General features: G+C 52.3%; 37 protein-coding genes, 1 long non-coding RNA gene, 2 other non-coding genes and 1 pseudogene across 102 annotated transcripts in view; 22 read left to right on the forward strand and 19 right to left on the reverse strand.

Annotated features, from left to right (window-relative positions):
• Positions 1-6,655: 6,655 nt before the first annotated feature.
• LOC148111832 (uncharacterized) lies at positions 6,656-8,001 on the reverse strand (annotated as a pseudogene).
• Positions 8,002-20,225: 12,224 nt separating this feature from the next.
• LOC117658076 (arylacetamide deacetylase-like 4) lies at positions 20,226-22,041 on the forward strand. The gene is made up of 3 exons (XM_087878989.1): positions 20,226-20,460; positions 20,655-20,718; positions 21,267-22,041. The coding sequence occupies exons 1-3, from the start codon at positions 20,226-20,228 to the stop codon at positions 22,039-22,041; spliced, it is 1,074 nt and encodes a 357-aa protein (XP_087735115.1).
• A 3,259-nt stretch (positions 22,042-25,300) lies between these two features.
• Positions 25,301-30,924, forward strand: LOC117669628 (arylacetamide deacetylase-like 3). Its single transcript, XM_087878993.1, has 4 exons — positions 25,301-25,557; positions 27,286-27,502; positions 28,584-28,647; positions 30,069-30,924. The coding sequence occupies exons 1-4, from the start codon at positions 25,375-25,377 to the stop codon at positions 30,841-30,843; spliced, it is 1,239 nt and encodes a 412-aa protein (XP_087735119.1). The 5' UTR covers positions 25,301-25,374; the 3' UTR covers positions 30,844-30,924.
• A 9,708-nt stretch (positions 30,925-40,632) lies between these two features.
• Positions 40,633-46,603, forward strand: LOC117669627 (arylacetamide deacetylase-like 4). Its single transcript, XM_087878995.1, has 4 exons — positions 40,633-40,806; positions 41,436-41,652; positions 44,385-44,448; positions 45,685-46,603. The coding sequence occupies exons 1-4, from the start codon at positions 40,633-40,635 to the stop codon at positions 46,463-46,465; spliced, it is 1,236 nt and encodes a 411-aa protein (XP_087735121.1). The 3' UTR covers positions 46,466-46,603.
• Positions 46,604-46,871: 268 nt separating this feature from the next.
• On the forward strand, positions 46,872-53,324 carry LOC117669684 (arylacetamide deacetylase-like 4). 2 transcript variants are annotated; one of them, XM_087878987.1, is made up of 4 exons: positions 46,872-47,567; positions 50,386-50,605; positions 51,354-51,417; positions 52,070-53,324. In XM_087878987.1, exons 1-4 carry the CDS (start codon positions 47,400-47,402, stop codon positions 52,842-52,844), a joined length of 1,227 nt encoding a protein of 408 aa, XP_087735113.1. In that variant the 5' UTR covers positions 46,872-47,399; the 3' UTR covers positions 52,845-53,324. The 2 variants fall into 2 exon arrangements, with proteins under 2 accessions (XP_087735113.1, XP_034280223.2); XM_034424332.3 differs by lacking the exon at positions 46,872-47,567 and adding an exon at positions 49,481-49,782.
• CFAP107 (cilia and flagella associated protein 107) lies at positions 52,070-56,141 on the forward strand. Its single transcript, XM_034424334.3, has 4 exons — positions 52,070-53,898; positions 54,033-54,146; positions 55,002-55,179; positions 55,483-56,141. The coding sequence occupies exons 1-4, from the start codon at positions 53,788-53,790 to the stop codon at positions 55,686-55,688; spliced, it is 609 nt and encodes a 202-aa protein (XP_034280225.2). The 5' UTR covers positions 52,070-53,787; the 3' UTR covers positions 55,689-56,141.
• A 134-nt stretch (positions 56,142-56,275) lies between these two features.
• Positions 56,276-62,532, reverse strand: LRRC38 (leucine rich repeat containing 38). The gene is made up of 2 exons (XM_087878990.1): positions 61,024-62,532; positions 56,276-59,306 (listed from the first exon to the last, which is right to left on the reverse strand). Exons 1-2 carry the CDS (start codon positions 61,631-61,633, stop codon positions 59,053-59,055), a joined length of 864 nt encoding a protein of 287 aa, XP_087735116.1. The 5' UTR covers positions 61,634-62,532; the 3' UTR covers positions 56,276-59,052.
• A 1,731-nt stretch (positions 62,533-64,263) lies between these two features.
• On the forward strand, positions 64,264-77,785 carry PDPN (podoplanin). Of its 3 annotated transcripts, none has more exons than XM_034424336.3 (5): positions 64,264-64,732; positions 68,637-68,740; positions 70,271-70,355; positions 74,911-75,016; positions 76,107-77,785. In XM_034424336.3, the coding sequence occupies exons 1-5, from the start codon at positions 64,663-64,665 to the stop codon at positions 76,111-76,113; spliced, it is 372 nt and encodes a 123-aa protein (XP_034280227.2). In that variant the 5' UTR covers positions 64,264-64,662; the 3' UTR covers positions 76,114-77,785. The 3 variants fall into 3 exon arrangements, with proteins under 3 accessions (XP_034280227.2, XP_087735118.1, XP_087735117.1); XM_087878992.1 differs by having other exon boundaries at positions 64,513-64,732; positions 76,369-77,785; XM_087878991.1 differs by lacking the exon at positions 76,107-77,785 and having other exon boundaries at positions 64,513-64,732; positions 74,911-75,026.
• LOC117669685 (uncharacterized) lies at positions 66,137-80,162 on the reverse strand. The gene is made up of 3 exons (XR_004592496.3): positions 80,080-80,162; positions 74,790-75,238; positions 66,137-67,558 (listed from the first exon to the last, which is right to left on the reverse strand). It is a non-coding gene; the product is annotated as an uncharacterized LOC117669685 (transcript).
• PRDM2 (PR/SET domain 2) lies at positions 80,117-101,865 on the forward strand. 13 transcript variants are annotated; one of them, XM_034424323.3, is made up of 10 exons: positions 80,117-80,222; positions 81,483-81,553; positions 81,675-81,781; positions 85,302-85,419; positions 86,080-86,183; positions 86,382-86,534; positions 89,663-89,795; positions 93,684-93,800; positions 95,227-99,634; positions 100,407-101,865. In XM_034424323.3, the coding sequence occupies exons 5-10, from the start codon at positions 86,175-86,177 to the stop codon at positions 100,417-100,419; spliced, it is 4,833 nt and encodes a 1,610-aa protein (XP_034280214.2). In that variant the 5' UTR covers positions 80,117-80,222; positions 81,483-81,553; positions 81,675-81,781; positions 85,302-85,419; positions 86,080-86,174; the 3' UTR covers positions 100,420-101,865. The 13 variants fall into 13 exon arrangements, with proteins under 13 accessions (XP_034280214.2, XP_034280218.2, XP_087735107.1 ...); XM_034424327.2 differs by lacking the exon at positions 81,675-81,781 and adding an exon at positions 83,528-83,556 and having other exon boundaries at positions 85,302-85,423; XM_087878981.1 differs by lacking the exon at positions 81,675-81,781 and adding an exon at positions 83,528-83,556.
• Positions 101,866-103,809: 1,944 nt separating this feature from the next.
• On the forward strand, positions 103,810-174,077 carry KAZN (kazrin, periplakin interacting protein). 7 transcript variants are annotated; one of them, XM_087879423.1, is made up of 10 exons: positions 103,810-103,963; positions 109,462-109,643; positions 128,324-128,537; positions 159,777-159,968; positions 163,051-163,187; positions 163,635-163,805; positions 164,506-164,695; positions 165,454-165,601; positions 167,436-167,486; positions 167,640-174,077. In XM_087879423.1, the coding sequence occupies exons 1-10, from the start codon at positions 103,882-103,884 to the stop codon at positions 167,644-167,646; spliced, it is 1,374 nt and encodes a 457-aa protein (XP_087735549.1). In that variant the 5' UTR covers positions 103,810-103,881; the 3' UTR covers positions 167,647-174,077. The 7 variants fall into 7 exon arrangements, 6 of the variants coding, with proteins under 6 accessions (XP_087735549.1, XP_087735548.1, XP_087735550.1 ...); XM_087879422.1 differs by having other exon boundaries at positions 165,454-165,584; XM_087879424.1 differs by having other exon boundaries at positions 103,844-103,959; positions 165,454-165,584.
• Positions 105,468-109,552, reverse strand: LOC148111834 (uncharacterized). The gene is made up of 2 exons (XR_015730085.1): positions 108,593-109,552; positions 105,468-107,495 (listed from the first exon to the last, which is right to left on the reverse strand). It is a non-coding gene; the product is annotated as an uncharacterized LOC148111834 (long non-coding RNA).
• Positions 174,078-176,974: 2,897 nt separating the features above from the next.
• Positions 176,975-190,322, forward strand: TMEM51 (transmembrane protein 51). Of its 5 annotated transcripts, XR_015730086.1 has the most exons (5): positions 176,975-177,561; positions 178,125-178,380; positions 184,407-184,853; positions 186,481-186,971; positions 190,186-190,322. XR_015730086.1 is itself a non-coding variant. In XM_034424312.3 (4 exons), the coding sequence occupies exons 3-4, from the start codon at positions 184,501-184,503 to the stop codon at positions 186,911-186,913; spliced, it is 786 nt and encodes a 261-aa protein (XP_034280203.2). In that variant the 5' UTR covers positions 176,975-177,561; positions 178,125-178,380; positions 184,407-184,500; the 3' UTR covers positions 186,914-187,056. The 5 variants fall into 5 exon arrangements, 4 of the variants coding, with proteins under 4 accessions (XP_034280203.2, XP_034280204.2, XP_034280207.2 ...); XM_034424312.3 differs by lacking the exon at positions 190,186-190,322 and having other exon boundaries at positions 186,481-187,056; XM_034424313.3 differs by lacking the exon at positions 190,186-190,322 and having other exon boundaries at positions 177,025-177,507; positions 186,481-187,056.
• On the forward strand, positions 187,955-206,419 carry FHAD1 (forkhead associated phosphopeptide binding domain 1). Of its 11 annotated transcripts, none has more exons than XM_034424305.3 (29): positions 188,147-188,453; positions 189,504-189,604; positions 190,186-190,392; positions 190,748-191,027; positions 191,193-191,257; positions 192,077-192,307; positions 192,442-192,565; positions 193,107-193,237; positions 194,884-194,949; positions 195,432-195,536; positions 195,687-195,794; positions 196,028-196,102; positions 196,258-196,410; positions 196,736-196,934; positions 197,316-197,386; positions 197,477-197,611; positions 197,754-197,861; positions 198,566-198,655; positions 198,748-198,955; positions 201,348-201,429; positions 201,765-201,871; positions 202,487-202,646; positions 202,909-203,035; positions 203,574-203,700; positions 204,324-204,439; positions 204,578-204,673; positions 204,781-205,001; positions 205,170-205,335; positions 206,121-206,419. In XM_034424305.3, the coding sequence occupies exons 2-29, from the start codon at positions 189,509-189,511 to the stop codon at positions 206,217-206,219; spliced, it is 3,753 nt and encodes a 1,250-aa protein (XP_034280196.2). In that variant the 5' UTR covers positions 188,147-188,453; positions 189,504-189,508; the 3' UTR covers positions 206,220-206,419. The 11 variants fall into 11 exon arrangements, with proteins under 11 accessions (XP_087735554.1, XP_087735555.1, XP_087735557.1 ...); XM_034424304.3 differs by having other exon boundaries at positions 188,338-188,453; positions 190,745-191,027; XM_087879428.1 differs by lacking the exon at positions 189,504-189,604 and having other exon boundaries at positions 187,955-188,453; positions 190,745-191,027.
• Positions 206,420-212,244: 5,825 nt separating this feature from the next.
• EFHD2 (EF-hand domain family member D2) lies at positions 212,245-218,155 on the forward strand. Its single transcript, XM_034424310.3, has 4 exons — positions 212,245-212,650; positions 215,669-215,816; positions 215,931-216,065; positions 216,342-218,155. Exons 1-4 carry the CDS (start codon positions 212,430-212,432, stop codon positions 216,474-216,476), a joined length of 639 nt encoding a protein of 212 aa, XP_034280201.2. The 5' UTR covers positions 212,245-212,429; the 3' UTR covers positions 216,477-218,155.
• Positions 218,156-218,288: 133 nt separating this feature from the next.
• CTRC (chymotrypsin C) lies at positions 218,289-221,827 on the forward strand. The gene is made up of 8 exons (XM_034424309.2): positions 218,289-219,221; positions 219,550-219,638; positions 219,875-219,972; positions 220,240-220,362; positions 220,509-220,645; positions 220,747-220,892; positions 221,173-221,322; positions 221,743-221,827. Exons 1-8 carry the CDS (start codon positions 219,182-219,184, stop codon positions 221,758-221,760), a joined length of 801 nt encoding a protein of 266 aa, XP_034280200.2. The 5' UTR covers positions 218,289-219,181; the 3' UTR covers positions 221,761-221,827.
• Positions 221,828-222,692: 865 nt separating this feature from the next.
• CASP9 (caspase 9) lies at positions 222,693-227,031 on the reverse strand. 2 transcript variants are annotated; one of them, XM_034424301.2, is made up of 9 exons: positions 226,811-227,031; positions 226,447-226,681; positions 226,030-226,067; positions 225,316-225,492; positions 224,562-224,651; positions 223,886-224,033; positions 223,621-223,800; positions 223,377-223,486; positions 222,693-223,126 (listed from the first exon to the last, which is right to left on the reverse strand). In XM_034424301.2, the coding sequence occupies exons 1-9, from the start codon at positions 226,985-226,987 to the stop codon at positions 223,031-223,033; spliced, it is 1,251 nt and encodes a 416-aa protein (XP_034280192.2). In that variant the 5' UTR covers positions 226,988-227,031; the 3' UTR covers positions 222,693-223,030. The 2 variants fall into 2 exon arrangements, with proteins under 2 accessions (XP_034280192.2, XP_034280193.2); XM_034424302.2 differs by lacking the exon at positions 224,562-224,651 and having other exon boundaries at positions 226,811-226,975.
• Positions 227,032-227,054: 23 nt separating this feature from the next.
• On the forward strand, positions 227,055-235,024 carry DNAJC16 (DnaJ heat shock protein family (Hsp40) member C16). The gene is made up of 15 exons (XM_034424299.2): positions 227,055-227,139; positions 228,026-228,227; positions 228,966-229,032; positions 229,162-229,507; positions 229,819-230,003; positions 230,576-230,680; positions 231,027-231,185; positions 231,802-231,932; positions 232,237-232,420; positions 232,873-233,055; positions 233,361-233,437; positions 233,829-233,909; positions 234,023-234,118; positions 234,315-234,482; positions 234,618-235,024. Exons 2-15 carry the CDS (start codon positions 228,061-228,063, stop codon positions 234,994-234,996), a joined length of 2,328 nt encoding a protein of 775 aa, XP_034280190.2. The 5' UTR covers positions 227,055-227,139; positions 228,026-228,060; the 3' UTR covers positions 234,997-235,024.
• Positions 235,025-236,887: 1,863 nt separating this feature from the next.
• AGMAT (agmatinase (putative)) lies at positions 236,888-241,695 on the reverse strand. The gene is made up of 7 exons (XM_034424297.3): positions 240,226-241,695; positions 239,116-239,318; positions 238,909-238,957; positions 238,565-238,760; positions 238,090-238,269; positions 237,898-237,982; positions 236,888-237,554 (listed from the first exon to the last, which is right to left on the reverse strand). Exons 1-7 carry the CDS (start codon positions 240,879-240,881, stop codon positions 237,451-237,453), a joined length of 1,473 nt encoding a protein of 490 aa, XP_034280188.2. The 5' UTR covers positions 240,882-241,695; the 3' UTR covers positions 236,888-237,450.
• Positions 241,696-241,885: 190 nt separating this feature from the next.
• PINK1 (PTEN induced kinase 1) lies at positions 241,886-247,702 on the reverse strand. Its single transcript, XM_087879440.1, has 8 exons — positions 247,257-247,702; positions 246,103-246,375; positions 245,598-245,701; positions 245,274-245,456; positions 244,494-244,657; positions 244,207-244,334; positions 242,947-243,183; positions 241,886-242,724 (listed from the first exon to the last, which is right to left on the reverse strand). The coding sequence occupies exons 1-8, from the start codon at positions 247,575-247,577 to the stop codon at positions 242,452-242,454; spliced, it is 1,683 nt and encodes a 560-aa protein (XP_087735566.1). The 5' UTR covers positions 247,578-247,702; the 3' UTR covers positions 241,886-242,451.
• A 1,613-nt stretch (positions 247,703-249,315) lies between these two features.
• CDA (cytidine deaminase) lies at positions 249,316-257,984 on the reverse strand. Of its 5 annotated transcripts, none has more exons than XM_060694329.2 (8): positions 257,853-257,984; positions 256,163-256,309; positions 255,152-255,222; positions 254,789-255,025; positions 252,304-252,475; positions 251,735-251,846; positions 251,171-251,228; positions 249,316-249,740 (listed from the first exon to the last, which is right to left on the reverse strand). In XM_060694329.2, exons 5-8 carry the CDS (start codon positions 252,458-252,460, stop codon positions 249,630-249,632), a joined length of 438 nt encoding a protein of 145 aa, XP_060550312.2. In that variant the 5' UTR covers positions 252,461-252,475; positions 254,789-255,025; positions 255,152-255,222; positions 256,163-256,309; positions 257,853-257,984; the 3' UTR covers positions 249,316-249,629. The 5 variants fall into 5 exon arrangements, with proteins under 5 accessions (XP_060550312.2, XP_060550311.2, XP_060550313.2 ...); XM_060694328.2 differs by having other exon boundaries at positions 252,304-252,480; XM_060694330.2 differs by lacking the exons at positions 256,163-256,309; positions 257,853-257,984 and adding an exon at positions 255,817-256,122 and having other exon boundaries at positions 252,304-252,480.
• LOC117669652 (trypsin-3-like) lies at positions 256,612-261,587 on the forward strand. 2 transcript variants are annotated; one of them, XM_034424264.3, is made up of 6 exons: positions 256,612-257,124; positions 257,865-257,972; positions 259,522-259,723; positions 260,037-260,178; positions 260,427-260,693; positions 260,859-261,587. In XM_034424264.3, the coding sequence occupies exons 1-6, from the start codon at positions 256,761-256,763 to the stop codon at positions 261,006-261,008; spliced, it is 1,233 nt and encodes a 410-aa protein (XP_034280155.2). In that variant the 5' UTR covers positions 256,612-256,760; the 3' UTR covers positions 261,009-261,587. The 2 variants fall into 2 exon arrangements, with proteins under 2 accessions (XP_034280155.2, XP_087735567.1); XM_087879441.1 differs by having other exon boundaries at positions 259,564-259,723.
• A 3,643-nt stretch (positions 261,588-265,230) lies between these two features.
• On the forward strand, positions 265,231-266,543 carry FAM43B (family with sequence similarity 43 member B). Its single transcript, XM_034424271.3, has one exon. It carries the CDS (start codon positions 265,338-265,340, stop codon positions 266,403-266,405), a length of 1,068 nt encoding a protein of 355 aa, XP_034280162.2. The 5' UTR covers positions 265,231-265,337; the 3' UTR covers positions 266,406-266,543.
• A 5,873-nt stretch (positions 266,544-272,416) lies between these two features.
• Positions 272,417-274,478, forward strand: UBXN10 (UBX domain protein 10). Its single transcript, XM_034424282.2, has 3 exons — positions 272,417-272,642; positions 273,169-273,268; positions 273,544-274,478. Exon 3 carries the CDS (start codon positions 273,559-273,561, stop codon positions 274,438-274,440), a length of 882 nt encoding a protein of 293 aa, XP_034280173.2. The 5' UTR covers positions 272,417-272,642; positions 273,169-273,268; positions 273,544-273,558; the 3' UTR covers positions 274,441-274,478.
• A 1,999-nt stretch (positions 274,479-276,477) lies between these two features.
• Positions 276,478-285,959, reverse strand: LOC117669653 (ATP-dependent RNA helicase DDX19B). The gene is made up of 12 exons (XM_034424265.3): positions 285,750-285,959; positions 284,896-284,944; positions 283,986-284,039; positions 283,115-283,250; positions 282,381-282,473; positions 282,135-282,237; positions 281,750-281,864; positions 281,377-281,554; positions 280,360-280,597; positions 280,114-280,276; positions 279,088-279,279; positions 276,478-278,388 (listed from the first exon to the last, which is right to left on the reverse strand). The coding sequence occupies exons 1-12, from the start codon at positions 285,807-285,809 to the stop codon at positions 278,327-278,329; spliced, it is 1,443 nt and encodes a 480-aa protein (XP_034280156.1). The 5' UTR covers positions 285,810-285,959; the 3' UTR covers positions 276,478-278,326.
• LOC117669688 (small nucleolar RNA SNORA57) lies at positions 283,724-283,863 on the reverse strand. Its single transcript, XR_004592498.1, has one exon. It is a non-coding gene; the product is annotated as a small nucleolar RNA SNORA57 (small nucleolar RNA).
• An 8,113-nt stretch (positions 285,960-294,072) lies between the features above and the next one.
• VWA5B1 (von Willebrand factor A domain containing 5B1) lies at positions 294,073-316,275 on the forward strand. Its single transcript, XM_087879379.1, has 21 exons — positions 294,073-294,288; positions 295,012-295,158; positions 295,319-295,541; positions 296,330-296,475; positions 297,691-297,822; positions 298,318-298,442; positions 299,000-299,176; positions 300,265-300,375; positions 301,198-301,400; positions 301,810-301,924; positions 304,287-304,472; positions 304,940-305,138; positions 305,475-305,668; positions 308,435-308,630; positions 309,106-309,453; positions 310,542-310,833; positions 311,031-311,136; positions 311,792-312,008; positions 312,185-312,245; positions 312,716-312,839; positions 313,790-316,275. The coding sequence occupies exons 1-21, from the start codon at positions 294,150-294,152 to the stop codon at positions 314,477-314,479; spliced, it is 4,131 nt and encodes a 1,376-aa protein (XP_087735505.1). The 5' UTR covers positions 294,073-294,149; the 3' UTR covers positions 314,480-316,275.
• Positions 316,276-324,303: 8,028 nt separating this feature from the next.
• CAMK2N1 (calcium/calmodulin dependent protein kinase II inhibitor 1) lies at positions 324,304-326,675 on the reverse strand. Its single transcript, XM_060694331.2, has 2 exons — positions 326,245-326,675; positions 324,304-324,500 (listed from the first exon to the last, which is right to left on the reverse strand). Exons 1-2 carry the CDS (start codon positions 326,393-326,395, stop codon positions 324,430-324,432), a joined length of 222 nt encoding a protein of 73 aa, XP_060550314.1. The 5' UTR covers positions 326,396-326,675; the 3' UTR covers positions 324,304-324,429.
• A 1,411-nt stretch (positions 326,676-328,086) lies between these two features.
• Positions 328,087-333,312, reverse strand: MUL1 (mitochondrial E3 ubiquitin protein ligase 1). 4 transcript variants are annotated; one of them, XM_087879444.1, is made up of 5 exons: positions 333,180-333,312; positions 331,609-331,752; positions 330,938-331,025; positions 330,450-330,570; positions 328,087-329,474 (listed from the first exon to the last, which is right to left on the reverse strand). In XM_087879444.1, the coding sequence occupies exons 2-5, from the start codon at positions 331,726-331,728 to the stop codon at positions 328,781-328,783; spliced, it is 1,023 nt and encodes a 340-aa protein (XP_087735570.1). In that variant the 5' UTR covers positions 331,729-331,752; positions 333,180-333,312; the 3' UTR covers positions 328,087-328,780. The 4 variants fall into 4 exon arrangements, with proteins under 4 accessions (XP_087735570.1, XP_034280167.2, XP_034280168.2 ...); XM_034424276.3 differs by lacking the exon at positions 333,180-333,312 and adding an exon at positions 332,492-332,562; XM_034424277.3 differs by lacking the exon at positions 333,180-333,312 and adding an exon at positions 332,141-332,473.
• Positions 333,143-355,264, reverse strand: PLA2G2F (phospholipase A2 group IIF). The gene is made up of 6 exons (XM_087879445.1): positions 355,226-355,264; positions 355,028-355,124; positions 335,336-335,387; positions 334,684-334,828; positions 333,628-333,734; positions 333,143-333,506 (listed from the first exon to the last, which is right to left on the reverse strand). The coding sequence occupies exons 3-6, from the start codon at positions 335,373-335,375 to the stop codon at positions 333,340-333,342; spliced, it is 459 nt and encodes a 152-aa protein (XP_087735571.1). The 5' UTR covers positions 335,376-335,387; positions 355,028-355,124; positions 355,226-355,264; the 3' UTR covers positions 333,143-333,339.
• On the forward strand, positions 338,079-340,331 carry LOC117669669 (basic phospholipase A2 Sms-N6-like). The gene is made up of 4 exons (XM_034424295.2): positions 338,079-338,090; positions 338,874-339,076; positions 339,265-339,371; positions 340,110-340,331. The coding sequence occupies exons 1-4, from the start codon at positions 338,079-338,081 to the stop codon at positions 340,259-340,261; spliced, it is 474 nt and encodes a 157-aa protein (XP_034280186.2). The 3' UTR covers positions 340,262-340,331.
• LOC117669626 (phospholipase A2 nigroviriditoxin basic subunit B-like) lies at positions 342,662-345,289 on the forward strand. Its single transcript, XM_087879380.1, has 4 exons — positions 342,662-342,700; positions 343,803-344,017; positions 344,757-344,857; positions 345,071-345,289. Exons 1-4 carry the CDS (start codon positions 342,662-342,664, stop codon positions 345,259-345,261), a joined length of 546 nt encoding a protein of 181 aa, XP_087735506.1. The 3' UTR covers positions 345,262-345,289.
• On the reverse strand, positions 347,457-357,845 carry OTUD3 (OTU deubiquitinase 3). Of its 3 annotated transcripts, XM_034424268.3 has the most exons (8): positions 357,613-357,845; positions 356,738-356,886; positions 356,113-356,225; positions 355,530-355,652; positions 355,226-355,357; positions 355,028-355,124; positions 353,470-353,627; positions 351,947-352,772 (listed from the first exon to the last, which is right to left on the reverse strand). In XM_034424268.3, the coding sequence occupies exons 1-8, from the start codon at positions 357,807-357,809 to the stop codon at positions 352,596-352,598; spliced, it is 1,146 nt and encodes a 381-aa protein (XP_034280159.2). In that variant the 5' UTR covers positions 357,810-357,845; the 3' UTR covers positions 351,947-352,595. The 3 variants fall into 3 exon arrangements, with proteins under 3 accessions (XP_034280160.2, XP_034280159.2, XP_034280161.2); XM_034424269.3 differs by lacking the exons at positions 351,947-352,772; positions 353,470-353,627 and adding an exon at positions 347,457-348,364 and having other exon boundaries at positions 357,613-357,809; XM_034424270.3 differs by lacking the exon at positions 353,470-353,627 and having other exon boundaries at positions 357,613-357,809.
• On the forward strand, positions 348,269-351,747 carry LOC117669665 (group IIE secretory phospholipase A2). The gene is made up of 4 exons (XM_034424287.3): positions 348,269-348,352; positions 349,614-349,755; positions 350,631-350,737; positions 351,485-351,747. Exons 1-4 carry the CDS (start codon positions 348,307-348,309, stop codon positions 351,658-351,660), a joined length of 471 nt encoding a protein of 156 aa, XP_034280178.2. The 5' UTR covers positions 348,269-348,306; the 3' UTR covers positions 351,661-351,747.
• A 3,766-nt stretch (positions 357,846-361,611) lies between the features above and the next one.
• YBX1 (Y-box binding protein 1) lies at positions 361,612-368,363 on the reverse strand. 3 transcript variants are annotated; one of them, XM_034424275.3, is made up of 8 exons: positions 367,960-368,363; positions 365,894-365,957; positions 364,594-364,627; positions 363,694-363,783; positions 363,310-363,612; positions 362,905-362,987; positions 362,539-362,804; positions 361,612-362,000 (listed from the first exon to the last, which is right to left on the reverse strand). In XM_034424275.3, exons 1-7 carry the CDS (start codon positions 368,192-368,194, stop codon positions 362,570-362,572), a joined length of 1,044 nt encoding a protein of 347 aa, XP_034280166.1. In that variant the 5' UTR covers positions 368,195-368,363; the 3' UTR covers positions 361,612-362,000; positions 362,539-362,569. The 3 variants fall into 3 exon arrangements, with proteins under 3 accessions (XP_034280166.1, XP_034280164.1, XP_034280165.1); XM_034424273.3 differs by having other exon boundaries at positions 362,539-362,822; XM_034424274.3 differs by lacking the exon at positions 361,612-362,000 and having other exon boundaries at positions 362,533-362,822.
• A 1,223-nt stretch (positions 368,364-369,586) lies between these two features.
• On the reverse strand, positions 369,587-375,537 carry PPIH (peptidylprolyl isomerase H). Its single transcript, XM_034424285.3, has 10 exons — positions 375,404-375,537; positions 375,263-375,327; positions 374,465-374,488; positions 373,819-373,863; positions 372,986-373,028; positions 372,240-372,332; positions 371,631-371,718; positions 371,187-371,227; positions 370,389-370,457; positions 369,587-369,711 (listed from the first exon to the last, which is right to left on the reverse strand). Exons 1-9 carry the CDS (start codon positions 375,467-375,469, stop codon positions 370,389-370,391), a joined length of 534 nt encoding a protein of 177 aa, XP_034280176.1. The 5' UTR covers positions 375,470-375,537; the 3' UTR covers positions 369,587-369,711.
• A 720-nt stretch (positions 375,538-376,257) lies between these two features.
• On the reverse strand, positions 376,258-391,348 carry CCDC30 (coiled-coil domain containing 30). Of its 9 annotated transcripts, none has more exons than XM_087879449.1 (21): positions 391,195-391,348; positions 390,198-390,362; positions 387,915-388,035; positions 387,045-387,241; positions 386,295-386,375; positions 385,191-385,359; positions 384,486-384,608; positions 384,200-384,360; positions 383,756-383,893; positions 382,340-382,509; positions 380,647-380,848; positions 380,383-380,556; positions 379,903-380,112; positions 379,547-379,698; positions 379,092-379,260; positions 378,821-378,942; positions 378,586-378,727; positions 378,221-378,357; positions 377,605-377,719; positions 377,278-377,345; positions 376,258-376,621 (listed from the first exon to the last, which is right to left on the reverse strand). In XM_087879449.1, exons 1-21 carry the CDS (start codon positions 391,210-391,212, stop codon positions 376,426-376,428), a joined length of 3,030 nt encoding a protein of 1,009 aa, XP_087735575.1. In that variant the 5' UTR covers positions 391,213-391,348; the 3' UTR covers positions 376,258-376,425. The 9 variants fall into 9 exon arrangements, with proteins under 9 accessions (XP_087735575.1, XP_034280138.2, XP_087735574.1 ...); XM_034424247.3 differs by having other exon boundaries at positions 390,198-390,365; positions 391,195-391,338; XM_087879448.1 differs by having other exon boundaries at positions 378,221-378,420; positions 390,198-390,365; positions 391,195-391,306.
• A 722-nt stretch (positions 391,349-392,070) lies between these two features.
• On the reverse strand, positions 392,071-395,625 carry PPCS (phosphopantothenoylcysteine synthetase). The gene is made up of 3 exons (XM_034424280.2): positions 395,003-395,625; positions 394,189-394,292; positions 392,071-393,682 (listed from the first exon to the last, which is right to left on the reverse strand). Exons 1-3 carry the CDS (start codon positions 395,502-395,504, stop codon positions 393,365-393,367), a joined length of 924 nt encoding a protein of 307 aa, XP_034280171.2. The 5' UTR covers positions 395,505-395,625; the 3' UTR covers positions 392,071-393,364.
• Positions 395,607-453,692, forward strand: ZMYND12 (zinc finger MYND-type containing 12). 3 transcript variants are annotated; one of them, XM_034424267.3, is made up of 9 exons: positions 395,607-396,047; positions 396,724-396,865; positions 397,043-397,214; positions 397,770-397,939; positions 398,651-398,776; positions 399,235-399,355; positions 399,508-399,653; positions 399,929-400,068; positions 400,844-402,192. In XM_034424267.3, the coding sequence occupies exons 1-8, from the start codon at positions 395,926-395,928 to the stop codon at positions 400,046-400,048; spliced, it is 1,119 nt and encodes a 372-aa protein (XP_034280158.2). In that variant the 5' UTR covers positions 395,607-395,925; the 3' UTR covers positions 400,049-400,068; positions 400,844-402,192. The 3 variants fall into 3 exon arrangements, with proteins under 3 accessions (XP_034280158.2, XP_087735594.1, XP_087735593.1); XM_087879468.1 differs by lacking the exon at positions 400,844-402,192 and adding an exon at positions 453,573-453,692 and having other exon boundaries at positions 395,693-396,047; XM_087879467.1 differs by having other exon boundaries at positions 395,693-396,047; positions 399,929-402,556.
• Positions 404,036-435,064, reverse strand: SLC2A1 (solute carrier family 2 member 1). Of its 3 annotated transcripts, none has more exons than XM_034424260.3 (10): positions 434,933-435,064; positions 412,771-412,863; positions 409,576-409,736; positions 409,181-409,421; positions 408,349-408,511; positions 407,641-407,828; positions 407,337-407,441; positions 406,501-406,602; positions 405,754-405,957; positions 404,036-404,560 (listed from the first exon to the last, which is right to left on the reverse strand). In XM_034424260.3, the coding sequence occupies exons 2-10, from the start codon at positions 412,861-412,863 to the stop codon at positions 404,363-404,365; spliced, it is 1,455 nt and encodes a 484-aa protein (XP_034280151.2). In that variant the 5' UTR covers positions 434,933-435,064; the 3' UTR covers positions 404,036-404,362. The 3 variants fall into 3 exon arrangements, with proteins under 3 accessions (XP_034280151.2, XP_034280149.3, XP_034280152.2); XM_034424258.3 differs by lacking the exon at positions 434,933-435,064 and adding an exon at positions 425,337-425,899; XM_034424261.3 differs by lacking the exon at positions 434,933-435,064 and adding an exon at positions 415,998-416,145.
• Positions 447,071-457,500, forward strand: part of PHC2 (polyhomeotic homolog 2) — a 31,989-nt gene continuing 21,559 nt past the window's right edge. For 2 of the 3 annotated variants that reach the window (XM_087879456.1, XM_034424253.3), the window contains exon 1: positions 453,610-453,780. In XM_087879456.1, coding sequence (XP_087735582.1) covers positions 453,610-453,780 — 171 coding nt within the window. Of the gene's footprint in view, positions 447,147-453,572; positions 453,781-457,500 lie in introns of those variants that run through there. The other variant, XM_034424251.3, reaches the window with a different exon arrangement.

Raw genomic sequence — 457,500 nt, forward strand, 5'->3', positions numbered from 1 at the left:
CGAAAACTAACCCGAAAACTAACCCTAACCCTAACCCGAAAACTAACCCGAAAACTAACCCGAAAACTAACCCGAAAACTAACCCGAAAACTAACCCGAAAACTAACCCGAAAACTAACCCTAACCCGAAAACTAACCCGAAAACTAACCCTAACCCGAAAACTAACCCTAACCCGAAAACTAACCCTAACCCGAAAACTAACCCTAACCCTAACCCTAACCCGAAAACTAACCCTAACCCTAACCCGAAAACTAACCCTAACCCTAACCCGAAAACTAACCCTAACCCGAAAACTAACCCTAACCCGAAAACTAACCCTAACCCTAACCCTAACCCGAAAAATAACCCTAACCCTAACCCGAAAACTAACCCTAACCCGAAAACTAACCCTAACCCTAACCCGAAAACTAACCCTAACCCTAACCCTAACCCTAACCCGAAAACTAACCCTAACCCGAAAACTAACCCGAAAACTAACCCTAACCCGAAAACTAACCCTAACCCGAAAACTAACCCTAACCCGAAAACTAACCCGAAAACTAACCCGAAAACTAACCCTAACCCGAAAAATAACCCTAACCCGAAAACTAACCCGAAAACTAACCCGAAAACTAACCCTAACCCTAACCCTAACCCTAACCCTAACCCGAAAATTAACCCGAAAACTAACCCGAAAACTAACCCTAACCCTAACCCGAAAACTAACCCTAACCCTAACCCGAAAACTAACCCGAAAACTAACCCTAACCCTAACCCGAAAACTAACCCTAACCCTAACCCGAAAACTAACCCGAAAACTAACCCTAACCCGAAAACTAACCCTAACCCGAAAACTAACCCTAACCCTAACCCGAAAACTAACCCTAACCCGAAAACTAACCCTAACCCGAAAACTAACCCGAAAACTAACCCTAACCCGAAAACTAACCCGAAAACTAACCCTAACCCTAACCCTAACCCTAACCCGAAAACTAACCCTAACCCTAACCCTAACCCGAAAACTAACCCTAACCCGAAAACTAACCCTAACCCTAACCCGAAAACTAACCCTAACCCGAAAACTAACCCTAACCCTAACCCGAAAACTAACCCTAACCCGAAAACTAACCCTAACCCTAACCCGAAAACTAACCCGAAAACTAACCCTAACCCGAAAACTAACCCTAACCCGAAAACTAACCCTAACCCTAACCCGAAAACTAACCCTAACCCTAACCCGAAAACTAACCCTAACCCTAACCCGAAAACTAACCCTAACCCTAACCCGAAAACTAACCCTAACCCTAACCCGAAAACTAACACTAACCCTAACCCGAAAACTAACCCTAACCCTAACCCGAAAACTAACCCGAAAACTAACCCTAACCCGAAAACTAACCCGAAAACTAACCCTAACCCGAAAACTAACCCGAAAACTAACCCTAACCCGAAAACTAACCCTAACCCGAAAACTAACCCTAACCCGAAAACTAACCCTAACCCGAAAACTAACCCTAACCCTAACCCGAAAACTAACCCGAAAACTAACCCTAACCCTTCTCTGTGGGGGCCCCGACGATCTGGAATGAGCTCCCCCCAGAGATACGGAGGATTCCGGATCTGCGCACCTTCCGTCGCGAGTTGAAGACGTTTTTATTTCACCAAGCTGGCCTCGCCTAAATCTTCTCCCTCTCAATTGTAAATTTCAAATTTTTAAACGTTTTTAAAATTAGGGGTTTTAAATTAATATTAATCCAGCCAATTATTTAATTCATTTTTACTTGATCTTAAATTTTGTATATTTATGTGTTTTATTCCATGGCTGTGCACCGCCCTGAGTCCTTCGGGAGTAGGGCGGTATAGAAATTCAATTAAATAAATAAAATAAATAAATAAATAAACCCTAACCCTAACCCTAACCCGAAAACTAACCCTAACCCAAAAACTAACCCTAACCCGAAAACTAACCCGAAAACTAACCCGAAAACTAACCCGAAAACTAACCCTAACCCGAAAACTAACCCGAAAACTAACCCGAAAACTAACCCTAACCCTAACCCTAACCCGAAAACTAACCCTAACCCTAACCCGAAAACTAACCCTAACCCTAACCCGAAAACTAACCCTAACCCTAACCCGAAAACTAACCCTAACCCGAAAACTAACCCTAACCCGAAAACTAACCCTAACCCTAACCCTAACCCGAAAAATAACCCTAACCCTAACCCGAAAACTAACCCTAACCCGAAAACTAACCCTAACCCTAACCCGAAAACTAACCCTAACCCTAACCCTAACCCTAACCCGAAAACTAACCCTAACCCGAAAACTAACCAGAAAACTAACCCTAACCCGAAAACTAACCCTAACCCGAAAACTAACCCTAACCCGAAAACTAACCCTAACCCGAAAACTAACCCGAAAACTAACCCGAAAACTAACCCTAACCCGAAAAATAACCCTAACCCGAAAACTAACCCGAAAACTAACCCGAAAACTAACCCTAACCCTAACCCTAACCCTAACCCTAACCCGAAAATTAACCCGAAAACTAACCCTAACCCGAAAACTAACCCGAAAACTAACCCGAAAACTAACCCGAAAACTAACCCTAACCCTAACCCGAAAACTAACCCTAACCCGAAAACTAACCCGAAAACTAACCCTAACCCGAAAACTAACCCGAAAACTAACCCGAAAACTAACCCTAACCCGAAAACTAACCCTAACCAGAAAACTAACCCGAAAACTAACCCGAAAACTAACCCTAACCCGAAAACTAACCCAAAAACTAACCCTAACCAGAAAACTAACCCTAACCCGAAAACCCGAAAACTAACCCGAAAGCTAACCTGAAAACTAACCCGAACCCTAAAACTAACCCGAACCCAAACCCGAACCCGAACCCGAACCCGAACCCCCGAACCTCCGAACCCCCGAACCCCCAAACTCGAACACCCAAACCCGAACCCGAACCCCCGAGCCCCCGAACCCGAACCCCCAAACCCGAACCCAAACTTTAAATGCTATTAAAAAGGGTTTTTTTTTCTTTTTTTGTGTGGCTGCTATTCCTTCTTGGACCACAGGAGGGCACTGTTTTCTCCAGGGTTGCCGAACTGGCACAGAAGAATCTTAAAACGCCATCAAAAAGGTTGATTTCTTTTTGTGGCTGCGATACCTGCTTTGACCACAGGATGGCACAATTTTCTGCACCTTAGCGATAACTTTGAACTCATGGGACGGAAAATTGTGCCCTCCTGTGGCCAAAACAGGTATCGCGGCCGCAAAAAGAAATAAATCTTTTCGATGGCATTTTAAGATTCTTCTGTGCCAGCTCCGCAACCCTGGAGAAAACAGTGCCCTCCTGTGGTCCAAGAAGGAATAGCATAACGACCCTAAAACTCCATTTAAAAAGTTTTTCTTTGGGTTGCTGCGATCCCTGCTTGGACTGCACGATGGCGCTGTTTTCTGTCAACCTTAGCGTGGACGCCGTTGTAGACCTTTGGACCACAGGTTAAGGCTTTTGAAGCAAGATTCTTTCTTTTTGCCTGTTATGTAGCTCCTCGGCCTCCCGTTGCTCTATTAATATTAATAAGGCTTTTAATAATAAAGATACAGAATAATAATCTTTAAGGGCTAGTAAAAAGGGGTTTTTTTCTTTTTTTTTGTGATTGCTATATCTGCTTGGGCCACAGGAGGGCACTGTTTTCTCCAGGGTTGCGGAACTGGCACAGGAGAATCTTAAAATGCCATCGAAAAGGTTTCTTTCATTTTGTGGCTGCGATACCTGCTTTGACCACAGGAGGGCACAATTTTCTGCACCTTAGCGATAACTTTGAACTCATGGGACGGAAAACTGTGCCCTCGTGTGGCCAAAAGAGGTACTCCGGCTGCAAAAAGAAATCCTTTTAATGGGATTTTAAGGTTATTATCCTGTATCTTTATTGTTAACGTCTTATTAATATTTATTAAAGCAACGGGAGGCCCGTTTGCTGCAACACAGGAACTGGAAAAGAAATCCCCTTCAAAAGCCTTAACCGGAGTTAAGAAGGCCTGGGATGGCCTATTGATATTAATCAAGTTTTAATAATAAAGAATAACAACCCTAAAACTCCATTTTAAAAGTTTCTTTCTTTTGCTTGCTGCGATCCCTGCTTGGACCCTTAGGAAGAACAAAGGAAGTAGGAGGAGAGAGAGCAAGGAAGAGAAGGGGAGAAGAAAGGTTGGAGTAAAGGTAAAGGTTTACCCAGAACAGCCCTGAAAAAGTAAAAATGAAAAATGAAAGTTAAAAGGTCGTTTTTTACCAACGGCGATGGGGGTTGGACAGGAGACGGACGGGAAGTTGCGCTGACGCTGGGAAGGTCGCTCCGAGAAGCGCTGGTACAGAAAAAATCGGCAACCGTGCTTTTTCTGCCTGCTATTCCTTCTTGGACCACAGGAGGGCACTGTTTTCTCCAGGGTTGCCGAACTGGCACAGTTTAAAATGCCATCGAAAAGATTTATTTCTTTTTGTGGCTGCGATACCTGCTTTGACCACAGGATGGCACAATTTTCTGCACCTTAGCAATAACTTTGAACTCATGGGACGGAAAACTGTGCCCTCCTGTGGCCAAAACAGGTACTGTGGCTGGAAAAAGAAACCCTTTTAATGGGATTTTAAGGTTATTATCATGTATCTTTATTGTTAACGTCTTATTAATATTTATTAAAGCAACGGGAGGCCCCTTTGCTGCAACACAGGAACTGGAAAAGAAATCCCGCTTCAAAAGCCTTAACCGGAGTTAAGAAGGCCTGGGATGGCCTATTGATATTAATAAACTTTTAATAATGAAGAATAACAACCCTAAAATTCCATTTAAAAAGTTTCTTTCTATTGGTTGCTGCGATCCCTGCTTGGACCGCAGGATGGCGCTGTTTTCTGTCAACCTTAGCGTGGAGGCCGTTGTAGACCTTTGGACCTCAGGTTAAGGCTTTTGAAGCAGGATTATTTCTTTTGTGCCTGTTATGTAGCTCCTGGGCCTCCCGTTGCTCTATTTATTTTATTTTATTTTTATTTTACTTCAAATTTATATACCGCCCTTCTCCCTAGGGACTCAGGGCGGTGTACAGCCAAATAAAAACACATAATAAATACATTAAGAACAGATTAAAAGGAAATATCTCAATTTGGCCAAACATTTAAAAAGACAAACAAATTTAAAATCATTTAAAAAATGTGTTAGGCCAGCCCGGCTTGTTGGACAAGGAAAGTTTTAAGGGCACGGCGGAAGGCACGGAGGTCTTGGATTCTCCTTATCTCTGGGGGCAGCTGATTCCAAAGGGTGGGAGCCCCCACAGAGAAGGCCCTCCCCCTGGGGGTCACCAGCCTGCATTGCTTGGCTGATGGCACCCCGAGGAGGCCCTCTCTGTGGGAGCGCACGGGTCGATGGGAGGTCGTCGGTGGCAGAAGGCGGTCTCGAAGATAACTAGGTCCTATGCCATGGAGCGCTTTAAAGGTGGTAAACAACACCTTGAAGCGCACACGGAAGACCACTGGGAGCCAGTGTAGCTCGCGCAGGAGCGGTGTTATACGGGAGCGCCATGCAGCTCCCATGATTACCCGCGCGGCTGCATTCTGGACCAGTTGGAGCCTCCGGGTGCTCCTCAAGGGGAGCCCCATGTAGAGAGTGTTGCAGTAGTCCAGGCGAGAGATGACGAGGGCATGAGTGACTGTGCGCACGGAATCCCAATCAAGAAAGGGGCGCAACTGTGCGAATCAGGCGAACCTGACAAAAGGTCCCCCTGGCAACAGCCGTCCAAGGACAGCTCCAAGGACAGCTGCGTATCCAGGAGGACACCCAGATTGCGCGCCCTCTCCACGGGAGTCAAAGACTCGCCCCCGATAGTCAGCGATGGAGTCAGCTGACTATATCGGGATGCCGGGAACCACAGCCACTCAGTCTTGGAAGGGTTGAGCTTGAGGTTGTTCCTCCCCATCCAGATCCGTACGGCCTCCAGGCACTGGGCCATCAGTTCAAGGGCATCGCTGGGGTGGCCTGGGGTGGAGATGTACAGCTGGGTGTCATCAGCGTACTGGTGGTATCTCACCCCGAAGCCACGGATGATCTCGCCCAGCGGCTTCACATAAATGTTGAATAGAAGGGGCGAGAGGACCGACCCCTGAGGCACTCCACATATAAGAGGCCTCAAGGTCAACCTCTGCCCCCCTGCCAACACGAACTGCGACCGGTCGGAGAGAAAGGAAGAGAACCACCGTAACACGGTGCCCGCCATCCCCAACTCTTCCAACCGGTGCAGCATGATACCATGGTCGATGGTATCAAAAGCCACTGAGAGGTCTAACAGGGTCAGAACAGAGGAACAACCCCTGTCCCGAGCCCTCCAGAGATCATCTACCAACGCGACCAATGCCGTTTCCGTGCTGTGCCCTGGCCTGAAACCCGACTGGAACGGATCTAGATAAGACGTTTCCTCCAGGTACTGCGGAAACTGTCGTCCGACCACACTCTCGACAACCTTCGCCACAAAGCGAACGTTGGAGACAGGACGATATTTGGCTAATACTGCCGGGTCCACGGAAGGCTTCTTGAGGAGAGGCCTCACCACTGCCTCTTTCAAGGCCGAGGGGAAGTAACCCTCACTCAACGAAGCGTTAATAATTCCCTGGAGCCAGCCTCAGGAGCCAGTACTAACCAGGAGGGACACGGATCCAGTAAACATGTGGCCGCACTAAGCCTCCCCAGAATCCTGTCCACGTCATCAGGGGTCACAGAGTCAAACTCTTCCCAGATAACGTTCTCAAGACTATTCCTCGCCACCCTGCCCGAATCTACCCAGTCAGAGTCCAAATCCCGCCGGATCTGAGCGATTTTATAATACATATATCATCCGAAATCCTCAACCCTGCCCTCCAGAGGGTCCTCCCGCACTCCCGGTTGAAGCAGGGAGCGGGTCACTCTGAACAGGGCCGCCGGATGATTCTCTGATGACGCAATAAGAGTGGAGAAGTAATTGAACTTTGCCGCTTTTATCGCCACTAGGTAGGTCTTAATATGCGACCTTACCAGTGTTCGATCAGATTCGGCGAGACTGGCCCTCCAACCACTCTCCAGGCGTCTTTTCCGGCGCTTCATCTCCCTCAGCTCCTCAGTGAACCAAGGAGCCGTGAGGGATCGGCACCGGGTCAGAGGTCGCAAAGGCACGACTCGATCTAAGGCTCCGCTAGCGGCCTGATGCCAGGCCGCCACTAGGTCCTCGACTGAGTCATGGGCTAGAACCTCAGGAAATGGTCCAAGCTCCATCTGGAATCTATCAGAATCCATCAGGCGCCTTGGGCGGACCTATCTTGTAGGCTCCGCCTCCCTGCGGCGGGGTGTAGCGGTTCGAAGATCTAGGCGAAGGAGCGAGTGGTCAGACCATGACAAGGGTTCCATGTCTATATCCCCTATAACAAGGCCACTCAACCACTGGCCAGAGACAAAAATCAGGTCCAGAGTGTGACCCCCCCTGTGGGTGGGGCCATGAACTAACTGGGTCAGGTCCATGGCCGTCATGGAAGCCATGAACTCCCGGGCCATCTCAGACGTCTCACCAATGAATGGCAGGTTGAAATCACCCATGACCATAAGCCTGGGTGTGTCAACTGCCACCGTGGCTATCACGTCGAGTAGCTCGGGCAGGGCCGTTGCCACGCGGCAGGGAGCCAGGTACGTGAGCAATAGGCCCATCTGAGCCCCATGACGCCATCTCACAAAGAGAGTTTCACATCCGGCCGTCTGTGGCACAGTGGTTTCCCTCAGACCAAGATCTTCTTTAATAACAACCGCCACCCCCCCGCCCCTCCCCTGGGCCCTCGGCTGATGAAGCGCTCTGAAGCCCGGTGGGCACATATCAACCAGGGGGACCCCTCCCTCCAGGCCCAACCAAGTCTCAGTAATAGCTGCCAGGTCCGCTCCCCCCTCCTGTATAAGATCATGGATGAGGGGGGCCTTATTAACCACGGACCTGGCATTGCATAACATCAGCCGGAGGCCCAGGTCCTGAGTATCTAACCCACCTAGTATCCGAGTGGAGTCTTGGGGACCGGAGCGCGCAATTGCTCTCAAACTGCGGGTACGCGCCCCCAGCACATGATATGGTCCCCTACTCCTGCCATATCTGCCCCTCCCATTCACCGTGTTGATGGAAAATTCCTCCACCGGATGGTCCTCCAGCCCCTCCCCAATCCCTCGACTTGCACCCTCCAAGCCGTCCCCCTGTGCCGGGCTCGGCTCTGACCTTAGTGGGTTTGTCCCCCCAAACCCCTTGGTCTTCCTCCCGGTTCCCCTTAAAAAATCATTATTCCCATCCCTCCTCCCAGATCCCCTTAAAAATTTCATTAAAAATTTACGTAAAAAACTCAACACCCACTTCGCTGCATGCCATCTCTCGGGGTTCCAAAGCCCGTCATCGAGATAGGCCCTCGATAACATGGAGGGCCAGGCCTGTGAGAGGGGGGAGTCTCGCAGCGCAAAAAGGTCGGCTTTTTGGAGCATCAACCGAACCAAGGACGGGAGAGGAAGGCCTGTCCAGGAGTCTATCATAGTCCAAAGGGATGACTGAGCATAAAGGTCACAAAAATATTAATATTAATAAGGCTTTTAATAATAAAGATACAGAATAATAATCTTTAAATGCTATTAAAAAGGGTTTTTTTTCTTTTGTTTTCTGGCTGCTATTCCTTCTTCGACCACAGGAGGGCACTGTTTTCTCCAGGGTTGCAGACCTGGCACAGAAGAATCTTAAAATGCCATCGAAAAGGTTGATTTCTTTTTGTGGCTGCGATACCTGCTTTGACCACAGGATGGCACAATTTTCTACACGTTGGCGATAACTTTGAACTCATGGGACGGAAAACTGTGCCCTCGTGTGGCCAAAACAGGTATCGTGGCCGCAAAAAGAAAGAAACCTTTTCGATGGCATTTTAAGATTCTTCTGTGCCAGTTCCGCAACCCTGGAGAAAACAGTGCCCTCCTGTGATCCAAGAAGGAATAGCATAACAACCCTAAAACTCCATTTAAAAAGTTTCTTTCTTTTGGTTGCTGCGATCCCTGTTTCGACCGCACGATGCCGCTGTTTTCTGTCAACCTTAGCGTGGAGGCCGTTGTAGACCTTTTGACCACAGGTTAAGGCTTTTGAAGCAAGATTCTTTCTTTTTGCCTGTTATGTAGCTCCTCGGCCTCCCGTTGCTCTATTAATATTAATAAGGATTTTAATAATAAAGATACAGAATAATAATCTTTAAATGCTAGTAAAAAGGGTTTTTTTTTGTGGCTGCTATATCTGCTTGGGCTACAGGAGGGCACTGTTTTCTGTCCCTTAGCAATAGCTTTGAAGCTATCGAGATATTACTTTATTGTGGTGGTAGGCTGTGTGGAGACCCCTAACCCTAAACCCTAAACCCTAAACCCTAACCCCTAAACCCAACCTTTGACCTTTGACCCTGACCTTTGACCCCACGACCTTTGATCTTTGATTCCCGGCTTCGACCTTTGATCCCTGAGCTTTGAGCTTTGCCCCTAACCCACCCACTGGCCCCCACCCTTTGGCCTCTGCCTCCCAGCAATTTACCTCCTTGCAGCAAGCAACAAGAAGAAACAGCCATTTCAGCTTCAGCACAGCCTAATTAGCACAAGTTGATTGGATAGGCAGCCCGACTCTCAGCTGTTTTGCCTGGCCTCTGCTGCAAAGAGGTAAATGGCTGGGAACAATTTTTTTTTTGTGCTACTCAAGCTATGCTGAAAATAAAAATGAAAGTAAAGCAGGCTATTTTGCTGAAACGAGGCAAAATTGCTGGGAGGCAGAGGCAGATTTCTTTTTCTTGCTTTCCTCACCAAAAAAGGTAGGTGCATCTTATAGTCCAGAGCATCTTAGACTCCAAAAATTACAGTATATGCCGTTCGTCTCCCTGATAAGACGACTGTCTTATCAGGGAGACTGTAGCAGGCTACAGGCAATCTTCTCCGCAGCGTAAGAAGACAGAAGGATGCGTTGAATTTGACACCACCGATTCCCCTGCGAAGCCTCTGCAACAGCACTTGTCCAGATTACAAGACGGGGGCTATTCATCTTAGAAAAAGAGCCACATGCTGAGGTGCAGACGTGAAGGTGGGGATGCCGTTCTCCCCCTCAAAACAGCAGTCCTGGGACTTCCGGTTTCCTCGTTTTCGGCGACGGCGGTGCCCTTTGAAATTCCGCCAGCCCCGCCGCCTGTAGAGCCGCTTCGAGACGAAGAAGCGGCTCGAAAACTCCTAAATCCATAGGATTGGAGAAGGAGAGATCGCAGGGCACAGGTCGAGCCCCTGTAACCCCCCAGGGAAGTTTTCTGGGGAGAGAACAGGCGTGGTTCCCTCCCAACCTGCTGGAACTCCGGGCGACGTGGGACGATTCTGCTTCAGCAGAACAAGCCGGCTGCAGGAAACTTAAAGCGAAAGAACCAGCTTTAACTAACAGTGAAACTACTTGAATCCTGAATTTTGGAAACGCAAGTATTAGCGCTTTGTTGAGTTTTTAAACTGAGAAATGCGAATGAGTGAAAGTGCTTTGAAAAAACATGGCGCTTAGCCCCAGAGTTAACGAGCCAGCGAGTGTGGATTGGTGAAGTTATTTTGCCTTGTTACAAAGTTTCCAAGTTGCTACAAAGTTGTCTTGCTTGTTATAAGAGAAACAATTGGAAAATTTCTCCCTTTCAATATTTGACTTTGTTTTACTTCAAACTTCAAACTTTATCTGATCAAATCTGGGGGACTTTTTTAGAAGATTTTGTGCAGGAGGGAAAGGAAAAGGAACTTCCCTCTTTAGAAAAACTAGATCACGTGGCAGGATGGCTTCAAAGAAGCAGGAAGGGAAGGCAACAGGGGGGGGATCCCCCACACATAAACATGAAACGCAACTTCCCCCTGCACAGCAGTTACAGACTCAGAAAAAAGAATTTGATGTGGGAGATTTAAAACAATTTATTTCTAAAACTTTGGATGATAAATTTCAAAAATCTCAATAGGAGATAGATGATAAACTGCAAAAATCACACCAGGAATTTATGCAGGAAATTAATGAAGTTAAAGATATGGTGAAACAGAATCAAAACAAGGTGACCAAAAAAATATCAGAAGTGGCGTCTGGCCTGGCAGAATTTATTGGGAAAGTTGATTTTAAAGTTGAAGAATTTAAATCAGAAGTTAATGTCAAGATGAAAGATAATGATTATAAAATTGATGAAGCTGACAATAGAATGCAGAGAATTGAAGATGAGATTGTTATGATACAATTCCGGGCAATGGAGTTCGCCATACGGCTTCGGGGAATTCGAGAGGGGGAAAGACAGGATTTGAGACAAGTTTGTTCTGAAGCCTTGGCCAAGATTCTACAAGTTAATCCTGATGTGGTTTTTCACAAAATAGACAAAATCTACAGAGTGAACTCTTGGGTGGCCAGACAAAGACAATTACCTAGAGATGTGGTCATATATTTTACAGATAGAGAAATAAGAAATGATATCCTGCAAAAATCCTTTCTCACTTCTGTACAAGTGGGGGGTTCACGACTTGAAATTTATAAAGAATTGCCTCCTAAAATGCTGAAAGCTAGAAAAGAATTTGGCTTTCTGGTCAAGGAATTGAAAAATTTACAGATACCCTTCCGGTGGGATGCACCAGCTGGGATAATTTTCAGATATAAGGGAGAAGGATATCGTTTGAATACCGTGGAGAAGGCACAACACTTTTATACTACTATTCTTAAGGAAAGAACACCATCTCCACGTACATCCACAGTTTTGGAGATTAAAGAGAGTGAAGAGAAGCAACTGCAAGAACAGTCCAAGCAGGAATCAGAAGTAGTGCAAGGAGCAGAAGGAGGTTTTCTGGATGAGCCCTTGCTGGAATCTTCCCCAATTTTGGACTCGGTTTGGATGATTGAAGTTAAAGATCAACGTATAACTAGAGCTCAATCTAAGTTACTTAAACAAAAGCAACAACAACAACAGGAAAGACAAGACAAGAAGGCAGTTAAGAGTACTGCACAAGAGAGTGGAGCTATGGGAGGAGCGAGATCGAAGCTTTCGGATGATCTTCAAGTATTTTGCTCTGTGCTCCAGAAAGAGGTTGATGACCTTTAAGTGTTTATCTTGGAATGTTAATGGGTTGAATTCAGCACAGAAAAGGAAGAAATTATTTACATATTTGAAACAATATAATAATGATATAATTTGCTTACAAGAAACGCATATCACAACTCAAGATCAAAAATATCTGATAAACTCCAAACTAGGAGCACATTTTATATCTTCAACTTCGCAGAAAAAGAATGGTGTGGTTATTTATGTAAATAAAAAGTTAACAGCTAAAGTTATAGAAGCAGATGAAGATGGTAGGTTTGTAGCAATTGAATTGCTTACAGCAAATGGCCAAATTCTTTTGATTGGAATTTATGCTCCCAATCAACAACAGGACTATTTTTATAAGATGTTACATACTAAAATATTGCAATGGGATTACAGATCTATTTTAATTATGGGAGACTGGAATGGAGTAATTGATTCTAAACTAGATAAAAAGAGTTTGGCAAAGTCTAGAATCAGACTACCACAGACTTTTTTTGATATGAAAGAAGATATGGAATTAAAAGATGTTTGGAGAATACATAATCCAAAAGAATTGGACTACACTTTCTTTTCTGATAGACACAGATCCTTCTCTCGGATTGATTTTATCTTGTTGTCAAATGATTTACTTGTCAAGACAAAAAGAACAAAGATTTTTCCAAGAACTTTGACCGACCATAGCCCAGTATGGATAGAAATTGAGATGGATAAGATTGAGAGACGTTCTTGGAGATTAAATGAGAACTTGTTTAGATATGAAAAAAATACAACAGAACTTAAAAAGCATTTGAAAGAATTTTTTGAAATAAATTTGAATAAAGGTACCCCAATTGAAATTGTTTGGGACGCAAGTAAAGCTTATATGAGAGGGGTACTTATCTACATGAACTCTAAACATAGACTGTTCCGACAAAAGAAAAGATCTGAATTGGAAATGGAAATAAAGAATAAAGAACAGTTACTTATTAAAAATCCAACAGATGAAAGAATACGAAGTGCTATAAAACTTTTGAAAGACCAATTTCAAATGCTTATGGCGGAACAAGTTGCAACAAACTTACAATATGCGAAGCATAATACATTTTGTAACGCTAACAAACCGGGCAGATGGTTGGCTTACACATTGAGGAAAAAACAAAGTATACGGACTATTGATAGTATTGATATTGGAGGGAAAGAAATTTTTCAACAAAAATTAATTAAAGAAGCTTTTGTGGACTATTATACCAAATTATATGCCAAAGAGGAGGTGCAGAATGGACTTATAGAAAAATATTTAAATGATAAAAGAGTTACAAAAATTACTGATCAACAAAAGGAAAGAATGAATTATCCTGTAACAGAGGAGGAGATAATAGCAGCAATTAAACAGTTAAAAACAGCCAAAGCTCCTGGCACGGATGGTTTGACTGCAGTGTATTACAAAACTTTACAAGCTGAAATGGTGGGACAACTTAGAGATTTATTTTGCAATATTCAACAAGGGGGTAAAATACCCCCATCATGGACAACTGCTTATATATCTTTGATACCAAAAGAACAAGTCGGTCCTAAAAAACCAGAGAATTATAGACCAATATCTCTTTTGAATACAGACTATAAAATCTATGCGAAAGTATTAGCCAACAGGTTGATGCCAGTAATCCAAAAGGTGATTCATGAGGATCAAGCGGGATTCATCGAGGGCAGATACATGAAGGACAATGTAAGGCAAGTAATAGATTTATTGGAATATCTTGATAAGAATAAACAGATTCCTGCAGTGCTGGTCTTTTTGGATGCAGAGAAGGCCTTTGATAGAGTGGATTGGAACTTTCTACTAAAGACTTTAAAAAAGATGGACTTTGGGGACCAATTTATACAGGCGATTTCAGCAATTTATCAAGAGCAAAAGGCACAGATCATTATTAATGGAAGTCTGACAACAGAGTTTAAAATTGAAAAAGGAACAAGACAGGGATGTCCGTTGTCCCCACTTTTATTTATTTTAACATTAGAAGTCTTGTTAAATACATTAAGGGATTCTAATATCTTGAAAGGTATAAAGATTAGGCAAGAGGATTACAGAATAAAGGCATTTGCAGATGATCTGGTTGTTACCCTATCACAACCAATGGAATCAACAATCCTGATGAAGGACATTATACAAGACTATGGTAGAGTTTCAGGTTTTAGACTGAATCCAAAAAAGACTAAAATGATAGTTAAAAATATGACACAAGATCGTAAACATGAGCTTGAAAGGAGGGCAGGTTTTGAAATTGTACCTAAGGTAAAATATCTTGGAGTTCAGGTTGCAGAATCAAACATGAAATTGTTTCAAAATAATTATGAGGTGTTGTGGCGAGAGGTGCAGAAAGACATGGAGACTTGGAAAAAACTGCAGCTGTCTTTACTTGGAAGAATAGCAGCAGTTAAGATGAACATTTTGCCAAGATTTCTGTTTTTGTTTCAAATGATTCCGGTGCTTAAAAGTGATAAACAATTGAAAGTTTGGCAATCTGGAGTGAATAAGTTTGTCTGGAACGAGAAGAAGCCGAGAGTGAAATTGAAAATTATGCAAGATGTTCCAGAAAGAGGAGGTCTTAAACTTCCAAACCTACAGTTATATTACGATGCAGCAGCTTTAACTTTAATAAGTGATTGGTTTGGAAGCAAAAAGACTGGAATATTGAATGCAGAAAGTTTTGATCTTGAATTTGGATGGCATGCTTACTTATTTTATGACGACAAAGTAGATAAAGTATTTAAAAGTCATATACTTAGAGATTCTTTGATGAGAGTTTGGAAGAAGCACCGACTCAAATGGGATTATAAAATACCGCTATGGCTGGATCTTGGTCATACTTTGTGGAATACAAATATAATGTCACTCGGGGGGGGTTTATATAAAGAGGTTCTTTTTACAGATGCGGGCAGATGGCAGCTGAAGACATTACAGACACTGTTGGATGAAGGGTTTAATTTAACTTGGTTACAATATAATCAATTACAACTGAGATGGAGAGAGGACCAAAAAACTGGTATTATGTTGCATGAGGAAGAATTGGTTAGACATATAAGAGAGAAAGGTCCAATGCATATTAAAAGGCTTTACAATGTTTTGCTAGAAAGAGATTCAGAAACGGAATTAGTTAAAGATTGTATGATTAAGTGGGCACAGAATTTTGAAGAACCAGTGATGCTGGAAACTTGGGAAAAAATTTGGGTTCAGAATGTTAAATTTACACAGTCGCAGAACTTGAGGGAAAATTTTTATAAAATGTTTTATAGATGGCATTTAGATCCCAAAAAGTTGTCATGTATGTACCCTAATGTTCAGCCAAAGTGTTGGAGATGCGAATGTTTGGATGCTACGTATTATCATGTTTGGTGGACCTGTAGGAAAGTTAAGGCTTTTTGGATAAAAATTTGGTGGGTTATGCAGAATGTCTTGAAGAAAAAAATTCAATTTTCTCCACAATTGTTTTTATTGGGTATAGTTAAGGGTTTTACATTGGGTGAAACAAAATTGATATTGTACATGATAACAGCAGCAAGATTGTTGATAGGTAAATATTGGAAGAATGAAGTTTTGCCCACTGTTGAGGAATGGACTTTGAAGATGGCCAGTTTTGCAGAGATGGCGAAGATTTCAGCATATTTAAAAGACTGTTCACAAGAGACTTACGAGTGGGAATGGAAAAGGTGGATAGAATATGTTCAGAACAAATATCAAACTAGAAAGTATCAAATAGCTTTTATTTGAAAATAATGTACTAGAAATTCTTTAATGTAATGAGATAAAGAGAAAAAATTATACAGGGGTTGGAGGGGTTCAAGTTTATATATAAGTGTTATATTAGGGTTCTTTATGAGTATGAGTATTTTATAGGGAAGTCGGGGGGAGGGGAGGGTTAGGGTGGGTTAGGGAGGTTGGGAAGTTTGGGGAGGGTGGGGGGGAAAAGGGGTGAAAATGTAATTGTAAAACTTTTGCAATAAAAAAAAAAAAACAGCAGTCCTAACGGATCAGGACAGGCCAAAGAAAGTCTTTCCTCAAGAAATTAGCGTTAACGTACAGAATCTGCTTCCGTGGGGACGAGGTGACGGCCACCGACCTCAATGGACTGAAAGGGAGGACAATGGAGGGGACTGTTTGTCATGAGGCTACATGCTGCCTGGGGCGATGAGGGCTAGATGCTTGACCTGAAGGAGGCTTTCCTGTCCTACTTCTTGGGCTTTCAACAAGTCCAATTGAAAGCAAAATCCGAGCAGGCTTTAACTGAGTAAGAGTGTCAAGATTGCCGCTGGAGATTCAGAGGACAAAGGAGCCCGGGTGGCCTAGCGGAAGAGGTGGTGGAGGACAGAGGCGGTCCCTCTGACTAGGGACAGTTGCAGGGAGGAGAATGGGACCGTGGGGCCGGTCCTTGGAAGTGGATGGCTGCAACCAGTAACCAAATGGGGTTCCCACTCTTTTGAATATTTCAATTTACTGAAAAGAAACAGCTACGGTATCTTATATAAGCCTTAAGCAGGTGATGGGTCCAGCTGAAAAATCTACATTGTCAAAAATGTGTAAACTGCAAAATACAGGTATAATTTTATTTACAGTTTAATATAGTATTAACAATTATAGGCAATCTGGCCTGACTATTTGCACTGAAATATACTTCTCTCAAGGTATATCCCCAAAGTACAGCTATCAGGAAGATATGCTGGTACTGGTCTGTCCCTTGTGATCGCTTTAGAGGTGCGATTGGCCTCTGCCTTGAAAGATCCTGGATCCCGGGGTCTCCCCGGTTGCTGTGTCACAGCTGGATACTCACGGATTGGTGCGTGAAGGGCCACGTGTTCCTGGTATGGCGTGTAGTACTTGTACTGCTTGCCACAGAATTCACAGTTATAGTTGCCTGTTTCTACAAAGTAAGAAAACAATTTTCAGAAGGAGAAAAAGGTTTTCCCAAAAACCCTTGACCCAAACGTGGATCTCAATTCAGAGCATAGCAGCCTAGACATTTCCCACGTGGCCTCATGAGATGAGTTCCAAGTCTTCTTGACCGAGGGGGCCCTGGGCGCCCACCTTCATGGTAACTGTTTCCTCTGTTTTGCCCCGGCTCTCTTTCCTGGAGAGAGGCTGAAAAGACACGGCTGCTACAGAGGCTAGACTTCCTTTTGCAGAAGTAGCATTTGGGAGTGGGCTGTATAAACCATCGCAGACAGCAAAGGCCAAGTCGCACTCTCATCAGCGCTTACGAGGGGTAGTTATCATCTCAGATCAAGATCAAGTTCTAGTTTTAATATCGCTCCCCACCCTCAATTTCACCCTATTCCCGAAGAAAACATGGTAACGTACTTTTTTTTATCCCAGAGGACAATACTTAGACAATATCTTCCCCTTTAATGAAGAGCTCTTTGTGAATTCTAAAATTAAATCATGAGACATGCGAGTGGAATGTTTTTCCTAGGTCTGAATATAATTATTAAAATAAATAACGTGCGCTTAATTCCTTCTCTTTGCAATAAAGTATTTACATCTAAATACTTTGGCCAAATTGGATTGTTTTAACCAGATGCTTATAAAAGTATGTAACATTAAGCAAGAATAATTTCATAATTCCCCAACTCAACCGTGTTTGTTTCTTCTCTATGTCAAACGTGGAAGATTAATTTTTTGGTTTACTTAGGAGTGCTATTTGCAAGCAGGTTATTTGTCTCCTGACGGATGGCCACAGTCCGAGTTCGAGCTGTTGCTTGGTGTGCAAAAGGTCCAGGTTCACCCCTGCGTTTCCAGGGAAGGGCTGGGAAAAACCCCTCTGCTTGAACGGATGTTCAGAGCCCTGCAGCCGGTCGGTGCCGATAGTCGTGGGACAGATGGACCGACCAGCAGACCTGATACCAAGCAGCTTTCAGGCATCCTGGGAGTTATTCTGCCTGCTACACCTTTGAAAACCTAGCAGTTGCTATCGGTGCTCCTTAAACAAACCCCAGTGAAAGATACATCCAAGAAAGATTTTCCGACTTGTCACCAGCCATGCCAAGAGGAATGGAGTCCAGGTTGCAGAAAGGTTTATTTTTTTGTGGCTGCGATACCTGCCTTGACCACAGGATGGCACAATTTTCTGCACGTTAGCGATAACTATGAAGTCATGGGACGGAAAACTGTGCCCTCGTGTGGCCAAAACAGGTATCGCAGCAGCAAAAAGAAATAAACCTTTTCGATGGCATTTTAAGATTCTTCTGGTCCAGTTCCGCAACCCTGGAGAAAACACTGCCCTCCTGTGGTCCAAGAAGGAATAGCACAACAACCCTAAAATTCCATTTAAAAAGTTTTTCTTTTGGTTGCTGCGATCCCTGCTTCGACCGCACGATGGCGCTTTTTTCTGTCAACCTTAGCGTGGAGGCCGTTGTAGACCTTTTGACCACAGGTTAAGGCTTTTGAAGGAAGATTCTTTCTTTTTGTCTGTTATGGAGCTCCTGGACCTCCCGTTGCTCTATTAATATTAATAAGGATTTTAATAATAAAGATACAGAATAATAATCTTTAAATGCTATTAAAAAGGGTTTTTTTCTTTTTTTTCTGGCTGCTATTCCTACTTGGACCACAGGAGGGCACAGTTTTCTGTCCCTTAGCAATAGCTTTGAAGCTATCGAGATATTACTTTATCGTGGTGGTAGGCTGTGTGGAGAACCCTAACCCTAACCCTAACCCAAACCCCCAAACCCTAACCCAAACCCCCAAACCCAATTCTGTTGATTTCCTGGTCTGGCCTAGGGAACTGGGCTGATGGTGGGGCCTGCAGTTTAAGAGATCCAGTCTTCTTCTAATTTCATTAAAGTACTGGAGTCCAAATTGCAAACTTCCTGGGAGCTTCGGGATTCTCTCGAAGAGGACTCAAAACCTGCCTAAGCTATTCCTCTGTTGGGAAGGTTGCTCAAGGCAGCTGACCCAGAGGAGAATGGCACAAGAAGCCCATAATTAAGAAATGGGTGCAGATATAAATAGCTTTTTCTTAATCAGCAGAAATCATGAAGATCAAGTGGGATGAAACCAGTACTGACAGATATAAGCTCAATAATTGGATTTTGAAAGACATTGGTTTCTTCAGGATTCTGCAAGATAACTTGCATAATTATGCCAGATGCCATATTTAATCACACCATGAACTTCATCCCTCCCTTACTCTTCTATTTCTCTCACACATGGGTGGGTGGGACAATCCTACTTTAAAACAACCTACACACCTGATGGAGTATAAACTAGCGAGATTAAGCCATAAGAAGACTTCAACTTCCCTGGTACCGAAACAGCCTGGTCTCTGCCTTCCCATGGAGGCGGAGGTGACCTTAAGCCAAGCGCTGTGGACGCTGGCGCTTCAATTCAGCGCCTCAGCTGCACTTTTACTCCTCGGTTGGACCTTTTACTATGACTTCACCAGGACGCAAATCCCACCGGGAATCACCCAGGGGGCGAAACTGCGCCTGATGAATTTGGCCATGAGCCTTGTTCTCAGACTGGTAAGCTTCCTTCCCTGGACCCTGTTTTTGCTTTCTGTGGTTCTGCCTGGCCGGCACAGGCCTCAGCTGGGGGAGCCTGAGTGTCTGAAGGGGCATTTGCAGAACTTGTAGGAAATCCGGTGTTTCTCTCTCTCTGTGTGTGTGTGTGTGTGTGTGTGTGTGTGTGTGTGTGTGTGTCAAAAACAATTGGTTTCTGCAAATTGCCTGGAACCCACCTTCCCTTTGCCGCTTTCTCTTTCTGATCTGGTTGTTGACCTGCAATGTTGCCTTCCCACCTCAAGCAGAGGAATCCCACTAATGCCTCCCACCCACCCTTCCCTCCCTTTGCAGCCCCGTCAAATCTCTGGGGTGAGCCGTTGGCCCCCTTCTTTGAAAAGAAGGCACGGTTGCCTGTGTGCGGGTTAAATGCTTCCCATGTCCCAAAATGTCTACAGGCTTGGACGGCACATGAATTGCCAAATATTCCTTCTGCCGTTTTATCACTTTCATTCTGTTTCATGGGGGGGGGGGGGGGATGACTTTGAAAGTTCTTTCTAAGGAAGAAGCAGCAAAAATCAGCTTTGAAGCGTATCCTTATAAATACTTCATGGGTTATGGATGGATTTATTTCTTATGTTTTCCACTGAACAGGCCCTGATTCTGGAGAAACTTGGTGTCTGCCACAAATACATCATATGGAGGCAAATCATGAACGGGATCCCCCCGGGGAGAGCACATGACCTGACCATCAAGGAGATGCTTTTTGAGGCGGTCCCAGTGAGGGTCTATTGGCCCAGGACAGCAGGTGCCGAGCCCAGGCGAGGACTGGTCTGGATTCACGGAGGAATAGGCCTCTTTGGCAGCCCCCGTAAGTCCTGCAAACAATTCAGTTGCAAAAGGCACAGACGGATGTTTGAGCTTAGTGGTTCATTCTTCTGCAGCATCCAAGGACCACAGGGGGAAAACTGAGTGCGCTCAGATAGAAACCTACAAATTGCGAGTGGGAGAAGTGGGACGTTCTTACCCAAGAGCCAATGCAACCAATTCCTTGTGATATTTCAGGAGCTTACGAAAGGTTCTGCCGCTTCATCGCCTGGGAAAGCACCACGGTGGTCGTGTGCATCAAGTAAGTGGGCTCAGGTTGGATTTGTCACATGACTGTACCTCCTCCCCCATCCTTGGGCAGTGGTCCCATCCTGTGCACGGGAGGCCCGTCAGGTGGCTAATTACCCCGTTGCCACCAGAGCAGTTTTTGAGGGTGGGGAACCTATACTAAATCAATAAGAAGGAGAAAATATAAAGACCTGCAAACAAAAATAAAATGACTGTGGCAAAAGAAAGCAAATACAGTACCAACTGCCATAGGCCCCTTGGGTGCAAACCCAGAGCAACTGGAGCACTCCTTGAACACCAACGGCATTCACAAAATCACCTTCGGTCGATTGCAAAACTCAACTTGAAACAGATGACATCTTCACAAGGATACCTTTAAAACCATCAAACGATATTTGCCTGTCCCAGGTCCTTAGAAAGGACATGATGGGTGGATAAAAAGGCAAAATCCAGGCTAAATATCTGGGTGATTATGCAATGAATTAACAACAACAATAGGAATAACAGGGATATTAATGCATTTGTAAGGTTCTTTTTTTTTTGGCTTCTCTGTTGCTGTAGATTCCCCTTGGCACCGGAGCACCCCTACCCAGCTCAGCAACTCAGCTGCTACGCTGCCGTGTCGCACTTTCTGAAGAATGTGGGGGACTATGGGGTGGACCCCCAGCGGGTTGTGCTGGCTGGCGACAGCAGCGGAGCTGGCATCATTGCTGCCATTTCCCAGCAACTGGTGATGAGAACCGACCTGCCACGTGTCCGGGGCCACGTGCTGCTCTACCCTTTTCTCCAAGCTCTGGATTTCAATCTGCCTTCCTATCAGCAGAACCACTCCGTTCCCATATTATTTAAGAAACGGGTTATCCGTCTTGGCATGCTTTATCTTACAGGAAGGAATGTCAATGTTGATGAAATTATGGGCAATGCACATGTTCCCCAGGAACTCAGGGCAAAGTACCAGAAATGGATCAGTGCAGAACTCATTCCGGAGGAGTTCAAAGTCTCGGCTCACGAGCCGTTTGTACCCGGTCCGTTTTCAGAAGATCTTTACCAAGTTTGCAAAAGAGCATTTGAGCCCACGTTTTCCCCGCTCCTGATGGAAGACGTCATCCTACGATGGTTTCCAGAGACTTTCCTTCTAACCTGCGAATACGACATTTTCCGAGACGATGGCCTGCTGTACAAGAAACGGCTGGAAGACAACGGGGTGCCTGTCACCTGGCGTCACCTGAAGGATGGATTCCACGGGATCTGCCTGCTGACCGGTTTGGGGCCTCTGGAGTTTCCCAGTACGAAGAAGAGCATGAAAAGCATAATCCAGTTCCTAGAGCAGTTCTAGAAATCCATCAGCCTCATTCCTCTGCTTTGTTCTTCCTCACCTTGCCCCACAGATGTTGGCCCTGTGAGTTCACCCAGTTGTCCTGTCAGCCCACCAACCCTCGCCCTCACCCTCCCTTTCATAGCCCACCAGTCAGGTAGCCTGGTGTCAGCGCTGGGGGTTGTGTCATGACACATAATGGGCTTTCCCCATTAAAAGGAAAGAGGATCTCCCAAGTGGGCAGTTGAAGGGGCAGAGGGGTACTGGGGACAGGAGAGTGGCCGGATGCCGAATGGTGGCAGTCTCTGTCTCTGTATAGACAGAGACTGCAGTCTGCGGGAGTATCCATCTTTTGGAAAATCTAGTGCGGCTCTTTCAGTCAATCTCTATTCCCACAGGTAGAGAAAACAAACAAAAAAAGGATTTGCTCCTAAAAAAGGCTCTAGAGGCCTTTCATGCCAGTCTCCTATCGGCATTCGTTCTGTCTCCAGGCAGGACCTCGCCTTCAACCGTGCCTCCCTCACACTCTGCCTCTGAAGAGACCTTTCTCCCCGGCAAAAGTGTTGCGCAAAAGTCTGAGGAGACCTTTCCTGGTAGATGCTGCTTCCCTCTCGCCTCTCTCCTGCCCCCCCCCTTCCCTCGCCCTCCTTTTGCGAAACAGGTTCACCCTGTTTGCTGAGCCTCTAGACCGGCTTCGTGTATACCTTCCGAGGTTCAGTAAACATGCAAACCACCAGCCCTGGTCTGCTCCTTTCATTTCTGCCCCCAGCCAAAGGCAAAGGGGGAAAGGGCAGGGATGGGGGGGCAGAGGTGTGCAAGTGGCAAGGCCATGCTGACAGGAGAAGGTGCCTGAGGAGATGCCTTGTGCAAGAAGGGCAGGGACCGGCAGGCTCCTTTGGTGGGTGAGCAGAAGACATGACAATCCCTTGGGGGGAGAGATCCCTCTAGAGGGCCCCAAGTGGGCAGGCCCTGTCCTGGGCCCCTCTGCCCCTGGGGGCAATGGCTGCCCGCAGGGGAGAAGAGGAGGAGTGAGTAAAGAAGACCCACCTTAGACCCCAACCCCCAGCCTGAAGGAGACCAAAGACCCACCGATTCCATCCGCCAGCTGAGAGAGCGCCCAGGACGGCGGGGAGGGGGGGGGCACACAGAGTCCCTCAGGCAGAGTGACCAAGTGGCTTGACTTTGTTTGGAGCCAAGCAGCCATTTCGCTCCTCGTGTTGCCCAGAGCAGTTTTCAGTCCATGGGACTTTCACCAGAATGACATCCTGAGTTTTCTTTAGGTTTAGGTGTCCCTATTCCATGTGTGTGTGTGAGAGAGAGAGAGAGTGCGTGCAGACGTGCTCACTAAATGTGACTCCAGGAAGCGTACAACAATAAAAATGGAATATAACAGTCCCCGTAAAAACAACCAGGAATGGTGATGGGGAGGGGCATCATCCACCACGCCATGCCGGATCAGCTCACCTCCGCCCTGGGCCAAGTCCCGAGGGAACACCTGGATGGATCTTCAAGACCATCTTAAGGGGCCCCAAAGGTCTCGGGGCTGCCAGAGGGCAGGTGCCATAACACTGAAGGGGTTTCCCCCCCTTCACCCCAGTAGGAGACACTCTTTGGAGGGAGCAGTGGTGAAATCCATTTTTTTTTTTACTACAGGTTCTGTGGGCATGGCTTGGTGGGTCGGGTGTGGCTTGATGGGCATGGCAGGGGAGGGATATTGCAAAATCTCCATTCCCTCCCCACTCTGGGGCCAGTCAGAGGTGGTATTTGCTGGTTCTCTGAACTACTCAAAATTTCAAATACCGGTTCTCCATAATCTGTCAGAACCTGCTGGATTTCACCCCTTGGAGGGAGGGACTGCAGCATCCCTCTCTGGGGGAGCCAGAAGCCTAAAGGGATGGGTGGGCCTGCCAGAGATCCCCAGCACCTGGAGCTGCATCCAGAAGATGTGGCAGCAGCCCACAGAAGAAAGCATCCCACGCGTGGCCTTCAAGGGCAGCCCCACGTTAAGTGAATGGCCAAGGAAGAGGTAAGTCAGGTATAAGGGTTTTTTACTACAGGTTCTGTGGGTGTGGCTTGGTGGGCATGGCATGGCTTGGTGGGTGTGACTTGATGGGCAGGGCAGGGGAAGGGTCCTCCCGATCAGCTGGGACTTGGAAGGCAGAGAATAGATGGGGGTGGGGCCAGACTGAGGTGGTATTTACCAGTTCTCTGAACTACTCAAAATTTCCGCTACTGGTTCTCCAGAACTGGTCAGAACCTGCTGAAACCCACCTCTACTCCAGGCAATGTCTGTGTTTCTCTTGAGGGCCCCAAATACATCTCCATGGGAAAACTGGGGAACGCTCCCCATTCCCAGGGGGCCCAACGAGGTTCCTCAAACCAGGTTTGCTTGGTGGGGCTGGCTGGGACAAAGCGCTCCCTCTCCTGAGCCCTGGGTCTTCCCTCTCCTGGCCCTCGATGCCTCCCCTTCCCCTTCCAGCCTCCTCTTCCTTCTAGCTCCTCTTCAAGAAGTGTCTGGCCAAATAGGTCCGGTTGGCCAAAGGGAAGGACGCCGGGCCCCTCTCCCTGCAAGTGGCTCTGACTGTCCCGGAAGCTCTTGCGCAGAGATGCCTGAAGGAGAACTTTCCCAAGAGACCCGGAAGTGCCTGCTGCGAAGCATAAATTGGCTTACGGACTGGATCGGGACCAGAGGCCTGGAAGCAGAAACCTAAAAAGAGGGGAGCTACACTAACCTGCTTTTTACTGTTATCTGCACTAACATTTTTATTTTGTTACAGTCCCAGATATGTACCTAAGACATAAGCGGCCAGTGGGCTTGGGCAGGGCAACCTTACCAATGGGATTCACATATATACTAAATATGTGGAATAAAAGACAGCGTATTTCTCTCCCCAATGGATCCCCTTTCCAAGAAAAGGGCCTTAAGATCATTAAGCCACCGTTCTATTTGTGTCAAAACCTTTGATTTCGGTAAATCAACGTATAGCCAATTTTCTGTTACGAAATGTCATTCACAGAAGCTCACCTAGGGCAGAACCTGCCTTTGTAGCCCATAATTAAGGGATATAAACAGATAAACACTCTAATTTAATCTGCAGGGTGATCATCCAGTAGAACAAGGCTGACGTTGGCCCGTGGGATCATTAAGACGAGAAAGATTTCAAAGGAGTTCTGTTTGTTAGGAGTTTGCAACATGAATTACATAAACATGCCAAGTGCACAATTAAAACCCTGAAAGAAAGGGCATCGAGCTGTGCTCGTCTCCCGTTGTTTAAAAGAACTGTGTGAAAACGCAGCCTGCCCAGACCGAGGCCGAAGGAGATCTTTGGCCAGATACTTGACCTTCCCGTGGAGATGGAGATGACCTTAAGCCAAGTGCTGTGGATGCTAGTGCTTCACTTCAGCGCCTCAGTCACACTTTTACTCCTCGGCTGGACCCTCTACTATGACTTCACCAGGACGCAAATCCCGCCCGGAATCACCCAGGGGGCGAAACTGCGCCTTATCAATTTGATCATGAATCTTTTCCTCAAACTGGTAAGCCTCCTTCCCCGGACTTTGGCTTTCCTCTCCGTGAGTCTGCCTGGCCACCATCGGCCTCGACTGGGTGCTCCCGAGAGTCCAAAGCAGGGGTGCTATTCAGCAGGTTCTGACAGGTTCTAGAGAACCAGGAGTGGAAATTTTGAGCAGTTCGGAGAACCGGCAAATTCCACCTCTGGCTGGCCCCAGAGTGGAGTGGGAATGGAGATTTTGCAATATCCTTCCCCCAGGAGTGGGGTTGGAATGGGGATTTTGCAATATCCTTCCCCCAGGAGTGGGGAGGGAATGGGGATTTTGCAGTATCCTTCCCCTGACACGCCCACAGAACCAGTAATAAAAAAAATTGAATTTCACCACTGGAACTCCAAAGGGGCAATTTGCAGCATTTGTAGAAAATCAGGAAGGGTTTTGCAGATTGCCTGGAACCCAGGCAATCTTTGCCATTTTCTTGTTCTCATCCGATGCTGCCTTCCCCACCTCCAGCCAGGAATTCCAACCATACCTGCTTGCTTGCCTCCCTCCTTCCCTGCTGGGTGTTCCTTTGCAGCAGCCCCCCCTGGAGAGCTCCTCTTGGCAGGGCCTCCTTGGGTCTCCAAAGGGCTGGGATCAGTGCAGAGCCCCGAGGGAGACTGCCCGTCCACAGATCCCTGGACTGCTGCTTGGAGACATTTCCCCTGTGCCCCATTTCCTTGGCATTGGGTGTCCTTGTGTCTTTTTCCCAACTGAAGAACACAAGCCGTGCCCTGCTGGATTGGACCCTGCAGTCTGCTTTTGCAGTGGCCAAACAACCGCCCAGGCGTATCTCAACAGATGGCCTTTGCAAGCAATTACCGTTAAGGTCACGGTGACTAATATTTATGACCGCTGGCTGGCTTGGATGCAAGTCTGCATGGTGTCCGAGGAAACACTGCAGATAGTTGGCAAAGCTATTGTAAATTATGATTATGCGGAACCAAATGTGGGTTTCAGCAGGTTCTGACCAGTTCTGGAGAACCAGTAGCGGAAATTTTGAGTAGTTCAGAGAACCGGTAGTAAAAATTCTGACTGGCCCCCGCCTCCATCTATTCTCTGCCTCCCGAGTCCCAGCTGATCGGGAGGAAATGGGGATTTTGCAGTAACCTTCCCCTGGATTGGGGCGGGAATTGAGATTTTACAGTATCCTTCCCCTGCCACGTCCATCAAGCCATGCCCACCAAGCCATGGCATGCCACGCCCACCAAGCCACACCCACAGAACTGGTAGTAAACATTTTGAAACCCCACCACTGTGCAAAGTAAGCCCAATACAAAATATCCATGTAATTGGAACTGCCAAAGAAATCTGATTAAAGGCAGGGTCCCAAGTTGTGTAATTAGTCCATTCGGTTTGGGTGCCCACAATACTATTCAATGGGGCAGTTTGAAACTGTGGGGCAAAGTTCATTTGCCCAACCCCAAGACCCTCTGAATCTTCCAAGCTATTCGGTGCGTCTGATAGGATCCTTCCATTTGCTTCCGTGCTTGGATTTGGGGATCTTATTGAATCAAATCCTTATGTGGTGAAACAGGGCAAGGTGCCTCTGTCCTCCGCACAAGGAAGCTGGCAAATTTCTCTTGCAATGGAGAAAGGATTTGCCTCCCAGCAGAGCAGGTCAAAGGGAAGCCGCTTTGGTTGGCCTCTGCATACACACTTCACGCATTGCCAAGTTAGATTTTTTTCTTCCTTGTGTTTCTCTCCCCCGAGCAGGCTGTGATTCTGGAGAAAGTTGGCATCTGCCCCCAATACGTGGTATGGAGGCTACTCATCAACGGGATCCCCCCAGGGAGAGCCCCTGACCTGACCATCAAGGAGATGCTTTTTGAGGCAGTCCCAGTAAAGGTCTATTGGCCCAGGAGAGCAGGTGTCGAGCCCAGGCGAGGACTGGTCTGGATTCACGGAGGAGTGGGCCTCTTTGGCAGCCCCCGTGAGTAGCACCACTGGTTGGCAAGAGGGGCTGAGTGGAGTCCTCGTGCAACAGGCCAAGGGTGGTGCCTGGATAAACAATCGATCCTCTCATCAAACAATCGACAGATTACAAAGGCTATTGTTAAAGATCTCCTGTCTGTGTTTCTCACAGGTCTAGAAGGATGTTAACGTAAGAGGCCCTGTTCTTCTCAGGTTTTCATTGGCAAGTCTTCCTCACAATTTTTTCCTCCTAAAAAATAAAATAAATTGTGTATGTCCCCCCACATGCCCACTTAATGGCATAAATGAAATACCGTATTTTTTGGAGTATAAGACACACCATTTCCCCCAAAAAAAGAGGGTGAAAATCTGGGTGCGTCTCATACTCTCAGCTTCTCAAACGGAGGTTTCAGAGGCTGAAAAAAGCATCAGAAACTAAGCTTCAGAAAAGAAGTCCCCAAACAGAGCTTCAGAAAAAAAGCCCCCAAACAGAGCTTCAGAGGCTTTTTTTTTCTGAAGCTCTGTTTTGGAAGCTTTCAGAGGCAGGAATTTTTTTTTTTTTCCTGAAACAGAGTTTCAGAATTTTCAGAGGCAAAAAAAAAAGCCAAAAAAACCAAGGAACATGTTGCTAAAATTAACCTCGAGGAACAGCTGATCGGGGGTATTCCGGGAGGCAGATCCACCTGCCAATCAGTTTTTTTTCTTTTTTTCCTCCCAAAAAACTAAGGTCCGTCTTATACTCCAGTGCATCTTAATACTCCGAAAAATACGGTAGTTTGCTATCAGTCGTTTGTGGCTTTCAGCTGGATCTTAGCATGAACATCCATTTATTTTTCCAAATAACACCATCAATGTTTTAATACTCAGATGTTGAACTAAAAATCCATTCTGGGTAATATCAGGGCCAAATGAAGGTTTCTTTTGCATTTACCTTTAAGAGGCTGAAACATCACCGAAAGTCCTCATCTCGTTTCTAAATATGTGCCTCCACACTAGAAAACATCATCCTGTTCCAGGAATGCATGCATTAGCCTATAAATTAAGGGGCTGAGATAGTGAGACATTCTCATCAGTGCAACCATTTTTTGGTCGTATTTCAGAAGCCTACGAACGGTTGTGCCGCCTCATTGCCCGGGAGGTTGCCACAGTGGTCGTGTGCATCCGGTAAGTGGACTCAGCTTGGCTGCCTCACAGAAGGCTGACCACCATCGCTGGGTAGCCTTCTGACCTTCGGCCTCCAGCCAACCAGCCAGCCCCTCTCTGTTCCACATCTACAGCCACCCAAACGGTCCGCCAGCTGGCTGCGCCCCGTGGATGTTTCCAGTTACACTCTCCTCGAGAACCCTCCCCTCCCGATTTAAACTTTTTAGGAACTGGGCATGCTGGGAGGGGCATGTGTAAAAGATGACCCTTCTGCATTCATTCATCTGCTCAGATTCCCTGAGGAGAAGGGGGTGGGGGACAGGGACTGAGGCCTTTTTGGAAGAAACAGATTATCTGGACCCATTTTGGGTGACTTTCAGACCAGGGCAAAACACAGAGATGGCCTGGGTCACGTTTGACCTTGGACGGAGCCTGGGGGGGTGGGGGGCAGGGGGGGCACCCACCCATCCTTGTGCTCCAGGATTTCTTAGCAGCTTTGGGCACCATTGATCGGGTGCCCATCTAGAGCCAGTTCCAGCATTAGAAGTGGGGAGGGGGAATTGCAGTTAGGAAGGTTAGTGTATCTCACAGTCTGGGATTGATGAGCAGATGGCAGGAGCCAGCAGCGGGGCCGTCTTCTTGCAACCACGAGATGCATCCTGAGATGGCTACTCATGCCCTGGCCACCTTGCTACTGGGGCACTGCAATGCGTTCCATGTGGGGCTGCTCCGGAAGACGGTGCAGAAGCTCCCACTGGTCCGGATTGCACTGGGTTTTTGTCTTCAATCATTTCCATCCACCCTGGAGGGTCCGGCAGAAAGTGGGCAGTTCAGGGCCCCTCAATTAAACCGGGTCATGATGGGGACCGAGGAAAGGTGCCCCCTCCCCCCCTACCGCAGCCCCTGTCCTCTTCCCTCAGAGATATATGGGCTGCACAAGGGTGTTGCAGCAGGCCCCCAACCCACCTCCCCCAACATTCCTTCGGGTCCCCACAGGTCTTGGCCCGCTCTCAATGGCCCCACTCAGTCTCCCAGAGGCCCTAAAACTGCCAGCAGAATCCACCAGTGCTGCTGCCTCTGGTAGGCGAGGCTGCTTGCCACTCAGCCACCCACCCTGCCTTTAGGGAGGCTCTACCAACAAAGAGCACCCCCCTGCAGAATGGTGAGAACGGCCTTGGGGAAGCCTCTGTAGGGAAGCCCGGCCCCATGTGGCAGCTCCTGGGCCCCCCACAGTAAGGAGCAGAAAGGCCAGCCAGGGGTTGCTGGCCCTGGAGCTGGTTGAACAGCAGCCGAGTCCTGCCAGTCCTGGGTGGGTCGGCAGCAGGCCAAGGCCTGCGGGCAGCCCGAGGGCAGAAGCAGAGCACGGGATGCTTCGGGAGTGGGGGAGGCCCGGGACAGGCATGTGTATATATATATATATTTTGGCTTCTCTGTTGCTGTAGATTCCCCTTGGCACCGGAGCACCCCTACCCAGCTCAGCAACTCAGCTGCTACGCTGCCGTGTCGCACTTTCTGAAGAATGCAGGGGACTATGGGGTGGACCCCCAGCGGGTTGTGCTGGCTGGTGACAGCAGCGGAGCTGGCATCATTACTGCCATTTCCCAGCAACTGGTGATGAGAACCGACCTGCCACGTGTCCGGGGCCACGTGCTACTCTACCCTTTTCTCCAAGCTCTGGATTTCAATCTGCCTTCCTATCAGCAGAACCACTCCTTCCCTTTATTAGTTAAAAAGCAGGCTGCTTCTCTCGGCTTGCTCTATCTGTTGGGAACCGATGCCAGGGTCGAAGAGGTTATGGGCAATGCCCACGTTCCCCAGGAGTTCAGGGCAAAGTACCGGAAATGGATTAGCGCAGAACTCATTCCGGAGGAGTTCAAAGTCTCATCTCATGAGCCGTTTGTACCCAGTCCATTTTCAGAAGATCTGTACCAAGCATGCAAAAGAGCATTTGAGCCCACGCTTTCCCCGCTCCTGATGGAAGACGTCATCCTACGACGGTTTCCGGAGACTTTCCTTCTAACCTGCGAATACGACATTTTCCGAGACGATGGCCTGCTGTACAAGAAACGGCTGGAAGACAACGGGGTGCCTGTCACCTGGCGTCACCTGAAGGATGGATTCCACGGGATCTGCCTGCTGACCGGTTTGGGGCCCCTGGAGTTTCCCAGTACAAGGAAGAGCATGAAAAGCATAATCCAGTTCCTAGAGCAGTTCTAGAAATCCATCAGGCTGGTCTTTCCCTCGCCACCTCCTGCCCCCTCCCCCCAGCTTCTTCTCCCTACTGCCAGGACAGGGTGTCCCTGCAGGCGATCTCTCTTGGGGGGGAAGGGGGGGTGATCTCTCATGGTGGTAGAACTGAGGCAGCTCATGCGGTGACTCTTTTAACCACTGCAACTTATAACCATAATATTGGATGGGGAGACCAAGGCAGGAGCACCAATGTTTTCCAGGGAGAAAGAGGAGGCACCTCCCAGGGAGAGGCCTGAGTGTGTGCAGTGTGCACCCTGAGGTGGATAGTGGAGGGGGGGAGAGGTTCAGGGGAGCCCCACCCTGGAATCTCTGTGGGAAGCTTGCAGCTTCATCTGGGGAGATGCCGTCCCTTTCGGTAAGCAACTAAAGGATTGGACTCATCTGGATTTCACCTTGTCGCTTTTGGGCCTGACTCCAGTTTTCCCTCCTGCGGGCTGATGAACGCGGCTAAGAAAGTAAAAGAAGCCAAGGAGCTAAATAATTTTTTTTTACCAATGTGTATAAATCCTCCTGCATTTGACCACCAGCATATTCACCATATGGGAAAGTTCCCAAGGTTTTTCGGGGGGCTGCAGACCTGCAGCAGGGAAACGGACGGCTTCATTTCCCGTGAGGTGGCCTGATCCTGCCCCCCCCCCCCACTTCTTAGCCTGCCTTCACTCATGCCACAAAATAATTTGAGTTAACTGAACAGATGAGCTCTGTTTGCCTAACAGGTGGTGGCCAGGCACAAAACCCTTTGAGGGACCGCCAGATCCACCCAAGGTGGACTAAGGTGATCCTTGGTCTAGAGCAGAGGTGAAATGCTCCCGGATCGGACCAGATCGCCCAATCTGATAGCAATTTTTCCCTGTGGTTCGGTGATCTGGTAGCAATTGCCACCCAGGTGTCATTACTTCCTGGTTTTAACCAGGAAGTAATTTTTTTTACCTTCTGCGCATGCACAGAAGGTTTTGCGCATGCACAGGTGTGTGCGTGCACGTGATGTGTGTGTAAGGTGACCAGACGTCCCGCTTTTGGCGGGACAGTCCCGCTTTTGAGCAATTTGTCCCGCGTCCCGCAGCGTTTCAAAAAAGTCCCGATTTTTCTTGAGCCCCAGCTGATGGCTAGAAGAAAAAAAAAACTGTTTAAACTCTTGCCCAGGGCTTCAAAGGGCCGCCCTACAGGCAATCAGTGTAAAGCAGTTTTTTTTTCCCCTAGCTAAGCTTCAGAAACGAAACCGAAACCAGGGTCTTTGGTGCAGCGTGACAAAATGAGGCAGAGAGAGATTTATTTTTATTTTTATTTTTCCTCCCCAAAAAAGGTAGGTGAAAAACTGCAAACAATGGGAAATTTAGGAGGAGAGTTCAAGATTTTAAAACACAAAGGAAAAAAAGCTGTATTTAACTAGGGAATTGTAATAATTGAGATACTATTAATTGTATATTGTGTTGAAAGCAGAAATGGTTAAGTTGTGGTTCGGAGGAATATATGGGAGAAATTATTTGGTTTATTATTATTGGTAAATATAATTAATTGATTTGTAAGAAATTGGATTGCATGGAAATAATTGGAATATTCATGTTCATATTGATTAATATACAAAAAAGATAGTTTTATAACTAATTGATTTATATTAAAATGTTGAATTTGTATTAAACAACTGTATTACATAATTACATAATTAAACAATGTGAGGATGGATATAAAAATAGATGACAATGGGAAGGGGTATAATATAGAATAGAAGGGAAAAATTGAATTTGATTAAGATTAGAGATGAGGATGAAGGGTAATATTGGTTTTTTTAAAAAATAGATGAGGAATAAATATGGCAAAAAGGAAATATAGAAATTGTAAATTTAATTGAAATGACTAAACGCTGTTTAAATTTGTGAACCAGCCAAATATTCTGTTCAAAGAAAATACATTGTATGTTTGTATGTGTGTTTCTAATTATTGCTATTTATTCATATTTGTTCTCTTTTATTCTTTAAAGTTTAACAATTCATTCTTTATCTTAATATCTTTATATTTGCTTGGGGTTGGCTTTCTTCCCTTTCATCTTTTTTATTGTACAGCAATCTTTCTCCTCAAACCTACCACCTCTCTCTTTTCTTTCCTTCTTACTTTCTCTTCCCCCCACCCTCTTTTTCTCCTCCCTACTTCCTCTTTCTTTCTCCTTCTCCTCCTCTCTTCCTCCCTCTCTTACCCTCACTCCTACTCTAATTTCCATTCCTTCATCCCTCTCTATTGCTGTAATCCTTTAATGCATATGGACTACTCAGAGGGCTGAAAAAGTTATTTTTGACTGGTCCTCACACTTTTGACCAGTCCTCGAACTTACGACTGTCCTCACATTTTACATTTTTGCCCTATCTTGTCACCATGTTGAAGAGAAGCAGTTGTGAAATGAGTGACATGGTTGTTAAGAATGCTGCACGGGCATAAATGTGAGGATGGTCATAAGTGTGAGGACCAGTCAAAAGTGCGAGGACCTGTCAGAAATGACTTTTTTCAGCCCTCTGGTTAGTCCTTTTGTGCATATGGACTACTCAGAGGGCTGAAAAAGTTATTTTTGACTGGTCCTCACATTTTTGACCAGTCCTCGAACTTACGACTGTCCTCACATTTTACATTTTTGCCCTATCTTGTCACCTTGTTGAAGAGAAGCAGTTGTGAAATGAGTGACATGGTTGTTAAGAATGCTGCACGGGCATAAATGTGAGGATGGTCATAAGTGTGAGGACCAGTCAAAAGTGTGAGGACCTGTCAGAAATGACTTTTCAGCCCTCTGAGTAGTCCCTATACACATAGCCATGGCCACCTGGTCACATGACCAGGTAGCCACGCCCACCCAGTCACATGGCCTCCAAGCCACGCCCACACAATAAGCCACACCCACAATGGTGTCCTTCTTACCAATGTTAAAATCTGTTCACCTTACCCTATAGACATAGCCATGGCCACCCGGTCACATGACCAGCTAGCCACGCCCACCAAGTCACATGACCAGCTAGCCACGCCCACAAAATAAACCACGCCCACAATGTCCCTCTTTACCAATGTTAAAATCTGGTCACCTTATGTGTGTGCGGGGCACGTGCACTTCCGAACCGGTAAGGAAGGTAAGTAGATTTCACCCCGATCTACAGATCCACCAAGACAGATGGGCTGCATTTCTATGCCCACACTTGGGGGGGAGGGGAAGGAAAGTCCTGAATATCCCAAAAGTACTTTGCGTCCAGCTCTAGTAATACTCCAGAGGTCCTCAGTCTTCCCATGAGTCTGTGATCCAAAAAGAAAGAGGCCGAAGCCCACTCTGTCATTGTGTCCGCCCCTCCCCCCCAAAGCCTGAACTTTGCCATGGGAAGCTGGTGGCCTGAGCCTGAGCAGTCAGCCCCAGCTCGTTTTTACCGCCTGTAAGGAGCTTCGGCGTCTTTGACTGCAAAGTAGATCATTGACCCGGTTTCAATATCGACCCTCTGGGGATGTCCATGTCCTCGGTTGTTGGCAAAGGGTGTTTGCTCTGAATCTTCCCTGGACAAAACTCGGTTGGCCTTCGCCCTGCATCCTTTTCTATTCCAAGGCCAAATTTGCCTGTTATTCCAATTGCCTCTTGACTTCCTTTTTTGATTTTTTTTTTATTTTATTTCTTAAAAAAATATTGTAAATGTACATTCTCTTATCCATAGTTAGTCCAACATATACATCTATTTTCTAAAGAAAAAAAAATATTTTTAAATTATATTCGGGTTTGCTCTTCTACCTTTTCTTCTCCCTTGTTTTACAACAATCCTTCTCCTTCTTCTCTCTTTCCCTTCCCTCCCTTCTTCTATCCTTTTCTTTCTTTTCCTCCTCTCCTTCCTCTTCTCTCCTTCCTCTTTCTTTTCCTCACTCCTCCCTTCTTCCCCCCTTTCTAACCTTCTCTCCTACTCTTTTTCCCCTCCCTTTCTTCCTCTCCTTTTCCCTTTCTTCTGTTCCTCTCTCTCCTTTTCCCCTCCTATCTTACTCTCTACTCCTCCTCTTGACTTCCTGATCACCATTCCAATCCCCTATGATGAGAAGGGCATCTTTTTTTTTTCTCCCTCCCCCTCTTCCTCTCTGTCCCCTGCCCCTCGCTCTTCAGCCTCAGGATTTGGGGGAAAATACTTGGATTATTGTGACGTTGAATGGTTTGCCTTGGATTCGAACCCAAGAACATCCGGTCATGTATCACAGCACACGGGCACATTCCTTTCCTTTTGTGCCGGCTACAAAACACATTTTGCAACCTGCCCAAGGGATGAAATTGCACAATCCAAGGTGACACAAAAAAGAAAGCAGTAAAACTGCAACAGGTTCACGGCTGCACTGCAAAGGATTTCGCAATCTATCAATTGCATCAGGCAGAAAGAAACAATAAAATGTGCCAAATACATAATACCTTTGATTCCTGAAGAGCACTAAGGGGCCCTTCCAGGCTTTGGCCATAATGGCCGTTTGCCACCTCACAAGGACAGCAAGATCAAGGGGCAGAAAACTACCGGGAGTTTCCAGAATGGTCCTCAGAGCTCCTGGGACACACGGACGGGATCTCAAGAGACAGCCAAACATCCCCTCTGGTACAACTGACAAGATCCAGGCAGGGTCAGTTGAATGGGCGTGGCCATGGTGGGTGTGGCCTAGTCAACCTCCTGCACCATGGGGGGGGGCGTTTATGCCCTCCCCGGGCTCCAGAGGTTTTTCTTGAGCCTCTGGGAGGGCAGAAACCTCCTCATGCTCCAGAGGCCTTCTGGCGGCCGGAAACAGGCCCAAACCTCCGGTATGTATGTATGTATGTATGTATGTATGTATGTATGTGTGTGTATATATGGCGGCCCCTAGGGGGAGAGCCTTCTCTGTGGGGGCACCTACGATCTGGAACAAGCTCCCCCTGGAGATACGGAGGATCCCGGATCTGCGCACCTTCCGTCGCGTGCTTAAGACTTTTTTATTTCATCAAGCTGGCCTGGCCTAAATCTTCTCCCCTTTTTAAATGTAAATTTTCATTTGTTTTAAATTATGGGGTATTTTAAATTCAGCCAAATTATTTAATTCGTTTTTAACTTATTTTAAATTTTTGTATTTATGTGTTTTATCTTGTGGCTGTTCACCGCCCTGAGTCCTTCAGGAGAAGTTTAATAAAATAAATATGCCGCCCTTCTCCCGAAGGACTCGGGGCGGCTCACAGCAATAAAACAAAACAATAAATAATGCTAAAAATCCAATTAAAATACCCAAATTAAAAATATAGCTGCCAAACAGATCAGAAGATTTGCTGAAAAAGCCATGTCTTCAGGTCACTGCGGAAAGAGCGGAGGTCAGGGGCCGTCCGGAGCCCAGTGGGTAACTCGTTCCAGAGGGTTGTTGCGGCCACAGAGAACGCCCTCCCTGAGCCTCCACACATGCCCTGCACTTACCTGCATCCAAAACGGGCTGCACGGGGACTCCTGGGAGGGGTGGGGTGGTTGGATCCAGCCAGAAGTGGGTTTGGGGGTTCTCCAAACTGCACAGAATCTCAGCTAGAGGTTCTTCCGAACCCCTGAGAACTCCCAGCAGCCCAGCCCTTCTTATTACGCCTCGGATAATAAGCACAGGATTAAGAGTAAGATGGAACTTTATCTGGAGTTCTCCCCCTGGACTTTGACACCCAGCCTGCAGACCCCTGTGGCTGCCATGTGCTCATCTCCATTGTCTTGAGCAAAAGTCAGTTTCCCCACAGCCTCTCTTGCGGTGGCACATCTCCCTCATGTTTGACCCTGCCTGCATCCCATGCGTTACCCAGAAAGCCCTCTGCTCTTTTACGTAGGAGGAAAGGAGTCCTAGGTAGGCAGAGCAGCCACGATGAGCAACAGATTAAATTCCCTGGCAAAATTAGGTCAGTAGATTCTGAAGGAGCCTTAAGTATTTTATTACCGAGATTAAGAATGTGATTGCAAGGAGAAGACAATGGGGCAGGATATGAATCCTGCAGGCTTCAGCTCGGCACCTGATCTTTCAGGCAGGAATAAACAACGAGGCAGAGTCATGCGCCTACGCTAGACTGGGGGAATGTAGCAGGGCACAGAATACAAGCTCACAATGCCCATTTCAGCTCAAACCATAAAGAGGCATGCAGTAGTCCTCAATTTACAGCCATTCATTGAACAATGCTGATTTGAAGTTATGACAACCTTGGAAAAAGTGACTTACAACCTATACTCTCACTTACAACCATCACACTCCCCCCCACAAATACGAGATCACCAGCTGGCAGGGGATAAGGATAATAAGGATCGCACAGCCGTAGAACATGGCAACAGGTGTAAATGCGAGCCAACTGTCCAGTGGCCAGATTAGAGCACCTGACCTGGGGTTCTTGGGATGGCTACAATCTCAGAGATCGATCATAGGTATCACCTGTTCAGCACCATCACAACCTCAAATGGCCACTGAACGGGTGTTTTTTGTTTGTTTTTTATTTGATGTATATGCTGTTGTTAACTGATGACGGTCTGTACAGTTTTTGGGAATACAGATGGTGTTATTCACGTAGATTTCCTTAAACCCGGCACTAGACTGCAACTTTCAAAGATTGAAACTATGATCCAGCAAAGCCCAGAAGCACATGGAGAAAATATTGTGAGTGTCGGCCTTTCCTCACCGAGAGGCAACTGTCAAATTGTATTTCACCATCTTGGCCCCCACCCCCCATGTAGTGCAGACTGCCAACACGTGAGTTTGACCTTTTCCTCCTCCCAAAACGGAAGGGCCTCCGTTCGACTCAGATCAAGACACAGAACTGTCAGGACCTGGCTGAAGAGACAAAGCATTGAGGATTTTCACGATGTGGCTGATGCAGAGAATTAAGGACGGGGAGCAAAATTGCTAATTTCCTCTTGTCTTCATTAAGATAGCCCTATTTAGACTAAAGTTATGGAGGCAGAGACATTACTTTTCACTCAGCCCCCCCTTCACCCCTCCACCCCACCCTTGCATCCTGCTGTTGATTCCCTTGATGGCTCCTCCATCCCTACAACTGAAGATTTGTCCCACAAGATAGACAGCCAATGCCTCATCACCACCACCCGCCATGATTTCCTAGACAACAGAGTCCTCTGGTGGATAGAGGAGGTATTGCAAGCTACGGGAGGAAGCCGGGATTCTACAGAACGGGACCATTAAAAAGCCTGAGGTGTGCACAGGAGTTGCCTGCTGGTTTGTGGTCTGCTTGTTGTGGTTCTGGGACAGAAGAGGCTCAGCAGAGTCTAAGAGGCTCAGTTCTGCAGTACAGGAGGTCCTTGAAATCCTCCCCCATCGCGGATCAGCCTTGTCAAGAAAGGATGCACCTGTTCAACGGGAACGGGCACCTGCCACAGGGGAAGGTGTTTAGTTCCCCAGTCGGTGGCCTCCCACTGCCTTCTTCCTGGCAGCAATCTTCCCAGGGCTCAGCGGCTAAAGGTGGGCAGGCAGAGGGCCCCATTCTCAGTCCTCGTTTTTTGTTGCCCCACCCCTGGACCGGAGCGATGCTGTGTCTGATTCTAGTGGTCAGGCCCTGTTTAAGTTGGGAAGCAAACTCTCAACTCCCATGCCAACCCATCCCCACCCCCGAGACCTGAGTGGCCCCCTCCTCTCATCCTACAGAAGGCTGCCCAAACCTGCTTCTTGCACCAGACGGTGAAAACACCAATCTGGATCAACCCACGGATCTGCAGACAATAATGGGGATGTGCAGTTCCCACAAGGGATTAGTGTGCCTTCTTGTGGTTTGCAAGTCTGATCCATCCTTCCGCCTGAGGTGAGGCAGAACAAGGCCACACCTGCACACCCAAGCAGAGACCATCTGTGGGTCTCACTAGGCAAGGAGGAGGGGAGATTGACCGATTTATGGACTGAGAAAAAGCAACCCTGAGGGAAAGACGCCTTGGAGAGGGCCCCCATCTCAAGAGGGGAAGTGGGACCGCCAAGGGAAGGGCCAGAAGCTGGAGAGATCTCTCAGTAAAGAAAGTGTTTTTCCTGGGGAGAACGGTCTTTCAGGGCAGGGCAACCCAAATATGGGACGGAGCAACTGCTTCCGCTTTCGCCTTTCAGCCCCAATCCAGGAGTCTGCAGGCAGTCACTTTTGTGACAAACTTTTTTTTTAAATTGAATTTATATATACAGACAAAGAAATAAAGGGAGACTAGTATAGATCTATTTCAAGCTGTTTAGCCCTTGTCAGCTAGCCATAACCTTCTGGGATTCAAACCTGGGCTACTTACATATTAGGTAGATGGATTAACCTCTACCTAATTCAGGTAAATTCAATACAAAAATAGTTTGTTGCGAAAGCGACTGCCTGCAAAGGCTCCTGGATTGGGGTTGAAAGGCGAAAGCAGAAGCAGTTGCTCCATCCCATATTTGGGTAGACCAAGTTGCCTTGATAGACTGGTCTCACCGGGAAAAACATTGAATCTCTCCCCTGGTATAGCCAACAAAGCGAGGAGAGCACATGGCTTAGAGGTTAATACATCCACGTAATATGTAAGTAGCCCAGGTTCGAATCCCAGAAGGGTATTGCTAGCTGACTAAAGCTAAGTAGCTTGAAATACTATACTAGTCTCCCTTTATTTCTTTGTCGATAAATATAAATTCAACCCAGTAAAGAAAGCTTTTTTAGGACCGTCCCTCCTTAAACGGTGATAAAGAGGATGGTGGGGAGGGATGGTCATGGCTCATGGCCAAAAAAAATGCTAGTTTTGAAAAAAAAAGTAACATCTTCCCTCTGCCCAGTCACTCTGCCAGAAAAGGCGGTCCGTGTTGAGACAGAAAGGCTACAACAGGACTTCTCATCTGCAGTGACAGAAAAGCGTTTCTTGGAAATGCCTTTGAAAAACTGATGATGTACCCTAGTTGGGTAATGAAACGTCTGCAATAAAACAGCCAACCAACACCCCACTGGCCTTGTTAAACTTCTCTTATCTACCTACTTTACTGCAACATCATATTATCACAATCAAGATTGTCCAGTCTGCTAATGACATCCGATTGCTCAGAGCTTCCGAACCTTGAAAATGAAGCCGCCTGTGCGTGACCTCCATCCTTGCCAAGGGATGAGAGAATGGGAACCCAGCATTGTTTTTAACAGATTAACAGAGTTGGAAGGGACCTTGTAACCCCGCCCAAGCAGGAGACCCTACACCAGTTGTCCTCTGTTGTCTTCTATGCAGATTGGGATTTTTCTTCCAGTCTGGATCCAGGCAGGGGTTAGCACACCTGCCCCTGAACTGGGGGCACCGTACATCCCTTGTAGGGTGGGATGGTCATGGCTCATGGGCAAAAAATTATCCATATAAGGACGACAACCATGGCTAAATTAACAACGTTAACACCACTACAATCCCGAGAATTGATGAGAAAGGAGCGAGATGACGCAGCAATCGATTTAAAAATCAACAGAAGGTTGGGGATTAAATCTGCATGGTGACCAGGTGGGATTTCAATGCCCAAAACTGCTGAGAAGATATTGGCCCAAAGAGAATCCCTGCACTAAGGGGTCTACCTGGACACCTGGACCTCCTGCCAACTGCAGGGATGGACCCAGTGCTGCCTCCCATCACACCTTCCTCCCTGCTCTGTTCTTCCTGTAGGCGAAGCACAGAATGGGCGGGGAAGAGAAGATCAACCTCCCCTTATCAATCCTGGACCATCTATTTCTCCATGGATCAGCCAACGGGCTCTTCACAGCCTCCACGGGCAGCTTGGCAGAGGAGGAGAACCTGCCTCAGGAGAGGCACAATGGTATCCTACAGGAAGTGCCTGGCCTGCCTTCTTGTTGCAGGTGCCATCTACCCAGCGGTCTTTCTGCTCTCGGTCCTTATCCAGTACGCTGGAACCGTGTTTCCTCCTGGGATCGATCAACCCCTGAAGGCCCGCATCTGCCAGACGATGTTCGTCACAACGTTAATTTTGGTAAGGTTTCATTTCTTTTTTCATGAACTGGGAGAGAAGAATTGCATTGATTTAACCTTTTCTTAAAAGATTAGAATTGGCCTGAATTTATGAACATCCTCATCAATGGAACAGAAACAGTTTCCTGGAGCTGTGACTGGTTCAGCTGTCCAGATTTGGAAGCCTGAAGGAGGAGGACTTCTCTCTGTAAAAGGCAGTATTCCCCCACTGAAGTCCTCCAGCTGGTTGAGCTGGAGGTCCCATGATGCCCAGCCAGCTCCCTTCAGTATGATAGGGCACTTATAGCTTATGGAGGTACTACAGTTTGCAAAGTTTAATGTCCTGCTACATCTATTCTACCATAACTGCGACCTACTACAGCCTAACTCCCTTTAATTTGGGCACTTCAGGTATGTGTTGAAGGGAGAGCAACAGGATGCATGACAACACTGAAATGCAAACTCTGCCTCACATCCACATACAAAAGTCACAGAGCCTGGGTTGTCACACCACGATGCCCATTCTTTCATTCTGAAGGACCCTCTACCTGCTGTGGGTACCATGCAGGTTTAGGAATACCAACTCTCTGCAGTAAAATATTAAGGTGGTCTCCCAAAATTAAATTCTCCTCTTCTGTGCTTTGCCAACAGGGAATTATTTTAGAGGAGCTGGGTTTGTGCAGCGTCCTTGATGTCTTACGGTTTTGGACTACCGGAGTACCTCCGTGTAGGGATCCGTCCCTTGTCATTCAGAACCAGAAATTTGATGGGGTGCCAGTGAGGATCTACTCGTCCAGAACGGTGCCAACTAGGAGAAGAAAAGCTGTGCTTTACTTCCATGGAGGAGCGGGCGTTTTCGGAAGCATCGGTAAGGCCAAAAAAGGCCAAGATTCCAAGCCAACCTCGGACAGCAAAGCCAAGAAGGTTAGGCAATCTCAGGGCAATGATAGCTGGAACCCTAAACACTTCCCACGTAATGGCAAAAACTTTTCAGGTTGGCGCAGTGGTGAAATCCAAACCAGTTTGCTAACAGTTCGTTGGCCGCTTATCCACGCCACGCACCAAATGCATGCTGTGCGCGCATGCATATACACGCCAAAAGGAGGCTTGGGGAGGTAAGTAGAATAGCGAAGGGGGATCAGCTGTGCCCTGTGATTTAGCTTCACTAGAAAGCAGGATTTCCTGCTTTCTAGCAAATTAAACCCTGCACAGCTGATCATCAGAAATACCGGTTCAGAGGAACCGGTAGCTTTTTAAACTGCCAGTTCAACTGAACCAGGAGCTATCTACCGGTTCAACCAAACCAGGAGCTTTTTTTTTTACTATCGGTTTGCCCAAAACTGTAGTTTTTAGCACTACTGGTTCGCTTGAACCGGAATGAACCAGTAGCATTTCACCCCTGGGTTGAAACAAACCATGGAGATTTCATGAAGTCGCCTGGCATTCCACCTCATTCAATGTTTCTCCCTCTTTGTTTTTTTTTTCTCTCTCTCTCTCTCCGTCTCTCTCTTTCTCTCTCTCTCTGTCTTCCTCTCTCTCTCACACACACACACAGAAACAGATACAACTGTTCACACTAAACCAAGAGCTCTCTAGTGATCCTACTTCCCTAAATGCAATGCAAAGGCTGTTGCTGTTGTGTTACCAACCAGCAGAGTGTAGAGCACAGAGAAACGTTGCTGACAGCAATGAATAAGAGATGTCCAAACTGGTTTATCAAAAGTTTACTTTATAGGGAAAAAACAATCTCATAGTCTTTAAATCAATCCAAGTCTTTGCCAGTTAAATCAGTCCAGTGATACAAAATCTTCTTACCGCACAAACAGTAGTTGGTTAGAATAACAAACTCACTCTGGTTCACAAACCACGATGGTAGCAGATCCATCCAACAGCACAATGGTAGCAACTCCACACACTATGGTAGCATATCATCAACTGAATACTTTACAGTACCTTTCTGAAATATGCTTACAATCAGTAATTATCTAATTACAGCATGACTCAGCATTACAATGAATCAGCATTAAAACTTTAAAGTCACACAATACATATCGATATTAAAGTCACAGAACACATATATTGCCTGGACAACTTGTTAGGCTCAAACCATATCCTAACATTCTCCCCTTTGGACAGGTCAATATATACAGTTTAGATTCTTAATCTATAGCTTTCACAACACGTTTTATGTTTGATATCACCTTGCGCTTTGGTAAAATTATCAACAATATTGTCTTCCGACATACAATATTCCAACTTAACCATGTTGCTTTGGATACACTGCCGAACATTCAGATACCGAATGTCAGTATACTTAGATCTAGTTTTAACTGCTAAATTTGTTGCCATTTTTATAGCAGCTTGGTTGTCCTCATGTATTACAATTGGATAATCCATCTTTAAACCAATATTCATCATTAGTTGTTTGTAATAAATCAGATCAGTACAAACTAGTGACAAACATGAGAATTCTGCCTCCATAGTAGATAGACTAATATGTTTTTGACGAATTGATTTCCAGCCAATCAAACAATTGTCTAACATGATAGCTATACCCAATGTGGATTTTCTGGTGGTCAAATCAGTAGCAAAACTGGCATCAGCATATGCGCTCAATACTAAATCATTGTTAGGTTCTAGATACAACGCATAATGCATCATCATTTTCAGAATATACGCTTTGCGGCCTCCCAATGCCTATCAGTTGGCTCTGCATTATATCTTGCTAATTGGTTTACTCCAAATGAAATATCAGGTCTCGACCAATTGCTTATATAAGATAGACTACCTATAAGAGACTGGTAGATCTCCTTACTAAATTTAGGACTTTGGATTTCTCCTTGTTGAAAATCCTGTGCCATAGGCGTTTTTGCTGGCTTACATAGCTCCATGCCATAACGTTTCAACATTTGGCTTATTTTGCTAGATTTAGATATTTTATAACCTCTAGCTGTTTGATTGATATCTAGACCCAAATAATGCCTAATATTTCCTAAATTTCTGATCTTAAATTTGGTTTGTAACTGTTTAACAATATCTATGGCTTCCTTGTCAGTTTTAGTTATTATGGCTATTTCATTTGTAAACAATAACAAAAATGATACTAACCCATTATTACTTTGGCACTTTGGCCATCCAACCAGGTCTCCCTGTCAGATTCATATGTCTTCCTTCGCCTTGTGTAGACCTGGAGGCTTCCACTAGTGTACGTGAAACAAACAGAGCTTTTTCTAGAAAAAGGGTCACCAAACTACCTTAACCGAACAGCTGAAAAGAGCAAACTCATCTAAACACAGGATTCCCTGTTTCCTGAGCGTATCTGAGTTGTTCTGAGGATGAAAGCCGAGAGGCCCAACTGTATTAAAACCTCAGTTTGCTTTGCTCTCTGCTCCCCTTCACCACAATCCACTTGGGGGATTCCCCCCATAGCTGCCCTCTGACAAAGTATCCCAAAAGCAGGAGAGCTGAGCAGTGAATGTGGCCATCCTTTGTGTGACCGCTTGCCTTCAGCAAATCTTCCCCCGAGGCTTCAGGCAGGGAAAGAAAGGGGTTTGCAGGAGTGAGTTTTTATCCAGTGCAACTTTCCGCTGCTTGTTTCAGATGCCTACGAAAGAGCCCTGCGCCACATGGCCAAAGAGGGGGATGCAACCGTGGTGGCGGTTGGGTGAGTGTCGCCTCTTTCCTCCTCTAACCTGCAGCAATGGGGGGTGGGGGGGGAGGGCTCTAAAATTATGATCCAGGCTGACAGCCTTGTATATAAGTAAGCAAAGGTAAGGCACCGGTCCATCCGACTGCTCTCCACAACACATAACGCACAATTGTGCTGTGTAAAGGCTTATGGAATCAACCTTTCCCCAGCTGGAAAGGGTCCCTCCGTCCAGCTGCCTCCCGAGGTCTCCCCTGGGGATTAAATGGAAAGGGGGGGGGGAGAGGGAGTTTGGGAAGAGCCAGGAAGTAACTGTACAAGGAAAGGAGAGGGGACTCTCCAAGTGAAGAAGGGAGAAACTCAGAATGGAGCCCCCTGTTGGGAATAAGTTTGGGCAGAGAGAAGCTCTGGTATGCTTTCAGGACTCTGACCACTCTATCTCACAGCTCACCTGGGTCTGCCTCTTGACCTGGCCTATCCCAGAGGGCTAACAAATGCTAACATGGATAACTCTGCCACTAAGGCTAGATTTAATACCCTCTTTTAATGGCTCTGCACCAGCTTGAAATAGAAGCTGCTGAGCCAGCCGGAAATGCTTTGGGCTTCAGTGATGTCAGCCGACAGTTGCATTTTGTGGCAATATTTAAACTTAGCAGCTGGAGCTGTGATGGGTTTGGCAATGAGCCAGAAGACTCTGCTGTGGTGGATTGGTTGGGGAATGCCAGCTTCTGCCTGAGGCAATCTGCGCTGTGATTGGTTGCTGTGGGTGTGGAGGGGGTGTTTCCTTTTTCCCGCCTTTTTCTTCCGTGTGCTCAGTGATTTACCTCACGGTGCCCCAGGTGGCCTGACTACCTTGTTTGCTGTAAATGTAGATGAAAAATAGTTATTTATATAAAAATATAAATTTGTTTAAGCTTCTCTGACTTCATTTGGACACCTGCTGCGCAATTCCCTGACATATCCTTGGAATTGGGTGTCCAACAATTTTGTTGGGTTTTACTCAGAATTCACCTAGTCCTTATGTTTATTGGATAACTTTCATAATTTCACATGGACATTTTTAGATTCCACTCCTTAAAAACAAAAGTTACTTAGTACTATCTTGAATCATTGCTTTTATAAAAGCTCACTATAATTGCAAGAGTGTGGTTCCATCTTACATTTTTTTTAAAACAAACTGTTACAAAAGAAAGTGAAGATTGAATTCATAAATGCTCCAAGAATCCATAACAAGTCATTTTCTGCTCCTTTTAGGTATGGACTTGCGCCAGAGAATCCTTATCCAAACCAGTATACTGAATGTCTGAAGGCTGCTGTCTACCTCATGAAACACGCAGAAGATTATGGCATAGACGGTTCCCATATTATCATTTCCGGAGACAGTTGTGGAGCTAATTTTGCCACACGCATTTGCCAGTTACTGGTAGACCGCAGAGATCTTCCCAAGGTCCATGCTCAAGCGCTGATCTACCCAGGACTTCAGGCCGTGGATTTGTCTTTGCCATCCTATCAGCAGAACTGCAGAAGTCCCCTCTTGTGGAGAAAAATGGTTGCCTACTTTTGCTGCCGCTACCTTAACAAGCCAACTTCCTTTATAAATGGTCTTCTGAAGAGCAGCCATGTCCCCAAGGCCACCCGACTGAAGTACCAGAAGTGGGTGAATGCCAACAACATCCCCGAACAGTTCAAAGTCAGGGGCTACACAGAACAAGACCACTCTTTGTCTAATTTTAACCCTCAGCTGTATGAAGAAATGAAAGAGATGCTGTCAGAGAATTTTTCCCCTTTGCTGGCTGAAGATGAGGTCGTCTGCAAGCTCCCTCAGACCTTCCTTTTGACCTGCGAGTTTGATATCCTTCGAGACGACGGGCTGCTGTACATGAAGCGGCTGATGGACAATGGTGTGCCAGTAACCTGGAGCCATGTTGAGAATGGCATGCATGGAATAATGCCCCTTTTTGGCTATGGCATCCTGTCCTTTCCTTCAGCAAAAAGGGTTGTCCATGATGTCACCGATTTTATCAGACGCTTGTGAAGCCAAAATGAAACCAAGAGTGAGGCATTACCTTTTCATCTTATTCCTAAAACGCAGAGAATTCCCAGGATCAATTTCAGATTGAGAATCAAAGTCCTCTCTCTCTCTCTCTCTCTCTCTCTCTCTCTCTCTCTCTCTCTCTCTGTGTGTGTGTGTGTGTGTGTGTGTGAGAGAGAGAGAGAGAGAGAGAGAGAGAGAGAGGGAGAGAGAGAGAGAGAGAATTCATTTCTTTCAGTGGAACCTCCTAGAGACCCGCAGAGCAAATCTACCTCTCTTGCATCCAGGGCTGCTGAGCAAGGGGTCCACCCTGGCTTATCAAGGCGGGGCTCCGGTAGGCCACGTTGAGCAACTGCAGAAATGCGAGAGGCCTGATGCTGACTTCTCAGCCCGGGAGCATTGTAATTATGCTGATCAGGGCACGGCCTCTGCTTCTCTGCCAGCATCAGATGCCTGTGGCCTGTCTCTGCAGTGACTCAGCTGGGAGAGAGCATGCCAGGAAGCAGATTGGCTTAGAGAAGAGATGGCCTCTCTGAGACCTCATGGAGGTAAACAAACAACTCCATAGGGAACCTTTGGCCTTCCCTGAGAAGACACTCTGTTCACCCTGCTCACAAGGGAAGGGTTCCTCTGATCAGCCGCGGCTCTTCTCGGCTCACCCTCCACTCCTTCTGCTCCCCTGCCCACCAAAACATATGTCGAGGCTCAGCATCTGAGGTGCCATGTATCGATAGCAACCAATGTTTGGATCGCAGCCAATTCAGGAAAGGATGGAGTCAGACTGCACTGTTTCAACAATCAGGAATATCAGCCCACCTATTCCACAGTATACCGAAGGGCCCTACGGCTCGGGGAACCCAACCACAGCCATGTCAAGGAGAGAGGCTCTCTTGACCTCCAGACTCCCAGAGGATATTCATGTCTGAGGACTGACCAAATGCCAGCAGTCAAGTCAGTCAAGGCTGTTATGGACCTTCCTGCTCTGCTCTTGGCCTGGGCCAGTTATGAAGATCTGCCCCTGACAGAGATTCCTCTGGGGACTGACCAGCCTGTGCATCTCTCCCTCCTTCATTGGAAGATCATGACCTCTCCCTCTCTGGGAGGGGTTGGAAGTATCTCTTCCCACCCCCTCCATGTTATGCAGGTGCTAGTTGGATGGACTCTCTTGGGTGAGGGTTTATGGTGGTCCGTGCCCTTCTCTGCACCAATAAAACAAAAGGCAAAAGGAATCTCAGCAGAGCCTTGCAAAGTGTTCTCTTATGATGCCTTTGGTTTTCTGTGGTTGTTGCAAGTAGGTCTAGTGGGAATGGAAGCCAAGAGGCCGGAAGAAACACTACAGCCTGGGTCAAGCTTGTTCTGACCCAAATTCTTGGAACCTCAAATGCTTGTCTTTCTGGAAAGCCTTCTCTGGTTTAATAAATTTTTTTGCCTTATTTGATACCGGCGTTGAGAATTCCCCTTCTTCCCCCTTCTCTTCTTGTCCTTCTGCTTCAAGGTGGCTGGAAAACCACCAGACGGAGCAAAGCAAACACCGAAACACCTTATCAGTGTTTTATCAGTGTTTTCCTGCTCTGTTTGTTCCCTCCTCACATAGGAACATAGGCATAGGCTCAGGTTCCCTGAACCAGGGAACCTGAGAACCTTCACTTGACCTGAAAGGACAAAAAAAGTCCCACTCCAAATCTCCAAGGAGGGTTTTTCTTCCGCCTTTCTGACGCTGGTGGATTCAAACCTAGCCCGGCTGCTCGTATTCGCGGCACCCTAGATCCCAAGGGTCACCTGTGTAGACAAGAGCTCCAAGGAAAATGATGCCTTGACTAAGATACTTGGCTAAAAACACAGCCTTCGTTTCCATATGGCGTCCCCGATAAAACGATTGGGGGGGGGATTTTTGGCAGCCCTGCCTCCCTCTTTGCACTGCAGAGATCCTGAGGTCTCGTGCCAAGCCTCTCGCTGGGCACTTCCGGGACCACAAGGAGGTCAGCACATCTTTCTTAGGGAAAAGAAAGGAAAAGGAAGAGACTCTCCTGGCACAGAGTCACCTGGCACCATCACCCCCGTAATATGCCAGGTGCCTATCAGAACCTGAGCAGAAATATTTGTCCCAGTTTTAGGACAGATTTAAGACCACTTGCCTCCTGATGAAACTGTGAAGGCCGAGACTCTCCATCCTCCGGTAAGCCTGGACAGGCTCCTTTGAGCAGAAGGGCTGGATTTACTACTGCAATCTCCTTCCTGTTCCTACTTTAGATTTATGCAGGGGAGGACAATGCCAGGGCAGGAGCTTTCATCCAGCAAGACCTTGCCAGCCCCCAATTCTGAGATCCATATCAGTTCAGAACTACAAACAGGGGTGAAATCCAGCAGTTTCTAGAGAACCGGTAGCGGAAATTTTGAGTCGTTCGGAGAACCAGCAAATACTACCTCTGGCTGGCCCCAGAGTGGGGTGGGAATGGAGATTTTGCAATATCCTTGTCCCAGGAGTCAGGTGGGAATAGAGATTTGCAATATCCTTCCACCACCAAGCCACACCCACAGAACTGGTAATAAAAAAAAATTGGATTTCACCATTTACTACAAAGCACAGAAGCAGCAACCAGGGCAGTGTGGTTGAGCAAATCATGGCCCGGGGCTCGGATGATGCTGGAAGATCCTTTCATGCCAAGCACCAATTAGAGAAGGATGGGCATGTGTTTGGGCTAGGTCTGCCTTCTTTGGGACAGAGCTGGAGGTCTGAAATGAGTTCCCCCCCCTCCAATGGCCGGCAGGCATTAAGGGTGCTGCCCCCCTCATGGAGGTCCTCTCTTCCTCCAGCAGAAGCAGCACTCCAATCCTATGGGGTGGGAACGGCTGCTTGTCCAGTTGCTGACCCTCCCTCGAGGCCAGGATGAGGGGCTCCTTTTGGGCTGGCTTCTGCGGGGGGGGGGGGTGGAAGGGGTCAGATTCAGGGCTCACCTGGTCCTCGTCGGAGGGGCTGCAGGGGCGACTTCCCGTCCTAAAAGCAACAAGCCCCGCCTGAATCCGGAAAAGGGGCCGAGCAGGATGGGAGGTGTGGTCCGAGGGCGCTGCGCTGCGCTCCGCTCCGCCCGCAAAGCTTGACGCCCAGCTCTGCGGCGGCGGCGGCGGCTCTCCCTCCTTCGGCGATGGGCTTCCCGCAGGCGCTGATGGCGCTGGTGGGCGCGGCGGGGCTGGCCGCCCTGATCCTGCTGGTGCTGGGCAGCATCTATTTCGAGGCCACCAACTCTGAGCTGCCGGCCGGGCTGGAGCAGCCGGCCAGGCTCCGCGTCATCCACGCCTGCCGCATCGGGGTCGCGGTCCTGGTGAGAAGGCGGGCAGGCGGCTCCGAGGGAGGCAGGCAGGCAGGCAGGCAGGCAGGCGGCCGGCCGCAGCCCGTGCTCCACGGGAGGAAAGGCTTCTGGGGCCGGGGAGGCTCTGCCGAAGAGCCGCGGTGCTGCCGATGCGCGGAAAGAGGGCATAGCCTGGCTGGGAGTCGAGAGGATCCCGCCTGCGCCCCTCCCCGGGCCGATGAAGCCGGTCTGGAGTTCCCTCGGTGGAGCGACCTAAGCTGGGGGTCCCGGGGCGCGCCCAAGAAACCGGCCGCCCTCGGGACAGCCGCGCCTGAGGCGCGTCTCCAAGGGCAGCCCGGGGCGAGCGGGCAACGCCCCTCCTGGAGAACCCCTCGCTAAAATCTCCGGGCTCCGGAAGCCCGAAGAAAGTAGCGCGCTGCCTGGCAGCGAGGGAGGCGGCCGAGGCAGCCCCCACGCTTTAAGGGCCCCTGCCAGACCCCTGAAGGGGGGGAGGGAAGGCCGAGGACCCCCACGGGGCCAAGCTGGGCTTTCCGCGGGTGGCTGGCCGCTTCCCTGCTCCAGGGCGATCCGAGGCGGCCCAACCGCTGAAGCACCTGCTTTGCTCCCCCTTGAAAGGGACGGATCTTGGAGAACCTGCATCTCTGCAGCCAGATCCAGTTCGTCCGGTTTGTGCGCAACGCCTGGACGAGGAGGAGAGACGCCGCCCTCTGCATCCAGGACGCCGCCTTCGAGGGCATCCCTGTCCGGTTCTACCTGCCCAAAGCGCCCTCCGCCGCCGGCCCCAGGAAGGGCATCGTGTACTTCCACGGAGGGGGCTGGCTCTTCGGCAGCCTGGGTGAGTCCTGTCTCCAAAGGAAAGAGGAACGCGGGGCTTTGCTCACGCGGGAGGCTGTCCCCACAGAGAAAGCGCAGTCCAGTGGTGAAATCCAATTTTTTTTACTACCGGTTCTGTGGGCGTGGCTTGTGCGCGTGGTGTTAGCTTGGTGGGCATGGCAGGGGAAGGATACTACAAAATCCCCATTCCCACCCCACTCTGGGGCCAGCCAGAGATAGTATTTGCCGGTTCTACAAACTGCTCAAAATTTCCGCTACCGGTTCTCCAGAACCTGTTGGATTTCAACTCTGATTTGGCCCAACATTGTATTCAACTCCCACACATTAGCGATATTCAGAGGTGGAGGGTGGGAGAGAGAGAATGTTTAATTTTTTGCTGATCTGACCCCATTGGGATCCTTCATGTTGAGTATACTGAATAATTCAGATCAGCTCCCCAAACTGAGGGTAGTTGGATTTCAGAACTGAATTGCCAAACTAAACTGATCCAAATCAGGAAAGAAAGAAAAAGGTAGATTTCTGTACATGAACTACTGGATCTATTTGGAAGCAACCAGTTGATTGAAAGGAAGCGATCCAAGGGAAGGACTTTGCTGCCTTCGTGCCTACAAGGCACTGGTGGACCATTTGCCCTTCAGGACTTGTTTCTCAGAGGAACTTGACGAAATATTTTTGGGCGGTTTCTACCCAATGAAGGGAGACTCAAGCGTTGTCTTTCCAGTCAGTCATGCCAGTGATCTTTCTTTCAGGGAGCCAGGAGCACCTCTGCTGTTACTTGGCCCGAGAAAGCGATTCGGTGGTTGTGTCCGTGGCGTAAGTCATCCAAAGTGGGGTTTGTATTCTTACCCCAGATCCTGGGAGTGCAGAGAAGACAGCCCAAGAGAACGAGCCACCAGCTTTGCGAGGCCAGGGTACCCAACCAACATCCCCAGAAATCTTAGCTGGCTCTCCCCAACAGTCACCGCCATGTCCCTTCGTTGATATAAGCAAATGGAGCAAGACTCCCCTCTGAAGGAGAAATTAAAATTGGGGGTCCTAAACCAGCAGCCGTCCCCTTCCAGAGATGGGCTGGGCACCTGAACCCCCTGCGCCATGGCTGGGGAGGGCGGAAGTGAAAGGACCAGTGTGGATGGCTGAGTGGGTGGATGGGTGGGCCTTGGGCGGGGCCCCCTTGTACCTGGCAAATAAAGCCTAAGGGCCAGACCGGGAGGTCACCCAAAGCAAGAGGGGCTGGGCCTGGCCAACTAAGAGCTGCCAGGCAGATATTCCTAGTGCAGACAGTCCTTCTGGAAGGGAAGGCTTTCCCAGCGCTCTTCTCAATCGTAGGGGGGAGGCAACCGGGGGGGGGGGGGCTTCTCATCTTATTGCCCAGGGTTTCTGCTTCTCATCTTTCCCCACCCTCACCCCGTCTTGAGGGAGCAGGTCAAAGTCTTCCTCCGGTTCATGTGCACCTCCTTCCCTACAGGTACCGCTTGGCTCCTGAGCACAGACACCCTGCCCAGCTCAACGACTGCCTTGCTGCCTCCACCCACTTTCTGAAGTTCGCAGAGGACTACGGGGTGGACAGCAGCCAGGTCGTCCTTGCTGGAAATGAGGCGGGCGGGAATCTCGCTGCCAGGGTCTGCCAAATCTTAGCAAGTAGATTGGGCCCCACCAAAGTGCGCGCTCAGATCCTCCTTTGTCCTGTTCTCCAAGCGGTAGACTTCAACCTGCCTTCCTACCAGCAGAACCGGGCTGTGCCGCTTCTGTTCCGAGAACGGGCCGCTTTCTACCTGCTGCAGCGCTCGACGGGAGATGCTTCACACCTGGGAGACATCTTGGAAGGGTTGCACGTCCCGATGAAGCTAAGAGTGCAGTACAGGAAGTGGCTGAGTGCGGACCACCTCCAGAAGGAGTTTAAGGCCAGGGGCTATAAGACCACCTCCTGCCTTTCTCCCAAAGAGGATGTCTACGGGGCCCTTCAGAGCCTGACTCTACCTGAATGCTCACCGCTTCTGGAGGAAGAGGCCGTCCTCTCGCTGCTTCCCGAGACCTTCATTCTGACCTGTGAATACGACGTCCTGAGAGACGATGGCCTGCTCTACAAGAAGCGCCTGGAAGACCAGCAGGTCCCGGTGACCTGGTGCCATCTTGCGAACGGATTCCATGGGATTATAGACTTTTTTGAGAGAGGCTGGCTCGGTTTCCCATCCGGGAAAAAGGGAGTGGATGATATTGTCAGCTTCATTAAAGGCTTGTGAACTAACAAGAATAACAATATTCGGTCAGGAAGTAGAAAACTTGTACTTGTCACAAATTCAATCCGATTAGGACTAGCCTGAGCACAAAAGCTGAATTGCTCTGGAATTTAAACAGTGGCCTGGCAGATTCTGCCTATGCTTCCCATCACAGAGAAGAGAACCAAATGAGACTCTCTCGGCCAGAAGGGAGTTTTCCATGCCGGCTTCATGGTGGCATGACTGGCCACAAAACACAGCCACGTCATACCATCCGATGGTACTGGACTTGGTGTCTGCTGTTTTAATGGGCTATTCCAAATGATTGGCTCATTGTGGTATTTCACATAGACGTCAGGGCATTCATTTTGTTTTATTTGCACACTGAGACTCAAGATTATTTGGAGACTGAATAATAAATGTTAGAAACAACGTTTTTGAAATGGCCATGTAGATTTGTGTGCTTGCAATTCAGGAATAAAATACAGCTGACTTGCTCTGTTATATGAACATGGCAACTTAGTCTTGTATATAACCCGTTTGCCAGGCAGGTGTAATTGACCAGGTTCAGGCAAAACCAAAAAAAAGGGGGGGAGGAGCTGGAAAAAAAGAACCTGCAGGAGGCTGCCACCTTCAGCTTCTGCACATGAAATGCTACGGCTTTGAGTCGCATCCCACGTGCAGATAAAAGAGGCTCCCCCAACACCAGAGATATTCTCCTGTTTATCCTCCTGATCGTCATCCAGGCTTGCCATGGAGCTAGAAGCGTCCCCTGGGCATCTGGCCCCATAGCCCTGAACCCCCAGAGAACAAGCCCAGGGATTGCATCGCAACAGAATCCCCCATTACCCGTGTCACAGGAGGGTAACCAAGGCGATGGGCAACAATGGAGAATTGTTGAGATGAAGGAAGGCCACAAAGGAACCCCTAAAAGCTCTTGGCCAGAGACGGAGAAAGGAAGGTGAATATGATCAATCTATGCAGAGATGTCCAGGAATGCACCGTCCCCAGCTGGAAGGTGGAGCCAAAGTACTCAACCAAAGTGCTGATTGGAAACTGGGGAGAGGAGAGAAGAAGGGTAAGGAAGATCCCCTCCCGGGGGGGGGGGGGGGGGGCACCAAGCTAGTTAGCACAGGAAATCAGAAACCGTGGTTCCCCAAAGGGTGATCTCAGCTTCGTTTCAGTGATGGCTGTTTACCTGGGTTTTTTTAGTTTGTCCGTGATAATGAGGGGACCGGTCAAAGTACCTTCAAACAAGATTTTATCCCTTTCCCCACTGGGACCCCAGACCGAACTGTGATGCGGAGGCTTATGAAGCGGCTGGAGGTGAGTTACCGGAGTCCTGATCCAAACTTGGGGCCTTTCAGATCCATGTCCTGCCTGGACTGGGAAGGCTGTGCGATTCCAGCCGCAGTTGAGAAGGGGACCACCCCTGCTGTCACCCCCTCTTTCACACTGAGCCACGTATGGGCTGCATTCACGCATTGCACTTAACTGTGGCAAAGAACAGAGGCGTTTCCTGAGTGTGCACAAGACACCAAACCAAACACTAACCAGAGGGCTGAGCTACATGCCAAGAAAACCCACCGAAAACCAATTGAGGTTAAAGCAAACCGAACTTGGCAGGCGACTCAAAAGCCCCCTCTTATGTTTGGCCCCGAGCACATGCACCCGCCCTGTGCCCTGCAGGCCGGCCTCTGGGTGCTCTTCAGTGGTAAGTTGCCCCCGGTTTGGACCGGTTCGCAAGAACCAGTAGTAAAACCGGCAGGAGACTCCGCCCACCACCCCGAATGTCATCATAGGCGATCTGCGCATGCGCAGAAGCTTGGCGCATGCACGCACGCACGAGCGAAGCAAGCAAGCGCGTACGATCCCATTGCAAACCGGTAGTAAAGGTAAGTAGAACCCTGGAGCTCTTCCCTCCCAGGTCCCCTGCCTCCAAGCCTGGGCTTCATCCCACCGTGGCTCCATTCAGCCAAGCCATGACATTTTGGGCTACATTTCGGCTTTCCCAAACTGTCACCACAGGTCTGACTCTGGATTCTGCCCTCCCCAGTCCAGGCCCACCAATCCCAGTTCACCTAGCCAGCCAGCACACCCCCCCCCCATGACGGGAGGGGCATCTTCAGCCTGTTCTTCCGTCAGGCCCACCACCTTCAAATGCCACTCGTTGCCTTTTAGGGCCTGCCAAGGAAGTATATCTTGACCCACTGTGAAGAAGCCAGGCATCAGCATCTGGTCTCGCAGTATGACGATCAATACAACAGACATGGCCACAACCCCCAGCTGCCTCCACTCCGCACATGGGACAGGCACAAACTGGCCTGGACACCAGAGAAATCAGACTACCCCCTTGTTGGTAGGTCCCGGGAGGACGGAGGGTAGTGAGGGGTGGACTGGTGGGCTCCTGTGCTAGAAGGCTGGGCAGGGGTCTCCAGGAATACCTGTGGAGTCTGCAAGAGCAGGGCCCCATCCAGCATGCAGGAGGAAAGGTCCACCTGCCTTGCTTCAGCCTCAGCGGCCTTAAGCTTTGCTGCCTCAGCTCCTCTATCACTGCTCAGGTCCCTGGTAAAAATTTGGGGACAGTTACAGCCTCCTTTCCCATTCCGTCCTCCCCTTTATTTCATTTCCCCCCCACCCCCTGAAATAACGTTCTTTTCAGAGCCCCCAACCAACTACGGACTTTTGGAGCACTTGATGAAAACCTGGCATGGTAAAGAGCCGGAAGTGGGCAAGAGCATCTACCACAGTTCCTACCCCAAGCCTCTCGCCTCGGCATACGCCCCTCGCCAGCGGCCGGACACGAGGCGCATCCTGGAGCAGAGCCGCAAGCAGTGGCTGCTCAGAAGCCTAGATGCCCCTGCCTGAGAAGAGCAGAAGCCTCCCGGGGGGGCGGGGATGTCGGTTTGCCCAGCCAGGTGGCGGAGGGCATTCTCCTGAGGAGAAGCTCCAGCTCTTCGCAGGAATAAAGAGAGTTGGAAACTTTACAGTGAGGGAACTGGCGCCATAAAGCACAAATCGAAGCCTTGTTGCCTTTGCGCATTGAATTGCCTCAGCACAGCTTTTCCACAAGTCACCCGATAGACAGAGGAAGAGACCAGGAGGAGTTTAAAGAACAACATCCTGCTCCAGTTCCGGATGTAATGCTTTCCTAGCTCAACCGCAAGTCCAGGGATGTAGAAAATGGAGAGAAACTTGCATGGATTGCCACTGAGAACGGCTTCAGGGACTCTTGAGGCCACTTGGCTTTGAGCTCTCTCTCTCTTTCTCTCTCTTGCTTTCCTTCCTTGGCACCTGGGCCAAATAAAGCTGCTGGGGGCACCTGGGAGACTCCACAGTTCTCTTTCTGGGGGGGAGGGGGGGACACAGCAGTTGGATTAGGACAGAAAGGAAAGGCTGCTAGTGTCAGTGTTCCAGAAAAACCCCAACTCCAAGTAAAGACTCTGAAGCAAGCATTTTTCAAAGTTCTATTTACTAGAATAGGTAAACTGGCACATCTGGGAAAACCCGAATCTGAGAGGTCCATGTTTTCCCTCAGTAAATCAAAACCCCCAAAACCATCCCCTCACTCCTCAGTCGACCACATGCTCCAATCAACCGCCATCCCACCTCGAGACAGCTCTCCCACCACTCCTCCTTCAGATGCAGGATCGCCCTGACCTTGATCGACAGGAAGAATGCTATTATGTATACAGACAACCCCTCTACTAAATCCCCCCTCCTACTTTCCCACACAGGGGAAGGTAGCAACATGGAAGCTTCCGGCCTAATATGGCTTCCAAAGCTGACAGCTCTGATGTGGGAGCAGAATGCTGAAAATATTTTCCATCTGTTGGGAGGTGAGGGAACAGGGCAAGGAAAAATAAATAGGCGGAACAAAGACTACCCCAACCCCTGGAATTTGACTTCAGTGCCCCCCTCCCCCCAACATAGTTAACAATTGCAACACCCAAAGATCACAGGATGCAATTTTTCGTAGGTTAGACACATGCTCCATTGGTCACAGTTATGGTGCTACATTTGGGGGCAAAGAAAAACTTTAGCTTCAGAGGAAAATACTCTTTTAGAATCTGAATTGTCACAGTCGCCCACATCCACCACCACCACCAGTTGACCCGGCTTTCCTCCAGGGAAGGTCCCTCTGCTGTAAGGAGGGGATTGAAACTCCCACCTGCAGCCGGGCGAGTCGGTGTGGGAGATGGCCTTGAGCCAGGAGGTCTCGCTTGGAGCCCACTCTGCCCGGACTGAGCCCCAGAAGCAGGGTGGATAAAAATCTATGTTTTTTTTTTTTTTCTAAAAAAACAGATTTTAAAAAATTTAAATCAAATTTTTTATTTATTTTTTATCAACTTTATTTTAATAAAATGCTTTTGGAGTAAAAAATCTATCGAAAGATAGTTTTCTACTTAAGATACATTCATAACTTAAGTTTATTCAGCATGAAATGGAGCTTAGTTATGTAAGCATGAGGCTGTATATTCTGCAATATTGGGACTGAGATGACAGTTGCTCTTTAAAAATTATGATTAAATCGAGTTGATTTAAATCAAGGCATTTTGCTAGTGATTTAAATTGTGATTTAAACTGACTTTAAATCAAATCCACCCTCCCTGGAAGGCTCTCGCACCAGCTACTGTTAAAAGCAAAGGGAGGTGCTGAGATATCCATGCCACCCACCCCCACCCCCTCATCACTGGTCCTTGGAGGCCCAGATTCCCGGTTTGCAGGGCACCAAGAATCCCTCTGGGGAAGCCAGGCCCAGACCCTCCCTCTGGTGAGCATGGGGGTGGGTGGGTGGTGCAGGGGGGCATGTCAGGCAGGGAGAGGAGGATTAAGATGTGCAGATAATATTTGGGGGGGATCCATAAGGGAGGAAGGGGGCTGGGGGCTACTCTGGGAATTTTTAAAAAAATCCCTTCCCACTTCCACACTGTTGCCAAGAAAATGGCACGGAAGCTGTTTATAAGGAAACACATGCATGCAAGCTGGAGCACAAAATGTCCTTTTCTAAGAGGGTCAGGATGGGAGAAAGCCAACAGCCTGGACACTCCCAGCAGTGGATCACTGGGATCCATTTAACATCTCCAGAAATGTCCACAGTAGATCCTTCCACATCGCAGGTTTCCAAATGTGGAAATGAGGATTTTCCATCGACGCCTGGGTCCCAGAAGGCCCCCTGGGATCCTGCTGCTCTCAGCAGACCAGGCAGCTTCACCGCGATCCCCATCGCGACTTGCCCAGCAATGACCAAAGTACCCGGCTGCCCATGGATTTATCAGCCTTGCATTTCAATCTGTGCGCCTGCCCTGATTCCCCACGTTGGCAGGTTTAGCCTGATGCTTAGTTACGTTTCAAAGTGCCAGAACCTTCCCAACCAAGCGTTTGGGATCAAATGATGGAGAAGGGGGAACATGGGAAGCCAAGCAGTAGCAAAGCTTCTGCAAGGAGCCCCTCGGAGACACTCAGAGCAGAGGGGAGGGCAAAGATCACACCATTCGACCTTTTGGAAAAACAAAGAGCCAGGGGCCATTCCTTTTCCGTGAAAATGAAGGAAACTCCACCTACAGAGAAGAAGAAAAGGGCAGCTATCCAGGTGCTGTGCTTGAGAGACCGGGGTGGTGGTGGTGAGGAAATTGGGCTGGCCTCCTGCTCCTCCTTTTGACAGAGCCACATGGGGGACAAGCTGAGCAATCCTTCCATCTACACAACGGGAGACGTCCCAGGCCAGGCAGTGGGCAAGGGCTGCCTTTGCTCAGCCAGGGGCTGGCAAGCCAAGCCAGGCGTGACGAGGCAACACCTGAGTGGCTTGGAACCTTGGGCAGGGAGGGAGCCAGCCAAGTGGCAATGGGCACTGAGGGCAGCTGCAGAAGTGAAGGCAGCCGCAGGTAGGAGATCCACATCTGGAGTTACATGGGGCCGATCCTTGGAATCAAAGGAGATTTGTACAGATGGATTTCCTGCTGATTTGCCGCTGTCCACATAGAGAAGTTTTAAAATGAAGTGCCACCGAAAGTGCGAATCGGCCTCCTGCTTCTGGGCCCCTTCTTGCCTCCTGAGAGACGGTCACTGGAGAGGATCCCAAAGTAGCTCATCCTGTCAATCCCAGTGGGAAACTCCTGGTCAGTCCATGGGAGAGGGACTGTTCGGCCCTCAGCTGCCCTTTTCAGCAAGCGGAGGCAGCCCTTGGCTTCCGTTGAACAAGGCAGGCGGGCGCAGGGAAAGAGAAGGGAGTTTAGCCTTCCTCCTCCTCCTCCTCCTCCTCCTCTTCTTTTCTGGGCGTGCATCGCTGGAAACAGTTCACCAGCAGCGCCAGAACAAAGCTAGAGATGATGGCCGCGATGGAGACTGCCGCCCCAGAGAAGACGATGATCAGGAGGTCCACCAGGGACAGACGGAACTTGCAGTCCCGGAAACTGGCTTCTGTCAGTTCACTGAGCGGGACGGAGCTCCCCTCTGTGGGAGGGGTGCACCGGATCTCACCCAGACCTGCAGAACAGGAGGAGGCAGAAAGGGAGGGGGAAGGAGGGGCACAAAGCAGGGTGGGTTTTACTCTTAGGAGTAGCATTCACAACTCACCTACCCAAAATACCACTCGGCAGAGCCCAAAACTGGATAAAGTCAGGTGCTCCTGCCTCTTTCTCAAGTTATTCAGCAGGGCTTCCAAGCACTGCAGTCCAGCGTCTGAAGCTCTCTGAGTTTCTGGCAAATGGTGAGATGCAGATGAAGCAACGGACCAAAGAAATCCCTACTTGGGTCTGGTCTCCTGGGGGGGGGAGGGGGAAGAGGGAGGGGAGAGGGGGGCAAGCTGTGAGATTCCCCCCTCAGGCGGAGTCTCCAGGCAATGCCTTTTTCTTCTCTCAGTGCTAGGCCCTAGAAAGTTGTCAGGTGAGGTTTTGATCATTTCAAGACCATTTAGTGATTGTGGGTTTTCCTGTTTGAATCAACGCAAGGCTGCCTAGACAGACTCACAACCCTGTGTGATTGTGCTACCTCCCCAGCTTCTCACTCTGGCAGGAGAGCAGCCATGGCTCCTTGTGGGTTCCAGGCTGCCAGCTGGCATCCTCAACACTGGGGGGGGGGGGTGCGTGTGCGTGTGTGAAGAGGAGACAGGAGGGGAGAAGGAAGTCCACCATGAAGTGGCTGCCTAAACCAGATTGCTGGCACTTTCCGTTCTGCCTGGCATCCGGCTGGCACAGAACTGCCAGCCCAGAGGAACTGATCTGCAGCTCCCCCGCCTACATCAGCCCTCCCTCAAAATACATTTTGAAATACATTGGCAGCCTCTGATAGCAGGGAGGCTGAGGCAAGGACAAGGAAGCCCATTTGCCAGCTTGACCCAGCCCGGCCACTCCGCCCAGTGACCAGAGCAGGCGGATCATTGGGGAGGAGTGGGGCACCTAGGCCCATCAATGCCCTTTTGCTCCAGAAATCTGTTCTTCAGACTGGATGGAATCAGCTTCTGCCTCACGGGGGAGACCCCATTCCTATGAAGACCCTGAGTCAACCACTTGCGGAAGGACCCCTCTCCCCCGAAACACTCCCAGCAACCCATCTGCTCGGAAGCAGCTGCAAAAGCCTCCCAACCCACCTGTGGGGCCTGACCTGCTCCAACCCCAAGGGCTCAAAGAGACCCCCGCTGAAGGCGGCTCAGCCCCCCTCCTGAGGGGCCCCATGGTCTCTTACACCACCTGGCATAAGGGAGCCCAGCCTGGGCCCTCCTTTCCACAAGAGCTTGTCAGGGAGATGCTGTGGTTTGGGACCATCAAAGGAAAAGGGCAGCCTTATGAATCTAGCAATGAACAACTACAAAGAAACTCCCCTAGGCCAAGCCGAAGATGGGGCAAGACGGAGGGAGAGGGAGAGGGAGAGGGAGGGAAAGGGAGGGAGGGGGAGAGAGAGGAGGGAGGGAGAGGGAGAGAGTGGGAGGGGAGAGGGACACGGAGAGAGGGAGAGGGAGGGAGAGGGAGGGAGGGAGAGGGAAGGAAGGAGGGAGAGGGAGGGAGGGAGAAAAAGGGAAGGGGAGGGGAGAGAAAGGGAGGGAGAGGTAGAAGGAGAGAGGAAGGGATGGAAAGGGAAAGAGAGAGGAAGAGAAAAGGAGAGAGGGAGGGTGAGAGGGAGAGAGACCACGTGCTGAGGAGAACAAGACATGGGGAGAGCAGCAGGCAGCGCCTGGGGGGGATGAAGGGAGGGGGGGCATTGTTACCTTGGGGCAGCCGGAAAGCATTCTCCTGTAGCCAGCTGAAAAGGCCGGCAAAGTCACAGTCGCATGGCCAGGGGTTGCCCTCCAGGCGGAGGACCCGGAGGTTAGGCAGGGCGGCCAGGGCGGCCACGCTCAGCCTCTGCAAGCGGTTGTGGTTCAGCTCCAGCACCTGGAGATGCTCGAGGCTGGCAAAAGCCCCCTCGTCCACCTCGGCTAGGCGGTTATTCCCCAGGCAGAGCTTGACCAGACGCTCTGCTGACCGGAAGAGGCCGGCACCCAGCCGACTCAAGTTGTTGTAGCTCAAATCTAAGTAGACCAGCTTGCCAGAGCTGCTGAAGGTGCCATCTGGCAGGGCAGCGATAGCATTGTTCCTGAACTCCAAGTAGACCAGGTCACTGTGGAAGATAAAGAAGTCCTCTGGGACCCTCTGGATGCTGTTGTTGCCCATCAGGAGCTTCCGTACGTCCAGGGGGAACTGGGTGGGCACACCAGGCAGCCCCCGTCCCCGGCAGTCGACCGTGTGAGAGTCTGTGCAGCTGCAGGTGGCAGGGCAGGGGTGCCCCAAGGAGAAGGCCAGGCAAAGCAAGACCAAGGGTGGCACGCCTGGCAGCATCCTGGGAGCTCAGCGAGGCCACAGGAGAGCCACTGCCATCGGCATCTTGGCAGAGTGGCAGCCCTGGCGTCTGTGTGTGAGGCAGGCGAGCAGAGTCTGGTTGGAAGCGTGTGGTCGAGCCGGCAGATCACGTATCCTGTATCAGATAGCAGACGCGCAAGAGGAGGCGGGAAGGCAGCCCATGTAAGGGGGAGGGGGAGCCGGGGGGAGATGGGAGAAGGGGGCGAGTGGAGAGTGGGGCAGCTGGGGAAGGCTGGCTGAGCTGCCCCCGAAGCCATGCCAGGAGCAGGGTGGCTACCAGCCAGGAAGGCCCCGGGTTCAAGAAAAAGAAGGAAGTACGCCTCATGCTGGGGCCAGACCGGCAGATGCAAACCATTTTTGCTTCTTTCACCTGAATTCACACAACTGCGATCAGCCAAATCCAAGGGCTGTGTTTACACGACACGCAAGCACAAGCAATTATGCCACACAATGGTTTCAAGGATGAAACGGGAGCAGAGACGATGGCCGAGGATCCCACATCACACCGAGTCACAATTCATTTGAGCTGTTTCAGCCCAGGCGAACGTGTCGTGTGATGTTCGTGGGCTGGTCCTGAGTGGGTTATCACTGGGAGCCCCGGCCTAAGCCGAGGAACATCCCGCCAATGGCCACGTTTCCTGCTTATGGGCTGCCTCGAGTCTTTTCTCCCTTCTTTCCTGGAAATACTGAGCCTGACCACTGCAATTGCCTGCATCAGTGATCTGTGCGTGGAGACTACCTAGACCCTGAGGCGAAAGGGGCTTCCCTAGACCAGGAGACCCTTCGGAAGGCAGCGGGAGGAGCTCAATGCACGCAGTTACAAACCCAAAAACTGAAACAACAAAATAAAGCAACCATGCATTCGATAAAATTGGGTGTGAAATCTGTTCAGCTTACATTTTAATGAATGCACAATCCAGAACCAAAGAATCTATGCTTTCCAAACTTTCCTATGTTTGCAATGCCATCCTTCCCCCTTTCCTGTCTTTCGTTCCCTCTTCCCTTTTCCTTTTCCCTTCCCCTTTCCTGACTCTGAGCACCGTATAGCATAAGAAAGGGTCCTTGATCCCAAACTCCTTGCAAAAAAAAAAGGGGGGGATGCATTCTGAAAGCTGTACATGCCAAAGTGTTCACTAGAGGGAAGCACACACAACGCTGTTTTCTCCCTTAAGTGTTTTGGGTTTTTTTTATCTGCCCTTTTTGGTCGGTGAAAAAATAGAGTCCAGGCTGACCACTGTGGCTGGGCTGCTGGGAGACAACTTCAAACCCTTCTCCCTATTCCTGCCCTAGTGCCAGACTGGGGTACTCATCAGCCCTCCACCCCAGAAAGGGGAACTGCCTTTCTGTTTTGCTTGTAAGAAGGGGTCAATCAACTGTTGTGGTCCGCCAGCAGCCTGCGTAGCTGGCAGCGGAGTCAGACAGTGAGGAGGCTGGGGTGGACCATGGGCCAGTCCTGTATCAGGGGAAAGCCCGGACAAGGGCTTTGCGTCGGAGGCAGAGATGGGGCCAGGGCCATCTGGGAGTGATGCGCAGACTCCCGAGCCTCCAGAGGCGGACAGCAGAGAGGCAGAGGAACAGGAGGAGCCTTTTCCTAGTGCACGCATGCAAAGAGCTGCCAGAAGGCAAGAGCAGCTGAAGCAAAAAGGGCGACTCGGGAGTAAGGCCAGATGATTGGCCCCTCCCATAATGCTTAAAAGAACAGCAATGTTTGTGGGGTTTTGCCAAGAAAAGCCTTTGGCAGGGTGCCAAATAAGACAAAGGTTGGTGATAAGGCCAAAGGACTGTTTATGAAGGTTTTGGAATTAATTTGGACTAAGCTGAGAATGAAGTAATTATCAGCTGTTCTAATAAAATATGTTTGTTTAGGACTGATTGTGTCTGGTAATAACTACTTGGGCCTAGGTCACAACCTGAACAACCTGAAACTTCAGGGTCAGAAAGCTGAAGAGTTTGGGGGTGGAGGGGCTCCTTTAGATTGCTGGGTGAAAAAATGACAAAAGTCCAGGTATTTGGCCAAGGTTCCCGATTACAATCCTCCCCCCTACTCATCCCTTCCAACCAGTTCAAACCTGGGCATATTCCCAGTTCTGAGGTGGCACAGTGGTTAGAGTGCAGTACTGCAGCTACTTCAGCTGACTGCTAGTTCAGCAGATCAGCGGATCAAATCTCACTGGCTCAGCCTTCCATCCTTCCGAGGTGGGTAAAATGAGGACCCAGAGTGTTGGGGGCAATATGCTATTTAGTATACCGTATTAGGTGTAAGCCGCCCAGAGTCCTCGGAGAGTGGGTAGCATAGAAATATGACTAATAAATAAGTTCACAAGGCAGCTTCTCCCCCCCACCCCGTCCCAGGGTTTCCTTGAGTTTACAGTGAAGAACCCGCTGAGCTAGGGGCTCATCTCCTTTTGGTGTGGAGGGGGGAGAGAGGGTCAGGATAAACCGAATATCTTTGTGTTCCCCCACATAGTCCCTGTTGCCCCATTCCTGAGCCCCTCCCCTCTTGCCAAAAAGAGAGAATGCCAGGAAAGTTGCTGCCAAGAGGTTGCTCTGGAGCTGCTTTTTATCCCACAGAAAATCCCCAGCTGTCCTGCCTGCCAGGGAGGGAGGGAGGGAGGGAGGGAGGGAAGGGTCTCCTTTCAGCACCCGCTCTGCTTGTTGCCTTGCCTCGTCTTCATGCCTCATCAGGGAGGATCTTCTGAATTTCCTGTAACATTAAACCTGAGACGCGCGGAGGGCGCAAGCAAGGCCCACCCCTTGGAACCCCCCTGAATCCCACCCAGTTGCAGGGCCAGGGGTAAGATCCCTTCTCGGCTGCATCCATCACTCGGTCAAGGCCACCGGGACAGCAGAAGAGCGGCAGCTGCAGCCTCATCGGAGGGACGGTCAAGCCCAAAAAACTTTGGCCAGACCAGGAAGCCTGTGGGAGAACCGGATCAACCCAGGGCTGCGATTCCTCAGGGCCGGACAGGGGCCTGTTTCTTCGCTTCTTTTGGAAAAAGAATCCCAAAATGACCCTTAAAATACGGCTCCTAGTTTTCCTCATGGCCGGAGTGACCATCTGCATCTTTGCCACGGATGGTAAGAACAGTGCAGAGGCATGGTTCTGGCTGGGGAAATTCAGTGTTTTGGGCAAAGCGTATGTTTATTTGTTTTTTTTTTTTTTTGTTTTTTTAATTTGATTTATATGCCGCCCTTCTCCGAAGACTCAGGGCGGCTTACAATGTGCTCAGCAATAGTCTTCATCCTTTTGTATATTTATACAAAGTCAGCTTATTGCCCCCACAATGTTCATCCCTCCATGAACATTCAGGGCTGCTAAGCGTTATAGATTCAAATTGTAAATGCGAGTTTTTAAAGAAGCCCAAATGGAGTAAGTGTCCCAGCAACGTAGAGTTTAATCAGGGAAAGAGTTGCACGTAGAAGTTTTGCTTTGTGACCGTCTCCTGAGGGCTCCGTCAAGTGAGCGAGTGTAGGCGGTGAAATGCCCTGCTTTTCTGCAGAGGCCCCTAAAGTTCTTCCCTCTCTAAAAACCCCAGAACAGGGAGAGTCCCCCCCCACCTGCCTTTCTCTTTTGTGGGAGAAAGAAAGGGGGAATGGGCAAGCAAGCAAAGAGGGAGGTTTTGGAAGAACAATGTTGCCTTCATCCCCCATAAAAGAATTTTCATTTTTTGGAAACCTCCTTCCTGTAGCCAGACCAGTCGGGGAGAGGAACGGACTCAGCCACCTGGCCTGGCCATTTCAGAGACAGGACAAAGCAGAGACGGCTGTTGCTGTGGCTACACTCCCCCAGACCACCACCACACACACACACACACGTTTTATATGCGTCGCTGCCCGTAAAACACAGAGGCAGCGGAAAGCCCCCTTTAGCCTCCCTTTGAGAAGAGCGGCAATCACTGCAAGTCAAAAGACCAAGATAGGGCAGGAAGGGGGCAGGAAGGGGGGCTCCTCCCTGGTGGGGCTGACAGCTGCTGAACACCCTTCAAGCCCTCTCCTTGGGGAGGGGGGGGTGGCCTTTGCAGTCTCTTTTTTTCTGCTGATGCATTTTATTTTTTAGATATATATTTTTTTACAAAAATCCCTTTCTTATTTTTTATAAATAAATCAAGGTGGCAAACATACCTCTTCCTCCTTCCTCCTATTTTCCCTACAACAACAGCCTTGTGAGGTGGGATGGGCTGAAAGACAGGGACAGGGGCTCTCGTGCCTGTAGTTTTCCCGTGTGCTCCTCTTCCAAGCACCAGCCAGGTTTGACTCAGCTGAAGACCTGCCAGGGCCAGCCAGGTGCCCCCGCTGGCTCTGGCCAAGGGAAGGCCTGAAAAGCTCTCACAGATGGCAGACTGGCACTTGCCCCAGAGGGCAGGAGGGGTGGGGGCAGGACACCAAACGGATAATGCTGCCCATGCCAGCCAGGCACCTCTGGCATTAACCAAGCATTTCAGCAGATGCCTGCAGAAATGTTACACACAAACACACAACTTCTATGCTTCAAAACGTTTTTCTCCTAAATTGTCACGATTCATCCATCCCGCACGTTTTGGTGGGGTTCACCCATTGCCCTGAGGCATAATGTAGCTGGTCTGTTGTGGTGATGCCCAAGATGTGAATGCAGAGGCTGGGGTTTCTAAGCCTGCATGAGGTTCCTCCACTCAAAGGAGAGACTCGGCTCCGGCACGCACACCCCGAAGTGGCCTGGGAGTTTCTCCCTTCAGAGGTTCTGGAAGCCTTGGTTCGGGCAGAGGAGGTTGTTTGGGCAGCCAGAGGGCGTCTCTGGAAGGCAACGCTGAGAGTTTGGGCTTCTGCTGGCCCCCACCTCAACCCACCTCCCAGATTCATGATGCACCAGGTTGTGGGTCTGTTTATGAGACTATGGGTTGTGTGAGTTCATTCTGAGGCAGGCTGGCTCTGCGAACAAAGCAGCTCAGCAAATTCCCATGTCCATCAAGGGCTCTCTAGTGCTCCGTGATCCCAGCAAAGGTTCCATTTGACAGGATGGGGCAGCCCCGGGTTCAGGCCCACCCTTGGCCACAGCTGGAACTCTCTCTCCCCACGCTCCCGGGGAAGCTTTTTGCTGAGGAAGAATGAGACCCCCTGCAAGTCACCCTAAGCTATCCAAACGGCTCCTGTGCCTGTAAACAGCTAGGAAGTTCCACTGGCATCGGCTGGACCTGCAGGACATACGTAAGCAATGGGTCAGTCAGCCTCTAGGATTCAGCTTCAGTGGTCCTGCGGACAGGGGTGGGGGGGTCTGCAGGGAGGATGAGGTTGCAACTTATCATCTGAAGTCAGAAGCCGAGTGTGTAATGACACCAGCCACACATCGTCCGTTTTGCCACCAAATGTTGGGGATGCTGCATATTCAGGCTTTGGGTTCAGAAAACTGCCCAGTGGTGTTTGGTCACTTCTGGAGTCTTCGGACCGCTGTGATTGCAGACCACGTGGCCGTGTCTTGTGCCAACCTCAGGAAGTCAGCTTCTACCACCATGAGTTGGCAAGTTCAGAAAACTGGGTGAATTAATTATGCTGAACCAGGGGAGCAACTGGGCGCTTTGGTAATTATAGAAAAAGTGGCTTCCACTCCAATTCAGTCCCAGGCGCAAATGTGGGTTATCCTTACGCAACCAGATCCGAAGGGGTCTCGGTGGCAGCTGCTATCATGAACCTGGAAAACATGGTGCTTTTTAATATGTGAACTTTGCCTTCCTCCCCACCAACTCCAGTCCTAAGACGAAGTTTGACTCAGCTCTGTGCGTAAGGCCCAAGGTCCGTCCTTCTTAAAGGTCAGGTCATTAGTTGCAGGCCAGTCCCTGACGAGGCAGACGCTCCTTGGCAGGAGGCTGAGAGAAGGAATGTGCTCGTCAGTTTCTGGCACTGTGGAGGTTAGTGAGTCACCCACCTCTGCATCTGTTTTCCAGAGAAAAAGAATTAGTCTTATGACAGAAATTAATCTGCATCACATCAGCCGGAGGGGGGGGGAACCTTTAGGATCCAGCTGGCCACGCCACGAATTGCCCTGTGTGGTAGTGCCAGGGCCGAATTAGTCTGCAAGTTCTCCAACTCACCCAGAGAAAAGCTTCCTCACCAAGCCTGGGGCTCTGCCGACAGTGAAAAAGAATCATTTTAAAAGCCACTTCCTTCCCTGGCTGTTTCCATCTTTTAAACCTCCAGCTAGATGGGCAAGTCGGGGCTGGGCCTGATGAGCGCTGCCTGTCCTGAAGCCCCCCTGCACCAGGGAGCCCCCCCCCCCAAGGCTGCTCTGCTGGGTCACCTTTGCTTCCCAAAGAGAGGCTGGGAAAGAGGCTCCCCATCTGGCTGGGGCCAAGCGATGACAGCTGGGCAGGGACGCCTTCCTCTGAGAAAATCTGGGAAGCCACAGGAGCTCCAAGGGCAGCCCAGGCTGAGGCTCACCTGCTCTGGCCTCGGGACACAAAGAGGAGCCCTCCAAGAAAAGGCTCCATGCCTGCGACACACGATATATAATATGAAACTGCCAATTAGCTACTAATTAAAATGCACTGCCTGTCAAACAAAGTAGCCGGTTCCTTTTAGGTCTTCTCTCGGAAATGCCCACTCCCAGGGCCATCCCTCACTCCTTCTGCAAAAACAGCCAGGAAGAAGAGGAACGCCAGACGGGGGAAGAGGCATCTCTTAGGACTGGGGCCCCCTTCAGAAACAATGGGAAGGGTGTGCCTGGCACAGCCTCTCCCTGCCAAGCGCTGTGAAAAGAGGCAGAGCTGCTTCAGGGAAGCCTCTCCCCAAAGCTAGGCTTCTGGGCTGCACAGGGCCCGCTGCTTGTGACAGCCCTAAAGCCCCCCCCTGCTCCGCCCCCGCCCCCAGGCCGCATGGCTGCACTAGGGAGAAAAAAAAGCACACTGGGAGAGGCTCCTCCCTGGGCAAGGGACCCACAGCCCCTACAGGGCATGAAAGGGCCTGTCGCCTGTCCTGCCCACCCAGCCACCCACCCCTCTTGTCTCCCCTTCAGCAACCACAGCACCAGCGGAGGAGGAGGAGGAGGAGGAGGAGGAACTGGCCACAGCCCTTCTGGGAGCCAGCGAGGGTCCAGACTATTCCGAAGTGCCCACTCTGGTGAGTTCCCCTCCCCTTTGGCACAGCCTGGGCCTGCTCGCTCATCCAGTGGCAGCAGTAACAGCGGGTGAGGTGGGCAGGGGGCACAAACTCCAACAGGAGAGCAAGCCCCTCCCTCTCCTCTTGGCAGAGGTCCCTCAGGAAACCCGCCACTCACTCCATGCAAAGGCTTCCCCAGTGGCCAGCCCAGCACTCCGGGCCCTTGCTGTCGATCGGCCATGGCACCACGTCAGGTCGCCCACTCGTTTAGTTACAAGGGCACTGTGGTTGTCACACCTGCAACCTCCCCACGGTCACGTGATGGGAATTCAGGGGCTTGGCGGTCGCCCAACTGGCTGCCAACAAGCAAAGTCAAGAGGGGAAGCCAAATTCACTCAACAACTGCAGATACATCCTGGATTTATTATTTAGGTTACTTTAGTTTACTTTATTGTCATTGCACATGGTACAATGAAATTAAATGCCGTCTTCAGTTTACATTGTAACTATAAAAATAAAAACACAAATATACATCCTCTACATTCTATATAATTGAAATTGAAAACCCGATATTGCATTATACCATAGAATTCAATATAGTTACTGCCCTGGGATAGAAGCTGTTTTTCAGCCTATTTGTCCTTCTTTTTATTATCCTGTACTGTCTGCCAGATGGTAATAGTTCCCCCCAAAAAAAGGGTGCCCAGGATGAGATGGATCTTTAAGAATGTTTTGAACTTTCTTAAGGCAGTGGGAACTATAAAGCTCTTCCAAAGAGGGGAGAGGGCAACCAATGATTCTCTGGGCAATGGCATTGACCCTCTGGAGTGCTGTCCTATCTGCCACTGTGCAGTTGGCAAACCAGACACAGGTGCAGGAAGTTAAAATGCTCTCTATGGTGCAGCGGTAGAAGCCACCAGCAGTTTTTCATTCAGTGGTTGTTTCCTGAGAAGTCTCAGGTAGTATAATCTCTGCTGGGCCCTTTTGACCAGTGCTTCAATATGAGCACCCCTGGTCAGGTCCTCTTTTATAATAACACCCAGAAACTTAAAACTGGCCACCTGCTCCACTCGGTCTCCATTGATAAGCAAGGGTTGGATGTCTGGTCTATTCCTTCTATAGTCCACTCTAAGCTCCTTGGTCTTATTGGTGTTAAGGACCAAGTTACTGTCTCCACACCACGAAAGTAACCGATTAAATTTATTTAATCTTCTGCAGCCTCCGCCCATCCGGTAACAAGCCCATTAAAAGCCCCTCCTTCCCCTGACTTTATGGACCTGGGCAAGACCGCGGGTCCTCTCCGCGGTGGCCTCTGCGCCTGTGAAGCCCCCTCCCTCACGGCCCTTTGGGAGATCACCAAAGACGGTTTTAGATCCCCAGATCTGTCATGGGGGGGGTCTATCCTGGGGGAAGGTTGATTTATGATGGTTGCTGCCGATAATTTTAATCTGCTGCAACCCTCTTGATTTGGGCAGGCTGTAAAATAAATAAGCCACCGAGGCCACCCCCACCTCCAGTGTGGCCACGTTAACAGACATCTGTCTCTTCCAGGAACTGATGACCACGGACAGCATCACGTCTTCCAGCGACCTTGGGGAGAACACAACGGACGCAGAGCCGCCCACAACCTCTGAGGGTATGGGGTGGGTCTGCATGTGGGGGTCATTGTGGGGATTCATAAGACTTGAAAACATTATTTTTCTTTAAAAAAAAAAAAAAGAAGCCACCTGCCACCAATAGCCTCTCTTGCTGATGCTCTGTGAGATCCTGTTGACAAGCCGACCTGAGTTAAGGGTTACATAATGAGCAGGCCAGATCAGGTAACACCCAGATTAGCCGGCCTTCCTCCGTCCCGTCCTTGGCGCAAGCCGGTCCTGTGCCAGCCCTGGCACTGAGGTCAAAAGGGGTCTGCCTATAGAAACCAGAATGAGGGCATGGGCTGAATCTCAAGGAATGTGCTAAGAGATGATCAAGTTGCTTTCTTGGATTACCACAATCCTTACGTGAACCTGGTGCCACCCTAACCAGCGCTGCTCCCCTACGGAAACAGAAAACCAGCAGCGTCTCCTCTGGTTCCCTGATGTAGCTTCCTTTTTCTCCTCCCTCAGAGGCTGGGCAAAACCTCCTCCTCCTTCCCCTCCCCCTCCTCGATTCTTTAAGGCCGTGACCCAGCAAGGCAGCCCCTGATTGAAGAGGGGACAGCCAACAGACCAGTAGTGGGTTTCAATTTCATTCGCTACTGGTTCGCTCATGGGTGTGCATGCTGGGTGTGCATGCGCAGAGACATCCAGGTGGGGGGGGCGGAGCCTCCCGCCACCGCTACCTGTATGCCCAATTCGGGGCGAACCGCTAGCAACTCACCACTGCAACAGACTTAAGGCAGCACCCCACAGCCATCCAAAGGAAGTCAAAGCAACCCCCCCCCCGTCCCGTCCCAGGAACCCGCTTAATAAATAAGCACCATGAATTGTTCTAGGATGAACGGTCTGGGTCTGAGTTTGAGAGGCAATTGAGAAAAGCTAGCTTTCTCGATTTATTTCAATTGGTTAAAGTGGTATTTTTGCATATTTTTTTAAGAGCTTCTGCCAAGAAGAAAGGGTGTGGATCTTAGTAAAAAGTTGACTGGATTTTTCCAGGCACAGCTGGTTTTCTATTAGAGGTCAGCCAAAGGGCCGGGCCTCCTCATCCTCCCCCTCCTTCCCTGAAGATGGGCAGAGAACACCCTTTGGAAAAGCTCAGGACTCTCACCAAAGGGGCACAACTCTTATCCAAAGGGCTAAACTTACAGATCTTGTTGTGGGGTTTCTAAGTAGGAAGTTTGCAACTTGTGGTTTCCAAAAGGAGGCTACTTTCTCATCTTTGAGGATGAGAGAATATAACAATAGTATAATCTCATGAACTTTAGCTAACTAATAATGTGGTATTTGCAATAGAATGCTTGACTGGGCTTCCTTCTGTAAAAGCCTCCTGTAGCCTGCTATTGCACCAGCTCAGCAATGGAAGGCCTCACATAGAACTATTTATACAAGAGGTTATAAACTTGTTGGTGAAACATTTTATGGCCCCAAAGTTGCAGTCAAAAGCAGAAAAGAGGCTCAAAGTGAGCAAACTGCTCCCGATAAATAAATCTCCGGCTCCTTATGTTAAAGGCAGAAGGATCCACCGGCATTTGGAGCCAGCAAAGAAGGCAGCTTCTCCAAACTCCCATTTCCAAGCAAGAATATGTATATCTATCTATAATATCAGTAACTTTATTTTCTTTATTTAAAAATAAAAACAGGTGAAACACCGCCCGCCCCTCCAAAAATTGATGAAATTGACGGAGTAAAAGGTTGTGCAAAGCCTTTGGACTTCAGAGGTGTTGTGACCTAGGTCCAAGTAGTTATTACCAGACACACACAGTCCTAAACAAACATATTTTATTATAACAGCTGAGAATTACTTCATTCTCAGCTTAGTCCAAATTAATTCCAAAACAAGTCCTTCAGAAAAAGTCCTTATCACAAACCTATGTCATCTTTGGCACCCTGCCAAAGGCTTTTCTTGGCAAAGCCCCAGAAACAAGAGATGCTGACAAGAAACAAATGTAGCAACGTTGCTTTCCTACCAAGATCCCAAGAGCAGTTGCTACTCTTTTAAGCCTTCTGGGAGGGGCCAATCATCTCCTGGCTTTACTCCCGAGTCGTCCTTTTTGCTTTAGCTGCTCTTGCCTTCTGCCAGCTCTTCGCATGCGTGCACTAGGAAAAGGTTCCTCCTGTTCCTCTGCCTCTCTATCAGCCTCTGGAGGCTCCAGAGTCCACGCATCGCTCCCAGATGGTCCTGGCCCCATCTCTGCCTGACGCAGAGCCCTCATCCAGGCCTTCCCCAGACTCCAGGACTGGCCCATTGTCCTCCCCAGCCTCCTCACTGTCCGACTCCGCTGCCAGCTCCACAGGCTGCTGGCAGTCCACAAGCAAGGGGGATTTAGTCATCCATACCAGGGCATGCACAGCGCTGTTGTGAGAAATTACCTTTGGAGGATTTAACAAGCTAATTTGTGAACAAACCCAGGCCCAGCCCAACAAGGCTCCAAACTGGTCCGTCATTTTCATTGGCTTCCTACCCATTTACCCACCCAGAACCAGCCAGTGATGCCCTCGACGTGATGGCCCGGTGCCTGGAAGCGGTACGAGTCTGGCTGGAAAGGAATAGACTTCGACTCAATCCGGCCAAGACCGAGTGGTTGTGGGTACCGGCATCTCAGTCCACAGGAGAGGTTCCATCGCTGTCTATAGGGTCACCCCCTGTAGATAGGGCATGCAACTTGGGTGTCCTCCTGGATTCACAGTTGAGTTTAGAAGATCATATAACGACCGTGACCAGGGGGGCATATGCCCAGATTCGTCTGGTACGCCAGTTGCGCCCCTACTTGGACTGGGATGCCCTACACACAGTTACTCATGCGCTAGTCACCTCCTGTATTGACTACTGTAATGCTCTCTACATGGGGCTGCCCTTGAGGACCACTCGGAGGCTTCAGCTGGTGCAAAATGCGGCCGCGTGGGTTGTGATGGGAGAATCCCGATACTCCCATGTAACACCCCTCCTGCGCGACCTGCATTGGTTGCCGGTTGCCCTCCGGGTGAGATTCAAGGTGCTGGTGATGACCTATCAAGCCCTACATGGCTTAGGCCCAGGATATTTGGCGGACCACCTGCAGCCAGCAACAACATCCCATCGCCCGGTTCACGCCCATAGGGAGGGCCTGCTCAGGGTGCCGTCAGCAAGACACTGTCAGCTGGCAGCCCCCAGGGGTAGAGCCTTCTCTGTGGGCACGCCCACCCTCTGGAATCAACTCCCCTTGGGGCTCCAATTGGCCCCTGACCTTCGCACCTTTCGCTGCGAATTAAAAACTTGGTTATTCAAGTCCCCCGGCCTGGACTGATGGGGTTTTTTAAGAGTTTTTAATAGTATTTGATCTAATTGGGCATTTTAACTTTGCATGATGGATTATTGTGGTTTTTATTGTTGTGTGCCACCCTGAGTCCTTTGGAGATAGGGCGGCATATAAGCCTAATAAAATAAATAAATAAATAAATAAATAAATAAATTTACGCCCCTCTCTCTCCCTCTCTGGTGTGTTCCATCTAGCAGGAGAGCCAAAGGCATCACTTTCCTTCTCCTTTCTGAGATCTCCCTCTTTCAGGAAAGGCCCCCGACGGAATGGTTTTCGGGCTCTTAAGGGACGTGAAGGGAGTGGAGGCAACGCATTTCAAGATCTAGCAGCCACTACCCAGAAGCCCTGCTCACCGGCCCATACGTCACACTGGGGAACTTGGGGGGAGACGTAAGGAACGGTTAGGGCAGGGTCGCCCACACACCCTCCCTGGCAAATCCAGGTTTCTTTGAGCTCTTTGGGCACAGTGGAAAGTGGAACTGCAGCAAGAAGGTCAGAAGGCAACACGTGCAAACACACCACTGCAGCAAAAACACGGGCAATAGCCCAAACACACACATGCACCACCACCACCCCTAAGCTTAGCAGGCCCAGCAGTGCAGTTTTAGATTCGTTAATACACTCAAGGTCTCCATTCGGACAAAAAGCCACCGCAGCCTGCGACACACAAAGGGGAATGAACAATGCCAAGTCCAGAAGGTCAAAGGCACCAGGCAGGCACAGACACATGCAGGGAGGAAGCAACAATAGAACAACACAGTTTATGGCGGTCTGCTGAGTTCAGACGAGTGGGGGCCGCTTCCTGCTGACCTTTCAGACCGCAGAAGTCTGGATCCCAACCTCCGCCAGGCCCAAGAGCAGGCGCGGAGGGGTCCCCCACTGACTGTGGCGTTTACTGTATTAACTTTAAGTATGCCACACAACAGGAGCCAGCAGGACAGACAGGCCCCTAAGCACCAAGGCCACCAAGCCAACCCATGCAGCTTCTTCTTGCATTGATAGCCCTCATGGGGGAACTCAAGCGCAATGTTGCCCACGCATGCAGAAAGGACCGTTTTTCTTCAGAAAAAAAGCCTGCACTAACATCCCCACAGGAACTTTTAAAAAGCAGCAGCAGCAGCAGCAAGAGCTTACCTTGTGAAGTGCCAGGCGATAGGGATGAATGGTCTCACTTCCAAGCAGACCCGGCCTTGGCCCGCACAGTAGCCACGCTTCTTCCAGGTGACACTTCTGGTCTCTCTGCTTTCCCCCTCAGACCACCTGGAAACAGTCACCCTGGTTGGCATCATCCTGGGCACCATTGCAGCTATTGGAGTGGCCACAGGGATCGTGATCGTCCTCGCAAAGAAAATGTCGGGCAGGTACTCATAAGTGTTCAGCTGGGAGGGGATTGGGGTGCCCGATGGTCCCCTGGCTCAGTTCTGCCAAACTCATGTGTGTGGGGGGGGGGAGGGAGTTGTCCGAGAAACAGCTCTGCTGATTTCAACTTAAACATCTCCGTGGGATGGAAGACCCTCTTCTCCTCCCCTTCTCAGTGGCCACCTGTGGTTTGGCTCTTCTTCCTTCTCAGCTCCCTCAGCCACCTGGGATGAAAACAAACAGACATTCGTTTTATATGCTAAGATCGCCTCTTGGACTCTCTTTCCCGTTTATTTACCCCTTGCAAAGGGACCCAGGGCGATTTAAGATTTCCTGGATTGCCATTTCTGAGCCCTCCTTCTACAAGCTGCAAGAGGGACTGGCAATGGTGTTTCCAACAGCCTCCTCTGCTCCTTGTCCCCGTCCCCCCCGCCGCACTTCTTGGAGCCCAACAGCTGGCTCTCAACTCCCCTCTCCCCCCCCCAGAAAAAAAACTGCCTGCTGGAATAGTGGAAAACTGACGAAGTTTGCACTGGAATCCAGTCTTGATGACACTAAACCGGGGTGAAATCCAGCAGGTTCTGACAGGTTCTGGAGAACCGGTAGCGGAAATTTTGAGTAGTTCAGAGAACCGGCAAATGCCACCTCTGGCTAGCCTCAGAGTGGGGTGGTAATGAGATTTTGCAATATCCTTCCCCCAGGATTGGGGAGGGAATGAGGATTTTGCAGTATTGTTCCCTTGGACTGGAGAGGGAAAGGAGATTTTGCAGTAACCTTCCCCTGCCACGCCCACCAAGCCACACACACAGAACCAATAGTAAAAAAATTTGGATTTCACCACTGCACTAAACGGCACGTGCTAAACACTAAAAAAAAAAAAAAGCCTTTAAAAGGTTGATTTTAATTGTGGCTTCAAATTCAGAAGAGACTTTGGGTCGGTCCTTTCCTTCCAGCCAGACCTACCTCACAGGATTGTTGCAGGAAAAAGAGGAAGGAAAGGACTAAGTGCCGTACTCTTAAAAACATAATTCTGAGCACAGCCCGGGTTTTTTTTCCCCTCTCTTCCCTCCTTCTTTTTTTTTTTTTTTCCAGGCCTTAAACCTCACTGAGGATGGTGAATCTTTGCTTTGTAAAACCACTTTGATTTCAGGGGAAACCTCTTGCATTAACCCCAGGCTCTGGTCCTTGGGAAGAGAGACTGGATGTTTGATTAGCTGATTAAGAGATTCCACAGGGTTTCCTCACAAGGAAGAACTTTGCCCAGTCAAGCCCACTGCCAAGGAAAAAGGAGAAAGGTATTTTCAACAACAACAACAAAAAGCCCAGCTGTTTATCTTTTTGATCCTGTTTACAGATAATACCCAAGTAACACATTGCAGGACTCCTAGAGCGAGATGGGCCCCCGCACGCCATGTTCTCCTCTCTCAGTTCTCGTTGTTTGGGATTGCTCTTCAACCCATCTGCTGCCGTCTGGGCAAGAGATCGTAGTGCCTCTCGTACACACACCTGGGACACACTTCAGCCACCTGGACATCCCGCCCTTCGAGAATTTCAAACCCAAAAAGACACACCACCACTCCAAGTGCGGCCCTTGACTCCGTTGCATCTCTTCCTTGCCTAAAGAGGCCACTTTCTTCTCAATTGCAAAGAATCAGGGCTGGCCAGTTATAGTGAGCTATAACTGAGCTCCCGATGTTACAGCTGCCATAAAGCGAGAAGCGCACATTTTGGTTACCCAGCATTGGAGATGGCGAAGAACTTGGGGGGGGGAGGTGCTGCTAGGCTCTCTCCACTGCTTCCTTTCTGCTGGGGGAATCCTGGTGCAACCCAAGCGCCCCTTGCCACCTTCCCCATCACATTACTTAGAAGAGGGCAGGGGTATTTGGAAGATCTCGGTGAAACAAGGGGAAGAAGGAAAAAGCAAACTCGGGTGCGCAACCGTCAACTCTGCCTCCAACGCTTCTCATTTTTCCCATGTAGAAAGGGGGATAATTCTGCAGACCCAGAATTGGCGCTGTGTGCATAATTCAGTCCTCCCACTTTGTAGAAATGGCTCTGAGAGGAGTCCACCCTGGTCAGACAAAGCGGTGGCTGCTGCACGCATGCCCGTGAAAATGCAATGAGCCAACCAGTGGGCGGCAACTGGCATAAATCTCATTTGGAAAGGCCTGGGATGCAGCCCCTTCCAAAGGCAGTTTTTTGGAAAACCTGGGGATGTACTTTAACTGGGTCCCAAATGCAAGATGGAAAAAAGACAATGGAACAGCTAACGTTGTGTAGGTGAGAAGCATGCCAAATGACGTCCATTTGTGACATTGTTTTAAAAGCAACTGAGGGGATTAGAAAAATTCACAGAAAAGTTGTCCCCATTCAAACGTTTTCACTGCTTTTCTGCTCAGCTGTCTTGATTCAGTTTCTCCTTAAGTCCAGATTCATCAACAGCATTTCTTGTGGGACAAACGTCCACGCAGAATCCCCAAGGGGACCCATTGTCCCGATCCTTTGGGCACACAGCTGGCCTCCTCGCCCTGAGAAATCTCCCCGGCAAAGGCAAAAAAAATCTGCACTTCTTGCCAGAAACCGATTCCAGACATCCAGCGGAGTGGACTGTGATCCCTAGATAAGCTGGTTAGTCTTTCAAGGCATCAGAGTGAGCCTTCAGTGCAGCTGTTCCTGTACAATACACAGCTCAGTGTTAACCTGAGTGAGCTCTGGTGTGATTTAACATGGGTGTGTGAATCAGTGGTGAAATTTAAAAAATTCGCCTACCAGTTCCGTGGGCGTGGCTTGTTGGAGGGAGGTCATGTGATTGGGTGGGCATGGCCAATTTGACATCACTCACATTGAGGGGCTCCTCATTGGCCTCTCCTCTCCCAGCCACTCCTTGTTGCAAATGGCAGGAAAATGGGGAGGGGAATATTCCTGCCTACCTTCCTTCCCTCAGTCTGTGCTGAGATTGAGGAATGGATGACAGGCAGGAAAATCCCCTTCCCCATTTTCCTGCCTTTCACAAAAACGGCTCCATTCCAGCGGCTTCCCCCCATCCCCTTCCCTCCTGAGGACTACCTTAAAAGGGACAGGCTGCAGCAGCTCTGTTCTGAATGGAGGGAGAAAAGTCAGCATTCTCTCTGCTGCATTTAACATTGAATTCTGTGGCAGAGAGAATGCTACGTTTTCTCCCTCCATTCACAATGAGCTGCTGCTCCCTTTATGGTTCCCTCCTGGCCCCCCCTTTCCTGGGGATTATTTTAAAAGGGACAGGCTGCAGCAGCTCCCTTGTGAATGGAGGGAGAAAAGTTAGCATTCTCTCTGCTGCATTTAACATTGAATTCTGTGGAAAATCGAGAGCTGAGCGGCAACTGGCCGGCCGTGGGTGGGGCCAACGAGGGGTGATTACTACCGGTTCAGCGAACTGATGCCAATAATCCCTAGAGGTTCACCAGAACCAGTCCAAACTGGTAGGATTTCACCCTTGGTGTGAACCTTCCCTTTCCAGTTATGCCAGGAAAACGGATTAGATCCTGCAGGCAGGTTAAGTGCCTTTGGCAGAGGCAGCCAGGTTAGTCCTGCCAGGAAGGGAGGGCAGACAATAAAGGCGAGGTGGGGGTGGGGGGACGACTGGGGCTCCCACTGAAAGATGGGATCTGGACGTAATGCAGCAGCCCACAGGAATGGTAAATAGGAAAACAGTGTCACCATCTGGCAGCCCTGGAACTACGGTCTGGGCTTTGATTCAAATCACGCGTTTCCTGTTATCTCCCACTCTGTCCAAAAACATATTTTTGAAACGCTTTGGTATGTTTCTCCCACTTCATGTCCCCTCGCTCTTTATTTCATCATCTCGGAGGGAGACGAACCCCTCCCCCCCTCCCCTGAGGATGCAGCTGTCAGCAACTGAGGAGCGGACACTTTCTTCCATCCTATCCCGGTTTGGGTTTGATGTACGTACATTCCTCTCCTCTCAATGACCAGTTCGATGCAATTTACTCCAAAATATCACAAATTGCAGAACTTCATCCCAGGGGCGGCCTAGTTGGTGTGTGTGTGTGTGTGTGTGTGTAAGGATGTACAATTGCTGAATTAGAAATCCTAATTTGCAAAATGAAAGAACAAACTTTGAGCAAAACTGGCGTTGCAACAGCAGCTGACGGGCCTCACCTGAGCAATAAAGTCACGGCAGGAGCAGACTAAGATCAGCAATTTTCTTCCTGTTGCTGAAAATCTGTCTGTGGGAACTTCAGGTAGCCCAACCCGAGATGGGCGACAGATTGACTGCGCCCCACTGATGGCTCCTCCAGGGATAATAACGACACCCTTTGAGACCCCGGGCGCTCTAGCCATGGGGACGCTGGGAGGGTCCAAGGAAGCCCCTGGGGGGCCCTGGCCACGCCCCCCCATCCAAGAGAAATGAAGGTCCTGGACAAGGAGGCGGCCGGGTCCTCTTCTCGGTCCCCTGGGGTGGGAAACGGGGGAAGGGGCAATGATGTAGATTAAGGGGGCAAATAGGCACCCGTCTAAAAAAAGCAGCGTCTCTCTCCCGCCTTACGGAGGAAAGCCGGCCGGGTGACTCTGGGCCTGTTCCTCTCGCTGAGCCCGCCTCACAGGGCTGTGGGGGGTTGGGGGGGGAGGAGGAGGAGGAGGAGGAAGGGGGGAGTCTCTTCGAAGCTTCGAGTTATTTATGAAAAATGGTAAAGGCCGGATAGAAATAAACAAATAAACAAACAAGTATCCATCCTGCACAGAACCAACGGATATAATCTTATCAAATGCCTCAATACAAATGTATCAAAGGCAAATGGATACAAATAAGCAGGGAGGGTACCAGAGGCGGGAGGAGGGGGCGGGTGGGGGAGCGCCAACTCAGAGGGGAGGGGAGGGGAGGGGAGGGGAGGGAGGGGCCTCCGGGGGTGGGAGGAGGAGAGTGGGACAAAGGCTGCCCCCCCCATGAGGGGCCGTCCTACCCCACAACAACCCCGCGAGGTGGGCCGGGCCGAGCTCAGGGGGCGAAACAGAGGCGGAGAAGAGAGAGGGGGCTTAAGTGGGGGGAGGGTCGCGGGGGACTCACTGGCGCCGTCCATCCTCGCGGGGGCGTCGTGAGGCGGGAGAGGAGGGAGGGACTTATCCATGCCCGGCGCCGACGTCACTTCCGGGCCGTGGCGGCCAAGATGGCGACCGGAGGGGCCGGCCGGGGCCGGGAGAGCCGCGCAGGTGAGCGCCCCGCCCCCCCTCTCCTCTCCCCTCCCCCCCGCGGGCCTGGAGGGACCTCCCGGGGGAGGGGATCCCTGCGGGAGGGGAGGGGGGCTCTGGCCGTGGGGGGAGGCTCAGCTGCTCCCTCCGAGTCCCGCGGGCGGGGGGGTGCAGGCGGGGCGGCCTCGGGGGCTGCGCTGCCAGGGGGGCCCCCGGGGGAGTGGCTGAGAGAGAAAGAGAGAGAACTCCCAGCCCGGGCCGGAGGGAGGCCTTGGGGGTGGGTGGGGGGAGGGCACGGCGGACCCCATCGCCTTCGCAGCCCCTCCCCCCTCCCCCCTCCCCCCCCCAGAGGGAGAGACCCCGTGGCATGGAGGACTCCGGCGCGGGGGGAGGGGGCAGCGACTCCCCGCCCCCCGGAATAAGAGCCACTGGAGGGAGGGAGGGATAGAGAGAGAGAGAGAGAGAGAGAAAGAAAGAAAGGAGGAAAGGGAAGAGGGGGGAAGGAAGGAAAGAAGGGAGGGAGGAAGGGAGGGAAGGAAAGAAAGAAAGAAGGGAAGGGAAGGAAGGAAAGAAAGAAGGGAAGGAAGGAAGGGGAAGGGAAGAGAGGAAAGAAGGAAGGGGAAGGGAGGAAGGAAGGGTTTGGTGGGGGGAGGGAGGAAAGAAGGGAGGGAGGAAGGGAGGGAAGGAAAGAAAGAAAGAAGGGAAGGGAAGGAAGGAAAGAAAGAAGGGAAGGAAGGAAGGGGAAGGGAAGAGAGGAAAGAAGGAAGGGGAAGGGAGGAAGGAAGGGTTTGGTGGGGGGGAGGGAGGAATTGCTGAACAAATAACTCAGGCTCCAAATGCTCTGCTCTGCCTTTGCCGGGACTTGATGGCTGGTAAAGTGGCCTCTCTCTCCTGCTCTCTGGCTTCAGGAGATGGGCAGCTCCTCATGGCCTCCCTTACAAGGCGGGCGTGTTGCGGTAAGGACGGTGGTGGCAGCAAATGGATTTATCGCGACGGGTGCCTGTAGTGCAGGGTAGACACCAAATAAAAACAAACAGAGAGCGAGAGAGAGAGAGACTTTGTCTCGGGCTCTACGGAGGGTATCATGCTCTATTATAATAATCATCATCATCGTCCCGTGGCACATGTTTGATTCCTTCATAGCAATAAGCAAATGATCTTGAAAAAAAAATGAATTAGGTGTGTATGAAATAATGGGGCTATGGGCTTTTACAATTACTTATTAAAATTACTTTGAATTATGTATTTAGATGCTTAAGGTACGACTGTTTTCTGTTCTAGGTTTCGTGTAATCGCAGGAGATTCTTTCTACTTCACTTCTCGGAGCACGTCAGGATTCCAGAATGAATCAGGTGAGTTAAAATGTAAGACTTTCTCAAAATTATTTCTACCTGCTAGAAATGTAGCATTGACTGATTTCCACTTGATTGTGTGTAGACACGCGCTGCCTCACTCCTTCTAATCTGCATCTAGATCCATTCCAATGGGCCCTTTTTCAAGGACCACAAAGGCTTCCTTTATGATAGAGAGGTAACAGCGGCCTGCAGGCTCTTGAGCTTCTACAATGTCAATCCCGTGAGGTAAAATGCATATATTTTAAAAAATAGGTCTGTGTGAGCCTCAGTGCAGACACCGTCCTACAATAAAAACAGTTCTTTAGCTACAGGTTCCTGAAGGAGATGGTGACGAGGATCCAGCCCCTTCCTCTCTTTCTGGGGAAGCCATTCATTTCCATTGGGGGAAGCCGCCTTCAGCCACTCGGCTTAGGAATGCAGCCTTGATTAAGTCTCCCGCTTGCTTGCCTCTTGTGCGGCTACTTTTGCCAGGACTCTGATGAGTGGTGAGGCTGCTTGTTCTGCAAATCCCGGTCTGTGGACTTCTCCCCTCCCTCCCCAATACCCCAGCAAGTGTCTGGAGGACCAAAGGAAAGGCTGCTGTTCTAAGATGCTCCCTCTTTTTGAAAAGAAAACTTGTGCATGTTTGTGTGAATGCTACAGCTGATCGTTCCTCCCCCCCCCCGTCCTTTTCTGAACTGGGTGGGGGGGTCTGCCCTCCCACGTGGCCTCACTGCTGCAGTTTGGGAGTGGAGAGAATGGGGGTTTTGGGGGGAGTTTGGGCAGTGTTGGTCTTCCAGGTGATATCTGTACAGGTATTGGGGAACCTTTGGATTACTTAAAACTGCTTGTGGGAGAAATCTTCCCCTGGAATAATTCAAGGTAGCTGGATTACCTAAGAGCTGGATTACATGTCGTTGGCCAGCACTTCAAGGAGTGAGCAGTGACGTGCCCCAAAGGATAGCTGACCAGGGTCCTCGGATTGATGTTTTTGCTTGGCCTGTGTGGTAGGAGGCTTGTTTCTGGGGATAACAGCTGCTTTCAAATCAACTTGGGTAACTGGGGTGGCCGTTTCTGACTTACAAAAAAATAGGATACGTTTGTGCAGAAGAAGGTGGGGGTGTGGGGAGGAAGCAAGTACCATGTTTTTAAAGCGACCCAGGGAAGGTCTTTTTATAACTCTTCCCTGCAAGGTAGAAATAAACGGGCCCCGGCAGGGTTTGGGCATGGGGAGCCGGGGGGGGGAGGGGGGGGCAGCTGTGGGATGCTGCAGGGAAGAAGCCGCCTCTGGCAATGACCGTGCAGGGTCATCCCTTTTCTTGACCTTGTAAAACTTCAGACAGCCTTCAGCCTACCTTCAGCAAAGCACTGGGTGACCGCCACAGAGCTCTCCTGTCCCTGCTTGGAAAGTTTGTCCCAGCAGCAGGTGTAGCTGCTCAGATTTGTTCAGGTTTGGCCAGTCATGAAACAAAACCACAAGGAACGTCTAAGATTCACGGTGGTTTACAAGCCAGCGAGATGTCACTTTGCTTTGCCTGCTGCTGGGTAATTGCATGAACTTTCTGAAGAAGCCACACTGTGACTTGGAGCTGGCTTGAAATCCAAAGGGTCCCCAAGGTTGGTGTGCCCCAAGGCCCTCCTGTTTCCAGACTCCCCCAGGCATCGGAGCACTTCTTGGCCCCTCTTCCTTCACGCTCTCCCCTTCTTCCTTGCCGGTTTTTTTCCTTCGTGCCTCTGCTCCGTCTCTCTTGGTGTCACCTCTGCCCCCTGTGCCAGTCGGCCGCTCTTCAGCCAATCCCAGAGACCTTTCTATGAAGCTCAGGAATGCCCTGACCGCGCATAGAGTCCCCTTGGCGTTCGGGAGGCAGAACTGCCTTTGCATTCGCACCCAGCTTTGGCCTCAGAGCATGTTCGTTTTGCTGGAGTTAGAAAGTAAATATGTTCTGTTGTTTAGCATCAACTACATCGTGTTCTTCTTTTCTCCTTTTTCAGTGCCCTTTGTTGACAATTTATAATGCCAGGTCTGTATACAGTAACTTCCTGCTTCTCCTGAAATACCCCAGAATGCCCTTCTTCTTTTGTTCTTTCTTTCTTTGCTTTTAAGTGCTGACTTACAATTCAGCTTTGCTGTTATCCTGGTTTATTCAAAGGAGGCTTGTTAATTTCTTACTCCACAACTTTCTTGGAGGAGCCTTGGAAAACAGCTTAATTAACAGCTTAATTATTTGTTAATTAATTAACAAGTAGGTGCCACGATTCTTAGTTGCTGATTGATTATATTAATTTAAAACATTTTATTCGGCTGAAGATGCTTCCATGTAATTGCCTGGGACACGAATAGGCAAAGTAGCATCCCTGACAGTTCCGAATGGACCCCCCCAGATTAAATTACAATAAAAACAGAAGGGTTGGACTCTCACAAAACCATCCAGCCTCTGCGAGATGCAAATATTTCTTCAGGGGACCCGGTAGTCGATCCTTGTGGCCCGTCTCGGCCCGTCTTCCTCTTTACATACAGTGAGGTTCTTCTGCTAGGGAGGCAGGTGTTCCCGAAGCCTGCAGGTGGCATACAGTCCTTTTCAAAGAAGACCCCTTTCTCTGAAAGTGAGAAATTGCCTGCCTTCACCATCTCAAAAAAATCCTGCCCTCCTTCCCACAGTGTCTGACTCAGGCTCAGAACAGACCACTTGTTAACTGACAAATGATTTGAGTCAGAATGTGCCTTTGTTCTTAGCACCCAGGGATTGTGGCTAAGCAGAATGTGGGATCCAGCTCATGGGTGCCAGTAGACTGGTGTAGACTGCTTGGTTTACATTAATTGGTAAACTTCATAATCATTTTTAAATACACTCCTGAAATTTTGCTTTGGTGTTGAATGGGTGATACAGTTTATTTAAGGGCGCACACGTTCACGTCTGGAGAAGGAGGCTTGCAGGAGCTGTGGCATTAAATCCGAAGGCCGCACTTGCGGTGTTTCAGGTGTTTTTGAGAATGTGTGGAGTCTAAACGGCAGGTGTCTTTGTGGGCCAAGCTGGGGATGGAAGAGCGGTGCATGCAAGCGGGACAACTGTCAGGAGGACCCGCTTAGCTCAATCCCCGCCTTTTCTTCCTGCCGGCATTCCTTACGACACTTGCACGGAGCTCATGTTTGAAAGACAATGTTCAAAGATGTGGTTTTGGCAATGAGGCCCAGAGAGGCAGAAAAAGTAGAGCGGTCGGCTATTCTCCAAAGCACCTGAGGGCAGGACGAGAAGTAAAAAGGGTGCAAGATCATCCAAGAGAGACCCAGCCTAGAACTTGGGAGGAATTTCCTGACAGTGAGGACAGTTAATCCGTGGAATGGGTGGACGTTGTGGATGCGCCATCACTGAAGGTCTTCAAGAAGAGACTGGGCAGCCATTTGACTGTGAGGATATAAGGTCAAGGACCCTATTGCTGTTCTTTTACACAGCTGCCCGTGCCACAGATGTGGGGCCGATGTGTGCCTTGTCAGAGTAACAACCTCTTTGCAACAGCCCCACGGTGGGGGGGGGGAGGAAGTGGGGTATCTGTTCCCTCCTGCTGGAGGAACATGCGAAAAGGAAGGTGTCCTTTCTGTCTGGGAACCCAGAGCCAGGGTTACCTTGCCAGGGATTCAAGGGCCGATACGAAAGGGAGAGGCTCTGGGCATGGCGTCGCTGGCTGCAGCGTGGGTGGCCTCCTGCCACTGTCTCCTGTGCTCACCTGGGCCGACTTCTTTTCTTTTCTGTTCCGGTTCCCTTTCTAGAACTCAACCGGACCTTCAGGATCAGTTGAGACTTTGGCTGATGTCCCCCAGCACATCCTCAAAGGGCTCCCGGAGGAAGTGAGGCTCCTCCCGTCCACTGTGGACAAGGCCCGGCTTGGTGGGTGAGCCGAGAACAAGTGCCCGGAGCGGTGGGGGGAGGGGGGGACGACAAGTCAGGTCCTTGGCGGGGTTTCTTTCTGCCAGCGGGTGTAATTCCTCCTGTGACACGGCTGGGCAATGATTAAAGAGCTCACGAATGATTGTCAGCCTGTACTTAATTAATTTAAAATTAAATCGACACAGTCCCCCCATCCACTTGGTGGGCAGTGGGCCCTGGCAGGAGGATGTTGCTCTCAGAGCAACCAAGGGATGCCCGACCTTTTATGATGGCAGGCGGAGGGGGGTGGGGTTGGAACAGTGGAAGAACAGCCTGGGAAGACCGTCTCCAGGGAGACCCGCAGCAGCCCCAAGAAAGCCTTGGAGTGGGAGGTTACTGTCACGACGGGTCTTTGACCCACACCAGCACTCGTTCCTGTGGCCCATCCTGTAGCTGTGTCAGTTTATCCAAAGTTATTGTGCCTTGTGGCATTTTCCTCCCTCCTTCCACGAGCTCCAGATCAGTGGGCTGAAGGCCATGGACGGGGGCCTGCTCTCTTGCTGTGGGCTTCGGCAGGGAGGAAAGACCTTATAACGCTCCAGGGGCTCGGCCCCCTTCACCACGTCAGCCAGCCAAGGCCGTGGGGGGCTCACCACTCTTTTTTCTCTCTTTGGTCTTCAGGTGTCTGGGCCACAAAGCCCATTTTCAGAGGCAGGAAGTTTGGCCCCTTCGTTGGCGACAAGAAGAAAAGGTCCCAAGTCAAAAGCAATGTGTACATGTGGGAGGTAAAGCGGCCCCTCCCTTCCCGGAGGGGCAGGGTCTACAGGGGAGTAAAGAGGGAGCCCAGGGAAGGAATGGGGGGGAAGAGTCCTCGGGGGAGGGGGCTGTCTCTCCCCTTCCTTGATCCCAGGCTGAGGCTCTGACCATCCCTCTTTCTCTCTTTCTCCTCCAATCTTCTTCCCCTGCTGCTGCAATACTTGCAGGTCTATTACCCAAACTTGGGGTGGATGTGTGTGGACGCCACGGACCCGGCGAAGGGGAACTGGTTGCGTTATGTGAACTGGGCTCGATCAGGAAAGGAGCAGAATCTTTTCCCATTAGAAATCAATCGGACCATTTACTACAAAACGTTAAAGGTAGTGGTTGCTTTTCTCTCCCTCTCCCTCTCCCTCTCTCCCTCTCTCTCTCTCTCTCTCTCTCTCTCTCTCTCTCTCTCTCTCTCTCTGTGATATAAATTATCTGGTCTTGAATTCCTGTGAGAAACAGCTGTTTCCATTGAAGGAGGGTGGGAAGAGCCCACCCTCGGGTCCAGTCTTTTTCAGCTGGTGGGCGGCATTTCCTGTCTTCTTCCCTACCAGGAAGCCTCAGCCGGGAATGTTGTCACCAGAAAGCATTTTCTTAAAAGTGCATTTCACATCTTTGGCTCTCAGAAAGGATTTTAATGGGCCAACACGGTTGCCTTGCAAAACTTTTCAGGCTCCAGTTTTGTCCTTTAGAATCTCCCTCACAGGGAAAGGATCGTTCTGGTCAATGATCAGGCTTTTAAGCTGCATCTTTGGCACATTCATCTTATGAAAGGTTTCAGGAATCCTGTCTGTCCTTAATCACAAACAAGGACATTTCTTGCCTCAGAGAGGGAGGGCTGGGGGGTTCCCTGTCAGGAAGCGGTGCCTTTGATTTCCCCAACTTGGATGAAAACAGGGGAAGGCCCACTCGGCCACCGGTGGTTTTCACTGGGAAACCCGATTCTGCTACAAAATTCAGTGTGTATTTTCAGAGGGATGGGTCAAAACAAAAAATGTTAGGGATTTTTCCGAAAAGGATTCCAAGAATGGCAGCCTTTTGAAAAAAGCCTCAGATGTCAGGGCACAAGGACAGGCATCCAGACAAAAGCTGCTTCAGGTATCACAACACGGCTAGATTGGGGAAACCTTTTTTTTGCAGAGTGTCTTCTCTGACCTTTGGCCTAGCTTGGCAGTAGAAGAGGCATCCCCGTTTAGCAGCAGCTCCGTGGCTAAGCCTTTGTTCACCCCCCCTCCATTCTGGGTAGCCGGTTTGAAACGGACAAGGTGACAATCAGTTTCACACCTTTGGCTTTTGCTGACCTCCTAACCATTCCCCCTACCTTGGAAGGCTCATTGGCCTGGGATAATTAACAATGGACATTTTATTTACATTCACTGGAGAGGAAGGGATTACAAGAGCGTAAGTAGGCGCACAGTGAGGATACCCATCGAAAGCAATGTGTTAACACTGGCAGATGTGAGGGTGCTATGCAGGCAATCCGGTGTGCTCCCCATGATAATACCCTGCTTACTCTCTTGTAATCCCTTCCTCTCCAATCACTCTGCTCTGCTAGGAGGGAGGGGAGGGGGAAAAAATCAACCGGTCAGGCGCAGGACAATCACCTCTACTGACAAGCGATGGCAATCACATGACTGAGTGATCCAGTCACATTGGCCCTAACGTGACTTTTTCAACACTGTCATAACTTTGAATGGTCGCTGAATGAGACAGTTGGTAAGCAAGGACTACCTGGAACTTTTTAAAAGGTGGGGTTGCCATTCACAAGCTTTGCACGATTAACTTCCTTGATGTCATTTTTGTGGCCTCCGTCTAGTTCTGCAGTTTCTCATTTGGTTTGTAAAGTCACAACTTTTGGTAAAATTGCTGTCTGCAATCCTTCCCTCGTGGGGAGAAGCGCTCTCGGTCCAAGGAGAGCGGAGGGTGATTTTCAGAAACCGTCCGATGAAGCCACAGGCTCTTTGGTCTGCTTCACGCTTTCCCTGCCACGTAGACACCATTCGGCCACCGTTGTCATTCCCGTCCTGACAACGTTTCTTTTCTTTTTACAAGTGTTAGTTTGCAGGAGTGCTGATGCTGCTTTCCTCACTCAGTGACCCCAGGTGCCCCAATGTTTGTGTATTAAAACAATCTAAATATTTCACTTCTTCATGCAGAAATGGTCTCTAACAAGTAGCTGAGTGGGTTTGAATAGTATGCTTATAATCAGATTTGTGGAAAAATGTGACTATGGCATTAATGTTTCATTTTGAATGCTTATTGAAAGTGATGTGTGTGTATTTGCGTGTTTTCAAGATTGTTTAGGCCGTACAAATAAAAACGAACTCGATCGTTACAGTTACAAACTGTGAAAGTTTCCAAACATTTCATAGCCAGATTTAAGGCAATCTTGAAAACTAAAGAAAGTGGCTTTGGAGTGGAAAAACTGGCCTTTGAGTGGTAGCCACTATTCTTCCATCGCCTTCCTTCCTTCCTGAGTGTTTTCAGACTGGCAACCTGAAGGGCAATTTTGTTTCATTCTGATTTCTATTGGGGGGCAAAATAGAAGGCTGGGCTTCTATACGTGGTGGAAGGAGATTTTCTGGCTCAGATGTCGTCCTGTCAGATGTGTTGGGGAAAGGCTGGCGGGATGGGGTGGGGCTGACCTTGCTTTAAGAGGGTCCTGCAAGCCTTTTGGAGGCAGGGGCAGGGGCTGCTTCTGAGTGGCAGGAGGACTTCTGAGCCTGAGAGTGGCGGGGGGTGGGTGGGTGCAGCCTTTGATCCAGCAGTTCCTCCCCTGGGGAAGGTGGAGCGTTCGTTGCCTAGAGCGCTGGGCTCTGCCGACTGGGCTCAAGCCAGCCGTGGTCGGTTGAAAGATGGATCAGCGATCAGCGGGCTTAGATGACAGGCCCAGCATCCGTGGCTGCCTTTTCAGAGTAGGCAGCTGCCAGGGCAGGAGTTCAGCTCCTTCCTTGAGTTGGGCAGACGAAGGGAAGAAGCAAGCAAGCGCCAGGCTCCCTCCTCCTCCTCCTCCTCCTCCTGCTGCTGCTGCTGGGATGACTCAGCCGGGAAACATTTGGGCTTTCCTCGGTATGCAAATTGCAGCCTTGTGCTGCGGTCCTCCTTCCAGCAGAGGGGCTGGGTGCAGCCCTCCCGCCTGGCTCGGCCTCCCTCTCTGACGCTGATGCAGCACGGCCTGCCAGCCCGCTTGCTTGCTTGTTTGCGACGAAGCCAAGTCCCCCAGGGTTAAAGAGTCCTTCCTGTTTGGCCGGCTGGGCCCTCCTCGGCAGGCAGCCTCTTCCCGGCGGCCGAGAGAGCGGCAGGGGCAGCAGCTGTGCGTGATCCTTCTGGCCGCCGCCCGCTTGCTTCCTCCCCCTTCCTCCTCCTGCCTCTGCGTGGGTCGGCCCGGTCGTGGGTGGGCGGCTGGCGAACAACCTCCGGTGTAATTGGAGTCCCGCTTTTGTCTCTTTCCTCTCGGCAGCCAATTGAGCCCGGGGATGAGCTCCTGGTCTGGTACAATGGGGAGGAGAACGCGGAGATAGCAGCTGCCCTGGAGGAAGAGAGGGCCAGCCACCACCGCAGCAAGAGGAGGAACTCCCCCAAGGCCAAGAAAGGTAAGGCCCTCCTCCTCTTCCTCTGACACCCCCACCCCCCGCACACACACACACCGGCTGCCCTCCTCCACCGGCTGGCTGGCTGGCTGGGTGGGTGGGTGGGTGGGTGGGTGGGTGGGCTGGCTGGCTGGCACTCTCCGCCTCCCTCCCTGCCAGCAAGAAAAGACAGCCAAGCAGGAGAGGGGTGAAATGAGTGTGTCTGTGTGTGTGTGTGTGCGCGCGCCTCCGCCTTCTGCCTGCCTGTTCCTGCTTGTGAGATCAAGAATGGCTCCGCTCGCTCGCTCACTCACTCACTCGATGCTGCTTCCTGTTCAGCTGGCTCCTGGGTTCGGCTGCCTCTGGGTTTGCCTTCCCAACTGGGCTCCGTCCCCACCCACTGGCTTCCCAGCCCCATCTGCCCCTCCCTGGACCCTCAGGATGCTGCATCCCCACCCCATCCCCTCGCTCCCGGCACCCTTAAAACAAGGAGTGGGTTCCTGGGCCCAGAAGGAAATGGGGAGAGAGTTTCAGGTATTCCGTGGCTTTTTTGGGAAGCTGGGCTGACATTTTTCCTCAGGAGCAAAAGGGCCCTCCTTCCCTAGGCCCTGTTAAGGATCCCAGATTCAGGGTGCAAATAAGAATTCAGTGCCCGGCAAACTCCAAGGGCTGGAATTGCACAGGTTGTGTGGTGAGGATCCCATTTCAGGAGGGTGTTGAAATTTGGGCAGTGAATCATCGGCCTTTCGTCCCGTGATCACAGTGGAGCTGCTCATAGTGCCGCCCTCAAGAAAATCACTTCTACGTTTCTTCTGAGGTTCTTTTTGTAGGGTTTGAAAGGCTGCCCCGCCAGGCTGCCAGGGATCCTATTGCAAGCCTTTATGGGGGAAGTGCAAAAAAAAGAAGGGGGGGGGGATAATGTTGAGGACATGGTGTAGATTATTATTATTATTATTATTATTATTATTATTATTATTATTATTATTATTATTTTAAAAGGGAAGGCAAGAAAAATGAAACTGCAGGGTATTGTTTTTGTAAGAACTTTTCTAAAATCTTGATAGAGATACAGAAGTCAATATTCTTGAGATATCCTTGTTCTCGTTCATTTTCAGACTTTGTTTTGTGCAGTGGTTGAAATCTCAGGGTTGCTGGCTGTTCTGACAAGGGGTCCAGCACATCGGTATTGTAATGCCTAAGCCTGTGCCTAGCGGCTTCTGCATTTCCCCATATCTGGTGAATCTGGAGAGGCTGCCTTAGACCTTCAGATAAGCGCGGGGGGGGGGGGGGGGATTTTCTTAGCAACATCCCAGCCTTTCTAAGGCAGTTTTCAAAGTCCTTTATAGGAGAAACAAAACAGCCCAGCCGAATATAAAATAATAGACGACGTTTAGCTGGTAAAAGTTGGCAGGATTGGGCTGACTCGTCCTGTGAAGAGACGCAGCAGAATCTCTTGGCTGCCTCAGATGCCTCCCGTCTAACCTCGGTGGGTGAATTGAAACCCAGGCCAGGCTGCCCTGTGATTTTTGAGAAAACCACGCTGGATCGGGCTCAAGCGGAGGCTGATTCGAAGAGTGAAGTGGTTGTTTCAGCGTAAGGGAAGGAACGCCTTCTGTTCCTCTGGACTCAGCTATGCAACCAGCCTAACATAACCGTATCCAGAAGAGCTGGTCGGTTGTGACTGGCCTGGAGTCCATGGTTTTATCTGAGTGGGATAGGCTGAGTCCATCCCTGTTTCCTCATGAGTAAGTGGGACTTGGTCTCAGAGGAGCCTTTGTGCTGTTGTAACTTAGGACCTGAGTGCGAGGTCAGGGTTTTCATTTCATTGATTCACTGCAGAATGGGTGGCCTTAGAAAGGGCAGACTTGATAAAAAAGCCCCCAGATCAAAACAAGGCAGGAGGGGAGCCGAAAGACCGTAACGCCGAGCATCAGTTGCCAGAGAAAACCGAGCGGGCATCTCACAGCTGGTGCTTTCACCCCTCCTGGGTGGCACACGTCAAAGCCAAGGGCTTGTTTTATGAGGAATGTCTCTTTGGAAGGTAATTCAAATCTTCTAAATCCATTATTTAGTGGAATTCTGTTGTGTAGGAAGAAAAAAAAGAGGGAAGCCCTGCCTCTCGTTCACTTTTTCATGCAGGGTTTTGACTCTCTTGGGCAGCATAACCCAGGAGGGAAAGATAGGGAGGCTGGTGGCTCTGTAGAATGACACTAAGTAAGTAAGTAAATAACTCCCTGTTCTGCTGCTCTTCCATATCTTTTGAGTCTTTAGTCTGAAGTGAACGGTTCCAAGTAAGGATGTGGGAATTTCACAGAAATTAGGAAATAAAATTTAAGAGAATCAAAAAGTAATTTACTCATGGATAATTCTTTCACATGTTTTTTTTTTTTTCATTGCTTGCGGAGTTTTTCAAATCAGTGGCCTTATCTTCATTAATTCCATAGCTTCCCCCACGTCATTCACTCAATATTTTAAAAGTCCAGGCTAAGGAGAACAGTGAGGAAAGGGGAAAGAGGAAAGACCCAAATGGCTCTGGACTGAGGCTTCTCTTTGGCTGATGGTTGTGCACTGCTGAGCCCCCCTTGAAGGGGAAGGGAGAAAGGAGAAGGGGGTAACCCTAAGCCATCCCCCCTCCCCTCTGCTTCTGGGAGGTGTCCAAGTGGCTGCTCTGCAGGACAGCAAGAGATGCAATCGGGTGGAGCTTCACCTGACGCAGCCGGGTGGGGGCAGGGGGCGTGCCCCCCTGTGGCTCCTCCTGCAAGGCTTCTGCTGAGGGCACACAGGGAGGGATCCCCGGTTGTGCTACTGGGCCCACTTGGGGAAGATGGCTGCCACTGTTGTGAGTGTATCCAGTCACGGAAGCCACCGGCCTTTTTGGAAGGCAGGAGGGCCTTTTGCCTTCCTCCAGCTCAAAGGTACGAGGCTGGCCGGAGTGTATCTTCTTTCTACCTCGGGCAGTGTTGGGCCACGGCAGGCAGGAACCACAGTTGATACAGCAATCCCATCTTCTTCATCGTCACAACTAGTGCTTCTGATGCTAGCCTGGCTGAGGAGATGCTTCTTGTTGCATCTTTGTGGTCACATTGACACAATTGGTGCAGCCCGGCTAGAGATGCTGCGACGAGAAAAAGAGAGAGAGAGAGAGAGAGAGATTTGCTGCCTGCTCCTTGGACTCTGATTGAGTGGATCTAAAGTTACAGTTGCTCTCAAGTTGTCATCCTGGCTGTTTTTAGTAAGCAGAGCAGCTGCTGGCTGAATCGACGCGGTGAGGGCTAAACCTCCATTAAGGTCACCCGCGCCAAATGCCAGGATGGCTGCTTGAAGGGCCGGGGGTGGGGGGGCAGGGTGTTGAGGGAGCTATAGAGCCTTCATCCTACCCTACGCTCTAGGAACTCTGGCCAAGATTGAGCCTGCGCGTCGCACTGAACCCCGGAACGGTTAATTATGGTTCCTTGAACGAGCCGCACTGTGCTGGGCAGCCCTCAGCATAGCCTCTGGGTGGGTCTGGGCCCCTGGCAGAGCTGAGCCCAAGTGGGAATGGTTCAGTGAGAGGTGCCCAGGGACCCCCAGCAAACTTTCCTGGTGCTTTGCTCACCAGCTGGGCAGCTACTCTGGAGCGGGAGATGGCTCTCCAAAGAGATTTGAAGGATGACGAGAGGTTTGGGAGGTGTGGAGACTCCTGTCCATGGGGCTGAGTGTCCTGGCCTCCCAGAGGTGAAGCGCTGAAGAAGCTCCGGCAGAGCCTTGAGAAGTGCCTCCTGCGCTCTTGCCAGCCGCCCCTCCAGTCAGCATCGGCATCCTCCTTGCTTAACCGAACATGGCCACATTTGGTTGCTTGCCAGAGTGGGGAGGGGGGAAGTGTCTAGAAAGAAGCGCTACATTTAAACATCAAGTTCTTCCTTTCCTTCTTAGCAAAGAAAAAACCCCAGGAGACTAAAAACAAAGGAAAGAAAGCCAGGGATAAAAAGCGGAAGCCTCCTTTGGAAGGTCTGGATTTGACCCCTTTCGACATGAGGGAGACCAAGGAAGGTAAGGAAGGGGGTGTCTGTCTCCTGCTGTTCTCCTTAAGGGACCGAGGAGAGGGGTGTGAAATGGGGTGGGTGGGTTGAAGAATCGCTAAGCACAAGGCAGGATCAGCATCTCAAGGTTTGCAAAGCACCCGGTTCTTTGAAATGTGAAAGAAAAGAAAATGCACCCCAAGCAGCCCAGAATGCTTGGCCATAGTATGAGCCCCGCAGGATTAAAAGGGGCCGTGGAGGAAATTGGACCCTCTCAGAAGGGGGAGGGGGGAGGTTGGGGCCATGGGCTGCTGCATTTGGTGGTGGTGGGGAGAGCAGGCTCTTATGAGAATTGAACCTAGAAATTTATTTTTGTAATTAAATAATTGTATTGGGTGAGTTTTGCTTTAAAGGAGCAATGCATTGCACATAAAGTACCATATTTTTCAGACTATAAGACGTTCTGGACTATAAGGCCCATCTAGCTTTTGGGGAGGAAATCAAGAAAAAAAATCTGCCTCTGCCTCGCAGCAATTTGCCTCCTTGTAGCAAACAGCCTGGTCAGCCTGATTTAGCATGAGCAGCTGATTGGCGGTTGGATCTGCCTCCCGGAATACCACCAATTAGCTGTTCCAGGCTGCAGGGATCGCTGCGGCCAATTGGCACCGTCGCCGCCCATCGCCACTGCCACCTATTGCCGCCTCCATATGCCCTATTTTCAGCACCTCCCATTTTCGACCTCCCCACGCCCTATTTTCAGCCTCCGTGCGTCCCGTTTTTGGCCTATTCCAGGCTGAAAATGGGATCCTAGAATACCGCCGATCAGCTGTTCCAGGCTGCGGGGATTGCCATCGCCATTGCCACCTATCGCCACCTCCATGCATCCTGTTTTCAGCCTCTGCGCATCCCATTTTTGGCCTGTTCCAGGCAGCGGGGACCAAAAATGGGACGCACGGAGGCTGAAAATGGGATGCATGTAGGCCGAAAATGGGGCATGCAGAGGCAGCAATAGGTGACAGTGGCGATGGGCGGTGGTGATCCCCGCAGCCTGGAACAGCTGATTGCTGGTATTCCAGGAGGCAGATCCACTGCTAATCAGCTGCTCGTGCTAAATCAGGCTGTGCTGAAGTTGACCAGGTTGTTTGCTGCAAGAAGGCAAATTGCTGGGAGGCAGAGGCTGAAGGGTTGGGGCCGGCGGGTGGGCGGGGCTTCGGCAACATTCGCTCTATAAGATGCACAGACCTTTCCACCCACTTTTTTGGGATGGAAAAGTGTGTCTTATAGTTCGAAAAATACGGTCTTTGTGGCTTGCAAAAGCAAATTCCCCCCAGACTTTGGGGGCAAAACACAGGGAGTGTTCTAGGATGCTGCCTTCATTTTATCTATTTTATTCATTTGTAAAATGTATTGGCTTGCTCATCTGACCTCAGGGTAACTCTGTTTTCCTCATTGCTCAGGCCAAAAGCTGGAGGATGAAGCCCCAACTGTTTCCGCGGTGTTGCCCCTTGACCAGGCCGCCATCATCCAGGAGATGGTGAATCAAGATGTCCTCCCCAGCCTACTCATCTCCAGCGTGGCCTGTGAGCTTCCCGCCACACCTGGGGACCAGCCGGAAGTCCTCCTATGTGGATCAAAAGTTTCAGAAGAGGATCCTGAGCGGCGGGAAGAGCAGGATGAGGAAGAAGAGCAGGAGCCACTGGAAGAAGCGGGAGAGGAAGAAGACGAGGAAGAGCCTCAGGAGGAGGAAGAGGAGGACGAGGAGAGCTTATTGAAAGAAAATCCAGATGTGGAATCAGGATCAGTGTGTGGGGACAGGCTGGTGGAGTCTGTGGAGGAGCAAAGCAGTCTCTCCGAAGACTCCCCCGAAAGCTCCCCCAAGAAAAAGCCCTCAGGGAAGTGTCCCAAGACAAGGGGGGAGCCCAGCACCCAGGGGGTGCCCATGTTTCCCTGCCAACACTGCGAAAGGAAGTTCACCACCAAGCAGGGCCTGGAGCGCCATGTACACATCCACATTTCGGCCATCAGCCACGCCTTCAAGTGCCGCTACTGTGGCAAGGCCTTCGGCACACAGATCAACCGTCGGCGCCACGAGCGGCGCCATGAGGCCGGGCCCAAACGGAAGCTGCTCTCACCCTTGGCCTCTGCCCAGCTGCCTGGGGCCAGCCCTCTGGTTGCCGACGGGGGCATTCAGAATGAAGCCAAGGCCAGGCAGGAGGGCCCTGCCCCAGAGGCCGAGAGAGCCACTTCCAAAACACCGCCCCCTTCACTGCCTTTGGAGGAGAGCAAGGAGCCCAAGGAATCGCATCCGTGCCAGTACTGCAGGAAGGTCTTTGGCACCCACACCAACATGCGTAGGCATCAGCGGAGGGTCCACGAGCGGCACCTCATCCCCAAAGGTGTCAGGAGAAAACCAGAGGAGCCCCAGGCTTCCGTGTGCCCAGCCCAGCAAACCCCCAGCACGTACCTGGCTAGCACAGACCTGGAGGAGGAGGAGGAGGAAGAGGGTGAGGCCGACGATGTCATGGACGTCTCCAGCAACATCTCAGAGAATCTCAACTACTACATTGACGGCAAGATCCCGTCCAATAGCAGCACCAGCAACTGTGAGGTGATTGAGGTTGAGCCCAGCGCCACTGAAGTCTACGGCATCAACTGCCTGCTGAGTCCCGTGACAGTGGAGATCTCTCCCAACATCAAGGCGGTGCCAGTACATCTGGTGGAGGAATCGAAGGAGCCCCCTGTTAGCGGGACCCCCGAGGCCAAAAAGAGAAGAACAGCGAGCCCCCCACTGCTGGCCAAGGTGAAGACGGAAATGGATCCGGAACCCATCACCTCACTATGTTCCTTGACGATTCCCCTCACCATATCGACCGTGGAGAGCCTGCCCTTCCCCAGAGAGAAAAGTGTTTATTTATCCTCCAAGCTGAAGCAGCTTCTTCAGACGCAGGACAACAATAAGGTGGCCCCATCCCCCCCATTGCCAGCAGGGGAGATCCCAAAGCTGGGGCTCCCTGCGACCTCCTCCCCTCTCCTCCCGGCCACCTCGAGCAGGTTCAAGCGGCGCACCAGCTCCCCACAGCACAGTCCGGGCCTTCGCGACCCCGGCAAAGCTGGCGAGGGCAAGCCCTCTTGGACTGAGGCAGCCCTGAGTGCGAAGCCTCCCAAGCTGGAGAGACGGAGCAACTCCCCCACATGGAGCCTGTCTGGGAGAGAAGAGAGGGAAGTGCTGAGTCCAGAAGAATACAAGGTCTCCAGGGAGTGGGCGCCAAGCCCCCCCTTCGGGAATGTGTGCAATCAGCAGCCCTTGGACCTATCCAGCAGCGTGAAGCAGCGGTCGAATGGGAAGAACCGGGCCCAGGCGCCCTGGGAGTCCGTGCTGGACCTCAGCATGCAGAGGAAGCCGTGCAGCGATGGTGAGGGCAAGGAGGTGACTCTGCCAGCAGGGGGCGCTGTCAAGAAGAAGCCCACCACCTCCATGTTGCAGAAGGTTCTGCTCAATGAATACAATGGGACGGGCTTGGGGCCGGAAAACCCCTCCCCGGACACGAGCCCAAGGCCGAATGCCTGCAAGGTAGCCGAAGCCCCAGAGCCACAGCCTGGCCCGGCTCCCCCAGCCCCTGGGGCAGAATTGGGCTGCTCTGGCCTCACCGCCGCTGAGGTGCCTTTGCTGCCATCCTCGACCTGCCCGGCACCATCGGCCTCTCCCTCCCATCCTCCATGCCCTCCCATGCTCCAGGCCCCCACGCCTCCCCCTCCTCTCCTTCCCACTGTTCCTTCACCACTCCCAGAAGACCCCAGCAGCAGCCCCACAAGCTCCTGCCCCTCTCCCCTGTCCAATGCCACAGCTCACTCCCCACTGCCCATCCTTTCCCCAACTGTCTCGGCCTCCCCTCTTCATTCTCTAGAGCCTCTCGGCTGCGCTTCACCCGGGCCACCCACTCTGTCTTCCTCCTCCTCTTCCTCCTCCCCTTCCCCCTCCTCTTCCTCCTCCTCCTCCTCTTTCTCTTCCTCTTCCTCTTCTGCATCACCATCCTCCTCTCCTTCCCCACCTCCCCTCTCAGTGGTCTCTTCCATCCTCTCTCCTGGCGACCAGCTGGAGAATTCAGCCCCCCTGGTGACTTTCAAGCAAGAAGAGGGAGAGGCCGTGGGTCAGAGGCTGAGGGAGGACCCCCACCCCTCCAGCGCGGCAGAGGCCGTCCAGGAAACTTTCAGCAAGAGCTTTGTGTGCAACGTCTGCCAGGCCCCCTTCCTCGCCATCAAGGACCTCACCCGGCACCTGTCCGTTCATGCCGGGGAGTGGCCCTTCAAGTGCGAGTTCTGCGTCCAGCTCTTCAGGGAGAAGGCGGCCTTGTCGGAGCACCGGTTCCTGCTCCATGGGGTGGGGAGCATCTTCGCCTGCTCCGTCTGCAAGAAGGAATTTGCTTTTCTATGCAACCTCCAGCAGCACCAGAGAGACCTGCACCCTGACAAAGAATGCAGCCACCACCAGTTCGAGAGCGGGACTCTGCGCCTGCAGAATTTCACCGATCCTAGCAAAGCCAGCATGGAGCAAATGCAGAGCCTGCCCAATGCTGCCACCCTGCAGCCCTCCAAGGAGGAAGAGGAGGAGGAGGAGCTGAACGACTCCTCTGAAGAGCTCTACACCACCATCAAAATCATGGCGGCCGGGGTCAAGCAGAAGGACCCTGACGTCCGCATGGGCCTAAACCAGCACTACCCCAGCTTTAAGCCACCCCCATTCCAGTATCACCACCGGAACCCCAACGGCATCGGGGCCACGGCCACAAACTTCACCACCCACAACATCCCCCAGACCTTCTCCACCGCCATCCGCTGTACCAAGTGTGGGAAGAGTGTGGACAACATGCCCGAACTGCACAAGCACATCTTGGCTTGTGCGTCTGCCAGTGACAAAAAGCGGTATACGCCGAAAAAGAACCCTGTGCCCCTGAAGCAGGCCATCCGCCCTAAAAACGGGGTGGTTTTGCCCGGCCTGGCCGGTAACACCTTCCGCCGTGTGGGCCAGCCCAAGAAGCTCGACTTCGGTGTGGAGGCCACCCGGGCAGCCTCCAACAAGCTGAAGCTCAGCGCCCTGAAGAAGAAGCAGCAGCTGGTCCAGAAGGCCATCCTGCAGAAGAAGAAATCGCAGCAGCAGCGGGCAGAGCTCAGGACTGGCAGCGCAGAGCCCAGTGCCCACATCTGCCCCTACTGCAGCCGGGAGTTCACCTACATTGGGAGCCTGAACAAGCATGCCTCCTACAGCTGCCCCAAGAAGCCCCCTTCCTCCTCCTCCTCCTCCTCCTCCTCCTCCTCCAAGAAGAAGGCCAAGAAGAAAGGGGGGGGCTCGTCTCCTGGCAGTGGCAAGAGTGGCGCCAACCCCCGTCGTCGAACAGCCGACACCGAGATCAAAATGCAGGGCTCTGCCGCTCAGCTGGGCAAGACTCGCGCCCGCACCTCGGGGCCTGCAGCCGTCCAGCTGCCTTCCGCCTCCTTCAAGTTGAAGCAGGGCGTCAAGTTCCCCAAAAAGGGCCACCCTCCTCCACCTGCGTCCAGAAGCGTAGGCCCGGCGAGAGTGGGCAAGGCGGTCCTGCCAGAGGGGAAGCAGAGCAAGGGGGCCGCCAAGAGCGGGGGACCCTCCCCCGGATTGCTGGGCAAAGCCTCACGCAAGCTGCACATCCGCATCCAGCGCGGCAAGGCAGCCCTGGCTGGCCAAAGGAAGGCTGCCGACCGGTTCAGTGCCAAGTCACGGGAGAGGGTGGGGGGGCCCATCACCCGGAGCCTGCAGCAGCAGCAGGCCACCTCTGCAGAGGCCACGGAGGCCCGAAGGGAGGAGAGCACCGCCCGGCCAGAGCTTAAGGACTCCAGGTGAGCTCTTCCATAGTGCTCCAGACGGGCCAGGTGCTCCTCCAGAGGGGAAGGTGGGGTTCTGCCTTGACTGGGGGAGGAGGGGAGTACCAACCCCCCCCCCCAGGTCCTGCTCCAGCCCATAAGAGCTGTTTCTTGGGAGCGGCTGGGACATGGGCAGCTCTGCAGTCAGGGAGGGGCCCTCTGGCCAATCAGGCCCTTGGGCAGATCCCACTCGGCAGGGCTGGCCTCCCTGTTCTGGTTCTCTCACACACAGCCCGTCCGGGGTTCCTCTAGTTGGTGGGGACTTAGCCCAGTTTGCCTTGAAGTGGACTGGTTCACACATGACGTTAGGCCAAAGCTCGAATCCCGCGATGGCTCGTCTGCAGACCTGGCCAAGGTGTGTGACAGAGGCCATGCCAAGCATCGTGCCGCCACAATGGTCCTTTCTCTGGCGTCACCCATGGCTGTTTGTTTCTCCCTGGCCTTCCCCCGTCCTGTCATGCCTCGCCTTCTCCCATTGTGGGTCCTTGGCCGATGCAGCCATCGCAAACGGCAGCCTTAAAAAGCTTATTTCTCAGGCCCGTAGCTGCCTGTCTTCAGTGAGTTCCTGTTCTTGTAGATACTAGGCTTGGCACGAGCCGTCCGTGGCTCTCCTGATCCAAGGAGGGCACCGTCCAACTGCCAAGCAGTGGGGGGAGGGGGGAAATAAAGTTTGTTCTCCTCTTCCTCCAACGTCTCCCCTTCCTTTCACCCTTTTCCCATATCATGGCTTTTGCTTTCTCCCCTCCAGGAGCCTCCCTTGAGGAGACCTCGACAGACGAACCCTCCAAATGTGTAAATGAGTTTTTCCTGGTCAGGGGCTCGGCCCGCCTGACGTCTGGAACAGCAGCAGGAGGAGGAGGCGAAGGAGGAGGAAAGCGGAGGCTCCATCCTCCCACCAGGCAGAGCCGAGGATGCTGGGGCAGTTGCCGACAGGCTCACCGCAGAGCCGGCCTCAGTTGCCACCACCACCACCACCACCACCACCAGCTGCAGAAAAAAGACCTTTCTATGGAATGAGGTTGCCCCTCTTCTCCCCTGGCAGCCCTGGGGTTTTTACAAAGGACTCGGTCAAGTTCCACGGGAGCAAATGCCACCTTTGGACTTCTTGCTTGGGCACCTGGCTTTCCCCTGGCGCAGTAAGGAGGGAAGCAGATTAAAAACTCAGCGGGAGGAGGGAGGACTTTTGCCAAACATGCTGGGAGCAACGTTCGTCCGAAGGCCCCGGGCAAGTATCAGGGATGACAAAGTGTTCGCATGGCACCCAAAATAAGTTTCGGTCCACCACTCTGCAAAGGCCTTGGTGTCAGGCCAGCCAGTAGGAAAAGACCGCCAGGGACCCCCTTCCTTCCTCAGCCTCCTCACCACCTCTTCCCTGCTGGCTTTGGTCCCAGCCGCTGCTTTTCACCCCTTGTGTGGGGGAGCAGGAGGGACGCTAGTGAGCGAAACGTTTCCCTGTCCCAAATTCCCTTGGGCTGGATGAGAGACGTCCGCGGTTTGGTGGTGGATGACCAGCTCCCCACAGAAGACAGTGCAGCCCCCAGGAGAGACCGTCCATCGGGGGGGGGGGCGACAGCAGAGTGGGCAAGAGCCCCCTCTTTTCCCCCTTGTAAAGCAGAACTGAATCTTGCCCACAATTTATTATTTTTTTCGCAAAGAGAGGCGGTTCCCTTTTTCCCCCCCAACCTTGCCTTTCCATTTGGATGAACAACAATGACTTCATTTGACTTTGCTCCCCCCCCCGCCCATATTTTAAAGTTACTTGTCCTTGACTTAAAAAAGAAAAGTGATCTACCTCTTAAAATCTGAAGTTTTGATATTGCTTTGGCAACTTCATGCCACTTGAACCACCTCTCGCTATCATTCCCTTTTGCCTTTTGGTTGCGTTTCTTCCGATTCATGGGGGACATCTACACCCAACAGTTGTATAAAGCATTCGTAGCAAGTTTGGAAATGGGGGGGGGATAAAATATTTAAAATTATTTAAATTGTTTTTGACACTTCAGTTGTATTATATGTGATTTACATTTTACATTAATTTGTTTATGTGGGAGATAAGAGAGGGTCTTTTGTCTGAAGATGGCTCTTGTATTAAAGTTTGCTGTTCTGTAGTTCATTTCCCCCCTTTTCTTTTTCTTTCTTTCTTGTTGGAGAGTGATGCAAAGACTATTCTATTAAAAACATTAAAATTTCCAATTTGCCATACAAAACCCAGTTTGTCATTGCTTGCAAATTTGCAGCTGGTTCTGCGGAAAGGAGGTGGGGGTTGGCCATTGCCCACTTAAAAGGAGTGGAGGGTCCCTGCAGTCCCTCGCACTCAGCCATCACCCTCTGCACCCTCCGTCCAGAGCTGCTGCTGTTGGGAACATCTTGGAGCACCAACAAAACACTACGGGGTGTGTGTATGTGTGTGATGCTGTAGGTTTCTTTGCAGGGAAGGGCGAACCGGCCTTCCATTCCAGACAGCCGAGGCTCTTCCTCCAGGGATCTGAGCTCCCACCCACCCCCAACCTCAGTGCAAGATGGTTCCTCTGGAGAAAACTGAGGTGGGGGGCTTCGCTTCCTCACGGCTAAGTCTCACAGTGAAGTTGAAATTGCGCTGATCCTAAGGGGAACACGAGGGCCAGAGTGGAAAAGAGGCGCAGGCAGATTTAATCTGCAGGAGGGACTGGAGATCCACAGAAAAGCATCTGGATGCCTGCAAGTCCAGATGTGTATCAGAAGAACCGTGGTTTCCAAGTCACTTGCAGTTCTCAATCCAGATCTCCCCTGCCAAAGAAACCAGGCACAGACAACGGACGGTCGGGAGAGGCCGGCTCTGGCAAGGAAAGAGAAGAAGCCAGATGCGCTGACCCGGGTAGGGGTAGAATAAATGGAAGTGCTCCATCTCGTCATCTTGGATGTCAGGATGGGGAGTCTTTTGGGGGGCAGATTCCAGATGGGGGCTTCTGGAGACGACGATCCCTAAGGGCAGAAGAGACCTGACAGCCCTTCTCTGCTTTCGACTTAGGCATCCAGCAAAGGCTGGGTCTGATGAGGGTTTGTTTTGTTTTGTTTTGTTTTGGGGGGGGGGGCTCAACTCCTTTGGTCCAATGATTCCGGGCTTTACTGTGCTCACTACCAAAAGATTTATCTTTTCTTTGGACAATCTGAGATGCTGAGCTCCAACCTGCTGCTAGAACTATATACACAAACTAGCTAATTATACCTATGCTTTAAGTGCTCTCTCCCCTCCAGTTTAAGGGGGGGGGGGCTGGTTAAGGAAGCCCAATAGAGGCAGGAGGCTAGAGACTGGCCTCTGCATCAGGGAATGACCCCAGTCACGGGCACGATGGGGATCTTAGGGGCCCGGGGACTACTTTCCCTCCCCTTCCCTGTTTTCAGGAGGGTGTTTTGCATGACCGGCCTGGGAGGAGAGACTGCAGGAGGGCGACGTCATCAGTGATGCTCCTTAGCTCCTCCCCCTCCCCACTTTCAGCCCAGGGAGGGAGGGAGGGCAGCAGACCGCTGGAGGAGATGCTGGTGCCGGGCGAAGGGCTCAGCTGCAGGGCTTGAAAGGGAACGAGAGGACCAGAGAGATGCATTAGGTAAGCAGGGGCCAGGAGGGGAGAGGAGGAGGAGGAGGCTTCCCCCTCCCCCTTGTATCAGACACCATCCCAAAGTGCCATCCACCACCATCATCCTGAGCATCGTATGGGTTCAGCAAGGATTCCTAAAACTGGTTCCTGGGAGCCAGAGCCAAACCGAGATGGACGCTAGCTGGCTACTTGACAAGGCACCGATGTTGCTGTCTGGATGGGGGGGGGAGGGGTTGGTTTGCTCTGGCTGTGGAAGGTTTGCCAAAGCCAAGGAGGGAAGTGTCCTATGAGGCTGCCTCACCAAACGAGTTGATCTCCTGCCAGGGGAATTGCCAAATTTCCCCAGGAAGGAAAAGCAAGAGTTTGACTGGGTCATCCACGAGCTTCTGAAATTAACCCCAGGGTCAAGGGACACACGTCTCAGGGACTTCAGAGGCCTCTCACTGAAGATGAAGAAGGGGGAGGGAGGGAGGGAGTTTGGCCACATCAAGGCGGAGGTGAGATTGCCACCACCACCCCACCCCACCCCACCCCCGCTGCCAGGGTGATTTATTTCCTGCCCGTTTGCTTCACCAGAGAGGAGAAGGAGGGATGACTGAAGACCCTCGGGAGAGTCTGCACAACTAAGCTGGGAGACCTGCTAAAGCTATGGAGGCCTCGTCTGTGGACACCACCAGTCCGGTCACCTTCTCGCAGGTGTTTGGGCATCAGTGTCAACTTCTGGAGGCAGGTAAGAGTGGGGGAATGGAGGGGGGAGGGTGACATGCTTCTCCTGCTGCATATCCCTGGAAAAGGAATGAGCTATCCAAGAGGAGCTTTCTATATGTCCCAGGTTTGACAGCCAGTGATGCAGAGGGAGGAAATGCTGGTTCAGCGGCCGTAAGGGATAAGATGCAGAGATGGGCCAATCAAAACATTCTCCACCAACACAGGGAAGAGATGAACAATATCCACAGATACTCTTGTGCCCCTGCCTTGTTGTGCAGGATTTCACCCTGAGGCATGTTCAAAATCAGGACTGCCGCGGCTTCACCCGTGCAACTACTCAGAAATGGAAACTGGCTTTGTTTAAGTAAGATGGGTTGTGTTATGAGGGAGTGGATCTGAGCCAAAAGGAGTGGTGGCAGCTGATGTTGTTGTAGCTGTTGTTCCAGCTCCTTCTCTGTCCTTGCTATGAGCCAAGGGCCCTGAACAACCAGGAGAGTTGTGGGTTCTGTCCTAGGTCGGAAGGACATTACAGATCCCCCATCCCATACTGCTGGGCATGTAGGCTGATGGGAACTAAAGAGGATTTGGGCTAGTTCAAGTCCCTCCCTGCTCATCTTCTCCCAGTTGTTCCAGGGGTGATAACGGGGACAGTTTCCTGGGCGACCCAGCAGGTGCTGGGGTGCTACTGGTCTAAGCTGGGCCAATCTCTTCAGGAGGATCTGAGAGAGGCAACTGGGAGTCCCGTTCGGTCAGCCTTTCGGTTGCATGCTGCAAGGCTACAGTCCTTAAGGGAGGTAATTAAATGGGAGTGGAGGTTAGGGTTAGGGTGGCCGGTAGCGAAGGGTCTTTTCTCCGTTTCTCTAGCATCATCTAAATAGGGAGCCCTGCTGCCAATGTGGCCCCGCCAAGGAGGAATGAAGGGAAAAGGGAGGCCAGCTGTCACATCTGGCAGGGAGCTCCCTCTGCACTTTGGCCCCAACAGAGGCAAAACGCTCGGCTGTCTTCTATTCGTTCGCAGCTCCTGTTCCAATGCAGCCCCCTCCACGGCAGCTGGATTGGCTCAGACAGGAGACAGCCACGTGTTGCCTCGCTAAGCAGGTGGCTTGCCCTGTGGACCCGAAAGGGAGCCTCCCCCCCCCCCCTTGCTGGAGAGAAATTGACGCAAGGCAGTTGTTGTCTCAAGGGGGCATTTTCGTTTCCCGGACATGGAAAGGGTGTTTCTGGTGCCACTTTTGTGGGGTTAATCAGACCAGCCGGAGGGCAGTGAGCTCCACGCCTGTCCCTGCAGGCCATTCAAGCCTCTCCTCCCTGAGCCAGGCCAGTGCCCACCATGGCTTTCCTTTGCAGGCTTTGGCACCTTCCTCCTTAGCTGGCCACGCAACCGCTCGGCCCGCAGAGGAAGCTCTTTCTCAGGGAGGCCGGAGAAGGACACTCCGAGGAAGAGCCCCAGCAAGGGCCACCCTCCGTCTTGCCAGCTGCAGTAAAAGAGCTGGGGAGGGGAGACTCAAGACACAGCAGAGGATTCGGCTTTTTTATGCCATTTTATTTTCGTGAGGGCGATTGTGAGTTGGTGGAACAGAAAGCTGCCCGCCCACCCAGTGTGTACCAATTCAGAAGAGGCCCCTTTGGAGCTAGCTGCTTTCCTGGCTCTCTTCATGCAGTCCGGCCACTGTGCCAGACAGGGTTGCTGGCCTGGAAGAGGAAGCAAGTCAGCTCAGAAGGCAGTGGTTGGAAGGGTTCTTTGCTGTCCCTGGTCTTTCATGGCAGGCAGACGATGCCAAAAACAGATGGCGGAAGAAAAAGGGTTTTCCGGGGCCCTGTGCTGTTATTTGAAAAAAACAGAATTAGCAGATTTATTCAAGGACTTAGACAAAATCTCACATTTCTCCTGCTTTGTTTAAAAGCAGTCTACCTTATCTCTGGCTACATCATGACACAAATCCATTAAAAATACTTGACAATGGAATTGTTTTTAACCAGCATAGATTCCTAGATGAATGAGAGTTTCTTTTGCTAATACAAGCTTTTGGGAAAGTCCTTTGCCTTCCTTCCTGTTCCCGTGAGAGACAAAGGTTTCAAGGCTTTGATTCATACGTGCTGAACAGGCACAGGAGAGCTGTGGGGTTACCAGTCGCTGCAGCCATGAATTCTGACTAGTTGATGCCTGCCTTTGCCTATAAAGATCAAGACGTCCTGCTTTGCAATCTTGCAGGGAGCTTTGAGTAGGATATATTTAGAATGTAGAATAATAGGATTGGATGTACTTGCAGTCAAAAGAACCAGCCAGGATCAGAGGGAAAGATCCTTGTGCGCCCTTGAAGGAAAAGCAGAGGTTTGCTGTTGATCAGACAACTTTCCCAAGAGACTCTGGATGCCCCCTTCAAGAACTGACCGATGGGGGCTGAACTCTGGAGGTGAAGCGCCGATCAGAACCACAGAAAACTCTTCTGCAAGGATTATCTCCTGGATATCGATAAGGTCTGGAAGGTGTTTTTATCCAGTGGGGCGCGTGAGAGCCAGGGAGCACCAGGAGAGGGAGACAGAGGCTGCTTGGAAGAAGCCAAAAGACCTTAACCTTTCTGACCTTAAAGAGGAAGAAAAGTGCTTCTGGTTTGAAGGAACAATCTGTCCACCTGCCAGGTGGAATTCTTGGTTTTTTTCAGAATTCAAGTGGTGGCCTGAAATTCACTCCTTCTCTGCAGGATGCGCAGGCTACAGCAAGACAGTTGTTAAAGTTGATCCTTCACTCCAGGGGGTCAAGCTTCAGAAAAGTTGAGGGTCATTTATAGGGGACGTGGCAAGATCCTTCACAAAGGGCTCTTCTTCCTCTTTTAAGGAGGAAAGTTCTCCACTGGTAGGACTGTCGAGATGAAGGATTAAAGCTGAGATCTGAAGCTGTCATCTGCCTTCTGTGCTCTTTCCCTTGGATAGGACCATTAAGCCTTCTGACACACACACACACACACAGAGAGCTCTAGTGCTCTTGGCTGTTGCTGCCACAGAGGATTGAAAGGAGGGGAGAAGACCCTCCTTTCAATCCTCATGACGGTTAATCTCTCATTTCATGGGGTGTCTGTGGTGTGGGGGGACCCTCTTTGGGGGCATCAGCTTCTGACTCCTTGACACGTGCTTGAGTCCCGTTCCCCAGCAGGGTGCTTGCAGCTCTCCTGCCCCCCTTCCTTTGTGGGTCAGCTTTGGAGAGGGTGCATTATGCGCTGCCTTGGCTGAGGAAGAGAATTCCGGGTTTCCGCATTCCCCTGCAGACCCTCTGGGAGATACCGCTGGAGGGGAGAAGAAGGTGGCTTTGTCTCGTTGCTAGGTGTCTGGACCGGCCCCTGCAGAATCTCAATCTTGCCTCTGGGCCAACAAGGCTCCTTCCCTTCCAGCCCATCACCGGGCCGGGAAGGGGGACGGCAAGGGAAGGCAGACTTCGCTTGGAAGCCAGCACCATTCTGGGGGTTTGTCCAAGAGGAGAAAGGCCAGCCTTCTTCTGCTCAAGGTCTTTATGGTGGACCCTCTTGCTTCTCTGTCATGTGCACCTATATAGTTTGGTTCTGAAACCCAACAAGACAGACACAGACTTCAGAGGATAATTAGAACTGCAGAAAAAACAATGGCTACCAACCTGCCTTCCACTGAGGATTTATATATTGCACAAGTCAAAAAGAAGGCTGTGAAAATATTTACAGACCCCTCGCATCCTGGACATAAACTGTTTTTTGTTTTTTTTAAAAAAAAATTGATTTATATGCTGCCCTTCTCCGGAGACTCAGGACGGCTTACAGTGCGTTAAGCAATAGCCTTCATACGTTTGTATATTTTATACAAAGTCAGCTTATTGCCCCCACAAACTGGGTGCTCAACAGTTTCAACTCCTACCCTCAAAACAACACTATAGGGCACTGTACACCAGAACAAATAGACACAAGAACAGTTCTTTCCCGAACGCCATCACTCTGCTAAACAAATAAGTCCGTCACCACTGTCAAACTAGATACTAAGTCTGCACTACTATTCATCTTCTCATCGTTCCTATCACCCATCTCCTTCCGCTTATGACTGTATGACTGTAACTTTGTTGCTTGGATCCTTACGATTTTTATTGATATTGTTTCCTGATTGCTTATTTGTACCCTATGACTATCATTAAGTGTTGTATCTTATGATTCTTGATGAACGTATTTTATTTTTTCTTACCGCTACACCGAAAGCGTATGCACCAAAGACCAATTCCATGTGTGTCCAATCACACTTGGCCAATAAAAAATTCTCTTCTCTTCTCTTCTCTTCTCCTCTTCATTCTCTAGGGTGGAAAAGGGTCTCTTTGGGGCCCTGCTGATCCACCCCCAGGGCTCCTTTGACCACAGTCAGCCCAGGTCTGGGAAGTCGGTAACCTCCAGAAGAGGCCAGAGAGCATTCAGCTCTGGGCCCTTTGTCCCCCCACAGGATGCACCGCCTCCCTCCAGGGCCAGGCCAGAGCCTCCCTGGACATTGGCCAGGCGACCGGGTTTCCCGCCTTCCCTCCCTCCCTCAGGATCACTTGGCTACCGCCCGGTGGGGGGGGGGGGCGGGGCGGCTCCCGCAGGGCCTTGCGGTGGGGCGCAACTGCAACAATATTGTCTGCTAAACATGAACCTTGTGCGAGACTCACCAGACGTTCCCCCCCGAAAGCCACGGTTTTGTGGGGGGGCTTCGGTGAGGCTGTGCGGAGAGACCTGTTCCCAGGACAGATCCGGCGTGGTGGGAGCGGAGGAGCCCCTGGGGGGAAGCCTCAAAGTCGCCGGCCGGGAAAAGGCTGAGGGAGCCGCCCGGCCGCTTCCCCGCTCGGGCCTTCGCTCGCAGGTCAGCCTCGCGCGCCTGAGGGCAGTCGGGGAAGAGACCGAGTCGAATCCGTCCGGCTCCCGTCCTCACGGGCAAAGTAAAGCACAATCGGCGGGGGTTACCCGGCGGCCTCAAGGAACCATCCCGCTGCGCAGCCGGTGAGCCCCGCCGCCGCCCTTCCCCCCCCTCCCGAGACCCCCTGGGATGCCGTCGGAGAGGCGGGGGGGCGGTCTTCTTGGCGAGGGCGTCTGAGGGGAAGCCTTTCCCTGGTCGCCGCCCTCGGCACTTCGGAAGGGGTCGGGCCGGCCTTCTCTCCTCAAGGAAGGGACCTTCGCCCGCTGCTCGGCCAGGGCCGGCCCTGAAGGAGTGGGCAGGTGGCGCTGACAGCCCGCCAGGCCCTCCCTCCGCTCCCCGGGGAACTGACTGGCCGGGGCGGGGGGGGCTCGCATCCCGATTACCTTTTTCAAGCCAGGTTCACGGCAGGGATGAAGAGGGGCAGGCGGCGCCTCCCAGGCACAGCCACCCTTGTGCCCCCTTGCCCCGTTCCCGCAGCCGCCGGGGGTGCGGTAAGGATGGCTCCGCTGCCTTTCCTCTCTGTTTCTCCGGCTTCCTGGTGGGAGGTGGACGGGAGCCCCCCCCCCTTCTCCCAGCTGCCGCTGCCTGGAGGTGACCCCTCTTTCCTGCCCTCCTTCTCCTCAGCCGTGCAGTCGCTTCGCACACTGAACGACCAGATCTCCGACTTCATTGTCCACAAGGCCAAGGCGCTGGAGGAGGAGGAGGACGGCGGCGGCCACCACCCCCAACAGGCCTTCCTGCCCGGTGAGAGCAGCACCCTGAGGAGGTCCATGTCCCTCATGACCCAGCTCCTGATGGACGCCCAGGTAAGCCCCCTCCCGCCCCAGGATGGAGGAGCCAGCGATCTCCTGAGACCTGTGTGTCACGTCCCTCCACCCCATATGCGGGATCCACTCACCCTGCTAAATCCAGTTCTCTCCGAATAAGCCACAATCGGCTCGCTTCTCACAACACGCTAAACCATGGTTTTGAAACCGGACTGGCTGGGTTCACACATGGCTAAGCTGAAGCCGTCCGGTGTCCCACCCTCCCCCATGGCCTAGCCTGAAGGACGGCATAGCCCGGCCCTCCTTTCCATGCAAGCGCAATTTGAGAAATCCTTACAGATGGGACTCCAGATGTTCTGTGGCCTCTTCTGCCTCTGCCCTCCGTGGGCATCTCCCGTAAGTGGCCGAGGGTCTCCCCTTGAAGAGTCCTGCTTGCAAAAGACACACCTGGGCGTGGCAACGTGAATTCTGCCAGAGACCCAGGCATTGAGACCCACCTCCGCTGCCTCTGGAGGGCCAGAAAGCACTCTGCCCAAACCCTCCTCCCCCACACCTGCCCCTAGTTCAGGAAAAACCTACTTAGATTCTCCAATATATGGTTGGCAGCCAGGAATTCTTATAAATGGCATGAAGAGCGTCTTGCTGCCTTATCTCTCTCTGAGCTGCAGTTTTACTTATCTCCTTCAGCCTGAGAGGAGTTCCTTTGGTGTGGGATCCGAGCTGCCTTCTCTCTGCTGCTTTCAATGTAAAAAGTACAGGTTGCAGGCCCTTCTGCGCACAGGCAGCCAAGCTGGGTTCCTGGCAGGGAATGCTGGTGTTGGGAAGTGAGGTTGACCCCACGGACACACACACACACACACACACACACACACACCAGTTAATTTTGGCACAGGTTGTAGTTTTGCTACAGTAGTTTTAGTTAACCTGTGTGTTTCTGGAAAGGAGGAGGAGGGGAGTGATCCGTTTTATTGGCCTACATGCAGGGGGTGTTGTGAGCACTAACCATTAGTTTCAGAAGGGAAGGGCCATGTTCTCACCTTTGAGCACCAGTGAACTGCAGCTTCATTTCCTGTTCACCTTCCTGGCCAGGTTTTACCTGAGGACAGGAGGGGAGCAGTTTCCTGGGGTGGAGGTCTCCTCCCCTTCCCTCTTCTTCAGCTGAAAGGAACAGAAACACTCCCCATCGCCCCCACTCCCTGTCCCTCTGTGCTGGCTGAGATGTTTTCAAATTTGTCTTCTGGGATTTGGGGACCTTTTCAAGGTGGGGTCCACCTGCATAAGGGTCGTCCTTTTGGCTTGACTTGTTCTACGCCTGAATATTTTTCTTCTGGAACGCAGAAAATATAGTCAGGGAATTGGATATAATGGGCAGATTTTTCTGAAGGTGCTTGAAAACCTGAAATGTTCTGGGTTTGAAGCCACGAGGTTAATAAACATCAGCGCCTTGCCACAACTTGTGAATTACAGGCCCTAATTTTCACAGTTGGCCATCAAGATCTAATTAAGGCCACTAGAATAAATCACAGTGTTTGGAGAGCGATTACCTTGATTAATTTGCCAGAGACATTTGCCACCTTAATTAAAAAAAAAAGAGGGAATCTCAACTGTCATTTTTCAGATAGAAAAGACTTGATACAAGTAGTAATGTGTTTAGTTTCAGTGAAACTTTCTGAGTGTTTGGTTTCTTTTTAATAAAGGAAAAAAAGCAAATTGCGGCACCAAAGGGGGCAATTTACCTGTGAATTTTGGAGGGAGGTGCTTGCAGTGAAAGGCCGGTCAGGCTGCATTTCCCCATTGCTTCCAAGAGGTGGGTGGAGCAGAATTCCTTTCCAGTGGCTCTTTCTGCAGCTGCCCTGGGGGGTGGGGGGAATCTGGGACTCTGATATATACAAATACGGTATACAAATTAAATAAATAAATAAATAAATAATAAAATGATGCCTTGAGGGCAGGGCTGGTTCCTGGGTAGATTTATGTAACATTTTTAGGTTAATGTTGTGCCGAAACATACTTTTTGTGTTTTTAATCATTCAATTTAATGTAAAAGAAATTGCAACAAAAGCTGAAATGTCAATAAAATCCTCAGAGATGAGTTTAAAAGACCCAACTTCACCTAGTCCAACATTCTTAAAATTACATGTGTACCAGAGGTGGGTTTCAGCAGGTTCTGACCAGTTCTGGAGAACCAGTAGCAGAAATTTTGAGTACTTTGGAGAACTGGTAGTAAAAATTCTGACTGGCCCCACCCCATCTATTCTTGGCCTCTCAAGTCCCAGCTGATCGGGAGGAAATGAGGATTTTGCAGTATCCTTCCCCTGGAGTGGGGTGGGAATGGAGATTTTACAGTATCCTTCCCCTGCCACATCCACCAAGCCACGCCCACCAAGCCATGCCACGACCACCAAGCCATGCCCACAGAACCGGTAGTAAAAAAAATTGAAACCCACCACTGATGTGTACAATATCAATGTGTACAGCATACTGTGTGTGTGTGTTAAAATATCTGCACAGCAATGCAAATATTTATAAAAGCCGTGTACATAAATGCATTATGCTATACATTAGGAAGATACGTATATTGGCATAACTGGGATGGGTTTGACAAAAAAACTGCAACACCAAGTAGACAAATGGACTCCGACTGTCTCATAGGGAAATCTGCCCCCCACCCCCACCCCCCACACAATTTCACTCACAGGACAGCCACAGCACGGGGTTGGAGGGACAGTCACCCCAAGAGTTCCTACAGGCTTCAGCCAGTCTTTGTCCAGCACCTGCCCACCTTCCTGCCGAGCAGAGTGGCACCATTGTGGCTGCTTTCCCCACTCTTTGGAAAATACTCCTTGTAGCACCTGGGATGGGGAGCATTTCCAGAGGGAGAAGGGGCATCCATAGCATGTAATTAGGGGAGTTGGGGTTACACGTTGAGGCGTCAGTGACCTCCAGTTCTGCTTTCTTTCACCTGAAAAAGCACCTTTGGGAAAGCCAGGTGTCCAGTAAGCAGGAGCTCTGATTTTCTGTGCCGGGGTGGCACCTGTTCCTTTGACCCAAGGATAAGGATAAGCTAATGGGCAGCCACACTGCTACCGGGTGAGGGAGGCAACTGTTCTGCAGGCCTCACCTTGAGATCCAGCCTCATGGAAGAAGCCTTTTGGCTTCATCCCAGATAAATCAAATAAACTAAACTAAACTTTGGGTGTCTCGCTCCTTCTCCATTCCTTGCGAGGATCTATCTGCCTGAGAACTGGAGGACTCGAGCTGGAACCATCACTGGGGCTGCTCAGTCTGACAGAACGAGGCTTTGCTCTTACTAAATCCACAAGAGATCACCGCTTTATGTGGCTCTGTGCGAGAACCCACCTGCCCTGAGGATCCACAGCCCTTCCCTCCCTTTAAAAAGAGCACAAGGGAGAGAGCAAGAGGGGCTTCGGCACAGCTCTGCTGTGGTTGGGCTGCCCAGAAAGAGGCCTTTTCTTCTCTGGCCAGAGAGGAGGGGATGCCTGGTTTATTATTCCTGGGCCATTTCCCATCTCACGTCCCCTGCCCACCCGTCTGTCTCTCCTTTTTTTTCCTGTCCTCTGCTTTCCACGGTCGTAGGCAAAGGAAAGTAGGCGTTAACTGGGCAAGGTCAGATCTTAAAATTTTACTTGTACACCATAATGTGGATGATGATGATGATGAGTAGTTCAAAAGCCCAGAAAGGGAAAACACGGAGCGGTAGGGGGGGAATCTATCCTGCTGTTGTCATAACAACAAACAATGATTTGAAATGCAAATTCGTCCTTTTCAGGCTGCGTTTCCCGAGCAGGAAAAAAAATGGAGAGAAATGTTTAGCAGAGGTTGGGGCTCTGAAAATGGGCATGGAGGCTGAAGAGAGGCAGGGAAGATTTGTTATTAATTCTGTGCAGGAATTACGGCCCCTTAGCAGACATTTAGCTGTTTCTTGGTGCAGCAGCAGATGCTTTGAAACCTCCCTCACAAGGGTCAAGGAGCAGGATGGAGGCCTCTTGCCAGCACCAGATCCCATGTTGCCTGTCCCAAGGGTGGATCTCCCTTTCCTCTGTCAGAAGCCAAGAACAGCTCTGAGAGACCCTCTGGGCATCGGCCTGCTCTCCATGGTCCTGGAACCAGCAAGGGAACTTCTGAGGCTGGTGGCCGAATCACCCCTCATCTGCTCTGCCCCTCAGGGCTGCCTCTCCTTTACACTCACTCCGCCCCCCCCCCCCCCAGGCCTGAGCAGGTCTCCAGCTTTGAGCTCCGGAAGGAGCTTCCTCAAGAGGCGGCTTCTGTTTTTCTTCTGTGGCACTTCCACGTTTCTTTGGTGTCACTTCTGAGCCTCATTGCCAGCTGGCCAGCCAACAAGGGCCACAGTTGATGAAGAGCCGAGCATTTTGCCCATCCTGTGGTCCATGCGGATTCGGCCTCCATGTCATAGGACTCTGGTTGGTATTATTTAACTCGCCACATTGCTCTAGATGGCCATTTGACAACAAGGAAGGTGTTACCGCAGTTTGGTTTACTTCAGACCAAGCAGCCTTGGCCTGGTGGGGGTAGGAGCAGAAGCAGCTCCTGTGAGAGGACAGCAACTGACTCGGTTGTGCAATGTTTTTACTTAGGTGCGCTCTCTCTCACACCCACACTCGTACAAAAAATATGCAACCAGACGCACAACCATCCCTGTGTTGCATTCAAGGGACTGTTTAGTAAGAGGCTCCTGCACATTGTAAAGGTAAAGATTCCCCTCGCACATATGTGCTAGTTGTTCCCGACTCTAGGGGGTGGTGCTCATCTCTGTTTCAAAGCCAAAGAGCCAGCACTGTCCGAAGACGTCTCCGTGGTCGTGTGGCCAGCATGACTCAACGCCAAAGGCGCACGGAACGCTCTTCCCTTCCCACCAAAGGTGGTCCCTATTTTTCTACTTGCATTTTTTATGTGCTTTCGAACTGCTAGGTTGGCAGAAGCTGGGACAAGTAACGGGAACTCACCCCGTTACGCGGCACTAGGGGATTCAAACCACTGAACTGCCGACCTTTCGATTGACAAGCTCAGTGTCTTAGCCACTGAACCACCACCTCCCTTTTCCTGCACATTGTATGGCTGCCCAAAACTCTGTGGGAGCTGTGAGCAGCTTGGCTGCCTCAGGTGGAGCCATAACCATTGGTTATCATTATGACGATGACTCACCCTGTTGAATAGCGTACCATCCCTGTAATGCTGCCACCTAGCCCGTTAAAGGAGAAACACAGCCGTAGGTCTCACCTCAGGGTTCCACTGATGGGGCAGCTGAAATGGCTCCTTGAGAGCAATGCTTTGAGCACCGTTTTCCCTCTGGGACTTATTCCCAGGCCAGGCTTGCTGGCACGTGGGAAGACCATTTCATGCTTTTCATTTCGGTTTCTGTGGCACCTTGGCAGAGCCCAAACGAAAGCACCTGCTCGCCCAGGTCCTGGCTTTAAGGGTGGCTCAGAAAACGCCCCTTGGGCTCTCTCTGTCTCACTCAGAGATGGGTGTGCGGTCTGCGGCTGGCTGAGTCTGAGCTGGAGGCCTCCAGGTGGTGCTTTCTCGGTCGCTCTGCCTGATCCAGAGTGAATGGGATTTTTTTCCGGCAGCCACTGGGAGGGCACTGACATGCTTAAGACAGCCTGACTGCCCGCTGTGCCTGCCGGCTGGGAAGAGAAAAACCGAGGCTTCTCTGAGGCAATTCCTGCCTTCTGCACCATCAAATCTCTCTCTTTCACCTGCCACTGATCCAGGGAGGGGGCCCGTGAGGGGCCTGCCTGAGTCAGGGGTCAGCCTTAAACAGGCAGCTGAAGGCGATGGATGGATGGGCCTCCCCGATGCCTGTTTCTGCCCCTGTCAGGATGCCCTCCAACAGTGTTGGATCAAAACTCGGGGTCAGGTCTCCAGGCCTAGGTCAGCCCAGAAATCCGGGGTGCTCTTTAGAAGGAGACGTGGGGAAGGTCGCCAAGCCATGAGCCTCCCTGCTGCCCAACCAGCCCTTGAAGCAGGGGCTGCAAAATGGCCCCTGTCCTCTCCCTGGTCCTTCTGGTGCTTGGTTGCCCACCCAGCTGGCCCCTCCTCTCTGTGGTTAAGCAGCTGTTGCTGCTCTCTGTGCCTCCATGTTTGTGTGTGCCTGTGTGGTTTTGAAATTGCAATTTTTTTTGGCTGGCCAGAGACCAAACAAATAACTAATGAAATAATTAAATTTTCCTGCTTATCTTTGCCTTGAGTTTTTCTTTTGAGTTTTTCTTCCCTTTGCTGGCCTCCAAACAGAGAGCTTTTATCTGGTGGGTTTATGGGTCTCCCCTGCCCCTTTCCCAACATTGATTACTCTTGAAGCTCTTCAATTATTTTCACAGAGCTCTTCTCCCTCCCCATCATCCCTCCCTCCCTGATTATTTATTGGATGCCATTCGGGATTGCCGTGAGACAAATATTTCTTTGTCTTCTGCAGTTTGTGAGGAAGTCTCTCCAGACTGATCAGCCAACTTCTCTGCACGGTTTCTGGACAAAAGAAGGCCACATTCTTGGAAGCCGGTGTAAAAACATTCTCTGGTTTGAAAGTGGGAGTCGTAGCTTTCTTTCGGGGTCCACCACTTCTGCTCGCCTCTGCCAAGTGTTTCTTGCTGCTGAACAAGCCACCAGTCAGGGTTGTGCCAAAGAATATAGAAAAAGCCATGAGAGAGGCGGCAAATAAAGTTAACAAATAATAATAATAACAACAACCCTGCAATGATATCTGTAACATATCCGCATCTACCTATCTCAGGTCCTTGGATACCAAGTAGATAAAAATGCCAAATCCAGTCTGAACATCTGGGTGACTGACAAACTATGACGATGATGATGATGATGATGATGATGATGATGATAGGAATGCTTTGGGATGAATGCTGAAGTTTCCCCTAGTTTTCCTACAAGAACATAGAATAACAGAGTTGGAAGGGACTTTGGAGGTCTTCTAGTCAATCCCCTCCACTCAAGCAAGAGACCCTATATATCATCCTGGACAAATGCTTGTCCAATTTCAAAACCTCCAGCGATGGAGCACCCCAGGGGTGGGTTCTACTTATCTTTACTACTGGTTCGCAATGGGATCACACGCACTCGCCTCACTCGGATGCACGCCTTGCTTCTGTGCATGCTCAGATCGCCGATGACAACATCCGGGGCAGTGAGCAGGGCTTCCTGCCGGTTTTACTACCGGTTCTTGCAAACCGGTCCAAACTGGGGCCAACCCACCACTGGAGCACCCACAACTTCTGAAGGCCAGGTGTTCCAGTGGTTAATTGTTCTCACGGCTAGGAAATTTCTCCTTAGTTCTGGTGCTTCCCTCCTTGGGTAGTTTCCAACCATTGTTTCTTGTCCTGCCTTCAGGTGCTTTGGAAAAGTTTGACCCCTCGTCTTTGTAGGAGCCCTTCAAATATTGGAAGACTGCTATCATGTCTACCCCACCCCGTCCTTCTTTTCGTTAGACTAGACATACCCAGTTCCTGCAACTTTCCTTCATATGCTTTAGCCTCCAATCCCCTGATCATCTTAGTTACTCTTCTCTGCACTCTTTTTAGGGAACGGGATGCAATATTCCAATTGTGGTCTTTCTAAGGCTTTGTAAAACGGTACTAGAACTAGTACCAGTCTTTCTCCCAGCCAGCTGATGAAAGAGAATATGGCAGAGGTTGTGTGTGTGTGTGTGTGTGTGTGTGTGTGTGTGTGTGTGTGTGAGAGAGAGAGAATGGAGGGTGGGGGCAGGAGAAAGAGGAGGCAGAGGAAGATTTCCCTCCCCACCCCCGGGGGAGGTGCTAGTCCTTGAGGGGAGCATTCGCCTGCTGTGCTTTCTCTGGGTCCGGGACTGAGACCCCAAGGGGTGGCCTTGGCAGGAACTCCTCGGGCCAGGTGACCCCAACCTGGGCTTAGAGGGGTTGAGGCTCCACACGACCCAAAAGGAAGCAGGAAACCCACTGCCTGCTTAACATGCACATTGTGGCCCAGTGATTTGCTGTGGAAATAATTAGCCTTTTTCTTTTCTTTCTTTTTCTTTTTTGCAGTTAAGCAAATTTTTGCTGCCGCAGTCCTCAATTTACTGCGCACCCCCGGGATAAATATCGAACTGGCACCCAATCTGTTCATTCTCACGGAAGGCCATCTTTGCAGAGCCCTTTATTCTCCCTCCTCTTTTCCTTTTCCTCCTTGTGTGCTGTCCATGTCTTTGGTACAAAAGCGCAGGTCGTCTTGCTGGCTGTCCAGACAATAGCAGTGAAAATATTTTAGGTGAAGAAAAAGAAAAGGGGGAAAAAAAACCGCCTCAGAGAAGTCATTCCATAAATGTGTGTGTAGCTCTTAAGATCTCTTTCTGTCCTTCACCTCAGACTTTCCGGGCTGGATGAAGTTGCAAACGGGAAAGAGTTCTGGAAAGAAGGATGTGGCAGGTGTAATAGGCCAGTGCTCTGTTTTGGCATTGCGGCTCAGTGCAACCGGGATTTGGGTTCTGGTTTCCTGGTTACCAGCATCTGGGGCATCTCTCTGTGTGAGAGAGCGCCAAGGCCTAGTCCTCCCCAGATCTCGGAGTGCCCTGAACCTCAGTTCGTGAGCATCCCCGCCCCCCATGGTGCTGGGTGCCCCTGCTGTGCGTGGCTCATTAACGGAGTTCTCCGTCTTATTCTATCGTCTTCCAAATTGGGTCTTCCGCGAAGCCCTCTCAGCCCGGAGGTTCAGGCAAGCCTGGATTGCAGAATCAAAAGGGGGCATTTGCCCAGCAAGGCCTCTCAGGCAGAAGGCCAGGGACACATGCCAACTGTTGGGTGGGTGGAGGGCTTTATTAAGCAAATACAATATATTAGTGATCATGTCCTGGTACAAAGTATCACATTTATATTTCAGAGACATACAAATATTTGCAAACCACATGGTCTAAATCATTGGGGGGTCAAGAGCCTGCTTTAATCCTGATTAATTTAATCCCAATAAATAAATCCTTATTTAATAATAATAATAATAATAATTTTATTTCTATACCGCCCTTCTCCCGAAGGACTCAGGGCGGTGTACAGCCTGTTTAAAAACACAAACAAAACAACAATATAAAATTTAAAATAATTAAATAAAGTGACTCAGATTTAAAACCCCAATAAATTTAAATATCCCAAATTAAAAACTATTGTGTTGCTAGTCCGGCCTGGCGGAATAATATGGTCTTCAGTGCGCAGCGAAACACCCGGAGGTCGGAGATCTTACGAATTTCCGGGGGCAGTTCGTTCCATAGGGCTGGGGCTCCCACAGAGAAGGCCCTCCCCCTGGGCGTCGCCAGTCGACATAATTTGGTTGACGGCACCCTGAGGAGACCCTCTCTGTGGGAACGGACTGGTCGGTGGGAGGCTATTGGTGGCAGAAGACGGTCTCGGAGGTACCCGGGTCCTATGCCATGGAGTGCTTTAAAGGTGGTAACTAACACCTTGAATCGCACCCGGAAGACCACTGGGAGCCAGTGCAGCTCGCGCAGGAGGGGTGTCACATGGGCACAACGAGTTGCGCCCATAACCACCCGCGCGGCCGCATTCTGGACCAGTTGGAGTCTCCGAGTGCTCTTCAAGGGGAGCCCCATGTAGAGAGCATTACAATAGTCCAACCGGGAAGTAACAAGGGCATGAGTGACCGTGCGCAGGGCGTCCTGATCCAGAAAGGGCTGCAACTGGCGAATCAGGCGAACCTGATAAAAGGCCCCCCTGGCCACGGCCGTCATATGATCTTCTAAAGACAGCCGTGCATCCAGAAGGACACCCAGATTGCGAGCCCTCTCCGTGGGGGGCAGAGATTCACCCCCAATAGTCAGCGATGGCACCTGCTGACTATATCGGGGCGCCGGAAGCCACAGCCACTCGGTCTTGGAGGGGTTGAGTCTGAGCAAGTTCCTCCCCATCCAGACCCGCACGGCCTCCAGGCAGCGAGACATCACATCAAGGGCATCGTTGGGGTGGTCTGGGGTGGAGATGTACAGCTGAGTATCATCAGCGTACAGATGGCACTTCACCCCAAAACCACGGATGATCTCACCCAGCGGCTTCACATAAATATTGAACAGGAGGGGCGAGAGGACCGACCATAATCCCATAAATAAATAAATTGATTAAAAGAGCTTTATTATAAATGAAGCAGGCTGCAAAACCTGCCGTGGGCTTGGTTTAGGAGTGGTTTATTTGTATCATGGTTTATATTCAGTCCTCTGTGAGTTTTTGCTTCTTTTCTGTTGCTGGAGACCAGAACAAAAACGGTTTTGTTCTCTATTTTTGAGACTTTTAATTATTAAAGGTGCCAGTACAAGCAGGGAAGGCAGAGGGGGACCATCTGGGCTTCTTGGTACACTTAGCGGATTTTTTGCCTGTCAGTAGAATTGAAGGGAGAAAAGCCTGACGTGGGGTGGGTGGAGACGACCCTTTGATCTGTTTGTCTACATTATAGAAATCTCCCCATTAGCCAGATCGGAGGAGAGCTCTCCAGCACCTTCGTTTGTTCTGAATTAGGCACGGTTCTATTTCAGGCGTTTGGCTCCTTCCCAGCTTCCAGTTTTCCCAAATTTGTGTTTAATTAGCACACGTGCTAAAGGCCACTAATTTCACTTGGCGGATTTGCAGCTTTCCAACATTTGTGGTTCTTTCCATTCTGGTGCAGCATTTTCCCCCTCTGACAATCTTAGTCCACGTTTGTGCTGTGAGAAAAACAAAATCTGGCTGTGATCATTCTGGAATCCGATTGCAGTTCTGTTTCCCCCCCTGCGTTGCACTGTTCCATCTCCACATTGGGAAAACACTGTGCAAGAAAACAACACAATGAAGGTTTGCACAGTTCCCTGCAAAAACCTGCCCAGTTTGCAGGATGAAGCGAGAGGGAGGGGCCAAGTTTTAGGCCACAGTTACATCTGGGATGGCTTCCGAATCAATCAGTCATTGGCATCCATTTGACAGACAACAGGAAATTATGTCCAAAGGGCTCCACACTTGGGGGGTGGACCAGGAGAACAAAGAGTCAGGTTTGAGCAGAGTAGATAAAATCAGCTCCTGTGCTGTATAGACCTTGAATGATGACTGATGCCACGTGTGTTAATGCTTCAGGCAGACTGACAGGGGACTTGGGAGGGGGGGGAAGGCCCCTACTTGTTTTAGAGCCCCCCACGGTGCAGCATAGACACACACCCCCCTCGGCAGTGTCCGGATTCAGTCCCTGAGATGTTGTGGAGGGGGCCACTGAAAAGACTGTCTCCCTCCCTCTTCCCTGGAGAGCTGCTGCTGGCCCACTCGCCCCACGGCATTCTGCAGGATAGAGCAGCTGCTGGGTCCCCTTCCAATCCCCCCCTCCCCCAGATCTAAGGCAGCCGGATCAGAAGAGCCTCTAGGGCAGTGATGGCTAACCTTTTTGCCATCGCATGGGGGAGCGCAGGGGTGTTGCATATGCCCACACCCATCATTCAGTGCACCCCACCCCACCGTGCATGGGCATGCGACCCCCTGTGCTCTCCCTGCTATTGGCACGCAATGGCACAATGGGACCGGAAGCCCTGTTTCACCTCCCCAGGCTCCAGAGCCTTTCTAGGAGCCTGGGAAGGGCAAAAACAGCCTCCCCCAACCCCGCTGGAGGCTCTCCGGAGGCCGGAAACAGCCCATTTCCTGACTTCCGCTGGGCCTGGAATCAGCTGGCCTGCATGCGCATGTGCGCTGGAGCTGAGCTAGGGCAACGCTCGCGTGCCCACAGATATGGCTCTGCGTGCCACAGGTTTGCCATCACGCCTCTAGGGCACTAGGTGGGCATTGCTGGACCCTCGGTCTGAGGTCTTGGCTCCCTACCTTGAGTGCAGACAGGCAGGATACAAGTCTGCAGTCATACTCTCGGCGAGGAACATGTGTCCTGGATGAATTAGTGGTATTATGGGTAGCTCAGGGGTCTGCAACCTTAAACACTCAAAAGAACCATTTGGACCCGTTTCCCACAGGAAAGAAAACACCGGGAGCCACAGAACCCTTCCTGTGCCTGACTATTTCTTGAGCGGCCACAAAACTAGCAGATGTCGTTGAATTAAACCTTCTGCTTTCTTCTGAAACTTTTCTTTTCTTGGATTTATCCAGGGTTGGCCTACCGGAGGTTGAAACGCTCGCTCAATAAATTATGTGCTGGTGGGTGTCGCACATTGGTGGTTGTGACGCATATTTTGAGTGACGGAGCCGCAGCAGAGGGGGTGAAAGAGCCACATGTGGCTCCGGAGCTGTAGGTTGCTGACCCCTGGGCTAGCTGAAGATGGGCTCCGTTGACAGCAGTGAAAATTGTTACAGCCAAATTCCCTCTTTTCTTTCCCAAAACAAGCCACATAATTTTGCACTGAGACACCGCAAATACATCCGCCCGCTGCTCACCCCACCACAAGGAACAGGGGGCCCCAGGTGTGTGTCATTTGCAGAACGCAACACAGGAGCACAGCGCTTGGCTAGAGAGGTGGCTTTGTGATGTTTTTGTGGGAGAAGCGTGGCTGCAGCCCAAATTTCTTCAGGGGAATGAGAGAGAGAGAAAGCCCCCCCCGCCCGCCCCTCCCGATGATCTGTCTGCCTCCTTCGGGAATCGGGCCCCAAAGGGGAAAGGAGAGGAAGGAGGTTTGTGAAGGAAGAGCCAGACGGGGCCCAAAGCAGAGGGCACTGGGCACATGTCAGGCAACTCGAAACGGCCTTGGTTCCCCGGGGCCATTTTGGCCAGGCCGGTAGGAACAGGGTGGTGGTCATTTTCTTCTTCAGCCTCCTGGTGAGCTGAAGCCCTGCGGATGCTAAAGTCCAAAAGGGGGGCTGTTTTCCCAAGGCCTCTGGGGACCCGGAAAGCGCCCCATTGCACCACCCAGGGAGGGAATTGCCTCCCTCGCTCCCTCCCCGTCAGTCTGGTCATGTCTTCAGGTGGGATGTTTCGGAGGGAGTGGCCACTTTTTCCAGTTTTGCTATCTTGGTAAATAATGCAAGAGGTCCACCCTGGGGGCACCCCGAACCCTCCCCCCCCGGGGTCCAAGCCTAGGAAATGGCCCGATGCCTCCTGCTGTCAGGCCGAATGCCCACCCGCCCCTGTGGGTGCAGCCCAGCTCCTACACTCTGGGCCGCCCCTCAGGCCAGCATAGAGCTCTTCTGGGGCCAGGCCTTAGGCCCCTCTGCAGGCTGCCTGGGGCTGCTGGGGGGCAGCCGGCAGCTGTTTGGCAAAGGGGAGCCACCTCCAGCAGAAACAGATGGAAACAAACATTTATTTCTATGGAAACGCCAGAGAGCAGAGGACTGGGGGGGGGGCTTTGCTCGCTCTGCTGCAGAATCAGGGGAGGCTGTTAGGCCTTTCTGTGTGTGTGTGTGTGTGTGTGAGAGAGAGAGGGAGAGAGAGAGGGAGAGAGAGAGGGGGGGGGAGAGAGAGAGGAACAGCTCCCAAGCTGGGCTGGCCTGGGGAGGGGGAGAGAGTAGCTGCAGACGGAGAGGTTGGCCCCTGCGGAAGGTCAGCTGCAGGTGCCACAGGGCACCTGAACGCCACACACGGCTAGCTGTCTATGGGCCTGTGGCAGGAGACCGAACAACTAAGCCATAACCAGGGTTTACAAACACGCCAGGTTCTGTCCGGGCAAACACACAGAGGTGTTGCCATTGTACCTCCCTTGACCGGGGCCTGCGGAAAGGCGAGGGTGGAGAGGATGGGCAAGGGGAAAGCTGGGGGTTTTGTGGGTTGCACATGCGGAGCGATGGGGGGTCCCAGTTCGCCCTTCTCTTAGGTTCTTACATTAACACCATGATGGGGGAGGGGGTGTCGCTCCTGGCCATGTCAGCAATGGGAATGTGGCAGTTGCTTTGTCTTAAGAGGCCGGGCCTGGTCAAGGGCCCAACCGAGGAACATCCAACCTGTGGTTTTGGCAGGAGTTCTTTTTTGGAATGGCCTCCAAGGCCAGCCCCAGAAATACTGCATGACGGCAGTCCAGCCTTGATGTCATCAGGGGATGGGTGGCTCTGGCCCAGCGGGGAGGGGGGGTGGGAAGCCTCCTAAAAGCATTCCAGCTGTTTCGAAGGTCAGAGGAAGGGAGCCCAGCACCCCCCTCTGCCCCCCTCCCTCCAGCAAACGTGGCCGTTGAGCTGCCTGCGAGCAGAAGCCGCTCTGGCTTCCTGCAGCCACCGTCAGCCATTGGTGCCATACCATGTACGGCTGCCATTGGATCCCAAGCAAATATTTTGAATGCATAAAACAATCCCCTGACATGAGCTTTGTTAGCACTGGCAGGGGAGCCGGAGGGGAGGGGGAGGGGAAGCTCCTTGGGTCCCAGAAGGGCGAGAATCCATTAACTCTGCTTAGAGGAGGAGGAGGAGTCACTGGCCGGAGTTGCAGTGCAGACACAAAGCCAGCCAGTTAAGGGAGCCAGGGAGCCCCCTCCCCCTCCAGCTGGAAAAACAGCATCCCCCCCCCCAGCCCCCTGTCCTGATCCGAGTCAAGGAAGGAGAATTTGCTTTGCAAGGCTTTCAGGAAAGAGACTTGGGGTGGGGGGGGGGGGGGAAGCTCTTGCCTTGATTTAGTGATGAGACGGCCAAGAGGTGGGAAGGAGGGGTCGCCTCTGGAAGTGCCGTCAACTACACTGTGGCGGAGGGAGTGGGGTGTGAAAGCCCCTCCCCCGCGGCCCAGGACTGCTAAAGGCCGCTAAAGCCTCTTGGAGAGCAGCAGAAAGCCTTTTGCCCGGTTATGGGGCAGGAGCCCTCCCGGATGGCTCCCTCGGATGCCATCCCTCTCCTCCTGAGGGGGGTGGCAGGACTGGGTTACTCCTGCAGGGGGGAAGAGAAGGTCCCCCATTGCCAGCGCTCCTCAAGAGATGGGAAGATGGCCGTTGTCAGGGTAACCGCAGGTATCTCTTCAGCCCCCGCTCAGCAGGAAGGCAGTGAAGCTCTGAGTCGCCATGGAGGAAGCGAGGGGCAGCCCCACGGGCACCCAGATGCACCTGGGGCTCCATCTCCTCCGCAGGACAACCTGAATGAGATCTGCAGGTTATGCAGGCAGAGTTGGGGGGGGGGAATGGTCATTGGCTCCCCCATGTTTTTGGCCATGAGATGGGATGCTGGCCAGAAAGCAGCAGAAGGGAAGGGCACCCCAAACCAAGTCTTGCATCGCCAAATGCACAAGTCTGGCTCCAGGTGGGACCCACCTTGGCTGAAGGCAGCCGAGAGAGGCTGGGGGGGGGGGTGTTGTGGGTTGGACTGGGCTGAGTATGGGTCTCCTCCTTTGACGGGGGGTTCAGCACACCTCACTCCCCCTCTACCAAACTGCCCGTTTCCCACAACTTCCAAGCATAAGCGAGCCAAGCAGCACTACAGAGCGAACCAAGTGCCAGACTGGCCCCGATCCAGACGGCGGGCTTTCCGGAGCAAGATGACTCTGGCACAGCTCCACTCTTGGGGAGGAGGGCAGGACTGGCATCTCTGGAGCTTCAGCAGAAGCTGGTTAAGAGGTGCACGAGGTGGCTGCCCTGTCTGTCTTTGCAAGGTGTGGGGAGAAGGGCAGCCCCCTGCCAACTGCCTGCCAGGAATACCCACCTGATTTATTGTTAGCATTTTAACCAATTGGTTGATTGATAAATTACATCTAAACGCACGTTCTGTGTATTGCCCACAGAGGGGGAAACGCACAGGTTGGGAAAAGAGCAGATCCGGCCTCGTGCCAGTCACACCCACCTTGTCTCGCCCGTCCCTGGCATCCTTCAATGGGGACAGCCTGGACAAAACCTGAACTTGATGCATTTTCATTTAATCTCAATGTAAGCTTAATTAAAATGGAATTAGGCAGTTGACGTGATTACTCCCCTGTGCATTCGATAATTTTCACTCTTGTATCCCATTAAGTGCTGCCGTTTGTGTCACCCTTGCAGGGGTTGCATGCACTCAGGGGGTGGGGGGGTTAGGGACCCCGCCAGCCAGCGAGCAAAGGGGTGGTAAAGCTCACAGCGCCCAACAGAAGACCAAAAGAAAATGGAGCCAAGGGATGTGCCCTCCTTGTAGTGCAGGATCCCCAAGCCCTGGTCTGTGGATTGCCACTGGGCCGCGGCATGCCAAAAACCGGGCTGTGCAAACAAGCGAAGCCCCATCAGTGGAATGCAGGCAGCACGTGGAACCACGCCTCCTCCGGTCCACGGAAAAGCCTCCCTCCAGCCAGCCATCCCCGGTGCCCAAAAGGTTGAGGGCCACTGTTGTCATGCATTGTGTGATGTGGGCCGTTTCCATCAGCCGCGACACACTTTCCTTGCATAACTTTTTGTGTTGGTGCAAGGCTGCATTTCCACAAAACCCCAGCCTTTGCACATTATTCGAGCGCAGCCAGTGGGTCTTTTGTGACCGGGTTCAGCGAGTGTTGTGTGAATACTTTCCTGACTGAAGTTCAGTGTTATGGTGGTGTGAGCCCAGACTGGGAGAAGTGCTTTCTCAGGCGTAAGAACTGCAACGGTTAGTCCTACCTTGAACTCAGCCTGGTTTATCCAAGCCGTGGGTTAGATTTAGCAACCTTGCTCGAGTCTCGGAAAATGCAGATCAGGGTTACATTTAACAGGGTCTCACATGATGCTGGTTAATAGCGTAGGCCTCCTAAGTGGGGGAGGGGGGGTTCTTCTGCCCCATGCAAAAAGACCCCCTTTAAAGGCCGGGAGGATTCTTTGCAGCAGTAGCTGCTCCTTGAGGCGGAGCCCCTTCCAGGGCCAGCTGTGGCTCTTCCTCTGCCAGCCTATGGCCCCAGGGCAGGGAACCCGCTGCCAACTCCATAGTGTGGGCATCTTGCTGCCAACCATTGACTGGCCCTATGCTAGCTGGCCGCTACGAATGCCAAGCGTTTATGGTATGAATTATTATGATTAATTGTATTGGGATTGAGATGGTTGGAATTCAAAGGCAGGTTTTCATCACGCGGCGTGGGTCAGTCGAGTGGGCTGACAGGTGTGAGAGGGGTTGTTCTTGTTGTGGTGGTGTAGCATTCCTCAACTTAGGTTTTGACCAATTGTGCAAAGTTCAGAAACCGTAGTCCAGTGAACTTTAACTGATTGCAATCTTTGAATGTTGTTGTTTTGCTGTGACTTTGTGCGATGTGTGAATTCGGCCTCAATAGATGAGGAATTGTGGTTTGTGGCTTCTTTGCATTTTTATGGCAGTGAAGTCCTCATCTGAGTTGCTGCATTTCACTCTGGTCTAATCCGCCCTCCCAGCAACCTCGAGGTTTGGGGCAACCTGTTCTGAATGGATTCTGCTCCAAGGGGAGAGGGGAGGAATTCGAGGGGGCGGCAGCACGGGTGAAATCCAGCAGGTTCTGACATGTTCTGGAGAACCAATAGCGGAAGTTTTGAGTAGTTTGAAGAACTGGCAAATACCGCCTCTGGCTGGTCCCAGAGTGGGGTGGAAATGGAGATTTTGCAGTATCCTTCCCCTGGAGTGGGGTGGGAATGAAGATCTTGCACACCCACAGAACCGGTAGTAAAAAAATTTGCATTTCACGGGGTGGGGTTGGGGGTGGAAGGAGGATTCCGGGTCAGGTGATCACCATTTGTGACCTTCCCAGCCAGCAACAGGCAAAGTCTGGGGATCACTCAACGATTGTGTGATTCACTTAACAACCATGGAAAAAAGGTCCTAAAATCGGGCATGCCTCACTTACCTTGCTTAGCAGTGGAAAGTCTGCTCCCAACTGTGGTCATAGGTAGAGGACCCCCTGCCCTGCCTCTGCAGCCAGAGACTCTTCCTGAAGGGGTGGGGTCTCCAATGTCTTAATTTCAGGACCCAGCCTCGGGCTGTGCGACCCAACCCTTATGCTGTGTGAACCCAACAACCCAGATTTCTAACCCCGGTGGAATTAAGGCCGGTTAACTTTTGTTCAGGGAATTCTGGAAACGGAGGATTTGGTTTAGCGTGTTGTGTGAATTCAGCCAAACGAAGCTCACCAGCGCACCGGGGACCGTCGCGATGTGCTCAGGCAGGCCCTACCGAACTGGCACCCCGGAAATTCACGGGGCTGCCACCGGCGTGGAGACTTCCCTGCCCGGCGCCGGCACCTTCTCCGGGGCTGGGCTCCGGCCTGGAGGGGCCGCAGGGGCTTCGCTACGGGCAAACGGGGGGGGGTCTCTGCTGCGTCATCGCCGGGAATGGCCGCGGCAGCTTCCCTTCGCTGCTCCCGACGAGGCTTCGGAGAAGCGGAGGAGCTCCGAGTCCGAACCGGCCAGCCGCGCTCTCGCTCCCCTCCGCGGCCCCGAGCTCCGGGCGCACCGCGCGGCTGTTCCGAGCGTCCGGCCCGACCCCGACCGGCCGCTGCTGCGCCTGCCGCCTTTCCCGCGGACTCCTCCGACGCCCGCTCGGGACGCAGCGCCACCCCTGGCCGGTGAGGTCGAGCCGCGAGGGGAGCCCAGCCTCGGGGCGGGGGGGGGGGAGTGGCCGCCGCTGCTCTGGCCAGACCGGAGGAGGAGCCGCGGCGGGCCGGGAGGAGCCGGGGGCGGGACGGCCGGGCAGCTCCTCCCCTCCCGCCGCGCTTCCTTTCCCGCCGCCGCCTCCCGCCCCGGCCGCGCTTCTGCCAGCCGCGCCGCCGGCCTCGGGAGCAGCCCCAGCCGCCGGGCGGGCGGGCGTCGCGGCCCCGGGAGCGGCGGGCGGAGACGGCGGGGCCCGGCGCGCCATGCGGCGGCTGCTGCAGCGGCTAAGCCTGCCGCCTTGTCCCCCCCGCAGGCCAAGATCGCCGGCATGATGGAGGGGAACCAGCAGCTGGCGCTGCGCATCGACGGAGCGCTCCAGGCAGCCGGGCAGGAGGTGAGCGCCCTGCGAGCCGAGCTGGGCGCCGCCAGCCGCAGACTGGCCGAGCTCAGCGCCGACGGGCCCCCCTGCGCCGTCGAGATGGCCGCGGGAGGAGGCGGCCCGGACCCCGCGCAGCCCAGCTTGCAAGGTAAGCGCCGTCCCTACGGAATGGACGGGGACGGGGAGGCGGGCGGGCACGGGGGCTGCTCTGCGCGCGGGGCCTCCCTGACAGGCTGCCCGGTGGGCGCCCGTCTCTGCGCCGCGCTCTCGAGAGGAGCTGCGGGCCGACCTGCAACCGGGCGGGGACTCTGCTCGCGGGCGGCTCCGCTCGGCCTGGCGAGCTGCGGGTTCGCTGCTCGGGCTGCCTCCTTCCTTCCTGGCTAGCGGCTCTTCCCCGCTAACCTGGCCGTTGGCCGAGAGAGGCGGCGGCGGGGGCGCGCGGGCTCCGCCGGGCTGGTGGGAGAGATCCCGCCGGGGCCGCTCCTGGAGCTCGGGTGTTCCGGCAGAGCGGCCGGGCTTGCGGGGGCCGCGGAGCCCCCTTGCCTAGGGGTGCCCGGGGGGGGCGGCATCGGAGCGGCCTCCAAGGCGGGGGGGGGCTCTTCGGAGGGAGAACCAGGAGCCCTCCGCGGGTGGGGGGAGGCCGGGAATTTGTGCAGAGAAGGGTTGAAGCGATGACGTCATGGGGCGCGAGGCTCTGGGTGGAAGCGGCGGCAGCATCTGGCTACTTGCTCCCCCCCCCCATGCCCGTGGGGTGTAAGTGACCAACGTGCAGAGAGGAGCCGCTGGGGAAGCGGTTGGGAGGTGCAGGGTGCCCCCCTTCCCCGCCCAGGAACCGGGAAGGGCCTGCCCGCTGAATTGTGAGGCGATCTTGCTTGGAACCGAATTCAAGGATCTGTCTCTCCGCTGTTTTATCTTTCTAGTAACAAGTCTGAATCTGCTTAGGAAATCGCCTCTTCCTGGGATTTGCGGGCGGGTGGGAGGACTTGGCAGATGGAGCCATGAGGGCGTCTCGGCTGGGGCTTCTCGGGGAAGCATTGTAAAAAAATGTGTGTGGGAGAGTGATTGGTGCCCATGGAAAGCAAACCAAGGAAATGGTTGTGGAGCTAACCGAAGGGGGAAGAAGAGGCTGAGCCCCCTCCCACAAGATGGGGATCCAGCTCAGAAATCAGCTGAAGCAGGAGAAGGGGCTCTCTGCTGGGAGAGACTCCCTAGTGCCGCCGAAGGGGGTTAAGGAGGGTCCGACCCCCTGCAGACTGGCATCAACCGACCATTCCTGAGGTCTGCTGCTCTGTGCCAGGGCCCAGCACCCAGAAAACTGCAGTGGGCACGTGTGGGAGGGAGGTGGTGGGGCAGGCCAGGCGTGGCCTTCAGGGGCTCCAGTCCCTCCACTGAGCCTGTGGTGCACAGTTGGTGGGAGTGGAGGTTCAGCAGGCCTGGGAAGGGGGTGGTCTTTGCAGTTCCAGCCCTCTGTGGGGGTCTCGGACCTTCCCCCAGGGGGTTGCCAGCAATCTTGGAAGGAAGTTGTCTGCTGCTGCCGCCTTTGCCAAAAAGGGTCTCTTCCTGTTCCAAGCGCTGGAGGGGGCTTTTCCACCACAACAACCCAGGAAGCCTCTTCCTCCTTAACCTCCATCATTTGCTGCAGAAAAGGCTGAAGCATTTTAGTACAGATGCACTCTTTATCTTTTCTTAATTGCCTGTTCAAAAGCGGACAGGCTGCCTCCCAAGGGATGGGGGCCCTCACTTTTTCCCAATGCTTTTTTAAAGGGAAAAGAGAGTCGGGAAAGGTATCACATGTGCCCCCCCCTCCCCCCAACCAAGGCAGAGACGCCTGGTTAAAGGTTGAATATGGAAAGAGCTTCAAATCTATGGCCCTTAGGAGTCACGGGCAAAGGCCGACATGTTGCCAATTGGCAGCTCTTCAGGTCCCTGCTCTGAAGTTTGGGGGCCAGAACTGACCAAGAGGAGGCCTAGAAACTCACCCTTCCAGCCTTGCGAGGTAGGATGGGCTCCATTATCCTACTCTGCCTTTTTTCTTGCATGTTTCCATTTGGTGTAAGGAAAATGGAGAAGCAGCTCTGTCAACCTCTTTCCAGGGAGAAGGGCATTTTGGGGTGGGGGAGGGGAGGGGTTGGCTCTGGGAATGATCAGGTGGCCAAGAATATCCTGCCACTCAGCACAAAACCATCCGCCCGGAATTCCACCCTTCCCTTCCCCTGGATATCCGAAGGGAAGCTGCGTTCTGACCGCTCAGAAGCGTCTTCCTCCATTCCGGCCTCTGTTACGGAGAGGAAGTCTGCCTGCCTGTGAAGAGAGGCTTCTGCTTTGCAGGGAAGGAGGGAGAAAGGATTGGTGACTGGCAGGCAGGGAGGGGGCAGGTGTCTCCCAGCCCCCTCCCCCTTCCTGGGGCCCAGGGACACTCCTTCTGTGGCGGGGGCTGCCCTGTGCCTCTTCTTGCCCTTCCTTGGTGAGCCAGGCTTCCCTGGCATGGGCACCCTGAGACAGCCTGACTTCAGGTCAAGCTGCCGTTTGGTTTCTGAGGGGTGGACTTAGCCTGCTGTGTGACCCTGGCCTGGGCACTAAGGCCTTTGCCAGCCCCTGTAGGGAAGCGCCCGTCTTGTGCAAGAAAAGGTTCTCCCCCCACCCCTAGAATTTGAGTCTGGGGAATTGCTGTTTGTCCTAAAAGCTGGGCCAAGCTGGGCATTGAACTGCAGCTGGGCACCAACGGTTGGGGGTCTCTGGAAGCTGCAACAGAGGCTCTTTCAAGGCCAATTACAGGTGGTCTCAAGTGGCCCAACTGAGCTCTTGACCACTCCTGGCCTGAGGTGCACCTGCACCAGTCCCAAGTGGCTGCCCTCAATCCACTCCTCCTCGCCCATCCACCCCCGATCCAGCACAATGGGAGTGGGCAATTACATTTGGATCCTTGCTGCTTTGACTTCCTTTCTTTCTGGGTGCGTAAGGCTGTGATGATCTGGAGGGGGGCCCAGGAGTGTCAGGAGCCAGGCCTAAAGAAAGATGAGGCTGCTTTAAAGCAGGGGTCACCAACCTTTCGGATCTCAGGGACCACTAAATTCATAATTTTAAGTCCCGTGGACCACTAATACGATTTTTTTAAAAAAGATAAATAGTATTTAGTGCAATATAAAAAATGCAAATAATTTTTCTGGGGACCACCAAAATTTTCTCACGGACCACCAGTGGTCCGTGGATCACCACTTGGTGACCACTGCTTTCATGGGTATATAGCCCATGTCTGCTAGGATGCATTTCAAGCTTTTGGGCCAAGAGTTCAACTTGAACGGCTTAACCATTTCACAGGTTGTGACCATCGTGGTTTGTGGACCCTGCAAAGCCCTTAACCTTCACTTCTGGGTTGCAGCGACTGCATTCAACACAACCAAAGCTTGTGCCAGGCATGGACCTTCGCACAGGGGTCTCCTCTGTAATGTCTGAAGTGGCTCTTCTGACTTGGAGGGAGGGAGACAATTGAAACGGGCTTTTCCAGGGGATGCCTGTATTGCCATTCCTGTTTTATTGCCGCTCTTCCTATTGTGGCTGCTTTATAGCAGCTGGACCAGGAGAAAAGGTTGCCACCACTGGCTTTTTTTGAGGGGGGGAGGGGACATCTCGGCGTTGGCATCTTGTGTCTCTGGGAAAGCCTGGCACTCTGGCGCAGCGACTTCGCTAACAAGATACTTTGAAGGGGTAAACACCGCCTGTTAATTAAATGATTAAATTGGAAGCAATTGCAAATATGGGAAGGGGAAGTTCAGCATGGAGAGGTCAGCCTGGCGTGGCGTCTGTCAGGGTTGTGTTGATCCTGCAAATTCCTCTTTTGCCCCGATGGGAATCAGGGCAGAGAGCAGTTCATTGGAGGACGATGGGATCTGTAGTCTGTCTGCTTTGAGATATTTGGCTGGGGGGGGGGTGCAGGGGTGGTGCATTAATACAGGATTGAGCTGTTCTCCTAGGACAGACCTTGATTCCAGCCTATTCTTGCTGCCGTTGGTTTAATTTAGAGGCCAGCCTGCATTTTCCGGTTGTCTCGAAAATCCACCCTGCAGAGTCCTGTTTTCCAGGAAAGAACACATCTGTGTATCGAAACGTAAAAAAAGCCAAGAGCGATTTTTGTTCCAATCTAAAACTGTTCCTCTTTGAACCCCTTCCCTTTTTTGAAGTGTAATAGAAACCTGGCACGCCAGCCTGTAATTAAACGGGTGTGTTCTCTCTCTCTCTCTCTCTCCCCCCCCCCCCCAGAGGGAGGGCTGTGAGGGAAGGAAGCGTTTATGTCTTCTGAGGAGATACCCCACTAAAAGGGAAGAGTGCACGGAAAAGATACCACACAGGGTAATTTATTTCCTTTGAGGAGGCTGAACTAAAATCACCAACATGATTATGAAAAAGAAAAAGAAATGGGGGGTGGGTGGGAGGGGAGAGAGAAAAAATAAATGTTTTGTATTTAGTTTTAATCAGTAACTAAACTTGACATATTTCCTTTGGGTTGCCCTGAATCTACTCTCCCCTTTTTCTCATAAAAATCCTCCACAGCCACCTGAGGGAGGGGGGGGGGGTTTGAGGCTTCTCATCCTGAAGAATAATTATGGGGGGAGGATTCCAATGAAGATCCTGCTCAGCAATGGTGGGTTTCTTTGGGGGGGGAGGGCAAATCCATTTTCTTCAGGCAGGGGCTGCGAATGGCAGATAGGGAAGGGACTCCCCAAGGTAGGTTGGGCTAGGCTTTGGAAGTGGGGGGGCAGGTGGGGGGATTCCTGCCTTCCTCCCTTTGCCTGTTCAGTCCAAAGAGGAGCAGCAGCCAGACGGGCTGGGAGACTTGAGGTCCAAAACAGTCTGGATGTTTGGCTGTGAGATCAGGGAAGTCCCTCCTTCCTGCCCACCTCTTGCCCGGGAACCGAGTCTCCTGCCAGGGTGGCCATGGACATCAGGGCATCAAGGGTTGGAGAGGGGGCTGTTAGGGGCAGCTCTCTGTGGTTTTCCCAGCCAGGCTCAAACAGCACGTGGGACCCTCGGGAAGGAGGTGTCCAGCAGGTCATGGAAACTTGCAAGGAAGAAGTGCACATCCTTGATCCGTGGCCAAAAGCTGGGGACCGAGCCATCCCTGTTTGTGCCTCAGGACGTGGCTGACCCATGGCGGCCATGGAGGGCTTCCTGCTGCAACTGCCCTGGAGCTCTGGACGGCGGTTCCAGGGGCCTGACCGGTCTGGTGGTGGTGATGACCGAGGGAGAAGCAGAGGAAGGAAGGCCCCTTGGGGACTTATTCAGGCCCCCACACTGTGCCCTGCCCAGAACGAAAGCAGATGGGGGGGGGAGTTGCCTTTGGGCATCCCCGCTGCCTGGACCAGCTGTGGATCTGGGATCTTCAGCCCAAACAGATCCACAGAGATCCTGGACAAAGGCCCAGAACAAACTGAAAGTCAATAAAGAGCTTCTGAAGTGAAGGCGGATCAGCTCTTTTCGGGTGACAGTTTAAAGGGGCCAAGTAGGGGTCTCATTGCTGCCTGTCTCGGTGGTGCAGAGCGAGCTCTTTGGCTGCGTGTGTGCCACTGTTGTGCTCTCTGTAAACCTTGCATGTGTCCATGGACCAGCAGCCTGGTCTGTCTCTTGAAAGAGCCCCCTCCCCGGAGAAGAGAGGAAGGAGAGAGAGGAATAGAAGAAAGGGAAAAGGAGAGGAAGAAAGGGAGGGGAAATAAGAGTAGGAGAGAAGGTTAGAAAGGGATGAAGAAAGGAGGAGGGGGAGAAAGGAAGGGGAAGTAGAGAAGGAGTAGGAGAGGAGGAAAGAAGAAAGTAGGAAAGGATAAAAGAAGGGAGGGGAGGGAAAGAGAGAAGAAGGATTGTTGTAAAATAAAAAAGATGAAATGGGAGAAAGGCTACCCCAAACATGTTTAAATTTATTAAGATGAAGAATGATTTAATATGAAAGTGAAAAGAGAATATATATGATTAATAATGGAGAAATTAGAATTTAAGGGCAGAAGAAGATATTGTTTGTACAATAAGCATAGAAGTATTAAGATAAAAAAGTATGGGAAAAATATTTTGGCAGAAATTGTAACTATGTAATAAAATGTATTGGGAGATGACAAGTTGTATAAGATATGATATGGTCAATACTCTGCTCATAAATTATGTGGGTGGGTGTGAAAGAAAAAAATCAATAAAACTTGATTCAAAAACAGAAAAAGAAAAGAGCCCCCCCCCCCCCAGGTTGGCTGGCCTGGGTAGGAACCCTTTTGACCCACCCCCACCCCCGTGCTCAGCCCCCCTTTTGCTGCTTGCACACACGGGCTGCCATCCTCTGGGAACCACTGGGGCCCTTTGCTAGGTAAGGGAGAGAAAGGGAATATTTGCTCTCTGCAAAGGACCCTTTGGGGAAATGGACCAGTTGGCGGGGGGAGGGGTTCTGGGAGTTGGGATCCACACACCAGTAAAGTTTCTGAGGTTGAGAAACCCCTTTCTGTTGTTGAAAAGAAACTGCCCCTTCGGACCTCTGAGGATCTGAAAACAGACCAGGCAAGGGGAGGGAAAACAGGATCTGCCCCCTGGGAACATGTCAGAAAGGGAGTTAACGCCTATATATATATATCAGATTTCTCATTCTTTCCTCCTAGTCAAGGCCAAATGAAGTGGGATTTCACAGCGCTTTTCCCATCATGATTTCCTTGATTTTTGTGAAGCACTGATAGAAAGGGCAACCATCTTAAACTTTTAAAAGGAAATTGTGCTTATTATTATTGAGCATATTAAAAATTATGGCAGGTAAAGCTCTTTCTTTCTTTCTTTCTTTCTTTCTTTCTTTCTTTCTTTCTTTCTTTCTTTCTTTCTTCCTCCCTCCCTCCCTCCCTCCCTCCCTCCCTCCCTTTCCTTTGTCTTTCTTTCTTCCTTCCTTCCTTCCTTCCTTCCTTCCTTCCTTCCTTCCTTCCTTCCTTCCTTCCTCCCATCTCAACAAGGGACTCCTTTAAGTCATTGGTGTCTTTGGAATGCATCGGTGATGCTTTCTGGGCCATGATGGGGAAAGGTGTGGCTTTTGGGACCCCCCAAGCTCAGCCTCCAACCTCCTGGTGGTTTTTCGTTGAAGCCCTAACCAAGTCCAACACTCCGGGCCATTTTTTTTTTTCAACCTCTGGCTGAGGTTAGCTAGCCTCCTGCGGTGATGTAAAGACATCTAGACAAAGCACAGACCTTTGCAGGAATGGTTTACTAGATTTGTCAGCTCGGCTTGCATTGTGTTCAGTGGTCTAGCCCATACCTTACATTTTTCATGCCGTACAGAATTATTTCTCTTTTTTGATTGCACTTCAGATTTTCTGGAGTTCTTTGCTGCGGTGTTTGCAGGTTTCTCTGGGCCCAAGAGCCGAAAGGAGAGTCCTTCCTACTGGACAGAATCCTCCCTTTGAAGGTATCCCATGCTTTGAAGGTCCAATTCGGGGGAGGGAGGGTTTTCTCGGTGTGTGCGCACACTCACGCATGTTACATGATAAAAAGAAGCCCAAGAAAAGGAATCCTGAGGCCACATGCTTTTATTTCTAGCTTACCCCCAAAGTCTGAGTTCTCTGAACAGATTGCAAAGCTGTTTCAAACTGTTTATTTATTTATTTCCTTGCTTGTTTGTCACATTTGCGAGGCTGTCCGACTGCATAACAACTCTGGGCTATGCTTAGAAACAAATGGAGAGCGGGGGGGAAAAAGCCCATGGCCACTCCAGCCCTCCGAGAGTGCCTGAACCAGGGCCCACCTAAACCTGCTTCAGAGGCCACGCAGTGCAGAGGGCCCCTTTGAGATGGGGGTGCTCAATGGATGGGACCCAAACAGGACTCTATCCCCCCCTCCTCCTCCCCCCCCCAGGGAAAGGGGTGCATGCCGCCCAGTTTGCTATCCTGCTGGAGATGTCCAGGGCTCTCCAGCCTCCATTTCTCCAGCCAGCTGGCCAGCCATGCTGCCTTCAGTGCCACCCCTGTCTCTCCTCCCCTGGTACCAGTTAATGTGCTGAACAAGACTCGCCAGGGTAATTATGGTAGGGCCTCGCGGTTCAGCTGAGTGGCAGTAAATACCAGCTGCACAGTGCCCACGTTTGGTGCTTTGAAAGAAAATGTGCCCCTGTCTTCTGGATCGAATTGGGGGGGGAGGACTTCCGGGGCCCAGCCTCTTCCTGAGAGTCATCTGAGGCACTTGGGGGTTGTGGGGAGGGGGTCTTTTGAGCTCTCTTTGCCTCTGGTCTCCCTCCCTGCTTCTGCAAGAGCCCCCCCCCACACACACACACATATTTTCTGTGCTAAATGCCACTCCTGGCACTCTCCTCTAGATTCAGGCATGCTACATTTTGCTGTCGTTTGCCTGTCTGAATTAGAAAAACGACTCCCTGGAAGCGATTCTCCCTAAGAGTCCAGCCAGCAGGGCCGTCAACGTCTTTTGCACCTGCAGCCGCAACCCAGGTGTACCGAGACATGCAGCCTGTGCAGCCAAGTCTGGTTCCGCTCAGCCTTCCTTCCCACGTTTGCTTGGGCAGCAGGGCGATGGGCAATGGGCGAAGGCCGGGCCCAGGCCTCTCCCGCCAAGCCTCCTCCGTGGAGACCCTTACTTGAAGCACGAGGGAGGCAGCCCTGAAGCGCAGGCGACGCTGGCTGCTCAGCCTTGGCACCAGCACCAGGCATGCGCTGCCGCTCTGGGCTGCGACGGCAGAACCCAATGGGAGCTTAAAGCATGACGGTCCCTGGGTGAGGATTTGGAAAAGAAACGGTCTTTCTGCCTTCACTGAAGGGAAACAAAGGATCCTGGTTCTCCCTCCCTCCCTCCCTCTCTCTCTCCCCCCTCTCCCTCCCTCCCTCTCCCTCCCTCCCTCCCTCCCTCTGTCTCTCTGTCTCTTGTCTCTCTGCCTGCAGTGAAGCCACCTAATCTCTAATCAAGAGCCAGGGAGGGTCTCTGCCTCCGCTTCTCCCTGGGGGCCTCTTCCAGATGCTTTTCCTCACAGATGTTTCCCAGCCGGTTCCTTTCTCGCCCTGGTTCCCAGAGAGAAATCCTGGCCTGAGCAAACTCCTCCTCTGCTCCGTTCCATGGGCAAGGGCGCCCGTTAACCCATCGCTCCGGCTTCTGATTCCAGCATCCGGCTGAGCCCAGCCTGTTTCTGTTGGGCAAAATCCAGGGATACCTTGAGGCAGCCTTCCCCGGGCTCCAGATTGTAGCCCGCAGGGCCTGGGCGCCCTCCCCCAGCATGGGGGAGACAGGGCGGGGGAGACCCCTCACACGAGGCAGCCAGTTCTGGCCGGCTTGCGGAGACAACACAAGGAAGCTCCGGTGGAAGCCATGGGCAGGTCCTGTGTGTGGCGAGGAGAGCCCAGTGCGGGTGTCTTTATGACGTGATGTGAACGGTTTCTAGGGGATCCTTTTTTCTTCAGGGTGGGGGAGGGGGACGGTGGAGGTCCAGGCAAGGGAGATCCCCCCCACTTGCCTTCCCTTTCAGAGTTCAGCAGGAAATCACTGCCATCTTCCGGGTATCCCCAGCCTGTCCTTCAAGGGAAGGAGCCATTTGTGGCGTGTGGCACACACTTACACTGTGGCTTAGTGGCTTTGTGCCCTTGGCTCTCCAGGTGCCTGTGGAGGGAGCGGCTAGGCCTTTGCTCGCCCCATCAACCTCCCCATCGTCTCGGGTGCTCAGAGGGTCAGAGGGTGACCCTTTCCTGACCTCGCATGCCCCCCCCACCTCTCCCGCAGCCCCTGGTTGCTCTTAGTCCATTTCACCTTGGAAACTTGGTGGCTCCGGTTACATTTCTGTGCCAAAGATGGCCCCCCTCCCTGGTCACAGGGAGGTCACGGAAGGAGTGAAGCCCGGGCTCTCCCGAGTCCCATTTTGTTAAACTACCCATTGAACACGGTTCCCATTTTCAGGGTGGGGCTGTGGGGAGAGACACCCCACCGAAGCTCTGTGTCTTTGGGGGATCAGGAGGTCAGTGAGCCACACTGGCCCTTCCCAGGTTGGGGAGGAGCACCAGGCTGACAGACTGACCAGAATTAAGGAGTTGACCTGGGTTGGGCAGGTCCTGAAGACCCTGAAAGCATGGGTCCAAACTGGCTCCCCAGAGCTCAGCCACGGTGAGCGCTGAGCCTGGGCTTTGCCAGCAGAGAAGCAAGACCCTCTCCCCAGCGATCTGGGCCTCACCCCGGCCCCCTCCCAGCCCAGACCTGCACAGGTGAGCCAAGGGAAGCCTCCGAGGCTGGGGGGCTGCTCTCTGCCCTGCTTTGGAAAGTTAGTGGCCTTCCTCATGGGGGCGGGGGCGGGGTCCTCCCCCACCCTGGCCCTGCTATACTGGCCCCCCCTCAGTCACTCGGGATGTGATGACAGGTGAACCATGAGCTGTGGTCAGCACATCCTCCCTTGTGCCCAGGAGGGAGCACAGGACTCACCTGCCCCCCCCCCAGCCCACATTACTGCTCAAACAGATGGCCTCATTGCCTGCTGCCCTCTTTATTGGCAGCCCCATGAGGGTGAAGCTGCGAGGAGAGCCCTGCCATGGAGGAGGACCCAGGCTCGCCTTTTTCCTTCCCCCTCTTGCTTCCCGGAGCCTGAAGGCTTTTTGGGGGGGAGAGGGGATGAGTGGAGGGGAGGGGAAGAATAGGGCCGAGGCACAGAAGACCTCATAAAGCAGAATCTGGGGGGCAGCCAGAGGTGGCAGCTGAGGGGGAGGGTCCCAGGGCAGCCAGGTCTGCCTGCAAATGCCGGATCCAGCCTAGGAGGAGAGGCACTCCGTCCCAAGCTGTGGCTGGCTGACCTTTTCAGAGGAATGTAGCCCTCCTGGCCAGGGTCAAGGTCCCCTTGAGTGAAGAGTGCAGAATTAGTTCAGGGCAGGGCAAAGAGGGACTGGCAAGGTCCTTTCCAGCTGTTCGCAGCTGCTCTTTGAGGAGGAAACTTTGCCTCTTCCTCTTGAGAAGAAGCTTCAGGGTTCTGAGCAGGCTGCCTTCCCCGCACACTCTTGGACAGCCGGCCGGTCGGTCAAGACCCTGCATGTGAGCTGGAGGTGAATGAGAGCCCAGCGCAGGGGGGGAGGAGGCTGACCGACCAGGCAGAACAGAAGCAAGAGAGGGTTGGATTGCCATGCAAGTGTGCTCAGTCATTTAACGGCAATGAATTTCTGCTTGTTTTGGGTTTTCGTTTTTTAAAATTTTTCCTGGCTTTTTCATTTGGTTTAATCTCACCATTCGAGCATCCTTTGGATCCCCTGGTCCCGTTCAACTTTTTTTTTTTTTTTTTTTTTTTGGGGGGGGGGGAAGGCTGCAGCAGTTGGATTGTTGGGGCATTTCTGGCCATCAGATCTGTAAAGGAGGGGGGCTGCCAGCAGGGAGGCGACCGGAGTAAACCCAGATAGAGGTCTGAGTTGGCCAATAGCAGACAGAGATTAATTGGAGCAAATTGGTTGAGCCTCCGAGTTGATGAGGCGTCAACAGCCTCCAGGTGAAGGGAGCGGGAGGGGGGGAGCGTTGTTGCTCTGGGTGTGGGTAATGAACAGCCTCCCCCTCCCCAGTGCCAAGGACCCTCGGATGCTTTGGGGCTCTGCTTCAGTACATAGTGTTGGTGGGCTCTCCCCCCCCCCCAAAAAAATGAGCTGATCTGCAAAGGCCTTGTGTGTCCCAGTGACAAATCCCTGCTTGTTTGGTGCATAAAGCGATCTCTTCTGGCACTCTTCGCCCAATCAGGGCACCTCAAGGCTTGTCCATGGTCAGGAATTGGATGGGCATCTCTTGTCGAGCTTTATTCTGGAAAAGGAAGAGCTGCTGTGAATTTCCACAATGGCCGTCCACTCTTACCTTCAAGCCACGAAGCTCTGAACCCACCTTTAAAGCCAAGGAAGGCTCTAGTCCTCATGAAGGGCTTCCTCAAAGCACCACCAAAGCAAGGCAGATCATGGATTTATCAAGCTCCATGCCTTTGGCCTCCCTTTCCAAGGGAGTCAGTTGTCTATTCCCAGTTCTGACCGGCAGCAGCTCTGCAGGGAAGAATTGAATTTGGGGGTGGGTGGGGAGGGGGTCTCCCTCTGGAGTGGCAGCTGAACTAGGTCTCCTTCTTCCCCCCTCCAGTATTTCATCTCCTGTGCCCAGCGCTGCCAGCCTGCGCTCCCTTCCATGCAATGACTGTCCCCTTCAGCTGCCATGCGGCCCACCCCATCCAGTTTTCAAGGGGATTGTGGAGGAAAAGTGGGCGGGGCCACACAGGAAAGTAGATGAAAAGGGAAGGAAACTCCCCCCCCCACCACCACCAGGGGACGGGAGACTATTGTTCATACAACTGGCACATCCCATTAGCAGCCCCTGGCTGTGCTGGAGGAGGAATCGCAAGGGGCGTTGAGTGGGAGCTGTCTTTGACCTTGAAAGCTGCATGGATGCTTCAGCCGACAGTTGTCAGAACAACTAGAGGTGGAGACCCTTTGAGATGCAATGAAATTTCATTTTAATGCATGCCGATCAGTGTACATTCAAAGCGACAAAGTTATTCTAAGTTCTAAGAACAATTAGTCAGTGGAACAATTTGCCACCAGAGGTTGTGGGTCCTCCGTCACTGGAGGCCTCCAGAATGGTAGCTTGAGAGGTGGTTGGACTAGACTAGAGGACCTCCAAGGTCCCCTTCCAACTCTGTTATTCTGTAATTTTGTAAACTGGTCTGAAGTGCGGCAATCCAAGCACTTGGAGGGGGGGGCGGTGTTTGCCCCTGCTGGTACCCAACTTGGCTTCTGGGTGCTAATTGAGTTTTGGGGCCTGCCCTCTGGAACAGCATCCCCTGCGCATTCACAGCCCCCTCCGCAACCTGCCGTCTTTCACAAAAGTTTCTCAAAGGCTTGGCTGTTTCTGGGATTTGAAAAGATGTTTGTTCCTCCTTCTCAGGTTTTGTGCCTTTTTTTTTTTTTTAACTCTGTATTCTGCCACCCAAAGTCAGCCAGGAATCGGTGACTTTTTAGCAGAGTGAATTATATAAGTGGAGCAGCTCTGGTCCCTTCTGGCCTTCCCTTCTTACCACCCTCCTCATCTTCGCTTGGACTTCACCTTTTCCTCCCCTAATAATCCAATTCTACTCCCACGTGGGTGGGTAGCAGCCGGAATTCAGTTGCCTGTCTTATAGTTGCAGGATGAGAAACAGGAACGATGCAATAAGTGGCCTCCGGTTTCCTGTTATTTCCACGGGTGAAATGACTTGGATGTGGTGGTGGTGGTGGATAAGACGCAGCTAATGGGATTGATTTTGGGGTGAGAAATCATACTTTGCATGAGCGAGCGAGCGAGTGAGTTTATAAATGGAAAGCAGTTTTCACCTCTTCCCATTCCTGTGGCTGCTTCTACAACTGTGGAGAACAACAGTGTGAGGCAAGGGGCCATTGCGTGTCAGCGACTTCTCCCACGTGGGTGTCAGAGACGAAGGTTATTCCTCTGACAGGCTCCAGGGCTTCTGTGCCTCTTAATGAGCATCTCCGACTCCTGACGGCCCTTTGTCCTCACTAAGCAGGCCCGGCCCGGCGGCTGTCAGCATGGATGCAGAGCAAGACGGATTTGGAGTTGGTCCCTGCCAGTAAGCCGGCTGAGGTGAGGAGAGGAAGGAAGGCCGGGCGCTTGTGAAACCTGTGACTGGCCAGTCCCATTTCCTGGGCCGCCCTCAGACCACATTGGCTGCTTTTGGGACCTCCCAGCCCCAAGCGCTCACTGCCAGGGTGGAGGGCAGACTCTTTAGGGCAGTGGTCACCAACTGGTGGTCCACGAGATAATTTGGATGGTCTGCAGAAAAATATTTGCATTTTTTATATTGCATTAAATCAGGGGTACTCAAACTACGGCCCTTGGGACAGATACGTGCAATGAACGTTTGTGTTGCTGCAGAGAGTCTCCCCCTTCGGGGTCTTTTTCTTCAGGTCGGAGAGGGGCAGAAATTCTAACTCGGGGTCTGCTTCAGCCTCCTGGTGTGGGGCTTTGGGCGAAGAGCCGGAGGGCCTTTTTCCAGTGGGACTGCATCATGGCCTGGAACTGGCTGGCCATCTCAGCCCGCTGAGCCTCCAGGCGCCAGTACCTGACCTTGCACTCCCACAGGTCTTCCCTCTGCTTGGAAAGCCTATGCTCCTAGTCCTCAGTGAGGTGCTTCTGCTGAGCCTCCCTCTCGGTCAGATCCAATTTGAAGTGAGCTGTTTTGCCAACTCAGGGGATCCCTGCTTTAGGGACAGCCCAGGGAGAGGGTTCAGCTCCCCCTGAAATGGGGCTGGAGGGAAAGCCTCCTCCACCCCCTCCTGGCTCCCTCTGGAACATGCCAGGTAGTCACAACTAGCCCCTGCAGGAGGAAAGTTGCCCATGGCTGCCTTGACACTGCACCACCACCAAATGTGGCTGTTATTTTCCCACAAACCGTGTCTTCCTTTCTCACCTTCCTCCTCTGGATGATTTAACCTTCGGGGGGCTTCCTAATAAGCTTTGTTTCTCCACTCTCCGCCTCCCTCCAATGGCAGATAATGACCCCTTTGCAAGTCCCCCCCCCCCGCTAGATCCTGGCTCTGGCTGAACCAAGGCGTTGTTCTCCCCCCCACCATCTCCCTTGCCTTCTCTTTTTACCTATTTATGGGGGGGGGGGGAGAGCGGTGCTGCTGTCAGATAAATTAATTTCTTGCCCGTTTCCCTGGCAGTCCTTGTCGCCTGAATGGCCCCCAGGAGGATCCTGTGTTTAGCACTGATAAACCACCCCAGCACTGCTGCCATCCACACCTGAGAACGGGCCAAGGATTGGGGCGGGGGGGGGGGGAAGTAATTAAAAACTTTGATGTGCCCCATTTCTCTGTCCGCCTGGGGCTCCTGGAGTGAAAGTCCCCCAGGGGGCCGCCTGGAAGAAGCAAAATAAGCGAGGCTTTGGGGGAAGGTCTTTTTTTTTTTTTTATGGCATCTGGTTCTTAGGCCAGCGGGACCAGTAAATCCCTTGACCTTGTTTTTATTTATGTATAGGCCGCCCCACCCCCAACGACACTGTTTTGAACCGGCCGTGTTTCTGTGTGTGTGTCCTTGTGTCTCCTGGGGGTGTGTGAATGCTTTTCCTTCCAAGCTTGACTTAATCATGGCCAGAATAAGAACTCCATGGGGTTGCAGGGGTCCCCTTGTCCTCGGTGAATCTGGCAGTGAACAAAAAGCAATATTCCTTCCTCCTCCTCCTCCTCCTCCTCCTCTTTTCACAGCAACCCTGTGAGGTGGGCTGGGCTTGAGAGTGTATGACTGGCCGAAGGTCACCCAGCCGACTTTCATGGCGAAGGCGGGACCGGAACTCCCCATCTCCCCGCTTTCTAGCCTGGCGCCTCAGTTGCTGTCCCTTCTGGTGTCCCTTTCTGTTCTGCTTGGTTGCTTTTCATCTTTCTTTTTCCATGCCTGAAGCTCCTTGGCCCCAAAAAGGCCCCTGGTCCGAATCAGTATGGGGATGCTGCTGGGGGTGTCAGCAGTCGCCCCCTGGAGGAAGCTTTGCAGCTGAGTCGGTTTGGACGTCTTCAAATCTGGGGCTCAAGGGTGAAGACTGATCATGGCTTCTGCCTCCTTCGTTTTTTTCCCCCTTTCGGTAGCAAACCTTTGTCCTCCCCGTCAGCCCACAAATGCACCTGCGGAGAGAATATTCTGGTCGGAGTGTCAATTCAGCTGAGGTCTTCTAAAAAGCCCAACGGGCCACTGAGCTGCAAATCTGCCAGGATGCTTTCTAAGCACGGCTGAGAGAAGCACAGAGCCCCTTTCAGCTCGGAACAAAAACAACTAGGGGAAATAACTTTTTCTCCCCTGAGTACCAAACTGGGCGAGGGACAATCGATCCTCCTTGCGCAGCTCCAGGAAACCTTTCAGCCGAGGCCAAGTTGCATTTTGCAATGCGTGGCTGCCACGCATTGCACATGGAAAAAGGTGCTGGTTTCAGTAGCAGAATAATGGAGTTGGAAGGGACCTTGGAGGTCTTCTAGTCCAACCCCCAGCTCAAGCAGGAGACCCTGCACCATTCCGGAAGACCTCCAGTGATCGAGTACCCACAACTTCTGGAGGGAAGCCTTCCGCTGCTTAATTGTTCCCTCAAGAAATGTCTCCTAGGTTGGCTGCCTCCTTGCTTAGTTTTTCCAGAGGCCAGTCTGCGAGTAGGCGAGAGGCCCTTCCTTCCCTTGCCCAGCCTTCAGCTACTCTACAGAAATGGGGTGTTCTGTTTGGGGTTAAGCGTCTTCCTTGCTCTTCCAGAAGGGACAGGGGTCCCTTTCTCTTCCCTCCTGCCTTTTTTAAGCTCCATCACCAACCCTTTGCCCTTCCTCGGCCCCCAAATAACCTCTGAGCGTTCACCCAGAAACCAGAAAGCCAAGACAGGCAAGATTTTTCCCGGGCATCTCTCCAGCGGCCCTGGGAGGATGAAGTTCCCCTGGTTGGACTGGCTGGGGGATGGGAGGGAACTTCAGAGCCCATCCTCGTTGCTTGACAAATGGGAAGCGTAACACCCAGATCGTAAAAGCACACTACTGTCTTTACCTGGGAGCATCTGTTGGCTGGCGCTTCGGTCCCAGATCCGCATTTTTATTTTGGGGTGGGGAGTGGGATTTCACTCAGCGATTGAAACCCAGCAAATTGGATTAATCAATCCAGTCGTCTTCCTTTTGATGAATGCCATAGTTTTAATGAAGAAAACACGCGTGGGGATTAAATTAGCAGTCAAGTCAGGAACAGGGTGCTGGATCGGTTGATTTGATTAAGCCGCACTGAGAATTAGCCCTATTATTAATTTTTCTTGCTCTTGGATGTCAAAAGAGATTTCCTGATACAATTTTATTCCTGCGTCGTCCTTCACCCAAAGAGGCAGCCAAGTCAAACTCCAGATTCATTGGGGTTATTGCTCTGGGGTTGAGAGATTCTGCCGCCCTCTTCCAAATTCCCAGCTCTGAAACAGCAGAGGTATAAAATCTGCAGAGGAGATTTTTAACATGTCTGGCAATCTTCCCCACCCATGGGCCCTTTGCTTTCGGCCTTCTGGAAGTGGAATGTTTTTCAGGGATCTAGAACTTCTCAAGCTGGGCTCAACTCCAGCCGCAGTACAGAAGCAGCTTGCCCCCTCCCCCACCCCAAATCCACTTCCAAGCCCCACATCCTTGGATTTCCCGATGGTGCCACATAAGGGCTGAAGGAGGCAAGAGCCGAACCCCGCACAAGGGGCTTCTTGACCGCTTCCGTCCCGTTCGCCTAGCAAGAGTGCAGAAGTGGTTTGCCATCATTGCCTTGAGTGGAAGCACCTTTAATTCCCAAGGTGGGCTGAGCCCCTCTCCTTCCCTGGTAGCCTCTTCACCCTACCCCACCCCCTGCCTAATGGGCTCTGACCTGGCTTCCCTTTTTCAAGGTCAGCTGTGTGCTGCCACCTGCTGGCAACAATGACAAAATCTCCTCCTGTTTCTCTTCCTCCTCCTCCTCCTCCTCCTCCTCCTCCTCCTCCTCCTCCTCCTCCTCCTCCTCCTCCTCAGCTATTAAGCAGTCTTCCTCCTGAAGTTCAGGCAGTTCCATCACGAGGTTCCCAAGAAAACATGTCATTTGTCCAACATGATAGAAGGAATCTTGCACTGGACCAGAAGATCCCCCAGGTCTCTTTTCCCAACCCTGGGATTTCACAACTCCAACTCCAACTCCTCCTCCCTCTTTTGGCAAAGTCATCTTTGAAAGCTATTGGCAACTGATGTATTATGCTGATCTATAAAATACAGGAAGGAAATTTAAAAATCCCATTAATGAACAATTCCTTATAGGTTGGTTCTCTTGTGGATAGCTGATAATTTCTAAACCCCCCCCCCCAAGAGAAATTTGGGGAGATGGAAGCAGGGTGCAGAATATTCCTCTGTGATAGCCCCACATCCTTCGGCAAGGACTCCTTAAGCCTCCTAGGACCCTGATTTCCTCCTCCAGCTTTTTCTGAAGGGCACATCTGGAGCTCTCAGGTTTGGTGTCTCTTCGTTTCTCCCTTTTCACTGTTTAGGTCATTTTGCCACTTGGTGATTTTAAAAAGTTAAAAAAAGAAACTTTGCATCTTCTTCGCACACAGTTTCTCCTGAGGTGCCCCTGCTCAGTGGCAATTCTGGCTCTGCTTCCTGCAGACGATGGTGCTCTTCAGCCCTGTGAGGAACCCCCACCCACCTACCGCACCCCCGCCCAGCTTCAGAAGAGCGCCAGGGCCGGTGTTTCTCTCGGTGGAAAGGTTTGGGAAATTGGTTTTCTCCGCAATGCATGTCGAGCAAATCCTTCTGAAATGTAAGGCCATAAATCAGCCGAAAAGCTTCCTGGGGCTGGAATTGACGTTGTGTGGTGGATGTTCCTTTACTACCGTGTGGCTTTCTGTCCCTTCGGAGGGAAGACAGAAACTCTTTATGAAAGGCTAAAATCCATCTCTGTGTGAGTGAGCTTGAAAGGAACTTGACCTGAAAAATCCCCATTTTTAGAAAGAGAGGCCAGTGTTTGAATTAAGGATGACAAAATGGGGGATTGTTCCTGCAGCTGCATCTGATATCAGAGAATGTCATATGAATGAGTAAAATGTCTTAGCTTTCATTCGGGGAGCCAAGAGGATTTTTCAGTGAGGTGAACAAAGAGGTGTAAAATTCAGATCTGGGCATGTTTCCTTCCATCATCAGCTGAGCATCTGAACATTTGCAAGAACTCGGCATTGGTTGCTCTCTCTGATGAACAAGCCAAAGGCAGCCTTGCAAAATATCTACCGCCCTTTGATTTCCAAGGCCCAATCCTTAGCTGGGTATTTGGGGGAGAACCTTGCACGAAATTTCTCCGGCACCTTTCCTCATCAGTTTTCCTTCAGTTTGGTCAAAGCAAGAGAATTTCAGCGGCTTTCTTGGAGACAGAATGTGCAGCTTATTGAAATGAGCAGGGAGCTGTGTGAATGCCATGTTGTCTTTTTATTCCCTGAGCAGGTGTGCAGCCTACCAGGTGTGGCTGAACACACCTGCAGCATCTTTTACCATGATTGATTGGCTGGGGCTGCTGGGAGCTGTAGTGCTGCCACTACAGAGTGCCGGGTCTCAGCTGACCTTTGGCCCCTGGTGGGAGCCCAGGACAGGCGGGCAGCTCTCCATGGTGCTGAAACAGCCCTCCCCTGACCCGGGCACTCTTTTGGACCATCATTGAAAAGTGGCAATAATAATAATGACCACTATCGGCTTGTGGTCAACCAAGGATTTACGCTCAGACATGAAGTGATCTCTTCCAAAGTAGGCATATTGCGACTCTTCTTCAGGGGTCCAGTAAATGGATGCCAGCTTTATGTCTGTGGAGATTCTCAGTCTTCCAAGTCATGGCTGAGGCAGAACTGAAGATGCTTCTTAGATGAGAAGCAAAATGCTTTCAAGAGAGAGGGGGGAAAAAAGCACAGAAAGTCTAGCTGCCTTTTGAAAAAGCACCTTTGGAAGCTAGGTTTTATTTATTTATTTATTTTGCCAGAAATGAATATGTTCTCCTCCACAGGATGTAAATGTGGTGATTTGTTTGTTTGATTCCTACGGCACCTTTCCTTCTGGAACTCCAGGGATTGGGCCCTGGATTCCTTCCTTCCTTCTGTTTCTTCCTGTGAGGTCGGCTGGGCCAAGAAGGGCAGGGCTGGTCCTGTGATCACCTTCCCCTGTGGTGAGACCAGCACCTTTCCTGCCCCCTCGTCCTTTAATTAGCCATCTCTCCACCTCAGGTTGACCTCGCGGGCTAGGAGACGCCTCCGAAAATTGGTATTTATTCTAGGTAACGTCGTTCTACCCTGCGATAGATGCTTACTCTTTTAATTAATATGAAATGTGTGGATAATTTCTGCTTCTTTGTTGGTAAACGGGGCTTGTTTTTACATTTATATATTTTCACAACTTTGGGATATGGGTGGCTCAGAACAAAAAATAGGTTACAACCATTAAACCGTGCATGGCTAATCAAAATGAAAACTGCAGTAATACAAGCATTAGGCCATCCCTGTCCACCGCCAAGTCTCTCCAAATTAAGGTGGATTCTGGAAGTTTTGGTCAACGGAGGAACTGGAGCCATCGGGGAGAGCCTGTCCCCCCTGGCCTTCTTGCTCCAGATGGGGATGCAAGTATACCCTCCACCCCACCCCCCAGTTGTTTCTGGGCAAAAGATTGTGTGGTCCCATCCTCCACCTCCCCACCCATGAGAGTTGTGTCCTGGTCAGAGACGTTCCAGAGCTAATGGGGAGCCTGGGGGTGGGGGTGGGGGTGGGGGCTGGCAAGCAGGAATGGCCAAGGTGCCAGTGTGGGCTGGGCTGAGCAGAGCGGTGGTTGGCTCTGATGAGGCCAGCTGTCGGCTAGACTGAGAAGGCCCAACCACACACACACAGACCCACATACACAAAGATGCACCCTGGGGGAAAGCAGTGAGTCTGGGGTGCTGCTGCCGAGGAAGGGGCTTATGCCCCCTGATTAACTCCACTTCCCCTGCGAAGCTTTACCTGTAGCTGCAGGAAGTTGTGTTGCTGTTGTTGTGGTGGCCCTATTATTATTGTTGTTGTTATCCTGGTGCTTGTGTAGAAATGACCTTGGGTTAAATTTAAGCCTGCGGTTCCTTCTTCAAAAAGTAGCCCGGGAAGCAGAATTTAATGCAGAATAGAGAATTGGCTTCTGCAGCCCAGCCCTGACCCCCCCCCCCCCTATTTTTATCTTCTCTGACCTCTGGTTTATTTATGTTTTCTTACTGTGGCCCCACCTTTGGCAGGCGACCACCATAAAAGCAGGAGGCTGTTAAGCTAGAAATGAAATATTCCCATGGTAAATAAAACAGGAGGGATGAAGGAGAACGGAAATAGATACTGTGGGAGCCAGCGCAGGAATAATATTCGGCCCCAGGAGAAAATGTTTTCTCCGCAGGCCCACTGAGTGTCCTCTTCCTGCCCAGTCTGGGGGGGGGGGTTCTGAAGGAGGGAAGGATCCATCCCTGAGTCCTGATTGGGCGGGGGGAGCGTGATCCTTAAGTCCAGAGGCTGAGCTTGAGGGGGTCCAAGGTTTCCTCTTCCAGATTGTAGAGCTCCCTCCCCTCGTCACCAGTTGATACCGATGCCCCTAAACATCTTCCCTGGAGAACAGCAGTCAGCAGCCCCTCACCCTGAACGAGCCCTTCCTTCCACATTAGAAAAGGACACCTCTTCCCAGGATTGAGGAAATGATTAGAGCGAGAAGATTAAAACTGTGTTTGGTTTGATCCAATGGTTCAAATCAACTGGGAAAATAGATCTGACTCAGTTTTCAACTGGAGTGGTTTGGCAGTCCAGATCAATGTGAAAAAGTGCCTCTGAAATAATCCTCTGAAATTAAATATTGCCCGTGAGCAATAGACTAGTCCAGGGAAGACTCTAGAAACAAGACAAGGACCACACAGCAGCCTCAAAACCGACCAGCAAAGCGCCTGAATTATGCTGAACTAACGGCTCCCTGATAGCCGGGAGGGGAGGAAATAATCCAGGTTTTAGTGGTTTAGCAACAAACACGTTTCCTCACTGCCACCCACCAGCCTGCAGAAGGTGTGACACACAGAGAGAGAGAAACATCAGCAGGGAAACGGCACTGAGGGAAGGAAAACACTCTGAAAGAACGGCAGACAGGCCGAATAGAGCGGGAAGGGGCCTCAGAGGTCTTCTAGTCCAACCCCTTGCTCAAGCAGGAGACGGGGTGGGGGTGGGGGTGGGGGTGGAGATGAGTGGGGGTGGCTCTGTAGGCCAACAGATAGGTTGGATGTTAGGAACAGACAAAAGAATCCGGGTTTGTGTCGGAGTAAACGCCACACAAGAAAATAAAAAGGCCAGCAGCCAGAGGAGGGATTTTTTCCGCCTCCCTCAGCCCCTTTGTGTGTCTGCCTAAGCAAATCTAAAGAGCCAGGCAGGTAAAAGGGGAGCAGCTGAGCTCAGCGCATCTCCCCAAAAATGAGATAGATGGGGGGGGCTCTGACTTCCTTCAGGTTGAAGGAGGGTTCTGATGTACCATTTGGGTCTCCGTGAAGGCAGATCCCTTAGCCCCAGGTTTTCACTCGCGCAGCTCTCCTCCCTTCCCGTCCCTTTTCCTTCGCTCTGACTTTGGCAAAGGAAGGGGCTGCTCAGCATCACTGACCGGGTGGAGCCAAGCCAAAAGTTGGGCCTTTATTGGGCCTGGAAAAGGCACAGCTGCTTTCCTCCACCTCTCCCTTCTTGTCTCTTGTGCCTCCGACTCTCTCATCCGGGCTCTTTCAATCTGGAATTCCCACAGCCTAAAATGTTTCTGGCCTGCCGGCTCTGCAGTCCCTGAAGGGGCCCGGCTTTCTTCTCTGCCTCTCCCCCCCAGGTGGCTCCCTGCCAAAGGGAAGGAAGGGGGGGGGAGCTCAGCGGGAGGTTTTAGGGCAGGGTCCCCAACCTGCAGCGGGTGTGTGTGTCAAAGGGGGGCTCCCACCTGGCCCTTTTCATCTTCCAGCCCAGCTCAGTTTTGTGAGGCTGTCTCGCTTGGAGCACAGAGTTTATGACCACAAGTGGGTCTGAAATTTCTGTTGCTAAGCCTAAGCAGTTGTTAAGTGAGTCACGCCAATTTTACGACCTTTTTTGCCCTGGGTCATTGCAGGTTAAGTGGGTCATTGCAGTTTAGTTGTTAAGTGAACCAGGCAGTTGTTAAGCAGACCCTTTGCTTGTCTGGGATGCTGCCACGGTGGTACATCCACACCACTTTCAAAGTGTGCGACCGCGGGGAAAGGGGAGCTGCAGCAGTCATAAGTGTGAGGCGTCCCTCTCAAGGGCAAAGTGGGGCTCCGTCCAAGCGTTGCTTTCCTTGCCCAGAGGGCTGGCGCCATCCATGGTCCACCTGGGGTCACGCCTGGAAATTTCGGTTGGCAAAGCAGAGCATTGCCACCTGTCTAGTGCAGGCCTCTTCCTGCACAGAGAGCAAGGTCCTAGTCCTCATGGTGTTGGTGAAAGGACCTATTAGAACAGGTCATGTTTTAGTCCGAATGGGACGATCCTTGCCTCTCGGCGCAGTTGCCCAGGAATACCCTCCCACCCCCCGCCAACTCTGCAGGTTTTCAGCCCAACATGTTTCACAGACCCAGGGATTTCGGGCCAGGCCAAATGGGGCTTCCCCCCTCCCCGCACTGCAGCCTGAGAAGGACGCAGCTTGTCCTTTGAGCCAGAGCGAGACCCTGGCCAGCCTTCTCCTTTCTTTTGCCCTTCTGGAGTGCAGACAGCCAAGGGGCCATGCAGGTGGGAACCCCCTCAAAAAAAGAAAGCAAAAGGGAAGGAGGCAAATCTCCTGATGACCGCTGCATCCCTCCCTCCCTCCCTCCCTCCCTCCCTCGTGGAGAGGAGACCAGGCAGGCAGGCAGAATCCGCTGCCGTTGGTGGCTCTGTTGCTCTCCGCCCACTTCCCATGGAGGCCTGCTGGGCAGGTAAACGGCCCATGGCCCAGCCTGCCGGGCAGCCGCCTCCCTGCCACTGCCCGGCAGAGCTTCCGGCTGGCACAGGCAGAGCAGCAGCAGCAGCACCTGTTGAGCCCAGGCAGGCCGGGGCTCCAGGTAGCGCAACCGGTGCTTCCTTCCTTCCTTCCTTCCGGCTGGTTTGGGGAGGAGTCGGGCGGAAGAGAGGGGAAAACAGCAGTAGCAGCAGCCACCGCAGCAGGCAGGGAAGGACCGACTGGCCTTCAGAGCAGCCCCTCCGCCCCCCCCCCCCAGCATGAAATCGGAGAGCGAGGAGAGCAGGCCGGGTAGGTGGGGGCGAGGGGGCTGGTCTGGTCTCCGGGCTGCCTCTCAGCCTCCGGTTCTTCCCACACTTGGTGGGCTCTTCTTTGGGCTCTGCTGGCAGTTGGAGGGGGCTTGGCGTGGGGAGAGGGTGCCGGGGGAGGGGAGCTTGGGGAGGGGCAGAGCCCCGTGGCAGAAGCAGGTTCCGGGGATGGGGGGGAAGGGGGAGATGGCCCTGGGCACTCCCACCTTGTAGGCTGTCTCTCAGGCCTCGGAGGACCAGGAAGCCCCTTCGGGATGTGGGGGGGTGTCTTCTGGGCAGCTGGCGGGCAGGAGAAGGTGCCCTGCAGGGAGTTTCTAAATCGGTAGCCGAGAGGGAGGTGTGGTTTGCGGCAGGGCTCCTGCGGTGAGTGCCAAACCTGATGGGTTTGTGGGATGGTGCCTGCCTTTGACGGCTAATTAGCTTTCGCCATGTCAGCTGGCTGCATTGTGGCCAGGAGCCGTGGGGGCCCCTGGGGGACCCTGCGCGGGGTAGAAGCCCTCCAAGGTGGGTCCTTGCTGGCCTTTCTTTGGCTCAGGGTTGAGGAAGGCCAGGTGTGCCCTCCCGGAATCTGGGCGGCCTTCCCGCTGGCCAGTAGTGATGGGTACCGGAGTCCCCTCCTGCAGATCATTTTCGAAGGCGGCAGGAGCCTGGCATAGAATGGCATGGCTTTTGCAACGTGAGCATTGGCACAGAGGGCCCAGGAAGGCTTTGACTTCAGACTGCTAAGTGCAGGGCCACGTCAGCTGCCTTGTGCCAGGGTCTGACTTGGGTTTTGGCACCCAGCAGGCCCCCCAAAGGCCCCAATGTTGCTGTATTGTTTGTGCCGCGGCTTCTCTCTCTGGCGCGCCATAGAATTGGGTGTCTCTTTCGGGAGGTCCATTCATGCTGCCGGGGAGTGGCCTGTGGAACTCTCTGCCACTTAAGGTCGCCCTGGCCAGTGCCTTTCCAGAGGAACTGGAGAAATTGCTAGGACTTAGGGGCCACCTGCAGTTCTCCCAGAGAAATGGGGCGGAAGGGAAGCTGTGGGTCTCCCTGCCCACCAAGGGGGCTGCAGAAATGCCTGAGGGGAGAGTAAGGAAGCTACTCTAGCAATAAAAGCAACCCACTGAGGTGTTTGATGAATAAAAGTAAAATCATCAGGGAGGGCAGCGTAATCTGCTTCAGCTGCCTGGGGGAGGCAACGGCCCCCTCCGTGCCTCATTTCTCCTTGGATCCCGGCTGCCCCGTTTCCTTCAGCCCAGCCAAGCTGAAATTCAGGCTCCCTGCAATGGCACACGGCCACCCAAGGCCTCTCTGTCAATGGATCCATGAGGACTAGGTGCTTAGAAGGAGGCCAGGAGAGCCGCTGCATTGGAGGACAGGGAAACAAAGAGGACTTGTTTGTTTTGTGTCAGAAAACTGGTCTGGTTCTCATTTGAAACCAGCCTCCTGCTTGCAAACCATTATTTCATGCCTTTGTGAGAAGCAAGCAAGCACACACACACACACACACACACACACACACACACACACACACACACACACAGAGTGGGGGCTGTTCTACATTGAGGGAGAGTTTCTTTCTCTCCTGCAAAGCCTCTATGTCTTAAAAAAACGCTGCAACAATATTTTCGCCCACCCCCTCCCCTGCTTGCACCCCACCTCCAGAAAAGTTATAGTTTAACTGGGAGAGGCTGGACTTTGGCCCAAGGATGACTTGGGGTCCCTGCAGGAAGTTTTGGGACTGAAGGAAAAAGGCCTGCCTGGAATTTGCTGGGCTGAATAGCAAAGTCATGGGTTCTACGTTGAGAGGGGGGCGGGGAATAGGAAGGCCCCTCAAAGGAGGACTTCTCCAGGCCCTCCTGGAAAAAGGTCCTTATTTTCAGCTCCCCCCTTGCCCCTCCCGAGATATAACTCACTTTCCTGGCTTGACCCTCTTTGGCAGAAATGGTGCCTTGTGGGAAAAGCCTGGAGCTGCATTGTTTAGGATGTTGCTGTGTAGTTACGATTGGGGGGGGGGGATGGGGGGCTTGCAGTCCAGGATTCAGGCGCTGGGCTCGCTCCACGCCTTCCCTGGGTGGGCTCTCTTTCTGACATGGGAAGACACCTGTTGCCAGGGCTGGTCAGGTGGAGCTGGCCTCCCTTTTGACCTGAGTGCTTATCTGGGTCTCTCCCCCCCTCCTTCAGGAGGGATGAGTCGGGGATGGAGGGGGGGCGGGAACGGTCTGGAAGCTGCAAGTCCACTCTTGAACTTCCTGCGGTGGCCGGAGGAGCGCTTAGTCCCTCCCGATCTTTACACTCACAAGCACCTTCTGAAGTCGAGGGGACAAGGGAGGACAGAGCTGCTTGGCCAGACGGCTTTCGAACTTGGTCCTGGGCTGATGTATTAACAGTAGAGGGGAACCTCTGCTTGTCCCGGCTGAGCTGGGTCGTCCTGGACATTTTGTGACCCAACTAGGGAACATCCTCCAAGCGCCAGGGACTCCCCTGGGCTGTTTAACCCATTAAACTCAGAATTTATTTTCATGTGCTGGGATCAGAACGTATGAAAACTTTGGTGACCTCATCGTGTTGATTGCATTTAAAATTCCAGAGAATCGGGGCCCTCTTTGAAGGGAAGATTGCAGCTGCGCCCTTGTGCGAGAGCGTCACCCTGTCTGGTGAGCCCTCCATTGCCCCCCTTCCCAAAGGCCCACTGCCCCCCAGAGTTAGGGGCCCGCACTGGCCTCCCGCTGGCCACCTTCCCCACCCACCCAGAGCCGGCCTAGTCGGGTCAGGAGCCAGGTGGAGGGCGCCCCTTTGGCTGGCTGGCTGGCTGGCTGGCCTGTCCAAGCTTTGCTGGGGGCTTTGGGGGCAGGGCGCCCGCCTGCTTCCCTGGTGTCGCTCGGGGAGGTTGCGTTATTCAGCCTGCACTTTGCACCTGGCCAGCCTTCGTGTCTCTCTGTGCGCCACACCCAGATAACCGTCCCAGACACGCATGTCCCCCTGGTCTGTTTTAACTTTCCACGTGGGGCAATTAGTTTGCTTGGCCCAGGATCTCGGACGGTGTGCTTCACTCAGTCAAGGATGTGTTCAGAAACCCACATTGCTCCCCTGGGATCCAGCCTTAGGAATCCAGCCCAGCCACCAGTTCAGCAGGTGTGCTGGGAGGCTGGTCTGATTTGATTGTCCGACAGTTTTGTTGGCTTGGCCAAAGACTGGGCTCAGTGCCTTGTGTGCTTAACTTAGTGTCAAATATCTATTTAAAAACCTAAATTGCTGTCTTAGGGTGAATGAAGTGGCCTGGTAAGAGAAGGCTTCTTTTTCCTCGTGGTGAGAAATGGGGGGGGGGGGTTGCCCCTTGGAAATATATAGGGAGGAGTTACGTTCTCAGGGGGGCCGGGGCTACATGTGTGGGTCTGGGCAAGCGTGAGCTGGACTTTGCCGGTGGTGCCATGAAAAGCGAATGCAGTTGCTGAACGGGAATGCCAGAATTGACCCCCTCCCCCCTCGCTGCGTTCGGCTTGCACCCCCGATTGAGACGGGGGTGATGTCTCTGCTGCTGTAGGGGCCACAGGGGCGCAGAGGAAGGGGAAGACGTTGGCCTTGCATGGATGCGGCCAAGCCTGTTGGCAAAGAAGGCCGGGTACCTGGCAGAAATGCCCGGGGGGAGGGCCGTCCCAGGCAGGTGCCCGCAGCTACTTCCCTGAACGGTCTCCAGGCCGGCCCACAAGCCCTCCGCCCCCTTGTTGACAGGAAATGCCTCCTTGCCTGGCCAGCCGAACGGCCTTGTTTCCCCCCTCCCCTCGCCCCCCCCCCCGCAGGAAAGGCTCCCCATCCTCTGCAGCAGTTAAATGTGGGCTTGTTGCTGCTTCCGTGGACGAACCAGGCTTGGCCCTCCGGAGTTTCTCCCAAGATCAGTGCTGCAATTTGGGCAGGACTTTGTTTTCAAAGAAACGGGCGTAAAGTCCTGTCATTTTGATGAAACTGAAGAGAAAAGAGCCAGATAGGGAAAGAAAACGGAAAGGGAGGCTGGTCATTTGGCTCCAGGAGCCAAGATGTCGCCTTGATCCCTGGACTTCAGGGGACCCAGCCTGGGGGGGGGGGGTTCTGTGGCCGTGCGAGGCTGAGAGGGCAGCCAAAGCTCAAGGAAGCAAGAGGCGGCAACTCACAAGCCGACATCTGCCGGCAGAAACTTGGCTTACGGGTGGAACTCAGGCAAAGGTGGTCCTGACACCACAGATGGATTCCTGGGACGTCCCTTTCAGATTGGGTGGACCTGAAGGCGACCTGGGCTGCTCCTGGGTTACTCATCTTGACTCTGGCCTCCTCCTCTTCCTCCGAGCGTGGCCCTGCCTTGGTGTCTCTCAGCGGCTCCTCCCGTGGCCTCCACCCAGCGGCTTTTGGCCTCCTGCACAGAGCTGACCCCACCTCCTTGGGCGCAGAGACCCCTGCATCCGGGCCCAGTTGAATCTCCGGATTGGCAGGACACCTGAACTGTCCGGCAGAAGGCTGCTTTTGGCTGAGGGTGCTGCTGGCCAGAGGATGCCATGGGTGGTCCTGGCTGCCGGAGAGGGGGGCTGCCCATAGGTCCATCTCCTCCATCTGCCTCCCCCCCACCCCACGAGGTCTTCCAGCCTAGGTTCGGCTTCTGCCAGGAGGGCCAGAGAGGGAGGGGGCTTGAGGGGTCTGCAACCTTATACACTCAGAGAACCATTTGGACCCGTTTCCCACAGGAAAGAAAACACCGGGAGCCACAGAACCCTTCCTGTGCCTGACTATTTCTTGAGCGGCCACAAAACTAGCAGATGTCGTTGAATTAAACCTTCTGCTTTCTTCTGAAACTTTTCTTGGATTTATCCAGGGTTGGCCTACCGGAGGTTGAAACGCTCGCTCAATAAATTATGTGCTGGTGGGTGTCGCACATTGGTGGTTGTGACGCATATTTTGAGTGACGGAGCCGCAGCAGAGGGGGTGAAAGAGCCACATGTGGCTCCGGAGCCGTAGGTTGCTGACCCCTGCACTAGGCTGGTGGAGAGCAGGGTCTGGGCAGCCCGCTGCACTATCCCAGCCTTGAACCCAGGATCTTCAGTGCACAAGGCACCAAAGTGCTTGCAGGGATATTGGTCCCTCTCCAGGAGAAGGTTGTCTGGATGGCAGAGAAGGGACGTTGCCATGGGGCACCTCCCAAGCCATGCTTCCTCCCCCAGATCCTGCCCTCCTCCCCACACCTGCCTGCCTTTCCTTGGGGGGGGAGGGAAGGGATGAATAAGCCGCCCCCTGCTTGGGAATTCTCCTGCATCCCAGGCAGCGTGGGAAAACGTGGGAGAGACCCCCCCCCCATCCCTGTGATCTGGCACTCGCCCAGGGATCGGCTTCCAGGGGAGGAATCCTGGGCTTTGGATCTGGGGGGGGGTGGCGGTCTTTGGGGGGGGGGGGCTCAGCAGAGCATCATTAAAAAGGCAGAGCCAGGAACGGGAGGGGGGTGTCCTTGGAGAGCTGACGCCTTCCTGAACCCCCCCTTAGCCCTGTGCCTAAGGGCTGGCCTGCCCTCTTCGACAAGCCCTCCTGAATCCTGCCCCCTCCCCTCCCCAGATCTCAGATGTTCCCCATGGGGTGGGGGAAGAAGCGAAAGGGACCCAGGCGTTCTTCATCAGGGAAGCATCTCAAAAATGCGAGGGAGAGTTTATTGTTTCTTGACGCTGCTGTGGGTGGGAGTGGAGAGCAGCCAGGAGAGACACACAGCCCCCCCCCCCCACACACACACACACTGCCCTTCCTGTCCTGCTCCGTCCAAGGAAATTCCGCCGGTGGATTCGAGTCTCTGGATTGGGGGAGCATGGCAGGGCAGAAGGAATGCAGAGCGAGTTTCTTTTTTCTGGAGGGAACCCCCCCCCCCCAAGTGTTTGAAAAGAAAAGGAAACGGATCTGATTCTGATTGAGACACACACACACCCAGCACAAAAACGAGTGGGATCCTGGTCTTCCCAAAGCAGATCTTCTTTCCTTCCCGTGAAGAGGAAGGGACAGGAGTTGGCACGGGTGGCCGCTTGGCACGGGGAGCAGTGCCCAATTCTCCAGCGTTTGGGGTGGGGGGAGGGGTGGGGGGAAAGACGAGACTTGGGCTGCTTTGCAACCCGGGTGGCATTGCCGGGGATCGGAGAGCAGGGATTAAAAAGCCCAAACATGTCCCGACACTCAGCCAGCGTGCCCAGCGGCAGGCAGGCAGGCAGGCTGGGGACGATAGGAGTTGGAATCCCTCCCGTTCTGAGGGGCCCCGGGCGGCGGAGGCAGCTGCCTGCTCAGCCCGAGAGTGGCCCCGTTGAGCTCCCAAGGAAGTGGCTCTCTATCAGATCCTCTTGCCTATTTTTCCAGTAGCAAGATGGTGGCGTGTAATTAAGGCAGCCCCACAGCCCGTAATAATTACAGCATTGCTCATGCCAGAAATGCTGAATTTTCTGCAAAGCCCCGCCTTCCTGCTGCGCTGCCAGCCCTGAGCCAGAGAGGAGAGCCCTTTCACCTGGGGGGGGGGGGCGGGGGGCGGCTTCTCCCGTCCCCCCTGCCTTTAATTTCACACCCTTCAAAGTCCACAGTCCCTTCTAGCTGTGGGGCATCTCGCCCCACCAGGACGGGGCAGAAGAGCTGCCAACCCCCCCCACCCCTCCCCCAGGTGTGTTTTCCCCAGCCGGGCGTTGCTGTCGGTTGGCCTCGGCCTCTTTTCTGGTGGGGAGGGAGGGGAGGGGGGCAGGAAGCAGTTATCCCCAAGATGCAATTAATGAGAAAGAGGTGAAGTCATGCCTTTGTGAGGCGTTTGCCCGTGTGTGCGTATGTGTGTGTGTGTCTCTCTCTCTCTCTCTGTGTGTGTAATTAATGCAGAAAAGAGTTTTGGAAGAATTGGCCATTAGAGGTTTCTAGTCCGCCAGAAAGTAAAAGAAGCGGGGGGAAAAAATCCTCTTTGATTTATTTGCTTTATTTAAGTCACCAACTGGGTCTCTGAACCGGCTTAGGGAGAAAGGAGCCTTTTTCTTTAAAAAAAAAAATCCGGTTAAATAAAATCTGGAAGTTGTAATCAGATAAATTTGCTGTGACATTTACAGATCTGGGCAAGTTAGCCTTTATTTGACACCTGTTTTATACATACAGACAATATGGACTAGTGTCATTTATAGCGCTATACAATAAAACTAAGTCACTCTAAATGAGCCCGTGGTGCATAATGGCTGGGCTATGGGATGTACCTGTAATTGGGGGCTCAGTTAAGCTGGCGCCCACCCCTCTCAGCTCAGGCAGCAAAACGGGCTCAAGAGTGGGGCTGTTCCCAGGGAGGGTGGGCTCCGTTTTTTGAATGTCTCCTTCAAAATACAACCAAACTGGCTAGGGAATTCTGGGAGTTGAAGTCCATTCATCGCAAGGTGGCCAATTTGAAAACCACAGCTGTGCGTGATGTGCTCTCGGGGTTGCCTCAGACGCTCCACTTGGCAGACAGGTGGGCAAATTGAGGCCCCCAACATGCCAGGTGGTTTCTCAGTAAAGGGAGGGGGCAGCCGGAGGGGAGGGGGATGCCTGTGGCAAAATGCTTTCCCGGTGGCTCAGAGGGAGCCGGTCTTTGTTCCATTGGAGGTCCGCTCTCACCACTGGCCCACCTTGTCTCTCTCTCTCTCTCTCTTTCCCCCTCCCCCCCCCCAGTCCTCCTGCGGGAAGAGGTCAGCCAGCTGCAGGAGGAGATCCATATGCTCCGTCAAATGAAGGACATGCTGACCAAGGACCTGGAGGAGACTCAGGGGGACAAGGCCTCCGAAATCCTCCCGGCCACAGAGCTCAAGGTCCAGCTGGCCCAGAAGGAGCAGGAGCTGGCCAGGGCCAAGGAGGCCCTCCAGGGTAAGAGCCCCTCGCCCCTTCCTGCCACCAGCCCCCCCCCCCCCCCCGCCTCCGCCCTCCTCGGCTCTCCCTGCCTCACCCGCTTAAAAGGCCCTGGGGCCAGGCAGGCTCTGCCATCCCAACAGAGCCTTCAGGGAAGCCAGTGAGTTGCCCCAGTGCCAGTTGGCCAGGCTCAGGGAAGGGGGGCCGAAATGGCAGTTCTGGGCCCATAGCCCATCTTCCCACCCCAGTATGCTGCAGCCGTCATACAGACATTCTGGTGCCCACATTCTGACTACAGGTGCCGCCCTTGTAACTTCAGACGGTCACTAAACAAGTGGCTGTAAGTCAAGGACTACCTGCCTAAGGCAGAAAGAGGAGGAGAAGCCCTTGAGAAACCAAAAGTCAGATTTTGGGGGCCAGGCCGCTTCAGATCAAAGGGGCCCCCACACCTGAGCAGGGGGTTAAAAGGGGGCATTTAGGCCAAGGGGAGGACTCTGCCCAAGTCCGCTTGTAACCCTTGGTAAATCCCTGCCTGGGACCGATGGAGTTGAGACCAAGCGGAGATCCTCTCTTGACTCTCCCGGAGGCTGCTTTGTGTTTGGCTTTTTGTTTTCTTGGAGGGAGGAAATCCATTAATGTGGGGGCTTCCCCCCCCTCGAATGAAAAATGAGAAGCAGTTGTGCTTCTTCTGGGCGCCCCTTCCAACTGATGGAGAAGACCCCCCCTCTCAATTCTTGTAATTAGTAATTTGTTTTAGATTAAAGTATGGTGAAAACTCACCCCATAAAGTGTGCCCATTAGTTGTAACAGTAAAAGATCTTAATAAATTAAACTAACGGGGCCCATTCTTAGCCATGGCTTCTCTCTAAATCCAGAAAAGCAGTTACAGACCTCCAGCGTTTCCCCTCCCAGCCCCCCCCCAACATATTTTCCTGCTTGGGTGGGAAGTTCTGGGGGTGAATGTTTTCATCAGGAGGGGCCTGAGCCCCCTTTCTACCCCAAGAATTGGGAGGAAATTCTAAATGCTGTCAAATGCTTTCCTGTTTTAGCTGGGGGGAGGGGAAGCATTTCACAGCCTTTTGGGGACCCCCTCCTTATGACCCAGCTTGTAAGAGTCCGGCTCCCCTTTTTCCATCCTTGAGATTTTGGAAGCACAGAGCTAAAATTTGCTTGTGGGGGGAGTATCCTTCCTGAAGCCGCCGCATTCCCCCTCCCTCTTGGGGGGCCGGGGCAGAAAACTCCCTGATGCAAGCCCCCCCAGCCCCCCTGTTTTCTCCAGGCTCCCCCCCTTGGATGTTGGCATTGGATGGTGCCCATTCTTTGCAGAGCGGAAGGATGGGCGAGTTGGCAGAGGTGCCCTCTGATCCTTTGCCAGTGGCTGGGGGGGAGGGGGGCTTGGGCAGACTCCAGGACCTGCATGCAAACGAGATTTTGCTCCCAGACTTTGGGATTTGGGGGAGAAGTTTTTCCCCTGGAAAAAAAAAAAGGAACCAAAATTGCCAGCCGGAGACCAAAGGCTCAAAGGGCCCCAGCAGCACTCCAAAAGGTGACCCCCCCCCTCGCAATGGCTGGAGACTGGAGGGAGCCTGGGCAGCCCAGATTCTACTAAGGGCCATCCAGCTCTGGGTGGAAGCTGGCACATCCCCACCTCCCCCGGGGATGAAATGCTGCCCACCTCCCCCCACCCCCAAGAGGCCACTGCCAACTTCCTCTCCCCTCCCTACTTCGCTGCTTGGCTTCCACAAAATGAAATGGAAGCATTTTCGCAGAGCGCCCCCCCCCCCATTTCCATGGCAACCATGGCCACATTCTCCCTTCCCTTGGGAGCCGGACAGCTTCCAGGCGGTGGATTGAAAGGACACCCCTCCCTCCTTTGTCTCAGCCCCTCTGGGGCTCTGCCACCAAGCCTTGCCCTGGGGCTGGGGGGTGGGGCTTGTTCCAAATGCCTCCTCTTCCTCCTCCTCTTGGCTGCCCTTCCTCATTAAGAAGTTTCTGCAGGGATCCCTCCCACTGCAAATAAGAAGGAAAAGCCCCTTCCCCTCCCTCTCTGGGGAGGCCCCATAGAGATGTGGGGGTGTGTGTGTGTGCTGAAGGTAAAGCTGTGTCCCTGCTCGGCCACTCCACCCACCGCACCCCCCACCCACCCCTGCTCACTCAAGACCCTGCAGACGGAGGGCAGGGGTCTCACTGGGAAGTGCTGCCTTGAAGCCATTTGTGGCCCCCACAGCTTAGAGGGGCTCAAGTGATGGTCCAGGGCTCTGCTGTGGCCGGGCAGTGCCCAGATGGGCAGGTTCAGACAGGTTCTGGAGAACCAGTAGTGGAAATTTTGAGTAGTTCGGAAAACCGGTAACTGCTGCCTCTGGCTGGCCCCAGAGTGGGGAGGGAATGGAGATTTTGCAGTATCCTTCCCTTGCCACGCCCACCAAGCCACACCCACAGAACCGGTAGTAAAAATATTTGGATTTCACTACTGCAGGTGGGGGTCCCTGTAAGGGAAGCCAGGGAGGTGTGGATGGGCCCTCTGGGCAGCAGCCCTGGGGGCAGGATGGGGCAGGGGAGGCCTGAGCTCCCCCTCCTGGTTCCTGGCAGGCAGACTGGCACAGGCGGCTGAAGCCAGGGCCCCTTCTGCCTCCCTGCCTCTTTAGGGGCCACCATGTGGACCCCAGGGCCCTCCGTGCACCCACCAGACGCTTCCTTAAGAAAAGGTCGGCCCCTTCCAGGCGACAGGGCCCTGCTGGGATCCTGGGGAGGGCCTGCCCTCTTCTGCCTGCCTGCTTAGATCCTTCCTTCCTTCCTTCCTTCCTTCCTTCCTTCCTTCCTTCCTTCCTTCCTTCCTCCCTCCCTCCCTCCCTCCCTCCCTCCCTCCCTCCCTTCCTCCCCCACCCCCACCCCTCTGAGCCACGTCCAATCCTGCCTGCTGAGCCTTGGGTTCATGTCCAAGACTTGGGCTAGGTCACCTAGCACTGAAAAGCCCCATCAAAATCAGAATTAAAACCAGGTGAAGAGAATGAAAGGGGGGGGGGCGGGGGGAGAGACATGGGTGCAGCTGAGCCATTTTATTTATCTATTATGACTAAAACTGCGTTTTTTCCTCTGGCAGCCATGAAGGCCGACCGGAAGCGCCTGAAGGGCGAGAAGAGCGACCTGGCCAGTCAGATGCAGCAGCTCTACAGCACCCTGGAGAGCCGCGAGGAGCAGCTGAGGGACTTTATCCGCAACTACGAGCAGCACCGGAAGGTTGGGGTCGGGGGGGGCAGGGAAGGGGCACACCCCATCGGGTGGGGGAAGCAATGGGGACTGGCAGGCAGGGAGACCCAGCAGGTCTTCTGAGTTGCCGGCCTACAGACTCCACAGGGCTCTTTGGCTGGGGGCTAAACCTGCTATGCCGCTCCGAGGCTTGCGGGGTCTCCCTGTAAAATTCCACCCCTGCGCCTCACTTGGGCCTCTGAGATGGTGGAGGGGCTAAATATGGGGCATTCGTTCGGGGTTGGGGGGGTCTGCCTGGCAGGAAGCTGGCCGTGGGAGGGAGCTCTGCACTGGGGAAGGCTGTGCCTCAGAGGGAGGCACCCCAAGGCCCACAGAGAAGTGCTCAATGTTTGGGGTGACCCCCCCCCCCCGCCCAGAGTGGTGCATTCAAATCTTCTAAAGCCCACTCCCCCCTCCTTGCGCCTCCCCCCCCCCCAGGAGAGCGAGGATGCGGTGAAGGCCCTGGCCAAAGAGAAAGACCTTCTGGAGCGGGAGAAGTGGGAGCTGAGGCGACAGGCCAAGGAGGCCACGGACCACGCCAGCGCCCTCCGCTCACAACTGGACCTGAAGGACAACCGCATGAAGGAGCTGGAGGCCGAGCTGGCCATGGTGAGGCCATCCCCCACCCCAGGCCCTTTTTCCTGCTGAGGCTCTCTGGATGTGGCCCAGGTGAAGCCCTCCCTCACAGAAGGGAGGCCCTTTGCCCCCCCCCCCCCCAGGGATCCTTGGAAGGGCTCCATGAGGTCATTTAATCCAGCCCTCTCGGAAGCAGTAAATGCTGCACGGAGCCCAAGGCTCTGATTTTGGTTCATGAGGGCTTTGTCTCTATGACTCTGAGAGTGCCAGTCGTGGGGGGGGGGGGGGGGGAGGGAAAGGGGGGGGGCTGATCGCTCTTGGGAAAAACAAGGCTGAACCGCACAGGATGATGGCCGAACAAATGCAGTTCGTTGCATTTGCCTTTGGCCCCAAACAGACAGAGAGAAAATCTTTGGCAAAGAGAGAATATTTGGCCTCTCCTTTCACAAACGATCTCTCGCCATCCTTAATTTTGTTTCCCAAACTGGGATTAAACCAACCGGGTTAACTTGACATGGATTTGCCAGAGCCGCTCCCCTCCAGATGTTGCCAGTCCCGAGTTGGAATCTGCCAATCCACATCTGGAGGGCCTCTTGGAAGGAATGGCAAAGCCCGGGAGAGTCTGGTGGGCTGCAGGCCTGTTTTGGGGGAGGGGGGGTGCTGTCTTCAACACTGGGCATCTCTGGCTGTTCCAGGCGGTGACACTGTCCTGCTGCCCTCTCCTCCCATGCAGGCCAAGCAGTCCTTAGCTACCCTGACCAAGGACGTTCCCAAGCGGCACTCGCTGGCCATGCCCGGCGAGACGGTGCTGAACGGCAACCAGGAGTGGGTGATGCAAGCCGACCTGCCCCTCACGGCTGCCATCCGGCAGAGCCAGCAGACACTCTACCACGCCCATCCCCAGCACACGGTGGACCGGCAAGGTGAGAGGCACCCCACCACCCACCACCCACCCCCAGGTCAGTCCCAAAACAGACCCTTTGGTGAGAAGAGGGAGGTGAAGTTAGCGAGGGCTCTCAAGTTTGACAAACACCGTCTGGGATGGAGAAAGAGGCGAGCGACTGCCCCTTTCAATCTCCCTGCCCGAAGAGGAAGAGCAGGTGCTGCCAGGCGTCACCCACAGGTGGAGACAGTCCTCGCTTAGCCACAGGTAGGACCAGCGGCTCCGTCGCTAAGCGAGGCATCGCATCATTGCAACTTGTGATTTGGACAGCCTGGGACCCTGCAGAGTAATCAGCGCTAGTTGTCAATTTATTTTTTCACCACCCTTGAACAGTTGCTAAACAGGACGGTCGTTAAGTGACACAAGCTGTAGACGGGACCCTGCAGACCGAGGGGCCATTTGGGTGCAGAAAATTGGTGTCCCCAGTTCTGCGGAAGCCGCAGTCCCAGCCCAGCCCTTAGGCCCTCGTTCCTCATCTGGTTTATTTAAAGCAAAGGCAGGTTTTCAGAAAAACAATAACACCAATAAGTGGACAGAGAGTTCCTGAAGTTTTACAGTGAATAACATGCCAAGGAAAGTACATTGTTTTTATAAGTAAGGAAACAGAATAATCCCCCACTCCCACCCCTCCGAGATTCTGAGTTTCAGTGTGAATTCCAGGCTCCGGTTCTTGGTCACAAGCAAAGCTGTGTACATCCTCTAACCCTCCCCCCCCCCCACTCCTCCCTTGCATTTCAGGGGTCCGAGTCAGCCCGTGCCACTCGCGGCAGCCTTCCATCATCTCCGATGCTTCGGCGGCCGAAGGGGACCGATCATCCACGCCGAGTGACATCAACTCGCCTCGGCACAGAACACATTCCCTCTGCAATGTAAGACGCGTCTGCAGGTCATTGGCTGTTCCTAACTCTTGTTTTTCCAGCCCATTGGGGGGGGGGGGGCTCTCTGCTGCCCTTGGCGGGCTGGGTGGGAGGTTTGGTGGGAGGCAGCTGCTTTAAAGGGACACAGAGCTAAAAAGAGGACCCCGAATCTTGCACACTCTCTTCGGAAGCAGGAGGAGGCGGGCATCAGGGGTGAAATGCTACTGGTTCAGGCAATCAGCTGGGCGACAATCAGCTGTAACGCAAGATTTATATTAACTAGAATCATCGGATTTCCTGCTTTCTAACTAACCTAAATTGCGTGGCACAGCGGATTCCCCCCCCCCCTCGCTGTTCTACTTACCTTTGCAGACTCGGAAGGCTTCAAAATGTTTGTTTTTTAGTGTTGTGCGGGCGCGTGCAAAGCGCACACTCGGTAGCAGACTCACAGAATCGGTAGCAGACTTCAGAGGATTTCACCGCTGGCGGGTGTCTGCCAACCTTTCAGCTGAAGGGACAGGGCCTCCAGCGAGTGTGCAGGGGGCGTTCGTCCCCTGGGAGCCAAGGCTCCGATTGTGTGAATTCTCTCCCCTGCAGCTGGTTTGTGCTTGGAGTGGAGGCTGGAGGTTGTCTTAGTCCAGGGGTCGGCAACCTTAAATACTCGAAGAGCCACAAAGGTCCTAATCAGAAGCCCCCCATTCAATTCTAGAGCCGACCGGAAGTCCGATTTCCCCACCACCACCACCACCATAGAGTCTCCTCCTAGCACAGTGTCCTTTTTTCTATGCCAACCAGAAGTCTGGTCCCCCCCAGCATAGAGTCTCATCCTAGCACAGCGTCCTTTTTCCTCTACCTGTCCTAACAGAAAGCCCTATCAATTGTGGAGCCAACTGGCAACAAGGAGCCACAGCAGAGGAATGAAAGAGCCACATACGGCTCCAGAGCCACAGGTTGCAGACCCTTGTCTGTTTGACGGTGCATGCTAAGTCATCCTGCCCAGTTGTGGGTGGGAACATCTGCACCCTGTCGGTGAGCAGGTTATGCCTAGGTAGTCCTCCAGGCAAAAGAGCCCAGGAGAAAGACAGGGTGAGGAAGGCAGCCTCTCTGCCTCAGGACTGACTGGCAGCGCAGTACCCGGGCCAGTTGTGCAGACAATAATGGGTCTCCCAGGAACCTCGGTGGGATTCTGACTCCACAAAGGGTGGGAGGGAGGGAGGGCGGGGGGATTTCCATCCTGCGTGCAGGTTTCACTCAGTTCCTGGCTGACTGGTGTGCCAGGGACAGTGAAGCCCAAACCCTGCACCCCTTGGCAGTCCACCCAGGCGGAGGGGCGCTGTGCCCTTCCTCCGGCTGTCCCTCCTCTCGCTGGTTTGCCACGGAAGAGAAGATGATGCTTCAGATCCTTCCTCGCTTCCATTGTGAGCAAAACTCCCGGATCTCATTCACTGAAGGAGGAAAGAGAGATGAGCTAAGATCAAAGGAAAACGGATGGGAGGCTGCCAACTGTACAGGTAGTCCTCGACTTAAGGCCGTGACAGAGCCAAGTCTTAATTTGGTTGTAAAGCAGATCATCACATGACCAACCAGATTTTACAGCCTCTTTTGCGGTGACAGGTCATAAGACGAGGAGAGCATCGGGGTTTACCCCTCTTCGTCTGCCTCTTCCCTAAAATCCAGTGTTGGGTCCGTAGGGGGGACAGGAGCCTGAACGTGTGCATGCGGGAGCCGCTCTCCTGGTGCTGCGCATGGCCTGCATGCAACATCACCCGTGTGTGTGTGTGTGTGTGTGTGTGTGTGTGTGTGTGTGTGTGATGCCATAGGTTGTACCAAAATGCCAGCTGACGTGCCACTTCTTCCTGGCAGGGAGATAGTCCTGGACCGGTACAGAAAAATCTGCACAACCCAATTGTCCAGGTAGGTTCTGGGCTCCTCACCAAGGGGGGGGACGGGCTTGAGCAAGGCTGCTCTGGGTGGCTGAAGACGGGGTGTTGAACAGGGGGGAGGGGCAGGTGCATGAACCCAGCATCCGCTCTGCTCCTCTCCCCCGCCCCCCGCTCTCCGGCACAGTCTCTAGAGGACCTGGAGGACCAGAAGCGGAAGAAGAAGAAGGAGAAGATGGGTTTCGGCTCCATCTCGCGGGTCTTCGCCCGAGGGAAGCAGCGCAAGTCCTTGGACCCCGGCGTCTTCGACGGAGCGGCCCCCGACTACTACATAGAGGAAGATGCGGACTGGTGACGGGTCGCCCCCCCTCCCGCTCCCGGTGCGTGTGTGAGTGTGTGTCGGGGGGGTGAGCCTCCAGTTGCGCCAAGGCCCCGAACCCGGCTGCTCCCGCGTGGCCCTCCTGTGACCCCTGTACATAGCCCCCCTCCCCCACACTCCTGTGTACGAACCCCTTAACTGTCGTCTGTTGAGCGATGCTGCCCGTGTTGTGTAGCCCTCCCTGGTCCTGCTGGGAGGGTTTGGTTGATTTTGTTCTTCCTCCTCCTCCTCCTCCTCCACCAGTTTTTGTTTTCTATTCTCTGTCCTTTCTTGCCCTCCCTCCCCACTTTTCTTTCTACAAAACTTGAAAAACTTGAAGGACTGATGCGCATTTGTAAATAGCCGCCACCACCATGGTGCACTTTGTGCTTTCTAAATGTCTCCTGCCCACCCCCATCCCCCAGAAGCCTCCCTTCACTTCGGGGGGGGGGAGGGGAGGGGGGCTGCCGGTGTTTTGTGGTTGCCGGGGGGGGGGGGGCGCAGGGGATGGGACGGGGCACTTTTGGCAGCCTCCCAAATTCCACACAAGCTCTGGTTGAGAAAAGACCCCTTTGCCCAGGGAGTCTCTGGCATCTTCAGCATCTGGAGGACAGCAGCCCACCCCCCATCCCCATGGCTCTGGGGCCATCCGTCCAGCTCTCTCGCCTCCGGTGCCCCCTTGGCAGTGCCCGAGAGGGAAGAGCCGCCAAGCGTGGTTTGCACCCGCCGTCTAGGGAGAGCTGTGTCCTTCCCACCTTTCCTTTCCCCGTTGAGGGGGCCATGAGGCATCCGTGGAGCTGCCTGGCGATGCTGGGGCTGCCAGCCTCCTGGGGGGCTACCTTTCATTCTCCCCCCAAACTGAGGGAATGTGTTCCCTCTGAACACATTCCCATTTTCCACCCCCTCCCTGGCTCCTATTTTCCATCATTCTGACGTTCCTTTCCCTATTTCAGGCTTTTGGGGAAAAAGAGCTCTTGGGGCTTTCTTCATGGCCGGAGGGCAGAGCCGGTCGGACTCTTGGCGTCCACTTTTGGGCTCTCTGTGCTACACAAACTGCCCCTTATGCCAGTCCAGGTGCAGCTCTTGCGCACACCTGGGAAGGGGGCAGCCTAGAACTAAGGAGAGATTTCATGACAGAACGATTAATCAATGGAATGGCTTCCCTCCAGAATTTGGACGCTTTTAAGAAGAGATTGGACAATCATTTTTGTCTGAAATGGCTTAGGGTCGCCTGCTCAACCAGGAGGGTTGGACTAGATGACCTCCAAGGTCCCTTCCAACTCTGTTATTCTGTTAGTAAAGGAGGTGAAGCTCCTGGGGTCAACACAGAGCCTGAACTGATGTGGGTGGGTGGGACAAGGCGGGGCAGGAAGTTCCCATTTGGGCCTGGCTGCTTTGCGGGGCCTCAGTGCCAAATTCCCTCTGTGTGTGTATGTGTGTGTGTGTTTGTGTGTGAAGAGAGCGATCCAGAGGGTCCACCTTCCTTTGAAAGTCTGAATGTATTTTCTAATCCTTTGGCTCGTGGCAAACCCAGGGCTTTTTCTCAGGAGGGGGAGAGAAGAGAAGCGTCTGTGGGGGGGAGGGGAATGGGGGGGGGCTCCTGCACCCATTCAGAGCCAGCTTGGGGGAGGGGGTGCTGGGGCTCTGCACGTCCTTTGGAGCAGGCATGGCAGCTTCCCATCCAGAAGATCCCAGGGAAACCTCCGTGGCTTTTTTGGACAGGGAAGGGGCAAAAATCCCACATGTGGATGGGACACTGAAGGCCAGCAGACACACAGGTTCACACACACACACACACATACAGTACACAACAGCATCTCCCATCACTTCCACCGCGTCCCACTGTACCGCTTTAGGGCGTGCGATGTTAGCAGGGCGTAAGAAGGAGGAAGCTGAAGAAATTAAAGGCTTTATGAAAGAGGAGAGATTAGGCTGTTTTAAAGGCCCCCAGGAGGGGACAGAAAAACAGGCTTTACTTGCCCAGCTCAATGCGGGAAGAATGTGAAACTAGAGGAGCCTTTTCAGGCAGGTGTTTGGAAAAGGAAGAAGGGATCAAAGGTGTGCAAGGACACAACTCTCCTAGTGCTGGGCAAACACACACACACACACACACACACACACACACACAGGGTGGCCACAAACATTTGCCCCTGGAAAGTGGCTGAACCCCTTCAGGCCAAAATGTGGGGTGACTGCTGTGGCTCCTTCTCTTCCTGGTCTCTCTCTCTCTCTTTCTCTCTCTTTCTCTCTCTCTCTCTCTTTCTTTCTCGTTTTTTTTGATGCATACTCATTTTAATTCCTTAATCCTTTTTTGTTCATTTTCCTTCCTTCCCCATTGTTTAATTTTAATTTATTTGCACAATACAGAAGATGTATTCTAACTAAATTATTACATAAATATTGGAATTTATATTTTTCCACATCGGGTGGGGATTTTGTGAATGGGTGGGGGGGTGGTAAGTTTGGTGTTTTTTTGTTTTTTTGTTTTTTTGCTTTGTTGTGCACATGATGGCTCCAGAGAGCAAATCGTAGGGTGGCTTCTGTGCCGGGAGAACAATTCCGATTTGATCGTATTTCCCTCTTCTCCCCCCCCCACCTCCCATCTCCCTCTCCCCCAACCCTGTGAAAAAGGTGCCTCCGGATTTGCTAAGCACCGCCCCCCCTTTGAGAGACGGAGGGAGCTGTTGATGCTGCCACAGGGGGACCCAGTGCAGCTTTAGCAAACTCCAAGCGCCAGCCCTGGCAGGGAGGCAGGCACTGGCCTGGGCAAAGTAGGGGTTGCGGGATCCCCTGGCCTTGGCTCCCCTCTGTCTCTCACCTCTAGCCTGGCCCAAGACCACCCCGCCATCGACCCCTCAGTCCCTTTAACTTGCCCATTGTCCAGGCTAAGGAGAGACCACCTGCCACGGGACTGGATGCTTGGGGGAGGATCCGGTCCTGCCCTCGTTTCAAAGTCCCAGCACGGAAGGCAGGTTGCGGCTCTAAGCAGGCAGGCAGACACACACACACACACACACACACACACACACACACACAAGCTTTGCTGTTTCTTGCAAGCTGGGCTTCAGAGCCAGCCTGTGCCACCGGCAACAGCCAGATTCGGTGGCACCATGTTTGCTGTTTTTTAAAATGATGGGCATCTTCTTTACGAGCCTTAAGGAAGATTCGGGGGCTTGCCTCTACCCGGCCCCTTTCCCAAAAGTGACGGAGAGGCTCTTGGTCAGCATCAGCTCTTAGAAGAGGAAGAGTCTTCCCTTTCCTCCGGCGGGTGGGTGCTGCCAAAACCCTGCCGTGGCTGTGAGAAAGGTCAAAGGTCCAACCTGGCCAAGCCTAACCCTAACCCTTTTGCTCTCCTCCATGGGGGAGATGGGCCCCCCTCATTCTGGAGAGAAGCATCGACTGGATTGATGGGAGGGCCACCTTGGTGCCCTTCCAAGACCAGTGGCCTCTCTCCCGCAGCTCCTGCTACCCCTGGCAACCTCCTTGGCAACCTCCTCCCATCACTCAAGTCGCCCAGGAAAAACAGCTTTTCCCACAAGGCTTGTTGCGCTGAGCCTGCCACAGCAGGTGGGTGGAAACCTCTCCCCAGTGCTTCAGCCCTTCAGATCAGGGGAGGAGTTCAGAAGCCTCCCCCTCCTCACCTCAAGCCTTTTAAGCCTGACCCAGGCCTGGAAGGAAGGGCACTTGTCCCCAGCTGGCAATCAGGATCTCAGGGTACCAAATTTCCCCCAGGGATGCCTTGTGGCCCAGAGATTCCCCCAAGTTTGCTGCTGGCAGAAACAGTTGTGGGTTGTTCTGACCTAGGCCCAAGTAGTTATTACCAGACACAATCAGTCCTAAACAAATGTATGTTATTAGAACAGCTGAGAATTACTTCATTCTCAGCTTAGTCCAAATTAATTCCAAAACAAATTCTTCATAAACAGTCCTTCGGCCTTATCACAAACCTTTGTCTTCTTTGGCAGCCTGCCAAAGGCTTTTCTTGGCAAAACCCCATGAAGTTAAGAAGCAACCTTGCTTTCCTACCAAGGTCCCAAGAACTGTTGCTGCTCTTTTAAGCCTTCTGGGAGGGGCCAATCATCTCCTGGCCTTACTCCTGAGTCGTCCTTGCTGCTCTTGCCTTCTGGCAGCTCTTTGCATGCCTGCACTAGGAACAGGTTCCTCCTGTTCCTCTGCCTCTCTGCTGTCTGCCTCTGGAGGCTCCTGAGTCCGCGCATCGCTCCCAGATGGCCCTGGCCCCATCTCTGCCTCCGATGCAGAGCCCTCGTCCGGGCCTTCCCCTGACTCCAGGACTGGCCCATGGTCCTCCCCAGCCTCCTCACTGTCCGACTCCGCTGCCAGCTCCGCAGGCTGCTGGCGGACCACAACATGGGTGGGCTCGAGGGGCTGGGGCATCTCACTTCAAGCCACTGGGCAGGTTCTTGGCCAGCAGGGACACTGATTTGGGGGCAACTCTCTTCCCCCCGGCACCAGCATTCAGCCTTGCGCACTCAACGTCACAGCCTCATGTGTGGAGCCATTTTCAGGTAAATGCCAAAATGGTTCCTTCAGGAGACCAGATGTTGCCCCCCCCCCACGCCCCCGCAAGGTGATGCAAGGAATGAAGTTCCCGTTGGGGATAAGAGCTTGCAAGCCATTTGCCTGTCCCTGACGAAGGCAAAGGAGAAAGGCAGACAAAGAGGGGCCTTTGGAGAGAGCTAAATGGGGGACCCCAGTGCAAGATCCCGATGGCCCAGTTAGAGACAGACGGTCATGGAGGAAACCCCTCTCCAGGAGCCAGGAGCCCAAAGCTGCTTGATGGCCCATCGTCCAATACGGGGGGGGGGGGGGGTCCTGCAATTTGGAATTTTCCCCAGGAGGAAGAATTGAAGTTGGGGGGGGGGTCTCTCTGTGAGTCTCCAGGCACACTAATCCGGACCTTGGCCAGGCTCCACTTACAAAGCAACGTTTCTGGACTGGGAAAGGGCCCCAAACATGTCCACCCACATCTGGTGGGGTGTCAGAAGTTGGATTTTGGACGAGTTGCTAGATGCCTGTTGGATTCTGTCTCCTTGTTTGAGCTGAAAAGGAGTTCAAACCGGAAGAAATGGGTGCAAAGGCCTCTTGAACCCGGATCCCATGATGTGACATCAACTTTCATCCTGGGAGTCGTGGGGTGAGCTTAATTCCTGCCTCGGTGGCACCTTCGCTCCAACTCCTTCGAGCTGAGCAGGTGGGCCACAACCCTCACCTGCCTGGGTTTTTCTGTCTGGAGCCAGTTTCAGGAAAAGGGCTTGGATCTACTGGTGGTGTTTCCCCCCCCCCCTTGAAATTAGATTAGGAAGCAACACACACACACCCCCTTCCATGAAAAGGAATTTCCATTCTGCTCTTTCCACCATGACTTTGCTTCCCAGGCTCAGTGGCTCTTCAGCAATTCTGGCTTGCTGTTAAATAAGCAAACCAGCAGGGGCCAATTTCAGCCCCCTGCCTTCTCTCTCTCCCCCCCCCCATTTTTCTTTTGGCCATGCTTCCCCCCCCCTTCTCCTTTTCTGCACAGCTGCTGCATCGTTTTTGGAAGACAGACCTTGGCTGTGTTTTTTCTGGCCCTTCAAGGCTTCCTTTGCAGATCTGGTAGCCCTCCGGACAGGCTGTTTGGAAAAGGAGGGGGTCCCGTGTGGGCCGTATAAATCCGATGATTAGCACCCTGAGGTGAGAGGAAGCCTGGCCCAGGTAGGTTGCAACACCTGATAGGGCAAGGTTAAGCTTAAGCATCCCCCAAGGGAGACCTCAACCATTTAAGGGGGTGGGCAGGATTCGACCCTCCCTGCACTGCCCAGGGGTCCCTTCCAGGGAGCACTTGCACCAAAGGGCTGGGCCACTTGCTCCCTTCCCCCTCCCCCTCCTCCTATCCCTATACCCCCCCCCCTTTTAATTGGAAATAAAATTGGAGGCACCTAAAGCTCCAGGAATGCATTTCTAAGTCATTCTCCTTTCAGTTTTCCATCTTTCTTTTTCTTTCTTTATTTCTTTCTTTTTTGCTAAACTAGGAAATAATTATTTTAAAATAAAGGAAACAAAACTAAGAAGGTGATTTATTTAAAAGAACTACCATTTTAAAACAAATAGCTTACGAATTATGGGTAACATTAGATTTAACGTTGTCTCCTTCCTCCCCTCCCCCTTACTCGTGTGTCAGGGGAGAAACAATTCCTTCAAGGCATGGATGCAAATATAAAAATATAAAAAAAAAAGAATACACAAGTAAATAAAGCTTATTTTAAAGTATGCTTTGCTATACGTTTTGATGACCGCTGTTTGCTCAAATGTTGGGGGTCTCTCGCACAGAAGCAGCAATCTGAACAACGGCGGCTGGAGAGGAACCCCCAGGGAAGGGGGCTGCGGACCTTCACCTCTGCTCCTGACCCCCAACCCCATCCGCCCCCTGGGTTTCTCAGAGGGCAGATTCTCTGCAGTTGCTGATCCGACAGTCCTGTAAACCCCTCACTAATGAGTCTCTGTCAGTATTACATAAATGCCTACGTCTTTGTTGAAGATGTTTTGCTTCTCATCCGAGAAGCTTCTTCAGTTTGGTTCAGTTCTTTAGAGCTGAAGAGGCTTCTTGAATGAGAAGCAAAACGTCTTCAAGGACATTTCATTGCTTTTTAGAAAAGCACCTTTGGGATCTGCATAGACATTTGGAGCATCTTGTGGCGACATCTAGTGGCTTGAAGAAGTATTGAGCCAAAGAGCAGGCCAGAAAAGCTGCAAGAAAAGTTAGGGCCGCTCCCTCCCTCAGCCCGGCCCTCCTCCCAGGGTTGTTGTCAGGGAGAAGATGGGCATATGTACATTCCCTTGAGTGCTATGTAATAAAGGGTGAAAATAATAATAATAATAATATATTGTTTCCAATCCTAGCTCAAAAATTCTGAGAAGCTGGGAAAAAAATATAAAAAGCATCTTAAGTTGCTGGGCATCTTCTCTTTTAACAGAAATCTTTTTTGCAGGGTAAGAAAATAGAGAAGCTGTTAAACAGATTTGGCACAATGTTAGAGCAAGCTGAGCTGAAGCCCCATCGCCTGGGGGGCACCAAAAAGGGCCCGTTCCCTCCAGCAGACGCTGCCTCAGGTGGTCCCTTCAGGGTGCCCACCCTAAAAACTGTCTGCTGGAAGCTAGAAATGATGGGCGGGGCTCCACCTTTGCCTCGGGGAGTGGAGTGGGGCTGATGGCACTGAGCAGATGGCTCAGGTGGGGGATATGGCGGCTCCTGTGTTTGTACACAGAGACCGGTTTAATAGGTGTGCCAGTGCCACATCCCAGCCTGTAGTCAAGGAAACCTCGGTAGATGGGAGTTAGTGCAAGCAAGGAACCAGGAGCTGACTGCCTGCCTCGGGCAGAGATCCACACGGCTTGGGAGAAAGGCCGGACGCAGCCCTTTCCTTCCCTGACCGATGGAAGGCCAGCCCAAAGTTTTGCCCTGGGGTGCCCCTGCCCTCCCCAGCCTTTGAAGGAGCTTTTGAGACCGGGTTGTGCTAGCCACGCGCAGGGGGCTCCGTCATCATCGGCACACCTCCGTCTGGTTTAGTTTTGCTTTTATAGTTTTGAAGTTTTAATTAACGGTTTTAGGTAGTGATAGTTTTGCACTCATCTCTTTATGGATACAGGTAGTCCTCCAGTTATGACCATAGCAGAGCCTGCCCATGCAGACGTAACCTGTGGCAGACGGAAAGAAAATGCCACAGTTAAAGGCAAAGCCATGAGATGGCGCTATGGGTTGGTTTTACTGAAAACCGGAAAGAAAATGCCTTTGATGTAGATTGGGCTCACTTAACCGCAGGACAGTGCAAATAGCCGTAATTGTGATCCAGTTGCTGAGCGCACAACATGCAGTTACAGGACTGTAAGGGGGGGGGGGGGGGGCGTGACAACTGAAACTTCAAATCTGAGTCAGGCATTCCCCGCAAGTCGTTCTATTGAAACTTCACTAAGAGGTCAAGTCAAGGACTATCTGTGCACAGGTCAGCAGCAACGTCCGTGAAATTGGCAGTCATATAAACATGCTAAATAAGTGAAGGCGTAAATAAATGCCCCAGAAGGCAGCTAAAACCAGAGTTCCGTCTCTGAGCTCAGGACAGAGTCGGGGTCTCCAGTAACAGGAGCAAGCTTCCTTAAAAGAAAGTGGAGTTGGGGGTCAGACTAGATGAACTCTGTACCCCTCCAATTCTAAAAGCTGCGAACTCTCAAGATTTCAGGGCCACAGACCAGCATAAACGTGGAGCAACAGTGAAGAGAATCGGAAAAGGAGCCGAAGAGGAGAGCGAGCTCTTACAAAAGGAGCCTGGCAGGAAAAGATGAAGGCAGAAAAAGAGGAGGCCAGCCTGGCTGAATAAAAGCGTCAGGAGATCTCTGCCACAAAAGGAGGTGAAGAAAAGGTGAAGTTAGGAAGTTAGGAAGGGGCTGGGGAAGGATGCCCTCCATCCCCCTGGTTTTCTTCCGTACCTCCAAAAGAGGAGAACAAGGCTGTTGAGAGCCAAATAAGAACAGAGCTCTTTTGTTTGGGTTTTGTACAGAGTGTGTGTGTTCTGTGTGTGAGTCTTGAGCTTGTGTTTCAGTTCAGTTGGGAGAGGCCCAGCTGAGCATCCAGAGGAAGAAAGCAGCCCAAGTGGCTCCCTCGGAGGAGTTCAGCCACACAGCCTGGCATGCCATACAGCAGCCCCTCCCCCACCCGACTCCCCCTCCCCATGTCCAGGTAGGCAGAAGTTTGTGGGAGACTCCTGGACCGTTAGCTTAATAAAGCACGTTTTAGAAAAGAAATGTTTTTTTGAGCACGCGCACCAAGGGGGAAAAAAAAAATCTCCGTTTCATACTAAGGTCTCCCCTGTCTGTCATCCCACACAGAAATTGCACAAAACCCAAGCGGTTTATTTGGCTTTCTTATTGCGCAAACCCCTCCCTCGAAGACGGCGAATAAAACCATGGTTCCAGCAGATTCAACCCTAAGGCTCAGCACTGGTGGGCAGCCGCTGCATGAACCACCCCCACCCTCCGGGCCCAAAAGCCTCCGAGGACCCGGGTGGGCTTTGCCTGAGGAATCGGGGCCGGTCGGCAGCCCGAAAAGCGCCCCCGCCCAGCGCTTCGGTCCTTCGGGCAGTCGACCCGGACCGGCCACAGCGAGGGATCTGGAGGGGCCGGGCTGAGGTCTGCGCCAAGAGGGCGTCGTCCGCCCTTCCCCACCCGGGCGTACTCGGGATAAGCGGCGGCTTTAGGGCCACGGGAGACCCACCCCCCCAGCTGCCCCGCGACCGAGGACCCTCGCTTGACACACACTCCCCGATCCGGGGAGCTCGGGCGGATTCCCAGAGGGTCCCCCACGCCTGAGGAAAAGGGCGGGAGGGGCCAGCGGGCAAGGCGCCCCCTCCCCAAAAGGGAAGGAGGGGGGCCAAGCGAGCGGCCCCTCCCGCCGCCATTTTCTCCCTCAGGCCCGAGACGGAGTCTCCGCCGCCTTTTTCCGAGCGAGCAGGTAGAGCCCTCCTGCCCGGGGAGGCTCGCTTCCGCCCGCAGGGAAGCCTCGGCCGGGGCGGGGCCTGGAGGAGCGGCCCACCGGGCGCGGGGAGGCCGGGGGCGGCGGCGCAGCCTCAGCCAGAGACGGAGCCAGAAATCGGCGGCGGCGGCGGGAGAGGATAAGCTATGCGCCGCCCGAGGAGAGCGCAGCGCGGAGGTGAGCCAGCCGGCGCCCCCTCGGCCCGACCCCACCACGCAGTCGGGCAGGCAGGTGAGGCGCCTCTCCCGCCTCGGCCAGGGAGACCTCGGGCGGGCCAGGCGGACTTTGGCCCTTCTCGGGGGGGTGGGGGTGGCGAGGGCGCACTGGGGCCGGCCGGGCAGGGGGAGCCCGAGCCCTCGGGATGCCGATCGCCTCGCCTCGCCTCGCCTCGCCTCGCCCCGCTCCACCCAGGCGGCCCCTCGAGGCGGGGGCGGGCGAGGAGTGGGGCGTCTGCGGGGCCCGATTATTCCTCTCCGCCTTCGCTCCGGCCGTCTGGCGCCCCTCCCCCCCCCGGGCGAGTTTGGCGGAGGCGGATTTCCCACGGAGGAGTGGGGGCTTCCCCCTCTCCCGCCCCCCTCCTCGGCCCCGGCTTCCTCCTACGGCTCCAGCCCCTCCGAACGCGGCCGGGACGGGGTCCGGAGCGGGGTCGGGGGGCGAGCGGGCCCCGCGCTGCCTGGGAGAGCCCCTCCGGATCGCCCCCGGGAAGGCCGGCGTAGCTGCCCTGGGGCGTTTGCCTTTGAAGGGCGGAGAGCCGCCTGGAGCGGACCAACCGGTTTGCCTCTCCCGCTCGCCAGGTTAGACTTTAACCCGACTCCGGCGGCGGCGGCAGCTCCGGGCTCCCCTTCCGCCAGGAAGAAAGAAGAGATTGACGTTGTCGCAGCTGCTGAACTTTTGACGGGAAGGAAGTCCGAAAGAGAAGAAAAAGGGAAGTCGGGAAGCCTTCCAGGGCCTCCTTCCCCCCCTCTCGCGATCCCTCACTGCGAGCGGCGTTTCGGCTGGGATGCGCTCCGTGGCCGGCCTGGGAAGGGCTGCGGGAGTCCCGGCGGGAAGGTAGGTCCCGGATCTTCAGCCGCTCCCTCCGCAGCGCCGGAGGGAGGCTGAGCTCCGCTTTGGGCTTAGAAAGGGAAGCAGTTGGGAGCCTGGCCTGCACAGGAAGCCCCACCACCACCACCACCACCACAGTGGAGGCCAAAATCCATGTTGTTAAGGGAGACGTTTGTTAAGTGAGTTTTGCCCCATTTTACCTTGCCACAGTCCTCAAGTGGATGGTTGCAGTTGTTAAGGTAGTCCCACGGTTGTTAAGTAAATCTGGCTCTCCCATTGACTTGTCCGAAGGTCGCAAGAGCGGATCACACAACCCCGGGACACACTACAACCGCCATAAACATGAACCAGTTGGCAAGCATCCAACGTTTGATCAGGTGACCGCAGGGATGCTGCAAGGGCCCTAAGTGTGGAAAACAGTCCTGAGTGATTTCTTCCAGTGCCATTGCGGCTTTGAACGGTCACTAAACCTGGCCTCAAACTGCAAAACGTAGCTGACTCAAGCAAGTAAGACCTGCTGCGTGTTTCAGTTGGATGCAGGGAAGTGTTCTTTTCTGGGCCCAAAAGGATAATAACTCGGACTTTGAGCAAAAAAAAAAAAAAAAAAAAATCACCTGACCTTGCAGGTCTGGTTTAGGTGGCAATCTAAGAAATAACTTGTTTAAGCACCGTTTATTGAATGGGTCACAGGTGGTTTGGTGCAAGTGCCTTAAATTCAAACCAGCCGCATTATAGCTTGGGGTGTCCTAGGATCTGTTAATAGGACAACTTGTATGAATTTCGCCTCTGCCATCATTGCCTGTGGTTTAGGGAATAACCCACGATGATTAAGTACATGTAAACCAGAAGAAAGTGAAGTTTTTCTGGCTTTTTACCTTGGGGCCTTCACATTTGTAAATTTGTCCATTTTGCCGGGTGTTAAATTCTAATTATCCACAATTATGTATTTTAAGCAATATATCTTCCGTGGCTGATCTCTCTGCAGCACCCTGTATATGAGTAGGGTTTCTTTTATCGCCAAAATCTATCTCCCTCCCTCCCTTCCCTTTCCTCCCCTTCTTGTACTGTTTTAATCTCTCTCTTTCCCCCTCCCCTGAATAAGTGAAAATGAATTCAACAACCCTGGATAATTTTACCCCCTTTTCTCATTTTAATTTCTGTGCAGCAGGGAGAGTTAATGAGGGTTCTGTGGCAGCTTTGATAGGGATACAGCATTTACAAAATAATAATTATGATAATGACAGGGTACAGTATTGTCAGGATAAGGTGAGGAAACCCTTGGTGATGAGACACCGCAGGGCAGTAACTGATGGCCTGTTGAAAAAGTGGAGGGAGACAGCCTCATTACTTACTTACTGGGACTACAAAGCCCAGAATTTGAAAGTAGGGTGTGTGTGTGTGTGTGTGTGTGTGTGTGCCTGTAAACACACAGGAATTACAAGACAGGCTCTGAATCTCAAGCAGAGAAGAAATACAGAGTAGACGAGAAGGTTTAATGGGTCCTGCCTGGTTCAGATTGCAGTCCATCAAAGTCAGTGTAACTCATCCTATTGATTTCACTAGATGGACTCAAAATAGGTGATTGATTGATTGATTATGTGCTATCAAGTCCTTTTTTGACTTCTATTGGCTTCGTAGGTAGATTTTCTCCATGAGAATTTGTCTGTAGTCAGATTCTTTCCGAACTTTAAAAACGAAACAGGAAAACCACAGAGAAATTGAAAGGACTGAAATTGTCTCTCCACGCTAGAATCTTTCTTCCAAGTGATAAAGCCAAGAAAAATAATTTGATATTGATTTTCCTACCCTCCCGTTTTCTTGCTTTATTTTTTCCGTGTGTGACTGTCTTATTTTTTTACTCTTTTTTTTATAATGGGCAGTCGTTTAAAAGTCAGTCCCTCTTTAACGCAGGGACTGCAACGTTTGGCCAAACAGCTTTGGAATATATAACTGTGGCTTATCTTGCAGACCGAGATAATATCTGTGTCCACACATTCTTTGCCCCCTGGAACAACCTTGGCAGGGAACAGTTTATGCTCACAGAAAGCAGTTTCTTCTGTGTCAGAACAAAATGTTAGCAAGGGAAGCCCCGACACATCTAAAGGGGCAGGAAGAACGTTTCAGCCAATATTATGGCAAAATAATTTTCTCCCCAGCAAAGAGACCTGGGGAATTTCTCCTCCAAGTAACTGTGAGCCGATTTCATGGGAGGCCTTGCGCAGTCCAAGATCGGAAAGGGAAAAGGCGATTCAGAGTCCACATGAAGGTTTGGCTTGCAGGAGCTGTCGTCACTGCCTTAAATTTCCCAGGAAGGCGGCTTTCTTCCCCAAATGGCCTCAGCTTGAGCATCCCTTGTGCTCTTAAGCCTTCCCGGATCCTGCTTCCATTGCTTTGAAGCCTTGGAGAGTCTGGGCTGCAAACAGGCTGGAGATGGATGGAGAGAGAAGAGGGACTGGGAAAAACAGGATTTTCCCACAGTTCATCCTTTTTTCATTCACTGCAAATAATTTCCATCAAAGGGAATTGGGCAGCGGGTTAGTTAGTTAGTTAACTATTAGTCAGGTAAACAGTTCGTCAGACTGAGGTTCCTTCGTTGCAACATCTCGGAGTAAGTCTATTTGGATACAACTTGGCAAAGATTTGTCATTTCCTCATTGGGGTCTGGCTGGTTCTCAGCTTCGGTAGGGGCCTGATCAGGATGTCTATCGTCCCTTTTTGGGCAAGATGGACACATTGTTGCTCTTGTGTCCTTTGTGGGCATCTTGGCCACTGGGCCACTCCTGGGCATAGGGCGATGCCCGTGTTCTGGGCTTTGTCTTCCAGCTGGTTTGGGGGTCTGTGTGAAAGCCAAGCTTGCCGTAGGAGGGATCTCAGAAACTCAGCAGTCAAAAACCGGCCCTGCTCGCCTGCCTCTCCTTTTCAGCCGTATATAGGGAACAGGTAGGAAATCCAATCTGCAGTTAGCCGGACAAAGTCTGTGCCTGCCAAGCTCTGTGCCTCTGGCCTTTTCGGGCAGGCGTCCACCCTGATGAGGCTGCAAACAACCAGGAGTGGTTTCCATGTGCCAGGAGACCGAAAGCGTCAGGCCTTCCAGGAGGGGCTTTGCTGGTGGAAAAATCCCAGCGGCATTTTTGTAGAAGCCTCTTTTCAGTCCGGTTTGTAAGACAAGAACTTTTAACAAAGTAGAGCTAGGGGGCTTTTCCCCACCCACAAATGGCGTCGGTGAAGTTCAGCTGGTGTTAAACGGCAAATCTGGTGTTGAGTTTAAAGGATTTTGTTCTCAAGTACAGGGATCGTACTGGATCCTTCCTTTGCAGGCATACAACCTTTGGTGGTGCAAGTAAATGCCAACACTCCCTTCACAGATGGTGCACCAATGGGGAGTGTGCAAATACCTGCTCCACTATTGCAGTTCTCCGGGGAACAGAGGTTGCTCTTTTCAAATTACATTTGTGTCCTTCCTCTGAGGTGCTCATCTCAATTTTATCTGTGCTGGGTGTTCAATTTATATTAAAACTACTTTGAGGGGTCATTTTTCCTGAATTTTCTGCCTCAAAATGTTGAAAACGTGCAACTGATCCTTACAGGGACTTCAGAGAGGGGTGGGTCAGTTTCCAAAGTCAAATTGGTCAAGCCAGATTGGCAAGTGGAGGCCATACAAACATGTGCAGAGTTTCCCATCCTCTATTCTAATCCTTCTTTGCTCTTCTTCTTCTTTCCTTTCTGCTGTTGATTCTGTATTTAGAAGGCCCGGCTTTCCTTTCCTTCTCCCCACGTCATTTTCCTGCCACACACTAATTGTATAATTGACAGGAATCCAAGTTCTTCAATGCGGCTTTGGGCACTTTGCAAGCAGAGGCAATATTTCGTTTTATTCGCGTGCGAAGGAAACGCGATCCGAGAGACACAGAAAAAGGGCACCCTTTCTTTTCATTTCCCTTTATTAAAACAATTCCTGCCAACCACCTGACAGCACTGCCAGCGCTCCCTTTTGTGTCAATGCCTTTCTGCATCCTCCTTTGGCACTTCTGCAAATCCCATGGGGTTTGCCGTTATCCCATTGCTTACCCCACCTTTGAATTTTGATCGTGTCAAAGGCCTCGCTGTGAGGCCGGCCGTTCTCAGTCGCTCCCGTTGAGCCAGGTGGCACCCGGGTCCGTACCTCTCGAGAAGGCCTCTCTTGGTGGAGGTGGCTCTCCCTCCAGGTGCTTTCCTCCTGTGGGCAAGGCTGCAGGCTGCGTCTCTTGAGAACTGGCCGGCGCAGAGGGAAAGCTGGGAGCTTCAGCTTTGGGGGCGGGTGTGTGTGTGTGTGTGTGTGTGTGTGCTGGTGAACCGTCCATCGGCTGTGCTGCATAATGGTCCTTGATGGGGGGACTGAGATTGGGGAGGAACCCACTTCTGAATTTGGCTTAGTGGTAGCCACGCTGCCTGCTCTCCCCCACCCCATCCACCGGGCTTCTCAGTTGGGCCTTGTTCAAGCTCAGAAGCCACCGGGGAATGCCAGCTGGGCAGGGTTCCTATGCTTGGACGGTGGCACTGCCAGAATCCCAGATGGGGTGCAGAGGTGGGAGAGGCCTTTTGCCCAGCAGGGGCAGCAGCACCAGCTGACCCTGGCTGGCCTGGAAAGCAGGCTGGATGGTAGACCACCGGCAGTGAAAACAACTCTCTTGCGAGAAGGCAGGGGCAAACTGATATGCCCAGAGGACTCTCTGGATGCAGCCAGGAAATCATCAGGAGCGAGGAAAACTTTTTAATTTTTTTTAGCCTGGCATCTCTCCCTGTTTCTCCAGCTGGGAGCATTTGCAGTGAATTAACTCTGGCACATTCATTTGGAAGAAGAAAGCGGTTAGTGCTAACAATGATTAACTTTAAATGAGGGGGACCCTGTTTGGTGGTTCCTGCCATGGAGAGCATTTAGTCCTTTGGTCAAACCTGCCCTATCCTTTTCCCTCTTGTTCTGGGCTTGGATTGAGTGATTATTCTGATTTTTTTTTTTTTTTAGTGCATGCTAAACCTTTCCTAGAGCGTGTGGCTTTTATGTCTGGTTGGGATTTGTTAAAATTGTGTCTGGGGTTCTATTTTAACCTTGGCTTCATTTCTGCAATGCAGCTATTCCACAACAGAAGTCATCCAAAACAGAGTTTGCCAAATAAATGCCTGGTGATGCGCCTGAATGCTTGTAAAAGGGTTTTTCCATAGGGCTGGAGAGGAAGCGGGGAGGGGGGGGGCATGCATTTCTCATCCCTCTGGAGGTGGGGTTTTTTTTTTTTGTTTTGGTATTTATTTCTCTCTGTATTTAATTTCAAATACTTGTTACAGGTTTTTTTTAGTATATATGTTGTATGTATCTTTGCGTTTTGTTCCTTTAGTTTTTCTGTTATTTTAAAAGCAATTTAAAAATCATATTAAAAAGTTTGGGATGTTAGTCCTGGTAGTTTACTCCATCAGTTAGTTTTTCAAAGCTGTAGCTTTCCTCGGGTTATCCCAAGCCATTGTTCTCCAGCTGTGTTGGATTGCAGCTCCCACAGCAAAGGGAACCATAACGCTAGAGATCCAGAGGCCCAGATTGCAGAATAGGTGGTGCTGCAGTTGCATTGAGTGCTTGTGATTTCATGCACGCACAGCCACATAGTTTGCCTGTTTCCAGGCTGTTTTTCCCAGGTGTGGGATTTCACAGTGGTCTCCTGTCCAGCTGCTAAGCAGGAACACCGCTGTGTTTTTCCAGATGTCCAGGTGCTGCCATTTCTTAGGGCACGAATGAAATCAATCTGAAAAAAAGGAAGGAAGCTTCCCAGGAGCAGAGTTGGGGATTGTAATGATTCCCAGGAAAATTGGAGGATTTTTTTTTTCATTCCAAAGAGGTGGGGGGGGGGGGGGGCTTCTGCCCAGAAGTGGCTCGGATGATTTTATTTCCCCAAATGTTAGAAAGACAACAGGCCAAATTTTAAATTTCTGTCCTCCTGCACCTCCTGTCTTGCCAGGATTATTCTTCACCTGAATTTGACACACCCCAATCCCTTGTCTTTCTCCAGATCCCCTTTTCCCACTTGGATCTTCTGAGCAAACCCAGCCTTCAACAGCCCAGGAGGAAGGGAGCCTCTGAGTCTCCCCTGAGAGCCGTTGAGGATGGCCCAGTCCAGGTCCAGCAGTGGCTCCCACTATGCCCTGATGGCCATTGGGCTGGGGATGCTGATCCTCGGAGTCATCATGGCCGTCTGGAACCTGGTCCCGGGCTTTGGCCTCAGCACCAAGCCTCATCCAGCCAGTGGTCACCACAACGAGACTGAGGTCAGCAAAGGGCCCCTGCACAGGAACAAGACCTTCTCGGTGGCCTACGTCTTGGTCGGGGCCGGCGTCCTGCTGCTCCTCTTCTCCATCTGCTTGACCATCCGGGACAGAAGGAAACCGAGGCACCGCGAAGACGACATCATCCGGATACGTCCGCAGCCTTCGGTCGAGCGGCCTCCCCCAGAGGACAGGTGAGGAGGGCGGGCCGCTTTCCCACCCAGATTTTTGAAAGAGTACCGTATTTTTCGGAGTATAAGACGCACCTTAGTTTTTGGGGAGGAAAATAAGAAAAAAGCTGATTGGTGGGTGAATCAGCCTCCCAGAATACCTCCAATCGGCTGTTCCCAGAAGTGAATTTTAGCAACAGGTTCCTTGGTTGTGAGCTCTGCACCTGGCTTTTTTTTCCTTTTTTTTTTCTGCCTCTGAAAGCCTCCGAAACAGCTTCAGAAAAAGCTTTTTTTCTGAAGCTTCTTTCAGAGGCTTTTATTCTGAAGGACTATCTGTACTCTGTTCCATCTCTTTCTTTGGTATTGGTATGTAGATTAACCTCTTCCAATCTGTTGGTTATTGTGCCATTCTCCAGATTTGTTAGCATAGTTTGATTAGAACCTTTACTGATTCTTCTTTTGTTGCTTGCCATATTATTTTAGATAAAAGCCTTTCAGAGGCTTTTTTTCTGAAACTTCTTTCAGAGGCTTTTTTCAGCCTCTGAAATCTCCGTTTGTGAGGCTGGGCAGGGCTACATTTGGAGTATAAGACGCACACAGATTTTCACCCTCTTTTTGGGGGTGAAAAAGTGCGTCTTATACTCCGAAAAATACAGTAACTGCCGGTATGCATCACTGTTCCCGGAGTTTCTTTTAAAACCCAATTTGTGGCATGTGCACATAACCGTCTCAGCCACAAACAATGAGGCTAAATCCCTATTGGCATCACCTTCTGGCCGGGCAACCTGTCCAAAAAAGCCTAACAAAGGCATAATTTCCTCTGTGTGAGCGGCCAAAGCTTAGCGTCCGGTGTGTAACAGCCTCCCTTAGCCTTCGCCCGGATCTCCTGTCGGAGACCCTGGTTAGCTCTGGGACCCAGATAAATGCAGCATGGGGCTCCGTTCAGCCTTTGCTGTGACAAGCTCCTTCAGAAAGCTGTGCTGGCCTTCACGTGGGGCCATATTCACACAACCTGAGCAGCTTTCTCCAGAGGCCATTGGAGGTGAGACTTTGGGTCCTAAAAGGAGGAGTCACATCAGGCCCTGGCCTGTAGCCTGAATCTCAATGACCCACCCAGCAAGCCTCATAACGTCTGAGTGTCCAGACAGTGAATATACCTGTATCATCAGTCTTTTAAACATGGCTGTTAGAACAAGCCATGGTTTTGAGGCATTGCAGAGCCTTCAGCCCCTATTACAGACTCCTCTGACTCCTCTGACCATCTTCCCATCCTGCACCAGGCCCGAAGGGAACAAGCCCACAGCCTTAATCCACGTGTGGGCATGTCCTGTTTTTACCACCTGGAGAGATGAGGGAGACCAGGGCAGCAGTGTGCATGTAAGGGAATTGCCCTTGGTTACCTGCTCTTGGCCAGGAGGGGACTGGGGGAGGGGGGAGAAGCCCCCACCGGGCCACTATGTAGCAAGGGAGATTGAAGGGCAACAGTCTCCCCACTGATTGCTGGCGTGTTGCCATGTTTAACCTTGGCTTTTGAGGTCATTAGTTCCAGCCTTCAGTGCATTTAAAAAGGGGGGGAGGGGACATTTGAAAGGGAGATCTGGGGGTTGCCCCACCTGAGCACTCACGTCTCCCGATGTGCTCCCTCCCGCAGCCAAGAAGACGACAACGACAGTCTCTCCCGCTACTACGTGCCCAGCTATGAGGAGGTGGTCAACGGCCTCTACCCGGAGCAGCCCAGGCTGGAGGCCGAGCACGGCACCCGCATCAGCGTCTCCCTTCCTTCCTACGAGTCTCTCACGGGGCTGGATGAAAGCCTCCCCACCAGGCCCAGCCCCATGGCGGCAGGGACAGCAACGGTGGCGGCCCCCAGGGAGGAGCGCCCACCCGCCCGGCAGAGCTCCCGCCTCAGCAAACGCCTGAAGCCCTTGAAAGTGCGCAGGATCAAGTCTGAGAAGCTGCACCTGAAGAACCTCCAGCTGGGCGGCACCCCTCCCACCCGAGTCACCATCGAGCCACTCACCCCACCTCCGCAGTACGACGAAATGCCTCCCAAGCTGCCAGACCCCCGGGAGGGGGAGCCCTGAAGCTGCTCCCGAGGGACACTTTTGCCAGAAGCACTGGAAGTGGCTTCTTGAGAACGGGGTGGGTGACTGTGTGTGTCACGTCCAGTTGCAAACTTTGGAGCCAAGCCAGAAGGCCACCTGAGAACCCCCCAAGCCCCCCCACAGCTCTCCTGGACTTGCTTGCCCAACAGGACGGGGTCAGGAGAAGATGGATGAGCCGGCCTCTCACAGGTTGCCTCCGTGGTCTTTGTCTTCGTGAGCCTGGCCCATCCGGGATTTGGGAAATGTCCCCATTTTTCCCCCTCCAAGGGACCGCCACCCCCCCCCCCCATCGGACTCCCATCAACCTTTGGGAAGGTTGCCAAATCCCCTCTGGAAACTCAGCTCAAGGGGGGGGGGGAGGTTTTGATACCGTTTTAGCAATATGACTTTTGGGGTTAGTGTGTCTCTGTGTGTGTGTTTATTTTTTCTAAATTATGTCATTTTTATATCTCTATTTGGTAATGCTCACCTCTCCAAACTAGCACTCCAGTTTGGCATGCTTGCCAGGCTAGTTTTTAATTTAATTTTTTTTTTGGGTAGCAGTTTCCAGCAATGGGGTTTCAGACCCGGCCTCCTTTTCCACCAAAGGTGGATTTTCAGTGACACAAAGGGAACTCGGGTGCCTTTGAAATCAAACATTGCAAAGGCCAAAGAGAACTAACTGCTCAAATCCATCGGGATCTGGGATCTGTTGCAGGCCCCAAAGATGTCTTCATTTGGGGAGGGGGCTCTGACGGTCCCTCCTGGGTTTTGCAGCTGCTGAACTGGAAATGTGACATTTCTTTTTCCAAGGGGGTGTAACCTTTTTTTTAAGATGGAAGGAGGGGGGGAGGGAGGGAGGGAGCCCTTTTTAAAAAGAGAATAAATGGGCGAGATGTTGCTTTAATCCAGGCGGCTGTTTATATCCTCTGTTATTGGGGGGGGAGGGGCTGAGGGTTATTTGCCTTTGTTTCAAGGGGGGCCCCTGAAGGGGTGTCCTTGGGGGGGTCACCCTTGGCACCGCAATCCAGCACCCCCGACTGGGGAAAGAATGGGGTCCAAGACCTTTGGGGAGGGAAAGTCATCCCTTGTCATAAGGTGCCAAAGGGCAGAACTTGGCATGCTGTGTGAACAGGGCACCGCTGGGAAAAGCGTGGGTGACGCTCGCCCCGTGGGAACCCGCCCGCTGTGGTTTCATGCAGGGTTTCTTAACCTGAACTCTGTAAACTGGACGGACTTCAACTCCCAGGATTCACGGTCGAGGCCTGACGGCTGGGGAATTCTGGGAGTCGGAGTCCGCCCGGGAGGTGAAGCGCTTCCCTGTACAGGCGGGGCAGTTGCGCGTGCGCCCGACAGTCGCCAGCGCTCGGTTTCCATGGGAACGGGCTCGGCGCGGTACGAAAAACGGGTTGCCGTGGAGACGCTCTTTCCGGCGGAAGGGCGTGGCCTAGGGTCCGGTTGTCATGGCCACGGCTCCGCTTGGCGGGAGTCGGGTCGGCGCCTCAGCGGGACCGCGCCGGCTTCGCTCGAGGACCCCCCGGTGAGTTTTGTCTCAGTGCCTCTGAGCGTGTGCAGAGCCCTGTCGGCCTCACACCCGGGATGTGGGGAGGGGGCTGCCTTTGACGGGTGCTCTGGACACCCGAGGGAGGGAGGCAGAGCGGAGGGGGACCGCCCCCCCCTCACCCGGGACTCTGGGCCCAGGAAAGGGCCCGGCCTGCCAGGCCGCAGAGGGCGGGAGCCCCGATTTTGGGTTCTTCAAGAAGCCCCGCCCTGGGGAACTGCGGTGGGAGGGGGGGATTTTCATGATGTTGCCCCATATGACACCCTGGACCCCCCAGTCAGCGCGGAGGTTTTGGCGGGGGGGGGGGCTGAAGCATCTGAGCAACTGATTTAAAGGCCATAAAGGAATAAAAAGTTGATGGTTTCAGGGAAACCGCCCTCCCCGCCCCCTTTTTTCGTCCTTTTCCAGCCAAGGGGCCCCTCCGTGGCCCCCCCATCGTCCCCCATACACCCCTCTCGAAACGCTGGCAGGGATTTCCCCTCTGAGCCCGGGCATCGCAAAGGGGGCCACGGGGGGGGGGGTAGGGGGAGACGAGGGGGCCTGATGGGCATTTCCCAATTTAAGCAAAGAATAGAATAGAATTCTTTATTGGCCAAGTGTTATTGGACACACAAGGAATTTGTCTTTGGTGCCTATTCTCTCAGTGTACATAAAATAAAAGATACATTCATCAAGAATCATAAGGTACAACACTTAATGATAGTCATAGGGAACAAATAAGCAATCAGGAAACAATATCAATATAAATCGAAAGGATACAAGCAACAAAGTTACAGTAAGACAGTCATAAGTGGAAGGAGATGGGTAGTGGGAACGATGAGAAGAGTTGCAAAGGGTGCAAAAGGAATGAAAAGCGCCCACTTTCTCCTGGTTCCCATTCCTTTGAGAGTCCCAATCAGAGAACCTGCCTTGGCTGTTGCCACATGGCAAGGTGGTGTAGTAGTTGTTTTTTCCCCACGTTTGAGTAAGTCTCTGAAGTACTCAGCCTGCGCTTTCTCACCACGCCCCCCCCCCCCCATCGTCTGGCAGAGAGCATGAAGGCCTTCCTAAGGAGCTCGGACGGCATCTTGGCGCTCAGGCCAAAGATAACGACGATAGGAAAGCATGATGACTCAGACATCGTTCTTAAGGTAAAGGCCCTGAACGTTCCATGTGGGACTTTTGTCCTTGTGTGGGATGCTGGAGGCTTCCCTGGTGGGATCCTAAAGGCTTCCTGCTGTCACCCCCCACCCATCTCTCCCCCTCCGTTGAATCTGCTCAAACTTTAGAATTAAAGGAGAAGCTTCATGTTGAGCAAGAGATCAACTGTGAACATAAAAGCCCAGTCTTGGTCCAAGGTTCCTTTGCAGATGCTTGTTGGTTCCAGTAAGTTCTTGAACCTGCCTAAGAAAGTGGAAGCCAATGACAATTGTCAAATCTGCTAAATGATCCAGAGCCTCCCCTCCCCCCTTCCAAAGCTAATACTGGTATACTCTAATTTTTGTGTCTCTGCTGCCTCATGGCGGAAATGAGATTTTAAAACCATTCAGATTTTTGGTTTCAGACATCGGAATGTGGTATCGGTTGACTTGGATGTGTGAGAAGCAGCCCAAATCATCTTAGTGATGAAAGAGAAAAAGGGGACTTTTCCCCACCTCCCTCGGGATGGTCTTGCGTTTCGTTTGTGCTTCGGATGCAGTTAGATTAAAAAGTTCCCTCCCCCCCCCTTCAGTCTCCAGGGTTGGAAGACCACCACGCTGCCCTTGAGTTCAGCGATGCCGAGCACAGCTTCGTTCTTCGGGACTTCAACACCAGCAGCGGCTCCTTTGTGAATGACTGTCAGATCCAGAATGTGGCCGTGAAGGTGGGCCAGGGAGACCTCCTGTGCTTCGGCTCCGGTGGGCCGATCTTCGAGCTGGTGCTGGACCAACCGCCTCAGGTAAAGAAGGTGCTGGCGATGGGGACGGCTGGTCAGGCTGCTCCTCCCTCAACCGAAGAGCTCCCTTGGGCCCTGCCAGCCGCTAAAAGGAAACAGCTTGACTCAAACAAGGGGTCGCGATCACGCACACCACGGCTGGAATGGCAGTTTTCGGGGCTTTTGGGAGCTGACGTCCCTGTTCCTGGGCTCCACTCGGGGGGAAGAAGGCACTGTTTCTGTTGTGGGCAGTGAGCATTGTGTGTAATCAGCTCAAATCCCCGCAGAACATGAGGTGAGCCAGCTGAGGTTTGCAGTGTCTGGGCCCCCTGGGAAAGGCTCTGGGGGCAGACAAGATTCCTCCCATGTCGTCTAGCAGGTGCCTTATCTTCCGGTGAATCGGCGCATTGCCTGGCCGGGCCAAATCCAGGTGGTTACAGAGACAGCCTCCCCTCCGTCAGCAGCTGCTGCTCCCCAGTTTCCATTGCTGCCCTCTCAGCAGTCCTCACCTGCCAGCCCCAGCTGGCCCTATGCAGCAAGCGGGACCTCGCCGCGCCCCCCCCTCCGAAAAAGGCCGCCTGGGAGCGCCTGGGGCAGAACCGTGTCCTCCTCTGCCTTCTCTCCCGAGCCATCCAGCTGGCCTCCAGCCGCCCTCTCAGGTACAGGGGGGACCGAGCAGGGTAGCCTGTCTGCAGAGCAGTAACTGGGCCTGGAGTTTGGAGCTTCACTTCACTCCAGTTGTTTGGGGTTAGTGTGAGGAGGGGGGAAGAGAGGCCCTGTGTCTCTATCAATGGGCCGCCCACTTCTTTCCTGTTCTCATCCAGGCAGTGGAGCCCTCCCTGGCCCTCTTGCCAGCAGCCACCCGGGGGATGTGCTTCTCAAAGAGAAAGTGAGTGAGGACCTCCGCTTTCTACACCCTTCCCCAGTGTGAGGATTTCCAGGGAGCCAGGAAGGCCACCCTGGGCAAGGCCATCCTGGTTCTCCCTCCAGGCAGGTCCCATCTCTCGGCATTAACGCTGAGTTGTGGGAAGCCACTTGAGACCATCAGACTCAAATATTCTCATTTTAAAAAAAAAGAATCTTGCCCAGAAATCCAGACCACAGGCAAGATTGGTGGACTTAAAAAGGAAGGTTTTAGCCTTTAGGCAAGAACTTGTGGTCAGAGAGAGAGAAAGAGACGGCTTCGCAAAGCTGTTTGTGGGTACCCACCATAAGGAAGCGTATCAGTGGGACGGGAAAGCAGCATAAATCATTCAAGAGAGATGAAAGCAGCCCTTTCAAAAGTAGAATGGATGAAAATGTAAAAAATGAAGAAGAAAAAAACCACCAGCAGGCGAGTAAGGAGGAAGAGCAGGTGGTCAGCGAAAGGGGGCTGGGCAGAGCGTTTCCAGAGAGGTGGATAGCCAGAAACAGCCTTTCCTTCCAGCAGCCACCTGCTGCTCAGGCCGGGCCTTTTGGGAAAACTCTCCCCACCAAAGATTGAGCAAGGAGGCTGGATCATCTCTCAGGGCCCCCGCAGCCATTGGTGCCGCATGGGCGTTTCTTCCCCGTAAGCTCCTGCTTACGGAATTGACCACTGTTAGAGTCACAGAAGGATTTAGCCAGAAAGTCTCGATGGGAGAAGAAGAATAGGGCCATCTTCCAAGCGGCCCTTTTCCTCTTTTGCTGATTTATTTAGTTATTTACTTTATTTACTTATCTTCTGCAGGAAGAGACCATTTTGAAACTGGGGGACGAAATCAACCGCTTGTCCGCCTTTGAAAGTGAGTGCAGCCGCAAGGACACACTGATCGCAGAGCTCCAGCATGAGATTTCGGCCATGAACGAGAAGGTGGTGGCAACCCTGGCCAAGAAGGACACCGAGTTCCATCAGAAGCTGGCCACCCTCGACAAAGACTCCGAAGCCAAGGCTGAAGAGATCAGGAGGCTGAAGGAGCAGGTGGGCTGGAGGGGGGACGGGGGGTTGCGGCAATGGTGCTGCTCTGTGCATGTGTGCGTTCTCACATCAGTGCGCAAAAGGTGCCTTGGTGTGACCTCCCTCTCCTTTTCCTGCTCTTGTGTCCTCCTTCCCAGGTGAGCGGTCTGCAGAGAAACACCAGCGAAGTCTTGTACCACTCCCTCTCGGACCGCGACCTGCAAATCGCCCACTGGAAGCAGGAGAACGAAGCCCTGAAGAAGAGCTATGCGCTCACCACAGGTGCCGGCTCCCTTGTGCTCCCTTTAGTCCCTCCTCCCGGGAACTCAGGTGCTCCCTCTGGGCTGCCGGAAGAGGCCCTTCAGAGTGGTGCAGGGGTGAAGGGATCAGGCCAGACATCGGGAGATGGTGAATTCTAGTCCAGCCCTAGTCACAAAGCCAACTGGGTGACCTTGGGCCAGTCACTCCCTCTCAGCCCCAGGAAGGAGGCCATGGCAAACCACTCCTGCAAAACCTTGCCAGCAAGGAAACCTGTGCTGGCAGCTCCGGAGGTGACTGAAGGGAAGAAGAAAAGAGGGGGCCCTCCATGTAACAAGAACATCCTGGTGTCATACAGGCTTTCTTGGCACTAGTTTTCTGTCAAGAAACAGATCCCTAACAGAGGCCACTGTGTTTGACAACCCATTTCCCCCACCCCCACCCCCCCTCCGCTTCCTCCTCTCCAGAGTTAACCCCTTCTCCCCTTCCCCACCCACTCTCAACTCCCCACAGCTGGAGGCAGCTGAGCTGATGGCTTTGGGTTCCCTTTTACTGCTCCCTGCAGGACTGGTGACCAGTTTGCAAAAAGATGTGGTCCAGAAGGAGCAGCGCTTCCAGCAATTGAAAACAGAGACCGAGAAGCTGAGGCAGGAGAGTCGGGAGAAGGACAACCAGCTGGCCTATATTTCCGCCCAGGTCAGCGCTCTTCCTCCGATGCTTCCCTCGTGTGATTCTGTAGATCCTGTGGGTTTCTCCTGCTGTGCTGAGAATGGGGAATGTGATGGATGACGGCTGTGTCCCCTTCGGGAACAGCCCCCCTTCTCTTGCAGGCACTCCCTCCCCCCCTCCCCCGCCCAGGGGCCCTTGGGACCAGTGCTGCTGGTCAGACCTCTCTGGTCAATCAAGTGCTGCAGGCAGGTCCGATCTGTTTTGGGGGGCAGGGGTTTTTTTCTCTTGCCCTGCTGAGGCCTTCCCTTCCCTTCCTGCCTCCTAGTTCTTCCTCTTCCCTCCCGTCTCCTCTTTCTTCATTTGGGTTGCCTCCTGTTTTTTCTTTTCCAAGAAATAAAGTCTTACGTGCCATTGGCAAGCTCCTTTTTCTTTCCCAGCTGTTGAAGTTCTGGAATGGGTTATTTTGCTGTCCAGCCTCGAGAATAAAAATACAGGTCGGAGACAGAGGCCTCATAAAACACGCCAAGCGATTTGCAGAAAACCAATTTAGCAAGGATATATATGGAGATAACCTTTACTAGGAAAACAACTAATTTTAACTTCAGCCTTGGATTAGCAAGAAAATAGGATTTAATAAGCTGTAAATTTGGAGATTATTTGTGCAAAAACAACATTATGAATTGATTTATGCCTTCGATTCTGTTCTAATCGGAGTTCCGTTACATTTATTTAATGATCAAAAATTATTCCTGAAAACAGCAGTTTCTTCCGATGTATCTTTTGAGGGCACAAGCAGAGGAGGTTTTTCTGGCTCTGTAAAAGCCATTGCTGATGGCTGTGACTGCAGGCTAAAAACCCCTGAGCCCTTGGGAGCCGGCCAGAGAAATGCTCCTATGCTTGAAATAGTCCTGTGGTGACATTTTAAAAAATGGGTGTGTCGGCAATTATCAGTTGCCTTTGCTAATGTTTGTCATGGGACGTGCCAAATTGCATGGTGTGTGTGTACCCAGAGCTAAAAAATCGATTGGAAACCTGCTAGCTTGATTGACAGGGCTGTTTCAGGGTGCCTCCCTGGAAAAATTAAAGCCACACCTTAGCCACTTTAGCACCTGGGCAGATCAAGGAGCCTCTTGGCTGGAATCTTTGTCTCCCGTAGAATGAGTCCTTTATAGATCAAAGAGGAGAACTCCTCCTCTTAAAAGCTAGGGGCTATGATGGCCAACAGAATCGCTAGATCCCCTGAAGCACCAAACCAATTCTGGAAGGGTTTCGGAATGAAAAGGACAGGGGGGCGGGGGAGAGTTAAAGAAAGGAAGCCGGAAGGAGCAAAGGCTGGCCATTTAGTAGACTTTGGAAAGGGGCCGTTGCGATAAGACCAAAATAACCCTGCAGGTCTTCAAGGGGTGGGGTGGGGGTCCCTGGCAAGTCTGGCCTAATGCTTCTGGCTCTGTCAGTTACTAGCTTCCTTTCCACTCCTGCTGCCTTGGTCCGGAGATGTCCAGAGGTGGCTGAAAATGCCAGCATGTAGAGATTGGTGAGGGAGTGGGAGAAACCCCAGCCTTCTCCCTGGATTTTCGTGTGTGTGTGTGTGTGTGTGTGTCAGTGTGTCCATCCTGCGCCAGGCCTTTCCCTTGCTGGCTGACCGCGTCTCCCTCCCTTGCTGTTCTTTCCAGTGCTCTAGAATTAAAGCGGAGACCAAGCGGGAACTCAGGGACAGAGACCTAAGTGCCCATCAGAGTGTGAGTCAGCCCTCCGTTTTTTTGCCTGCGCTCGGCCGCAGCTCTTCAGAAGTCCCTCTTCAGAGAGGGGGACCCCCATCCTTCCATGTATTTGATGCCATTTTCTGATTCCTTTTCTCCAGCTGAGGGCAGCTGGGCTCACTCAGACTTCCGGCTTCTTCCTCAGCTTAGAAGAGCTCCCGTTTAACAGGCCACCCGCCCTGGGGGGGGGGGGTCTCCCTCCTCGCACACTGAGTCTTCTTCTTCTGGGCCCTCTGGCCCTTCTCACGGGAGCAGAAATCAGGTCTTAACCACAACTAACCTCCATTGTTATTTTTTTACCAGCACAAAGGTGGAAACCATTGATTTTGGGCTGTTGTAACCTCCTAATTTTGCCTCATCTAGGAAGGCTCCCCCTACCCTCCTTACGCACTAACCAGGCCCCTCGGTCACCAGGGCCAGCGGGGTCCCTGGCCCCTGACCCTCTCCCCATGCCTTTGCAGCGGATCGCGGAGCTGGAGCTGCAGGCCGGCCAGTCCAAGGAGGAGGCGAAGAAACGCTGCGCAGAGCAGGAGGCCCTGACCCGGAGGCTGGCTGAAGCCACCAAGGTGAGCGGGCAGGGCGGCTCTGGCCCTGGGAGAGGCACTGCTGGGCCCGGGAAGGGAGGAGCCGCTGACTGGAACTGAGCCCCTGCCCTCTGGGGTCGGGGCTCCCGCCCTGCTCGGCCTCATTCTTCCTGCCTTCCCCACCCCCCTCAGGCCGAAGGGGAGCTGAAGGAAGAGACAGAGAGGCGAACCCAGCAGGTGCAGGAGCTGGGCCGCCGAGAGCGCCTCCTGCGCTTGGAGATGGAGCAGGCAGCCGCTCAGGTACACCACATGTTCCCCCTGCCCCTCCCCCTTCGCCCATCTGCAGGGGTCCCTTCGCCCATCTGCCTGCCTGGTATTTGGAGGATTCCTCCTCCTCACTCGCATCTTCCTTTCAGCTCCCAGCTGACCTGGGGTGCAGGGGAGGGGGCGTCTCTAGGTGGGCTGATCCTGCAAGCAGGGTTGCAGGGTGTCTGTGGCATCTTCCTCCTGCCATTTAACTCTGCTGCTCTTAGGCGCAGCATTTCCGGAACCAGGTGCTGTGGGCCCTCTTTTCCGAACTTCCCGAGAAACCTCTAACCAATGAGCAGGTAACAGCCTCCTCTTTTATTAGAGGGCAGGATGTAGGGGTGGGGGTGGGACATCCCTGTTTAGCAAAACCTAATCTTGCCCATGAGAAAGATCAGAGGCACCTCTCTTTCGGTAACCAACTTTCTCTCCTCTCCCTCCCCCCCCCCCCCCGAAGATTGTTGAGGAAATCCATCAGATGCAGGAGAGCAAGCAGGGCTCTGATCAGAAGGAGGCAGGGCTGCAGAAGGAAGTGCAGGTCAAGGGCCTGGAAATGGAGAAACTCTCATCCAACCTGGCCCTGCTGAAGAAGTCGCTCGATGGATTCCAGGTCTCCCACCCCACCTCCACGCACCCATCCCCGCCAGAACACCTGCCCTCTAATGAGCCATGAGGGAACTTTATTTTGCCCAGCTGCCCATGGGCCAAATGGGGCACGGCTCTCTTTTCTGCCCTTTGCAGGGAGCAGGATTTCAGCCTTCTCACCCTGGGAGAAAGCTGGCCCTCGCTGGCTGCAGCGTGGAAACTGTCCCTTGGCCTGGAGGCTCTCCTCCCCAGAATTCCTCATGACCCCAAGAGGAAAGAGGCTGCTTCCCACCATGCCCATTCAGAGGGTTTCTCTCTCTCTCCCCCCCATCCCTCTTTCTCTGTCCCAGGAGTTCCTGAAGACCTCTTTCTCTGCCAAGAGCCTGAAGGGGGCCATCAGCCAGCTGCAGAGCCTTCCCCCACTGGCCCCACTGGCGTCAGGAATCCAAGCCTCCCTGGCCCGCATCTTCTACAGCGTACTGGGCTGGGTGGAAGCGCTGGAGTCTCTGCTCCGGAACATGGGCGTTGATGCCCCAGCTGGTGACACAGGTCCGTCTTCCCCACAGACACCCTCCCAGCTGAGCTGCCCCAGTAAAAGGCCACCCTGGCCGCAGAAGGCAAAGGGGGATCTGGAGGGCCGGGGTCCCCCAGAGCTGGCCAGGGAAGAGTCCCTTTGTTGGGAGCAGGCAGGGCCAAGCGTGAAGGCCCACCTCCCCTCTCAGAAACCCAAGCAGCAGGCAGTCTGGGTCAGAGCTGGGCATCCAAGGGAAGAACCAGAATCAGTGGGCAGCATGGGCCCTGCTTGCTCAGGATTTGTAGGAACTGAACTTCAGACAGGCCCAGAGTGTCCAGTCTCAGGATCCACCCTCCGCCCCATACTTGGGGCCCTCGGTGGATGCCAGGCCTCAGCTCCACTCTCCCTTCTGCCAGGAATGGCCGCCTACATGAAGCAACTGCTGGACCAGCACCACAGCATCACGGGGCAGGTCCAGGCTTTGCAGGTAACAGCCTCACCCAGCCCCCCTTTGGGAGTAGGGCAGCTGTCTGGCTGATCCTTCACCCCTTCTGAGGGTGCAGCTTTTTCCCTGCAGAATCAGCTGCGGAGGGCAGAGGAGTCCCAGCACTCCACCCTGCAGGAGAAGCTGAAGGAGCTGAAGGAGCAGCTGGAGGGAGAGTCCCAGGCCAGAGAGAGGGAGATCCAGGAGGAAGAGAAGCGGCAGAAGGAGGTGAGCCAAAGGGGGTCTCCTTTGAGGGCCTGGTTCCTGTCAGGACACAGGTAGCGGGGGAGAGGGAGGGGGGCTTCTGCCAGCCTCCAGCCCTCCCTTTGAGGCACACACACACACAGGAGAGGGTCCCTTTCCTCCACAGATCCAGTTGAGGAGGGCTGCCCTGGAAGAAGCCGAGCTAAAAGAAGCCCTGGAAGAGGAGAGGAAAAGGGGCCGCCTGTTGGAAGCTGAAGTGCAGGAACTCTCCCAGGTGGGTGCCAGGGCGGCCCATTTTGCGCCCTCCTATCGCTGGCAGGAGGACGGAGAAGGAGGTGGCGCCTCGGGCAGGGGTCCGGGGGCCTGGGGTGGGGGGCAGCCTCTGGGCCTGGTTTGTGCTCCAGAGCAGCTGGAAGAAATATGAGGCAGCACAAGCAGGATGGGCAGCCGGGGTGGCCTTCTGCAGGCCTGAGTGTGTCACAGCTGGTTTTGTCAAGTTCCCGTGTGTTGTCACCCAGGGCTAAAAGTAACCCATGCTGTGTTATCTAAGGCAGCACTTCAGGTGTAGGGAAGAATACAGGTATTCCTCGACTTATGACCACAACTGAGCCCAGAATTTATGTGGCTAAGCAAGAAATTTGCAAAGTGAGCTTTGTCCCACCTTTCTTGCCACATTTGTTAAGTAGATCACTGCAGTTGTTAAATTAATAACATCATCGTCATGTAACAGTCTTAACTGAGAAAAAATGGCACTTTTTTTGGTGCCATTATAACTTTGAACATCCACTGTTGTAACTTCAACAGTATAAGTGCAGCTTCCGACGAACTGTTGTAAGTCAAGGATGGCCTGCATTGCCTTCCTCTTGTTGCAGACAGTTTGTGTGTGTGTGTGGCGGGGAGGCTTTCTGTGTTTGGCTGGCCGGCCAGGTGAGCGTGGCCCTTCTCCACTCACCTCCCTTTCCCCTCCCTGCCTTGTAGGCGATGGAAGGGAGAAGGGACCTGGAGAGGACGTTAAACGCCAGGATGAAGGAGAACTTGGGGTCTCTGGAAGATGCCAAGAGGGGAAAGGTAATTGGGGGGAACCCGGCCTCTTTCGGTGCAGCTTTGGAGGGAGGGCAGGCCATGTCCAGCGGTGCCCCCCTGCCTCTTCCCTTTGCCAGGCGGTGGCGGAAGAGAAACTGTCGGTCTGGGAGAGGCGGCTGCAGGGCCTGGAGGCGGAGGCCGAGTCGCTGAGGCAAAAGCACCAGCGGGAGATCTCGGAGTACCAGGAGCAGGTCAAGCAGCACGCCAGGACCATCGTGGAGCTGGAGAAGAGGCTGTCCAGCGCTGCCCAGCAGCCGAAGGAGGAACGCGGGCCCCAGCCAAGAGGTCAGTCGAAGTGGAGCAGAGGCTCATAGGCCGCCCCAGTGTCCCCCTTGGCAGGAGGGGGTGGGGGGTCTTCCTTGTTTTCTCTTGGATTGTTTCGCACCGAAACCCCTGGCTCCCTTTGTGGAGGCTACTCAACAGCCCCAAGGGAACCAGGTGGCGAACGCCTTGACGTAAAGGGAGCAGGAAGTGCATTTTCCTCCTACCTCCTACCGCCCTCCCACCGCCCGGTGCGCTCACATAGGATTGTCCTCCGGGTGCCATCGGCCAGACAATGTTGGCTGGTGGCGCCCAGGATGAGGGCATTCTCTGTGGTCGCACCGACCCTCTGGAATGAGTTACCCACTGGGCTCTGGACAGCACCCGACCTCCGCACTTTGCACGGCAACCTGAAAACATGGCTTTTTCAGCAAATTCCCTGATCTGCCGGGAGTTTTAATTGCTTGGGGATTTATTTTAATATCATTTTATTGTCGTGTTGTTTTATCTTGTGAGCTCCCCCGAGTCCTATGGGCGGCATATAAATACGATAAATAAATAAATAAATAAATTTTAAAACTCCAAATCTGTCTTTTACAGATTGCATAAATGTTGCTTCGCTCCAGATGAAGCTAGTCTTGCACCTGACTGGGGAGGTGCGGAGTTTCCACTCAGAGTTTCTAAGGGGGGGAAAGCAGAGAAAAATCCCTTTAGAGAGAGAAGTAATTAAGAAAATATTGGAATGTGCAGAAATGAATAGATCAACATTGGTAATTAAAGAAAAGGAAGAATCAGAGTATTTTAAAGTATGGGGGCAATTATATCAATGGTTAGAGAAGAAAGATTTATAAAAATTTAGATAATTGATTAATTAATATAAACATAAGAAATTTGGGAAGAATGATGTAACAATGAAAATATAAAGGTATGATAGAAATATGATATGAAAATGATGGAGGGAGTAGAAGACACAAAATATGCACTCAGATGAAACACTGAATGATTAAGGATGTATTGTTTGTATGTTTGTTTATTTAAAAAAAAAATTAAATTCATTAAAAAAAAGATTCTAAGGGGGAATCACTGCAAATAGAAACCCTGCATTTTTTATAGTGACAACAGCGCACTCTCTCTTTTTCCACAAAGTGGAACTTGCTCAGTTCATTTTTATTTTTGCATCAATCCTCCGTTTTCAGAAAGCCTCCCTATGACTCAGGGTGTCCACAAGCCTTGCCCTTCTCTGGCCAGGGACGGTCATCTTAAAAGATCCCCTTTCCAATCCAGGTGCTTAATGGGTGAGGCTAAGCCCTCCTTGCAGCCCTCCTCTTTCCAGCTGCAGTGGGCCAGAGTTTTGCCTATTTGAAACAAGGAACCGTCCAGGGAATTTGGAAATAATTCTAAAGAGACCCACTCAGTGGACTCATGAACGTTTGGGAAGGGGCTAACTCTAGTCTTCTTCTGCGGAGTTAACCACCATATTTGAAAGGAAGACACTTTAAATGGACAGGGGGAATTGAAAACAAGACAGGAATGAAAAGAACAGGGCATAGATTGGTGGCCATACTTTGCAGATACAATCCAGATATAAAGTAGACCTAGAACAATGTAGATTTCAAAAAGAACCAAATACATTAGATAAGATCCTTCAAGGCACAGAAGACAAATTGATAACAAAAATTTGTAATTACTTATTGGGATATAAAATGGAGGAGGAGGTAGTTAAAGAAAGTATAATTTGGGCCAAAAATTTTGGACACTATCGAATTGGAGGAATGGGAAAAATTATGGAGCAAAAATTATAAATTGATGATGTCCGTAGCGTACAAAGAAAACATGTACAAAATGTTCTATAGGTGGCACCTTCCACTGGCAAGACTGGCCAAAATGTACCCGAATACCCCATCAACATGCTGCAAATGCAAACAAAAATGGATAAACTCACTAAAGAAATACAGGATAAGGAGGAAACAGAATATTATCTAGTACGGGAGAAGTGGTATGAATGGTTAGAAGAGAGATATAAAGGATGAGGAAAGATTAAGAGAGGAAGATATAGGAGTAGAACTGTAATATTAGATAAATGGAAATGATACACAGAAAATATGAAATTTTAGTACACTGTTATCTGTAAATATATAAATTAACAATAGAACTATATGTATAATATAGTAAAATGAAATGATGGAGAAGAATGGTTACACACGAAAGGATTATTGATACGGAATTGTGAAGAATTGTATAAAAATTTTATGTTTGTCAAAAAAAATTGTTTAATAAAAATTATTTTTAAAAAAGATAAATAAATAAAGGAAGACCATCATCCTGATGGGAAAATCGATCTGATTTTTCTCAGAAACGTGCCGTAGTCTGGGCTGTTTCCCGCATCCTTCCACAACTTCTTTTTCCTTCCCTCCAGAAACAAAGAAGGAGGCCCCCAAGACCCCCTTGCCTGCCTCCCCGGGGCTGTGCGTCATGGACGAGTTTCATGCTTTCCTGAAGTAAGTTGGGCTCCCTTCCCTTTTTGCTAGTCACATAGGAAAGCCGGAACGGTAAGAAGCTGAGGAAAACATTTCCACCGAGGGTGTGTGGGGGTGTGGGATGGGGGCTGCATCCAGACCCCCAGGGGTGTTTCCCCTCCACACCCGCTTTCACTTTGGGCAGCTGAAGCGGGGAAAGGACCTCCCAGGAGCCCTTCCAAGCCTGTTTCTGCAGTTGCCGACCAACCTCGGGAGGGAGAAGTTGTGGGGGGGGGGGGAGGAAGCCTGGACCTCGCCAACCACGCCTCTAAAACGGATCATGCCCTTCCCCCCCTCTTTGTTCCCGGGGTCTTCAGGGAGGAGCTGGCGGCTGCCAAGCAGGAGATCCAGGCCAACCAGGCGGTCATCACGGAGCTCAAGAAGGAGCTTTGCCAGGCCAGAGCCACGATGTCCGACGTGATCGGTTTGTGACACGCGTGTCGTTTTGGACACAGATTCTTAACGTCTCCTGCCCGGCCGCTGCCTTTTTTGTGCTTGAATTTTTATTAAAGTTTATGATGAGACAAAAACACAGAAAGAAACAGAAAGTTAGAAAGCTGAGGGAAGGGTGCAAAGAAAAAGAAAGACAGGAAGAAACTTAGTGGCCTCTGACTTTTTCCAGTGCAGCAGAGCACAAAAAAAATGATAAGCTTCAACCTTCTCCTTTGTGTCTCTCGGTTTTTCAAGCCATTTCTCTAACAACAGAGCCATGCTCAACATCAAAACCTAAAATGAAAGTTTCCCATCTTCTTCAGCTTCGAGCAGAAAGTCCAGAGTCACTTTCCAAGTAGAAACGGAAGTAGATAAATTCCTTTCTTTAAGCAAAAGGGTTTTGCCATCCCCACCAGCTCCGTCCTTTTGGGTGGGGGCTGGAAATCAAGAGTTCAGAACAGCCCAGGGAGAAAATGCTGGGTCGAAGGCGGGTGCTGATGAGACCCCCGGGGGCCACCCTAACCAGCCACCTAATGAGCCCAGAAGGTGAGGCTCCAGGGATTAAGGGAGTCCCCCCCCTCCCCCGCCCTGCATTTCGTCTCTGCAGGGGAGCTGAGTGAGAAGCAGAAGGCGGAGCTGGAGGAGAAGCGGAGCCTGGTACAGAGCCAGGCCCGAGAACTCGGCCTCCTGCGGGAGAAGCTGTCGGAGACCTCCAGGATGCTGGCCCAGAGGGAGACCCACCTCCAAGCCACCACTGAGGAGTTAAGGTAAGGGGGCCTTCCCAAGATTGTACCTACCCCATTTTCCCTGGGAGATCTCTCGCCTGGGGCTGCAGGCGGGCCATGCAGGTAGCCCTTGATTTAACAACTGTTCATTTAGTGACCATTCGAAGGCACTGAAAAAAGGGACTTTCACCCTTACGACCGCTGCAGCACCCCTGCGGTCACCTGATCAAAACCGGGAGTTGCAGGGAGAGGGGGCCCCCCGGGAGGGTCTCCTCCGCTTCCGTCATCCCTGCCTCTGCCGCAGGAGGGCCAGAGAGCAGGTGAAGGAGCTGCTGGCAAAGGCGAAGGCTGCGGAGATGGCCAGACTTGTGCAGCACAAGGGCATACAGACCATGGGGGCCCTGCAGGACCAGCCCCCTCCTGCTGCGAAGGCAAGTGGGGTGGGGCTGATGGGAATTCTCAGGGGTGTGTGTGTGTGTGTGTGTGTGTGTGTGTTGCTCGTATCCCTGGCCAGAGGGATGCCTGGAGCTCTCCGCAAGCAGCCAATGTTTTCATCACACCTTTATGGGAGCCTCAAGTTTTGTCATTGCTAATTGTTGCTCTAATTGCTGAGGAGGGGCTGTCAAGGCAGCTTGTGGGAGGGAACAGCAATATGTGGCTGCTCCTTCTGCCTGCCACCTCTTCCCCCCCCCCCACACACACACACATACTCTGGAGGATCCAGGCACCACTCTTCTCCTTTCACAAGGTGGTTGGGGGGTGGGGTTATCACAGAGGTATTTTTTCAGCCCCAGGAAACATGAAAGTGACCCTATGGCTGGGGAGCTTCTTGTGGGCTGACGGAGCTGCAGGAGCCCCTTGGCCCAAATCCTGCAGCCAGCTTGCCCAAGGAAGCACCCCCTCCCCCCTTACGCCTTCTGGCTTTAGCAGGGCATGCTGAGTGCCAGCGGGGTGTCTCTGTACTTCCAGGAGCCCCCGCTGTTGTGCCTAGCCGACCTGGGAGCCAGGTGCAAAGGCTCCCGCCACGAGGAGGTCATCCATCGGCAGAAGGAGACCCTGGCCGAGCTGCGCAAGAAGCTCCGGAAACTGGAGAAGGGTGAGTCGGGGGCTTGGCTGGTGCATGAGGGGAACTGACCTGCTCCACTGTTTTGAGATACAGCCGAGGTCGTCTTTTGGGTGGGGTGCCCTGGACGGCACGCTAGAACACAAGCAGGCTGGAGCTGCCTTTAGGTCTATAAACGGGGGCTCTTGGCCACTTGGAAGACTTCAGCTCCCAGAATTCCTCAGCCATCTTAGTCTTAAAGTGGCCACGTTTGGAGACCCTTGGTCTAAGCTAACTTTTCTCCTTGCTCACATTAACTATTGCAGTATGGAGTCTGCTTTGTGGGGGGGGGGCATCCTCACACCAAGTGCTTTCAGGGGTGCGCCCAGAACAGTACAAGGGTGCAGGACCCTTCCCACCAATGGAAATCCCTTGGTCTTGGCGGCTGCTTGGCCTCCAGCGTCCAGGCTCCCGGTTTGCGCTTCCTTGTGTACTTCTGGTCTGAATGGATCGGTCATTTTCAAAAGCTAAGAATTTGAGAGCTCGGCAAATGCCAGCCCTGACCCCCGAAGTGCCGTCCCATTCAGACATGGCAGTGGGACTCTGAGAAAGCCTGGCTCTGCCCTTCACCCAAAGCTTGCCTTGCCTTCAACGTGGCCACGTCTTCCCTTCTGTAGACGCAAAAAACTCAGAGCCGCTTCTGGTTGTGCGGAAAGGGCCGGAAGAGAAGCGAGAGCAGGCAAGGGAGAAGGACCCTGTGGCAGTGCTGACGGCAGCAATGGGTGCCCACCAGGTAATCCGAGCTCTCGGGGGCATCGTGGGGCTTGGCTCCTTTTAAGAGACGGGCAGGGCAGAGGTGCCAAGCAGGCTCCAGGTGCAAGTGCCTGCAGGCCATGCTTCAGGAGCTCTCTGTGTCTTTCCTTCCTTGGAGCCTCCAGCTGGGCCCTCCTGCATCGACCCCAACGTGGCCACTGAGAGGACCGCCAGGCTGGAGATGGCGGATGCGCTGGACCTCAGCGAGAACCTGGTAGGGAAGGAGGGGAGCTGCCGGTGTGGGCCTTCCCAGTGTCTGCAGGCCTCGGTTCCATGCGTCGGGCAGGCCCTTCAGAGGACTCACCACATCCCCTTCCCCAGTACCTCAGCCTTGTCCGGGGCCTCTCCAGCCTGATGGACGTAGAGCAGCTGATGGGCTTGCGGACTCTCAAGCACCTGTCCCAGGCCGAGCGGGAGAAGGTGAGCCTGCTGCGCCAGAAGAATCTGGAGCTGCTGCTGGACAGGATCAGCAAGCTGAAGAGCCGCCTGGAGAGGAAGGAGTCCCTGCTGAAGGAGTACGAGGGGGACTCCGGGCCCTTCAGGTACTGGCCCTGGAAGGAGGGGGAGGGAAGGAGGCGGGGGGCGGTCAGCTAGCAGGGGCCAGGAGCATAGAGCTTGGGGGAAGGTGGGGGTGGGGTGTCTCCCCTAAATAAGGCCAGTTCTCTGGGGAGGAGCTCAGAGTGCGACCCCCTCCCCTTGGCCCCACGCAGGAGCAACAGGCACAGCCTGCAGGCCTACCAGTCGGAGGTGGCCAAGCTGGCTGACCAGGTGTACCGGGACGCGGAGGAGAAGGCGCTGCTGAAGGAGGCGCTGGAGAGGACACGGCTGCAACTGAGCAAGGAGAAGAGGCTGAACAAGGCCCTCAAGAAGCCCAAGGTAGTAGGGGCCGCCCGGGACTGGAGGAGGCGACAATAAACCAGGCCTGTGGCGTCCGACGGGGGCTGTGCCAGTGTCGTGCCAGTCTCCCCCTGGGAAGGACTGGGCAGAGGGGTTGAGGGGTCGTGGGCATCAAAGCTGAAAGGCGGCAGCTGTTGCGGGATGAATCTCGAGATCTGAGGTGCCAGGTGGGGAGGCCGGGTGGGCAGGGGTACAAGATGCCAGCGGATGGCCCTCTCCAAACTCCCCACCCAAAATTGGAGGCAAAAGAGCCCTCTGTCAAGTTTCCGAAAGATGCCCTAATTAATTAATTAATTAATTAATTAATTAAGCTTTGCAAGTTGACACCCCCATCCCCATCCAAGGAGTTGACACTCCAGAGCTGCTTGGCCCGGGGCTTCACTTCTCGGGGGGCACCCGAGACCCTCCGTGGCTGAGACACACGCAGCACCCTGTGCCTGGGCCCAGGGACATGCGCTGTGCAAGCCACAGCACAGGGAGGTGGGCAGGCAGGCAGTTTGGTTTGGGCCATCGGGGGGACTTGTGACGCCATCCTCCCCACCCACCACCCTGAATAAGGACCTCCAGCTCAGGCTTGGGGAGGGGGCAGAGAGAGGAGGGAGGGCACCCCTGGGTCCTCGAGGCCAGGGGGCAGGGAGACCTCCCCCAACCCTCAGGCAGGACGTGGGAACAAACGGTTGCCAACGCCAACTCGTCGTCGGTCAAAAGGCCTGTGCCGTCCTGCCTTCCCTCACGCGCCTCCCCTCCCTTCCTGCCTTTTGTAGACGCCGGCCCCAAGGAAGCCGCCCTCCGAAAGCCCGAAGGCAGCCGAAGGGCCGAGGGAGGCCTGCAGACCCCGAGTGCCTTGCAGCGGCTGGGCCTAGGCAGCCCCCTTTCTGGAGCACTGTGGGGTAGGAACGGTCCTGCCGCTGTAAATAGGAGAAAACGGTGGAAAAGTGATGTATTTTGTAACTATGTGGGCGCCTCGTCCAGGCAGCCAGTGGCCCCTCTGGAGACGCCATGCTTCGATTGTGAGAAAAGCACCAAAAGTGCCAAGGATGGATAAAAGGCTCTGTCGCCCTGCTACCCGTGTCAGGCTGGCATCTTTGGGGAAAGAGGGGTGGGCTTCAGCCGAGTAGGGGCTCAGTCCCATGGGGAGGGGGCTATGGGACCCTAATCCGCAATGAGCAAGTGGGGCTTGGGGGCCGTTTTATGGGGACTTCGGGGGTAACATGATAGCCGAGTTGGGGGCAGGCGATGGCATTTCACAGGGACTTCCGTGAGGTTTTTCTGGGTGAAAGAACAGACTTCTACAACGTTTTTTTGACTTCCAGGCCGAAGCAACATCCCCCTGCTAAGTTTGGCTTTTTGGGATGAACCAAGGTCTGCTCAGCCCTCACCTGGACACTTGGGAGGGGGAAGGGGCTGCCTTTGTTCCTAAAATGGGGTGAAAGCTGACATCTGGGAGTGCCAAGATGGGCGAGCTTGGTTCAGACGCGGATTCCCAAGGAAACCAGGCCCCAGCTAGCGCAGAGGCAACCTCTCCAGCGGACTTGAGGCCGATGGCAGGAGAAGATCCAGGGGGGATTGTGCCCGCTGTGAAGGAGAAGGTAGTGCGGGTCGGTGGGCAACCCAGGCCAAGCAAGTGAAGAGAAGGCTCTGCCTGCTGCAACCCGTCCCAGCATCCTCCAGAGGGCCTGCCTGTCATTCTGACTCTGTGGGTCCCTCTGGAAATGCCTGAGGTTGGTTGGGAAGGAGGCCAAAGCCCACAGCATGCCCACCCAAGCCCTGCTGCCGCAGCTGCCCTCTCCAGCCCAAGGCAAACCTGATTCGGGCAAAAGGGCCAGTCAGCCAGCCAGTTCTCCCGTGTCTCCATCCGGCCAGCCAGCCAACCATCGGGAGGCAGAGAAGGAACCTCTGCAAAACCTGTCCCAGGAGATGGACCTTCCTGGCACCTTTGCCCAGAGGGCTGCCTCATTCCTGGAAAGCGGGCCATGGCTGGCAGCGCCGCTCTGCCTCCTCCACGAAAGAATGCCGAAGTAAAGGGGCACCTTTTTCAGGTGGCAGAATTCACACCTCAAGTTGCACTGTGGCTCTTGCGCTTGTAAGTGGGTGTTTGGGACCCAGGCTGTCACACTGCCCACGAGGACGCAGCTTCTGGAAAGGCTCCGCAGAGGCCTCTCTCTCTCTCCACTCCACGGGAAAGACAGAACAGGAGCCTCTTCTGATAAAGATCCCAGATTTTCGTTCGGGGGCAAAATGTGAGCACCCACAAATATCTTTAAGAAAGAAAAAGAAAAAAAAAAAGGAAACAGGCCCTGTCGTGAAATTTGTCATGGAATTGATTCTTTTTTCCTTCCTCTTTCCTGCTTTCCCCCCTCCTTCTTCTCTTTCCCCATTTCTACAGCATTCATCTTAAAAAAATCTCAGCCAAGTGTTGTTTTCTTAGCTTTTCCCTTCAAGGACACTCCCCCACCCCCACCCCCACAGCTGCAAACGAAGGTCTCGGGATCCGTGGCTAAAACGGCCCTTCTTGGCCTGGGCACGTCAGCCGGTGCTTTCCGTCCCAAATGTGGCAGCCAGCCAGCCAGCCAGCCAGCCAGCCAGCTTGCTTCCAAAGGTAAGAGAAATGGGGTCCCCCCCCTACATACTTATTTTTCAGTTTCTCTGATAGAAATCAAATGTGCTCAGGAGGCCTTTAGGCTAAATAGTAAAACTATTAATACTAAAATAGGAAATGACCCAGGAAGAAGAATCAATGTGGATTTATTGTAAACAAGTTTTGGATTTTCTTAGTTTCTTACGAAGGGGGTGTTTTTCACGAGTTTTATGTTTTGAGTTTTAGATTTTCGAGAAACTGTCAACAAGCCTCTTTTATCCTGCACTTTTGGTAGCTGCGTATAATAAACAACTATCTTACTGTCTGCTTGAACATACGAACACAGTGTTTCCATAAATTTGCTGGGTGATGCCCTTTGCAAAGGATTTTAATTGAAACAGGTGAAGCTTTCCTGCAAAATGGCATTTTGCACACCCGTGCCTGGGGACATTGGGTTTTCCAGAGGGGGACGTTTCTGGTTTTGGAGCATGTGAAGAGAGCTCTCCTTAGGCCTCGGGGTTGTTTCAGGCTGCCCAAATGGCCCAGACTGAGTCCCTCCATCGTTCCCAGGCTGCTTAGACAAAGTCTGCTGTCAGGATTGGGGTTATATGACCAAACTTTATTTATTCCATGAGTGATTACATTTGTTTAGCTAGGGCAGTGATGGCTAACCTTTTTGCCGTCGCGTGCCAAAAGCAGGGGGAGCACAGGGGGGGTCATGCGTGCACATGCCCACACCCATAATTCAATGCCTCCCATGCCCCGCCCCTCGATGCATGCGAGCGTGACCCCCCCGCACTCCCCCTGCTTTTGGCATGCGATGGCAAAAAAGTTACCGGTTGGCCCGGTAGGCCCGTTTTTCACCCTCCCCAGGCTCCAGAGGCTTTCTTGGAGCCTGGGGAGGGTGAAAACAGCCTTCCCCCCCACCCCAGAGACCCTCTGGAGGCCCCTCCAGTGGGCCCGGAAGGCCCAAAAAACAACTGGCCGGCACGCACATGCGCGCTGCAGCTGAGTTAGGGCATGCCCACAGATATGGCTCTGCGTGCCACAGGTTTGCCATCATGGAGCTAGGGGGTTGAATTAACACTTGTTCTGGGTTCACATAATTGGTGGAATTCGGAACTCGCCAACCTGGATTTGCAGACTCAAAGAAAGCTACAAAAAGAATAAGAAAAGTTAATTTTAATCTGGCATGGGTTTTTTTTTCTTTTCCCCAAAGCAGGAGGGGGCACTCTTAAAAAAGGCCCACCCTCCAGGCTTCTCCTAGCAAAATTACACCCTGCATTTATCTGACTCTGGCGCTAATTAGGATGATTTCAAGTATTTATAATATTTTCCCCCCTCTCATTTAGCCCCTCAAAAAACACGTGTGAGTTTGCAAGTAAGTTGTTAAAAGTTTAAGTTGAAAAATGTTAAAATAAGTTTTTTAAAAAGCAAGTGCCCAATAGCAGTGATGAGCAGAATAACAGAGTTGGAAGGGGCCTTGGAGGAGTTCTTCTAGCCCCGGCCCCCTCAAGCAGGAAACCCTAGGCCAGGGAGGGCGAAACTTTTGGGCACTGAGTGCCCAAACCGGGATGCGCACGTGTGCGCCAGAGCCCCGGAAACTTGGACCTGCGCAGCAGCCAGCTGGCCTTTGGGTTTCTGGGGCACGCGAAGATCCGCTGGCTGGCGCACATGCCTGCGCCGGAAACCATAAGAGCAGCTGGCCGGCGACGGCACACGTGCCCACAGAGAGGGCTCTGCATACCACCTCTGTCTACCCCCATCACGGCCCTAGAGCCTAGAGCAGTCTGGACAAGCATCTCTCCAATCTCTTTTGGGAAACCTCCAGTGATGGAGCGCCCACAACTTCCACCGGCCACTTGTTCAGGAAATCCTTCCCCGAGTTCTAAGGCGGCTTCTCTCCTGGAGGGGTTTCCATCCGTGGCTTCTTGTCCTGCCTTCTGGGACTTGACCCCCCCCCCCTCCTCCTTCGTGCCAGCCCCTCAGTTAAGATTAACGTTGGTTCTGCCCAATGGATCCATAAAAGCCCCTTTTCCCCCAAAGAGCCATCAAATCCCCTCCCTGGAATGAAAAGGTTTGTGCTTCAGGCCGGCCCAGGTCCCTCCTGATGGAGCCTTTGGGAGAAGGACACGCTGAAGGTGCCGGCCTCCCCCGCCCGCCTCTTTCTGTGGCCGTTCCGTGGCATCCTTGTTCTGCAGCATCCACGGGGGTCATTCGAGGACAGGGCAGCCTCTGAGCCGGGAGCGCTCAGCAGCAGCAGCAGCAGCAGCAGCAGCCGGCCATCTGTGTTGGAGGCTCTGCTCTCGCCATCCCCCCCCCCTTCCCGAAATAGCTGTGCACCCACTTCACCCGCTCTAGCCTGGCAGGAAGCTGACCTTCCCCGGGGGCATCTCTGGCCAGCTTCTCCCACTGACACCCCCCTACCGTGCGGCCTCCTTTGCTGGACATGGGGGGGGGGGTTAGGAGGATCGCCCTCCTCTTGCCTGGCACCCCACTGTGCCACGGAGGGCCTTTCTCCCTGCCCAAAGGGAGGTGCCGATGGCATGGCAGCCACGATTCTGTTTCCTGAAGCGCCCCATGGGGCTGTCGACATAGCTACCACCAGCCCAAAGCAGGGAAAAGGGAGGGTGGGGGGCAGCCGGGATTCTGATCTTCTCTCCCCTCGGTTGCGCCCGTTCTACGAAAGCTTTGCAGCAGCCGCTGCCTGCCCTGGTTGTCACCTCCATCTGTCTCGGGATCTGTGTGGGTGCAGATCTAAGCTTGACATGATTGCTGGGGAACCGGGTGCGGATGTCTGTGTAGGAAGCCCCCCCCCCCAACCCCCGCCCACCGCTCTTCAGAGCCAAATGGGATAATTGCCTTATTTTCTCCCCAAGATGCCCCTGGCAAGGTCAGGCCCGGGATGGGTTAGAGCCCACAGCCAAGCCCCCCACCCCCACCTCGCCTTCCCTCCCTGATCCTTCCCCAACGCCCAGCAGCTCCTCCGAGGGGGAGGGAAGCCCCAAAATTTCCCCCAGGAGGACCGTGGGGGCCCAGCAGGAGCCTTCGCCCTTCATCACGAAGGCAGCCAGCCGAGGGGCAGGGGCTCCCCAGGCCTTCCCTTGGGATGTAAGCAGAGGTGGAAAGGCAGGACCACCCCAAATGCCTGGGAGCTACCCAGAGGCAAGGGCAGCATCCAAAGCCACCCACATTCACCCCTCTGGGCAGAGGCCCAGGCAGGCAATGCTCTGGGAGAGGCAGAAACCATCTCAAGGGGTTCTGGGAGGAAGAGGAGGAAGGGACTCCCTGACTGGAGAAAGAAAGAATCCCTGCCAGTTTTGCATCTCTGCCCAAGTTTTTCCTTTCAATACCCCACCCAGTACCTGTCTTTGTGCTCTGGTTAAAGGTGCCGCCTATTGTGTGTGTTGTTCTTGTGAGGTGATGAGACACACTCAGGCTGGCAGGAAAGCGGGCAGGTGCTTATCGGAGGGTCCCCCTGTGCCCCTCTCTCCCCCCCCCCTTCTGCATGGGTTGGTTCTCAACCTCCACTGATGTTCTCCTTGAACCCTTTTTGGAAGGAAAGGCAGCGATTGGCCCTGCAGCCAGGAGGGTCTCTGCAGCTGAATCTGCAGCCCATGCCCCGGGCCCTCACCCCAAACGGGGCCTGGCCCTCCTCGGGGAACCACAATCCCCCCCTCCAGGTTGGCGCAGAGGGACAGAGATGCTCTCCGAAAGAGGCTTCCGTTTTTCTGCCTCATTTGCTTTCGGTGGTCTTTTCACCCCCTTTGGCGCTTCCTTCCCTCCAAGTTAGCAACGGCTGGGAAGTGTTACTTGTGGCCCCTGCCCCCGCCCCGCGGAGCCCGCCCTCCTTCCCTCCCTCCTGGTCCCCGAAGGCCCCCAACGGCTGGGCTCCCCACGGGGGCCATTTGCACTGCCTTGGCGGTGTTGTGGGTCTAACGCGGGGGGGGGGGCGGGGGCGGGGGGACAATGGCTGCTTTTGTGGGGAGAGCAGCCCCCCGGAGTTCCCTGGAGTGGGGTGTCGGGAGAGAGGAAGAGGGGCAGAGTGGGGGGCTCTCTTGCCGGGAGAAGCGGGATTTGCCCCCGTGTTGGGTCTGCTGGGGTTTGGGCTACGCTGATGCGTGTATCTCCAGGGCCTGCCTAAATTGATGGGGGGGGCGGGGGATGGGGGCACCTGCGCTCGTCTCCTCCCCGGGGCCGGGATGATGAGAGAGGAAGTAGTCCGCTCCAGGGTCCTCTCGCTTCGGAGCAGGGCGGGCGGGGGAGCGGCGGGGCCGCGGCTGGGGAGGGGGCCGGCGCGAACTACGACTCCCAGCAGCCCGCGGCCGGGGCGCGGGATGATGGGAGCTGTGGTTCTGCGCCTCGGGGGCCGCCGCCCGGCCGCCCGTCTCTTTCCCCTACCCCCCCTCACTTTCCCGTGGCCGTCGGGGCGGAGCCGGGCTCGGCTGGCCGGCGGAGGGGAGGCGCGCTGGCTGCCAGCGCTGCTGCCGCCAGGATGGCCACGGAGGAGCTGGCCGGCAAGCTGAGCCGCCGCCTGCGCGTGGAGGGGGCCCCCGAGGAGGAGGAGGAGGGCGAGGCGGAGGGGTCGCCGGGCCCCCGAGCCCCCGCGGCCGGGCAGCTCTCGCCGGGCGGCGCCCACCGCGTCTTCAGCCCCTACGGCGAGTTCCGCGAGTTCTCCCGCCGGCAGATCAAGGACATGGAGCGCCTCTTCCGCCAGTGAGTGGCGGGGGGCTTCGCGGGGTCTTTTCGGAGGGGGGGCTGCAGAGGAAGGCCCCCTGCTCACCCACCCCCCCCCCGCTTCTCTTGCGCCCTGCCGAAAAGCTGGCTGGGGGATGCCCTGCTCGGCGCGGGGGGTGGGTGGGAGGAAGAGTTGGGGGCTTTTCTTTAAACCCGGAGCGACGCAGAGAGAGAGGGAGGAGGGAGGGGGCGGCGGGCAGATGCGAGGGAGGCCGCCTCCGCTCGCATCCTGGGGAAAGCGCCCTCTGGGCACGTGCAGAGGACCCCGGCGACGGGGTTGCAGGCCGCCCTGACTTTGGTGAAGGCGATGGGACTTGGAGTCCAAAGTAGCGGAAAAGGCCAAGGCTACCCAGTCTGGAGCCTGGTCCCAAAGAGAAACGCAGATCCGGAAAGCCGGGTCCCCCGCCCCCCCCGCAGGTTTCGGCAGGGCATCGTTTGTGAATTGGTGGGAGGGGGAGGCTGGGATTCCAGCCTGCGATCTGCTTCTGGTAGGAGGGATTTTGGTGTGTGCCCACCCCCCTTTCCAGGTGCTCCGCAGCTCCCCGCCTTCTGCTTGTGGGGCAGATCACGGAGAGCAGGTTGTGCCAGGTGGAAATGCAGCAGCCTGTTTTTCATTGAAGGCTGCCAGGGACTTGGCTTGTGGTTGCTGCTGCTGCTGCTGTTTTATGGGCTGGTTTGCCAAGAAATTTAGGCTAATGACTCTGAGGCTTAGTGGAGCCTCACTGTTTTGGGATAGTCTTCCTGAATACTGGAACTTTGGGGATGGTTCTTTCCGCTCTGGAGTTTCTTTTGGGGCTGGGTGCAGAAGGGGCTGAAACTGACCGGTGGGGCTGCCTGACCTGTAGGTGCTGGGCTGGGGCAGTAAGGAGGGGAACTGGAGTTTTAAAATTGGCTGGCCTAGCTCTCTCGGTTTCCAGCAAAGCAGACGTGTGTTGCATTCTCGACAAGGGTTGGTTGTGCACTATCACACAGTTATGAAGCGTTTCATCAGCTCCCTGAGTGGGGAAAAAGGGGGAAACCTGGCGTCCAAAGGTCACGCTGTAGTTTCTGACTCCTCCGGTAGAGAAAAGGTGGGGAGAAACCCGGGTCACTTGCCAAACACTCACTTGCTTGAGATTGGGCAGCTGTAGAAATATTTAAAAATGCAGCCCCCAATCATCTGGTGGCCTCCCATCCCAGGACTTGAACAGATGCTGCGGAGGTCAGGCTTGATCGGTGGCTATTATTATTCCTGGGTATCGGCTCAGTCGGCTGTTCCCCCCACCCCACAGGTGCTTCTTCCCTCTGTGGCTTTGGGGGTGAGAAGGGCACGGAGAAAAGTGGGCAGCCTGGGCAGTTCCTCTCCTGCCTGGTTTCTTCTATCTGCAGGGAATCCTGGGTTTGAGAGAGAGGCATATGGGCCCTTGTGGCAGGGAGTTCCATTGGTTAATCTTGCAAACCACTCTGCCAAACTACTCTGCCACCCAGGCAGGCCAGCTGGGGATGGAAGGAGCTGATTGGCATCCCCGCGGGCAAGAAGTTTGGCTGGTTAGCCAACTCCTTGCACATCACAGCTCCGGCTTTGCTCCGGAAATGACTCAGTCCCACCGCAACTCCTAGAAGGAGACCCAGGAGCAGAACTGTGGCTGGTTAGCAGCCCCACCCCCACCCTTTCCTGGCTTCCAGGTTGCCTCCCTCCCAGATCACCTGGGAACCCGAAGCCCCTCCCCGGTTCTTGATAGGCATCTTACTGGCCCACCTCATGACCTGTTCCTGGGACCCCGCATCTAACCAGTTAGACGCCCACTAAACGGAAAGGGTGCGGGTGGCAGATCACACCTGGACAGGCCCCAGTGCACAGGTGATGGGGGAACAGAAGGGAAGCCCAGCCAACATTACCAAGCTGTTATAATAATCTGTAGATTATTAGAATGACACCCTTATAGTTCTAATAATGGTCCCAATGGCCCCCTCAAGGCTAGCTTTAAGCCTCCCTCCCTCTCTCTCTCTCTCCCTCTCCTTCCTTCCTTCCTTCCTTCCTTCCTTCCTCTTTCTTGTCCATGGTGCTCTCTGAGCTTGGTGGTTTCCTTGCAGACGCCTCGTAACACCATTAGTGCCACTGGTAACATTACCTGGTTTGGGTCATATAACATCTGCAAGGAAACCACCAAGCCTCTCAGGTTGCCTTCTCTCTAGTGTGCAGCTGCTTCCAGTCGGTCCTTCCAGCTGCCCCACCCCCACCCCCCAGCCGTGGGCAACTTCTGCCGCTCTGCTCCTTTGGGGCAGGAAGCCAACGTGTGGCCCCCACCTCTGCTCAGACTGGACCCTCCGCCAGCAGGCACAGCAGTCCAGCAAGAGAAATGCTTGTTTATTCCGGCAGAGGCAACACTGTCCTTCCTGAAGGAAATTCTGCTTTGGGAATTTCCCTGCCCAGGAGAAGGGGAGGTGGGCGAGGGGCATGCAGGAATGTCTTCTGCCAGCTGCGGCCTCCTGAACCAGCTGGGTGGCAGCCGGGCAGCTCTTGGAGAGGAAAAGCCGCACAACCAGCAGCACTCCTTTCCCTGCCCTCCTTTGGGCCCATCAAGGCAGCCCAAAAATGCCACCAAGTGACAGGCGAACGAAGCCCGCATCGTTTATCCAGGAATAAAGGGGGGGGGGGAAGAAACCCACACGAAGGCCACGTTCACCAAAAAGTCTCGGAGAATTTGGGAGCCCCCGGGCTGGAGAGTTCCAGTGGTTTTAGGCCTCCCGTGCTGGAGACTCCAGGCTCTTGACGGAAGCAGGCCATTCTCTAGGGCGTGTGTGTGCGTGCGTGCGTGCACGTGAGGGGGGCAACTGGCAGCCTCGGGGCGGAGGGTGGCCCTTGGGCCAAACCATGCCACTCTCAGCAGCGGATCTGTCCAGAGCCCCTGCGAGAGGGATCTGGGTCTCCCTGGGAGATCAGCTGGCCGAGGAATCTATCCAAGGCAGGGGAGGGGAGCGGGCTAATGGGCCCTCCGCTCCGGTTTCCGTCCCCAGGTACGACGCAGGCAAAGACGGCTTCATCGACCTGATGGAGCTGAAACTGATGATGGAGAAACTGGGGGCTCCCCAGACGCACCTGGGTTTGAAGAACATGATCAAGGAAGTGGACGAAGATGTGGACAGCAAGCTCAGTTTTCGGGAGGTGAGAGTCCTTCTTCCCCCCCCCCCCGCCCCAGCTTAAACAAGGGCTGGGGCAGAATCTGGCGGAAGCTCCGGTCTGTTTCCAACCCTTTCCCCCCTCCCTCCATCACCACAGTTCCTTCTCATCTTCCGCAAAGCGGCCGCCGGGGAGCTGGAGGAAGACAGTGGCCTACACGCCCTGGCCTGCCTCTCGGAGATCGACGTCTCCACCCAGGGCGTCAAGGGGGCCAAGAGCTTTTTCGAGGCCAAAGTAAGCAGGGAAGAGGGCAGCCTCGGGGGGGGAGGAGGGGGCAGGCAAGGGGAGCAGGTTCACTTGCACAGTTGAGCCTGGAAACCAGCTGGGCGGCTTTGGGCCCCACTTTCTTGGCCCTCCTCATGGGGACATTGTTGTGGGGAAAAAAGGGGGGAGGGAGGGAGAGGATCACCCTCTTGAGTTATTTATAAAAACAATAAAGGAGGGCTAAACATAAATAAACCCAGACACCCCCCCACCCCCCCGCCCTCCTTGGCTGCCCCGTCCCCGCAGGTGCAGGCGATGAACGTGGGTAGCCGCTTCGAAGAGGAGATCAAGGCAGAGCAGGAGGAGAAGCGGCGCCAGGCGGAGGAGCTGAAGCAGCGGAAGGAGGCCTTCAAGGAGCTGCAGTCCACCTTCAGGCAGTAGCCAGCACCACCACCCCGAGCCCCCCACTGGACACAGCCCATCCCCCCCACCACACCCATCCGCCCCCCTCACTGCAAGACCCTCCAGCCGGTGTTTGCGGGTCAGGTGACCGCTAGAGGCGCAGGAGCCGGAGGGGTCCCAGTCAGCTGGCGACCCAGCGTGGTTGGTGGGCGAACCGCTGGGGGAAGAAGGCAGACCTTGGAGCCCCCAGACCCATTTGGGCCTGATTTGCACCCCCCTTCCCCCGAGCCAGCCATTCGGTGTTTCCTTTGCGGCGTTTTCGTCTCCCGTCCGTCGGTCTCGTGGTTCTCCGTGTCTCCTGGTCCCAGGTTTGCGGACTCGATGTGTGAATCGTTCCATTCTCCCCCTGGGGTTGTGGTGCATGGATGTGGCTTGCTGTTAGAGGCGGGGTGGGGGTCTCCCCACTCCCCGCACCCCCCCCCCAGCTGCTTGTGCCGAAATGCTGTCTTTGTGTGCGTTGCCTCGGCTGTATAGATGTGCTCGGACTGGGGGCTCCAGCTCCTGGGGGTCCCCAGCCAAGTGGGCAGGTGGGGGCGCTGGGGGGGGGTGTCTCCTTTGAGGGAGCCCTTTATACCACTTTCCCTCAGGGCCCCCATCACTCTCCTTTCCCACCCTGGCTTTGGAGTTTAGACTCAGCAAAACGTTTAGGGGGCGTCCCCGGCTGTTCTCTGACAGGCAGGGGATAATGGGAGCTGGAGTCTGGCACGTCTGCGGGACAGGGTCAGTTTATAGTTTGTGTGTCTTTGCGTGTGTTTCTGTGTTTGTGTGTGTTTATGTCCAGACAATAATTTCCAAGTTCTGGAATTGTGCTGTTGTGTAGAAGTGTTCTGGTGGCATGAACAGAAGAGGAGAGGTGCCGGAATCAGGCCCCCCCGAGAGATTTGGGGCAGGTGGGGCCCCGGGTCCGTTTGAAGTGGTGAACCTTCCAGCCCCGGGAGCTCCACCAGTCGGGGAGGGATGGGACTGTGTCAAAATCCCCCAGGTGGGAATGGCACCTAGAGGTCATCTAATCCAACCCCCAGCCGAGGAAGACATTCACGGTGGGGCAGTTGGGGACCCAGCTTCTTTTCCACTGCCCCAGATGGCCGGAGGGTTAGGCCTACTGGAGCGTAGAAGGGGCCTCCAGTGGGGCCACTTGCCCACAAGGGGGTCTCTTTCCTAGGTGGGCCCCCTTAGCCAGCTGTGTGAGCTCTGCCATGGATGGCCAAAAAAAACCCCACAACCCACTGAAACACGGCTTAATAGCAGCGTCTGAGCCAGAACATGGTTAAGAAGGCGGTGTGAGGCGTGAACCACTCTGATGCTAGCTTGTTCAACAAGCCACAATCCAGGCAGACCTGGCTCAGTACTTTGCAGAGCCCCGTCTAGCTGTTGTTGGGGGGGGGGGGGGTCCTTCCACACACACACACACACACACCCCTTCTATCCGTGCTTGCTTGCTTCTGTGCTGAATTTGTGCTTTTGGGCCCCTGAAGGCTGGCTGGCTCCTTCCTGGGGCCGCGGGAGGGTTTGCGCTCCGCCTGCCCTGGAAGCCACAAGGTCTGCGGGTTGGGAGGCAGTGGCCTTTTTCGGGTTCAGAAGCTGCTCCATTTCAGTGGTATGGTTTTATTTTTTTTACCCAAATATAATTAAAACAGAACTATATTTCATAAAGCTCATGGTGGTATCTGGATTCTCTCTCTTGTGGCGGTGGGGGTGGGGGAGGAATTCAATCAGGAAGTGCGGTTGATGCCTCTGTGCCATTCTTGTGGCTGGGCTTACTGACTCGAGCAACCTCTCCGGTCTGCTGCAGAGGAGGGGGTGGGGTGGGTAGGACAGAGCTGGCCAAATGGGCCAGTCGGTCGGAGTAAGACCCCACCCCAAGTGGAGGCAGCAGCTTTCCCCCCCCGCCCCTCCCCCCGCCCCCGAGAAGGCCAGATGGCATCTCTTAGCCTCCTCAGGATGGGGGCCATTCCTGGGCAAGCCAGAAGCCAAAGCCAAAGCCAAAGTGAGGACTTGCTGAGGTTGTGTGAATCAGGCGACAAAGACATTGACTTCCATGGTTCTGGGCTTGGTGTGCGGGCTTCTTCTGGCCAGGCCCCATAAAGGTTTGATTGTGGTTTATCCCACAAGCCACGGGGTGCCTCCTGTTCCCCCATGGGAAGTGGACAGGTGAGGAAGGACGCGCGAAAGGGAGGCTTCCACCGGCCGTGCCAGGCTGGATGAGGCAGCTGCTGCTTCTCCCATGGCTGGGACTGCTGAGCCAGCCCCCCCCCCCATTACCCAGAGGGCCTCCGGCCAGACCCGTTGAGGCCAGGAGTTGCCCTTGGGGCCCCCGAGGAGCTGGCGTCACCAGCACTGGTCTGGCTCCCTAGCACAAAGGCTGGGATGGCTTTCTCTGGGCAGCACCACCCACAGCCAAGCCTGATGGTTCCTGATGGGAGTGTGTGTGTGTGTGTGTGGGGGGGGGGGAGATGATTTTGGGGGGTGCAGAAAGAGCCTCTCTGCCCCCCCCCCCCGGTGAGCGGACGATGACTGCGATCCCTGCCAAGGGGTAGCCTTCTCCTTTATCGACCCAGCGATAACCTGGCAAATTCAAGGACGCCTGGCGATCACACCTGGTTGGGGCTCCAAGGATGCTCGGCTGCAGCTGGCTATAAATACGGGAGGGGCTTCCCACAAAGCCCACTTCAGCGGCTGCCATCATGTTCAAGCTGCTCTGTGCCCTCCTGCTCGTGGCTCATGGTAAGTGGTTGTGGGGAGGGAGCCCTGCCCTGCCTCCCCTCTGGGAACAGAGGGTTAGGGTTAGGGCTAGCCTTGCCTGGAACTGCTCAGTGAAGGGACTAGTCAGTTTCTCTGGCTATTTAATGCAAAGAGAATCTGGTCACTCCTTCTTGCACTGATGCACTTTCAAAAGGCGACATTTCCCCCTTGGAAGTGCCTCAGTTTCCCCTGTTTGTGGGGGCCTGACTTTAGAAGAAGAAAGCTGTGGAGAGGGCTCGCGTGTTATTGACATCAATCGCTGAGAAGCCTCCTTTCCTTCCTTCGCTCTCCTCCTCTGTGCTTTTCTCAGCCTACGGCTGTGGCCACCCCACCTACGTGCCCAACATTTCGCGTGTGGTTGGGGGCGAAGATGTCCGGCCCCACAGCTGGCCCTGGCAGGTAAGGGGTACTTGGGGGGGATCCTTGCTTGCCACAGTCTGGAAGGGCAGAATGATGGCTGACTGCCGGTGTTGCTCTGGGGGACTCCTTGCCACTGGAAGGGGGAAGAGATCTTTGTGAAAGGGGGGTTCTTGCCTGTTTCTTCAGGGGTTTGAGGCGCAGGGCAAAATCCAGGTTGGAGGGAAGGGAAATTTTGAGGGTTTTGAAGGTAATAGTTGGGCCCATTTTGCTTCCAGGTCTCCCTCCAGTATGACAAGAAAGGAGTTTGGGCTCACACTTGCGGCGGGACCCTCATTGACGCCAACTGGGTGCTGACGGCGGCTCACTGCATCAGGTACCCCCTCCGTCCCTCCAAGGGGCCCTGAGGGGGAGGCGGAATTTGTGAGAAAAAGGCTTTTCTTCTCCTTGGATTTAGCAAGCGAAGCCACAGCCTCTTGTCTCCCAAAACACCCCTGCGGTGTCTTTGGAAGGGCACTGAACTAACTTCCCCCCCCCCCCCAGTGTGTTTTTTGTGGGGAGAGGAGAGGGACTGCCCACCCCCCTGCCAGCTTTCTCAAGGGACTCTTGCCCCCCTCCCCTTCCTCTGCCCCTGTCCCCACAGCTCCAAGCGGACCTACCGAGTGCTGCTGGGCAAGCAGAACCTGAAAGCGGCCGAGGCTGGGGAGGTGGCCGTGGCAGTGGAGAAGGCCATCGTCCACGAGAAGTGGAACTCACTCTTCATTATGTAGGTCTCTCTGGAGGGCTGGCCGAGGAGGGGACGGCCATGGCCCAGATGACCGGTGGGGTGGGGGGTGGGGCTTGCTTCACCCTCTCCTTCCCGGGGTGCCCTCCTGCCTCACCCCCCCCCCAACACTGCTGTTCCTCTTGCAGCAACGACATCGCCCTGTTGAAGCTGGCAGAGCCGGTCCAGTTCAGCGACACCATCCAGCCCTCCTGCCTGCCCTCCCCGGAGTCTTTGCTGCCCCAGGGCTTCCCCTGCTACGTCACCGGGTGGGGCCGTCTCTGGAGTAAGTCACCGGCTGCCCCCCCCCCCAAAGCGGGGAGGAGTAGCCCCAAAGGTGGGCAACCTGGGCTCCTAACGCCCCCCCCCCCTCTTCCTCGCTTGCAGCCAACGGGCCCATCGCGGACACCCTTCAGCAGGGCTTCCTGCCCGTGGTCGACCACGCCACCTGCACCCAGAAGGACTGGTGGGGCTCCATGGTCAAGCCCAGCATGGTCTGCGCGGGGGGAGACGGTGTCATTTCAGGCTGCAATGTAGGTTTGCTTCTCCTGGACAACAATGGGAATTGCCAAAGGCCAAACTGTGGTTAGCTGAACTCATGATCAGCCACAACGGTCTGGGTTCTAATCCTGCATGAACCCACAGGGCTTCGTGACTGGATTGGCAGGAAGCTGGGATCCAACCCAGTGCAATCCGGTTTCTCACAATCAGTGGTTACAAGGACGGGGACGTAGCCACCCAGCCAGCCAGGCAGCCTCTGGAGGGCTGCCGCTCTCCCGTCCCTGCAACCAGCCTGCCCTCCTCTGTCCTCAGGGTGACTCCGGGGGGCCCCTGAACTGCCGCAATGGCGACTCCTGGCAAGTCCACGGCATCGTTAGTTTTGGGTCCGCCCTCGGCTGCAACACGGCCAAGAAGCCCACCGTCTTCACCCGCGTCTCCGCCTTCATCACCTGGATCAACGAGGTGAGTGTGCAGTGGCAGGGACCCCGTCCTGGCTCCCCCTTGGATCCTTTCCCCACGGACTCAGAGGCCCCCTATCCAGAGTGATGGACAGACATCCTTTCTGATAATCGGGGAAATCCAGCAATGTTTGATTCTATCGCCATGAGGTCAGGAAGCCTCAACAATAGGAAAAGCCAGGCATCGGCTCCCCCGCCTTCTCCTGCCGAAGGGGTGGTTTGGCTACGTAGCTCACCCCAAGGAGAGCCCCTCCAGCTCTGCTTCCGCAAGGGGGGAATTGTGCCTGGTTAATGCTGGAGAAGCGTCGCGCAGGGCGGAGATGCTGCAGCTGCCATCAGGGTTTGTCCAGGAAAAACACGTATTTTAAGAAGCTGCTGAGCGGTGAACAAGAACCCCTTTGCTTTCTCTTTTCCCCTCCCATAGAAAATGACTCAGGACTGAGGAGCCAGCTGTGCCGCCTAGCAAACCGAGATTGGAAAAGGCTCAATAAACATTTTAACCTCCCAAAGGGCTGTGTGTTTGTAGCATTTCCTGCCCTCCCACCCCCACCCCAAAAAGCCTGGGATTTCTTCCAAAAAAAAAAAAAAAACCCCTCCCCCCATTCATTCATCTCCGGGTCGGTCTGTGTGTGACTTTACCTCGCCTGTTCACCACAACTGAAGCTGCACAATTGCACCTCTAAAGGTAAAAGAATCCGCCACCATCAGGCAACCGAGGCAAGAGGCAAGCTCTAGCAGGTACAGGGAGTCCTCGACTTATGACCACAATGGAGCCCAAAATACATGTTGCCGAGACATCTGTTAAGTGAGTTCCCCCCCCCCTTCATTTTACAACCTTCCTTGCCACCTTTGTTAAGCGAACCACGACAGTTAAGTTAGCCAGACGGTGGTTATGTGAATCCGGCTTCCCCCATTGACTTTGCTTGCCAGAAAGTCGCAAAAGGGGAATCACGTGACCCCCACCCACCCCCAGGACACAGCGACCGTCAAGTATGAGTCAGTCGCTGAGCGTCTGAATTCTGATCATGTGACCACAGGGAGGCTGCCACGGTCGTGAGAAAAATCGCTCCATGGCCCTTTGTTTCAGTGCCATCGTAAATTTGAATGGTCACTAAATGAACTCTGGTAACTCCCCCCGTACGATGCTTTCACAGCTCAGGTGTGTGATGGGATTGTGTAGGCGACAATTTTGGGTAGAGAAAGGAAGGCGGAGGGCGCCCCCCCCCCCATCTCATTTCTAAGCTCACGAGAGGCTCCAGAACTGCCCAATGTTTCCTGGCAAGACCAGGCCTCCCTCTCAGGGAAAGGAGCACCTTAAAGGGTTGGGGTTTTTTTGTTTTTTTTTTAAGATTAACACTTGTGGCTCAAAAACAATTTCGAAGAGCACCTTCTCATTGTAATTATCTTGATTTCTCAAAAAGAGGAAGAAGAGAAATGTAAACAGCAGAAACTTGATTCACATTGATTTGTTCCATTAGAATTCCATAAGCCAAGGTTCCCATGCAACTCCAAAGGCTGGCCGATAGGGGAGGGCGGGGATCATTTGGAGTCTGGGGTCTCTGCCTGCTGTTGGGGGCTTTCCCATGGAACACAGCACTGGACAGGCACCAGGTGGCAAAATGGGGCCTTAAAGATCTCACCCACCCACCCACAAAAAAAATACATCTCCAGAAATACGTCCCAGGACCGGCGAAGAACCAGCCAAAATTTTGTCATGCCTTGAAGAAAAACTTTTTCCGGAGAAAGTTGAAGTGACCCGGCATTTGCTTGTAAGGTCCTGCAACTTTGGCAGCGACGATGTTTCCCACCTGCGGAGGAAGAGGGGGGGTGGGGTGAGAAACAGGTTCCTGCAGAGACCATGTGGGCCCCCATCTCACTGGGAAGGAACCGCCCCCCGAAAGCCGGAATTCATGGCTTGAGGATGAGGAAGGCGCCCCACACTTGCTACCCCAGTTTGGGGTCAGGGGGAAAGTCTAAAAGCCAAAGAAGCAGCTGCGTTTCCTGGATCCCACCACCCGAGGCCCGGAGGAATGGCAAAGGGGGGGACCACGAAGGTACCTTTATGAGGATGCTGGGCAAGTCCTCCAGGTGGGCATATTCGGCCAAGACCTGATCCAGAGCCTCGATGAACCAGGAGCCGCTCTGGGTGTCCCGCCAGGAGACATGGCCTTTGGGACAGAAGTGCCACGTGTCAGAGCTCGTCCGTCCTCACAATTGAAAGGTGGTCATGAAAGCTGAAGTGGCGCCCATCAGTGGCACAGGAGGGGGACTCCCCTGGTGACTGCCGAGGGTTGCCCCTTACCTGGGAAGGTGGGATAGCAAACCAAGATGTCACTGTCCGTGGGCAGACTAGCCATGGCATCAAGCTCATCGGAGTCTCCTCCCGGCCCCGGCATTGGGGTGGCATCTGACTCCACGGCTTTTCCTTCACGCCGGCCTGGCGATGTGTCGGCCTCCATTTCAAAGCCTTGGTCTTTTTCCTCTGGGAAGGCAAAGAGGTTTGTTTTCCTAGGTGATGGTTTGGGCCCCGTGGCCCCTCTGAGGCTCAAAGATCACCCCCCCCTCACCTCCTCCGCAGGCCTGGATGAGGAACAACTTCGGCTTCCCCCTCAGAGTCGGGCAGTGGGAGCCGTTGAAATAGCTGACCACCTTCTCCACTGGAATGCGCTGCCCGTCCGTCCCAATGATGGCGCCCGGAATCTGGATGTGGTAGCTCTGGAAGAGCCAGGAGACCCTCAGGAGCGACCCCCCCCCAGGGAAGGGAAGCTCTCAAGGAGCAAGTTGCTTAGGCGGTAGTTACAACCTAGCCTGAAAAAGGGGAGTTACAGCCCACTTCCAGTGGTTGGCCCCCTCCCCCATCATCATGTCATGCCTTTGGGCCCCATGGCTGCCATTGGGTTGGGTTCATGACCGCACCATTGTTTTTACGACAAAGTTCCCTTAACAACTGCTGCAAAAAAAAAAAAAAAAAAAAAGGTGTGTGTCTTACAAGGAGCCAAACTGGTTTCTAGGCAGCAGCAGCACTTGAATTACATTTATTCGGAGCACAGCAAGGCTTAACGGTTCAGAAAAGCAGCAGCTGCCCCTCAAGTATCAAAGCCCCGGCTTCTTCAGGCCTGCCCCCCTCGCACCTGCCCCAGACGGATTAATCGCTGGTCTCTGGGTGGGATCTTGAGTTGATGTTATGCTGTGGGGGAAGCATGCCGCCACCCTGCACGAAGCATGTTCTAGGCGCCTTCCTACCTCACAGCCGTGCGAGAGAATGACCACCATGCAGCAGTCCAGACCGCTGTGATCGCGCCTGGCCAGGCTCTGCAGCTCCTGAGCTATTTTCTGAGGGTGGGGGAAGAGAGAGAGAGACCCTGAGGACGCCCAGCAACAAGAGCAGGCTGCCCACCCAGCAAGACCAATTTCCTTTCGGCCTCTTTCTGCCAAGCAACGGAAAGAAGGAACAGTTGCCCTATGACTGTTTTCAAAGCTGAATCCAGATCTTGGGGAGGGGGGAAATATTTTCCCCTTTGAGACAGGAATTTGTACAGCAGATCCTGAAAGGGGTCTCGACTAGGCCACCGCTGGCAGGCCAGATGCTCCCGATCCATTATCATCACTTATTTATTTATATGGTATCTTTTTATGTTTATTTATAAACAATATCCTCATCGCTATTCTGGAAATACAGCTTTTAACTTTGTCCGTTTTTCCAAACCCTTCTACGTTTTTTTATTCTTATATAGTTTCTGTTTTACAGAAAACTCAAGTCATAAATTAAAAATAAATTGCCTCTGAAGGACCACTGATCGCTGGATGAGGTCAGTTTGGAGATGGACCCTGCACGCTGCCCAGGGTGCTACAGCCACATTCTGAAGTGTGGGTCCTTGCGTGCAGCCAGGGGTGAGACTAGATGACCACCTGGACCCCAGACAAGTTCTGTCGTTCTGTATGAGTGATTTTCCTTTCTCTAGAGGGCGCCCTCCAAGCCCCAGCTTGAGATGCTCACCTGAGCTGTAAGGTCTTCCTTGGTCAAGACCTCGAAATGCAGCGCCCGGAACCTCTTTTCCAGCCTCTGGCAATCGATGTCGGAGCCCAGGCGACGTTTCAAATCCGTGTCTTTGTCGAAATGGACGTTGTTGATGATGAGACAGTAGCCGCAGGGCTCAGAATTCAGAGGGTAAACCTGTCAGGACATGTCAAGAGTTATACCGGCCTGGCACCACTGCAAAGTGACCTCCAGCCGGCCCTTAGCCCAGCGCGGCCTCCAAATGGAACCTAAAATCTTGGATAAAATTTTAACTGGAGATTTTACGCAGCCCATCTCCCGACTCTGGGGAGTGTTCTCTCAAGAGGGGAGAAGGAATTCCATCTCAGTTTTTCACGTGGGAAAGTGAAGGCAGCCAGGGAGACAGAATGACATTATCTCCCGATTTCAATGATCAAGAAAAGTAAACAAATAAAAATCCAGAAACTGGAAAGAGTCCCGACCCTGTGAGGAGAGCGGCAGAAAAACCGAAATCTCCTTTACAGGGGAGGAAGCGGCCCAACACTCATCCGAACAGAAGCAAAGCGCTGGAGTTGCAGGCTTTCCATCCCGTCTGCTGCTGTTCCTGAGGCAGCCCCCACTGCTGGCCGGGGGAGTTTTATGTGGGCACCAGGAGTCAAACGCAGCCCCTGGGAACGGCCGGGGGGGGGGGGAGGGGGAAGGAAGCAAACTCACCATTTCTGAATCCATTTTGGTTTTCTCTCCGACTGGGTCTAGAAGGCGGGAGAGAGAGAGAGAGAGAGAGAGAGAAGGAAGGGGAAACGGTCGGAGGGGAAAACAAAAGTCCCGCTTGGAGCCAAGCCGCACCGTGAAGCAAAGCCCAGCAGGACTTTGACTGTCTCCCCGGCCGGCCAGCCAAAAGGCCAGGAAAGCTGGACTTTTTCCCTCTTCCGCCCTTCCCTCCCCCTCCTCCTCCCCCGGAAGCTGGCCCAGGAAGGCACTTGGGTGGGTGTGTGTTGTGTGTGTGTGTGTTGTGTTGTGTAGAGGCAATGAAACCCAGGACCACCTGCGAGGGGGGGTGGGGGGGATGATGCCCACAAGCAGCCACAGAGCCGGTGGGAGGGGTGGGGGGGGTGGACCTGCCTCACTTACCTGGCTGGCTGGGCTGGTGGGGCGGGGCCTTCCCGGGCAGGGGACGATGGGCCTCGGGGTGCCTCGGGGGCTGCTCGGGGGGTCCCTCCGGGCGGCGTCCGTCGCTCAGCAGCTCCGCCAGCGCCTCCTGGCCGCTCTCCCGCAGGCACAGCACGAAGTCCCCCAGCGCCCTCCGGCCCCGCGTCGCCACGTCGCCCACCAGCTGCCTCGCCTGGTCCCGCCGGGTCCCCGCCGACTGTGCAGGCGCAAGGAAAGAGAGAGAGAGAGAGAGAGAGAAGGGGGGAGAGAGCGTTGGGGGCACGACTAGATGGCCGCGCGGGGACCCCCCCATCCTCTCCCCCCACCCCCACCCGCACATCAGTACCTGGATCTCCTCGATCATGTCGGCGGTGAAGAGGCCCCGGCGCAGCAGCGGCGCCCAGAGCGGCTCCAGCCGCAGCTCCTTCACCAGCCTCACCCGGGAGCGAAGCAGCCGCCGCCGGTCCGCTTCCTCCATTCCCGGGGTGGGGGGGTAGGGTTTGGAAACGCCGCTGCTGCGCATGCGCGCACCTCTCCCTCCCTCCCTCCCTCCCAGGGTCCCTGCGCGAAGGCGGGGCTAACCCCACGCCGGAAGTCAGCGCCGGCTGCGCCGTCTCTATGGTGACGAGGCCGCCGAGCCGGAAGTGGGGACCGGGGAGACAGGAGGAGCCCAGGGTGGGTATCGCGGCCGCCCTTCGCCCCCCTCCTTTCCTTCGGGGGGGGCGCATCACGTCGTCGCCTGGCCCGGGGGGGGGAGGAGGGGCACGCGGTAGCCCATCTTCCTCCGCGGGGGCGGGAGGGCCGCGCCGGGCCTGGGAAGCCTTGGCGGCGGTGGGTGGGTGGGGCCCCCTCCTCTTTGGGGGATCGCGAGGGACCGGCACTGCTCCCGGCGCCAGGCAAGGGAAGGAGCCGCCCAGGAACGGGCCGATGGATGGGGGGGGGGGGCAGGCTCTGCGCATGCGCGCCAAGGGCCCCCGGGCATCCTAGCCCCTCCAAGGAGGAGGAAGAGAGTTGAGGGTCCCTGGATGCCCCCCCCAAGAAAATGTGACGGAGGCCCCAAAACAGCCTGACCCCCCCCCAAAAAAGTGGCTGCCTGGCAGCAGAAGCCCCCCGCTAAAGACCCTGCCTGGGTGGAGGCAGAAGACCCGGCAAGCCTCGGCCTGCGGAGGACGCCATGCCCCTGCCCAGCCAGGCAAGGAAGACGGGCACGGAGGCCTCTAAAGGGTTGGCGGCTCTTCTCCTTCCGTGAGGGGTGGGGGACCCAACAGGGGAGATGAGACGCCCGAGAAGCCTCCTGCGGCATCCTTGCCTGGCATGCAAAAATTATCCCTCTTGCGCTGCTCCCCGGATGGCTCCGCCTGGGTTGTGCTGCAAAATACCAGCCTTGTATTGGGGTGGTCAAAAAGAACTTGAGCAATATTTTTTAGCTGCAGGAATTAAACTGTCTCCAAACAAACAAGAGGGACGGAAATGTGGTGGTTTGCCTTCCCGGGTTCTGACGGGGTGCGTGGTTGACCTGGGAGGGCCCACCACAGGCCCTGACGTCTCCTCTTGTCCCCAGGGAGGCTCCTGGCCAGATTCCCTTCAGGAAAGGAGATGGAGATGAAACGGCTCAGCCTCTCCCTGGTACTGGTCCTCTTCCTCGTCCTGGCCTTGCAAATCTTGTCGGCCATCGATTTTGACCCGTATCGGATCCTGGGCGTCAGCAGGACTGCGAGCCAGGCGGATATTAAAAAAGCCTACAAGAAACTTGCCCGGGAGTGGTGAGTATATCGAATTCAGAGTAACCTGATTCTGATTCTGATTCTGATGAGAATTAAAGTGATTCATAGCCAAACCACTCGCCTGACGAATTGAGGTTTTCAGGGCTTCTGCTCCGACCAATTTCCAGTCATGGGAAAATAGGCAAGCCATTAAAAGCACATCAGGATGCTTAACGGCTCGTTACATGCCAGAGGATTCTTGTAGCTCTTTTTTCTTTTTGCTTTTATTGTCCATTTGCTGTATTTGACACATTTTTAGATTGCTAGCTGTGTCTTCCTCTTGAAATGATATAATACTCGGTCTCTTCCCTGCCCAAACAAAGTTATTAATGCCTTTCTGCCATTCCTCCAAATTTACATCCTTTTTAAGTATTGGTATCATTTGAAAGAGAAATAGAAACTTGGGCAGAACATTCATTTTAACTACTGCTATTCTTCCCAACAAAGACAGTTGTAATTTTTTCCATTTATCCATCTCTATCTGTATTTTATGCCATAACAATTCATAATTATACTTGTATAATTTCCCATTTGACGTTGTAATAAAGATTCCTAAGTACTTAACATTTTTCACTATCTCGCATCCTGTTACTCTTGTTTAAAAACAAATTTCGCTAACTATAAACGACGGTCAATTAAAGATGACCAGATTAAAAGTAGAGCTCCCCCCCACCCTGTGCATAACTCCGTGAAGCTGTCAGTTCTTGAGCTCCTGTTGATCATCTTTTGACCTTCCAGGCATCCGGACAAGAATAAAGACCCAGGAGCGGAAGACAGGTTTATACAAATCAGCAAAGCCTACGAGGTACGGAAGTCACAGTTTGTGGGTCCGAAAGTGCAGATGTATGTGAGAGGGACAGCTGCAGGGGGTGGGGGGAGGAGAAGGCCTGTTGGAAGAAGAAGAGGGGACAAGAGACCGGCTCTTCCCACGCAGATCCTGTCCAACGAGGAGAAGCGGTTGAATTTTGACCGTTATGGCGACGTGGGCGAGAACCAGGGCTTCCCGCACCAGCAGCAGCAGGCACCGCATCGCCACGCACACCCCTTCCATGAGAGTTTCTACTTCGACGAGTCCTTCTTCCACTTCCCCTTCAACTCAGAGCGCCACCAGGACTCCATCGACGAGAAGTACCTGCTGCACTTCTCCCACTACATCAACGAGGTCGTTCCCGAGAGCTTCCGGAAGCCTTACTTGATCAAGATCACCTCCGATTGGTGCTTCAGCTGCATCCACATCGAGCCCGTCTGGAAGGAGGTGGTGCAGGAGCTGGAGGCGCTGGGTGAGCCCAAAGCGGGGGGAGGGAGGGGGGGAGCGCATGTGGGGGGAGGGTCCGTCTGGGTGGGGCTGGGCAGCAGCGGCCTGTTGAGTTGAAACTGCTCGCCCCGAGAGGCAGAGGCCAGGCGTTGACTTTTGGGGGATGGTGGCTGATCTGGGGGGAAGGGGGGGGTCTGAGGTCATCTGAGGTTAGCCTGTCCTTAGCACAAGGCTTCAGCTCCTCCTGAGTAAGGAAGGCCTGAAACTCTGCTGGCACCCTCTGGGTTGGCCGGCTTGCTTCCATGTTGAGGGGTCCGTCTGTTCATCACCTGCCAGGTGTGGGGATTGGTGTTATCCACGCGGGCTACGAGCGGCGCCTGGCCCAGCACCTTGGAGCACACAGCACCCCGTCCATCCTGGGCCTGATCAACGGGAAAGTCACCTTCTTCCACAACGCCGTTGTCCGGGAGAACCTCCGGCAGTTTGTGGAGAGCCTGCTCCCTGGGGCGCTGGTGGAGAAGGTGAGCAGTGGCTCTCAGGCAGTTTGGGACGCCCTCTCCCCACACACACACCTCCCCACTCAGTTTCCAGGAAGGAGCCCAACGGACAGGGAGGGGCCTGGAGGAGAAGGCCAGTGGTTCTCAACCTGTGGTCCCCTCGGGAGGGGGGGGCTTAATGTCGTCACAGGGGGTCCACGAAGGCTTGGAGAAATGTTATGATTTAAATGTTAAATCTTGGGGGCCCGGGGTCAAAAAAAGGTCTTTATAGGTGGCTCCATGGTGAAGAAAAAGTTGAAAAGCACTGGCTTAAACGTTTACTCTGCGTTCTGCTGTTTCTCTCTTTAATTGGGGTGGGGGGAGGGAGACGAGTAAGGGGCTGAGGGGGCGGGGTGGGCAGCACTCAGCTTCAGAGCCAGGGCCAGGGCTGCTCAGAGAGCTATTTCCAGGGTTTGGCGCTTAAGGGTTCATTCACCAATCCAAGGTAGCTGAGAAACCCCTTTGAATCATGCACGGGGCCTGAGCAGCTCCATGGCCCCTGTTTGGCTGGCAGCTGGGGGGGGGTCTGACAGCCTCCTCTCCCCCCACCCCTACAGATTACGGACAAGAACTATGTCCGGTTCCTGTCCAACTGGAAGAAGGAGAACAAGCCTCACGTCCTGCTCTTTGACCACATGCCCCTGGCGCCCCTCCTCTACAAGGTCAGTCTCTGAAATGCCGGCCCTTGAGGGGAGGGGGAGGCCTTGGAGGAGAGCCCGCTTTCGGGATGAGGTGGGGGAGGAGCCTGGGCGCCCAGGCTTTGCAATCCCCACCCCGGGCTCAACAGGGTGCCTCTTCTTGGCCCATTGAGGCCATGGGGCTGCAAGTACGACAAAAGGGGGCGCTCAGAAGCCTGGGGTACCCAGGTACGATGGAGGTGCTCCCATCACCCACCGCCTGGTGACCCTGAGCAGCTGATCCTCCCCTCCTCCGCTGGTCCGGGGGGGTTGGTCTGGAGGGGGTGCCCTGAGGAGGGGATGCCCTGCGCTGACTCCCCTTCCCTTCCAGCTCACGGCCTTCGCGTACAGAGACTATCTCTCCTTCGGCTACGTGTACGTGGGGCTCCGGGGCACCGAGGAACTTTCCCGGCAGTACAACATCAATGTCTACACGCCCACCATGATGGTCTTCAAGGAGCAGATTGAGAAGCCGGCTGACGTCATCCAGGTAAGCCCCACGGGAGGCGCAGCGCAGCACAGGCCGAGGCTTTGGGGGCTCTTTCCTCTCTCTTGGGGGCTTCCGGGGGCCTTGAGGCCTGGCCTGCGGGGTGTTGGCTTATATCCAAGGGGGGAAAGTCGGGATGCTTTGGAACCTCAGGGAGCCTCAGAGTATTGGCGAGGGGGAAGCTGGAGAAAGGGGCAGCAGGAGGAGGAAGATGAGGTTTTAAGGGGCCCAGCTTTGGTCTTTCCCTTCTCAGACCGGTGGGGCCCATAATTTCCGTTGCTCAGCAAGGAGTGAGTTTTGCCCCATCGCCCGACCTCTCTTGCCACAGTTGTTAAGTTAGTCAGACGGCTGGGAAGCGAATCCAGCTTCCCCACTGACTTTGCCGGCCAGAAGGTCGCAAAAGGGGATCATGAGACTGGGGGACACGGCAACCGTCATAAATGTGAGTCAGTTGCCAAGCGTCCAGATTTTGACCCCGGGGGATGCCTGAGGGTCGTAAGTGTGAAAAAGGATCCAGAGTCCCTTTTTTCGGTGACCTTGTAAATTTGAACGGTTGTAAGTGGAGGACTCCCTTTTCAAAGGCGGCCCACCCTCTTCTCTGCCCATGGCTCTCCCCCAGGCCCGCCACATGAGGAAGCAGCTGATCGATGACTTCCTGTCCCAGAACAAATTCCTCCTCGCCTCCCGCCTGACCAGCCAGAAGCTCTTCCAGGAATTGTGTCCCGTGAAGAAATCTCACCGTCAGCACAAGTGAGTCCTCCTCCATCCAGCCCCTCAGATTCCGAAGACAGGGGAAGCAGGACTCGGACTCCCAGAATCCTCTGGAGAGGGTCTGGCTTTGAGATGGCTGGTCCCAGGCAGATGGGCTCTGGAGTCCAGGCCTGCGTGGAGGACTACCGACTACGAACAGACCTTGGTGGCTGGCAAAGCGGAGCCCAGAGTCCTGGGGGGAGGGGGAGGGGGAGGGGGGCAGCTCAGACAGGGCCTGGGTCGTCCTCTGCCAAGGAGCTAGTCCTCATGCTTCCGTGGGATGCCACCTACTTTCCTTGTGCAGGTACTGTGTGGTCCTGGCCACGGGCGAGGGGGAGAAGTACGCGGAGGGCTACGGGGCCTTTCTGGCCTTCGCTGTGGCTAACACGAAGGAGACCCTGCGGTTCGTCCATATCTACGGCGACAACCAGCCGGACTTTGTCCGCACTCTGCTCCAGGGGGACGCTTGGTTTCGGTCCAAGTCGGCTGTGAGTGCTGTGAGCCTGCCTCCTTCCCCTTCCTCCCCCTCCCCCTGCTTCAGGTCTGCCCTCCCCCCAAACTCCTCCTCCCCCAGCTGTGTGGCAGGCAACATCACTCTGCATTCTCTGGGGAAGTAAAAGCAGAGCCGGGCCTCATTCAGGATCCAGGTGGGCCCCGCTTGCATGGCGTTGGGGGAGGGGTTTGTGTCTTAGATGGGGGGTGGCTGTCCCTGCATTGCGGGGGGGGGGGCAGCAGTGGCTCTCCCTGTCATTGGGGGACATCTGAGACAGCCTGAAGGGTCTCTTCCTCCCCGAAGGAAGCCTTTGAGAGCCCTGGACCTGCTCCCCCGCGTTGGACAGCGCCATTGGAGGTGCCAGAGGGGCAGAAGCTCTGATGCCCGCTGAAGGGGATGCTGGACATGGCTTCGGTGCTCTGACTCCCTTGGGTTCCCCTTTCACAGGTGCTGATCCTCGAGAGACGCACCAACTCCGGGCAGGTGGTATACAGGGCCCTGGAGGAGCCCTGGACGGGCACCGAGGAGGGCACCTTCACCCTGCTGGACTTCCTGGACCAGCTGAGGATGGACGCCTCCTTCCTATCCTCCCAGGCTGTCCTGACGGACCTGACGGACGAGCTGGCGCCTGTAAGCCCTCTGGGGGGGAGGGGGGGTCAGCAGGGGGAGAACCCCGAAAATCCGGAGAAATGTGGCTCCTCTTCCCTTGTGAATTCTCGCCAGTCCAAAGGCCGAGGGGCTTTGATTTGGGGGGGGGGGGTGTTTTCACAAGCCCCCCGGAAGGAAGGAGGCCCCTCGGCTAGGCTACCTGTCTGGGTGAAGCTCCAGCAGCCAGGGACTGACTTGGCCCCTCTGGAGGCTGTCCCCTGCCCGTCCACACCCCTTCCCCTATTCCAGCCTTTCGTTTGACCCTCCGTGGCATCTCTCCGTGGCAGGTTTTCTTCCTCCGGTGGGCCTACTCAGCTGTGGACTACGCCGTGGACAGCTGGGAGAGCCTCTTCCGCAGCAACTGGTGCGTGTCCAGAGGGCCCCTCTTGCTGTGGGCATCCAGCTTGCACTGAGCCAGGGGCCTCCAAAGCCCATAATTCCCTGCTGCCCTCAGTTTGGGAAGATTGATAGAAAATAGAAAGCCCCCCCCCCCCTTCAGTCCTTCTTTCCCAAGAAAAGGGAGAGTCCAAGGAGGAGCAGGGGCCCTCTGCTCCCCCTCATGATTTGGGGGGGGGGAATCTTAGCAGTAGACTGGGCTCCCCACCCCCACCCCAGTTACAAGCCCCTGTGAGATCCAGAGAGACCACTTGGATCTTTCACCCTTAAAATCACGCCAGCCACCTTGTCTGACCCTCAGTAAGGGGCTCTGTTTCATTCATCCCCTTTCATCCGTGTGCACCTTCTCTCTCCTCCAGGCGGGAGATGATGCCTTTGCTCTCCCTGATCTTCTCGGCGCTTTTCATCCTCTTTGGGACGGTGATCGTGCAGGCCTTCAGGTGAGACCCCTTCCCTCCCCCCCCCCCGTCACCTGGGTCCATTTGAGGAGGGAGGGAGGGAGGGGGCGGTGTCAGAGGTGCAAGATGCTAGAGCCCCACTTTCTCTTCTCCAGCGATTCGAATGACGAGAGGGATTTGCCTCCCCCCAAGAAGGAGGACCCTCCCCCCAAGAGCGAGAAGAACGACATGAGCTTCGCCAAAGAAGACAGGTGTGTGTTTGGGTTGGGATATTGTGTTGTATTAACAACGCAACGAGGATCACACAGCTGCGCCCACACCCTGCTGGCCCTCGGCCGGCTGGAAGGCCTTCCCCTCTCCTCCCCCGATGTCTGCGGAGACTCCTCCCTTCCCCCTCCCTCCCCCCGCTTTCTCCCTGTGCGATGACCGCCCGGCGCTGCCTTGCAGGATTCCCAAGAAGTACTCGGTGAAAGTGACGGAGCTGACGGACATCACCTACACCAGCAACCTGGTGCGGCTGAGGCCCGGCCACATCAACGTGGTCCTGATCCTCTCCAACGCCACCAAGACCCCCCTGCTGCAGAGGTTCGCTCAGGAGGTCTTCACTTTCACCGGGTAAGGCCCCAGCCCCTCCTCTGGAGTGGGGGAGGGGAGGGGGGAGGGGGCGTTGCCTTATTCAGGCCCCTAACCACCGCGGCTGCCCTTCCTGGGCCTCTTCTTGATGACCTCCCCTGACCCCCTCGCCCCCAGGAGCAGCTGCCTCCATTTCTCCTTCCTGAGCCTGGACAAGCACCGGGAGTGGCTGGAGTACGTGCTGGAGTTTGCGCAGGACGCGGCCCCCATCCCCAACCAGTACGACAAGCACTTCCTGGAGCGCGACTACGCCGGCTACGTCCTGGCCCTCAACGGCCACAAGAAGTACTTCTGCCTCTTCCGGCCCCCACAGCCCGAGGAGGGCCCCTGCGAGGACGAGACGGCCGACCCGGCAGAGGCGTGGGGCAGGCCCTCTTCGTCGGGCGGCCTGCGGGGCGTGAAGAGCAAGCTGCAGCGGCTGTCCTTCTGGATGGAGCGGCTGCTGGAGGGGTCCCTGCAGAGATTTTACATCCCCTCCTGGCCCGCCCTAGACTGAACCCCCATTAAAGTCCTCCCAGAAAGGCTGAGAGGCGGCTGGGTGACTGCAGGCTCGGAAGGAGGGCCCCCTGGAGCCTCTCGGGGGCCCAATAAGACTGTAGCGTTTAGATGACCTCTCCTAGGCCCGGTGAGTTAGAAACCGCGTTCTTGCCCTCGGGGCTGGCTGACCAGGAAGGCGCTGACCGGCCCCCCGGCACCAAATAGTCCAGACTGTCTCAGGGGAGCCTGGGCGGGGGGGCCTCCACCTCCTCTTCCTCCCCCCTGCCCGCTTCCCCAGCCTTCGAGGGGTCTGCAGGAGCCGCTGCTGCTGTTAGAACTCTTGGCCTACGGACTTACGGCTGCTGTTCCTTCGAAGATGGGCTTTGTTCTCTCTCCAGACCGTCCACTTGTGGCTTGTTCAGGCCTGGCCTCCCCCTGCATGCACCGGGGCCTGTCCCCCCCACCCCAGCCGCTTCTGGCGGGAGGGGCTCCCCTTGATCGGATGACAGGACAGGCAGTCTAATTGGGGGGTGGGAAGCTGTGCAGAATGAGCCTGGCCGGGTCCCCAAGCAGATCCACGAGCCGTTCTCCTCCTTTTGTCTCCTCCGTGGCTGTCCGTGTCAGGATGTCTAGTCTAGAGCCATAAACCAGCTGCTCTGCCCCCCCCCCCCGCTCCCCACAGGGAAAGGTGACCACAGGGGTGGGGGGGGTGGGGGCCAGGGAAGGTCTCGAGAGTCCTGGATCTGGTCTGTGGGAAGCAGGGCCGGGGTCCCTCCATCCAGCTCTTCGTGGCCAAAGCCAGCCCCATTTCGGTTGCTTTTGTTTACAATTTTTGTGCAGCTGCCTCTTTACCTCTTTTTGCCCTCTCGTCTCGGGACAGGGCAGAGTACGTGTCTTTTTTGGGGAGGGGGCTGTTTGTCCTTTGAGTTGATCTCTGTGTGTCTAGATAGGCTGCCTGGATCATGGGGGGGGGGGTGTTTTTCAGACGCTGTCAAGGGGGGGGAGATGATTGGAACTCTGTCCTCCCTTGAGGTGCTAGCTTTCTTCATGCAGGGAGGCTTTTCAGTACTCTTTGGAAATACAGCCCCTTCCCCCAAAAGCCGGTCCAGAGTTCTGCAGGTGGTCCTTTACTGTGGGGGAACTAAGGAAAGGGGGGTGGGGGGCTTTCATTTTGTGCACCTTTGCATGCCTTTTCTGGGTCTGTGTTCTCCCGCGGCCATCGTCTGCCTTGTGCTGCCCCAGAAGGGACTGGCGGGAGAAGCACGCAAAGCCAGTTTGGGAACAACCCCCTATTCTCCTTCTCCCCCCCCCCCAAAATGGAGGGATTGGGTTTCAGGCTGGGGGCATTTGCCTGGACCGGATGCCTTTAGGACGGAAGCTGTGGAGACGGTGCCTTTAGCAGAGCCCGGGGCTGGGGGCTGCACACAGGGGGAGGCTTTGCCCCACACACATGCACACATATTGGGGCAGGGGGCTGACCTGAGCACTTGAATGGCCGGTGCCAAAGCAGCTCCCTTGCCAAGCAATGGCGAATGTGACTCTGACAATGCTTCCTCCCCCCCCCCGCCTCCCCAATGGCCTGCAGCCAAAAGGAAGGAGGCGGCCCAACCCGAAGCCTTCAGCTGTTTCCCCCCCCCACCCTTCGGTTCCCCCACCACCACCTTTCTCCCTCCCCCCGCGTTGCCTCCCATCTGCTGAAGAAAAGGGGTGCACCGCAATCCAGGCAGGGAAGTCGCTTGGAGGGATAGCGATGAATTTTGCACTTTTGATATTGGGGGTGGGGAGATAGGAGGGGGGGTGTCAGGAAATAATTTATTGGGCAGCCTTTTCTCCCCCTCCCCTTCCCGGGTATCTGTGAACAAGCCCTGCCTTTATTGGGGGTTTGCTTTGCTTCAAGACTCCGAAACCAGTTTGAAGCTGAAATAAACTTATTTTAATGTCTGGCCACAAGACGGAGCAGCCATAACCTCAATTAGCAGAAGTGGGGGGGATGGGGGGGCCCTTTGGCCCTACCATGAGACTGGAAGCAGTGGCACCCCACGGGGGTGGGGTAGGGTAGAGAGGGTTTCCAGATTCTCTGGGGAACTGGCATCGCCAAGTATGCTTTGCACTGGGGTGGGTTTCACTGAGGGGGCCGGTTCCCCCCAGATGTGTAGGGACCCCGGCTGAGACGGAGGGGAGGGCCAGAGGAGCTCTAAAGGGCAGCTGGCTCTCTTCCAGGGATCTGGGTGCCAATCTGCCTCTCAATAAAGCCTCTGCTTTTGGGGTGGTGGGGTGGGAAGGACTCTGCTGATGCTGCCGTCTTCAGCCTCTCCCCCTAAGCGGAGGATCAGGTCAGCCTCAGGAGCCGGCCTCTTGCCATTGTCCCCTCCAGCGTCCTCAGGATTTCACTGCAGCAATGAGGACTAGCTACTTCTTGCTAAAAACGGAAAAGATGTTGCAAAGCCAGAGTCCCAGAGGCAGCTCCCCCCTTCTATTCAGACGGCGTAGCCTTTTGGGGGACAGGATGCCTCTTCACCCCAGGGAGGGCGCACAGCATTTCAAAGAGCAGGTTGGCGCCCAGGAGCCCAGTGTTTCCTGTAAGGCAAAGAACAGGGCAGGCTTCGTTCATCCGGAGGGGGGGGCAACGACCACTGAAGCCTCCCCCACCCTGCTGCTGGGGTGCTTCCCCCCCCACAACCGAGCTTTATGCAGGGAAGGGGAGGAGATTGTGGAGCCCCCCATTTCCTCTCACCAGCCTCAGCCTTCCGGTCTGTGAGGTGGGACAGCAGCAGGGGCCGTGGGTGGCTCGGCCCTCTGGACGGGTGCCAGGGCTTGGGAGAGGCTGGCCGTGCCATGGCAGGGTGGAGCTGCCCTTGGCACTGAATCTGATGTTTGAGGAGGGGAATTGTGACCCCCCCTTCCTCTTTAGCCCTCTTACCAGACAGATCGTACATGGGGGCCACTTCTACCAGGTCCCCCCCCACGACGCGTAATCCTTGGCAGCCTCGGATGATCTCCAGGGCCTGCGGGGAAGCCGGAATGAGGAAGTGGGCGGGCCACTAGGACTGGCTCCCGGGACAATAGGGTAGGGGTCTTGGGGCGGGGACCCAAACTAAAGCAGCCGGCTGACCTGGGCTGGGGTGAGACCCGCCATCTCAGGGGTCCCTGTGCCGGGAGCGAAGGCCGGATCCAGCGCGTCGATGTCGAAGCTGATGTAGAGTGGCCGGTCCCCCACCTGCTCCCTCACTTCGGTCATCAGGGGGGCCAGAGACTTCATCCAGCAGTCGTCAGCCAGCACCACCCGGAAGCCCTGGGGAGGGGGGGCAGGGGGCTTCTATTGGCGGGGAGGGCACAGGGTGTCCTCCCAGCCGAAAGTCCCAGTTAATTTAAAGGGGGGCTTTGCAATTGGACAGGGGGAACCTTTACCTTTTGCACAAAGAGTGTAAAGGGGGGGCTGGCTTCAGAGACCCTTCCCCTATATTTCACCCCCTCCCCTCCCCTCCCCCGGTTTCAAGCCATCTCAGGGGCCCGCTTTGCTTCTGCTGCAGAAATCTGGGTCAGCTAGAAAGGAGGACCCAGAGAGATCTCCCAAGGGGATGGCTCACCTGATCCCAGGAAAACCTGTACGGATCCGGAGAGTAGGATGAGCCCCGGATCCCGATCTGGAAGACCCGCTGGCAGTCCAGCAACCCCTCCTCCACCGAGCGCCGGAAAGGGCTGCCGTGGTAGATCCGCTCCCCCAGCGCTTGGTCAGCCGTGTCGGTGTGGGCGTCCACATGGATCAGTGCCACCGGGCCGTGTCTGCGGGCAGAGGAGCAGGGCCTGGCTGGCTTCACGAGGCCCGGGGGGGGGGGGGGGGAGAGAGAGAGGACACACACACCACATTCTGGCTATTTTCCAACCAATCGTAAGATGAGCCAGCCCTGGCCTAATTCCATTTCAGACTCACTTTTCTGCCATGGCCTGCAGGATGGGGTAGGTGATCGTGTGGTCTCCACCTGCAAAAATCCAAAAACGTGACGAGCATGTGACCGCCAGCCCCTTCCCTCCCAAGCTTTCCCTTGGACAGAAATCTGTGGAACTGCCCACCACTACACTACAGGGATGAACGGAGCCCTTCGTTTAGGCCAAGCCCCCCTCCTCCTGCTTGGCTCACCCAGCGTGAGGGGGATGCAGCCCCCCGCCACGATCCCCCGAAAGGCTTCCCGGATCCTCCTGCAGCTGTCCTTCAGGTCGTAGAGGTTGATGTTGATGTCCCCGATGTCAGCCACCTGGAGCGAGTGGTAGGGGTCGGCCCCAGTGGCTGGGTTGAAATGGCGCACCAAGATCGACTCGGCACGGAGGTGCCTTGGGCCAAACCTGGAGGAGAAGCAGCTTGCTTGGTGACAATGCCCCCCCCCACCCCCCAAAGCCAAGCATTAACCCCCCTCCCTCCTTGGCCTCAAACACGGCCTGCCTGGGCACAAGAGCAGACGAGCTTGATGGATCAGGCCCACTAACTCTCCAAAACTTCCTGCTCCAGCAGGTTTCAAACTCAGGATTCAGAGGCTGCTGGGCCTCCGTGCTTTGCCCACCAGACCCGAGAACCCTCCATGGAAAAATTCAGCACCATAGGCGTCCATCTTGGTGGACAACAATTAGTGCAACAAGTACATCTAAGTGCCGGTGGCGGCCCCCTTTGATGGCGTCTGTCCCAACCCCCAAGATACGGGGGTGCCAACTCTGCTGCCATCCAAAGCGGTTTGATTGAGCCGCCTGGGGGAAGGCAGAGGGCTCAGCTGCTGTCATTGCAGGGACGGAGGCTGAAGGAATTCCCCCGAGGGTTCAAAGGGCACCCGGCTGGACTCACCCTGGCTCGAGTCCGAGAGGTGGGGGGGGCACTTTAGCCACCCCCCAAATTGAGCAGTCCTCTGTTGCCAAGTCAGACGGGAGCAGTGCTGGGCCCAGGTCAGCCCTCCCTCCATGGGGCACCTTCTGAGCCAGTTGGACTATGGCACAAGTGGCCAGAGATCACTCGGGGGGAGGGGGGTGTACGGGGGGGGGCACATTGAAGGTACTGAGGAGCGATCGGGGAAGCCAACCTGACCCACAGGAAAGGGGACCAGCAAAACGATCAAATAAGCAAGGCTGGTGAATTAAACCCAATAAATTTTAATTTGATGCAGGATTTTTCCTGCTGGAATGGCGGACTGCTGCCCCCCACCCCCACCCCCACCCTGGACTGCTGGATGGGTCTTCACCCCCACCCCAAGAACAGCCCCCTTACCTGGCCCCGGGGCGGTGGGTGGTGCCAATGTCAAGAGGGACGCCCACAAAGGCCACGTCCAGCCCTTCGGCTGAATCCCGCATGGGCAGCTTGAACATGGAGCAGACGCCCACCGGCCTGGCTATCTCCTCGGCGCTGGGGGGTATGTTGAACGCAGATCCTGATGCCCGGCGAGGGCAGGGCAGCTTCCTGCCCAGGGAGGCGTGCAGGAAAGAACCGCCAGGAGTGCTGCGTCCGATGCCCCGGTGGATGTCCAGGTGGGTCTTGCTGCAGCAGGAGCGCACTGCCGGTGCCATGCGCGGGATGCCCAGGAGCGAAGCCCGGAGCAAGCCTTGGCCCCCGGGAGCCAAGAGAACAGCCATGTTGCCACTCAGCAGCCGCGGCAGAGAAGAGCCTTGGCAGCTGCCAGGGAGAAGTGCCAACCCGTCCCTCCCCCCTGCAGCAGCCAAAGGGCAGGAGCCGTGTCTCCTTCCAGCCACGGGACAGGAAAATATAGCCGCCCAGGCCTGGCACGGGACCAGCCAAGGAGCCCATTGGATGCCCATCAAGTCCGGCCTTCCTCTTCCTCCTTTGGCCACCAGGCATTTAAAAAAGCCACCTAAAAAAACCGGTCTAAAGCGACGTGATGCATCTGGATGCCGTAAACAAGGTCTCATCTGAAAGGGCCACCCGGGGGCACTTCCTCACCCGCAGAAAGCCAGTTGCTTGCATTCCCAGAGAGGGGACAGACATTTTTTTTTGAGGGGGGGGTGTTTCCCCAAGCGCCTGTTTGACGCCTGGGCAGAAGAGACAGATTCAGACCCCCGAGAGGAACCAGACGGCCCGTGTTCAGCAAACTGAATTCGGATTGGAGTTGGTTCAAAGGAGAAACAAACAAACGTCCCTTCTGCTCTGCCTTGAAAAGATGCTGCCACTCCCCAGGCGCGCCCAGGTGCACTCCCCGCTATGGTGGGTGCCCCCTTCACAGAAGGGAGAACTGCCTGACAACAAGGCGTGGCTTGGCTCTTCCTTGCAGGAAAGTGCCCAATTAAGTTTTCCAGGAGCAAACAGAGCCCCCTCCCCCCAAAACTCACAGCAAGCGACTGATAAGAGGCTCTAAAAGAGAGAGGAAGGGGCGATCCGGGACACCCCCCCCTGGCACGGGTGTAGCACAGCGCTTCACTTCACATGCCAGCCTCCGTAACGGGCCCTTTTTTTCCCATTTGGGGGGGAAGGTGCTGGGCTCCCTCCCATGGCTATGGAAATCTCGGTGGCCTGTTTCATTTCTAACTTGAGGATCTGCTGCCAACCAACCTGAAAACACTCAGGCCTAGGAACTTGATCCCGATTTTGCCTTCTGCATTCACCATTAAACACATCATCAAAAAGGGAGGGAACGAGGAAGGGAGGAAAAGAAAGAAAAGAAAAGAAAAGAAAAGAAAAGAAAAGAAAGAAAGAAAGAAAGAAAGAAAGAAAGAGAAAAGAAAAAAGAAAGAAAGAAAGAAAGAAAGAAAGAAAGAAAGAAAGAAAGAAAGAAAGAAAGAAAGAAAGAAAGAAAGAATTTCCCATGGATTTCCCATGGATTTCCAACAAAATAAATTAAAAAATATATACCTGCCTTTAAACCACTGGAAGAAGCCCACCCCCACCCCGCCCCCAAGCACCACACACACAACTCTGCAAACGTGAATATGATTTATTTGCACGACCCAACAAGCAGTTCCACCACTAAAAAACTTCACCGCTAAGGAGGGCACCCTTTTCTACCGGAAAAAACAGCCCAGAGAACCACAATGAAGTAGGTGAGGATGGTATTTATCTCACCTGGTTTCAACTCACAAAGGAAAACAATGATTCATCCACCACTTTGGGGTGCTAAGTCACGGAATGAAATTAAGTGGTTCTAGGCGTTTTTGCTTTGCTTTTGCAACTTTCCTACGTGGTCAAACAGGCAAGCAAAGGATTTTAAATAATATGCAACTCAAAACCACACCTGTCGAATGCTACTCGTGCCAAGCAGGAAACCAGAAAGACGGGCGAGGAGCCAGCATTTCTGGGTCCCACCAGGCCGTGGTTCACCTCAAAAGAGGCCACTGCCTGGCCTCATCCTGCCCAGCCTCCAGCTTGATGAAATCTTGGGGAGAAAATGCCACTTTCCGTTGCTGAACTCCTCCTCCCCACTTTGCGCTACAGTTCCCCCACCCGGAAGCTGCCTCCCCCCAGGGGTACTTAACGAGAGAAGCGCTTCTACTGGGGGGCAGGCCAGGCCGTCCCCCTCCAGGAGCAGAGCAGGGCCGCTGCCTCGCAGAGGTCCTCGTAATCCAGGCTGGCCAGGAAGCCCCTCTTCAAGCGGGACTCGACCCCTCGGGTGCCGCCCAGGCGCTCGGTCATTAAAGCTGCGGCCGACTGTCGAAGCAGCCAGGCCACCAGCTGGGGGAGAGGGAAGCCCGCCCGGCCAACAGCCGCTTCGCCCCAGAGGCTCAGGTGGAGGACGTTGGCCGCCACTCGGGCCGATGGCCTCTGGAAAGGAAGCAGCAGTGGGGAGGTCAGCCCCAGGAGCGGCGGAATCTCTGGGGCATCCAGCCGTAGGGAAGCCGGCTGGGACTCAGAAATCCCTTTGGGAAACTCCACCCATAAGGACCATAAGGAATCCAAGACAGGAAGCTTTTAAGAAGCGGGTTCAGCTTTCTGGCTCTCATGGCGGCTGACTTCATGCCCCCGCGACAGACGCGCCCTTCTCACCTTGGCCGGGTTCCGCCTCAGGAGCCTGGCAACCAGCTCCTTTACTTCCGGGGCTGCCGGGGCAGGCAAGGGGGGCAGCTCTTCCTCCCGGTAGCTGCGGCTGTCCAGGGCGGCCCCCCCTTGGCCGTAGAAAGGGTTCCCGGGCCCCAGGATCTCGTAGGCCAGGGCCCCCACGGCCCAGACATCGGCCTTGCTGTAATCGATCACCACGCCTGGGCCTGGCACGGCCGTGGCCACCTGGGGAACGGGGGAGGTTTTGAGAAAGGTCCTTGGGGAAAAAAGAGAACTATGGGAAGGGGGGGGGGGTGGCTGACTTTAATTGGCGGCATTGCTGCTTGCTTTCCCGATACCCTCTTTGGGCAGGGGGTGAACAGCCATTCAGACCCAGGTTCAGATTTAGGAGAAGGTAAGGAGACCCCGGAGGCTATCCCTGTGCGTAAGTCAGGCTGCCTATAGGGCAGAGCCTTCCAGGGGAGGCCTCTGGTTCAGCATCCTCTTTGTGGGTTGTGGCTCTGTGTGGCGCGCAGACCCTGACCCTAGCAGACTCCACTGAAGGGATGCGATTTCCTGGCCAGAAGCCCCCTTCGTTGAGGGAGACGGCAGAAAGGTAACCAGATCCGAGCGGGAGCCAATTCCCTTCCCCTGGGCTGCCCTCTAAGGCACTGAGTTGAAGTCTCAAAGTCGCCAAGATCGGAGACCCCTGGTCTAAAGGAGACGCAGCCGCCATCTTCTGCATTTGCTTTGGGGGGCCACGGGGATGGGTGGGTGGGAAGAATCCTTTTCGGGGCTCTTAAGCGAGGGAGACCAGAGGAAGGCACCCCACAACCACCTTCAGGGCTCTCAGAGAATGGAACTAGGAACTGGGGAACTGAACCCTCGTCCTTTGGGATCAAGGGCACAGCCAAAACAGAGCAGATTCCTACAGAATGCTTCAATGAAGGACTGTTTTCTTTATCGGCCTATTCAGCTTTATAATGTGGTTACCTCCATCTGTACAAAATGTGTCTCGGGGTAGAAATACGTCATTCAAAGCTTCAACGTTTCTAGACTCTGAATTAAAATGGCTTCCAGGCATTTGTTTATAAATACATCCATCTTGGTTCTGCTTTGTTTCCTTCCTTTCCCATTCCTTAAACTACAGTCTTCTCTGCCATTGCGCCTATTTTTATAGCCCTTTGACTTAGGAGAAGGAAAAAAAGTGTGGATGGGCTCCTGCTGGGCTGGGGTGCACAGAGGGGGGCCTCTCTCCTCAAAAGTTACCTCAGGTGCCATCAAGCAGGTGTTGCCCCCGCGATCCACATACCAGCTGGGGAACGGCAGCTTCAGGCCCAGCCTCTCCTCGGCCAAACAGCACCCAAAGTCGGTGATGACCAATCCTGGGCACCCTGCTGCAAGGCCAAAGAGAGGGGACCACCGCTCAGCAAATACCCACAGCTGCCTTTCCCCCCCCCCCCCAAAAAAAAAAAAGGACCCGCAGGGAGAGATCGCAGCAGAACACGCTTTAACCTCTCTCCAGGGTCCCACGTTGATTAAAAAACACAAGGTACCCGGGTCGAACTCCACCAGGATGTTGTCTGACTTCAGATCTCGGTGAGCAACTCCCTGTCGGACGAGGTGGTCCACCCCTTCCAGCAACTGCAGGATCATCACAGCCCCCACACGGGGGCCCGGGTTCCCCTCGGAAAGGAACTGCCGTAGCGTGCACGGGTAGCTGAGCAGAGCATGGGAGAGGAAGGCAGCCTCAGCCAGACAGGCTTCCCGCTGTGAAATCAGCGCCCCGAATCGAACCCAGAGGAGAAAAGCTGAGCCAATCTCACTCCTGACCCCCCACGCCCAAAGGCGGGCATTTCGGCATTAAGAGGCTGGGAGACCCATGGCCCCCCGTTTGGACCCCCGGCTTCTGACTTCTCTAGGAGGCCAAACCTACTCTGTGCCTTTCTCCAAAGGGAGGGGCTCAGCTCAGGGATTCTGAATGAGGGGAGGGGGAGAAGGGTTCAGCCGAGTCCACAGCTCCCTACAGGTCCAGTTCAGAAATCAGGCAACTAGGGCCTGTTTTAATGACCATGGCCGAGAAAGGGAGCCATTTCTGGGCTCTGTCCAGGGTGCGGAACTTTATGCTGGCAAATTCTTGAACCTTTTGGGGCCGTAGCCCTCCTGCCTTTCTGATGTGACTTTTAAAGGGTGTCAGAAGGCCAAATTGGCCACTACACCGCAGACCTCCCTAGCTCTTGCAGCCCATTCCAACCTGCCGGTACATTTTCCTGCAAAGACCCCTAAGTTAGAGCTTCAAAGGGAAGACGCCCATTTTGTGGTATCCATCTACTTACTTCTTCATCACCAGAAAGAGGGTGCGGCTGTGCCCAATTCCGGAGGGGTTCAAGGTAGAAGGCAGGACGTCCGGATAGTCCACCGTGGCGCCCGGCAGCAGCGGGACCTGAGATGTGAAAGCCCGGATCACCCGGATGATGTTGGGGTGAGGTTTCAGCCACTTCTTCCCAAGGAGGAGCTTCCTGGTTGGAGACGACAATCACAAGTAGCCAACGTGAGAGACGGCTCATTTTTTCTGGTCCGGTTGCAAAACTACGCAGTCCTTTCTTTTCCCTTTCTCTGTGCCTATAAACTCTTCTCCACCAGAATTAGTTAAGTCCTACCTGGGTCTGGCAACAGCTCCAAATTCTCCAGAAAGGGCCCGTCCGCTGGCTGGCACAAGCTCTTGAGACATGGTGGTCAGGATGCCTTCGCTCGAAGAACCAGCCTGGAGAAGCCAGAATCAAATAAAGACACTGACTATAGATCAGTTTATTTCTTACCTATTCATATCCCTTTATCTTTTTTAAAAATAACTCAAGGCAGTGAACACATCTAACACATCTCCTCTTATTCTCCCCACAACAGCCCTGTGAGGTGGGCTGGCTGAGAGAGAGGCACTGGCCCAAAGTCCTCCAGGCAGCTTTCATACCTAAGGCGGGATTAGAATTCCCAGTCTCCTAGTGATCAGGACAAAGTCACCCAGCTGGCTTTCAGAGCTAGGGCCGGACTAGTACTCGTCTCCTGGTTTCTAGCCTGATGCCATTACACCAAATAGTCTCTCTAAGTGCAGATATTTACTTTCAAATAAGCAGCCAGGAAAGCCAGCAAAGCCGACAGGTTTCTTACCGAAATATTCCACATCATTTTGATAGCCAATGGAAATCCTTCCTCTGCCTCTGCCGCACCCTGGGCATCCAAAGCGCCCTCACCGCCATCCCTCCGCTTGGGCACCCGATCTCCGTTCCCAGTGGGTGTGGCAGGTGTGACAGCTTCATACACAGCCCCGCTGCAGCCTTTGCCAATCGACTGGCCGATGAAATACTCCTCCAGGCTGAAGCCTCGCCGGGCTACTAATCCCAGGGTGTCCTTCTGGGGCTTGTTCCTCGGGTGGAAGATTGTCTGGAACAAAGAGCAGCATTAAAAGCATTAAAAGGGACGCTGGGCTCAACTGCTTCTGGCCAGGAGGGAAAAAGCAGGGACTCCTTGGTGGATCCAGCCCAGAGATGAGTTGGCCATGGCTTCCTTCTCCCTCGGAGGCCATGAAGGCCTGCAGTGGAGACCCCCTACTCCACCTTTGGGCTTTTAGCTACCTCTGTCTAAGGGGTGGGGGTCCTTGGTGCTCTCTGAGCTTGGTGGTTTCCTTTGCAAACGTTTCATGACCCAACTAGGTAACATCATCAGTACTAAAGTAGAAGGAAGTGGAGTTTGCAAAGAAGAGAGGAGGAGGAGGAGGAGGAAGAGGAAGAAATGGAGATGGTGAAGGAGAAGGAGTGGGGGGAAGAAGGGGGGGAAGAGGAGGATTAGGGGAGGGGGAGGAGGAGGAGGACTTTGGGGTCCTTGATACTCTCTGAGCGTGGTGGTTTCCTTGGCAAACGTTTCATGACCCAGCTAGGTAACATCATTAGTGCTACGTAGGAAGGAGTAAGGTTTGCTGTCAGAGGTGTATAAACCATATACAAACACCACCACCCCTTTTTTTTTTCCTGCCCTGGATCTGTTTGGGGCTTCATCACTGATTCTACAGAAACAGGCGGAAAACATATTAGTAAAATCAACAACCAACTCTGTAGGAGGAGAAGAAAATGTAGGTGGGGGGCATGGATTGTATGGAAGTGGGTGGGAAGGAGGCCTTTTCCCAGGTGGACAGAGGCAGGGGAGGAAAGGGGGCTTCCCTCTTGGGGGGGGGCTTGGACCCCCTCCCCCCCCCGCATGGCGCATGGCTGGCCCCGCCCCCTCCCTCAGGTGCGAGGCGGGCCCGTCGCCCAGCAACGCGGCGGCACCTGGATGTCCCTGCAGGCCGCAGCCGCGCGCCTCTCCTCCTCGGCCGCCGCGGGCTGCAGCAGCGCCAGCCCCAGCCCCAGGGCCAGGCCGAGGCGCCGCGGGGCCGGCGGGAGGCGCCCGAGCGGGACGCTGCGGAGGCCCAGGCGGGCCGCGGCCAGGCGCAGGAGCAGCAGCCCCGGGGGCCGCGCGGGCGGGGCGGCGGAGAAGCAGGAGGCGGGCGGGGGCGCGGCGGGGTGGTGGTGGGGAGGCCCCCCGAGCCAGCCCCGCAGGAGGACCCGGCCTAGCCGAGCCCCGAGGCCCAGCGCCCGCCGAAGCCCCATCGCCGCCACTAGGCCCTCAGCGGCCCGTTCCACGCGCAGCGCGCATGCGCCAGGAGCGCAGAGGGATGGCGGGAGTTGAAGTCCTCAGGGGTGGGCTGGTCCAGCCGCTCGCTCTTTGCCGGAAGAGAGCAGGTGGTATTCGGGGGGGGGGGGGGGGGAGGGGGACGATAAAGCTGGAAGCCTGGATTTCAACTCCCAGAATTCCCCAGTCACCTCATAATAGAACAGATGCCTTTATTGGCCAAGTGTGACTGGACCCACAAGGAGTTCGTCTTTGGTCCATACGCTCTCACTGTACGTAACAAGGAGAATAGAATACGTTCATCCAGAATAAAAAGAGGCAACACTTAGTGATAGTCAAAGGATACTAATAAGCTATCAAATCCTACTAGGAAACAAATAAGGACAATGTAAATTGAAAGATACAAGCAAGATGTTTATAGTCATAAGTGGGAAGAGATCGATACTAGTAAGCAAGGGAAGAATAATAGTAATACAGTCTCAGTACATTATTTGACGGTGTTGTGGGAATTAATTGTTAAGCAGCGTGATGGGGAAAAAACTGTCGGGGGGGGGGTCTCCAAACTTGTCCACTTTACTGCTGGCTGAGGAATTCTGGGAGTTGAAGTCCACGCCTCAAAAAGCGGCCAAGTCTGGAGAGCCCCTTTTTAAAACCCCTCCCTCTCTTTGATGCACACGACATTCAGAACAGCGTAGCAAGACACCTCCATGGCACTTTAGTGCTACCTGGTATGTAACTGGAGAAGGACCACTTAGAACTACTCCTGGATGGCTGGAGAGAGCCCCCAGTTGGAGAAAGAACCACCGACATCTTATATAAAATCCCGAGTTCTAATTCTGCCTTGGACACAAAGCCAGCTGGAGGACCTGGAGCCAGTCCCACCCTCTCAGCCTGAGTTTGAAAGAGATTCAGGCAGACCTTTCTGAAAAAAGTGCCTAGAAACCCTCAGGGACTTACAGTGTTGGAAGGGATCTTGGAGGTCTTCTAGTCCAACCCTCTGCTCAAACAGGAGACCCTATAGACCCGTGATGGTGAACTTATGGCACGCGTGCCACAGGTGGGACATGGAGCCATATCTTGGACACGTAAGTGTTGCCCTAGCTCAGCTCCAGTGCCCATGTGCGTGCCGGTCCACTGATTTTCAGGCCTTCCTGCGCCACCGGAAGTAAGGAAACGGGCCATTTCTGGCCTCCAGAGGGCCTCCAGGGGGGTGGGGAAAGCTGTTTTCACCCTCCCCAGGCTCCTAGAAAGCCTCTGGAGCCTGGGGAGGGCGAAAAACGGGCCTACTGGGCCTACCGTGCCATTGCGTGCCAAAAGCAGAGGGAGCGTGTGTGGGTCGCGTGCTCATGCGGGGGGGGGGGGGGGAATGCATTGAATTATGGGTGGGAGCACGCACATGCGTAACCCCCCCGCACTCTCCCCGCTTTTGGCACGCGATGGCAAAAAGGTTAGCCATCACTGCTATAGACCATTTCGGACAAGTGGCTGCCCAGTCTCTTCTTGAAGACCTCCAGTGATGGAGCACCCACAACTTCTGGAGGGAAGCCCTTCCACGGATTAATGGTTCTCACTTTGGTCCAAGTCATGGGCCAAGACTAATTTGAAGGCACCTCCTGAAATATCTACCCATCAAAATTGGGTAGAGGGGTTTCCTCAGAGGGAGGGGCTGAGGGTACCCTCTGGAGAGGACGAGTGCAAAGAATATGGAGCCGATGGGACTCAAAACACAGCTGTTTATCTTGGGGTAAGGCGGGGGCTGCAGGTCAGGGGCCAAGAGTCCAGATTCGCCCCCGGCCTCTTTCAGGCAGCTGGGCAGGACACGGTCAAAAGTTCTGGAGACTTTGAAGTGACGCCAACGATCCCGATCGCGCAGGCAGCACCCGCCAGGAATGCCAATATCCAAATTTTGCAAAAGGGAAGGGTTCAGACATCCATGGACTCGACAGGTTGGAAGGTCAAGGCTTGCCAAGTTCAGGAGATCTCAGGCCACTGGAGGTGTGGAGAAGCAGAGAAGCCATCCTTCTTCTCGCCTAGCTCTTCAGGTGTTCTGGACCAAAAGACAAAGGCAGGAGGTCCTCCAATGTCTTCTCGATGTATGTGCCGTCCATCCTGGTCAAATAGATCTCCCACTCTTGACCGAACTGGAAAAATGAAATCCACAAGTGTCATAAATCCTAGATGGTCCTCAACTTACGACCACGATTGAGGCTAAAATTTCCATTGCTAAGCAGGTCAGCTTTTAAGTGAGTTTTGCCCCATTTTATGACCTTCCTTGCCACAGTCGTTAAATTAGTAACACAGTTGTTAAGTGAAGCTGTCTTCTCCACTGGCATCAGATGTTCACAAAAAAAGTGATCCCATGGTCACATGGGATGCTGCGACCATCATAAATATGAACCAGTTGCCAAGCGCCCAAATTTTGACCCCGTGACCCTGGGGATGCCGCAATGGTCGTACGACTGAAGAACTTCTCCAGCGCTGCTGTAACTTTGAACGGTCACTAAACAAATGGCTGTAACTCGAGGCCTGCCTGTGGTTTGTGCCCGGTTACAAAGTGGTTTCTCTAGCCCAAATTCCAGAGAGAAAGTTGCAGCGGTGAAAGAGCGGGCTACCCAAAAAGCCACTTCCCCTTCCTCCCCCCCACCGTTTGCAAGGCTGGCTCCTCTGCACAAACCCCGCAACCACAACCACACTCGGGAGCAGGAAATATCCAGAATTGCACGTTACACACGGGAGACATGACGATAAGACGGACGTGTTTAGGAGAAGGGAAGCCAATCCCTGCACCGCTGAACGTCTCTGCTGGCTTGCCTCAAGAATGAATCATCCGTTGCCCAAGAGGAAAGGGTAGAAAATTCAGGCTTTTTGAAATAAACTGCAATTTAGTCATCCCGGGCATTTGTCAACAGCTAAGCCTTTTGACCACCGTTTGAAAACGGTAAACCTAACACACCTTTGAAGCATTTTACTCTTTGCAAAAATCCTGCTCAATTTAAGCAGAGATCAGCCATTTTTTAAATTGCTGTAGAAGCCAAGCAGATGCCTCCAGAGAGCCTGACGATACGGTCACTAAGCCAACGGCTGCAAGTGGAGAACTGCGTGGAGTTCCCAGATGGGATGAACAGAATACAATGAGGGAAAAAAAAAACTTCTGGGGAACATATTATAAACGCTTGCATTTCTGGATGAAAGAAAATTGAGCCTATCATTTAATAATTTTAATAATTTTAAATTTTGTCTGTCTTTGTGCTTTTAATCAGGCTGTACACCGCCCTGAGTCCTTCGGGAGAAGGGCGGTATAGAAATAAAATAAAATAAAATAAATAAAATAAAATAAAATAAAATAAAATAAAATAAAATAAAATAAAATAAAATAAAATAAAATATAAAATAATAAAATAAAATAATAAAATAATAAAATAAAATAAAATATAAAATAAAATAAAATAATAAAATAAAATAATAAAATAAAATAAAATATAAAATAAAATAAAATATTAAAATAAAATAAAATAAAATAAAATAATAAAATAAAATAAAATAAAATAATAAATAAATAAATATGTTTTACCTCTCGGAGGAACTGCCTGCAAGCTCCACATGGAATGGCGTAAAACTCTTGGCTGTTGCTGTTAAAAAAGAAGAAGAAGAGGGAAATATACAATTATCTCACTGAATTTTGGAAGGGAAGACATCCAAAATTACATGAGATGCGGCTTGCGCTGGCATGTTTTACCCTCTTCGCTTGAACTAATCCAGTTTTTGGCTTGGAAAATGAACTGAATGTGCATGAAACAGAATGACTACGGTTTGCAGGACCCTCTGAGTGCCCCCCCCCCCCCAAGAGATGCCCTGAGCCCTCCTGGGACTGAGCCCTGCTCAGCGGAGGAGGCTTCCTGCTCCAATCGCTTCCAAAGAGAAATGGACTACAGGGTGGCTTTTCAATCTACCCCCTGCCAAGATGGGGGAAGGAACCATTTTTTTCCAGATATCAACAATCTCCTCCCAATCTTCAGCCTTTCTCCAGCTGGAAATTCAGGGTCAGCCTAGCTGAAAACATCTCCTGCTTGTGCCCTAGGAAGGCCTTCCTTTCGCTCCCCACGGCTAAAAGAGGAGGAGGATGAATCCCACCTACCAACTGATGGCCATGGCTCGGAATTTTGTGTGACCTTCAGACACGGCCTTCTGGATGGCCGTCCGCTCGGCACAGACGCTCAGCGGGAAAGATGCATTTTCAACATTGCAACCTGGAAAGGGGCGAAAAGTACCATCAAGGATGTTTTAAAACAGACCACAGAAACGGTCGCTAAGGCCGGGTCCTGGGTTCAGACAGCAACCATGCTGGCTGGGGAATCCTGGGAGTTGAAGTCCACCTACCTGCAAGCTGCTCAGGGTGAGAAACGCTTGAGCTGCAGCCCTCCAGACCACATCTCCCAGCATCCCTTGCCAGCCAGAGCTCCTGCTGTAACTGCTGGTGCCCCCCAAATCTTCCCTGATGCCACCTTGGCATCTTGGGCATAAAGAGCGGAGTGGGTACAGTTGACTCACCAGCCTCTGCCGCCTGGGCAAAATGATGGTGAACCCAGGGGTTTGGGGGGGGGGGCAGGGGTTCAGCTTGGCTGCCACCCTCACTCCTCTGGGCCAGGAGGGGAGGGTCCAGGTAGGGCAAGGTGGCCCAAGGGGCGCTGCTCCCGGCTTCCTTACCTGTGAAGATCTTCCCCTCCGAGGTCAGGAGTGCCGCTCCCACGGGGTACTTGCTGTAGGGGCAGTAGGCGAACCTCTTGGCTTCTTGACAGGCGACCAAAAGGAGCTGAACTCCCTCCGGCTCGAGGCCGGCCCTGGGGCTGCCTCCGTGCGCCATGGCCAGGAGCTCTCCCTACCCTCGATGGCACCAGAGGAAGGAAAGGAGACAGAGGCGGTGAGTTTTCCTCTCCCTCCAGTGGGGCCTGAGCATCAGAGATGACGGTGCCTCCTTGGGAAACGGTCCCCCCTTTGCGTGCCAGCTGGGACCTTCCAACTTTGGCACAGGAGCCCTTCTGTGCCACCCAAAAAAGTTTCCAGCTTTGATTGGGAACCTTTCTGGAGGGACTGGCTGCTCTCTGCGCCCGCCCTCGCTGGGAGGAAAGTCACCTCTCGTTTGCCTCGCCAAGGCGATAGGTGGTCATTGTCCTCGGCTGACTTCTCATCCCACCCTCCTCCCCCCCTCCCCTCCCCCCCCCCCCGGTCAGCCTCCTGGCCCTTCTCAGCCCCCAACCTCAATTCTGGCTGCTGGAGGAGGATAAAAGGGCCTCAAGTAGCCAAGCTTTGCCAACTCAGCTGTAGCAAGAGACCAGTGGCCGTGCCAGAGCTGCCGTCCTTCTCCGGATGCCCGGGAGAGCTGGTGAAACCTCTCTAGGGATTCCCTTCAAGGAGAGTCACATGCCCGGCCGGTGGGGGAAGCGAAGCAGTGGGGTGTGGAAATCAAGGCACCGCTGTGGGAAGGGAGGTGGGAGGAGAGGAGAGAGGAGCGGTCTTTGCCGCTTCCCAGCAGCTCTGGCCAACAGGAACTGGTGAGGGCAACTGGCTGTGACCGGCGGTGCACAGGGAGAGAGAAGCCGGGCCACCCAGGTGCCCTGATCTCCTGCACAGCCTGCCTCTGCCCAGGCTACTTCCGGGGAGGCGCCAGGCTGGCACCGCATCATCCCGGCTGGGAAGGGGCCGGCTGGGCAGGAGAAGACCAAGCCGGTTCTGCTTTGGAGATTCTGGTGGAAAGCTGGAAGAGCCGAGAGCTTTTCAGAATATTTCTAGGGCAGTTTGCTGTTCCTTTGGTTAATAAATACAAAAGCAGTTTAGCGATCTAGCATCCCTGGTGGACTTTATCTGAAATTCTAGGCTTCCTCATTAGCATTTTAAGAAAGGGGATATTAGCATGCCAATACCCTCATCAATGCAAAGTTCCAGGTAACCATCCCCGCCCTGGGAGACACACAGAGGCTCCTTTCTCTGTCTCAGACCTTCTTCCTTGCTCTCCGTCAGGCGTGGATAGAAGTGCATTTTTCTCAATGAGAGATTCTTACTCGCTATTTGCTGGACCTGGAGGAATCGGACACACACCCTACGCTGCCCTCCTGCAGGAGGCTGGCTTGGCTTCAGGAGGTTTTTCTATACCCCTCCATTGAAAAATTGGACCCTCCTCCCCCCCACCCCCCCACCGCCCCACACAGATTTTTCCTGGATCTCTTCAGGGCAAATTTGCTCAAGGGCACTTTGGCTCCAAGGAGCCCAGGGCTGTGGTGCCGTTTGCCTGGCTAAGGGTCCCTAGAGGGGCCCCATTCGGCTCACCTCTCATTTCTCCCTGGGCTCTGCCCAAGTCAGGCTGAAGGGCGAACGGATGTGATCTCTTTCCTAGTGATTGTTCAACAGATTCCAGAATTGGAACAAGTGACTGTTTAACTGCTCCTGCAATGAACCTTTTCTTCCCTACAAGGAAAACTTCCTGCAAAACTTGGCATAAAGTGAAAGGGAGGGGGAAAAAAGGCTGCCAGAGAGATGCTTGGCCAAAAACGAAGGAAAATTTTATTTGGTCACGCTGACCTTCTCCTTCTCCTGCTCCCCTTCTCCATCTTTGCTTCCATCCGCAAAGAGTTTCTGCAGTCTGCTGTTATTTCACTTCTCCCAGCCGGTTGACTCAGCCTTCCATCCTTTCGAGGTAGGTAAAATGAGGACCCGGATTGTGGGGGCAATAAGCTGACTTTGTATAAAAAGAACACCGCTTGGGGGGGCCGAAAGCCCTACTAAGCAGGTATATACAAAAGTATGAAGGCTATTGCTTAACGCATTGTAAGCCGCCCTGAGTCTCCGGAAAAGGGCGGCATATAAATCAAACCAATAATAAATAAATAAATAAATGGCCTGGGGAACAGACCTTACTGAGGACTGGAATGGTGAGATATCCCCAACTGTCACACCTGAGAATCTCAGCCCCTTTTCTTTCCCTGATTTCAGACGGGAGGGAAGAACAATGAAGCGAGTGGCACTTCGGAAGGGCTGGGTTCACAAGCCCATCATGCCCGGCAGGGAAAGAAATACCCTCGTTGGAATCCCTGAGGATTGAACCCAGCCCCTTCCTCAATCCTCTTTCTGCTATGAAAGGCTGAGGATGCCTTCATCCACCCCACCCCCACCCCCACCCCACCTACACAACACATACCTGTTTCCCAAGGCTGAGATCTGAGGGGCCCCTTCTCCTCCGCTGCAGGGCCTGGTTGGCCTGGGGGGGAAATGAGTTCTTTAGTGCCCTGCGGCCACTGATGCCGATCCTGCTTCCCTTCTCAGAAGAGGGTGTGGTTGGCCCCTCAGTCCACCTCCGCGTCTGCCCGTCATCATTTCTAAGCAAGGAGGCCGGGACTTCCTTCCCCTCCCTGCTGGCTTCACGCCAACCAAAGCCCTGTGCAACAGAAAGAGGGGCTGCTGCCAACCTTGGAGGGGCTTCGCAGGACTCCAGGAAATAGTCCTTGCATCCCCATCCCCTCCTCCCCCCCCCCCCCCCACGGTCACGTGAATTGCCACTCACGGCCTTCTGACGAGCAAAGTCAATGCGGGAAGCCAGATCCACTTAAGGCCTGCAGAGATTCGCCTGACAAACTATGGAGAAAAAGGTTGCAAAATCAGGCATGACTCTCTCGCACGCGCCTCCTCGCTTAGCAGGAGAAATTCTGATCCCGGGCTGGCCCTGAAGTCCAGCACTACCTGTAGGCGAGAGAGAGACTCAAGGCGCCCACACACACCGACACCCAAGGGGAGGCAGGAGTGGGGGGGGGGGTCGGGAACAAGGAGGACCTTCCAGGTGAGGAGAGGGAGGGACCCTTCAGCTTGGAGAAATGGCGGGGGGGGGGGAGCTGAGAGAGGAGAAGGGGAATAACTGAATAAGAGAGTTGGAAGGGACCTTGGAGGTCTTCTAGTCCCACCCCCTGCTCAAACGGGAGACCCAGTCAAATGGCTGTCCAGTCTCTTCTGTCCAGAAGACCTCCCGTGTTAGAGCTCCCACAGCTTCTGGAGGCAGCCTGTTCCACTGGTCATTTGTTCTCGCTGTCAGGAAATGTCTCCCTAGTTCTAGGTTGGTTTCCTGGACGTCCAATCCTGCCTGGCGTGGAGGAATGGGCAGGGGCAGCCTTTTCTCCCTCAAACGCCTGGGAAACTCCCTGGACTGAAGACAAAGGCGTGAGGACAGCCACTAACCTGGCCGGTTCTCCAAGGGGACTGGAAGCAGCCGTGGAGTAGATGTACCAAGGACCCCAGGGTTCTTGGCTGGGGGGCATCAAACCCTGGTTGAGGAGGCGAGAAACAGGCCAGAGGCATCAGATTGGCCTCTGTGGAAGGCAGCCGTTCCTTCTTCCTCTCTCATCCACCCCAACCATCCGCCTGCCTTTCTTCCCAAGGTGACTACCCAAGGTGTAAGGTGCTTTGGGGTCCCTGGCTGTGGGATTCTGGGGATTCAAATTAAGGAGGGTCAGAAACCAGGAGGAGGAGGAGGAGGAGGAAAAGGCCGTTTCCGTTGATCAACACATTACAAACCAGCTCGAACCTGCTGCTGAAGACAGTCAGAGCTTCTGGCTTTGTTTTAAATGTTGCGGTCAGAAAGCAGGGATTTTGTTTTGCGCGTCCTCGGAGTGACAGGTGAAACAGGAGCTCTGGGATGCAGAGGGGCCACGAGAGGGCGCGCTGGAGGCCTCTGAGGCAGAGAGAGAGAGAGCTGGAGATGAAAGCAACTCAGGAAAAAAAATTTTTTAAGGAGAGTTGTTGGCTTTCTGCCCTTTTAAAGGCAAGTGAGATTAGCTGTAAAGGGCCACTTCAGAGGGTCTTCCTTCCTTCCTTCCTTCCTTCCTTTCCTTCCTTCCTTTTTGCTCCGGGGATCCTTGACCTAAATCAAGCCCTGATTGGGTCTGTTTAGTCAAGATCTCTCTCTCTCTCTCTCCCTCTCTCTCTCCCTCTCTCTCTCCCTCTCTTGTTGTAGGATGAAAAAATAGCCGTTGCCTAGAAGGTCCTTCAGAGCTACCCAGAAGATCCCATCACGAGGGACCTTTTGCAGGCTTTCTCCGACTCGGAGCACGTCTGGTCTTGAGGGAGGGCTGGGCCCATCCCTTTTCAGGCTGTGCACCATTGGTTCTGCTGCCTGGCGGCAGATGCTCCGTTCTCCATGCCAAGCAGGGATACTGGGGCCTCCGGGATGGCACAGAACCACCAAGCCTGCCGAGAAACCTGAGCTTGGCCCTGAATGGAGGGCACAGCCCAAGAAGGAAGCTGAGAAGGCCAGAAGGAAGATGCCAGGCAGGCGCAGGTGCCCTGAAGGACCTCGAGGACAGTGGACCATTGACGGTGCTCCTGGGATGGAGGTTGTTATGGCAACAGAAAGAAGAGCCAGGGCGGAGAAGAGGGGGACAGTTTGGGGCATCCCTCTCTTCTTCAACAGAGGCTTTCAGAAGGAAAGTGGGATGAGACCTCGCAGTCCAGGACTTCTGCTTTCGCTCCTGTTCTCCTCGTTGACCAGTGAGTGGTTTATCCCTGACGGGCTCACATACTTCTTCCCCCTTTACAAAACCATCACAAAGCCTTTTGGCCTTTTGGGGGGCTTGTTTTGACCCTGCAAAAGGAAAGAGCCTTTCCTTTTGGACTTAGGGATTCCCCCCACCCCTCTTTTGTATAGCTAATAAGGTTTATTTTATAAATGAGGTGTAATCACTGGGTGATTAGCCCAAGTCTCTACCCTTGGTTTTTTTTTCCCCCTTCTTCTTTAAACAATTGGAAATTTACTACTGTTACCTACAGCCAGGGGTGGGAAAAATGGTTGTGATCCATCTTCCCCATATTCCTAAATCAAGATAAATAGAGATTTAATGGGCAATTTCAGGCAGCTAAATGTGGTCTTTACTGAGGTTATTATCTCTCTGTATTTATAGTCCTAATAAAACCTTTTTAAAGGTCTGTTTATATCATATCAGGAGTACATTACGAAAAACACTGTGCAGTATCTTCAGAAAGTCACATGTTAAAAATGTGCCCCTCTTCTTTCTTTATTAACATGGGGAGATACAATGAATTTTTTTAAAAAATCATTCTGAATTTCCTTTTGGGAGGAAATTCTCACTTCTTCAGAATGGAAGTCAGGGCAGAGGGAGATGGAGGGAGGCCGAAGGGACCAAGGGAAATGGAGAATTCTGTCCATCCGTATGTAAACCTATAAAAAGTCAGCTAAGAACCGAGGGCTTCAGACGTACCTTCTCTTACAGCAGCTCCATGGTTTGGCTCAGAAACCGGGGCAGCCGAACAGGATTTTGGGGGAGACCCCCACACGGGATCCCCTTCTGCCAGTGATGGAGGCAGACAGGAATGGCCAGGTAGGAATCCACCGGCATCTGGAGACTTGAGCCGACGGAGATGACCGGCCTGTATCGTGAATTACAAAAAAAAGGGAACGTTTTGTTTCCTCATTTGGACCACAAATGTTGTCGAAGAAAAAGGAAGCTGTCTCCCCATCTAAATTAAGAAAAAGGCCATTTTCCTTCAGCTTTCCTTTGGGTCCCCACCGGACTCCCCCCAAATGGAATCAATAGGGAAACCCACTTTAGATTTAATGCTCGCTTTCTTTTTGCCCTGAGTTGTTTGAAGTTGGGGGTGTGCAAATCTTGGGTGGGAGAGAAAATGTGTCCATCTTCTTTTGCTACCTGGAATCCTTCAATTGAAATGGATTCCTAGTTCAATCTTAGCTTTAATAAAAATGGGATAATGAATGACGTACAGATCAATGATGAATTATTTAATGAAGAATAGACTTCCAGGGGGCGTTTAGTTAATTTCTGAACCTCCCACCCACCCAGGAAAGAAGCTTTGGAGTGGTGCCGTTCCCCCCCCCTCCCCCCCAGAAAAGACCAAGAGGAACTAATAATAAAAGCAACATCCTGGCAGGGAGCAAGACATAACTCTGCAGACAATTGCTTAATTGTTTGTGAGAAGACTGTAATTAAGCCCAGGAAGTGTGGGAAGGTAGCTGGTAATTAAAGGGCACAAGCATCTTGAGGTCGCAAAGTTGTAAAGACGGCTAGAAACAGCTCGGAATGAATAAATGGATGTCTGTGTATCTCCTGGGCAAGAAATCTCATGAGTAGCAAAAAAAGTTGCTGTGTTTTTTTTTTTTGGGGGGGGGGAGGAGAAAGAAGGGAAGGAGAGAAGTAAAAGGAAGAAATAAAGAAATAAGGAAGGAAGGAAAAGAAGAAAGAAGAAAGAAAGAAAGAAAGAAAGAAAGAAAGAAAGAAAGAAAGAAAGAAGAAAAGAAAAGAAAAGAAAAGAAAAGAAAAGAAAAGAAAAGAAAAGAAAAGAAAAGAAAGATGCTTTAGGTAGAAGAAAAGATTTAATTCAATATCCCTACCGTGTGAACCCCATGGATTTAATTCAGCCTCCAACTGGGTTGTATAAATGGACTGATTTGCCGTTGGGGTCAACCAGATCACAGCATCCTTTTTAAAAGGGTCAGAGAACAGCAGAAGTGACCAGTGCATTAAAACCGCCGAAAATAAAAGCGCATTCCATTTTAACCTGAAAAGGCTACGGTAGCATCAATCTCAGCTGGAAGATTTCCACAATGAAAAGCCCAGCACATAAAAACGCTTAGAGGTTGCCTGTTTTTGTTTTTTTAAACAGCTGAACTTTCCTTCAGAGTAGATTGAAAATAATTTTGTAAATGGAAGATGGTGGAGTGAATTGGTACAAAAGATTCAAATCTGCCGAACTGAGTCCGGAAGTGCCAGAAATGGGCTGGATCAGGGGAATAACCCGCATGGCAGGAATGGCATGAGTTGGGGAGGTGGGCTCAGGGGCTAGGGAGGGCTTGTGAACTCCTCCGGGGCTGGGAATTTTGGGGCCTGCAAGATCTGTCCATCGCCTTAAGAGGTGGACAGTTCTGGACTGTGGACCATCTCCCTCTCCCTGCAGACCGAGGGACGGACTCCCCCCGCATCATCGGGGGCTACGTTATGGCCCCCCACTCCTCCAAGTACTTGGTGTCTCTGAAGAGGAAGAGCGGCTTCCACTTCTGCGGGGGGGCGCTGGTCAGCCGCAGCTGGGTCTTGACCGCTGCCCACTGCAAGACCAGGTAAGAAGGAGGCATCCCGGCCAATGTACAGCTGGTCCTCAACTTACAACCACAATTGAGCCCAACATTTCTGTTGCTCAGCGAGACATTTGTTAAAGTGAGTTTGGCTGGCTGGGGAATTCTGGGAATTAAAGTCCACCCATCTTAAAATTGCCAAGATTGAGACACACCAGACGAACAGCAGATTAATTCACAAAGCCACTTTCACGATTAAATCTTGAAAAAACCCCTCTCACTGGCATGGTTATTGGTTACCTCCTCCCTTCCCTCCTCCTCCTCCGCCCCTGCCCTCCTCCGGCCCACTGTCTTGCAGAATGAACCAGATGCTCATCGTGGCCGGAGAATATTCACTCTCCACTTTTGAGGGTACCGAGCAGATCTTCCGGCCGGCCCGCATGGTGGTCCATCCGGACTACAGCGCCTCTTCGAAAAACGCGGACATCATGTTGATTAAGGTGACCCCAACCTCTTGGGCTGGGGGCTCGGCAACCGATTGGGAAGGGGGGCAGAGAGGGAACCAATGCTTCAGTGGGGAATTCTTGGAAGGAGGAAGTGGGCGTTTCAGGTGATCTCAGCCTGGCAGACCTTTCTGACCCCTGCAATGCCCTCCAAAGCTGGCACGGTCCCTTGGGGGAACAAATGGGGGTGCGTCCTTATGCCTCAACCCCCACCCCCTCAAGGTCCCTGTGCTCTTGTCCACCAGCTGAGCCGGCCAGTGAACTACAGTCCCTTCGTCTCCATCGTGCCGGTCCCTCGCCAAGGGGCGAAGGTTTGGGCCGGCCGCTTCTGCCAGGTCTCCGGCTGGGGCTACACCACGCCCGTCGGGGGCAGGACTTCGGACACCCTGCGCAGCGTCCACCTGCCCCTCGTCTCCACCTGCCAGTGCAACAGCTCCGCTTCGTACGCCGGTTACATCACCAAGAACATGATTTGTGCCGGATTTGGCCGGGGAGGAAAAGATGCCTGCCAGGTAGAGAAGGTTTTGGGTTGGTGCCAGAAAGCGGCCAGACCATCTAAGGACTGTCGGCCTGAACCCTTTTTGCGGAGGGGGGGGGGGAAGAAGGATTCCTTGGAGAGTCTGTGGGTTGTTGACGAATTTCCTGACTCCTCTCTCTCTCTCCCCCCCCCCCAAAAGGGTGACTCCGGGGGTCCTCTGGTGTGCAAAGGGCGCGTGTTTGGCATAGTTTCCTGGGGTCACAGTTGCGCCAGCCCCGGGTATCCCGGCGTCTACACAGCCGTGGCCAATTTCCAGAAGTGGATCTACAAGACGATTTTCCAGAAATAAGGGCTGCTTTTGGGGTGGGGTCTGCCTCTAGAGCTCCTTTGCATGGGGTGGAGGGCTGAGCGGCCTTGCAGTTTGTTTGTTTTTCCTACAAGGAAGGACAAAAAGGGCCCCGTTCTCCTTCTGTCTTGGATTAATTTGGGGTTCAGTCCTGTGAATCTCAAGGGGAAGCTGGTGGCTGCCCAGGGGAGCTGGAATCGCCCTGCCAGAAATGCCTGCCCTCGGCCAAATCATCTGGGCCAGCTGCCAAGTGCCCATCAGCCCCTCCCCACCCCCGCCCTTTCCGTGTTCTCTTCGGCAGAAGCCCAGGGAAGACCTTGGCCTGAGCCCCCTCCGGCCTCCTCTCGGGCTGAGCTCTGCAACGACGGGCAACAACTTTAAGAAACTTACTGTAGGTTGTATGTACAGCACAACTGAATGCTGTACAGGCCCAAAAATAAAACACATCTGCAAAAAAATGAGAGGATGTGCCACATGGATAAATCCTGATGTTACTGGAAGCTTCTCCCAGCTTTTTTGAAGCTGAACATCCAACAGTGATGCCATTTGTCAAGCTGGAAAGAAAAGTCTTGCCAGACACACACACACACACACCTGCTCTTAATCTGTACTCTGAGCCCCAGCTGGATTTCTGTTTCCCTAACCCTAACCCTAACCCTTTCCCTTCCCTTTCCTCCTCTCCCTCCCTCCCTCCTCCCTCCCTCCCCTCCCTCCTCCATATTCCCTTCCCTTTCCTCCTGACCCCCTCTATTTCCTCCCTCCCTCCCTGCCCTTTCCCTTCCTTCCTTCCTTCCCTCAGTTTTCCTGTATTTCCTTTTTATTCGGGGTGCAAACAATGACCCAGACTATTCTTTATTTTTACAACCAGTTCCTGCGGAGAGGTGGATTGTGTGACTCTCAATCTCTGTGGCCGCAAGGGACCCGCAAAGGGAGGGAGGGAGGGAGGGAGGGAGGGACTTGCTGCCTTCCTTTTAGCAGAATCCACATTGCCGGGGGAGGGACGGGATGTGACAGTGATGCAGTCATTACGAAAATCCAGTAATTTATGGCAACCTGGAGAACCGGGTTGCTAAGAGACGGAGCCCAGCTCATCTGGGGGCAAGGGAGGCAGATCGCGAGGCCCGAATCCTCCTGCCACGCAAGGGATGGGGGTTGGGGGGGCTCCAGTTTGGCTGTACGCACATACACTTGTCAGGGCTGATCAAGACGTCACACCGAAACATCGTTTGTTGAGCTAACTAAGTGAACCACAACTGGCTGGATTCACACACGTTTCCGTAAGTGAAACAGTCTGGCAGATGGTTAGCCCCACACATGACATAACCCAGGCATCCAAACACTGAGCACCACAAAATCTGAAGTCCACCCTTTCTCTCATTACCAAATTGCATCCATGTTAGCAGTGTTGCTTAAGATGAACGTAATTGAAGAGAAACCAAGCTTAGCTCCCTCTCCTTCCATCACCAGCCTCTCTATAACAGAATAACAGAGCTGGAAGGGACCCTGGAGGTCTTCTAGTCCAACCCCAACCCCACCCACTCACCCGGTTGAGGCAGGAAACCCTATACCGTTTCAGACAAAAAGCTGTCCAATCTCTATGTTGGGGTTTCTCTACAGCCTCCTCTAAAGCAAAATTGGGGGATGTGGGGTTAGCCTAAATTGTATCAGCTCATTCCATTAAGCAGCGGCCTTCCCTAATCATACTTTCAGGGCTTTGCTGATCAATATTCTCCTCGTGGGTGGAGTACAGCTCTTAGGGAACCTATCTGAGGATCAGAAATAAGAAGCTGTGCACCCCAAACGTATGGGATATGATATCCCAACAAGGATCTCGAAGAAGCTGGTTCAAGGCCAAACGGGGCAGAATTGCAGCACCCTGGAGAGCTCCTGTGGGGAGCTGTTCCTTCAGCACCTTTCTGCCACCAACTGGCTCCTTAAGGAGGTTGGCCAGGCAGGCGACCCCCACCTCCCCTTGCTGAGAACTGAAGACTTAAGTACCCCCTCCCCCACCTACCCCGTTCCCGAAGCCCCTCAATTCCTGGGCGGCTGAGAACCCCAGAAGATCCACCTCCAGAGATGGGTCTGGATTACAAAGAGTGGACTCCAATTCACACAGGAATGGGCCACATTGATACCCATCTCACCCTCTGTGGCTGAGAGAGAGGAACAATGGGAGTCCCCTGGCATTTTATTTTCCCACAATGCTTTGAGGGAGCCCTCCTCCAGGGCCTCTTGGGAGATTGAAAGGCTTGGATGGAGTTGGAGCAGCCACCCACCCCCCTTTCGTCCTGGATGCCAACTCCCAGGTGACAAGGGCCCCTTTAGTCCATTCCCGCATCTCCTCATCCAAAGAGCCCACTCCTCCATCAGCCAGATGGACTGGGAAGGGGAAGGGGAAGGGGAAGGGGATGGGGTTGGAGAAGAATGTGCCTTCCCTTGGGGATTTAGAAGACGAGCCGCAGCAGCTCACTTCAAAAATAGCACAAATCTCTCCCAGGTTTTCTCCCCCTCCAACTCCTCCTCTTTAGCACTTGGGGTGCTATTCTCTCCCCCCACAAACACCCCCTTAAAAGCAGCCTCTGCTTTATGTCTCCATTTTATGTATACTGCGTACTATTTGCATTTATCTCTTTAAAGCAACCGCATTCGACAATTTTCAAAGGATGGACAATCGCCAGAATTCCTTATGCCGCAATTTACAAAAAAGGGGAAAAAAAATCTGAATCTGAAATTTGGAAAGATGACGGCACAATTCCGATGGGAAACCTCTCCTCTTGAAGACTGGAATGAGTCTTCCTCTGGGGCAATTCCCCCCTCAAACCCCCCACCATGCTTCTGTGGCCAGATCCCCGACAGGATTTATCTTGGTTATGGGGGGCAGACAGCCTTGCCTTCTCACACAAATCCTTCCCAAGGAAGCTTGGGATCAGGGATGCCCTCTGCTGAGCTGCTCACCGGTCTGTATTCCCCCCCACCACAACAGCCCAGCAGAGAGGGGGTTTGCCTGGGTTCAGATCCTCCAATCTGATCAACGCATCCATTAATCCTCCCCAGGTAACCTGGGAGCAGATGCGCCCCTCCCTCCCTGAAGCTCTCCTTTTCAGCTTCTAGGATTCACACAAGCCACCAGCTCCTTCCTCCTGAGGAAGAGGAGGAAGAGGAGGAGGGATGATAAAGAAGGAAGGTTTCCAGGGAAGCGACGTCATGGCAACCACCCATAAAGAAGTACCAAATCTATCAGATTCAATCTCTTTCACTTCCTTGCTTTTGAGAAGATACCAAATTTGTTTTTTCTTTTCTTTTCCTTTCTTCGTCTCTTTCTTTCTTTCTTTTTATTTTTATTTCTCTCTCTTTCTCTTTCCTTCTCTCTCTCTCTCTCTCTCTCTCTCCTTCCTTCCTTCTTTCTTTTTTAGTGAAAATCTTCAATGGACACCCCCCACTCCACGTTGCCACCAAAGAGTTTGTGCCATCTTCCACTTTCTCCTAACTGAATTCACAGAGAATTGAAAGAAAAAAACAAAAACAGCCCACCACTATTTTCAGCTTTAAAGGGGGAAAAATGCTGTAGAGCTGGCACCTCTGCACCTTAAAACTTCTGAGCCTCCATTATTAGGAGAGGAATCATTAAGCAGCTACTTAAATCACTGATGCTCGGCCTGGGTGCTGAATTAATTCAATATAATTTCCGAGCATACACGATACACTGGACTATAAATCCACCTGGAAGAATTGGCTGGTTTTGGGGGTTGTTGTTGTTGTTTTTGGAACCCACCAAGCCACCAAATAAGTAATAAGGAAAGGTTGGGGTTGAGATATATATATATATATATATATATATATATATATATATATATATATATATATATATATATATATATATATATATATATATATATATATATATATATATCTCAAGCCCCCCCCCCCCCCCGCCCGAATCACCATTTCATTCCGCTCTCCGATTTTAGGGAAGCCCCCACCCGCCGCCGGCCCCGGTCACTCTTCCGGCTCTTCCATCGTCTCCCTGTCATTCCGGAGCTGCCCCGCGGCCCCTTTTGCCCAGGAGGCGCAATCCGGCCCTTCCCGGGAAGGGAGGGAGGGAGGGGGAGCTCTGGAAGGCCGGGGCGCGCCCGGGGCGGGCAAAGGCGGGGATGGGGGTGGGAATGGGAATGGGGGGAGGCGCCGGGCTGGGAGGCGGAGCGGGAGCAGCTGCGAGGCTCGCCGCTTCTCCTTCCTTCGCCGCGGCTGCCGCTCGGGCGATCGATCGCAGCGGCGCCGAGCCGGGGCCGGCGGGAGGCGGCCGGGGGGCTGCCGCGTGGGGGGCTGCCGCCCATGGCGGGGGCGCTGCTGCCCTGGCGGCGGAGCAAGTGGGTGCTGGTGAGGCCGGAGGAGCGCAAGCGGCCGGGGAAAGGCTGGGCGCCGCGGCTGAGCTGCGCCTCGCTGCTGGCCGACCTGCTGGGCTCCTGCCCGGAGCTGTGGCCGCCGGGGGCGCTGGGCGGGCTCTTCCGCAGCCGGCGCCGGACGGCCCAGCTCAACGCCGAGGAGCCCACCTTCCGCGTCTGCTACCTGGGCAACGCGGCCACCCTGCAGGCCAAGGGCGAGGGCTGCGCCGAGGCGGCGGTGGAGAAGCTGTGGGCGCGCAGCCAGGCCGGCCAGCGCGGCGCCCGCATGCAGCTCAGCCTGGGCCCGCAGGGCCTCCACCTGCGCCCGGCCGCCGCCGAGAAGGAGAGCCGCCGACCGGGCCACGCCTACCTGCTGCACCGCATCACCTTCTGCGGGGCCGACCGGCGCCACCCGCGCGTCCTGGCCTGGGTCTACCGGCACCAGGTGAAGAACAAGGCGGTGGCGCTGCGCTGCCACGCCGTGCTGCTCTCCCGGGCCGAGAAGGCGCAGGCGGCGGCCCGGCTGCTCTTCCAGACCTCGGCCGCTGCCTTCAACGAGTTCAAGCGGCTGCAGCGGAGGAGCGACTCGCGGCGGCTCCAGCGGCAGCTGCTGGGGGAGGCGGTGGTCCCGCTGGCGCCCCTCCGCAGGCTGCTCAACGCCAAGTGCCCCTACCGGCCGCCCCCGGAGCGCGGCCGCAACGCCCCCCGGCTCAGCTCCATCCAGGAGGAGCAGGAGGAGGAGGAGCAGGAGGAGGAAGAGGAGAAGGAGAAGAGGAAGGAAGAGCGGCCGGCCTTGTGCACCCCCACCAGGGCGACCCACGACTGGCTGGCCACCCGCACCGTCCTCTGTGCCATCAGCAGCTTCGGCCCGGCTGGCCCGGCCCTCTGGGCTGACCACACAGCCAAGATGGCCAGGGGCCTGGAGCGCCCGGAGATGCAGACTTTGGTGCGGGAATTCCAGTTCTGCAGCTTGCGGGGTGCACTGCCCGTGGGGGACACGGCCTCCTGGACACCTTAGCCCGGAGCCCCCTTGCCTGTCCCCCTTGCTTGGAGGGCCGAAGCCATAATTTTTAAACAAAAATTCCTGGAGATTTGGGCAGGAGAGACAAGTGGGGGTGGGGCCCCTTCCATGTTGTTCTGAACCATCACGCAATCCTTGTCAACTGTGTTCCATCATCCGGTGTCACATTATCGCAGCCTGACTTTTTCGGCTGGAGGGGGGGAAACAACCAAAAGCTTTGCATCCTTTTCTGTGGATTTTGGAGACTGGCAGAAGGAAGGAAGCGCCTGTGAGCTGGTGCTCAGCAGGATGGGGCTCTTGGTACATTGCGGGGTGGGGAAGGGAGACGCTTTTGACATATTTGGTGGCCTTGAGGAGGGAAAGAGTGTTTGTACTTGCTGAACTGCAAAAATGGGGGAGGGGAGGGAGGGAGAAATGCCTTTAAATAAAATCTCTTTGGGTATCTATAGAGGTTTATTAGTACATAAACCACATTTTGCCTGTGTTTATCTCCAGTTTGGAGGTCAAAATTGTGCAGGTACGGAAGAGGATTTAAGAGAGGTGGCACGGGGGTTCCTCTCTTGTCTCAAAGCCAAGAAAATTGGTTCCGAATTCAGGAATAGCCCCCCAAAATTGATGGAGCTGGTGAGGCCCCACTGATTTCTGTAGGTCAGCATGGCTTGGTCTCTCAGAGTTATGGGGCAGAACAGAGGGTGGACTGGAAGAGGGTTCGGTGTTTCCCTGGTGGCTTTCAGAAGGTTTCACATTGCAAAGGTTCTGGATGCAGTCCTCCAAATTACTTGCTTCTCCCGGTGGAAGAAAAAAACAGGCAACCAAGAGCTCGCCTGTGTTCAGCCGGTAAATTGAATTATTACTGAAAGTCTGGCTGTGCCTGTGCTGCCCATCCCCCCTTGGCACGGATCCATTCCCTGGGACAGCAAGCCCTTTTTATGGTGGGCACATCCTTGGACAAAAAGCTGCGAGGGACTGAGGATGACTGAATGTGTGTGATTAAGTTTCTAGTCCTCGTGGTTTTAAAACCACATAGGCTCTGATGAAAATCAGGAATAAAGAAGGCAAGGGATGAGTCAGTTGGAAGCCCGTTCTCTCCTGGCACAGAAGCTCTCCTGCCAGCTTCCCCACCCATCACCCTATGTGTAACAGAATAACAAAGTTGGAAGGGACCTTGGAGGTCTTCTAGTCCAACCCCCTGCTCAAGCAGGAATGCATTTCAGACAATATCAGCAAGCCATATCCCTCCAGGACATTGGCCAAGGCCCTTTTGCCCCCTTCCTTCTGCCCAAAAAACAGGGCAGGTTGCTGCCTCGCTTGGTAGGGTCTCCCTGGAACTGCTGTACCCTGGCATGGAGCCCCCTCCCCCCCCCCCCCGGGCTTGGCATCACCAAGAGAGTTTTACCACAGTTGGGCTGCCCAACTGACAAAGATGGGGAGGGAGTGGGGGTAAACGCAGGACTGGACCTTCATACAACCCGAACCTCCATTTTATGGAGCACTGAAGGGTTCCTTATTCTTTTCTGGGGTGAATGACGGGGTCCTGCCATTTGATCGACAGCTGGTTATGCAACTGGGCTATTTTTCCTCAAGTCTCTTTAAAACCAGAAAGAAATTCCAGTACTGCCAAAGGCCACCCTGTTTCCCTGCTATGACGGATCTTAGCAGGAATTTTACATATAAACAATCTCAGTTTTCAGTACCTTTGCTTTCTGACGTTCTCTGGTTCTTTAGGGAGTGAGGTCAAAACTCCAGATCTTTTCTTCTTTTCAGTATGCTAGCAGGGACAGACAGAATCCTGCTACCTACAATAAAACAACAACAAAGGAGGAATTAAATACCAAAATCAGATATCCTGAAACGTCAAACTGTAGTTTTGGTTAATTTTGGGAGAATATTGGTAGTTATATAGCAGGGGTCTCCAAACCTGGCCACTTTAAAATGTGTGGACCTCAACTCCCAGAATTCCCCAGCCAGCGATGGAGACCCCCTGCGATACAGCATCAAAGTATAAACAAAAGAAATTGGGGAGGAAACCAGCTTGGTTTAAACCCTGAATTCTGAAAGTAGTGAGTTATTTATAAAAATAATAATAATAATAAAAATGGGATAAAAAAATTTAAAATTTAAAAAAACAAATGGTAAGTGATCAGCTGAGTGATGTAGCAGTTTTCAGAAACCCAGAAACCCAAATGGGACGATCCCGTTCAGCAAAATTGCACATCCTGAGTTTCGGTTAAATAGGGGAATGTCTCAACTCTCCATGCGGACTTAAACGTGTTTCTTGAGAAAGTTTAATTTCAGGTTTGTTTGTTCAAGTCCAGTTTGTTGAGTCGAGAATCTTGGCCTTAATGGTAGAATTCGAACACAGGCTTGCCTGGGGCGATTAAAACTCGGGAAAAGAACCCACGCTTTTTGGGCCACCTGTGACAATTTCTGGTAGAGGAGAAACAAATCAAAGGACCCCCAAATAATGGTCAGAAAGAGATGCATAAGTAGGGGGTTGGACTAGAAGACCTCCAAGGTCCCTTCCATTATTCTGTTTTGTTCTGCTTGGGGCATACTGGGTTTTAAATGGGTTAAGACTAAAAGTCCCATTAACCCCAGCTGTGATGGAAGAGACCAGTTGGGGGGGGGGGGGGGGGAAGGGTTGCATTTAACAATGATGGAAGAGAATGAGGAAAAAAAAACCTCCTTTTGCTTCCCAAACCTGGCTAATGAGGAGCCCTTAGGAAGCCTCCGTGTTTCGGAAGCATCTTGGAGAATCAACACAGGGGTGCCTTTCATTGCTTTTAGTCCAGGAAAGACGGAAATTCTCTTCTGTGTCTCAGAATCGAAAGCTGCCCTTCAAAGAAAGACACCAGCATCTCAACGATGCTTAAGCCCGATCACAGAGTGGCACCGCCAGTCAGTGCCCAGTCACTACCGCTCGGCCCTCCTCCTATAGCTTCGCTTTCCTTAAAAAATGAAACGGGAAGCCGAGATGTTGCAGAAGCAAGTGCCAGAATCCCATTTATTCCCACAGAGGACTTGCAGGGAAGGAAAATGAGTTTGGGACTTGAAACAGAGTGAAAGGAAGCCCCACATTTCAAGGATTTCAACCAAAGGAACCCCTCCTTAAAATACCACTAGATCTGTCTCTCCCTGTGGCTTGCAGAAATGAGAGCTGGGTACACCTGGGGTGGGGGGCACGGGGGGGGGGGGAAGTGGAGAGAGGAAGTTCCCCTCCCAGGAAGTGGGGCCCTTGGAGAAGACACAGCCAGGACTAGCAACTTGGAAGGATAGGCTGAATATTTCTCCGCAACGAAAACAAATCCTGTCATTTCACACAAACATCCAACCCCAGCAAGATGCTGTTTCCCGCGCCTGCTCACATATCGTCCTTTTGTTAATTCTGCTGTTATATAAAATTGGACGTGCAGAGATAGAGAGATGCTTTGGTAGATGAAAGGGTGGCATTATTTTTAGATCTTCTCTCCACTGCCATGGCAATTCATTTCTGGAAAAATCTTGACAGATGAAGCAGGTGGAGGGAGAGCGAAGAGGAGAGAGCGAGAGGGTGGCCATGGCAACCAGTTTACTTGGATTTTAATTTTTTTAAAAATCGGGCCAGCCGGTTCATTGGCGCAGCACCGTTCCTGCAGCCTTCTGCCAAAAATCAGATTTTGTGTCTCTTTTCATCGGCCTCCACTGACCCACCCCCAACTTTGAAATGCAAGGATTTTAGGCAAGCTGTCTTTTTTTTCAAAAGGAAAAAACATTGAACTTTTCTTCCCAAAATGTTTATTTGGGGGGGGGGGGGGGAATAGAAATCTTGCTATCAATGGCTCAAGCAATTCCATTCCTCCCATCCTTTTTGGTTCAACTTCTACACGTTTGCCAGTTCTATTATTATTCTTTTTTTTTTTTATCCCTGTGCTGCCAAATGCTTCCTGGCACCCTGGCAAAATGTTGATGAAAGAGCCAATCTTGATGCTACTGTTGTGCTAAGGTGCTTTCTGGCATTATGTGATTGTTTTGTCTTCTGGGGATGAATTTTATCTGTCCCCTCCCCCCCCCCGTCCCCCAAGAAAACCTCCCAAGTTGCCAGTGGATTCTGGAACAGCTCTTGGTTCCGCATTGGTTTGATCGCTGCAGATCTCTGCGACAGATCCAAAGCAATCAGGAGACCGTCATAATCAGCTCAGCTAACCCAGCTAGTAAAGCTTCAACTAAGACAAGGCATCCCATTTACTGGCTGGGGGTCACCCAGAACCGCTTTACGGTGCTGGCATTTCCGGATGCTGGGAGGGCCAGGAGGGCTGCAAGGGTCCTTGGTGTACTCTGAGCTTGGTGCTTTTCTCTCCAATGTTTCATGATCCAAAATAGATGACATCATCAGTGCTAGAAGGGGGGGGGGGAGGACTGTGGTGGTCCTTGGTGCTCTCTGAGCTTGGTTCTTTTCTTGCAGATGTTTCATTACCCAATTAGCTAACATCAACAGTGCTAGAAGGGTTTGCTCTCTGTCACCACCTAGTTGGGTCATGAAACATCTGCAAGAAAACCAGCAAGCCCAGAGAGCACCAAAGACCCCTCATTTCAACCCTCAGCTACAAATACTCTCTTTTATTGGTGTAACTACATCATGCAAACCTAAAGCCTTTCCTCTCATAGCTTGCTGAGCATATAATTCTGCGATTTGGGGGCTGCCCCCTTTCCAGGTCCCCCAAGGGGCTTTGGAGTGATGCAAACACAGTGTAGAAGCCAGAGCCCCCCCCCTCCAGCAGCATTGGGTGGAGGGAGGTGGGTTTGGCCCCAGAGGCCAGTCAGGGTCCCCCAACGTGACTGGCGTCCCAAGGATGATTCTTCCTTGCTTTGCACGTGAGACGGACAATGGGACTCTTCTCCCTCCCTCACCTTTCCCTCCCCAAGTCTCTAAGCGACATGGAGGTGCTTGTTCAAGACCCCGAAGGGACCCTTGAACTCTCCCCATACCTGAAACACCACCACCATGGGCAAGGGATGGGGGGAAGGTTACACTTCCCACAGCAACTTCGCAGGGTTGTTGTGGTGAGGAAAAGAGGAGGAGGATTAGATGATGTTCGCCACCTTGGGTTACTTATCATAATAAAGGTGGGATGGATAGACAGATGGATGGGTGGGTGGATGGATAAATAGATAAGACAGATAGATAATATAGAGGATACATGATATACATGATACATGTACATGATAGATGATATAGTTGATAGTTTAGATGATATAGATGAGATGATAGATAGATATACATGATAGATGATATAGTTGAGATGATATAAATGAGAGATATAAATTATATCGAGATGATATAGATGATAGATAGAAGATGGATGGATGAATAGATGATTGATAGATAGATATACAGATATACAGATAGATGATATAGATGAGATAGTTGAGATAGATAGATGATATAAATGAGATGATATAGATGAGAGATGAGATAGATAATATTTATTTATTTATTTATTTATTTATTTATTTAATTAATTAATTAATTAAATTTCTATACCGCCCTTCTCCCGAAGGACTCAGGGCGGTATACAGCCAGAAATAAAACCATGACAATATAAAAATTAAAAGCAATTTAAAATAATTAAATAAATTGGCCGAAAACTCTAATAACAACCCATTAAAATAGTAAAATATTATTATCTATTATTATAATAGGTGATATAGATATAGATGATTGATACAGAGATGATAGAAAGATAGATAGAAAAATAGATATAGGTACACACACTTATAATTATACTCTATAGTTCATGAAATAACCCCCCACTGAAGCTGAGACAGAGGCCAATGGGCGCCCCTGGGCGGGAAAGACCCTCCCCCAGCCTGGCCTACCCAGCAGGGCTGTTGGGAAGCGAGGGGGTGCTTTTTCCACGGGGGGGGGGAGACTTCCACTCCGACCTCCCCCCCCCCTCAGTCTCGTGAACTGACGTCGCCTCTTTTCTTATTCTTTGCCCTCCAAATTCCCTCAGGGCGAGGGCCAGAGCGACGCCGGCTCGCGCATGCGCGCAGGAACGGAGCCCGGTTGTCGTCTATGGCGAGGCGGGGGGTCTCTCTCTCTCTCTCTCTCTCTCTCTCTCTCTCTCCCTCGCGTCTTGTTCCGGTCAAGACCGGAAGTCGGCTGGCGGCGGCCGTTGCCGTGGAAACGCGGCGCTGTTTACCACCGAGAACGGGCCGCCTGCGCGCAGGGCTGCTGGATGGAGCCGCGGCCAGGTGAGGCGGGAACCGGGCCTCCCCCGCTGGACTACAATCCCCATCGTCCCCAACCACGGCTGAGAACCGCGGGGGACGCGATCGAACCGAGCTCGCTGTGACCACGGGCGTTGAAACTCCGGCGCAGCCGACGACGCCGGGCTGGGGATGATGGGAACGGTGGTTTTCCGGACGGCTAGGACCATAGGAGGAAAGCTGGGGGCGATGGGAACGGCGGTCGGGGGAAATAGGCCGGCGGGGGATGATGGGCGGGCCAGGCTGGGAACAATGGGGCCTGGAGTCACGGGACAGGCTCTGGGTGGCGGGTGGGAGGGGGGAAACCCACCCTCCTGGGTTGGCCTACCTCGCAGGGCTGTTGGGAGAGGAAAGGGGGGGCGAGTGGCCGGCTCTCTGACCCTGGGGGGGGGTTTCCCCTGGTGGGCATTTCTTGCCCCCCCCCAGCCTCCCTCCAAAGACCCTCCCCCCCAAAAGCCCTTCCCTCCCTCCCCCCCTCCCCCGGGGTCAGCGTCTCTTCCTCCTTTTCCAGGCTGCAAAACCAGCGACTCCCCGGAGACCCTGCTGGACTGACGGCCTTCCTGATGCCCAGAGCCGCCAGTCACCCGGAGCCCATGGAGCATCTTCAGCAGGTGGGCTGCCCTCCTGGCTTCCTTCCTCCCAGGCCTTTGCGGGCGACAGCAGGGAGCCTCGTGCTTGGAGGAGATGCTTTAAAAATTCTGGGCTTTTAAATCTGCCCGGTGAGAGGTTAAACTGGTGGCAGGCGCCAAGCCCAGGGTGGGTTGGCTGCCTGTGGGCTCCAAAGCAGGTTTTGGAAACCGGGGTTTGTTACCTGGCGAGGGGAGGTGCAAAATGCCGTGCTGGAGAGGCTGACCCGTGCCTGCTATTTCTCTCCCTTCCTTCCCAGGCCTCCTGAAAAGCAATGGCCGCTGCCTCACCCCTGACCATCTCACCCTCTGAACGGAAAGTCCCCTTCGGCATCGCAAAGTCTCCCCGCTGGCCGCCACTCCCCAGCGTCACCATGCATGTCACCCGGCCAAAATCCGCCAAGGGGCGCACCCGGTCCAACCTGAGCTATTCCCAGAGCCTGGGGACCTACTCCTACCAAGTGCCATCGTCCCCCCAGCCGGTCGCCACCCCCGGGGAGGAAGCGGTCAGTGGCCGGAGGGCAGCCTCCTCCCAGCCCATCCAGGCATTCCCGGCCGAAGTGCCGGACCTCCTCCAGCAAGTGCCCACCAGGACCTCGTCTTCCCTCAACAAGTACCGGGTGCTGCCGTCCATCAGCAGGAAGGAACGGAGGATGGGCACTGCTGAAGTGATGTTTGAGCAGGCTGGCCAGCTCCCAGCCAGCGCTGACGAGGAAGAGGAGGGTCCCCAAGATCCTCCTCTGCCGAAGGGGTCCACCTCTCTCCTGCTGGAGCACAAAGGGGGAGGCGGAGAGTACCCCCAGCCCCCCTTTACTCCCTTGGAGAGGCCTCAGCTGAATAAAAAGAGGGAAGGACTTTCTCCCACCACGCTGACCCTCAACCTGGAGGAGCCCTGTGAGGAGCCCCGGTTGCTGCTGGCCATCCGCTCGCCTTCGGGGGAAAGGTTCGAACGCTACTTCCGGCCCACGGACAACCTGGGGACGGTGGTTGCTGTGGCCGAGCAGAAGAACGCAGCCACCTACCGGCGCTGCAGCATCAGGACGGTGGAAGTGCCCCGCAGGACCTTCTCGGACCTCAGCCGGTCTTTGCAGGACTGCGCCATCCACCACAAGTCCGTGCTGTGCATCCTGCTGGACGAGCAGCAGGGGGAGCTTTGAGCAGCCTCACATTAAACCCCCCCCTCCCCTGGAAGAAACTCGGCCCCCTCCCAGCCTTTGTCTGCTCCTTTAGACCCAGCCGCTGCCCCTCCCGGGACCCTAGCTCGCCCAGGTCTCCCTGCTCAGCCAAAAGGGGTGCAGCCTTGGCTTTCAGGCACCCGTCGGTCCCTTTGAGGGCCCATCCCCACCATCTGCATTCCGCCAGGTAGGCAGGGGGCGTTTATGCTCAGGGGAGTTTCCTCCCATGGCTCAGATCAATCTTTCCTTCCTTCCTTCCTTCCTTCCCTCCCTCCCCTGATTCAATTTGGTTTGAATCTAGAAGAGTGGCAAGAAACCACTCACAATCAGCGCAGGGCCAGCAGGAGCTCCCCACACTGTGTGCCTTTTGCTCCAAATTCTCTCTTGCGCAGCTTTGGTTGAACAGGGAAGGTGCAGATAATCCTTTTGTGGGGTGGGGGTGGAGGGGGTGTGTGAAAGCTTTTGCACAAGATACGAAGACTGGCCTTGCCTGAGGGAAGGCCAGGGCCCTGACGCTCTATTTCAAGGCTTCTACTCTTGAACTTGCTCAGCCTTCTCAAGGTCTGCTACTGCATTTTTAATCAAATTTATTTTACAAGATTATGGCACAAATTAAGTCTGGAAGGATCCTCCCCAAATGGGCTTTCTCTTCAGTGTAAATTTGAAATTCAGTGTTCTTTCTGGCAATCAGTTCAGGGCCCTTGGCCATTTGGGTGCCAACGTGGAAGTGTGTTCGCGTTTCGCATGGTGGCCTTGAGTTCTGCCTGGGGGGGGGAGGGGGGGCTTTTCCCGAAGGGCTGCTGCTGTGTTTTGAACGAACCAATCAACTTGCTTTGATTAAGAGTGGCCTGTTGGTGTTATCAAAATGCCATTTTTCTCTCTCCTTAAACTGTATTTGAATGTTTTAAAGAAAAAGGTTTCTCTGTCCGCAGGCAGAGTTTGAACTCTCAGTATTCTGCACAATGAGACATGCTAACAGAGTGGACAGCTTGCCAAAAAACACTTTGTCTTCCGAGTGTTGATTTCTTAGCCCAGACAGGCCAAAGGACGCTGGGAGGCAGGAAGGGAATTTCCCAGGGCCTGGAAGCCTTGAGCTGTGCTGGCGTCCGGCCGCCATCCAGCTGGCCTGGGGGCTCAATTCAGCTGTGGGCAGGGGCTGCTCTGACCTATCAACAGCAGGGCCCGTTTTCTCCCCCTAGGGTCCACGGAGAGGGTGGGACACCCAACGTGGAAGGTCAGTGCTGGGAAGTGGGCAGCTGGGAACTGTAGTCACCCGAAGGCCACCGAGTTGAGGGAAGGCGATACAAACAGCCCCATGCATTTCTTTGACTTGTGGGGCGGGGGGGGGGAGAGAGAGAGAGAGAAGAGAACGTTCCCACACAATCAGGTGCTGGTTTTTATGCCTTCCTGGCTCTGGCACAGACCGGATGGAGCAATTTGAAAACCGCCTGGGCAACCCCCCCCCCCCCCCCGTGGAATTCCTAGGGGGAAAGGGGGTGGGGGTGGACCCATTACTGTATGGGAGGGGGAATAATGGCTTTTTCTGCACGCGGTTGGGGACCGTAACCCCACGCAAGGTATTCTGAGGGAGAATATACACACTTAAAAACGCCGGCAGGTGAATTTAACCCTAAATATTTGGGCTTCAGCTCTGATGCTCATTTCCGTCACCCTTCTAGGAAATGGAGTGAGAACAGGAAGATGGGTGGAATAAAAAATTAATAAAGAAGCCGTCATGAAGCGAGTCCCTCAGCACTCCCAGGCAGAACCCCAGTGTGCAACGTGCACCCCTCAGCAGCTCAACCACAGCATCAGCTGTGTTCATTTTATTTCAATGAAAATGCCATGACCACAAACGTAGTCTTTAAGGAGGGCCGAGCTCTCACCTGAAAATGCCAGGAGGGACCCTCCTCAATTTAAAAATCCCCTCAGGCTTGGCAGGAGGAGGGGAAAGAGCACCTTCAGCCCCCAGAAGACCCACTGCTACCCACTGCATGGAAGGCAGCCGAGGCCGGGTGACAAATCTCGTGCGGTCTTTATTCTAGCTAAGAAGTTACATCGGAAAGCAGCCCTGGCTGCCACTGTGTGCCCGGCTCGCGTGGTCACTTGGTGTGGCCAGAGCGGATTGAAGGCTCCCGGCCACATACAGCCCACGTCTGCCTGTTATCTCCTGTGGAATAAAAATAAGTATGCCCCAGCATACTAAATCTGTGTACAGCTATGTTTTTTTAAACCTCCCCTGACACCCCCCCTCCCCCGAAGACCCCCTAAAGCCGTGGACAGAAACCGAAGAAGAGGCTGTGCACAAACATCCTAAAAATTTAGGTACATTTCTAAAACGAGCAGGGCGCATATATCGTATTTTCCATGGAAAGAATCCCCACCTCAGTCCCAGCCCCAGGCTTCCTTTAAAACTCAAGAATTCACAATTAATCATTTTAGAAAAGGGTCCCGTATCAAGCGGGAAGCCAGGAGCTCTTCTGCCCCCCCAACCCCCCCCCCGCCCCAAGCGTGAATAAAAATACTTTCAATTCTACTGTGCCACAAAGGGGGGGAGAGAGAGAGGAAGCGACCGGATCCAAGCCTTGCTGTGCCTGCCACGGCGCAATCGGAGAATCCAAACCGAACCCAGAGGGGGAAAAAATTTGCATTCGATGAGCCCCTTCCTGCCACCGCCGAACCGAACGTCATTTGGGGTCACTGCAATTGTAGGCATGATCTCTCTCTCCTCACCCCCCCACCCCAAAAATGCCAAATTGGGGCCAAATCAATTTGATAGCAACCAACCACACTCACGCACGCACACACACAAAAGGCAAACCACTGGCCTGATGCCCCACCAACGGTGGACGGGGAGAGGACCTGCTGGGACTCGGGGAATAAAGATGCAATTCTCAGCATGGCTCCGTTAAAAGGGGAGGGGGCTCCTCAGCCCTTCCAACAGACAGCTGCCCGTAGGTGAAGCTGAAAACCCCTCTTCCTGCCTATCCTTCCTTCCTTCCTTCCTCTGGATTTAGCTTTAGCTCAGCATTAAAAGTTCTCACAAATACTTCCCCTGCTGAGCTGTCCCTCATTTCTGCTCAAACGTCTTTTAATTTTACCTGCCTATTTACCTGCAGGTGAGGTCCTGTGAACCTGCCAACCAACTTTTGGCTTCCCTTCCCCGGCCACCCCTGAAAAGCCAGCCAACGTCTCGAGATTCCCCACCTGGGATTGCAACTCCCCGAAGTTTCTTGGGGAGCAGAAAAAGGATAAGAATGAAATGGCAGACCGTCATGCCATCAACTGGGGGTGGGGGGGTGGGGGGGGAACCGGAAAAGGAGCAGGGCTATTTTCCATGAGTAAAAATGGCAATCTGCCCACTTCACACATACCCACAACAAAACGAGCCCTAGGACATTTGCTCTCTTTGAAGTGTAAAAGAAAAAAAAATCACAATCTATAGATATTTGTCTGTTCAATCTTAGTACTGTCCCTCTCCATAAAACAGGCATTAAAATCCCTTCTAATTATTGGCTATGTTTTGGGGTTTTTTTGGCATCGTTTTCATAATTGAAGAGCTTCCCCCACTCTTAAGGCTAAACTAAAAGAAAAAAAAGAAAAAAGTTACTGTAAACATTTCTTCGCGAAATGTGTCTTCCGTTCTCCAGTTTGCGTTAATTTGGAAATTAAAAGTCCAGCCGCATCGTTGTTGGTTGAAGAAGATGAGGTAACTTCTGTGATCTCGGGGGGTGGGGGGGGGGAAATGACACCCCACTTCTCATGTGGCTGGTGAAGAGATGTGCCTGTTGTTGGGATGGCGTGTCCATTTTGGGTGGGACAGCCACGGAGTGGAAGGCGGGCACCCCCGAACCCCTTGGCCACCCCTTCAGTTAGCAATTTTCTCAATCTCATCCAAATCATCTGTATCCAATTTATGGATCTTCTTGTCTGCACAGAAGGAAGCGAAGCAAAAAAAAAAAAAAAAAAAAGTCAGAAAAGATTAAAAAATCTGTAAAACTGGGAGCCCACTTTGGATCTCCAGTGATGTGTGGCCCAAAAAAGACATTAAGCTTCTGAAAACTCACCAAAGCCCCACTGGAGAGCCCGGAGTTGCTGATGACCCTTTAAAAGCCCCCGAAACCCTCTTCCCATGTCACTGAATATATGTTAATATTCTGGATTAAATTATGTAATGGATGGCAGCAGGGGGTCTCCAAACTTGGCCATTTCTTAAGACTTGGGGACTTCAACTCCCAGAATCCCTGCCGGCTGGGGGAATTCCAGGAGCTGAAGTCTTAAAGGGGCCATGTTTGGAGACCCCTGACCTGGAGTCATAGTATTTGGTGGTTCTTTTTGGCAAGGGGTGCCTTTGAAATTATCCTAATCCCCGGCAACCGCCTGGACAAATCCCTGCCGTTTTCTTGGCCTCCTCCTTGGCTGGGGCGGAGAGAGAGGGACCGGCCCCACGTCCTCCAGCTGGGCTTGGGGCCTAAGGTAGGATTACGTTTCCTTGGCCCTACCGGAAGGCCAAGAGGTGCTGTGGGGCACAAGCAGGCGAGAGAGGCACACGGCTCCAAGGCAGAGGGGCAAAGCTGAGCCCTGAAGCCCCCCACCCCCCACCTGAGGCGGTTGTGGGGAGGGACTCACTGAAATGTTCCTGGATGCGGCTGAGGATGTTCATGCTGTGCTTGCTGTCCACCATGTTGACGGCCAGACCTCGCTTGCCGAAGCGCCCCGTGCGGCCGATGCGGTGCAGGTAGGTCTCGTTGTCCGGGTTCCCGTCTTTGTCCACCGGAAGGTCAAAGTTGATGACCACAGAGACTTGCTCCACATCTATGCCTAGAGAGGAAGTTTATCATCAATAACAGCTTTTCTATATTGGTATCTCTATCATAACAAACGTATTTACAAAATTCTATATATCTCTATCTTAAATTACATCCTTACTTAGATTATGATTACCTCTATTCATAATTCAATTTCATATCCTATATTTCTTCAACAATTTTACTTTCTACGTATTATATTTAGCAGATTATCCCTTATTTTTTTCATCTCCTCTCAAGCCAGGAATACCATCTGTTCCAAATTTGATACTACTCGGTTTCCTCCCTCTCCTTCATTTCCATGGACAGTCTGTCCATTCCTGCACAATCATATATTTTTTTTTATTATAATTTGATCTGGAGGAATACCTGAGACAATCTGACGTTCAACAGCTTGGGGGGTGGGGCGGAGACAGGGGCCTCCCCACACAAAGACGTTGCGATAACCGCAACGCTGCAAGCTTCCTTCTTGACTTTGTTGGAAGCCGGCTGCAAATTGCGGCCAGATGACCGTGGGATGCTGCAACCGTCATAACTACAGGACAGTGGCCAAGCACCCACATCCCAATCCCAAGGACGCGGTACGGACGTTAACTGCAAGCGCCAGCCCTAAGTTACTTTTTTCTGGGCCACTGGAACTTTGAACGGTCGCTAAACAAACGTCCCTTAAACAAGGACTGTCTGTAACCGTCCAGGACTAAATGGGGTCTGTGCGGTGAGGAAGACGGGAACCTCCGAGTGCTGCAACACTGGAGCCCTTTTAAGAAGAGACTGGAGCACCATTTGTCTGCTTGAGCAGGGGGTTGGACTAGAAGACCTCCCGGGTCCCCTGTGATTCTGGACTCACCTCGGGCGCAGACGTTGGTGGTGACCAGGACCTTCTCCTTGCCCTCCCTGAAGCGCTCAATCACGGCCGCCCGCTGCTCCACCATCATCTCCCCGCTCAGGAGGGCAACCTGGTGGCCTTCTTTGGACAGCTCCCCCGCCAGCCAGCCGGCCGTCTTGCGAGTCTGCAGAGGGGAAGGGTCAGGGAGGGAGGGTCCTCCGGAAGGGGCGGGGCTAGAAGGGGGGTGTCGCCCAGCCCAGCACTCACATGGCAGAAGATCATGGCCTGGGCGATGGTGATGGCCCCGTAGATGTTGCAGAGGGCGTGGAACTTCTCCTCCCGGCTGCTGCAGAGGACGTAATACTGCTTGATGGTGTCCAGCGTCTCCTCCTCCCTCTTCAGCTTGATGATGTTGGGGTCGGGAACCACCTTCTGGGCAAACTTCCACACCGAGTCCTCGAAGGTGGCTGAGAAGAGCAGCATCTGGCAATCCCGGGGAAGCATCCTGAACGCAGATTTAATTTAATTTAATTTAATTTAATTTAATTTAATTTAATTTAATTTAATTTAATTTAATTTAATAATTTAATTTAATTTAATTTAATTTAATTTAATTTAATTTAATTTAATTTAATTTAATTTAATTTAATTTAATTTAATTTAATTTAATTTCCAATTTATATACCGCCCTTCTCCCTGAGGACTCAGGGCAGTGTACAGCCAAGATAAAAAAAAACATAGAATACAAATATTAAAACATTTAAAAATATATATAAATTTTGGCCCAAATTTAAGAATCACAAACTAATTAAAAGAATTTAAAAATTTCTTCTAAGCCAACCCGGCTTGCTGAAAAAGATGGGTTTTCAGGGAACGACGGAAGGCATTGAGGTCATGGATTCTTCTTATCTCCGGGGGCAACTGATTCCAAAGGGTGGGAGCCCCCACAGAGAAGGCCCTCCCCCTGGGGGCCACCAGCCTACATTGTTTGGCTGATGGCACCCCGAGGAGGCCCTCTCTGTGGGAGCGCACGGGTCGATGGGAGGTCGTCGGTAGCAGCAGGCGGTCTCGAAGATAGCTAGGCCCTATGCCATGGAGCGCTTTAAAGGTGATAACCAACACCTTGAAGCGCACCCGGAAGACCACTGGGAGCCAGTGCAACTCGTGCAGGAGCGGTGTTACATGGGAGCGCCATGTTGCTCCCATCACTACCCGCGCTGCTGCATTCTGTGCCCACTTAACGGGCGGTGCCAGCTGACGAAGGGCAGCCCCTGGTGCCCTCACCTCTGGATGCGGATGCTCTGGTCCTGGTGCCCCTGGGTGGCAATCATGACGTCGGCCTCGTCCAGAACAAACACCCGGATCTTCTTGGGGTCGATGAATTTGAGCTTCGAACACCAGTCCAGGACGGTGCCCGGCGTGCCAATGACGATCTGCTCGGCGATCTTCTGGCCACGCTCCACTATTGGACAGGAGGAGGAGGAGGAGGAGGGAAAGTGACCCCTTGGGAAGCTTCCCACTGGGAAAGCCTGTCCTGCCCGCCCTACAGACCCCACCCGACTCTTGCGACGGAGGGACCCTCACGGATGGCAGAAAGCAGGAAGGCTCTGGCCTTGCCAGATGCCAGGAAAGGGAGAGAACCAAGCTGGGCACTCACGCTTATTGCCCCGGACGGCGTAGGCCAGCTTCAGCGCAGGGTAGAAGCGGCCCATCTGTTCGATGACCTTCCCGGTCTGGAGGGCCAACTCGTAGGTGGGGGAAAGGCAGAGGCACTGGAGGAGGGGAGAAGGACGAAGAAAGTCAGAAGAACGGAAAAAAAAGAAAATCTGTCCAGTGTCTCCCTTTCCAGTACCAGGGCCCAGCAACTGGCACATCCCCCCCTGCCCTGTCTCTTCCCAGTGGTCAGAACCGGTCTTTGGAGAGAAAGTTCCCAGCCTCAGGGGAGAAGGCCGGCCCTTGCCGACCGAAATCACCCTCTGCAACCCTATGATCACACCACGCTCCATCCCCTGCCCCTAATCAGGGCTGGTCACGGTGGCTACCTGGGGATATCTGTGGTCCGGCTCCACCCGGCTGAGCATGGCCAAGACGAAGGCTGCCGTCTTCCCGGTGCCGGACTGGGACTGGGCAATCAGGTTCTGTGGGCTGCAGGCAGGTTGACCCCGTGAGCAGGAGAGAAGAGGGCCCTGAGCGTCTCAGAGGAATGGCTCCCCTTGGTGGACCCCCAGCAAAGGGTTGTTAGGGGACCCCGTCACATCTGCCCCCGCCCCCCCGGGCCAAGAACTTACGGCTCCGCAAGCATCATGGGCAGGGCGTTCTCCTGGATCTTGGAGGGCCTGTTGAACCCCATGGCGTACACCCCCTGCAGCAGCTGGGGCTTCCTGATGGAGAAGCAAAGCGCAGCAGGGTTACTGAAGGAGGTCAGGGCCTCAGAGTTGAAAGACAAAGAGGGAGTTTAGAATATTTACCATTTAGTAAATAATAAATATTTACTATTTATTTTTTAATTTTTTTAAATTCTTTTCTGATATTTTTTATGTATATTTGTTGGTTTTAACAGTCGCTTGGTCGATTGTCGTTGTGAGCCGCCCTGAGTCCTCGGAGATAGGGTGGCATACAAATTTTATAAAATAAATAAATTTCTTGTATTTACCACACTTGTCCCTGTGAATTTATGTTGCATTTACCGTTACTGGTCCCAGCCTCCTTGCTGTATTTCCTACGCAGGTAATCCTCGACTTACAACAGTTCATTTAGTGACCGTTCGAAGTTACAACGGCACTGACAACGGGTTGAGGGCGTGCTGAATTTCCCGTTGATCAAGGGCTCCTTTGAGCAGAGGGGAGAAGGCACTGTGCCGGCCTGGGAGCTGGGAAGCCCAAGAAGACGCCTACACAGCACGAAGGCGGCTTCGGATCAGCCTCCCTCTCTCCCCCAAGGCACCAATGCCCCCCTACTCTGAGGGATGCCCCTCCCCTCTAGGGACCACGGGCTCCCAAAGAGCCAAGCGGGCGGCACTTACAGGCGCAGCTCTTCGAAAGACTTGACCGAGTAGAGGGGGGAGGTGGGGTCCCTCTGCAGCACCTCCACCTGGTTCGTGTTGTCCACCAAATTGCTACGGATGAGCTTGTTCAGCAACGACTGGGCGGCCCGATCCTCTGTGGGCAAACGGGGAAGAGGGGACAGAGGAGAAGCATGAAGAGCACGGAGACTTCTATGCCGCTTCACAGGGCTCTGAGGTTTACAAAGGCCAGCCTCTTGCCCCCAGCAATCTGGGTCCTCATTTTACCGACCTCGGAAGGACGGAAGGCCGAGTCGACCTTGAGCCGGTCAGGATCAAACTGGTGGCAGTGGGCAGTTAGCCTGCCATCCTGCCTTTTAACTGCTGCGCCCCCTGGGCTCTGGAGATTTGAGAGATTTCAGCCACAATCTCTTGGCAGGACACACCTGTGACAGTCACGGTTGCTTCTGCCAAGGTGTCCTCTTAGCACGAAAAACTTCCGTCGAGATGCCCGCAAGGCAGGCTATTGTTCTCCGTTGCTGACACTCCCCGTCCTAAAACTACGGCCTCTCCACCGTCCTGCCCCACATACCAAGCCCACCACCCCTAGTAGGTCTCTGGTTGAAGACCGGGTGTCCCAGCGCTTGAGGATAGAACCAGCTGACGGCAAACAGCTGGCACCGAAGACAGAACGCTGAGTGGGTTTGGCTTTACCTCCGGACATTACAGAGCTGGGCACTCACCTGCCCAGCCCTGCCAAGAAAAGGAGGGTCTTAATTGTCCCCCACCCCACCCCAAAGAGCCCTTCTTGGAAAGGCAGACTAGGCCGGGGCCTGGGGTTTTCCCTCCACCCAATGCCAGGTTTTCCATGTCCCGAGCCACTTGAACTTACCCTTTTCCTCCTCTTCTGTCTTCTCGGCATTGTTGCTTGTCTTGACAACGGCACCTGTTGGGACAAACCATCCTTTGTAGGACCATCAAGATGGGTTGGCCAGAAAGTGATTCTGTTCTGTTACTCCAGAAGGGCTCGGATAAGCGCCTCTCGTGGACGGCTAGTAAATCATCACCATCTGAATTATCCAGTTAGAACCTCCCACTGCTGACAGAGCCACAAGTGTTATACAGGTAGTCCTCGACTTACGACTACAATTGAGCCCAAAATTTCTGTTGCTAAACGAGACAGTTGTTAATGGAATTCTGCTGTTTTATGGCTCCTCTTGAGAACATTAAGTGAATCACAGCAGTTATTAAGCTAATAGTACAATTGTGAAGTGAATCTGGTTTCCCCATGGACTTTGCTTGTTAGAAAGTTACAAAAGGGGGTGGGGGGGTGTCACATGACCCCAGGACACCGCAACTGTCATAAATATGAGCCAGTTGTCGTGTCCAAATGTTGATCATGTGACCTCCAGAATGCTGTAATGGTTGTGTGAAAAACAGTCCCAAGTCACTTTTTTCAGCGCCATTGTAACTTTGAACGGTCACTAAATGAACTTGTTGTAAGTCGAGGACCGCCTGTATATGTTTGCCAATGAAGCTCGCAGATTTATTACCGCCGAGCAAAGCTCTGATTGACTCAACCTTAAGCCTAAAATAAATTCCTTGGTGCTTAGAGCCTTAGGCTGCGTTCCAACAGGTTGGGCTCCTAGGAATGAGGATGTAATTTTACTCGTAAAAGCAGGAGGAAAATTGTCTTTCCGTGTGGGCGCAACTGGCAAGAACAAAGAGCAGGAAAAAGACTCGGAGGTGTGTGTGACAGTTACGGGAAATGGATCTGCCTCGGGAACCATGGCTGCACCCACCATTGGCATCTGGCTTGAGATTCTCCTCCTTCAGGTGCAAGTTGCTCAGCTGAAAGGAAGAAAAGAACATATGAGAACCACAGTTTCCTTCCCGCATTGATTCTCCTGAAAGGAAAGGATGAGCTATCACAGCTTATGGGTATGTGTATATATATATATATATATATTATATACATACATACATACATACTTATAACAAACTATTCTAAAAATACGAGTTCCAGGTATGTATATACACACACACTCACACACACATTCCACAGAAGCATATATATATATATATATATATATATATATATATATATATATATATATATATATATAAATAAATAATTTTATTTTGTTGTTGTTAGTTGTGAAGTTGTGTCCGACCCATTGCGACTCCATGGACAATGTTCCTCCAGGCTTTCCTGTCCTCTACCATCCTCTGGAGTCCATTTAAGCTCAAAATAATTATAGATGGATAGATAGATAGATAGATAGATAGATAGATATTGAGGTAGATGATAAATATATAGATATAAAATATGTATTATACACACACACACAAGCAGCAGGAGAGAGCTTCCTACAAAAATCCCTTCAAAATCACATCACAAAATCCACTTGGTACCAAATTCGCCCACAGGCGTCAGGTGACTTGCCCCTCCCCGACTCAGGGCTACAACCACAGCTTCGCGCGGCCGCCCAGGGGCGCTTGCGGGGTTGGGGTTGGGGTTGGGGGGTCTGGACGCCCCCTTCGCTTCAAGGCCATGGAGGGGGGAGGGGTTTCCTGCTCAGTTTCCTGCTCCCTCCCCACAGCGGCCCACTGTTCCCACGTGCACAGGCGTGTCCTTCCGCTGGGCCTTTCTCACCGAGGCCGTGGCGGCCGCCTCCTGCTCGTCCACCGCCAGCGCCCACGAGTCGGTCGCCATCCTCTCCCCGGAGACGGAGAGCCCGCTCGGCCTCACGCTGCAGCCCCCGGGAGGCCGACGGCTCTGCGCAGGCGCCGCAGGCGGGGGGGGGGCGCTCCGTGTGCACCGCAGAAAGGATTCCGGGCGGGACGCTGCGGCGGCACGACGGACGTTCCGGAAACCGCTAGATCCGCCCCGCCCCGCCCCCTTTCTTTCTTTTTTTCCCCACCCCCTTCTCGTTTCCAACGTTCCGTTGGCGGGGCGAGCGCGCATGCGCGATTCCCGCAAAAGACTAATGCGTTTCTCCGTGCCGGTCCTCGAAGGAGACCCCCCCCCCCCCGCTATTTTTCTTGGGTGGGGCTGTTGCCCCGCCCGCCGTTGCAATGTCCAGCCGGGGGTCTGGAGGTCTTCATCTCCGTCCGCCTGCAAGGCTCCTTTGCAAGGAAGACCCAGAGCCCCTGCTGGCTGCAGCTGAAACACCCCCCCCCGACACCCCCCACAATGTTGGCTCTGCAAATATGGGGCTGCATAAAGAGGTGGTGGGTTGGCACGCAATTGCCACCCATCCTTGAGCAGGGCTGCCTCTTCTTGCAAGCCACCATCTTGTGAGACTTGAACTCAGAACACCCGAGGGATGGGTGGGAGGGCAGGCTGGAATTCACCTGTGTGGGCAATTATCGGCAATTCAGGTAAGTCCTCGACAACCAGGACTGAGCCCAACATTTCTGTTGCGAAGGGAGACATTGGTTAAGTGAGTTTTGCCCCATTCTGCCACCTTGCTTGCTTGCCACGTTAAGTGAACCCCTGCAGTTGTTCAGTTCGTAACATGGTTGTTAAGTGAATCATGCTTCCCCCTTGACTTTGCTTGTCAGAAGGTCACAGAAGGGGATTACGACCGTCATAAATATGAGTCCGTTGCCAAGTACCCGAGTTTTGATCATGTGACCACAGGGATAGTGAAATGGTCATAAGTGTGAAAAACGGGCATAACTCACTTTTTTCAGTGCTGTTGCAACTTTGAATGGCCACAAATCCAATGGTTCTAAGACAAAGACTACCAGTACAGAGTCACTCAACAGACAGCGAGATGGGCAGCATATCAATTTAATACATAAATAAACCAACGTATTTACATCAGAACATATGAACCATGAACCAGAAAATCTCTAAAGGTCTTTTCTTCAAAGAACTTTTTGCACGGATGAGGGCTTGATCTTGGTTCCACTACTTGCTCTGCAAAACCAGGTATGGGCTCGTGAGTGGTTCCTCGAGGGAAAAAAAATCCCATTTGCAGTGGTCTGTCCAGGTTTGAGAAGCACCGCAGCAAGCCAGGGCTTCCTTGGTGAGGGGATGCTGGGTGAACCATGGCTGGGTGGGTGTACTCAGCAAATCCTCTGGGTTTCCCCCTTTCCATGGCTGAGCCCAGCGGGCATCATCATGCAAAAGGCATTTTCCTCCTGGTCATAACCCCTCGGTCCCTCCTGCCAGCCTGGATGACGCTGTTAGCATCTCTAATTACGGGAATTTGCTTCTCGGAAGGATGGCATGGCATGGCATGGCTGCTCTGCATCGCCTCACTGCCCCTTCCTCCCTGGGGCTCAGCCATTGTCCCCCCCCCCTTCCCTCTCATCTGCCCCATTCTCCCATCCTGACCCCTTCGTGCCAGGGTCAACTTTGGGGTCCTGCCGTTTCATCACCGTCTCGCTTTCCCAGGGTGACATCACAGCCTTTGCCATGGCAACGGGCAGCCGAGTCGGTGTGGGTGCTGAGCCACGCACAGGCGCCGGGGAAGCAGCTGCGGCAAGCCAAATCAGAGCGGGCAAAGGGAAAATGGGCTATCTGCTGAGATGCCCCTTGAAGAGGGTGCAATCCTTGCTCAATTGCCGGGAAACCTGCTTGCTTGTTTTCCCACAACCATCTGGACCCCACTTCATTCACACCGTTTCCTGCGTTTGCTCAATTCCTCCGGCCAAACGTTAAAACCACTGGAATTGGGTAGACGGCTCAAATGGTTTGAGGGATTTATGGGTCAATATCTTGCTAAAGCTCCAGCCAGGATCTTGGCACGTGGTGTGAAGCAGGCAGAAATTTAGGCACTGGGCATCATGTGGACGAGGTACTGTTAATCTGGATGTGGGCTTCAGAGCTGGCCAACCCAGCCACTGAAAAACTAACCCAGGAGTCTGTCCTCAAACACCGAACTAGGTTCCAATAAAGGAGAATATTTGTAGCTCAGGGTTGACACGAGGGGCGCTAGGTGCTCTCTGGGCTTGGCAGGGGTTGCCTTGCAGATGTTTCCTTACCCACCCCAGGTAACATTATCACTAGCACTGATGATGTCATCTGGTTTGGATCATGAAAAGTCTACAAGGAAACCACCAAGCTCAGAGGGCACCCGGGACCCTCAAGGGTTCTCAGCTGGGGCATTGTTCAGCATTCTGGGTATTTTTTTTTTTTTTTTTTTTTTTTTTTTTAATTTGATTTATATGCCGCCCTTCTCCGAAGACTCAGGGCGGCTTACAATGTGCTCAGCAATAGCCTTCATCCTTTTGTATATTTATACAAAGTCAGCTTATTGCCCCCACAACTGGGTCCTCATTTCACCTACCTTAGAAAGGATGGAAGGCTGAGTCAACCTTGAGCCTTTGGCGAGATTCGAACCCTGCAGAATTGCAGGCAGCTGGTCTTAATCAGCTTAATAACAGGGTGCCTTAAGCCCCTGTACTACCAAGGCTCTTATTGAAGTCCAACCATCTTAAAAGTTGCCAAGGCTGAAAAATAACTGCTTTTTCTCCTTCTGGGGTGAGATTATCCTTCAGATAACCTCCTTTTCTGGCATTTAAATCTGGGAGGTGCCTTCCTTCTCTTGCGGTCGCCCCGGAGGAGGACGGCCAGATGGCTGGAGAAATAGATCGGGATAATAATGAGAACCTCATTATGTTTCCACTTAAAGAACGAAGAACAGGGCGACTGTCTTCCAAACACCCTCAGCCTGATTGATGAGGCTGTTTATGCTTCGCTCTCAATGCAGAGGGCAGGCTCTCATGTCAGAACGAGAAAGCCACGGTTATCTGGCAAGCGGCAACTAAGCCAACCTTGTGGGGACCCAGCCGATGGCTACTTTAAGCAGCTTTTGCTCAGCTGGGTTATGTACGCCCCTCACACCACCCAGGCTGCCCATTTTTAATTACGTTCGGTTATTGATGAGCCAAGCTCTGCGTTCCTATTATCAGAAGAATTGCGGAAGTTAGAATTACCGTTAGGACCTCCAAACACTGAGCTGAGAAGCTAGCGAGGCCCCTTCTAGCCAACAGCTGGCTGGGGAACTCTGGGAGTTGAAATCCACCCATCGTGCTGAAGGTTGAGAAAAAGGGCCCTACAGAAAAAGAATAAGAAACTAAACTCTGATTTACAACGTTCAAACTTTTGTCGTAAAACTCGTCCTTTCTAGACTGCTTGAAAAACTAAATGAAAGTTTATATTCTGTTAAATGAGTGTTCTTTTAATTATAGAATCCAACAGGGCCAACCTACAGTTCACCCACCCAGGTATCCCCCTGAGAAAGGAGACTCCAGGTCCCATCCTCTCCCACCACCGTGGCAAATTATCAGCAGGGTTGGGGATGATGGGAGCAGGAGTCCAGCCTTGAAGGCGACGGGAAGGAGCAGTGACACCAAAGTTTGAGCTGGGTTTTCCCCCCCCTTGTTGGTGTCATCTACAAGCGTGATCTCCCTGAATGAGCAGGAGCCTGGCTGAGTGCCAAGGACATCCACGTCCTGTCCAATGTCTCCGTCTTTCATTTGTCGTCCTTCAATCGCAAGAACGACCCTTCCTGTCTCAGGAGACCTTCCTACCGACGGGAAGCAGGGAAGGATCCAAACTAGAGAGGACTTTGATGGGGGAGGTTGTTCCCCTCAAATGCAAAGGCTGATGGACAGGCAAGTGTCCATCTGACGCTTGACCAGGAGGCTATTAAAGGTTATTAAAAATAACCAAGAAGCCAGAAAGACGGGGGAGCCCCCTCATCCACCTGGGGTGCACCTTTCCAGCCCCTTCTCCCCAGAAAGAATTTCAAAGGCCATTAAGAATCCTCCCTCGAATTCCTGTCCAGTGCTTCTCAGCTGGGGCCCCCTTGGACCTGAACCTGGACTCTTGAGGGGGGCACCTGGACACCCCAATGCCCCTCACCAGAAGGAGCCCTGGTGGCAGAATGCAGTATTGCAGGCAAACTTTGCCCACAGCCAGGAGTTCAAGGTTGACTCAGCCTTCCACCCTCCGGAGAAGTCGGTAAAATGGGGACCCAGAATGCTGGGGTGGGGGGGGGCATAGGCCGACTCCGTAAACCGCTTAGAGGGGGCTGGGAAGCCCTGCGAAGGCTAAGTGCCGAAGTCTAAGCGCTAGGGCTATTCCAGGAAGAGGAGCCGTCCCACCTGTTGGCCCCGAAACGGAGGAGAGGAGAGGAGAGGGGCTCGGGCGGGTTCTCCTCCTGGCTGATACTGGGGGGCTGCGGAGACGCCGTGCTGGACGCCGCCCGAGCCGCGCGGAGGTCGGTGCGGGGAGTCGTCCTCCCGCGGCTGCGACTCGCTTTGCGCCCGCCGCCTGTCCTGCCTGCGTGTGCGTGCGCGCCTGTCCTTCCCGACGGCCAGCCGAGCCCCCGCGCTCTCTCCGCCAAGTGGAAGAGGAGCTGCAAGTAGGTGGAGAGACTCGCCAGCGGAGCCCCCCGGCCAGCCCCACGCCAGAGCCGGCCGGCTCACCTGTTGCCTCCGCCAGCTGCTTTCAGGAGAACCGGCGGGGACGGCCGTGCTCCCGGAAGGCAGCCGTCCCGGGACCCCCGACCGCCCCTCCAGCCAGGTAACAGCAGCCCACTCCACCCCCCCCCCACACAAAAAAAACCCTCGCGACTTTCGGTCCCGGTTTGTTTTTCCGTCCAGTCCCCGACCGCCTCTGTGCGGGGACTTTCTCCTGCCCCCCAAAAGTCTCCGCTTTTTTTCTGACGCCCCGCGCTGAGTCTGGGACAAGGCGGGGAGGGGGGGGGCGGGAGCCTTGATCTAAAGGGGAGAGAAAGAGAAAAAAGGAGGGAGGGAGGAAGAGAGAGCGCCACCTGCACCCCCCCCCCTTGTTTAGCTCCAGGTCTCCAGCTGCTTTCAGACACAACATCCCCCCCCTCCCCGCAGCTACAGTTGTGGCTCTGCGTGCGTAAAGGGTGTTTGCAAACGAACGACAGCTGCAGCCTCGGAGCAAAGGGACCCAATTCGGCTTCCTTTGGACGGCTGCTGTCCCGTGGGAAGGCGTGGGATGGGGGGGGGGGAAACAAGGGCTGCACCAGGGAGGCTGCGAAGGACCTGAAGATCGGCCCCCTCCTCATCTCCATAAAGAAGAATTGGGGGGGGGGACTTGGGATGAACCCAGCAGCGGTCCCCTCTTTTCCCATGAACCCTTGAGTGGCGGGGGACAGGTGGAGGGTCTACCCTCCCCAAGAGAGTGGCTCCCCTTTGTCTTTTGCACCTGAGTCCCCTTTTCACCCGAAGCCCCCCAGAGTTTGGGGGGGGGGTCCTGCCTGCACACTTTTCCACTGGCATCTTATAACCTGTTGCCTGCCCTCATCCGTTCAAGATCCCCTTTGCGGAGGGTGGGGGCTTCTGCTGCCAGGGGGGTGCTGCAGGATCGTGGCCAGCCTGGATGTGGCCTTTGGTCTTTGCTCCCCCCCTTCCTTCAGGAACCCCTTTGGAAAGCAACTCTCTGGGGTTCTCCTGCTGGAATTGTGTCGCTTCTCCCCTCTGTGGGACCCTCTGTTCTGGGTGGGCTTTGGGAAGCTGCAGAAGGGAGCAAATGCGTCTTTATCACAGAGTAAGCAACATGTCGCAATTACTCCGGTATTCTGTTCGTGCGCTCACAGTATCTCACCTCCAATTGCTGGTAGTGTGGCCTATAAATGTCATCCACTTGATGAATAAATAAGATTGCCTCTTACTCCGTTATCAGAAGAGGAATCGCGGATTCCTAGTCCTTCTTTTGCTAGGCAGAGCACACAACGCCAGGCACAATTAGTGCACCACACTGGCATCTTCTGCAAAACGTCACTTCGCTTGGAGGGCAGGTAGTCCTCGACTTACGACCACAGCGGAGCCCAAAGGTTCTGCTGCTAAGTGAGGCGTTCATTAAATGAGTTTTGCCCCATCTCGCCACCCTTCTGGCCACAGCTGTTAAGCGAATCGCCGCCATCGTTAAGGTTGTGAAGTGAACCCGGCTCCCCCCAGGGACTCTGCTGGCCAGACAGTAGCAAAAGGGGACCCTGGGACCCTGCGACCGTCATCGATACGAGTCCATTGCTAAGAATCTTGATCATATGACCGTGGGGATGCTACCCTGGTCGGAAGTATGAAAACTGGTCATAAGTCACTTTTTTTCTGTGGTGGTGTAACTTTGAACGGTCATTAAATGAAACTGTTGTAAGTCGATGACTACCTGTACTAAGCGGTTCAGGTATTTGTGCCCGGAAAAGCCCCTGGTTTTGAGGGAAATGGCGAACATGGTTGTCTGAAGCCCCCCTTAAAATGCGGGGTGGGGGGGGTGAAGATTGCCAGTGAGAGACGTTTAAGGCCCTCAAAGAGAAAACATGGGAGCTTTTCCTCCTGGGACCTTTACGCCTCCCTCCCTGCTTTCGGTCAACCTCGCTGCGGTCGCAGCCGCTACGTAAAAACCCTGGTCCTGTGATTCAGTAGCTAATCGAATCTTGCAGCTGTGCTTAATCTGAATTAATGAGCCCAATACTAGGCAGACTCAGCAGGCACAGCTGGGCTGGCCGGACCTCTTCTGGGGGGCACAGCTTCCGCCCAGGGCTTAACCGAGAGAGAAGGGCAATTGGCGAGAGACGGCTGCAAAGGCTGAATGCCAACTGAGCCATCATCACTGACCAAAACTATCTCTGCATCGGGTTGCTTCCAACATTAGGTCCCAGGAATGGCTCTTCATTCAGTTTAAGCTTTTGGTGGTAGACAGTCCCTGAAAGGGGAGGCTCCATTTAGCTCCTCCCTCCATCGCTTCAGTTTTCTTAAACTGAATTCCAAATTAAAAGATCCACTGGTCCACTTTCCCAGACAGGGACAGAAAAGGAAGGAGGGAGGGAGGGAGGGAGGGAGGGAGGGAGGAAGGAAGGAAGGAAGGAAGGAAGGAAGGAAGGAAGGAAGGAAGGAAGGAAGCCAACCCTCACCTGTTTCTCTACCCCAAACATGGAGGTCAGCCTCGAGGGTCACCCCCAGAGACATCGTGTGGGAAAATAGCCCAATTTGAAGGAAGCTTCAGTGCATTTGACAACTCAGCCTCTGAATGGCAAGGGAGCCATTCAGAGATCCTAGAACCCAAGGAAGTGAGAAAACCAGTTCCCTTGGAGGTGGGTTCTCTTTGGCACACCTTGGGAATGTGTGCAAACTCCCCCCCCAATGCCTTCGCTTTCTCTCCCCCTCCCTTCCTGCTGACGCTGAGCCTGTCTGTGAACCCCCCTCCCCCCCTCCCTCCCTTCCAACTGGGAAGACTAAACCCTTGATTTATTACCCTGCGAGGGAGAGACACTGTTCGGCAATGAATCACTCGTCCTCACCAAAAGGAAATCGAACATAAAGAGAGTGGGACAGATCCCTTGGCGCATCTGTCTAGAGCTGCCCTTGACCAACCACAGGGCCAATGGTTGCTCTTGGGATCCATCTGGATCTCCAAGCCTCCCCCTTGGCTATTTATTAGTGCTCCGGAGCATAAAGGCAGGCAGGGCCACAAAATTTGAGGCAGGGGGTGCACAAATCCAGCCCATCATGGCCAGAGCCCACCTCTGCTTTCTATCCAAGGACAGCCCCTCTGCAGCTGCATCTGTCTCAGCCCCCCCCTCCCCAAGAGTTGTGTTGCAAAGTTTCAGCAGCAGAAAATGCCCCACAAACAGCGGCAGGTTCCCGCCATGAGGTTCCCAAGGAGGAGGAAGGAAAATATTCACCATCGCCAGATTAAGGATTTGATCCCTAGAGAAGCCAATCCCAACCCATTGGTCAAATGTCCCCCCATCCGCTGGCAAAACACTCCGAAGGAGACCTCCGAAACCGATTCTCAAACTCTTGGGGGGGGGGGGGAAAGTGAAAACTGCAGAGCAGATTCATGGGGAGCTGAACAGCCGCTTCGTCTGGGAATCGCCCAAATGTCAAAGAGCCTCTGATTTTCCACCCCAGACTTTTTCTATGCCCACCAACCAGTCCTTGCAGTGGCCTGGCGGACGGTTACGCTTGTGGCCATTTTAGGGCTGATGCGATATTTCTATTTCAGAGGAGAGACACGGAGTCCTGGGTCCTTTCCTGCTCTGATCCTAAGACGGCCGCCAGGATGCCGGGCTTGGTCAACTGGACGACCAGCACCGTCCTCCCTCTGGCTGCCTCGGAGGTCACCTCGTGTGTCAGTGGCTATGCCTTTGGAATGACCGCCTGTCTGTCCTACCGCAACTCTGAGAACCATCCTTTCGAAGGTCAGTACGACTGCCTTTCCCCGAGTCTCATTCTTCTATTTTTTTCCTGCATTACGAGGGGATGAGAAGTGTCCAGAGTTACAGGGGGTTCTCGACCTATGACCGTTCAAAATTCAAAAAGTGACTTATAACTGGTCCTCACACTTTCAACCATGGCAGCATCCTCACAATCACAATTTGGGCAATTGGCAACTGACGTTCTGGGATCACGTGATCGCCATATGTGACCTTCCCAGCCAGCTTCCAATGAGCAAAGTCATTGTGGGAAGCTGAATTTGCTCAATGACCACCTGATTCACTTTAAAAAAAACCCACTCCCTTTTTACAACCCTGTAATCCCTTAATTTGGGGTAGAGTTAGAGCAACTGGATGGAGCTGAGCGTTTACTGGCTGGATGCCCTTCCTGATGCCTACACAGGGTTCACAGCAGATTTTTTTTTCTTAAAAAAAAATAATAATTCACTTAACAATCATGTCAAAAATGCTCATAATTCGGGCACGAGTCACTTAACACCTGCTCTGCTTAGCAATGGAAATGCTAGCCTCAACTGTGGTCCTAAGTCAAGGACTACCTATATTTGGAGGGTGCCAACCAAGACACCCCTTGGGCTTCCGTATTTCACCCTGGGGTTGCCAAAGCGCACGGGCCAAGGGATCATCCTGAGTGGGGCTGTTTCTCTCGGGGAGGTTTTATTCCGCTGAAAAACTGCCTTCCCTTCCCAGGCTTGTTTGTCTACCCCCTGGACGAATACACAACCGTGGTGGGTTTCGAAGCGGTGATCTCTGAGCGGGTGGTAACGGTGCAGATCAAAGACAAGGCGAGAATCGAGGAGAGCTGCTTCAGCAACGGAAGACCCCCAGATGAGGAGGGTGAGAGAGGAGGAGGGGAGGGGGCAAAGTGGTAAACCCAGGTAATATACAGGCTTAGAAGAGGGGCCTTCAAACTTGGCAACTTTTAAGGCTTGTGGACTTCAACTCCCAGAATTCCATGCTAAGCAGACACGGGTCGTCTGAACTTCCTTTCCTGTAGGCCATGTAGTTCTGGATGAAGACCTGGAGAGGATCGTCTTTGTGGCCAGCGTGGGCATTGTTCCCCCTCAAGTGGACGTGTCCATCTGCATCAGCACTTCCTCGGAGCTCCAGACTCTCCCAACCGGGGCCGTCAGGGTCCTCCTTCCGGCCGTCTGTGCCCCCAGAGTGCCCCAGAAAGACTCCGATCTGACCAGCAGCCTCTCTGGACACCACCTCCCCTTGTAAGCAGCCCCCGGGAGTCTCTTCTGCCAGAGTTTGCTTTGAAAGGAGAGATCTGAGTTGAGATCCTCACGCATTTTAGTCTCCTGGGTTAAGGCAGGAAAAGACAAGGAGGAAACCCAAGAAAAAAGTCCTTTTTTGAGTCGGATTGCTGTTGTGGCTGACCTTTTCCTAAAAAAAAAAAATCTAATAATGCTCCGAGCGGGAAAATAATCTTGGATAAGCAGCAGTTCATCAAAACCACTTGTGGGAGGCTTTCATGATGGGGAAAGTGTGTGTTAAATAAAAAAGACAGGCGGTGAAATCCCAAATGCCGGGCCTTTGTTTGTGGAAATAAAACAAAACAGAGAACTTTTTTAATGTGCTAGCAGCAGCAGAATAGAAAAAAAAAAAAAAAAGCCAAGTTATTAGGATATCGACTTTTAAAGAAGAGCATCTTAGAAGGGTTGAAAAATTGGTGAGTTCAGCTTTGAACGTCCTTTTTTCACTTGGGGTTTATACCTGGCTCCAAAGCTCGCTTTGATTGTGGAGCCCTTGGAGCTGGCTGGTTTCCTTGTAGACATTTCATGACCCAACTAGGGAACGTCATCAGTGCTAGGAGGTTAGTGGGGTTTGCTCTCTGTCCCCACACTCTGCTACCACTGATGATGTTCCCTAGTTGGGTCATGAAACGTCTACAAGGAAGCCACCCAGCTCAGAGAGCACCCAGGACCCCACAGTCGTCGTCCTCCTCCTCCTCCTCCTCCTCCTCCGCATACAGACATATTCTGACCAACTGCCTTCTCCTCAGCAGGGACAGGCACTGCAGTGGGACGCTCTCTCCAGAACAAGCAGGGAAATTTTGCCTGGCGCATCTCCTGGAAGCCGAGACCACCAACCCTGCGGAGTATGAGTTCAGCTTCTCCCTGGAGATCCGAGGACCGTGTTTATTGGCAGGTCAGCTGGGGTATCAAAGGAAAGGGGGAGGGGGAGATAAGAGGCAGGAAAGCCATCTTCTGGGCACCCAGATCTCTGGTCCTGCTTGAAGCCAGATTCACTTATTATTTGGGCTGGTCAGTTGGCCACGGAAAGGCCTCTCTTAAGAACCTAAGCCATGGCTGGTGGATGGGAGCCCTGGCTCCTCTCACCCAGCAGCCCGTCCACCCTGTGGTCAACCAACTAGTGTCCCAGAAGATGGCCTTCAGAGGGCCCACTGCCCTCAAAGTGAAGACCTGCATTCAGATCCCCACTGAAGGATCCAGGGAGCTCTCCAAGGTGCTGATATGGCCAGACCTCCTACTGGGAGTCTGTGAATTACAACAGGGACCATTTGGAGTTACAACGGCACTGAAAAAAGGGACTTATAACCATTTAGCACACTTAATTATGGCAACAACCCCATGGTCACGTGATCATAATTCAGAAGCTTGGCTTGGCAACTGGAAGGCTGAGCAAGGAAATGAGGGCAGGGCCGGGCTTAGAGCCCACATGAATCAAAGTGATCAGAATAAATATAATTAAAAACACTGTCGAAGCCTCCCGAAGAGATGCAATATGATATTTACAGCCAATCCTCCAGAGAAGTTTTCAGAGTTTGCTCTCAAGGGCACAAAGGAGAAGCTGAGGCTGCCGTTAATTTGCACATTAGAGGCGGGAGATGCTAATCAGATCTCCCCTCCATTTTTGCTAAATGCATCTAATGGAAACTGATTCATCCCGAGATCGAGTCAAAATCCCATATACTGCCTCTCAATCACAGAAATGACCTTTTAACATGGTATTTTAGTGAGGGAATAAAAATATATGGATGGGTGGACCTTGACTTATGACCACAATTCAGTCCAACATTTCTGTGGCTAAGCGAGACGATAGCTAAGTGAATTTTGCCCCATTTTACGACCGTTCTTGCTATAGTTGTTAAGTGAATCATTGCAGTTGTTAAGTTAGTAACCCAGTCAGTAAGCGAATCCAGCTTCCCCATTGATTTTTGCTTGCCATAAGGTCGCAAACGGGGGTCGTGTGACCCTGGGACATTGTGACGGTCATAAATACGAGCCAGTCGAAGTGGAGGCTGAGTGGCCATCTTGAAGGTCTAGGCAGCCGCAAAACTATTTCCTCACAGATCTAGATGATCTCTAAGGCCCTCTCTCTACATCCCCTCTCCCAAAACAGGAGTGGAAAGCCCCACGCACGAGATCCGAGCGGACGCCGACCCTTCGGCCAGATCGGCCAGGAGCATCACCATCACCCTGGCCAACAAGCACACCTTCGACCGTCCAGTGGAGGTCCTGATCCACCCGAGCGGTAGGTGGGAAACCTCTTTGGGTCCTTAGCCCAGAGGGTGGGTGGGTGGGTGAGGGGTCTTTCCCTTGTTGGGGAAGAAGAGAAACATGGCAGGCTTCAAGTGGTGGCTGCTCCCATCGGTTTTCAAGAAGAAAAAATGGACAGCCATTTGACTGGGATGGTGGAAGCTCTTCCGCTTTGGTTGGACTAGAAGACCTCCGGGGTCCCTTCCAGGTGATAAGCAGGCTTTCCGTTTTCTGAGAACCGTCCCTGCCAATCCCTGTTTGCATTTGATCTCTCTCTCTCTCTCTCTCTCTCCCTCTCTCTCTCTCTCTGTGTGTGATTGTTGGGCTTGTTGCAAATCGCAGCTGTCCAAATGAGAGCCAAAAATCGTGGCTTACTTACTTTAAAAGGGGCGAAGCTTTGCCCTTCAAAAGGAATCAGTGGTTCCGGAGAGTTCTACCTGTCCCTCCATTGATTATCCGGTTGTTTCCTCCCCTCCCCCTTGTTTCCCAGAGCCCCACATGCCCCACGTCCTGATGGAGGAGGGGGACATGGCCCCTGCCCAGTACGAGCAGCACCTGAGGGGGCGGAGCGATTTCATCAAAGGCACCAAGAAGGACCCCAGCCCTGAGAAAAAGGTGAGCGGGGGGAGGGGTGTGGGGTTTTGCCAAAGGAGGGACATGTGGGGCAAAGACCCCCTTTCTATTTCTTTAACCCCCCTCCCTCCCAGATTCTGCCCGAAGTCCACAGCTCTTCCCCCCCCTACTTAAAGCGGGGCCATCCATTCAGACATGCAACTTGGACACCCAATCCTTGACCTTCAACCACAATTAGGACTGAAAGTCTATAGAACTGAAGAAGCTCCTTGGATGAGAAGCGAAACGTCTTCAAAGAAAAACAAGAAAGTCCAGTTGCCTCTCCAAAGAAAAAGGCACCTCTGGGACTTTGTTTTGGATCTGGGCAGCCTGGGAACGTCTCTGCGTCCCCACCTGTTTGCAATTGTCCGATTCTGGCCAGCCCTCCCCTTCTGCTGCCCTCTGGCTCTCTTATCTGCCTGTCCGTCCGTCCGTCCGTCTTTGTCCCACCCTCTAATCAGCCCCAGGGAAAGTTCTCCCTCCACGGATTTCCCCAGATGGGCCGGCAGCCGGAAGAGTTTTAAAAATGTCTTTTAATTTCTCTTCCTTGGTCCTTTCAGACCGAAATTATCCGCAAGAGGCTTCACAAGGACATCCCTCACCACCCGGTGATCATGTTGAACTTCTGCCCGGATCTGAAAACGGTGCAGCCAAACCTCCGGATGACCCATGGAGAATTCATCTTCCTGGTGGACCGCAGCCGAAGTATGGCTGGCACAAACATCGCTCGGGTGAAGGTAGGATGGCTACGCTGCGGGGGGGGGGGGGAGGGGGCTGGATTGAGGGGAGTGCCGTGAAGGAGGGCTTGGAGGCAGAGAGAGAAAGAGGGGTCCGGCCGGGTTCAGGTCCCATTTTATCAAATTCTCATGGAATGAGAAAGCTTCCTGCAACACAAATTGGGGTACAAAACACCCTTTAGAAGCACTGCTGCACAACCTCAAAAGCTTGAAGATGGGTGGACTTCAACTCCCAGAATTCCCCAGCCAGCCATGCTCGTTTTATTTCCCCTCCCATCCCGCTCTCCAGAGTGGAGAGATTGGAGAGAAAGGGATTATGGCTGGGGAATTGTATGAGTTGAAGTCCACCCATCTTCAAGCTGCTGAAGTTCTGCAACATAACTGCACTGCAGTCGAAAGGAGAGTTAGATGCACACAACACAACCTTTCTGGTGTGCAGACTGCACAACAGGGATAGGAAACAAACGAAAAAAACCAGCAACTACCAACCCTCAAAACGACATGATTTCATGGCATGCCTGGAATGCAAAGCGCCCAACGCTGCGTGACATTGGCAGGAAGAAATGGACAGGTTTGGTGTGTCTCTTCCCTGCCAGGACTGCCTTCCCTGAGCTTGGAGGCTGCCTGCACCAAAACCTTGCAGCGTTTCTCAAGTGGTGACTCACCATTCATTAATCCATCTTTGAAAGTCACCGATGCCAAAGGCTGTGGGAGGAGGAGGAGGAGGAGGAGGAGGAGGAGGAGGACTATTATGGGGTCTTTGGTGCTCTCTAAGCTTGGTAGTTTCCTTGCAGACGTTTCATGGCCCAAATAGAGAACATCATCAGTGCTAGAGGAGAGGGGGGTTTGTGGAGAGGAGGAGGAGGAGCTGTGGGGTCATTGGTGCTCTCCGAGCTTGGCTGTTTCCTTGCAGACGTTTCATGACCCAACTAGGGAACGTCATCAGTGCCCTCGGTGAGCAGAGTGCATTTTCACTCTCTCCTTCACCGAGGACTCCCTGCTGGAACTGGGCATCTCTTGGGCCTCCGTTTCCTGGAGCGCAAAAGCCTCGGATCTCTGACCCCTGAGCGTCTCTGTTGCTTTGGCAGGACGCCCTGGTGGTCATCCTGAAGAGCCTCGTGCCGGGTTGCCTCTTCAACGTCATTGGCTTCGGATCCACCTTCAAGGCCGTCTTCCCTGCCAGCCAGGTCTACTCAGAGGTAAAGGGAGGCATTTTTGCAGCCCACCCTGGATGCTTCCCTTCTAACACCCGTGCTGGCTGACGCAAGGGCTGCTTTCACCTGGTTGGCTCCTCCTAACCTCCGCTGGTTAACCAAGGTGGTGGGAATGGCGGTTTCTGGGTCAGCCGATGCCGGCCTCAAAACGGGTTAATTCGGGGATCAGAGCCAGTCGGTGAACAGAGCCTCAGCCCATACGTCAGAGCTAAGTTTGGGGAAGACTCTGCTCCCTTTTGAAATGCAGGAAGTCCTTGACTTATGACCACCATTAAGCCCAAAGTTTCTGTGGCTAAGCAAGACAGTTGTTCAGCGAGTTTTGATCCATTTTATGACCTTACTTGCCACAGTTGTTAAGTCAGTCACACGGCTGTTAAGTGAATCTGGCTTCCTCATTGACCGGGTTGCAAAAGGGGATCACGTGACATTGCAACCGTCATAAAAATGAGCCAATTGATAAGCCTCTGAATTTTGATCAGGTGACCATAGGATGCTGCAATGGTCATAAGGGTGGAAAACGGTCCTAAATCACCTTTTTCAGGGCGGTTGAAAATTCAAACGGTCACTAAATGAGCTGTTGCAATTTGAGGTCTACCTGTATTTTTTCCTTCTGGTGAGGAGGAACCTAACTCTGTTCTAGCCACCTCCATCAAGGTCCAGTCAGTCCTTCTTCCCTCCCTCCATCCTCGCCAGTCCGGGTGTGTGTGTGTGTGGGGGGGGGGGGAGGAGGTTTGGCCAGATGTCAACCGGTTGGCCCAACGCCCCTTCCTGGGTGTGTCCAGAGCCCCTTCTCTGCTCCTCCTGCAGGAGAACCTGGCGGGGGCCTGCGAGAGCATCAAGAAGATCCGGGCGGACATGGGCAGCACCAACATCCTGTCGCCTCTGAAGTGGGTCATCCGGCAGCCGATCCACCAGGGTCACCCCCGCCTGCTTTTCCTGCTGACAGAGGGGGTGGGGGGGAACACGGGCAAAGTCCTGGAGCTCCTACGAAGCCACGCCTCCTCCACCAGGTGGGCCAGGGGAGATTCGGGCCACAAGAGGGGCCCACCCGGGTGTTGGAGGAGGGCGTGAAACCAGCTGAGGGTGGGTGGTTGGGTGGGCAGTCCCTCCCTCTCTGCCCTTGCAAGGAAGCAGCCAGGGCAAACCCCTTCCCGAGAAAGGAAAACAGGGTTGACTTGCCAGCCCATAAAGACAACAAAGCACTGGAGTTTTGGCAAAGTTGCCGGTTTGCTGAGCTTCGTTTTTTCAGCGAAGATTCTCCTGTTAAATCTGTGGGCAAAGTTTGCAGAAAAAACCAGCCTGAGTTTCCCACGGTGGCATCACTGACAAGTGGCCTTCCAGTCTCCCTTAATCCTTGGGGGCTGCAGGCTGGTTCTCCTCGCCCACCTGCTCCTCTCCTCTCCTCTCTTCCTGCTGCAGGTGCTACACTTTCGGCATTGGTAAGAACGCCTGCCGGAGGCTGCTGAAGGGCCTGGCCGCCGTCACCAAAGGAAGCGCCGAATTCCTGGCCGAAGGGGAGCGGGTGCAGCCAAAGGTGGGAGCCACTCGGACTGCTGCAGTTGAGGCCGTACAGGAAAAAACGGTCCCACCCACGTTTTTTAAAAAAACCATTCTCCTCCCATCTCACTTCTTTTTTAAAGGAATGGCTTTCTCATTTAACCCCAAGGATGAAGGTTAATTTCATGCAGTTCCTATCAAACAGGATGAGGAGGAAGAAGAGGAGGGAAAAAGGAGAGGGAGAGAGAGAGAGGGAAAAAAAGAAAGGAAGGAAGGAAAGAAAGGAAGGGAAGAAAAAGAAAGAAAGAAAGAAAGAGAGAGAGAGAGAGAGAGAGAGAAAGAAAGAAAGAAAGAAAAAGAAAGAAAGAAAGAAAGAAAGAAAGAAAGAAAGAAAGAAAGAAAGAAAGAAAAAGAAAAAGATGATTAGGAGACTGGAGGCTAGAACGTGTGAAGAACAGTGGCAGGAATTGGGTAAAGTTAATCTAATGGAGAGAAGGACCAGGGTTGACAGGATGGCATCGTCCAATATTTGAAGGGCTGCCACAGAGAAGAGGGCAGTGGACGCATTTCTCCAAAGCAACAGAAGGCAAGGGCTTTTCTGTTTATTCCTTTGTTTCATAACCTGCCTCATCTCGATGGCCCCCAACGCAGCAAACGGAAGGATTTCTCCTCCTCTGTATCCCCACCACAAGAACCCCATGAGATGGCCTGGGCTAAGAAAGAGAAACGAGCGAGCTCCTGGGATTACTCCGCAGTAGATTACTTGGATCAATCAGAGTGAGCTGAAAAGCTTGCCGGGTAAAAATCTAACTGCCCCCAAGGACTCTCAGAGATGGTCTCCAAGAGTCTCTCTCGCTACGAACCCTGAGCGTTTTCCATTTCCCCTTCTGCAAAAGGAGGGGGTGGGAGAATGAAAGGACCCCCCTACCCCCAATAATGATATATGGTTCTTGCTCAGCTCCCGAATCTGTGAGATAAAGGATGGGCATCAGCAGAGAGAGAGAGACAGAGAGAGAGAGAGAGAGAGAGAGAGAGAAAAGGGGGAGAGAGAGAGAGAGAGAGAGAGAGAAAGAGAAAGAGAGAGAGAAGGAGAGAGAGAGAGAGGGGGGGGCATCAATTGACCTCTTGGCATGGTTGAAGGTCAGAAAATGCCAGCTGCTTGCGGCAGAAGTGTTTATGAGATTTGTCAGAAACATCACTGGCCAATGAGGGCAAAAATACATAGCTGGAAGACAGCAGCGGCTCAGAAGTACTAAAGGCAGGAAGGAGGGGATTAGAAAAGCGCCTCTTTCCAAGAAGAGCTCCGTGTTTGCAGGAGACCTGCCACAAAGGCAGTCAGACGTCAGAAACCTCTAAAGGCCTTTAACTGTCCCTCCCTCCCTCCCCTCGTCCTCAGGAAGGTGATAAAGGAGGGGAGAATGCGGCCGGCAGAATTCTACTGCTTGCATCGTTAGAATAAAAGTAATACCGCAGAATCACAGAGTTGGAAGGGACCTTGGAGGTCTTCTAGTCCAGCCCCTGCTCAAGCAGGAGACCTTATGCCATCCTGGACAAATGGCTGCCCAGACTCTTCTTAAAAACCTCCAGAGTTGGAGCCCCTGCAATTTCTGGAGGCAAGTCGTTCACTGTCAGGAAATCCCTCCTTATTTCTAGGTTGCTTCTCCCCTTGGGGAGTTTCCATCCGTTGCTTCTTGTCCGGCCCTCGGGGGCTTTGGTAGAAGAGGTGGACCCCCTCCTCTTCTTTGGGGCAGCCCCTCAAATATTGGAAGATGCTGTCACGTCACCCCTAGTCCTTCTTCTGTCTAGATATCCCCAATTCTGCAACCGTTCTTCTTCTGTTTTATCTTCCAGCCCCCTCATCCTCTTTGTTGCTCTTCCCTGCACTCTTTCCAGAGCCTCAATATCTTTTTTATATTGTGGAGACCAAAACTGGATGCCATATTCCAAATGTGGTCTTGTTGTTGCTGTCGTTAGTTGTGAAGTTGTGTCCGACCCATCGCAACCCCATGGACAACGTTCCTCCAGGCCTTCCTGTCCTCTACCATCCTCTGGAGTCCATTGAAGCTCACACCGTCTGCTTCAGTGACTCCATCCAGCCACCTCCTTCTCTGCCGTCCCCTTCTTCTTCTTTTGCCCTCCATCGTTCCCAGCATCAGGCTCTTCTCCAGGGAGTCCTTCCTTCTCATTAGATGGACAAAGGATTTGAGTTTCCTCTTCAGGACCTGGTCTTATCAAGGTGTTATTTAGTGGTCTTCCCTGCAGACCAGTCAAAGCAGATGGATTTTGTTTGGGGTTTACTTGGGTTGGGGGGTTAGTGTGATCAGGACTCCGTGTTTTAAGGGCAGCGACCAAGACGGCCAACACCTGATCTGAAAATCTCTTTTTCCTCCGGGTTTTAGATGATCAGGTCTCTGAAGAAGGCCATGGCGCCAGTGGTGAGCGATGTCTCTGTAGACTGGGTGTTTCCTGAGACAACGGAAGCCTTGATTTCGCCAGTCAATGCCAGCTGCCTTTTCCCAGGAGACCGTCTGGTGGCCTACAGCATTGTGTGCGACACGTCCCTGTATGTCTCTAACCCCCGGCTGGTGAGTGGACGCAACCGGCTGACCTCTGCTAGCCTTGATGTCCGTGCTCAGTCATCTGTGGTTGATGGAGCTTCAGGTCCATGGCTCCTGGACACACAACGCATGAACAAAGCTGCACTGAACAATCATGTCACTTCTTTCGGTGCCGCTGTGACTTCGGACAGTCACTAAACGAACCATTGTAAGTCAAGGACTTCCTGTATTCAAGCCAAAACCCAAAGATCTTTGATATGAGATCACTGACCAATAAAGAACCATCACGGGTCTTCTGGGGGAGAAGAGGTCAAGGCTTGGGTTTTCTCATAGGTAGCTCCACCCACCAATCCTGGTTTATCAGCATCCATCATGGTAGTTGTCCTATCATGGTTTCCAGTGACTCAGTCAGCTTCCCAAAGTGTTACACAGAGACCTGGCACTCTCCCACTGAAGCCACGAATGCATGCCAACCTGATCTTCTCTCTCCCCAGGACAAGAGGCGCCGGTACAGGATGCTACATTCGCAAGAATCGGGAAGTTCTGTTTTCTTCCACTCCCAAGAAGAAGGGGGAGGAGGAGGAGGAGGAGGAGGAGGGCTGGAGAACTGGGAGATTACCAAGGACCCTGAAAGTGGATTTCCTTCAGAGAGGAGCAGTGGGGAGATGGGAAGCGAATCGGACATAGATTCAGGTGGGTTTGGACGGATCCAGCCATGATCATATTCTACAATATCTGCCAATATTTATATCCATTTTTCCTTTGCTTTGCAGAATTTTTTTTTTTAGTAAACTGGAGAACATTGAACTAATGGAAAGATAAAGAACGTGGATAATTTGTGCAATTTTTAAGGAAAAGAGGAGTATGTTGGTATAAATATCAAGAATGCAGATTTTATTTTCTTGACATGCTAGACCTCCTGCTCTTCAAGGACTCCCAAACCCAACCAGTTTTCCTACCCAGGATGCTCAGTTATTTGATGCTTGTTGTGTAGCTGCGTCCACTGATGGAGGCCTTGTGTTTTCTCAGGCATTGACCCCATAACGACATCCCAGCGAAGGGCCTACAGCACCAATCAGATTGCCGACCAGGAGCCCCCGCAGAAGGTCCCCACGGCCAGCGATTCCGGCTTCGTCCAGGAGTCAAATCCTCTCCGGAAAGTCCACCTGCAGGAGCTCAGCTGGATCGCTTCAGACGCTCAGCCCTGGCAGGTGGAGCTTCAGGTGAGGATCCCGGATGCTTCGACCAAAAGCTTTCAGGTGGTTGCTCAGGGGGGTTGGACTAGAAGACCTCCAAGGTCCCTTCCAACTTGGTTATTCCGTATTCTGAGATCCGTACTCAAAATAAGGAGGAATTTCTTGACAGGGAGAACAATTCATCTTGCCTCCAGAAGCTGTGGGTTTTGAAGGAGAGATTGGGCAGCCGTTTGTCCAGAATGCTAGAGAGTCTTCTGGTTGAGCAGGGGGTGGGACTAGAAGACCTCCAAAGGTCCCTTCCAACTCTTGTTATTCCATTGTTCTTTTTGTGGACGCACAAATGTTGGTGTAATTCTTCTGCAGGAGGAAGCAGCAACAGGGTGGGTGTGCGTAGACTGTGCCTGCGATGTGGTGTGTTTGATAGGAAAATCTTCCCCGTGTTTCCCAAATGGGAAAACAGCCCCGGGGAATTTAGTCGGACTTGGAAGGCTGCAGCCAGAGACCCAGAGAGCAGCAGAAAAACCAAGCAGCCCCTCCCAGCAAATTGCACCCCCGGGGGAATTCCCAGAGAAAGCAAAGGAAGAACGGTGCCACTTCTGGGCCTCCTTAGATGTGCCAGGGTGAGGGGGGATCGATGCTATCTCTAGGGTTGGCAGGCTGCAGTGCCCCCCCCCCCTTGCAACCCAGCTGCCTCCACTGGTTCCAGGGAGCAAGACCGGTCTGTGAGCGCAAAGGTTTCCATAGCAACCCAAGGTGGATTGTGCAGGAGCCTCAAAACAAACACCGGAGCTCCACGGGGCGAGATTGGCAGGAGACAGCGGAGATTTAAGGGCTTCGAGCGGATGATGGTTAGATCGATGCTGGCTCCTCCGCCTCTGATTTAGGGCCATCGTCTCATGAAATCAGGCCATCCCTACGGGCCACAAACAGACCTTCAAGGAATTTAAAGCTGCTTGTGAATGCCGCACGATCTTCGCAGCGCAAAGCCCGCTGCCAGCCTGTTGCATTCCAGCCGAGACAACCGAGGCACAAGAGCCGGCTCTGTCGAGGCCCCCGGAGGAAGCCATCCAAGGAAGGGGCCTTGGAGGTCTTCTAGTCCAGCCCCCTTCCCAAGCAGGAGACCCTCTATCCTTCCCTTCAGTCTTCCTTCTTCCGTTCTGGGTCCAAGGCAGCCCCACAGAGGAAAGGAAGGCCTCTTACTTGGGACCCAACTGGACTCCTTTGCAGAAATGGTCCTAAGTTGAGGATACAGGTAGTCGACTTATGACCATTTGTTTAGTGACCGTTCAAAGTTACAACATGGCATTAAAAAAGTGACTCAGGGCCACGTCGAAGCATCGCCATGGCAACACGATCAAAATTTGTACGCTTGGCAACCGACTCATATTTATGACGGTCACAATGTCCCAGGATCGTGTGAGCCCCTTTTGCGACCTTCTGATGAGCAAAGTCCATGGGGAAGCCAGATTCACTTAACGACCCGGTTCCTGACTTAACAGGGGCTCACTTAACAATTGTAGCAAGAAAGGTCGTATAATGGGGCAAGGCTCACTTAACAACTGTCTTGCTTAGCAATGGGAATTTTGGGCTCAGTTGTGGTCGTAACTCGAGGACCATCTGTGTGGGGAAAAATGTACGTTTTTCATCCCTGCCAAAGACCTCCGTGGCTTCTCTTCTCCCGTGTCCAAGCTTCCACGCGTGGCCTTTTCAGCACACACCTACCACAACCACCCCGAAAAGGGTCCCTGCGTGCCGCTGGTGGTTACCAGGCAACCGGAATCGGGGAATCTCCCACTTCTCTCCCTCCGTGCAGTAATTAAAACAGTGGCTTGAGTCAAAACCTCCTTTCTTTGCTTCTGTGCCTGGCTGGCTCTCAGGGGCTCAGGCCCATCCATTCTTTTGCCTTCTGAGAAGCGTCCATCAGTGCCTGTCAAAGTTGGCCATGACTTCCTGGCCTGGACAGACAACAAATCGGTAGAATTCGGAGGTGACGCAAAACTAGCTTTCTTCCCCCCTCTCCCCCGTAGAAGATGATTTGTGACTTAAATTCTGACCGACAGCAAATCTCCGCATCGGTTCTTCATTGCAAGAAGCAAAACCCCCAGAGCTCTAGGGGTGCCCAATCTTCGCTTGCCACACTCCAAGGGCGGCCGTGGCAGGCTTGTGCGTATGCTGGCGTTGTTGTTCCTTTCTCACACTAGGTTTACCCTGGAGTCAAACACGGCACGAAGCAAAGCCGGGCGTTGTTTGCCCTGGATGTGTCAGTGTTTCAGGTAGTCCTCGATTTACGACCACAATTCAGCCCAAAATTTCTGTGGCTAAGCGAGGCAGTTGCGAAGTCAGCCTTGGACTATTCTGTAGCCGTTCTTGCCACCGCTGTTCAGTGAATTGCTTCCCTTGTGAAATTAGTAAGATGGTCGTTAAGTGAATCTGGCTTCCCCATTGACTTTGCTGGTCAGGAGGTCACGAAAGGGGATCACGTGACCCCAGGACACCACAAACGTCATAAGTACGAACCAGTTTGCCAAGCGTCTGGATTTTGATCAGGTGACCCTAGTCATGTTGCTGCAACGGTCGTAAGGGTGAAAAATGCTCCTGAGTCCCTTGTAACTCCGAGCGGTCACTAAACGAACTGTTGTAAGTCGAGGACTACCTGTACGAGAGGGGCACTGGTTCTGATTGCTGTATCTCAGGAACACTTTTACTGAGTCACGCGTGTGTGTGTGTGTGTCTGTTGGGGGGGCAGTGTGACCCTTCCTCCTCCTCCCCCCTCATGTGTCTCCCTCTGAGCAGCCTCTCAGAGCCAGCCCCACCCCAACCGCAAAGAAGATCCGAGGAGCCGGAGCCCGGCGGCCATCTCTGCTCCAGGACCTGCGACAGATGCACAGGGGCCCCACACAGACAGTGGCAGGGACGGGATCCGGGTCCCAAGACACCAGCTCCCTCTTGGGATACACCTATTCGGATGGTCGAAGCCCTGGAGAACAGGGTAAGCTGCAACGGTGGCTTGCATTGGCTCTAGGATGCTCTCGGAGCTTGTAGACCCCTTGTTGATGACCCAACAAGGCAACCCACAAGGCCTCTTGTGTCCGGTGGCTTTGGGAGTCTATGCATCCACACCCCACACACAGATGTAGTGAACGGAGCCCTTGGCAAAGAGAGCATCCCGCAAGTTGAGTTATTCTTCGTGTTGCGCACAACAACTCCTGCAGATTTCCTTCAAGTTCTCATTCTGCAAAATTGCCTTCCAGATTCCTTGCAGAGGAGAAGAGAATTTGGGGGGGGGGATTGGGGCAGGGTGAAGGACCAGAGCCACCTGGGGCTGGTTTAGGGAATGTCTTGCTTCCTCTTGTAAGGCTCTCGGGAGTGGGACAAGGACCCCCTGCGCAGAAAGCAGGTTAGATATCCCCACATGGCGTATGGATTCCCACCACAGGTGATCATCTCTTTGACATTTCTTGCAGAGTCTGCCCAACATCCTTCCTTCAACTTTGAAACTGAGTCCACCTCGGATTGGGACCTTCCTGATCTGGAACCGGGTTCCTCAGCCGGTGGTGGCTGGAGGGGGTCTCGAAGGTCGCTCTGCAAGGCCCTGGTGAAGGGGCTCCAGAATGGCGAACCGGTCAAGTGGGAGATAACCTTCGACCTCGGCCCCCTCTTCCAAAGCAGAGAAGACAAGGGCCAGGAGGAGGAGGAAGAAGAAGAAGAAGAAGAAGAAGACATCTGGAACGAGACTTTCCACCACCTGGCTGCCAAATCCATCGTCCAGGACTTTGAGCAGCTGGCCGAGAGGGAGTTTGAGATCGAGCATGGTATTTGGGCACCCCTGGATTAAATTCTAGCCTTGTTTAGGTGGTTTTTCAGCTGCCCCTTTCTCTGGGGAGACCTTCTCTGTGTGAAGTGTTGGAATTGCCCTAAATATATTTTTCTGACATATTAGGTTATTTTCTCCTGAAAAAGGCAGATTTCTTTCTTGCCCAGAATTGGAACAAGGCTAAACTGGTCACTGGACATCCACAAGGCAAATTCCACACGGCTCTTAAATTCATGCCTGGCCATTTTAATGCAAAGCAGGGAACTCCAGTTCTGTAAATGGGTCTGGGGCTCCTAAATTCTCCAGCTGTGATGGAACTGAAAATGATTTTAAAAAAAAACATGCATTTTCCACCTGATGTTTGCAGAATTTTTTTAAAAGTTTTTTTTTCTTTTTTAAAACAAACAAACACATAATACACCAATCCTTCTGTGTGTCTTCTCAGTGTTTCTTCCGTGACCACTACTTCTTTTTATTAGTCGTCCTATCTTCATTTCTCCTTGATAATTTCTATTTCTCTGATGCGATATTCCCCCCAAATTACAATACATTTAATATAACATTCTCCTTATTTAATTATCACAATCTTTATATCTCTTTTTTAACCAATCATAAAATTTCCCCCATATCTTATAATAGTCCGTATCCTCTCTTTAATCATCAAAGTTAATCTGTTCATTTCTGCACAATCTAAGATTTTTTTTTTAATTACTTCCCCTTCCAAAGGGATTTTCTCTGCTTTCTATCTTTGCGCAAATGCTATCCTCGCTGCAGTTATTATATGTATAATCAAGTATATATTTTCTTTACTAATTTTCTCTGGTAGTATGCCCAATAGGAACAGCTCAGGTTTTAAATCAGTGCCTTGTTGGATCATTTCTTCTAACCATGTCTTTGTTCTGCTCCAATAGTCTCTAGCGTCTGGGCATGATAATAGATGATAATAGATCCTAGTATTTGATGGCATTTCCAATGTTTGCAGAACCTTTTGAGCAGCACAAATGACGGGAGACCGAAAGCTGTGTGAATATCCTGAGTCCAGCTAATATGCAATTTATCTGAGGTTTTTGGTCCCTCTGTCTACAGGGTCCGGGCGGCGGTACCAAGCCAACGCTGTGCACACCAGCAAATCTTGCAACGTGATCAGCAAATTCACGGCGTTTGTGCCAGTCGACCTGAGCAGCAACAACTATTTGACAACCATTGTTAAATATCCCAACACAGGTGAGGCTCAAAGCTCTTGTGAAGATACTGCGCTGGCATTCAAAACCCAGATAGTGTTTCTCAACCCTGGGCATTTAAAGATACACGGACTTCAACTCCCAGAATTCCCCAGCCAGCGTGACCCATCAAAGATCGTAAAGTCAGGTGTGACTCACTTAACAACCACCTGGAAATTCTGGTTGTAAGTCAAAGACCCAGGTCTATTTTTTTTTTGTTGGGCCAGATTGTTATCCCTTGTTCATCGCTCCGAAATATTTCCTTGAATTAGAGCAGCCCTTGGTCCTCTGAGCCCTTTTAAGACGGACTTTCTCCTCCCTCCCCCCCGTCTTTTGTTGAGGTGTGCTGATGAAGCCCTCCAGCCAACGGAGTTCCGGGTTCGAGGGCCGACGGCACCGAGGACTCTCGGCTAGTTGGGGGCGGATTCACGACGGCGCAGACGGTGGGCTGCCCAACGCAAGTAAGCTCTCTTTTCATCCTGCCCAATTGCAGTCCGTAAGTCAAAGACTACCTGTACAACTCTGAGGTCCTAACAAGCAGCCTTTAGATCCCCTTGTCCTTAAAAGAGCCTTGGTAGTACAGGGGTTTAAGGCACCCTGTTATTAAGCTGCTTAAGACCAGCTGCCTGCAATTACTGCAGGGTTCGAATCTCGCCAAGGCTCAAGGTTGATTCAGCCTTCCATCCTTTCTAAGGTAGGTGAAATGAGGACCCAGTTTGTGGGGGCAATAAGCTGACTTTGTATAAATATACAAAAGGATGAAGGCTATTGCTGAGCACATTGTAAGCCGCCCTGAGTCTTCGGAGAAGGGCGGCATATAAATCAAATTAAAAAAAAAAAAAAAAAACAGAGGCGAGCACTCCGCACCAGCCATGAAAGTTCATCCAGGCTCCTGCTTATTTATTTATTTATTTATTTATTCTGAGAGGGCAACAGACCCATTGCTCAGCAATCCCTCCATGGCGTGGCTGCCAGATCAAACCATCCATGCTTTAGCTTTTCTCCTTAATTTCCACCCGAGTGGAAAAACCCGGCGGGAGCTTCGCTTCTTTACGCTCCTTAATTCTCCTCCTGCAACAAACCAGTTGAAAAAAAGGGTTTCAAACTTAAATTTAGCTCCGGGGGCCAAAGATCAGGATCGCAGCACCAATTTTATTCCGAGTTATGCTGCGCACCAACATTTACGTGCCTGAACAAAATTTACTGCTCAGAAAGCTTCAGGAGCTTCTGATTCGGGGCTGCTTTTTTTCCATTCCAGACGCAGAAGAGAATATTTTGTCTCCTTCTGGCTCACTTTCTTCCTCCGGAGGGAATCGCCAGAGTTTTCCAGACGGTAGGAAATAAAAAAAACATTTATTCCTTCGGTCTGCCCAGCTTCAGGGCCATTCTCTTTGATTGGCAGCTGTTTCCTATGAAGGGGGGTCAACAAGCCTTAAAGTTGCCAAGTTTGGAGGCCCCCTACTCCAATTTATACCCTACATCATTGCTAATGTTCACCTGTCTTTACAGGGTCGCTACGGAGCCCATCCGTTTCCTCTCAAAAGTCCATTGAAAACTTCTTTGGTGCCAGGTAAAATTTGTTTTTTGTCCCCAACAGTGGTTGCTGTTTTCTCACATAAGAACAGAAGAAAATAGGCAAACTTTTTAGAAAATTTGTCAGGAATTCTTCTTAAAATTTGGTATTAAGTGTTACTAGTTTCCTAGCAATAAACGGGGTTTATCACCCTCTCTGAGTCTTCTAAAGATTACATTTCCCGTGTTTTGATGAGCTAAAACTTAAAATATTTTGCACATTCTGCGATAGCCACAATTGGAACTCAAGTCAAGCAATGAATGAATGGAAACGAATCAAGGAAAGATCCACCTAGAACAAAGGAGAAATTTCTTATCAATTAGAGAACAATGAACCAGTTTTGAGTTTTGAGTTTTGTTAGAATGTGGGACATTTTGATTAAAAAAAAAAAAAAAAGAGGCCATAAGGGGGAAAAGGGTCTGGAAGTGTAATTGCTTCTTTTCTGGCTCGGTTTCTTCTTCATCCAGGCTGACGTTTAACAAGACCAGACTCCTGACCAAGGCTGCCCGAGGCTTCATGGGGAAGTTTCCTGCCAAGAGCAACGAACTCAGTTCGGAAAATGAAAATGAAAATGTCGATTATCTGCCACTGGTGAGCATCCTGGGTGGGGCACTGGGGCTGCCTGAGAAAATTTAGCTTTGAGGAAGTTGAAAGAGATGTTCCTTTCCTATCTATCTATCTATCTATCTGTCTGTCTGTCTGTCTGTCTGTCTGTCTGTCTGTCTGTCTGTCTGTCTATCTATCTATCTATCTATCTATCTATCTATCTATCTATCTAAACAGGAAGGGGGAGGAAATTTATTTCTGTTGCATGCCAAGGAACAGCCAGGTGTGAACCAAAACAAGCTACAAACCAGGTTCAAATCGGATACAGCAGTTCCACCCCTTAATGCTGGGGTCTCCAAACTTGGCCACTTTAAGACTTGTGGACTTCAACTCCCAGAAAGGCTGGCTGAGGAATTCTGGGAGTTGAAGTCCACAAGTCTTAAAGTGGCTGAGTTTGGAGACCCCTGCCCTTAATAATGCAGGCAAAAATGCCTTGCAGATGGACCATTTCACTGCCCTATCTTATCCAAAGTCCGATGCCCAATGCTGGGCTGTGTGGTTTTAACCAAACTTCCATCCTAGGTTTGTAGAAACCTGGTTCTCCATCAGGTCTCCGTTGGGGGACTTGAGCAACCTTAATTTGCCTTCGAGCTTCTGCTGTTGGGGGCTGGCCTCGGTCATCAGGCGAGTCCTTTCAGAAGAGAATCCGTACCACTTCTCCAAATCTGAGATATGCCTCCAAAGGTAGCTTCTCCCCGTCCCAAGAGAAGGTCAGAAGGTTCTGATGTTCCTGCTGGACGTGGGGAGAGAACAGACAAATGCTTTGAGACCTTCTAGCTGGGCTGGCTGAGGAAAACCTGGCTACGAAGATTGAACTGGACTTGAGGGGTCAGCCCTTTCAGCTTTTTTTGTCCTGTGCTTTTGAGAAGTTCGTAACATCTTAAGAGATGAAAGAACTCTTTCATTGAGGTCCTCTCGTCCGCCTTTCTCCTCAGGTGTCTCTCCAGCTGGCCTGTGGCGCCTTCCTCTTGAACAAGGCCTTCTCTGAGGCCATCAACATCCCCCTGGAGAAGCTCAGGTGGACCTCACCGTTTGCTTGCCACCGCATGGACCTCAGCCCTTCCACCAGCTCCAGGAAAGTGGAAGATCCAGGACAAGCCAAGAGCGCAAGTGTTGCTGATGTTCCAGGGAAACTTCTCCACCAAGAGGCTGAGGAGGAGGAGACTGCCCTGCATGGACATCCTTCTGGAGGCCCAGCAGAAAGCTCCTCCCGAGTCCCCAAGGCCGAGACCAGTCTGTCCCCTCCCTCGATCACCATCCAGAGCTTCTCTACCCCAGAGAACGCCCCATCACCGCCGGATAGCGGCCGAGGCTCGGAGACCGAGACCTCCGAACTCCAGGCATGGCTCTTCGACGTGGAGCTCCAGCAGCGAACCGAGCCAGAGGGGATGCTCTGGGCCACGGCGGTGGCCTTGGCGTGGCTGGAGCACAGCTCGGCCTCCTACTTCATCGAGTGGGAGCTGGTGGCCGCCAAGGCCAGCCGGTGGCTTGGAGAGCAGGACATCCCGGAAGGGCGAAACCTGCCGGCCCTCAAGACGGCTGCTCAACAGCTTTTTGTGCTGCTCCGGCACTGGAACGAAAACCTCCAGTTCAACTTGCTGTGTTACAACCCGAAGGATGTCTAGGAAGTGGGGGAGGGAAGAGGGCGAGCAGAGGCAGGGAGGCCGCTCAGGGCCCCAGCTCCATCCAACTTCAGCCAGGCTGGCGGCCATCTGGTTGATGCCAGGGGTGCCTCTGGACCCTGGTGGACTGCAGCTCCCGTCTTGGGCTGGGTTGCATGGAGCTGGCTTCTGACGCATCCGGAGGGCGCCTGTTGGGGAAGGTTGGAGCACGTTGCCTGGGAGGGGTGGGTGATGGCCCTGCCACCTTCCCAGCCTTGCCCTCCCTCCGATCTTTCTCATGCCCTGTGATTCAGGTATGGCCAATGTGCATCCTTCCCTATTGTGCTTCTGAGCAGTGGCTGCCTTCCCTGTAGTTGCCCTTCGCTCCACCTGGGAGGGAGATCACCAGATATATGGACCCCTCCAAGCTGGACCTCAGCGTTCCAGGAAAATGTTTCCCCAAAGATGCTCTTCCCTGAAGATGCTGGCAGGGTGGGAGGTGACCCTTGTGGAGCTGCTCCATTGGAATGGAAAGAGGCACCCCAGATTTCAGAGAGGGCTGTTCCCCGGGGCCCCGAGTGGCAAGGGGGAAGCGTAGGAAAGTTAGTGGGACCGTGCAAAGTTTACCTTGGGGGGTGGGTGCCAGGCCTCTGGGACAGAACACAAAAGGATTGGCTTGGCTGCAGATGGTCTCTGGAAACTTGCCCGGACTTCCAACCTTGCCCTCTCAGGCTACCTCCCCACCCAATCTGGATTGCCCCCCCCCTCACACACACCCCAGGGAGCCCTTCACCTCAGCCCAGTTGCCCGAAAGGGCCCCGCGTCCCTCAGCTGCTCGTCCACATGCTTTGCTGCCAGCGGTGTGTTCGAATCCCCCCACCTTTGCATTGCATCGATCCTGCAATGAGCCCTGGATTGCTCCCTGGAGACCCCTCCTTCACCAGGCTCCCTGCTGGGGGTCCAGGCCTAATTATTCAGACCCCGAAAGGCTGGGGGGGGGGCGAGGGAGAGGAATCTAGCCCCCTCTCCCCGAGTGGAAAACCTTCTTTGCAGACGCTCTGCAGCCACCACAAGCTTTGCTGGCCCTGCTGTGTGAGATGCAGTTGTGATCTTGCGATTTTGCCTTCGCTCAGAATCGACCTGCCCCCACCGCCCTGTCTGACTTTCACCTGGAGCCAAGCTGCTAATTTCTCCATCAAGGCTTTCAGAGTTTTTTTTTAAAAAAAATGGGATTTTGGCTTTTAGATATCCAAGGATTGCCCAACTGGAATTAGAACAATTTATCAGTTTTAGGAGAATTAAACAGTGGTTTAATTCCAGAAGTTGTGAGTGATCCATCCTTGGAGTTTTTAAAGAAGAGACTGGACAGCCGTTTGTCTGAAAAGGTCTATATAGGGTCTCCTGCTTGACCAGAGGGTTGGACTAGAAGACCTCCAAGGTCCCTTCCAACCCTGTTATTCTGGAATGTTTCCTAAACCTTAATGACAGCATCTGCTTGTCAAATTCAACATTATTATGGCTCTCAAGAACATTGTTTCTTCTGCAAGAATGAAAGGAAAAAGAAAAAAAAGGGACGAAATTCCTCCGCCGATGTTTTCATCTCTAGCTTCAGTCATGCACCGGGTGGGCATCGGGAAAAAGGCAGCCTATGATGTGAAGGAAAGACCCTCCCCTGAGTGAAAAATCTAAGAAAGTTAGCAGTGAGGATTTTCTTCAGTTTCTTTCTTTTTCTCTCTCTCTCTCTTTGCTGGTTTCATAAGTTGTTATTTTTTCATTTGTGGCTGCTTCAGTGACTTAATAAACCGAGAACTGTTGGAAAAGTGTGTCTATTTTTCTCTCTCTGCATTGCTGGCAAAGCCACCGGGAGGCACTGCTGGGCTCCAGTTTGGTTCCCGATTTGGGGGGGGGGGCTTCTTTTCCGTTGCTCAGGCAACCAGAGAGCAGCTCTGCGCTGAGCCAATGATGCTCTACCCTTTACTGCTCTTCCCCATCCCTCCCGCCCCCCTTGGATCCACAACCAACCTGGTGGGAAACGTTTTGGAGATGCTCAATCACCCAGAGGTCCTGCTTGTCCCCAAAAAGGCCACAGGTTACATTGCCCACCATTCAAGTCAGAACTGAAGAAGCTGCTTGGGGGAGAAGCAAAAATTTTTCAAGGAGAAAAAAAAAAACTCAAGAAAATCTGGTGGCCTTTTGGAAAAAGCACCTTCGGGAGTTCTGCCCAGGGCTCTGAATTTTGCAGGGCTGGTTTGTCTATATAAAAAATGTCTGTTGGGGAAACTTTTTCCCTCCAATGAATACCTGGATGAGAAATCTTTTGCAAAAAGCATAATGTTTGGGAAAACCACAAGGGAGAGGAAGAGGAGGAGGAGGAAGAAAAGGACTCCAGTGTTCTTGGTGCTCTCTGAGCTTGACGGTCTCCTTGCAGACATCTCATGACCCAACTAGGTAACATCCGTGCTACAAGGGAGGAGGGTTGGCAGAAAGGAGGAGGAGGAGAAGGACTAGGCAGAGAACTTCTGTCTTTCCCATCTACAAAGCCAGCTGGACAGAAGCTCCACAAGGCTGGGAAAAATTTAGGCATCCACAGCTTCCCTTAGGAAACCTTTCCCTGCAGAAAAGGTTGAAGAGAGCTAGAAACTTCTAAAAGTGCCCATTGCCATTCCTTATCAACGTCCTGCAACAATGCAGCGCTCTAATGCGCAACGCAACGCTTCTCTGCGCACACCAACTCACAAGCGTGTCACTTGGTGGCAGGCATACGAGCGGGGGAGTGGGGTTCAATGCCCCCCCCCCCCGGAGGCGCGCTGCCCCAAACGAGGGCCTGGGGGAGAAGCAGCCGACGTGACAGCGAGGCTACAGATGGTGAGTGGGACGGGCGGCGGACAACTGTGCCACCAGGGGGCGTGCGTTTAAAAAACAACAAGGAGCGGAGGAAAAAACACTGGAACTCAAAGTAGGGAAATAACTCACAACTTCAGAGATGTGCGTGTCTGTTTGTGTTTCTGTGTCTGTCTGTCCGGAGCCTTGCATTACTGACCTTTGCACAACAGCGCAAGCACATGGGTTAACAATTGTGGGTCGAGGAACTTTCAACTTACAAGTGCTCCCTAACTTACGACTGTAATGGAGCTGGCCCAACCCGCTTCTCAATCGTAACATGTAAATTTTAATAACGGCGAAGATTCACTTAACGGCCACTGCAAAAAAGGTTGTAAAATCAGGTCAATCCTGTGGGTGACCTGTGGGTTTTACATCCGTCACGATTTACAATCTACAAGTAGTCCTCGACTTACAACAGTTCATTTAGTGACCGTTCAAAGTTATGACGGCACTTTAAAAAAGTGACCGTTTTCCACCCTTATGACCGTTGCGGCATCCCTGTGGTCACATGATCAAAATCCAGACGCTTGGCAACTGTCTCGTATATTTATGACGGTCACAGTGTCCCGGGGTCACGTGATCCTCTTTTTGCGACCTTCTGACCAGCAAAGTCAAGGGGGAAGCCGGATTCACTTAACAACCGGGTCACTAACTTAACCACTGCAGTGATTCACGTAACAACTATGGCAAGAAATGGGGCAAAACTCACTTAACTGTCTGGCTTAGCAATGGAAATGTTGGGCTCAATTGTGGCCGTAAGTCGAGGACTACCTATACAACACACTAAGCGATTAAACAAACCCAGTATTTTTAATATGGAGGGTTTTTACATTTTTAATAATGTTCATTTCATAATATTTTATTTAAATTTCATCCACCACCCAGAGTCACCTGATGGATGACTTCTTTGATGTTGTAAGCCACCTGGAATTGCTTGACAGCAAGATAAATGGCATGTATCCTCCCACTTATGACTGTAGGACTGTAACCTTGTTGTTGGTATCCTTACGGTTTATATTGGCTGTTTCCTAATATGATTTGATTGCTTATTTGTTCCCTATGACTCTCATTAAGTGTTGGACCTTATGATTCTTGACGAATGTATCTTTTCTTTTTATGTACACTGAGAGCGTAGGCACCAAAGACAAATTCCTTGTGTGTCCAATCACACTTGGCCAATAAAGAATTCTAAATTTAATAAATATACATTTGCCAGATGGATCTTGACAGACTTGAACACTGGGCCCTATCTAACAAAATGAAATTCAATGTAGAGAAAAGTAAAGTCTTACACTTAGGTAAGAAAAACCAAAAGCATACCTATAAACTGGGGGAAACCAGGTTTAATAGCCGTGACTGAGAGGGATCTTGGAGTCTTAGTGGACAATCAGCTAAATATGAGCTAGCAGAGTGCAGCTAGAAACAAGGATAATTTTTCTGACAATAAGAACAATCAACCCGTGGAACAGAAGTTGCCTTCGGAAGTTGTGGGAGCTTCATCACTTGAGACTTTCAAAAAAAGATTAGACTGCCATTTGTCAGAAATGGTGTAGGGTCTCCTGTTTGAGCAGGGGGTTGGACTAGATGACCTATAAGGTCCCTTCCAACTCTGTTAATCTGTTAAATGAAAGAACAAACCAAGGCTTATGGTGGAATGTGTGGTGTGAATCCATTCAACGGTGGTTTATTTAGTGAACTGTGCTTAAGTACATCACAACTTAATGCACACCAATCTCGGTTTAGGCTGCTTCAGCTGTTTGCTCTGGGGCTGTTTGCAAATAATAATCCCTCTCTCTTCCCCTCCCTCAATTCCCCCCCCCCAACACACACACACCCCGGTTTCATAACTATTTCACGGTAAAATGCTGATTTAACATGTCCTACTTGGACAGAGGAGAGGGGAGGAATTGCTTATGAAAATATATGAATATTTATGTATATATTTCAGGCTTCGCTTCATCTGAGTGAGAAAAATCAGCTCTGAGAGAGCAGTTGTGAATAATTCACCTGTTTGTCTTTGTTTTGTGTGTGCGTGTTGAAGCTCAAACTGTGCAAGGAAGATGCTTAAGAGACCCCACTTTGCAAGACAACACACTGACCTGTTTTTAACTCAGCTGGGTAACTTCCCGGCTCCTTTCTGTAGCCTTCTCAAGAGTTGCACACTGGCTGAAACTGGAGCAGAAGAAGCTATGGTTAGGAGTGGACACAGCAACAGGCCGGGTCTCCCCAAAGGCCTTTTAATCAGACCAAAAGAGGAGAGAGAGAGAGGGGGAGAGAGAGAGAGAGACGGTGCAGAAAGAAAAGAGAGAGAAAAAAGAATCAAGGGCTTAGAAACAGCAGCTCAGCCCAGATGCAAAGAGAAACCTTTCGCCCACCTTAAAAACTCCCTATAAGCAGAGTAACAGAGCTGGAAGGGACCTTGGAGGTCTTCTAGTCCAGCCCCCTGCTCAAGCAGGAGATCCTATGCCATTCTGGACAACTGACCATCCAGTCTCTTCTTAACTTCCTCATCGACCCATTGCCCTTTGCCCCAAACTAAGCAAAACAAAATACTTTCCTTTGGATGAGATTCTAAGTATGGTTGCTTTCTCTGGAAGGTTTTGCTAATAAATAGGAACTATACACGCCACAAGTCAGTAAAATACTCCCTATACACACACAAATCCCAAGGCAGTTTTTTAAAAAAGGCATTAAGAAATTCTTTTTTGCAGCGGCTTTTTAAAATTTATATTTATTTCTTTAGGAAATTTATATGGCTGCCCAACTCGGGGCTTACGGAAATAAAATCCCAAAGCAAACTCCGATAAACCTTCAATTAATGAATAAGGTTGTCAAACATTGGCCAAGAGAGAGGGAGGAGAGATGGGGGCAGAATTTCAGGGAACTTCCCAAAATAAGGACCCCATGAAATTGCCTTCAGTCTGTGACTGTAATAAACATTGGATTGGATTGGAATGGATGCAGGGGTTCCACCCCGGATCTTGCCAAGGGTCACAATCCCCTTCCCCACCCAATCTGGGAGGTGGGGAGGATCAACCTTGAACCTTCTTTATTTGGGAAACATCCCAAAGCTGCCTGCAGCCATCCCACACCCAGATCCTTTGTGGATTTTTGAATTGGTCCCTCCTGGACGTACAACCCTGGTTGGAAACTTTGCAGAAGACCCGGTCTGCCTGCGAGGACCGATGCAATGTAATTTCTTAAGTTCTGTTTTTCTCCCCCCGCCCCACAAGTTCCCATCACACAACAGAGATGCCCTTGTTTCCATGACAACCTGCAAGTGCCATCGGTTTTGAAGAAGTTAATCCAAGTTATTTCTGTGTTTCGGGGGTAGGTGTTGTTGAGCTGTGTGGAAAGTTCGCTGCATATCTCGGGCTCTTGAGAAGCTACACGTCCAACGTGGCTCATTTGGCACTTGAAAGAACCTTCGGTGGTAAGGGCTGGTTTCGAATCTGGACTAGTTATCTCTATTCCATTTCCAGCCTGCACCTCAAGGCCTTTCTCACACAGCGTAATAAAGAAACCAGGGAGGAAGATTTGCACATTCAGAGTGAGCAAAATTCTGTCCAGGAGTTCCAAATCCCATTCCAAAGTTCACTACCGAAGTCCTGCATTCGTAGGCTGATGGTCACCAAGCCATCACGTTGCCTCTTGGAGTGGAGACCACCTCTAGGAGTCAAGGAGGACGCTCTTGGTCCATCAAGTTGCCTCGTTGAACACATTTTAGGGGCTTCTACCTGAGCAGACCCCGCCTCTTAGTTCTGAGTGATGCAGCAGAGAACTGAGACAACAAAGGAAAGAAATCTTAATTTTCTGTCTTAAATCGCGAACCGCTGCAAATTCGGGTGAAAAGGAAGTCGAACAAACCAGAATTTCAGTGGACCTGCAGCCATAGTCTTCCTGGGAAGTCTGCTCCATCCCTGGAGGTTTTGTAGAAAAGATCGGACAGCCATTGGATTGGGGTGGTACGAAGTCTCCTGGCTTGGGCAGGGGGTTGGAGTAGAAGACCTCTGAGGTCTCTTCCAGCCCTGTGACTCTATCTTTGCCTAGCAGCTGCCCATCAGAACAGGCAAGCCCAGGGTTTGGGGGATGCGGTTGCTATAGCAACGGAGCATCCAGCCCAGCTTCAGCCGAGGCTCCAGGACCACAGTGTAGCTTCTTTCTCTCTTTCTCTTTTCCCAGTGGGGAAGTCTCCTGCGGTCTCCATAGCCCGCTTCTCCGCATGTAGTCACAAAGATCCCAGCTATCTTCTGACCTTCCAAGCAGGAGGCCATTCAGAAGACAAAAAGCACGACTTCATAAAGAAGCTGCCTTTTCCAACGGTGCTGGCTTTGTGATGGGGTCCCCAGAGGCCGCCAAACCTTGAAAACTGTTTTGTGGAAGTAGTGGTAAAGACAGGCCCTCCCCAGAAGTTCTCTCACTTTGTTCTCTCACAACACTGAGGTCCTTAAAGTCTGAAAATAGAATAACAGAGTTGGAAGGGCCCTGGGAGGTCTTCTAGTCTAACCCCCTGCTCAAGCAGGAGACTCTAGTCTAGACCATTCCAGACAAATGGCTGTCCACTCTCTTCTTAAAAAGTCTCCAGTGTTGGAGCACTTGCAACTTCTGGAGGGGAGCAGTTCCACTGGTTTATTGTTCTCACTGTCAGGAAATTCCTCCTTAGTCCCAGGTTGCTTCTCTCCTCGATTGGTTTCCATTCGTTGCTTCTTGTCCTGCCTTCAGGTGCTTTGGAGACTAGGTGCACCCCTACCCCCCCCCCGTCTCTGTGACAGCCCCTCAAATATTGGAAGATGCTATCATGTGTGCCCCCCCTCCTAGCTTTTTCCGGCAGGACCCTTTCCTTGGTCTTCCGCTGGAGAATTGAAAATAGAATATTGGCGGAGCAGTGGAGCCACGATGCCCTGCTCACAAGCCAGAGGCACGTCCGGCATTCACAAAAGATGTGCTGAGAGGCCTTTTGTACCCTGGCTCTCTCAGATTGCTGAACCCTGCATGAATAATAGAAAGCTTCTCTGCGCATCGCCAGGCAAATGAGAAGGGAGCTTTAGGTCCTTTCAAAAGCCACCGGAGAAATCAGGATGCGGTTTGGGAGGAGAAAAGCAGCCATCAGAAGCTCGGTGATCCGTGTCTTACGAGCAAGCGAGCTGCTGAAAAAGTCGTTAATGAATAATGATGGCGTCCTCAAGACTAGCCTCCCTTGGAATGCCTAATGCCTGGTTGGGATGCAGAATAACAGAATAACAAAGAGTTGGAAGGGAGCTTGGAGGCCTTCTAGTCCAACCCCCTGCTCTGGCAGGAAACACTAACCGTTTCAGACAAAGGCTTGTCTAATCTCTTCTTAACAGCCTTCAATGGTGGAGCACCCACAACTTCTGGAGGGAATCCGTCCCACCGATTCATTGTTCTCACTGTCAGCAAATTTCTAGGTTGCTTCTCTCTTCGATTAGTTTCCATCCGAAGAGAAGGACAAGGGGAGGGGGGGGGGGACATGATAGCAATCTTCCAGTATTTGAGGGGCTGCCACAGAGAAGAGGGGGGTCAACCTATTTTCCAAAGCCTCAGAAGGCAAGGCAAGACACAAAGGATGGAAAACAATCGAGGAGAGGACCAACCTAGAACTAAGGAGAAATTATCTGGACAGATTCATTTAACGACCATGTGGTTCACTTAACATCTATGGCAAAAAAAGGCAGTGGGCGAGTGCCGCTCCTGGCTGTCCAGGTAAGGCTAAAGAGAGGCCGGGTGTACAAGAAACGAACAGAAGCCACCGATTAAGTCATAATCGTTTATTATCCATTGCAGAAACACTCTTGTGCAGGATACACAAAACTTTTAGGAAAAGACGCAAAGAACCATTTTAGGACATCATTGCAAAATGCAGCCAAAGAGGAGGATAAAGAGATTGAAAGCAAGGCAGCCCTTTTTAATTCTGTGTGTGTCATGCGATTGTTTTTAAAACGGTCAACTTGAATCAGTAAAAAAGGAGAACTGAAGGAAAACCAAGGACGGCATCAAGAGAAAATTCTTTCTGCACAGATCAAGCAGTTCGGTTAAAAAAAAGTCCTTAGAGAGGCAAGAATTCCTTAAGTACAAAAAAAGCAACTTCGCATACACACAAAATCCCTACAGCGGAAACAGAGATGTAAATATTTCGCATTTTGGAAAATATTTGGCACTCTTCTTTCAGGATTACGGTTTGTGTATGCACGCATTTTATTTGTTTATTTCATTGCACAGTAACAAAGAGAATTGACTTTACACTAAAGTATTTTTAAAAAGCATGAATTAATTAGGGCATCTTTCGGAAACTTGACAGTTGGTTTGACACAAGCTTTCGTTTGCTAGGAAACATTTAGAAAAAGCACACAAGTACTTTTAAAAAAAACATGTCTTCCATTTTCCATATAAAATTACGTTTCTCTATTTGCACCTGAGTGACTTGAGCATTGCCCCAAATGTCAAATACTAGAATTATAATCCAGTTTTGGGGAAGTAAGGATAACCTTCTTCCTGGTTCCAACTTTCTCTTTAAAAAGTTCCTTACATTCCAGAGACTTCAAAAGGTAACCAGAATCACATACAGTGTGTGTTGGTGCGTGTGATTACAAACCATCTTTTCGTCCCTCTTTTACCTTTGCAAAATCCAAAAATATATATAAAATATATAAATAGAAAGTACAGACCATGTTACGTGCAAGCTGACGGAATATTTTTTGCAAGGTGTCATCATGTAAACAATACCTCCGAGACCCTCCCTGCCTACCACCCCAATTATTTCTCTCTTCAGAAGACTTTCTAAAAGTCCAACTTGAAAACGGTACTTTCTGGAGGGGGGGAGGCAGGAATAAAAGGCTTCAATTCAGCCTCTCGGAGGCTCCTTAAAAGGCGTCTTCAGTTGGATCCCAACGTGGCGCTGAAGAACTCCAAAAAACAGCATCGCTTTCTGCCTCTTTCGCCCAAAAAAGTTCTTCCTTTCTTCATTTTTTTTTTAAATGAACAATTTTGCCTGTTCTTGTGCTGAAAGGTGAATTATTTTTGCGCCCCTCATTTTTTTAACACTGTCTCTGGGCGAGACATGAATATATATATATTTAGACACCCGGAGGTGGCTTTTCTGAAATGTTTTTCAGTACGTCATCAATTCGATCATCCTCAATAACAACTGGAAGCAGGAGAAAAAAAGGAAAGGAGAAAGAAAGATGAGTAAACACCTCCATTGTTGTCTTTTAATTTATTTATTTTATTTCTTTGTTGTTCGCTTTGCAATCGCCGTGCTTAACTATGGTCGTAATTTGAGGGTACCTGTATCTACATCTGGAATTTGTTGATCAGGCCAAGTAAGAAAACAGACAGATTGGTTCACACAATTTGTGAAGATGGGGCTGGGTCCTATCTCACCTGGAGACACAAATACCCACCCACCCACCGGAGAATCTGAGTTGTGGGGATCCAGTTTAAGGGGGTTAAACACTCTTTGTCTCTGTAGCACAGAAGGTGGCAAGGTTCTTCACGAACGTGCATGCATTGCACAAGGTTTACACACACACACACACACAGATACACCTGGTACACAACACAATCCTGTTGCTCAGGAAACATCGCTTGGGTACAAAACCAGGTGAGTTTGATTGCTATTTTGAGAAGCAGATTATAGCATGGTCGAGAATTTGATAACATTCCCTTCAGATTCTTGAACAGGCATTTTCAAGGTCAACAAAAATGAAGACACAGACACAACAAGCAAGATCACAAGACCGACTCAGTGGCACCAGAAGAGTTTTCTGAAACCACCACAAAAAGGATGTTTGTGCAGCCCTTAATTAAAGACAGGATCTGTGTAAATGGATAGAAAAAAGACTAGAGACACACATTTGGGAGTGCACACACACTTTTGTTGTTGTTTGTGAACACAAAATTTTGTCTCAAAGGCTGCTACTGTTTTTAAGCCAGCCTTGGTCCTTCCGGTCAACGTTGGGTTGACCCAGAAACCTCCCAATTGGTTTCTCTCCGGAGTCACCAGACAGCCACAAATGGAGGATACAACGAGATATATAATAGCAGCCCAAACACCCTTGTGTTGTTGTTTCCCTCCCTTCCGGCCTCCAAAGTCTGTGATCGCTCTTGTCCCGTCTTAGGAGGGGTGGAACCACTCTGCTCCATCTTGACTTCCATCCATCTGCCTCTCCCTTGGAGACTGTCCACACGAGGCCCTCCTTAATGGTCGGAGACCAGCTGAGATACCCCCCACCCTGGGGAGTTCCCCACTGGACCGATTCTGCTGACTCAGCCAAATATGGGGGAGCAGACCCCACCCAGCTGAGCAGAAGGGCTGACCCCCTTCCCCTGATGCTGGGCTGGTGGCTTCCCTGGATCCTTTCCTCCAGAGGGCTTAGGGGCCCAACTGCTCCTAAGGGTGAGCGCCCACCTTTTGAGGGTGGGGGGCTAGTGATGCATGCAAACCCCCGGGGCAGCACCCCTTTTTCACAACCTTCCTCCCCACCCATCCTTCCAAAGGGCTGCCTTTTGCCTCCTTTTTCAAGGGAGGGGGGAGAATAAAGCGTGCTGCCCCCCACCCACGACTCAACACCCCCCCCCCCAATCCAGCAGAGTCCGGCGTCCCACTTGAAGAGCGAAACTCGACCTGCGCGCAGACCCCAACCGCCTTCATCACCAGCCAGGAGGAGGAGGAGGAGGAGGAGGGGATGATGGGCTTTGCGCCCTCTGCACGCCCCACCCAGGCTGGGTTGGGCGGGTGAGCAGCCCACCAGGGGGAAAGTTCACCCCAAGACCCCCATCTGGGGTTCAGGAGGAGGGGGGGGCAGTCTCAAGCCCCCCGCCCTGCTGGCAAAGTTGCAGAGGGGCTGTTGGGGGGGGTGTCTCCTCCCTCCCTCCGCACTTGCTCTTACCGCACTTGCTGCGTCCGATCTGGGCCAGTTTGGGGGCGCGCTTGCCAGCGCCCCCCGGCCCGAAGCTGCTGGTGTCCTGCAGGCGGCAGGCGAAGCCCAGCGGCGCCCCCTCGCCCGCCTCCCCGCGGGGGCTCAGCTGCACCTCCGACATCGCGGCTGCCTTGGCCGAGCGGAGCGGAGCGGCGGCAGAAGGAGCGAGCCAAGCAGCCGCGCAGGAGCGCTCCTCGCTCAGCGGCGCCCCGCGGGCGATTTGGGGAGGGAAGGTTTGGCAGCCCCCCCGGGAGCCTCCCTCGCCCTCCGCTCCCACGGGGCTCTCTCTTCCCACGCGCGGGCCTCTCCTTCTGCCGCTCTCCCCCTTCGCTCCTTCCCCGCAGCCCAGTCCAGAAAGAAGGAAGGAAGGAAGGAAAGTGGGAACCAGCCTCGGCTGCAAGTGCCAGGCGCGCACAAGCACGCACACACAACACACAACCCCACACACGCACACGCAGGCAGACAAACAGACTGACTCATTGACTGGGGAGAATAGACCCCCAGACGCCCAGAGGGAGCGGAGCCTCCTGCCTGGTTTCCACCAAGCGCCTTCTTCTCTTTCCATGTTGTGAAGGTTTGCAGCAGCCGTTCCTGCCCGCCGACCCCGGGATCGCTAGGATCGAGCGCAGGGGTTCCTCGATTTATGACCACCACTGAGGGGTCTCCCCCCCCCAATTTCCCCTGCTAAGCAAGACAGCTGTTGGGTGAGTTTTGCCCCCCCTCCCCCGTTTCACCCCTTCTTGGCATGAGGGTCAAGCGAATCCATGCGGTTTGTTCAGTGAGCAACACAGTCGTTAAGCGAATCCGGCTTCCCCCCTTGACTTCTGCTTGTCAGAAGGCCGCAAAAGGGGGGGGGATCATGTGACCCTGGGACATTGCGACCGTCGTAAGTAGGAGTCATTTGCCAAGCGTCCTAATTTTGATCCCGTGACCGTGGGGGGTGATGAGAGATTGATGTGATCCAAGAGAAATCAGGCCTTGGAGGTCTTCTGGTGGAGCAGGAGACCCTCCACCATTCCCAACAAATGGCTGCCCAGTCTCCTCCTGAAGACCTCCAGTGTTGGATCACCTACAACTTCTGGTGGCAAGTTGTTCCACTGGTTAATTGTTCTGTTAGGCAGTTTCTCCTTACTTCCAGGTTGCTTCTCTCCTTGATGAGTTTCCCTCCGTTGCTTCCTGTCCTGCCTTCAGGGGCTTTGGAGAAGAGGTGGACCCCCCCTCTTCTTTGGGGCAGCCCCTCAAATATTGGAAGACTATCAAGTCACCCCCGGTCCTTCTTTTTATTAAACTAGACATTCCCGATTCTTGGGTATGGATCCTTGCTGATCAGCTGTATGCAACGAAATTTCGGTTAGTGTACATTCAAAGTGACAATAAAGTTATTTCTAAGTCTCTAAGCTGGATGCAGCCCCGATTCTTTTGTGCTGGAGGCCCTGGGGCCGCCACTGTCAGTGTGCAGGTGCACCAAGGAAATTCTGTTTACTTGGCAACAGATGCCATGCTGCGGGGTGAGGCAGGCGGAGAAATTAAGCGGGCTGGCCAGCTTCCTGGTTGCTTGGCTTTGCCAAGGTGCCTGCACCAATGGAAAGTGGTGCGCCGAGACAGCAAAGGAGACCAGAAGAAGAAGACCGCCCCCTAACGGTCTCCAGAAGAGACAAGAAGCAGATTTCAGATCAACACCTGAGTTCCCCAAAAAAGCATCTCGGTTGCCACCTCCGTTCTTACGCATGCGGCAACCTGCTTGCTCAGAAACTGCAACCAGAGTTTTTAGTTACGTGAAAAGGGTTAAAGATTGATCAGGCGGGAGGCACATTCACAGCATTTAACCAATTTTATTTTCCTTCTTTTCTGACTCTCAGGATACCCATTCTGCGTGGACACCCCTCTGAGCGTGATTGCGTGCTGGTTAGGTGTGTAGGCTGTTTGAAGGAGGCTCGGTTCCGGGTTTGAAACTCCAAGGAGGCTTTGCTCGGCTATCCAGTAATTTCCAACACAGCCATGGTTTTCTCTCCTCCTTAAATACATTTTCCCCCCTCCATCTCTTTATAAGATCCTTTGGAGGCAAAAATAGCCAAAGTTGCCCCTGAAGCAAAGGCAAGGCAATCTCGTTTTATTCTGGGACCTGAGAAGGCAGGGAAATGGGACTAAACAAATAACATTCAGGGCGAAACACACAAAGCGCTAATGAATCAAAAAGGTGTGTGAACCCCACACGGCTCCAGAAACATGATCCTGGGAGTTCTCCAAGAAGCAACATCTAAAGGCGATTTATTCACACACACAGAGAGAGGAGGAGAAGAACCTTCGTTTTGGCATTTTTACCAAAGCCACAGCCGGCAGTTCAATTCCAGATGGAGTGTGGGAGCAACATCGCTTGGCTCTGTCGATCTGCGCAAAGAGCTACTGCTAAGCCCACCCACCCACCCACGAAACCCGCTCCCCATTTTACGCAGCAATGTTCAAACCAGTTCCTAGAGTAGCCTGAGGGGGGAGGAGGCATCGCCCCTCAGCTGTTGTACAAAGGCACCACCCTGGTGATCAGCTGCCTGCAGATGGGGCAGTGGGGGGGCCTGGGCAGGGCCTCGTAACATTTGAGGCAGGAGCACACGTGCCCGCACTCAAGGAAAACGCAGGCCCGGCTGTTGCCCAGGCAGACCACGCAGGTGTTGGTGGCGTCCCCTCCGGCGGCGATGCCCTCCAGCATCTGACGCAGCCGCCGCTTCTCCTGCTGACGCCGGTACTGTTTGTGCAGGACGAAGATGAGGAGAGCACAGCTGGCCAGCCCGCAGAAGGTCGTCAGGACCTTCCAGAACCGGACGCTCGACTCCTGCCGCTCGAGCAGCGTCTTGAACCCCAGGCTGCTCAGGCAGTAACGCAGGCCCTGCTTGGGGGGCTGCAGCTTGATGGTGCTGCTGTCCAGGACGAGCTCGCCAACCCCAGTGAGAGCTGCCCCGACAGTCAGCATCTCTTCAGTCTCCTTGATGCCCTTGGGTCGCTCTCCGCTGATGTAGTGGCCGATGGCATCAGTCAAGGACTGCACCGAGGGGTGGAATCTCTCGTAGACGGTCTCCAGGCTCAGTTCCGCAGCACTGAGGGGCTTCAGGACCCTCACGGCCACGGGGGGGTCCTCGCTCCCCGGGGCCACCAGATCGAAAGGGACTGTGTTTGTCCTCTGGTGGATGATCTTTTCATAATTGTTCCTGGGGAAATTTCATCCAGAATGAAAAACACCATCGCAGCACAATTTTTAAGAGCCTCTCCCTTCTCTCCTTTTTTATCGTATCCCACTATGAACATGCAGTAGAAAACTGAGAAACTTTAAGGCGAGTTCTTTGTCAAAAGCCTCTAGAAATATTTGCTGCTGGACTACAGCTCCCATCTTCTCTGAATGTCTGGCGTGATTGCTTAAAGTAGGGATGTCATGCAAAGTGGGGCAGACACCCCTGATCTGCACTGAGTGGCCTCGAGGAAGCTGCATTGTTTCCCAGCCTGGATCCTAAGTTTCAGGCCAGGCAGCTTTTTAAAATTGACAAAATTCAGTGTGGCAGAGATCTGAAATCTATTTCATTAGTTATAGCAAGACAGAGGTATAATGACAACGATAATCATAATTCAGAATGCAGCCAAACACCAATACATGTAAAAAACCAGTGAAATGTATATTAAATTCATAACAGGGAACTGATAAAAAGAGAAACACTGAGATATTTCAATGTCTAGGTTAGTCCAGAACACCTACAACTTAAGCAAGGAAGCTGAACATTTTGATCATTTCCATATATATATGGGCTTCGTGCTTCTAGGAGCAATGTGTGTGATCGCAGCTGTTTCTTCCTTTTAACTGCCAGTGGGGGTGTGAACTGATTGGGTGGGAGCTTGGCTGTGTTCATATTCATATATATATATGAAGAAACTGAATATTTTTATAGTTCTTATGACCATAAATAAATTAACGTCTGAGAAATCAAGAAACGTTCCCACAGCATCTGGAAATAACATCTGTGAACCCCCAAAACTTTACCTCAGAAATAAAACAACCGCCTTTCTCAAAATCCTGGTGTTCTCCTGTGGTAGCTTACAAGACTTCAGGCTACAATAATCACACTGAGGTTGTGATAAGCACACCGGCCCCTTAGCAAGTCCCTATTTCCAAAACGAGGCATGAGTGGACTTACCAGAAGTGGGTGGTCCGGTTCCACACCATCTTGTGCTCCTGAAGGGTCAGCCTCTGGACCACCCCCTTGCAACTCTCCACAAACTGGCTGTTGAGGCTTTCCTTGACGGAGCGCACCACACCTGATTGGGCAGGAGAGACCAGGCAGTGGTCAGTGACTGGAAGGAGGGAGATACCCACTGTGGATGGATGGATGGATGGCAGGCCAATTATTTAGAGCAGTCTAACGGCCCTCTGGATGGGAGGAGCAGCTTCCAGGGACATTGGGGGGGGGGGGGGGGGTCATCAAAAATTGAAGCCCCCCTGCCTATCTGGAGGAGAGCACCCAGGAGGACGAATGACCAGCAACCTCCCCAATGGTCAACCATCTGTAGATCCATTTGGTGAATGCTTACCGTGGGATCCCTCATGAAAGATGCCACAGATGTGCTCCGAAGGTGGAAATACACACAATTACACTTACACAATTTCCCCACAGGAAGGACGTACCTTCTATCACTGCGTAGGGGACGCATTTTCCCGGGGCTTCAATCAGCAGGTTCTTTAAATCCTGATCCAGAGTGACTTTTTTAGCACTCTGGAGGAAGGAAGGAGTGAAACAGACTTCACAACAATATCCTCTGAATCACAGCAAAGAGATTGCCTGAATTTTCAGACATTCTGCAAACATACTACTCTGGCAAATTGCGAAGCTGAAGAAAACTAATTGGTAGTGAAATTATAAATATCAGAGGTCAAGTCAAAATAGATCCCCACCACAGAGAGGGCCTCCTCCCCTCTTTAGATACATCCACCTCACTGCATTTGCCAAGATAACTTCTGAGCATGAACAAAATATCCAAAGTGGTCGATGCGGGCTTCCTTTAAACACATTTGTGTCATCGTATGTACAAATGAATGCCAGCACAGATTGTGCTTTGCTGAATGACTTTTCTGGGCTCGCCTCCAGGTGTTTAAAATCTTCAAATGGCCTCTTTTTTCTTTTGGGGGACTTGGTTATTTTGAAGATTCCCGAATATACAGTGTTAACCTACCATAAGTCTCATTTTAAACAGTTCCTGTAGCTGTAGTTGGAATCAAGCCAGTAGGGAAGATGTTACAAAAACAAGCACAGTGATCTTAAAAAGCCACCTTAAGCCAGGATCCAAATAGCCACTCACCTTCAGACTGTCTGCAACTTTTGACTTGTGCCTGTAAACGGCATAGAGGATGGCGGTGACGGCCGAACTGGTTGCCAGGAGGATAATTTCACCTGTCGAAGGGTGACCGGCGGAGTCCATGGTTATCGCTCGAGGGTGGCTTCCCTGTGATAGGAAAAGAGAGAAGTATCAGTTCTGCTTTCCTTGTTCTTCAAATTGCCCATATACTAACAACCACTCGTTTAATGACCGTTCAAAGTTACAACAGCACTGAAAAACTTAGGACCGTTTCCCCACTTACGGCCATTGCAGCATTGCCATGGTGACATCATCAAAATTCAGATGCTTGGCAACTGACTCGTATTTATGACGGCTGCAGTGTCCCAGCAGGGTCACGTGATCCCCTTTGGCGCCCTTCTGACAAGGAAAGTCAATGGGGAAGCCGGACTCACTTAACAACCGTGCTACTAACCAAAAACTGTAGTGATTCAGTTAACAACGGTGGCAAGAAAGGTCGTTAAATGAGGCAAAACTCACTTAACAAATGTCTTACTTAACAATTGTGATTGTCTTATCTTCCTTAGTCAGTAGCCAAGGTACAATCACAACACACAAGCAACCCCATAACTATCGCGAGCTGGGTGTCTTTGGCTCAGTCCCCTCATTCTCTGTCGAGCCCACCTCACAGGATTGTTGTTGTGGGGAAAACAGGAGGGAGAGAGAGTTTTGGGGGTGCCCAGGAGGGAACTGGCCCGCTCCTGTGGGAGGGAATTCCGCAGGCGGACGCCCAAGAGGTCCCGCAACCTCCCCGCCCGCCAGACACTTTCGGGGCGCCCCAGAAAAGGCCCAACGGCGCGCTGAGAGGCCCCCCGTTCCCATGGCAACCGACGGGGAGGCCGACTACCTAGATCCGTGCGCTCCTGCAAGGCACTTCCGGGAAGGAGCGTCGCTTGATGACGTCAAAAGGCCGCGCGCTGTGGCTTTTACCATAGAGCACATAAACACGGGGCTAGAAGAACCCGGAAGTGTGACTCTGAGGTCAGATATGGTCACGGCGGGCACATAGACTTTGGAAAAGGGTAGAGGTGACTCTTTCTTTGAAAAAGCTTCTTTTAAACCCATTTTTCCCGCCTAACTGGCCTATCTTGCAATGCTGTTGTAACTTTCGTTTTTCTGAAGTTTTTCATGGTAACATGGGGGCCTGAAGCTAACTAGCAAGGGCTTCATGCCAGCTTTGTCCTCCCACTTTGCACTGCAAGCTAATGGTGGCCATTCCTCTCCTCTAGATAGGGCTCCTGCCTTCTTGGCCTACCTTGCAAAACTGGCATCCTTTTCTTTCCTTAATTCAAAGGAACTGTGCAGACTTCTCTGTGTAAATTTAGGAGCCCCCCCTGCCCACAGCCTTGCTCAATCTCAGCTTCTTAAATGATGCAATTCGAATTCAACCACTTTTTTCGGACTCGCCACCCTATTTGTTCCCCTGTTCTAAATTTCCGCCCACATTTTCCCTCACACTCAGCTTAGAAGGCTCCTTCCCCAAATGTCAACTGAACGATTTAAAAGAAAAATAAATGTTTATTATACACGCTTACACCACACACAAAGGCTTCCAATCCTTGGTTGAGGTTTGGGAGAACCCGCACACAAGTCTCTATTTACAGGCCCCCAAAAGGCCGAGGCTCTGGGAAGAGGTGGAGGCACGCTGGCCAGGCTGAATGCCGTCCATCTGGCAGCCATCAGAGTCCACCCCCCTCAAAACTCGGGGCCGGGAAAACACTTGGGGGTCACCTCTTTGCACATAACTGCGGGATAATGTCGCAGTTTGCGGTTGTAGGTTGGGCCTTCTTGTTTGAAGCACAAACTGGCGTGTTTGTCGCACTCGCATGCCAAGGTGGCACATACCGTTCTGTTCCTGTACTCTGCGGGCCGGAGGAGAAGAGAGAGTCAGCCCAAGGGCGGGGGGGCGGGGGGTCTCAGACTCTTCCCAACTTCCCCCTTCCCTGCAAAATTGCGAATACCACAAAACCTGGAAGAACTCACTACACAGCACCCTGTTGTTGATAATCAGGTATCTGTAGTGGTCGATATACGGGTGGCAACCTTGGTGATGCAAATTTTCGTAGCAGCAATCGTGGTTATAGCAACACCTGGACCAGAGGGGGGGGGGGGGAGAGAGAGAGAGAGAGAAGACACAACAACACAAAAAGTTTTCTTCTGGCACAGAAACTCTTTTAAAGTCCTTTTCCTTTCCACTCTGAATCGGACGGGAATCTTTTAAAGCTGAAATGTGTTTTCATTGTTATTCTTCCCATCCTTTCAAGATCCTCAGCCAGAGTGGGCATTAAAGCTGGCAGCCCAATTGAGCTCCCTGGGCAAGAAAGAGAGGCGTACCAATAGTTCTTGACTTGCAACCATTCGTTTATTGACCGAAGTTACAATGGCACTGAAAAAAGTGACCATTTTTTCACACTTACGACCGTTCCACAGTGGTGGGTTGCTACCGGTTCGCCCCGGATCGGGAGGCTCCGCCCACCTGCCCGGATGCTTCTGCGCATGCCCACAAGCAAACCAGTAGCGAAGGGTTTTGAAACCAGCCCCTTCCGTTGCAGCCTCCCCATGGTCACATGATCAAAATTCAGAAGCTTGGCAACTGACTCACATTTGTGACGGTTGCAGTGTCCCGGGGTCACGAGATCCCCTTTTCTGACTCAGTGGGGAAGCCAGATTCACTCAACAACCATGTCACTAACTCAACAACTGCAGTGATAGCATTGCACAGTTTTGTGCACAACAACTGCACAACAGCTCTGGCAAGGAAGGTCCCAAAAGGGGGCAAGACTCATCTAACAACTGTCTTGCTTGGCAAGGGAAATGTTGGGCTCAATTGTGGTCGTAGGTCAAGGACCAGCTGTGCTGCAGAAGGCTGTTGCTCTCCTTCGTGCCTTGCCCCACAGCCAGAGGGGTTTATGCGGGTGGGGGTTTGGGTGCCGCAGAAGGGCGGTCATGCTGGGTGCCAGGTTCAAAAGCGGCCGGGGGGGAGGGCGTTGTTGGAAGCAGTGAGGAGGGGGAGCCGCCATGTTTGGCGGCCGCACTCACATGTCTGTGGGGTCCTTCGGCTTCCCTCGCCCACCCTTCCCACAGTAGCACCCGTAGCCGTTGAAGTAGATGAGCGCGTTCTTCTGCGTGATCCGTTGGATCATGAGCTTGAAGTTGAGCAGGCTGCTGGTGGTGATGGCAAACACTGCAAAGAGAGGTGAAAGAGGCTAGTCCTCAAGAGGTCAACAGGAAGGACATGCAAACCAGCATGGGTGGACTCCAACTCCTGGAATTCAGCCAGTCAGTCTGACCCTACCCATTTCTTTTTAAAGCGAACCCTAAAACATAATGCTTCTGCTTTTGTTTTTAAAGGGAAGGCAGGCAGAGAAAAAGGTGGAGCTGAATGCGAGCAAAAGTCCCAAACCGAAAGAGGAAAAAATAAAACAGGAGGAGAAGGAAGCAAACATTGGAGAATAAAGGAGAAAAAGGAGAATCAGGGAAAGCAAGCAGATCGTCTGAAAGGTGCTTTTTGAAAAGGCAATTGGAATCTCTTCCAAGAAAGTTCAATTGCCTCTTGAAAAAGTGCCTTTGGGACCAGCATGACTGAGAGCCTCCGTAGACATTTAGGGAAAGCAGCTCTCTCTTCCTCTTTTCAGGGGGGTGTCTGTGCTGAAGAGGAGGGTGAGAGACCCTGGAACCTACCAGCACTTACCGCTCGCCCCCAGCACCATGGCTACGTGAAACAGCCTCATCTCTGGGAGTGCCTGGAGGAGGAGGAGGAGGAGGAGGAGGAGGAGAGGAGGAGGAGGAGAAACAGATGGCCGCCATTATCATTTCTACAAATAACTCATAACGGAGCTGAAAGGGACCCTGGAGGTCTTCTAGTCCAACCCCCTGCTCAAGCAGGGGACTCTAGTCTAGACCATTCTGGACAAGTGACCGTCCAGTCTCTTCTTGAAGACCTCCAGTGATGGAGCACCTTCTGAAAGAAAACCGTTCCACTGATTAATTGTTCTTATTATCAGGAAATTTCTCCTCAATTCTAGGTTGGATCTCTCCTAGATTAGATTATCTTTATCCCCTCAGAATCCCTGGTTAATTTCATGCCTTCTAGCATCTTCCTTATTCTTTTTGTGTGGGGGTCTCCTTAAATACAATTTCCCTCTCTGTTTTTTCCTTTTCTTTTGCTTGTTAATTGCAACCAAGCTGCGTTTCCCAAATCAGGGGAGGGAAAAAAAACACAAGAGAAAAATCTCTCTCAAAGACACCCATCATTTTGGAAACCAGGAAGGGCTAGTATTAAACATTTAAAGAGTTTAAACCCTGGCAGTCTGCAAAATCCAGCAGGCAGGGCAAGGATTGACAGAGGGTACAAAGGGACTTTCACCTAAGGGGGTTTCTCCTTTTCTTACCCCCTCCCCGCCTTGCAAAAAGAGTCTGGAGTGGAAACCCACACCAAGAGAGGCAGGAAGCAGAAGTCGGACGAGTGGAACTTGCAATTTTAGCCCTGCAATGGCTCAACTGGGTTATACACCTTGTCCCAGGTATAACAGGGAACCTCTCTCGGCTGGTCACCTCCCAGCTCTTTCCTCTGCTCCAGAAGGCTTCATGGGGACCCCCTGGGAAAACTCAAAACCCACAGATTGGTTTGTCCAAAACCGAAGCTGTGTGACTCTCCGCCACTGGATGGAACCACTGCATTTTGTTCTGGAAGGCGACCTGATTGTGATGCAACGAACTTTGGAATGCTTGGGGGGGTGGGAGGAGGCATGGCATGAGAAGACCTGGCAGCTGACATTTCTCTGACGGGGCCTCTGACTGGATCTTCCAGTCCAATGCTCTGTTCAAGCAGGAGACCCAATATTACGTCACACAAATGGAGCTCTTCCTGAAAACCTCCATTGATGGAGCACCCGCAACTTCTGGTGGCAAGTTGTTCCGCTGATAAATTGTTCTGTCAGGAAATTCCTCCTTATTTTGAGTATGGATCTCAGAATACATTTGGAAGGGACCTTGGAGATCATCTAGCAGTCCAAGCCCCTGCTCAAGCAGGAGGCCCTAAGCAATTCTGGGCAAGTGGCTGTCCAGTCTCTTCTTAAAGGCCTCAAATGATGGATCGCCCACAACTTCCAAAAGAAAGCCGATCCACTGATTAATTGTTCTCAGTGCCAGGAAATATTTTCTTAGTTCTAGGTTGAATCTCTCTTTGATGTTACTTTTTGTCCTGCCTGCAGGTGCTTCAGAAAAGCTGTCCAGCCTCACAGGGTCGTCGTGAAACAGATCTAAGATGACTAATGGAAAGTCAGCATGACAACCTGGGACTTCCTTCCACGCAAACAGATTTCTTTTTTGCGCTGAGCGAGTTCTCCTATATTTGCTTTTTCATCTTTGTTGAACTATGCAGGGAAATGGGGATGCCCAAAATGCTGCAGTCAAAAATTCCCTTCTGGCTTCCTGTTTATGGGAGGGTGGGGTGTTCCAAGAAGCACAAAGAGACTGAAAGTGAAGTAGAATTTCTGGGGCTGAATTCTCGAAGGGTGGGGGGGGAGGTCCTTCTGGAGCCCTCTATAAACCCCTCCAGGGAGCCACGTTCGACTTCTGCAGCCCAGAATCCTCTCTGTTGCACTGCAGGAACAGGTAAGGGGAGGGGGACGGAGGGCAGGAGGGAAGGAGCCTTCACATACCCCAGCAGTGTCTTCCAATTCGCTTCCTCCATCAAGGCGGGCATAAATTAAAATGAATTTGCAAAATTGTAAATTTTGCATGCGTAGAGTACAGCTCCGTTTTTCCCTTCAGGCCTCCCATCCTCTGGAAAAAAGAAGCCGAGGCTTCTCAGGTTTATTCTGGGATAATCTGAAGGGGGTCCATGGATTAGATTAGATTTTGGATTTTTTTGGGACCCTGCCTTTATTATTTTTACAAATAACTCCAGGCAGTAAAGTTATCTAATTCCTCCTTCACACGAAGCGTTTCACCAGATGCAGGAAAGTCGCCCTTCGCCTTTAAAGTTAGTCCCCAACTTACAACCATTCATTTAGTGTCCTTTTGAAGTTACAATGGCACAAAAAAAAAAAAAAAAGGTGACTTGTGACCATTTTTCCGTGTTACCACCTTTGTAGCTGAAGATGGGCCCCTCCGTCCTGCTGCTGCTTCTGCTGACTTCTGGTAAGGGCCAAAGGGTCTCCCTGCGGAGGTGGTGGGTTCTCCCTTTCTGAGGAACAGCTGGACAGCTGCCTCTCAAGGAGGGTTGCACTGCCTTTCCTGCACCCTGCAGAGGGGTGGACTAGATGATCCTTAGGGCCCCTTCCAACTCCACAGTTCTACGATTGGGTGGCTCAGCCCAGATCCCTTCAGAAGGCAGATCTTGCAGGCATCCGACAGAGTTCACCGATCCAAGCCGCCTTTTATTTTAACCATGGTTTGCTGAACAAGCCACCATTAACAGGATTCACGTAATGTATCAGGGCGTAAACCAGAGTTTGGGGCTGGACTGCATAACACACTAAGCCTAACTTACAAACCAGGCTTTGGCAACGGATGTTAACTTTCAGGACCAGGGACAGCGGCAAAACAATGAGGGGAGCTGAGGTTTTTTTCCCCATGACTGTGGCAAATGATATCGGACCTGACTCATTTAATGGCCAAATTGTGGTCGATCCAATTGAGGTCATAAATCGAGGACTCTCTGTAATCCCTCTGTGCATTCACTTTGGTACGTGGGGACGAAAACGACAATTCTGGTCCTCGATTCCTGTATCAACCACAGGACATCACTAAATAAATTAAGTTTCATCATGGTTTAAAGCAGGCTTCTCCAAACTTGACCACTTTAAGGCTTGTGGACTTCAACTCCCAGCGTGGCTGAATGAGGAATTCTGGGAGTTGAAGTCCACAAATCTTAAAGTGGCCAAATTTGGAGACCCCTTGTTTTAAGGGCCAAGCCACGAAGTCCTGGTTCACACTAGACCAGAACAAACCCACAAATCTAGTCTGGGTTACTTCTCAATTTTTTTTTTTTTAATTTGATTTATATGCCGCCCTTCTCCGGAGACTCAGGGCGGCTTACAATGCGTTAAGCAATAGCCTTCATCCTTTTGTATATTTATACAAAGTCAGCTTATTGCCCCCACAATCCGGGTCCTCATTTCACCTACCTTAGAAAGGATGGAAGGCTGAGTCAACCTTGAGCCTTGGAGAGATTCGAACCCTGCAGTAATTGCAGGCAGCTGTGTTAATAACAGGGTGCTTAGACCACTGTACTACCAAGGCTCTGGGATTCCTGGGATTTCAACCACCATTGTTTTCTAGAGCTGACCACGACCCACGGAGGCTTGGTGCAACTTTACCGCATGGTCACCCAAGTCACCGGCAAGAAGGCCATCCCATATTATTCTACCTATGGGTGCTACTGTGGCCTAGGGGGCAGAGGGAGGCCCAAGGATGGCACGGACAGGTAAGGGGGTGACCCACCGCCATATCCCCCTCTCTGCGAAGCTGGTGAGCCTCCAGATGTGCTGGGACTCCAAATCCCAGAATTCCCTCTGAGAAATGTTTGAAAGACCCCCCACGGAAGCCAAAGGGGAAAGAGAGGAGGGGCAGGATGCTTCCCGGGAGACACCCCCTCTTTTCCTGCTCCCCCAGGTGTTGCCAGAGGCACGACTGCTGCTATGGCTGGCTGGAGAAGGGGGGGTGCTGTCCCAAAACCATCCACTACAGCTACCGTTACTACTGGGGGCACATCCAGTGTGGTGAGTTGCCTTGGGTGCTTACAGGAGTTCTTTTGGGGCACACACACGCACACACGCACAACTTCTGTTCATGGGCACAACTAGCCCACCCCCACAGTGGGGAGACCAGGTTTTCTGTCGCTAGTTAAGGTGAGTCACGCCTGATTTTACAGTTTTTTTTTTTTTGCCACAGTTGTAAACGCGTATCACTGCAGTTGCTAAATGAATCACACGGTCGTTAAACGAATCCCTCATGCAAGAAAGATTGTAAAATCAGGCTGGCCAGGCGAGCGACCTGATTAACGACCGTCACGAGTTACGACCGCGACCATTACCGTCGTAACTCGAGGACTTACCCATAATTATTTCATTGTTCTACTCTTTTATTTTATTGTTCTATTATTTGACTTTTCACTACGTTTAAAATTCCTTTTCATTTCTTTGTGAAACCGCCCATGGGGAGATGAGTGGCAAATAATTTTAACTTAATTTTAACTTAATAATAATTGACAGCCCCTCCAAGCCCCTCCCTTGCCTTTCACTCCCGATAGGGCTGCGGCACCCCAAAGGGGTGAGATTGAGGGGGGCTGTGAAGGGAAGCTGGTGCCAGTGCCAGGGAGGGCACCTTTACCAAAGACCCCCAATCCGAAGGGTGCTTCGGTCTCACGGCCTTGTGCCAAACCTCCTCCTTGGGGCTCCTTCCTCCACCAAGACCCCCGGGGTCCCCTCTCTTCCTCCCATGGGGCTCTTCTCTTGCAGGCAGCGATGCCAACTGGTGCCAAGAGGAGACCTGCAGGTGCGACTGGGCATTGTCGCTGTGCCTGAAGCAAAACGCAGGCCGGTACATGAAGAAATACACCTTCTACCCGAACTTCCTGTGCTGGGGACCGTCTCCCTCCTGCTCATCGTGACTGGAGGGTCTTGCCTGGCAGGTTGCCAAGCGTGTCAAACCAGAAAACCATAAATAAAAACCCTCCTTAAACTCTCTGGTCCTTCTGTGGGAAGCCTCTGGGCTGACACATCCCAGTCACACCATTTTCACACCAAAGGGGGAGGCGACTCAGGGCCCTGAAGTTTGAGGCTGAAAGGGAAAGTTTGGGGGGAGGGGGCGGTTGGGAGGGTGTTTTTGCATCTGATGGGCGAATCCTTCTGCACTTACACCAGAGTAAGGCTGGTGGGCTCCTTGGTGCTCTCTGAGCCTGGCGGTTTCCTTGTAGATGTTTCATGACCCAACTAGGTAACCTCATCAGTGCTAGAAGCGAGGGAGGCTGGAGAAAGAGGAGGAGGAGAAGGAGGACGACTATGGGGTCCTTGTCAAGGACCACTGCATTAAATTGCAGGATTTCCTTCTAAAGGATTAATCTGAATACAGGAGGCTTAACAGGACAGGCCCCCTTTCAAGGTTTCCAAAACTTTTCATCAGTGATCTGATCGACCTCATCGGCCGAAGAAAAAATGCTTTTAAAAGGCTCTGACGATCCCAGCTGAGCCACTCAATCATCAGAGGGTTTGTTTGTTTTTTTAACTTTTAAAAGCATTTTTTCTACAACCTCTTCGGCCGAGGAGATGTTTTTCCTGTATGGTAGAGGGCTGATATTTTGCCCCAGACACCCCCTGCGTGAAACCTGGCTCCAGGGAGGCTTGCAAAACAGACGCTCTTTGCAAAAGAAAACTTTCCATCCCTCCGTCTTCCTTGCCCATTTCCGGAACCAAACCCGTAACAGGAAAGAGCCGGGTGATGAAAGATGCCTGCGGGGGGGGGGGGGGAGGAAAGGGGGGGCAGCTGCTGACCTTTGCCACCCAAGTGGCAAAGCCGGCCTGGGCTGAATAGGTTTTAGAGGTTTTTTAATTGTATTGCCAGGGGTTTTAAATTGGGGCGGCCGTTTAATTTAATTTATTTTTAATTATTTTAACTTTTATAGTGTATGTTATTTTAATTCTCAGCTGTTCACCACCCTGAGTCCCTTCAGGGAGAAGGGCGGGATATAAATTTAAGAAAGAAAGAAAGAAAGAAAGAAAGAAAGAAAGAAAGAAAGAAAGAAAGAAAGAAAGAAAGAAAGAAAGAAAGGAAGAAAGGAAGGTCAGATTTCTTGCTTGGAGACAGGAAGGGAAATCGGCTGGAGAGGTTTCTGAAGATGGCCCTCCAGATGAGAGCGAGGATCACCTGCTTGGAGGAATGGGGAAGCAGGTGCCCTCCCTCCCTCCCTCCCTCCCTCCCGCCCCTCCCCTGCCCATAAAATGTGCCAGCCGCGTCTTCAGGGGCCAGAGAAGCAGAGGGAGCTTGGGGGGAGAAGACGGGGAGCTTCCAGACCCCCCAAAGCTGACACAAAGGCTGCCAGGTGTAAGTATCCACACCTTTGCTCTTTTCCCAGCCTCTCTTCTCTTTGGCTAGCCTTATACAGGGACTTCCTCGACTTACAACCATTCGTTTAGTGACCAGTCGAAGTCACAGCAGCACCGAAAGAAGGGATTTATGACCGTTTTTCACACGTATGACTGTTGCAGCGTCCCCTCTGCGACGCGATCCAAATTCAGAGGCTTGGCAACTGGCATATACTTATGACGGTTGCAATGTCCAAAATTTCTGTTCTTAAGTGAGACAGTCGTGAAGCCTGTCTTGCCACGGTTGTTAAGTGGATCACTGCAGCTGTTATCTTAGCCACATGGTTGTGAAGAGGGATGGTGTGGATTATTCCTCTTGCTGGAACTAAATTCTGGAATTTAGTTTTGGAAGCAAAACTTCTGGAAGCAAAAGATCCGGAGGAGTCATAAAATAAACCCAGCATTTGTGCACAATCAGGAGAAGAGCAAACACCCCCCCCCCCCCCACACAGACAATTTTAGTGGGTTTCAAGCGTTCGGTCGCATCCAGTTTTTAAAAACTACTTAAAACTTTTCAAGAAGCCCGGCCGGCCTTGCTTAGGTTTGGCTCTGGTAACACCCACCTGAAATATTTTTTTCCTGGAAAAGGAGACAAAAAGGAAGCTTTGTTTGGTTGTAAGTGGCCCGTCCAGACAGTAAAATTATGCCCCCGTTCTGCGGCCACCCTTGTTGTGACTTTCTCTGGTCTTCTGAAAGCAGGTGGGCAAAACAAGGCCTCAGCAAAGAGGAACCTCTTTGTGTCTTCTTGGATCCCAGGAGAAATTTATTTTTTATATGTTCCATTTATTAAATGTAATGTGTCCGCCCACCCCGGGCAGCTGACAAAACATCGTTCTAGATTAAAACAATTAGCAGGATAAATTCGAGGGAGCAAATGAGATAATCTGGATTAAAAACAAAAGAAGAGCAAAGAACAAACTAACGTCAAGATGCGGAACTGGGGTCAAAATCAGTTCACTTCTTCGCAGGTCAAGCTTCTTGTTCACTGGGCCATATGGAATGGACTCTTAATGGCTTCCTTTGGGGAAACTGAGTCACTGCAAGAACTCCCGGCGGTTTTGATTTTGGCCATCCAACTCAACAACTGCATGCTTCACTTAACAACTGTGGCAAGGAAGGTCGTAAAGTGGTAAAAAACCCCTCACTTATCAAATGTCTCACTTAGCAACAGAAATTTTGGGCTCAGTTGTGGTTGTAAACTGAGGATTACCCTTTTACACCCCCCAGGCAGGGTCTCTTCGATCCCCTCTTCGAGGTCCCAGCCTCCCTCCGTTTTTTAGGATTAGGGGAACCTCAAGCAATCTGTTGAAGCTGAGCCCAGCTTCTCCATTGCCAGAAAAGTTCACACCAGCAAGAACAAATCTAATACGTTTTTAAAAATGATTTTTTCTACCATGGCTAGGTTTCAAAACAAGAGTGGCCAGCCATTTGACTGGGATGGTCTAAGTTCTCCTGCCTTGGGCACTGGGTTGGACTAGATGACCTCCAAGGTCCCTTCCAGCCTTAGGATTCCAGGATCCTAAAATTAAGCCCTTTTATCTCTGCCGTCCATTTTTCATTCCTCCAATTATTTTGGCCAATATTTAATGTTCGAGGGGCATCAGATTTTGTGTGTGTGTGTGTGTGTGTGTGCGCGCGCGCGTGTGTGTGTGAGCAGAAACAGCCCCAAAGCCCTCCTCCCTCCCTCCCTCCATGAATTGGATGCCCCCCTTCTGGCCTTAAATATTGGCCAGAATAAATTGAGACCCAAAGGGTTTGAGGTCATAAACCAAAACAAAGGACATTAACATGGCCTGCTTGTTTCCAGGTCCAGATTCCAGAGGATGAAGACTTTTTGGATGGTGCTGGCCGTGTTACTGGTCAGCGGTGAGTGAAGCAGAGGGGGGGGGGAATAATACAGGAAGATGGTGCAGACAATTCTGCCTTCTTCGCAGAAGGCAAACGGGTGGGTTAAAGCTTGCCTAACGACCAACATCAGGGCAAGAAAATCCACCGTTAAGTGAGGCATCTTGTGACCACACCTGACCTTACAATCTGGTTTTCTTGCCATGGTCGTTAAACGAGGAGTAGCTGTATCTGCCATTAACCGTTCAGAGAAGCGGAGAAGGCGTCCTTTCTCCTCGGGGGCTGAGGCTTCTCTGTCTTTTTCAAGCCGAGGGGAGCCTGTTGGAATTCGGAAGGATGATCAAGGAAGAGACGGGGAAAACCGCCTTCCCCTTCTACACCTTCTACGGATGCTACTGTGGCCTGGGGGGCCAAGGCCGGCCACGGGACGCCACTGACCGGTAAGCCCCTAACGTCCATGACCATCACCCCCACCCCCCACGGACACGGAAGCCCCTCCAGGTCTTGGGCTGCAGAGGAAACCTTCTTCCCTTCAATGGGGGGCAGCGGGGGAGGAGGCTGAAATTGGGACACTCGGCAACTAACTCATATTTATGACGGACGCACTGCCTGGGGGAGTGTCATGCGATCCCCTTTTTGCGACCTCTGGTCAAGCAAAATCAAGGGGGAAGCTGGATTCGCCCCACAACTGCATTGCTAATTGAAGAACTGCGGTGACGCACTTAACAACTGTGGCAAGAAAAGTCGTAAAATGGGGCAAAACTCTACTTAACAAATGTCTCATTTAGCAATGGAGGTTTTGGGGCACCAATGTGGCTGTAAGTCAAGGACCCCCTGTATTTGTAAGAGATCCTTGATCTGCCCTTCACTCCCCATAATATTTCCCTCCGTCCCCCAATCGCCCATCCAGGGAGATTCGGAGCTCCAGAGGTTGGAAAGCTTGTGTACACAAATACACAACAAACACACAGATAGATCACTTTGGCCTCTGCAAAATATCTCCTTCGCGTCTGATCTCAGACAGGCTCTTGGTGCTCAGGGCCCCCCTCTGCTGGACTGGTGGCGGTGACCCCAGAACGTTTCCCAATCTTGGGGTGCAGGGGTCTCATCGCCCCCATTGCTGGACAGGGGACCCTCTTTCGGCTAACTCCCTCCCGCCTTCTCCCTCCCTCCCTCCAGCTGCTGCTTGATGCACGACTGCTGTTACGAGAATCTGACCGACTGCCACACCAAAACAGACCCCTACCATTACAGCCGGAAGAGCGGGGTCATCCTCTGCGGTGAGTGGGCTGCCCCGGGGTTCAAATGTTTTCTGAGCCAGAACCAAGCTGGGTGCAAAACTCAGGTTGTCCACTAGGGGGCTTGCAATCGGGATTCTCTGCATCTCTGGCTGCCCTCTGGTGGCCAGGCCAGGATTGGCAGCCTCATGAGAACACAGGCTGAGCCCTGGGAAAGGGTGGGCAGGATTAAGCAGGGCTTTGTTCTCCTTGCAGGAGGGGGCACCTGGTGCAAGGAGCAGATTTGTGAGTGCGACAAGGCTGCGGCAATCTGCCTCCGAGACAGTCTGGACACCTACAACAAAGAATACCAGTTTTACAGAGACTCCAATTGCAAGGAGGGTCCGAAGAAATGCATAGTCTCCGCAAGCCAGGAAAACACCCCCACTCAAATTACACAATCGTAGTTGTGTTACCCTGTTTTTCTGAGTGCAACACTGGTTAATAAACCGGCGCCAGATTTGCATAAGTGATCGGCTTGTGGACTCTGTTATTACGCATCTTTGTGTAAAGTGCACACAGAAGATAGGAAACCTGTCCGGCCTGTTGCCCAATCAAAGATTTTCTGATCCCCTTGTTGCCAGTTTGGGAGCTTCAGCCAATTAACATTCTAGTCCTCAAGGTCCTGAATAAAGGAATTAGATAGGATTCCTTCCACTGAGCCAGGATACAGAATGAAGTTCAAAACCTGGGGACCGAAACAGGAGACGCGGAGAGGCTCTGCCCCAGAGCAGCTTAAAACAACCCATTTAAGATTTTAGTCCACAGGGAACCCCTTTGTGCAGCGACACATTTCCGCTTCCACAAAAAAAAATTTTTTTGCAGTGGTGTGGGAGGAAGATTTTACCAGGAGAGAGAGAGGCCTGGATCTCTTTTCATGTCACTGCCCGGAGAGCAGGAGTGGCTGATGGGCAGGGGGGTGGATCTCTGTGTCAGAAAACCTCTTACTCCCGATTACCAACCTTCCTGCCAAGAGGAATCCTTTGTTTATATTGTGGTTTTTACAACCGACCCTGGCATTTTTTTTCCCCTTCGTGTTTTTGTTCCAGGCTGATTCCACGCTTAATTAGGGATGCCCAAAATAAACACACTCACAAGGAATTGTTGGCACAGCCGGCATCACACACGCAAAGAGCTTTGTGTTTGCTTTTCCTTGGCTGCTTAAAACAGCTTCCCGGGGTGTGGGCACGGGACACCCCCACGTGGGCTTCGTGAGCTCATTCCTGACTCTGGCTGGGAGAAGGATGGGAAGCCGGACGGCTGATTTTGCTTGTCTTGGAAACCAAATACAGGTAGACTTACAACAGTTCGTTTAGTGACCATTGGAAGTTACAATGACACTGAAAAAGAGTGACACATGACCGTTTTTCACACTTACGTCCGTTGCGGTGTTTTTTGCGACTTTCTGAACAGCAAAGTCAACGGGGAAGCCGGACTCACTTACCGACCGTGATACTAACAATATAACTGCAGGGATTCACTTAACAGCAGTGGCAAGAGAGGACATAAAATGGGGCAAAAGTCCCATGACAACTATCTTGGGCTCAAGCCGAGGACCACCCCACCCCCCTATGCAAGTAAAGCATGGCGGAGAAGCTACAGACACGCACGCCTGCCAAAAGAGAAACAGGAAGTCGCCGGGAGGCTGCCCATATTTTAAAAGATTCCACAAAATAAGTTTTAAAAAAAGAATGTAAAGAACTCTTTGCTAGGCTCACTTTTAGGGACACCAATAATGCACCCCCTAAATGCCCAGAGAAAGAGGTAGAGACATCGAAGGGGAGACGATGCCATCATAGCACTGAGATTAACCCAGGCGTAAATTCGCATCCAGCTGCCAACGTTTTCATGGCCTTCAGGAGAGGCCTGGTGGGACGGCCTCACCTGCAGCTCCACCCGAGGTCAGACTGGAGCCACGGACCAGTTTCCCCAGTTCCACCAGGTTGGAATTTTGCCAGGGGTTGAAAAGCCATCAAAGATCCTTTAAGGATAAGGACCGAGCAAACTTCTCCTTATCTTCTCAGTTCCTCCTTCCTTTAAACTTTCTCCCCGCTGACTTGTGGGTTGGGCACTGGATGCTATCCAAGCCCTTCAAGGTCTCGAGGCTTTCATGGGCTCCCCGTGGTCAAGAACTCAGGAAGCCGTGTTGGCAATGGAGAAGAAGGGAAGATGGAGACCTCAGATGTCTTAGGGTGTCCTTCTGCCATCCTTGGGCCAAAGCACAACTACAGATGGATGATGCTAGAAGATCCCAGAGCTTCTGGGATCTTATCTGGAGTGTGAGATGGCTGCTCATGAACTTCTGGACCAGATCAGAAGGAACGTTCTGTCAGGCATCACCGGTGTGGTGGACTTATTTCCGTGTCCTCTGCACTGGGAAGACCACAACTGAAGCCCTGGGTGGTTCTGAGCACCCCATTTCTAGCCGAATACGGGCAGATTAATACCGATTCAGAGGAAGGAAACAGATGGCTCCGAGATTGGAGGGAAGGATTTAGAAAAACCGGCTGGAGGAATGGAGATGTTTAAAGTGCAGAAGAAGAGAACTGAAGGAAAGCAAGATGGTGGTTTTTAGATACCAGAAAAGAAACCAACAAGCCAAGACATTCAGGAAGTTATATTCCACATCCACAAGGATTAAATTTGGATTAATCCAAATCTGGATTAAAAAAAATTCAGATCTAAATTGCAATTAGCAGGATTAAATACAGGAAGTCCTCGATTTACAATCATTCGATTAGGGACCATTCAAAGTTACAACGGTCTCGGACCACACTGTGAAAAGCTGCAGCCGCGTCTGGTGGGTTTGTTGCAGAGATGGGCTTTGTGGTCCTTTCGAAACAGGGTTTGCTGGGCTGCATAATTCCTGAACCGCAACATGGGCAGGTCTCAAGGAGGTTAAACTTCAGGACCAGGGACAGCAGCTGCCTCTACCCCCTCAAAAGTCCCCCACAAATCCAATCTGCCACTCCCAAGTCCCCCACAAACTCAGCAAGAAAAGCATGTGACCTTTTCCGGGGTTGCTGACTTGGGAGGCCTTGCGTAGAAGCTTTATGGAAGGACCGGGGAGAAGATGGACCTGGTTGTCCATCCTGGTTTTGCACACACCCTCTGAGAACACTTGGCTGATGCCCGCAGGCACTGCCAGGTGAGTGGTGTCCTTTGATCCAAGGCTGACAGATCCAGGGTTGCTCTGACGAAGGTTGAACCTCTCTAGCTGTCATGGCAAAGAAAACAACTCTTGGTCGACTCGTGATGCTCCTGACATTCAATTCAGAGCCACCCCGAGCCGGTGTGGACTGAGACTCCGTTGCCGTGGAAGCATCCACCGGTTGGGCTTCCTCGGGGGTTCTGGGGAGTGGAGTTAACCAGCCAGAGGGGGCTGGACTAGAAGACCTCTGAGGTCCCCAAGGATTGTACAGTTTCCTGCCTGGTGTGCTGCTCCTTCCAGAATGGCCCGTCCGCTCTGTGGCAGCAGCCCCGTCCTTCTCCTCTGTGGTGAGTCCTTGCCTGAAAGACGGTGGGGAGGGGGAGAGGGAGGGTGGGAAGGGGTGGACGAAGCAAAAGATGAGGCAGGACCCAGCAGCATTTTCAAGATCCATCGGTTGTTCCGGGAATATTATTCCAACACCGCAGATTAGGGAGAATCGCCCAAAAGAAACAAGTTTACAGCTCAGTAAAGGAATATTTGTAGCTCGGGGTTGAAATGAGGGGTCCTGGGTGCTCTCTCTGAGCTGGGTGGCTTCCTTGTAGTCGTTTCATGACCCAACCACGTAACATCATCAGTGCTAGAAGGGAGTGGAGTTTGCAAGGAGGAGGAGGAGGAGGACAGTGGGGTGCCTGGTGCTCTCCGAGCTTGGAGGTTTCCTTACAGACGTTTCATGACCCAACTAGGTAACCTCATCAGTAATGCTACCTAGTTGGGTAATGAAACAGCTGCAACAAAACCACCAAGCTCGGAGAGCGCCAAGGACCCCTTCAACGGCTCAAGGCGGCCCCAAGAGCTGCGCAGTTTTGTTCCGGCTGACGCAGAGCTCACTTCCCTTGAGAACAAACTGAGGGAGGAGAAATATCCCGCCTGTGAACTGCCCCCCCCCCCCCTGTCTCATTGGTTGGGGCCAAAAACCACCATTTTCTGAAAACACACCGTGCTATTTCACACCCTGGACTGAAAGTGAATTAATTCCTGGGGCGAAGAGAGAAACATTTATCCAAAACGGAGAGAGAGAGAGAGAGAGAGAGAGAGCAGAGTTGTGGGTGCCCCATCGCGGGAGATCTTCCAAGAAGAGACTGGACAGCCATTTGTCCGTAACGGCTGAGGGTCTCCTGCCTTGAACGGGGGGGGGGGGGGGGTTTGGACTGGAGCAGAGGTCACCAACTGGTGGTCCGTGAGAAAATGTTGGTGGTCTGCAGAAAAATTATTTGTGTTTTTTTTATATTGCACTAAATGCTATTTATCTTTTTAAAAAATTTCGTATTAGTGGTCTGTGGGATTTAAAATTATGAAAGTAGTGGTCCCAAAGGTTGGCAACCCCTGGATTAGAGGGCCTTTCCAGCTCTGACATTCTGTTATTCAGCCTTGGGGGGCTCGGGGGTGGGGGGGGGTCAGAATGGCAAAGTCAAAGAATGCCAGGTCCTCTGACGGGGAAGCAAGGAAGCATCGCCCGGGGACAGGGCGGTGTGGGTGACTCCGTGCGGGTACTGCCTGTGAGGGGCTGCTCGGGTGTGGCGACAATGACCCTCCCGCTCTTGCTTCCAGTTCTGGTCTTCGCCAGTGCCAATTTGATCCAGTTTGGACGGATCATCGAACACTTGACCGGAAGACACGCCCTCATCTACAACGGCTACGGCTGCTACTGCGGATGGGGGGGCTCCCGGCAGCCGGTGGACGCTACTGACTGGTAAGGGGGGTGGCGTTTACAGGGTGACCTGGGAGGGGTCCTAACTTCTCCTGAGCCCCCCCCCCTCATTTCTCAGAAGACAGAAAGCAAGCTGGCACCTGCACTCAGCTTGGCTATGTTTCCCCCCATCGGGTGGGTGCTAGCTGGATTGCAAGTATCCTCGGTTTAGAACAGTCCATTTAGTGACCGTCCAAAGTTATGTGATCAAAATTCAGATGTTGGGCAATTGACTCATATTTATGACGGTCTCAGTGTCCCGGGGTCACGTGATCCCCTTTTGTGACCTTCTCGCAAAGACAGTCAAACTCACTTAACAACCATGTTGCTAACTTAACAGCTGCAGTGAGTCACATAACCAATGGGGCAAAAGTCACTTAATAACTGTCTCACTTAGCGACATAAATTTTGGGCTGTTGTGGTTGTAAGCCAAGGACTGCCTGTAATAGAACAATGAAAGGAAGGATGACAAAGGAACACAATGAAAATAAATACATCAATACGATAACTTATGAATAATATGAATCAAGAGATGGGAGTTTTGTGTCTTAAGCTGGTGTGTGCCGCTCAAATGGTTTTTAAAGGGAAGAATGTCCCCAAAATTAATAATAATAATAATAATAATAATAATAATAATAATAATAATAATAATAAACCAAGGTGGAAGAGCCCTGGATCCCGAGGGTGACCTTAGACAAAGGATTACCTGTGAAGTGACAATGCAACTCACATTCTCAGAGTTTGCTTAGTAAATATTGACGCAGGCAGGCGCCCAACAGCCACTGGAGGCCGAAAGGGACACACTGACGTTGTTCCCTTGTGGGATTTGGCAAGGGGCACCTCAGCCGCACAATTGTGGGTCTGTTTTTTGCTTCCAGGTGTTGCCGAGTTCACGACTGCTGCTACCAGGCCCTGTCGCTCCGTCACTGCAAACCCAAAATGGAGAAATATTCCTACTCCGTCGGAAAAGACACCGTCACTTGTGGTACGTGAGAGCACAAACCACGTTGGCATGGAGGGAAAAGTTCCCAGGGTGTCCCCCCCGCCCCCCCCCCCCAAAAAAAAGCCAGGCTGGCTGGGGATGCTGGTCCGGAGGGGGCCAGGAGGGTGGTCTGGTCCGGTCCGGCCCTTTGCAACACGCAGCACAGGGATCGCATAATAGGCAGTTACGACGGGTCATGACCGAGTAGATTTTAAGCAAACGTAGCTGTCCTTAAGTGAACTCATTGTCCACAATGAGCATTTTTTTTTTGCCAGAAAATAAAACCATTTTGAGCAAAAAAAAAAAAAAAAAAAAACCCAAGTCACAAATTGAGGCCACAGGTCTGCAGGATGCTTGCACAACAGCCGTAAACGCAGATCGGTTGCTGAACAGCCAAAATGTATTTCTGAAATCTTTTTGCCACTCAATTCACTGTGGGGGTAAAATGTTAGCAGCCGGGCAGGCATCGGGATTTTGAATCTGGCTCGTCAGTCTCTCTGTTTTCGGGGGTGGGGGTGGGGTTACATCGTAGCTTCAAACCGTCACTAAGCAACCGGTCATTAAGCGAGGACCACCTGTAGGACGTTTTTCTCCCCTAATTTCTTTCCGATGAAGCATTTCTCCCAGGGGTGCTATTTAAGAACTGCCCAGTCGGCAGAAATGGGCTCCCAGTTTTGGAGGGACACAGATCAAACCCAGGCGAGGAAAGACCCCCGTGGACCCCTCTCAGCTCCCCTTTTTTCTTCCCAGGTGGGGAAACCGAATGCCGGCGGCAAACCTGCGAGTGTGACAAAGCAGCAGCCCTCTGTTTCCGCCGCTCAATGTTTCAGGACCAATACATCACCTACCCAAATATCTTGTGCCAAGGACCCACCCCGCCCTGCCAGGGCATCGGCCACCACCGCAACCACACAAAGAGGGGCTGAGGCCGGCCCTTCTGAGCTCGAGATGCCGGCGGGGGCCACGAAACCTCCACCCGTCCCTGAACTGCCTTCTCTTTGCCAGTCTCCAAACTGTGGTCTTCTTGTGCAATAAAGCCATGGTTCCAAGTTACGACAAAAGTAGCAGTTGACTAAATCCAGGGGGTGGGGGGGGGGTTTGGTTCTGGCATCCCAGGAGCCTGACGTCTTCCCTTCCCAAACTAGTCAGAGGCATTTTCCCCGATGCATTTTTTAGAAGGGGTTGGAGAGAAGGAAACGCAAAAAGTGTCTCTGGAGGAAAAACGGACTTTTTTTTAAGGGAAAACAGCTATTTCATCAACATTGATAAAATTACAAATTGAACCAAAAGGCGAAAGTTGAGATGCTGGTGGCTTTGCAGAAGAGCTGCCCACCTGGAGGATGGGGGGATGTTTGGAGCACGTAAAAGCCCCCCCCCCCACCTCTCTCTCTGAGCCCTTTCGCCCCCCAACATCTGACGCCTGAACCAACCGAGGAAGATATTTCTGGGGGGAAAACTCCGGCAAATATTGTCTTCTACCCCCAAATGGCTTTTGGAAGCCCCAGCATTGCCCTGCCAAGACAGCCTTCCCTTGTGAAGCCGGACCCCCTCCCCCTACTCACCGGAAGGGACCCCTCCACCCTCGCCAGCCCCCTTAAACCTCTTACGCTGAACCCCACGGCAATCAAAAGAAAAAAACGAGAGCAAAACTTTTGGCCAGCGATTCTTCCTTATGTTGATGGAAGAAAGGAACGTGCCAAGAACGTAAGGAGGGGGATTTGAGCAGGGGAAAGACGCCCCCCAAATGGGCCAAAAAGCCCCCGATCATCCTGCCCCAATTGACACCCACCAAGGTGTGTGTTTGTGTGCCTTGGGGCTTCCCCCTTTCTGGAAGAGGCGAACGCCGTCCAGCGCGGCCGAGTCAGATACTGAGGGTGGCAAATGTCTTGACCAGAGTGACCTGCGCCTGGGGGTCCCTGGCGACCGTGTTATTGTCCGAGGGGCCACCCTTGCCGGCCAGGACTTTCTGCCGGTGCCTGTCCTCCTGACGTTTCTTCTTCTCCAACCGCTGAAGCTCCTTCTTCTGTTTGGTGGACGCCTGCCAGAGGAGGAGAGGGGTGGATAGGATGAGGGGGATAGACCAACCCGGGGTAGCCTCCGCCCGAGACCTTCTGGAGCCAGACTCCCTCCTCCCAGAGATCTGGGGATCAGGTGCCTGGAGTGGTTGGGAGTGGCTGTCCTGGCAGACGGGAAGGCTGGCAGGAAGCACCTGAGTCGGTGCCCGTGGGTGCCCGTGGGTCTCTCTGACCGGGTTTGTGCGTTCAGAGAGAGATGGCACTCTCTCGCTTGCTGCCTGAGGGGCTGTGTTCAAAAGACGCAAGGAGGCCCGGTCACGGCAGACGGGAATAGCAGGATGCAATGCAAAGTGGATAAAAAGCAGTGAAGGATGAACGAGCCAGCAAACCTCCGGATTCTTGCTGGTGGAGGCAGAGAGGCTGCCGAGGCCCAAAGATGAGGATGAGGAGGGCAGGAGGGAAGCTGGTAAAGGGTTTCTCCTGCTGGACTGGAAGACCTCCGAAGCCCCTTCCATTTCTACCCAAGGGGGAAAATGCCAAAGGAGCAGAGCAAGGCTGGACAACGGGATCAGACCTCAGCAGGAGGGCCGCGGATGGGGAAATGAGAAGGGGAACGAAGCGGGAGGGGGTGAGAGATGGCAGCATCGGACCCCCGGGCGGGGGTAATGAAGAGCAAGCAGGGCCGGGAGGCAAAAGCTCAAGTTCTCTGGTTTTAGTTACCTTCTGACCCGGGCGGTTCCTTTCCACGAGATTCCCACGAGGGTTATTATTGTTTTCGACTTCCTGGCGGCCCAAAGTCCTGCCTAGGCTTCCCGTCTTCTCCCACGGGGCCGGCCTGGGCTGCGGGTTTGGCCTGTTGGCCTGGTCTTCCTCTGTGTCTGCAAAGAGAAGGGCAGTGCTCAGCCGCGGGAGTCCGCTGTCAGCCTGGCCTCCTGGGCACTGGAAGCTTTCAAGAAGAGACTGGACTGCCCTCTGTCAGAAATGGGTCTCCTGCTTTGGCGGGGGGGTTGGACTAGATGTCCTGCGAGGTCCCTTCTGACTCTGTTATTCTATGACAAGCCCAGGAAAGCGGCCCTCCTTCGTGTGGGAAGCAGCCAGGCAAATGGCCGATCCAATTTAAGTGATTTGTGGAAAATATCTGCAGAAGTATCAAAAACCGAGGCAGAGATTCCAGTGCCGTGTTAAGAATCAAGTTGTGAATCTGGTACGGACCTTAAACTGCCTCTGGACAGGATTTCCAAAGAAAACGGTGTCTTTGGCATCAAGTTGGGGATATTTCTACTTCTCTAAAAAAAGAGTTGCGTTGGCACAAACGGCGACGTTTTGGTCCTTGTGGGTGAATTTATGCCCGTTTCGGTTTTTCTCTTCTTGGGTTAAGTTTGGTGAGAGATTTTTCTGGAGGAAGGGCTGGCCAAAAGGTTAAAGAAGTCCCTTCGCCTGAATTAAGGAGATTTAAGATGAATTTAAGACGCCGCGAAGCCTTCCTTCTCACTGAGGCGAACGCCTGTTTGCAAACACACCTGCACACAAACCCACAAACGACACCAGCTTTTCAAGCAAGTAACTGATGCTTTTTCACCGTAAGAATACTTTGCAATCAGTAGAAGTCTTTGTAGCAGAGTTTTCCCTGGAAAATTACTCGGCTTCAGCAAAAGTTTCCCGGGGCTCAAATGTTTAAAATCTCTCTGTTTCTCCTTCTGCATTTAAAAATGCACTCTCAATTGTTGTAGTTTTGTTGTAGTTTACTGCTTTTTCTACAATATTTTATTTTTCTACAATAATTGTACAGATAGTCCTTGACTTATAAACACAATTGAGTCCAAAATTTCTGTCGTTAACTGAGACATTTAAGTGAGTTTTGCTCCATTTTACGAATTGCCACAGTTGTTAAGTGAATCATTGCAGTTGTTAGGTTGTTAAGGGAATCTGGCTCCCCCTTTGACTTTGCTTGTCAGAAGGTGATCAAGGCAAAAGGGGATCAAGCGACCCTGGGATACGGCGACCGTCATAAATATGAACCAGTTGCCAAGTACTCTGAGTTTGGATCATGCGACCGTGGAGATACTGCAATGGTTGTAAGTGTGAAAAATGGTCGTAAGTCGCTTTTCTCAGTGCAGTGCTAACTTTGAAGAGTCACTAAATGAACCGTTGTAAGTCGAGGACTGCCTGTATTATATTTTTCTATTTTTCTATAATTTTGTATTTATGATCCTTATCCCTGCTGGAAGGAAGGAAGGAAGGAAGGAAGGGAAGAAGGAAGGGGAAAGACGGGACTTACGAAGTTTTTCCAACTCTTTCATCTGGAAAACGGCAAAGATGGCGGACTCAATGCTGTAGCCTTCTGCCTCCAGGACTTGGGCAATTAAACCAACGTCCTGACAAGGGAAATGAAATGAGACACCCTGAATAAATTTCAAGGACCTGAGTTGTGGTGGTAAACAGACCTCCCCAAATCCTTCCTGTACAAAACCCTCACCGAGCATCCGGTGGCGTTGTGGACTTTCTGGAGAGCGTCGTCCATTTCCTCCCGAGTTTCTTCTTCCGGCTGCTGCCTCTCCCCCTTCACCTGGGGCGCCTCCTTGTTTGGGGGCTCATTTTGGCAGAGCATCTGGGCAAGAGGAAGGGGAGGACGTGCGTGAGTGTGCGCTTGCGTGGAAAGAGAGGGGTCCCACTGGCTGAGCTTGCAGGCTTGGGAAACCCCGAGGAAAGCTGTAACCCCCACACCCACCCACCCTTTTGCCCCCAAGCCCACCGGGCGGGCGGGCAGCCAGCCAGCCAACCTCTGTCTGCAGCCAAGCGGGAGCCGCCGAGTTATCGTTGATCTTTCGGACGCTGTCGTAGTGCTCGCCGTAGCGATATGCGATGTGCAGCTCTCGGGCGTTGCTCTTGTCTGTCCCGTGAATCTGGGAAAGGAAAAGGGAGGCGTCAGACGGGGGAGGGGGGGAAGGGAACTTTGCTTCGGGGGTGAGGTGAGGTAATAAAATAAGTTTTCAACACGGAAGGAGGGAAGGAAGGAAAAGGAAGGAAGGAAGGAAGGAAGGGGGGAAGGAGGGAGGAAGGGAGGGAGGAACAAACAAGCAGAACTAGGAGGCAGATGTGGCTGAAAACCAACTGGATAGAGTTTAACTTCCAGTGCTGACAAGGCCTGCCAGACATTTAACATTTCCCTCTTTTGGTCCTATTAAATGTTACAGCACAAGAGCCACTGGCAAAGGTCCCCGAAACCTCCTTAAGAGGCATCCAAGCCTTTCCTGAGTTGGGGGGGAGTCGAAAAGTCTCCCCCGTCCCCACCCACCCACCCCCGATGGCAAAGCGAAGGGACGGGCCTTCCAGTGGGGCTGCTGCTTTTCTTGGGAGACCCACCTGCCAGAGGGGGGCGTTTTGCTGGTGAATGACGATGTTCACTTGGTTGTTCCTTGCAAAGGCTACAATGGCGTCGTTGCCAGCAAATGTACCCGGCTGGGCCAAATTGGCAACTGGGAAAGATAAAAAGGAAAGGAAAATTGAAAGGTGAGAACATGCAGGCCCAGGAGAAAGAGCAACCCAAGCCCCCCCACCCAAGGAAGGAAGGGAGGGAACAAGCGAAGGATGGAAGGAGGGAAGGAAGGACAGATAGGTGATTGAGACAGAGAGAGGGGGGAGAGAGACATGAGATGGATGGATGGATGGATGGATGGATGGATGGGTGGGTGGGTGGAAGGAAGGAAGGAAGGAAGGAAGGAGAGATAGGTGATTGAGATAGAGAGGGGGGAGAGATAGATAGATGGATGGATGGATGGGTGGAAGGAAGGAAGGGCCACTAAGGCACCCCATTTCCTTAGAGGTCCCTGGAAAGGAAAGAAAACCAAGTTGGCTCCTGGGCTGCTCTGCAGGAAAGAGTGGCGCAAGGGGGGCGGTCGGTGAAAAAGACACCATCGAGATTGAAGGATGAAGGGAAGAACAAGCTGGCCGAGGGAGCCGCTCGGAGGGAGCCGCCAGGGACACTCACTGTGTTTCTCGAAAGGGACGTCGTCCTCCACGAAGGGCTCAAAATCTGCCCGCTGTTGGATCATGTAGGCCACAGTGTCCTGCCGGTGCTTGAGGTGGTTCCGCGAGTGGCCCTCCAGCTGGTCCCCGAGGGCCCTGAATAGGCAGTTCCTGGTGCGGGGAAGAGAGAGAGAGAGAACCGGGAGGTGGAAGAGGGCCAGAAGGATGGATCGGTCCCAGCACTGATGGGCTCCACCTTTCAAGAGTCTGGCTCAGGGACTGACTGGTGTTTTACCTGACTTTATTCCAATTATTATTGGATTTATGTATTCTACCTTTTGCTCTCATTCCTTGTTGTGGATCTTATATTTGTTTTTATTTATTATAGTACTTACTTATCTCCTGCCTTTATTATTTTTACAAATAACACTTTACTTTTATTTTATTTATTACGTTTTTTCTGCTGCTCATTCTCCCCTACAAGGTGACTCTGGGCGGCATAAAAATTTCACCTGTATTTATATTTGCTCACTTTTTAAAGTTGCTCTCTGGCCACTATTGGATTGGATCGACTTGACTCCTGCCTGCGAGATGGGCGGCATATAATTTATAAATCAAAATAAAATAAAAAGGCTCTAGTCCTCAGTGAGGAGCAGAGCAGAAGGGAGACCAGGCCACAAAGAGGGCGTGGCCTAGAGTCGAAGGAGACCTACGCGGATCTGGGCCGGGTCCCCCTCACCAGCCCAGCCCACCTGACAGGGTCGTTGTGTATGTGTGTGTGTGGGGGGGGGAGAACTACAGTAGGGAAGCCCCCCAACACGAATCAGGCTGGTCGCCCACAATGACGTCAGAGCCGCGCCACGTAGCCGTCGTGGGCGAGGGGCGTGGCTTCCTTACCCGTCGCCCGGCACTTCGCGCAGGCGCAGTCCGAGCGCTCTCAGCTGCTCGTTGAGACCGCCGCCGTCGTGTTCGCCCTCGCCCTGGGCCCGGTTGCGCCTCTCGCGGGCCAGCGCTCTCCGGGCCGCCCGCTCGTCCCGCTTCCGCTCCACCTCCGCCTTCCCGGGCCGCGCCCGCGCCGCCTGCTTGCGGGACATCGCCGCCGCCGCCGCTGCCGTCGGTGCGGCCTTCGTCACTACGCCTGCGCTGCCTTGCGAAGGACGTGGGAGCCTATAGAGGGGAGTGCCAGAGCGGAGAGGGAATCAGGCGGTAAAAGTGGGAGCCCACGTGGTGGAGGACTGGAATTACACCTGGTGGATGGCTCTGGCTTTTCTTCTCATTTCTCCCCCCCCCCCCCCCTTTTACTGTAAGCAAAATCTTGAAGTGACTTAATTCTTATTAAACCGGAATAGAATTGGCTGGTTTAAAGGCTGGTGTCTTGCAGCACCCCCTTCAATTGGGATTGTTCTGCACACTTCTTTACTTACTCAAGTTTTACAGCTGCTCATCTCACCTTTATTAGGGGTCTGTAGGTGGCTTAGGATAAAAATACATCATTTAGAACAAAAAAGAAAAACAACTAGACGCACAGGATCAACTCTGTCATCCAAACCACGGATGCATAAAGGAATCCAAAGTGGAGGTGGATGATCCTAGGAATAAGGGGAAATTTCCTGACCATCCGTGGGATGGGTTTGCCTCCAGAAGTCGTGGGTGCTCCATCCCTGGAGGCCTTCGAGAGGAGATTGGACAGCCGTTTGTCCAGAATGGTACAAGGTCTCCTGCTTGGGCAGGGGGTTGGACTAGAAGACCTCTGAGGCCCCTTTCAACTTTCAGGCTCTTCAAACAATTGCACAACCTGAAGAGTCTTGAAAGTGGATCAGCCCGGAGTCTTGGCAGGCCTCGTAGGTCGCTCAACCTCAAGCGGCCAAGGGGAAAGCGAAGGCATGTTCCGTTAATTTATCACCCTGACCTCTGCCCATTATTTATTATTTATTGGCCTTGTTTTTTCTTTTACTAGCCCCCTGGTCTTTTCCAGAGAAGGGCCACTTCACAGCAGCTGAATTAAAGCCACTGCAGCCATCAGGTTGTCTCCTCGGGATGCATTTTATCAGCCTGGTGGTCTCCAGAGCAAGTTTCTGCCAATAAATAAACCTGTGTGGTTATCGAGGGAGTCCTGGATCCGTTGAATGCTCCAAACCTGAGCTGTAGCCCTCGCATCTCACACAGCCTGGGTTCTCCCCCCCCCCCAATGCTTTTCCAAGGCCCCCACTTGCTCCATTTCCACGAAAGTTCCTCGCGAGGGTCTGCTCCTCTCCAATCCTCCCTTGCAGGAATAGCTGGTTGGCAGATGGCTTCCCGGGCAGAGATCTGTCCTAACGGCAGGAGCAGCTGCTCTTTCTAGGCTTTGTGGTGGTTTGCTGGTTATCAGTTGGTTTTCAGCCATGGCTACCCCATGGAAAGGGCAGCGGGGGTTAATCAGTAACTGAGCAGCCGGTGAAGGGCGACCCTGCTCAGTTCTTCAGGGATCACTATTTGTTGACTCAAGCACGTTTATGCCACTTTTAACCCGTTTCGCTCAATCCCATTGGCTGTTACCATGTTTGGTTTAAAGATAATCATTTTTTCAGAATGGATGCACCCTTCACCTCATCTAACCTTTCCCGGAACTAGAGAAAGACAGGCCAAAGATGAGAATTTCTTTAATCACTGTATCCAAATGGAACATGACAATGTATTTTAACTTTTTTTTAGCAAACAAAATACGTCCAGGTTGACCTACTGCTACAGTAACAGAATACCAAGAGTTGGAAGGGACCTTGGAGGTCTTCTAGCCCAACCCCCGGCCCCTCAAGCAGGAAACCCTAGACCAATTTCATGGTCCAGGTAGATCCATCTACCTTATGGTCCCCTGGCGGGATGGGTTCTCAAGTGAATGGGATCACTCTAGTTTTTCGCGCCCTCTGTGGAAGCAACCGAGGCAGAATGTTCTCCCTTCCTCAACACTTAACTTCAAGCGTTTTTCTGAGAATTCTTGTGTTTTGGAAAGGCCCTTAAGGTGTGTTGACCAAGGTCTCAAAGGAACACACCCATTTTCAGGTGGCAAACAAACCATCTCATACTTGAGTTGGTGAAGTCTACTTGGCTACTCCAACCTGTCCTCCGGTGACCTGCAGCCCAGACCTCCTCCTGCCGGTCCAGGGCATCGTCCCAAGCCTGTCAACCTGATCTCCTAGCAATGCAGGAGGCCCTCTGCTCAGAGACGATTGCCACCAAATATGGCCATGATACACTCAGGGCTCCGGCTGAGTCATATTCCTTTTCTTAACTGAAACCAGCTTGGTAAAAGATCTCGAAGAGGTTTGAGAGACGAGCTTTCAGATTCAAGCCGCTTTTCAAAACTTTGAAGCCATCTTCTGCAGCCTGCTGAGAAATTGGGACTTCTGAGGTTTCGGTCTCCATTTTTTCTGGAGATGACCATCTTGAAGAAATCAGATTATTCCTTCCCTTTTTTTATTTACATGAAAAATGAATTTATGGACATCTGTCAGTCAAAGGATGGCCACGTGGGGGATTCTAGGCTATTGGTTCAATGCTTTTGTGTAGAAATCATGAAAATCCCGGTAAAACTCCCTCTTGGAGCATCAACTTGTTGCGCAATGAAAAACACAACACAACATCCAGTCTCTCGCCCGCTTGGGACCCCCACTCACAAAACCAACCTCCCCCAAGGCTGTCTGTCCACGGATGACCATCTATTATTATTTTTTTGCAGGTTTCTCCCCAAGATCTTCCCATAAAGAAAACATCGGCGCATCCCAGCTATTTGGGCTTATCAAATGGGGTGGTGAGGGAGAGAGAGCACCTTATGCGTTTCAGATTCTCCCAAGTCTGCTATAAGCAGAAAAAGTATATTTTCTTGAACTTCATAGCGGGCAGCTCTTGAGTTCCTGGCCCCAGTGAATGAAGCTCTCCCATCACCTGCTTAGGAGAAAATGAGGCCGGAGTTACGTACCAAATATTGTTTTCCTCTAGGAAAAGGAAAGACAAACTCTTTTTGTCTGCCTTGGTAGACATGATTTCTCTGGCCACACCATTTGCTCATTTCCTCTACAGGGAGGACGTTCCCGCTTCCATTCAACTCAACTTCCTAGTCCTCAGCTTTTCTGAAATTCCAAGTATAATCCGCAAATGCAGGGAAGCCTGCTCTGGGAAGATAATCTAAATGCTTCCATTGGAGTGTCAACACTTATCTCAAGCACCAGATCCCAGCTACAAATGAAACCTTCACATCTAAAGCCTCTGAATTTATCTAAAGACGGCAGCTTGCTCTGATGAACCGGAGAATTCTTATCTCGAAGCTCTCAACTGCCACCCTAAAGCCACCTGCGGGAAGCACAACGTTCCTAGCCGAGAGTATTAAACTCCAGGTGGAATTCAACAAAACTTGCTTACAAGCTGAGTGCAAGTGGATGTGCCATCTGAACACACACACTGTTCCTGACCAATGGCTGAAAATGCAAATACTGTTTTCTGCCATTCTGAGCGGCCAAATACTCAAAATCCCCAGTTCGAGCCCTAAAATATATCGAATGGCAAAACACAACAGAACACGCCTAAATTTGAGAAGAACACCTAGAAGCATGGGACCTGCTGGTAGTCGAGAAGGGTTGATGAAAGACTTCTGCAAAATCCCAAAATCCCTCTGCCGTTTGCTCTTTCCTGGGGACACTGGCCTGACTTTCAAGTCCCCTTGAGCAGCTTCTCCCTGGGAGGGTCATCTCCTCACCCCAAAAGTCAGTTGCCTGTTGTACAAAGAAGTTCGGTCCAGGGATTTCCCAGGGTTTTCCTGTAACAATCCAGAAATTTCTCTGTTTACAATATCACATCCATCAGCAGTGCCCCAGACTGGGCCGGACTGGCCAGCATGGAATCAGAATCACAGCCAGACCACACTGAGCAATTCTTAAGACCTTTATTTAAGAGATGCTTGCAGTTTGACGTGAAAAAATCAGGTGTATTCATACAAATTAAAAATGAGGTTCTTAAAAATCCCAACTTGACCAGATATATGAAACAATTTAAAAACCTTTAAAGGTGTATTGAGAAAAAACAGGCCTTTTAAAAAACATGTTTGTCGCTCCCAAAAGGAGGAGACAGCTTTATAGGTAAAAATAATAGAAATCCCGTGCTGCATAGATAATGCAGAGAGTTCGAGGAGTTATCTGGTCAACAGCAAAAAGCAAGCACTTAAGGTCTTCCGTTCCAATTCTTCCGTTCATATTTCTTATTGCTGGAATTTCAGATTCTGCTTTATTTCAGACTCTCTCTCTTCTTTGATGACTAAACTGAAAATAGAAAGAAAGCCACAAGTAATAGGACCTTGTCCCCCCACCTCCCACGCACCCTGCCAAAATCCACGGTGGGTCCCGGCTCAAGGTTCCCACCATCCCTTATCCATCGAAAGCAATTGAACCCAGAGTTGGCAGGTTCAGATCACATCCTAAAAGCAGGCAGACAAAACAGGCAATTGTGCATTCCTATTTTGTTCCTTCCGTTTTTTCTCTCTTCAGGTGAGGCCTGAAGCCTCCTCTTTGAGAACTGGGCCAAAGAGCCACTTCCGAGTTCACCGCAGCAGAAAATCGACCGCAGGACTCGCAGGGGAAAAGGGCTCCCCAAAAGGAAACAATGGGCTACATACAGAGATCCATAATGCAGACTGTTCTAAGCAAGCGCAGTTAGGTGGGGGTGTCTGATGCCCAAACAATGTCTATTCTGCATTAACTGGAGTGCCTACTTTGCATAATACAGGCAAGCCCCCAGAATTGAGCCCAAAATTTCCATTGCTAACCCAGACTCTGGCTCTCCTCTCTCTCAGCCACTCACCCGGATGATGGTAGAGATGGTAAGCCGGCATTTACTCAGCCCCGCCCTGCTCGGCCTCGGGAGCGGACGTGTTCTCAGCTGATGGTTCGGCTGCCTTGGTCTCTTTGCCATCTTGTGGTTTAGGGTTCTCTGGGCGTCTGCGTCGGTAGTTGAAGTTGCGACGGTACCGACGCTGAGGTGGCTGCTGACCCTGGACCTCATCTGCTTGGTTCTCCTTGTCTTCTTCGTTGCCTTCCTCCCGGGGCTGTCGCTGGCGAGGAGGACCCCTGAAAAACCCGGTCACGCTTGAGACATTTCACCTTGGCTTTTACGGCCGGGCCCACTCTGGATGCTGCAGGGCCAACGGCAGGGCCTGCAGGGACTCACCTGCGATAGCGCGGTCTGTAACCCCGATAGAGGTTCTGTCTGACAGGCCTGCCTTGTTCCCCTGCACCCTGGTTGTCGGTGCCCTGCGGGACGGAGGAAGGACGTGCTGAAGCCGGCCCACGAAAGCCGACTTCTACGGACACATGCAGGCTCTCAGAATTATAGTCTGGCCATCATGCATTAACTGAGGCCTCCCATTTAAAAAAAAAATTCAAAAGTTGCTTTTGTTCTGAGCCAGCTCGTTCTGTTCCCAGCAGATGCACCACTAGCACCGGTTAAGGTCATGCAACCCTACTTCCGATTTCCACACACCCGGGAACAATTTTCCTTCAGCAGCCCCCCAACCTCCCTCATCTCCCCCCGAAACAAGCAAGCAAACAAACAGAAGAGCAATCAGTAAGTTACCTCCACTAGGTCTCCTTGCACAGGGGCATTGGAGTACTGTGGCCGCCGGCCGTAGGGCCGACGCATGTAGTAAGGGGGGTACCGCCTCCTGCGGTAGGGGCGGCGCTGTTGGGACTGCCCTTCCGGCAAGTTCTCTGACCCCTCATTCTTTTCCCCACTCTCGCTGTTTTGGTAATTTTGTGGGTAGTTGCGCGGAGGGCCTCTGCGCCGAGGGTATCGTCTGTACTGGTTACGGTCTGCTGCGTATTTGCTGCCTTGCACGGGAACACCGCCAGGACCTGTAACATTGGCTGCCTCTGCTCCCTAAAAAGGAAAGTTCCCCCATTGTGGTCAGTAAGCATCAGCCCCCTCCCTTTGGGGCTGCCCCAAAGGCTCCTCACCCACCTTTTCGCCTTCAACCACATCAAACTCCACAGTTTCTCCATCTCCTACACTGCGAAGGTATTTCCTGGGGTTATTCTTCTTGATAGCAGTCTGAGGAGGAAAGGAGGAAGGTGTTAGAGATAAGACGGAAACGGATTGGAAATGTTCTGGTGAAAGTCTATGTTTGAGAAGAAGGTGGGGTGGAGAACAATGCGACCGAAAGGTCAGCAAGAAATATATGAGAAGCAATTGTGGGATACAGAAGATACAGAGTTGGAAGGGACCTTGGAGGCCTTCTTGTCCAGCCCCGTGTTCAAGTAGGGGACTTAAGACCATCTCTGTCAAATGGTTGTGTGCTTCTCCAAAGGCCTCTCTCGTGGCTGGGGCGGACAAGACCAGGAATCTGACTACTAGGCTTTTAAGGACAGAGAAACTGGCACTAATCTTCTGTTTCCTCTCCTAAACCTGTAGGTTTTTTTTGTCATACACACCACAATGCTGTTAATTTGTTCCTAACTGATGCCTCAAGCAAAGCAGACAAAAGTCTGTTCCCAGGGACAAAAGCACATGGAAGGTGGGAAGGCCAGGACAAGGACCAACAAGCTCACACAATGCAACGTTCACTTAGCAGAGCCCGTGGCAGACAAATAATACTAAAGGAAGGTTTAAGAAATAAGTAACTAGAAAGAAATCTGCACTTCTGTGGACATGCGTAGGCTCTCAGAATTATAGTTTAATCATGCATTAACTGAAATCTCCCATTAAAAGAAAAAACTTGAAAAAACTCAAAAAGTTCCTTTTGTTCTGAGCCAGCAGACTTTCTCCCTCCAACCCACTTCTCTCTGTTTCAGAGCAAGGCAGAAAATGCTACCGTTTCCTCAAAAGCTAGCAAATCCGGCTGCATAAACAAACAAATCTCACCTGGTGGACAAACACATCTTCCTTGGTGTCATTCCTGCAAAACAAGGAGTATCCATTTCAGAAAACATTTGACACAAAAGGATCGGCATTCTCTGGCAAGGAGTGGTACAACACTTGGATGGAGGCCAATCCAAGGCTGGGCCCTGCCAAGGAGAGAGTGAGATCGTCCCCCGTCTACGCCCTCCGCTTTCTTGAGCTAAAAATACAGGAGGCGGTGATTAACTTGACGTTTCAGATTTCTTGTTTGCAAACTCCTGCAATTAACCAAGGGCCAAGGCTGGAAAGGTAGGCCAGGCGTATTGTTGACTATGTGACAGCTCTCTTCTGCAGAGGCAGTTTCATGGATTTTTGATGCAAAGCAACTCTCAGGAATGCAAAGGCCATACAACAAGAAAAAAGATGTGCGTTTGAGCTGGGGCGTGCATGTGTGTGGATTACCTTCTAAATACAATTTCTCCTTTCAGGCTGAGGTTTACATAGGACAGAATAAAAGCAGTGGGGATTCCTCTGCCTGAAAGGACCCAAAGTCTTCACGAGCCCAGCCCAGATGAATCATACCGCTTGGCATAAGAGCAAGGTCAACAGCTGCAATCAGGTAGGAAACATCAACCTTTCCAGCGAAACATTTTGCCAGGTGGTGCACCTCCACGTGGGAACTGCCACAGTTGGGACACACAATTTAAACCTCCTGCCCAGGGAGAATGATTTGCACAGGGAAGGGCGGTCCAGCCGTGCAAAGGTGAAGGACCTTCTCAGCACCTTAAAATACGTAGTGTAGTTTTGAGAGGACTATAAAAATAAGGGAAACGCCCAAAACTTGACTGAATGTTAAAATGTTACATTCCAGAACATTTATTGGGCATTATTTATAGAGTGCTGGTAAAGTATGACTCAGAATCCAAAGAATGCATGAAGGATGAAGGATGCAGAACTTGAATGCAGTCGTCAGAGTGGGCACAATAGGGATTTCAACAGAAATTTGAATCAAGTAACTGGAACCACCTTTTGTGTGTGTGAGACAACTGTTGCAAGCCTCTCTCTGCTTATTGGAAGGGCCACCATTTGTAACCCTAAGAATGGGGATGCATACTTATTGTCAGCTTCTAGACTGGACCAGCTGCCATCCAGGTGCCCGACAGGTCATCTGGTCAGGGAGGGTGGGAACTAACAGTCCAACACACCTGGTGGGACATCATGTGCGTGTCTAAATCAATAGACGATAGCTACAAACTGAAAGTAGTAACTCTGACTTTACTCCCAAGCAGTTGTAACAAGACACACACAGCCCTGGTCACCTCACCTGTTGATGAAGCCATAGCCATTCCTTACGTTGAACCATTTCACTGTCCCCAAAACCTTCGTTGCTGCAAAAGAGAAAAGGTGCAAGACAGGTTAAGAACCATCCCAGCTCAAGACCTCCGTCCCTCTTGATTTGGACTTCCCACCTAAAAGCCCCACTGTATAATAGGCATTTATCTAGCAGAGATTTCCCTATCTTAGATTCAGAGGCTTGTTTTCATACTGGCAGCCAGAGGAATTTCATCCCAAAGCCCCCGACAAAGAACTCTCCTGACTTACAAGGAAAAGCTGCTGCTAGAACTGTAGAGAAAAATCACAGGAAGCCTGAAAGGTTTCCAACACAGGCCATAATGAACCAGCACCTCCAGTGTCCCAAAGGTGCTCTCCCCCACACCCCCAAAAAAGGCAGCTGGACTTTCTTGATGCTTTCTTTCAAAACGTTTCACTTCTCATCCAAGAAGCTTCTTCAGTTCAGAACATTCTCAAAGAAAGCACCAAGAAAGTCCAGCTGCCTTTTTTGGGAGTGGGGGAAGCACTTTTTGGATAACCAGGACCTGGATGATTGAGAAGCTCCAGAGGCATTTAGCCCCTCCAAGGCGCTGGGATTTTGTTCCTGGCCAAAACCGCAGAGAAAGAAGCAGCACCACTGACAGTACTCTATTAAGTGATAATTATATATATATAATTACTGGTACATTAGCTGTATCCTCATCTTTCCTACTACCTTCTCCTATTGGTATCTTACGTTACTTTGTTGCTTGTATGTACAGGTAGTCCTCGACTTGCGACCACAATCAAACCCAAAATTTCTGTTGTTGTGTGAGACGTTTAACAGAGTTTTGCCTCATTTTACGACCCTTCTTGCCACAATTGTTAAGTGAATCACTGCAGTTGGTAAGTTAGTAACAGGCTTGTTAAAGTGAATCTGGCTCCCCCATTGATTTTTGCTTGTCAAAAGATTGCAAAAGGGGATCATGTGACTTTGGAACACAACAACTGTCATAAATACGAACCAGCTGCCCAGAGTGTTTTGAGGTGACCATGGGGATGCTGCAATGGTCATGTGAAAAACAGTTCTAAGTCACTTTTTTCAGTGCCACTGTAACTTGAAACGGTCACTAAGTGAAGTGTTGTAAGTCAAGGACTCCCTGTATTGTAAATGGTAAATATTAAGGGGATATTAACTATATGTTGAATTTTAAAGCCTTCTTAAGCTATAGGGGGGGCACCCAAGCAACTTTGCTCTGCCCAAAACCCCAGCCTGAGTGGGGAGGGAAGGGTTCCTGGGGGCCAAACGGGGGCTCAGCTCCTGCAGGCAGGCTCTGCCAAGGCAAGCAAGGGAAACCTGCCCATCTCCCCCTCCCTGGCAGCCATCTGCTCCGCACAGCCAACAGCTGACGCCTTCCTTTGCCAGCAGCAACAGCAGCAGCCCGCCCAATGCCCCTTCCCCAGCAGACCAGCCAAGGGGGGCCACTGCAAAGCCCCCCCCCTTCCCCAGGAAGGCCCCCAGCGCGCATGTCAGTAAGCAGACAAAGGAAGGAGGGTGGGAACCGGCGCCTCTGGCCGTGGGGAGCAGGCGGCAGGGCCGGGAGGGGCTTCTGCGCTCGCCCCCCGCCCGCCACTCCCGCCTGACGACCCGAACCCCGAACTGACCACGTTTGAGCCGGGCCAAGGGCCGCGCACGCGCAAAAAAAAAAAAAAAAAGGTTCCGCGCGCGGCGGACATCTTGGGCAGCCTCGGCCACGCCCCCTCCCACGCGCTTTTTCCCCTCACGCCCCTCCCGCCACACTAGGCGCAAGCGCGCTGAGGAGCGCGAACCGCCTCAAAACGGCCGCGGCGCGCGCCTAAAGCGGGTTGGGTGGGGGGGAAGTGAGGAATGGGAATGGAAGGGAGAAGTGGGCGAGCCAATCGGGGAAGCGAGGGAGGGCGAGAGCGGCCAATCAGCGGGCGGGACGGCGGGACGTGCGCGAGGGGGAAGGGAGGGAGAGGGGAAAACTGAGGGAGGACGGCCCTCCCCGCACGCGCACGCGCACGCCGCTTTCTCTCCCCCCCCTATTTTTCCCTCACCGATGACCTTCTTGTCCCCGCCGGCGGGGGGCGCCGCCAAGCCCAGGCCGCCGTTGGTTCCGTTGCCGCCGCCGCCTCCGCCGCTGCTGTTGCCGCCGTTGCTGGGCTTGGCATCCGCGACGGCCGGGGAGGGGCTCGTGGGCGACGCCAACGGGGCCGCCGCGGGTGGGGCGGCCGCCGGGGCCGCCAGAGTGGCGGCGGAGGGGGGCGCCTGGGTCTCGGCCTCGCTGCTCATGGCGTCGCTGGCTGTCGGTGGACGGTGGTGGTGACTGGCTTTCGCAGCAGCAGCGCCGCCTCCCGCGCGGTGTTGATGGTGACTCGGGGGCCGGCCGTGGGCGGGGGGGGCTGCTCCCTTGCTCCGGGCTCGCTGGGCTCCGCTCTCCGCTCCCGATACCGATCGAACTGGCCACAATGGCGGCGCGCACTCACTAGCCACCCCTCAAGCGCCGCCCCCCGCCCGGCGCTCATTGGCCACCACGCGCTGCCCGTCAGGCGCCGCGCGGCCTAATTGAGCCGCAACGGCGGCCCGAGGTGATCACTGGCGCCTCGTTGGCTCGGGTCCGCCGCCCGTCAGAATCCACGCCCTCCTATTGGTTGGCTCCTTCGACGTGTCCCTCCCCCCGCAGAAAGGGCGTGCCCCTCCATGCGGGCTTGCCCCCACGCGGGGCTCCTGATTGGCCCGGCGCCCGGGCGCCCCGCCCCCCTGAGAGTAACGGGGCCAGGAAGTTCCCTTCCCGGGCTGGCCCGTCCGAGGCGCACGTGGTCAAGGAGCCGCGCGGGGCGGCCCCGGGATTCCCCCCCCCATCTCGCTGCAGCCTCCAGTGAGCGGGGCAGCCATTCTGCAAGCCGGGCCCCCGAGGGACCGCAACCGTTGCGACCCCCAGCCGGCGCTACCGTTCGCCACGCTGGCCGGGATCGGCCCCCTCCTCTCCCATCGCCCGCTCTGCCCGGCTCAAGCCTGGCTGGAGCAACTTCGGTCCTTCGAAAGCGGGCCGCCTCAAGGTCATTTGGGCAGCCCTCGGCCGCTCTCCTTCCACGTCGATCCTCGGGAAGCCGGGCTCCTGCCTGCCACCCTCAGCGATCGCCCACCGGCGCCCTTGGCCAAGAGGCTCCTGGGCAAACGGCCTGCGCTCCCATTTGCTTGGACCAGCAGCTTTGAAATGCACAACGGCGTGGGAGTGTGTGTACAAAGTTTTATTCCCCCCCCCCACGCCTCTTCCTGGAACCCCTAATAGGCATCTGTCAATCTCCGAGGTCTGCCTGCTGGAAGACGATGATGGACTGGCCCTCCGTGGGAGGTGGGGGACACATGGATAAGCCCTATTTTAGGAGCTTGGCATCCAGGCTGACTCAGTTGCAATCTTCCTGCCCTGCAGCAGCCTTTAGTCAGAGATGCCGCCTGTGGCTCGCCGTTACTTGGTTCTTGGGAGCCGCAAACCAGGGCTGAACCCAGCAGGGAGATCTGGAAGGCTCAGGAGGAGAAAGAGGGAAGGCAGCGGTGAGAGAAAAATGGCATAAAGAGCAGGGCCATAACAGCTACCCACATCCCCTTCCTGCAAAATGCACCCTTGTTTCCAGGACCTCAGACCTGTGTGGCCCTTCCTCGAGGCATAATGATGGACAAACATTTTAAGAAAATCTCTTTATTTACAAAAGGGGGTGGGGGGAACAACAGACACACATGGAATGTGGGATGATGGATGAGCGGTCAGGAACTGCTTGGCATCCCCGGATGAAGAAAAAAAACCCAACCTGAAATCAGGAAAGAGGCGAACAATTAGTCCCCAGTACTAAATTTTCTCCAGATTTGAAGCTGATGCAGAATCTGGGGCAGGGCTGGCATTGGCTGCCTCCTCTAAGCGGTGAGCCACTTGGTGTGGAGAAGGAAGGTCCCAGACACAGAGCAGCTTCCGTCACGGTCTCCTGCCTTCTAGAGAGCAAGAACTTTGTGCCAAGCTAGACCATAAGGAAACTTGCATGCTTTGCTCCGTAAGCGTGGTTCTGTGTTCGAATCCTCTTTCAGCAGCTCCCTGCAGCTGAGAGGCCACATGAACTGCCAATCCTCCACGCCAGGGGCAAGAAACATGGCTACAGTTTTGACCTGCACCGCAGACACCTAGAAATGCTATGTGTAGACCAGGGTGGTCCAACCTTGGCAAGTTTTAAGACCTGCGGACTTTGAGTTCCCGGAATTCCCCAGCCAGCCATTAACACTGATGATGTTACCTAGTTGGGTTGCGAAACGCCTGCAAGAAAACAACCATGCTGGCTGGGGAATTCTGGGAGTTGAAGTCCACAGGTCTTACAGTTGCCAAGATCGGACATCCCAGGCGTAGACCCTCCCATCTTGCTCAGGGATCCCCTTCCCCCACCTTCCCAAGGAGCATTTTAGAGGCTACTTCAGTTGCAGAAACTATGGTAACACCTACCTACATTTCTCCACACTGGGCAATCACCACGGGGAGTTTTGGTTTGTTATTCGGCCCGGTGGGCACGTTCTGCAGAAAGCACAAACTGGGTGAGCAGCTATCCAGAAAGGAGAAAGAGCAGCATACTGGCCCAGATAGCCGTTACCTGGGTAAAGAGGCTCTCTTGCAGCCTGCTCAGAACTTATATTTGGTACACATAAAGGAGAATATTTGTAGCTCGGGGTTGAACTGTGGAATCCTTGGTGCTCTCTAACCTTGGTGGTTTTCTTGCAGAAGTTTCAGGACCCAGCTAAATAAACAGAGAGCAAATCCCATTCCTTACTAATACTGATCATGTTCCCTAGTTGGGTCATGAAACGTCTGCAAGAAAACGAGAGCATCAAGGACCCCAAGGTCCTCCTCCCCAACCCCCTTCCCCCGCCTTCTAGCATTGATGATGTTTCCTAGTTGGGTCATGAAATGTCTGCAAGGAAACCACCAAGCTCAGAGAGCACTCGGGACCCTAACATTCAGGTTCTCTCACTTTCTCGGACAGAAACAGCCAGCAGAGAGAAAGGCTGCCAGATGACACCTTTTTGGGGCATGGACATCACCAGGGGCTCTACACCACCTGTTGCTCTTCTGAGCTGCCTGGGTAGGATTTGAACCCTGAAGGGCAGGATGGGAGAGTCTGAGAAGCCTCGGGCTGGAAGAGCAAATTAAAATAGTGTTTCCTCTAGAAAGCAAAACTGCCTAATTTTTATGTGGTTTCTTGGATGGCAGAGTTTCATCCCAAGCCCAGAGACAAGCACGACTTACCTCAATTTTCCTCATGACTAGAAGCCCGTCAATTATTTTACCTGCCAGGTGAGAAGAAAAGAGCAAGCATTTCTGAATTCCTTAGGCAAGGAAGAGCTATGCTGGTGTGCTCTTTAACCTTTGAAGGGGAGAATGAGAAGGAAGCAGAGAGGCTGGGGGGGGGTGGGATTGGGTTTCAGCCTTGGCAACTTTTAAGATTTGTGGGCTTCGACTCCCAGAATTCCCCCCGCTGCTCTCTCAACCTATTGGGGGTCTTGAGGCAACAAGGGGGACGGACGGACCCAGGGACAAGCATTTTGGGAAGCCCAGAAAATGGGAGTTTTCCAGGGCAGATCTGCTGCGAATTTGGGGCGGGGGTAAAGATCATCAGGGTAGGCACACCCAAGCTAACGGGGGTGGGGTGCAGCAAGGTCCCTGGCCTTCACTCAGCCAGCAGGGACTCACCGAAAACCACGTGCTTCCCATCCAGCCAATCGCACTTGGAGCAGGTGATGAAGAACTGGCAGCCATTGGTGCTGGGACCACTGTTGGCCTGCAGGGAAAGAGGAAAGGGGCAGGTGAGGAGGATGACCTCTTCCCCGGCCATTCCAGGCTCTTCCCCCAGGGTGGGGGAGAGAATTCAAAAGTTTCTTCATTTGGAGGGTCTCCAATTCAACATTGCCCTGGGTACTACGCAAGAGCTGGGCGTTGGTGGGTTGATGGTCTTCCTGCAGCCCGAGCTAGCCCTCCTGAGTTTGGGCCCCGTTTGTCTGCCAAAACTGAGCAAGGCCTATAAATAGCCACGGGGAGGAGGGGGGAGAGGCTGGGGTTAACCCTTTCCTCCCAGGCACCAATCCAGATGAACCCTCAACTTTGGGGCTGGGTAGAAGCCCAGGAGGAAGGGGAGTGCTCTCGATCCCTGCCTTTCCTGATGCACAGCCAGGTGGCATCCACCCCGGTGGCTCTCCCACTGGGCTCTCCTAAGCATTCCCCAATACGAATCTGTATTCCGGGTGTGAGTCACTGAAGGGATTCCGGAGGAAGGCTCAGAGCCAACTTCAGGCTGTTCTTTACCATGGAGAGCAAGCCGGGCGCCGAGTGTTTCAGCTTGAAGTTCTCGTCGGCAAAGGGTCCCCGATAGATGCTGGCCACTCCAGTGCCATCTCCCTATTGAGAGAAAAGACGGAGGGAGGGAGGAAGTGAGGGAAGGGTGGTGAAGAAAGGAAGGGAAAGGGAAGGAAAGGAAAGAAGGGAGAGAGGGGGAAGGGAGGCCTCATGAACTATGGAACAGTTCCCTTGGCAAACAGATATAAAACCACTTACCTGGAATGAGCCTGGTCTAATGACCTTTTTTTTTAAAATGACATTCTAACTGCACCAGTACGATTTGCAAGGACACCTACACCTCTGCAATCCCTCCTTCCTTATTCCTTTGATATGCTGCATTACAAATTAGCACACACACCCCAAGGCATTTCCCTCCCTGCAAGTTTTTGATCTTGGAAGCAAAACATCAGAGTGAAGGAGTTCAGTTTGCAATTGCCTCCACTTCCGGGATGTGGAAGTTAAACAGAATCATGGAAAGGAGAAGTTTAGAACAACCACTTCCTGGTTTAGCCTGAACATTTAAGTTTTCCTGAGAAATTTAGCTCAGGGTTTCTGAAGGAGGGTGCCAGTGTGCAAATCCAGCTCCTTTGGTGGGGTAACTTCCAATCTCATCTGCATAAGTGAGTTTGGCAAATTTGTATTCAAGTTGCAAAACCCCAGTTCTAAGTCAAATGCCCACTTTCCCTTCCGTGAAAGAGCTTTGAAGTACTTACGTTTACAAAATCGCCTCCTTGGATCATGAAGTCCTTTATAACCCTTGGAAAGGAAAAGAGAAATATTATGAGGTCAAGGGATTCCCACAGCTACACTGAAATTACCAGCTTGGGAAGTTCACAAACGGGCTGTTAAACCCTGGAACAGGATTCTTTTCCACTTCAGTGAAGCACCTCAAGATAACAGAATAACCGAGTTGGAAGGGACCTTGGAGGCATTACAACCACCGAGATAAACAAATCCAGGGTTTAGAGGACCCCTCCCAAGTTTCATTCATTAGTGGTAAACTGGTGAGCTTCTTGCATTTTTAATGCACTGTAAGAAGGATTAGAAAATCAGAGTTGCCCTCAAAGGACCAGCTCCATTGCTCAGTAATGAGCAGGAAAACCAGCAAAACGATGAACAACTCAGCAGGGATGCTGAATTGATTCTTAGCGCCTCTAAAACAGGTTCCTTTATGGAGATCCTAATGCTCAGAAACCCCAACCAATTGGGCCATTTTGGGAATCGTAGTTCCAATCCTGGGGAAGACAGCACAACACTCCTCCGCTGAACACTTACTTATGTTATTTTATATATTAAGCTTATATGCCCGTGGATGCAATTCTGGATGGCTTATAGAATAACACCTCAAGGGGCTCGGTTTTAAACACTGCACAGTTTAGCTTAAAGGCCACCCACGATTGGGGTGGCTGACGGGTTTAGAAAGTAATTCAAACTCATTTGAAGCACCCTCTCTAAATGCTGGACTCCTTCAGCCCCAGATGTGGGGGCCTGGGGGAAGGGTGTGTGTGAAAAAAACTAGCCTTCCAGAGCACAAAGGCCAACGTACCTGTGAAAAGTGCTGCCTTTGTAACCGATGGGAACGCCATCTTTCCTGCAGGAGAAAAAAACAAACAGTCAGAAATTGGGAGATGCCACAATTGGTATATAAATTTTATAATAAATAAATAAATAAATAAATAAATAAATAAATAAATAAATAAATAAATAGCCAGTGACCAAGATTACTCTGGGCCCAAAGAGACAACACCCCAACTCACCACCTGTCATTTCTCACTGTTTTGTTCTGAAATCACAGTGTCAAGTCATCACTTTGAGCTCTTTAAAATTGGCTAATTTCCTCAGGTGAAAGTGTGGTCCAAGGACAAAAGAACAAAGAAGGGCAGCAATTCTAGCTCTTCACAAGCCTATTATTATTATTTTTAGTGATCCCTTTATTTTTTACTTCCACCTTTTATTGGCTGTATACTTTCGTGTTGTTATTATAATTATATTCTGTTGTTTTGCAAGTACACTGAGTGCTTCTGTGCCTAAGACAAATTCCTTGTGTGTCGAAACCAACTTGGCTAAATAAATACACAAAGTATAAAATACAAAGTTAGGTATTGTCCTTCTTCTCATCCTGTGCTGACAGTCTTCCAGCTCGATTAAATCAGTCAGTTTTTTTAATTGAAAGATCAAAAGAATCGACCTACCTGAATTCCCCCGTGCAAAATTGCCTGGAAAGAAAAAGGAAAAAGAAAAGGCTACAGGTTAAACTGGGACACAGAGGGGCTGCTTATCCAGAGGGAGAGAGTTAAATTCAGCAAAGGAACTCCCTGGGTCATTGGGAAAGAGAGGATAGGCAGCTCTGAATAGGGCTTTCCATACAGGGAGTCCTCAATTTTATGCTCACAACTGAACCCAAAATTGTATGTTGGTGAGTGAGTTTTGCCCCCCACTTTATGACCTTCCTTGTCGCAGTTGTTAAATGAATCATACGGTCATTAAGCGAATCCGGCTTCTCCCATTGACTTTGCTTGTCAGGAGGTTGCAAGAGGGAATCAAGTGGCCCCTGGACGTTGCGACCGTCATAAATGTGAGTCAGTGGCCATTCATCTGAATTTTGATCACGTGATCAGGGAGACGTGCAACAGTTGTAAGGGTGAAAGACAGTCACGTCTTTTTTTTCAGTATCGGTCATTAAACGAACAGTTGCAAGTCGAGGACTAGCTATATATGTCATCAAGACAATGGGCAACCAAGTGGTGGGGAGTTCCGCAGGAAAGGGACGCCTCTGAGCTCGGAGCAGGGTGTGGGGTGGGCTGCTCCCTCTACCACCAGGAAAAGGCTTGGGAATCCCTTTCCCCAGAGAACTTTGTCTTTATCTGCCTGCGCCCATCATCCCCAGCCAGCTGTTAAAGGAGTGGCGCTCTAGGACGGGCCGCTCTGTGGCGTGCTGCCGCTCTGGCCTCCCTTCTCTATGGCACCCGCCTTCCCGCCGGCTCCCTCACCTGAAGTTCTCGGCCGTCTTGGGCACCACGTCGCCGAAGAGCTCCACCTTCATGCGGCCCACCTCCTGCGGAGGGACAGAGGCGTCAGGGGCCGAAGCCTGGCTCTCCCTCCCGGCCCCGCTGCCTTCGCCCGAGGCCTACCTGCCCGCCGATGGTGACATCGAAGAAGACCACGGGGTTGTTGGGGTTAGAAGCCAGCACCGCCATGGCGACCCCCTCTGACCCGGAAACGGAAAGGCGCGCCGAAGGGCCGCTTCGCTGGGACGCATGCGCAGCTCCTCCAGCGAGAGTGTCGATTTACAGCCTGAAGTTAATTCGCCTGCTGGTTCGGCTGGGTCTCACGGACATGGTGCAGGCGGCTTCCTCGTGCAAAAATGTTATTTCCAAATATTGAGAGAGAGAGAAAAAAAGGCGTCGACGGCCACGATTTCCCCAATAAAGCTTAGGTTTCAACCCTCACTCAAGAACAGATATGGTCTCTGGACATTTTCTTCTTTTCCTCCTTCCTCCCTTTCCTTTCTCCTTTCCTTCCTCCCTCCCTCTTCTTCCTTCCCTTCTTCCTCCTTTCTTCCTCCCTCCTTCTTCTTCCTCCTCTTTCCTTCCTCCCTCCCTTTTCTTCCTTTCCTTTCCTTTCCTTCCCCCTCCCTCCCTTCCCTTTCTTCCTCCTCTCCTTCCTTTCCTTCCGTTCTTCCTCCCTCCCTTTTCTTCCTTCTGTTCTTCCTCCCTCCCTCCCTCTTCTTTCCCTTTTTCCTCTTTCCTTCTTCCTTCCTCCCTCTCTTCTTCCTCCCTCCCTCCCTCCCTCCCTTTTCTTCCTCCTTTCCCTCCCTCCCTCTTCCCTTTTTCCTCCCTTTCCTTCTTCCTTCCTCCCTCTCTCTTCTTCCTCCCTCCTTTCCTTCCCTTCTTCCTCCCTCCCTCCCTTTTCTTCCTCCTTTCCCTCCCTCCCTCCCTCTCTCTCAATCACTCCAGGGCACAAACTGGACTCGGAGGGCCACAGCTGTAGAAACAAATAATTATTGTTTAAAAAATACACTTGACATTCACCTTCCCCCCCCCCTCCCCCAAGCCAGTCCGTCTCAGAAGGCACCCCGGTGTACGGTAAAAAGGCGGCCAGCCGCGGACGGGGAGAGGCTTCCAGGTGCTTGCTCTTCGCCGGCCAGGGCCCTTCAGCCAACGGGGTGGCTGGGCTGGTCTTCGCAGAAGTTGGCCGGTTTTCTGGGGACAGAGACGTTCAGGTAGCCGATGCCGGAGCTCTGGAAGGCCAGAGGGGAGAGCAGGGCCTTTTGCCCGGGCTCCACCGGCTGCCCGTCTTTCAGGGCTTGGCGATGGCCGCCGGGGTCCGAAAGCCTGGTGACCGAGAAGCTGAAAGGGAAAGGCCCGACTTCAGCTCCATCTTGGCTTTAGAGACAATAGATTAGAAGCAGCCACAAAGAGAGTTCTAACTGCTCTTCGAAGGTAGACTGCTCCTAGACAGGGAGGCTCCGCTTAGCTTGCTGGGTCCCCTTGGAGTGTTGCGGTCTGGGTAGCCCCCCCCCCCCCATTCAAACTGCTCCAATGGAGCATCCAGACTCGATCCCAATGAAAGAGGATTTCAGAAGCACCTGGTGCCCCCACCCAGAGACCTCCCCCCTTGCCCCCGTTTGCCAGGCATGCTTTGAGGGTCCTGGGGGCCCGGATGGCCTGAAGTGACCGTCTTCAGTTTCTCGGGCCCCTCCCCACAGAGTGCCGACTCCCCTTCTGCCAACCTCCACAATGATTGACTCTCCCTGTGTCGGATTTTAGGGGTCTGCTTTTATTTTTCTGCTCCCCTGCCTCGCGTGGCCCAAAGGCAGGAGCCTGAAATGATAAGAACCTCCAGGGGGAAACTGAGGCTTCAGGGGAGGGGGGGGAGTGTGCCAAGGACGGCCGGCCATGCCATCCCGGCTGCTGCTGCGGGGGGAGGGAGCGCATGGCGTCGGTGTCCCGTCCCGTCCCGGCTGTCCCTGCCGCTTCACGGACACAGCTGCCTGGGGCGGTACCTGAAGCCGGGGAAGGGCAGGAGCTTCCTCTGCAGTGGGCATTCGGGGAAGCCGAGGCTTTTGAGCTCCTGCGGAGAGATTGAACAAAACACCCACAACCGCACCCCAAAGGCGGTCGGTTTAAGTCCTGCAAAGGGGGCCTGATCCACCCGTGAGACATTCGGGCTCTTCCAGTCTCCTGGCAGACGCAGACCGCAAGCCCTCTGCTCTCGGGAGACCTCTTTGTGGTCTCCCATCCCGGGACCAGCCAGGTCTGGACCTGCTGAGCTTCGGAGAGGGGTAACCACAGGGGCCGCGAAGACGAGCGGGGGGAGGGGGGCAGCTTACCTGCAAGCTGTGGACGTGGATGGTGCGCAGGGCCCGTTCCAGGATCCCCACCTGCAGGCTCAGCTGGAGGGTCCGGTCCTGCAGCTGCTGGTTCTCCCCCTCCAAAAGCTGGACTCTGGGAACGAGGGAGGGAAGGGGCTTGGGGTGGGGGGCCCCCAAAAACTCCCTCCCTTTGGTCATTTTCTTCCTTCCTTCCTTACTTTCCTTCTCCATTCCTTCCTTTCCCTTCTTCTTTCCTATTCCTACCTACTTTCCTGCTCCTCCCTCCCTCCTTTTCCTTCCTTCCTTCTTTTCCCTTCCTTCCTTCCATCCATCCATCCAACCTTCTTTCCTGTTCACTCCTTCTTCCCTCCCATCTCCTTCTTCCCTCCCATCTCCTCCCTCCCTCTCTTTTTCTTCCTTCCTTCCTTCCTTCCTTCCTTCCTTCCTTCCTTCCTTCCTTCTTTATTCTTTCCTATCCCTTCCCTTCTGTTCACTTCCTCTCATCCAGTCTGCTGCCCTTTCGGCCCCCAGAGCAGAGGCTGCCTGTCCCTGGGTCCCTCTGGAGGAAGAAGGGGGCCTATCTGGCTTCTGCAGCACCAGCCCTGCCTGCCCTGCCCCCCGGGGGGTCTCCCACCTGCTCTGGAGGCTGCAGAGGGCCTGGCCGTCGCTCTGCTTGGCCTCCTCCAGGCTGTGCAGCTGCTCCAGGCTCTTCCGCTTCTCTCGGAACAGGCTCTCGTTCTCACCCGTCACCCGCCGGATCAGCAGCTGGTCCTGGGTGCAAAAGCCGCATCCCCCGCTGCGCTCAACAGGCCGCCCTGCAGAGAGGGGCTCCCCCTGGTGGGGAGGGAGGGGGGGGGCTCCGGCAGGTGAGGCTTAAGGTGGCCCATCCGGCCTGGGGACCTTTCCAGGAGGGGACTGAGGGTCTCGCCTAGCTCAGCCCAAGCGGAAGGTTCCCCCCCCCCCCCCCCCGGAGGGAGGGCCGCCGTGGGGCTGCTCTACCTTTTCGGCCTGGCTCTTGGAGAGCCGCACCTCATTCTCCAAGTGCCGGATGCGAGTCTCGCGCAGCTTCACCTCGCCGAGCAGTGTCTCCTTCACCTGCCGCAGCCGGGCTTTGTGCCGGAGGCGCCGCTCGCTCTGTTTCCTGGGGAGGCAAGGCGGGGGTGGTGGGAGGGGAGGGCTTAGGGGGCCTCGGCCCTGGAGGAACCAGACAGCCCAAGGCAAAGCGGAGGCTCACCTGAGGGAGACGTCCACCTGCTTCAGGATCTGCCTCTGCTCCTCACAGAGAGCCTCTTTCTCCTGCTGCAGGGCGGAGAGCTGCTCCGAGAGCCTCTGGCTGTGGCTCCGGGATTGCAGGTGCTGCAGAGAAGGGGTTGGGGGTGCAGGGGTTCAGTGGGGTTCCCGGGAGGGAGGGAAGGAAATAGAGGAGATGGAAGGAAGGAAGGAAGGAAGGAAGGAAGGAAGAAGAGGGGGGGGACTTCTCTCCTCCACCTTTCAAGGCCGCTGACCTCCTTGGCGAGGGCCCTCCTCTCGTCCTCCAGGGCCCGCAGCTGCCCCTCCTGCTGTTGGGCCTGGGCCTGCCGGTCAGCCAAGGCCTGGAGCAGCTGGGCTTCCTTCTCCCGCCAGAGTCTCCGCTGCTGTTGCTGCTGCTCTTCCCACTGCTGCTCCAGCCGCTTCCTGCAAGAGGCCAGGGGTGGGTGGGGGGTCTACTCGGGGGAAGCATTGCCCACCCTGCTCCACAATCAGACTACGCCTTCCTTCCTTCCTTCCTTCCTTCCTTCCTTCCATCCATCCATCCATCCATCCATCCATCCATCCTGGTCTCCTTCCTCCCAACCTCCAGCCCCTCCTGTCTCTTGTATTTTGCCGTGAGAGGCAAGTCGACTCTTTTCCCAGCTGGACCCCCAAAAGGGGGCAGAGAAAAAAGAGAACCCTGGCCGGGGGGTGTGGGGTGTTCTCCTACCGCATCTTCTGTTCCTCCTGCAGAGAGTGCTGGGCTTCGGCCTCCTTGGCTCTGGCCTCCCTGGCCTCCTCCTCCAGCTGCCTCCTGCCCAGGGCGGCCTGGGTCTCCGACAGCTGCTGGCTCTCCTGCAGCATCTGCTCCAATTCCTGCACCTGGGAAGGACACGGAGACGCCGAAGCCCTGACTTTAGGGGAGATGCCCCCCCCCCCCCCCAATGGGGCCGGGTCTCACTCCTGCAGCAACATGGGCCCGTTTTTAAAAAGGAGAAGCGTCCCTAGCGGGCAAAGGCCTCGGTGCAGGCAGTCCTCGACTTACGACCATGGGCTTAAGGGCCGAAGTGCGCTGGGGCCACTCACCCTTTTCTCGGCCTGGGCGGCTCTCCGGCTCTCCTGGGTCAGCTGCTCCCGCAGGCGGCTCTGCTGCTTGGCGGCCTGGGACTGCTGGAGGAGCTGCAGCTCCAGTTCCTTCGCCTTCTGCTGGCTGAGCTCCCCCTGCGAGGCCAGAGCCCTGCAGGCCTTGGAGGCCTCCAGCACCTTCCCCTGGGCTTGCCTCAGCTCGGCCTGGACCTGAAGAGGGAGGGGCGGTGGAGGGGGAGAGGCCCTCGGAGGGCCCCCCCAGGACGGGCGGCTGGAGGGGCTCCTGACGCCTGATCTCTCTTGAGCTGGGCTCTTTCCTTGAGGACCTTTCATGACCCAACTAGGGAACATCATCAGTCCCCCACCCGAACTGAAGCGTCCTCAGTGGCTTCTCCCTGACGGAGTGACCACAGAAACCTGCAAGGGAGCCCTCCCGCCCCTCCTCCACCAGGCCCACCCCACCCACCCCCAGCAGCCCACCTTAATGTTTTCCTGCTGCAGCTGCAGATTCTGTAGCCTGAGTTCCAAGCTCCTCTCCTGTTCCAGCCTCAGCTGCTTCTTGGTGGAACCGACGGAGCTCGGCACCTGCCGGGGGCCCCAAAGCGGCCCCGGGGGCTCTTCCTGCGGCTGCAGGGCTCCCTTGTGGGGGGGTCCCTGCGTGCAGAGGGGAGGTGGTAAAGAAAGGACAGCACGGGGCTCTCGTTGCGGAAGCCCCTTCCCCACAGGGTGCCCCCCCCTCTGCACCTGCTCTGTGTCCCCCCCGGCGCTTCCCAGGGCAGGCCGGGGTGGGCAGGGCTGATCCGGAGCGCTGTGCCTCTCTCGGTGGGCACTCAGCTGATGCTGCACGGCCAGAATCTCCTTCAGGAAGGAGGGACCCTCCTCTTCCTCCTTGGCCTGGCTCGGCTTCCCCAGCTCTCCCATCTGGCTGGCCTGGGACAAACGAAGGCTGTGGGTCAGAGGGTGGGGTGGGGTGGGGGAACAAAGCGAAAGGGGGCATTTAGCATTTATGGTCGGCTGCTAAATCACAAGGATGATCCCCGCGGCTTCCGGGGACAGTTCCAGGTGCCGGTTGTCACCTTTCAAGCCCTTACATGGCTAGGGTTATTGGAAGGACCCTCCCCAGCGACGTCTCCCCGACCCCCCCAGACAGGAGAGGTTATGGGTCCCCTCTCTTAAGGAGGGCCTTCTCCGCGGTGGCTCCCTCCCTGTGGGAGGTTAAGACAGGCCCCTTTTTTTTGACTCTCTTCCACAAGAACTGGTTTTGCCAGCAGGCCTGAGCATCCCAGTCTGGGATGGAGCCCATCGAGTGGCTCCTTTGATTGACTGATTGATTGATTGCTGACACCAGGAAGGGGGGGGGTATTGATTTAGTCTTTTTATCCTGTTTTTTTTAAAAAAAAAATTAATAAGCCGCCCAGAGTGGCTGAGAATGAATGGGCGGCCATATAATGGGCTAAGGTGGGTTAACGCCTGGGGGGGGGGGGGGGCAACAGGGGACGGGGACGATGCTGCCTGGAATCCTGGGAACTGTAGTCCCAGCGGCAGCAACAAATATGGAGGCAGGTTTCAAAATCCCGCCTTCCTCTTTGTGGCAGCAGAAGCTTTGCAGAGGGAGAAAAGGGGGAAAGGTGCTATACCGCCCCCCTCCCGCCAGAAGGCCAGGCTCTCCCCCCAGAGAGCCCGAGCTCTTTGGAGCAGTCCGTGCCTTGATCCTCCTTCTTGGGGTCTCTTTCGTGAGGACGGAGGAAGAGGGGTGCCTGCAGCAACCCTGCTGTTTGGGGCGAGTGGCACCTCCTGGACCCACCAGGCCAGACACCATGTCAGTGGGTGACATCAGAAAGGGGGAGGGTCCCCCTCCCCACCTCCTCCAGCTCAGGCTTCTGAAATTCACAAAATGAGGGCAGGGGGGCCTTAGTCCCTTCTCTCCTCTCTCAGAAAACCCCCAGCAGCCCTTCAGAGAGCCCAAAAGGTCCGGCTGCTTCCTGAATCTTTTTTTTCAGATGTTAAGTTGGTGCCTGGGGTTATTTTTTCCTTCTCCCTCTGACCCCTCTCTTCCTCGCATGTCATGTCTTTCGAACTCAGCACCCAGGTAAGATCTCTTGACACTTGGGAGCCTTTTCAGGTATGGGGCGGATGAAAAATTGTGATTAAAAATTCAATCTTTAAGGCCTGTGCTAAACAGGCATATCAATCAAGTTCCTATGACTTGTGGACTTGCAACTCCCAGAATTCCCCAGCCAGCCAGTCCCCAAATCTTAAAAGTTGCCAAGGTTGGACCAGCCCTGTCCTAAGACAAACGTTTATGCTGGTGAGAAGTGTAATTATTTCCTTCTAATTTAGCTCTGGGAATCTTCATTCGAAACATAAATCGATTTCTTTTAAAGTATTCGAAGGTTCCAATCTCAAAACAACCCCGGCTGTCGAGGGTTCGAATTACCACATTGGCTCTCCATCTCCTCCCTGGTTCAGGATCTGATCTTCATAAACCTGCCCACTGGCTGGAAATTCGGGGCACGAGAGTCTGCCTGCCAAAACTCCCTCCTCCTCCTTCCTCTCCCTCAGGATACGCTGGTTCAGCCGCTCGCATTCGTGGGAGAGCTCCAACACCTGCGGATTTTATTTTTAATGGATTTTCTTAAATTTATTAAATAAATGTATTTAATAAATTATTAACAACCTATTAAGTCGATCATTCTTCAAATAAATTTATTAAATTTAGATTTAAGCAAACACAAAGTGTGTTGAGCTGAATTACATCGCCTGTGTTTTCATCGGAAAAGCGCGACACATTTGTCTCGGGTTGAATGTACAGGTGGTTCTCAACTTACGACCACAACATCTGTCGCTAAGTGAGGTGGCTATAAATGAGTCATGCCCAATTTTACATTTTTGCACCAAAGGGAAGTCTTGCATTCCAAAATGAGCACTAAAATGTTTGTATTTATCTGCACAAAATCATCCTTTTGATCAGTCTTTCAGGGGGAGAGCCTTTTCTGTGGGGGCACCCACCATCTGGAACGAGCTCCCCCCAGAAATACAGAAGATTCCGGATCTGCGCAGTTTCCGCCGTGCCCTCAAAACATTCCTGTTTCAGCAGGCCGGCCTGGCCTAATTTTTCCCTTTATATTGCTTTTTGATTTTATTTTAAACTGGGATGTCTTATATTATCTAGGACCAGAGTGTTTAGTATATTTTAATTGGTTTTTATTAATGTTTGTATTACATGTATTTCTATCGTTCGTTGTTCACCGCCCTGAGTCCCTTAGGAATAGGGCGGTATATAAATCTAATAAATAAATAATAAATAAATAAATAAAATTTGGTGGCTGGTAGCACTGAGTCTGGATTACTACTCTAGAGGTAGACCCTGATTTAAAGCCTTTCATTTAGTGACCATTCAAAGTTACAACAGCGCTGAAAAAAGTGACATGACAATTTTTCAACTTTGCACATGACCAGGCGCTTAGCAACTGACTCACATTTATGACGGTCGCAGTGTCCTGGGGTCATGTGATCCCCTTTTGCGACTGTCTGACCAGCAAAGTCAAGGGGGAAGCCAGATTCACTTAACCACAGTGTTACTAACTTAACGACTGCCGTGGTTCCCTTCACAACTGTGGCAAAAAAGGTGGTTAAATGGGGCAAGCTTCACTTAACAACGGTCTCACTTAGCAACAGAAACATTGGGCTCAATCGTAGTTGTGCCTTACCTCCTTTTTGAGTTTGCACCATCTTCTATGGAGGAACACTCAACCCCTTTCGAGTTTTGTCGTATCAAAATGCAGAATCTCCTGAACAAAACTTTGTTCTGGGCACATGATCCGCACCTGGCCGGGCCGGCTACGGAGCTCACCTTGGCTTCAAGGCGCCCGTTCTTGTGCAGCAGCTTCTCGTGAGTCAGGTGCAGAAAATCCCTCTCTTCTGCGGCTCCCTGCAACACCTGCAGCTCACCGTAGAGACGAAGAAGTTCTGACTTGTAGCTGTGCAGCTCCTGCAGGTTCAATGGAGGAGGAAATGGAAGGAGAAAAAATTCATCCAAACACAACAGGGATTAGTGAAGAACAGGCTGCCTAGCACTGATGATGTAACCCAGCTGGGTCATGAAATGTCTGCAAGAAAACGGCCAGGCTCAGAGACCACCAAGGACCCCTCAAGGACTACCCTTAAGGGCAACCGATGCAGGGCTCCCCTCCAAGGGCTGCTGGAAGGATCCAAATGGGAGGCACCCATTGGGAATGTGCAGAGCCTCCCGGGAGAATCGGAAAGGGAGGGGATAGACAGAAGAGATGTGACCTACATGCTTAAAGCAGCCTCCGAGGTCGCTGGCTGCCTCTCTGCCGGCTACTGAGCCCCCCAGAGAGGCCTGTCTCTCTGCCTCCGGAAAGCAAAGCCGGTTGCGCAGCAGCAGTCTATCTGTCAAGAGGTTCTGCTCTCTGGCCTTCCACAGCTCGGACGCAGCTAGAAGGAATCGGAAGGTCACTTGGGGAGGCTGAGTTCAGTCTGGGGCTTCTCGGCCGTGGCAGCTTGAAGCGGTGAGGATTCCACCTCCCATGTTCCCCTGCCAGCCGGGCCTCTCTGCTTACTGCCGGAATCAGGGTCCAGGGCCGAGAAGGGTTCTCTGGGGAGTGAAGATTTTGCCAACGGTTCAACCGGCTGCTGGGCCCTCTCTTCCTCCTTGCCCAACGTTCCTGGCCAGATCTCAGCTCCTGGCCAGAGAGATTTCTTTTCAAAAAAATATGCAGCCAGTCCTTGACTTACCACCACTATTCAGCCCAAAGGTTCTGTTGCTAAGCAACAGGCAACTAAGTGAGTTTTGCCCTCATTTTACGACCATTCTTGCCCTAGTTGTTAACTGCCGTTGTGAAGCTAGTAACTCGGTCGTTAAGTGAATTGGTCTTCCGCATTGACTCTGCTTGTCAGAAGGTCGCCAGAGAGGATCACGTGATCCCGGGACACGTCGACCGTCGTAAGAGTCAGTTGCCAAGTGCCTGAGTTTTGATCACGTGACCATGGGGGATGGCCGCGGCGGCCGTCAAGTGTGAAAGAAAAGCAATCGTTTTTTTTCAGTGCCATTGTTAACATCGGTCACTAAGTGATCCATTGTAACTGGAGGACTCCCTGTGCCCGGAGTTCCCCCACCGACAAGGGAAGTTTGGGGAATTGTAGTCCCGGCCCAGCCCAGCCCAGCCCATTGGGGGACTTCAGCTCCCAGAATTCCCCAGCCAAGTCGCCTTCCAAGAAGAACAGAAGGTGAAGAGCGAAAGGAGGAGAAGGAATGAAGGACCTACCAGGCGAGTCAGGCAGCTTCCCTCGCTCTCCCTCGGCTGCGTCCGGGTGCTCCTTCAACGCCGGGATCCCACCCTGGGCGCTCCGGAGCCTGCCTGGGGCTCCCTCCAAACCTCGCTCGGCCTCTTCCCAGACGGGGTGCCCTCCGGCCGGCTCTTCTGGCGAGGGAAGCTGGGGGACAGATCAGCCCTCTCTCAGCCAGAGGGGCAGAAAGGACGGCCAGGGGCGCATAACATCCTGTCGTTGTTGTCGTTGTTCTAGAGGCCTCCAACCATGGCAACTTTAAGGCTTGTGGACTTCAACTCCCAGGATTCCTCAGCCAGCGAAGCTTAAAGTTGCCAAGGTTGGAGATGACCCAGGACTAGAGATCTTCACAATGCAGACTAGGAGCAAGGAGGCTCATCCAGAGACGCAACAGGCGGCCTCTCCCCACATAGGAGGGTTGCCTCCTGACGGCCTCTCTTGAGACAAAGGAAGGGCCCGCCTTCAGTTTTGGGGGGAAATGCGACTTGGAAGGAACCTCCTAAATAAACACAGGTAGTCCTCAACTCACGTCCAAGATGGGCTCCAAAATTTCTGCTTACATTTATTAAGTGAGTTTTGATTTACGATTTGGTTTGGTTTACGATTTTTCTTGACACAGCTGTGAAGTGAATCACTGCAGTTGTTCAGTTAGGAACATGGTCATTAAGTGAGTCTGGCTTCCCCGTTGACTCTGCTTGACCGAAGGTCGCAAAAAGGAATACGTGACCCCGGGACCCTGCAACCGTCATAAATATGAGTCAGTTGCCAAGCTTCCAAATGTTAATCCCAAACGGGATTAAAACGGGATTAAAACGGGATTAAAAACGGCCCTAAATCCCTTTTGCCATCGTAACTTTGAATGGTCACTAAACCAAATGGCTGTAAGCTGAGGACTAGCTGTATGCTCTTTGTTGGAGTTGCAACCCGTGTTCCAACTCCATTGGTTTTAAGGAGTTATCTTTTAAATATATATATATATATATATATATATATATATATCACAGCCCCACTCTCTGACTGGACTGATGCCTTTTTTCCATATTTTTCTCAACATTTTTTTTTTTTTTTTTTTTTTTGCTCACCGTCCCCTGGATGTGGGGCAGGGATTGTTGTGGCTGGTGCAGTCCCTCCTCTAGCCTCGGATGGAAGAGATGCCATTCATCCTTCAGGGAGGGAAAAGCAAAAGAGAAGGGTTTTTTTTGTTTTTAAAGGTTTTAGGAACTGACTTAACCATCACTCGATTTAGCAACGGGAATGCTGGTGTGACCAGACTGAAGACCCGAACTCTTTGGTAGCCTCCCAGTGCAACGAACGAGGACATGCATTCAATTTCACAGCTGCTAAGGTTGTTGGCCAAGCAGGGACAAAAATAGCCAGAGAAGCAACTGAAGTCTGGGAAATGGGACTCTTGTCAGTTAACGGGAGCGCTGATTTACCACCAGTTTATCAGGCGCTTAGGGGCTTGCCAGTGGTGAAATCCAATCCGGTTCTGTGGGCGTGGCTTGGTGGGCATGGTAGGGGAAGGATATTGCAAAATCTCCATTCCCAAAGCCACTCTGGGGCCAGCCAGAGGTGGTATTTGCCGGTTCTCCGAACTGCTCAAAATTTCCACTACCAGTTCCTCAGAACCTGTCAGAACCAGCTGGATTTCAACTGTGGGCCCTGCCCAAGGAAGCAACACTTAATGACTGAACAGCTGGCCTTTCGGACAAAGAAAGCAGGCAGCGGGGAAATCTGTGCCATCTCAGCTGCCCTGGGGGGCGGGGATGGTGTCTGCATTTAAAGCTTTCCCTCCTCGGTGAACCCCCCCCCCCCAACAGAACAGGAAAGACCTGCACTTGTAGGGGAGCTGCGCAGGGTCTCCCCAGGCAGTGGGGGGCTCCCAGCTCCTGCTCCAGCGCCTCCATCCGCTCCAGCAGAGTGCTCCTCTCTACCAGCAAGTAGGCAACCTGCTCACTGGGGCTGCTGTGGACGATGCTGGCCAAGCCCTCCAGCGCCAGCAACTCGGCCACCTCCTTATGCTGAGACTCTGGGGAGAAACACAAGTTAGTAGACCACTATCTTAGCAAAGGGGGCGGGGGTGGGTGGGAGAACCTCCTCTGTTGCTCGTCCTCTCTTCCCTCCCTCCCTGGAGAGGAGGGAGAATTGCATGCCACTTTTTGCTCCTAAGGGAAAAGCAGCCTATTATTTCAAAAAATAATAAAATGCATCTGGATGAAGCCATGTTTTGAAGGATAAGCAGAGTAAAAGCTTGAGCTGCATCCCTTCCACTTCAGTGTGTCGGCTTGAAAGGGCTTTGACTCGACTGTCACTCAAGCGGTCAGTTCTAGACATGGATGTGATGGGCCGGCGGAGAAAGAGAGGAGGGGGCAGAGAAAGGAGAGAGGGTCCTCTCTAGCCACGCACTGTGGCATCACAGCCTTGTGATGTCTACCTTGTGGACTTGCATTACAATACGATCTTGATGAGCGTATCTTTTATTTTATGTACACTGAGAACGTACGCACCAAGGCAAATTCCTTGTGTGTCCAATCACACTTGGCCAATAAAAAAGTTCTATTTTATTCTATTCTATCCTATCTGCAGGAATGGGACGGGTGAGAGGTTGCATTGCAACAGCCCAAAGGAGGCACAGCCTCTCTTGCAAGGAAGTTCCCCTCCGGCCTGGAAAATTTTGGAAAGCAGCCGAGGGAGGGTAGTACCGTGTTCCAACTGCAGCTGGGTGAACTTCATCCTCAGCTCTTCGTTTTCCCGTTCGTATTCTGCTGCCAAAGCATCCCGCGCTTCTGTCAAGGCCCGGACGTGATCGACGTAATTCTGCACCTGAAAAGGAGGAGGAGGGTCCAGAAACAGAGTTCCCAAACTCTAGAGAGAGGGACGCTGTTTTTTTATCAGCTGAGCAACAGGCTCGTCTCTCAGCCTCCTTGCCAGCGTTCAGGGCAGCACTTCACAACCTCCGGCAGCTTGAAGATGGGGTGGACTTCGACTCCTAGAATTCCCCACAGCAACCTTGAAAAAAACCCAACTTTCCAGATCCTGATGGTCACCAGGTGGCACTCTGGCTCTGCTCAAGGAACTCCCCCACCCCTTTAGTTCCTCCTCCACGGATCAGAAATCTGCATAATCAGAAATTCAAGCAGCCTCCCTCCCTCCACGGGACCCATTGCCTAGTCAGTGGCTGGAACGCCACAAGGGGGGTGGTGGCTCCGTACACTCCCTACACACACCACCGACAAGAGTTGGGATCTGGTTTATTTTCCAATGGGTTAGTGGTGACTTATTTCAAAGAGAGGAATTTAACAGAGCTACCGGGATCTCCTGCTCCAGAAGAGAAAGCTTTAGGGAGACTGGGCAGCCATTTGTCTGGAAGGGCGCAGGGTCTCCTGCTTGAGCAGAGGGTTGGAATAGGAGACCTCCGAGGTCCCTCCAAACTCTGTTATTCTGTTGACTGCTTCAGTGCATATATACTTGAACAAAGTTGCCCCCCAATTCATGGCCTTCAGTCACAGAAGGGGGGCTGTTTGCGGATTTCATTGTCCGAACGACAACAACTCACATCAACGGGGGATCAGGGCCAAAGAAGAGTGACCCAACTCACCCGACGGTTCACGGCCCCGAAAACAAACCTTTGCAACCAACCAAGCTATACTATTTTTACCCTTTTGTCTTGGAGCAGGCCACCCGCCCCTAAATTCCGTTCTGATCCTTCTCCCCTTTCCTTGACCCAAAGTCCGAGAAGAAACGAACTGTCCCCAGATATCGTCAAGCAAGACCGAGATGGCTGACGTGGCCTGCCCTTCCTTCTCAGCGGGAGGAAAAGGGAGGTTTTTGCAAACCGGAGGGTGGGCAGCGGTGGGTCGCCCAGCCAGGTGGCAAGAGCTGGTTTCCCCCCTGTCAAGATGACGACAGCGGGGAAAGGAAACGGATCATCGGCCGAGCCAGGGAAGCGATGCTTGGCATGGCCTGCAAGAAACCTGCGGCTCTTATTGTCTTAAGTCGCCGCTTTGAAGGCCACAAAGAGGGAAGAAACCCACCCAGGGCTCTTTCCTACCCCCAGATCAGACGGGCGTAAGAAGGCAGGAAGCGCTGCTCTGTGGAGGTCGCGTTCTTCAAGGGATTTTGCACAGGAAGGTCCCCTGCGGGCATCCGACACTGAACACATACCCAAGAGGCTAAAATGCCAGGAAAGCCAGAAGCCCCGAAGAATGGGCTCTCTCGGGTCCAAGAAAAGCAGGATGTAGAACAAAAAAGACACGGCCAGGTTTGCGTCGGTCTCTGGAGAGGCTTAAAGGACAACCGGAGACCAGTCCGAGAGGCCGAACTGGGGCATCGGCCACTCCCAATGGCCTAACCCACGGCTGACCCCCTTGTCAGCTTCTCCAACAATCAAGCCCTGGAAGTTGTGAGCGCTCCATCACTCAGGTTCTCAGGAAACAGCCGTTTGTCTAAAATGGTATAAGGTCTCCTGCTCGAGGAGGGGGTTGGACTACATGACCTCCAAGGTCCCTGTGATTCTAATTACATTCCACTTCCCAAGAAGTCCACTTCGGCAGAGGCGAAGCAAAAAGTCTGATTTAGAAGCCAACGCTCACTCTGGTTAAACTTGAAGATGGCTTGAAAGGATTCACAGCCAGTCCCCAGTTACCAGGGTGGTGAAAAAGTAAAGGGACAACTAACAACCCTGTGACTAACTTAACTGCAGCGATTCCCTTAACAATAGTGGCAAGAAAGGTTATAAAATGAGGGGGAAATCATTTCACACCTGTTCGCTTAACAACGGAAATTCTGGCTTCAAGAGGGGTTGTAAGCCGAGGACTACCCACAGTGGGGCATCTACCCCACTAATGAACCACACACATTTTAGGAGAGCAATTGGGTATTTCCCCAAGTTTCCACGCGTGCCTGGAAACTGGGGGTGCCCCTTAAGGCTTGGGGCTGCCTAACCGTTCCAGAGGGGTTCCTCTCGGTGCAAAGAGGGCCCCCACCTCTCTCATCTCTTCCTCCAGCTGCTGACGGAGCAATGCCCCAGAGGCGAAATGCAGCTCCTCCGGGCCACGCAGGAACCAGGGCCACGTGTGGGCTAGCTGGGTCTCCGAGGGGGTGATGGTGGTGGTGGTGGCAGCATCTCCTCCTCCTTCGGCCTCCCCCGGCTGCTGGAAGAGAGAATAGCATCAGAAGCCCAAGTCATTTCCCTTCTACAAGGATGCCAGCATGGCTGAACAGCTGGGCAACAAGCCTTGGCATAACACGGCTTATAGCCAGGGCAAACCATGGTTTGAACCAACTCTAGCTTGCCACTCTGGAAGCAGCGACAGAAATCGAATCTAAGTAAATTCTAAGCAAATAGATCCCCATCGTCCCCACCCAGCACTGTCCAAGGCTGGGGAGCATGGAAGTTGTAACCCAATGCACTGAGAAGTCCATCCACCTATGTATTCATGCATGTGTACTTTATACACACACATGTATGTATATATACATATATATACACATGCATATATATATATATATATATATATATATATATATATATATATATATGATTTTTATTTTATTTATTTAGCCATCCCACTTGCAAGGTGATATCAGTGGCTTATAAATTTTGCAAGCCTTCCACATTTTTGCTTTTTAATATAGGTCTTCCGGGGTTCGGTGTATGTGGGCGTGTGTGTATATGCATAATATACATACATTTATGCATAAATATGGAGGGAAATTACGCGTGTGTTCTATCCTTGCCCATTTCTGCAACGTGGGAGTGTATATAACTGGAATAAAATCAGTCAATAAATATTTATAGCCGTATTTAGAGGGGAAAAAAGAAAAAAAAACCCGATGGCGAGTCCGTTCTTCAACCGCAGCGCCTTGAGTGGAGCCCCCCCGGGCAGGAGCAGTCTACCCTCCCCTGCGCCCTCCGCCTCCAGAATGGCTGCATGTAGGCCTCGCCCGCCGCCGCCCTTCCTGGCCCCCAGGCTGACTCACCGGCCGGCCTCCCTCCATGAGGGCGCCGCGGCACCGGCCAGGCCGGGCGGGACCGTAGCCGGCAAAGCAGGCCGCGAAACCATGGCAACGCGCGGTCTAGGCGCGCGGAGACGCTGTGGGGAGCCCTGGAAACTGGCCACGCCCCCTTAAAGAAACCGCTTCCCATTTCTTTCGCACTTAAGCCAACCGTGTCTTTGCTGGGCTCAGGATAACGGGGGTGGGGGGTTAGCAAGTGGTGGGAATGAGATGAGCCCCCAAATGAGAAGGGGGACGCTCTTCTACTGGAGGAAGCCCACTCTGCCGTGACCCACACCTGAAAATGGAGACAGACAGAAGATAAACCCTGGTTTATAAATATGGTACAAGGAACGTCTGAACGCATACATGTGAGAAAGCAACACGCAACCTTGACCTAAAACGACGTTGGATCCCGTGCAATGCTTGTCTTAAGGATGCAAGCCAGGTTTCAGGCTCCAGCATCATCCCAGGGACGTCCCATCGTGCTAGGATGCTCTTCAGCAGGGTTTCTCAATCTTGGCCACTTTAAGTATGTGTGGACTTCCAGCTCCCAGAATTCCCCAGCAAGCAAGCTGGGAATGGAAGTCCGCACATCTTAAAAGCCACTCCAATTGAGAAAATGTTGTTCTGCTGATAATTTCTCCCCAAGAAGCAGCACCAAGGGCCAGTGACAGACCCTGCATTATAAATGAGCTCAGAGCTCACCTGAATAGTATTGCACCAAGGAAACCAGCTGCTTTAACCGTGGTTTACAAAACACACCATGAATATAGAGTACACATGTCAAAAAAACCCCATGTTTTGCCTAGCGCATGCTAAGCCAAAGACGCACAAGACAAGCAAGAACAACGCATACAATTTTTTAAGTCTAGTTTCCAATTTTTTTATTATTATTATTGTCTTCCTTTTTCTCAGCCTTCCTCAAGTATCACATTCCTTTTTCCGGTCAGTTTTTAAAACACGATCCAAAAACCTTGACAGTTATAGAGTTTGCAAACACAAGGAAACTGATTTTACCATTGGGTCCTCGTAACAAATAAACCGTTAACGTGGCTTGATTAACCTGGGGTGTGTCACGAAAGCATAGCCAGAAAACCATTTTAAGCAAGGCAGAACTGAGCAGGTTGTGTGAACATAGTACAGGAATCCCTTGACTTACGACCATAAGAGGTATCAGTAAGCAATGCAATCATTAAGTGAGTTGCGCCTGATTTTATGACCTTTTTTGCTATGGTCGTTAAGCAAATCAGCCTCTTCCATTGATTTTGCTTGTCAAAAGCTTCCTGGGAAAACTGAGTGGTGATCACATGACCCTGGGATGCTGGTTGTCAAGCGCCCACATTTTGATCCAGTAACCGTGGGGATGCTGCAACTGTTTGTAAGTGCAAGGACCAGTTGCAATTCACTTTTTTCAGCATTTTCAGCATGGAACAGTCATTAAACGAACGGTCGTAAGTTAAGAACTACCTGTATAAAATTCACCTTTCCTAAGGCATCAAAGAGATGGAAGATTTTAGCCATTTGATTTTTTTTCTTGCAGGAGAAGAGGTATACATTAACTCCAGAAAAGGTCGAATGGAGACATTTTGGAAGAAAAAGACAACATTGGAACATTACTGGTCCACCAAACTCCAATGGATCTATTATTTGATCAATTAATAATTTTGGGATACCAGATGTCAACAATCCACATACTGGCCCAGAAACTATTATTTTGTGCAAACTGGCTTAATTCAAGATGGAATAAGATTCAGAAATTGACTAGAATGCTTTTCAAGTTTTCCTGAGTGATTTTTACCAAGGCAGCAAAAACAACAACAACAACAAAAAAAAAACAGAGAGAAGTTGCTGTCTGTCTGGTCTCCAAAACGCCAACCCGTGTGATTGTACCAATCACACACCAGAGCGAGTTGTCATTTGGAATGTTCCTGTCCTTTAAACTTTCCCACCAACGAGCAGCAAACAGGCCTGGAGATGTGCAAAGAAACCAGGAAGCTCTGTCAGATTTCGCCTCCTTGACCCCCGTTAAGAGATCGCTGTTCACAGGAAATAGAAGTGTTCCAGTGTCACCAGTTTCACTATCACCAGCTCCTAGCGGTTCTTAAATTTATAGCTGAGAACTTGGAAAAGTTCACATTTATCCACCAGGGAATCATTTTTCCATAAAGGCTCTGTGCTGGGATACTAGGTGGCCAACAATCTTGTCCTCAATCTCTATGCCTTGGGCGATTTCCTCCTCCGAAATGGACAACGGGGTTTCCGAATACTTAGTGACCACGATCACCGCGGTCCTTCGAGTGTCCAAGGCATTGGCAATGACCACCTGGTGGTTGTATTTGGCCAGGGCCTGCCTGGCTTTCTCAACCAGGATTGAAGGATCGGTTTCCAACTTGAAGGAGATCACGAACGCTTCAGGGGCCCATTCCTTAACCAGCGGAGACAGCATTTTGGGTACCATCTTCATGGTTATCTGCAACAAGGGAAGCAGAGAGAATTTAGCAAAAGGCAGGAACACATTTTCGATCCAGAGAAGAAATAGCAACGATTGCTACTAATGGCCCCCTAATGGGTTTCTTCTCCAAAGCAGCAGAAGGCAGGACAAGAAACAACAGATGGAAACTAATGAAATAGAGAAGCAACCTAGAACTAAGGAACAATTTCCTGACAGTGAGGACAATGGAAGTGCTTGCCTTCAGACGGAGTGGGTGCTCCAACACTGGGAGCTTTTAAGAGGAGACTGGACAGTCATTTGTCTGAAATGGTATAGGCCCTATACTATGGGGTCTCCTGCTTGAGCAGGAGGTTGGACTAGAAGACCTCCAAGGTCCTGTCCAACTCTGTTATTCAGTTGTCACCTTTGGCCCTTCTTTCTAGCTCTCTCAGCCACCCCCCGCTTTCTCCTCCCCAAATTCTCCCACTTGTGTGTCTCACAGCTGCCATCCTTATGAAAGGGCGTCCCACATCATTTCCTCTTACCTGGAGGGGCCCATCAGAAGACTGGATTTTATGTTCGGGCATCTCTGATGGAGGGATGTAGAAATCCGACACAGCCGCTGCCAAGTAGAACATGGCACTGGAACCTGATGGGGCAGAGAGTGTGAAAAACACAGGGATGGAAGGAAACCCAGCTGCTCCGTCCTTCCAAAATAAAACTATAAAAGCAAAGCTACGTTGCCTGCTGGCAATTCTAAACTTTAATAACAACTGTACGACTTTGAATTGATACGGCAAGCTATTATTAGATTTCTACCGAGAAAGAGAGAGAGATTGATTCAAGCTGGCAAAACATACATAATGTTCCTCCTTCTTCCTATTTGTCCCAGAACAAGACTATGTGGTAAGTTGGGTTGAGAAACAGGGACTGGCCCAAAGTCATCCAGTGCCTAACAGAGGCCTAGAATTCACAAGTTCCAATCGCATAAACTGCATTTCCATGTACTGTATTTCCTCTTACTGTCATAGTGTTAAATACTGCTTGCATGCATTGTATTGGCTCCGTTTGCAGCTACTGTACTTCAGTTACTGTCATAGCTTGTTTGCGTGTAGTGTTTGTACGGATTGTATTGGGTATATTTGGACCGATGTTATAGAACTTAGTCATAGTACGCTTCCACGTAGTGTTTGCATGCATTGCATCAGCTGTACTTGCAACTATTCTAATAACAAATTTTTGCATGTGCCAGCGTGTTTTCGCATGCCTGGCTTGCATTCACTACTTTCCCGTCCTGCCTTTCCCTGCATTTTATGTAAAGGCCTTTGCATGTCTCCCTCTCTCCCAGAGGGACCTCACCGAGCGGAGCGAGGGCGCGGGCGGCGGCGCGCAGCAGGGCCAGGTACTCGGCTAGACCGGCGAATTCCAGGGACAGGAAGGCTCCGTCGTCCCGGGCCCGTCCATAGGCGCGCAGGGCGGGCAGGAGGGTAGGGAGCGCCCCGTCGCGCACGCGCACCTCCCCGTCCTCCTCGTGCACGCGCAGCAGGTCCAGCAGGGCCGGGCCGGGAGGCGGCAGGGCGCGCGCCCAGGGGAAGGCCGAGCGCGCCCGGTGTAGGAAGCAGACGGCGTAGCCGGCCGCCGCCAGTCGCTCCGCCGAGGCCGCCCCGCGCCGCCCGCTGCTGAAGTTCTCCAGGAAGCGGACCGCGCGGGCCTCCAGCGGCACCTGCGTCCCTCCGGACGTCACCAGCGCCACGCGGCGCCCGCCAGCCCGCTGCGCCTCCGCCCAGGCCCGGACGCGACGCTCCGCCTCAGCCGCCGCCTCCCGCTCCCAGGACGCCGCCATCGTCCCCGGAGCCGCCATTGCTCACGCCTCGGCCGGAAACCCCGCCTCCCGCGCCTGCGCACAACTGTCGTTCCGGGGCCTACTCAAAGCGGTCTTCCGGGAAGCAGAGCCGGAAAAGGTGGGTCTTTCCGGCCAAATCTTCATGTCACCATGGCCGCCGCGGAAAGTCCCGCCTCTTACACTCATCCAAGACAGAGCGCCTTTCCGGGAAACAATCGGAAGTGGAGCCTGAAGGTTTGGTCTTTCTAGCCGAGCGCTTAATGGCATGACGGCCGCTGCTTATTGCGCCTGCGCGCCACGCCCCTCCCAGCCGGAGCGCCGTTCCGGGAATCATAACCGGACGTGGCGTATAACATGGGTCTTTCTCGAGCATGATGGCGGCCGCCGGAAGCCCGCCTCCCCCTTAGCAACGGTGCCCTAGCAACGGCGGCGGGAAAAGATGGCCATGCAGACGGAGTGGCTGGTGCCCCTGGCTCAGCCCCGGCAGAAGAAGCGGCGCTGCGAGCTCTGCCTCGGCCCCGCCAACGTCCGCTGCGCCGCCTGCTTGGTCACCTACTACTGGTGAGTGGCCCGCAGGCGGGGCTCCGCCCGGTGAAGCGCCCGTTGCAACGGACTGTTTGCAGGTGTAAATCTCCTTTCCAAGTTGCAGGCACTCAACCCTCAGCTGGGCGTATTCAACCCTCAGATATGGGTGTAAAGTAGGTCAGAAGAAGGTAACAGGTGAAAAACATACGATACATGCATGCATACATATACATACATATATGTATGTATAAAACATTCATGCACATATACATACATGTACACGTGTGTAACAATAGTGAGCAAATAAAATAGATATAAAATAGGTCATAAAAATGTAACAGGTGTAAAAATACATAAAATAGATTTTATATAATAATAACAGACAGGAAGAGATGCCCCAAAGTCCATGTAATACCCAGCTTTATGCCGAAAATCTCCATTGCTAAATGAGACAGTTGCTAAGTGAATTGTGCCCCAGTTTATGATGCTTCTCAACACAATGGTTCAGCCAATCGCTCTTTTCATTGACGCTGAAACGTGTTAATTCTGCATGCATTTGTATCTGCATTTTCATTTTCTTACCTAGTAAAAGGGGTGGTCCTTGACTTTGGCCACAGTCGGGACCAGAATTCCTGTTGCTAAGCAAGGTGGACGTTAGGCGAGCCATGCCCAATTTTATTCACTCCCTCCCCCCCCCCATGCCTTTCACCAGTGATGTGGACCACCAGAATGCCGACTGGGTCAGCGTCCATGCCAAGATCTGCCAGCTGCTCATCCCTCTGCGGGCGGCTCCCCCCTTCTACACCTCGGAGAAGGAAAGGAAACTCGGGGAGGAGCAGAGGCGGAACCGAGAGGTAGGCCAGGCGGTCAGCGCCATCAATCGCAGGCAGTCCTCGGCTTACGACCACAATTGAGCACAAAATTTGTTAAGCAATACAGTTCTTAAGTGAGCTTTGCCCCATTTTACAACCTTTCAAAATCTACTGGAAGAAAAAAAAACCCATCTAACCCTTTAATTTTTGCCCCCACAGATCTTCCTGGCTGAAGTGACCTACGAGACAGCCCAGAATTTTCTCATCGAAGGCCACTACGAAGATGCCATCCCAGCCGCCCTGCAATCCCTGAAATTCAGCATCAGTATCTATGGTCCCAGTGCGGTGGAGCTGGTCCCTCCCTACCTCATCTTAGCCGAGACCAGCTTGGGTGAGCCGCAGGGGGGAAGAGGGGCCAGGAGGGGAAGGCCTTGACTTATGACCGACCGGTTGTTGAATAACAACTTGAAGTTCACAACCGACTCAGAAAAAGTAGCTTATGACTCATCTTCAAAGTTACGATTGTTGCACCAGCCCTGTAGTTGTATGATTGCAATATGGGTGCTTGTCTGTCTGCTTGTCTGTCTGTTTCTCTTCCTGTCTCTCTTCCAATCCCTCTCTTTCTCTCTCTCTCTTTCCTGTCATATCTGTCATATCTACCCATCCATGCACATATTAAATTCCTGCCTATCTATATCTATATCTATATCTATATCTATATCTATATCTATATCTATATCTATATCTATATCTATATCTATATCTATATCTATATCTATATCTATATCTATATCTATCTATCTATCTATCTATCTATCTATCTATCTATCTATCTATGTGTGTTGGAGGGTTTGTGCATTCAGGCATTCTGTCTCTGCCCAAGCCAAGATTCCTTGCTGGTTTCCTGTTCCTTGCATAACGTGGCTGCATCTTGCTGGTTTCCCAGGCCTGGGTCACCTCTCACAAGGCGAAGAGTACCTCTCCCAAGCCCAGTGGATCGTCCTCAAGAACACCCACTGCAGCTACCACGTTCAGTCCAAGCTGTATCGCAACCTGGGGCTCCTGCATGCCGCCAAAGGGAACTTGGACGAGTCTTTGTACCACCTGGCCAACGACGTAAGGCTCAGCGGGCCGATGCAATCGTGGGTCTTTCCCTCTTTCCTTGAGAGGGGCGCTTCAGAAGGAGCAGCCACCCCAGGAGGGAGGAGGGGGGTCACAGCCTGAGCAAGGGGGAGCCGAAAAGGCAGAGTCGTTTCTTGATTAATTAAAACCAGATTCTGAGGGACTGAAATCCTTCACGGCCATGAAAACCCTTCCATGCTTGCGAGGGCCCGGCTGAGCCCTGAATCAACCACAAAGCGGGTTTGCGTAACATGGAGAAGTTATTAAGGACTTCCTGCCTTCCCAACTTGATTGGAATCAGATGGGAACTTGGGTTTAAGTCCAGGGACTGTACACAATCTGAGAGCACCATCCTAAACAGAAAAGGGAGTCTGGAGAGAAGAGAACATTGGTAGCTCAGGGTGAAACTGTGGGGTCGTTAGTGCTCTCTGAGCTTGGAGGTTTCCTCACAGATGTTTCATGACCCAACTAGGTAACCTTTATCAGTGCTAGAAGGGAGTGGGGTTTGCAGAGGGGGAGGAGGAGAAAGACACTGGGGTCCTTGGTGCTCTCTGAGCTTGGTGGTTTTCTTGCAGACGTTTCACTACCAAAGTACCCCCCCCCCACCTCCACCTTGCCCCCCCCCCACCGCCTTTCCCATCAGCTTTCAACAAGGGGCCTCATTGTGTGTCCCTCTCAATTCCACCCCAACGGATTCCACCGCAGGTATACTTTGCATGTTGCGCTTTTGGGACGACGAGCAACGTGGCCGTCTCCGGAGGCTACTTCCACATGGCCAACGTCTTCTCCCACCAGAATAAGATGGACATTGTGGATTCCTTGTATTGTGAGGTCAGTGGACACACACACACACACACACACACACACGACCTGGCTGGGAGTTTAGATGCAAGTGAGAATGAATTCTCAGGCAGTTAAAAAAAAAAGATTTAGGATTTGCGGCACCCTAAAATAGCAGTAGCAGTAGCACAGACTTATATACTGCTTCATAGTGCTTTACAGCCCTCTCTAAGCGGTTTACAGAATCAGCATATTGCCCCCCCCAAACAATCGGGGTCCTCATTTTATCCACCTCGGAAGGATGGAAGGCTGAGTCAACCTTGAACCTGGTGAGATTCGATCTGCCAAACTGCTGGCAGCCGGTGATCAGCAGAAGTAGCCTGCAGTACTGCACTCTAACCACTGCATCACTGCGGCTCATGTTAGGCTCATGCTACCCGGCTCCCTTGATTAAATTAAAATAACCCTCCTTATTGTTGTTATTGGAGCTTCCATGTTTCTCCCCCCAGGTCGTAGATCTCTGGTACGATCACTTCAGCCACTTCGTTGAAATCCAGTACCAAAAACTCATCACTCCCACAGAGATTGACCTGCTGTCTGTGGAAGACAGGACAGAGGTGGACGTACTGGGTAAGGAGGCCCCCCTTCCCCCCCCCCCAGTGGGTCAGGAGGACCCGCATCTGGTGCCCCCCCCCCCCCCCCATGGAGAAGGCCACGCTCTGCATTGATTTGAAGCATTTCTACCCTGCCCACTGTTGGGACCCTCCCTCTTCTTCTCCCAGATGACAAGCAGCAGGCCGAAGCGTCGCAGATGCTGAACTCCATCTTGGATTTCCGAAACGCGTCTCTCAGGCCGCAGCTAGAGAAGGAGGCCAAACTGCTGCACGCCTTGGCCATGTTTCATTTCTTGGTCCATGATCTGGCAAAGGTAATTGGAAAAAAACCAAGAAGGACCTGCCTTGTCCTGCCTTTGGGTGCTTTGGAGAACAGGTGGGCCCCCCTCTTCTTTGTACATCTTATATACGCCCTTCCCTAGTTCACACAAAGTCAACAGCATATTTTGAACTTGCAAGAAAAAAAACCCCCAGAAACAGCCAGTTGTGGTTTTGCTTTGTTTTCCTCTCTCTCTGCGAAGGGCTTAAACTTTATTTACCCTGCTTTTTTTTTCTTTTCTTTTCCCCTTCCCGGCGTGCCTCGTTCCAGGCGGATGAATTTGTGATGAGATTTCTACAAACCGCACAGTCCCTGCCCAAACGTGAGCCGAACGAATCGCTTTTCCACTTGGTCAAACTGATCAAATCCAAAGAGGAGCAGGCGAAATAGCTCTTCCCGACTCCCTCAAGGTAAACAGCCGCCAGCCGCCGCTCGTCCTTTGGCTTGCGCCTCTCTCCGATTTTAACGAAAAGAGTCAGTCTCACGTCTTTGTGGAATGGCAAAAGCCCAGAAGGTTTTTGCACAACGGTATCGGGAGGCAAGATCCGGGTCACAATAACGTACGCGTCACCTGCGGGGGGAGCAGGTACAGGTAGCCCCCGACTTACAACAGCTCATTTAGCGACCGTTCCAAGTTACGAGGGCACTGGAAAAAGGGACGTAGGGTCGTTTTTTTACACGTCCGTTGCAGTTTTCCCATGGTCACGTGATCAAAGCCCAGGCGCTTGGCAACTGACTCGTATTTATGACGGTGGGATCACGCGATCAATGTCAGCGGGGAAGCCAGATTCGCTTAACAACCGTGTCCCTAACTTTTAACAACGGCAACTGTTCGCTTAACAAAAGTGGCAAGAAAAATCGTAAACTGGGGCAAAGCCCACTTAGCAAATGTTTCATAAATTTGGGGCTCAATTGGGGTCGTAAGCCGAGGAACACCTGTATGTCCCAAGGGGTGGCTAGCTTCTTGGTTCACACATCCTGCAGAACCCTGGTCTGTTTAGCCCGAGTTTGTTGAAGAGGCACCGCTGGCCGTAGTCGCACAGTAGATCGTAAGCCAGGGTCTTTACATCTGAACAAAAGCGCTCAATTGTCAAAGCCTAAGAGGTAATATTTTTTTTTTAAATTTATCTCTTTATTTCTTTTCATCTCTCTCTCTCCTTGATTCCTTGGCCTTATCCTTTAAAGGTGCTTGAGTAAACCTGGAACCGAGAAAAACGTTGATAGAAACGGGAGCCCTCTGAAGGAGAATCGAAGCCACCTTGAGAAAAGGAGAATAAGGGGGGGGGGGGACACGGAAGCCATTTCTGGAGACAGCCCCCCAAAAGACAATTATTTGCCATCATCCCAGTAGCAGGACTTAAAATTTATTTGGGTTTTGGTTTGAGGCCGGGATGAGAGTTCCCAGAGAGCCATCAAAGACATGGATGGACCCATCTATATGGGGAGGTGTGTGGGGGGGGGTTGTACACAGACACCATCCAAAGACTCCCTTTAATGGACTGTTCAGCCACAGGGAAGGTCTCTTTCCTCTGGTGGTTCCTTAAATCCACCCTCTTATTGTCCATGTCGTTTCAAACTGACCCAGATGGATATTGGGCCTCTGGCGTTTCTCAGATGGTTTGATGCAGCTGGTGTGTGTGTGCGTGTGTGCGCGGGTACAGGCTTTCTGGTCCTGTTGATCAGGAGAAGCGTGCTGTCTCTCGGGGGGGGGGGTGTCTGTGCTGGGTCTCTGGGGTCTTTTTCCATCTCGGGAGGAGGAGGGAGGCTAAGACCCAGCCGAGAAGTTTGAAGAACCAAGCTAAGGTCCTCCAGTGGGCACTTGTCCCCTAACCACCATCCTGCTGCTTAAAAAGAAATTTAGACAACCAGCATCCTCTAAAAGACCTGGGGAAAAGTCACCACCAGGAAATCCCTCCTTCCCCAAGTCTTATAGACATTGCCGGTTTTCTAAATTTCCTGTTAAGCAGCAGGAAAACCGCTCCTTTCCCTCTTCTGGGGGCTTCGCTGCTCCATTTGTGGTGTTCTTGATGACTTCACCTCTCCCCAAACATCCTGAATGACCGTCCAGGATTGGGTTATGCGGCAATCACTTCCCAGAATCCCCACCTGAGGCTGCTGCCGGCTGAGGAATTCTGGGAGTTGAAGTTTGCCTCTACCAGGTGCCCAGACTCGAGCAGGTTTCACAAGGCGAGTAGAGAATTTTTTTTTTTTTGCAAATTCTCTCCCCCCGCCCCCCACCCCCCAACTGAAGCAACTTTGCAGGACACACAGTCCCAGCTTTTGTTTTGTTTTATTTGATCCATACAAACGTGTCCTTTCTGGCTTTCCTTCTCTCCCTTCCCGTTGGCACTTCAGAAAGGATCCCTCCCCGTCCCCCACCCCCTCGACCTCACACAGTAACACAGCAAAACACAAAAAGTTAACCTTTTGAAAAAAAATACCCTAGAAATGTAATTCTTTTATTCAAGTGCGGTTGTGTGTATGCCTTCGGTTTACAAACAGACAAATAAATAAAATATACATATATTATTAAATAGGCGCGCTTAATTGTCTCGCTTCAGGATTCTTCTTTCTTTTTGCAAACCTGTCGAGGACTAGCAAACACAAAACAGGAAAGGCCTTTTTTTCTTCTTTTTTTCTTCTTTTTTTTAAAACCAGGTTGGCTGACTAGACTAAAGAGAAACCTAACATTATCAGTGCAACGGGTTCTGCTACAGTGCAGGTGAGATACTCTATATAAAAAAATAAGTTTATCGCAGTCAAACGCAGCTCTTTAACGACAGCTAGAGAAACTAGAACTATTCAAGAATACAGTATTCGCAGGAAATACTGGGAATATGGGGAACAATGCTTATAACTGAGCGCACTGTCCGCATGAAACAGGAACAAAAAAAGAAATATATATACATAATAATATAAATATTTTCCAGTCTAGGAAAGCTAGGAAAACGGGTGCAGCTATTCTCATTTTGGGGTGGGGGGTGAGGGGGAGAGAATGGGGTGTTGAGCGAGTTCAGTTGCCAAAGACACAATAGAACTGCGTCTCTCTGAGCTCTCTTGCAGGGCCGGGGGGTGGGGAGTGCAAGAAAGTTAATGGGGATCTGGAAAAGGATATGGGTGGGTGGGTCAGTCTTGGCGCAGTGTATGACTTTTCGAGTTTTTTGTTGGCTTTGGGGGGGGGGGGATTAAGTCAATTTCCAGGGCAGAAAGCTCTACTCTCTCTTCAGAGGCAGTCCGTTGGGACCATCTTCAGCCAAGCTGGGGAAATGTTCTTTTTTTGAACCCAGGACCGCACGCCCTGTACCCGGCGGAGTCTGAAGTCAGACCAACCTCACCCTGGGCAGGAATCTGAGGGAAAGTATTCCTGAAAAGGAAGGAATTTTTCTCTCTCTCACTCTCTCATTTGCTCTTTCTCTCTCATCCTCTCATTCTTCCTTTCATCTTTCTGTCTGTCTCTCTCTCTCTCTTTTCCTCCCCACCCAGAGAATTTCGAGCAAGGAAGAAGCCTTTGGGCCACGGTCTGACCCGTCCACCTCCAGCAAGGGTGGGCCAGGTGTGTGTGTGGGAGTCACCCAGGGTGGTCTTCACAACTACTGGGGCAGCCATCGCTGGCTCCTCTCAAGCTTTTGAACCGGCCGAGGGGCAGCCGTGGCACCCTCTGCCTTCAGACCCTTGAACTGGGGGGGGGGGTCTTGTCTCATCAGAAAAATGCCAAAACCTGCCCCCCTCCAGTTCAGGGACAGCTGTCACTCCCCCCAAAGGTTAACAGCCTGCAGTTGTTGCCCCCAAACTGGAAAAAAAACCTCCCCACTCTGCCAGAGGTGCCTCGGGGTAGATCGCCTTCCCTTCCCAAACCATCTCCATTCTTTCATCATCTCCCTTGGACCACCGAGCCCAGGATCCCCTCGCTCTGGAGGATGACCAGGAGGGCCCCAGGGTAGACCCCTGGGCAGAAGGAAGGGGCAGCCAAGAACTTTTGTTCCTGCCGATTTTCTCTTGACTTTTAGAAAACAACCACCCTAAGCTGAGGAGAAGAACCAAGGGCTTCAATCTTCTTGGTTTTTTGGGGGTGTATGCACTTTCTCACTCCCCCCATCTGTAAAAAAAAAAAAAATACCCACACTGTCCCTCTGAGGAATGTGATGGCCACTCCTAAAAGGACGTCCCTGCGTCCACTCAGTTCTTCTCCCCAACTTTTCAAAACTCCGGCCTCCAAAACCCTCCAAATGCCATCCGACTTCCTTTCAGCAGTTCCGCTCTTCAGTTCCCTCCCCCCCTTGTCTTGTATTTAACCGGCATTTAACGGTATTCAGTGTTTTGTCTCTGGCAACACAAGGGGTTTTTTTTGGGGTGGGGTTGGGGGGCAAAGGGGAGATGCTTTTTCTCCTTTATAAAACAAAGAGGAAAAAAGAACAGAGTAACGACCGGGAAGGGTGGGGAAGGAAGTGCTATCTTCTCAAGAGGAATCGATACCTCTGAACGCTTTTGACAATGTTGAAATCCTGGACCCAAGACCAGCCGCTAAGGGTCCTTCCTAAGGAGCTACGAGATGGGTTCCTCGCCCAGAGACCAGGCCGTGGGGGCTGGAATCGGGGCCCAAATACTTCTTCTTCGCCTTGGGCCTGGCGTCGTAACAAGTATGTGGAGAGGAAGGGCAGGAGGAGAAGAGTGAAGCGGAGGAGATGCCTGCCCACCTCCTGAACTTTAGACTTGGGAGTCGGCACCCAAGCTGTGGAACTCATCTTGGCTCTTGTCTCCATGGGAGGCACCCCCTTGGCGGAACTCGGAGGCGATCTCGTCGAAGGTTCGGCCCTTGGTCTCGGGCACCTTGAAGTAGGTGAAGATGAAGAAGAGGACCAGCAAGATGGTGAAGATGATGAAGACGTAGGCACCACAGAGGTCCTGTAAGAGAAGGAGAGGAAGGGTCATCATGGCTCTGCTTAGTGTAGAGTCAGAGGTGCAGCCAGAGGGAGGTTAACTAAGGATGACTCAACCCACCACCGCTAAGTCAAGAAGGTTGGGTGGACAATCTTCTCTTGAGAGGTGGTTCTCAAGAGATTCTCTTGAAAGAGAGGTTCTCTTTCAAGCAAGAAGTCCCGGATTCCTTGATCAGTCCCATTAAAAGTAGCCATCTTTTCTGGAGAACCTTCTAGTGTGTCCACCCTCAGAACTCTGCTGGCTTCCACAATACTTATCTTGAAAGAGGTGAAAACTTAATTTTCAGAACCTTCTAAATATCCGGGCAGTATGGAAATCTCTATTTTGATCCTTGGGAAGGAAGCATGAAGCCTTTCATTGCCACAACCTGGCACTCAATGGGGAGTCTCACTTGGGGTGAAAGGTATCTCCTCATGTGAGGCCCTCATTTCATCGTACCCCACCCTCACCCTTCTCTGATCAGTTATCCATCCCCAGCAGACTCTTCTGTAACTTCAGAAGAAGGGGTCCACTTATTCTCCAAAGGACCTGAAGGCAGGATAAGAAGCAACAGATGGAAGCTCATCAAGGAGAGAAGAGACATTTCCTGACAGTTAGAACAATTAACCAGTGGGACAACTTGCCTCCAGAAGTTGTAGGTGTTTCATCACTGGAGGTTTTTAAGGAGAGATTGGACAACCATTTGTTTGAAAAGGCATAGGGTCTCCTGCTTGAGCAGGGAGTTGGACTAGAAGACCTCCAAAGTCTCTTCCCTTATTCTATTATTCTCCCAGATGTAAAAGCAGCCATTGAGTTCCTCAAGAACATAGCTGGCTGGAGAATTCTGGGAGTTGAAGTCCACAAAGTCTTAAAGCTGCCAAGTTTGAAGACCTCTGCTCAAGAAAGTAGAGATGGTAGTTGGGTAGCTAGAGCATCTAACTTTCAGACTATGCCGAAGGAGCAGGTCTACCCAGGCAACCTTGGTTGCAAGAAGGATGCAGTAACATAGAGGGAACATGTAAATTTGAGACGATCTGAAGTCTGGTCTCCTTTTAATGAGAAACAGAAGCTTCTCAAAGCATCTCCTGCTTCTTGGTTGCTTTGCCACAGATCGACCCCTGGAAATGAATCACATACATGACGTCCCTCTCGGATGCTCTTCGGAGCTCCACACTCACCGCCACATACTGAAAGCCCATCCCTACGATGAAGTTGGCGGTCCAGTTGGACAGTCCCGCAACGGCGATGGCAGCAGGACGTGGGCCTTGGCTGAACAACTCTGCCACAATGAACCAAGGAATGGGTCCGGGGCCAATTTCGAAAAACGCCACGAAGCCCAGGATGGCGACGATGCTGAGATAAGACATCCATGGCACTTGCATCTAGCAGAGGAAGAAAAAACAAAATAGAATCAGGGAAACAACTTACAATTGTATTTCCCATCACTTTTGGTGGCATTCTTGAAGGGGTTTTTCCTCAGTTCTTAGCTTCCTTGGAGACAAATTCCTTGTGTGTCTAATCACACTTGGCCAATAAAGCTATTCTCTCCTCTCCTCTCCTCTCCTCTCCTCTCCTCTCCTCTCCTCTCCTCTCCTCTCCCTATTCTCTATTCTGTTCTGTTCTGTTCTGTTCTGTTCTGTTCTGTTTTCTTCCATTCTTCTTTTTAAGAATTGTAGTAATTCAATTGAATACGAACACTTGGAGAAAAATCAGCAGAATGTTAGAATCAACACCCACAGTACGTGCTCCTGTTGAGGAGAACATCTTGAGTTCTCCTGGTGTGTTGGACTCTCCTTCCCATAATTTCCTGGGAAAGGATCAATTCCTGTGCTAAGAATCAGACATATGAAATGGTTAGTGAAAACATCAGGGTCCTCCTCATTTACCATCATGGGACCTCTGATGGATCCATATTTGCTACTCACCAGTAGTGCCAGGGCGATGGTCATGAGAACTGCACATATGGCCATCCCCATGAGTCCAATGAGGTGCAGCGTCCTTCGGCCGGCCCGTTCTACCACAAACAGCTTCAGAGAGAGAGAACAAGGTAGATACATCAGCATGGAAACCATGGAAGGTCGTCTTCAAAATCATCAAAGAACTTTGGGGAGACTATGCAAAGGAATTTGAGCAGAGGTCTTCAAACTTGGCAGCTTTAAGACTTGTGGACTTCAACTCCCAGAATTCTCCAGCCAGCCAGCTGGCTGGAGAATTCTGGGAGTTGAAGTCCACAAGTCTTAAAGCTGCCAAGTTTGAAGACTTCTGAGTTAGAGGTTATGACCCTAGGTGAGTTGTTGACCTTGCCATGTACGAATCAACTTTGAGGAAGTGGCTGTTGATTCAGGTTGACATTTATTCATCTGCCCAATTATATTCTGTGGAACTAGCACCCATCTCCAGAACATCTGGACCATCTGAAAGGTTCTGACTGAAGAAGCTTCTTTGACGAGAAGCCAAACATCTTCAGGGAAAAATAAAGTCCAGTTGCCTTTTGAAAAAGCACCTTTGGGACAACCATCGACTGGTTGACTGAGACCTTCCATTGACATGGACCATCTGAACTATCTCATGTTGGTTCTGAAGATTGCCACACTCCCTGCTCCAAATGAACTTCAGGTGCTCCCAAGAGAGCGGTCCCCCATGGTTGTTTAGGAACACCTATTATAACATCTATCGCTGTAGCCCCTCCCTCCTGTTTCCAAGTCCTCTCCCTTGTCCTCGCTCCAGGTCTGTTTTCTTAGCAAGAAATCTCCCTACTCACCGAGACAACCGTGAAGGCTGTGTTGACAACTCCAGCCCCAATAGTGGCATAGACAGGTTGCTGCACTCCGGCTCTTTCAAAGATATCTGTGGAGTAGTAGAACACCTTGGAGAAGGGAGAGAAGAAGAAGGACGTCAACATAATTGGGCTCTAAGAGCCCTCGGTGGCATTGTTGGGCTGTTGGTAGAGAAGCGATGCTGTTTAGATGCAATGAGGAGGATACTGTCCTACTCAACGGGGTTGGTAGGACCTCAAAACCAACCCCACATTTCACCGCAATTTCTCGTTCCAGCCCCACACTTACCGCGTTGATCCCCGAAAGTTGTTGAGAGAGCTGCAGTATGATGGCAACCAAAAGGGGCTGGCGGTAGATAGGCGAACGGAAGAGTTCGAAGATGGTGACCTTCTTCTCCTGAAGCATCTGCCGGCTCTCCTCTTTCATCTCCTGGAGGTCTTTGCTGACATCGGTTGTCCCACGGAGCTTCTTTAGGACTGGAGAGAAAAACAGAAGGTTCGTAAACCAGACTTGCAACTCAACTGTTGGGCCCCTGGTCCTCAACATGTGGCTTCCTCACTCTCCCCGGGGAGTGGTGGGTGGGATCCAGACTAAGGAAGACGGCCTCGATGGAGATGCACAGGAACCCAAAGGGGCTGGAGCATTTTTAAAGACCAGGACAGCCAAATAATGTTCCGAATTAGCTCAGACAGACACCTGCCTAATTCACTGGAGGGGAAGGAGGTGAAACACAGTCAGATTCCTCTGGTTTCAGTGGGACTTCCTTCAGGGTTGACTTACATCAGGACATGCTAGCCTTAAATGAACCCTTGAGGACTCCATGAGAACATTTCAAGGTGATCTGGTCTGCCCAAGATCAGGAGACCTGGAAAATCTGGAGATGGACTTGATTTTGTAGACCAAGAGAGAGGTCTACCGTGGAGAAATGAAGACCATGGCCACCCAGAAATCCGAAAGACTTTACCTGCGCGTCTCAGCTACTGGTGGCAAACTTACCACTCTTAGCTTTGTTCTCCTCGTTGCGGTTAATGAGAAGGAAACGGGGGCTCTCGGGAGCCAAAGGCAGCAGGATGCACTGGGCCAAGGAGGGGATGAAGGTGAACCCCAACAGCAGGGGCCAGAGGCTTTCGTTCCCCATGATGAGGTCAATACCGAAAATCTGTGAAAAAGGCACAGTTGGGAAGGTGAGCATTGAAGTCTAGGAAGCGTGAAGATCCCTGACACGCCTCTTTCTCAGAAAACCAGGAGGAATAAATCCACACGTTTTCCTAGATTAAGACAACGGTTCTCTTGAGAGGTTCTGCTCAGTTCGTCACATGCCTGGTTAGACTGGGGTTTAAATTGGGATGGAGGGAGATGATCTTCTGGATTTCCCCTTTCTGAAGTTTAGCTACCATAGGTTATCACACAGCTCTTCTCCTCCATTGTGTTTTCTGTGGTGTGTGCTTACTTGTACAACAAAGACTACAGCCCATTCCTGGATTCCTCCAGATAAGGCCAAGAAACAGGGTGGTTGTATCTGGTAGAACTAAGCATGATGGGCAAAATATTTCCATCTTGAAACTCCACAAGCTTCAAAGGCCCTGTTTCTAGTTGGGAAATGGCCTCTTGAACCCTCAACCTCCCTCCTAGTTGGAAAACCTTCTTGGAATTTGAAATCCTCTGGGATTTTGGCAGGCACTTGAGTTGTGACTGTTTCAATCCAGCCATTTTGAAGTTATACTTCTTGAACGTTGGGTCAAGATCTGCAGGAGACCCAACACAGACCTTCAGGGTCCATCCTTCCCTCTCAACAAACACACATATCCCCCCCCTGAGAGCCTCTCACCTGTGCAATCAGGATTCCCACCACGACTCCAAGCTGGTGGAGGGTTCCTAACGCCCCCCTCAGAGATGTGGGGGACACCTCACCCACGTACATGGGCACGAAGCCGGTGGTGAGGCCCGAGTAAACGCCCACGATGAAACGCCCAAGGATCAGCATCTCAAAGGAGCCGGCCATCTTGGAGAAGCCCATGAGGATGGCCGAAAGGAAAGCGAGAGAGTTGGACATCAGCATGGAATTCCTCCTGGGAAGAGGAAGAGGAAGGACAACAATGGTCAACGCAACAGTCAGGGTCAAAGGAAAGGAGAAGGTTGAGCTTTGCTGGGGTCTCCTGTGTGAGCAGGGGGTTGGACTAGAAGACCTCCAGGGTCCCTTCCAACTCTGTTACTCTGACTTACCGTCCAAAGCGGTTGACAAAGAGCCCGACTGAGAATGACCCGAACATCCCACCGACTGAGAAAATGGACACCGAGAGGGACCAGAGGGTAGTCAGCATACCCGGGGTGATGTACGTCTCGTATCGATTGAACCATGTTTTGTTGTAAAATTCTTCTATCACCTGCAGAGAGGAGAAGAAGGACTCTACTAGATGGAAACAAGATTTCTGCCCCACACAAGACGCTTCCAACCAATCAGACCTCCTCAAGAGGGCTTCTGTTGACACACAACCTGGCCAAAGATGGCCTCGGAGGATCTTCTTTCCCCAGAAGTCATCTAATGTTCCAGGAAGCCTCCTGAGATCACACGTGCTTTCCGTTAGTGTGGTTGGCGCCCATCATGGTAATGAACCTTAGACACTCTCTCTTCCCCATTAGCTTAAACATCCAGACATCGTGTCACCAGCCAGCCATGAGGTTTTCATGGCTAACTGTTGCGTGATTCAGCCTCAGGAATTCATTTACGGCTTAGGGGCAACACCTCCCGGAGTTGTTCTGAGTCAGGGAGACTGCAGGGAAGTGTGCCACATGCATGCAGAAGAAGGTTTGTCATCAGGCATCTCCAGCAGGGCTGGAAGATCTCGGCCACGAAATCCAGACTACGTTATCGACACAAAGGAGCATAACAATCCAGGTGACCACTATGTTGCAGCAAAGTGACTCAGAAAACTCTGGGCGGCCCTCTCCCGGTCACCCAGCATCCGTCCCCTTGGTATCAGGTGGTTGCTGGCGTTTTTAGTGAAACCGTTGGCTGCTCAAAACAAGGAGAAGCTGACCTGGAGGTGATAGGAGGCAGAATGGGTCAAGGATACGCCTCCCTTGGTATAAGGCAACCCCAGGGCAAGCTGACCCGGGCCAAACATTCTTCTGTTTTGGGGAGCCGAGGGCCACCAATGTCTTTTTTCCACCAGAGAGTGGCAGTGGTCCAGCTGGCCTGCGAAGGACGGGCACCTGGCCAAGCAGGTTAGAGTGACCTAGAAGGAAATAAGAGCTCAGGTGCAGGGAAGAGCTTCTGGGAGGTCAGGTGGCTGCTGAGTCACGAGGGAAGTGTTGAAATGGGAAGAAAGGGACGGTGGGGTGAAGTGAACTTCTCCTCCTAAGCAGCAGCTCCTCCTTCTCCTCCTCCATCTTCACTTAACCACCTCCTTTCTCTCCTCCTCCTCTTCTCCTTCACCATAAACGTTCTCTCCTTCTCCTTCACCTTCTTCTCCTTCTCTTTCTCCTCCTCCTCCTGGGAAGTGGGCCCATACAGCCTGTTGTTGTAGGCTCACCTCTCTTTCTCCTGCTTTCTTTTCCAGCAGGGTGTCCTTTTGGGTGTGTGCGTGTGTGTGTATGTGTAAACACACCAAAGAGGATGGGTGCTGGGGATCTGGGTGGAAGCCGCATTCCACAGATACGGGTGCGGGTGGCCAAGGCAGCTCAGGTTTCCTCTCCCAGCGAAGGGCGGCCGTTCTTTGAAGCTCCTCCGGACTCCGGTGGTCGGACCCAATCCTGCCCTACTTAACAATGTTCTCCTTGAAAGACGCACAGACACAACGCCACGTGCGCCTGTCTTTGCAAAGGGAAACGACAACAACCCCGCTATTAACGGAACAAAATGTTCCAGCTGCTTTCCGGACTCCAAAACGTAAAACCACTTCTGAAAGAAACCATGGTTTGATGAACAAAAGTACAATTCGCCCAGGAAGACGCCACACATCAAATCGGTTTGGACGCAGGGGGAGAAATTCAGCCTGCGTCCTTGGCTAGTGCTCCCCGATTCGAACATGGGGCCGAATCAGCGTATTCTCCAACCCTTTGGAGATGTCAAGGCCAAGCCGAGATGGCCGGCATCTTTCCCCTCGGCCCTGGGGCAGGCAGGCAGGGAGCAGGCCTCCCTTTAATGATCTTGCCCAGATTAGGCAGCTCTTCCAAGGCCTCCCCAGGCCTCCCTATCGCTTTCCCGCAGGGGGAAGGAGTCTGGCCAAGAGGCTGCCAGAGGATGATGCAACCACTCAAGCCGTGGACTTCGGTCTCCTGTCCTTGGCCGGAGGGCAGGCGGACTCCCGGTCAAAGGGGACGGAAGAGGCACCTTCAGTGGGGCTCCGTTCTTCCCAGATGAAAGCAAGGAATCGAACCCGTGACCTGCTTGTTCCACTGTTGTGTCATCGTTGTTTTCCGAGGTTTCGTTCTTCTGTTTTTCGTGGCGTTTCCGATCTTCTTTTTCTGACCTTCCCTTTTTAGCTCAGTCCACAGGCTGTTCACTTGCCGGGGTTGTTTTGAAGGAAGAAGCCTTTTTATGAAAAGAGGGACTCGGGGTGACAGGATAGCAGCATTCCAATATTTGAAGGGCTGCCCCAAAGAAGAGGGGGTGCGGTGTCAAGCTATTCTCCAAGGCACCAGAACAAGAAGCAACGGATGGAAACTTATCAAGGAGGGAAGCAACCTGGATTTAAGGAGGAATTTCCTGACAGTGAGAACAATTAACCAGTGGAACGGCTTGCCACCAGAAGTTGTGGATGGTTTTTAAGAAGAGGGTGGACAGCCTTTTGTCTGAAATGGTGTACGGTTTCCTGCTTGAACAGGGGGTTGGACCCGAAGACCTCCGAGGTCCCTTCCAAATCTCTTATTCTGTTATTTTTCTATTTGTTGCTTGGTTCCAGAAGCTCTCGGCCGATGGATGGCTGATTCACACAAACCTCTGTGAGGAAGAAAGGTTTACTCAGCCCACAGGCCAGGGCTGCACAAGCCCTTTGAATAAGTGGCACCTGCCTGGCTCGGTGGGTCCACAGAGTAAGTACACTTTGTTTTCCAGACAGTCTCGCTTAAAGTTACGACAGACCCCACCCCCTCCCCAAACTACTTACACCCTGCTTCCAAAATTCCAACGGCAACACACACACACACACACAAATCTACATGACCGCATTTCGTGTGCCTGGCACCCTCTCCCCTTTGACAGCCAGTCAAAGCATTCTGTGATCGTATGACAAAATTTACGAGGTTTTGCCCAGGTTTCTAGCAAGAGGAATAAACGGATTTGCTTAGTGAATGAGCTGCTCACTTCACAACCCATTTGGCTCTCTTAACCCATGGGGGCAGCTGAGGCAAGCTGGCTCTTCCGCCCGAAGGACAACGCAGTTGTGTGTCTTTGTGGTGCGAGGCAGGAGCTCTTACCCTCTGCGGTGCGTTGATCACTCCGGTGTTGTACCCGAACTGCAGTGACCCCAACACGGCACCCCCAACGGCCAGCAACAAATGGGCAGTCATCTGTGGAGAGGAAGGAAGAGCGAACCCGAGTTAGTCAAACTGGGGAAACCTAAGCAAAGAACAGGGCAGCAACTGGTGAAAGTGGGATAAGCCACCCGGCCCCCATACTAACCGGCGTGGCTAAGGACACAACTTTGGCACCGTTTAATGAAGTCAGGCCACCAAGAGTGATCGTAAGTGAGACAAAATTGGGGTCCAGAGCATTTTATTAAGTCCAGAACTACAGGACGACATTCAGAAGCAGTTCAGGTAGACAACCCCCCCCCCCCATTTCACATAGGTATAAGGGGGGGGAGTGCAACAGCATCATCAGACTTGCAAGATTAAAGTCACTTTTTTTCAGTGTTATTTCAACGGTCAGTAAATGAACTGTTGTAAATTGAGGACTACCTGTACTTTGCCCTGCCTTGGCTGCCCCTAATTTAGGATTTGACAGACACAATTAAAAAAATGGCTTCTGAAAAACCAAGTTACGCTTCCTGAAGTTACGCAAGCCAATTTGTGTTCAAACGCAAGCCAGCCTTTTTCCGCCAATTTTCCAACTTCTGAGCCGCCGCCCCCTCCCCACCTAACCAAGTTATCAATCGCGGGCTTGTTCGGGCTGTCCGGTTACGAGAGGCGACCGCAATCCCGGCCGCTTCACCTCGCCCAGTTCCGCACCAGTAATCCGGGCATCCAATTCTCGCCAGCTGACCTAAGCGGCTTTGGGAGGCTCTCACGGCCCCAATAACACGCTCCGTTTCTCACGCTCTGAATGTTCATTGTTATGGTCTCCCCCTCGGGCATCGGAGGGGTCCAAAGGGTATCGCCGGACGGAAGGAGGAGGCTGAACTGGCAGCCTCGTGAATCGGATTTGGGGCAAGCTGCCTGGTCTTAGGCTGCTTGGCAATCCCCTGCACCCAGCTCCAGGAAGGGGTGGGGGCACAAGCCGGCTGGCTTTGGGGCCAGGGATGGGGAAGGGGGAAAGCAGGTTCCCCCCCCCATTCCAAAACCAGGCCACGAAAGCTGCCGGCAACTTTGCACGGCCGAACCACCCAAGAGGTTAGTCGAACCCAGCAAGGACGTAATTCTCCTGCAAAGGCCGTCCCTGCAAGGATTGTCTGTAAGGTTACCTTTCCGTCAGCGTTGTAAGCACGAACGGTGGTCGCTAAACAAGGCCACTGATAAACGAGGACTATCCGTAGAACTAAGGGCGAACTATAAACTCAGCATTTGAGCTGCCCTTTGCAACGCACTCGGTTTATGCTGGGAACCACAAATTATTTTATTCAATTTTTTAAAAAATATTTTGTTCGACAAACCATCTTTAAACTAGCATTGCTTCATTATGGAGGGGCGTACCTGGCTGCAGGCCTCCCTCAAGAAGCCCAGGGTTCAAATCCCCATTACAAGCTGTGCATTTTCAACCCTTTTTCGTCTACCCCGGGTCTCTGGTGTGGAAGTCTTAACTGGTTGGGGGTCATGTCCCATCAGTGGTCACAAACCCATCATCCCCACAGCCAACCCTGCTCGTCCTCACCCTCACCCTGACCAAGAATGCGAGAAAGGAGCCCCACCCCGAGGTTGCTGGCGTAGCCTCCATCAAAGGGGGTCCGTCCAGACCCTCCCTAAACCCCAAGGAGACCCTGGCAGGGCTTCAGAAGGAAGGAGCGGCTCCTGGGCTGGGCGGTTGGTCCAACTTGAAAAGGACGAGGGAAAGCAATCTGTTTTTCTCAGCAGCCCCACATCCCCAGGAGAGCTTTTCTTCAAAACAAGGAAAAGGCCCCGGTCAGAACAGCGGGGCAAACATTTCGAAGATGGTCCCACCCTTCGCCCGGATCGTGGGAAAATAATTTCTGGATTCCGTCTCTTGCGCGAGAAAAGCTGCCCGGTTGATGCCACACAGGCGGAAAAGTCGCCTTAGAAGGGAAAAAGTCTCCCTCGGACTCACGGCAGCCACAATCAAACCGCAGGCAGCCCTCGTTTGTTTAGTGACCGTTTGAAGTTACGACGGCACTGAAAAAAGGGACTTGGGATCCCCGTGGCAACTGGCTCATATTTACGACGGTTGCAGTGTCCTGGGCTCGACCTTCTGACCAACAAAGTCAATGGGGAAGCCGGATTCACTTAACTGCAGTGAATCACTTAACAACTTTGGCAAGGGTGGTCGTAAAATGGGGCAGCATACATTTAACCGCTGTCTTGCTTAGCAACAGAAATTGGGGCTTCACTTGCGGTTGTAAGTCAAGGACCACCCGTATACAGCTGAAACAGAAATAATAAAATGCAAACCAGGAAAAGAGAAATTTTAACCTGGCTGATGCAACCCATGGAAAAATGGCCTTTCGGAAACTTCTGGAGTTTGTTCTTTGGTGGCCGAATCCGCCCCGTGTATCTTGGCCAGGATGTGCAGTCCCGACTCCCTGCTTCTCTTTGGCAATTCCCCTTTGTTTTGGTTACTGACAGGCTCTCCCCAAGGGTGTGGCTGTGGTTGCCACATGAAAGACACACAGACACCTGCAGATTCACCTTTGTCCCATCACCCCATTAAAGGGAAGGCGGGAGTCGAGCCGAAAATCACACCATGGGGCAAAGACCAGGGGAAGGAAGGAAGGAAAGGAGAGAGAGAGAGAGAGAGAGAGAAAGAGAAAGAAAGAAAGAAAGAAAAAGAAGAAAGAAAGAAAGAAGAAAGAAAGAAAGAAAGAAAGAAAGAAAGAAAAAATGATAAATTGGGAGAGAAGGAAGGAAGAAAAAAACTGGGAAAAGAAGGAAGAGGGAGGAAGATGGGGATGGAGAGAAGGAGGGAAAAATGGAAGGAAGGAAGGATAATAGGAAAAGGAAGGGGGCACGGAGGGAAGTGGAGGGGACGAAGAGATGGAAGGATGAGCGAGGAAGGAAAGAAGGAAATAACCCCAAAGGGCCAAAGCCCCAAAAAGTCAATGTTCAAAATTACCAAACAATTTTTTTAAAAAACTGTTTTGCTTCTTTGCAAAACAGACTTCTGCCCCCAACCCCCCTCCTCAAAAAGACAAGCCAGAGGAGACAGGGCCCTGCGAGGCTCTGCCTTGGACTTAACCTACAAACCAAAAGGAACTGGGGGGGGGGGGGGAGGTTTGTTTTTTTAAAATTCATGGCTGCCTGCCTGAGAGACGCACCCGATTCCTCGCCTGCCTGCTTGTCGGTGGGACCAAAATGAAAGGGAGCCCCTTGGAGTGAGCTATACAGATCTCCGAATCCAAGCAGCGGATTCCAGGGAGGGAAGCAAGCGTGAGGCACGGCCCCCTCCGTCCGCCTGCCGGTTGTATAATCCCCACAACCACAACCACAATCACATGCCCAGGGCTTTGCCAGAGATGACACAGCAGATTCCCTCCTTCCTGGCAGACTTTATGATTCCGATGGATTAACGCTTCCTTCGGGCCAAGGAGGAGGAGGAGGAGGAGGCGTGTTTGAGACCCGGGCGGGCCCAGATGCGAATCTCGCCTTCCTGGCATCAGATTCCTTCAGCTGGTGGCGAGGCAGCCCCGTGTGAGCAGGAAACTTGCAGGAGGAACAGCAGACTCCGCAGGGAGATTCGGAGACCAACCGCCAGGGAAAAGAGCCATTTATTGGGTCTCAAAATAAAGTCCCTGCCACCCTGAGCTGCTGGTCTTGAGTTTCGCCCTCTTTTGCCACCTTTCTCGCCACAGCCGTGAAGTGAGTCAGACGGTCGTTCAGTGAATCCAGCCTCTCCATTGAGTTTGCTGATCAGAAGGCCGCCAAAGGGGACGCTGCTACCGTCATAAATACGAGTCAGTGGCCATGCATCTGAATTTTGATCACGTGACCACGGGGAGGCTGCGACGGTCATAAGTGTGAAAAAACGGTCACAAGTCACTTTTTAAAGCGCCCCTGTGACTTTGAACGGTCACTAAACGGATGGTCATAACCCGAGGATTCCTTGCAAACGCTAGTAGAAACATCTCCCAGGGGTTGGGTGGGAGAGAAGTGGAGGCTGATGGGCTCCGTGCCAGGGTCTGCCTTTCGGTTTTACTCCCTCCTCCCTCCCCCACCCAGCCCAGCCCAGCCCCCCTCCCCAATTCACTTGGGAGGCCCCCTCCCTCCTCCTCCTGGGACTGTGAACCCGCTGCTCAGAGCAGGCCAGGACACAACCACGCACAGCAACCTCCACTCCCTTGCAACACAACTGTCAAGTTTGCAAACTGCCCCCCCCCCCGTTCTCCCCTCCCCCCCCCGCCTACGAGAAGAAGAAGAGGAAGAAAAAAAAACCCTGTCTCTTTGTTCAGAGCTGGTTTGGCCAGTAAACCTCCCCACCCCACAAGACGTCTGGCCTCCCTCCTCCAGCTATTTTTCCTCCTGCAACCCTAAGCTGCTTACAACTTTAACCCCTTCAGCCTCCCCCGGGCTCCGGACTTCCACTGCACGACAGCTGCAGGCGGTCCTCGACTTACGACCGTTCAGTTACTGACCGAAGTTCCGATGGCCCTGAAAAAAGGGGCCTCCCTGTCTCCACAGGATCAAAATTCAGACTCTCGGCAACAGTTCCCTAATTGCGACGGTCGCAGCCGTCCCGAGGTCTCGTAATCCGTTCTGTGTCCTTCTGACCATGCGGAAGCTGGATTCACTTAATAACAAGCAGGTTACTAACTCAGCAACTGCAGGGATTCACTTAACATCTATGTCAAGAAAGGTCGTAAGATTCACTTAACAACTGTCTCACTTAGCAACAGAACTTTGTAGCCATAAGGGCAGGTAGTCCCTGGCTTACAACCAGAATCAGGGCCAGAATTTCCATCGCCAAGTCGGTGATGTTTGAGTGATTCACACCTCATGATAGAATTTTAAACCATTTTTTTGGTTTGGTGAATCCCTACAGTTGTTAAGCGAGTTCCACGGTCGTTAAACGAATCCAGCTTTTTTCCCCATTGAATTTGCTCTGCCAGCGAAGCCAGCTGAGAAGGGATCCCGGGATGTTGCGGCTGTCATAAATACAAGGGCTGTTAAAAGCACACACCCCCCCCCCAATTTTGACCGTAGAGGACACAGCGACGGTCGTAAGTGCGAGAACTATAGCCATCGGTCACTTTTTCCCACGTGTGATTTCCCACCGTTGCTACACAAGGACCCCCTGTATTGCAGGCTGTACATACCTGCAAATGAGGCTTTTAACAAAACGTGGTTTGGTCAGGGAAAGTGGCCTCCCCTTCCCCAAGCAGCCTCTTTGGACTCCCCCCCCCCCAATAAAGATACCCGGGGGGGAGGGGGGGCTGGCAGACCAGCTGTGCCAGGCCTGTGACACCCAACCAGGGCAAGTGCAGAAGCGGCAATCCCGGTGTCTCTGGCTGACATCGAACGCTGCGGTAGCCGCCCTGCCAGCTAAGACGAGGTTGCAAAAGTCTTACCAGGTGTGTAAAAGGAGCCAAAAGACACCTGGAGATTTCAGGGCGGGGTAATGCAAACCAAGAGGCTTTGTGGGAGGGGGGGGTACTGATCCTCTCCCCCCCCACATTCTCCTGCTTGAGCAGGGGGCTGGACTAGAAGACCTCCAAGGTCCCTTCCCTCTCTGTTGTTATTCTGTACAGGCAGTCCTCGACTTACAAACACTATTGGGCCCACATTTTTTGTTGCTAAGGGAAACACTTGACAGGTGGATTTCCCCCCCCCCCTTTTACGACTTTTATTGTCACGGTTGTTAAGTGGGTCACTGCAGTTGTTAAGTTAGCAACATGGTTGTTAAGCGAATCCGACTTTCCCACGGATATTGCTCAGCAGAAGGTCACAAAAACAGGATCACGTGACACACACACACGGGCCACTGCGACCGTCATAAATACGAGTCAGCTGCCAAGCATATGGATTTTGAGCACGTGACCAGAGGGATGGTTGTCACGGTCGTTAAGTGTGAAAACAGTCCTAACTCTTTTTTTTTTCAGTGTTGCTTTAATTTTGAACGGTCACTAAATGAACCGTTGTAAGTCAAGGACCGCATCATCATTATAGTTGCTGCTGTTATTCTTATCGTTATTAATATACTTTCTGTTGTTTTGCGAGAACCCTGAGAGCTTCTGCATTGGAGACAAACTTCTTGTCTGTCTACCTATCCACTCTTGGCCAAATAAATAAGAAATGAAGCAGAAAGCCTTAAACTCTCTTGCAAAACTTTTCTGCCGCCTCTCCCCAAAAAATACGAATTGGGGGAAAAAGGCCGGCCGATCTACAGGAAGGCGCCCACCCCATCAGTCCCGGGCCTCGGTCCCTTGGCTCCAGACGTCGAGAAAGGAGATTTAAAAATGGCCAGGTTTGAAATCCCACCTCCTACGCCCCCGCAGCCACGTAGCGCATCCCGGGAGCTGAATTTGGCACTGTGGATCCCCCTTGTACCAGTCAGCCTTCGGGGAGGTTTCTGCACGAGCGGGCATGGACTGGGTGCCTCTGCCCACGTCCACCGGCCTCAGATTCCAGGCAGGGGGGGTGGATGAGGGGGGGAAGAGGCATGTCCTGGCAGCCAATGAGTGGCCAACGCTGTGCACAGGCACACAATGTCCCCATTTGGCCTGCAGCTCCCGGCCATCGGGTTTCTGTTCGCCAGCTGACCATCAGAGAGGCCGTTGCATGATGCAGGCATCGAGAAGGCTGCAGGGTCTCTGAACTGGGAAGGGTCCCATTTGAATTCTACCAATCCGCGCTTAAGGGAAAGGGCATCATAGAAGAAGAGAATAGCAGAAGAATATAAGAGTTGGAAGGGTCCTTGGAGGTCTTCTAGTCCAGCCCCCCTACTCAAGCAGGAGACCTTTTCTTACAGAATAAACAAAAGAATAACAGAGCAGGTAGGCAGGCAGGCAGGCAGGCAGGCAGGCAGGAAGGAAAAGAGAGAAAAAGGAAAGAAGGAAGTAAAGATAGAAAGAAAGAAAGGAAAAAGAAAAAGGAAGGAAGGAAGGAAGGGAAGAGAAAAGAGAAAGGATAAACCCCTTGTTCTTTGTCATTCTGTTTGCTTTTCAAAAAAAGCTACAAATAAACATGCCTGCAGGGTGATGTGTTTTTGCCAGTCATATTTCAAATTGCTACTCCACCCAGGAATAACAACAATAATAATAATAATAAATTACTTGATTCTCCTGAAATGATCTCACACAGCCCCGCTGAACTTTTTCTTTTAAAAAAAAAAAAAAAAATAAGGTGGTTTTTTTTTTAAATTAAAAGATTGTACATAGATAATAGAAATGCATTCAAAAAACAAGGTGAAAAAGTGGGAAAACTTTAAAAAACAGGAAAGGAAAGGAAAAAGCAGGAAAAAAGAAAATAAGGAAACAGAAAAACAAAAGAAGAGATAGTAAGGGAGACAAGCAGTTAAGAAATACGGTTTGATCCATATAAATAATGAGAAAAATGTAGGTACAGTATATCTATAAAGAACTGGCTTCTGATCTTCCACTTAGCAGTTATATTTTAATCTCTATCCTATATCTCAGAAGTTATAAAATTCTCTCACCGCTTCTAATTTAATTGCAGCACAATTCTTTCTATAATCTTTTTTTCCCTAATCATCGAAACCGCAGAACCAGCAAGATAATTTTCTATCTTAAACAGAAAGAGTTTCCAGTCATTAATGGCTCTTAATGAGGTCCTTTCCCTAGTCAAATAAGTAGCCCATCAGCAAATTCTCAATTTTACCCCTCCTGTGGTAGTAAAACTTCCCAAGCACCCAATAATGCCAACAAGGCTGAATGTCACGAATGAGACTTTTGCTGTGCTAAGCCCAAAACAAGCCACATTATGGACAAACAGCTTGGATAGGGGTTCTGGATGCTGGCTGGTGAACAAGAGAACTTCCACCTTCCGTGGCAGTCTATCTTGCATGTGCAGGAGAAATAGTAAGGCGAAGGATGGGGGAAGACGGGCACCAGGCATGCTCTAGAATCTTAATGTTAACTTCGTTTTAAATTTACTTGCCGGGGTCCTAAGAGACTTTCTCGAACTTTATTTCCCATCTCGTCCTTCTGAATGGGGTGCCAAGGGGTTCTCTGGAAAACAGAGACTTTTTCAGAGTGGCTCCCCAAGTGCCAACCCAAAGACACCCACTTTCAGCACCACGGAGAGGGGATTTTCGAGCAAAGTCGCTTCCCAAAACCTCCAAAACTTTGCCGTTTTTCTTCCCATGGTACCAGTTTTCCTCTACTGCCGGGATGTGGCTTTCCTCTCATATCGGCACCGCTTCCTTCCCATCTCCCCCTGTTGTTGTTGTTGCTGCTGCTGTTTTTATTGTTATTGTCAACAGAGGAGCTTTTCCATTTTCTTTCCACCCCAGAAGGAAAACATCAGAGATTGAATAAGGCAGCGGGAAAAATAACTTTGAACTGCTTTCCTGGTCATCTGCTCATGGCCAGAAGCAAAAGGTTCAAATCGCCTTCCTGAACATGTGCAGAGTGCCTATTCCCAACAGCAGGCCGGGCTGACAAAGGGGTGGGGGGGAGGGAAACCGTCAAATCAGGTCAAGCGAAGGAAACCGTTTTTGAGTCAGCTTCTCCTTCTGACTCAGCCACAAGCGACAGTTGATGTTCAGGCTGGTTAAAGAGTCAAGTCTGAACAGGCTGAGCCACGAGGCCTGAGCCACGTTCTACTTTCTGGGCTTCTCCTCCCAGAATTCCCCTTCTAGCATTTGCAGAGGATTCTGGGAATGGAAGTCCACGTCTCTTCCTGGAAAACCTCCAGTGATGGAGCACAGGGGAGGCAAGCTGTCCCATCCGTCCATCCATCCATCTCCCCCTCCTTCTGTACGGCATGTCTCTTTATCTCTCTCAGAATCCTAGGATCCTAATGCCGGAAGGGTCCTTGGAGGCCTTCTAGTCCAACCCCCTGCTTGAGCACCCTTCCAGGCAAATGCTTGTCCAATCTCTTCTGGGTGACCTCCAGTGATGGAGCATCCACAACTTCAGCCTTTCTACTGATTCATCGTTCTCACTGTCAGGAAATTTCTCCTTAGTTCTAGATCTCTCCTGGGTTACTTTCCACCCGCCGCTTCTTGTTCTACCTTCTGCTGCTTTGAGGAATAGGTTGACCTTCTCTCCCCCGCCCCGCCTTTGTAGGAGCCCCTCAAATATTGGAAGACTCCTATCATGTCACCCCCCCCAGTCCTTCTCTTCGTTAGACTAGACAGACCCAGTTCCTGCAACCGTTCTTCATCCTATGTTTTATCCTCCGCCCTCCCCCCCCCCACACACAATCATCTCTATTGCTCTTCTCTGCACTGTTTCCAGAGTCCCTGCATCTTTTTCTCTGTTGTGGTGACCGAAACCGGACGCAGCCTTCCAACTGCGCCTTCCCTGACCTTCCAGGAGCTTCCGAAGCACTGGGAAGCCCAGTGACGGTTGGAGCAAGCAGCAAGGCACAATAACATCCATTCACCAATATTTATTATTCTCCTTTCTCCCAACAATGCCCCAAGGACAGCTCCCCCCCCCCCCACAATCCCTGGGCCTCTGCCCTAGGAGATCAAAGCCAGCCCTATTGTCTCTCCAGCCTCTTTGAAGGAGCTGGAAAAAAGAAAATTTAAATATATATATATTTATGTATATATCCCCCTCGCCTTCTTCCAAAAAAGATTGTTTTGCATCAGTGTTTTCCTAGACTTTGCAGAGCAGACCCAAGCAGCCGAGGGAGAGGGAGGGCCTACGTTTCTTTCTGCAAAGGGGGCTCTCCCCGCCCACCCTCCCGTGGAAGATCATACGCAGTGGCGTGCTCCTGACTGTCACGTCGTCCCACAAGCCGTTCCAAACCCAGATCTTAATTCCGCCTCTGCCAAAACTCCAGTCCGGCTCTTCCGCTCTTCCACTCTCGTGGCCCCTCCCTGCTGGCCGGCTTTGTGGAGCTGACTGCTGTGTGGTCTTGGTGCCGCACACCCCATTCTTAGGAGTAAAAAGGGGGGTGGGTGGGCAGACGGGACCGAGGCCGGGGAAGCAGAAGCTGCCCACCCTTCCAAAGCCCTCTGGGGTGGGCTCAGCCACTTACAGGGGGCCCCCCTTCCCTCTCCAGCCAAGCAGGGGGGACGAACTCCAGAAACTGAAGCCGAAGGAAGAACCAGAAGCAGCTGGATAAAAAAGTCCTTGAGGGGGAAAAAAAAAAAAGCTAAACTGCCACATTTGGAAATAGAGGAAAATTTGGCTTCAAAAGCTTACAAGGAAACCAGGATGTTCCAAGGGGGACTGGCCTGCTGGGTGGGGAAGCCCCTCAAAAGTTGCAAATTCAAAACAGACGCAAAAGTCCCTGCTTAACAAGGACACAGAATCACAGAGTCAGAAGGGCCCTTGGAGGTCTTCTAGCCCAACCCCCCCTGCTGAAGCAGGAGACCCTCTGCCATTCTGGACAAATGTTATCCTGTGAGATTTGGCTACAAGTCCTGCAGCCCAAGAGCAAAGGAGCCCGTTTGGGAGGCCTTCGGAAGAGAAACAAGGGCTTTCCTCAAACCTCACCCAAGACTTTTGAGGGCTTCAAAGGGTGCCTGTTTTTCCCCTTGTCCTGCTGGACTCAGTAACCTCTCTCTCAGCTCACTCCTCTCCCTCCCACAATCGCTGCCCCCCCCTCCCCAAATATACGTGCCATCTCTGCTTTTTTTTCCTGCTTCACTTTTCTGTCTTTCTCACCACAACTCCCCTGTGGAAGTTAAAGCCCCTTCACTAAGCCTAACCTTGAACCACTTCCTCTGAAGCTTCCACGCCATTTCAAGCATCTTTTGATATTTGCTTTCAGTAAATTTAAAAAAAAAAAAATTGACCCACATGGGCCTAATATGGATGCCAGAGTCACCTAGGAAAAAAAATGACCAACTGCTCCCAGCTGCAGGGCTGAAGACCCCTCCTCTCCACCTGCCTTGAAAACCGACTTCAGAGCAAAGTTGGACTTCAAAGAGATGCTCAGACCTCCCCAAAACAGGCAGAATTTTGTCTCCATTCTGGTTAGGAAAACTTTGCTCTTCTCCAACAAAGGTGGTAGTGCTGGATCATTAACCACCCCAGTTAAGTACTTGAGTTAAAAGACACCCCCCTTTTCCTCCCTCTCCTACAATTTCATACTTGGCATAATTTAAAGTCAAAATAAAACAAAAGGAAACACACACACACACCCAGCAATTCTGAGTTTTAAACAAACAGCCTCCAAGCAAATACAAAGGAGGCTTTAAACTCATTTAAATTCAGCCTCCTGCTGACTTAAACATCCCTGCTGATTTCTCTTTCTTTCTTTCTTTCTTTCTTTCTTTCTTTCTTTCTTTCTTTCTTTCTAAATTGCCCATCTCCCTCAAAACAGGGATCTATATAATATAACCAATCAATAAAACAACACATACAAATTAACATTAGAATTAAAAATTCAATTAAGGCTTTTCTCCCCCTAACCTAAAAGTCCCTAACTCAGAAAAGGATAAAACACAAAAGTAAAAAAAAAAAAAAAAATTTAGAGTCCTTTGCAACCAAATAAATGAAAGTGGTAAAAGTCAGCATCTCTAATCGTGCCGTCACCTGAACAAGCACCGCACAGCCTAAAAATATCGGGAGTCTGTCGCAGCGCCTTTTCAGACTAATCGAGTTCGTTTTATTGGTTCGTGCAAACATTTGCTTCGCGCCTCTGATTTCTGCTGCCTGCTCTTTGCCAACTCAGTTCTTCTGGCAAATGCTTTCAACTTAAGCCCAAACAAAGTGTGGATACAGTTGGGGGTCCTGATGGAGACCCCCCCCCCTCGCTTGCCAATGTTGGCTGGCCGTCTGAGTGGGGGGGATCTTTGAATCTGACCCCCAGTCCAGAACAAGGGGCTATTCCCTCAGGCTTTCCAGGGTTAGAGACCAACTTTACACCAGCTTTAATCCTGTGGGTAAGCCTTCCGTGGCTTCCCAGATCAAGCAGCGCCCCCACCTCCAGCATCCCCTCAACAAGCGAGCTAGGAAGACCGGCTTCTGCAAGTTTTATTCGGAGTTTTTGAGATACAGGAGCCAGAGGGGACCTCCCCACCAGCTACGTCGCAAAACGGGCCGAAGTTCGCGCGAAGGGATGGCAGTTTTCCAGGGAAGGGACAGCGGTAGGGAGGCTTCCCCGAGGAGAGCCGGCCCCGGCACCCTTCCCTGCCCTTCCCCGGCCGCGCAACCCGGATCTGCCGCGCGTCAAAGCTGGCAGGGCGGAGGAGGAGGAGGAGGAGGAAGAAGCCGCGGAGCGCTGGGCTCCCTTCGCCAAGCCGCTTTTTCCTTCTCGCCCTCCGAGTCGCGCTCCTCCTCCTCTTCCCCCTCCGCTCCTTCTCAGTTTCCATCCTCCTCCTGCTCCTTCCATCACTCCTTTTCTATCACTTCTCCTCCTTCCTTTTCCTTCGCCTCCTCTTCCTCCATCACTCCATCCTTGTCACCCCTTCTCCTTTCCCTTCTCTTCCTCCTCTCCCCCATCCAGCCGGGGCTGCGCTTTGCCTCCGGCCGGCGCCTGGTCCAGGGTCCTGAAGCCGCGCCGCCCTCCCGGCTCACCTTCCCTTCCGAAGCCATGGCTCTTGCTGCTCTGGCCGCTCCGGTTCGTCAAGGCGGCGCCCGCCGCTGCTGCAGCGCTGCTGGGGGACGGAGGAGGCGAGGGGGACGCTTCTTAGGGCGGGCGAGGCTGAGGCTGCTTTTCCCGGCTGCTCCGACCGAAGAAGCTGCGAGCGGCGAGAGCGGCGTCCGGGGCCCGGCAGCGGCTTAAGAGGCGATTGGCCGGCGGTGGAGGTGTGGCGGGGGCGGGGGGGGGGAAGGTGGGGCTGACGCGGCGCTGACGTCACGCCGGCCGGGAGGGGTCTCTGGTCCTCCGGGAGGCGCTCTGTCAGGGCTGGGGTCTCGCCTGCCCTCATCCCGCCAACCCCCTACGGTTGAACCCCCTCCCGGATGCAGGGATGCAGGGGAGGTGTGTAACCTGGTTTCTTCTGAATTAACCTGGTTAACTCTTTCCCTTGAAGACTTCAGTTCTCAGAATTCCCCAGCCAGCCACGCTCTGGTGTCTTTTTTCCCCCTCCCGTCCCGCTCCCCAGAGTGGAGAGATTGGAGAGAAAGGGATTGTGACTGGGGAATTCTGGGAGTTGAAGTTGCGTCCTCCCTCCCTTCCCGAGGGATGTCCTCCTGCCTGCCTACCACAAATTGTCTGTGCATCACAGAGACACACCCGATAACTTTAATTGGGGATTATTTATTTCCCTATGGAAAGTAACTAACTCCTCTTCTCACTCGCCTCTGTTTGAAGCTGCTCCTGGAGGAGAATTTATTTAAAAGAGGGGCCAAAAAATAACCCCCTTTGCTAACTTCTCTGCCCTTTTGCAGTAAGCCAGAGTCCCAAACAAGCAGAGCACCCCACAGTCGTGATTCACAAGCACCCCCACACGTTGCCAACCAAGCCACCATTGTGGGTTTACAAAGGCACCTTTTTTTAAAAAAATCCTGGCTTCACATTAAATGGGTGATTCCAGAGGTGGAGAAGAAGAATAAAAACCCACCACCTGTGCCTTCCTTCCCAGCATCTGAGGAAACCCAGCCCGGCCTCCCTTGCAGGGTTGGCGTTTCCAAAGCAGGCACATGTCATTTCCCACCAGCCGGACTAACTTTGGTGACTAATAACAACCAGGAATGTCAATTGTCCTGGTGAGTAATCGCAATTCTTGAAACCTCGCCAGGGTTATCCCAGCCGGGGAGGGGGCTGCTTCCTTCTCCTTCCGGGCACCCAGGAGGGTCACACTGCTTCCTATCACAACTTTGTTGTTTTGGGACCCCGTTGTGGTTATTTTTTTCTTTTTAAAACTTTCCGATATCACTCGGCCTGCTTTTCCGTTTCAAGCACGTCTGCTTAGCAATGATCTTCCAGTAATGTCGACAAGGAAGCCTGATTGACAGACTCTCTCTTCAAAAGTGTCTGCATTGGACAATCACAATTGTAGGTAGTCCTCGATTTACGGCCGTTCGTTTAGTGACAACAGCGACTTAGGATCGTCTCTCATTCTTCTGACCTTTGCAGCATTTAACCTGTGATTAAAAATTCAGGCCCTTGGCAACGGACTCACATTTACGCTGGCCGCTGTGTCCATGGTCCCCTTTTGCGACCTTCCGACAAGCAAAGTCAATGGGGGAGCCAGATTCACTTAACAACCCGGTTGCTAACTGAGCAACTGCAGGGGTTCACTTAACAACCGCAGCAAAAAAAGGTGTCAAAATCACTTCACCAGTGTCTCACTTAGCAACGGAGCTCCAATTGTGATAGTTAAGTCGAGGAATTCCTGTATTCTCTTTATTATTCTATGCACGTACACTGTTCCCCCCAAAATAAGACATTATCCCCTGATCATAAGCCCAATGGGGCTATTGAGCGCATGGCAGTAAGGCCAAGCGCTTATTCCAGGGTTCAAAAAAATATAAGACAGGGCCTCATTTTCGGGAAAACACGGTATATAACAGGTCTGGTTCTTTCTTTTGTTGTTGTTGTTTTAACGCTTGTGATGGTAAAAGGAAAGTTATTTTGGGCTCCCTTGGAACCAAAGTTGAGAATTAGTACAAAATCTCAGGATCAAGTGGAAAAATCCTCAAAAAAACGAACAAACAAAACCTCAGGCCAGAGGGCACAACCCCCCCCCCTCCCATATAATAGAGAAAATAAGAATCTGCCTCTAACCATTTTTATCTCCTTTCGGTCTAGTTTCTAATAGTTTTTTTATTCCCCTCTGTTGTCATTCTGTAACCAAGCTGCCATATTTTTCTGACTGGGGGGAAATTTTGCAATGCAAAATATGAACTTCTATTCATATTGCAAGCATGGGGTGGGAATTAAACCCGAAAGTCTAATTTTAATTTAACCACAGTTTCGTTTCACTTCTATGCCTTGATGCTGAAAGCCAGAAATTTAGTTTTTTCCTCTCTTTCGGTTTGAAAAGAGAGAGAAGGGCTGGGTGCAATGCATGAGTGCAACCGACTGTATTCTACTCAATAGAATACTCCCTCCCCCCACCCCCCACCCCCGACCTGGTGGGTCTTCCTCGAATTAAATGGCAGGTGAACTACCCTAAAGAGGAAGTGAGGGTTGGTCCCTGCAGCACGGCACGTTTTTAAAATTCTTCTGAAAAAACAGAGGAAGTGACTCACTCACCACGATCCGACCAATCAGTGAATTTGCTAGATTGTCAAATTAACGCTTTCCACACGTCTGAAGATGCCAGCAAGGCTGAACCAAACAGCAAATCTACTTCACCCAGAAACCTCTCTCAAATGGCAGACTCTCATGTTTGCCAACTGATCCTCGAGTGACCTTCACGACCGATTGGGGATTTCGGTCAGCTCCATCGCAGAACGGTCCTCGCAAAGCCATTTTATTAGCTGAAACTTCTATTCCAAAAAAATCTATTAATGCAACCATTTACGTTAAGTTTGTAAGAAGCGTTTTCTCATGGCTGGTCCAGAAAGAGATCCGAGGCCATCATCGATCGATTTGCTATGATGCCCATCTATTTTTAAAACCCAGAGGTGATTTGGCTGAAAAAAAATTATGGCAAAAATACAAGTAATCCTCTACTTACGACCGCAATTGAGCCCAAAATGTACGTTGCTAAGCGAGACAGCCAAGTGAGTTTTGCCCCATTCTGTGACCTTCACTGTTAAGTGAATCACTGTAGCTAAGTTAGTCAGCCGGTTGTTAAGTGAATCTGGTTTTCCCTATTGATTTTGCTCATCAAAAGGTCGCAAAAGGGGATCACGTGGCCCTCTTGCAACCGTCATAAGTATGAGTCAGTTTCCAAGCATCTGAATTTTGATCACGTGACCAGGGGGACGCCGCAACCGTCGTAGCTGTGAAAAATGATCCCTTTTTCCAGGGCCGTTGTAACTTCGAATGGTCACTAAACAAACGGTTGTAAGTTGAGGGTTTTTTTTCCCCCCCTGCTCCTTCTTGCCCAACAACCTTGGAAGAAAGTCAAGAAAGAAACTCCAGCCCCAACAAGTCTCTTGGTCAGCAGTGGCTTTGAGAGAAAGAGCGGTTGGGATCGTGCAACCGATGTGTCACCTGGCACAATTCAGCACCCACAAGTCTGGATGTGTCTTTGTGTGTGTGAGCATCACATGCCCGGAAAAAGATGAAGCCGATGGGGATTGTCTGGAGATTTTTAAAAAAAAAATGAAATTCCCTTTTAGGGAAATAGATTTTTATGACAAGCAGAGCTGTCATGTCCTGAGGGGGAAAAAAAACTAGACCGTGCAGGAAATTTGACCGCACGCAACAAATCCCTTTGGCATCGGACTCTGAAATCCCTTTTAAAGGAGAAGAGGAGGTGGGTAAATTCTCATGCGTTGGGATGGTGGTTTTATTGCTTGCTTGCAAACTGATGGGCTTCCTGCCCCTTTGAGCAAATCCAGCAGTGTCCCTCCATCCTGGCCACTTTTGGGAGGTGTGGACTTCAACTCCCAGCATTCCCCAGCCTGCACATGGGGTTGGACTAGAAGACCTTCAAGGTCCCTTCCAGCCCTGGGATTTTATGAACATGAAAAAGGCAGGAGTCCTCATCGCATCCTGGACAAACAGCTCTCCAGTCTCTTCTTCTTGAAAACCTCCAGTGATGGAGCTCCCACCACCTCTGAAGGCAAATTGTGTCTTGAGGGAGGCCTTACAGTTGCACACGGGATGTCTCCTGTATACCTGAGCAATTTGGAGAAGGTGCAGTAAAGCTGCTTGTTTGTCTAACTTTTCCCAAACAGGATTTATGACTTTGCAAGTTGGGAAACAACCATTTTTATGGTTTCTTGCCCGTAATTCCCGCTAATTCCTGTCTTGGAAGAAAAATAATAATAATAATTTAAAAAAAACAGGACTGAACAAAAGCAGTTCAGCCTGGGGCTGAAGCTAAACCCTATTCCAGAAAGTTATGGAGAGATGCGAAGGAAGCGGCTTTTCTATATATCACTCACTCCAGGGTTCTTTAAACTCCCCCCCACCCTAATTAAGGCAAAAAAAAGGAGGGGGAGGAAACATCCAATTTTTTAATTCTGCCAGGGCAGGAATCAGCTCCAGGCAACATGAGCAAACTTTAAATCTGCCTTGACAGCAACTCAACCCTTGCTGGGAAAAATATTCTAAAGATGGTTGCAAGAATTTTAAAATCTTCAATTTTGTCTCTCACGTGATTTAGTGGCTCCTGTGAATGCAGGGGGGCTTATTCAGTCAATCAAAGCTAGGCAAACCACCATTCCTAGTTTAAATCTGGAAAATGTTGTCTGCAGAGAAGAGTATCTCATGGGTTGGTTCTGGGATCCAGCAGAATCTGCTCATGCGTGTTAACAATAATAACTGGAATGCTGGTCTAAACAAGGATCAAGATCAAGGGAGGTACTAATACCCCACTCTATAAATCCCTAGTAAGACCACACCTAGAGTCCTGCATCCAGTTTTGGTCACCACACTATAAAAAAGATGTTGAGACTCTAGAAAAAGTGCAGAGGAGAGCAACCAGGATGATGAGGGGACTGGAGGCTAAAATATATGAGGAATGGTTACATGAACTGGGCATGGCTAGTCTAGTGAAGAGAAGGACCAGGGGAGACATGATAACCCTCTTCCAATACTTGAGGGGCTGCCACGGAGAGGAGGAAGGGGGTCAAGCTGTTTTCCAAAGCACCCGAAGGCCGGACAAGGAACAATGGATGGAAACTGACCAAGGAGAGATTCAACCTAGAAATGAGGAGGAACTTTCTGACAGGGAGAACAATCAACCCGTGGAACAGAAGCTGCCTTCGGAGGTTGTGGGAGCTTCATCACTTGAGACTTTCAAGAAAAGATTGGACTGCCATTTGTCAGAAATGGTGTAGGGTCTCCTGCTTGAGTGGGGGGTTGGACTAGATGACCTGTAAGGTCCCTTCCGACTCTGTTAATCTGTTATAATCTGTTAAGATTCTTCTTCCAACCATGATAAAGTCCTTCCTGCTTCAAGAAATACTTTACAGAATCAAAATTTCACTTCTCTTCTCTCTTTTCAGTTACAAATTGGTTTCTTAGGCAATGTTGATTTAAATATTTTATGTGTTCAACCATTTGGGTGAATGCCAGGTTTAAATTGTGTCTGGAAGCGGCTCTGGGGCTCTGTCATAAAATTCAGTTGAATTGAGCGGGCTTCCTCCTCCGGAGAAAGTTCAAGGAAGTCAGAATTAAGAAGGCCAAAGAAGAAACCTAGAAAGGAAAACATCCTTCTGGCTGACGCAAGGGGCTGCTCATCGATCAGAAAGCATGACTCAACGCATGATCTCATCATGGGACCAGGCTAGCATCATGTGAACACAGGTGTAGCCCAGAAATGGAGACGCTGGCAGAATAACCCAATAACGGAGTTGGAAGGGACCTTGGAGATCATCTAGTCCAACTCTCTGCTCAAGGCAAGAGATCTTTTAGCATTAGTTGGGACAACCAATTGTCTGAAATGGCCTGGAGTCTTCTGCTCGAGCAGGGGGCTGGACTGGAAGACCTCCAGGGTCCCTTCCGATTCTGCTATTCTGTTATTTCCCCAGGATGGGGAACGGATAAAATCCACTTTCTTCAGAAAGCAAAAGCTAGAAAAGCAGCAGTGCCAAACAAAAGAAACTAGGAGGGATGTGGAAAACCAAAAATTTAAACGCCACCCAAGCCTGCAGCTAATTCCAACTCTTCCTTTTCAATGTTGCAAAAAGTCCATTGCATGTTTGCAGCTCCTAAAATTTCAGATCCTTCGACAGGTGAGGGGCCACTTGCCAATCCCCAGCGCAAAGATGCAGAAAGACCTATTCCTATTCCACAGCAACCACCCCCTCTCTCCCACAGTATTCCAAAAATTGCCCTATCTTTGAAAGCACCCAGGTCTGGAAAAACCCCAGCCGAGCAGGATAAAACATGTCTGAATCCATCTGCACCGGGATTTTCTGCAGAAAAACCACACCAGCTGCAGGCACCTTACAAGCATCTAGATATATATTACAGCAGAATTTTGCAAGTCTGATTGCCCCATGCGTTTCCCCCCCTCCCCACTTCTTATAATTCAGTGAATTACAGAGATAACAGAGCTGAAAGGGATCTCAAAGGTCTTCTAGTCCAACCCCCTATTCAAGCAGGAAACCCTAGACCGTTCTGGATAGGTGATTATCCATTTCTCTTCTTAAAAGGCCTCCAGTGATGGAGCAGCCGCAGCTTCTGGAGGCAACCTGTGTTCTGATCTTCTCAGGGATGTTACCTGCTTGTTGTGGATTCCACAGAAGTTTTATTTAATTCTTGCTGCTTTGCATTATCTCCATCAAGGTCATCCACCTTACTTTATGCTCTCCTACACTTCTGGCAAAATAGCAACTATGCGGGGACTTTCTCTGATCCTCACACCCACAATATGTTTCTCGATTCCACACACATCCAGCCTGCTGCAAAACTCTCGTTTTCTCCCTTTGTGCAGGAGGGCCAGTAACGGTGCCTGCCAGCAGCCCTTCCCCCACCGTAGGCAAGGCTGGTCAGCCCCACTCTCTTGGCCACCCTGGACGCTGTCTCCATCTCTGGTTTCCATGCCAACAGACCAGGATCTCCTGAGCTAGCCTTAGCAACCTGACTAAGCCTGGTGCAGCTAAATTTCATTAATCTAATCTAATCTAATAAACTTTCATTAGCCTGGAAGTTTCTCTTCACCTTCCTGTTACAAGCCGAGAGATCTTAGAAGGAGGGAACCCCAGAGGAGCAGTGTTAGAACTGGGAGGGTCCCCTGAGGTCATCCAATCTGCCCCCTGCCCAAATGAAGGCCTGTCGGGAAGGGGAGAAGGAAAGAGATTGACAGAGAGACCTTGGAGGTCTTCTAGTCCTCAAGCAGGAGACTCTATGCCAACCTCAGACAAATGGCGGTCCAGTCTCTTGTTAAAAACCCCCAGTGATGGAGCACCCACAACTTCTAGTGGCAAGCCGTTCCACTGCTTAATCAGGAAATTCCTCCTTATTTTGAGTATGAATCTCAGAATAAAGAATACAGCAAAAGAGTTGGAACGGACCTTGGAGGTCCTCCAGTCCAACCCCTTGCTTATTATCCTGGATAAATGGTTGTCCAGCTCTTCTTAAAGGCCTCCAGTGATGGGGCATCCACAACTTTTTAAACCGTCCCACTGCTTAATTGTTCAATTCCTCCTTAACTCTAGGTTGCTTCTCTCCTTGATTAGTTTCATGGCTTCTCGTCCTGCCTTTAGGGGCTTTGGAGAATACGTGGACCCCCTTCTTCTTTGGGGCAGCCCCTCAAATATTGGAAGACTGCTGTCATGTCACCCCCCCTAGTCCCATGATGGCGAACCTATGGGACGCATGCCACAGGTGACGCGTGTACCCATATCAGTGGGCATGCGAGCTCAGCTCCGGGTCCACCAGAAGTTGGGAAACAGGCTGTTTCCTGCCTCCAGAGGACTTCGGGGGGTGGTGGAGAAGGTCTGTTTTTCTCTCTCCCCAGGCTCCAGACCCTTTCTAGGAGTCTGGGGAGGGCAAAAACAGCCTTCCCCACCCACCGGAGGCCCTCTGGAGGCCGGAAACAGCCCGTTTGCCAACTTCCGGTGAGACCGGAAGGCCCTTTTTTTTGCTCTCCCCAGGCTCCAGAGCCTTTCTAGTAGGGTTAGGGTTAGGCAAACGGACTGTTTTCAGACTCCAGAGGCATCTGGGAGGGTGGGGAAGGCCATTTTCGCCCTCCTAGAAAGGTTCTAGAGCCTGGGGAGAGAGAAAAACGGGGCCATCGGGCCATCGCATGCCAGGAATGGGGGGAGCTGGGGGGGGGGTTGCGCGTGCATTCACGGGGGCAGGGTGCATAGAATTATGGGTGTGGGCACGCGCGTGACACCCCCCCCCGTGCACGAACCCCCCCTCTCCTGGCACGCGATGGCAAAAAGGTTAGCCATCACTGCCCTTAGAGTCCCTTGGGAGTTGGGCGGCATAGAAATATGATTAATTAAATTAAATTAGTCCTTTGTTTCACTAAACATCTCCAATTCTTGCAAGACGAGTGTAACCAAAACCCTGATGGGCCTGCAAAGCTTCTGCTCCTGAGCCAGGAGACGGGAGGATGGGTGGAGGAGGATGACTCGATGCCCACTTTGAAAAGAGCCCTGAATGAAATTGCAGTCAAAGGAGAATCCATCAACTAAACCCAGCAGAACAAGAGGACCTGAGAATAGCAACCTTACCTGACAGGGCCCACTTACGGACCATTGATTGGTGGCTTTCAGTCTGAGTGGATGCAAAAATAAGCCTTTGGGTATTGGCCAAGGTTGCAAGCAAAGCCCCCGCAGTGGAATTTCACCAGAAGGCAGCCACTCGGCCTCCAGACAGGTGTGCCGTTTGTGAACGGTACCAATTCGGCGATTCAGGAAACAGCTATTTAAGGCACGCAGAGGGAATCTGTTGAGAACTGCTCCCTGCCCCTAGGCAGTCCTCGACTTACAACCATTCATTTAGGGACCGTTTGGAGTTACAACGGCACCGAAAAAAAGACACACAGGAATGTTTTCCAGACTGATGACCATTGCAGCATTAGAGGTTCATGTCATCCAAATTCAGACATTTGGCAAACTGGCGTGTACTTATGACGGCTGCATCAGAGTGGCCCACTCTGCCTGCCTTCTGGGGGGGACGCAGTGGAGGATGGGTTTTGCAGACCCTCCCCATAATTGCAGTGATTAGCATACAAATACAAGTGAGATCTCTACCCCACAACTGCAGCCTGCGTCAATCCTGGATTCTGCGTTTTGTGATCACATTTTCGGCTCCATTTCCAAGCTGCAGCTATGTGGTTGTAGCCTCTGAATTGTCTGTCTGCCTGTCTGTCTATCTATCTGTCTGTCTATCTATCTATCTATCCATCCATCCATCCTCATCATGATCCTCTAATTTATTTAATTTATATGCCTCCCATTTTGTCCAGAGGTAACTCTGGGAGGCTCACAACCATTAAAACCACCACGCATTAAAATAATAAAGCAAAATCTTATGTCCCTTCGGTGCCCACCCCACTCCGCAAAAAAACCCCATCCACAATTTAGGGACCGCCAAAGCTACCGGGTCCCAGCCCCTTGGTATCTATGCTCCCCACCCCACTTACCTCTCCTTCCGTCCCGAGAGCCTCAAATCCTGTCCAGAAGTTTAACCTCCTTTTCCATCCGTCTGTGTTGCAGAAAGCGACAAGGGATGCCACGGAGGGTCACAGGTGGGAACCGATACCTGCCGGCCTGAGTGTCAGTTTTTCTTTTTTTTTTTTTTCTTTTTGCTTTGCAAAAACCGCCAGCCCTACCTGGAGGAGGAATGTCTCTGGTTTAAATCATGGGCCTTAAGTTATGAAGGTCCCTGTCAGGCTTGCTACACGGGAGGAGGGGGGGGGGAGAGGCTGGAATGAAAGCGTCCACCTTGTTTGTTAATTTCTTCAGTCCCGGTCTTTGGCCAAGCAAATCACAGCCTACACAAGACGCCTCTGCAGAGGGGAAAGGGACCAGTGAACTCAGGGGCTAAAATTCATTTCCCGCTCGACCGGTTCCCGGCATGAGTGGCAGACCGGCCTGTCCCTTCCTCCTCCTGCATCAGAGATCAGCAAAGTCTAGATTTTTCCCCCATTAGCTGGCCTGGCACCTGACTTAGAAACAGGGCAAAGGAGCTCCTAACGGATTCCAGAAAGCTCCCTCCTCTTTGCCATCCACTCCTCTTAATGGATGCTGTTGGGGAAGTGAATTTACTCCAGATTAAGGACGTTGCTCAGTGGTGTCAGGAGCCGGCATGGGACGCTTGCCCCGTGCTGGCTAATTTTAGCACAGCCTCCTCGGTCCCCTTGGCACGGAGCCCCCTCGCTGGCACGGTGGGCATCTCTCCATGATAGAAATATCTTTGATATTTCAAAAAGTCCCTCCTGTCCAGGTTGCTGCAATGAGTCATGCCAGATTCTTAAGAACCTGCAAAGCAAGAAACGGCTTTCCGTTTTAAATTTAAAGCACCAATAAGTGCAAAACAGGCATCCTCTTCTTACAACTGCTTGTTTAGTGACTGAACTTGCAGCAGTTCTGGGAAAAAAAATAACCTCATGACGTGTCCTCCCACTTGTGACTGTCACAGCCTCGCCAGGGTCATCCGATCAGAATTCAGGTGCTTGGCAACAAGCTATGCATGTGTGACGGTCGCAGGACTCTGGGCTCAAGTCATCCTCATTTGCGACCTTCCTGGCCAACTTCCCACAAACAAAGTCAACGGAGGGAAAGTGGATTCTCCTTTAACGGCTGCATGAACCACTTAACAACAACAACAAAAAAAGGCTGGGGAATTCTGGGAGTTGAAGCCCCCTCAAGTGAACAAGGTTGAGAAACTCTGAATTAGACAGCATGGGGTCTCATGGGGACAAGTCGAACCCAGCAAGAGATTTCTGCTTCACTCATGATAGACGTTGAAGAAACCTTCCGAAGATGTAGAACCTCAGAATCCTAGGGTTGGAGGGACCTTGGAGGTCTTCTAGTCCAACCCCCTGCTCAAGCAGGAAACCTTATCTCATTTCAGAGAAATGGCTGTCCAATCTCTTCTTGAAGACCTCCAATGATGGAGAACCCACAACTTCTGGTGGCAAGCAGTTCCACTAGTTAATTGTCCTCCGTCAGGACGTTTCTCCTTAATTCCAGGTTGCTTCTCTCCTTGAATAGTTTCCGTCCGTTGCTTCTTGTCCTGCCCTCAGGTGCTTTGGAGAATAGGTGGACACCCCCCCCCCCTCTTCTCTGTGACCTCCAACTTCTCTCGGCAAAATGGCCCACCAGAAGCCAAAGGCTTGGCTTTATTTGCCACACTTATTTATTTATTTAGGGTGGGACATCTGCAGAGGCCACGCAATCACCACAATCTGCAGAGGCCACGATTCAAGGTGGACCATGATCAGCCAAAGGGACGGAGCCAGAAGACCAGGAGAATTGTAGGAGTTTCCTGCTAAAAAAAAAAAATGGAATCGCAACCTCGGGCAAGGATGGCTTAAACTGCCGCCCCAAAGAAGGGACAAAGAAGGCACCCACAAGGAAAACAGACCTTTGTAGCCTGGCCGGATTCTCTCCTCCGGCTGCAGCCCTCTCGGTCACTTGAGTCTGCCATCCCGGGAAAGGTCAGCCTTCACGCGCACAAGCCCGCATGACACCAGAGGCGGGCAGCCAAGCGGCTTGCAGGGTGGGAGGTGGGTGGGGAGAAAGGGTTTGTAGCAAGTTCTGGCAGTGGGCTCCTTCACCCCGTTTTAGGAGAACTTCGGTCCAATTTGGGGAAGGGGATCTCCTCGACAAAAGCTCCTTTTATGTACCAAAAGAAAAGCAGGATTTGCCAGGCTCAGGCCTTTTCCCTTGCGCTGGGGCCCAACTTTTCACCATGGGGAGGACCCACAAGGCCAACTGTCCCCCACGGCATGGAATGGCCAGGAAGGAAGGAAGGAGAATTGAAAGATGCTGAAATCAGGGAAGGGAAGGAAGGGAGGGAGGGAAGGAAGGGAAGGAAGGAAGGAAAGAAGGAAGGGAGGGAGGGATTCTCACCCATCTTTGAGCCACCTGCTCACCCAATTCGTGTGAAAACATCACCCTCCTCTCTGACCCCCCCTCCCCGAAATTCCTTTTCCCTTTGAAAGAAGCTTCAAAGGAAGATCTGCTTTCATCTTCTCAGTGGAAAGCCGGGAAGAGAAAATGCAGGGAAAGTTTTCCTAATTTGGGGTTTTCTTCCTTAGACCAGCAAATCCCTTTGGAAGAGCACCCAGAGGGGGGAAGGGGGGCTTGTGGGTCAGGCCTTCCCTTGGGATGATGCAACAGCTGCAGGTGGGCCCAGGTGTGCCCTGGCAATGCCAGATGTTGCAGCATTCACACACCGGGCACAAACGCCCAGAGCGGAAAGTCACTAAACATGATCAGGGAAGCTTCTCTCTCTCTCTCTCTCTCTCTCTCTCTCTCTCTCTCTCTCTCTCAGACCAAGCTTCCTGAAGCAGCTTCCCTTTCTCAAGAACTACCACTCCCAGAGTTCCTTGCAGACAAGAGGGAGGGGCAGCCGGTGGGCGGGTCAAAGGGTCCCCAGCAGGGATGAGTACCAGAGCAGGTCCTATAGGCAGTCCTCGATTTACGACCACAATTGCATCACTAAGCAATGTGGTTGTTAAGAGAGTCATCACATCACCACGTTTGGTTTTAAGACCTTTTCTGCCATGGTCATTAAGTGAATCACCTGGGGATTAGAGAGAGTGGCTTCCAGCCTGGTCTTTGTTTTACTTTTTAATGATGGTCCTTCCCTTCCCTTCCTTTTTTTCCTTCCCTCTCTTCCCTCCTTCACTCCTTTTTCTTCATTCCTTTGTTCCTTCCTTCCTTTCCTTCAGTTTTTTCCTTCCCTCTCTTGCTTGCTTCCTTCATTCACTCCTTTTTCTTCCTTTCTTCCTTCTTCTCTTCCTCCCTTCCTCCCTCCTTGTTTTCCCTCTCCTCTTTCCTTTTCCTCTCTGTGTTTTACTCCACAAAATCAATTCTCAAGAAATATGAATGAATGCAAAAGAGAGCCCCGGCTTAGACGGCTGCCGAGTGGTCCTCTGAATGCTACCCTCCCAGGCAGCCTCGAGCCACAGATGTGGGGATGGGACAGGATGTCCAGAAGCGATCACAGCTTCACCCCTGTGGAATGCAGATTAAATCTCCTTCTGGGCTTCATCAGGTGCCTTTCCAACGTGGCTCAGAAGCACCAAAACCGCCAGGAGGCTCCTTCTCGGCCGAAAACCTTCAGCTGATGACTTCCCACTCAGCCTGCCTGCATCCCAGAATAGCTGCTGCCGGGGCAGATAAGGGCCCTCCATCTGGCCAATCTCACCTCCGGGCTGTGATGAAGCCTCCTGAGATAAGGTGACCTTCACTTGGGTGTCAACTGCTCTTGCCGGCTGGGCCAAAGTCATTTCCCTCCCTTGGTGGGTGGGTTGTTTGACGCCCCTGCTCTGCTGGTGCTTCAGATCAGCGGCCCTGAACAAAATCAGGAGAGCCTCCCCTCCCCCAAGGGGTCTTCTCCTCCTCTCATGTCTCCAAAGCCAAGAGCTGAAGGTCAGGTAGATCAGGCCACCTGCTGTGGGCATTGGGCCAGACGCTTCGGTTTCCCCCCCCCCCCTTTTTTTTTTTATTACTCTTCTGGATGCGTAGCCGGTTTGCTTCAGCTGGATGGGAGCAAAGTTGCTTCCTGACATCCAGGTCTTTCATGGGGTGAAGAGGTGGCCCCGTGTCCCTCTTCCTTGGCTGAAGGAAGCTTCCCTGGACATCTGAATGGTCACTTGTCAAGACCAGGGCAGTGTCCCCACAACACATGGCATCATGAACCACCAAAACTCCTCCTCCACCACCACCCCTTCTCCTTCTCCCCCCTCCTCTTCTTCTTCATCATCTTCTTCTTTCCCTGTTCTTCTTCTTCCCCCTTCTCTCCTTCTTCTTCTTTCTTCATCTTTCTCCTCCTCCTCTTCCTTCTTCCCCTTCCCCTTCCTCCTCCCCTTCCATTCTTCTTCTTCATCATCATCTTCTTTCCTGTTCTTCTTCTTCTTCCCCCTCTCCTTCTCCTTCTTTCTTCTTCATCTTTCTCCTCCTCTTCCTTCTTCCCCTTCCCCTTCCTCCTCCCCTTCCATTCTTCTTCTTCTTCTTCCTTCTTTCCCTTCCTTTTCTCCTTCTCTTTCTCCTTCTCCCACCGCTTCCCAGGCCATCCTTATTCCACAGTGGTGGTCTCTCCCCCCCCTCTGACTCTCCTTCTCCCCCAAAATGGACCCCCGGCCTCCAAGAATAGCTCCCCAGACACTTCCGCTGCCAAGAGGGCACTTCAGAGGCTGCGGGGCCTCTTGAGACGAGCGGCTGAACTGGAGGGAGACTTCAAAGGAAAATGGAGTCTGGCTGCCAAGAGGAAGAAGGACAATGCCCCGAGTGGGGGGGGGCAGGGAGGGGGGAGGCTGTAAGTGGGGAAAGGACAGGAGATTCTCAGAAAATGTCACCCTGGCTGTCAGGACTGGGTACCGAGGTCTCTACAGGTCTAGTTTAGGGACAGGTCCCTCTGTGATGCTCCTGGTTTGCAGGTGGTCCTTGAGATACGACCACCATCTGGCCCAAAATTTCCACTGTTAAGTGAGAAAGTTGTTCAGTGAGTTTTTCTCTCTTTCTCCATTCCCCATTCTTCCTTCTTTTTCTCCTTCCTTCTTCTTCCTTCTTCCTCCTCCTCCTTTCTCCTCCTTCTCCATTCTTCCTTCTTTGTCTCCTTTCTCCTCTTCCTCCTCTTTTTCCTCCTCCTCCATTCTTCCTTCTTTCTTCCTCTCCTTTCTTCCTCCTCCTCTTCGACACTCCAGCCCAAAAGCTTCCCCATCATCATGCCCCACGCTGTGCCCCACAAAGAGTCACCCCAGACTCATCTCCCGACACCCCCTGCCAAGGTTCTCACAGCCCAGGTGGGGCGCACAGAAGAGAAGGAAATTCTTCTCGGGGCAGAAAAACAAACCCGGCGAAAGGAGACGGATCCTGAGCACCGCAGGGCACCGGGCCGGCACTCCTCCCTGGCTTTGTTGGCCAGGCCTGTTCTGCCCCCACAAAGGCCCTGAAAGCTTTGTTCCCTTGCCCTCCTGCAAACACCACGTTCCTTGCAGAGCCCGGGCTCTCCGAAGGCTGACCGGATGTTCGCAAGTCCCCTCGCTCATGTTTCTGTGCCCCCCTCCCCAAAATCTCAAGGGAAACCAGGATTCAGTCAAGGTTAGCAGGCGGTTCCTGAGTTTGCTTGCTCCGGGCACTTTTGGGCAGAGACTGAATTCCCGGCATGAATAGAGCAGCCGGCCGGAGACTTTTCAAAATAAACGGTTGCAGGAAATTCTGGGGCGAAATTCCAGGACCCCCACAGCCGCCCCGCCTAGGGAGGGGAAGGCGAAGAGCAACAACTGGCCTTTGATGGAGGGATGTCGCGTCTCATTGAAGGCAGGGCTTCCATGGCCTTCTGAAATTGGCCATTCAAGAAATCCAGTGGCTGATGATGATGATTTTCAGGTTTTTCCCCAAGAGGAGGAAAGATGGAGGAATTCAGAGATGGCCTTGGACCCTTTTGCCCAGAAGGGTATAAGGACTCCTGCTGCAGCAGGAGCTTCGACTAGAGGATCTCCAAGGTCCCTTCCGGCTCTGTTATTCTGTTAATTAATCTGTGGAACGACTTTTCTCCAGAAGCTGCAGATGATTGGTGGTCCTCAAGAAGAAACTGGACCGTGTCTGGGATGATATAAAGACTCCTGCCTTGAGCAGAAGGTTAGACTGGAAGACCTCCACGGTCTGTGTTCTGAGATCCATACTCAAAATAAAGAGGGGGGGGATTTCTTGACTGTGAGGACAATTAACCAGTGGAACAGCTTGCCACTAGAGGCTAAGAAAAAATTGGTCTGGAATGGCCGAGGGTCTCCTGCTTGAGCTTAAACTAGAGGACCTCCAAGGGCCCTTCCCATTCCGTTATCCTGTGATTCAGCGAGTTCCCTACACCGTTCACAAAATCGTAGAATTACAAACCCCCTTTTCACTGAAATGAGTGGAAAAAAAGTCTGGAGGGGAAAACCTCATGGTCTTCCTGCCAGCCACACGTTGCAAACACACAAAGCCAGCTTTCAGGCTCCCAAATTCATCACACACACACACACACAAGGTTTGCACAGAGTTCTGTCACGCTTGCAGTCCAGTCCTGCCCTAATGATTGTTTTTTTTTTCCTACTGGTAATTATTATTATTATTTAACGCATAAAAAAACATTTGTCTGAAATGGCCTAGGGTTTCCTGCTCGAGCAGGGGGTTGGACTAGAAGACCTCCAAGGGCCCTTCCAACTCTGTCGTTCTGTCGTTCTTCATTGGCTGCCTCGATCCAGGGGGTGGGTGGGAGGAAAAAATACAACCCCCCCCCTTTCACCCCACTCTTCCTTCTCCTGGCCAACCTCCCCCACGTCCCCCCCACGCCCCCCCAGGACTGGCGACCCTGGCGAGGAGGGGGAGAAACGCTGCTGATAGTTATTGCTGGGATCTGGGGAGGGATTTGAAGGGACAATGACTGTTAAGCTCTGCCACCGTTTTCCCACGGCTGCTTTTGAACTGGAAAATAAAGGTAAAAAAAACACCGTCGGATTCTTCCGAGCGTCAGGATTTGGCAGGTGACTCTCGATCCCCGTTTGCAAAACGCAGGAAGCGCTCGGTCCGGGGATAGGTCAGCTCATCCCCGACTTACGACTGCAATGGAGCCCAAAATTTCCGTTGCTAAGCAAGACACTGGTTCAGTGAACTTTGCCCCATTTTACGTCCTTTCTTGATGCAGTTGTTAAGTGGATTCCTGCAGTAACACGATTGTGAAGCAAATCCGGCTTCCCATGGACTCTTTGCTGAGCCTTATGATGTTTCTATGATTCTGTGATCTTGGGCAAATCTTGGGTTGGACTAGAGGACCTCTAAGGTCCCTCCCAACTCTGAGATTCCTCATCCCTTCCCTGCTCTTCATAGACCCCCGAGATGCTCTTGGTCTCTTTAAAAGACTTTTACTCACCAGAAAAATGGCATATCCTGTCTCTATTACAGGATGACTGATTTCTTACTCAGTGAGTAAATATTGCTCACGGTCCGCAATCCGCCCTTTGGCCAGGGTGGAGCCCAGGTGAAAATGTTCCCCACGCTTAAAATTCCTGCCCACGCAGGAGAACCGCATCCTTCGAACAAACCGACAATTCTTCAGACGGGGAGAAATTGGGTTTTTTTTTTCCCTCTTCTTTTTCCTGCAAAAAAAAAAGGGGGGTGGAAACACCCCATTGAACTGGTATTCTTCAGGGGTGAATTTGGGGCGTCTCTTAATGTTCTTAAGTTTGTGTGTCCTGTTCACTGTACAGTTTTAGCTGTAGGTAAGGGCCAAATACTTTGCAGGTAGTCCTCGACTTACGACAGTTCGTTTAGTGACCGTTCGAAGTTACAACGGCACTGAAAAAAGGGACTTAGGACCGTCGCAGCCATTCCTGCGGCCACGTGATCAAAATTCAGACACTCCGCCACTGACTCATATTCACGACGGTCGCATGATCCCCTTAGGAGGCCTTCCGACCAGCAAAGTCAACGGGAATGCCGGGATTCACTTAACAACCGGGTCACTAACTGAACAGTTCTAGCGATTCGCTTAACAACTGTAGCAAGAAAAGTCGTAAAATGGGGCAAAACTCATTTAACAATTGTCTCGCTTGGCCTCCAAAATGTTGGGCTCAATTCTTGTTGTAAGTCGAGGGTTACCTGTATTTAAAGTGGATCATGGGATGGGCATGCGCCTAAATAGATAAAAGCAAATTAATTGAGGAGTCACATTATATAATATTTCTAATTCTATTCTATTCTATTCTATATTCTATTTCTTATTCCGTTCCTTCCATTCTGTATTTTATTCTGCAATTCTATTCTATTTATTATATTAACTGCCCATCTCATGGGGGAGATTTGCTCTAAATCGCTGCGCCCTCTCTAGGGCTGCAGGGAAGATTTCTTGGCACCAGCTTTTGCCAACAAAGGGGGGGGGGGGTCTCTGCAGTTTTCTGGAGAAGAAAAGCAGACAAAGGAGAGGAACCGGGTCCCCCCCAAAGGGGCCTGGATGCTGTTTGGGAATCCACTGACGGTGCAAATTGGAGTGGCCTGGGGCTGGGGGGGGGGGCAGGGAGGGGGCTGGCAGGGCAGCCTGGCCAGCCGGGAAGAGCCAAGCGGAAAAGCTTCAGCCTGGCAGCTTCCATTGTTGGTGGGCTTGCGAAGCGCATGGAGGAATGCGCCCACACAAAGGGGGGCTCTGCGGCTGAAAGCCCTGGCTGGAGGCTGTGGGGGGGAGGGAGGTTCCCTGAAACAGGAGCCCCCACCTCCTGGCTGCTTTGCCACACAATGGAAAAGCCACTAAGGGAAGTGGCTGAATACTGGCAAAACATGCTCAGTCTGCCCTCCTTCCTTCCATACCTTTTTCCTCCCCTCCCCTTTCCCCCTCCTTTCTTTTCCTTCCTTCCTTCTATCCATCCCTCTTTTTCCTCCCCCTCCCCTCCCCTCCCTTCCCTCTCTTTCTCCTTCTCTTCCTCTTTCTTTTCCTTCCTTCCTTCCATCCATCCATCCATCCCTTCCCTTCCTTTTCTACTCTATCCCTCCTCTTTCTTTTCCTTCCTTCCTTCCTTCCTTCCCTTTGTTCCATTACTTAAGGGTTGTTAATTGAATCTACAGTAAGTCACACAGTTGTTAAGTGAATCAGGTTTCCCCCTTGCTCGTAAGAAGGTCACAAAAGGGGAATCACGTGACCCCGGGACAGGGCAACCGTCATAAGTTCAGGTCAGTTGCCAAGCCTCTGAATTTTGGTCACATGATCATACAGACAACCGACTGTTGCATTAACCTCACAACTTTTTTTTTTTTAATTTGATTTATATGCCGCCCTTCTCCGGAGACTCAGGGCGGCTTACAATGCGTTAAGCAATAGCATACAAAGTCAGCTTATTGCCCCCACAAACTGGGTCCTCAAACTTTGCTGGGAAGCTTAATGCTGGTTAGAGAATTGGGGGTCTGTGTCCCCCCCTCTGCACCCCCAGATTCTCACTCAGATGGGGGGGCCACATTTTGCTTTAAGACTTTGGGGAAATGAAGCGTGGATGGAGTTGGCTTTCCTTTCCTTTCCTTTCTTGCTCCTTAATTATTTGAGAATTAACAGATTCTTGGCACTAATTCACTAATCCTGCAATCACACAAAAACACACACGCACTTGTGAATGGTGGAGGAAGGGCCCTTTACAGCTTTCGACCCTTTTGGTGCGCAGTGGCTGACTACCAAACCCCCAGAGATCTCTCTGGGAAAAGTCAGCTCGCTCAAGCTTCACCTATTGAATGATCCGCTATCCATCCAATCCTGACCGTCTATTTGCAGCTTTGCTAGGCTGGTCAGCTGATGGAGCGCCACACACACTTCCATGTGCACACATGCACAAATACACACACCCTTGCACATCGGCAACACTCGCTGATCCTTTGCCAAATTGCAAAAAAAAACAACCAACCCACCACCAGCTTTGCAATTCTGCAACCATCATCCTCATTAACTCTGATTAACGCGAGGCCCCGTCTGGGTCGGCTTATGAATGAGCCCCCCCCTCAAGCCCATTATGCCCCACTGCCTTCAGAGCCCCTCCCACCCCCCCCATCCTCGGAGGGCAGAAGGCAGCTTTAGGGCACCGTCTAGCTGCCAGAATCTGCTGAGATGGACGGATTTCATGGGCCATTGTTGAAGGACCAGGATGGGTGGCATTGTCGGATGCCCCCAGAGGGGACCTCAAGGCCGACCGACTTGTGGCCCCCCAAAGGCAGCTTTGGCCCCCATCCCGCAGACCAGAGACACCCAGCTCCAAATCTAAGATGGATTTCAGTCCCTGCATCCTTGAAGCCAGAGACACGTTGTCTATCTTCTGCTTGTGCTGTTCCTTCGCTATCTCCTTCGCGCCTTCCCTGGAGTGTGGGAGAGCCCGGTAGCTGCATCCAGTTGTCCTCCTGGCTTATCAGGTTGACCTTCAGCATCCCAGCAACCCCGGGCTCCGAAATGGGTGAAGGACACCCATTTGTGCCAGCCTGGCCAGAAGAAAACGGGAGACCCAGTTAAGGATGAGAGGGTCCAAGATGCTCCTGAGTGAAAGGGGGTTATCAGACTGGGAGAAACTCCCCAATGGGGATCTGCAGCTGGGAAGAGACCTCTGCTCTCTGCTGCGTGGGGGGTGGGGGTGGGGTGATTTTCACCCCTTTGCAAAAAAAGAAAGATTTTTTAAAAAAGGAAAACAAGGTGGGTTTTTTTTTTTTTTGAAAAGCAGAGGAGCTCAAAAACTATCAAAAATCAGCCTTTCCATGGCTATGAAAGTCCTCTCTCGCCACCTGGTGATCAACCTTGGCAGGGGAGAGAGAGAAAGAGAGAGAGAGAGAGAAGACAGACAGACAAAATACAGTGATAGATAAAGGGATAGATAGATAAGGAGAGAGAGAGAGGGAGACAGTGATAAAGAGATAGATAAGAATAGAATAGAATAAAAAAAAAATATTGGCCAAGTGTGATTGGATACACAAGGAATTTGGTGCATACGCTCTCAGAGTGTACATAAAAGAAAAGATACGTTCGTCAAGAATCAAAAGCTACAACACTTAATGATAGTCATAGGTTACAAATCAGCAATCAAATCATATTAGGAAACAGTCAATATAAATCGTAAGGATGCAAGGAACAAGGTTAGAGTCGTACAGTCATAAGTAGGAGGAGATGGGTGGTGGGAACAATGAGAAGACTAATAGCAATAGTGGTGCAGCCTTAGTGAATAGTTTGACAGTGTTGAGGGAATTGTTTGTTGAGCAGAGTGATGGCGTTCGGGGAAAAACTGTCCTTGTGTCTAGTTGTTCTGGTGTGCAGTGCTCTACAGCGTCAAGACACAAGAACAGTTTTTTCCCGAACGCCATCACTCTGCTCAACAAATAATTCCCTCAACACTGTTGGTGGTATCCTTACGATTTATATTGACTGTTTCCTAATATGATTTGATTGCTTATTTGTAACCTATGACTATCATTAAGTGCTGTACCTTTTAATTCTTGACAAACGTATCTTTTCTTTTATGTACTCCGAGGACATATGCACCAAAGACAAATTCCTTATGTGTCCAATCACACTTGGACAATAAAGTATTCTATTCTATTCCATTCCATTCCATTCCATTCCATCTGTTCTGCAGGCGGTCATAGACACGAATGGATAGGGATGCCTCCCAGCCTTGCCTACTCTGCAGGGGCGTCGTTGGGTAACCATGGGGGCTGCTTTTCCCCAAGGCTCTCCAACCCCCCCTTCCAAGCCATCCCTGCCAAGCTGCACCTCCCCCCATCCGTGCCCCCCCCCCCGCATGTTTGTATGCCTCCCTTGCGTCCGCATACCCTTCGGGCCGCCCCCCCCTCTTTAATTTTCGATTTGGCCCGGACTATCCCCCCCCGGGAGGATGCGATGCAGGCGGGGCGCCCCCCCGTTTCTTAGTTGCCATGGCAACCGCCCGGGTCATGCCTGGCATTTTCTCTCCTCCTCTCCTCCTCCCCCCCCCCTCGGTGAGTCCCAGGCGTGGGGAGGGAGGGGGGGGCAGAGGCGGGCGGCTGCCATTGGCGGGGGCGCGCACGTGACGGCCGCTGGAATGAGCCTTGGCATTGCTCCGCTTTGCGGCGGGGGTCGGGGCTGCTGCGCGTCCGGCTGGCCGGGCTGGCTGGCAGCGGGGGCGGCTGCTGCGCGGGCGAGCAGGAGGGCAGGTAAGCCCCAACGGGGCGCCCGGGGGGGGGACGGCAAGGTTGGCACCTGGGCTGGGCGCTGCGGGGCTGCTGCTGCTCCGGGCCTGGCATTGCCAAGGCGGGCGGGCGGGCGGGGGAGGGAGGGGGGGAGGGGGGTCCGTAGCCAGAGGCGCCCCCCAGAGACCTCCGGACGGGACTGCCAGCTCCGTCATCCGCTTCGCAGGCTCCAGGCACATCTGGCCGGCCGGCCTGCCTGCCGCTATTAGCGGGGCAGAGATGGTTCGCTTGTTCCCTGCTAGGGACTCCGACTCCCATCAGCCGCGGCCTGCAAGGGATGATGGGAGAGGAGATCCCCATCTCTGCGCTGGGAGAGAAACACCCCCCCCCTTTGCAAGCAGCTGGTTGTGGGGGTTGGCAGGAGCAGAAAGGGGAGCCAGCGACCCCCACGCCGCTTGGCTTCCGTCCCCAGTGGGGTGGGGGGGAGGGAGAGGATGATGGTTTTTGAGGTCCGGAAGGTGGAGGCTGGGCAGAGCAGCCGATGAGCAGGAACTGCGGGGGAGGACGAATAGGGGTTCCCTCCTCTGCAAAGGAAGACTGCTCTTGAATGGGGAGGCTCTCCGTGAAAGACAGTCCTAGCAATCGATGGAGGGGGGAGTGGGGGGGGTCCCAAATCTCCAGCCCTGGATTTTGTGGCCTTGTGCAATGGGGGAGTCAGGAGGAGTGACTGAATCTGACCCGCGGCCCCCACCCCATGTCCAGGAAGCTGCAGGTTCATAGTTGCCCATCCCCTTTTGCCACCTGACCCCTGGCAGGGTAGGAGATAGACTCTGACTGACCCTGGAGGATTCATCCTGTCTTCCCAAGTCCATGGCTCCCTCCAGCTCAGCAAAATCAGAGGAGAATCTTGAACCTTATTTTGCGAAGTGGCCAAATGTCGCCAGCTACAATACCCAGAGTTCCCAGCAGCTGGGAATCAGGGGGGCTGTTGTCTCAATGTCCCTGGAGGTTGTCATTTCTCTCAGTCTCTCCCTTCCTCTTTGTTTCTCTTTGATGCCTTTCCTGCACGCCACGTCTTGTGACGGGGAGTTCCACTGATGAACGAGACACAAGCGGGATCCCTTTCCTGCCACGTGGCTGTACCACTCTTAACCAGAAACCCTGCCCACCCCCATGCCATCTCCTGAAATCCACATGCATGTGCTCTGTGTGTAGGTCTAGTGGCTAACCAGAAACCGAGAGTTTGCCTCTCTTGTGTGTTGTGTATTTGTTTCAAAATGAGACAACCGACGAACCGACTGGAAAGTCCCTCTTTCGAAGTTCTTGGGGGGGGGGGGTGCGTGCTGGGACAGCCGCTCACTCAATGTCCCAGCTGCATCCAATCCCCCCTTGACTGCCAGCCGCCCACCCCCCCACCCCCGGAGGGATTGGGATTACGTGTCCCAGGATTCTTAGCCAGCTGGGGGATTGTGGGATTCACAGGCCCCTGTCGTCATGGGTGTCCAACCTTGGCAATTATAAGACTTGTGGACTTCAACTCCCAGAATTCCCCAGCCAGCCAGGCCTGTTTTCTTTTTCTCCCACTCCCTACAGCACAGAGATTGCAGAGGAAGGGACTAAAAGAGAGCAAGCAGGCATACAATGGGGATACATACCAAAAGGAATATGTTACCGCCAGGGAATTCTGGGAGTTGGAAGCCCACAAGTCTGAAAGTTGCCAAGATTGGACACCTCTGTGCTAGACAGAGATTGGTTTTCAACCAAACATCAAAAAAAAAAAAACAAGGAAACCCCCAAGCAAAAAATAAAAACAAACAAATAGCAAAACCAAAATTTACATTTTGAAATAGATACGAATAGATAGAGGAATAGATACAAAGACGTTTCCAACAATTGTGTGTCTCTTTGTCTGCCTTCGCACAAGAGGAGCTTGGGAGAAAGGTCACAATAATACAGACCATCCTCGCTTAACGACGGTAAGTGGGACTGGCGACTCCATCACTAAGCGATGCAGCACAACGCCACGTGTTGCGTCTGTGGCTCTGAAAGTCCCGGTTGCTGTTGTTAGGCGAACGTTGCACAGTTGCAGCGTCCTGTGGCCTTGGGATCCCCTTATTCCTACAGGTGGTCCTCGACTTACAACAGTTCATTCAGTGACGGTTTGAAGTTACAACGGCACTGAAAAAAGTGACTTTTCACCCTCACGACCACTGCAGCAACTTAACAGCAGTGGTAAGTCACTTTACAATCGCAGCAAGAAAGGTTGTAAAATGGGGCCAAACTCACTTAACGACTGCCTTGTTCAGCAGCAGAAATTTTGGGCTCAATTCTGGTCGTACGTGAAGGACTAACTGAACTAAACTGCAGCGTCCCTTGGGATTAAATGAAATGGAGATGAGATTTAGAACCGGTTAAATCCATTTTAATTTCTTCCAGATGCTTTCAAACACCCCCCCCCCCATTTATGGAGAGCTAATTACCTTGCACCAAGGGACCACAACCAAGAACGCCACGGCGCCTAGAAGTCCAGTGCGCTGTCGGCACGGCACCCACTTTGGGGACTGCGGGAAAAACCGAGTCCGGGAATTAGCGAGGCCTTTATAAATGTTTGGGTCTCTTTGAGGGTGGGGGCTCTTTGTCACTGGAGTTGCAAATGCAAAGGGGCAACACAGCACCCCCTCTACCCAATCCCTGGAGACCCTCCATGGCTGCTGCGTCAGTTGTGTTGTTGTGCCAGTTGTGTCCCGTGTCCAGCTCCCTCTCTTCCCAAATTCTGCCTCCTTCCGTCCTGGGAGAATTTTGGTTTGGGAAAAGCAGATTATTTTCCTGGCTCTTGAACTCTCAACTTTGGCCACTTGAGGAGGGGTGGGTGGGAAAGACTTCAGCTCCCAGAATTCCCCAGCAAGATGGGGAATGTCCCCTTGCGAGGTAAGTCATTGAGTTTTCCACCCTCCCTAGTTCCCTTCCTATCTGATCCTCCTTCTGTTCTCTCCTCTCCGTGGCTGTAGTAGATCTTATGCTCAGCGTAACCTCTTTGTAGCTGAAGGGGAAGGCGTTGGGGTATATGTAATATATAAATTCCCCCTTTTACTGTATGTCCAGCGGTGTTTTTATTCGGCACCTCCGTGTTCTCAGGATGTAAACAAAGGCAGAAGACGCGGCATCTGGCTTGGATCAGGGAGCTACGATCAATTTCCCCCATGTTTAATCATCATTAAATTGCAGGAGCAGCTGGCCAAGCCTGTCTGGCAAAGAGGCTCCCCGTTCGAGATTAACGGGTTTTTTTTTTTTGCAAAATTTACACCCGGAGCCCCAAAGGGGGAAGCTGGGTAGGAAGGCAGACGGCTTCATCGGAGCTAAGACGCGTCTCGTTTGCCTGCGTTTGGGGGACCACAACGGGGGCTGAAAATTTCCGTTGCTTAGTGTGATGGTTGTTAAATGAGTTTTGCCCCATTTTACGACCTGCAGTCATTATGTTAGTCAAGCGGCTGTTAAACGAATCTGGCTTCCCCATTGACTTTGCTCATCAGAAGGTGAGGTCCCAGAAGGGGACACTGCAACCGTCGTAGATACGAACCAGTGGCCAAGTGTCCGAATTTTGCTCTTGTGATCACTGCGATGGTCGCAAGTGTGAAAAAATGGTCGTAAGTCACTTCTTCCAGTGCCGTTTCAACTTCGAACCTCACTGAGGCCACAGGTCGGGCACCTGCAATGCTCTAACACAACAATATTTACCCTCGCAGGGAGTCCTCGACTTAGCAACCGTTCAGACTTAACCACGATGATGAAGAAAGCGAGTTACAATCTGTCCTCGCACTTACGGCCGTCACAATGTCCCCTTGATGGTGATTCGGGCAACTGACATGTATCTGCAACAGTCCTGGGCTCAACCGATCGCCTTTTGCAACCTTAATGTCTCTCTTAACGACCGTGGCCAAAAATGTCGCCAAATCGGGCGCAGGGATGATCCACTTAGCGACAGAATGTCTGGTTCCCAACTGTGGTCGTCAGTCGAGGACTACCTGTATCGCGGTCGGCAGACACAACTTCCTCCTGTTCTTTAAAGCCTTTTTTGTTTTAAAGAAGGGGGGTTTTCCTTACCTGTGTGTGTGTGTTTGGGAGGGGGGGTGTCCTATGCCTCTCCAAGCCCCCAGCCTCAGTTCTCCAAAGGGGAGAGAATTGGGGGTACCCTGTTTAAGGAAGACGGGACCTTTTCCAGAGGGGTCTTAGGATGGGATGATAGGATAGGATGAAAAGGTCTCCTAAATCCACATCCATTTGCATCTGGCTGTGCCCCTCCCCCCTTTTATCTTCCCTGAAACGGCTAATTGATATGCTAATGAACCCGCTGATCAATATGGGGAGATTCGGGAGGGCCACCGAGTGGCCAGTGAGTGGAATCCTTTCCAGGCGACGCCGGCCGTAAAAATGAAACAATTAGGGGAGATAAATGGACTGGGGTGGGGCGGGGAGGGGTAGGAAGCCCTGAGCACTAATGCAGGGTCCCCCCCCCCCCCCACTCCCACTGCTGTCTCTTCCCTCTTCATCTGGTGAAGCATTCTCCGGTTTTGCCCCCGGTGGGCTTCCTCCCTTCCTGTCCAGCGGTGAAGGGTGGGGGGCGGGGGCTGCCAGACTTGCCCCCCAAACTTTGAAAAATCTTCAGGCTGCTCCGGAGGCTCCGGAGGGATTGCTGGGTGCGTATTTGTTTCTGCAAAATGGGGGGGTGCTGCAGGCGGGAATTTGTCCGCAATGGTCTCTAGGGTCCATTGGGACCTTGGAGGTCTTCTAGTCCAACCCCTTGCAGGACCTCCAAAGTCCCTTCCATCTCTGTCGTTCTGTCATTCTGCTATTCTGTTATTATGTTATTCTGTCGTTTTGCTGTTCCGTTATTCTGTTATTCTGTCGTTCTATTGTTCTGCTATTTCTGTCAGCCTCTTATTCTGCCATTCTGTTATTCTGTCGTTCTGCTATTCTGTTGTTCTGTCGTTTTGCTATTGTGTCATTCAGTCGTTCTACTATTCTCTTATTCTGTTGTTCTGTTGTTATTCTGTTCACTGATCTGGGAAGGTGCCCATTTTCGCTGTGGCCTGGGCTGTTAAAGGGGGCGCCCTGCCTGCCAAGGACTTTTTGTGGGTGGGGGCCCTCCTGCCCCCCTTTCCCGCATCCCCCATCCGTGCCCTCCTTGCCGTCTCCTCCAGGTGGGGCGTGAATTCCCTGGCATGCAAAGGGAATTTGCAATAATGCCGCTTGGCTGACCCGGCGTGATTAAAGAAAGGGGGTGGGGGGAGAAGAGACCCCCTCCAAAACTTATTTGCATGAAATACGGCAGGCAAAAAGGGGCCGGCCCTGATTGGCCGTTGCTAGGAAATGCCATAATCATCAGGAAATTAGTTCCCACCCGTCGCCTGTCTTTCTTCCGAGTATCTATTGCCGGCTGGGGCTGAGCGGAACAAAGGCTTGTGGGGGGGGGGGGGGGGAGATGAGCCCCTGAGACAGACCCCCTCCCCAAAAGGTGCCTATGCACAGCCACTACAGCATTGCCTCTCAGCATCCCTGGAGGGGGGGGTGTCTGTGTGTGTCTGTGTGCGGCTGCTGGAATTTGGCGAGGGGGACGGGGTCCAAATGGGGGGGGTGGGATGTCCTGGAGCCCCCTGTGGAGGGTGCAAGATTGAGGGGCATTGCCAGGGGGGATGAACGGGGGTCCTGTCAGCTACACCCACCAAAAGCCGAGGCCCCTGAAAATGGCGGGGTCCTGAAGGTAAGGGGCAAACAGGTGCTGGGGGGAGGTTGGGGAGCAGGGGGTGAGACCTCCCTATCCACTTTTCCATGATTGTCCTTATAGCAGTGGGGAGGGGGCTGTGTTATACTGTGGCGTTTTCTGGATGGGGTGAACTTGCATTTTGGTTTATCTAAAATTATTTATCTAATCGGACTGGGCAAGTTTCTAGTCCTCAAGGCTGAGAGAGAGCAGATGTTTGGGATGGTGGAGGGTTTGAAAGTGAAATTTCAAGGGGAGAGCTTCGAGATTTCAAATGACCAGGTAATACCAGCTAGGGAGGAAAGAGATGGTGTGGGAAGAGCCGGGTTCTAGTCCTCCCTTTGGCACCAGCGACATGGGGCTGGTCCCTAGAAACATGTCCCAAAGGGGGAGGGGGGAACTGTATCTGAGACTACCCTCACATGGCGGCTTTTGTGGACGGGGCAACCTCACTATTGTGGAGATTGTCAGGTTGCGATTTTCCAAAGCAAGGCACTTTTTTGTGTGTGTTTGTGCGTTCACTGTAGATCAAGCATCACCTAGGTGGGAAACCTGCAAATGTGCGTCTGCAGTGGAGCTTCCTTTCCAGGCAGCATCCATGGGGTGGCTGTTGTAAGTCAGACAGGGCGAGATTCGAACTCGGGACTGAACCCTTTTTAAAAAAAATATACCCCTCTTCCTCTTTTTTGCAGGGTCTGCTTGAACGTTACTCCTCACGGGCTGCCCTGCATGGTCACCATGGAGAACGAGCAGATCCCGGCTCCGCCACCACTCAGCAACCCAGGGGCCACAAATACCACCGCCACCACGGCCCCCAGCAGTAGCAGCAGCAGCAGTGGCCGCCAGACGGGGGCCCCCATCTCCGTCTACAGTGGGATCCCCGACCGCCAGACCGTCCAGGTGAGGGGAGAGCAGCCAGGCCTGTGACGGGGGGAGGGGGGGGGCAAATTTCTGGAAAGAACCCAATTGCATGTTCCAACCTCTGGGACTGGTAGCCTTAAGAGCGGGTCAGACTAGATGACCTTTGAGGTCCAACTCTGCAATTTCCTAAAGTACAATTTCTGCATGCTCTTCAACCATCTGACAGGATTAGAGGGGATTCCCTCTGCCACGTCCTCCATTCCCCCCACCTCCCTTGTGAAAGTGGGGGAGCAGAGGGCATTTTTTGGCCTCACAGCCCCCCTCCTGAATTAACCTAGATCTGCAATCAGTGGGGAAGAGAGAAAAAGAAGGGCTGAAAGCAGGGGGGGGTGGGGTGGGGGTGGGTGGGTGGGTTTCCCCAGGAAGCATTTATTGGGGCTTTTGAATCAAGGTTATAATGTGAATCTCTCTAGTGGGGCTGGACTAGATGACCTCCAGGGTACTTTCCAAGGTTCCTGTGACTTGAGTCTGATCTGGAATCTTTTGGTAAATATCGCCCTCTGGTGGCCCTTCGTGGCCCTGCTGGGCATCCGTGTGAGGAACACAGGAGGCGAATGAACCATGCAGAACGAATTAAGTAACGTTAATTAATTAAGAAGCTCCTCTGCCTCCGTGCTCTGCGGGAGTTCCCTTTCTGAACGGGCCTCCTGGTTAGAAAGAGCCCGGCCCGCAGCTTGTAACATGGTTGGCTTAATCCTGGCTTGGTGCAAACAACACAATATGCAAACGGTGACCAAGGGTTGGAGTAGGCCAATCATTGCTTAATCACGGTTTATGGCGTGGCGTTCCGGGTCTCTCAAATCATGCTTGCGATACAGAAAGTCCTCGAACTACAACAGTGACTGTTGGAAGTTACAATGAGACTGAAAAAAGTTTTTCACACTTAACGGCCGTTGCAGTCACATGATTGAAATTCAGACGCTTGGGAACTGGCATGGACTTATGACGAATGCCGTGTCCCGGGGTCACGTGATTCCCCTTTTGGGACCTTCGGACAAGGAAAGTCAGTGGGGAAGCCCGATTCACTTAACGGCTGTGGGAAGAAAAGTTGTAAAATGGAGCAAACGATCTTACCTATCCCGTCCCGTCTTGATTCACTCCAGCTTCACCATTAAATTTTGGAAACTTTGAAGTTGCACATCCATTCGAAGAGTTGAAGAACTCCATAAGTTCCTAGCCCTGTTTTTTTTCTTTTTTTTTAAGGTGGCAAAATTGGATAAAACTGCCCCAGATTTACCATTCCCACACCCCGACAAAAGTGCTTGCGAAAATCACCTTCCATTTTTGTCTGGCAGCCCCCAAATCTCTCCAGCCACCCAAAGGTGCCAAGTGCTAAATCTTCAGACCGCAAGGAAGGGTCCTTTCCCCACCCCCTCACCCTGTTGGACTACAATTACCATTATCCTCCAGCAGGAAGGGCGGAGGAACATGGGAAGGATGGAGAATGCAGGTGGGGAAAAAAAAACCCAAGGATAGCGGTGGAGGGGGAAAAACCCAGACAAAGTTTTGCAAGGGATGGAGAGGAGAGAGGAGAGGAGGGGTGGGCTTTGTGTGTTCGTATTTGTCTGGGTGGGTGGGTGGGTGTGTCTCCAGGAACTGGCAGGGGAGGGCAACTGCTTTCTGATGCAAAAACTTTATTCCAGGACCAAACTTTCTTCCCCAGGGACCAAACCTTTGTCCCTTCGGATTTAGAGAGCCCCATAGCCCCTCCCTCCCTCCCTCCCTCCACCCCCCCCCCCCAAGGCTTAATCCTTGCCCGGGGATCTCTTTAGCAGTGGATCCCAACCTCGCCCGCAGGAAGGACCACGAGGGATCCCTGCCTCGAAGGACCAGAGTGTAGGTATCTTTTATCCTGAAATTTTTTTTAAGCCAAGATAATCCACAATCTCGGTTTCTCCCTGCAGCGTGGGAACCAGCGTTGTCGGGTTGCATTGTTTGTGAACCCCTTTCAGGATGCTTTTCATCCTGGGGGGGGGGGGAGTTCAGCTGGTTCCTTGGGGTGATCTCCAGAGTTTGCAAGCGCTGTGCAGGGATTTCCCATCCAGGTTTTGGTTTAATCAGGGTTTCTGTTTTTGTGGTCTTTTGATGGAGAACGAGTTCCCTGCTCTTGCACTATGTTGCTGAAACACCTTCTGGGTGACACCGCAAGATCAGCCAGGCACCTTTGCAAGCATGCTGCCACACCCACAAACACACACACACCTGTTGAAGTTTTGTGTGTGTGGGCTCAGAAGCCACCGTCCTTCGCTGGTCGGGTAACACATCACACCAAGTGTGCTTTGGGACAGAGAAAAGTTTTGTACCCCAATGGGTGTGCGGTGATTTTGTGATTGTGTCTCTAAGTTCTCTGCTTTTATGATGTGTGTGTGTGTGTCTCTCTCTCTCTCTGTGTGTGTGCTTATGTGTATACTGATGATGATGATGCGAAAAAAAAAACACTCATTGAAGTTACAACTGCGAGAATCTACAGCTGGAATTCTGTAATTGAAGTTCAAGACATCCCAGTACAGCTGGGATGTCTTGATTTACGACCACAATGGAGCCCAAAATTTCTGTTGCTAACAAGACAGTTATTAAGTGAGAGTTTTTCCCCCTTTTACAGACTTTCTCGTTGTTAAGTGAATCTTGATGAGCATATCTTTTCTTTTATGTACACTGAGAGCCTATGCACCAAGACAAATTCCTTGTGTGTCCAATCACACTTGGCCAATAAATAAAGAATTCTATTCTGTTCTGTTCTGTCCTATTCATTGCAGTTCTTAAGTTAGTGACCTGGTTGTTAAGCGAATCTGGCTTCACCCTGGACTTGGCTTGTCGTAAAGTCGCAAAAGGGAATCACGTGACCCCGTGACCCTCAACCGTCATAAGTCCATGCCAGTTGCCAAGTGTCTGGCTTTCGATCACGTGACCATGGGGGAGGGGGGTGCTGCAACAGTCATAAGTGTGAAAAATGCTCCTAAGTCCTTTTTTTCAGTGCCGTTGTAACTTTGACGGTCACTAAACAAACGGTTATAAGTCAAGGGCCACCCGGATCCTCTACCCTGTGAGTATTTCCTTCCCTACATCAATTAAGCATTATTGGTTTCAGGGGGAAAAAATCAAATTAAAAACGGGGAGGGGGGGGGGGCTTTCCTGCCACTGAGGAGAAGGCAGAGAGTCCAATCGGTGTTGTGTCCCTGGAAGAATTGTGTGCCGTTGTGGAAGCAAAATACACAACGTTGTTTAAGTAGCACTTGCCCACCGGCTGCTAAGGCTTCGTTTTGGATTCTTTGACTCACGTGGGAATGTCAGGGGGATGATTGATGACTCCTTTTGATCGCTCCCCCGGGACCCCTTGCAAATCCCCTGCCTACAAGGTCAAAGCATTAAGACCCTTTATTCAAATCCCGTTTCCTGCCTGGGACTTGATCTGACTTTCTTTGCAAGCCTATTTACAAAATGCACAAGATTTGCCAAGGATTGTGTGGCCGAACGCTTTATCTGGGCTTTACCTGAGTTTCTTTGTAAGCGTCTTCACAAGACACACAAGGCTTCAAAAAAGTTGTGTGGTTGAACACTCCTGGACTTCATTTGAGGTTTTTTTTTTTTTTTAAAAGGTAAGCTTCTTTGCAAAATGCACAAGATTTCCAAAAAGTTGTGTGGTTGAAAATACCTGAACTTTCTTGTAAGTTTCTTTGCAAGCCTGTTTGCAAAACGCAC

Source organism: Pantherophis guttatus, chromosome 15, assembly GCF_059756535.1.
Source record: "Pantherophis guttatus breed Tessera chromosome 15, ASM5975653v1, whole genome shotgun sequence".
In the NCBI taxonomy this organism is placed as follows: Eukaryota; Metazoa; Chordata; class Lepidosauria; order Squamata; family Colubridae; genus Pantherophis; species Pantherophis guttatus.

Excerpts from the sequence above, each read along its gene's own strand:
- LOC117669684 (XM_034424332.3), top strand. The coding sequence starts at position 49,606 with ATGGGCTTCCCGCAGGCGCTGATGGCGCTGGTGGGCGCGGCGGGGCTG. Across the intron at positions 50,606-51,353 it reads CTGGCTCTTCGGCAGCCTGG|GGAGCCAGGAGCACCTCTGC; the intron begins GTGAGTCCTGTC and ends TCTTTCTTTCAG. Across the intron at positions 51,418-52,069 it reads TCGGTGGTTGTGTCCGTGGC|GTACCGCTTGGCTCCTGAGC; the intron begins GTAAGTCATCCA and ends CCTTCCCTACAG.
- LOC117669627 (XM_087878995.1), top strand. The coding sequence starts at position 40,633 with ATGGTATCCTACAGGAAGTGCCTGGCCTGCCTTCTTGTTGCAGGTGCC. Across the intron at positions 41,653-44,384 it reads GGGCGTTTTCGGAAGCATCG|ATGCCTACGAAAGAGCCCTG; the intron begins GTAAGGCCAAAA and ends TGCTTGTTTCAG. Across the intron at positions 44,449-45,684 it reads GCAACCGTGGTGGCGGTTGG|GTATGGACTTGCGCCAGAGA; the intron begins GTGAGTGTCGCC and ends TGCTCCTTTTAG.
- MUL1 (XM_034424279.3), bottom strand. The coding sequence starts at position 332,466 with ATGGGAACGGGGGGCCTCTCAGCGCGCCGTTGGGCCTTTTCTGGGGCG. Across the intron at positions 330,571-330,937 it reads CCCCTACGCAGTGATAGAAG|GTGTGGTGCGCTCCGTCAAG; the intron begins GTACGTCCTTCC and ends CTGCCCAATCAG. Across the intron at positions 329,475-330,449 it reads AACCGGACCACCCACTTCTG|GAACAATTATGAAAAGATCA; the intron begins GTAAGTCCACTC and ends AAATTTCCCCAG.
- DNAJC16 (XM_034424299.2), top strand. The coding sequence starts at position 228,061 with ATGGAGATGAAACGGCTCAGCCTCTCCCTGGTACTGGTCCTCTTCCTC. Across the intron at positions 231,186-231,801 it reads AGCCGGCTGACGTCATCCAG|GCCCGCCACATGAGGAAGCA; the intron begins GTAAGCCCCACG and ends GCTCTCCCCCAG. Across the intron at positions 234,483-234,617 it reads GAGGTCTTCACTTTCACCGG|GAGCAGCTGCCTCCATTTCT; the intron begins GTAAGGCCCCAG and ends CCTCGCCCCCAG.
- PINK1 (XM_087879440.1), bottom strand. The coding sequence starts at position 247,577 with ATGGGGCTTCGGCGGGCGCTGGGCCTCGGGGCTCGGCTAGGCCGGGTC. Across the intron at positions 245,457-245,597 it reads GGAGCTGTTGCCAGACCCAG|GAAGCTCCTCCTTGGGAAGA; the intron begins GTAGGACTTAAC and ends GTCTCCAACCAG. Across the intron at positions 244,335-244,493 it reads CCTGGTGGAGTTCGACCCGG|CAGGGTGCCCAGGATTGGTC; the intron begins GTACCTTGTGTT and ends TTGGCCTTGCAG.
- PLA2G2F (XM_087879445.1), bottom strand. The coding sequence starts at position 335,375 with ATGAGGCTGTTTCACGTAGCCATGGTGCTGGGGGCGAGCG. Across the intron at positions 333,735-334,683 it reads CCGAAGGACCCCACAGACAT|GTGTTGCTATAACCACGATT; the intron begins GTGAGTGCGGCC and ends CCTCTGGTCCAG. Across the intron at positions 333,507-333,627 it reads CAACAACAGGGTGCTGTGTA|AGTACAGGAACAGAACGGTA; the intron begins GTGAGTTCTTCC and ends TCCGGCCCGCAG.
- VWA5B1 (XM_087879379.1), top strand. The coding sequence starts at position 294,150 with ATGCCGGGCTTGGTCAACTGGACGACCAGCACCGTCCTCCCTCTGGCT. Across the intron at positions 308,631-309,105 it reads TCGAAGCCCTGGAGAACAGG|AGTCTGCCCAACATCCTTCC; the intron begins GTAAGCTGCAAC and ends CATTTCTTGCAG. Across the intron at positions 312,840-313,789 it reads ATGTCGATTATCTGCCACTG|GTGTCTCTCCAGCTGGCCTG; the intron begins GTGAGCATCCTG and ends CTTTCTCCTCAG.
- KAZN (XM_087879422.1), top strand. The coding sequence starts at position 103,882 with ATGGAGGCCTCGTCTGTGGACACCACCAGTCCGGTCACCTTCTCGCAG. Across the intron at positions 103,964-109,461 it reads GTGTCAACTTCTGGAGGCAG|CCGTGCAGTCGCTTCGCACA; the intron begins GTAAGAGTGGGG and ends CCTTCTCCTCAG. Across the intron at positions 159,969-163,050 it reads GGCCAAGGAGGCCCTCCAGG|CCATGAAGGCCGACCGGAAG; the intron begins GTAAGAGCCCCT and ends TTCCTCTGGCAG.
- CTRC (XM_034424309.2), top strand. The coding sequence starts at position 219,182 with ATGTTCAAGCTGCTCTGTGCCCTCCTGCTCGTGGCTCATG. Across the intron at positions 219,639-219,874 it reads CCCACAGCTGGCCCTGGCAG|GTCTCCCTCCAGTATGACAA; the intron begins GTAAGGGGTACT and ends TTTTGCTTCCAG. Across the intron at positions 220,893-221,172 it reads GTGTCATTTCAGGCTGCAAT|GGTGACTCCGGGGGGCCCCT; the intron begins GTAGGTTTGCTT and ends CTCTGTCCTCAG.
- PDPN (XM_087878991.1), top strand. The coding sequence starts at position 64,663 with ATGACCCTTAAAATACGGCTCCTAGTTTTCCTCATGGCCGGAGTGACC. Across the intron at positions 64,733-68,636 it reads CTGCATCTTTGCCACGGATG|CAACCACAGCACCAGCGGAG; the intron begins GTAAGAACAGTG and ends TCTCCCCTTCAG. Across the intron at positions 68,741-70,270 it reads ATTCCGAAGTGCCCACTCTG|GAACTGATGACCACGGACAG; the intron begins GTGAGTTCCCCT and ends TGTCTCTTCCAG.
- TMEM51 (XM_034424312.3), top strand. The coding sequence starts at position 184,501 with ATGGCCCAGTCCAGGTCCAGCAGTGGCTCCCACTATGCCCTGATGGCC. Across the intron at positions 184,854-186,480 it reads CGGCCTCCCCCAGAGGACAG|CCAAGAAGACGACAACGACA; the intron begins GTGAGGAGGGCG and ends TCCCTCCCGCAG.
- LRRC38 (XM_087878990.1), bottom strand. The coding sequence starts at position 61,633 with ATGCTGCCAGGCGTGCCACCCTTGGTCTTGCTTTGCCTGGCCTTCTCC. Across the intron at positions 59,307-61,023 it reads TGCTTTCCGGCTGCCCCAAG|GTCTGGGTGAGATCCGGTGC; the intron begins GTAACAATGCCC and ends CCTGTTCTGCAG.
- FAM43B (XM_034424271.3), top strand. The coding sequence starts at position 265,338 with ATGGCGGGGGCGCTGCTGCCCTGGCGGCGGAGCAAGTGGGTGCTGGTG.
- LOC117669652 (XM_034424264.3), top strand. The coding sequence starts at position 256,761 with ATGCTCCGTTCTCCATGCCAAGCAGGGATACTGGGGCCTCCGGGATGG. Across the intron at positions 257,125-257,864 it reads CCTGTTCTCCTCGTTGACCA|CAGCTCCATGGTTTGGCTCA; the intron begins GTGAGTGGTTTA and ends CTTCTCTTACAG. Across the intron at positions 257,973-259,521 it reads AGGCAGACAGGAATGGCCAG|GTGGACAGTTCTGGACTGTG; the intron begins GTAGGAATCCAC and ends TCGCCTTAAGAG.
- PPCS (XM_034424280.2), bottom strand. The coding sequence starts at position 395,504 with ATGGCGGCTCCGGGGACGATGGCGGCGTCCTGGGAGCGGGAGGCGGCG. Across the intron at positions 394,293-395,002 it reads CCGCGCCCTCGCTCCGCTCG|GTTCCAGTGCCATGTTCTAC; the intron begins GTGAGGTCCCTC and ends CTGCCCCATCAG. Across the intron at positions 393,683-394,188 it reads CTTCTGATGGGCCCCTCCAG|ATAACCATGAAGATGGTACC; the intron begins GTAAGAGGAAAT and ends CCCTTGTTGCAG.
- EFHD2 (XM_034424310.3), top strand. The coding sequence starts at position 212,430 with ATGGCCACGGAGGAGCTGGCCGGCAAGCTGAGCCGCCGCCTGCGCGTG. Across the intron at positions 212,651-215,668 it reads ATGGAGCGCCTCTTCCGCCA|GTACGACGCAGGCAAAGACG; the intron begins GTGAGTGGCGGG and ends TTCCGTCCCCAG. Across the intron at positions 215,817-215,930 it reads GCAAGCTCAGTTTTCGGGAG|TTCCTTCTCATCTTCCGCAA; the intron begins GTGAGAGTCCTT and ends CCATCACCACAG.
- OTUD3 (XM_034424268.3), bottom strand. The coding sequence starts at position 357,809 with ATGTCCCGCAAGCAGGCGGCGCGGGCGCGGCCCGGGAAGGCGGAGGTG. Across the intron at positions 356,887-357,612 it reads CGCGAAGTGCCGGGCGACGG|GAACTGCCTATTCAGGGCCC; the intron begins GTAAGGAAGCCA and ends TCCCCGCACCAG. Across the intron at positions 355,125-355,225 it reads ACAACGCCACCGGATGCTCG|GACGTTGGTTTAATTGCCCA; the intron begins GTGAGGGTTTTG and ends TTCCCTTGTCAG.
- CASP9 (XM_034424301.2), bottom strand. The coding sequence starts at position 226,987 with ATGCGCAGCAGCGGCGTTTCCAAACCCTACCCCCCCACCCCGGGAATG. Across the intron at positions 226,068-226,446 it reads CCACCAGCCCAGCCAGCCAG|ACCCAGTCGGAGAGAAAACC; the intron begins GTAAGTGAGGCA and ends CCCGCCTTCTAG. Across the intron at positions 223,801-223,885 it reads CATCCAGGCCTGCGGAGGAG|AGGAAAAAGACCAAGGCTTT; the intron begins GTGAGGGGGGGG and ends TTGCCTTCCCAG.
- PPIH (XM_034424285.3), bottom strand. The coding sequence starts at position 375,469 with ATGGCGGTGCTGGCTTCTAACCCCAACAACCCCGTGGTCTTCTTCGAT. Across the intron at positions 373,029-373,818 it reads AAAGGCAGCACTTTTCACAG|GGTTATAAAGGACTTCATGA; the intron begins GTACGTTGGCCT and ends TTCCTTTCCAAG. Across the intron at positions 371,719-372,239 it reads CGCCCGGCTTGCTCTCCATG|GCCAACAGTGGTCCCAGCAC; the intron begins GTAAAGAACAGC and ends CTTTCCCTGCAG.
- LOC117669669 (XM_034424295.2), top strand. Across the intron at positions 339,077-339,264 it reads CCCAAGGATGGCACGGACAG|GTGTTGCCAGAGGCACGACT; the intron begins GTAAGGGGGTGA and ends CTGCTCCCCCAG. Across the intron at positions 339,372-340,109 it reads CTGGGGGCACATCCAGTGTG|GCAGCGATGCCAACTGGTGC; the intron begins GTGAGTTGCCTT and ends CTTCTCTTGCAG.
- CFAP107 (XM_034424334.3), top strand. The coding sequence starts at position 53,788 with ATGATCAATCTATGCAGAGATGTCCAGGAATGCACCGTCCCCAGCTGG. Across the intron at positions 54,147-55,001 it reads GGCTTATGAAGCGGCTGGAG|GGCCTGCCAAGGAAGTATAT; the intron begins GTGAGTTACCGG and ends GTTGCCTTTTAG. Across the intron at positions 55,180-55,482 it reads ATCAGACTACCCCCTTGTTG|AGCCCCCAACCAACTACGGA; the intron begins GTAGGTCCCGGG and ends CGTTCTTTTCAG.
- UBXN10 (XM_034424282.2), top strand. The coding sequence starts at position 273,559 with ATGGCCGCTGCCTCACCCCTGACCATCTCACCCTCTGAACGGAAAGTC.
- YBX1 (XM_034424273.3), bottom strand. The coding sequence starts at position 368,194 with ATGAGCAGCGAGGCCGAGACCCAGGCGCCCCCCTCCGCCGCCACTCTG. Across the intron at positions 363,613-363,693 it reads ATGTGGTTGAAGGCGAAAAG|GGAGCAGAGGCAGCCAATGT; the intron begins GTGGGTGAGGAG and ends TTTCCTTTTTAG. Across the intron at positions 362,988-363,309 it reads TGCAAGGAGACCTAGTGGAG|GGCACCGACAACCAGGGTGC; the intron begins GTAACTTACTGA and ends TCCGTCCCGCAG.
- LOC117669653 (XM_034424265.3), bottom strand. The coding sequence starts at position 285,809 with ATGGCGACCGACTCGTGGGCGCTGGCGGTGGACGAGCAGGAGGCGGCC. Across the intron at positions 282,238-282,380 it reads CCCATGATGCTTGCGGAGCC|CCCACAGAACCTGATTGCCC; the intron begins GTAAGTTCTTGG and ends ACCTGCCTGCAG. Across the intron at positions 278,389-279,087 it reads CCGCATCCAGGAACATTTCA|ACAAGAAGATCCATAAATTG; the intron begins GTGAGTCCCTCC and ends CCTTCTGTGCAG.
- ZMYND12 (XM_034424267.3), top strand. The coding sequence starts at position 395,926 with ATGGCCATGCAGACGGAGTGGCTGGTGCCCCTGGCTCAGCCCCGGCAG. Across the intron at positions 397,215-397,769 it reads CTTAGCCGAGACCAGCTTGG|GCCTGGGTCACCTCTCACAA; the intron begins GTGAGCCGCAGG and ends CTGGTTTCCCAG. Across the intron at positions 398,777-399,234 it reads TGGATTCCTTGTATTGTGAG|GTCGTAGATCTCTGGTACGA; the intron begins GTCAGTGGACAC and ends TTCTCCCCCCAG.
- LOC117669665 (XM_034424287.3), top strand. The coding sequence starts at position 348,307 with ATGGCCCGTCCGCTCTGTGGCAGCAGCCCCGTCCTTCTCCTCTGTG. Across the intron at positions 348,353-349,613 it reads CCCCGTCCTTCTCCTCTGTG|TTCTGGTCTTCGCCAGTGCC; the intron begins GTGAGTCCTTGC and ends TCTTGCTTCCAG. Across the intron at positions 349,756-350,630 it reads CCGGTGGACGCTACTGACTG|GTGTTGCCGAGTTCACGACT; the intron begins GTAAGGGGGGTG and ends TTTTGCTTCCAG.
- LOC117669628 (XM_087878993.1), top strand. The coding sequence starts at position 25,375 with ATGGAGATGACCTTAAGCCAAGTGCTGTGGATGCTAGTGCTTCACTTC. Across the intron at positions 25,558-27,285 it reads TGAATCTTTTCCTCAAACTG|GCTGTGATTCTGGAGAAAGT; the intron begins GTAAGCCTCCTT and ends TCCCCCGAGCAG. Across the intron at positions 27,503-28,583 it reads GGGCCTCTTTGGCAGCCCCC|AAGCCTACGAACGGTTGTGC; the intron begins GTGAGTAGCACC and ends GTCGTATTTCAG.
- PRDM2 (XM_034424325.2), top strand. Across the intron at positions 86,184-86,381 it reads GCAATGTGTACATGTGGGAG|GTCTATTACCCAAACTTGGG; the intron begins GTAAAGCGGCCC and ends CAATACTTGCAG. Across the intron at positions 93,801-95,226 it reads CATGAGGGAGACCAAGGAAG|GCCAAAAGCTGGAGGATGAA; the intron begins GTAAGGAAGGGG and ends CTCATTGCTCAG.
- CCDC30 (XM_087879446.1), bottom strand. Across the intron at positions 382,510-383,755 it reads ACGGGCGCCTTGAAGCCAAG|GTGTTGGAGCTCTCCCACGA; the intron begins GTGAGCTCCGTA and ends TAAAATCCGCAG. Across the intron at positions 378,943-379,091 it reads GGAGGGCCCTCGCCAAGGAG|CACCTGCAATCCCGGAGCCA; the intron begins GTCAGCGGCCTT and ends CCTTCTCTGCAG.
- CDA (XM_060694329.2), bottom strand. The coding sequence starts at position 252,460 with ATGGCGCACGGAGGCAGCCCCAGGGCCGGCCTCGAGCCGGAGGGAGTT. Across the intron at positions 251,847-252,303 it reads GGAGGGGAAGATCTTCACAG|GTTGCAATGTTGAAAATGCA; the intron begins GTAAGGAAGCCG and ends GCCCCTTTCCAG. Across the intron at positions 249,741-251,170 it reads GCAGGCAGTTCCTCCGAGAG|TTCGGTCAAGAGTGGGAGAT; the intron begins GTAAAACATATT and ends TCATTTTTCCAG.
- AGMAT (XM_034424297.3), bottom strand. The coding sequence starts at position 240,881 with ATGAGACCTTGTTTACGGCATCCAGATGCATCACGTCGCTTTAGACCG. Across the intron at positions 239,319-240,225 it reads ACCCACCGCCCCGGGGCCAG|GTTTGGCCCAAGGCACCTCC; the intron begins GTAAGGGGGCTG and ends CTTCTCCTCCAG. Across the intron at positions 238,958-239,115 it reads CTGCATCCCCCTCACGCTGG|GTGGAGACCACACGATCACC; the intron begins GTGAGCCAAGCA and ends GGATTTTTGCAG.
- CAMK2N1 (XM_060694331.2), bottom strand. The coding sequence starts at position 326,395 with ATGTCGGAGGTGCAGCTGAGCCCCCGCGGGGAGGCGGGCGAGGGGGCG. Across the intron at positions 324,501-326,244 it reads GATCGGACGCAGCAAGTGCG|TTGTTATTGAGGATGATCGA; the intron begins GTAAGAGCAAGT and ends TCCTGCTTCCAG.
- LOC117658076 (XM_087878989.1), top strand. The coding sequence starts at position 20,226 with ATGTTTTCCACTGAACAGGCCCTGATTCTGGAGAAACTTGGTGTCTGC. Across the intron at positions 20,461-20,654 it reads AGGCCTCTTTGGCAGCCCCC|GAGCTTACGAAAGGTTCTGC; the intron begins GTAAGTCCTGCA and ends GTGATATTTCAG. Across the intron at positions 20,719-21,266 it reads ACGGTGGTCGTGTGCATCAA|ATTCCCCTTGGCACCGGAGC; the intron begins GTAAGTGGGCTC and ends CTGTTGCTGTAG.
- SLC2A1 (XM_034424258.3), bottom strand. Across the intron at positions 407,442-407,640 it reads AACTTTCGGGGATCAACGCG|GTGTTCTACTACTCCACAGA; the intron begins GTAAGTGTGGGG and ends CCCTTCTCCAAG. Across the intron at positions 404,561-405,753 it reads TGGGCTTTCAGTATGTGGCG|GACCTCTGTGGTGCCTACGT; the intron begins GTGAGTGTGGAG and ends CTTCTCTTACAG.
- LOC117669626 (XM_087879380.1), top strand. The coding sequence starts at position 342,662 with ATGCGGAACTGGGGTCAAAATCAGTTCACTTCTTCGCAG. Across the intron at positions 342,701-343,802 it reads ATCAGTTCACTTCTTCGCAG|CTGTATCTGCCATTAACCGT; the intron begins GTCAAGCTTCTT and ends AACGAGGAGTAG. Across the intron at positions 344,858-345,070 it reads GAGCGGGGTCATCCTCTGCG|GAGGGGGCACCTGGTGCAAG; the intron begins GTGAGTGGGCTG and ends TTCTCCTTGCAG.
- FHAD1 (XM_087879428.1), top strand. The coding sequence starts at position 187,965 with ATGGGGTCCAAGACCTTTGGGGAGGGAAAGTCATCCCTTGTCATAAGG. Across the intron at positions 190,393-190,744 it reads TGCTGGACCAACCGCCTCAG|CAGGTGCCTTATCTTCCGGT; the intron begins GTAAAGAAGGTG and ends CATGTCGTCTAG. Across the intron at positions 195,537-195,686 it reads GGCTGGCTGAAGCCACCAAG|GCCGAAGGGGAGCTGAAGGA; the intron begins GTGAGCGGGCAG and ends CACCCCCCTCAG.